This window comes from Diabrotica virgifera, chromosome 3, assembly GCF_917563875.1.
Source record: "Diabrotica virgifera virgifera chromosome 3, PGI_DIABVI_V3a".
Classification (NCBI taxonomy): Eukaryota; Metazoa; Arthropoda; class Insecta; order Coleoptera; family Chrysomelidae; genus Diabrotica; species Diabrotica virgifera.
Genome location: NC_065445.1, coordinates 132273300 through 132850015, shown reverse-complemented (window position 1 = coordinate 132850015; position 576716 = coordinate 132273300). Strand labels below are relative to the sequence as shown.

General features: G+C 34.1%; 7 protein-coding genes and 1 long non-coding RNA gene across 12 annotated transcripts in view; 2 read left to right on the top strand and 6 right to left on the bottom strand.

Moving 5' to 3' along the window:
• Positions 1-61694, bottom strand: part of LOC114342402 (uncharacterized) — a 135185-nt gene extending 73491 nt beyond the window's left edge. Inside the window, exon 1 of the mRNA XM_050645544.1 lies at positions 61459-61694. Coding sequence (XP_050501501.1) covers positions 61459-61569 — 111 coding nt within the window. The 5' untranslated portion in view covers positions 61570-61694. The remainder of the gene's footprint in view (positions 1-61458) is intronic.
• A 3135-nt stretch (positions 61695-64829) lies between these two features.
• LOC114342403 (CREB/ATF bZIP transcription factor) lies at positions 64830-77970 on the top strand. 3 transcript variants are annotated; one of them, XM_028293207.2, is made up of 4 exons: positions 64830-65155; positions 65213-65501; positions 65688-66386; positions 77728-77970. In XM_028293207.2, exons 1-3 carry the CDS (start codon positions 65057-65059, stop codon positions 65864-65866), a joined length of 567 nt encoding a protein of 188 aa, XP_028149008.1. In that variant the 5' UTR covers positions 64830-65056; the 3' UTR covers positions 65867-66386; positions 77728-77970. The 3 variants fall into 3 exon arrangements, with proteins under 3 accessions (XP_028149008.1, XP_028149006.1, XP_028149009.1); XM_028293205.2 differs by having other exon boundaries at positions 65213-66386; XM_028293208.2 differs by lacking the exon at positions 77728-77970 and having other exon boundaries at positions 64834-65155; positions 65564-65854.
• A 39054-nt stretch (positions 77971-117024) lies between these two features.
• On the top strand, positions 117025-120623 carry LOC126881324 (putative nuclease HARBI1). Its single transcript, XM_050645541.1, has 4 exons — positions 117025-117422; positions 117486-117772; positions 117841-118038; positions 118971-120623. Exons 1-4 carry the CDS (start codon positions 117133-117135, stop codon positions 119345-119347), a joined length of 1152 nt encoding a protein of 383 aa, XP_050501498.1. The 5' UTR covers positions 117025-117132; the 3' UTR covers positions 119348-120623.
• A 527-nt stretch (positions 120624-121150) lies between these two features.
• On the bottom strand, positions 121151-123616 carry LOC126881325 (myb/SANT-like DNA-binding domain-containing protein 4). The gene is made up of 3 exons (XM_050645542.1): positions 123007-123616; positions 122834-122950; positions 121151-121521 (listed from the first exon to the last, which is right to left on the bottom strand). The coding sequence occupies exons 1-3, from the start codon at positions 123416-123418 to the stop codon at positions 121181-121183; spliced, it is 870 nt and encodes a 289-aa protein (XP_050501499.1). The 5' UTR covers positions 123419-123616; the 3' UTR covers positions 121151-121180.
• Positions 123617-146440: 22824 nt separating this feature from the next.
• On the bottom strand, positions 146441-165515 carry LOC126881323 (uncharacterized). Its single transcript, XM_050645540.1, has 2 exons — positions 164469-165515; positions 146441-149360 (listed from the first exon to the last, which is right to left on the bottom strand). The coding sequence occupies exons 1-2, from the start codon at positions 165225-165227 to the stop codon at positions 149322-149324; spliced, it is 798 nt and encodes a 265-aa protein (XP_050501497.1). The 5' UTR covers positions 165228-165515; the 3' UTR covers positions 146441-149321.
• Positions 165516-175284: 9769 nt separating this feature from the next.
• Positions 175285-453625, bottom strand: LOC114340546 (glutamyl aminopeptidase-like). 2 transcript variants are annotated; one of them, XM_050645533.1, is made up of 13 exons: positions 453442-453625; positions 415888-416254; positions 399945-400089; positions 365795-366053; positions 330486-330647; positions 330285-330379; positions 292591-292725; positions 291310-291587; positions 230486-230574; positions 211547-211659; positions 206892-207101; positions 189523-189601; positions 175285-175460 (listed from the first exon to the last, which is right to left on the bottom strand). In XM_050645533.1, the coding sequence occupies exons 1-13, from the start codon at positions 453500-453502 to the stop codon at positions 175381-175383; spliced, it is 2073 nt and encodes a 690-aa protein (XP_050501490.1). In that variant the 5' UTR covers positions 453503-453625; the 3' UTR covers positions 175285-175380. The 2 variants fall into 2 exon arrangements, with proteins under 2 accessions (XP_050501490.1, XP_050501491.1); XM_050645534.1 differs by having other exon boundaries at positions 415888-416251; positions 453442-453608.
• On the bottom strand, positions 267779-271150 carry LOC126881319 (uncharacterized). The gene is made up of 2 exons (XR_007696796.1): positions 270785-271150; positions 267779-268012 (listed from the first exon to the last, which is right to left on the bottom strand). It is a non-coding gene; the product is annotated as an uncharacterized LOC126881319 (long non-coding RNA).
• Positions 453626-478877: 25252 nt separating the features above from the next.
• Positions 478878-576716, bottom strand: part of LOC114340544 (glutamyl aminopeptidase-like) — a 311863-nt gene continuing 214024 nt past the window's right edge. For both annotated transcript variants that reach the window (XM_050645536.1, XM_050645537.1), the window contains 6 exons: positions 567458-567735; positions 519472-519560; positions 488887-488999; positions 488490-488699; positions 484482-484560; positions 478878-479033 (listed from right to left, as the gene is read on the bottom strand). In XM_050645536.1, the coding sequence (XP_050501493.1) occupies positions 478954-479033; positions 484482-484560; positions 488490-488699; positions 488887-488999; positions 519472-519560; positions 567458-567735 (849 nt within the window). In that variant the 3' untranslated portion in view covers positions 478878-478953. The remainder of the gene's footprint in view (positions 479034-484481; positions 484561-488489; positions 488700-488886; positions 489000-519471; positions 519561-567457; positions 567736-576716) is intronic.

The window sequence follows — 576716 nt, the reverse complement described above, 5'->3', positions numbered from 1 at the left end:
TTTACGAAAAATAGTTGTTCTACATAAAAGGTTCTGCAATATCTAGAATCTCTGATTCAACCATCAGATAGTAAATTTTTATGGGTGTTACACAGGGTATGTCAAAAAATATGAATTTCACTCAAGAGAAAAGTAGCTTTATTTTTACAATATTGAACATTGTTATTATGAACAGTTAATTGGAATTAGAACTATATTCTAATATGCAATTACATCCTTCTAATTGAAAAAGAAATTAAAAATTTTTCTCGGCATATATCATCAACATTATTTTCTGTTATTTCAATTATGATAACTTTTGTTATTAATTTTACGAAAGAAAAGTTATAGAATGTTCTGCATGATCTAAAACCTAAAATATAACCATCTTATATCAAATATTATCGATTTTGTATGAGGTATATAAAAAAACTGTTTTTTATGACGACAAAGAAGTATAACTTCTTACGTGCGTACACAAGTACACACACTCTTTTTTTGTCGTTTTTTTCTTCGTTTTTTGATTATAACTTTAAACGTATTCATTTCCGAGAAAAGTTTTACTAACATAAAAGTTGGGTAATTAAATTTCCTACAATATAGAATTGGTTAAAAATTTAAACAATAGTCACCCTAGTTCCAAAATGGCAATAATTGCGAAAAAACCATACAAAAACAAGTATTCGCATTTTACGTTTTTAAACCATTTATGCTACACTTAGGACCTTCATATTTCAGCCAGAAAAACTTTATGATACAGTAAAACAATACTGTAAATTTCATTAAGATCGGTTTAATAGATTTTGCAAAATAAATTTTGCAATCCAGCTTTCGCAAAAAAAATTCTTTTTTTCAAAATGTTACAGGACTGAAAATAAAGCAGATAGAAAGTTGAATTTTTTTTTTGCTTATAGAAGTGTACTGTACCTTTCATTTGCAATTTTCAAAATTAAAATCGATTAATTACCACGGCGTCAGAAAATTTTTGAAGTAAACAATAATTTTTGGTACTACGCGCAGGACAGCGGTGTTCGATTCACACAAGTTGATTTCCACCAAAATTTCTTCCAATCTTTATCTAATATATTATTTTCTTACTCTATATTTTGTTGTATTTTAATATTTTAATTCCACAAAAATCAAACTAATTTTATTATTGTTTGTGAAATATTGTTTAAACAATTGCATATGTTTAAAAATAATAAACTTTTATTATTTAAGTTAAAATATATGAACAAAGAAAGTTTTTGCTAATAAAAGTGTTATTTCAAAGGATAGAGTATGTGTTTTTATTTTGCAATAAACAAATTTATTTATTTATATCGAAATGTAATAAAAATTAAAATGTATCAATCATTATCAAAGGTCATTGGAATGCCCAATCAGAGCAAACTATCCGCTGTCCTGCGCGTAGCACCAATAATTAATGTTTATTTAAAAAATTTCTGACGCCGTGGTGTTAATCGATTTTAATTTTGCAAATTTGCAAATGAAAGGTACAGTATACTTTTATGCGCAAAAAAATTTTCAACTTGCTATCTGCTTTATTTTCAGTCCTGTAACATTTTGAAAAAATGAATTTTTTTTACGCAAGCTGGATTGCAAAATTTATTTTGCAAGATCTATTAAACCGATCTTAATGAAATTTACAGTATTTTTTTACTGTATCATAAAGTTTTTTAGGGTGAAATATGAAGGTTCTAAGTGTACCATAAATGGTTGAAAAACGTAAAATGCGAATACTTGTTTTTGTATGTTTCTTTCACAATTATTGCTATTTTGTAACAAGGGTGACTATTTTTTAAATTTTTAATTAATTCTATATTGTAGGAAATTTAATTACGCAACTTTTATGTCAGTACAACTTTTCTCGAAAATGAATACTTTTAAAGTTATAATCAAAAAACGAAGAAAAAAAATCGAATTTTTCCTTAATTTTTTGACATTTTGATTATTTAAGCAATGTTCCGGACCTTTTTGAGAGGGAGGATAACTCAAATATTATTATTTGATTCATTTTCAAGCAATTTCTGCAAAAAAATTTGAGTCACCTCTCAACGTCCAAATGTACTAATATTTTTACAGATGCGCCCTGGTCTAGTGCTAAAGTTGTTTTTTAGATGTTCTAAAGTGATCCTCCGATAAAAATTTTATCGGAATCAGCTTACTATCAAGAAAAATCTCGCATCATTAAGTGCTTTTTTAATAGTCTAAAATACAGAAAATAAGTAAATTTTGTGCTAAAGTTGTTTTTTAGATGTTCTAAAGTGATCCTCCGATAAAAATTTTATCGGAATCGGTAAAAAATTTTATCGGAATCGGTAAAAATACGGCATAAAAATAGTTTTCTAGAAACGGATTCTAATTTCGGCGTTGCCAAGTTTTACAGTTGAAAATTCTTAAAATGTTTAAGTGTTGTCAAAATAAAACTTTCTCGAACTATTGCTGCATAAAATGTGCTTATATTTTCCACCCGAGTTGTTTGGAAAGGGGATCGGATTAGAAAGTTGTGGAGGGGCAAAAAATATTCTGCTCAGACCAATGCCAAAAAGAATATCAACAACCTGATGCTGTGACAGATAAACTGAAAGAGCAATTGAAACTACTGAAAACTGACTTGGATGCCAAAAACAAAGAAATAGAGAAAGCTGAAGCTGCAAGTAAGCAAGTCAGTCAAAATGACGTCCAAGAAATTTCGAGTGCTGTCGTAAAATCAGTAGAACCTCTGCTCAAACAGATTTCAACCGCAGTGACAAATTGTATTGAAAAAAACAATGAAAAAACTGCAAACACGTTTGACAACTTTATACAAACTGTGTCTGCAAACTACGCTTCAAATGTGGATAAGTTCATTGAATCTCTAGAAACTATCCAGAATAGTATGAATGATGTTGATAAATCCAATAAGGACTTAAACAAATTTAAGATTGGGATCTATTGAAGACAAAATTAAAGACGTGACAACATCGCCGCCTGTCTCATATGCGCCCACAGCACAAAAAGTAACAACCAACCAAGTTGCTTATGCTGTTACCAATGCTGCTAACGTCTCCATGGTAACGACACATGCGCAGAAACCGGCATTAAAGAAAACACAAAATGTCGGCAATTTCTCGCAAAATGTAAACAATGGAGAAAAATATACATCAACTAAAGGTGCAGGAAACGAAGACGTTAACTTTGTAGCCGCGAATCCTAGCAAAATGTGGCTTTACATAGGAAAAGCTGCAGAAACAGTCACGAATGACATTATCAAGAATTATATACAAAGAAAATTGGCTAACCTCAAGGTTGAAGATGTGATGGTAGAGCAACTAAAAACCGTGGGCAATACTAGCTCTTTTAAAGTAGGCCTACCTATAGAATTTTATGATGAAGTCAATACTAGTGGTTTCTGGCCAAAAGGAATCATTTTTAGACGTTTTAACTTCAAGAGAAGAATTTTTAACTCGGGAGTTTCTTTCTCGGAAAACTAAAAGATAGACGACAATCAAGCAGGAATAACTCGGAAATTTCTGTTTATTATCAAAATGTGAGAGGTCTCCGCACCAAATTAAATGATTTTTCATCATCTGTTATGGCCAACGATCATGATGTGCTACTATTAACCGAGACCTCTCTGTATGATGGTATAGAGGATGGAGAATTGGGAATTCCAGAGTACAATATATACAGAGGAGATAGAAATGAAAATACCAGTACAGCTAAACGTTTGGGTGGTGCTCTAATTGCTGTAAAAAAGGAATTTGTATCTTCAGTAATCACTTCAAAATCAACCAACATTGAAAGTGTTTATGTAAAATTGCAAACACCAAATCAAAAAATCCTTTTTGTCTGTGTATATATACCAATTCGAGTGTTAAAAGTTGGTGTGAACACAAGTTGATTTGCTCTCTGGTGAAAAAAGTTGTTTTAGTACGGAAGTAAACATTGGTTTTTGGTGAAATTTTCACAAAGTGTGTGGTGAATTCAACATTTCAACTGTATAGTCCACTGAAATATTCTCAACTGCTCAAAATTGGCAAAGAAGACGAAAACCTTTTGCAAATATGTTTTCGACCCTCAGGAATCCGAATCTGAAATTATTTTTGCGAGAAAATGCCGGGAAATCCGGAAAAATCGTAAAACAGAGCTTTTCTGCAGTTTTCTTGAAAACTACAATAGCTAGCGGAAAAATAATCAAACCATCGTGTTTATTGGACGATTTTACATAAAAATAGATGTGCTTCTTTGCGAGAAAATGCCGGGAAATCCGGAAAAATCGTAAAATAGTGATTTTTCGCAATTTTCTCGACAACTACAGTAGCTAGCGAAAAAGTAATTAAACCATCGTGTTTATTGGACGATTTTACATAAAAATAGATGTGCTTTTTTGCGAGAAAATGCCGGGAAATCCGTAAAAACCGTAAAATAGAGATTTTCCGCAATTTTCTCGAAAACTACAGTGGCTAGCGGAAAAATAATCAAACCATGGTGTTTATTAGACGATTTTACATAAAAATAGATGTGCTTTTTTGCGGGAAAATGCAAGGAAATCCGGAAAATTGTAAAATAGGAGATTTTACGCAATTTTCTCGAATACTACAGTAGCTAGCGGAAAAATAGTTAAACCATCGTGTTTATTGGACGATTTTACATAAGAATAGATGTTTACTGAAAAATAATAGTAATCCCAACGATAAGTAATTAAATTCTTGTGTAAAGTGATAAAAACTTGTGTGATATCGGAAATAAACAAAGCAGGTTTTACAGTAGGTGGAATCAAAACAATATAATATTATTGTGAATGGTGTATTTCTACAGGAAAATAAAGCATATTAATAAACAGAATCAGCTGAAAGTAGAAAACTTTATTATAATATAATTAATGTTATTATAAACAGATAACCAGGGCCGAATTTTGATTTTTACCTAGGAATAAAAGTGCTGGAAAATTAGTAACGGCCAGCGCGGGCGCGGTTGGGAATTTGAACTGTGAGTAGAGTTCTCCACGAAACTTCACCCGTGACGCATTGACTAATAACTCTAGCACGAAAAATAACTAGGAATTAAGAACAATGAGTTCAGATAGTGAATTAGCTGATGAAATGAAAAGGAGAAGGGAAGAGGAGGAACATCCCAGCAAAAAATCAAAAAGAACCGCTATATCATTACAAAAAACAGGTGAAGAAAACATAAGCGAAATGGAACAAATGATGAAAATGATGAGAGAATTAGCAACGGATGTAAAAGACATAAAAGAAGAACAATATAGATCTGGAGACGAAATCACACAACTAAAGAATGAAATTAAGGAACTGAAAGATCAACAAAGCGGCTACAAAGATGAAATAAAAAAGCTGCGAGAAACAAACGAAAAAGCTATAAAACAAATAGGTCAATTAGAAAAAGAAATTAGTAAAGCAAATGAAAAAATAGAGAAATTGGAAAATGTAAGAAAGAGGAAAAATATAATAATCATCATCATCAATGGTGCTACAGCCCTATGAAAGAGCCTCGACCTTCCCAAGTCTATTACGCCAGTCAGTCCTATCCATTGCCAACCGTTGCCAGTCCGTTGCCAGTTTGCTGCGCCTATTTTTCTCATATCCTCATCTACGCCATCTTTTCATCTAAGTTTTGGCCTACCGCTATTTTTACTTCCCACCGTTTGTGACATAAGGATTCTTCTAGAAGGGTTGTTATGCTGTAATCTTGCTAGATGTCCTGCCCATCTTAGTCTTCCTATTCTTATAAGAGATACTACTGGCCGGTTGTTCGAACGCTAATCAAAAATGATCATTATCAAATATTTAATTACTGTCACCAACTGTCAATGTCAACTTTGTTTGGGTTGCTGAAAACATAATTATGGATTACAATTATAAAATTAGTTAATCAATTATGTTAATAATTGTTATGTTAATTGATTAACTAATCTCATAATTATAATCAATTATGTTTTCAGCAACCCAATCAAAGTTAACATTGACAATTGGTGACAGTAATTAAATATTTGATAGTGATCATTTTTGATTAGCGTTCGAACAACCGGCCCTACGTCTTAAAAAATATACTAATACAAGGAATAAACATTGATACAAATGATCAGAAAGTTTTACGAGGGGCTATGGAGAATTTTATAGAAAAAGAGCTACCAGTAGATGTATATAGCAAGGAAAATAGGAGAAAATACTGTCATAGTGGAACTTAACAGCGTGAAAGACAAAATAGAAGTAATGAAATATGTGAAAAGAAGAAAGAATTATCCAGAAAGAAATTAGAAGCAAGGCTATGGTAGAGAGGCATAATGGAAAAAATGTAAAAATATGATACCAGAAGCTAAGCATTAATGGTGAAATATGGACATGGAATAGCAGTCAACAACAACTCATAAAAGAGGAAAATATACAACCAAAAAACTAGTAATACAACTAAAGCAGACTGAAATAACAGAGACGACATGGCAAAGTAAAGGTACACGGAATAGACAAAGTGTACAGATTATTAATGAAAAGAAGCCCGTAAACGAATATATATTAGTAGGAACATGGAATGTAAGAGGAACATACGAAGAAGGAAAACTGAAACCCCTAGTAGATGAATGCAAAAAATATAAATTCGAAATAGTAGCACTACAAGAAACGAAACAACTAGGCCAAAACTCAATGGAAATAAATGACTATTTATTTTTCAATAGCGGAGGGGAATATAGAATGTTAGGCACAGGATTTGTAGTAAACAAAAAGCTGAAAGATCTAATCGTTGACTTTAAACCAATTTCAGAGAGAATATGCATACTAAGAATAAGAGGAAAATACCAAAAAAATAACATTTATAAACATACATGCACCGACTGAAGAGAAAAACATAAGAGATAAAGGAAGACTTCTACAGTCAAATAGATACAGTACTTATTCGAAAATATTCCTAAATACGATATAAAAATAGTACTAGGTGATGCTAATGCCAAAATAGGAAAAGAAGAACTATACACACCCACCATAGGAAAATAAAGTCTGCATGAAACAATGAGGATTAGTAATAAATATGGATAAGTCAGAATACTTCATAGTGGGAAACGAAGACATTGAAAACCTACCATTGGAACAAGGACATATTGTTGGTGTAAAACAATGCAAATATTTGGGAGCTATATTTAACAAACGAGGAAATAGTGAAGATGAAATACAACACAGGATCAATAAAGGTAGAAGCATCACTAGATCAATTCAATTTTATGGGACAAAGATATCAGGAAGGAAACAAAGAGAAGAATATATGAAAGTATAATGAAGATTGCTACAATCTACGGTGTAGAAGTTTGGGACATAAGTGCAAGAAATAAAAAGAAGCTACTTAGTACAGAAATGGACTTTTTGGAGAGAAGTTGTCAGGTTTCGAGATTAGGACATGTAAGAAATGAAACAATTAGAGAACGTATGAAGGTGGAAAAACTATAATAGGCGATATTGAAAAGAGACATGGTTCGGTCACGTTAAAAGAATGAATGAGACTCGCTGGCCGAGAAAAATATTAGACTGGGTCCCACCGGAGAGAAGAAGAAGAGGACGACCACGGAGAAGCTGGAGGGACAATATTCAGGAGGCAATGGATTCGAGGCAATTAGATAAAGATATGTGTTACGATAGAAAAAATTTGAAGCTGGGTATGGAGAGGCGGCGACAGCCGTAGACATCCATTATATATATATATATATATATATATATATATATATATATATATATATATATATATATATGGGGTTGAAGTTTATTGGGTATCCAGCTGAATAAAACCAAGTGGTACTCTGTTTAACAAAACGTTATATTTCGCTGATTTTCATCAGCATCATCAGACGAAAGCTACAATATTTAAAAATGGTACAATTTTATAGTATGGTTTTTTTACAATTTTTATCTTACCTAATTGAGGTTGATGGTATTTAGATGATATTTAGATGACATCGAGATACTGCAATTTTGATAAAATGTGGGTTAAATTTAGTTAATTATGTAATAGGATTAATTGAAATTAGTTTTATATTGACAAGAATGAAAATTTTATTTGAAGTTGATTAATGTCAATCAGATGAAGTACTAGACATATTAAATATTGAATGTTATTAAGTGTTTTATGTAGGAAAATAGTTTAGTTATATATCGCTAATATCGTAAAGGTTTATTTAATTGAAATTTAACATATCGGTTGTCTTTTAGTTTAACAATTTAATATTATTTTTTATGATGTTAATTATATATTAAAAATGTGTTATAAATTTGATGTTATTTTTCTAATTGTAATAAATAAGCATAAATTTCACTTAGATGTTCGACGTCTGATTCCTTATTTATTAAATTATCTGTTTGACTGATAAATGCCATCTCGAGGAATAGTCTTTTGTTAAGATTATTTTCTATTGCAAGTATTTTTGTTTCGTTGTAGTTCATTATATGTTGTTCATCATGTACGTGCTTTGCAAGGGAACATCTATCAGGGTATAATCTACTGTCACTTTTGTGTGAAGTTATACGGCTTTTTAGGTGTCTAGACGATTGGCCGATGTATTGTTTATTACAACTTCCACAAGGAATACAGTAGATTATGTTAGATAATTGGTCTTTAGGTGTTTTATCTTTAATTTTGGTGAAAATGGAACCGATTGTTAAAACTGTGTAATTAGCGATTTTAATATTATCATCAATTGATTTAAAAATTCGTGTAAGTTTAGGTGTTAAGTCTTGTATGAATGGTAATTTAAAGTATTTAATTGTGGGTAATGTGGTGTTGGTAGTGGTGTGTACTATAGGGTTAATGTTTTGTGGTGTGTGATTAGGGTTAGTTTGTGTAACAGATAATGTATCATTTGTTGTATTGAATAGTAGTTTAGTAAGTAATGTGTTTGGGTATGAATTTTCTAGAAAAAGCTGATGAAGAATTTTTAAGTTTTTGTTATGGAATGATTGATCTGCAATTTGTAAGATTCTATTTTTCATTTGTGTTATAAGATTAATTTTTGTGATATGTTTATGATATGACCAATAGTTGATATATCTTCCGGAGCTAATAGGTTTTCTATACCAATCTGTTATTATTACGTTGTTATTGTTACGTATTAGTTTGGTGTCAAGAAATGGAACTGATTGATGTTTGTCTTCAGTTTCAACTGTGAATTGGATATGTGGGTCGAAATCGTTGAAGATGTATAAGAGTTCATTTATCATATCTTTTGGAAGGGCTAATATTATGTCGTCAACGTATTTCTTTAAAAATGTTATTCTGAATGGAAGAACAGGGATGACTATATCTAAAAGATCATCCATAACATATGTGGCTAGAATAGAACTTACACAACCTCCCATGGGAGTGCCTATTTTTTGTTTATATATTTTGTTGTTAAAAGAGAAGTATGTGTTGTTGAATAGGAAGTTAACTAGTGTTAAGAAGGTATCTTTATCGATTTTACAATGTTTAGTTCTGTCAGACCAATGTTTGTTAATGGATCTTATGCAAGCGTCTAAATAGATGTTAGTAAAAAGAGAAACGACATCCAAACTTACAAGAACGTAGTCAGTGGGTAGTTGTAATCCATTAAATGTTGTTTTTACTTCAAATGGATCTTTTATGTAGTATTCATTATTAAAATCATATGCTGCAGTTAGAATGTCTTTAATAAAGTTGGCAATATGTTCAGTTGGTGAGTTGATAGTTGAGACAATAGGTCTTAGTGATAATGTTGGTTTGTGTATTTTTGGTAATGCATAAAATTTTGGAGCGTTACTATTATATTTCGTTAGTTGTTTTTTGGTGGGTTCGTCAATAAATTTGTTATTAAGTAAATTCTGTACTAATTTATTACTTTCTTTTTGTATTTTAAGTGTAGGGTCAGAATTTAGTTCTAAATATGTTTCATTATGTTCAAGGAGTTGTTGTGATAATTTAATATAGTCTGTTTGTTTCATGACTACAGTAACGTTTCCTTTGTCAGATCTAGTGACTATAAGTTCTGGATGTTCTTTAAGAAATTTCTTTGTTTTGGTAAATAAGTAGTGAAAGTAGTTGTTGGTCTTTTTATTGCGTTTAGCGTAATTGGTGAGTACGTTAGTAGATCTAGCTCTTGTGTTAATTTTTGTTTGTTCATCTTTAATTGATGAAGCCACCAAGTTGGTGGATATTTAATTCAGCTGGATACCCAATAAACTTCAACCCCATTTTCATCTAAAAAGTCAGCTGTTATTTAAAGGATATATATATATATATATATATATATATATATATATGAAACAACAAATGAAAATGTTCACCTCTTAATAGATTTTGCAAAAGAAATAAACATGATCGTTATGAGCACGTACTTTAAACACAAAAGAATATACCAAGGAACATGGAGATCACCACATGGGAAAACCATAAGCCAAATAGATCATGTGCTCGTCGAAAAAGACATGGAAAAATGTATAAAGAACATAAGAACATATAGAGGACCAGATGCAGACACAGATCACTTTATAGTCGGAATACAACTGAAACAGGTTATACCAGTTCCTCGAAACCAACAGAAAAAATGGTACAAAGTAACTAAACCTATTAGACTACTGTCAGAAGAAGAACAAAGTAAATATGAAAGACTAGTCACTAGAGAACTGGAAAACATTGCAGAAAATGGAAACATCGAACAAAAATGGACGCAAGTAAAAGTATGTATGACCAAAGTAGCGCAAGTCAGTAACAGAAATATAAAAGATGGATTCAAAGAATGGTTTGATAAGGAATGTAAAATAGAACTGGGTGAAAGAAATAAGTTAAGACTCAAAATTATGCAAGTGAAAACACCAGATATGGAGATAAAATACAAAGAACAAAGAAAACGAACTAAAAGAATCGTAAGAGCAAAGAAAAGAAAGTACAACGAAGATAAATTGAAATGCATAGAGAAAAACTATAAAAATGAAGAAGTCATAAACTTGTCTTTTTCAACATCTTTCTTCCATCTGGTTTTCGGTTTACCTTTCTTCTTCTTTCCTCCTATTTCTTGTCGTACCCCTCGCACCGACCCTAAACTTATCTGTTTCCTTTCGATTTATTTTAACCCTGTTCTCTGTTTCTCTGAGTGTAACTTTTACCATCTTTATTAATTTTTCACTAATACCAATTTCACATAGTGCTTTGTATATTTCTTTCCGTTTAACTCTGTCAAAAGCTTGTTTAAAGTCAATGAATAGGGCCATTGTAGATTTCTCGTATTCGTAGCTTTCCGCTTATATCTCATGCAGTAGGAAAATTTGATCCACCGTGCTGCTTCCTCTTCTGAATCCACATTGATATTCTCCTATATGTCATTATCTATCTTTTGTGTTATCTTGTCTTTTATATGTACTGCAAGTATTTTATATGCAACATTTAGGAGGACTATTCCCCTGTAATTATGGCATAAACTTTAGTCTCCTTTTTTGTGAATTGGACACAGTGGGGCTTCAGTCAATTCTTTTGGTATGTGTTCTTGTTCTCAAATTTCTTTTATCAGCTTTTTTACAAATGCTTAATTTAATACTGGTCCTCCATATCTAAACATTTCGCTGTTATTTCATCCTTACCTGGGCTCTTGTTTTTCTTTAGTTTCTCTATTATTTCTTTTATTTCTTTTTCATTAGGCGGTCTTTCCTGTATTTCTTCCTGATCAATGCTTTCATTCGGTTCTTCTTCTTCTTCTTCTTCTTCTTATTCTGCATATTCTGTTATGGGAATTTCATTTAGAAGCTCTTCGAAGTATTCTCTCCATCTGTTCAGTATTTCTTCGTCGCTTACTAAATTCCTTACATTTTTGCTTTTTTAGTGTACAGGTTTTCTTTGGAACCCCCTTTTCTCATTTTTTTACTCCTTGATATAAGTTTCTGACTTCTTCATTTTTATAGTTTTCCTCTATGCATTTCAATTTATCTTCCTTGTACTTTCTTTTCTTTGCTCTTATGATTCTTTTAGTTCGTTTTCTTTGTTCTTTGTATTTTATCTCCATCTCTGGTGTTTTCACTTGCATCATTTTGAGTCTTAACTTATTTCTTTCATCCAGTTCTATTTTACATTCCTTATCAAACCATTCTTTGAATCCATCTTTTATATTTCTATTACTGACTTGCGCTACTTTGGTCATACATACTTTTATTTGCGTCCATTTTTGTTCGATGTTTCCATTTTCTGCAATATTTTCCAGTTCTCTAGTGACTAGTCTTTCATATTTACTTTGTTCTTCTTCTGACAGTAGTCTAATAGGTTTAGTTACTTTGTACCTTTTTTTCTGTTGGTTTCTAAGAACTGGTATAACCTGTTTTAGTTGTATTCCGACTATAAAGTGATCTGTGTCTGCATCTGGTCCTCTATATGTTCTTATGTTCTTTATACATTTTTCCATGTCTTTTTCGACGAGCACATGATCTATTTGGTTTATGGTTTTCCCATGTGGTGATCTCCATGTTCCTTGGTACATTCTTTTGTGTTGAAAGTACGTGCTCATAACGATCATGTTTCTTTCTTTTGCAAAATCTATTAAGAGGTGACCATTTTCATTCGTTGTTTCATTCAGACTTTATTTTCCTATGGTGGGTGTATATATTTCTTCTTTTCCTATTTTGGCATTAGCATCACCTAGTACTATTTTTATATCCTATTTGGGAATATTTTCGAATACTGTATCTATTTGACTGTAGAAGTCTTCCTTTATCTCTATGTTTTTCTCTTCAGTCGATGCATCTCTCTCTCTCTCCCTCTTGTCGTTTACCCATTACTGAGGATCGTGATTTCTTCCAATATTCCTAACAATCTTTCTCCATTGGTCTCTATTTTCAGCTACTCTAAGAGCTTCGCACAATGAGTTTCCAGCTGAATTCTTTATTTGATCGGACCATCTAGTTGGTAAGCGTCCTCTTGATCTTCTTCCCGGAACGTTTCCAGAGACTATTAATCTCTCCAAACTGTCGTCACCTCTGCGAACCACGTGACCAAATAATTGCAGAATTCGTTGCAGACATATTGTGTACAGCCTTTTTTTAATATTGAGTTGGTTTAGAATGGAAACGTTTGTTCTATGAGCTGTCTATGGTATGCGCAGCATTCTTCTCCAGCACCACATCTCAAAGGCATCAATTTTTTGGTGCTCGCATGCGAAAAGAGTCCAAGTCTCTGCTCCGTATAGAAATATTGAGAATACAAGGGCATTCACCAGTCTCATCTTGATATTTTGAGAGATAGATCTGTCTTTCCAAACTTTAGTTAGGCGACTCATCGCATTTTTTGCCATACCAGTACGTCTCCGAACTTCTGCTTCACAGTTGCCATCGTTAGTTATACTATACCCGAGATAGACAAAGGTGTTTACTATCTGGTATTCCTGTAACATGTTAGTCAGTTGAATAGTGTCGAATCTGTCGACCACCATTATTTTTGTCTTAGCTTTATTGATTTTCAGACCAACTTTATTGCTTTCGTGCTCAACTCTTCGCAGAAGATCAAACATTTCTTGCTCATTTGCTGCTATAAGTGTAGTGCTATCAGCAAATCTCAAGTTGGAGATTTTCCTATCCTTCTAAAGGCCCATCCTTCTAAAACCATCCTCATGACATGTTCACCATAAATGTTAAATAAGTCAGGTGACAACACGCATCCTTGTCTAACACCTCTCTCGGTCTTGAATTGGTTTGAGAACTTCTGATCTAGTCGTAATGTCGCTATATTAGACTGGTACAGATTTTTAATAAGTGTCACCAGGTGCATTGGTGCGCCCATTTCTATTAAAATTGACCACATATTTATCCAGCTTACACAATCAAATGCCTATTGGTAGTCAACGAAGCATATAATCATAAGTACTTGAAATTCTCTAGACTTTTCAATAAGTTGTCTCAGGTTCAGGATTTGTTCCCTTGTACCTTTACCCTTTACAAATCCCGCTTGTTCCTGAGGTATTTGGTAATGTAGATAGGTTTTTAATCTGTTTTTGATGATTGCAACAAGATTTTACTAGCATGTGTTATTAGTGACAGTGTGCGGTAGTTTTCACATCTGGTAGTAGTTCCTTTTTTGTGTAGCGGGATATAAATTGAGGTGCACCGATCAGATGGCCATTTTCCTGAATTCCAAACAGCGACACAGATAGAATGGATGATATGTAGTCTTTTGTCACCTAGTAACTGTAGTATTTCACATGGTATTGAATCAATGCCTGGGGATTTATTTCACTTTAGTGATTTAATTGTATCTTTGACTTAAGCGAATAAGACAGTAGGTTCTCTAGGGTAGTTAGAGGGCCACTGATTTTCTGCTGATACCTCGTTATTTTTATATAGCTCGTCTCAGTAGTTTCGCCATGTTTCCAATATTTCGTCAGTATCGGTCTTTAGATTACCTTCCTTATCTATTACAGACCACGTCTGACGTTTAAATTCTCTGGTAAGGAGTGTGATCTTCTGGAATAAATCCCTCAGTTCATTTCGACAGCCATGTTCCTCTATCTCTCTGCATATTTGAGAGACGTAATCAGCTTTGTCTTTGCGGCACTGTTTTTTGATTTCTTTCGATAAATCTCTGTATTCATCGTTTGTTCCGTGTCTAGCTTTGTGTTATTTTCTGCGTTGAATAACAGTCCACGTATTATCGGATATCCATGGCTTACGGTCAGTGGAAACCGCTGTCTCACAGTCTTTTGCAGCGTCGATTACCTTATCTTTGAAATAAATCCAAGTGCTTTCAGGGTCACTATCTACTTGGTCTAAAGAGAGAGCTTCTTCTAGGTTGTGTTGGAAGTCATTGATTTTTGATGGATTTAGAGACATGACTTTTCTCTGGGGTCTTCTTTTGGGAACTTTAAAAACGAAGTCGAACGTTCAATACCAGGAGTAGTTGATGATCGCTTTCACAGTCTGCGCCAGGATATGTTTTAAAGTTGATGGCCGACGACTACTATCTTGATCTTATTAGGATATAGTCTATTTGATTCCTTGTTGTTTCTACATTCTAGGTCTATGATGTTGATCTATAAGATGTTGTTCTACACAGAACTCCACTAGACGGTCGCCATTCTCATTTCTCTGTCCCAGTCCATTTTTGCCCAGCACTCCTTCAATATTTTCATTAGATGACCCCACTTTGGCGTTAAAATCTCCTAAAATTATGATGAGTTCACGTTTCGGAATAGCGCGAACAGTTTCTTCTAGACGACCATAGAACCTGTTGATGTCTTTTTCTTGTGCAGCTGTTGTAGGAGCGTATACCTAGACAAGGTGTAGGTTATTGGTGGATATTCTCATTTTAAGGGATATTATCCTGCCATCAATAGTATTATATCCAATTACGCAGTCGTTAAGTTTAGAGGGTACAATTATTGCGACTCCATTTGTACTTTTGTTATCTGGGCCTGAAAAATAGACGACGTTGCCAGCAGTTGTTTTAAAATGCCCTTTACCTCTCCAGTGAGTTTCAGGGAGTCCCAGTACCGAAAGATTGTAGTCTGCCATTTCTTTTTCAATTATGTGTAACTTTCCTGGGTTTTGGATCAGTCCCTGGACGTTGCATATACCAATTCGCTGACATTTTCTTAAATTAAATGAAAATTTGGATTCATTCTCACAATTTCTGCCAGCTGCCTGGTCCCTCACACCTTGGCAGCCGGTAGCAAATTTCACACCATCCGACCCGGAACCGAGATGGCGTGAGTGGGATCGCTACATATTCCATCTTCACTTACTGAAATTGTCATCGTTATGGGAAGAAATTCTCTTGGGAAAATAGTGCATTGGTTTCCCTTTGAATTCTGCAACGCTGTATATGTGCCGTTTCTGTGGCTATGATTCTCGCCGCATGGTCAGTTTTGTAACAACCAGCTGCCACTGTCCAACCTATCACCATGTCTGGCTACCCTCACTTAGTTTAGCCTGCAGACCAATGCAGTTGCCCGGGATGTGGCACGTGAAGCCATAAGTGGTGAGAGTTGAGTGCCTTATGAGGACCAGTTATCAAAAACAATCTCCCGTCGATGACGTTTCATGTGGTGGTTCCAATAAAAGGTGCTACCTCTATAACACATTCTTACACCCCACATCGGTGCATGTATGTTTAAAAAAGTTATTTTTTTGGTATTTTCCTCTTATTCTTAGTATGCATATTTTCTCTGAAATTGGTTTAAAATCAACGATTAGATCTTTCAACTTTTTGTTTACTACAAATCCTGTGCCTAACATTCTATTTTCCCCTCCGCTATTAAAAAATAAATAGTCATTTATTTCCATTGAGTTTTGGCCTAGTTGTTTCATTTCTTGTAGTGCTACTATTTCGAATTTATATTTTTTGCATTCATCTACTAGGTGTTTCAGTTTTCCTTCTTCGTATGATCCTCTTACATTCCATGTTCCTACTAATATATGTTCGTTTACGGGCTTCTTTTCATTAATAATCTGTACATTTTGTCTATTTCGTGTAGCTTTACTTTGCCATGTCGTCTCCGTTATTTCAGTCTGCTTTAGTTGTATTGCTAGTTTTTTGGTTGTATATTTTTCTCTTTTATGTGTTGTTGTTGACTGCTATTCCATGTCCATATTTCACCATTAATGATTAGCTTCTGGTATCCTATTTTTACATTTTTTCTGGATTCTTGCTTTGCTTCTAATTTCTTTCTGGATAATTCTTTCTTCTTTTGACATATCATCATTAATATAGATTCTTTCGTCCTTTTTGGTTTTTAATTTACCTTTATTTTTCATTATTCCTATTTTGTTTTTCACGCTGTTAAGTTCCACTATGACAGTATTTTCTCCTATTTTCCTTGCTCCATTTACATCTACTGAAACTTGTAGCTCTATTTCTATAAAATTCTCCATAGCCCCTCGTAAAACTTTCTGATCATTTGTATCAATTTTTATTCCTTGTATTATTACATTTTTTAAGACGTAGTACCTCTTATAAGAATAGGAAGACTAAGATGTGCAGGACATCTAGCAAGATCACAGCATAACAACCCTCCTAGAAGAATCCTTATGTCACAACCGGTGGGAAGTAGAAATAGGGGTAGGCCAAAACTTAGATGGAAGATGGCGTAGATAAGGATGGGAGAAAAATAGGCGCAGCAAACTGGCAACGGTTGGCAATGGATAGGACTGACTGGCGTAATAGACTTGGAAAGGTCGAGGCTCTTTCATAGGGCTGTAGCACCACTGATGATGACGATTATTACTTTTTTCCTCTTTCTTTCATTTTTCAATTTCTCTATTTTTTCATTTGCTTTACTAATTTCTTTTTCTAATCGACCTATTTGTTTTACAGCTTTTTCGTTTGTTTCTCGCAGCTTTTTTATTTCATCTTTGTAGCCGCTTTGTTGATCTTTCAGTTCTTTAATTTCATTCTTTAGTTGTGTAATTTCGTCTCCAGATCTATATTGTTCTTTTTTTATGTCTTTTATATCCATTGCTAATTCTCTCATCATTTTCATCATGTTCCTCCTCTTCCCTTCTTCTTTTCATTTCATCAGCTATTTCGCTATCTGAACTCATTGTTCTTAATTCCTAGTTATTTTTCGTGCTAGAGTTATTAGTCAATGCGTCACGGGTGAAGTTTCGTGGAGAACTCTACTTACAGTTCAAATTCCCACTCGCGCCCGCGCTGGCCGTTACTAATTTTCCAGCACTTTTATTCCTAGGTAAAAATCAAAATCCGGCCCTGGTTATCTGTTTATAATAACATTAGTTATATTATAATAAAGTTTTTTACTTTCAGCTGATTCTGTTTATTAATATGCTTTATTTTCCTGCAGAAATACACCATTCACAATAATATTATATTGTTTTGTTTCCACCTACTGTAAAACCTGCTTTGTTTACATTCGACATCACACAAGTTTTTATCACTTTACACAAGAATTTATTTCCTTATCGTTGGGATTACTTTTATTTTTTAGTAAACATCTATTCTTATGTAAAATCATCCAATAAAGACGATGGTTTAATTATTTTTCCGTTAGCTATTGTAGTTTTCGAGAAAACTGCGTAAAATCTCCTATTTAACAATTTTCTGGATTTCCTTGCATTTTCTCGCAAAAAAGCACATCTATTTTTATGTAAAATCGTCGAATAAACACCATGGTTTGATTATTTTTTCACTAGACACTGTAGTTTTCGAGAAATTTGCGGAAAATCCCTATTTTACGATTTTTTCGGATTTCCCGGCATTTTCTCGCAAAAAAGCACATCTATTTTTATGTAAAATCGTCCAATAAACACGATGGTTTAATTATTTTTCCGCTAGCTACTGTAGTTGCCGAGAAAATTGCAAAAAATCCCTATTTTACGATTTTTCCGGATTTCCCGGCATTTTCTCGCAAAAAAGCACATCTATTTTTATGTAAAATCGTCCAATAAATACGATGGTTTGATTATTTTTCTGCTAGCTATTGTGGTTTTCAAGAAAACCGCAGAAAAGCTCTATTTTACGATTTTTCCGGATTTCCCGGCATTTTCTCGCAAAACTAATTTCAGATTCGGATTCCTGAGGGTCGAAAACATATTTGCAAAAGGTTTTCGTCTTCTTTGCCAATTTTGAGCAGTTGAGAATATTTCAGTGGACTATGTAAGTCATCTTTTTGTTAATTTGATGCACGTAAGAGAGGAGATTTGCAATAATATTATACAGAACAATATTTTTTTAAGTTACAAATACAACAAACATTGAATACAGTCAAACCTGCCATATCCGGATCAATGTGGCGACAGACCGATCCGGATATGAAAAAATCCGGATATCAAAACCACTACTTCTTTTATAGTCTCTGAAACGTTTTCTCCTTCATACATTCCAGTAATCAATGCCGTCAATAACTTTCGTCGATAGACACGTTTTATAGATTCTATAATACATTATTTCGCCATCTTTTAGTTCTTCTTTTAGTGCATTGTCCAACAGCAGGACTGTCTTTCTCGGTAGATTTCGGTAGATCCGGACGGCGCAGAACCGTCCGGATATGGGGAGGTCCGGATATGACAGGTCCGGATATGGCAGGTTGTACTGTATAACAAAAACGTGTATAATTAAACATTAATGAATATTTAATTACTGAAAGCCATAAATAAATTAGCAAACAGAAGTACGGCCAAATATTCTGCGACGTTGCCGGCGTGTGCAAAATATCTGAGACCTTACCAAAACGTAATTAAAAATAAGAAGATAATAATAATAATAATTACTATTAGACACAGGTTACATTTTCCTATTTTTTGTGTATATTATAAGCTTTAAGTGAACTAAAAATATATTTTTCTCGCATTATATTGATAAAGATTTTCAGTCTAGAAAACACAACAAGACAAATAGATGAACAACGAAGAAAATAAAACAGAAGGAAAAAGACACAAACAGGAGCACGACAGCTCGATTGAAGAAGACAAAGAAGAGCAACATAAAAGCAAAAAAGCTCCAGACACGCGCATAAAAAAAGTAAGTACAATATTAACGGAAATGGAGGAGATTAAGATATTGCTGAGCCAGATGAGGCAAGAAATTAAAGAAGATATTCTGGAAAGCAAAACAGAGATTAAAGATGAAATCAAGGATATGAAAAACGAACTGGAAGATATTAAGCAGAAGCTTAAGCAAAACAAAGCAGAAACAGAAAATTTAAAAAGAGAAGTAGAAAAAAAAAGAACAAAAATGGGAGAAAGAAAACGAAGAACTCAAAAAAGCGTTAACACTCATGGAGAATAGATTAGAGAAGATCGATAAAGAAAAAATACGCAATAAATTAATCATAACAGGAATTCAGGTAGATCTGGAAGATGAAGTTAGACTAAGAGAAAACATACAAAAAATGATGGAAACAGAGCTGCAACTGAAAATAGAAGTTAAAAGTGCGTTTAAGATAGGATACAAGAAATGTATAATAGAAACGAAGAGCTGGGAAGACAAACAGAAAATACTGCAAGAAAAAGGTAAACTCAAATACACAAGAGACTGTAGAGAAATATACATAGATGCAGCGCTGACGTTCAAGGAAGCAAAGATACAAAAAAAAATCAGAGACATAGCAAAACAACAGAGAAGCAAAGGAGCAAAAGTAAAAATCAGATACCAGAAATTAGAAATAAATGACAAAGTGCTAAAATGGAATGCAAGAGAAAATAAACTTATAGAAATTGAAAATGTCCCAAAAAACTAGACAAAAGAGAACGGATGGATGAAAAGGAAACAGACAATGCAAACGAAGAGGTAAATGAGTCACGGTATATTCAAAATAATAAGAAAAATACAAAAAAAAAGGAAGAGAATTAAAAAAATGACAAAAAAAATTGGAACATGGAACGTCAGGACACTGCTAGAAGGAAAAATGGAAGAGCTAGCGACACAGTTGAAACAATACAATATAGATATTGCAGGAATTCAAGAAACCAGGTGGGGGGGACATGGAAAAATCGAAAAAGAAAATTATACAGTATGGTATGCTGGAGAAGAAAAACAAGGATATGGAGGAACTGCTTTTATTGTGTTAGGGGAAATGAGGCATAAAGTTATGGAATTTAAACCCATAAGTCAAAGATTATCATACATAAGAGTAAACAGCAAACCGAACAAGTTGTCCATAATAAATGTCTATGCACCCACAGAAAACAGTGATGACTTAATAAAACAACAGTTCTATGAAACACTAGAAGAAAATGCCGAAAAAATCCCGGGAGAAGATATATTAATTATTATAGGCGATTTCAACGCACAAATAGGTAAAGAAAAATGCTTTAGGGAGGTTGCAGGGGAAAACTCATTACATAGCACAACAAACAATAATGGAGAAAGATTATGTAATTTAGCAGCGGCATTAAACATGGACATAAGTAGCACGAGATATAAACACAAAAACATACACAAGATAACATGGATGAGACCAGGCAGTCTGGAGGGGAATCAAATAGACCATGTACTTATTAAAAAGTCACACAAACAGTCGATAAATGACGTGAGATCTCACAGAGGGGCAAACATCGATTCGGACCATATGCTAGTGATTGCAAAATGTAAAATAAAAACAACAAAGAATGAAAGACGAAAAGCACAGGGAAGATGGGACGTAGATAAATTGAAAGATAAAGGAGTAAAAAGAAGATTTGTAAAAGAAGTAAATGTAGAGATGCAGTTCATGGAGGAGCAGTGGAAAAAAATCAAACAAGGAATAAACACTGCAGCAGAGAAAGTAGTTGGAAAAATGCAAAAACAAAGAAGAAACAACTGGTTTGACGAAGAGTGCAAACTAGCAGTGGACGAAAAGAATAAAACAAGATTGAAATGGCTAAGCACAGGTAAAGAAGAGGAACGAGAAAAATACCAAGATCAAAGGAAAAAGACATAGAAATTGTTTAAATCAAAGAAAAATAAAAAAGTAGACGAAATTATGAACGAGATCGAAACAGAAAATAAGAGACACAATTCAAAACCACTGTACCAATACTTAAAGCTACGTAGTAGAAAACGGACAGCTAATGTAGCCATAGAAGCAGAAACATGGCAGAAGTATTTCGAAGAAATGTATCAAGAAACGGATGTAGAAGAAGAAAGAGAAACAATAATGAACCCGGAACAAGGTGAAGAAGAATTGACCTATACAGAAGTAAAAGATACAACATGCAAACTGAAAAACGGGAAAACAGCGGGAGACGACGGAATATGTGCAGAACTTATAAAATACGGGGGTGAAGCACTATACAGAAAGATTTATGAACTAATACAGAATATATGGAATAAGGAAACAATGCCCGAAGAATGGAAGAAAGGAATTATTGTGACAATCCCAAAACAAGGAGACCACAGGATATGTAAAAACTACCGAGCAATTAATTTACTGAATGTAACATATAAAGTACTGACTGGTATAATTAGAGACAGACTAACAATATACACAGAACAAAGCATAGGAGACTACCAGTACGGTTTCAGAAAAGGAAGATCCACGATAGATGCTATCCATACACTAAAACAAGCGATAGAGAAAACATACGAGTACGACGGAGAAGCACATATACTTTTTCTAGACTTTAAACAGGCTTTTGACAAACTAAGTAGAAGAAAAATGATCCAAGACTTACAAGAGAGCAAAATACCAAATAAAATTATAAGAATGATAGAAATGACAATGCGAGATCCCCAAGCAACAATAGACACCGGAAGAGAGAGAACAGAAATAATAAAAATTAAAAATGGAGTAAGACAAGGAGATGCGCTCTCAACTGTACTATTTATTCTATCATTAGATAAGATAATAAAAAAGTTGTCAAACGCAGGAACTATAAATAAAAATACAGTACAAATAATTGGATATGCGGACGATATAACCATAGTAGCAACAGATAAAAAGGCATTAAAGAAAACCTTTCAAGAAATAGAAAACGAATCCAAACTAAGAGGACTGGAAATAAATGAAAATAAAACAAAATACATGAATGTAAGTAAAAAAAGAAGACGCAACTGACAGAAATGACAATAGACGCACATAGCTTCGAAGAGGTTGAAACATTCAAATATTTGGGAGTATTAGTCAACAGAAGAAATGAAAGTGTAGATATGAAAAGAAGAATTCAAGCAGGAAACAAAGCATTCTACAGAAATAAAAAAATTTTCAAAGATAAGAAGATAAGCCGAAATACAAAAATGAAAATCTACAAAACGACCATAAGACCAATAGTGCTATATGCTTTGGAGACATTCACATTAACAGCAAGAGAAGAAGAGCAGCTGAAAGTTTTTGAGAGAAAAATTATGAGAAAAATTCTGGGACCAAAGAGGGAAAACGAAGAGGATGCAAGGCAATGGATGAACCACGAAATACAAGAATGGATGGGTCAAGAGAACATAGTAAGAGCAACAAAAGCACAGAGAATTAGATGGTATGGACACATAATGAGAAGAGAGAAGAACAATCCGTTAAGAGTTATAACCGAATGGATACCACCAGGTACAATAACCAGAGGCAGGCCTAAACTCAGATGGAGACAACAAGTGGAAGAAGACTTAAGAAGTATGGAAATTAGAAATATAGGAAGCAAAATCAGAGAGAGAGAAGAATGGAGAAAGGTAGTGGAAACAGCGAAGTCACACCAGCAATTGTAAAACCAAAGTCAGAATGGGATGATCCCCCACAAAAAGGATCTTCAAGTGAAAACAGCTTCAGCTTCCTCGGGAGCGTACAGCTTGTATATATATATATATATATATATATATATATATATATATATATATATATATATATATATATACCCCACCATGTTTCACTCTTCCATTCATTGACATTTTTCATATGTTAGGTCGTCCGACCGACATAGCTCCACAGTATATGGAGGAGCGAAAGAAATCAATGTAAATCGATTTAATTTATCATATTTCACCTTTCTACAACTTTTTAGAGGGACGACTTATTATGGTTTTTTTAACATTTTGTATAATTTAGTTTGAGACCTGACCGAGAGTTGCGGCGGCGCCACCGCTCTACGTATATTGACTGCAGTATACGAAATGTACGTATTTCCGATGGTAGGTCTTCCGCTGAATATATGTTTATATTTTTACATAGCATAGGTATTCCGCAAATCGGGCAACACTGCATGCAATTAAATCTACGTTAGGAATATTCGACTGTTGGTCTCTCGCGTCGTTTATCGCCTAATATCTTGAAGTATTAGCACCGTTTATTTATGACTACCTATATAGTGGTTTCATAAATAAATGCGTGTATAATTTTTCAGTGTTTTTCTATTTTTAATGTTTTTTGTTTCTGTTTTTTTTGTTTTGTTATTTTTTTCCATTGTTTATTAAACTATGTTTATTTGTGTGTTCATTCTAGTTTTTTAGTGGATTTAGTAGTTATTTTTTATATTTGTTTTATTTTGTTTAATCTTACATTTGATTTAGATGTGTGTACATATAATTCTATAATATAGATCAAAACATACATTTCGCTATTCTTACTATTATATTAATTAAAATTAATATAGTGAGTTTTAGTCCACGACAAACGCATGGGCATTTTAATTCCAATTATATTTATGTAATGTATTATCGTTTATTAGTAAATATACCTGTATTTTAATAATACATACATACATAATCGATTGCCTCTTATACCCAAGGTTATATGCTGCTCTCTGCAAATTTCCCACTTCTTCCTATCTGCTGCTAAAACTTTTGCTTCTTTCCACGATGTTCCTCTTTTCTCCAGTATTTCGTTTACATTAGTGTTCCAGCTTTTGCTTGGTGTACCCCTCGTGCTTTTATCCACTGCTTTGGCCTCCCATGCCATTTTCACTTCTATGTAACCAGTCATTCTTATCATGTGTCCAGCCCATTTAACGGCTTTTCTTCAATTTTTTCGTTGAACGATTTTACCTGTAGTTCATGTCTTATATCTTCGTTTCTTCTTTTGTCTAATCTTCTTGCTCCCAAAACTATTCTAAACTATCTCATTTTTGTAGCTTGTAATCTTTTTCTTTGTCTGTCGTTCAGTACCAAGTTTTCTGCCCCGTATATTTTAATTGTCTGTATAATTAATAATATTAAATATATCGTGTATATTTATCTATCAACGGTATTATTTATATTATTTTAAAGTGCGCATGCTCTACTTATCGTGGACTAGTCCTTGACTGTCTCCGCGAACACACTTAATAGTACGGGATCCGAATAGGAGGTCGAAATGTACCCATCTGCTTGCCGGATGAAACATTTTTGTTTTTTGTTTTTTATTGTTTTTTATTAAATTTCATACATAGACAAACACTACCAGCATGGGTTGCCTATCAAAATCGTGTCATAGCTATCCTTAAGGGGGGCCGTAGGGGTTGAAATCAACATTTTAAGCACATTTTTTTGAAAGTATGAGAGAATAATTTTATTTTTAAATTAAATAAGCATATTAAGTATAATTCGAAAACTATTTAAAAAAAAATTCAAGAAAAAATATTGAAAAATAAGCCAACGGTGGACATCAGAATTTATGTTGTTCTGAAGCTATTTCCTTGTGGCATTTTTATAATTAACTATTTTCTATGGGAAATAAGCCACAATTTTACTAAAAAAAATGAATTTATTAACGTTTCGAAGCCCAAATCGGGTTTCGTTGTCAAAATACAAAATACTTCTAAAATAAACAAAAATGTTTTTGCTAAGTAAAAAAATTCTTCTAATAATTTATTTAATCTGACTCATTTATATTGGCAATTCAGACGTATATTATACATTTTAAAGTAGAAGACTTTAACATGATATCGCCAATATTTATGAGTTGCGTTCCTGGGACGACTTTACTAAAAGATAGTTGATTCGATAAATAGGGATTGATTTCATGTAATCGAATGAACTATCTTTTAGTAAAGTTGTCCCAGGAACGCAACTCATAAATATTGGCGATATCATTTTAAAGTCTTCTACTTTAAAATGTATAATATACGTCTGAATCGCCAATATAAATGAGTCAGATTAAATAAATTATTAGAAGAATTTTTTTACTTAGCAAAAACATTTTTGTTTATTTTAGAAGTATTTTGTATTTTGACAACGAAACCCGATTTGGGCTTCGAAACGTTAATAAATTCATTTTTTTAGTAAAATTGTGGCTTATTTCCCATAGAAAATAGTTAATCAGAATTTATCATTGGATCATGGTAGACAAAAAATTCAAAAAGATTTTATTAGCTTACGACTTCTCGAGGTAACGCTGTCAAGTTTCTTTTAGTTTTAATGATCTTTGACTTTTTAGTATCACTCAGAAATCAAAACAATGAAATTTTTTACAGAAAAAAGGGTGAAAATCAACATATTCATTATTGTTAAACAAAATATAAACATAAAACAAAGTGTATTACGATATCTCGACAGTGTTACCTAAAGGAATGTCTAACGAAAATATGTACAAAATTCCAGTTGAGTTGGTCAAGTGGTTTTTGAGTTACAATGTCTAAAGTCTTTAAAAATAGCAGTATTGAGAAAAACGCTTTTAAAGTATTGTCAACTTTTATTTTCATTTTTTTTTGTCTGTCAAATCATAAAGTGATGCAAACCGGAATGTTTTTGAATCGCGGGGTAATTTACAAAAGAAAATGAGAACAGTTGTTGACCGTTTCACACTAAGCTCAAGCGCGCTGGCGCGAAGATACTGCAAACCGAGTCGAAGGTAGGAAGATAGTGTTGAATATCCTCGCTTTGCAGCAGGTTCGCGTCAGCACGCTTGAACGTAAGAACAACGGTCAGCAGCTGTTCTCATTTTCTTTTGTAAATTACTCCGCGATTCAAAAAGATATTCCGGTGTACATCATTTGACGATTTGACAGACAAAAAAGAAATTGAAAATAAAAGTTGACAATACTTTAAACGCCTTTTCCTCAAAACTGCTTTTTTCAAAGGCTGTAGACATTGCAACTCAAGAACTACTTGACCGACCCACCTGGAATTGCGTATATATTTTCTTTAGACATTCCTTGAGGTAACGCTGTCGACATTTTTTGCTTTATGCTTATTATTTAACAATAATAAATATGTTGATTTTCGCCCTTTTTTGTGCAAAAAACTACGCCCTCCCCCTTAGGGATTGCTATGACACGATTTTGATAGACAACTAATGCTGGTCGAGTTTGTCTATATATGAAATTTAATAAAAAAAATGTTTCATCCGGCAAGCAGATGGGTACATTTCTACCTCCTATTCGGATCTTAGACTATATGTCTGTATAACAAATTTAATCAAAAATGGCAAATAAATATTACATATTAACGTCAAATATTTCAAATGTGTATATGTTTAATGCCAAATTGTGGAGTCATGCACGGAGCGAATAGTTAATTTAATGTATATTTTTTTTCGGCGAGTACCTACTCAAATCTAAGCGTTCAAGCTTAAATAACGAGAAAACGGTGCATTTTATAACATACACTTACTTAGCACTTGTCAAAGTACTTTGAAATACATATTAACTGAGCTACAGAAGAAGTTATAGCATCCAAATTTATGTTCCAAACATTTTTCCAAGCAAATGTTAGTTTTTTTTTCATAACTCCGTTAATTTTTATTATATCAGGTTGATCCAAAAACCATTTGAAAGGCAATTTTAATATGTAGCTATAAAATTTTATTAAATTTAAATACTTTTTTAAGATAAAAGGATTAATTAAAGGGCCCCGGTTACATGGTTTTCGCAGTAAAATTTAGGCTTCAAGTGTTTTTGTATCCTTCAAAAATAAAAAAAGACAAGTAAAATCTTTGCTAACAAAGAAACATAAATTTCGTTCTGTGTCAAAAAAAACTCTATAAACAGGTCAAAATTTATGATGTCATTACTTATGCCAAAAATAAAAAAGTCGCATAGGGATTACTAAATATTTTAATTTTTGTGGAAATGGCGTCTGTTTTATTTTTCACTTTTTCCTAAAAAATCGAAAGGTTATTCTATTAAAAGTTTTTTCAAGTAAGGAATTTATTAGATGTTTAATAATTAATTTTATTCATTTTAAGTTCAATTCTCTCTTAAGGCTGGAAGATGAGTAGGTTTTCTTGAGAGGGAGTTGTAGTTCAATAATCAAAATGCGCGAATTTTAAGAGTTTAATCTTATACTTTATATGCTATACGAATTATATCTGCGGTACGATAAATATTTTAATCTTTTTCGACGTTTTTCTCTTTGTTGAATCAATTAAAGGGTTGTTTGGGGGGTTAAGACAACGATGACAAGACTACGATGATATCTGTTACATGACAAGAAAGCTAATAGAGGAATATAGGAAATGGAGACTAGAGATCAAAGAGACAAATATATGAATATCGATGGAACGCAGCAGGACTTGCTACTAGACGGAGGAGAAACAATTAGTAAATGTAACGATTATAAATACCTGGAGCTAAAACCACGAAAATCACGAACACTGGACGGAGCCATTAAAAACGGAATATTCAGGGCAGGAAAGCAATTTTACGCTTTTAAACTCAGTACTCTGGGACAAGCAGATAAACAATCAAAACAAGAAATAGATCTATAACGCCACAGTATAAAGCATTATAACGTACAGCTGCACAGTATGGCATATGAAGGAAAAATCAAAACAAATGTTAGAGATCACCGAAATGGATTTCTGGAAGATCAAGAAGAGAACATGTCACCAATGAACGGATACGAGAAATAATGAAGGTCACACATACAATAAATGAGGAAATCAACTAAATATAACTAAGATGGTTTGGTCACGTACAAAGAATGGATGAGGATAGAATCCAAAAACAAGTACAAAACTCTCATATATAGCTTGTAATTTATCGTAGTTGTTTTTTAATTTGTGCAAAGTGGGGGGACCAGCCCAATAGGGGTATGACAAATACCTACCACAAGAATAAAGAGAACTTATGAATAAAAAACTGATGATGTTTTCTAATAGAATCTTACGAGCTTCCAGGATCTGATTATAATACACATATTTATAAATAGAATAGATGCCTACATTCTTTATAAGTATGGATTTTTCTAGTTGAAGAATTAATGTTTTATCAATAACTTTAAGATTCCAAACTCGTTTTAGGACAAATGCTGAAGTAAAACATAATTTACTAAAATATCTTTGTTATGTTGATTCAAATTTACGGAACCCGAGTTAAATAACAAAAGAATAAACAAAATTTACACCTTACAGACATTAATATTATTTTAGAAATCGACTTTTTCATTAACGAAAGTAGGTACATAACGCAATTAAACTAATACAAAATATACCTATAACATTTTAAAAACAGATAATAATATATTTATAATAATTATTATCAGATTCACCACAAGTATTAATTTCATATAAATGTTAAAAACCACAAAACAAAACCAAATTAAAGCAAAGGTATAATATCAAAAATAAAACTTAAACAAACGTATCACTATGAATAAACAGGTGATTTCATGACGTCACGGTTTCTTTAAAATTTTGCCATGGCGAAACAAACGTCTAAATCTGGCAACACAGGTTGGTTAATCTATTAAATGCATTTTGTAACAAAAATATACTCAGGAAGACCGAAACCTGTTATAAATGGATAATGCAATTATACACGTGGAAGATTCAACCATTGCACAATGTAAGGAGGAGAGAAAAATAGTAGATTAAAAAAATAACAAAAAAAAATGATTTATATTTTTCCACACTGCATATCATAAAGGTGTTTCAAGCGATATACTCAAATCGAAAAGTACATATACTCACTCCTTCTGGGAGACGACTTATAGCTGCTTTCCGAAAGGAGGAGTTAAACATACTGGGGTGTATATATATATATATATATATATATATATATATATATATATATATATATATATATATATATATATATATTATTTTTAGCATCTCATGACGTCCCCCATGTTAAACTGTAGTCTCTCGTGGCGTCCAGGTCTTCGTGGACTCCGATATACGGTTGCCACGAGGATTTTCTCTAAAATTTATCGCAGGTGAAAGGTACCACTTCCTACAATGCTTGAACAAAATATTGGCCGGATGTCCTCAGACACGTTATCTGTATAATAATATACACATTACTTAAGGCAGTTGCCGTCAGGCGCGCCACGTTCGCTTGCTGTATATCTAAAATCACTTTAACGGTTTTGATGACGTCCAAATATATATTTATTCATTTTAAGGTTGTCGCGGAATCCGTATATTTCAGTTAATGTCCTCATGGCTTCTACTACGCTGTTGCCACCTCAAATGTTGGTATTTAGACTTCGGATATTTTTATAAATGATTATTGTAGTATGTTAAAACAATTATTGTTGTGACAGATTAATGATATTCTCTTTGTATAATTAACAGTGTATTTTTTTACTGCAAGAATAAAAACACTTAAGAAGTATGTTCATTAAAATTGATGAATTTATCATCACCAGTTGCCGAAACTGGTAGTCTAATTGCTCAATTGTAACATATTATAGAAGTGTTAGAATTTAATTCTTAATTCTTTATTAGGAGATCCAGATTTAGAAATTAGAACAACAAATACATTTAAAGAATATAAATATCTCGAATCTATATTATCTAAAGAAGGCAAAAGAGACATCGAAAACAGAACACAGCAGGGCAAAATAGCGGTAAACATTCTAAGCTCTCTACTATGGTCTAAAGAGATAAGACAAAAAACGACAATCTATCGTACCTTGGTAGAGCCTATTATGACTTATGGAGCAGAAGTTTGGCAGATCACAAAAAAAGATAGAAAGAGAATAGAAGTAGGTAGTAGAAATAGATTATCTAAGGAGAGCGTGTGGTATATAAAAGATCGCATCAGGAAGGAGGACAAAAACTGTATATTCCAGTGTAGATAGAATTGAAACGAGACAACTAGTGTGGTATGGTCACGTCAAACGAATGAATGAAGATAGGTGGCCAAAGAAAGCTTTAAATTACATACCACAACAAAGAAGAAGAAGGGGAAGGCCTTCAGTTACCTGGGAAGAAGATGTACAGTACATCATGAGAGATAAAACCATCAAAGAAGACGAATGGATGGACAGAAAAAGATAGCGGTCGAAATGCGAGAAGTAGCAGAGGCTATAGGAACCTCGCTTATAGATGCATAGATATAATTATTTATTACAATATTTTTAATAATATAATTTTTCTATTCTCATACTATAATATATCAATTATAATGTCACCACCTGTATAATAGATATAATCAGATAGATCATTAGATAGAACTAAAAACGCAGGACGAACTTCTCCAAGAAGTAATTACATAAAATAATGCCCTCTATTCGTAACGGAACATCACAAGAAATATGGGAGACTTTTAAACATTGTGTAACAACACCTAATCCTGTGAAACGGAAACACTGGATAACAGATGGAACCTTTCAAATCATTGAGAATCGAAGAAATCTTTGTCAAAGTGGTATGCATAGTGAAAGGAAAAAAGCTAGTTTGAGAAACCTCAATAAAAAAGTAAAGCGAAGATGCAAGGCAGATAAAAAACTGTACTATCAAAGTATATGCAAAGAAATTGAGAGACATGATCAGAATAATCAGCCGAGAGATCTATTTAGAAAAATACGCTACTTAACAAGATACTTCAAAGCCAGAACTTGGGCCATTGAAGACAACACTGGAACTCTGAGAACAATCAGAGAAGATATAGCAGAGACATGGAGATCGTATTGCAGGTACCTATATAAAGATGATTAACCCCAAGAACCTGTTAACCAAATCTTTGATGAAGTAGAAGGAGAACCTGATATACTTGAAAATAAAGTAAGACTAGTGATCATTAAGCTTAAATATAATAAAGCACCAGGTCCAGATATGATAACAGCAGAAATACTCAAAGCCACAGAAGAAACTGGCGTAAAATTACTTCATCTACTCTGTAACCAAATATGGCATTCTAAACAATGGCCTGAAGACTGGACAAAATCTACAATAACAACAATTCATAAAAAAGGCAGCTTCCATAAATGCGACAATTATAGAACTATTTCTCATATATCACATGCCAGTAAAATAATACTAAATATAATCAATGAGAGACTAAAAACATTCCTTCAAAGAGAAATTCCACAAGAGCAAACTGGATTTACCAAAGGTAGAGGTACTCGAGAACACCTGTTGAATATAAGACAGATAATCGAAAAATATAGAGAATTTAATATTCCACTGTACATATGCTTTATAGATTATCGTAAGGCGTTCGACAGGGTCAAGTGGAGACACTTATGGCAAATACTAAAAGAAGTAGGCGTACCCCAACACCTTATTTCGCTTATAACTGAACTATACGAACACACTATTGGATCAGTTAAAGTGCTTGACACACTTTCAAAGGAATTTCATCCAGAACAGGGTGTCAGACAGGGATGTATACTATCTCCACGATTATTCAACATATATGAAGAGCATATTATGAGAAGAGCACTTGAAGGATGGGAAAAAGTCATCTCAATAAATAATCATAAAATAGACAACCTACGTTTCGCAGATGACACAGCCCTTCTTGCAAATAGTCAATCAGAGCTGATTGATCTTACACGACTGGTTGAAAACGAAAATCAAATATTTGGTCTGCAATTAAACATATCAAAGACATGCGTCTTTGAAGTAAGGGTCAAAATAAAGATGAAATTAGCCAAAGACAAAAACCGGAAAGTAAACAAAAGAATCGAATTCACAAAAAGATTGAAATTAAACCGAACAGCAGTGTCCCAACATGAGGAAACAGTGGAAGAAATATGGAAGAACTTCAAGGATATTATGCAAAAACTGCAGACGAAATTATAGGGATGAAAAAAAAAAAGAGAAAAGAAATGGATAACCGGAGACACATTGTACTCCAGGGAAATAAGGCAAAAATATACGTTCGGAACACTTGACCGGCCAGGTTGCAAATGGATTTTTTGGATACTATATACCTATTACATTATAAATATAAAAATGTCCGTTACAGTTCGGACGATAATTTTAGTTATTAGCAAATAAGGGTCAAAAATGTCAGTTTTTGAATTTTGGTACGATTATTTGTGGCTTCGGAAGTTGCAAAATAAAACTTAAATTTCAAAAATAAAAAATTTGCTATGTGAAAACCGCATGAAAAAAGAATACTTATGTTTTCAAAGTTTTTAAAAAAATAATAAAAAGTCATTTTTATCATTCCGAAAATATTTTAGTAAAGTAGAGTCATTTTTGGCTTATAAACAATTTGAATAACTTTGTTAGTATTGACTGCAAACTAAATTAATCGATTTAGGGATGGGAAAAACCTACCGGTTATAACCTAAAACCGGTTTTTTAATTCGAAATAATCGGTTTTACCGTTTTTTTTTTGTCCCGGTTATAACCGGTTTTTTCTTTTTAAAGTAATAACCGGTGAAAAACCGAATAAGTTACCTGTGGAAAAAAAATTTATTTAGAGAAAAATGAAGAAATTTCTATCTATCTTCGATCTCAATCATATGTATTATAAATAATATGCGAAGTAATAAGTAATTAACCCAAACAACCATAATTCAACTTTTATTTACTAATAGAGAACTGGACGAAATTGTCACATCAGCTTTTATGAAACAATTTTGGGAATAGTTATTTAGTTTTAGATGATAATATAGTTACGTAAAAAAGTAAGTGATCTGCTTGAAATCGATATTCCAACCATCATCTAAAAATTGTTTATACTTGAGTACTTGAGACTTGAGAGTCTTGTATGAAATGTGAATACCGAAATACGATTAGGAATCTCCAATATGTAATTTTTAAATATTAGGAAATACTTAAAAGGTAGGTATTACAAACGTATTAAAAAATATAACCTACTGAAATTTTTTGATGGCAATAGAGAAGTAAATAATGAATTGGTTTATCGAATTTATTTTTAAGTAAAATATAAGTCATTTGGATATTTTTCTAAACTTGATAGATCTAAGGGACATTCGGTAGATCGGGTAGGATCATCATTTTTGAGAATATCCCAATTATTGACAACGCACTATATGCCGAAGCCGTCTACAACGAGCGACGAATCAGATATTGGGGTACTTTCGCCCATTTTTAGGGTAATTTGAGAGCGCCTAGGAAAATTTTTATAGGTTGAATTGGTTGGGAAATTTTTCGGGAGGAAAATTGAGCAAACTAAAGTGCAATATTTAACCGGTTTTTGGAACAACCGGTTATTTGACCGGTTATAACCGCCAGGTTAAACCGTAAGTAAAAAAAAACGGTATAACCGAAACCCGGTTTTTTGTTCAACAACCGTCATGCACCATCCCTAGACTTTAGAATTTAAAAAGCTGGTACTTTTACATTATTATTGTATTATCGGTTTATAACCTTCTCCGTCTTCCGATACCCGTTCGCCGTTCGCCATTCCTCTCTGTCCGCACATTGATCTACTTACAGACCTCTTTCATCCATGGCTTTGTTTATTCCTACCTGCCAACTTTTTCTCGGTCTACCTCTTCTTCTTCTACCTTGCGGTTTCTAGTTTTGCACTTGTTTTGTGATTCTATCTTCATGCATTCTTTGTACGTGACCCAACCATCGTAGTTTATTTCGTTGATTTCGTCATTTATTGTATGTGTGACCTTCATTATTTCTCGTATCCGTTCATTGGTGACATGTTCTCTTCTTGATCTTCCTGCAGCTCTTCACCAAAAATCCATTTCAGTGACATCTAACATTTGTTTTGATTTTTCCTTGATATGCCATACTTCGCAGCTGTATGTTATAATGCTTTTCACTACGGCGTTATAGATTTTTTCTTGTTTTGGTTGTTTATCTGCTTGTCCCAGAGTACTGAGTTTAGGAGCCTAATTGCTTTCCTGCCCTGAGTATTTCGTTCTTTAATGGCTCCGTCCAGTGTTCCATCATTCGTGATTTTCATACCCAGGTATTTATATTCGTTACATTTACTGATTGTTTCTCCTTCTATAGTCGAGAAAATGAAGCATTTTGGCTCGCAATTTTTTCGTCCAACATGGATTTACTTGAAATTTTCACAGAGGGTAGGGAATAGTCCAAGGATCATTTTCTATATCATGCCGCTGTACGCTAAAAGCTTGGGGTGGTTGCCACCCCATCTCGGGGACGGGAATTTTTTATTATATTTTAACCACGTAAATCGATGTAAAAATGAATTCTAAGAAAAAAATGTTTTTTACATTTTCTTCGTAAAACTAGTATTTTTCGAGATATTCGCGCTTGAAAGTAACAGTTTTTCGACGAAAAAATCGACTTTTTTAGATGGTTTTTTGAGAATACCTCGAAAAATATGGATTTAATCAAAAAAACTGTAGATATCAAAAATGCATGTTTTAGTAACACAAATTAAATTAAACTTAAATAATCTTTTTAAGTATAATGATAGACCTTTCAAAAAATAATAATATGAAGCTCCTAGCATGAAAATTAAGTGACTTATGATCAAAAAATGTCGGTACCTGCTATTCTCTATGAAAAAATCAGTGAAAACAACCCCCTAACTACCCTACTGATTAAAAATTGGTCTTTACCTTTCTGTAATCCCCTTTATATTCGTATTATCAATACACCCAAGAAGTTTGACCTATTTAAAAGGCCTAATTTTAGAAAAATTGGACTTTAAAGAAAAATTGATTTTTTGCAATTTCCTATGTCACCTTTTACTTCAAAATATCTCCGAAAATACTGGAGATACGAAAAAATTATGGACTATTAAATTGTAGCTTATTATTTAATAAGTAAAATTCTCTTGTGCATGGATTTTCATTACAGTGAACAGATAGCGAGATACTATACTCCAGGGAAATAAGGTTTTTGTCGGGACACTTGAGCAGCCAGGTTGCAAATTGGTTTTTTAGGTACTATATACCTAATACATTATACATACAAAAATGCCCGTCACAGTTCGGACGAGAATTTTAGTTATTAACAAATAAGGGTCAAAATTGGCAGTTTTTTCGTTTAAATCGCTACAGGTAAAAATAGGATAATTAAATATCTTATTTATAGTATTCTTCTTTTAGTAGATGAGTCAATGTTTAAAACGGCAGTTTTTTAATTTTGGTCCGATCATTTGTTGCGTCGAAAATTGCAAAATAAAACTAAAATTTCGAAAATAAAAAATTTGCTAAAACTTTGGCGAAAGTGACCTTACGACTTTTATATTTCACAAAAAGCTGAGTCAAAGAGTCCATATACTGCACAAAAAATTATAAGACGATTCGTCAATTAGTTTAAATTTTATTTAATTTGTTTATCCCAAAGAGCTTTTTTTTGTAATGTTATTGTTCAGAAAATAATAATTATATAAAAATTCTGTGAAAACCACATGAAAGAACAATAGTCTTGTTTTCAAATTATTGAAGAAAATCATTAAAAAGTAATTTTTGTCACTACGAAAACATTTTACTAAAGTAGAGTCATTTTTGACTTGAAAACAATTTGAATAGCTTTGTTAATATTGACTGTAGAGTAAATTTACCTTGGAATTTCAAAAGCTGGTATTTTTAAACAAATTTTCAAAAAAAAACTTTTCGCCTATGTTAATTACGATCAAAGTTAGCCACTTTTATTATTTAATTCACAGTTACTTCAATATACATAAAATTCTCCTGTAACAGTGTTAGTTACCATACTACTCCGAAACGGCTTGGCCGATTTTTATGAAATTTTACAAGTGTATACAGGGACTGAGAATAGGTTTTAATCTATTTTTCATACCCATAAGTTATAAGGGGGGTTGCCCCCCTGACATTTTTTTTATTTTTTTGGACAAAATTGTCTATCTTAATTTTATATGATGTAGGATTATAAAATACATACAACCCTTAATTTACACTTTTCCATCAACAACCCCTATTTGTTAATACCCATCTATATATTTACATCTATAAAATTCTCCTGTCACAGTGTTAGTTGTCATACTCCTCCGAGACCGCTTGACCGATTTTTATGAAATTATATTTGTATATTCGGTAGGTCTTAGAATCGGTCGTAATCTATTTTCATATCCCTGAGTGATAAGGGGAACTCCCCCTAACATTTTGAAATGTTAGCTGGGGATTTACGTATATAACGTACTCTACAAGACTAAGAGTACATACAATTTAAAAAAATTATGATCAAAATCCATCAACAAGCTCTGGAGATATTATTCGCAGCATATGTTTGAAGAATCAGTTTTATTTTTTGAGTGCACGGATTTTAATAATTCATTTCCACCGACCACAAATCGATTTCGTTAGAACATTATTTTTAAAGCTTTATTAACAACTCTGTTGAAGTTTAAAGTTTACTCAAACTTTTACACATAAACTATATACCTTCAACTTCGAAATGGCGCTAGTTGGGTTGCTTAATTGTTATAAACAAAGTAGCTGTCAATTAAATAAAAAAAGTGGCTAACTTTGACTGTAATTAACCTAGGCAAAAAGTGTTTTTTTGAAAATTCGTATAAAAATACCAGATTTTCAAATCCTAAAGTAGTTTTATTCTACAGTCAATATGAACAAAGTTATACAAATTGTTTATGAACTAAAAATGACCCTACTTTAGTAAAATTTTTTCGGAATGATAAAAATGACTTTTTAATGATTTTTTCAAAATACTTTGAAATCATGACTTTTCTTCTTTCATGTGGTTTTCACAGAATTGCTATTACATTACTATTTTCTGAACAATAATATTGCGAAAAAAAGCTCATTGGGAAAACAAATTAAATAAAATTTAAACTAATTGACGAATCGTCTAAAAAATTTTTGTGCATTATACGGACTGTTTGTCTCAACTTTTCGTGCAATATGAAAGTCTTAAGGTCATTTTCACAAAAGTTATAGCAATTTTTTTATTTTCGAAATTTTAGTCTTATTTTGCAATTTCTGAAGCAACAAATGATCGAACCGAAATTCAAAAAGTGCTATTTTAAACCTTGGCTCATCTACTAAACGAATAATAGTATAAATAAGGTATTTAATTACCCTATTTTTACCCGTAGCGATTTAAACGAAAAAACTGCCATTTTTGACACTTATTTGTTAATAACTAAAATTCTCGTCCGAACTGTGACGGGCATTTTTGTATGTATAATGTATTAGGTATATAGTACCCAAAAAACCCATTTGCAACCTGGCTGCTCAAGTGTCCCGAACATGGTATATTTTTGCCTTATTTCCCTGGAGTACTATATTTGAAACCTCTATTTACGAGCAGACACCCCCTTATTCGAGTCTTTTAAACTCACCCCAATTAAAAACTAAGGGATCTTACAGAATTTAGTTTTCACGGTCTTAGAACTCTTCAAAAATCCTACAGAATTATTTTTGAAAAAACTTTTTATCGTCAAAAATGAAGGAGCCATGTTTAGAAAACGATTTTTTTTAAATATCGAATAGGCTGCTTATGGATAATTTTCAATGTATGTATAATACCACAGAACCGGTTGATATACTGGAAGATGACTAAAAAAAAGAATGTGTGTGTACTTTGTACGCACGTAAGAAGTTATACTTCTATTATATAATTTTAACGAAGTAATTGTATTCTATTTAAATATTAAACTAACTTTCTTATCTACCACTTTCAAAAAATTTTTATTAAAACAACTAAAAAAAAAAATGAATCGTAGAGGATTGGAACCCGGGACGTTTCGAACTCTGACCGAACGCTCAACAACTAGACCACCGAGGTCATGTGATTGACACGTACGTTTCGGATATAATTATGAGTGCAGCTGATCTCACTACTACCAACTTTGTTAAATTTCGAAAGAGTAATTTCACTTTTATTTAATAATGGTACGGTAAACAATCCTCATTTTTTAATATGTTATTCCTTACAAAAATACCTTTAATTTAAGCACAAATAATTAAAAATCGTAAATTTGGGTCAAAAGTTATTAACTTTTTAAGAATTCCCATAAGAGCCCATGGTAAAACTTAACTTTGACCCTTAATAGTAATTAAACGGCACGGTAAAACATTTTTTAAAAAATCAAGTCTTAGTTTTTTTAAGTAAACTATAACATAGGTACTAAAATTTCATGCAAATCCTTAATTCTTTGCCGAAGGTGTAGAACGTCATTAAACTTGTGATATTTTGAAAATTGATCAAATTATTTTAATTTTGAATTGAAATGATTTAAGTGCACTTTACATCAACAATAAATTGAACAAGAAATTGACAAAGTTATTCAAGGCCAAATTTGACGAGTACAAAATGTATGGTTTGTAAAAGAAAATGAAGGAATTTGATGAAATAGAACAATTGGATATGTTTTATTTTGTCAAATTTCTTTATTTTCTTTTTATTCACGGCAAAATTGGATGTAGAATTGTGTTTTGTATAAGCCAAATTTGACCTTGAATAACTTGTTGTCAATTTCTTATTCAATTATTGTTGATGTAAAGTGGACTTTAGAATTGAAAAAAAAATACAACAAAACATATAGTAAGAAAACAATATATTAGGTGAATATTGATGGTAATCTAATTATATAAATAAAAGTATTACATTATTACATACTATGTATTTTGGCAGATCAAACAGGTAGGTTTATACCCATGATACATTAACAATTATTACGTACCTGTTGCTTTTAAAAACTATTTAAAAGTCACTACAATATTATAAACTGTTTTGTTTCTGTCCTCACAACAATAAAACTAATATATTATACATTTGTTTACCTTTACCTTTTCCTCCAAACCACAGCTGTCCTACAGCTGCCATATTGGATAATTTTTGACATGTCATTTGAACATCCAATCAGAACAAAGTTATAATGCGCGTATGCGCCTGGGTGATGCGTATACGCCTGGTTTTAACATATAAAAATTCACCCTCATCGCGCGTAAAGAAGTATAACTTCAAAAACTATTTGTATTTGTACATATTTGTAAATTCGTATTTTTTTGTAAATAAATGTTTTTGTAATTCTTTAATTCTACTTTTTTTCTGTATAGATCTATTAAACTATCTACTTATAAAAATTGTGATGTTATTAAGGGTGGTTTTTAAGGCTTGAAATATGATAATTTATCCTAAAGTATAAAACAATCATTATTTAACCAATCAAAACCAAATTTTACCCATATTAAAATTTACAATGTTTTTATATATTTTTGTCAATAAGGGGTAGGTTACACCCCTAAAATAATCAACGCCCTTAAGCATGATCTAGAATATGAAGTACAGGGTGATATGTTCCAAATCCCAAATTTTTATGTAAATCGATGCAAGCCGAAATGATTCTTTTAGGATAAGTAATTTTTTTATATATAGCTTCAACAAGGGTGGTTTTAAGGGTTGAAATATTATGATAGTATATCTTAAAGCATAAAACAATCATTATGTACCTAATAAAAACCAAATGTTGACAATATTAAAGTTAAAAATGTTGTTTTATAATTTTTTACAGTTAGGGGTAATTTTCACTTTTCACATTTCTATGTTTATATTTGTATTCTCCATTGCCTCCCATAACTTTACCGAAGGTACACTGTCGTATGCCTTTTTCAGATCAATATAATATACGAAATGAATCTCTTGGTTAATCGCTGTTTTCTTTTCCATGACTTGTGCGATTGCAAAAAGGTGATCAATTGTAGATCTTCCGGCTCTAAATCCTGCTTGTTCTTCTGCTTCTATTTTCTTGTATTCGTCTCTATTCGGTTTTTTAAGATCCTTCCGTATATTTTGCTGATTGTTTGTGTACATGAAATACCCATGTAGTTATCACATTGTTTTCGATGTGTACTTTTACATAAATGTTAAAAAAACATTCACCTTGGTTAATTACGGTCAAAGTTAGCCACTTTTTTTTATTAAGAAAGCTAACTAGCGCTAGTTTGAAGTTCAAGGTATGTATATAGTTTATATGTAAAAGTTTGAGTAAACTTGAACAGAGTGGTTAATATATCTTTAAAAATAACGCCCTAACGAAATCGACTCGTGGTCGGTGGAGGGGAATTATTAAAATCCGTGCACTCAAAAAATGAAATTTATTTTTCAAAGATATGTTGCTCTTTATATCTCCAGAGATAGCTGATGGATTTTGATCATTATTTTTTTTAAATTTATATATATTTCTTGTAGTCTTGTAGAGTATGTTATGTACACATATACCTACCTAACAATACAAAATGTTATGGGGCCGATAATTATGATTCTAAGACCTTCGAGTATACATATATAATTTCATAAAAATCGTTCAAGCGGTATCGGAGGATTATGGCAACTAACATTACGACAGGAGAATTTTATAGATGTAAATAAATAGATGGCTATTAAAAAATAGGGTCTTGGTGATAGAAGGGTGAAAATTAAGGGTTGTATATATATTTTTAATGGTACATACTATAAAATTAAGGTAGACAATTTTTTCTAAAACAATAAAAAAGTGGCAGAGGGTAACCCCCTTATAACTTATGGGTATAAATAATAGATTACAATCTATTTTCAATCCTACAGAATATATGTGTAAAATTTCATAAAAATCTGCCAAGCCGTTTCGGAGGAATATGATAACTAACACTGTTACAGGAGACTTTTATGTATATAGAAGTAACTGTAAATTAAATAAGTAATAAAATTGGCTTAATTTGCTCGTAATTAACCTAGGCGAAAAGTTTATTTTTTTAAATTCGTGTCAAAATATCAGCTTTTCAAATCCCAACGCAGATTTAGTCAATATGTTAATATGGTTATTCAAATTGTTTATAAGCCAAAAATGATTCTACTTTCGTAAAATGTTTTCAGAATGGTAAAAATGACTTCTTATTGATTTTTTAAATAAGTTGAAAATGTAAGTATTCTTCTTTTCTGTGGTTTCCACAGAATTGCTGTATCATTATTATTTTCTGAACAACAACATTGCAAAAAAGTTCTTTGTGATAAACAAATCGAATGCAATTTAAACTAATTGACAAATCGTCTTGCATTTTTTTATGCATTATGTGGACTGTTTGACTCAACATTTCATGCAATATCAAAGTCTTAAGTTCATTTTTGCAAAAGTTATAGCAATTTTTTTATTTTCGAAATTTAGTTTTATTTTGCAATTTCCGAAGTAACAAATAATCAGAACAAAACTCAAAAACTTCCATTTTAAACCTTTGCTTATCTACTAAAAGATGAATAATCTAAATAAGATATTTAATTACGTTATTTTTACCTGTAGCCATTTAAACGAAAAAATTGTCATATTTGACCCTTATTTGTTAATAATTAAAACTCTCGTCCGAACTGTGACGGGCATTGTTGTATTTATAATGTAATAGGTATAACTCTAAAAGAACCATTTGCTACCTGGCTGGTCAAGTGTCCTGACAAACACCTTATTTTAAGGAAAAGTAGTAGAAAGGAAATACAAAGAAAAATATAGCGGTTAAAAAGCAAGCCAGAAAAGACAAAAGATACTACGTAAATCATATGGTAAAAATGTCAGAAAAAGTTGCGCAAGAAAACGACCATCAAATACAGTACAATATCATCCGAAATTTGACAGGGAAAACACTAAACAGTAATAAACAAATCAAAGATAAACAAGGAAATAATATAATTAAATCAGAACATAAAATAATACAAAGATGAAAAGAACCCTGCGAGGAAATATATTCCAAACACCACATATAGACGGAGATAATGTAATACAGGAAATAAACATTAGAACAGTTGAAATTACCAAAGAAGAAATACAAAACACACTGAATCAACTAAAAAATGGCAAAGTCGCTGAAAGCGACAAACTACCGATAGATTTAATAAAGGCGGACGCAAACGAATCAGTACAAATGTTACACAAATTCTTTAACAAGATATGGGGCGACCAGAAATGGAACGTGGGTTTAACCATTAAGATACCAAAAAAGGGCGATTTAAATAAATGCGAGAATTGGCGAGAAATAACACTGCTATTGTCCTTTTCATGATCATTTTTCAGTGCGTCACAAATGATAGGAAAAAGGGTAAGTCCGTGATAATACACATTTATGACATTTATTCTAACATGACATTTTAGTTAAATCTGACAGTTGTCACATTTTACTTTCAATTTAGAATAAAAACAAATCAAATGTGTTTCTTGCATTTATAAAATGGTATTTTCTTTGATTTGTATAGTCTTATAAATTATAGAGATTATATTTGTAATATTATTATCTAATTAAAAAATAATAATTTTTTTTAATTATGGCGCCATCTATCGACAACTAGAATAATCACAGAACTAGAAGTAATCACCGACGTGCCTTTTTTTCTGTCACATACAATTTAATGCGTTAGAAAGAAATCGAAAAACTGTGACGCACTGAAAGATGATCATGAGAAAAAGAATAAGTGCCACATTCAAACTAATGTCAAATATCATATTGATAAGACTGAAGCCAGAAATAGACAAGAAACTAAGACTAAGAAACAACCAAGAAGGTTTTCGCGCAAAACGCTCCACTATCGACCACATTTGTATTATATCTGTACCTATCTCTGTATCTTGTCCCTGTACCTCTGTATCTCTTGTACTCTATAATTATCTTGGAACAAGCTGGTGAATGGCAAAAAAATATAAACATGTTTACTTTCACTTTGACTTTGAAAAGGCCTTCGATGGTATAAACAGAGAACAAATGTGGAAGATTCTAAAACTATATGGACTACCGATAAAATAAATCAACTTAATCAGACTATTTTACAGGAAATATAGAGCCAGACTAGAACATGCGGGAAAAATGGTAGTAGATATAGCCATACAAAGCGGAGTTAAACAAAAATGTGTGCTATCCCCGACAATATTTATAATAAAAGCGGACTGAATCATGCAGAAAATAAGCGATAATAAAACAGGTATTAGATGGAAATTGCATAACTAGTTGGACGATTTGTAGTTCGCAGATGACATTTGTCCCCTAATCGAACATAGCAGCCATAAGCAAAAGAAGATCGACAAGCTTGCAAAATACTCCCAAGATAATGGGCCTGAAGATAAAGACAAAAAAAACCAAACTTAAAAAAAAACAGCAACCAAGAAACTAAAATTAAAATACAAGGAAGACAAATACAGGAGGTATGTAGATAGCTTTACATATCTGGGATCGATCATGGAAAAAAGGCGCTAGTAGAGCAGTTGTAGAAAAAAGGATAGTAAAGGCACAATATGCACTCATTATATAATCATATAATGCATTAAGGTGATACAGTAGCGATCAACAAGTAGCCAAAACGCGTTCCAAGATTGCGGCTCTAATTTTGAATATTTTTTCGAGATATTTGGCACACGTATTCGTAATATAATAAAGAATGGCGGTACAGAGCCCAATTTGAAAAATATATTAATATGTGGAAATTACTCTGTAATTAAATACAATATTAAAAAAACGAGCCTGTACCGCCATTAAGAAGAACAAAAAAATACACTTTCTTCAAATAAACTTTTTTTCCGATGCCTAGATTTTGTGTCATTTTGGAACTACTAATGAAATAAAAAATTTTAGTAGTTCCAAAATTACACAAAATCTAGGCATCGGATAAAGAAGTTTATTTGAAGGAAGTGTATTTTTTTGTTCTTCTTAATGGCAGTACAGGCTCGTTTTTTTAATATTGTATTTAATTACAGAGTAATTTCTACATATTAATATATTTTTCAAATTGGGCTCTGTACCGCCATTCTTTATTATATTACGAATACGTGTGCCAAATATTTCGAAAAAATATTCAAAATTACAGCCGCAATCTTGGAACGCATTTTCGCTACCTGTTGATCGCTACTGTTTCCTCTTAAGGAAAATCTGGAACACAGGCGATATATCACAGTTAACCAAAATCTAAATATTAATAGCTGGAGAAGAACTGTTACAAGAGATCATGAAAGAATTGGCGTTGAGATGAAGAGAAGTCAAACAAAGAGCGAGAAACAGAGAGCAATGGAAAATACTTGTATAGCAAATTACGAAAGAATAAAACAGAAAAGAATGCGCTAATCCTGCGAATCAGCCATCTTTGATTTTTGGCTAAGAAACGCAAGAGCGCCCAATACTTCATAATAAGGGAAGGTATTACAGGGAGAGGGAGAGGGAGAGAGAGAGAGAGAGAGAGGGAGAGAGAAAGAGAGAGAGAAACAATACTGATTATTTATCAAAATAAAATTTAAGGTAAACCTAACCTAACCTATCGAAAGGCTCATCAAACAATTATTAACTAAAAAAAAAAAAAACATTTGTCAAGGGTATATAGTGGTATTAGGTATATTACATTATAACTTATTCCATCGAAATCTTCCGAAATCCATAATCTTCCATCGAAATAAAATAGAAAATTTTAAAGTCTAGAAAATATATTATTCATAACTACACCCAAGAAATAAGTTTTTCTAACCTGATTTAAGAGTATAAAAACGAAAACAAAGAATTTACAGCAAATCTTTATCGTATATCCGAGCAAACCACCTAGTTGGCAAAAGTTATAAATAGAATTTGTCTGGGTTCTTCAACTAAATTCTCACGTAAACACGACCAAGGTTAAATATTTTACTTGATATTATAAGTACATTGTTGCCAGTATAACGGATGCCAAAGCGAGCGCTAACTGTATGGAATCATTCTTGTTAATATACACGCTGTATATTGATCGGAAGTCACAAAGAGTCAAAACTATACAGAAGCCACGAGGGACGCAAATGCAATATATATATATATATATATATACACATTACTCTATTAATACCAAGCCCACTATATTAGTCAGACAACCGGAAGCCCACCCTTAATACGCCCGATAGAGGAGTGTATTTTATGTAGTTATAAAGGAAATTCTAAAGTTAGTAAAGGCAACCTTTGAGGGGTAAGTTATTTTAATACACAAATAGTAGATATATGGTTTAGGTCTTTCGAAGCCCAAACATTTGAAGGCAATACGAAGCCAATTGTATAAAATGTTTATATTTACCAGACTATATGAAGCCCGACAGGGTTGTCAGATTTCTCAACTTTCACTATTTTATATTGCGTACCTGATCATATTTAAAAATGATCTTTTCGTACAAAAATCGGATTTGTTTAGGTTTAAACATTTTTGAAAATAAAATATATATTATTTAAAAGTAATTTATTGGAACTAAAAATAATCTATTACGAGTATGTGGTTCAGTAAAAATAAAAATAAGCAATCACTTCCTTTCACGGAATGTATTATACACATATGTTTTTATTCGGACCCAGTCCTTATTTTCGAACACGTGTGGATGTAGTTTCAGTAGTTCGTCACATTCATGTTTCCGAGGGGTAATTTTTTTTTCAATATGTTTTTCAAAGTACTGAAGTAAAACTTGTTTTTCATTATCTGACCATTTGGCTCTGAATCTCTGGATGGATTTCGTGGTTGATTCTAAAAACGTCAAAACGTTAAAAAAATCACGTATGAATATATTTTAACTAAATATTTTAATATCTAATATTATTATTTCATATTTTTTTCAGGGACGGATCCACAGGAATAATCCAAATTTTAAGCGCAGAAAAGTAAAGTGGTCGTTTAAAAAGTTATGACCTATATTCATTTAAAGTTTTATTTTAATATTAAAATTTCTAACCGCCAAAAATATTTTCTATGTTAACCTGGTAATAACGGTGGTAATTTTGAAAAAACAAAAGTAGGGAAATATCTTAGGTTTTTTTCTTTCTTTTATCTTTTTACTTTTATATTTATTCATTGATAACGTAACTTTAAACAAAATATGGCGGAATATCAAAAAATTTTGTTTTGTGATGATCGTAGACACCTTTACTTATTCATACCTTTAGTTTTTTTTGTTGGTGGTTCTTCACTATTTTCTTTGTTAGATTCGTGAAACGGCCTAGTCGCCTTTTTAAAATAATTTCTTGATAATGTGTTTTCATTATGTTGATCACGTTCCGTTGACTGATGCACATATCTGTCAGAATCTCCAGTATCTAATTCGTCTTCAGGTTTTTTCCCCTTGTAACCCGCTTTAGCACCTTCTGCATAATCGGTTCTTCATCGCCTTCGTATTCAGAGCTATAGTATTCGTTATCATCTATATTGATTTCACTTCATTTTTTTCCTCGGTACCGATTTCCCTTGCCTTTTTCCATAAGTAAAAGAATCTTGGCTACTTTAGCAGTCTGGTAGATATCTTGCGGTAGTCTAAAAGTATTTTATTAATTTTAAAACGATTTAAATATCTATGTAGATACATGGTTTAGGTATCCATCGAATTTACCTTATCGGAAACAGTGAGAGTCTAATAGAACAATAATTTATTTTAAATACGGATTTATGAAGCATACATTCTAACAACGATTTTCGAATATTAAAGGGGAAATAACGATTTTTCATATATCGCATTCAAATATATCGGAAAGGCTGAAAGAAAATATGCTGGTAAATTTTAAAAAGAAATGTTTATTCATTAAACAAATTTAGACTCAACACGCGTTTTGCTAAGTTCGGACAAGGAACAATTAAAACCCGGTTTTAACTATTTTTCAAAGAAAGCTTTTTGAAATATTTTGTGAAATATTTTGAGATACCTTTAAAGTAAACTTTTCGAAACTTAACCATTGTTGCTAATTCTATTACATTATGTATGATATATCATATCAAGCATAAAAAGTTTAAAAAAATCCTAACCAAAATTAACAGTGCATGCATACTCTTAAAGTTGACATTACCTGTTAAACTCGGTATGTGTCTTCTTTGTATGTCCCATAAAAGTGGCGATTTGTTCCATTTCGTCATCATCGAGGGCTAATAATTGCAGAGTCGTGGCAATTTGTTTCCTAAATCTAGTTGATGTCAATAGTTCTGGATGTTTGGCTCCACAATTAATAGCTATCTTTCTAATTGTGTTTGCGCCAGACATCCAGCGATCTTCGGAATCAGGATTTGCAAAAAGATATGGATTGGTTTCTGTTACAACATTGGTTTCTTGTCTGACTTTTAGTAAAAGGCTAATGTATTTTTGCGTCTGGAATGAAAATAAAATTGGAACAGGTTTTGAGCCTTTACCTCCAGTTACAAAACGCCTATGATTTTTATATATAATCTTTTCAACTTCAGTGAGTGCCTCTGTAAAACTTTCTTGATTAAGTGTATCGTAGTTCCTCCCGTAGGTTTCTACTGTTAAATACTGCACGTCCCCTACTCGTTTACGGTTAAAAATCACCGTCTTAGCCAAAATACATTCTGTCAATTTTTTATAATTACTTCTAATATTGGTATTTTCCTGAAGTAGTTTAAACGATTCAGCTGATAGCGCATTTAAGTAGTCATTAAAAAGCTTTATACAGGGTGTTTCATTGGGAAACGGAAATACTTTAATGATGAATAGAGGTCACCAATGCGGTTCTAGGTATACTAAATTTTTTTCCCTACCGACTTTTATATCCGAGTTACAGGGTGTTTTATCGATTTTGCTCATTTCTTTCCTAAGCCATAATTTTAGAACCACCCTGTATATTTTTTTATATTTGGTACACATATCTCTAATATAAAATCCAAACGACCGACATACTAACCACAAGAAAAATCCAGGTCCGTATTAACAAAAAATTATAAAATTATTGTGACCTTAAAACAACACCCTGTATATTGAAATTTTAAAAATCTGTTTGAATATTTGAAAAGAGCACAAAAAACTAAGTCTAATAGTTCGCTTCGATGTTTCGGCCAGACAATTTTTTGGTTTTAATTTTGAAATTATATTGAATTTTTTTAAGAACTCCACATTAAGAAGCAGGTATTATTAACTTTTAATTATAAATTATTAAATTCATTGAATAAATACTCATTTTAAAATGAATCAATATTTATTTACCACATTGGAAAGACCCAATTATTAATCACAAGAAAAATCCAGGTCCGGATTAACAAAAAAACATAAAGTAATTTTGACCTTGAAACAACACCCTGTATATTGACATTTTCAAAAATTGTTTGCACATTTGAAAGGACCACAAAAATCCGAGTTTATAGATTCACTTTGATTTTTTGTGCAAATATTTATTAACTTTAATTTTGAAATTAAAAATATTAAAATTTTCAAGAACCCTGAAATTAATAAGCAGGTTTTTAAAGCACTTTTATTAATAAATCATTCAAGTTAATGAATAAATACTAATTTTAAAAATAATCAGTTATTATTTACAGCATTAGAAGGACTTACTTACTAATCACAGAAAAATCCAGGTCCGTATTAACAACAAAATACAAAGTAAATCTGACCTTGAAAAAACACCCTGTATATTGAAATTTTTAAAATACGTTTGCACACCTGAAGAGAGCACGATAAACTAAGTTTAATGTCCCGCTTTAATTTTTTGTGCAGACAATTTAATGACATTACTTTTGAAATTATATCGAAATTTTTATTATGAGTTCCCAGAGTTCTTAAAAATTTCGACATTATTTCAAAATTAAATTCATTAAATTGTCTGGCCAAAAAATTGAAGCTAACGATTAAACGTAGTTTTTTGTGCTCTTTTCATACCTATGTGCAAACGGATTTTGAAAATTTCAATATACAGGGTGTTGTTTCAAGGTTACAATTACTTTATATTGTTTTGGGTATTTATTTAATAACTTTAATAATTTATTGTTAAAAGTGCTTTAAAAATCTGCTTTTTAATTTCAGTGTTCTTAAAATTATCAATATATTTAATTTCAAAATTAAAGTCATTAAATTTCCTTCACGAAAAATTAAAGCAAACCGATAAACTCAGATTTTTGTGGTCTTTTCAAATGTGCAAACAAATTTTGAAAATTTCAATATACAGGGTGTTGTTTCAAGATCACAATTACTTTACTTTTTTTTTGTTAATCCGGACCTGGATTTTTCTTGTGATTAATAGGGTCCTTCCAATGTGGTAAATAAGTATTGATTAATTTTAAAATGAGTATTTATTCAATAGCTTTAATAATTTATAATTAAAAGTTAACAATAGCTTCTTTTTAATGTCAGAGTTCTTAAAAAATTCAATATAATTTTAAAATTAAAGTCATAAAATTGTCTGGCCGAAAAATGGAAGCGAACAATTAGACTTAGTTTTTTGTGCTCTTTTCAAATATGCAAACAGATTTTCAGAATTTCAATATACAGGGTGTTGTTTTAAGGTCACAATTACTTTATAATTTTTTGTTAATCCGGACCTGGATTTTTCTTGTGATTAGTTTGTCGGTCGTTTGGGTTTTGGATGATACACATGTGTACCAAATATCAAACAAATATACAGGGTGGTTCCAAAGTTATTACTTAGGAAAGAAATTGGCAAAATCGATAAAACACCCTGTAACTCGGTTATAAAAGCCGGTAGGGCAAAAAATGTAGTATACCTAGAACCGCCTCGGTGACCTCTATTTACAATTAAAGTATTTCCGTTTCCCAATGAAACACCCTGTATCACTTGCTAGTGGCAATTGCAAAAGCTTTTCCCAGTGTTTCTCTTTAAGGGTTTTCAAAGCTAAACTAGACAGTTCGTTACACCAGTGACCCTCAATTAACTTTCTTAGATCTTTAATTTCGATTTCTTTAATTTTCTGATCGATCCATTCTATACCAGGAAGACGTTTTTTTTTCTAGAACTAGTTTGTATGCTACATCACAAACCGTTTTTAAGTTGGATCCCGTATGCAACGCTAGTGATGGTGATTTGAAGCTTTTACTCTCTACACTATAACCACTTATTTCTTTGGTAGCAAGTATTAGGTAATTAAATAGTTCTGGTTTCAAGGCATCAAATAAATTTTTAATATCATATGATTTTTTTAATGTAATAAGTAAACGGCCCAACTCTCTCATTTTATTCGAAATAACATTAATTATTTGTTTTCTTTTATGTTTTGAGAGAAGAGTTTCGCCGTACATACAGATTAGGGTATCATTCTTTACTGCTTCACTTTTGTCATCAGGACGCACGATACTGAATACTTCGTCTTTAATTCGAGCATTTTGTAAAAAAGTTGAGTTTTTCACATTAACCATCGCCATAAAAGTTTGTGAAGCAGATAAACAATTCTTTGGGTTTGACGATAACCTATTTTTACAGCTTTTAACGTGTTTGCTTAAAAACTCTTTAGTGTAATGTCCCAGACAATGACTACAAACAAAGTATTTTGGATCTAGTTTTTTTGAAGATTTAACAGGGCGTGTAATATTTTTTTCTGTTTGTAGAATAAAATATCCTTGTTTTCTTAAAGCAGCTGCAAGTTCCATACGTTCCTTACTTTTGGGCTTTAGAGATTTGATTAACTGAACTTCCTTATTATCTGGATGGTGCCTGAAAAGGTGTCTGGTAAAATGAGTAATAACGTCTTTGAAGCAAATGGCACATATTGTTGGCCGCTCTCTTGCTGAAGGTTTTCTTTCGTAGTTAAAAAATATCTGTTTTACGGACGAATGTACTTTCACTCTGAACAATGAACCCAATATACAAAATTGTAGGATATGGGCTACTGAAAAACCGCAGCTTTTTCTAGAAACACGCACCCAGTACCCGAAGAAGACAAAGTCTGGTTGGGAATAATAGGTCATCACTTAATTGGGCCCTTTTTCTACGAGGAAAATCTAACTGCAGAACGTTTTATAATGTTATTAGATAAAGACATTTTGCCTGCTTTGGCAGAGGTTGTCCGAGAAGACCACGAGGTGTGGTTCCAAATGGACGGATGTCCTGCCCATAATAGCCAGACTGTAAAAGAATTTCTCAACAATTGTTTTAATGATTGTATTATTGGACCAAATTGCCAAATTAAGAGGCCCCCTAGGTCTGGAGATCTTGCCCCAAACGATTTTTTTGGGGGCATTTGAAAACCAGGATTTATTCCGAAAAAAAGTTAAATTCACTAGAAGAACTTAAAAATAGTATATGCGAAGAATGTAGAAAAACTTCTCCTCGAATATTGGCTAACGTTCGTAGAGAATTTTACAATAGATTAGGGTATTGTTTAGTTCAAAATGGTGGAATATTCGAGCACTTGCTTTAATTAAATATTAAAACTGTGTTGTATGTTAAATTTTATGATTAGTGTATTAAGTATTAGTATTATTATAGTATTAAATCATTTAAAATAAATAAATCATTTTGCAGTTATTTTAGTGTGATAAATTGACGATAATCTTGTGCCAACAAATATGACAGATCTTTGAAATTTAAAAAAAAAAAGGTGTTGATTGTTCCTTAATAACTCAAATAGGTGATGGAAAGGGGAAGATATTTTCGACAATTTTCACTCCACGTCGAAAATAATTCGTTTTTTGAGAATGCCATCTGATATAAAAAGTAATTTGCTACAAAAAAAGTCTTATGGACTTTTAGCTAAAACAATTAGGGAAGCAGGAATATGTATTTCTTTATTTTTGCATTGTAATTCCTATGGTGCGTAATGAGATGCAGCACCCGGTATATATTTTTGATATACTTCTATAAAACACACCATTACAATTTAGAAAGCTGGCTCATTAAATCCGCACAAGGTGTCTCGAGTATTAAAAACAATCGCCAATACTTTGAAGCAATGTTGCCAATTCAACGGGACTCGTACTGTATGTGAATCAACTCGGGCTTCGAATACGCTGTAAATATATTAAATGTGTATATAAATATACACCTAATGTTCGAGACGCCCCCTACCCATCAAATCGATGAACTAAATGGCGTATGTTTGGAGATACTCCCTGACAATTCGAAGCCCAAAAAAAAAATGTGTTATTGATAGCGTTGTGCAGCGTACAGTTTAGGCTCAAACATATACACGTTAATCTTTAGGAAGCCCGGAGTCGGGCCTCGTATTGTCGATGCGGGCTTCATATTAATAGGGCAATATGGAACTTTTGGCTTCGTATTATCGGTTAATGAGTATATATATATATATATATATATATATATATATATATATATATATATATATATATATATATATATATACCACCATCATCTCCATTAAGCATCTATGAGGACTTTATTATGGCAACTGAAGATATTCAAAATAATGACTTTTCGATGTCCTATATAGTGGGTGATTTTAATCTGCCAAACATAGTTTGGGAGAACGAAGATCTAGGATCATGACCAGTTGGTAATATTACAGAATCTGTTGAGTGTATGTCAAATTTTATTGCTTATTTTAACTTATTCCAGAATAATACAATATCGAATGTTTTAGGAGGTTATTTAGATTTAATATTATCAAATAATGTTGTAAATGTCAAATGTGTTGATTTTCCTTTGTTAAACTGTGATAAATACCATCCAGCACTTTCTTTCTATATTGATTGTGATAAAACTGAGTTCCTTAAATATGATTATTATTATTATGATTTTAATAGGGCTAATTACATTTTAATAAACCAATTTTTAGGTAATGTAAACTGGGACAACTTACTCGACAATATTTCAGATGTTAATAAAGCAATATCCTATTTTTATGATATACTGTTGCATATCTGTACATAGCATATTTGTACTGTTGCATAGATTTATTTGTACCAAAACAAAAATGTAAAAACCCCAAATTTCCAAAATCATATTCAACTGAACTGAAAAATGCTATTCTGAGAAAAAAAGTAGCTCATAAAAAATTCAAACAAACTAATAATTTTTCTGACTATAAACTATTCTCAGACATTCGTAGAGAATGCAAAGTTTTAGCTGAGCAATGTAAAAGTCAAACCATAAAAACTTTGGAACAAAACATGACTAATTCCAAAGAATTCTGGAGTTATGTACACAGCAAAAATAAACATTACGACTTACCAACCAACATGACCTATGACAACAATGAGTCAAACAATCCATCAGAAAGGACATCGCACACATCTTATGGAAAATATAATGTCACTCAAATTCAATAAAATTTATACGATTAGATTCGTTTTAATATAACGATCAATTCTTATCATTGCGCCAACTCTTAATTATGATTAATTACGGCGCAAATTGCAATTAAACTTTATCGAAATCACATTTTTGGAGTCCATAAAATGTTAGTTTACAATCATTATTGCTCTGAGTGCTATTCATAACAGCTTAAATCCCGCTGGGCCTAAGCGGATTAGTGAAACTAATCCGCTCATTTTTGGAGTACTGAAAATCTGGGTATTTTAAAATATTTTCTCTCTCTCTAACTTATGTACCTACCCATTTGATTTCAGATTTATTTATATCAATTTCTGCTCTTATTTTTGAAAATAGAGAGTTGGCGCAATGATAAGATTTGATCGTTAATTTAAAACGAATCTATTGCTATAAATAAATTTTATTGAATTTGAGTGACATTACATTTTCCATAAGATGTGTGCGATGTCCTTTCAAATTTTTTTAAACAGCATTTCTCTAAGTCATATTTATGTAGATAACAATAACTATGACATTCCAAGCTTTGATTATAATAAAACAATTAGTTTAAGCAGCTGTGATATTAGTCTAATAGATATTTTTAATAAGTTAGAAAAATTAAATCTAAAACTTAGTAGTGGCCCTGATGAAATTTCACCTTTTTTTGTACATAAATGTCGTTTTGTTCTGTCTCCTGTATTACTAAAAATTTTTCGTTTATCATTAAGTACTGGTACTTTCCCAGAAGAGTGGAAAAAAAGTTATATTTCTCCTATTTTTAAGAATGGCAGTAAAACATGTATAGAAAATTACAGACCCATTTCCAAAATTTCTATTTTTGCAAAGATTTTTGAGTCAATTATTGCTTCAAAAATATTTTTTTCAATTAAAAGTTTAATTATTCCTGAACAACATGGCTTTATGCCGGGTAGGTCTACAACCACAAATCTCCTAGAAGAATTCATTTTGGATGCCTTTGGGAAGGGGACTCAAGTCGATGTGATGTATACCAACTTCTCAAAGGCATTCGATCGGGTTAACATCAAGATTCTTATAAAAAAAACTAGAAGCACTAGGAATTCATGGATTCCTACTTGAGTGGTTGGAGAGCTACCTAACAGACAGGCTTCAGGTTGTCAAAGTCAAGAACTGTCTTTCTGAAGGGATTTTGGTTAGGTCTGGCATCCCACAGGGTGTTCATTTATCGACTATTCTTTTTATTTGTTTCATAAATGATATTTTAGAAATCTTTGAAAATTGTGTTATTTTGTTGTATGCTGATGATTTGAAAATTTTTAGAATTATTAAGGATGTTAGAGACTGTGTAAAAATGCAAAAAGATGTAAACAATTTCTCACAATGGTGTACAAAGAATGACCTTTCACTTAATATCGATAAATGTAAAATAATGCGCTTTTTTAGAAACTCACAACCTATCTGTTTTAATTACTCTATAAATAATATATTTCTGGAACCAACAAACACTTTCAAAGATTTAGGTGTATTTTTTGATCCCACTTTATGTTTCAAAAATCACTATAATTTTATTTGTAATAAAGCTTTTAAATTACTTGGATTTTTGAAAAGAACCTCATCAGAATTCAATAATGTGGATTGTTTTAAAAGTGTGTATTGTTCTATGGTTAGATCAGTTCTAGAATATTCCAGCACTACTTGGTCTCCTTTATATAAATGTCATATTGAAAGCATTGAGAGGGTTCACAAAAAATTTCTACGCTTTGTAGGCTATAAATTAGGGATTTCTTCAGAAGATATAGTGTATTGTGACATTTTAAAATTACTTAATATACCAACATTAGAAAATCGTCGTTTAATGCTAGATTTGGTTTTTCTTTTCAATATTGTAAACGGAATGATAGATTCGCCTCAAATTTTGCAGAGAATAGGTCTTAGGGTTCCTCAAAGGTGCACAAGATCTAAAGACGTTTTTCACTTAGAATTCCAACAAACAAACTATTGTCTAAATAGACCTATAAGACGAATGTGTCAATCTGGAAATGGTTTAGATGTAGACTTTTTTTCTAGCTCTCTGAATAGTTTTCGAAAAAAGCTGAAAAAATCTTTTTAAAATACAATGTAGGCTGTCACTGTGAACTGTCATTTAGGTATTTATTCTATTTATTTGTCTTGTGTAATTGTATGTAATTGTTATTGAGTTCTAAAACTGTTAAACATGAAATATTTAATGATTGTAATTGGTACAACCGTAAATAAACTATTTATTTATTTAATTTATAAAACTTCCATCATAAAAAAAATAAAAAAGCCATCAATTAGCGCAACTGTCCTCAAAAAATTCCTCGATACTATAGTAACACTTAGATAATAAAAACTTCTTGATTGCTCTTCCGAATACAAAAATATTGCTTGAGGATCTTATATTGAGTGGTAGGTGATTAAACACTTTCTTTCCAGTGTAAATAAATGATTTTTTAATTAGTGTAGAATAGGGAATTGAAGTGGAATAAAGTAAGTTAGACGAGTGTTATAAAGGGAATCTGTCTGAATATCCTCTTTATGTTTTTCAAAAATTAAGCATGCTAATTCAATGATATATAATGCAGGGAAGTGTCAAGATACCATGTTCCCGGAATAGAGGCCTGCATGATGTACCAAACTTGACCTTGCATAAATATCCAAGCGCTCTCTTTTGTAGCATAAAGATTCTACTGAAATGGTGAAGAGAACAGCTACCCCAAAAGGCAATACCGTATCTCAAATTAGATTCAATCAGGGCCACATAAACACTTTTTGCAACCTTGAAATGCAAATGGTGTGCAATTGATTTAACAGCAAAGCAACCCGATGATATCTTTTTGCTTAAATATACAGTGTGTTGCTCAAACTTAAGTTTATTGTCAATATAGAGACCTAAAAATTTGTTAACAGTGTCAGAACAAATGCCTTCATTACCCAGAGTAATGTTGTTTAGATCATTCTTAAAAGAAATTAATTTGGTTTTCGAAAAATTAAATGTCAAATGATTAGCTTTGCACCACTCTAAGATTTTTAGCATATCACCAGGCCCCGGGTTTAGGTGACTGGCGCCCTAGGCAAATGGTCTACTGGCGCCCCTTTATTATTATAATGTAACATTTGTACAAAGCATTTTAAGTGACAGATTTTTTTCTAGCCTTCAATTTGGCAAACTTGTTTACTACATCAGAAAAATCTGTGCTTATGTTTAAGTCTTTTTCACAACACAGTAACATGAGACAATTTAACTTGCTGTCTGAAAGAGCAGATCTCTTAACATTCTTCAGACGATTCAAAGCGGAAAATCCTCTCTCTGCAGAACAGTTGGTGACAGGTAAGGTCAGAAAAATTCTAACAGCTACTTCAAGATTTGGGAAAGTACTCTTCAATTAATTTTTTATTATGTATTCATACACGTCATCTTTACTTATCATTATTATGTTTCTTACTATTTTTATTTTACATTTCCGGTAGCCTGTATTATATTTACTAGTTCTGTTCTATATATTTTGGAAAATTTTGTGTCAGATATTTTTTAATGGGTAATTTGTTTCTCTAATTCATTTTTATTCTCTCTTTTATTTTGCGCCCCCAAAAATTTGGCACCCTGGGCAAATGCCCAGTCTGCCCATTTATAGCCCGGGGCCTGCATATCACTACTAATAATCTTGTTCAGTACCTTAGAGTCCTTGTTTTGCCATAAAATTGTGGTATCATCTGCAAATATAATAAACTGGCCATTAATATCGAGATTAATTATGTCATTAAAATAGATCAAGAAAAAGATAGGACCCAAGACAGAGCCTTGAGGTACGCCACAATTAATAAAGATATTACTAGAATAGCGCTCATTGATTGATACAGACTGGCATCTGTTTTCCAAGTATGAACTGAACCACTTTAGAGTAGTGCCTCTAAAACCATATCTTTCCAGTTTATTAAGAAGTATTTTGTGATTGACACAGTCAAAGGCTTTTGATAGATCACAGAAAACTGCAGAAGCAACATAATCATTATTTAAGTCTAAGTATAGTTTTTCCATGAATTCGAAGATGGCATCATATGTAATTTTTAATGACTGGAAACCGAATTGGCAGGAAGAAAGTAAATCGTGTTTTTGTAAGTGATCATTCGGATTTTGACCAATTTTTCTACAACCTTTCAAAGCGATGGTAACAAAGAGATAGGACGATAATTAGCAGGTAAATCGTGGTCACCACCTTTATATAAAGGAATAACCTTAGCACATTTTAAACAATCGCTAAAGTGACCTGTTGAAAAAGATGTGTTAACTGCCTCTGCTAAAATTTTCAGAACATTATCAGGAAGATGGGATAAAACTTTAGATGGGATATCATCCCAGCCTGCAGGCATAGGAGTTTTAATGCTTTGTATAATATTTTTTATTTCAGCCGAATTAGTAGGAAGAAAATAAAAAGAATTTGTAATGTTTACTCCATTTAAAAAATGCATTGGATTAGAAGAAGAATCAATTTTTCCAGCGAGTTCTGGAACTACTGAGCAGTAATATTCATTCAGCTCACTAGGGTCTAAGACTACATCAGTAGTTCGGGGAACTTTAGCTCTAAGATTATTAACTATACGAGAAAAGATTCCTTTTGTTTATTATTGGCATTTTCCATTCTAGATTTAAAAGATATACATTTTGCTAATTTAGTAATCTTCCTAATCTATCATCTACTTATCTTCTATCATTTATTTATTTCAACGGTAGAAGGTAGAACCATTTACAATAAAATACAAAATATAGTAAAAAGGTAAAGATTACATGCAATAAACATCAAAACAACAACAAAACAATTAAACAATTGTTAAATAAACAAAATAAACAAAAATAAACAATTAAACAATAAAATTTGTACATTAAAACAACAGTATATCAAATCATAAAAGGTACAAAATTCACATATTTAGATTAATAATTATTAGACTCCTAAGTTGTCTTTTGAAAACATTGATGTTTGGACAGAATGGATCCAGCAGCAGGTCATTGCAAAAGCTGAGCATTCTCGACAAGGGAAAATAAAGAACATAATCGGTCATATGGAAAGGGATATAAAAGAGTGCAGTGTGTTGATAGTCCTTGGGCCCACATATAAAATTATTATTTATGACCACACCGTCGAAACTTTTTGTACTTGTTATTTGGGTGGAGTCGGGAAAATTTGGAGCTTGGCGCATTATGGTAGTAGGGCATTTGTCTGTCAAGCTGTCACGAAGTTGTCAATTTTATGCAAGAAAAAAATTTATAACCACATTGGTCATTTTATTTTAATCAATAGTTTTTATCATATAAACAGCGAAAACAATTTTGTCTGACAAAAATATTAGGCCATATAAAACTGAAAGCAACATCGAGTTGTTTATATTATGTAAGTATTTTGGAACAAGTTTTGTGGTGGGTGGTGTATATATACCACCTGGATCATATGATGATCAATACAGTGATCACAGTCTGGCTGTTGAAGAAATCTGCGCTACTTATCCAGTACCAAGTTTTACATATTGGGTGACTTTAATCTGCCTAGTGTACAGTAGTCAAATTCTCCAGCTCTTTATCTAGCACAAACATATGGTTTTTATAATATGTTCTAAAATTCTAAATGATTAATACACCAAATAGCAGAAATTTATTTCTAGATCTTCTTTTTACCAATGATGATTCAATGGAATGTTGTAAGCCTTTAGATCCACTTTTTTGTGACACTATTCACCATACCTCTTATAGGTACCTGTGATTTTAGAATAGGGAAAAATGAAATGTTAGATTCACTTAAAGTAGAGGAATTTTATTTTGATTTTAAGAATGGCAATAGGGTCTAAAGTCTAAATGATTACTTATCTTCAGTAAACTGGGACAATATACACTCACCGGCACAAAAAACGGGTATTCTTTTTCTCATGATCATCTTTCAGTGCGTCACAGTTTTTCGATTTCTTTCTAACGCATTAAATTGTATGTGACAGAAAAAAAGGCACGTCAGTGATTACGTTGGTAATTATTCTAGTTCTGTGGTTATTCTAGTTGTCGATAGATGGCGCCATAATAAAAAAATTATTTTTTTTAAATTAGATAATATTACAAATATAATCTGTATAATTTATAAGACTATACAAATCAATGAAAATACCATTTTATAAATGCAAGAAACACATTTGATTTGTTTTTATTCCAAATTGAAAATAAAATGTGACAACTGTCAGATTTAACTAAAATGTCATGTTAGAATAAATGTCATAAATGTGTATTATCACGGACTTACCCTTTTTCCTATCATTTGTTACGCACTGAAAAATGATCATGAAAAGGACAATACCCCAAAAATTGGGTCATTTTTAATGTCTTGTATTTCCTAAACCTGATGTCCGATTTAAGTATTTTTTTTAATATGTTATTGCCTTATTCTTTATCAATATCGCTGTAATAATATTGTTGCTAGACAGGTACATTGTCATTGTATACAGGGTGTACGAATCAAACTGTGTTTTTTCTCAAACTGTGGAACACCCTGTGGAATGTTCTAGCTTTTATAAAATACTGAAATTAAAACCGGGGACACCCCAAAAACTGGGTCATTTTTAATGTCTTGTATTTTCTAAACCTGATGTCCGATTTAAGTAATTTTTTTTAATATGTTATTGCCTTATTCTTTATCAATATCGCTGTAATAATATTGTTGCTAGACAGGTACATTGTCAATGTATACAGGGTGTACGAATCAAACTGTGTTTTTTTTCTCAAACTTTGGAACACCCTGTGGAATGTTCTAGCTTTTATAAAATACTGAAATTAAAACCCAACTATAGCCTCAGGTTTTCTTAGCATTCTGTTTTTGGATTCATTCGCTTATGTTGGATAATAAAAAAGTTAAGCACTTTTAACAACTACCCCTGTTTTTCTTCAATACAGGGTGTTTTTAAATAAGTATGACAAACTTTAAGGGGTAATTCTGCATGATAAAATAATGACAGTTTGCTTTATAAACATATGCCGACAAATGCTTCGTTTCCGATAGGGGGTGTTGAAATTGTTCTTACAAACTGACAATTTATTTATTGCTCTAAAACGGTTTGTGATATGCAAATGAAATTTGGTAGATTTTAAGAGGAAGTTTTTGCCCATTTTTTGGCATACAATTAAGAATTTTATATTCATCATTGGCGTGCATACAGGATATATCTAAAATGTTTATACCCATATAAACGGGATATATATAAATGTTTATATGTGGGAGTGAATACTAAAACCATAAAATTTTGTGGAATTTATTTCTACAAAATATTTTTATTTTGTACAATAAATAATTTTCTCATTTGTTATCAGTACATTATAATGGTGTAAATAAATAATTATTGATGGGCATAAAGTTTATGTTGTTTATGTCTGTTTACTATAAATAATATTGGCTGTGAGCAGGTATGTTTACTTGTGTAGTCATTTTCAGTCACGTCTAGCAACCTAACTTCCCAAAAAATAAATTACCAATGCCACTAGACAGTTGTGTCTTATCCGAGCAAATTCAGTATATCTGTTGTTTATATTGTGAGACTTCTTTGTGGAATCCATACTATATTTCACGGAGTAAGGTTGAATAACGTTTATTTTTGAAAAAGGCAATCAATTTTTTTTAATTTCCTTTGTTTTACCTGAGAAACACATACTCCTACCTAAAATATCAGTGTGTACATATTTGAAATGTGATAGCAAAAGAAACAAAAAATAAAATTTACCAAAATTCAATGATTTCTACCGAAAAGTTAGGATCAGTTCTACTAAAATTTTGTCCCAGAGCTGTAGCAACACTGATTAGAAGAGATAGAGAGGTTACCATAATCACTCTATTCTGAATGAAATTCAATAAATATTGGTTGCTATGTTAAATAACAATGTATGTAGGTGACAATTTAAGTTGTTAGTTCTGATCGAGATATACAACAATGATTGTTTTAAATAAAATGGGAAAGTATTTAAATTTCTTTGCAAATAAATAGCTGTGTAATGCATCTGCAAATGCTATTTGTTGTAGGTATACCACTATATGTAAATTTACCACTAGCATAAATTGTTGATGTTATATACATAAATTTAGTTGTAAAAGTCCGATAGAACATAAAAATTACATATTTATTATACAATTCGAAATGCATTCTTACCTCTTGAGTTACACGCCAGCCTTGCATAGAACTAGCGCCACAACTTAATTTATCGTTACTCTCATCTGTAGATACTTTATTAGTTACTGGCTCCGACAAGTAAGAACCCATTGTATTTTATTGTTTGTAACCTTAACTTAACTCGTAAAATGCAATTAATTATCTACAAACCGGCGGGTAATCGACTTGTTAACTTGCGTCCATGCTGCCGCTAAAAAGAAATTTTTGGGTTTTGACAGGTTGACTTTTGACAAGTGACGTTTGAGGGTAAAGGTCAGCTTTCAGCTTCCTGCTTCCTCAAGGTGCGATCAAATGAGTAGATGCTTTTGATTATGTACGAATTTCTATTTGAAATGAAGAAGAGATGTAAAAATTTAAAGTCGATTACAAAAACCGAGAAAATAAAATAATTTATCTCTCTTATTTTTCCGTTTTTCAAAACGCTCTGTCTAGGTACACGCTAACGTGTACGCAAATAAAAAAGTTAGGTACACTTCGCGTCATATAAAACTGGTACACTTTTTTTTCCCAATGTAAACCTGTGTTCAGACTGACAATAGGGCTTTTCATTCACAGTCATTTGTTTCGAGCTTCTGTCATCTGTCACATAATATTAATATATCTACGTCATACGTTATTGGTATATACGTATATACAAATGATACAAACCCAAGACGTAGGGCGTAGATATATTAATATTATGTGACACATGACAGAAGCTCGAAACAAATGACAATCGATGAAAAGCCCTATTATTGTTCGTGAATCACTTCGTTGTTGCCATCACAGATAACGGAATTGCACTAAATCTGAATACAAAAAATAACGTTTAAAATGTATATTTCGAATTGTAATACATATATTTAAATTACTCACTTGTTGACTGTAAAAGTTATTCATTTTTTATTAATTTCAAATTTAATTTTTAATTTTTCCAGTGTGTTTTATTTATTCTACACAACTTAATGCAGTTTTGTCCTAATTTACGAGAAACCAATCACACCTCTCGATTTGACATTAAACATAATAATTTAAAGTCATGTCAAGATTTATTATCTATCATTATTTTTGAATTGAAATATTTTCATAAATTAATAATAAAACACGAATCAATGTATGGATACTTAATTGAGATGACGGAAAATTACAATTGTTTTAGTTTTTAGTATATGAAAAAATGCGGTCTGTCGCACAGCCCCGTTTTTACCTAGTTTGATATAATATTTTCGTTGAACTGGCAACGTTGCCCTAGAAATTAGAATGACAGTTGTGACAAGGAGGCGGATCACGAAACTCGATTATCGACTTTAATCGATCGAGTTAACTCGATAATCGGGAACTTTGTTTCACGACACTCGATAAATCGACTCGACTCTACCAAAATCTCTCGACAACCCTAAAGGTGTCGAGTTAACCAGTTTTGAAGGTTATGCTAGTAATTATTAGTGTGTTTTATACGAAATGAAATTTTTTTTTATATAAAAACTCTATATTTGTAATTATTTTCTATAAAAACTTAATCTTATATAAAATCACAAGTGCTTTGGACCAAATTGGTTAATTTCTTAATTAAAATAACAAGTATGCTGCCAATTGTTCCAGAACATTTACTGAAAATTCAAAGAAGGCAAGAAAATCTTGCATTGGTTCGTAAACGTGGATAACTCAGACAAACTGCATTCGAACTCGGGCATTTGAACTGCCTGAAAAAAGAGTTATTCAGACTCTCTAAGGACTTAGCATCAATACTCATCCAATTTGTAAGCCATCATGTAGCAGAGAGAAAAGTAGCTAGAGGAATAACTGTAGAAAGTATAGTTCTGTGTATGTAGTTTACGTTTTTACGCAACATGGTCATATCAAAGGTGTTTGGGAGAGGAATTTAATTTTGGTATAGCCCAGAACAAATGAATCTAATAAAATTTCCCACTGTTTTGGGGTTGATCTAGTTGACATTGTTATTTCAATTTAAATCAACCGTAACAACAATAACGACAATTATTTTAACCTTAAACAACGAAAATAAACGTTTTGAACGAGTCTTCGGTTGCCTACATAAACTGAACAGAAGTTAGGTACAATCGAGAAACTCGATTTTCTACTCGTTCGAGGTTCGTGAACAACTCAATAGACTCGATAACGAGTTAAGTCGATTTAGTCGAGTCGAGTTTCGTGATCCGCCTGAAGATCAACTTACACAACTTGAAAAACACGATTTTCGGTTATAAGAGTTGTACCAATTTTTTTTGACGCGAAGTGTACACGCTTAAACGTCATCAAGTCAGTGACGTCATTATTTAGCGTGTACTATGACTGGGTTTTTTGGTACACGCTAATTTGAGCCGCGTGTATGTTGTGGTATTAATAAGTATCTGTAAGTATCGCGAGTGTCAGAGTGTGGTTAGAATTTGTCTAATCGCGTTATGTTTACACTTTAATATTGATTTGTAAAGAGTTATTTCCTTATTTTTTACTTGTTTAGTGTGTTTTTTTAAATTAACTATATGCAGTGTGGACAATTATTTAGTTCTTTTAATGAGTTTAACAACATTCTAAAACAGTATGAAAAAGATAAGAGACAAAAATTCGTGATTAATAGTAGCAGAAGTAATAAGATAAAATATACAGGGCGATTGATTAGTGTGATAAAGCTCAGTAGATCCGCTATAGTAATAGATAGCAATAAAAGTTAGTATCAAAAATTTTAGCAAACTTTGAGCTTCATATTACAAAATTACTAAAATTAGTTAGAATGTTACAGGGCGTTCGATAAATACTGGCAGACCAAACTTATGTTTTTTAAATGGAACACCCTATATTTTATTTTATGTTCGAAATCTTCTTAACTTCCATATCACAAAAATATAAAGGTTTATTATGTTATACAGGGTATTTACAAAGTTATAACAAATTTTCTATGAAAATCGTAACAAGTTCAACTCCCTGTATAAATAAAAATAAACACCCATATAAACTGGTATAATTAACTTCGTATAAAAATTATTTTAGCAGTATTTTGTATATATCATGTTAACTAATATTTATTTTTCTAACCTGAATATATACTTTTATATGCATATTTTTTTATTAGAATTAAGTTTGAAACATCTGAATAGTTTTGCTTCCCTTCCCCTTCCCTTAATAAAAATATTTTCTATCAAACAAACAACAAACACTAAAAATATCAAAATAGCGTGTACCAAAATATAAAGTCACCGCGCACGCTAAATAATGACGTCACTGGCTTGATGAAGTTTAATTCGCGTGTACCTAACTTTTTTATTTGCGTACACGTTAGCGTGTACCTAGACACAGCGTTTTCAAAAACCATGATCAAATTGTCAAAGTTTGTCGCCTTGTCTTGTCACTTGTCACAAAAACCGCCATTTTCTTTTGTAAGTCTCAAGTGTTCCTTTCGTTTTAGCTGTTATCGGTTGAAGTTTTTTCATATTGTAAAATTACAATTTCCCATTTTGAACGGTTGCGTTTGAATTTTAATGGTAGATTTACCTTAAATCTGTTATAAAAGCTTAAAGTGTTCTATCTTGTAAAGGCTACACGTTTATACAACCTTTTACATTTCTTGATTTTTGTCAAAATGGTGTCCACTGGAAAACGTTTACCATACGTTTGTAATAAAATGAGTTCTTCAGATGAAGAATCTTCGGAAGAATTCGATTATAAGTATCAAAACGAAGTAAGATCTAAGAAGAGTGGTGTCAAAAACTTGTCTTATCTTGATTCTAATTTTCAGAACATTGTATGTGGGGAGACTGATTCAACTAATAGAGGAAGAAAACCCAGATGTTTATCCAAAAATGCACAAATGGCACGAGAAAATCGTTTGAGAAAAAAATTGTACGTTAACAAATTGGAAAAAGAAGTAATGGCGTTAAGAAATGACAACAAAAAGTTAAATTCTATACTAAAAAACCAATCCTCCATAATAAAAGAACTAAAGCAAGAGAAGAAATATCTGAGTAGTGTTATAGCCAATAGCGCTGATATTAAAAGCTTAATCAGGAATATTCACACAAGCACAGGTATGTCTGTATCATCCTCATTGGATAAAAATTTATCACTGAACAATGTTTATGTTCCAAAGATGCCCACTATAGACAGCACAGATAGTACTGAAGATTTTCCCAGTTTTGACTGTTTGTTGAGTGATTCAAATTTAAATATGGACATTTATGGTGACATTACCCAACAACCATTACATTTTCCAGATGATTTGTTCCATATTAATTCACCAACGTTAAGTCTTGAAGATCATACCTATACAGCACAAGACGTCAATGAAAGTGATGATGCAGGAGTATGTTTACATGTTTCAAAACATAGGGTTTCCCTGGAATTTTGTTCAAAATGTAGTGAGAAAGCTGGAAAATCCTGGAGTCAGCTTTAAAGAACTGTAAAAATGTCTGTATTTTGTTATTTACTATGTAAATATTAGCTTTAGGTTTTCTTATATATATATGATCAGTTTGCCAGAAACTAAAATATAAAAGAGAATGTACAGTTATTCAATTAAGTTTCTCATAATTAAGTTGAAATTAAGTATAAGTATTCTATGATTATTTCAAATGGTTTGTCAATATTTTTCCACAATTTTTTTTATTTATATACTAAAAGTTTAGATTATTAGAGAATATTAACATATGGACGTACTTACATTTTTATAGAAATAAAGTAGTTAGTTCAACTGTAAAAAAATAATATTCAAGTAAGATTTAAAAAATGGGTGGACTGATCTGTATATAGAGTATTTATTATAACAATATGTGATAGCTCTTTCCTTACACTCAAAATTTTCTGTTGAATTGTTACTGGTGATTTTTTACCGTTTTAGGATTCAAGCAGAACAACAGGAGTAAAGATGGGGCAGAAGTCTTTCACATTTTCCCCTTCTGATCCAATTTTAAAAGGTGGGATGCGCTTTATATTTTTATTTTATTAACTTTTAAAATATTTGATATTTAAATTGTATGTATGCTTGATATTTACTTTAAATCTATAGTTTATTAGTGAGCAGCATATTATCAACATGAACGGAGATAGTACAAATGTAGCTTAGAAATTCTCAAGTAGTCTGCTACAAAATGTTTGTACTAAATTCTTTAATTCTTCACCTTCTTGTAGCACTACAACACAAGATGCGCTAAATTGGCAAGGCAGTTATTAAGGAGTTTCTGATCATGGCCTGACCATCTTAGACGTTGAGATTTAATCTCTTGGACTAGGTCATTAGCCCTATAAGTAGAACCCTGATTATCCATGCTCCTTGGGACCAGACAGTGGCATGGATAATTGAAAAGCACGGAAAATCCGAACATTTATTTCTTATATCTATTACATATGTCAGATATTTAGAACAAATAGAAAATGATATAAAAACCTTAAAAATAAAAAACTGGAGAAAAAAAAGCACGAAACAGATCAGAGTGGAGAAGAATCCTGGAACAGGCCAAGACCCAGAAAGGGCTGTCGAGCCAATGATGATGATGATGATGATGATGATGATCTATTACATATGTACGTATATACATAATATGTACCTACCATAAAAAGATTACAGAAAAATAAATCTTTCATTATGAGTCTTCCTCTCAGCGTATAGAGTTTCGTACGAGTGATTTACAGTGATGCTATTTTGATAAAACCTCAAAAGTGCAATTTGAGTAGTAGAAAATCATAGCACGGATAATCCACGGCCCGGATAATCGGGTTTCTACTGTACACCTATTTGACTTTGGCATTCGGTATTAGTTTGTATTCACTTCATGATACGGTCCAAAGAATCTTCTGATGAGTTTTTTCTCAAAACATCTTAGTTTTCTTTCCTTTGCTTCTGTCATAGTCCACGTCTCACACACTCACACTCAAATCATTGTTTTGTATATTCTGATTTTTAATGTTAGTGTTAGGCTCTTAGATTTAATACTGTTGGTGAGGCTATACATACATCTATTTGCTGCCTGAATTCTCCCTTTTATATCTTCCATGATATCTTTATCTATGGTGATTTTTACTCTAAAGGCATGATTCTGACATCGACGGCAACTGTAAACGGCAGTTATCAGTTGTTACCATGACATAAGCATTTACTTTGCACTATTAATTTGTATAATTCATAGCAACTGAATCAGTCTCATAAAAATTAATAGTGCAAAGTAGTGACATCTGTCACAGCGTCAACTGCAACTACCGTTTGTAGTTGCTGTCTGCCATCGATGGTGGAATCATATCTTAAGAGTCTAAGATATTTAAAACTCTCCACTCCTTCAAACTTATATGGGTCTATTGTAACGTTTTGCCCTATTCTATCTCGTCTCTATTGTCTGTTAATGCACATACAGTAGAACCCCGCAAATCCGAACTAATTGGGGGGACAGCCTGTTCGGATTCCGAAAAGTTCGGATTATCCGAAAGTTAGCCTTAACTAGTAGTTCAAAGCTTTCATTGTGATTTTGAGTAGCCAAACGTTCTCGCAAGAGTGTGGACAATATTTTTGTACTCAAGTTGACTACGAGAGAACCAAAGTAAGTTTGTGTTTAACCTTTATAAACACTTTATAAACCTGTATATTAAAGTATAATATTTATTTTTAAGAAATTTTAAATGTCAAAGTCCTAGTAATCCTACATTGTCCAATTTTCTGGCTTTACTCTGTATAATAAACATGTTTTTAAGTTTTTGTCTTGAATTTTTAAATTTTTTTCACTTTCCGTTGGTTCGGATTTGCCGAAAGTTCGGATTCGCGGGGTTCGGATTTACGGGGTTCTACTGTATTTGGTTTTCTCTTCATTGACCTTTAGACCAGTTTTTTTGCCTCTACCTCTAATTTATTGAAAGTTCCCATTCACAATCGTGACTATGTTTCCCTACAATGTTAGTATCATCTGCTTATGCTAGTAGTAATTTTAGTAATACTTTAATAAATTAAATTCTTTAATTATCGTCTTATAATACATTGGTAAATGTTACAATAATTTATTGAAAAGTTTATTTGTTTATATTTACAAATCTGTAATTATTGAATGAAAGTTAATTACATTTTGACAGACTAGATGTGGCTGGAAATTACTATTACAACTAAGCAGTTGTGTTGATAGCCAATATTAAGAGTAAACAAACAATGAAACTATATTACTAATATCTAATAATACAGGGTATTTGGTAAAGAATGGGTCATAGCTTAACCTTAGATTCCTGAGGTTAAAATAGGTCGATTTAAGCTAACTTACCTTAGTACAAAAGTTGATAATAACCGAAATACAGGGTGTCAGAGTCAAACTTTTATTTTATTTTTGAATATTTTCTGACAGGCATGGGACAACAGCATGAAATTTGGTAAGTGGTGCTGGTACTGCTTACCCTGCTAAATTATGTTAAACAAACGTTTCTGGCTATTACCAGAGGTGTACAATGGGGGAACGTGAATGGTTGACCCTTCAGAAATTCTACGCTACAGGCGGAATTTCTATTTTAGTGCAATTTTTTGATTCTCCAATACTTTCTATCTAAATAACATACTGTTCATTCGTAACGATAAAGCCATTAGTTATCGAGATATTTTAAGCTAAAAACGAAGGAGCATAATACATTAATCAAAATAAGTGTGCCTTTTCATTTTTAACTTCAAATATCTCGAAAACTAATTACTTTGTCGTTACGAATGAAGAGTATATTATTTGCATAGAAAGTATTGTAGAATCTAAAAATTATGCTAAAATAGCAGTTTTGTCAGTGGCGTAGAATTTGGGAAGGGTCAACCATTCATTTTCCCCTATCGTACGCCTCTGGTATTAACCAGAAACGATTATTTAACATAATTTAGTAGGGTGTACAGTACCTACACTTTCTGCCAAGTATCATAAGGATATGTGAAATAATTTTATAGTACCATGCACACATATTTCTTATAGTTTTAAATAAAGAATAAATTATTAAAAAAATGATACTTTAAAATTTAATGATACTTTAATGTTCCTAATAATCGTAATGTATTTTTAGATTTGGTTTTTTCAAATGTTAGGGAATTAAATGTCTTGAAAGCAAAAGATCCTTTGGTAGACCCTAGCCAACACCATGTGGGTTATGAGTGTTTTTTAAACTTAGATTTAACTGATTCAAAAAATTTAAAATATGATGAATTTTTTTATGATTTTGTAAATGGAAACTACGCTGAACTCAATAACTTCCTTGCATCCATGGATTGGCAGAACTGTCTGGTTGAGGGTGTTGATAATTCTGTGGGTTTGTTCTATGATGTTCTGTTGACGGGGATAGCATTGTTTGTACCATTAAAAAGATTCAGAACATCTTCCTTCCCTAAATGGTTTTCCCACGAACTCAGGAATTTAACGCAGGAGAAAAAACGTGCCCACTTTATGTACATGAGAAGTCAGTCTGATGCTGAATATGTAAGGTTTTCTCGCCTTAGGGCTGAGTGTAAGCGTTTGTCTGATACATGCTTTAGTGGCTATATGGGTGGAGTAGACATTAGCTTAAAAAATAACCCTAAATCATTTTGGAAGTTCATTAATGACAAGCGATCTACTCATAGCTTACCGAGCTCTTTATTTTATTTAGACCAATCAGCATCTAACGGTCAAGATATAGCAAATTTATTTAAGAAGTTCTTTCAAACTGTTTACTTGCCTAATAATGGTCAGCTCCGGGTGCCCTGCTACCCTGAGGGTAGCAATGTAAGTACATGTATTAGACCTGCTGCGATATCCATAATTGAAATTTTTGACAGTATAAGTGGTCTTCCCAATAAGCTGTCAGCTGGTCCTGATGGTGTGCCTAATTATCTTTTGAAAAAGTGTGTCTGTACTCTAGTCATACCTTTGCATTTACTGTTTAGCAGGTCTTTAGCGACATCTATGTTTCCGGCTGCTTGGAAGGAGAGCTACGTTATACCTTTTTATAAAAATGGGCAAAAGGATAACATTGAAAATTATCGCAGCATATGCATTCAGTCTGCAATACCCAAGCTTTTTGACAGCCTGGTGGCCAAGCAGCTTTCTGGGTTGTGTAACGGATTAATTTCCGATTCGTAGCATGGCTTTCGCATAAAAAGGTCTTCTGCGACGAACTTGGTCGAGTATCAGTCTGACTTATTGTGTCAAATGGAGGATCGTAAACAGATAGATGCCATATACACGGATTTTTCGAAAGCGTTTGATTGTGTTGATCAGCAGATACTCTTGGAAAAGCTGGTGTCTGTGGGTTTTGATGTTAACTTTGTCGAGTGGATTAAGAACTCCTCATCGGGGCGTACTCAACGAGTGAAGATTGGTAGCTATTTATCTGACATTATTACAGTAAGCTCCGGAGTTGCTCAGGGTGGCCATACTTCGCTTCTTTTTATCATCTTTGTTAATGATATAAATAATTGATTTTTGAATAGTAAATGCTTATTGCTAGCTGATGATCTGAAATTCTGGAGACCTGTGGATGGTTTGTTGGACCAGGCGTTGTTGCAGGAGGATCTTGATTAGTGTTGCCAGGTCCGATTTGTTTTTAATCGGTACATAAGCAAAAACAAATCGGGATTTAGGGTTGTAGATCGGGACAAATAAACAAAAATATCCCAATAAATGGTCGTTTTGGAGTGTAATTTTCAGAGTCAACTCAGACTTGCATGAAAATCTGGTTTTAGATTCTACTTACTGTCTACTTCAAAGTTTAACTTGTACCGTTGGTTGCTTTTACTTAAGGGATGACAGTTGCATTTACCCCTTCTCAGGGGTAAAAAAGCGCGCGTTTAAAGTAAGTCCCAAAATGGGTCAACTGACTAACTCTAAAAAACTTTTGTTCTACAGTATGTCCCTGTAAGTTGTATCCATATGGAAAAAATTTTTATTATTAATTTTACGAAAAAAAGTTATTCTTTATAAAAAGTTCTGCATGGTCCAAAACCCAAGTTTCAATAATCAGATATCAAATTTTATGAATGTTACACGAGGTATGTCAAAAAGTTTGAATTTCACTCAAGAGTAAAGTAGCTTTATTTTTCACAATATTGAAAATTGCTATTATAAAAAGTTGTTTGGAATTAAAAACTATATTCTAATATGCAATTACACCCTTATAATTGAAAAAATGTTTTTTTGAAAAATTATGGATAACTAAGATTATTTTCATTTATTTCAATTTTGATAACTCTTTTATTATTAATTTTACGAAAAAAAGTGATTCTTAATAAAAAGTTCTGGATGGTCTAAAACCTAAAATACAACCATCTTATATCAAATTTTATACGAGGTATGTCAAAAAAGATAAATTTAGATCAAAAGTAAAGTACCTTTATAGTTCAGAATATTTCAATTAGAAGGATGTAATTACATACTGAAACATAGTTTTTAATTCTAAATAACTTTTCATAATTACAATTTTCGATATTGTGAAAAATAAACTTATTTTACTCTTGAGTGAAATTCATATATTTTGACATACCTCGTATAAAATTGATAAAATTTGACATAAGATGGTTGTATTTTAGGTTTTAGACCATCCAGAACTTTTTATTAAGAATCACTTTTTTTGTAAAATTAATAATAAGAGTTATCTGAATTGAAATAACTGAAAATAATGTTAGTTATCCACAATTTTTCAAAAAAAAAAAATTTCAATTAGAAGGATATAATTGCATACTAGAATAGTTTTTAAATCCAAACAACTTTTCGTAATAGCAATTTTCAATATTGTGAAAAATAAAGCTACTTTACTCTTGAGTGAAATTCAAACTTTTCGACATACCTCGTATAATATTCAAAAAATTTGATATTTGATGGTTAAATCTTAGGTTTCGGACCATGCAGAGCTTTTTATGAAGAATAACTTTTTTTCGTAAAATTAATAATAAAATAGTTTTCCATATGGATACAACTTACAGGGACATACTGTATATAATTTTTAAGTCAATACTTTTCGAGTAATTTTATCGAAAAAATTATTCTTAGCAAAAATAATTTTAGCAAAAAGCTTTCAAAAAAAGCAAAAAAAAATTGCATGTTCAGAAAGTCTATAAAATCAGTAAAAGCAAAGTGGTAGCTCATCAAAAATATGTTCTTATTCGTCAAATTCCAAATCGAATTTTTCAATTTGAAATAACCAAAAAATTAAGTAATTTTCGGGCAAAACTTATTAAAATTGTGAGTGTAAAAAATCTTTAATTTTGTTTTATATAAAAGTCTCTAGCATTAAAACTAAGCGACTTACGCTCAAAATAAAGTTGGCCCCTTTTTTGGTAAAAAAAAAATCCTGAAAATCTCCCCCTATTTAACACCGTAAATAAAATTAATCGTTACCGCTTTACCATTTACTTTATATGTGTATTATTTATACGATCTCTAAGGTTGATCGGTTGGGAGTACTTAGTTTCGAAAAAAAATGCTTTTATAGTAAAAAAAATTTCCTAAAATATTGGAAAATGCCCTTTTTTCAAAATATCTTAAAAAGTATTAGGGATACTAAAAATCTCAAAGATTAAAAAGTAGGTAGGTTTTGCTTTTATAAATATGATAGATTCATTCATTTTGTTTTTCTGTAAGACAAAAATTGGTTAAAATATGACTGTTCATTTTCATATTTTGCATACACTCGTGATTAGTGACTCGTTCAGGATCTTTCAGTTATGTAAAAAATACATAAGTAAAGTAAATTGTTTGTAAAGCAGTAAATATTAATTTAATTTGGGGTGCTAAATAGGGGGAGATTTTCACGATTTTTTTACCAAAAAAAAGGAATCAATTTGATTTTGAGCATAACTCGCTTAGTTTTGATGCTAAAAACTTTTTTAAAACATAAAAATAAAGACTAAGTTTTCACTCTAATGGCATATAACATATCCCACCAGAATGAAAACAATGGGAACCTTCTCTGGTTACACCTCCGAGGCTTCTACAATTTGCAAGCCATACGGATGCTGAGACTAAGGAAGATGAGGGAATTCTACAATTTACAATTCACGTCACATCTGCTCAGCGCGGTAAAGTTCCAACGAGACTGGTTCCCTTCATACTCCACACAGAGTAAATGTAAATCAAAAATGAATAACCATTTTCAATTTCGTTGCAAAACGAAAATACAGCCGAACCATATTCCAGTCCAATCAGAGAGTGCTGCAAGCACCTCTACCGGTTTCGAAACTCATTAGTCTCTCATCAGGAGGCACATATGCTGCTCTCCCTGATCCAACCAAAACAAACCCCAGCGTGCAGTCCCGAATTGCAACGAACGAAATGGCATAGATGCCCTAGCGGCAACTGCTAGCAAAAGACTAAGTTTTCACTCTAATGGCATATAACATATCCCACCAGAATGAAAACAATGGGAACCTTCTCTGGTTACACCTCCGAGGCTTCTACAATTTGCAAGCCATACGGATGCTGAGACTAAGGAAGATGAGGGAATTCTACAATTTACAATTCACGTCACATCTGCTCAGCGCGGTAAAGTTCCAACGAGACTGGTTCCCTTCATACTCCACACAGAGTAAATGTAAATCAAAAATGAATAACCATTTTCAATTTCGTTGCAAAACGAAAATACAGCCGAACCATATTCCAGTCCAATCAGATTCTGGTGGGATATGTTATATGCCATTAGAGTGAAAACTTAGTCTTTTGCTAGCAGTTGCCGCTAGGGCATCTATGCCATTTCGTTCGTTGCAATTCGGGACTGCACGCTGGGGTTTGTTTTGGTTGGATCAGGGAGAGCAGCATATGTGCCTCCTGATGAGAGACTAATGAGTTTCGAAACCGGTAGAGGTGCTTGCAGCACTCTCTGATTGGACTGGAATATGGTTCGGCTGTATTTTCGTTTTGCAACGAAATTGAAAATGGTTATTCATTTTTGATTTACATTTACTCTGTGTGGAGTATGAAGGGAACCAGTCTCGTTGGAACTTTACCGCGCTGAGCAGATGTGACGTGAATTGTAAATTGTAGAATTCCCTCATCTTCCTTAGTCTCAGCATCCGTATGGCTTGCAAATTGTAGAAGCCTCGGAGGTGTAACCAGAGAAGGTTCCCATTGTTTTCATTCTGGTGGGATATGTTATATGCCATTAGAGTGAAAACTTAGTCTTTTGCTAGCAGTTGCCGCTAGGGCATCTATGCCATTTCGTTCGTTGCAATTCGGGACTGCACGCTGGGGTTTGTTTTGGTTGGATCAGGGAGAGCAGCATATGTGCCTCCTGATGAGAGACTAATGAGTTTCGAAACCGGTAGAGGTGCTTGCAGCACTCTCTGATTGGACTGGAATATGGTTCGGCTGTATTTTCGTTTTGCAACGAAATTGAAAATGGTTATTCATTTTTGATAAAAATAAAGCTTGGTTTTGGTTTTTTCCCGAAAAGTTCTTCATTTCTTGCTTATTTCACGTTGAAATATTTGATTTGGAATTTGACGAATAAGAACGTATTTTTCATGAGCCACTGCTTTTGCTGGGTCTATAGACTCTTCACAAGAGTTCACAATTTTTTTCATTTTTTATATTATTCTACATTTTTGGTAAGAATATTTTTTTCGATAAAATACTTACTTTTTGAGTTATTTGTGAAAATCGTCTAGAAACGTGATTTTTTTATCGAAAAATACACATTTTCAATCGTAAATAACTCGAAAAGGATTAACGAAGTTAAAATTTTATAGAACTAAAATTGCTTAGAATTAGTCAATTTATCCATCTCCGGACTTATTTTAAACTCGCGGTTTTTTACCGCCAACTAGGGGTGATCGAGTAAAAGCAACCAACGGCACAAGCCGTCCAAATTTTCATGCAATTCGTAGTTGATCCTGAAAATTACACGGTATCTCCGTATTTACCGTTCATTTACTGGACTACAAGGTGTTTCTATAATCTGTGTTTAATCCTACATAATAATAATACACGAAATTACAAAAAAAATCGTAGAATAAGTAAATTATTTATCTTTTATTAAAATTATATTTTTTATTGGATTTTGCCACTTCTAGGAGTGCTTTTTTTATAACATAGTTATAAAATTCACTGCAAGTCCTCCTGAAATTGGTTTTCGTGGGTGAAAATCGGGACATTTAGTGTCCCGATCAGGTACAAATCGGTACGCGTCCCCAGACCCCTGAAAATCGGGACGTCCCGCGCAAATCGGGACACCTGGTAACGCTAATCTTGATAGACTGCAGGAGTGGTGTGTTCGAAACAAACTTTTCTTGAATGCCAGGAAATGCTGTTTTATAAGCTTCTTTCGGAAAGTCAGTAGAATTGAATCAGGTTACATCATTAATAATCAGCCACTTGAATATGTATCTTCCGTTAGGGATTTGGGTGTTGTTTTGGATGAGAAGCTTTCTTTTGTGGAGCATATAAATGCTGTATCTGTGAAGGCATCTAAACTTTTGGGATTTGTTACAAGAAATTGCAAATTCTTCTCTATTGAATCTACTAGGCTTGTTTACTGTAGCTTAGTAAGGTCCCTCTTGGAGTACAGTTCTGTGGTTTGGTCACCCTATTTCCAGACTCATATTGATACTATCGAGAGAATACAACATAGATTCTTGAGATCATGTGCTTACTATACACAAACTATCATTGTCAATCACGATTATTCTTTTCTTGAACAACAGTTGTCCCTACCTCCACTTAAGGTACGCCGTGACATAGCAGGTGCTGTTTTCATTTTTAGGATCATAAATGGACTTATAGATTCTCCCAATCTTTTAAGTCAGATTAATTTTAATGTTCCTTATCAAGCTCTCCGTTACCATAATATGTTTAAAATACCTTTCCATAGAACATTGTATGGCGTTCACAACCCACTTGATAGGTATATGGGATTGTTAAATAATTACGAACTTGATTTATTTAATATAACTCTAAATCAATTAAAAAGATCTCTTGCTCTGTGATGTTATTTTTATACTCTCTAAGTGTTATGTTTGTATGTTGTATATTTTTTTGTAGTCAATATTTATGTTATATATTAATTTTCGTGACACATGAAATTTTTCAGTGTTTTTATACTTTTCTAACTCTCTATTTTTTAGATTAATTAAGTCATATTTAACACATTGAATTTATTATTACCTTTTGGAAATGTATTAATATTTAACTGTAATTTTTCTGTTAATGGGGTTATCCCGTATAATAATAAATAAATAAATAAAAATAATTTGACATATCCGTATCATACTTGGCAGCAAGTGTAGGCACTGTACACCCTACTAAATTATATTAAATAATCGTTTCTGGCTACTACCAGAGGCGTACAACAGGGGAAAGTGAATAGTTGACCCTTCCCAAATTTTACTCCACTGATGAAACTGCTATTTTAGCATAATTTTTAAATTCTACAATACTTTCTATGCAAATAATATACTCTTCATTCATAACGATAAAGTCATTAGTTTTCGAGATATTAGAAGTTAAAAATAAAAAGGCACACTTATTTTGATTAATGTATTATGCTCCTTCGTTTTTTACTTCAAATATCTCGAAAAGTAATGGCTTTATCGTTACGAATAAAGTGTATGTTATTTACATAGAAAAGTATTGGAGAATCAAAAAATTGCACTAAAATAGCAATATCGCCAGTGGCGTAGAATTTGGGAAGGGTCAACCATTCACGTTCTTCCATCGTACGCCTCTGGTAATACCCAGACACGTTTGTTTAACATAATTAAGTAGGGTGTACAGTACCAGCACCACTTAGCAAACTTCATGTTGTTGTCCCATGCCTGTCGGGAAATATTCAAAAATAAATAAAATAAAAGTTTAACTTTGACACCCTGTATTTCAGTTATTATCAACTTTTGTACTAAGGTAAGTTAGCTTAAATCGACCTATTTTAACCTCAGGAATCTAAGGTTAAGCTATGGCCCATTCTTTACCAAACACCATGTATATACAGCGTGAATAATACAATTATTTATGATATGTTAAATTATGACAACAAAATCATATATTTTAAATATAATACCGACATTTTTATGTTTAGTAAACAGTATTTTTAATAATCCTTCTTTTTTCAATGAAGGAATTATACAATGGCAAATTTGTTTGAGCTCTTAATAGTGTGAGGTAGGAATTTTTCTGTTGTATGTTTCCTACTTTAAATCTGTTAAAATGCTTTTGAGTTGAGTGAATGAATAGATATTTGAATATTATTAAAATCAAATTGTAACATTGTTTAATTAAATTTAAATATCAAGTATTTTAAAAGATATCAATCCCTACTTAAAAGATCAGCTGTTATTGAATTATGATTTGGTTTCAGTCTGGAGCAACTGTTTGGTATGACGAGGCTGTAATAGGTTAAGTATGATCTTGTCGTATCGTTCCATTTTTTATAATACATTAAACACAATTTACTAAACAATTTGGGTGTGTTTTATATTCCAGCTCACAGATTTCGGCTGCAGCGTGTGATCCTAAAAGCCACGGTTATGTGGTCGGCAGATATTTAACAGGTATGTTTTCATTTTGTGTAAGGAAAGAGTAATAAAATTTTTGTACTGTATGTAGTGTTTTTATTCAATGTCCATATTCATACAATGGAAATAACGTGGTTGAAGACAATAGAGTTTGATATAATAGTCCACAATATGTAGAATCAACAAAAACATTATCAGTAGTTAAATGAAAACTTGTAATATTCTAAAATTTATACCAAACAGTTCATTTAGTAAAATACTTTATAGAAATCTGCTAGGAATTATTAAGTGTTATTTTGTTATAGTTGAAAAATTCTTTGGTAGAGCATTATTTCATGTGCTGTTTCTTCTTTTTTCTGCTTTAAAAACACACACATCAGATAATTGATTTTAATTTGTATTTGGTTATTTCTGTTTGATTTATTGGTCTTATTATAATTTTGTATTTCCTATTCTCAGTGCCGGTTTAACCTAACTTCGGGCCCTGGGCACTGGAGATTTAGGGGCCCCCTTCATTGTTATTCGTTGTCAGTTTTTTTTTAACAAAAAACACATGCATTAACTATAAATGTTTATTAACAAAAACAAGAAAAATATCAAACGTAAAGATATTCCCAAAAATACATTTAAAGATATAAAAAAACAGAAAGTTCTACAAAACAACATATGACAAAGAAAAAACGTTCTAAAAAATACATAAGACAAAAATTAGCTCTTGACTTGGCATTAGCAAACTGCCATATTAATACTATCAAAATTCAGCTGCTCCAGTTCTTCATGTTCTATAATACAATAGTGATAATGCGTCTAGGTTTTCTTGACCCAATATATTTATGTATCTATTATTTTTAATGCCGAAAAAGACCGCTCGCCTGACGCATTAGAATTTGGTACCGTCAAATAAACTTGCAGTAAAGTTAAAAATTGGGAAAAGTTGCCTTTACATCCTGGATGACACCAAATTTTTGAAATGTTTATTCAGATTTTGGCAAAACGCAAACGTACTAAAATTAGTAATTTCATCCTGCAAGTTCTCTTTGGTTTCATCAACATCTTTTTTATATTTCTCGCATAAAATATTATTTCACGCTTCTTTTATCGCCAAAAGTTTCTACAAGTTTTGTGTTCATCACTAATTAATTGCAAATTTGGTCAGACAGATAGCTAACTGAACCTTTTCCTTTATTCGTATTTTGCTGTAAATTATCAGCTAAGAAGTTGTCATAAGCCAAGTATACAAGACAACTTAAGTAATTTCCTTTATGACGACTCACTAAATCCCCAAGGGATCAACGGAAAGATATTTAGTCCTTGAGAAGCAAGTAATTTAATGGCGACAACAACTCATCTTAGGCCCTTTACCCAATAGTCCATCCAATAACTCAATCTAACTGATGATCTTGTTATTAATGTAAACAGAGAGTTGAGATGAAATTTACTTTCTTCGTGAGATTTAAGCAAACTATTCAAATGTTTCCAGTGGATAAAATGCATCCAAAATCAGTTAAACTATTTTTTTTAAATGATGTAAGGGTTGCCAATGCGAGTCCATTATACTATTGGATATAGAAATTGAGTCAATACTCGCAATCTTAAAGTTTGTATTTTTTAATAGTTGTTACACTTTGAATCAATTTCTATATCCAATAGTATTTTTTTCAATTGAAAATAACTTTTTCGTAGTCTTTTTTCGTAGTCTTTTTCTCTATTTCAGAAAAGATGTACCTCGATTATTTAGAGGACTTTAATGTTAATACTATAATGAAGGAAGGGTCCCTACGGGCCCCGGGCGCCCGCCCCAAGCGCCAAGTGGATAAACCGGCACTGCCTATTCTAAAATCAATATAAAGATGCACTAGAAATGAATAAACCAAGACACATTGAATATTATGAGGAACACTCCCGAATCATGATTTACAATGTATAAACTTTGTAAATCATGATTTTGGATTTACAGTATACATACATTGTAAATCAAGATTTGAGAGTGCTCATTTTAACATATAACGTATCTTAGGCTGTTTATTTCTAGTGCATTTTTATTATGAATTTAGTATATTTTCTGGTTAAATGGCCACACAGTGTTGTTAGTCTCGTTTCATCCTCATATCACTAGATAGTTTGATGTAATATATATTCCGATTCGGATTTTTTGCACAATTTTACTCACAAAGGATCCCTTTTAACAAATTTGCATGTTGCCAGGTCCAAAAGTGGGTCAAAATGTTTTAAAACGTTTTTTTTTTGTTTTTTTCCTAAATTTTTTTTTGCATCGAACAAAGTTTTTTTTTAGGTTTTTTGGATCATTTCAAACAGAAAAGGTCTTTAGTGACTTTTCTCTAAAGTTGATAGTTTTTGACATATAAGCGATTAAAAATTTATAAATTGCGAAATCAGCCATTTTTAACCCTCAGAAACTATGTGAAAAACTGAAAATTTCGATGTTGCCAAGGTAAGAATACAGGGTGAGTCATGAGGAACTGTACATACTCCTACCTCGTATAGAGGCTCATATGGGGAATAACAAATGACTATTAAAAAGTGTCTGCTACCATTGTTTAATAATATACAGAGTGAGTTTCGCATTTTGACAGAAATTTGTATTCGTCATAATTTTTGAACGGTCAGATCGATGTGTCTCTTATTTTGGCCAATCGTTACACTATTACCACCTAATCAACTAATTTATTCAAACTAGAAAAAAATCAGGTCCGGCTTTAAAAAAATTAGTTCGTTTGGGTCTTAGAAAAAATTTCACCCTGCATAATATGCTTTTTGAAAACTCTAATATGAATTTTACAAATTAGACAAATAGGCAATTAAAATGGCATATTTATTTTTTTCCGCACACGATTACTTAATTTTTTATAAAAAAATAAAATTTCACTGTAAATTAAAAGTTTGGTAAAGTGAACCATAGATTAAAAAAAAATAACTTTTATTACAAAAATTAATTTTTTTTGCACAAATAAGTAATTTATGTTACCATCCAATCAACTGATTTATTCAAACTAGAGAAAAATCAGGTCCGGATTTAAAAAATTAGTTCGTTTTGGTCTTAGAAAAAATTTCACCCTGTATACGCTTTTTGAAAACTCTAATGTAAATTTTACAAATAAGACAAATAGGCAATTTTAAAATGGCATATTTATCTTTTTCCCCACACGATTACTTAATTTTTTATTAAAAAATCAAATTTGTTAAAATCGGAATTTTAACCTAAAAATGAAAAAAAAATGAACTCACGGTTTAACTCGCTACAACTCTGTTCCATTTTAATATTTTTTTTCTGAAATTTTTACAGCACATACCTCTTACCATTGTGAAGACTATGAAAATTGTTGTAGACTTTCAGTCTTCTTCTTGTAAAAGCTGCAAACTTGTAAATCGCAAAAATTAGGTGGAAAAATTTATTTATCAATTTGATCACGTCTGTGTTAAACTATAGAGTCCAAAAGAAGTGTTATGGGAAGTTTTAGATCTAGACGTGTTATAGAAAAAAAAAAAAATGGTAAAACTTTTAATTTTAAGAAAAACATTGTTTTTGTAAATTAATTTTTGTAAAAAAAGTTAATTTTTTTAAATCTATGCAAAAACTTTGCTAAACTTTTTATGCATAGTCAAATTTGATTTTTTAATAAAAAAAATAAGTAATCGTGTGGGGAAAAAATAAATATGCCATTTTAATTGCCTATTTGTCTTATTTGTAAAATTCATGAGAGTTTTCAAAAAACGTATACAAGGTGAAATTTTTTCTAAGACCCAAACAAACTAATTTTTTAAATCCGGGTCTGATTTTTTTCTAGTTTGAATAAATCAGTTGATTGGGTGATAACATAAATTAAATATTTGTTCAAAAAAAAATTCATTTTTGTAATAAAAGTTATTTTTTTTTAAATCTATGGTTCACTTTACCAAACTTTTAATTATTCATAGTCAAATTTGATTTTTTTTTATAAAAAATTAAGTCATCGTGTGGGGAAAAAAATAAATATGCCATTTTAATTGCCTATTTGTCTAATTTGTAAAAATCATATTAGAGTTTTCAAAAAGTGTATACAGGGTGAAATTTTTTCTAAGACCAAAAAGAACTTATTTTTTAAATCCGGGCCTGATTTTTTTCTTGTTTGAATAAATCAGTCGATTGGTGGTAACATAAATTAAATATTTGTTCAAAAAAAAATTAATTTTGGCAATAAAAGTTAATTTTGTTAAATCTATGGTTCACTTTACCAAACTTTTAATTCATAATCAAATTTGATTTTTTTATAAAAAATTAAGCAATTGTGTGCGGAAAAAAATAAATATGTTATTTTAATTGCCTATTTGTCTAATTTGTAAAATTCATATTAGAGTTTTCAAAAAGCTTATACAGGGTGAAATTTTTTCTAAGACCCAAACGAACTAATTTTTTTAAAGCCGGACCTGATTTTTTTCTAGTTTGAATAAATCAGTTGATTAGGTGACAATAGTGTAACGATTGACCAAAATACGAGACACATCGATCTGACCGTTCAAAAATTATGACGAATACAAATTTCTGTCAAAATGCGAAACTCGCCCTGTATATTATTAAACAATGGGAGCAGACACTTTTTAATGGTCATTGGTTATTCCCCATACGGGCCTCTATACGAGGTAGGAGTATGTACAGTTCCTCATGACTCACCCTGTATATTCTTTGAACATCGATTGATGAAATCCCGAAGAGTTTTTTGCAATACAATTTCGAAAACACCTTTGATTTTTAAATGCCAATCAAGCGGGCACTTGATTGGCAACCGTTGCATGTATATGTAACTTGCGTAAATATATGTGCGGAAAAATATTTCGATTCAATTTTTTTTTCACCATCTTGTTTGAAAATATTCCCTCTTAACAAATTTGTATGTTGCCAGGATCAAAAAGTCAAACATTTTTTTAAACGTTTGTTTTTTGTTTTTTCCTAAAACTAATTTTCTTGCGTCGGACAATTTTTTTTAGGTTTTTTGGATCATTCCAAATAGAAAATATCTTAAGTGACTTTTCTGTAAATGTAATAGTTTCGAGATATAAGCGACTGACAATTTAAAAATTGCAAAATCAGCCATTTTTACCCCTCAAAAACTATGTAAAACACCGAAAATTTCAATGAATCCAAGGTACGTAGATATTCTAAGAATATCGATTGATGAAGTCCCGAAGAGCTTTTTGCAATACAATATCGAAAACCCCTGTGTTTTTTAATTGCTAGTCAAGCGGTCGCTCCACTATTTTTAACCGTTGCATGTATACAACATTGTATGTAATATGCGTAAATATATGTGCGGAAAAATATTCTGATTAAATTTTTTTTCACCATCTTGCTTAAAAATGTTCCCTATTAACAAATTTGCATGTTGCCAGGGTCAAAAATGTGTCAAAAGATTTTAAACATTTTTTTTAATTATAAAAAATGTTCTCCGATTACATATACACATGCAACGGTTGAAAATAGTGTCGCTCCCGCTTGATTAGCAATTAAGAAACAAAGGGGTTTTCGATATTGTATTGCAAAAAGCTCTTCGGGACTTCATCAATCGATATTCTTAGAATATCTACGTACCTTGGTATCATTGAAATTTTTGGTGTTTCACATAGTTTTTGATGGTAAAAATGGGTGATTTTGCAATTTTTAAAATTTCAATCGCCTATATCTCAAAAACTATCACATTTACAGAAAAGTCACTCAAGGTCTTTTCTATTTGTAATAATCCAAAAAACCTAAAAAAATTTGTCCGATGCAAAAAAATTAGTCTTAGGAAAAAACAAAAAAAAAACGTTTAACATTTTTTTTGACTTTTTAATCCTGGCAACATACAAATTTGTTAAGAGGGGATATTTTCAAGCAAGATGGTGAAAAAAATTGAATCGAAATATTTTTCTGCACATATATTTACGCATGTTACATATACATGCAACGGTTGCCAATCAAACGCCCGCTGGATTGGCAATTAAAAAACAAAGGGGTTTTCGATATTGTATTGCAAAAACGCTTCGGGATTTCATCAATCGATATTTAAAGAATATCTTCTTACCTTGGCAACATCAAAATTTTCAGTTTTTCACATGTTTCAGTTTCTGAGGGTTAAAAATGGCCGATTTCGCAATTTTTAAATTTTTAATCGCTTATAATATGTCAAAAACTCAACTTTAGAGAAAAGTCACTAAAGACCTTTCCTGATTAAAACGATTCAAAAAACCTAAAAAACTTTGTTCGATGCAAAAAAAAAAATAATTTTGGGAAAAAAGCAAAAAAAAACGTTTAAACAATTTTGACCCACTTTTGGACCTGGCAACATGCAAATTTGTGGTCCTTTTTGAGTAAGATTGTGCAAAAAATCCGAATCGGAATATTTTTCCTACCGGATGCACAGTGGCTTTCTGGACTATATAGTTTTGTTAACTAGTAGGTTATATTTTGTTTTTTGTTTTTGATGCTTATGATTTTTTCATCAGTGATTAGATTAAAGGTTAGTGGGCTGTCTTCTTATCTAATGACTGTTGTATAAGCTATTGTTTTTTAAATTTTTTTGCCAATTTATAAAAGCCAATTCCAAAGTCACTTTATTTAATTTGAGAGAAGTCATTGTAGGGTACAGCATAGGAAAGTTTTTAAATTCAAAGTGCCCTCTGCTCAATGGAGGCTATTACAATTGCAAAGTCTTGTCTGTTTTCAGCTGTTTTTATTAGTTGTTCAAAATTTAGCCCATTTCCATTGTCGAATGTTTCTTAGGTACGATAGGCTTTTCCTTCCTAGTCTTTTCTTTCCCTCAATATTTCCTTTCACTATTAGTTGAGCATATTGGTACTTATTATTTCTTAGTATGTAGCCTAGGTAATGATATTTTTCTAACTTTCACTATGCTGAAAAGTTATCGTTGTTTACCTATTCTACGCATCTTCGTTTGAGATATGTGATGTCAATGAAATTTTGAGGATTCTCTAGTATTTTACTCAATTGGAGAGACCTACAATTTATTTACAGTTGATGTTTTAAGCGTCCACGTTTCAACTGCATAGAGAAGAGTTAACCAGTAACATTTTGATAAACATAGTCAAATGTCAAGTTTTGTTCTAGAATCACATAGCAGTCTTTTGATTTTTTCAAACGATTTGCTGGCCTATTCTATTCTCGATCTTATTTCTAGTTCAGAATTTAGTCTGCTATAGATCCAACACCCCAGGTACTTAAATTTATTCATCTGTTCTAAATTGGGACTGTTTATTGTGCAAGGTTGAAGTACATTTTGTTTTTCTTTTCGGATTGACATCACTTTGGTTTTCTTAACTCTTTCGCTGCCGATCCCGCCAGCGAAATTCGCGGTCAGCCTCTGCTTCTTCCTTCAGGTGGTCCTGTGGTTAGCTTTTTAGCAATCATATTGCCTGGTATTCATATTATGTGTCCATTCCATCGTAAGTCACTGTTTTAATGATCTGGTTCACTAAAGTAGGTATAATTTGAAGTTAATTTTTTGCTCCACTGCCCTTGCTCGTTTATAGCTCCAAATATTTTACAAAGTATTTTACGCTTGAATATTCGCAAGTCTTTCAACGTTCTGCGGAGTTATATAATAATTAAGTTTTTTTGGATGTTTCTTGAAAATAATTGTTTTTGGAGTCTACAATATGCCTCATTTGTAAGGTTTTTTCATCTTTTAATTTCTTTCTTTTGTTGGTAGTAGTGATCAAGCGAGCCATAGAGTATCTAGTGTGAGTTTCTAGTACATAGTTTCAAGAATAGAGATCTGATGGTAGATATTTAGGAGTCAGATCCGCAGTGGTCAGAAAGTGATTCTGCTGTCTTCTCTAACTAAATGGAAGGAAGACAGCATCGATAGTAGGGTCAGCTCCTACCACTTCCTATACTGCTTTCATTTCATGTAGATGTGTAGGATTTCGTCGGATAATCCTGTACCTATTGAAGAGTCACAATTCCAGATAAGTCTTTTGACGACGGAACAGGTCATCTTTGAGGTAGTCTTCTTCTTTCTCTTTATAAGCAATTCTGCTTGTTGATTGGCGGATTGATGCCTCTGTGAAATGTTGTCACTTTTGCGCGGTCGCCGATACTTCTACCGATTGGTGATTTATCTCTTGCTATTTTGACCACACGTCTCCCCCATTCTGATTATGTAGTTATTCCATTCTTTGTTTCTATTTAGTGTCCATTTGCTTATACGCTGTACGTTACATTGTCTTCTAATGTCTTCACTCCTCTTTCGATCTCTTAGCGTATTTCCTGTAATTCGTCTCAGTACTCTCATCTCTGCAGTTTCCAGTAGTCTTTGTGTTGTGGTTGTAGCTGTATCGGTTCTTGTTTCTGATGCATATGCCATTATTGGCCTTACACTGGCGTTATAAATTCTTGACTGCATCTCAGTGATAATATGTATATTCGCCATATAGTGTTATTAAGGCATCCTGCCAGTCTATTTGCTTTTTGTACTTGTTTTCTCACTTTGTCCAGGTCTCCGTAATTTGACAATGTAATTTCAAGGTACAGTGGAACCTCGATAACTCGGATTAATCGGGACCGCGGCCGATCCGGGTTATCGAAAATCCGGGTTAGCCGGAGAATATGGTAAAAATTAACAAAATACGGTATACTTACAGATAAACTCCGTTAGAATTGAAATAACATGAAATACATATAAATATATATGCACATTACCTACACATCTAAATTACTAAAAACACAAACGGAAGCGAACAATATACAAGACTGTACTACACACAATACAGTCACAATCGATGTGATGTTATTTAAGAACAGTGAAAACTAAAGACCATTGTTTGAAAAATAATTTTTTAAATAGCTCTAAATTAGTCTTTTTAAACAATGCTGTTTGAAATATATAAAGGAATACTACAGACAGGTGTCTGTTGTTTCTGCCGGCGCGGCGTGTGCCATGAGTAATTTTTACTATCGTATAGTTCAAATTACACAAATGCACATTATCTCTCAAATATTATGTTACATACATTTTTATTGCTGAAATGTTTATCTGATAATTAACTATGTATTTTAATAGGAAATAAGCCACAATTAAATTGAAAAATAATTTTTCGACGCCCAAATCGGGTGTCCTTGTCAAAATACAACATACTGAAAATCAAAATGTTTATCTGATGAAAATCGGTCCGGGTTAGCCGGACTTCCGGGTTATCGGGGGCCGACTTATCGGAGTTCCACTGTATTTTGCTTCCATTACTTGTTCAATACTAATACCATCAATTTCTATTTTACATCTGGTTGGTTCTTTACTGATTACTGTTTTATTTTTGTGAGATGAAATTGTCATATTGAATTCTTTTGCTCTTATGCTAAATCCGTGGACTAATCTTTGCAGACTAACTTCATATTGGGCTATCAATATTGCGTCGTCTGCGTAGCTAGTGTTGGAAAATTCTCGAGAATGAAAAATCAGAGAATATTCTCGATATGGAGAATTTTCTGAGAATGAACCCTATGACGCACTTAGGGATATTTTTGAAGATGAAATAGGGTATTAACAATCATGAAATTACAGTAGAACCCCGCAAATCCGAACCCCGCAAATCCGAACTTTCGGCAAATCCGAACCAACGGAAAGTGACAAAAAAATTTAAAAATTCAAAATAAAAATTTAAAAACATGTTTATTATGTGAGAAAATAATTACCGTAAGATGCTAATAGCTACAGTATTAAACACTGCAACACTAATGGGCGAATAAAAGCGTCGAGTTAGACTAAACACAATCAATAAAGGAATGTGCATAATACACATTTACCATGGTATACTATGAACGAAAACATTGAAAAAGATAAGAAACCTGAGAAACATAGTGTAATCAATATCCAGATTACAAATTAAATGAATCATTTACATGGCCGAATTCCCATGTCCCGTGACAAAACAAAACTACTGGCGTTAGCGATTTAATATTTCAGTAATCTAAATATTTCTCAGCTTTATAATATTGGGAGGCATAAACGTGCGGATAAAGTTTAATAAAGGGATCGGTGGCAGTCCAAATATTTTAAAAATCATCTTCGTTAGCTTCTTAGGCTAACTTTCGGATAATCCGAAATTTTCGGAATCCGAACAGGCTGTCCCCCCAATTAGTTCGGATTTGAGGGGTTCTACTGTATATACAAAATTATGAGACTATACATCAGTGTTATTTATATATAAACAAAATACAAAAATAACAGAGAACACAAAATTTATTTGATAAAAAAATGAAAATTTCTTCTTAACAACAAATAATGCAAGTAATGGATGTGGTGATTTAATCAGAAAAACATGAGCCCATCCTGGTCATCTACATTCTGCATTTCAATGTATTGATGAGAAGTTGTGGGATTTTATTTTTCACGAGTCGCTAGCTCAGTCATGGATTGGTCTACATCTAAAGGGGCATTTAGACGGGCTAGTTTTTGAAGCAATATGTTGCCGAAAATATATATTTGGTATGTTTCTGGCAACGTTACAGCCATCTAATGAAAATATCGCCGTTTGGCTGAGCCATGTGGCCGAAATCTTACTGGTATTTGAACACTATTGCAGTGCCTGATGCATTGCTGATAAAGTCGAACTGCTGTGGAAAATGTTGCAGGTTGCTCTGTATTTCCTCATTATTTCTTGTACTTTGTTGAAATTTAATGCGGTTTTGTCAAAACATACAAAGAAAACATGAATACGTGGTCAAATGAAATCACAATAAGGTTTATTAATGCAGTATATTTACGTCCAGAGTTGTGGAACTTGGCATACTTCTGGAACTATGAGACAAATGGAAGAGTAGTGCACGCTGAATAAATACATTAAACTAAAACTTTTAGTATACATAAATAACAATTGCTAATCTTGTTGAGATTGGTATTGCTTTTCTCATGTTTGATCTTTCTTCTCTCTTCTTGGCCCTATCATAATTTATTAATACAGTAAAACCTGTGTTAACGGCCACCTGAACTAGCTGGCCAGTTCCAAAGTTCCCCAAATCAAAATTTGTGGACTACAAAACCTGTTATTACTGGCCACCTTTTTATATCGGCCAATAGTTCTGTCATTTTTAGTGACCGTTATTGACAGGTTTTACTGTAGTTCGAAATCACTTGTTGACATTCGTGTAAAATTCTTAAACAAATAATTGTCTAGCATTATTTCCATAGTTAAATTACTCATTGTTTCGCGTTTACTTAGAAAAGCCGTATCCACATTTTCCGTTTTTCTTTTTTATGTATCATCTTGGCATGATTAAGGACGCAACAACTCTCAAGAGAATATTCTCGAGAACGAGAATATTCTGGCCGAGAATATTCTCGTTCTCGAGAATATTCTCTTGAGAATATTCTCTTCTTACATCACTATGCGTAGCAGAGTATTTTTAGTTCTTTTTTCCCATTGTATATCCTCTTCCTTTGTTGACGTTTCTGATGATTTCATCCATGATTAAATTAAAGAACATAGGACTCAATGAGTCTCCCTGTCTTATTCCGCTGCCTATACCTATAGGTACTGTAAGTTGTCCATCTATTCTGACTTCCATTTTGTTGTTTTAGTAGATGTTTTCAATAGCTTTTATGATATCTATGGAGTCTTCTCTATTATACAGAAGATGGATTACATCTTTGAGTCTTACTCTGTCAAATACTTTCTTCAAGTCAATCAGACATAGAAATGCTGGTCTATTATACTCTAGTGATTTCTCAGTAATTTGCCTTATGACGAATATTTCATCTGTACACGATCTTCCAGGACTAAAACCCTGTTGTTCATCTGCTTATGTTCATTAACTTATCCTCTGATTCATTAGGGGCCGGTACTTTATGTCCCGATTAAACCCCGGTTAGCTAACCGAGGTTTAATCGGCACTGAAAATACCGGCCCTAAGAATAACAGACTTCATAAATATATACATATATACACCGGTATTTAGGCGTCAACGCCCTTCCGGTAGGGATCTATGGGGGAGTGTCACCGAGACGCAAGCCCTTATCCCTTGCCGTACTGCTCCCTCCATATTCCAGTCTAAGCGTCAGATTCATATTAGTATTTTATACTGACGCGTTAGCCTTTCTTGTTTTCCGTTGACCTGGCTAGGGCTTGAACTTGCATTCATCACGGCAAAGTGAGTGCGGTCAGCCGCTAGTCCCATTGAGCTGTCCGATCGACAGAGACTTCATAAATGCAATTATAATTATTACCTATAATTATAATTGCATTTATTAAGTCTGTTATTATTAGGGCCGGTATTTCCCGTCCCGATTAAACCCAGGTTAGCTAACCGGGGCTTGATCGGGACATACAGTACCGGCCCTAGGTCTTGTAAAATTTTAGTTATGTTTTAGGGTAGTATTACCAGGGCCATAACTACCATTGGGGCAACCGGGGCAGTGCCCCGGGGCCCCCGACGAAGGGAGCCCCGTGCATAGATTTTAACGAGGAAAATAAAAATATATATTTTAAAAGCCGATCCCAACGAAATGTTTTCAAATGACACAATTTTAAAAAGACCGCAGCATAGTTTTAATTTTTCACTGGGGAAATTAGTCTTTTGTACTAAAATGCAATTGGACCAAACAGGGCCCCTAAGGCCTGAGCTAAGCTGGGGCCCCCGAGACCTTAACATAAAAATTTAAATTATTACTTAAGAAATTAGTTATTTCGGCGTAATAAAAACTAAAATGCAACCGGAATAGGGACCCCAGTTCCCAGCTACTTTGTCTTAATCACGGTACACAGAGAACCGGTATGTTCGCACGCATGGAAGGCGAACGCGTGCCGTCATATGGGAACCTTAATTTTCATCCGGCAATGCTAAATGAAGCGGTAATATTGTTCGAATTTTAAAATTATGTACCTATCATTGCTTTTTAAATAAGTAATTGTATTGTATATTCTTTTTACTGTCATTTTCCAATGTGCATTTAATTTAAACATGAATTTCCGTTGAAAAATAAAGATTTTAGGTATCTGTTGTCCAATATACATTCACCATGGTATATTAAAAAATAAATAAAACAGAAATAATATGAACATTCACTTTACTACTGGGTCTGTAAAAATGTTTCACATAAAATTGTGTCTACTTACTGTTATTCTAGATCGTTGGAAAATATTTGACTAAAAATAAAAACTTAACCACAAATCAATTAAGAAATTTGAAGTTTTAGATGAATAGAACCAATTACTTGATGACTTTCAAATTTGATTTACAAAATAGAAAAATGTTGATTTTAAGTTAAACCAGGTTAGGAATATAAAAATTTCAAGTGCGAACATTTTATTAGACTGTAATATACATACATAATATACAGAGTGGGCCAAAGAAAAGAGTCTACCTCGATATTTGGCAGTATTTATTATATTTTAAGGAAATGACGAAACAGGTCGATTTTTGATCTAAGTGGGACACATTTTTACGGTACATACATTTGTCATTTGTCAACCCCCTCCGTTCCACTACCCCCACCCCTATTTTTAAATAGGGAATAGGGGTCGTGTGCTAGCTCATTATTCTCTATTCAGTAATATAAACATAAACATAATTATTTATACAGGGTGTTCAAGAAAAAAATATTTTAATTAAATTAATTGACACAAAAAGAAGAATGTATGTAATTTATTTAATTCAAAATACATTCTACTGCTGTCACAAAACAGAAAAAAATGTTTTTTGATAAATAAACATGGCTCTTCGCTTAATTTCAATATTCAAGCTGCCACCCATCTGCCTCTTGGTAGGTTGAATATTGAATTTAAGCGAAAAACAATATTTATTTATCAAATAAACATTTTTCTCTGTTTTCTGTCAGTAGTAGAATGTATTTTGATTTCAATAAATTGCATACATTCTTCTTTTTGTGCCAATTAATTTAATTCAAAATAATTTTTTTGGACACCCTGTATAAATAATTATGTCAATGTTAATATTACTGAATAAAGAATTTAATAACATTTCAAATGAGGTAGCACACGACCCTTATTCCCTATTTAAAAATAAGGGGTGGGGTAAATGGAAGGGAGGGGGTTGACAAATGACAGATGTATGTACCGTAAAAATGCATACCCCTTAGATTAAAAATCGACCTGTTTCTTCATTTCCTTAGAATCTAATAAATACTGCCAAATATCGAGGTGGACTGTTTTCTTTGGCCCACTCTGTATATGTATGTATAAAATGTTCGCACTTTAAACTTTTAGATTTCTAACCTGGTTTAACTTTAAATCAATTATGTACCTATATTAATACTATGTATAATACATATTATGTATATTATTAAAAAAACAAATTTGCGGGAAAAGTTTTATTAATAATATTAGAATTATAAAGTATCTACAAATAAAATCATTTTTTAAAATTAGAAAATTTAGATATCTTTTTGTCAAGTGATCTCTGGCAGTTTTTAAAACTTTTTTCTGTTAATATCCCTCATTCTAATATATGTTCGTGTTCTGCACATGCATAATATCACCTCAAATGGCATTATTGTCTCGGTTTTAATAAATTACTATAAAACTAATAGTTATATTATAATAGTTTTAAAAATACACAGTTATGCTAATAAACAACAATTTGTAACTAAAATATAGAATTACTTCAATCGTTAACAGCTTAATATTTTAAAACCGGCTCAATCTATTCACTTTCAACGCCACCACATACGAAATAATGCATCCAAACAATAAGCAAAAAATATCTGTTAGGTTCCCACGTGACGTGCTGCGCGGCCGAAACCAAATTTAGCGACGACAATCGGCATACCGGTTCTCTGTGTACCGTGGTCTTAATCAATTTACTCCAGACCACATCTTGGTACGTGAAAGGAACCACATATTGAAAAGAAAGGTATACATAAGATAAAATGAGCACATTAGGATCAGTCGCACCAGTACACTGTGCTTGGCTCAAACTGCAGTAGCTTTAGGCACCTTAAGGTGCTTTTAAATCAAAGTTAACACGAACAAAGGAACGAATTCGTAGGTGTTCGCTTGGTTATTCGTTCGGTACAAAGTAAGACCATTTACATTATAGCTAACGAACGCATTCGTTGATAATCCGTTCGCAATGTCAGATACAGATGAAGCTGTAATCATTAGAGCTGCTAATTTTATAGTTATTGCAGGCCATGCTGAAAAAAAAAAAAAGAAAGAAGAGAGTGTGGTGTTCAAATTGGAGGGAAAATGCGCTTTCAAGGGGTTAAATATCAAACATTTTTCCGGACCCACCTTGCGCTGGGGGTAAATTCCCCAGACCTTCCGGTAGGTGACCTCCAGATCACATTTGCCCCAGGGCCCCCAAACATCGTAATTACGGCCCTGAGTATTACAAGTTGATAACTCTGTAGTTTTCTGGCTGCTTTTTATCCCCTTTTTTGAATAGTAGAATTAGCACATTGAATAGCACAATATTTCAGTAATTCGTTTGGTATTCCATCTTTACCAGCAGCTTTTCTGTTCTTCAACGTTTCAAGTGATTTTCGAACTTCCTGTGCACTTATATTAACCCTTAAGATCCTAAATTAATTTATTTAGAAAAATTTATTTTTTTTTATTTTGATGTATTCAGGAGAAGGTTTTAAAACAAAATACATACATTTTTTTTTCTTAATTATTTTGGATTTTTTAGAAAGTTGCCGTTACATATATGTAACGCTAGGAAGATATAGGAGCAAAGATATTTAAAATATTTCCGATTATAAATTTCAAAATAAACAAATAAAAAACTAGATAAATGAAAAATCATAATCAACGTTATTGTAGATGAAAATCTATGTTGCACTTGATGCACACTCCCACATTGCACTTGCAACCCATGGTACGAACATATCAACTACAACATTCGTCTGCAAAGCGTCTCATTTTCTTATCAGAAATATAGGTCAGGAGATGATCAATCTTATCATACCTATCTAATATCTACGACTACTTTGGACGAAGATACCTTCGAAATTCTAGTTGTAGCATAGGATCTATTATGTCCAGTTATGTCCAGCATCAATGTAAATAGACCATTATGTCCATAGTTATGTCCAGCATCAATGTAAATAGACACCACCATCATTTCTAGAGCCAATTCTTACTTGGTATCGTACTTTAGTACTCGTACAAATAATCCCCGGACAAAAAAAATCCCCACAAATCCCTGGGCAAAAATCCCCACAAATTATCCCTGGGCAAATATCCCCACAAATTTTTTTGGGCAAAATATCTACAGAAAAAATCCCCAAGAAATTCAGATCATTAATTTCAATTCTAATGCCAGAACCAGGCAGTGCGAGGAAAGTTATACACATTTTTTCAATTATTTTGACCTTTTTTGGCGCTTTTGGGAACAAATTTATAGGCGTTATACCCAATTCCACGAATATACGTCTGTTTTGGATTATCGCGACAACGAATATTTTACTGTGCAAAATATGAAGAACGCAAATAAATTACAAATTATATTGTTGTTTATTTTGGAGCAATTTAGAGCAAAATACTTTCGTACTATCGTACTTATGTTGCTCACTAAAATATTCGTTGTAGCGATAATCCAAAACAGACGTATATATTCGTGGAATACACCATACTATTCGATATCCGGTTTTTGAAATTTTGCTTGCATTGAATTTAACCGGTGACTAAATATTTTTCGGTAATACCTACTAAAAAGATTACTACCATACGCCGAAGAAATAGTTAGTGACTACCAGTGTGATTTCAGGCCTGGAAGATCTACCGTTGATCAAATATTTTTTACTATTACACAAATGCTTGAAAAGTATTGGGATTATAATCAAGACGTGCATCAGATCTTTATAAATTTCATACAGGCTTATGATTCAATTAATCGTCCAACACAATAGGATGCAATGGTCGAGCTGGGCGTACCCAAGAAACTAACTGGGGTAACACAAATGTGTATACCTAAGTAACTCCTTTGCACAAGTTAGAATAGGCTAAAAATGTCAAATGTTTTCTGCGTAAATTCTGGACCGAGACAGGGAGATCCGTTGTCCCCATTGCTGTTTAACCTGGCCTTAGAATAAGTCATGCGAAAAATTTATCCAAAAATCAAACCAGACATAGCTGCTCGGGGGGAGGCCAATTGGGAGAAGGTCTGTAGAACGGCTTCGAAAAAGGTGGAAGGATGTAGTCAAAGAAGATCTAGAGAAAATTGGAGTGCGACAATGGGAATTAGTGGCACAGGACCGACAAACATGGAAGGCAATATAGTAAACGCAGCAAAGACTCTCGAAGAGTTGTAACGCCATTGATAATGATGACGACTAAATATTTTTCACGTTAAATTTACAAAAAAAAAAATAGCTTTTTTTGCATTACAATCAAGTTGTTTTCAGGACCAGCAGTTATCACGGACAAGCAATGTTGTGAACAGAGTTATTCAAAGCAGAGTGAGCAAAGATTTACCTAAGCGAATAATTACATGATTCCACAGCCTTAGCTCATTACCCATATATATATATTCTTCGATTTTTGAAAAGACTCAGAATTGGAATTCGAAATTTGGTAATCGTGTTACGAAAGCGGCATAGCGATATAAAAGCGGCATATTTTTATAGCGATTCGCTGTGAGCCGATGAGTAGAGGGGATTTGACAGTTTTCGCCAGCGCTGTTAGTGGCAGTTTAGTGCAATGAATTTGAACAATTTTATCAGAAAAGTACAAGTTTCAAACCGCGAGAGAGCGCTACCGACGAAACTCGTAGCCAATAAAAACAGAGGTTACCTCTAAATTTCACATAAACTTCTTCTTTTTTCTCAATGGCCTCTTGCGTAAGCAGTCATCCAGTCGCACGAATTTATATATTAAATTAATATTAAGATTATAATGAATCGAATAAAAAAACATAATTACTTTTCAAAGTAGAAAAACTTGAAGAAGTACCTACCACAAAGTTTAATTACTTTTACTATTAATTCTGTGTATTCGTTCAGTTACAATAATATTTCAGTACATAATTTGTGTTTTTCTAGATAAATATCTATTTTTCTCGTTTTGTATATTTCACATACCTACACCAATTTTATCAGAAAAGTACAAGTTTCAAATCGCGAGAGAGCGCTACCGTCGAAACTCGCAGCCAATTGCTATAATATAACGCAATGAGGCTGAAAAACATTTGCGTCGATTGCATACGGGAAATCTTTAGTGAACTATTCGGCAGCAAATATTTCTTAGGGATTTTTTGCCCAGGAATTATTTGTGGGGATTTTTGGTCCGGGGATTATTTGTCCAGGGATAATTTGTGGGAATTTTTTCCGGGATTATTTGTCTGAACCCCGACTCGCTGGTTTTCGGAGACAGCTCCGAGTCTGTGTGCGAATAATCCTAATAACAGCGCGTAGGTGCACTTTGAACAGGCTCCTTTAGATACAAAGGATTATTCGCATATAGACTTGGCGCTGACTTTGAAAACCAGTGTGCCCCTTGAACTCACCCTTAGGGCGCGCTGGTTTCCTAGCTAGATAGCCAGCGCCGAGTCGGTGTGGGAATTATTATATTATCATTCGTATTTAGTTGTCAGCGCGCTGGTGCACTTTGGACAGGCCCATTTAAATACGAAGTATTTAGCTATACCGACTCGGCTTCGGTTTTCTGACTCGGAAACCAGCGTGCACTATTATGGACGTGCCCTTAGGCTATATAAGAGAGTAAAAGATCATTCTAGTAGAAATATTGTTGATCCCTTTTTGACTAAATAAAATAAAAGGTGTGCTGATTAATTTTGCAATACTCGAAAAGCCGTCCCTAGAATCTGACTACCAGCTACCAGTCTTCTGGCACTGACAAATTTTTCAATTTCTAATTTAATTGAGCAGCCACCGTGCTTCGGAGGGCACGTAAAGCCGTCGGTCCCGGCTACGTAATTAGTCGTTAAGTCATGTTAGGGGCGCTTGCCCGACCTGAAAACCCTAACACTAGTTTTCCTAACCCAACTTTTTTTTACCAGTCTTCACGTTGCTACTTCCAATTTGTTCCGGATATTGTTTTTAGGTCATCTACCCATCTCATAATTATATGTGGCCTTACTCTTGGTCGTCTACCTTTATAAAGCCTCCAATGTATTGTGGCTTACTTTACTTTTTCGTATCTGGATCCGACTACAGTTTTTCTGCCCAATATCGGGCTACGTCTACAACCTTTGTATTTGCGAGCCATAAATCATCGAGGGTGCACTGTGATGGGCAAAGTCTGCATACTCTCAGATGCTCTACACTCTGTATTTCCCCACATTCACAAAGTGCGTCGTTATCTGTCTTGATGCCCCATTTAATAAGGTTCTGTTTTACAGGGGCAACACCTGTGCGTATTCGGTTGAGTGTCCGCCAGGTTCTCCAGTCCACGTTAATTCCACTAGGTCGTTCTGGATGTAGGGGGAACAGTTCGGGTGGTTCGCCGCTGACATTTCTCATAAACCTTTTCCTTGATTTAAGTCGGCTGATTCCTGGCGGTTCGTCAAACCCGTATAATTGGTGCCTTTCATCGAAAGTTTGCCTGAACTTCTCCACATATTGTGAGGCGCATCTACGGTCGTCTGGTGATGCGAATCCAGCTGCCCGGTACAGTAATGATAGAGGGGTAGGCTTCATACAACCGGTAATTGTGGTGCCTTGTTGGGCGTGTCTAGATCTACCCCAGACGGGACAAGCATATTCCCCTGTTGAGAAATATAAGGCCTCAGCTGTTGACTTTAAGACCTGGGGGTTTGCACCCCACTTGCTCCCTAGAAGTTTCCGGAGAAGGTTGTTTCTCGTAAAAACCTTTTGTCTTGTGCTCTGACAGTGGAATTTATACGTTAGGGCGTTAGTGACCGGTCTAGTATCACTCCAAGATATTTGGGCCTATCAGTATGTTCCAAGCGTTGTTCCTCCTAGGAAACATTCAGTTTTACATGCGCCAGATGGTTGTTGAGGTGGAATGCACATACTTGGGTTTTAATAGGGTTTGGCTTTAATGAGTTTTGTTTGTAGTAAGTTGACATCATGTTTAAAGCCTCTTCCATTGTCGACTCTACTTGTGTGAGTGTTTTCCCCTTTACGGCGATACCAAGGTCGTCAGCGTACACAAAACTCTCAGTCCGAGGGTGCATTGGTTGGTCATTGGTGTAGATGTTAAATAGGGACGGCGCCAGAACGCTTCCTTGAGGTAAGCCATTTTTTTGGGTTCTCCATCTGCTCTTCTTTCCATTTAGCACAACGTAGAAGCGTTTATTACACAAAATGATCTAATGATATTTACCAGGTCATAGTCAAGCACAGTGTTATAGATCTTAGTTAGCACGGTTCTGTGGTGTATCGTCTATCACGGCTACTCCCACTATCTCCCTCTGCTCAAATCCCTCCTCTATGTGCTCTGTTAGGTTCAGCACTTAGCCTGTGCATGATTTACCTGGTCTGAAGCCTGCTTGTTGTTTGATTAGTTTTACATCTAATGTTTCCTGGATGCGCATGCGGTTCAAAATGAGGCGTTCATACAATTTATATAAATGACATAGAAGAGATATTGGACGGTAGCTACTCGGTAGTTCAGGGTCTTTACCAGGTTTCAGAAGGGCTGCTACTTTTGATTTACGCCACATTTGTGGAATCTGGTAGGTAGAGCGACAGATGTTAAATAGATCGAGCACCCATTGCCTCGCTTTTTGCCCAAAGTGTTTTATCTGCTCTGTTAGATTTCGTCCACCGCAGGGGATTTTCCATTTTTCATACAGTCAATACCATTTTTAAGCTCTTCGATGGTAAATGGGTTTCGCAAGAGAGTTGTTTCCTGGTCTTGAGTTCTTATATAATCTTTGGCGTTTTGCAACGATTGTTTGTTTTGCCATTCAGAAGTACCTAGTTGGTGGGCTATCTGATTTGGCGTTATTGCACATGGCTCTTTCACCTCTGTGGAATCACCATTAAGTTTTTTGATCATATTCCAAGCCTGCTTACTACTGTGCGTCATATCCATTTTACTTAAAGTCTCGCTCCACCGTTGTTGTCTGGAGGCGCTTAGTATTTGATGTATTGTGGCATTTCACAGGCCACACTGCTACACAAAATGACCAAAGTTGAAATGCCACAATACATTTGAAATGCCACAAATGTATTGTGGCATTTCAACGTTGGTCATTTTGTGTAGCAGTGTGGCCTGTGAACCTCCATTTGAGTTTGGCAATTTTTGTTGCGATATCCTCTACGTTTTGTTTTTGATCTTACCCAGTCGTTCCTCTTTTTATCTGACAGTCAGATTCATCCTAGCATTGCTCTTGCTATTACCGTTTCTGTGGTAGCTAGTTTATTTATATTGGCCTTGGTTAGAGCACGTTATTTTTGACATCATACGTCATGATAGGAAAGATACACTGGTTGAACACTTTGCTTCTCAAGTATAGTCATACCACATACTTTCCAGTAAACATTTATCTAAAAATGTTCCGATTCTCTATTCTTACAGATCCCTATTCAAATATTAGATAAATTTACTATTAAAAAATTTTCAGTGATACTTGGCCACCAGTTTCCATAGTAAGAATATTTAAGTAAGTACCTACCTAATTCTCAAATATTTGGTAGTTTAAAATTATTGTTATTTTCGTTTACTCAGGCAACTGATACGAGCTGTAAAACAATGAGTTAAATATCCAGCTATTTAGCATTTAATATGCAATGAACAAAGAAGTGTTCATTGTGAAATTTAGTTGATATTAGTAGTTTCAATTTGTTTATTTTTTACTTTATATAAACTGTATATGTATAATAAATTAAATTTATTTTTTAAACAGATAATATGTAAACCCCAGAAGATTTTTATTTTTTTTTATTTAATATACCTACAAACACTTCTCAATACAAATGTCGAAGACTTATCTTGATTGTGTTCGGATCTTATTCTTTTAGGTTTTCTTTGATCCATGTCGCACACTTGTCTAAATTTAGACCAGTGTGCGATCTCGAGACAATTAATTGTCTCGATAGTAAATAAAAAAAAATTAAAATAATCATGTCAATATTACCTACAACTTTAGTAAATAAATGGGGTCCATCAAGTGCACGCAATATCTAAAGTACCCGCACAAACCTTATGGAAATTAAGTCCCAGTGGATTTCGTTCATACTTTGGGAAAATATTCTTTGAAACATCCTGATAAAAATTTCTCATGGGAACAACTCAATCGTATGAAAGATTTTGAAGATGTAGAGGAACAAACTCGGAAAATTATAAGATTTACTGGGTATTCCAATTCTCTGAGTTACTGGTTATCTGGCAACATGTAGAAGTTTGTCTAATAGTCTAGGATTTTTTCCTGGCTATCCAATGGCGACCTTTACTTTGACCTTGGCCTTCAACGGACGTCATCTTTTAGAGTTTCAAGGGTTTTCGGCATTAAATTGATATAAACAGATTACTCATGGGTTTTGGGATCGCTAAACACGAATATGCCATCATAATTGACTTCCGGAGGACGTGCTGACCAGGTCTACTGCAAGGGACGTCACCTTCTAGAGAATCGATGGTTTTCGGCATTTAATTGATGGAAATGAATTACTGGAGGGTTTTTGAGGTCGCTAAACACGAATATGCCACCAGAACCGACTCCCGGAGCACCTGGTTTCCAAGGTCAATGAAAGGGGCTCCTGGAGTTTCGAGGGTCTTTGGTACTACATTAATGCAAATGGATTAGTTATAGGTTTTCGGGGTTGCAGAACACCAATACGTGATCAGCACAAACACAGGAGCACCTGGTGCCTAAGACAGGTTACCTTCTGGAGTTTCGGAGGAATCAAATGGATTACTCTTAGGTTTTTAACTCCAGAAGATATCCTGTCTTAGGCACCAGGTGCTCCTGTGTTTGTGCTGATCACGTATTGGTGTTCTGCAACCCCGAAAACACCTATAACTAATCCGTTTACATTAATGTAGTACCAAAGACCCTCGAAACTCCAGGAGCCCCTTTCATTGACCGTGGAAACCAGGTGCTCCGGTAGTCGGTTCTGGTGGCATATTCGTGTTTAGCGACCTCAAAAACCCTCCAGTAATTCATTTGCATCAATTAAATGCCGAAAACCATCGATCCTCTAGAAGATGACGTCCCTTGCAGTGGCCCTAGCCACCACGTCCTCCGGAGGTCAATTCTGATGGCATATTCGTGTTTAGCGATCCCAAAAACCGATGTGTAATGTGTTTATATCAATTTAATGCCGAAAAACCTCGAAACTAACTCTAAAAGATGACGTCCGTTGAAGGCCAAAGTCAACGTAAAGGTCGCCATTGGCTAGACAGGAAAAAATCCTAGACTACTAGTACTTTTCCTTGATCCAAACTTCTACATGTTGCCAGGTAACCAGTAACTCAGGGAATTGGAATACCCAGTAAATCTTATAATTTTCCCAGTTTGTGTCTCTATATCTTGAAAATCATTCATACGATTAAGTTGTGCCCATGAGAACTTTTTATCAGGATGCTTCAAAGAGTATTTTTCCAAAGTATGAACGAATTCCACTGGGACCAAATTTCCATAAGGTTTGTGCGGGGTACTTTTATTGTAACACCAAAAACCAAAAAATAATGACACAATAATGTGCTATTACTGTAGACTTGTGGATTATAATTCCTGCTTCTGCACTCAAAACTTGTGCTACACCCACTACTCAGCTAACGCACAAGAAGGGGTAACATGGGGTGTGATCGGCCAGCTATTACCTTGTCAGGCAGCGGGATGGGTCGTGGGCCCTAAGACAACCAAAACAAAGCCATAAAGTACGGGCATATGTCGGATCCTCGACGGTACAATCCCTAGGCAACAGTCATCTTACTTCTGAACCGACAAGAAGAAGAATATACCTAAATGATCGAGTGCTATAAATGCTATGCTATTATACACAAATACATCAAAATAAATAAAACAACAATATACCACAATAAACCCTAATAGCACAAGGACGTCCATTGGACGTCCTTCACGGACTTTACGGACGTCCTTTGGACGTCCGTTTTCGTCCGAGGAACGTCCTTTATACGTCCTATTTTGGTCCAAATGTCGCGCTACCGAACGTCCATTGGACGTCCATCTAAGGTCCGAGGGGACGTATATTGGAACTTAATCGGACGCAAATTGGACCTTAATCGGACGTCCTAGGGGACGTAAATTGGACCTTAATCGGACGTAAATTGGACCTTAATCGGACATAAATTGGACCTTAATCGGACGTCCTAGGGGACGTAAATTGGACCTTAATCGGACGTAAATTGGACCTTAATCGGACGTAAATTGGACCTTAATCGGACATAAATTGGACCTTAATAGGACGTAAATTTGACCTTAATCGGACGTAAATTGGACCTTAATCGGACGTAAATTGGACCTTAATCGGACGTAAATTGGACCTTAATCGGACGTAAATTGGACTTTAATCGGACGTAAATGGGACCTTAAGCGGACGTAAATTGTACCTTAATCGGACGTAAATTGGACCTTAATCGGACGTCCTAGGGGACGTGAATTGGACCTTAATCGGACGTCCTAGGGGACGTGAATTGGACCTTAACAGGACGTCCAATTTTGGTCCAAAGGCCAAGTTGTTAAACATCCAATGGAGGTCCACCTAACGTCGGAGGGGACGTTCGGTGGACGTCATTTGGGCATTCATAGGATGTCCCAGTTTGGTCCAATGTCTTGCTGCTGAACATCCATCTAACGTCCTGGAAGGTCATTCGGTGGACGTCTAGCGACGATATTTAGACCTGTGGAGAATGTATTGTGGGAAATAAAAAATATATTTTTTAAGGAACTTATATTTCATCTTATATCAAATTACAATTATTGGATATTACAGTATTTACATTAAATTACAATACACTTCTCCAAGAAATTAACGCACCACCTTAAATATGGGGTATATTTGATGTCTCGTATTTCCTAAACCTGTTGTCCCATCTAAGTGATGTTTTTATAGCCTAGGCTATAGGTTACCTCCTTAAGCTTGTCATGCTGTAATATATGTATATTATATCATATCGCTCTCTATAGTAATGTGATATAATATATATTACAGTATAGCTCCCTGTGCATGACAAGCATAAGGAGGTAACATATTCTAGGGCCTAGGCTAGAATATTATAAAAAAAATCACTTAGATGCAACAACAGGTTTAGGAAATTCGAGACATCAAAAATGCCCAATTTTTAAGGTGGTGCGTAATGGGCTGTATATACAGGGTGTAACAAAAATACAGGTCATAAATTAAATCACATTATTCTGGGACCAAAAATAGTTCAAATGAACCTAACTTACCTTGTACAAATATGCACATAAAAAGTTACAGCCCTTTGAAATTACAAAATGAAAATGGATTTTTTCGATTATATCGAAAACTATTAGCGATTTTTTATTGAAAATGGACATGTGACATGTGGCATTATTATGGCAGGAATATCTTAAAGAAAAATTATGGTGAAATTTGTGCACCCCATAAAAATTTTATGGGGGTTTTGATCCCTTAAATCCTCCCAAACTTTTGTGTATGTTCCAATTCAATTTTATTATTGTGGTACCATTAGTTAAATTCAATATTTTTGTTTCTTAGTATTTTTCAGATAAGGCAGTTTTTATCGAGTTGCGACTTCTTTTTTAATATGTCCACGTAAAAATTTTATGGGGGTTTTGTTCCTTTAAACCCCCCAAATGTTGTATGTTCCAATTAAACTATTACTGAGGTACCATTAGTTAAACAGAGTGTTTTCAAAACTTTTTTGCCTCTGTATTTTTTCGATAAGGCACGTTTTATCGAGTCTGGCTTCTTTTTTAATATGGTTCAAAATATACCTAAAAATGTAAAGCATAAATAAGTTTGCATATTATTACCAAGTCTCCATAATCGTACTTAACCATATACAAATATGTGGTGGATTTGACAAATATTCACAATATTTCGATAAAAATTGACTTTTCGAAAAAGCAATAAGAGGCAAAAAAGTTTTTAAAACGTTGTTTAAATGGTAGGTACTACAATAATAATTAAATTGAAACGTGCACAAAAGCACATTGTTTTCGATACATTGGAAAAAATCACTTTTCATTTTGTAACTTCAAATGAGTGATAAAGGCACAGAGACTTAGATCACGAGGTCACATTGAAAGGATGCCAAAAACGAGGACTCCGAAAAGGGTACTAAACTACACTATAGCTTCAAGAAAGAGAAGAGGAAGACCGGAAAATAGATGGAAGCAAGAGGTCGAAAAAGATTTGGAAAGAATGGTGTTACAGGGTCAGAAAAGAAAAATGAATAAGAGGAAGGAATGGAGAAAAATCACATATCAAGCCAGAGAAGATCTCAGTACATAAAGAAACGTGAAAATGAAGAAAAAACAAACTTTTCAAGCCATGGGCCTCTAAGGCCCTTGGTGCTATTAATATATAACTTCAAAGGGCTGTAACTTTTCTTTTGTGCACATTTGTACTAAGGTAAGTTAGGTCCAATCAAACTATTTTTGGTCCCAGGATATGTGATTAAATTTATGACCTGTATTTTTGTTACACCCTGTATATATATAAAGGTTATATTTGGTTCTTGGGACATCAAAGTATATTTTTTAGACATTCCCTGGATATAGTCACTGATGTGACATACCTCCGATTTGTTTTTTCATGAGTTTTGTAAGAGAGACTAAAAACTTTTTTATGGTTACCTCCTGTTTTCATATATTTTTTGACATGTTTTGTAGTAAATTCAACTATCTATTTACTACAAGACATGTCAAAATTTACATGTGAAAGCAGGAGATGATCCTAAAAATGGTTTTTCGTCTCCTACAAAATTCATGAAAAATCAGATAGGAGAATTTGTACATTACAATTCTCTGATGTTTGGGAAAAAGGGCTTAAGTCAGAAATGCACATCGATAATGTTTTGATGATTTCTGGACCAGAAAAATCGGCTCTTTTTATTGGTACATACAGTTTACGTCTACAACAGTTTTTTGCTGGTCCAGAAATCATCAAAACATTAGCAATGTGCAATTCTGACTTACGCCCTTTTTGCCAAACATAAAAAAAGCAATCTGGTCATAACTGACCAATGAGCAATTTTAATTTAACCTAAATTACTAATGTTTCTTAAAATGAAGAGCTTACCCGATAGCGTCTCTTATCTAATCTAACAAGATCGTGCACTATTCTAACATACACAGCCACATCACGCACTATGCTCTGCTTTTCACTATCACCTATCACTCAAACTAGTTCAAAAGGCTTTGTCCTCTTCAATCTTCTAGTTTGCCCAGTAGTATCGAGGAGGATTTCCTCAATATTCTTGTACTTATTTAAGTTGTTTGTCGGGATTCCTGCTATCTTCTTGATGATTATATCCAGGTTCCATTCCTAGGTATTAATATTTGTTTATAAAGTAATAACTTATTATGCATGGACAATGTTGTTTCTTCCAATTAGCCAATACACTTTTTATATCTTTATTTTGGTTATATCTGGTTTTTTGTAGACCACTTTCAGCTGATTCTAAAAAAAATTAAAATGAACGGTAATTTTTCTATTCTTTACAATTAAAAATCAAAATATTTACAGGTAATACATGCATAAATGATTCGTTTCATAAAGAAAATTGAAAACGGATTTTATAATACTTACATAATTGTTTAAGAGATCCAGCCATAGCCAAAACTAGCATACTAAACAGTACAGTTGAGTACAGCAAAAAAAGCCACTAATTTCCATTTTTCACCCCCTTATCGATGCATTTTTTTCCAATCAAAATTGTTACTAAATTTTTAGGTTATCTTATGATGAAAATGAAATAATTGATGACTTGATGACCAATGACCACGCGACGCTACATAGATACTCGCGCGGCAAATTTGAAAATGAACGCAAATTGAATAGTAAATGGCCTCTCTTTAGAGTATGGAAAATTTTACCCCTCCAGGAGGACATTGTACTCTTTTCATAGAATATCTTGTGGTAACTTTCCAGCCATAATTTAATCAGATGTTCACGGAATAGAACTTTGATAGTAGAATTCCTGGAATGTTTTGTTGTTAGGGGAAACTTTTATTTTATTTATTCTTGAATATTTCCTGTTGTTAAACATTGTAACCAATAATTTACAAATAAGATTTTCATTACATTACATGAAATCAAAACATGTTTTGGATATTAAACTATATAGTTTTATAATTGTAATAATTTAATATACAATTTTGAATTAAGATTTAATCTTTCGATCTAATCGATTTAAACTACAGTAAAACTTGTGTTACCGGCCCCCTGCCAACACCGGCCACCTGTACTAACGGCCAGTTTAAAAATTCCCCACACTAATTACAGTAAAACCTGTCAGTAACGGCCGCTAAAAATGAAAAAGCTATTGGCCGATATAGAAAGGTGACCGGTAAATGAATTAGTTTTTGTAGTCTAGATATAATTGGTTTGGGGAATTTTTAAACTGGCCGTTAGTACAGGTGGCCAGTAACACAGGTTGTACTGTATATCTAGGCTACAAAAACTGGCAATAACGACCACTTTTCTATATCGGCCAATAGTTCTTTCATTTTAGTGGCCGTTAGTGACAGGTTTGACTGTATTTCATTAACGTAAAGTTAACGCAAGTTAATATTTTATTGAATTATTTTGCTATTTGATCTCGTAATTGGTATAATGTGTCCAATATAAGCGTTCATAAAACGTCCGTATTTCGTCCAGTATGGACGTCCAAAGTCGGACGTCCAAAGGACGTCCATATTTATTCCGTCCGAAGGACGTCCATATTTATTCCTTCCGAAGGACGTCCAACATGGGACGTCCGTTTATAGTCCATGGACGTTAGGACCAAAAATGGACCTATTTTGGACGTCCAAATGACGTCGTGTGCTATTAGGGAATTGTCCGTATTTCGTCCAGTATATATACGTCCATATTTGTTCCATCCGAAGGACGTCCAACGTCGGACGTCCATTTTTATTCCGTCCGAAGAATGTCCAACGTCGGACGTCCAAAGGACGTCCATATTTATTCCTTCCGAAGGACGTCCAACGTCGGACGTCCATATTTATTCCTTCCGAAGGACGTCCAACGTCGGACGTCCAAAGGACGTCCATTTTTATTCCGTCCGAAGGACGTCCAACGTCGGACGTCCAAAGGACGTCCATATTTATTCCTTCCGAAGGACGTCCAACGTCGGACGTCCAAAGGACGTCCATTTTTATTCCGTCCGAAGGACGTCCAACGTCGGACGTCCAAAGGACGTCCATATTTATTCCTTCCGAAGGACGTCCAACATGGGACGTCCAAAGGACGTCCATTTATAGTCCATGGACGTTAGGACCAAAAATGGACCTATTTTGGACGTCCATTGGACGTCGTGTGCTATTAGGGAAAGTTCCAATAAATAATTTTAGACAATAGATTGTATTTTAGTTAAGTGATTACTGAATAAATAGTTATATAAAATGGTATTGTATTTTTTATTCACATTGTTTTATTCAAATTGGGGCTAGTATGTCAAAACAAACCTTAAGCAAGTTTGAAAAAACAAACTTCATGCAACAAAACAAAAACAAACCTTCAGCAAGTCTATTATATCAAGTTTGAAAAAACAAACTTCATGCAAGTTTGTCACACTGTAACTAGCAAGTTTGATTTAAACTTGCTGCAAGTTTGCAAAGTTGCCATGGCAAACCTGCAGCAAGCTTTAATGTTTGATGTATCAAACTTGTTGCAACTTTGAAACAAGTTTATATTGCTACCTGGGAGGTATGCGCACTGTTGCCACATTTAAAATTGATTTTTTTCGGAATAAAGATGTATATCGTTAAATCAAAATAAATCAAAGTCTAATATATTTATGATAATCAACCTTCCTTAGTATGCCGGCGGGTAAAGCTCCGAGGCCGCTTTGAAAAAGTGGTGCATCCTCTCCAGGCGTTTGGGATATCTTCTCTTAAAGTAAAATTCGGCAAGATATCCAACAAAGTGAGCTTCCTTGACGCCATATTTGGGGATAGTACTGCGAACTTCGCGCCATAACCTCTCGATGTTATTGGTGTGTGTTTCAGTTTCCGGATCGACAAAATGTTTGGAATGATTCACAGTTTGATGATGGAATCCTTCATGGGCCAAACAATTATAGGCTTTCCAGCAATCGCTATATATAGTTGTACCAGGAAGGATCCAATCGCGAATTATTCCAAGCAAAGTATCGGCATCCCTTCTTTCGACAGCAATAACGAAAAAGTTTCCACTGCTTCGCTCATACCCCCAAATAACCATTGACCCCTAAAAAGTCTCCCTTTGTTAAATTTTTGCTTACCGAATTTGGCCTCATCTATTTCAATGATCGATCCAGGACCCCCTAGTTTTGTAGAGTTGTTAAGAGCGAAGCTAATAAACACTTCTCTACAATAACTGTACCAGCCAACCATCGTAGAAGAAGATATCCCAAGGTCTTCTAAAGCGGTTTCCTGACGCGGTGGCTTCCAGTTCAACAAAAGATTCTCGAGAAGAAAGATTTTGTTTATCGCCAATTTAAAGTTCTCGAGAAAAGTACCCTTCCTCGCCGATATACAAAATCCGCATTTTTTTGGAGCACGTTTCTTCCTTAAGACCAGTTTATTGCACCTGGAAGTCGTCTTTCCGTCCATTGTAAGCGTATTCCCGCACCGGCACACTATCACATCTTTTAACACCCCGTGATTAACATAAAATTTGATGACTTCGTCTTTGGTTTTGGCCATGTATCCGGCTTCAAACACGCTGATCTTGCATGGTTCAACGCACGCCATTTTTGGTACTTAACACCCGTGAGCGGTCCCAACTTGCGTAGAGAAGGGGCTTTGAATTGAGTAGGGGCCCTTCAGTACTTTGAGTAAGACAGACTGGGCGGGGAAGTCCTCAACCTCGACACGGCGCGACCCAATGGCTGATAGGGAAAGTTCCTGCAGATATGCAGGATAGGTACGAATAAGGCATTGCCAAATAAGTACCCGCGGATCAACTGAGGATATGACATTAGGCAGCAGTAATGTCATTACTGGATTAAGGCTGTGGGAAAGTAAAAAAAAATCCTGTAGGCTTAATTCTAGATACTCACAGGCGCCACTAGCATTATGAGTTAAGCGGCTGTGACACTGCCATGGGGAAGGCAACGGGAAACCACCCCATAAATAATCCCTAGTTCATTCATCATGGTTAATGTAAACCAATTTGGAGAAGATACTGATCATGGACTTCGGATACCAAGATCCGGCAGGGGAAGAAGAACACGAATATGTAAGGTTTCTCAGGTCGTCGACCCACGAAATCCTTACCAATATTTAAACACTAATAGAGAAAAAATGTGCACGTGGAACGTTCAAAAAATCTGTACTTGGAATGTTCGAAGTATGTTTGAAGGGGGAAAGATACACAACACCATTCAAGAAATAAAAAGACTAGATATCGACGTGATGGGAATCAGCGAGATGAGATGGCCAGGTTCGGGACAGTGCTGTGTAGATGAGCATATAGTATATCATGCGGGAAACGATGAACCACATCACTGGAATGGCGTAGGCGTAATTCTGAGCAAAAAGATTGCAGGGGCTGTGATCAGCGTGCTACCTCTCTCTGACAGTCATTCTCATGAAGCTGCAAAGCAGGCCAGTTAATACCAACATCATTCAAATTTACGCTCCAACATCAGAAAAGCCAGAGGAGGACATCGAGGAGTTCCACGCACTTGTACAAAAAGCACTAAAATATACCAAGAAGAACGAGCTTACCATCATCATGGGTGATTTCAATGCCAAAGTCGGTAAAAACAGAATAGAAGACATTGTCGGACAACACGGCTTAGGCGAGAAAAACGAAAGGGGAGACCGACTTATCCAATTTTGCCGGGAAGAAGATTTTACTATTGCTAACACGTGGTTTAGACTTCCCCCGAGACGACCTTACACATGGAAATCACCTGCAGATACAGCCAACAATATCATCAGAAACCAGATAGAGTTTATTCTCATTAACAAAAGGTTCAAGAACAGCTTGACTTCGGTCTAGACCTACCCAGGAGCAGACGTCTCATCGGACCACAACCCATTAGTGGGCCAAATAGACCTCAGACTAAAGAAACTCATCAAAAGTAAACCTAAACAGAACCTGGATTATGACACTCTAAAAGACCCCGTAGTTCGTCAGAACGTAAGAAATGTAATGAGAGAAAAACTAGAAACCGCTAAACAACAAGAACAGAGTGTAGAACAAAAATGGAGTTATATCAAAGACGTCGTAACGCTAAGCCAACCCCCTTCTCTCGCCCTTACTTAAGGGATGAAAGCATCGTTGCCAAGCTTAAAATTTTCGCAGAAATATTTCCATACCATATTATTTTTGTATACCCCATATTATAAATGCAAATGCAGAAAGATGTTAAAACCAACAATTTTGATTATTTTAAAGACGGCTGCACAATTGACCGGGAACGGGAACAAGAACTGAAACGGGAACGAGAACGGAAACTGAAAGCATCAGCAGATTCACAATTAAATGGTAAACAGCTGTTTTGTGACACTGTCACTTGTTATTAATAATTATATGGGAAATAAGCCACAATTAAAATGAAAAAAATAATTTTATTAACGTTTCGACGCCCAAATCGGGTGCCGTTGTCAAAATACAAAATATTACTAAAATAAACTAAAGTGTTGTTGCTAAGCAAAAAAAATTCTTCTAATAATTTATTTAATCTCACTCATTTATATTGGCAATTCAGACATATATTATACATTTTAAAGTAGAAGACTTTAAAATGATATTGCCAATATTTTATGAGTTGCGTTCCTGGGACGACTTACTGAAAGATAGTTCATTCGATTACATGAAATTAACCCCAACTCAAGAATATCCGTCATAAAAAATTATAGCATGTGATATGTCTTTAAAAAGACAACCAAATGCAACGACAGTAAAATTCTCGCGTTAGAGACTTCATAGTAAATCACAAGGGAAAACCAGGAAAAACCCTGTGATACTATCCCGACATCGTAAGTATTTGGTCTTACATTAATTTACTCTCAAAAAATAATACCAAATTCTGACTTGTAACATGTTTAAATTATAAATATTATTAATAATACTAGATAATATATAAGTAATACTAAATATAAAATATGTACTAGCTCGATATTATTGACTTACTAATCTTGGTATTTTCTTTCTATTGACTTCCTCTTTCAGTATGGGTAACCACATCCTACTGCATTCTACCGAGGAATTTGCGACACAATTGGTTTCATTTAGCATAATTAGAGCCGCTTCTTTGATTTTTCTCTTTTTACTATCTGATTCTTTCAGGACTATACTTGAATCTCTCCACTGAACTCTATGTTCATTATCCCATGCGTGTTGACATATTTGAGATCTCTCAAATTCTCTATTTTTAATATAAGATTGATGTTCACTTATTCTAACGTCTAATGGTCTTGATGTCTCACCTAAATAAAATTGTTCGCATTCACAAGGTATTTTATAAATGCAATTTTTTTTTGTTCTTTCTTGATCATTGTTAGGTTTAGTTTTAGATAGAATAGATCTCAATGTGTTTGTTGTTTTGAATGTTGTTGAAATGTTGAATTTATTTCCTATTGTTTTAAGTTTCTCGGATAGTCCTTTTATATATGGTATTGATATTTTTCTCGTATTATTTCTGGTGAATGTTGTAGGATCCCGTTCTAAGTTGTTCTGTTCCATTCGATCCAATCTTGACAATTCCTTATTTATAAACGATAAAGGATAATCATTTTTTAATAAAACAGATGTTAACAATTGTTTTTCTGCTAAAAAGGAATTTTCGTTAGAACAAGTAATTTTGGCTCTATCATATAAGGATTTAATGATTCCCTTTTTAACGTTGATGTTGTGATTTGACTTGTAATTGAGATATCTGTTGGTGTGTGTTGGTTTTCTATACACTTGAGTCTCATATCCAATATCCTTCTTTGAGATCAAAACATCGAGGAAAGGTAGGCTGTTATTGTATTCCTTTTCCATTGTAAATTTTATTGTCTCTTCTTGATCGTTTATAATATTCAGGAATGTATCCAACAATTCTGATCCATGAGGCCATATTGAAAACACATCATCTACATATCTCCACCATACTGTGGGTTTTAAATTTTGTTTAGAAATAATATTAGTTTCGAAATCCTCCATAAATATATTAGCCAATAATGGAGATAAAGAAGAGCCCATTGCTAGACCAAAATTTTGTTTATAGAATTCATTGTTTAGTTGAAAATAGGTATTATGGGTACATAATGTCAATAACTCCATTATAGCTGATACATTTAGTCTTGTCCTAGTTGCCAATGTATTATCATTCTCTAATTTCGTTTTGATTATGTTTAAAGTTTTATCTAATGGTACATTTGTAAATAAACTGTTTATGTCAAAACTTACTAAAATATTATTTGGATTAAATTCAATAGTTGATAATTTGTTTAAAAAATGTTTTGTATTTTTTATAAAAGTGTCATCATTATTAGCAAATGGTTTTAGAATGTTTAATAAGAATTTTGATAGTTCACTACAAGGAGAATTGATGGTACTACAAATGGGTCTAAGTGGTATGTTCGCTTTATGAATTTTCGGCACTCCATAAAAATGTGGTGTCTTACTGTAGTGAGGTGTCATTAATTTTCTTTGATAGTATGTTAGATCATTTTTAAATTTGAATAAAGCTCTATATATTTTGTTTTCCAGTGTCTTCGTTGGATCCTTCGTTAATTTGCTATAAGGTCCATTTGTAATTAGATCTGTAATTTTGTCCTCATATTGTATTTTATCCATTATTACAGTTGCATTGCCTTTATCCGCTGGTAGGATTGTTATGGAGTCATCATTTCTTAAAGTTTTTAAAGCCTTCATTTCCTCTTTGCTGATGTTCTGTTCAATTTGATTAGACTTTTCCAATTCAAGTTTACATAGTACCCTATATTGTTCTTTTTCATGAGTTGGTAGACACTGGGATATTTTCTCCACTGAGCTGATTATGTCTAATTTTGGAATAGATGGATGAGTAACAGCATAGTTTAAACCTTTTGACAATACCAAATTTTCCGTTGCATTTAAATGTCTATTTGATAGATTGACAACTGTCGTTAATATGTCATTATTTCTATTTAGGTTATCAAAAGTATGTAAACTATTTTGTTCTAAAAGATTATTAAATTTATTTAAATGTATATTTCTTTGTTTCTGATATGAATTTTCATAAATTATATGTAAACTAAAAATAATTCGATCAAAATCAGAATTTGATATCATTCCGAAAAGTAAATCTTCAATACTTACGATGTCTTGTTCGATAAAAAATAAATTTGACCTGTGAAATTGCAACCTTTCCCGGATCATCGACAAACTGGCTCTATGTAGAATATTTTGGAGTCTTCTGCTTGAGTATGCTGGCCGTAACCTCAAGCCCTTTGGTATTATGTTGTTATTTCTACATCTTCTTAAAAATTTTATTGAATTTTGACAATGTGCCAGTTTCTCGTAGAAGGTTTCCAATTTCCTAAAATTTTGACACACGATAGGCCCATACCGGTTTCTTAATGTTGTTCTGAAGCTATTTCCTTGTGGCATTTTTATGATTAATAATTATATGGGAAATAAGCCACAATTAAAATGAAAAAAAAAAAAAAAATATAAACAAATAGCTTCAGAACAACATTAAAAAACTGTCACTTGTGCTATTAATTATTTTTCTTCTCAAAATAAATTTTGTGGAACTATCTTTTTCTAATTTTATTAAAAGAACATGTCTGTTAACTCTAAAAATATGGATTTATTTGATGACGAGCATTTATAATATTTTCGTTTTTTATAATCTTGGAACTAATTTACACAATATGTGTGCAATCGCAAAGGTTTGTCAGCATAAAGATAAAAAGCATATCATTCAAATATTTATATTATTATTGTATCGAATTACCATATAAGTACGTACTATGATCTACATCAATCATACGGATGAGGACATTTTTCCAATAAAGAAATCAATCGTTCGTCATTTATTTTAATGCAAAATGTATAAAAGTTGTCACTTAAACTTGATCACACACTTCTAATAACAAATTTGTATTGGGCATTTTACAGTATTTTTAATACTGCCTTCTGATTGGTTCCGGGAATACAACGGGAACGAGAAAGTTAAAACATGGTCAACTTTCCCGTTCCCGTTACCGGACAGCTTCTCGTTCTCGGTTATTGTGCATCTATAACATTAATTTACATAGAGGTTAACTTTTTTCCCGTTCCCGTTTCCGTTCTCGTTCCCGTTCCCGGGCAATTGTGCAGCCGCCTTTAGTCCAAAACTGAACCATAAAGCAATTTTCGAAAATAATATTTGCGGCAATATACAGTGATGAGCGCGCTAATAACCGGCAGAATAACGCAACAGATGAAAAAAACATTAAGTTGTGAGATAAAAAGAAATGCAACTAGTGGAGGTGGGAGGTTTAGCGATAAAAACCTATACATTTACATTCTACTTATTGTCTCTCACCTTTAGACGTATCGGATGAGTTTGGCAACTGCCACTGTCACAGTAACAGTTTTAGTTGACATACTCCTCTGACACGTTTAAACAATATACACATAAACATAAACAATGGGAAACAATAAATATAATGCAGGTGTATAGGTTTTTATCCCTAAATCTCCCACCTCCACTAGTTTCATTTCTTTTTATCTCACAACTTAATATGTTTTCCATCTTTTGCGTTATTTTGCCGGTTATTAGTGCGCTCATCACTGTATTATAATTGCCTATTTATTAAAAACAACAAATATCTTTTTTTTTGTTGTTTCATATTGTTTGATAATTTATGTGGCAACAGCGCAAATAGCAAATTGAAGTTAGTTGCAGAATAATTATATAGGTTTGTTCGTAGAACGATCAGCAACCGTTGCCAACCATCAGACGCATGCGCGTTCGTAGTCTAGGAACTCTAACTGTTAACTGCGCAGTGCCAAGTGTTAACGGAGCATGCGTCTGATGGTTGGCAACCGTTGCTGATCGTTTTGATCGTACTCAGAGATATGTAAAGAAAATAGATCTGGCTAGTCATATGCTACTCAATGCATCGGGGTGTAACGCCGATATCAAGTACGGTGGTCTAGCTATCTTTGTCTGTCGTGCGAGTGTGAGCGTATCTACCAAGAGGTGGAAGTAATGGAACGTCAGTTACACAGAGGCGGCAGCCATCATATGCTAGAGAGAGAAAGTTAAGCGCCGGTAGAGAGAGATGGATAGACCACCGACCAGAACTGCTCCGCGTTACGCTATTTTTCCGAGTTGGCCAAATCCAGGGCCGCCCAGAGCCAGGCCGGGCCCCGGGGATGAGACCCGGCCGCCCCCCCCCCCAAACCCAGTTGAACGAAAATTCCCAAAAATCTGATAACTCATAAACTGGGATATGTAATAGTGAACACTCATGCTATTGACACAGGAAGGAAGAAAATTAAAACAGTTTTAACAATTAAACTTTGTTTTTAATTATTTACAATAGAACTGTTAGTTACAACATAACTTTTCTTGCTTTCATATCCGCAAAGTTTTGGATCACGTGGTCGAAATCAAGAGTTTTTGCAAGTTTCGACTCTATGCTTAAAGACCGCGTCTCACCATCAAATAATTTGATCAAACAGTTTGAGCAAACTCCGGAAGTACGTCAAAGTGACGTCACAATTGCAGTTTTTTTGAAATTCTAAAAATCTTTGCTCTCACTATCAGTCTAGTTTGATCAAATTCTTTGTATTGAATTGTCTAACTTGTTTGTACTTTATTTAAAATTAAAATTTTTCATTATTATCCACAATGAACACTCAGGATGTGACGTCACTAACTGTCACTTTGTGTCACTAACTGTCAAGTTTGATCAAATTATTTGATGGTGGGACGCGGCCTTAAAGGCCCCGTCTCACCATCAAATAATTGACAGTTATTTGATCAAACTTGACAGTTAGTGACACAAAGTGACAGTTAGTATGTATAGTTTGTGTCACTAGTCAAGTTTGACTGTCAAGTTTGATCAAATAACTGTCAATTATTTGATGGTGAGACGGGGCCTTAACAGTCCCAAATCAGATAATCGTTGTTGACCCATAGTAGATCTTAAACAATTCTTAATTCGGCTCAAAACACTAAATGATCTCTCGGCCTGAGCAACGGATACTGGTAGGCAACAGAATATGCGAAGAGCAATGCACACATTGGGGAAAAGATTTGTCACATTAAGGGACACGAGCTTGTTCAAAAGTTTTGCTGGTTTCAGCGACGTATCTGAGATGTTTGATTTACTAACAGTTTTCAAGTAAATCATTTCATCAACTAGATCCCTGCTTACATCTGAATTGTACTCTTCGGCGAATCTTACACAACTTTCTGAGATCGTATTCTCGTCCATTTCGTTATACTTCCATAAAAATGAAAATTTCATTTCGATTTCTCTCAGTGCTGTGAACCTCGTTTTCAGGTTGGCCACCAAAACATCAATTATTGTGTAAAAAACTTCTGTTTTGAAGCGTTCTTCCGGGGATAAATTTAACATTACATCTTCTGTAGCTGTTTCATCGTGAAAAGTCTTCCTCTTTCTCGCACGGGAAGTGGAGAGTTCCGGTTCGATACCATAAGCATTTGCAACATGTTTGCATTCAGACAATATCTTGTCCCAGTTATTTCTTAAGGCACTTAAATCATCAATTACGCCCGGTTCCACCAACGAGATTTAAGTGAAAATTTGATCTTAAGAAATAATTTTTACTTAAGTCCGTTGAATTTCGTTCCACCAACTAAAAATATTTACTTAAGTCCAAATATTTTTGCTTAAACTTAAGTCCCCTACTACGACGACTTAAGCGAAAATTTTAACTTGGGAGAGTCATGTTTTGACAAAAAGTGAGGTTAAATTTCGTGTTGTTGATGTTCTGTTCTAAGTTCGAACTCGTATTTTTTCAATCCAATATATTTTTATATTATTTTTTGTAAATTCTACCGTAGTCTATAATATTATAAAGTAGTAGTATAGAATAGTGTTAATAGTTTATAGTGTATAATATAGTGTGCATATAGTATAATAGTTTAGTGTATGTAGTAGAGGTTTTTGTGTTCCTAGTATTTTTATATTTTTTTGTTGTAAACTGCAGTGCTAGGTATAGGTTTTTGTGTATAAATAGAATATTGTGTGCGATTTTTTAAAAATGGATCTGGACGGTTTGGATGCATTTGATGAGTACAATCAGATGGAAAATCAGTTGAATCAAGTGGATGCTGAAGATTTATTTGATGAGTACAATGAAATGGAAAATCAATTGAATCAAGTAGATGAAGTGGATAACATGGTTGTTAGAATCCCGAGACAATTCAAGCGAACAAGCTATTTCGAGACATATACTGAAAAAGACTTTTTTGAAAGATTTCGATTATCGAAAAACAGTGCATTTGAAGTATTGTCTCAAATAGAAGAACATTTGCAGTTTACTAGTGCCAGGTAAGGCAAATGTAAAATTTAATAACTTTTAAGGCTTTAAAATAAAATTTTTGTTTGTTTCAGAAATAAATGTTTAAGTCCAATGAATCAATTTTTAATTTGCCTAAGAGCATATGCCACTGGAGGACACTTATTGAGCATAAGTGACATTTTTGGACCTTCGAAGTCATCTGTTTGTAGGATTGTTCAACGGGTTACCCCCTTAATAGCATCACTGAGACCTCGCTACATCCACTTGCCCAATAATATAGAGGAAGTTCGTGAGCAACAGGCTAAATGGTACGAAATGAGAGGGTTCCCAAGAGTGATTGGATGCATTGATGGCAGTCAAATAAAAATAACATCACCTGGTAAGATTGTGTATTTGGAAAGTCACTTAACTACTGCATATAACTATAATGTTGCTATTTTGTTAAAGGGGGCAATGATGCAGAGATTTACAGAAACAGAAAAGGCTACTTCAGCATCAATATTCAAGCGGTATGCTCAGCTGATGGTCTTTTCCAAAGTATAACAGCACGATGGCCTGGATCTGCCCACGACCAAACAATTCTTAATAATTCAGTTGTGAAACAAAGATTTATGAGAGGAGATTTTGCAAATGGAGTTTTATTAGGTGAGCATCTTATATTACAAAAAAAAAGCTGAAAATGCGAGCATTATCATAATGAAAACTTTGTTTATTTACGTATTTAAATTTAAATATGGAAAATTGTTATTATGAAAAGTTGTTTAGAATTAAAAACTATGTTTTAATGTGCAATTATATCATTCTAATTTAAATGTTGTGAGCTATAAAGGTATATACTTACCTCGTATAAAATTAATAAAATTTGATATTATCGTCGGCATAGAGACACAAAAATCTAACTACATTTCACATTTTGAAGTTCAATCTACGAAATTGAACTTACTTTAGTGAGTTTCGTAACTCCTCACTGGGGTTTTAGGTGTTCAGAAACAGGTGTCACTCAAAAGAAATCATTAAGGTAAGTTCAGTGGTGTAGATATCTCAAAACGAGACAAAATGTAGTTACATTTCTGTGTCACTAAGCCGACATTATGATGGTTGCAGCATAAATACCTATTAGACCACGAAGAGCTTTTTATGAAGAATAACTTTTCTTCATCAAATTAAAAATAAAAGAGATAAATGAAAATGATATTGGTATCTGTATCGATAATTTGAGAAAAATCTTCAAATATTTTTTTCCATTAGAAGGATGTAATAATTGTAATTGCATATATCAGAACATAATTTTTTATTCCAAACAACATTTCATAATAACAAATTTCAATATTGTGAAATAAATAAAGATACTTTACTCTTTCGTGAAATTCATATTTTTTGACATACCTACCTTGTGTAATATAGATACAATTTGATATCTGATGGACTATACATACTTACAATCTGTATTGGATTCCACTGGTGAATGATCACTGAAATTAATATTGAGTGATGTTTGTCTGTAATAAATTCAATAATCACACATTTTCCTCACCTACATGTAACTAATAATCAGTATTAAATTACAATATTTTTAGGGGATGGTGGTTACACATGCACCAACTTTTTATTAACTCCTCTCAGAGATCCACAAACAGATGCAGAAAGGAGGTATAATCAAGCTCATATAGGAACAAGGGTAAAAGTGGAACAACTGTTTGGTGTTTGGAAGCGGAGATTTCCTATTATGGCATATGGATGCCGATTAAGCATGAGAACTGTATTACCTATTATTGTTGCTACAGCTTGTCTGCATAATGTAGCAGTCAGGCAAGGCGAACCACAACCTCCAGCTAATGATGATATTGGTGAATATATTGTGATGGATGACAATAATTACATTGTGCCAGCAGGAAACCGTAATAATGATCATGTTAGACGACTTTTTATTGAAAACTATTTTGCTCCACCTTAATCATCATCATTGTCTTTGCTTATCCCTACATGCAGTTTTCTTAAACCTTTTTTCTCGAGCTTGTCTCCACTGTTCCAGTTTTTGCTCTAAGTCTCTTTCACTATTTCCTACTAACACAACATCATCAGCATACATTAAGTATCATGGAATGTTACCCTGTAGTTTTGCTGTTATCTGGTCCAAAACTAATGAGAATAAATAAGAACTAAGCACCGAGCCTTGGTGCAATCCTACTATCACGTGACATGTATCAATCTCTCCCACACCTGTCCTAACACTAATTGTTACTCCCTCATACATATCTCTCACAATCTTTATAGCCACTTTACACGATGCAAGTAATTGCGAAATTTATTGCACAAGTTCTTGCAGCAAGAACTTCTGCAATAAGCTGCAACTACTTTCTGCAATAAAGTGATTACACGGGGCAAGTAATTGCATAAACTGACATGAAATGGACAGAAACTTTGACATACCATTTTTAGGTTAAGTTGCAGCTTTTCTGTGCAATTCGCGTATGACACGATACAATTTCTATTGCTGAAAGAAATTGTGCAATTAGTTGCATCGTGTAAAGTGGGGCTATTACATATTCACCAGGGACTCCTTTGTTATTGAGTGCCCATCACAGAATCTCTCGACGTACTAATATAAATATATGCTTTCTCAAGATCAATGAATACCATATTAGCGTTTGTTTCTTTATTCCTGTATTTTTCCATCGATTGCCTTATAATGAAAATTGCATCTCTTGTTGATCTGCCCCGCATACTTTCAAACTTAGTTACTTTGAATGCTATTACGTTTGAAGATGTTTTTTTGTTATATTAATTTTTTGGTTGTATGTAAATAAATATAAAAGTTGTCTTAATCATTGTTTATTATATTTTATAAAATAATTGATTAATTCTTAAAATATTTAGAATTATTATACTTTGTATCAAATAAACCTAGTTTAAACCAAAAAACCTGGATTTTTTGGAAAAAAACCTTGGTTGAAAATCTTGATTTCAGAAAGGCAACTTTTGATTAATATTTAAACAAACTTTTACTCATGTAACTACTATTTTGCATTTGAATCAATTTGTAGATATTTTTTTATAACAAGTTTGTCCATTCATAGTCAGATGTATAATTAGTTATTAGAAAAATGTGTTGTTTTTTAACAAGAATAATTTTTAGTTAGGTACTCAAATTATCTTGAGAACGACCAATAAACGTGAAAAATTGTTAATATTTATTATATTTTAATCTCCATATTAAACTATTTATCATGGCCTATGATTTTTTTCTGAACATAGTAAAATAAAATTTAAAATTGAGTTTACTTGTTTGTTTTTTTACAAAAAGATATAGATTAAAAACAATAAAAAATCTCTGAAAAACTAAAAAAAAAATTTTGGGGGCTTGGGACAGACAAGGGTTAGGGCTAACATTTTGGGCTGAAATTTGAAATTGAGGGTTCATAGGCTACCCATCACCAGAAAACAGCCAGGGAGATCAACATTTTTAAATTTTGGTTTTTTCGGAATACCCTATTGTTTACTGTATTAGTTTTTATGTACTTTAAGGCTTTGACATCTTTGAAAATAGATTAGCTGATAAGCTGTGTAGACAAAAAAAGAGAAAAACCTAAACAAACAATTAATGGACATGGAAATAAACTAGAGAAAACACAAAGAAAATGAATGGAGGGGTTTGCTAATGGAGGCGGGTCTCAAATTGGTCTGTAGTGCCATAAGATGGATAAATAAATAAACAAGATGATCTTAACTACAATGTGTCAGCAGATAACAGAAATAATAATCTAATAATCACTTTTTATTTTAATATTTATGTACATTTTTTTTTAATTTCCCTTTCTAGAGCGTCATTCTCCAGCTCAAGTTTTATTTTTTTTTGTAACAAAATGTCCACTTCTGCTTGTTTTTCCTTGAGCTGGAGAGCTTGGAGTTGCCCTTGAAATAATCGTTCTTGTTTCCTCATTTCCACCTTCTCCTTCAGTTCCTCAATCTGGCTACTCAGAAACTGGGCCTTCAATTCATCTAGTTTTGGTGGAACTGCGGGTTCGACATATGGTGGCGTAACCTTAGTTTGTGAATTAATTTTTTGTCGCTTTGACAAAGGCTGGTACTCGGATGAATTGTTGCTTCTGGAAGTACCTGGTTGTGAATCTGAAAAAGATACAAATATTTAATAAACCCTCTAATCATTATGACCGTCTGTAGACGGTGTCCAATTTTTTATAGTTAAATTCAGAATTGTCAATACCTGTAGCTTAAATGGCATTGTTTGTTTTTAACTCGTTCGCTGCCAGAGTGTTTTGTATGGATTTTACGTTCAGGAAATTTACGTCACCCTTATTAAGAAATTTGTGGAAATGTGTCTCTTACATGAAAATGAAAAAAAATTTCTCAGTCATATTAACCGAGCTGGCCTATGGGAAAGCTAATTTCTCAGTCATATTGATCGAGACAGCAGCGAACAAGTTAAAATGATCTTATAGGTGTACATTGATAAGCGTTTGAACATTCGTTGACATCCCGTTTAGCAAGTACAAGCAGTTACTTTGAGCCAACCGTCAAGATGGGCATATAAATTATTGTAATTTGATGAGAATTTTCATATAAGTGAAAAGTGGTTTATAACGTCTATATTTTCCTAAAAAGTTTACTGTAGGTATACCATAAATTCTATTTTTTGAATGTATTATTGATTTTCGAAAATTAAATAAGCTACTATAATTTTTACCATTATAATTGATGACCATCTACAGACAGTCATAACAGTTTAGGTACGTAAAGTTTTTTTGTAACATATTTTTTTGGAGCAAATTTATTATTCATTTACAATTAATAAACATTGTTAATCCCAAATCATGATTTCCAATGTTTATACATTGTAAATTATGATTTGGGAGTGCTCCTAGTAGCATTTAACGGGTCTTGGTTTGTTTATTTCTACTGCATCATGTAAATTTAGTATAGATAGTGGCATGGAGTATGTTTATAAAGTGTTCAAATTATTTCGTAATGAACGTGTGAGCATATATAACGTATTTATTAAAGAATACATTGAATTATTTATTGTAAATTCATGTAACTCATATTTGGTCAGAAAAAACGCTTATTGCCTAATGGGCAGATTGCAGATCTCTCAAGGAGTTAATAAAAAAAAATATTTGGTTAAATAAATAAATAAAAATAAATGATTTTTTCAATTATTGACAACTATTGATAGTTAGACGTTATACTATTGATAAATATCGAGTATGGCCACTATCAATAGTTCTCCACCACTACTAGTAATTTTATTGATTTTCATAACAGAGGCAACTCTCTACTTTTACAATATTTTTTTGTATGGCAAGACAAATGTGTATATTAAGCATATTTTTAGTTTAATAAATCCTTATTTCATTAGAGTGGCTTAAGTGGCCTGACATTGCAATATTTGCAGTTCTATAATGTTTAGAATGGTACTTACCGTTGCAAATCACTGTTACCTCCTTGCAATTTAAAATATTATCTGTTTTTGGTTTTATTACAGATGCAACATATCCAGAACTAATCTGTGTATATTCTGTGTTTTGATTTTCTGTCTCTGAAAAGAAGAAAATTTTAAGTAACATGAATTTTGGAATACTGAAGATAACATACCTAATATTATAGGAAGATTTTGCTCCAATAAAATTTCATCGTCAAATTCATTGTCTAAACCACTGACAGTTTTTGCATTGATTATATCGAGAACATTTTCGTCTGGCTCATTCTGTGGCTGGAATGGCCCTCCTCCTGTTCCCAATCTATTTATTTTTAGGCTCGCTGCCGCCTGCCTTTCTAGTTGCTTGATATTGGCCCAATACTTCTTTAATTGGTCCTTTGTTCTGAAGGTGTTTAAACCTTTTGAATTAAATTCAAAATGAATTTGCTCCCATGTATGTTCTTTATCTTTTGGAGATACACCATTGGTTTTTTTACTTTCAATTACTTCCCTATACTTAGATACTAAAAAGATTAGCTCTTCCTTTTCTTGGGCAGAGAAGTTTACCCTTTTGCTGGTTCTCTCCATAATCAATATACTTTTAATACTGTTACTATAACCTAACTTTTAAAAACTAATATTTACACTAGCAACTAATTAACACTAAACTATTATATTTTAAATTTAAACTCACAACTAAAATAAGAATAAACTAAATAATGACTATAAACTCTAAACTATTATATAAACATTAATATTAAATTATCAAGTAAACTAAATTCGAAACAACAAAGGACAAAGGAGCAAGCAAAAGTACAATATCATAACAAATATTGAAATGACATTGATTATAGACAGAAGACAGCATGACATGACGCAATTTTTCTTCTTTTTTGGTGTTTTCGCATTACTAACTGTCGAATTTTCTTCTTTTTTGTGTTTCTGCATTAAAAACGTGTCAATAGGTTAAGAATTTTTGACCGTTTTGAAAAGTTGGTATCTCTGATAATTTAAGTTTTTTCTTGGCTAAGTTAAGTAAAAACTTGTATGGTGGAACGCAAATTTTAACTAAGAAATTTTTTTGACTAAGCAAAACTTACGTAAGATTTTACTTAGATCACCTTGGTGGAACCGAGCGTTAGGCTCTCTATATTACTACTCTCAACATCAGTGGTGTCATGGTGTGGGAACGCGTGGGAACGCCGTTCCCGCACTGGTTAAGAAAAGAAAAAAAAATAATAGAGAATTTAGGTTTTGTAAACAAAAATTAGCAGTGCGTTCCGGCACTGCGTTCCCGCACTGCTAATTTTGCCATGACACCACTGCTCAACATCCTAAGTAGCGTCCATAGTTTGAAGTAGTTGACTTCTGTAGTTGATGGGTACCAACACTTTCACCCAAATTGACGCCATGAGGATGCACTTGAAGGTGTTAAGATATTCTAAAACCCCATTGATTGTGGCTCTCGTTTCAACAGTTACGTTAAGATTCAACAATGATGAAACTGCCTCAATGATTTTGCCTATGTGTGCCGCTATTGGTTTCACACATTCTACTCTAGCACTCCACCTCGTATCAGACAATGAGTGCAGTGAAGATCCCACTATCTCTTTCAGAAGCTCCCATCTTTTCGGGCTGCAACTGAATAAATTGTACAGATTCTGAACAACACCAAAGAAAGTCTGTGCTTCAGTACAATTCTCAGTAGCGCATACTCCACATAAGTTCAAACTGTGGCATCCACATGGTGAGTACACAGCTACACATCATTTTGTGTAGCAGTGTGGCCTGTGAACCTCCATTTGAGTTTGGCAATTTTTGTTGCGATATCCTCTACGTTTTGTTTTTGATCTTACCCAGTCGTTCCTCTTTTTATCTGACAGTCAGATTCATCCTAGCATTGCTCTTGCTATTACCGTTTCTGTGGTAGCTAGTTTATTTATATTTGATGTTTTGCAGAATTGCGTGGATGTTAATTAAACACCGAAGTACTTCTAGTCAGTTTTATTTTAAAAGAAAAACTCAATAATTCTACAAATAACTTAAACATCAAAATCAACATTTATTTTTCTTTGACATCTTGTTTTTGCTTACAGTTGACATCTGACACTTATATAACATTGTTACCAACTACATCATACAATAACAAAAATCCCCTAGATTTGCCGTTGCTTATTTTTACTGGGTATTCAACACCCCCCCTCAACGGTAAATCTCCTAGATCTAAATTAATTTTTTATTCTAAACCTAGCAACTCTCTAAATTTTTTAAACAGAGTTAAACCTAATGGTTTTATACATATGTCAGCCTGTTGGTCACTTGTATTAAGATATTTTAATACAACAATATTTTCCTTAATTTTATCTCCTACAAAATGAAATCTAATATCAACATGTTTTAGTCTCTTATGAAATTCCGGATTTCTACTAACCCTTATAGCGCTTTGATTGTCTGCATGAATTAGAACCGCTACATAATCAGGTTTTATTTTTAAATCATACATTAAGTATCTTAGCCAACATGCTTCACTCACACATACACTTAGTGCAACATATTCAGCTTCAGTAGAGGACAAACTGACTGTAGACTGTTTCCGTGATGCCCATGACACCGTGCAATTAAAAACTTTGAATACATATCCTGATGTAGATTTTCTATCAGTACGGTCACCTGCCCAATCTGAATCTGAGTACCCTACTATCAAATTTTCCTGTTTATATTTATGTTTATAGTATATCAAACTCATAGTAACTGTGCTTTGAATATATCTCAATACTCTTTTTATTGCTACCCACAAATCGTTACTTGCACATGTTTGATACCTGCTTAATATACCTATAGCTATACACAAATCTGGTCTTGAGCATAACATTGCATACATCAAACATCCTATAGCAACTCTACATTTCTTTTCTATCTCTATGCTCTCAGATTTTTTTCGTTTGAGAAAATCCTGGTGAAAATTATTATCCATTGGTGTTGTTGATGGTTTGCAGCTTGACATGTCAAATTTCTTCAAAACATTTTTTAAGTAAACAGTTTGATTAATTTTTATTTTGCCTTCAGACAAATTTTGAGTTATGCACATACCCAAAAAATGTTTTATTTGACCCAAGTCGTTCATTTTGAAGTTTTTGTTTAAAATGTATTTTATTTTCTCAACTTCTTGATCATTTGTACCTGCCAACAGCAAATCATCAACATACAGCAAAATGTATATCCTACCTTTTTCATTTACTTTAATATAAAGACAATATTCATATTCAGATCTTGAAAAACTCAAATTTTGCATCAAATTATGAAATTTGTCATTCCAATTTTTAGGTGAACTTTTCAAACCATATAAGGATTTTCTTAATTTGCAAATAGTGCCCTCTTTTTCTTTAAATCCCTTTGGGAGTGAAATAAAAACATTTTCTTTAATATCCCCATTTAGAAATGCACTACAAACATCTACTTGATGAATTTTCATATCAAAAGTATTACACATGGCTAAGAAAATCCTTATTGATGGTAATTTTGCTACTGGACTATAAATATCATTAAAAAACATACCAATTTGTTGAAAACCTCTAGCTACCAAACGAGCTTTATATTTCACTACTTTACCATTTTCATTTTTCTTTTTCTTGAACACCCACTTGCACTCAATGACTTTTTGACCATCACTACTTTGCACAAACTCCCATGTTTCATTTTCTAGCAACGCATTTATTTCTGATTGCATAGCTTTCTTCCAATTTTTACACTCACTACTGGCCACTGCATCATCATACGTCTGGGGTTCTTCATCATCACTAAAAGTCAACAAACTCATTTCGTCATCATCCAGAACATAATCATCATATCTTGAGGGTCTTTTTATATGTCTTCTCAGGTCATATCCATGCTCCTGCTCTATTTCATTCACATCTTCAATACTGCTATCAGTTTCGAGGTCACTCTCACTGCTTTCTTCTCTATTATTTTGAGGTTCTTCTGCTTCACTGTCATCTTCTTCTGACTTTATCTCCTCACATATCATCTGTATGTTTTTATTCATGTCTGTCTCCCCATTTTTTATTTCTATGGTTTTCTCGGGCAAAAATATGACATCTCGATGAATTTCAACTTTATTTTTGTCTGGGACAAATATTTTGTAACCTTTTACATCCTCACTGTAGGCAATAAAGAAACCAAACATATTTTTTGCATCCCATTTTAATCTCTTCTCTTTTGGGACATGCACTGATACTCTAGAACCAAAACTCTTGAGTGTAGAAATATTATTGACTTTCTTTTTGTACCATAATTCATAAGGTGTCACATTTTTTATGCTACTAGGGCCTGTTCGGTTTAAAACATACACTGCTGTATGTATGGCCTCTGCCCACAAGTTTTTATTCAACTTTTGCCCTTGTATCATAGTTCGGGCTGATTCAACTAGGGTTCTATTTTCCCTCTCAGCCCTACCGTTCTGCTGAGGCGTATACACTACTGATCTCTGATGTTTTATGCCTTGATAGTCAAGCATCTCCTTTATTTCTTGGTTCATAAACTCTAAACCGTTATCTGATCGTAAAGTTTTCATCTTGCAGCCTGTCTCTCTCTCGGCTAATGATATAAAATTTTTAAGGTGTTTCTTAACTTCTGATTTATTTTTCATGAAATACGCGTACCTATAATTTGTATAGTCATCCTTTAACAACAGGAAATACCTATTTCCCCCTAAAGACTCTTCTTCCATAGGGCCACATACGTCTGTATGCACTAATTGTAATGGCTCACTTGCTCTTGATTCACTTAACTTGAATGGTATTCTGTGTTGTTTACCTGTTAAACACTGTTCACACACGAATTTTTCGTCTATAAAATCAATGTTATTTTGCCTTAAAAAGTTTCTCACATATGTAGTATTTTGATGTGCTAGTCTGCAGTGCCAAACTCTCAAACTTTCTGTTGTTTTTGCAGAATTACACTCTGATAAAAATACATCTACTAAACAGCTGTTTTCTTGAACTTGACCGTCAGACAACTTTTCGTTAGGGGTGCGTTCCGAAATTAAAATATTTGCAAAGGTTTCAGTGTTTTGTTCTTGTGAGAATAACATTTTGTATAATTTGTTATCCCGTGTTGCCAATGCTCTTATTTCTCCTTTGTCATTATAAAATTCACATTTTTCATTGTTTGAAAACATCTTATAACCTTTATCTAAGGCACATCCAGCTGAGAATAAATTAAATTGTAAATCTGGCACAAATAATACATCTGACAGGGTTGACTTTATAAATTTCTTACCATTAAATGCCCATAGAGTTATTTTTCCAATACCTTTAACTGGTAATTTTTCTCCATTTCCGACTTTTACTTGTTTTTTATAGCTTATCTCTATCAATTCTTCAAACAGATCTTGATTCCAGCACATATGTTCGCTAGCTCCTGTGTCCAAGCACCATTCATTTTTATTTTTCTTACTCCCAGTATATACCATGAATGCATTACTGTCAATTTTATTTTCTTCTCTGCTTGTCTGTTGTTTTTCATTTTTATTTTTATTAAACCAACACTCTTGTAAGTTGTGTCCTCGTCTTTTACATTGACTGCATACTTTTAAGTCTTTCTGGCTATTATTATCTCTCTCTTTCTTCTTGAAAAAGCAATTTTTCGCAATATGGCCACTTCTGCCACAAAAATGGCACTTTAATCTGGTTTTCTTTTGCCCTTTAAATTCTCTGCTTGTATCACTTTTCATCGCCAATGCTGTGCTGCCCTGTGCTGACTTACTTCTTTCTTCTTCGATAAGTAGTCTTGATGTAAGTTCATCTAGGGTTTGTTTATCAGATGGTACGGATTCCCATGCGGATCGAAAATGCTTATATTCCTCTGGCAATGCCATAAGTATTTTTGTCATGATCATTTTATCGGACAGCTCTTCACCAGCTTGCTTTAGCTTATTTTTTATCTCTTCAAGCTGTGATATGAATGAGGCAACATTTTTACCTGATGAAAACTCCAAGAGAAAAAACTTTTGTTGCATTAAATGAATGCTCACCTCTGACTCTTTGTCGTAGACAGACTTCAACTTTGTCCACATATCTTTCGAGGTCTCACAGGATAAAATGTGTGTCATAGGGCCTTGCTCTATTCTGGTTACTATAAATTCTTGTGCTTTTGAATCACCAGCATCCCATTTCTTTTGGTCATCTCCAGTAGTGCTCGGTCTCACAGACTTTCCTATTACTATGTCATAATAACCACGGCTTTTTAGCACTACCCTTGTTTGAAATTTCCAGGCTACCCAGTTGTCACCACCACTAAGTTTCAACGCAGCCGATGAATTTTCCATTTTTCGGATTTATGTTTTTCTTTTTTTTATGTATATATACTCGAGCTTCTTTTTCACCTTTTTTTCAGCTTTTCTTTTTTTTATTTTCGTTGGCCGCGGCAAACTACCGACACAGGCTCTTCAACACTGACTTTTTTTACTGGCGAAATACTCACGAAACAAGTGATCTGGGCCATAACCTGATGTTTTGCAGAATTGCGTGGATGTTAATTAAACACCGAAGTACTTCTAGTCAGTTTTATTTTAAAAGAAAAACTCAATAATTCTACAAATAACTTAAACATCAAAATCAACATTTATTTTTCTTTGACATCTTGTTTTTGCTTACAGTTGACATCTGACACTTATATAACATTGTTTCCAACTACATCATACAATAACAAAAATCCCCTAGATTTGCCGTTGCTTATTTTTACTGGGTATTCAACAATATTGGCCTTGGTTAGAGCACGTTATTTTTGACATCATACGTCATGATAGGAAAGATACACTGGTTGAACACTTTGCTTCTCAAGTATAGTCATACCACATACTTTCCAGTAAACATTTATCTAAAAATGTCCCGATTCTCTATTCTTACAGATCCCTATTCAAATATTAGATAAATTTACTATTAAAAAATTTTCAGTGATACTTGGCCACCAGTTTCCATAGTAAGAATATTTAAGTAAGTACCTACCTAATTCTCAAATATTTGGTAGTTTAAAATTATTGTTATTTTCGTTTACTCAGGCAACTGATACGAGCTGTAAAACAATGAGTTAAATATCCAGCTATTTAGCATTTAATATGCAATGAACAAAGAAGTGTTCATTGTGAAATTTAGTTGATATTAGTAGTTTCAATTTGTTTATTTTTTACTTTATATAAACTGTATATGTATAATAAATTAAATTTATTTTTTAAACAGATAATATATAAACCCCAGAAGATTTTTATTTTTTTTTATTTAATATACCTACAAACACTTCTCAATACAAATGTCGAAGACTTATCTTGATTGTGTTCGGATCTTATTCTTTTAGGTTTTCTTTGATCCATGTCGCACACTTGTCTAAATTTAGACCAGTGTGCGATCTCGAGACAATTAATTGTCTCGATAGTAAATAAAAAAAATTAAAATAATCATGTCAATATTACCTACAACTTTAGTAAATAAATGGGGTCCATCAAGTGCACGCAATATCTAAAGTACCCGCACAAACCTTATGGAAATTAAGTCCCAGTGGATTTCGTTCATACTTTGGGAAAATATTCTTTGAAACATCCTGATAAAAATTTCTCATGGGAACAACTCAATCGTATGAAAGATTTTGAAGATGTAGAGGAACAAACTCGGAAAATTATAAGATTTACTGGGTATTCCAATTCTCTGAGTTACTGGTTATCTGGCAACATGTAGAAGTTTGTCTAATAGTCTAGGATTTTTTCCTGGCTATCCAATGGCGACCTTTACTTTGACCTTGGCCTTCAACGGACGTCATCTTTTAGAGTTTCAAGGGTTTTCGGCATTAAATTGATATAAACAGATTACTCATGGGTTTTGGGATCGCTAAACACGAATATGCCATCATAATTGACTTCCGGAGGACGTGCTGACCAGGTCTACTGCAAGGGACGTCATCTTCTAGAGAATCGATGGTTTTCGGCATTTAATTGATGGAAATGAATTACTGGAGGGTTTTTGAGGTCGCTAAACACGAATATGCCACCAGAACCGACTCCCGGAGCACCTGGTTTCCAAGGTCAATGAAAGGGGCTCCTGGAGTTTCGAGGGTCTTTGGTACTACATTAATGCAAATGGATTAGTTATAGGTTTTCGGGGTTGCAGAACACCAATACGTGATCAGCACAAACACAGGAGCACCTGGTGCCTAAGACAGGTTACCTTCTGGAGTTTCGGAGGAATCAAATGGATTACTCTTAGGTTTTTAACTCCAGAAGATATCCTGTCTTAGGCACCAGGTGCTCCTGTGTTTGTGCTGATCACGTATTGGTGTTCTGCAACCCCGAAAACACCTATAACTAATCCGTTTACATTAATGTAGTACCAAAGACCCTCGAAACTCCAGGAGCCCCTTTCATTGACCGTGGAAACCAGGTGCTCCGGTAGTCGGTTCTGGTGGCATATTCGTGTTTAGCGACCTCAAAAACCCTCCAGTAATTCATTTGCATCAATTAAATGCCGAAAACCATCGATCCTCTAGAAGATGACGTCCCTTGCAGTGGCCCTAGCCACCACGTCCTCCGGAGGTCAATTCTGATGGCATATTCGTGTTTAGCGATCCCAAAAACCGATGTGTAATGTGTTTATATCAATTTAATGCCGAAAAACCTCGAAACTAACTCTAAAAGATGACGTCCGTTGAAGGCCAAAGTCAACGTAAAGGTCGCCATTGGCTAGACAGGAAAAAATCCTAGACTACTAGTACTTTTCCTTGATCCAAACTTCTACATGTTGCCAGGTAACCAGTAACTCAGGGAATTGGAATACCCAGTAAATCTTATAATTTTCCCAGTTTGTGTCTCTATATCTTGAAAATCATTCATACGATTAAGTTGTGCCCATGAGAACTTTTTATCAGGATGCTTCAAAGAGTATTTTTCCAAAGTATGAACGAATTCCACTGGGACCAAATTTCCATAAGGTTTGTGCGGGGTACTTTTATTGTAACACCAAAAACCAAAAAATAATGACACAATAATGTGCTATTACTGTAGACTTGTGGATTATAATTCCTGCTTCTGCACTCAAAACTTGTGCTACACCCACTACTCAGCTAACGCACAAGAAGGGGTAACATGGGGTGTGATCGGCCAGCTATTACCTTGTCAGGCAGCGGGATGGGTCGTGGGCCCTAAGACAACCAAAACAAAGCCATAAAGTACGGGCATATGTCGGATCCTCGACGGTACAATCCCTAGGCAACAGTCATCTTACTTCTGAACCGACAAGAAGAAGAATATACCTAAATGATCGAGTGCTATAAATGCTATGCTATTATACACAAATACATCAAAATAAATAAAACAACAATATACCACAATAAAAGTTCCAATAAATAATTTTAGACAATAGATTGTATTTTAGTTAAGTGATTACTGAATAAATAGTTATATAAAATGGTATTGTATTTTTTATTCACATTGTTTTATTCAAATTGGGGCTAGTATGTCAAAACAAACCTTAAGCAAGTTTGAAAAAACAAACTTCATGCAACAAAACAAAAACAAACCTTCAGCAAGTCTATTATATCAAGTTTGAAAAAACAAACTTCATGCAAGTTTGTCACACTGTAACTAGCAAGTTTGATTTAAACTTGCTGCAAGTTTGCAAAGTTGCCATGGCAAACCTGCAGCAAGCTTTAATGTTTGATGTATCAAACTTGTTGCAACTTTGAAACAAGTTTATATTGCTACCTGGGAGGTATGCGCACTGTTGCCACATTTAAAATTGATTTTTTTCGGAATAAAGATGTATATCGTTAAATCAAAATAAATCAAAGTCTAATATATTTATGATAATCAACCTTCCTTAGTATGCCGGCGGGTAAAGCTCCGAGGCCGCTTTGAAAAAGTGGTGCATCCTCTCCAGGCGTTTGGGATATCTTCTCTTAAAGTAAAATTCGGCAAGATATCCAACAAAGTGAGCTTCCTTGACGCCATATTTGGGGATAGTACTGCGAACTTCGCGCCATAACCTCTCGATGTTATTGGTGTGTGTTTCAGTTTCCGGATCGACAAAATGTTTGGAATGATTCACAGTTTGATGATGGAATCCTTCATGGGCCAAACAATTATAGGCTTTCCAGCAATCGCTATATATAGTTGTACCAGGAAGGATCCAATCGCGAATTATTCCAAGCAAAGTATCGGCATCCCTTCTTTCGACAGCAATAACGAAAAAGTTTCCACTGCTTCGCTCATACCCCCAAATAACCATTGACCCCTAAAAGGTCTCCCTTTGTTAAATTTTTGCTTACCGAATTTGGCCTCATCTATTTCAATGATCGATCCAGGACCCCCTAGTTTTGTAGAGTTGTTAAGAGCGAAGCTAATAAACACTTCTCTACAATAACTGTACCAGCCAACCATCGTAGAAGAAGATATCCCAAGGTCTTCTAAAGCGGTTTCCTGACGCGGTGGCTTCCAGTTCAACAAAAGATTCTCGAGAAGAAAGATTTTGTTTATCGCCAATTTAAAGTTCTCGAGAAAAGTACCCTTCCTCGCCCATATACAAAATCCGCATTTTTTTGGAGCACGTTTCTTCCTTAAGACCAGTTTATTGCACCTGGAAGTCGTCTTTCCGTCCATTGTAAGCGTATTCCCGCACCGGCACACTATCACATCTTTTAACACCCCGTGATTAACATAAAATTTGATGACTTCGTCTTTGGTTTTGGCCATGTATCCGGCTTCAAACACGCTGATCTTGCATGGTTCAACGCACGCCATTTTTGGTACTTAACACCCGTGAGCGGTCCCAACTTGCGTAGAGAAGGGGCTTTGAATTGAGTAGGGGCCCTTCAGTACTTTGAGTAAGACAGACTGGGCGGGGAAGTCCTCAACCTCGACACGGCGCGACCCAATGGCTGATAGGGAAAGTTCCTGCAGATATGCAAGATAGGTACGAATAAGGCATTGCCAAATAAGTACCCGCGGATCAACTGAGGATATGACATTAGGCAGCAGTAATGTCATTACTGGATTAAGGCTGTGGGAAAGTAAAAAAAAATCCTGTAGGCTTAATTCTAGATACTCACAGGCGCCACTAGCATTATGAGTTAAGCGGCTGTGACACTGCCATGGGGAAGGCAACGGGAAACCACCCCATAAATAATCCCTAGTTCATTCATCATGGTTAATGTAAACCAATTTGGAGAAGATACTGATCATGGACTTCGGATACCAAGATCCGGCAGGGGAAGAAGAACACGAATATGTAAGGTTTCTCAGGTCGTCGACCCACGAAATCCTTACCAATATTTAAACACTAATAGAGAAAAAATGTGCACGTGGAACGTTCAAAAAATCTGTACTTGGAATGTTCGAAGTATGTTTGAAGGGGGAAAGATACACAACACCATTCAAGAAATAAAAAGACTAGATATCGACGTGATGGGAATCAGCGAGATGAGATGGCCAGGTTCGGGACAGTGCTGTGTAGATGAGCATATAGTATATCATGCGGGAAACGATGAACCACATCACTGGAATGGCGTAGGCGTAATTCTGAGCAAAAAGATTGCAGGGGCTGTGATCAGCGTGCTACCTCTCTCTGACAGTCATTCTCATGAAGCTGCAAAGCAGGCCAGTTAATACCAACATCATTCAAATTTACGCTCCAACATCAGAAAAGCCAGAGGAGGACATCGAGGAGTTCCACGCACTTGTACAAAAAGCACTAAAATATACCAAGAAGAACGAGCTTACCATCATCATGGGTGATTTCAATGCCAAAGTCGGTAAAAACAGAATAGAAGACATTGTCGGACAACACGGCTTAGGCGAGAAAAACGAAAGGGGAGACCGACTTATCCAATTTTGCCGGGAAGAAGATTTTACTATTGCTAACACGTGGTTTAGACTTCCCCCGAGACGACCTTACACATGGAAATCACCTGCAGATACAGCCAACAATATCATCAGAAACCAGATAGAGTTTATTCTCATTAACAAAAGGTTCAAGAACAGCTTGACTTCGGTCTAGACCTACCCAGGAGCAGACGTCTCATCGGACCACAACCCATTAGTGGGCCAAATAGACCTCAGACTAAAGAAACTCATCAAAAGTAAACCTAAACAGAACCTGGATTATGACACTCTAAAAGACCCCGTAGTTCGTCAGAACGTAAGAAATGTAATGAGAGAAAAACTAGAAACCGCTAAACAACAAGAACAGAGTGTAGAACAAAAATGGAGTTATATCAAAGACGTCGTAACGCTAAGCCAACCCCCTTCTCTCGCCCTTACTTAAGGGATGAAAGCATCGTTGCCAAGCTTAAAATTTTCGCAGAAATATTTCCATACCATATTATTTTTGTATACCCCATATTATAAATGCAAATGCAGAAAGATGTTAAAACCAACAGTTTTGATTATTTTAAAGACGGCTGCACAATTGACCGGGAACGGGAACAAGAACTGAAACGGGAACGAGAACGGAAACTGAAAGCATCAGCAGATTCACAATTAAATGGTAAACAGCTGTTTTGTGACACTGTCACTTGTGCTATTAATTATTTTTCTTCTCAAAATAAATTTTGTGGAACTATCTTTTTCTAATTTTATTAAAAGAACATGTCTGTTAACTCTAAAAATATGGATTTATTTGATGACGAGCATTTATAATATTTTCGTTTTTTATAATCTTGGAACTAATTTACACAATATGTGTGCAATCGCAAAGGTTTGTCAGCATAAAGATAAAAAGCATATCATTCAAATATTTATATTATTATTGTATCGAATTACCATATAAGTACGTACTATGATCTACATCAATCATACGGATGAGGACATTTTTCCAATAAAGAAATCAATCGTTCGTCATTTATTTTAATGCAAAATGTATAAAAGTTGTCACTTAAACTTGATCACACACTTCTAATAACAAATTTGTATTGGGCATTTTACAGTATTTTTAATACTGCCTTCTGATTGGTTCCGGGAATACAACGGGAACGAGAAAGTTAAAACATGGTCAACTTTCCCGTTCCCGTTACCGGACAGCTTCTCGTTCTCGGTTATTGTGCATCTATAACATTAATTTACATAGAGGTTAACTTTTTTCCCGTTCCCGTTTCCGGGCAATTGTGCAGCCGCCTTTAGTCCAAAACTGAACCATAAAGCAATTTTCGAAAATAATATTTGCGGCAATATACAGTGATGAGCGCGCTAATAACCGGCAGAATAACGCAACAGATGAAAAAAACATTAAGTTGTGAGATAAAAAGAAATGCAACTAGTGGAGGTGGGAGGTTTAGCGATAAAAACCTATACATTTACATTCTACTTATTGTCTCTCACCTTTAGACGTATCGGATGAGTTTGGCAACTGCCACTGTCACAGTAACAGTTTTAGTTGACATACTCCTCTGACACGTTTAAACAATATACACATAAACATAAACAATGGGAAACAATAAATATAATGCAGGTGTATAGGTTTTTATCCCTAAATCTCCCACCTCCACTAGTTTCATTTCTTTTTATCTCACAACTTAATATGTTTTCCATCTTTTGCGTTATTTTGCCGGTTATTAGTGCGCTCATCACTGTATTATAATTGCCTATTTATTAAAAACAACAAATATCTTTTTTTTTGTTGTTTCATATTGTTTGATAATTTATGTGGCAACAGCGCAAATAGCAAATTGAAGTTAGTTGCAGAATAATTATATAGGTTTGTTCGTAGGACGATCAGCAACCGTTGCCAACCATCAGACGCATGCGCGTTCGTAGTCTAGGAACTCTAACTGTTAACTGCGCAGCGCCAAGTGTTAACGGAGCATGCGTCTGATGGTTGGCAACCGTTGCTGATCGTTTTGATCGTACTCAGAGATATGTAAAGAAAATAGATCTGGCTAGTCATATGCTACTCAATGCATCGGGGTGTAACGCCGATATCAAGTACGGTGGTCTAGCTATCTTTGTCTGTCGTGCGAGTGTGAGCGTATCTACCAAGAGGTGGAAGTAATGGAACGTCAGTTACACAGAGGCGGCAGCCATCATATGCTAGAGAGAGAAAGTTAAGCGCCGGTAGAGAGAGATGGATAGACCACCGACCAGAACTGCTCCGCGGTACGCTATTTTTCCGAGTTGGCCAAATCCAGGGCCGCCCAGAGCCAGGCCGGGCCCCGGGGATGAGACCCGGCCGCCCCCCCCCAAACCCAGTTGAACGAAAATTCCCAAAAATCTGATAACTCATAAACTGGGATATGTAATAGTGAACACTCATGCTATTGACACAGGAAGGAAGAAAATTAAAACAGTTTTAACAATTAAACTTTGTTTTTAATTATTTACAATAGAACTGTTAGTTACAACATAACTTTTCTTGCTTTCATATCCGCAAAGTTTTGGATCACGTGGTCGAAATCAAGAGTTTTTGCAAGTTTCGACTCTATGCTTAAAGACCGCGTCTCACCATCAAATAATTTGATCAAACAGTTTGAGCAAACTCCGGAAGTACGTCAAAGTGACGTCACAATTGCAGTTTTTTTGAAATTCTAAAAATCTTTGCTCTCACTATCAGTCTAGTTTGATCAAATTCTTTGTATTGAATTGTCTAACTTGTTTGTACTTTATTTAAAATTAAAATTTTTCATTATTATCCACAATGAACACTCAGGATGTGACGTCACTAACTGTCACTTTGTGTCACTAACTGTCAAGTTTGATCAAATTATTTGATGGTGGGACGCGGCCTTAACAGTCCCAAATCAGATAATCGTTGTTGACCCATAGTAGATCTTAAACAATTCTTAATTCGGCTCAAAACACTAAATGATCTCTCGGCCTGAGCAACGGATACTGGTAGGCAACAGAATATGCGAAGAGCAATGCACACATTGGGGAAAAGATTTGTCACATTAAGGGACACGAGCTTGTTCAAAAGTTTTGCTGGTTTCAGCGACGTATCTGAGATGTTTGATTTACTAACAGTTTTCAAGTAAATCATTTCATCAACTAGATCCCTGCTTACATCTGAATTGTACTCTTCGACGAATCTTACACAACTTTCTGAGATCGTATTCTCGTCCATTTCGTTATACTTCCATAAAAATGAAAATTTCATTTCGATTTCTCTCAGTGCTGTGAACCTCGTTTTCAGGTTGGCCACCAAAACATCAATTATTGTGTAAAAAACTTCTGTTTTGAAGCGTTCTTCCGGGGATAAATTTAACATTACATCTTCTGTAGCTGTTTCATCGTGAAAAGTCTTCCTCTTTCTCGCACGGGAAGTGGAGAGTTCCGGTTCGATACCATAAGCATTTGCAACATGTTTGCATTCAGACAATATCTTGTCCCAGTTATTTCTTAAGGCACTTAAATCATCAATTAGGCTCTCTATATTACTACTCTCAACATCCTAAGTAGCGTCCATAGTTTGAAGTAGTTGACTTCTGTAGTTGATGGGTACCAACACTTTCACCCAAATTGACGCCATGAGGATGCACTTGAAGGTGTTAAGATATTCTAAAACCCCATTGATTGTGGCTCTCGTTTCAACAGTTACGTTAAGATTCAACAATGATGAAACTGCCTCAATGATTTTGCCTATGTGTGCCGCTATTGGTTTCACACATTCTACTCTAGCACTCCACCTCGTATCAGACAATGAGTGCAGTGAAGATCCCACTATCTCTTTCAGAAGCTCCCATCTTTTCGGGCTGCAACTGAATAAATTGTACAGATTCTGAACAACACCAAAGAAAGTCTGTGCTTCAGTACAATTCTCAGTAGCGCATACTCCACATAAGTTCAAACTGTGGCATCCACATGGTGAGTACACAGCTACACATCATTTTGTGTAGCAGTGTGGCCTGTGAACCTCCATTTGAGTTTGGCAATTTTTGTTGCGATATCCTCTACGTTTTGTTTTTGATCTTACCCAGTCGTTCCTCTTTTTATCTGACAGTCAGATTCATCGTAGCATTGCTCTTGCTATTACCGTTTCTGTGGTAGCTAGTTTATTTATATTGGCCTTGGTTAGAGCACGTTATTTTTGACATCATACGTCATGATAGGAAAGATACACTGGTTGAACACTTTGCTTCTCAAGTATAGTCATACCACATACTTTCCAGTAAACATTTATCTAAAAATGTCCCGATTCTCTATTCTTACAGATCCCTATTCAAATATTAGATAAATTTACTATTAAAAAATTTTCAGTGATACTTGGCCACCAGTTTCCATAGTAAGAATATTTAAGTAAGTACCTACCTAATTCTCAAATATTTGGTAGTTTAAAATTATTGTTATTTTCGTTTACTCAGGCAACTGATACGAGCTGTAAAACAATGAGTTAAATATCCAGCTATTTAGCATTTAATATGCAATGAACAAAGAAGTGTTCATTGTGAAATTTAGTTGATATTAGTAGTTTCAATTTGTTTATTTTTTACTTTATATAAACTGTATATGTATAATAAATTAAATTTATTTTTTAAACAGATAATATATAAACCCCAGAAGATTTTTATTTTTTTTTATTTAATATACCTACAAACACTTCTCAATACAAATGTCGAAGACTTATCTTGATTGTGTTCGGATCTTATTCTTTTAGGTTTTCTTTGATCCATGTCGCACACTTGTCTAAATTTAGACCAGTGTGCGATCTCGAGACAATTAATTGTCTCGATAGTAAATAAAAAAAAATTAAAATAATCATGTCAATATTACCTACAACTTTAGTAAATAAATGGGGTCCATCAAGTGCACGCAATATCTAAAGTACCCGCACAAACCTTATGGAAATTAAGTCCCAGTGGATTTCGTTCATACTTTGGGAAAATATTCTTTGAAACATCCTGATAAAAATTTCTCATGGGAACAACTCAATCGTATGAAAGATTTTGAAGATGTAGAGGAACAAACTCGGAAAATTATAAGATTTACTGGGTATTCCAATTCTCTGAGTTACTGGTTATCTGGCAACATGTAGAAGTTTGTCTAATAGTCTAGGATTTTTTCCTGGCTATCCAATGGCGACCTTTACTTTGACCTTGGCCTTCAACGGACGTCATCTTTTAGAGTTTCAAGGGTTTTCGGCATTAAATTGATATAAACAGATTACTCATGGGTTTTGGGATCGCTAAACACGAATATGCCATCATAATTGACTTCCGGAGGACGTGCTGACCAGGTCTACTGCAAGGGACGTCATCTTCTAGAGAATCGATGGTTTTCGGCATTTAATTGATGGAAATGAATTACTGGAGGGTTTTTGAGGTCGCTAAACACGAATATGCCACCAGAACCGACTCCCGGAGCACCTGGTTTCCAAGGTCAATGAAAGGGGCTCCTGGAGTTTCGAGGGTCTTTGGTACTACATTAATGCAAATGGATTAGTTATAGGTTTTCGGGGTTGCAGAACACCAATACGTGATCAGCACAAACACAGGAGCACCTGGTGCCTAAGACAGGTTACCTTCTGGAGTTTCGGAGGAATCAAATGGATTACTCTTAGGTTTTTAACTCCAGAAGATATCCTGTCTTAGGCACCAGGTGCTCCTGTGTTTGTGCTGATCACGTATTGGTGTTCTGCAACCCCGAAAACACCTATAACTAATCCGTTTACATTAATGTAGTACCAAAGACCCTCGAAACTCCAGGAGCCCCTTTCATTGACCGTGGAAACCAGGTGCTCCGGTAGTCGGTTCTGGTGGCATATTCGTGTTTAGCGACCTCAAAAACCCTCCAGTAATTCATTTGCATCAATTAAATGCCGAAAACCATCGATCCTCTAGAAGATGACGTCCCTTGCAGTGGCCCTAGCCACCACGTCCTCCGGAGGTCAATTCTGATGGCATATTCGTGTTTAGCGATCCCAAAAACCGATGTGTAATGTGTTTATATCAATTTAATGCCGAAAAACCTCGAAACTAACTCTAAAAGATGACGTCCGTTGAAGGCCAAAGTCAACGTAAAGGTCGCCATTGGCTAGACAGGAAAAAATCCTAGACTACTAGTACTTTTCCTTGATCCAAACTTCTACATGTTGCCAGGTAACCAGTAACTCAGGGAATTGGAATACCCAGTAAATCTTATAATTTTCCCAGTTTGTGTCTCTATATCTTGAAAATCATTCATACGATTAAGTTGTGCCCATGAGAACTTTTTATCAGGATGCTTCAAAGAGTATTTTTCCAAAGTATGAACGAATTCCACTGGGACCAAATTTCCATAAGGTTTGTGCGGGGTACTTTTATTGTAACACCAAAAACCAAAAAATAATGACACAATAATGTGCTATTACTGTAGACTTGTGGATTATAATTCCTGCTTCTGCACTCAAAACTTGTGCTACACCCACTACTCAGCTAACGCACAAGAAGGGGTAACATGGGGTGTGATCGGCCAGCTATTACCTTGTCAGGCAGCGGGATGGGTCGTGGGCCCTAAGACAACCAAAACAAAGCCATAAAGTACGGGCATATGTCGGATCCTCGACGGTACAATCCCTAGGCAACAGTCATCTTACTTCTGAACCGACAAGAAGAAGAATATACCTAAATGATCGAGTGCTATAAATGCTATGCTATTATACACAAATACATCAAAATAAATAAAACAACAATATACCACAATAAAAGTTCCAATAAATAATTTTAGACAATAGATTGTATTTTAGTTAAGTGATTACTGAATAAATAGTTATATAAAATGGTATTGTATTTTTTATTCACATTGTTTTATTCAAATTGGGGCTAGTATGTCAAAACAAACCTTAAGCAAGTTTGAAAAAACAAACTTCATGCAACAAAACAAAAACAAACCTTCAGCAAGTCTATTATATCAAGTTTGAAAAAACAAACTTCATGCAAGTTTGTCACACTGTAACTAGCAAGTTTGATTTAAACTTGCTGCAAGTTTGCAAAGTTGCCATGGCAAACCTGCAGCAAGCTTTAATGTTTGATGTATCAAACTTGTTGCAACTTTGAAACAAGTTTATATTGCTACCTGGGAGGTATGCGCACTGTTGCCACATTTAAAATTGATTTTTTTCGGAATAAAGATGTATATCGTTAAATCAAAATAAATCAAAGTCTAATATATTTATGATAATCAACCTTCCTTAGTATGCCGGCGGGTAAAGCTCCGAGGCCGCTTTGAAAAAGTGGTGCATCCTCTCCAGGCGTTTGGGATATCTTCTCTTAAAGTAAAATTCGGCAAGATATCCAACAAAGTGAGCTTCCTTGACGCCATATTTGGGGATAGTACTGCGAACTTCGCGCCATAACCTCTCGATGTTATTGGTGTGTGTTTCAGTTTCCGGATCGACAAAATGTTTGGAATGATTCACAGTTTGATGATGGAATCCTTCATGGGCCAAACAATTATAGGCTTTCCAGCAATCGCTATATATAGTTGTACCAGGAAGGATCCAATCGCGAATTATTCCAAGCAAAGTATCGGCATCCCTTCTTTCGACAGCAATAACGAAAAAGTTTCCACTGCTTCGCTCATACCCCCAAATAACCATTGACCCCTAAAAAGTCTCCCTTTGTTAAATTTTTGCTTACCGAATTTGGCCTCATCTATTTCAATGATCGATCCAGGACCCCCTAGTTTTGTAGAGTTGTTAAGAGCGAAGCTAATAAACACTTCTCTACAATAACTGTACCAGCCAACCATCGTAGAAGAAGATATCCCAAGGTCTTCTAAAGCGGTTTCCTGACGCGGTGGCTTCCAGTTCAACAAAAGATTCTCGAGAAGAAAGATTTTGTTTATCGCCAATTTAAAGTTCTCGAGAAAAGTACCCTTCCTCGCCGATATACAAAATCCGCATTTTTTTGGAGCACGTTTCTTCCTTAAGACCAGTTTATTGCACCTGGAAGTCGTCTTTCCGTCCATTGTAAGCGTATTCCCGCACCGGCACACTATCACATCTTTTAACACCCCGTGATTAACATAAAATTTGATGACTTCGTCTTTGGTTTTGGCCATGTATCCGGCTTCAAACACGCTGATCTTGCATGGTTCAACGCACGCCATTTTTGGTACTTAACACCCGTGAGCGGTCCCAACTTGCGTAGAGAAGGGGCTTTGAATTGAGTAGGGGCCCTTCAGTACTTTGAGTAAGACAGACTGGGCGGGGAAGTCATCAACCTCGACACGGCGCGACCCAATGGCTGATAGGGAAAGTTCCTGCAGATATGCAGGATAGGTACGAATAAGGCATTGCCAAATAAGTACCCGCGGATCAACTGAGGATATGACATTAGGCAGCAGTAATGTCATTACTGGATTAAGGCTGTGGGAAAGTAAAAAAAAATCCTGTAGGCTTAATTCTAGATACTCACAGGCGCCACTAGCATTATGAGTTAAGCGGCTGTGACACTGCCATGGGGAAGGCAACGGGAAACCACCCCATAAATAATCCCTAGTTCATTCATCATGGTTAATGTAAACCAATTTGGAGAAGATACTGATCATGGACTTCGGATACCAAGATCCGGCAGGGGAAGAAGAACACGAATATGTAAGGTTTCTCAGGTCGTCGACCCACGAAATCCTTACCAATATTTAAACACTAATAGAGAAAAAATGTGCACGTGGAACGTTCAAAAAATCTGTACTTGGAATGTTCGAAGTATGTTTGAAGGGGGAAAGATACACAACACCATTCAAGAAATAAAAAGACTAGATATCGACGTGATGGGAATCAGCGAGATGAGATGGCCAGGTTCGGGACAGTGCTGTGTAGATGAGCATATAGTATATCATGCGGGAAACGATGAACCACATCACTGGAATGGCGTAGGCGTAATTCTGAGCAAAAAGATTGCAGGGGCTGTGATCAGCGTGCTACCTCTCTCTGACAGTCATTCTCATGAAGCTGCAAAGCAGGCCAGTTAATACCAACATCATTCAAATTTACGCTCCAACATCAGAAAAGCCAGAGGAGGACATCGAGGAGTTCCACGCACTTGTACAAAAAGCACTAAAATATACCAAGAAGAACGAGCTTACCATCATCATGGGTGATTTCAATGCCAAAGTCGGTAAAAACAGAATAGAAGACATTGTCGGACAACACGGCTTAGGCGAGAAAAACGAAAGGGGAGACCGACTTATCCAATTTTGCCGGGAAGAAGATTTTACTATTGCTAACACGTGGTTTAGACTTCCCCCGAGACGACCTTACACATGGAAATCACCTGCAGATACAGCCAACAATATCATCAGAAACCAGATAGAGTTTATTCTCATTAACAAAAGGTTCAAGAACAGCTTGACTTCGGTCTAGACCTACCCAGGAGCAGACGTCTCATCGGACCACAACCCATTAGTGGGCCAAATAGACCTCAGACTAAAGAAACTCATCAAAAGTAAACCTAAACAGAACCTGGATTATGACACTCTAAAAGACCCCGTAGTTCGTCAGAACGTAAGAAATGTAATGAGAGAAAAACTAGAAACCGCTAAACAACAAGAACAGAGTGTAGAACAAAAATGGAGTTATATCAAAGACGTCGTAACGCTAAGCCAACCCCCTTCTCTCGCCCTTACTTAAGGGATGAAAGCATCGTTGCCAAGCTTAAAATTTTCGCAGAAATATTTCCATACCATATTATTTTTGTATACCCCATATTATAAATGCAAATGCAGAAAGATGTTAAAACCAACAATTTTGATTATTTTAAAGACGGCTGCACAATTGACCGGGAACGGGAACAAGAACTGAAACGGGAACGAGAACGGAAACTGAAAGCATCAGCAGATTCACAATTAAATGGTAAACAGCTGTTTTGTGACACTGTCACTTGTGCTATTAATTATTTTTCTTCTCAAAATAAATTTTGTGGAACTATCTTTTTCTAATTTTATTAAAAGAACATGTCTGTTAACTCTAAAAATATGGATTTATTTGATGACGAGCATTTATAATATTTTCGTTTTTTATAATCTTGGAACTAGTTTACACAATATGTGTGCAATCGCAAAGGTTTGTCAGCATAAAGATAAAAAGCATATCATTCAAATATTTATATTATTATTGTATCGAATTACCATATAAGTACGTACTATGATCTACATCAATCATACGGATGAGGACATTTTTCCAATAAAGAAATCAATCGTTCGTCATTTATTTTAATGCAAAATGTATAAAAGTTGTCACTTAAACTTGATCACACACTTCTAATAACAAATTTGTATTGGGCATTTTACAGTATTTTTAATACTGCCTTCTGATTGGTTCCGGGAATACAACGGGAACGAGAAAGTTAAAACATGGTCAACTTTCCCGTTCCCGTTACCGGACAGCTTCTCGTTCTCGGTTATTGTGCATCTATAACATTAATTTACATAGAGGTTAACTTTTTTCCCGTTCCCGTTTCCGTTCTCGTTCCCGTTCCCGGGCAATTGTGCAGCCGCCTTTAGTCCAAAACTGAACCATAAAGCAATTTTCGAAAATAATATTTGCGGCAATATACAGTGATGAGCGCGCTAATAACCGGCAGAATAACGCAACAGATGAAAAAAACATTAAGTTGTGAGATAAAAAGAAATGCAACTAGTGGAGGTGGGAGGTTTAGCGATAAAAACCTATACATTTACATTCTACTTATTGTCTCTCACCTTTAGACGTATCGGATGAGTTTGGCAACTGCCACTGTCACAGTAACAGTTTTAGTTGACATACTCCTCTGACACGTTTAAACAATATACACATAAACATAAACAATGGGAAACAATAAATATAATGCAGGTGTATAGGTTTTTATCCCTAAATCTCCCACCTCCACTAGTTTCATTTCTTTTTATCTCACAACTTAATATGTTTTCCATCTTTTGCGTTATTTTGCCGGTTATTAGTGCGCTCATCACTGTATTATAATTGCCTATTTATTAAAAACAACAAATATCTTTTTTTTTGTTGTTTCATATTGTTTGATAATTTATGTGGCAACAGCGCAAATAGCAAATTGAAGTTAGTTGCAGAATAATTATATAGGTTTGTTCGTAGGACGATCAGCAACCGTTGCCAACCATCAGACGCATGCGCGTTCGTAGTCTAGGAACTCTAACTGTTAACTGCGCAGCGCCAAGTGTTAACGGAGCATGCGTCTGATGGTTGGCAACCGTTGCTGATCGTTTTGATCGTACTCAGAGATATGTAAAGAAAATAGATCTGGCTAGTCATATGCTACTCAATGCATCGGGGTGTAACGCCGATATCAAGTACGGTGGTCTAGCTATCTTTGTCTGTCGTGCGAGTGTGAGCGTATCTACCAAGAGGTGGAAGTAATGGAACGTCAGTTACACAGAGGCGGCAGCCATCATATGCTAGAGAGAGAAAGTTAAGCGCCGGTAGAGAGAGATGGATAGACCACCGACCAGAACTGCTCCGCGGTACGCTATTTTTCCGAGTTGGCCAAATCCAGGGCCGCCCAGAGCCAGGCCGGGCCCCGGGGATGAGACCCGGCCGCCCCCCCCCAAACCCAGTTGAACGAAAATTCCCAAAAATCTGATAACTCATAAACTGGGATATGTAATAGTGAACACTCATGCTATTGACACAGGAAGGAAGAAAATTAAAACAGTTTTAACAATTAAACTTTGTTTTTAATTATTTACAATAGAACTGTTAGTTACAACATAACTTTTCTTGCTTTCATATCCGCAAAGTTTTGGATCACGTGGTCGAAATCAAGAGTTTTTGCAAGTTTCGACTCTATGCTTAAAGACCGCGTCTCACCATCAAATAATTTGATCAAACAGTTTGAGCAAACTCCGGAAGTACGTCAAAGTGACGTCACAATTGCAGTTTTTTTGAAATTCTAAAAATCTTTGCTCTCACTATCAGTCTAGTTTGATCAAATTCTTTGTATTGAATTGTCTAACTTGTTTGTACTTTATTTAAAATTAAAATTTTTCATTATTATCCACAATGAACACTCAGGATGTGACGTCACTAACTGTCACTTTGTGTCACTAACTGTCAAGTTTGATCAAATTATTTGATGGTGGGACGCGGCCTTAACAGTCCCAAATCAGATAATCGTTGTTGACCCATAGTAGATCTTAAACAATTCTTAATTCGGCTCAAAACACTAAATGATCTCTCGGCCTGAGCAACGGATACTGGTAGGCAACAGAATATGCGAAGAGCAATGCACACATTGGGGAAAAGATTTGTCACATTAAGGGACACGAGCTTGTTCAAAAGTTTTGCTGGTTTCAGCGACGTATCTGAGATGTTTGATTTACTAACAGTTTTCAAGTAAATCATTTCATCAACTAGATCCCTGCTTACATCTGAATTGTACTCTTCGGCGAATCTTACACAACTTTCTGAGATCGTATTCTCGTCCATTTCGTTATACTTCCATAAAAATAAAAATTTCATTTCGATTTCTCTCAGTGCTGTGAACCTCGTTTTCAGGTTGGCCACCAAAACATCAATTATTGTGTAAAAAACTTCTGTTTTGAAGCGTTCTTCCGGGGATAAATTTAACATTACATCTTCTGTAGCTGTTTCATCGTGAAAAGTCTTCCTCTTTCTCGCACGGGAAGTGGAGAGTTCCGGTTCGATACCATAAGCATTTGCAACATGTTTGCATTCAGACAATATCTTGTCCCAGTTATTTCTTAAGGCACTTAAATCATCAATTAGGCTCTCTATATTACTACTCTCAACATCCTAAGTAGCGTCCATAGTTTGAAGTAGTTGACTTCTGTAGTTGATGGGTACCAACACTTTCACCCAAATTGACGCCATGAGGATGCACTTGAAGGTGTTAAGATATTCTAAAACCCCATTGATTGTGGCTCTCGTTTCAACAGTTACGTTAAGATTCAACAATGATGAAACTGCCTCAATGATTTTGCCTATGTGTGCCGCTATTGGTTTCACACATTCTACTCTAGCACTCCACCTCGTATCAGACAATGAGTGCAGTGAAGATCCCACTATCTCTTTCAGAAGCTCCCATCTTTTCGGGCTGCAACTGAATAAATTGTACAGATTCTGAACAACACCAAAGAAAGTCTGTGCTTCAGTACAATTCTCAGTAGCGCATACTCCACATAAGTTCAAACTGTGGCATCCACATGGTGAGTACACAGCCAGAGGGTTTGATTTTAAAATATGAGCCTGAACACCCTTATACTTGCCACTCATATTACTGCCGTTATCGAATCCCTGTCCTCTACAGTCATCTAAGGATATGTCATATTTTTTAAGAACTTCTTTGATTAGATTTGCGATGTCTTCTCCAGTTTTTCATTGCAGTCGGAAAACTCCAAAAATCGTTCATGGATTTCATATTCTTTTACATCTTCTTTGAAAATAATGTATCTAAATACAAAAGAGGTCTGTTCTACTTGAAAAACTTGAGTCTGGTGTAGCGTCAACCATAATAGAATAGTATTTAGATCGTTTGAGTTCGTCCACAATAACTTTCCTTACATAATCAGCACAACTTGCTATGAACTCGTTTTGAGTTCTCCAAGACAAATAATGCACTTGCATTCTCTTATTCGATTCTTGAGATTGCTTAACCTGATCTAGATGCTTCGATAAAATAGGGTCATAATGACCTAAAAGTTCTAGCACGCCCAAAAAATTGCCGTTGTTTTGATGACCCACCTTTTGAGTTTCTCCTCTAAAAGAGAGACATCGCTCACTTAAAAATAAAGTTACGTGAAGGAGTCTGTGTAAGATCTGTTTCCAGGTAGTGATTTCATTCTGCAATTGTTTTTCAATGCTACCAAATATAGTACCTCCTTTGTTAAGATTTAATTCCAGATCTTTCCATTTTAAGTAACATTCTTTATGGCTAAGGCTGTTTTGGTGCTCAGGAATCTTTTCGTACAACTTTTTCCATTTATGTTCTTTTGGATACCCACTAACTGAGGCGAATTTGGATCGCACCACCTCTGTCTGAGTACAAAACAGCCGACAAGGAAAGCAAAACAAAGCCTGTTTCACTTCGCTCCAAACAAGCCAATCCCTTGGAACAACTTCATTATTGGGTAGTTTAAATTTAAGCAGAGATAAAGGAAATTGCCGTCTCGTTGAGTCTGCAGGAAACATGTTGGGATGAGCTTGTGGCCCCTTTGTGACAGCAGCTTCAACTTCTTTAGTACTAAGTTGTAACAAACTCAAATTGCCTACATCAAAAACTTCTGGTTGGCTCAAAATGTTCGTAGACGCTGACACTGCCTCATCCTGTTCGTCACGTTCTTCTAACTGTAATGGAGTTAAAAACTCGTCACTACTAAGTGAGGATAGCTCACGACCAACATTTTAGCTGTTGGAGGGTATTTGTGAATTTGAAGTGCCCGGCAAGATTAAGGGATCATTTTCAATGTTAGTTTCTTTCTCTTCATTTGACACATTTTTCGGCTGTGTAAAGAAAACAGACAGCTTCTGTTGGCCTTTCTTTGCATTCTCCTCTCTTTCATGTTTTTCTTTCCTCTTTACGGCCCCAGATTTGTGTCGGTATTCCATTTTAAATTCTAAAAAAAAATAAAAACCTATGTAAGCTAATTGATTAAAAAAACCCGTTAGAGGATAGAGGATAGAGAGGCCCTATTTGTCCTTTTCCCACGGAAAAAAATTCATCCAAACCACATCTACAATTAATTTAATTACAAAAAACAAAGACCATTTGCACCTAAAAACTGTCTTTTGCCAACAGTTTCTATTGAAGCTATATCCAGTACAGTATGCTCAATATATATGTGTAATTAAATAAATTCATTACATAATCTTACTTATGTTATAGCATTTAATAATTGGATAGAACATAAAATAAAATAACAGACATGTTAGGCAGATAATAACCCAAGTAGCAATTTGTCGACGCGACAACGTTGTCTACCGCGTGGCAACGTTTTGTTACAACGTTGTTATTGCCTAGAAAACGACCCAATTCTGCACTAATTTGGTGGACGATTTTTGAGTTGTCTTGACGTTGCCTAGGCAACCTTAAGCGTTGCATAAGACAACTGAAGCGACTATAAAAAGTGCCTGCGTGCAATGGTTGCTCAAAGAGTCGGACTGGTTATGTTTTTTTACCTATATAAAAAGTAAACTATTTTGACATCATATCAGGTATTTAAATTTATATAATTACATAAATAAGGACTTAAACAAAATTACCTGATGTGAAATTTATAAACGCATCTCAGATTACCGTCAAATATGGATATTCCACCTTTAAAAAACACACGCGCATATTTTTTATCACCTTTTTAACAAAAAATATGTAAATTTAAAAAATCTAATTTTAATATAAAAGCCAGAATTTATGTTAAAGATGTTTTGTATAAATTTAATGTATTGATGGTGCTTTTAAAGGTATTAGAAAATGCCTGCATTTTTTATATTTTGTGTTTTTATTTTCTTTACATCCCAAAAAAACCAAAATGGTGCATTAAACAACATTACCAATATTACTTAAAATATACCTTATTACCAACCATAGACGGATGAGACAACCGAGAAGTCCAATCGCCGACCAAACACGGCCTGGACCGACTATCCCAACCACTTTAGAACGCACTCTCTTATTGGGTGACAGAGGTCATGTGACCAGTGCAATGAAGTGCATCATTCTCCTTAACAGCGTTGCCACATTTAGTAGATATCTACTGTTTTGGTATATTTTTGATATTATTTAAAAAATTCTAGTAGGCAATGTTTTTTATTAGATGTTTGGTATATTTCAATATTTTGTTATCACTAAAATAAAATTTGCTTTTTAATAGTATTCACCCCATTTCTAAATTAATTTTCAGACATTTTGTTACAATTTCCCAATGTCATTACCGAAAATAAGGACGTAGATGATGATAATAGATGGACAGAGAATAGACAAGGCGGAAACGGCGGGTTCGCTGGGAAAATATTCCCATGAGATATTTTTGCATAATCACATTCGTGAGACATCCCAGAATAAGGTTCAAGAAGTCGCCCACGAGAAAAGTGGGCCAATTTTTTTTTAACAATTTTTTTTAATCAAATTTCAAAAATAAATATTTTGGCCCGGACTATTTTTTTTTAGATTTTTTGGACCATTCTGGACAAAAAAGGTCTCTCATAATTTTTCTCTAAAGTTGATCTTTTTCCAGTTAGAAGCAAGTTAAAATTTGAAAAACGCGAAAATGGCCATTTTTAAGGCTTAATAAGTCGGTCAAAAATTATTATTTTCAAAGTCAGAAAGTGACTAAATCAAAGTTTAAGGTTGATATGAACCCTCAATTAATTTGTTTCTGATCCTAGAGATGGCTCTACTGTAGCATGCCATTGTGGTAACATTTTCAACTTAATTGTAGATTTCTACATGATGACTCAGTAATATGTAGAAACCTGAACACTTTTTTATCGTTACACCCATCGGCTCAATTGGCTATGATGCCAAATTGTTTAAACAGTAATTTTATCAACGCCTAATAACAATGTTAATAGCAAGAAACATTTAGTCGATGTTGTGAGGCCGCTCCCGTCTGAAAGAAAATTATGTTTCGGTTTCTTTGCGGAAGGAAATCTGAGGGCGAAATTTTTGGCCAGAAATTGGAAAGAAAGGTATCTTGTCATTTTTCTCAAAAGTTGATAGTTTTCGAGTTAGGGGCGATTTAAAATCTGAAAAATGCCAAAATACGCATTTTCGAAGCTTAAAAGCTCATTTATCTTAATATATCGCACATCCCATTCAATACCGATACAACTGCGGTTTTCTTCTTCTACAAAATAGACATTTTAAGACAAGTAATTGAATATTAGAATATTAGTAATTCAATAGCACAAGAATGGATATCTTTTTTGAAAAACAAGCAATATTTAACCATTATAAATATTTGTAAGATATGGCGGTATTGCATTATATTTTTAAATAACTCATCAACCATAACTGCTACGATTATACAGATTAACAATGAAAAACCAGACAAAGTTATAAATGGTAGTTTACTAGATAAATTTATCTAATAATTATAATTATTGTATATTATAAATCACAACAAAGTGAAATTAACTCAACAAATTGAAATAAAATGATTGATGTACATTTGCAATAAGATTTTTTTTTGCATAATTCCAGTAAATGCTCTTTTGTTTTCTCTCCTACAGTAGGAGGCTTTTCGTAGGCTGGTTTTGAGTTATATTGCTCTAAAATATTATTATTATCAGAAAAATGACGAGTAGAAAGGTCAATAGTTTTATAGGTTGTATAGTCAAAGTTAACTTTGTAAAAAAATGTTGTAGGAAAACACTTTTCTACTTTAAGAATTTCTATATTATTCCATATTACTTTCTCGTTATCCGAATTTTTGGTGAATTTTTGCCCAAAAATTTTTGAAAGGTACTTGGAGTCAAAAAGTCTTCAGCGTCCATTTCATTCCCTTTATAGGGCCTACCGTTTTTCTTTTTGCAGCACTTATTAGAGGTGGCCACTGACATGAATTGAGTTAAACTGTGTTTTTGCTTTCTCGATTACTGCATGCATCGAATCACCCTCATTTTGGGTATGACAAACAGTAAAAAATTTGTGAGTAATGTTATTTATTTCAGCATGCGTAACTGCATATAAGTACATAAGTACCACCAAAACCGCCTTATTCTTATTCTTGCCAACGCAGTTGTCGGAATAAAAAATAATATCTTTTCCTGCAGGTAAAGTAGATAGATAGCTAGAGAGGCATGTTGCAATTTAATTTGCTCCTCGCATAGCAATGGCCTCGTGCCAAAAACAGCAGGAACTGTTTGCGATGCTACTTCGAAAATCGTAAAATTAAAGCAATTGAGACAGGACTTATAAAAAAATGTAGAAATATCTCCGCAATGTGTAGGTAATACTGCTTGCAAATCGAAGCAAGCTACTATGAGTTTATTATTTTTTATGTAGGATTTGTAATATTTTTTGCTTTTTCTTCTCGGCTTCTTTCTTTACTACGAATGTGACGTGTGTATTGTTCTTGGCCTTTTTATTTTTCTTCTTGATTGCATTGTTTATACACCTCATAAGTTGCGCAATTATCTTTCGTCGGTTTAAAAAAAGAAATATTACATTCTGTGTTAAAAAATGTTTCATATGTACATCTTTTGACAGATGGCAACTGCTTTTCTTCTCGTTACTCTTTGTAGTATCTATACATCTAAGCTAAGGTTAATGATCCATCAAGGAATTCTCTACGAGTTTGAGCTCTTAAATAGTGAGACTCTACGCGCTCAAAGCTATTTATGTGTTTTCTTACGGTTTCCTTAAGTTTCTCGTTTATAGTTGTGCGTTTTGATGATTTCCTCTATTATCTTTCTGAACGATGTTATACTCTTTTGACTTAGCCCAACTTGTTCGAATAAATCGATCTCCAATATTAAGGGTATTAATAAAAATATTTTGCATGCTCTTCTCCTTAATTTGTTTATAGTTAAATAAAAACATAAATTGTTTGTCCTATTACTTCCTTCTACAACTCTCCCATACTTCGGAATATTGTGCAAACGTTTCTGTAAAATACCCCTAGCACTCGCAACATGTGGCGGTATTACATTAAAACATATTATATTCTACGTGCAATATCCATACATGATACAGTTAAGGCGCTACAAACTACGTTTTTGAAGTTACGTCACTAATGTTCTCAGCAAGCGACGTGTATTCTCGCAATCTTCAGATTTTAAATCCCTTGTAACTCGAAAACTGTTAACTTCTCAGAAAAATGAGAAGATATCTTTTTTGTTTAGAAGAAGCCAAAAAACCTAAAGAGTTACAGTGCAAAATAGGAGATTGTTGAAATAGACCCTGCTGCATTGGCATTAAAATCGGATCGACGCGCATAATTAACAATTAAAAAACAACGGTCTAAATTGAAGTTAGACCCGATTACTACTCAGAATTTCAAAAATGAATGTTTAAACTTCACTTTAAGGACTTGCCAACCTTAAATATAATAATTTAAATATGAGTTTTTACGCCTCGAAAATGTCTATCTTCGCATTTTTCATATTTTAGTTCACCTCTAACTCGAAAATTATCAACTTTTGAAAAAAATGACAAGATATTTTTCTTGCTTAGAATGACCAAAAAAACAAGAAAAAATATTTTCCTGGACAAAAAATGGTAATCTTGTGAATTTGTTTAGAAACATTTTTTTTAACAATTTTTGCCCAAAAATTTCGCTGGCACTCTTCTGATTTATTTAAAGGGGACATTTTTGAATAGGAATCCGCAAAGAAACCAAATCAGAATTTTTTTAGACGGGAGCGGCCTCACAACATAGACTAATTACATATTATGTTTCTCCGTAACTAAATATTCCAGTTAGTAAGGAATTCATCTTATCTCACACTGACACTGAAAGATGGTAATAAAATTTTACGACCTCTTCCATTCACTGTCGACAAATCATCTAAAAGTGTATTACATTGCACAAATTTTGTTTATACACATAAACCTTTTAACACGTTGACGGACAGTGCGAATGCCTCAAATGTATAATCAAGTGTTGTGATACTATATGAATTTTGCAAAGTAGAATAGGGAAATTGCTAAATTTGTTTTAGCGCTTATAGATTATGGAAACAATATGTTTTTTGTAAACATGTGGACGACGGCCATGGATGTATCATATTTTATATGCATCTGTAGATGTAATAACAGGATTTTGATTTTAAATTCCGCAAAATATGTTTAAGCAAGGCGAAAACCTCGCGTTTCTTGAGAAAAATATTCCCATGAGATCTTTTTGCGTAATCAGTTTCATGAGATACCTCAGAATAAGACAAAAAAGGTTATAATAAAGATATTAAAAATGACTTAACAGAAAAGATACTGAAAACTATTTCACTAACACCAAAACTAGTTCGTCTCTGTCTTGCTAAGAGAACCGTCGATTTATTGCATTTCGATTTAATGTCCATGATTCAGTTCCATAGTAAAGCACACTGTGTACATAACATTTAATTAGCCTTATTTTGAGGGCCAATATCAGATCTTTGCTGCATAAAATCTTTTTCATTTTCACGAAGTTGGCACGTGCTTTTTCAATTCTCTCTCTTATTTCTGCAGTCTAATCGTTATTTTCTGTGATTATCGTTCCCAAGTAAGTATATTTTTTTACTCTCTCAGACTGCTGGCCGCCTACCGTTAATATTTCATTTATATTGTTGTTCTTGCTATTTTTCATAAATTTTGGTTTTTTGAGGTTAAGGGAGAGTCCGTATTCTCCATTACATATATCTTAATATTTTGTTCATTATTCTTTCTAAGTCTTCCAAGTTGTCTGATATTATGACTGTATCGTCGGTATACCTAATGTTATTAATTAAATTTCCATTTACTTTTATGCCGACTGTCTCGTTTACCAAAGCTTCTTGTGTGATTTCTTCAGAATAAGAACTAAACAATAACGGCGACAGTATGTAACCTTGCCTGGCCCCTCTCCTTTTCTCCATTTGTTCTGACACTTCTCCAAATTACACATTTGATCGTTGGCTGTAGTATAAATGGTATAGTTTATTACTAAAGTTATTATTATGGTATGGTTTATTACTAACGAGGAAGTTATAAATGCCTTAAATCAAATGAAAAATGGAAAATATAGAGACGACGGAATAACAAAAGAGATGATTAGAGATGGAGGTCAAACTACCTTGGAAGCAGTTAAAATCCTAATGAAGAAGTGCCTCTTTGATATTGCTATTCCAACCACTTGGCAAAATGCGCAGCTACTTCTACTACAAAATAAAGGAGGCAAACACAAACTCGAAAATTACAGACCAATAAGTCTGTTACCACATCCGTACAAACTGCTTACCACAATAATGACCAACAGACTATCAGATAAATTCGATAGTTACCAGCCTGTTGAACAAGCGGGATATCGCAAAGGTTATAGTACCGTAGAACACCTACTCCTACAGACAATAAGGACATTTCTCGAAAAGTGTAACGAATACAATAACCCTCTTCATTCAGCATTTGTTGATTACAATAGGGCATTCGATTCCATAGAACTCTGGGCCGTATTAGACGGAATGAATAACGCAAGGATTGATTCCAGATATAGAATATAGAATTATTTACTATTGAATTAGAAGATGCCTTATGTCTTAGAAGAAAAAGTTAAATTGTCACTTAAATTTTTAAGTCATCTAAGATTTGCCGATGACATAGTGCTCATAAGCAACAATACAGAAGAACTAATCTACATACTAAAGATGCTTAAACAGGAATCTGAGAAGAAAAGCGGTTTAAAAATAAATTTAAATAAAACAAAAGTGATGACAAATCAAAATATCAGAATCGACTTAGATGGAAGTCAGATCGAAAGTGTCGAAGAGTCACACGATCAAGCTAGGCAAACAGAATCAAACGGCAGAGATAACTAGAAGAATCCGAATTACTTGGGCAGCAGTTGCAAGACTCAGTGATGTGTTGAAAAACAAAAAGATACCAATAAACCTAGAAAAAAGGGTATTCAACAGTTGTATTCTACCAGTTATGACTGATGGAGTGGATACCGTGACACTTACAGGGTTATCAGCCAATAGATTAAGAACACAGAGGGCCATCGAACGAGCTATGTTAGGAGTATCTCTGAGAGAACATATTTGAAATGGGACGTACGAAACAGGACGAAGGTGGAATATGTAACTGGAAGAATTGCGCAAATGAAATGGAACTGGATAGGACACGTGGCACGGCAAAACAACGAAAGGTGGACGAGAACATTGTACATTGGAGACCACGCGAGCATAGTAGTAGCAGAGGAAGACCACAAAAACGATGGTTAGATGACTTCAAAGCAAAAGTGGGGAGAAACTGGTACCAAAGAGCACAAAACAGAGAAGAGTGGAAAACTCATGGGAGGCCTTTGTCCAGGAGTGGATGCAAACAGGCTAAAGAAGAAGTTATTGTTTTCTTTAGGGACATTCACTTAACAAGCTACATGTTTTTATGGATTTGGCTGTCTCTAGAGGTGTATATTCTCGGGCTGAATACCGATAACCTTTTTCCAAGCACACAAACAATCCACATTGCTTTACTATATTTTTTGTTTTTGTTCTGTTAGTGTATCTTTGGTTGCCTATATAGATGTCATATAGGTGAACAAGGATTAGGATTAAGTTAGGTTAGGTCTGATCCGGGGAACCGGTACCGGGACAAGCGATGTAAGATGATCAAACTAAATAAAGATATCTTAATCAAGAGTACTTAATAGTCATTATTAAAGAACCCAACTAAACATGGTGGCAGCGGTGTTGAGTGCAGCACGTATATTTTAAGTATAAAACTATATTACCCATTAACCACTAGCACATGCCAAGAGTAGCAAAGCAACGTTAAGGGGCAAGAAAATATTCTGCATTGTGGTCAATTGTGGTTGAAATCATACCCGACATAAAGTAACACTGAAAATGTCTACTAATACTACTCCTGATGCAAATACTCAAGGTATAGTAAGTCCAGCACCATTGAATGTTAACCCTCCGGATAAATTCAATTTTTTGGCCCCAGCAATTTGGCCTGCATGGAGGAAGAGGCTGGAACGCTACATGTCGGTATCAGGGCAGCTCCAAAAGACAGAAAAACAAAAAATAGATATCCTAGTGTACCTTATGGGAGAAGAATCCGAAGATATTTTGATACAATTTCAAAAAATTCCAGATACTTACGAGGAAGTTCTAAATGTTTTTGACAAATATTTTATCCCTAGACGTAATATTATATATGAACGTTTCAAATTCAATTCTACAGTACAAAAACCAGGTGAAACCATTGACTTATTTATTACTAGCCTACATACCTTAGCAGAACATTGTAATTATGGGCAACTGAAGGAGGAATTGATCCGAGACCGTATCGTAGTAGGCATGCTGGACACAAAAACATCAGAAAGGTTACAGCTAAAAGAAACAGTTTTGATAGCAATTTCTGGCTTTTCTTCGTGTCTTATCAGATAAAACAATTGTTCCAGATATCGTTATCGCGTTTCCTTTTTTACTTCTTTATCGATGATTATTCTGCCGCGCCGTTTTCATTTTCTAATATTCTATACTCTTTCTCTTTCTTCTCTCAAAGAAACTGCGTTTATTAGATTTTTTTCTTTCTCATCTAATTTATACCGATCCAGATTAGCTCCATATAACAGTTCTAGTTCTACTTGCATCAGACTAATCAATACGTTTATTTAACATATTATTAAGTGTCAACACATTTTTTCTTTTGTCTTCGCTAATATTTATTTATTTCTGTTGTTTTTGTACATAGAAGAAATCAATATAGATGTAAGATTTTTAAAATTGATTGTTATTATTTCTTTTACATTGATCCTTTTTTTATTTTTAATATGAAGGTGAAAATATTTTTTAACCTATCCTGAATTAATTTCAAAAGTGGTTATTTATTTAGGTACTCTTACTCCATATCTATTTAAATATCGTCCAATTGGTTTCCTTTAAATTTAGCTCACCACAAATGCAAAAAGTAATGAACAATGAAAATTTTAAAGATAAAATAATGATTTCAATTAAAATCTTTAATAAACATAAGTGCGACAAAAGAGAAACACCATGGATGGTAGTTATTAGAAAAACTATTTGACAAAAGTAGACTATTTATGCTCCAATTCAAAATATAGTCAAATACAAAGCTTCAGAGATACATGAAAAAATACAAATAAAAAAGACAACTTTATGTTACTTAAAAACATTAAAAAGCCAACTCGGGTTTAATCGAGACAAAAAGTACCGGCCCTAAATATATCAAAATCTAATACGGCCAAGGGGACTGACAATATTTCAAGAAAAGTAGTTAAATTAATTTCAGAAGGTCACGTTGATGCGTTATAAATAGACGTTATAGTAGTATATATATCTGTATTATATTACCTACTAACTATAATACAATAACACGTTTTGTTGTACAAAGTAATTGATATGGCAACGCTGCTAGGATAAAGTTCTGTTTGACGCGATTCTAGCAGAAGGTACTGCTATCTATCGAACATAAATATTACCGATGTTGTAGATGGAGTCACTTCATGGCGGCACAAATTCACAGCGGCAATTCAAGATATAATTCTTGTTTAACGAGATTTTTCATATGTTTAGAAAAAAATATTCAACATTTTATTGCAAATATTTTCCACTCTTACAGTTTTATATATGTTGTTATTAAAATTTTGTCCGATTTCTTGCCGGTAGCTTTATTATAAGCCAAAACATATTATTTTTTCCTATTATGGCAAAACTGTAAGATCAAAAATTTTCAAAAAATTCATAAGTATTTCTTAGGATTATATCTTTATGCTGTAAGAAAATTAACAAAATTGTATGTTTGGTTTTCCCGCTTTATACTTGTAAAAAAAGAGTATTTTTGAGTTTTTTCGAAAACGAAAACATGAAGTTCGCTCAAAATTTGTCAAAATACTTCTAGTAATCACATACACCTTCTCAAATTTTTTCAAAATTTTTGAACTTCAAATTTTTTTTTGGGGGGGTTCAGATCAACCTTAAAGTCGCCGTTACATGATCCCGAAGAAATCTGTTTCATTAATTTACTACTAAGCTGTTATTTTTAATTAATAACAATGAGTGGTTGTATCGTATTGACGCTGCTGTAAATGTGAGTGCGAGGACTGCTGGAATAGCTTCTCTCTCGCACTCAGCATTTACAGCCCCGCACACGTGAATGGCGCTTATTATTATTACTTAAAAATAACAGCTTAGTAATAAAATAATGACAAAAATTTCTTCAGGATCTTGTAGGGGGGGCTTCAAACTTTGATTTAGTCATATATTGACTTTCATAATAATAACTTTTAACCGAGTTATTAAGCCTTGAAAATCGCCATTTTTCGTTTTTTTCAATTTTAAATTGCTTATAAGTCGAAAACGATCAACTTTAGAGAAAAATTATTAGAGACCTTTTTTGTCCAGAATGGTCCAAAAAATTAAAGAAAAAATTGCTCGGGCCAAAAATATTGATTCTTGCAATTAAATTTAAAAAAATTGTTAAAAAAAATTGGCCCACTTTTCACTTGGGCGACTTCTTGAACCTTATTCTGGGATGTCTCACGAATGTGATTATGCAAAAAAAATTCATGGGAATATTTTTCCCTTCGAACCCGCCGTTTTCGCCTTGTCTAGAAATGAAACTGGTAAATACCAGATCTAAATAAGGAAATCTTCATATAATTGGTTTGGATAATTTTCAAAATGATTGTAACGCTCGGTTTCATAATCAGTTTTTTAAATTTTAAGTAAGTTGGTACCTCTACCTTTATCACAATTCATATATGGGTAAATGTCAACTTTAAAGTGAACTTTACTTAATGTTTACTTTTAAGTTGATTATGAAATCGGGCGATTTTGACAAGTAACCGTTAACACAGATTTTACTGTATTTACAGGGCCTAAAAAGATTCTACTGATTTCTATTGATTTTTTGAAAGCAAAACTACTATCCGCTGCAAGATAATTCGGATGGAATTCACACAAAATATGTACAAAAAGTACATATTTTGTCGGAGTTTCAGCCAAATTATCTTGCAACGGATATAGTACTGCATGAAAGAGTAAGAACTGGCCTGGCAACCCTGTCTAACAAAGCTAATACAAAGATTAGAGCTTATCAAATCTACTGATAAAACAATGGACAATGGAGAAACCAGCTAATAAAAAACAAATAAACAGGTTGTTAAATAAATCGAAAATTTCCAGCAAAATAAAATATAAAATAATAAGAAAAAAGTAAGGTTATAAAGTAAATTCTTTTTTTGCTCCTGAAGTTGCCGTAAACGTGTCACATATCTATAGAACTATACGTAAAGGCCCTGTGGTCGTGAGAGACAACTACCTAGTCGGCCAGAAAACCCATAGGCGTAAATTAGTTTAGCATTATAACGTTTTTAAGTAGTTGCGATTGTTGAAAAAACTTGACTGTGATATGTAGTTGTCACAATAGTAATAACTTAGTTGCCCATATAACTAAAGATATTACTTAACGTTGTAACATCGTAATGTCAGTCGGGTTAGGGGTCGTTGGCCGAAACAACTGAAAATGCTCTCGGGCAACGTTATATACAGTGCATTTGTTTGTACTGACAACCAATGCGTCGAAAAATTGCTACTTGGGAAAGCACTTCGCGAAACTCACGAATAATCTCTGCCAGAATACAAGATTAGAACTAGGAGGCCCATTATAACTACATATAGTTTTAAAGTTTTAAATGCGCCCTCTTTTTTTAAATGAGGTAAGCCACAGAGCTCTCTATGAAAATTCCAGGACCCCAGCAAATATAGAATGAATACATAACATAACATAATATACATAACTTAACAACTATAGACGGACAAGTAAATTAATGTTCCTTTTAGACCTCAATAACAGATCATGTTCCTGTACAGGTAAGTGTTCACTTTGGACATCACTTTTATTTGGTGAAGCAACGACTCCACAACTCTGACTCCCATGTATAGTCTCTAAAGTATCAGAGGAATTATTTATATTCTCATTCTCCTTTTCTTTGTGGGAGAAGCCTGGAGTTGCTAAGTCGCTATGCCGTCAACAAATTTCTTAGGAACTAACTGGTTACTGGTATCAGGAGTATAGTAAGGTGCCTGGACCAAATGCCATCTGTTACGTCTGAATTGACCACTATTAGTTTGAACAACATAAGAGCGTGGTTCTTCACAAATTTCAATTACCTTTCCATATTGCCTAATATCAATAATCCAGACAGAATCGCCCACATCTAAAGGTTGCATATCCTTGGCTCGGTGTCTACTATTATAATTATCAGCTTGTTTTTCCTTATTTTCCCTTTCTCTTAATGACACTCCCCCCTTAACAACCGATTGTTCCAAATTTAATGACAACTGTGGTAGATTAGTTCTTAATTTTCTAGAGAAAAACCGCTCTGCTGGTGAAAGTCCACACCTTAAAGGTGTAGCCCTATAGGCTAAGAGCGCTAAAAATATATCTTCACTATTCTTTTTGATTAGTTATTTAGCAGTCTTAACTGCCCGTTCAACTAATCCATTGCTCTGTGCAAAGTATGGGCTACTAGTTACATGAATAAAATTATAATTTGAAGCAAATTTCTTAAATAATGTTGAAAATTGTGGTCCGATGTCACTACGCACAATATTGGGAATACCATATCTAGAGAATAAACCTTTCAAGTGATTTATAATAACAATTTCAGTCATGGAACTGAGCTCAAATATTTCAAAATATCTGGAGTAGTAGTCCACGACAATCAAGAACCATTTATCCAGTTTAAAAAGATCTAGCGCTATCTTTTCCCAAGGTCGTGTACATGATTCTTCTTTGTAAAAAGTTTCTTTTATATTTTCACGATTTTCCACACAATTTAGACAATTTCTAATCATATTTTCTATTTGAGAAGAAGCCCGATCCACCACACTGTAGATATAGCCCTGTCCCTGCACTTGACTAGCCCCAGATGACCTGTGTGAATATATTCTAGACATTTAAGTTGTAAAGCTGCTGGTATAATAATTCAAGAACTTTTTAATAACAAATTTTCACAAAATGATATATCACATCTGAATTGAAAATATGGCAAAACATGCACGGGAATTTTAGACTTTTCTGGCCATGAAGTCAATGTATATTGTTTTATTATTTGTAAAACAGGGTCATTGCTTTGTTCCTCGATTATTTGCTTTATAAACCGATCTTTTATGAGTAAATTACGAATTACAGATTTAACATACCCCTCGACTTCAATACCTGTCAACTCATCATTACTAGGTACAGAATTTTTTATGGGACTTCGACTTAGTGCGTCTGACAAAACCAACTGTTTTCCTGGGATGTAAACTACTTTATAATTGTAACGCATTAATCTCATCCGAAACCGCTGCAACCTAGGAGATAATTCATCCACATTTTTCGTCTGTAAAATTTGAACAAGGGGTTTTGAGTCTGTTTTAAAAATCAAATCTTTGACCCCTGTTATATAATCAGCAAACTTTTCAGCTGCCCACGTAATTGCCAGGGCTTCTTTTTCTATCTGCGCATATCGACCCTCTACTTGACTTAATAATCGAGATGAAAATGCCACTATTTCGCGAGATTTATCTAGATTTTCTTGCATCAGACAAGTTCCTATACCAAAACAACTAGAGTCTGAATTTACAACAATAGTTTTGTTCGCATCAAAATATGATAAATTTGGGGAACTTTCTAAACATTTTTTTAGAGTATTTAGAGCTTGAATTTGAGCAGGTCCCCATAAAAATACTGAGTCCTTTTTTAGAAGAGATGTTAAAGGTTCTAAAATTTCAGATTTGTTTTTAATATATTTACCAGCAAAATTAATCATACCTAATAATCTTAAAAGTTCTGTTTTATTTTCTGGTTCTGGGAATTCTCTAATTGCTCTGACTCGTTCAGGATCTATTTTAACCCCAGAAGTAGTGATGATATGCCCCAAGTACTTGACTGACTTAGCAGCAATGACACATTTGTTTTTATTAAGGGTTATACCTTCACTGTGTAATTTTATTAGAACTTGGTTTAAAATTTCGTCATGTTCTTTGACTGAACTAGCATGGATTAAAATATCATCCATATAAAAGACTACCCCTTTCATACCTGAAAGAATCTTAGAAAACCTAAGTGCAAAATATTCTGGAGAACATGAAATTCCAAAGGGAAGAAGTGTAAAAAATATCGACCAAATGGTGTGATGAATGTAGTTAGCAATTGGCTTTCTGGTTTCAGTTTAATTTGGAAGTAACCACTAGTTGTGTCGAGCTTAGAAAATATTATTGAATTTTTTAGTTGAGCCAAAGTATGCTCTATTTTTGGAAGTGGGAAATAAGCTCTTAATACACTTTGGTTAAGCTTTGTGTAATCTCCGCACAACCTAACAGAGTCACCCTTTGGTACACAAACAATAGGACTTACCCACCTGGTATGTTCTTCAATTGGTTTTATTATACCCAACTGAAGTAGACGGTCTAACTCAACTTTTAACTTGGGCATGAGTGGTAATGGAACTACTCGTGGTACTGACTGAGCAAATGGCTGAACATTAGATTTTAGCTCAAGTTTCATTTCTGTTTTAAATTCCCCAATATCATCAAATATTCCTTGAAATGACTCAGCTATCGTTTCTAATGAGTACTTGCTAGCACTGTAGCTTTCTGATTCTGCCCCAAATGCATTTATATTTTTAGATACTAAGTTATTAATATAACGTGAACTATTTTTATTAATATTGAGCATTTTTAATTTTATAATTCCAGGCCGACCAAGAATAGGCACCTTTAGATTTTTTACAACATATAAAGATTCTGAACACATATTGTCATTATAAGTCAAATTAACATCAATTTTACCCCCAATTTCTAGTTTTTTATTATCAGGGCCCCCTATGGACTCCTGGCAAACATGCATTTTATTTTTGTAAAAATCAGACAACATATTTCTAGAGACACAGAAAAGTTGACACAGGTGCTGCCTCATCAGCACCTGTGTCAACAAGAAAAGGCATAACATATTTATTGTCAACTAAAACTTTTGCAAACCACTGATCTTTATCATTAGTGTAAATGTGTCCTAGATGAAAATCAAAGTTATTTACCTGTAAGTTTTCCATTTCATTTTCTATTCCTACCTCACTTTCAGCACAGTTTTGACCTTCAACTACTCTTACATTCCTGCCGGATCTACATCTAGCTTGCCAATGTCCTTTCTTTCCACATAATCGACAACGACTATCTTTTGCTGGACATCTTTCTCGACTGTTGCAGCTTGGTACACTACAGTATGTACATTTGTAGTTTTTGTTGGATTTCCCCTGTGTGTTCTGTTGTCCATATTTATTTGGTTCTGCTTGTGATTGTGACCAGTAGTTACCTCTGTGTGCATTGACCGTAGCTACTTCTTGTACTCGTTCTTGCCTAAGAATCTTGTTTTGAGAATTCTGCAGCTCGGCTTGATGTACTGTTAATACAGCTTCCCCTAATGTTAGGTTCTTTTGGAGTTGTAACCTCTCACTTACTTTTACATCTAAAACTCCTACTACTATGCGGTCTCTTATTAACTCATCTTTTAGAGCCCCATAACTACAATGCTCTGCAAGGCTATGAAGTGCAGTGATATATGCCTCCACCGACTCCCCTGGCTGTTGACTACGTGTGTTGAACTTGAATCGTTCAAATATTACGTTCTTTTGGGGTATAAAATGAGCCTCAAACTTCTCGATAATAATACTATATACTTGCTGTGCGGGTGTTAGATTAAATTGAGTTATAATTTCCTCTGCTTCTGCCCCCATTAGATACACTAGCATATCAATTTTTTCAGCTTCTGGTTTGTTTATAAAACCGCTAACCGACATATATCTTTGTAACCTCTTTTTTCACTGATTCCATGATCCTGGAAGGGAGAAATTAAACTCAGAAGGAGCTGATACTGTTGCCATGTTGGCAAGCACATGGCTCCCTGCTTGATTCTCTGCCATTCCTGTATTTATTTAACTCTATTTCTGCTCTTCGAAGAAGGTTCTACTTGCCAAATATTCCTCGGAGTATTTGCAAGTTCGCTGCCACCATGTAGAATTATTGAGACAATCTTTATTTAGCACTTTATTACAATTATATTTCAAAGCAACAATCCTTCACCTTAACCTAACTTCTACTGTCCATGCTGACATTGACATCCTGTCATTCTCCCCAAAGAGGTTCTGTCTCAAGTACCGACTACGTTTCTGAAGGAAACGTATAAGTGGTTGCATACGGAGCTGACTCTACAGGGGTAACTTTAGAAACTTAAATAGAAAACCCCATTACATTTGTTGTTGCAGATTTAAATTGCTTACGTAAAAATAATCAACTTTTATTCGAGACATTTTTTCGAGTTGTGGATAGATGGAGGTATAATCGGAAAAAACGATTTATCGTGATACCATAGGTAAATTATAGAAATGGTCTAATATCTCGAGAAATACACTTCCAAATAAAAAACCAAAAAATACGTTTTTAATATTTTTCAAGAACCTATTGAATAACATCAAACACAACTCTGCACTCCACCCCCTGGAGGTGGGTGGGGGGTAACTTTAAAATCCTAAATAGGAGCCCCATTTTTTATTGCAGATTTGGATTCCTTACGTACAAATAAGTAACTTTTATTAGAGACATTTTTTCGAATTATAGATAGATGGCGGTGTAATCGGAAAAGCACTGTTTATTAGCGCCATCTATCAACAATTCTAAAAAATGTTTCGAATAAATGTTACATATTTTTTCATGAGGAATCCAAGCCAAATCTGCAATAAAATATGGGGATTTCTATTTGATTCTAAAGTTACCCCCGCATCACCCTCAGGGGTAGAGTGGAGAGACGTGTTTGATGTTATTTGATAGGTTCTTGAAAAATATTATAAATATAATATATAATATTATAATAATAATAATTTACCTATAGAATCACGATAAATCGTTTTTTCCGATTATAGCGCCATCTATCTACAATTCGAAAAAAATGTCTCAAATAAAAGTTGCTTATTTTTACGTAAACAATCCAAATCTGCAATAACACATGGGGGTTTCCATTTAAGATTTTAAGGTTACCCCCACCCCACCTCCAGGGGTGGAGTGGGGGAGTTTTGTTTAGTGTCACTCGATAGATTTTTGAAAAATATTGAACACAGCATTTTTCAATTTTTCGATCCAATCTTCATTTCGCGAATTATTCGATCGTCCCAGGCGAGGAGTTCCACCCTGGGCACCAGGTACCTCGAAGACCATCACCGTTATGAAATTCGTGTTCAGTGACTTCCAAAACCTCCAAATATATAAATTAAACTCATTTCCGTCAATATTTCCTGAGTTCTAAATTTTTCATTTTTCATCTCGAGATGCACTTTGAAAATGCATTTTCTCATGCACAAAATTTTTTGCCGGAGATCAATTTAGTTCACAAAAATGCCTGGCACTCTCTCGAATCGAATACAAAAAGTTGCATGACTATTCATCTTAATGCACAAAATTCCTAGGTTTAATGCTTGGTTGCCTCATTTATTAATATGCAATGAGCAAAAAATAAGTAATAATAACGGCAGTTTTTGTTTTTATTCGACTTAGAGTTGGACCACCATCTCCATATAGCTATTTCAGCATCCCATGCATCTTCAGTGAAGCTATGCAGTCACAACTCTGAAGCGAATATTAACAACCCTGCCTATTTAAGGGAAACCATCGCGATACAATGATACCACCTTTTGAGACGCAATCTAGCGACATCTCTCGCAAAACGAGGAAAACAACGAAAAGCCCTAGATACAAAGTTTACTACCTTTTAAACAATTAGAATAATTGAAATAAAAATATAATAAACAATATTTTAAATCCAAGACTTTTCGCTAATAAACTGCTTTCTGGCTGCATCCTGTATCTCTGGCTTTTACCAAATACATTAGACAGTCCATAGTATTTGCTTTTACAATATATAAGCACAAGAGACGACGAAAATATGAGAACGTAAATAGGACACTTTGGTCACGCATTTACCTTCTATCCGTCAAGGAAAAGAACCGAAAGACAGTTTCTAAATACTCAATTCTGAGTAAAGATGAAAAATAATAAAGGCAGCTTTTGTTTTTATTCGACTCAGAGTTGGACCACCATCTCCATAACAAGAATCTACAGGTCGAGCAAGTCTTGTAAATTTCACGATTGCGAGCCACGTTTCACGCAACCGTGTTTGCGTACTTGTGTTTCGAGTTGCGTGGTCGTGCGGAGTTATATTTACCAATTCGCGCAATCGTACTTGTGACGCTGTGTCAGGTGAGGTGTTTGAAAATTTGTGTAACTTGATTGCTTGATTCTGTGGTGTGAAGGTGGTTAAATTTTTGTTTTATTTTTTTTGTTTTGTTTGTTTTTGTTGTTGCGAATATATCGCAGAAAGTTTTTAGATGAAGTAATTGTATGATGAAGATAACACAGAAAATACAAGAGGGCAGCATACTTTGCAAAACAATTGTTACAATTTGAAATCAACAATTTGTTAAGTTGTTGTCTTGCAGGTAAAAAAAGTGACTTTTTAAAAAAATTATATCTTGGAAACTAAAAATTATTTTTATTTATAATTGAAACATGTAAAAGTATAGTACTCTCAAAAAAATTTCAGCCAAAAATATTCATTTTTGTAGAGTTGACTGCAATTTTTCCACAACAGCCCTTTTTTGCAGTGAGCAGCATAACAAGTCCAGTCTCATCTGAAATCAAAGTTTCTTGTAGTTTATACCTCTGGCTAGTGAATGAACAAAGGATTTTTTATTAGATGAGGTCATTTTTGTTTTATAAAAAAAACTAGTTTAAAAATGAGAAAAATTGGGGTCAAAAATGTGTTTAAACTTATGTAAAATCTTCAAATTTCATTTTTTTTAATTCCTTCGTTCATATTCTAGCCAGAGGTATAAACTACAAGAAACTTTTTGATTTCAGATGAGACTAGTTATGCTGCCAACGCAAAAAAACTTAAACTCTACAAAAATGAATATTTTTGGCTGAAACTTTTTTTGAGACTACCTTAAGTACTATACTTTTACATGTTCCAATTATAAATAAAAATAAATTTTAGTTTTCGAGATATAATTTTTTTAAAAAGTCACTTTTTTTACCCACAAGACCTATGTAACCCCTTAAAAAAATGTTTGGAAGAATATGTTTGATGGCCAAGATGCATACATATATTTAGAAGGAAAGTTCCTGATTTCTGTAGTATAATACATAATACTGAAGAGGAAGTAGCCCTAAGCTCCGGACTCCACTTGCGATTTGTAGTTGTGGAGATTGAACACATTCTTTCAAATAGAAGTCAATCCATGATTATTTAGTCACAAATGGATTGACTTGTATTTGAAACAATGTGTTCAATCTTCCTGATTACAAATCGCAAGTGGAGTGCGGCGGTAATAACACCAAAATATTCCATATAGGTCCATAGAAGGTACACAGACATTGAAAAATTCCTGGAATATCCCCGAAAACATGTTCCCTGAACATCCCAGGAAAATCCTATGTCAGCATTTTAAACATTACCTGAATGTCTTATTGGAACATTCCATGAATGTCCACGAATGTTCTCTGGACATTCAAAATATATTTTGTAGACATTCCCTGGATATACCAGAAATACAGTGATGAGCGCTCTAATAACCGGCAAAATAGCACAAAAGATGTATTAAGTAGTGAGATAAAAAGACGTGAAACTAGTTGAGCTGGGAAATTTAGCGATATTAACTTATACATTTAGATTGTATTGATTGTGTACCACCTTCAGACGTATCAGACGAGTTTGGAAACTACCACTGTCACAGTGACAGTTTTAGTTGACATACTCCTCCGATATGTGTAAAGGTGGGATCAATATAACGTAAATTTAAAGGTTAATTTCGCTAAATTTCCCAGCTCGACTAGTTTCATTTCTTTTTATCTCACAACTAAATATGTTGCCCATATTTTGCCGGTTATTAGGGCACTTATCACTGTACATCCTTGCTGATGTGACAATACCTCCTATCTGTTTTTTCATGAGTTTTGTATGAGAGATGGAAAAACATGTTTTAAGGTCACCTCCTGTGTTCATATGTAAGTTTTGACTTGTTTTGTAGTTCATAGATAGTTTAATTTACTACAAAACAAGTCAAAAAATATCATACGAAAACAGGAGGTGACCCTAAGACAAGTTTTTAGTCTCTCTTACAAAACTCATGAAAAAACAGATAGGATGTATTATTACATCACTGACGATATGTGGCCATACCAAATAATACATCCTTGATAAATATAAACATTTTTATTGAACAAAATCTTTTCATACATTCTTTTAATGCAATTTATTGATATTCCTAAATATTTCAAAAAAATGTGTCACATTTGCTTTGTAAACCTTTCTTTTGCCTTTCGTAGCCACATATTCCGTTTCCTTCCTGGTTTTTTGTAGACCACTTCTCTCAGCTGATTCTAAAAAAAAAATGAAATAAATGGTAATTTTTCTATCCTTTACAATTAACAATCAGAAGAAATATTATTTACAGATAATGATATGCATAATAATAATAGGTTTGTTCTAGCATCAGTTTGAAACCATCAGCGAATAGTGGACCAGAGCGAGTAGAGGGGATCGCACTGGTGACTGTATTATGTTCTTTTACTGACCAACTGTTTGCTGATGGTTTTTGACTAGTTTGACTGTTTGCTAGAACAAACCTAATAATAATAAATATTTTGTATTTTGACAATGACATCTGATGTGGAAGTCAAAACATTAATAAAATTATTTTTTCAAGTTAACTTTCACATGCGCATCTTAAAATTGTACTTTTAATACTTATATCATAAATAACTATTAAAACTATCTTAAGAGGAAACAGTATCGATCAACAGGTAGCGAAAATGTGTTCCAAGATTGCGGCTGTAATTTTGAATATTTTTCAAGATATTTGGCACACATATTCGTAATATAATAAAGAATGGCGGTACAGAGCCCAATTTGAAAAATATATTATTATGTGGAAATTAGTCTGTAATTAAATACAATATAAAAAAAACGAGCTTGTACCGCCATTAAGAAGAACAAAAAAATACACTTTCTTCAAATACAACTTTTTTATCAGATTTTGTGTTATTTTGGAACTACTAAAATTTTTTATTTCATTAGTAGTTCCAAAATTACACAAAATCTAGGCATCGGATAAAAAAGTTTATTTGAAGAAAGTGTATTTTTTTTGTTCTTCTTAATGGCGGTACAGGCTCGTTTTTTAAATATTGTATAATTACAGAGTAATTTCCACATATTAAGAGGATCGGTACGTATTTTCGGCTGCAATGCTATTCAAATGGGGATTCATTTTTTTCAAATCCTGAGAAAACTAATAAGTATTTTTAAAAAATTTAAACGCAGAATGAAAGATTACGTTATTAGCGAGGGCCGAAAGTCCCTGAGAACTTCTATAATGTTTATTTTAATAAGTTACAGGGGTGAAAAAACTAAGAGAAAATTTAGTGTGATTTTTAATTTCAAATATCTCATTCAAAATAAACTTTTTATTTATTCTAAGGGACTTTCGGCCCTCGGTAATAATTTAGTCTTTCATTCTGCGTTTAAATTTTTCAAAAATATTTATTGGTTTTTTCAGGATTTGAAAAAAATGAACACAATGCCGTGGTAATATTTTCCAAATCTGTCTTTGTCTTACAACGCACTCAACCGAATATAATATTGTCAGCATATATTGTCAGTCAGACACTGACAATCAGTGACAATTTTAAATATTTGACATTGCATCGGGAATATTTTGAGAAATTGATTAAATATTATTGATATATAGTGTATTTGATAAATAATTGATTTAAGACGTGAACTTAATAAAAAGTTATTTATTGTGTATTATTTGTGGAAGATCCAAGCAGAGAATACATCAGATTGATATATCCTGTGATCCAAGTATTTTGTTGTTAGAGATGTTCAAAATTGTAAGCGTTCCAAAATAACAACATATTATTAAAAAATCACTTTAACACTTTTCCTCTTTTCTCGATTGATTATTAGTTTTTGTTGTACAAATAAATTATTACAATCACTGAAAACATAGTTAGTGAAAAAATTATCACATTTATTAACTGAATTAATAATTTGCAATTATAAAAATAACAGTTATCCAAGAACATTCAAAAGCCATCTCTTTAAATTAATTATGACATTTTCAAGTAGAATGACATTCTAGTAATGTTTACATATCCACACCAGTGTGAATTTTACTACACGTAATTTGCCGTGTAAAGACAGAAAAAGTAGGGATACACGTAAAATATTTGCGAATTATGTACCCATAGCCTTAATGAAAAATAAACCCTATCAAAAATCTTCGTAATTTCATCATTTTTCTTGTTGGCATAAACGACAATTTTTGATTTTCTTTTCTTTTTTCATTAATGGCATATATCCCTTTTAACCGCCATATTGACTAACCTTACAACGATGCGATCGACACAAACGCCAGAGGTAAGTTTGGCATATTCACCAATGTTATATCTTGATTGGACATAAGCGCCATTTTATAGTTTTTAATTTATTTCAGACATTTTCAGCCACATTAATGTTCACAATAAATTAAAATTTGAAAAAAAATCACCAATTTTTTTGAATCACTGTGCAGATAAGCAGAATTGGTAAAAATAAAAATAATCAGTTTTTTGTGTTTCCTGAAAAATCAAGTGAATGTCGTTTATGCCGTTTTGGCTTGACAGCGTCGATATATTTTCAGTCAGACACTGACAATCAGTGACAATTTTAAATATTTGACATTGCATCGGGAATATGTTGAGTTATTGATTAAGGGCCGGTTGTTCGAACGCTAATCAACAATGATCACTATCAAATATTTAATTACTGTCACCAAAACTGTCAATGTCAACTTTTATTGGGTTGCTGAAAACATAATTGATTAAAATTATGAGATTAGTTAATCAATTAACATAACAATTATTAACATAATTGATTAAGTAATTTCATATTATGTTTTCAGCAACCCAAACAAAGTTGATATTGACAGTTGGTGACAGTAATTAAATATTTGATAATTATCATTGTTGATTAGCTTTCGAACAACCGGCCCTAAATATTATTGATATATAGTGTATTTGATAAATAATTGATTTAAGACGTGAACTTAATAAAAAGTTATTTATTGTGTATTATTTGTGGAAGATCCAAGCAGAGAATACATCAGGATAATATATTCTGTGATCCAAGTATTTTGTTGTTAAAGATGTTCAAAACTGTAAGCGTTCCATAACAATATATTATTAAAAAATCACTTTAACAATTTTCCTCTTTTCTCGATTGAGTATTAGTCTTTGTTGTGCAAATAAATTATTACGATCACTGAATACATAGTTAGTGAAAAAATTATCACATTTATTAACTGAATTAATAATTTGCAATTATAAAAATAACAGTTATCCAAGAATATCCAACACCCATCTCTTTAAATTAATGATGACATTTTCAAGTAGAATGACATTCTAGTAATGTTTACATATCCATACCAGTGTGAATTTTACTACACGTAATTTGCCGTGTAAAGACAGAAAAAGTAGGGATACACGTAAAATATTTGCGAATTATGTACCTATAGCCTTAATATATTTTTCAAATTGGGCTCTGTACTGCCATTCTTTATTATTTTACGAATACGTGTGCCAAATGCCTCGAAAAAATATTCAAAATTACAGTGACAATCTTGGAACACGTTTTGGCTACCTGTTTATCGCTACTGTATTACCTTAAAACATTGTAATTTGCTAAACCAGTATATTTTACTCTACTACTACTCTACTAGCTACCTCATTTTCCACTGTTTCTAAAGACTTGTTTACATGGGTAGAGTTTTGAGGAGAGTAGAGTAGCGGTAGTACTCTACCAAAAATGGCTTGATACCATTCACATGAGGAGAGTACAAGTATAGTACTGATGCTAGTATAGTGAAACCGATTTTTGTATTTTTAAACACTCTTGATTATAAGTGCACCTTAAATTCTTAATTTTTTGCTTAAGCTCGTTTACTCCAAAGCCTCCTTTGCCATTCTTTCGACGATTTCATCCTCCGCAGCTTGCTGCAAACTTTTATTTCTGTAGTATACACTACCTAAATTCCATAAACACTGGTATTCGCCGTATTATAGCTCTACAAGTTTTAAAGTTTCATCTTCGGTGAACTTCATTTTCACTATTTACACAAAACACAATTCCAGCCAGAATGACAGCGCCCCCATGTACTCTCCTACCTACTCTATTCTGCCATAATTGAGCGTGTTCCATGGGTAGAGTGTGCAGCCGAGTAGACATTTTGGCAGTAGTGGTGGTCATAGAGTAGTTACTTTGCCATAGGTTGCTAGTCACTCTACTTTAACTCCAACTATACACTCTACCAGCTATTCTACTGTGCTGAGCATTTTTACAGGTAGAGTTACTCTACTCTATCAAGTACTTGCATCATTACTCTACCTGTGTAAACAAGTCTTAAATCTACTGAATGAAAATCTACTTAATCTTAATATACTCTTAATGAAAAATGTCTAAAATCATTTACCCACCTAGTATTATTGTAGAATTTAAGACAGTCCAGTGCCTTATAAATAATTTCAATATGAATATTTTTTCCTTTAATTCTCCTTTGATACCACTCCATTTTAGATTTTGGGGAACTTATTTCATTGTGTTTATAGCGCATATTTATTGAAGGAACCCAATCTGGAGATTGTTATTATCGATTAAGTCGGCTGGTTTTCCTATAAGATTAAAATGTTAACATCTTCAAAAATCGTTACTGTTGTAATTGTAACTTACCAGATATAAAATGATTACAGCAGACAGGACAGGAAAATTTTCATTTCGCTAGTAAAACCTGTACATTGTATTGCATTTAACCATTGTTGTCTCTCAGATACCTTATTTAGTTCAGTTTAAAAGTGAACTTTATCTCGACTTTATCACAATTACTTTGCATTTCACACTTCAAAACACAACACCAATGAAGCATATTATCTTCCTAAATTAATACTTCCAGAGAAAATGTTAAATTAATCTTTGTACAACACAAAATTACAAAGAAATACAACTAAAATTATCTAAAACTCATTAAGAACAGATAGAATAAGATTTATCTTTTACACCCAGTAGCCATATTGACATAGGTATTGATTTAATTTTGACAGCATGTTGGAACGGATTTAAATTTGGTAAATATAACTCCGCACGACCACGCAACTCGAAACACAAGTACGCAAACACGGTTGCGTGAAGCGTGGCTCGCAATCGTGAAATTTACGAGACTTGCTCGACCTGTAGATTCTTGTATCTCCATATAGCTATTTCAGCATCCCATGCATCTACAGTGAAGCTATGCAGTCACAACTCTGAAGCGAATATTAACAACCCTGCCTATTTAAGGGAAACCATCGCGATACAATGATACCACCTTTTGAGACGCAATCTAGCGACACCTCTCGCAAATAGAGGAAAACAACGAAAAGCCCTAGATACAAAGTTTACTACCTTTAAAACAATTAGAATAATTGAAATAAAAATATAATAAACAATATTTTCAATCCAAGACTCTTCGTTAATAAACTGCTTTCTGGCTGCATCCTGTATCTCCGGCTTTTACAATATATAAGCACAAGAGACGACGAAAATAGGAGAAAGCAAATAGGACACTTTGGCCACGCATTTACCTTCTCTTCGTCAAGGAAAAGGACCGAAAGACAGTTTCTAAAAATAAGTGTTCATTGTGATATTTAGTTGATATTCGTACCTAGTATAAATTTGTTTATTTTTTTATTGTAAGCTGTATCTTTAAGGAGTTTAATTTATTTTTGAAACAGGTATACTATAAACACCAGAAGCTTTTTATTTATTTTTATTAAATATACAAACACTTTTCAATACAAATGTCAAAGACTTGTCTTGATTACGTTCGGATCTTATTCTTTTAGGTTTTTTCTAATCCATGTAGCACACTCGCCTAAATTGTTTCGGTAGACTTCATTTTGAATTATGGATTCTGAATAAATAAAATAAAATCAAATTAATTATATCAATATTAGAGTCAGATTAATTATATCGATAGAGTCAACCATACGTTATTGTTACATAAGATCGAACAGTTGGGTTTCTCTGATCCTCTGCTTAGTTGGATTCGAAATTATCTATTAGATAGAAGGCAGATAGTTCGTATTAAGAATTATTTCTCTAATGAAATTATAGTTACATCGGGTGTACCTCAAGGCTCCCACTTAGGACCTATCCTTTTTAATTTATTTATAAATGACATAAATAAAAGCTTCAATTTTGCTCAATTTCTTCTATTTGCTGATGACCTTAAATTATTTCACATAATTACCTCTGATTTGGATCACTACAATTTGCAATCAGATCTTAATGGTCTTGTGGAATGGTGCTCACTTAATGGTATGGATTTAAATGCAAACAAATGCCATGCTATAAGTTTTACTCGACTAAGACACTTTGAGAATAATTCTTACTTTATACGGGACACTAGGTTACAATTAGTTGACTCAGTTATAGATCTGGGTGTTATTCTTGATACTAACTTAAATTTCAACCTACACATTAATAGCATGGTTTCTAAGTCATTAAAGATGCTTGGCTTTGTTAAAAGATGCAGCTATGACTTTACGACTGGTCGTTCTTTAAAATTTCTTTATTGTTCTTTGGTTAGACCACATTTAGATTATGCATCATATGTTTGGTCACCTCAATATAACTGTCATATTAATAAAATCGAACAAGTTCAGCGTAAATTCTTACGTTATTATGCTTATAAGATGCATCTCACTGGTCAAAGTTATGAGTCTTTACTGCAAATTATTCGACTTGACTCATTACAGAGTCGTCGTCAACATAAAGATCTTTGCTTCTTATATAACTTAATTCATGGTCATAAATTCTGTATCCCACTTTTAAATAAAATTGGTCTACATGTACCTTCAAGAACCACCCGTTCTGTGACCACCTTCCACGAGGTCATTAACCGCACAAATTATAGTTCAAGTTCCTATCTCTCTAAAACTCTTAAATTAGCAAACACATTATCTCCGCAAATTGATTTCTTTGTGAACGACTTTACTGCGTTTTCCACACAATTATATTTATACTTAACTTAATGTTCTAATTTCAAGACTGATTTGTCAACTACTGTTATTGTCTTTGTTCTAGGATAAGTTGTATTTGTCAATTTCAAAATGTTCTAGCTCTCAATTGTTGAATGAGAGCAAGTAAGTTTATTCTTTATTATTGTTTGTTATGTATTTACCAATTTTGTATCTACTAGATCTTATTTTTCTAATTTGTGTGACATTTTAATTGTAAAAAATTTTAATTGTATCATGTACTAATGGACTTCGGTCCGTAAATGAATAATAAATAAATAAATATAACTAACTATTAACTAATTATATACCTATAGCCCAATAAATGACCGATTTGGAGTGTAATTTTCAGGGGCAACTCCGAATTGCATGAAAATTTAGATTTAGGTTCTACTTACTCCCCACTTCAAAGTTGAATTTGTGCCGTTGGTTGCTTTTACTTGGGGGGTGACATTTACCCCTTCTCGGGGGTGAAAAACGCGTGTTTAAAATAAGGCCGGAAATAGATAAATTGACTTATTTTAAGCACCTTTTGTTCTATCAAGTTTTTTTGCGTAAGTCAATACTTTTCGAGTTATTCGCGATTTAAAATTTTGATTTTTCGACAAAAAAACTACGTTTTCAGACCGTTTTTCCCAAATAACTCAAAAAGTAAATATTTTATCGAAAAAAATATTTTTGATTGAAGTGTAGCTTATAAAAAAACGAAAAAAATGGTGTACCAGTAAACTCTACAAATTGAGTAGAAGCAAAGTTGTAGCTCATGAAAAATACGTTCTTATTCGTCTAATTTCAAATCGAATAATTCAACGCGAAATCACCGAAGAAAGAAGCGTTTTTCGGGAAAACCTTATTAACATTTTTAAAGTATCGAAAAAAAGCTTATTATTTGTTTTTTACAAAAGTTTACAGCATCAAAAATAAACGAGTTACACTGAAAAAAAAGTTGGCCTCTTTTTTTGGTAAAAGAAATCGTGGAAACCTCCCTGTTGTTTAGCACCCTAAATGAAATTAAACGTTTGGCTTTACCATATATTTTAACTGTATGTATATTGTTTATATGATCTGTAAGTTTAATTGGTTGAAAGTGCTTATTTTTGAAAACATTTGGTTTTATAATAAAAAAAAAAGAAATTCTAAAAATTTTTGAAAAATTTCAGTTTTTCAAAATAACTTAAAAAGTATTATTGATAAGAAAAATCTTAAAGAGTAAAAAAAATGTAGGTTTTGCTATTATAAATATACTAGTTTCATTTTGTTTCTCCGTAAGACAAAAATTGGTTAAGATATGGCTGTTCAAAATTTGCATACACTCGTGATTAGTGACCCATTCAAGCTTTCTCAGTTATAACCCTTTCAAAAATAAACACTTTAAACCGGTGAGACTGACAGATCATATAAAAAATAGATAGGTAAGTAAATTGTTTGTAAAGCGGTAGCGATTAATTTCATTTGGGGAGCTAAACACGGCGAGATTTTCATGATTTTTTACAAAAAAAAAGAGGGCCAACTTTATTTTGAGCGTAAATCGCTTATTTTTAATGCTAAAACTTTTTTAACAATTAAACCAAAGCTTTTTATAAACACTTTAAAAAAGTTTAAATGGGTTTTTCCCGAACAGTGCTTAATTTTTCGGTGATTTCACCTTGAAATATTCGATTTGGAATTAGACGAATAACGTATATTTCATGAGCTTCAACTTTGTTTTTATTTGATTTATAGACTTGACTGATACACCATTTTTTTGGGTTTTTTATAAGCTACACTTTTGGTAAGGATATTTTTTTCGATAAAATATTTACTTTTTGAGTTATTTGCGAAAAACCTTCTGAAAACGTAGTTTTTTTGTCGAAAAATCAACATTTTCAATGGCAAATAACTCGAAAAGTATTGACTTACGTAAAAAACTCTATAAAACAAAAGTTGCTTAAAATCAGTCAATTTATCCAATTCCGGTCTTATCTTGAACGTATGTTTTTTCACCCCCGAGAAGGGGTGACTGTCACCCCCCAAGTAAAAGCAATCAACGGCACAATTTCAACTTTGAAGTGGAGGGTAAGTAGAACATAAATCCTAATTTTCATGCAATTCGGAGTTGCTCTGAAAATTACACGGTATCGCCGAATTTCCCGTTCATTTACTGGGCTACTAAGGCTGTGGGCGAAAAACGTGTTATAATTCAGGATTTTTTGAAACCTATCAATAGTTGTAAAGGACGATGCCAGGAATAACTTCTACGGCTCCAGTGAAGATGACATAGCTTCCTGGTCTTCCGAACGTAATGAATTTGATTTTTTGCAGTTGCAAGAAAGATTGCAGCATCTCATGTGGATGCAGAAAGTTTGCAACTTGGCATGCAAATATGGTGCTGCATGTAATTGCACAAAAAATGTTGATAATTATACACAACAACAAAATCATCTGAATATTCAGAGGAAGATATAGAAGAAGAAGAGCATTCTAATAGTAAAATATAATACAATTTTTTCGTTTAATACATTTTTTATTTAATAAAATTGTTGGTATTAATATTCAAAGAAATTATGTTTAATCTTCATCTGATACCATACTTTTATCGTATAACTTAAATAAACAATTCAATATAGGTATATTTAGATACCATAGTAAATAATGTAATATAGGTACCTAACAGAATTCCACGCGACGAGTTCCACCGTGGGCACCAGGTATCTCGAAAACCATTGCCGTCTTAAAATTCGTGCTCAACGACCCCGAAAATCCAGAGTAATCGTTGTTGAGTGATTTTGAATGATTATAACATAAAACTACAGGCGACGATTTACACTCTGGGCAGCAAGTACCTTGGAGACAATCGCCGACATAAAATTCGTGCTCAACGACCCCCCCAAAACCCCGAGTAATGGTTGTTGACTGATTTTGAATGATTATACCATAAAATGCCAGGCGACTAGTTCCACCCTGGGCACCAGGTATCTTGGAGACCATTGCCCTCATGAAATTTATGGTCAGCGACTCCCAAAAGTCCCCGACTAATGTTTATTGACTGATTTTGAATGACTATAACATAAAACTCCAGGCGACGAGTTCCACCCTGGGCATCAGATACCTTGGAGACCATCGCCGATATGAAATTCGTATTCAGCTACCCCCAAAAACTCATGCGTATAAAAATTGAACTCATTTCCGTCAATATTTCCCGAGTTCTAAATTTTTCATTTTCCATCTCTTCGAGATGCACTTTGAAAATGCATTTTTCTTATGCTAAAAATGTAATTTTCATTTCCCAGAGATCAATTTAGTTCACAAAATTTCCTGACACTCTCCCAAATTTAATGCAAAAAGTTGCATGACGATTCATCTTACTGCACAAAATTGCTAGGTTTAAGGCTTCGTTGCTTCGCCTAATTAAAAAGGTGCAGTCAGTAAATGTCATAGAGACGACCACTTACAAAATCGCATGACTAGTCCAAAAAATTACAAAAACCTGGACTTAAGCAACATATCCTAGAAACAACATAGATCAACATATATACAATAGACTACGTAGACAACTTGGAGTAGCCATCAAAGCTGCAAACAACGAAACCTTCGAACATTACATTACAAACCTTACAGCAAATGATCAGAGGCTATGGAAGGCGACTAAGAAACTCAAAAAACCATACACAACTATTCCTCTCCTCCATAAACCAAATGGTGAATGGGCTCGTTCCAACAAAGAAAAAGCGGACGTCTTTGCTGAACATCTTACGAGTGTATTTCAAACCGAGCCACCAGACCCTGATGACGAAGTGGAAGAACTAATTAGCGCAGCATGTCAAATGTCCCTTCCAATCAAAAGTTTTACTCCTACAGATGTCAAGAAAGAAATAACCAAACTCAACTCACGAAAGGCTCCAGGTTATGACTTAATCTCGGCACAAGTACTAAAACAACTTCCTCGTAAGGCCATTATTATGCTAACAGTAATATTTAATCGCATGTTAAGTTTATCATACTTTCCAAAAATATGGAAAAATATGGAAATTTGCAGAAATCATAATGATCCTTAAGCTAGACAAAGCGCCCAATGAAGTAACATCTTATTGACCCATCAGCCTACTCCCAATCGTTAGCAAAGTTTTTGAAAGATTGCTGCTACAAAGAATATACGCAGATCGTGAATTCCTAACATCACTACCAGAACATCAGTTTGTTTTTCGGGAAAATCACTCTACTACACAACAAGTCCATCGAATAGTAAATGAAATATCAAAAACTCTCGAAGAAAAGAAATACTGCAACGCTGTATTTCTAGATATCTCACAAGCGTTTGACAAAGTTTAGCACAGAGGTCTGCTTTACAAAGTAAAATTAGAACTATCTAGTAACTATTTCCTCCTAATCAAATCCTACTTATCAAATAGATATTTCCTAGTAAAATTCAAAGACCAACAATCCAGCCTCTGTCCTATTAACTCCGGAGTTCCGTAAGGTAGTGTTCTCGGGCCGCTGCTTTTCTCACTCTACACAGCTGATATACCAGAGTCTCATAATACTACGATCGCTTCCTTTGCTGATGACGTAGCAATACTAGCTATAAATGAAGATCATATACAAGCCTCACAAGACCTGCAACACCATCTGGACATACTCAGTGAGTGGTACACAAAATGGCGAACAAAAGTAAATAAAACAAAATCATCTCAAATAACGTTTACAAACCGTCACAACACATGCCCACCTGTAAGAATGGAAAGTGTACGAATACCAACAGTAACAGACAGACAACTAGACTTGAAATTTCGTCAAATGTATTGGCTCCTTGGACGCAGATCAAAACTCAACATCCGAAACAAAATTCTTCTGTACAAAGCAATATTCAAACCTATTTGGTACTACGGAATATTATGAATACGGAATACTACGGAATACACCTCTGGGGCTGTGCAAAGTCAACATCACTCAATATCATCCAAAGATTTCAGTCTAAAGTTCTAAGATCAATAGTGGATGCACCATGGTATGTAACTAATCAAACATTTCACGAAGACTTAAATATACCTTTCATCAGAGAAGAAATCCATCGAGTATCTGAATCACAAAACGAGAGTACCATTCACCATGACAATGAGTTAGTAAGTAACTTATTCCATAATGGCCCTGCCATAAGGAGACTAGATCGATCCTGGCCTCAGGACCAGGGCCGCGTTTAGGTCAATTGCCGCCTTAGGCAATTCTCTAGTAGCCGCCCTTCAAACGTACCATTTTTGCGAAAAAAAAATGCAAGCACAATTTTTTATTTAGGGAGCGTTCAAGTATTATGTAACACGATTTTTGAAGATTTTTGACCCCCCTCCCCCGCTACGTAACTCAATTTTTGAAGATTTTTGACCCCCCTCCCAACCTGCGTTACGTAATACTTGAACGGTCCCTTAAATAAGAAATGTATTGTTTGGAAATGTATTAAAATGAGGAACATAGAATTTATAAAAATAATATTTTACACAAGTGAGAAGAACAAAAATCACACTGATCACAGTATGGTATGAATTCACTTTTGACCGGTGAAAATAAACACATAATGTTTTACATAAAAATGAAAAATTTGGATTATGTATAATTTTCAATTTGCACTAGTATAGTATAAGATAGAAATGTGTTGCGATAGCAGTAGCCGTTATTTTTTAACTGTTATTTCACTGAAGCTATTTCACACTGTTACATCATTTTCATAACAACTGAAATATTCAGGTAGCTGACTACTTTTTTAATTATTGTAGACCTATTATAGGAAGAAAACCTACCCGTGTCCTGTCTTAGAGTTCGCGTCCGTTCTTTAATTATTAACAATTTAATTTGTATGTAATTTCTACATACATTACATATATGCAATTTTATTATAAAAGTATTAATTAATAAAGGGTCTACTTTGTTTAAACATTTCTTGAAAAAATTATTTTTTTCCAAATACCTATTTTCTTAATCATATCATTATAGTACGCTATAACTAGATACAAACCCAGGCATCCAAAGTGAAAGTTATCCTCCAGCACCAAATTGTTCTATATGGTCTACATAATGTTCAGGAAAAAGTCAAACCATTTTGAGCGTCGGGTTTGGGGGGAAGAGGGGGGAGAAATCGGTAAATTCGTAGGTTTTTAAGTTTTTCGTCAATATTTCTAACACTATGCGGTTTAGCATGAACAACCTTCTATACAAAAATGTTCTACATTTTTGAAACAAAAAAGGTCCTCTGCATAATCCGTCTAAAATGAACGGCTCCAAAGTTATGGAGGTAGTATAATATAATTGGTCCAAAAAAGGCCTAACCCAGACATTAAAAGTAAAAGTTTTCCTCCAACACCAAATTGTTCTATATGGTCCAGATATTATTCAGTAAAAAGTTACACCATTTTGAGCGTCCCGTTTGGGGGGAAATAGAGGAGAAATCGGTAAATTAGTAGTTTTTTATGTTTTTCGTCAATATTTCTAAAAATATGCTTTAATGTTCTATACAAAAATGTTCTACATTAAATTTAAAACAAAAAAGGTCCTATACATAATTGTTATAAAATCAACGATTCCACAGTTACGGAGGGTGAAAAGTGGAGGTTTTCGATACTTTTTATATTTTTTGAGCAATTTATAATAATTTTACTAATTGAAATAAATTTTCTTTAGCAGGATTTGCTATTTCAGTGGCCGATGATATGTTAGTGATAATCCCTTGAAGAATTAAACTTCAACCTCACCACCCAAAATCATCTTCAATTGCCCAAAAAATATAAAAAGTATCGAAAACATCCACATTTCACCCTCCGTAACTCTGGAACCGTTGATTTTATAACAATTAAGGATAGGACCATTTTTGTTTTAAATTTTATGTAGAACGTTTTTGTATATAACATTGTTTACGCTTAAACATAGTTTTAGAAATATTGACGAAAAACGTAAAGAAATACCTAATTTACCGACTTCTCCCCCATCTTTCCCCCAAACCGGACGCTCAAAATGGTGTAACTTTGTGTGTGTGTGTGTGTGTGTGTGGAGAGAAAGAGATGGCATTAGACAAAGCGTCTTTTTGCCACAGAATTTTGTTATAGATATGTTTAAATTTTTATCTTAGAATCATTTATAAACTTGATTAAGATATTAAATATAGATTTGTCAGAATAAGATAAAAGATTGCTGATGCTAACTGGAAGGCTAATGTTAAGGTTAATTAAACCTAAATATAAGTTTTGAGTCTGATCCCTATGATTAAGACAATCCAAGAATACATGGTTCAGATCCCCGATGGACTCATAGTTACACGGACAGAAGGGAGTTTCATAGATTCCAATCCTATGTAGATGCTCTGGAAAAAGGCCATGGTTAAGTTTTAGCCGGGTTATTAATGAGGAATGTACTTTGTTATAATTGTAGTTAAAATGAGGTATACATTTGGGTAATAATGGGTGAATAGAAAAGTAATGATTTCTTGATGTCTGCTGAACATCTTCGTATTTGGACCTCCATCTTTCCCTGCCAACACTTCTGATAACAGAAAATAGGTCTTTGAAGTTGAAAATGTTTGTGATTTCTGGTATCTCGGATGTATTTTTTGCCATTCCGTCCACTATTTCGTTTCCAACCACTCCGCTATGTCCTTTAACCCACAGTAAAGTAACTGTTTTTTTAGTGGATTTTAGATTATGTAATGTTTTTTTGATATCAAGAATACTGGAGTTTTGGAAATTATCTAATGGATGGCTACAAATAGCTTGTAGTACTGCCTGAGAGTCTGAGACTACTACAACGTTCTCGCAATAATTAGAAGCACACCAAGTTAGTGCTTTCTGTATGGCAGCAGCCTCGGCTGTAAAAATAGAACAGCAATCCGGAATTCGGTATTTTTCTGCATAATTGTTGTTTGAAACAAAAAATGCGAAACCAGTACTTTCATCTGTTTTTGATCCATCTGTATAAATTACTGTTAAATTTTTCCCTAATTTGTTTAGTATGGATTTAAATATAAGATTTGTTAAAGTTGGCAAGTCTGAATAAGATGGCATTATAATGGTTGGTTTGTCTATCAGAACTTCAAAGTCATGTTCGAAAATAGGAAATTTTGGTAGCTGTGAAATATAAGGTTGGTAAAGATTCGTATCGATAAAAGATTCTGTAAGAGGAGGCGAATTTTTTATCCTCCAGTAAGAATTTGTTAAATTTTCTGTCGAAAGCAGACCTATTTTGTGAACCATAGTTGTATTAAACGTTCTGTATTTTATTAGACATTTGTTTGCTAATATTTGCCTACGTATGTATAAAGGTGGTTCTTGAGCTTCTGCTAGAACTGCATGACTTGGTGAGGACATCATAGCTCCTAGACAGATTTTTATAGATTTATATTGTATTCTGTCTAGTGTTAAAAGATTTGTTTTGCAAGTAGAACCATAAAGAATACAGCCATAATCTAGAATGGATCGTATGTAGGATCTATAAAACATTAAGGAAATATATTGATCTGCACCCCAACTTTTTTTGGAAACGAAACGCAGAAGGTTAATTCCACGCTCTGACTTTTGTTTCACATATTTTATATGGCTAGACCACAAGAGTTTTTTATCTAGGGTCATGCCCAGATACTTATACTCTTCTTCTAAGGGAAAAGCATAATCACCTATATTATGGCATTTGCCTCTGATTTTTTGTCTACGTCTTGTAAAACATACAATCGAAGACTTATCTTTTGATATGCTAAATCCCATGTTTTTAACCCACCTATCTATATTCCTAAAGTTACGTTCTAGATTAAACATACACTCATCGTAGGATTTATGGCTGGTATATAAACATATATCATCGGCATACTGTATTATTTTACATTTGTCATCTATCAGGTCATGCAGATCTGCAGTGTAAACATTAAATAACAAAGGGCTTAGAATTGAGCCTTGTGGAAGACCGTTATATAATATTCTTGGACCGTGTAATACATTATTATGGTCACGTAAATATATTTTTCTGTTAACATACAAATTTAATATATTTACAGATAATCTTTTATCGATACCACATGCCACCATTTTTGAATATAATATATCCAAATCAACCACGTCATACGCACCCTTTAAATCTATAAACAAACATAGCATAAATTCGTTCTTTGAGAAGCAAAGTTGAATATCCGAAACTAAATGTATGAGAGCATCAATTGTGCCTCGACCTCTACGAAATCCATACTGTGAATAGGGAAAAACTGCTTTACTTTCTAAAAGATGTTCTACTCTCAATTTTATTAATCTTTCAAGAGATTTTGTTACACATGATAATAAGGAGATGGGCCTATAAGATGATGGAAGTTCTGGATTTTTGTTGAATTTAAGTATAGGACATATGACTATATTTTTTAAAGTGTCGCAATATTCTTGTTTCAACCACCAATTATTAAAGATTTGTAAGAGAATGTGTTTAGCATTTAATGGCAATTTGTCCAATATTTTATAGGTAAAACCATCTAAACCAGGTGCTGTATTTCTGCTTTTTTTAAGAGCAAACTCTAGTTCTGAAAAAGTAAAAGGTTTTGACATGTGATCTATGTTAGTATTAAAACGAAAAATGTCTATGTTATTATCAGCAATATTATGGTGTAACTTTTGACTGAACAATATGTGGATCATATAGAACAATTTGGTGTTGGAGGAAAACTTTTACTTTGGATGTCTAGGTTAGGCCTTTTTTTGGACCAATTATACTATACTACCTCCGTAACTTTGGAATCGTTCATTTTAGAAGGATTATGTATAGGACATTTTTTATTTCAAGTTTATTGTAGAACATTTTTGTATAAAATGTTGTTCATGCTAAACCTCATAGTTTTAGAAATATTGACGAAAAACGTAAAAAACTACCAAATTACCGACTTCTCCTCTCCCCCCTCTACCCCCCAAACCCGACGCTCACCAAGTGTACCTTTTTTCTGAACATTATATGGACGATATAGAACAATTTGGTGTTCGAGGATAACTTTCACTTTGGATGTCTGGGTTATGTCATTTTTTGAATCAATTCTATCATACTATTAATGATCATAGAAAAAGTTAAAGTATATTTTAATAAATAAATTATTTTTATTAAATAATAATTTATTGAACATAATTTATTCATTAAAATATACCTTAACTTTTTCTATGATTAATAATGATAGTATCATTACAAAAAATTGATTTTTGAGAAAATATTATTTTTTCAAAAATTATTTAAAAAATTATACTGTTTATTAATTATTAAATGTCTAGGCAAATTGCATATTGGTAATTTACACCAAAGTACATACAAATTAAAAGAAGAAATATCAAAATTCATTGAGTAGATCCCAAGATATAGAAAATGGTACTAGTTTTAAGTTGCTTTTTTAGTTTTTGAACTCGTGCATTTTTCGGCTCCCGCCTGGTAGCTGACAACTGTTTTAATTGTTGACCTATAGGATGAAAACGTACATGTTTCCTGCCTATGGTAGGGGAGCCCAAGCGGGGATTTTTGCAGTTACTCGAGCGCGTCAGATTATCATATGGGAGAAACCTGGTACCCTGCAGATGTGCCTATATTGGCTCTTAACACAGGGGACTTCGTTAAGGGGGGCCCGAAAATAAATCTATTCTTAAAAAAACTCGAAATTGTCAGATTAAGATAAGGTAAGTTAAGTACATGCAAACAAATGTATATTTCAAAAATCTGACAATTTGAGCCGGGCGTGAGGAAATGGGTGAGTTCCAAAAGTTTCACAAGAAAAAAGCGAATATTTCGCGAAATGAATGACAGATCGAAAAACTAAAAAATATGTTCTCAATATTTTTTAAAAATCTATCGAATGATACCAAACACAACTTCCCACGGAGAGGGGTGGGGGTAAATTTAATATTTTAAATACGAATCCCGCGATATTTCGCGTAATGAATATCAGATCGAAAAACTGTAAAATACACTTATTCAATATTTTTGAAAATTTATCGAATGGCACCAAACAGGACACCCCACGGAGGTGGGGTGGAGGGTTACTTTAAAATCTTAAATAGGAGTCCCCATTTTTTATTGCAGATTTGGATTCCTTACGTAAAAATAAGTAACTTTTATTCGAAACATTTTTTCGAATTATGAATAGATGGCGTTATAATCGGAAAAAAGATTGTTGGAAATGGAAAATTAAATTAAAAAATGGCAAGCGCCCACTAAAATGGAAAACTTTATTTAGCTTTTTTTGGTTTTAGGACCTACTCTTCCCAACCCAATAAGTCCCCATAACGCTCGAGTGACTGCACATTTAGCACACTTTGCTCCCCTACCACTAGAGTTCGCGTTCGTTTTTTAATTATTAACAATTTAGTGCAATCAACGCAGAAACTCCCCCTTCCCTTACTATGACTAATCATCATTTGAACTACATTTTTAAAAATTCGAGTAAAATATCATCTTTCCGAATACCTATGTAAGAAGATGTTTTCTACGGACAAAATTTTTAAAGTTATTGTAAATGTTTATAAACTAGTATTATTTACTATATTAGATAATTTTTTATCTTTTCTTAATACATTTTGATAGGATCACTTTTCTACTTTCATTTGGCATACGCAGAATTGTCCTATCTTCATTATTTTTTGTCATTTGTTATTGCAAAACAAAGGTCTCTGGGATAAACAAATAGAATACCTAACTTTTAAGCTAATTAATGGATCGGTCTCAAATTTTGGGAGTTTGTTATGTACCACAATACCCAACTTTGAGTAAAGCGAAACACTACAGTTCTAAGTTAGTTTTAGGAAAACTTATTAATAAATAACGATTTTCAGTTATTTTGCAATTTACGAGGCTACAAATTAACTTTTTGACTTTCAAAAATTGTCATTTTGAAGGTTTTCAATGTTCTAAAAAAATAAATTTTGTAATTTTATGTCAACTATTTAGCTTTTTAACTGAGTGCAAAAAATGGAAAAAATCGCGTTGATTGCACCAAATTGTTAATAATTAAAAAACACGAACTCTAGGCAGGAAACATGATGGTTTTAATCTTATAGGTCAAGTCCACAATAACTAAAAAGTAGTCAGCTACCTTGATATTAATTTCATTGTCCCGAACATGGTCTATTTCTTGCTTATTTCCCTGGCTGGAGTATTATATCAGTGCGACGACACGAATATTATCTCCTTGTAATAATTCAGTTTGAAAATCCCAACTCTAATTCGATTTCCTACTGGTAATCTTTAGTTTCTGCAATATGTGCAATATTGATGTGATCAGTCAATTCACCGTCTTTGCGGAGCTTCTGGCGGCCCAATAATCACTAAATTTATGACTTCCGTTTTTTTTTGGATGAATAGTGTTAGGTTTAAGATAACAGAATGCTATGTTTGTTTTATTTTTGATATGAATGCAATTTCTTTTATTTAGAAACGAACGCCCACTTCTATTTCATTGATGGATGAATGATGAATATACATATTTGTTATTCGATTTTAATTTTTAAATACAAATATTTTTTTGTACAGTATTTTTGCCGCCCCAGGGGCGTCATTTGATAGGGTTAGGGAAGGAAGTTGCCCCCTCCCCTGAAACTGAAAATGACTGAAATTTACAAAAAATACTTTCAGTTTTCATCATTATATCATATAATATAATGTATTGTATATTATATAATGCTTGCCCCCCCCAATCAAAATTTCAAGCCCCTGTGCCGCCCTCTCACAATTTGCCGCCCTAGGCAGCTGCCTATATTGCCTAATGGATAAAGCAGCCCTGCTCAGGACCTATTTTAAAACTTAAATATAAATAGAATAAGATGAGACATCATTGGAAGTCTCTTCTTCATGCCCAAAAACATGGAACAAATTTACTTAATACTCTTTTAATGATGTAGATAGTAGATAAACATAATTACATAAAAAAGAGCATATTAATAAGAGTGGAATATAGTAGGTCTTTATCCAATAGTGGAAATATTAGTATAAACTTACTGTCATCGCACGATTCAGGTTCTCTAAATTTGGGCATTTGTTTATGATTTGTTTCAGCATATCTTTTGTTTTGGAATTTCTGAAAATTAAAATAGAAATTTAGTGTAGGAAACAGAGGTTGAACCTTGCAAAATGGACACAAGTCCGGTTTTATTTTTTTTTTCCGTTATATCAAGAGGTGCTTATTATAAGACTAACTTTTTTTGAAAAAATTTCGCCCCGGAACCCTCTTTTTCACCCCTTTAAAGGGGGTAATTTGTGGTTTTGCGGAACGTAGCCCTTCCTGTACCTTTTAAAAAAATTTTTTTATAGAAATATGAAGAGAACTATATTTTCTATGATTTATTTCCCGACAGCATATGTCTATCATCCACCGTTTAGCGGGTGTGGCGCCCCAAAGTTGATAAGTTTTTAAAAAAGATGTTTTTAAAAATATATATTTTTCCCTAACTGTAATGGAAATTAAGAAGAAATCCTGCGGCAATTATTCACAAGTAAGTGACTGATTTTTTGGTATCGGCTTCACTTAAGGGTAATTGCCCTATTTTTAATTACAGGGTGTTACATTTTAAAAAACCCCTTTTTATACCATCTGAACCGTTTATGCTAGAGTAAAAAGACTTTTAGCAATTACCCGTGTACTGGTGCTATTTACAAATTTGTATAATGAACCCCCATTTTTTCCCCGGAACCACCCAAAAAAAAAAGAAGAATTAATAAATAAAGTGATTTTCTTGGAATCCTTCACACACAATGCCCTTTATTAATATGCTTCATATATCATTTTGTGCACGTTATTATTACCCATGCATGAACACCAAAAGCGATTTCCTAGTACAACCCCTGTAACCAAAAAAAAAAAAAAACTAAATAAAATGGGGAGTTGAAATTTTTTTTGTTTTTTGCTTTTTGATCCATATGGGCATATGCTTCATCAATAGTGCTTTTCAAAAATATATATGGTTATTGCAACATCCCTGCGGAAACCAACCCTATCCTTGAAAATATACTGCAGAAACTACCCCTATCCCTTGGCGAGGATGTTTTTACGATTTTCTCATTATCTATGCATTCTTTTTAAACAAAACTTATACAAGGTTAAAGACCACTATTTACTCTAAAAATTAGGTCCTATTCATTTTTTTCGTATAAGCAACCGTTCCTGGATCCTCCACTGTCTGTCGGTAAAGCATAAAAAGTACGCCATTCTTATAAAAATAATAATATAAGTATTTCTATAAAAATAAATGAATAGTTTTATAATCTTTGAATATAATATCACTTGGTTTGAGAGGGGTGGGGAAGGTGATTACCCCCATCACCCCTCCCTGGATCCGCCACTGCTTAGCGACCACCTAAGGGTAAATATTGTGCAATTAAAGTAGCATTAATGCAATAAAATGCGTGTAGGTGGCGAAAATAAGCAAAAATTGATTTTGGGCCACCACTGTGGCTTTGGGGCGCAAAAATTGTAAAATATGCATAAGTCATAATTTGTAGGTTACACTGTGTTGTTTTATTTTACATAAGTACCTTATCAATAAAACGAACAAATGACGAAAAAAAAAAACAAAAACTGGAGCCCCTCCAAAGCATATATGAGGTTTACGGCGCCACTGTACGGTAACGGTTGCTTATACGAAGAAAATGAATAGGACCTAATTTTTAGAGTAAATAGTGGTCTTTAACCTTGTATAAGTTTTGTTTAAAAAGATTGCATAGGTAATGAGAAAATCGTAAAAACATGCTCGCATTCTGCAGTATATTTTCAAGGATAGGGGTGGTTTCTGCAGAGATGTTGCAATAACCATATATATTTTTGAAAAGAACTATTGATGAAGCATATGCCCATATGGATCAAAAAACAAAAAACAAAAAAAAATTTAACCCTCCATTTTATTTTTTTTTTTGGCTACAGGGTTTTCACTAGGAAATCGCTTTTGGTGTCCATACATGGGTAATAATAACGTGCACAAAATGATATATGAAGCATATTAATAAAGGGCATTGTGTGTGAAGGATTCCAAGAAAATCATTTTATTTATTAATTCTTCTTTTTTTGGGGTGATTCCGGGGAACAAATGGGGGTGCATTATTCAAATTTATAAATAACACCAGTACATGGGTAATCGCTGAAAGTCGTTTTACTCTAGCATAAACGGTTCAGATGGTATAAAAAGGGATTTTTTAAAATGTAACACCCTATAATTAAAAAAAGGGCAATTACCCTTAAATGAAGCCTATACCAAAAATCAATCAATTATTTGTGAATAATTGCCGCAAGATTTCTTCTTAATTTCCGTTACAGTTAGGGAAAAATATATATTTTCTAAAAACATCTTTTTTAAAAACTTGTCAATTTTGGGGCGCCACCCCCGCTAAACGGTGGATGATAGACAGATACTGTCGGAAAATAAATCGTAGAAAATATAGTCCTCTTCATATTTTTATAAAATAAATTTTTTGTAAAAGGTACAGGAAGGGCTACGTTCCGCAAAAACCACAAATTACCCCCTTTAAAGGGGTGAAAAGGGGGGTTCCGGGGCGAAATTTTTTCAGAAAAAGTTAGTCTTATAATAAGCACCCCTTGATATATATATACCAGAAAAAAAAAACCGGACTTGTGTCCATTTTGCAAGGTTCAACCTTTGTTTCCTACACTAATTAGAATGTTGCATAATTAAATAACACGCTGCACAGTCTCAACTATTAAACAAACATTTGTACATTTGTGAGACATGTTATTCTCGTGTTCTACTTATCAAAGTCCTTGATAGTTTTTTTTGATGAAGTTAATGAGTTTTCTAAGGGATGCATTTCTTGTTGAGTTGACCTTTTCTAAAATTTCTTATAAAGACTAATAGGGAACTTAAATAATAAAATTTTTGAATTTAAAAAATAGGGAACTTAGTAAAAATTTTTAAATTTAAAAAATGCTATAAATCACAACAGAACATAATTTAAAGTGCCTATCTATCAAAGAAAAAAAGTTGTTTTGTCTTCCGTTTGGCCCCTAAAAACGACTAAAATCGAAAGAAAATTCAAATTATAGCAGCCAATGCAAAACGCGCCCTCATTGGTTGTAACGTCATCAGTGGCGGCTCGTGACCTCATAATACGGGTAGGCGACACATACTATAGTGTATAATACTATAGTGTATAATATGTACATACCTATATATGTACAGGGTGTTTGGTAAAGAATATACCTTACATTCCTGAGCTTAAAATTGGTCGATATAAGCTAACTTACCTTAGTACCAAAGTTGATAATAACCGAAATACAGGGTGCCAAACTTAAACTTTTATTTTATTTATTCTTGAATATTTCCTGACAGACATGGAATAACAACATGAAATTTGGTAAGCGGGGGTTTTTTGGGATGAGAAATCTAAATTTGCCACCAAAAATGATGTATTACCCAGAGGGCGCTACATACGTCTTTCGGCGCTCATTTAATACGTTTAATTTTTTTTATCTCCCACTCCACGTACTTTTTGAATCAACATTTTTATTCTCTTAATATTTTTACTTAAAAAAGGTATACCACATTCATTTCGCTAAGCTCAACTGTTTTCGAGATAAACGCATTTTAAGTCTGCGGTACAACATAATTTTTGCATATCATTTTGTAGTTAGACTAGAAAAATAAACTTGAAACCATAATAATTGTGCCAGTTCTCATATTAATGTCATTGCATCGCAAATTCGATTTGAAGAAATTTGAGATACATTTTTGTAAATTTTTATGATTTTAAGTTATTTTTCGGGTGTAACTACAATGATATGCAAAAAATTATGTTGCCTCGCAGATTTAAAATGGATTTATCTCGAAAACGGTTGATTTTAGCGAGATGAACGTAGTATATCTTTTTTCAGTAAAAATATTAACAGAATAAAATTTTTGATTTAATAAGTATGTAGAGTGGGTAATAAAAAAATTTAACCTATTAAATGAGCGCTGAAAGGCGTATGTGGCGCCCTCTGGATAATACATCATTTTTGGTGACGAATTTAGATTTGTCGTCCCAAACAATCCCCGCTTACCAAATTTTGTGTTATTATCCCATGTCTGTTAGGAAATATTCAAGAATAAATAAAATAAAAGTTTAATTTTGACACCCTGTATTTCGGTTATTATCAACTTTCGTACTAAGGTTTAGTTGGCTTAAATCGACATATTGTAACCTCAGGAATCTAGGGTTAAGCTATGGCCAAACACCATGTATACAGTGTGTTGCATTTAAGATGGACCCTTATATTTCGGATATCAAAATAAATACAGATTTGAAATTTTGCAGTCATTCATTTTGATGGTTTACATTTTTTAAGATAGTCAACTGAAATTTAAATTTTACACGCGGCCTACTGCGAATTCACAAACAGGACGAAGTTTCAATATTTTGTTTCGCGTTATTAGAGATATCGCAAAAAGTTATTTGGAAAAATTGTTAGAAATATTATTCTAACCCCACATACCAATTTTAATGACAAAATTCGAACTTTTCGTTTTTTTTTTCAGAATTGGTAGTCTGGATCCTAAAACATGCAATTGGCAGTCCCGAGATGCAGCTCGGCACAACCAATGTCAAAGGCGCAAAAAAATCTAGCCTACCTATAGCCCGAAAATATTATTGGAAATGCTCGCCACCACCCACCACGGCCAGGCAAGCGACAATATTACAGCGCTGTGCTTAGCGTAAAGAGTGAGACAAAATGCGAATTCTGTTCGGCTACTTTTAAAACCGCCTGCCCTAGGGTAGAGCCGTATCGTAGTAGTGCTACACCACGGGGAGAGTACAATAATTATTACAACTTCGGAGATGAATTAAAAAGTAGCTTTGTTTTATTTTAGATTTTTAGATACTTAGGTATTGTATCAAAATTTATAAATTACATTTTTGAAATAAGAAATAAGTAATTTATATTAATAAATAATTTATTATTGTACATTTGAAGAGGTTAGGCGGCGCCTACCTTGCCTACCCTGACGGGCCGCCCCTAAACTCATATGTAGTAAAAATGTTCGAGGCCGTAGAAGGTTGTAGATATTTTATGGTGTATCTCAGTTTTAAAAATCTTAAGATAGTTGCTTTGAACTAGATATTTTATAATATTTGAGTGTTTTTGTTAAGAAAATTTTTTAAATGATCGAAGAGGGTTTTTCTAAAAGGCAATCTGATAATTTAGTTAGGTACCCATTATGAACATAAAACTTTATAGATTATTTTAATTTTATAGTAAAAACAGTTCCTGAAAAATATTCTATAGGTAGATATCATTCAATCTGTAATGTACATCTACCAACATATACCAAAACTTTTATTTTTTTTTTGTTCAAAATACACTTGATTTATCAGAAATGACTATTAAACATACAACAGAAGATATTAATTACTTACATTAACAATTGCTTCATATATCTACATAAAGACCTTGAGAACGAACTAAAATGCCTTTAATGTCCTTTCAACATGCATGTAATGACTTTAATAAACGCCGTTTCTTATCAACTGCTAATCTAATAAATATTTTATTGGAGGTTTTAATGGTTGTACTTTTAAACAATGGTACTAAACAACACTTATAGTATTTACTTTTATTTTCCATAGTAAATACATACACACACAATTCAATACTATCTCTTCAGAAACTGTATCAAACATCAATGAAAAAAAAAAGGTTATACTTTTTTACGAGATAGGAGATCTATCATTCCAGAATATAACATTGTGACGTGACAAGTGTTCGCGCGCTTTTTCGATCGTTTAAATGATTTAAAAACACAGAAGATTTTAAATTTGTATTACTAAGTTATTGCGAGTTTTTGAGAAGTGAAATTTTCTAAATCTTGTTTTTAAACGAAACTGAATATTATTATGTAATAAAACAAAAATGTGCAATTTCTCTATTCTTAACTAATAGGGGAGGTCGGGTACAATTGTAACATTTTTTACTTGTAATTTTTTATTTAAAAATGGGTTCCATATAAGTGGGATATAAACAGAGAGAACTATAAGTTGAACATTTAACTTCAATTTCCAATTTTATTTTGTAAATTTACTGATTAACTAGAAAAATGCATCATTTTAATGTAACAACAAGTGTTACATCTGTACCCATTCGAGGGACAATTGTAACACATAAAGGGGACAAATGTAACAATGTCAAGATCATCGAATTTTATCCAACTTATTCCCAAATTAAGTATTTATAAACAGGTGTCTTATAAACCAATAAAGAATTAAATATTATACAGGGTGTCCCAAAAAGATTGGTCATAAATTATATCACCCATTCTGGGGTCAAAAATAGTTCGATTGAACCTAACTTACCTTAGTAGAAATGTGCCCATAAAAAAAGTTACAGCCCTTTGAAGTTACAAAATGAAAATCGATTTTTTTCAATATATCGAAAACTATTAGAGATTTTTTATTCAAAATGGACATGTATCATTCTTATGGCAGGAACATCTTAAAACAAAATTATAGTGAAATTTGTCCAACCCATAAAAAATTTATGGGGATTTGGTCCCCTTAAACCCCCCCAACTTTTGTGTACGTTCCAATTAATTCATTATTGTGGTACCATTAGTTAAACACAACATTTCTAAAACTTTTTTGCCTCTTAGTATTTTTTCGATAAGCCAGTTTTTATTGAGATGCGGCTTCTTTTTCAATATATTTACGTAAAAATTGTATGGGGGTTTTGTTCCTTTAAACCCCCCAAATGTTTGTGTACGTTCCAATTAAACTATTATTGTGGTACCATTAGTTAAACACAATGTTTTTAAAACTTTTGCCTCTTAGTCTTTTGTTCATAAGTCACCTTTTGCCGAGATGTAGCTTCTTTTTCAAAATATACCTAAAAATGTAAATTATAAATAAATTTTCATATCATTAACAGGTCTCTATACTCGTTCTTAACCATATACAAATATGTGGTGGATTCGACAAATATTCAAAATATCTAGATAAACACTGACTTAGCGAAAAAGTAGTAAGAGGCAAAAAAGTTTTAAAAATAATGTGTTTAACTAATGGTGCCACAATAATAATTTAATTGGAACGTACACAAAAGTTTGGGGGTTTAAGGGAACAAAACCCCCATAAAATTTGTATGGGGTGCACAAATTTTACCTAATTTTTTTTTAAGATGCTGCTGCCATAAAAATGCCACACGTCCATTTTCAATAAAAAATCTTTGAGAGTTTTTGATATATGAAAAAAAATCGATTTTCATTTTGTAACTTTAAAGGGCTGTAACTTTTTTTGTGTGCACTATTGTATATAGGTAAGTGAGGTTCAATCAACCTATTTTTGACCCCAGAATCTGTGGTATAAATTATGACCAATCTTTTCGGGACACCCTGTATAAAGACCTACTTACTACTACTTGCAATAAAATCAAACATAAATAAAAAATGGATTCCAAAACACACACGCACACATTTATATAATATATACATGTATATTACTTATATATATATATATATATATATATATATATATATATATATATATATATATATATATATATATATATATATATATATATATATAAGTAATATACATGTATATATTATATAAATGTGTGCGTGTGTGTTTTGGAATCCATTTTTTATTTATGTTTGATTTTATTGCAAGTAGTAGTAAGTAGGTCTTTATACAGGGTGTCCCGAAAAGATTGGTCATAATTTATACCACAGATTCTGGGGTCAAAAATAGGTTGATTGAACCTCACTTACCTATATACAATAGTGCACACAAAAAAAGTTACAGCCCTTTAAAGTTACAAAATGAAAATCGATTTTTTTTCATATATCAAAAACTCTCAAAGATTTTTTATTGAAAATGGACGTGTGGCATTTTTATGGCAGCAGCATCTTAAAAAAAAATTAGGTAAAATTTGTGCACCCCATACAAATTTTATGGGGGTTTTGTTCCCTTAAACCCCCAGACTTTTGTGTACGTTCCAATTAAATTATTATTGTGGCACCATTAGTTAAACACATTATTTTTAAAACTTTTTTGCCTCTTACTACTTTTTCGATAAGTCAGTGTTTATCTAGATATTTTGAATATTTGTCGAATCCACCACATATTTGTATATGGTTAAGAACGAGTATAGAGACCTGTTAATGATATGAAAATTTATTTATAATTTACATTTTTAGGTATATTTTGAAAAAGAAGCTACATCTCGGCAAAAGGTGACTTATGAACAAAAGACTAAGAGGCAAAAGTTTTAAAAACATTGTGTTTAACTAATGGTACCACAATAATAGTTTAATTGGAACGTACACAAACATTTGGGGGGTTTAAAGGAACAAAACCCCCATACAATTTTTACGTAAATATATTGAAAAAGAAGCCGCATCTCAATAAAAACTGGCTTATCGAAAAAATACTAAGAGGAAAAAAAGTTTTAGAAATGTTGTGTTTAACTAATGGTACAACAATAATGAATTAATTGGAACGTACACAAAAGTTGGGGGGGTTTAAGGGGACCAAATCCCCATAAATTTTTTATGGGTTGGACAAATTTCACTATAATTTTGTTTTAAGATGTTCCTGCCATAAGAATGATACATGTCCATTTTGAATAAAAAATCTCTAATAGTTTTCGATATATTGAAAAAAATCGATTTTCATTTTGTAACTTCAAAGGGCTGTAACTTTTTTTATGGGCACATTTCTACTAAGGTAAGTTAGGTTCAATCGAACTATTTTTGACCCCAGAATGGGTGATATAATTTATGACCAATCTTTTTGGGACACCCTGTATAATATTTAATTCTTTATTGGTTTATAAGACACCTGTTTATAAATACTTAATTTGGGAATAAGTTGGATAAAATTCGATGATCTTGACATTGTTACATTTGTCCCCTTTATGTGTTACAATTGTCCCTCGAATGGGTACAGATGTAACACTTGTTGTTACATTAAAATGATGCATTTTTCTAGTTAATCAGTAAATTTACAAAATAAAATTGGAAATTGAAGTTAAATGTTCAACTTATAGTTCTCTCTGTTTATATCCCACTTATATGGAACCCATTTTTAAATAAAAAATTACAAGTAAAAAATGTTACAATTGTACCCGACCTCCCCTATTAGTTAAGAATAGAGAAATTGCACATTTTTGTTTTATTACATAATAATATTCAGTTTCGTTTAAAAACAAGATTTAGAAAATTTCACTTCTCAAAAACTCGCAATAACTTAGTAATACAAATTTAAAATCTTCTGTGTTTTTAAATCATTTAAACGATCGAAAAAGCGCGCGAACACTTGTCACGTCACAATGTTATATTCTGGAATGATAGATCTCCTATCTCGTAAAAAAGTATAACCTTTTTTTTTTCATTGATGTTTGATACAGTTTCTGAAGAGATAGTATTGAATTGTGTGTGTATGTATTTACTATGGAAAATAAAAGTAAATACTATAAGTGTTGTTTAGTACCATTGTTTAAAAGTACAACCATTAAAACCTCCAATAAAATATTTATTAGATTAGCAGTTGATAAGAAACGGCGTTTATTAAAGTCATTACATGCATGTTGAAAGGACATTAAAGGCATTTTAGTTCGTTCTCAAGGTCTTTATGTAGATATATGAAGCAATTGTTAATGTAAGTAATTAATATCTTCTGTTGTATGTTTAATAGTCATTTCTGATAAATCAAGTGTATTTTGAACAAAAAGAAAATAAAAGTTTTGGTATATGTTGGTAGATGTACATTACAGATTGAATGATATCTACCTATAGAATATTTTTCAGGAACTGTTTTTACTATAAAATTAAAATAATCTATAAAGTTTTATGTTCATAATGGGTACCTAACTAAATTATCAGATTGCCTTTTAGAAAAACCCTCTTCGATCATTTAAAAAATTTTCTTAACAAAAACACTCAAATATTATAAAATATCTAGTTCAAAGCAACTATCTTAAGATTTTTAAAACTGAGATACACCATAAAATATCTACAACCTTCTACGGCCTCGAACATTTTTACTACATATGAGTTTAGGGGCGGCCCGTCAGGGTAGGCAAGGTAGGCGCCGCCTAACCTCTTCAAATGTACAATAATAAATTATTTATTAATATAAATTACTTATTTCTTATTTCAAAAATGTAATTTATAAATTTTGATACAATACCTAAGTATCTAAAAATCTAAAATAAAACAAAGCTACTTTTTAATTCATCTCCGAAGTTGTAATAATTATTGTACTCTCCCCGTGGTGTAGCACTACTACGATACGGCTCTACCCTAGGGCAGGCGGTTTTAAAAGTAGCCGAACAGAATTCGCATTTTGTCTCACTCTTTACGCTAAGCACAGCGCTGTAATATTGTCGCTTGCCTGGCCGTGGTGGGTGGTGGCGAGCATTTCCAATAATATTTTCGGGCTATAGGTAGGCTAGATTTTTTTGCGCCTTTGACATTGGTTGTGCCGAGCTGCATCTCGGGACTGCCAATTGCATGTTTTAGGATCCAGACTACCAATTCTGAAAAAAAAAACGAAAAGTTCGAATTTTGTCATTAAAATTGGTATGTGGGGTTAGAATAATATTTCTAACAATTTTTCCAAATAACTTTTTGCGATATCTCTAATAACGCGAAACAAAATATTGAAACTTCGTCCTGTTTGTGAATTCGCAGTAGGCCGCGTGTAAAATTTAAATTTCAGTTGACTATCTTAAAAAATGTAAACCATCAAAATGAATGACTGCAAAATTTCAAATCTGTATTTATTTTGATATCCGAAATATAAGGGTCCATCTTAAATGCAACACACTGTATACATGGTGTTTGGCCATAGCTTAACCCTAGATTCCTGAGGTTACAATATGTCGATTTAAGCCAACTAAACCTTAGTACGAAAGTTGATAATAACCGAAATACAGGGTGTCAAAATTAAACTTTTATTTTATTTATTCTTGAATATTTCCTAACAGACATGGGATAATAACACAAAATTTGGTAAGCGGGGATTGTTTGGGACGGCAAATCTAAATTCGTCACCAAAAATGATGTATTATCCAGAGGGCGCCACATACGCCTTTCAGCGCTCATTTAATAGGTTAAATTTTTTTATTACCCACTCTACATACTTATTAAATCAAAAATTTTATTCTGTTAATATTTTTACTGAAAAAAGATATACTACGTTCATCTCGCTAAAATCAACCGTTTTCGAGATAAATCCATTTTAAATCTGCGAGGCAACATAATTTTTTGCATATCATTGTAGTTACACCCGAAAAATAACTTAAAATCATAAAAATTTACAAAAATGTATCTCAAATTTCTTCAAATCGAATTTGCGATGCAATGACATTAATATGAGAACTGGCACAATTATTATGGTTTCAAGTTTATTTTTCTAGTCTAACTACAAAATGATATGCAAAAATTATGTTGTACCGCAGACTTAAAATGCGTTTATCTCGAAAACAGTTGAGCTTAGCGAAATGAATGTGGTATACCTTTTTTAAGTAAAAATATTAAGAGAATAAAAATGTTGATTCAAAAAGTACGTGGAGTGGGAGATAAAAAAAATTAAACGTATTAAATGAGCGCCGAAAGACGTATGTAGCGCCCTCTGGGTAATACATCATTTTTGGTGGCAAATTTAGATTTCTCATCCCAAAAAACCCCCGCTTACCAAATTTCATGTTGTTATTCCATGTCTGTCAGGAAATATTCAAGAATAAATAAAATAAAAGTTTAAGTTTGGCACCCTGTATTTCGGTTATTATCAACTTTGGTACTAAGGTAAGTTAGCTTATATCGACCAATTTTAAGCTCAGGAATGTAAGGTATATTCTTTACCAAACACCCTGTACATATATAGGTATGTACATATTATACACTATAGTATTATACACTATAGTATGTGTCGCCTACCCGTATTATGAGGTCACGAGCCGCCACTGATGACGTTACAACCAATGAGGGCGCGTTTTGCATTGGCTGCTATAATTTGAATTTTCTTTCGATTTTAGTCGTTTTTAGGGGCCAAACGGAAGACAAAACAACTTTTTTTCTTTGATAGATAGGCACTTTAAATTATGTTCTGTTGTGATTTATAGCATTTTTTAAATTTAAAAATTTTTACTAAGTTCCCTATTTTTTAAATTCAAAAATTTTATTATTTAAGTTCCCTATTAGTCTTTATAAGAAATTTTAGAAAAGGTCAACTCAACAAGAAATGCATCCCTTAGAAAACTCATTAACTTCATCAAAAAAAACTATCAAGGACTTTGATAAGTAGAACACGAGAATAACATGTCTCACAAATGTACAAATGTTTGTTTAATAGTTGAGACTGTGCAGCGTGTTATTTAATTATGCAACATTCTAATTAGTGTAGGAAACAAAGGTTGAACCTTGCAAAATGGACACAAGTCCGGTTTTTTTTTTCTGGTATATATATATCAAGGGGTGCTTATTATAAGACTAACTTTTTCTGAAAAAATTTCGCCCCGGAACCCCCCTTTTCACCCCTTTAAAGGGGGTAATTTGTGGTTTTTGCGGAACGTAGCCCTTCCTGTACCTTTTACAAAAAATTTATTTTATAAAAATATGAAGAGGACTATATTTTCTACGATTTATTTTCCGACAGTATCTGTCTATCATCCACCGTTTAGCGGGGGTGGCGCCCCAAAATTGACAAGTTTTTAAAAAAGATGTTTTTAGAAAATATATATTTTTCCCTAACTGTAACGGAAATTAAGAAGAAATCTTGCGGCAATTATTCACAAATAATTGATTGATTTTTGGTATAGGCTTCATTTAAGGGTAATTGCCCTTTTTTTAATTATAGGGTGTTACATTTTAAAAAATCCCTTTTTATACCATCTGAACCGTTTATGCTAGAGTAAAACGACTTTCAGCGATTACCCATGTACTGGTGTTATTTATAAATTTGAATAATGCACCCCCATTTGTTCCCCGGAATCACCCCAAAAAAAGAAGAATTACCCAAAAAAAGAAGAATTAATAAATAAAATGATTTTCTTGGAATCCTTCACACACAATGCCCTTTATTAATATGCTTCATATATCATTTTGTGCACGTTATTATTACCCATGTATGGACACCAAAAGCGATTTCCTAGTGAAAACCCTGTAGCCAATATTACTTATATATATATATATATATATATATATATATATATATATATATATATATATATATATATATATATATATATATATATATATATATATATATATATATATATTTATGTATATACTAGCTGACCCGGTGAACTTCGTTGCACCTTAGTGTGTTTAGATAACCTGTCATAATTGTGATTCTAGATCAGTTCTTGAACGCAATTGCTAGAAATCAATTACTCAAAATCAACTGCTCGAAAATGAATTGCTAGACATGAAAATTGATCGAAATGCAATTTGCTCGAATAAAAAAGAAAATTATATGTCCAAATATTTTTTCACAATAATGCAAAATTTGTAGGTATGGTCGAATGAAATTCGATAGTTTTAAGGCATTCCAGAAGCCCCTACAGATAAAATGTTTTAACAACTTATTAATCATTCAGAATTAGTCGACGGTTATTAAAAGTTAAAATAATTAAGACGATAACTGGACGATAACGATTTAATGAGTGAAATTTAAATTTTTTTCTACTTTAATGACAAAAAAGCAAACTCATTAGCAGAAACCAATTAAAAATTATTTTGCACATCATATTATTTAAGTAAAAATATATAAAATATGTAAAATTATATAGATAAAAATAAGTATTGCTCGTCAATCCAGATATAAAAGCTGGCATATGATATACGTAACGTTGGTCATTACTCCATACAATAGTTGTTATTTTCTTTTTTTTTATATATATTTTCCAGAGTATATTTGGGTGAAAAAACTCCTTCAAATAAATTTAAAAAAATCTAGAAGACATAAAGAGAAGTATCATAGTGAATGTACAAGTTACGACCAGTCTCTAAGGTTCTTTTATAAAACAAAATTCAAAAGTGTACCTTAATGCGTTGTCCACACTGCGACCTAACGTTTCAAAACTGGTATATTAAAAAAGCCAACATAGAAAACCTGAGACTAACCAAAGAAAAATGGACAGGAATATTCCTTAATAAGACTAAAAGGCAGAAAAACAAAGGCATGGATTCGCAATAAGACAGTTCAATATATAGGAAATCAAATAGCTGCCTTAAAATCTAGATGGATAGGCCTAATCAGAACAGAAAGCAAAATATTGGGCAAAGAGATCATTATCTAGAGGCAGAACAAGCAGAAGAGACTGGAGAAATGCAAGACAGTGAGATGACGTAACCAAAGTTGGCGGAATAGATTGTAGGTTGAGAATGTCAGATCGTGAAAATTAGGAAGAATTGATCCTTGGAGGAATTGAATATTTAAGATGGTAAGAAACGATTGCGAGTCCAGCCTGTCCAGCCTGTACCTGCTCAGTAGGTACCATGGTATCAGGGACGGACTACAGAATCAGAAACATAGGACACAACTGTAATATTGGTAACCATAATTTTGAAGTGGTGAAGCTGTTCTCTTACTTGGGACGCATGATAAATACTACGAACACAACACCGGAAGCATAATATTGGATTATTTGGAAACACAAAATCCAAATAACGTTAGCAAACATAAGTTATTATGGATGTATTGTTAGATAAAATGAACTTTCATTAAGTAACGGTCGAATCCATTACCTTAGAAGTTATTTTCTTACAAAACAAAGATAATGGTGTAGCGAACCTTAACAGCAGGCAAACGAGTATAAAAATATAAAATATAAAAATATGTCGATCATGAGCGTCACAAAAAAAATAATAAAAACCACGACTTTGACCATTTTATAACTACCCTCGTCCCCCATTTTCGTTTCCGCCTCTGGGGAATTTACTTAGTTATCTCGTGGTCTACTTATTCCCAAATTTTGATGCAGTATCTCGATCATGAACGTCACAAAAATAATAAAAACCGCGACTTTGACCCACCCCTTAAAACTACCCTCATCCCCCACTTTAGTTTCCGCCCGTGGGGGAAAGTTATGTACCCAACTAATTCAACATATCCCCGTATAGTTTTTCCATATTACTTATTACGCACAAAATCCGCTTCTATCTCTCCGACTATAGTTCTTTAAAGTGTTGTAGAAAATTAAGATATCTATCTAAAAATTGAATAATATATTATAGGCTTGGATCCCGCGTACCAAAACAATGTTTATTAATAGCAACCGGAAAATTTCTTAATAGCTTAACGGTATCTAGTCGGACAAACTTTAATGTCCAATCTCAAATCAATCCCTTAATTTGTAATCTCACATTATCCTTAACTTCCTAAAACTTTTATAGTTTCACCGTATATAATTGAAACATTGGGAAACATATCGAGAATATTTTAATTACTAGAGCCCAGTGAACTTTTTGCAACCTAAATAAATTGCCAAATCGTGGTATTTCCATTTGAATTCCCTAAGTTCATTGTTCTTGTTACCACGCAAGTTATTGATGATTTGTATATTTTGATGAGATTATAAATTAGCCAAAGGGACTATTTTGAGTCGCAGTCTATTTTAGTTACCTCATTAACAAGTGCGTAAGTCATATTGTTCGAAGTTACGCCGAGTGTAATTATTATTAGTAGCTGTCATTAAGGGCAGTTTATTACTTATAGAAAGTTACCTGACCAACAACTATAGTGTAATTATCAGTAGCTGTTAATAAAACCATATTTTTAATTCACACTTCAAACATTTATTTATCATCGTCGATCGGGACAAAGGGGCATTCGAAAACAATTCGATCCTGATATTTACATCGAATTATCCATATGGGAACACTGAAACAGGGGAAGGGAATTGTAGAACAGGTTGCAGGTTTAATCAGACTGCTATTTATCACCAACATAATTCCTGTCATTTGACATGTTCTACGTGTCGGTCTTATTAAAATGCCCGACATATGTGTCGGATAAACATTTTTTTAAGTTACAAGTTACACAAGTTTACAGTTTACACAATTAAAATCACGTTCCACACTTAAAACTTCCCCTGTTCTAGTGTTCCCATACATCAAAGTTTGTCCGACTAGACACCGTTAAGCTATTCACAAATTTTCAGCTTGCTAAATAAACTTTTTTTTGGTACGCGGGATCTAGGCCTAATAAAGCGTTGTATTTGGAAAAAGAAAGTTGATATTGACCAGTCTTACATAAAAATACCAATCGACGTGTTAGTCCTGTCGCCAGTGGGGGTAACAACGGCCTCCTTAATTCAGATGGACTTACCCAAGTTTTTTTATGTATTTTGACCCGTAGAACACGAATTTCTTGGGTAACAGTCGATCCGAATGTCGAATTTTTTTGTATTCTTTGGGCCATTCTAAGCAAAAAATGGATTTACAAGTTTTTTCGTAGGATGCATTTTTTTCGACATAAACGCGGTTGAACTTTCAAAAAATCGAAAAATTGCAATTTTTGAACCGGAATAACCTTTGATTGAAAAATAAAATAGCAATTCTGCTTACCGCATTTAAAAGTTCAAGTCAAATTCTATCGGTTTTGATTACTTTCATTGCTAAACATGAATTTTTTTATTGTTAAACAAAGCTATAAACACATGGTGATTAAATGATGTTTTCAATGCATTTCTCATTGGAAATCGAACGAGTAGGCGCGCATACAGACAATTTTTACGCTACGTAGATTAAGTACATTAAAACGCACGGGAAACACTATGTGTTTATAGCTTTGTTTAACAAATAAAAACTTAATTTTTAGCAATGCAAATAATCAAAACCGATAGAAGTTGACTTGAACTTTCAAATGCAGTAAGCAGAATTGCTATTTTATTTTTTAATCAAAGGTTATTCGGGTTCAAAAATTGCACTTTTTCGATTTTTTGAAAGTTCAACAGAGTTTATCTCGAAAACTGTGAATCCTACGAAAAAACTTGTAGGACCATTTTTTGTTGAGAATCATCCAAAAAATACAAAAAATGTTTTGTTTTGCGAAAAATCGCTGTTATGTAATTCCTCAAGTTCTTTGTTTATAACAATCTTATCGACATCTGGATCAACTGTTACCCAAAAATTCGTGTTCTACGGGTCAAAATACATAAAAAAACTTGGGTAAGTCCATCTGAATTAAGGAGGCCGTTGTACCCTGCCTGGCGACATGACTATGTTGAGCCCTCATTTATTTATTTATTAGTTTTTTTTTCTATGTTATCTAGTTTTTGAACAGGTTCCCATTTATTTTTATTATCGAATTTATTGCACTTGGCTTTTCCACTTTTCATATAATTCCAGTTCAAACAAACCTCTTTTTTATAAAAATCTTACCCACAAAAGTTTCGATTCTTCAGTATATTTATGACAGAAGAGGTTTTCTTTAAGATGATCGTATAATGGGAAGAAAAGTTCCCATCTTTCCTTGTGTCCTGTTCCGAACCGTTTCATCAGGTGTATTACTGTTTCACATTTGATTTTATTGAATTGGAATGAATAAAGGGCGTCCGAAATAACCGTGTCTGTGGTAGAATAATCCATAAACTAAAATGAAGAAACATGATAATTTAATTAATACACTAGTCTAAAATTTTTACAAACAAAAATAGATAGAGACAATCAGAAGACTTCGAACGTTTTAACTAGATGTCCCGTGACCCGTCAAAATAGCCCGGTCAAAACAGCCTGGTCAAAACAGCCCCGTCAAAAAAGACCCGTCAAAATAGCCCGAACACAAAATAGCCTCGACAAAATAGCTCGCAAACAAAATAGCCCCGACAAAATAGATCGCACACAAAATAGCCCCGGTCAAAACAGCCCCGGCGAAAATAGCCCCGGCTAAAACAGCCTCTTATAAACAATTACATAATTATTTATACAAGGTGTCCAAAAACTTTTTTTTAATTTAAATTATTTGACAAAAAGGAAGAATGTATTTAATTTATTTAATTTAAAATGAATTTTACTGTTGCCCGAAAACTGAAAAAATAGTTTTTATCATAAATAAACATTGATTTTCGCTTAACTTAAATGTTCAAACTTCCAAGAAGACAAGACTTGGGTTCTTTGAAAAGACCAATTATTTCATGATGAATTCTGAAGGGAGAGCTTTTTTGTCGGGGCTATTTTGTCGGCGGGCTATTATTCCGCGGCTATTTTGTCTGCAGGCTATTTTGTCGGAGCTATTTTGTGTGCATATTATGTCGGGGCTATTTTGTTGGAGCTTTTTTGACGAGGCTATTTTGACGGGGTACCGTCCATAATACACTCTGGGCCAAAATTAACCGGCCACCTTAAAAATGGGTCATTTTTGATGTCTTATATCTCCTAAACCTGTTGTCCGATATAAGTGATTTTTTTAATACGTTATAGCCTTATTCCTTGACAATATCACTATAATAATATTGTTGCTAAACAGGTAAATTTTCATTGTATACCGGGTGTACGAATCAAACTGTGTTTTTTTCTTAAAGTTTGCATCACACTGTGGAATATTCTAGCATTTATAGAATACTCAAATTAAAACTTAACGATTGATTCGTTTATGTTGGATAATAAAAAAGTTAGGTGCTTTAACAACTAGACATGTTTTTTATCAATACAACTTGTTTTTAAAAAAATTTGGCAAAGTTTAAGGGGTAATTCTGCATGAAAAAATAATGACTTTTTCTTTATAAACTTATGTCCACAAATGCTTCGTTTCGGAGATAGGGGGTGTTGAAATTTTTCTGACAAACTGACAATTTATTTATTGCTTTAAAACCGGTTGAGATATGCAAATGCAATTTGGTGAGTTTTATGATGTAGTTATTGCATATAATGTGCAATAACTACGTCTTAAATCCCACCAAATTTCATGTGCATGTCTCAACATGTCTTAAAGTAATAAATAAATCGTCAGTTTGTCAGAAAAAATTCAACACCGCCTATCTCGTAAACGAAGCATTTGCGGACATAAGTTTATAAAGCAAACTATCATTATTTTTTCATGCATAATTACCATTGGCGCGCACAGGGCCGCCGCTACCATGTGTGCAAAGTGTGCATCGCACACGGGCGGCCGATTATAGCGGAACCCAAAAGCAGGCCACTGATGATAATACTTTTTTTATAACGAAAATAAATTCAAAAAAATTAAATAGTAATGATTCAGATATTTCTGTAAACTCTAATATTCCAAACAATCTAAACAAAAATGCCAGAAAATGTTATTTATTATATGAACTGCCCTTCAGTTCTGAACATTTATGATTTGTTAAGCTAGTACGATACGACAATAGGATATTTTCCGAGAATTTAGATAAGTGCTTGTTAAGTTGCTCTCGTTGAGTAATAAAAAAGTCTTTTTTATTACTCGATGTTTTAAAAAAATCTTTTTTATTACTCGAGCTATAATATTGTTCCTTTATACTTATGTATGGTTATAGCTCAGTGGTTCCCAACCTTTTATGTCTGGCGACTCACCTTCTGGTGTTTTTTAAATTCTTAATTGTAAGTATGTCAAAAAATATGCAATAACTACGTCATAAAACTCACCAAATTGCATTTGCATATCTCAACAGGTTTTAAAGCAATAAACAAATCGTCAGTTTGTCAGAAAAATTTCAACACCCTCTATCTCCGAAACGAACCATTTGCGGACATAGGTTTATAAATAAAAAGTCATTATTTTTTCATGCAGAATTACCCTTTATACTTAACCAAAAATTTTTAAAAACACCCTGTATTGATAAAAAACATGTCTAGTTGTTAAAGTAGTTTAGCTAGCTGTGGTCAGGTTTTAATTTCAGTATTTTACAAATGCTAGAATATTCCGCAGGGTGATGCAAACTTTAAGAAAAAACACAGTTTGATTCGTACACCCGGTATACAATGAAAATTTACCTGTTTAGCAACAATATTATCATAACGATATTGCAAAGGAATAATGTAGTCCATTCTTTCACGGTTTTTGCTCTAAATTTTAAAGAACCGCTTGGATTGACATGAAATTTGGCATACATATAGCTTACATGTCAAAGAAAAAAAGTGATATTGTGCCGATGTGTGCTTTTGCCCTGGGGGTGACTTTCACCCCCTCTTGGGGGTGAAAAAATATATGTCCAAAATAAGTAAGGAAGTGGGTAAACTGACTAATTTTAAGTAACTTTTGTTCTATAGAGCTTTTTCTCCAAGTCAACACTTTTCGAGTTATTTGCGAGTGAATATGTTCATTTTTCAACAAAATAACCACATTTTTAGACGGTTTTTCGCAAATAACTCAAAAAGTAAGTATTTTGTCGAAAAAAACGTTTTTAGCAAAAATATAGCCTATAAAGAAGTAAAAAAATGGTGTACACGTTAGGTCTCTGGATCTCGTACAGCCAGAATTATAGCCAATGAAAAATAGATTCATATTCACCAAATTTCAAATAGAATATTTCGACGTGAAATATCCAAAAAATTAAGCACTTTTTGGGAAAAGCCCATTATAACTTTTTTAAAGTGTTTAAAAAAGCTTTATTTCTGTTTTTACAAAAAGTTTCTAGCATTAAATTTAAGCAAGTTACGCTCAAAATAAAGTTGGTCCCTTTTGTTTTTGCAAAAAAAATCGGGAAGACCACCCCCTAATTCGCAACTTAAATGAAATTAATCGTTACCGCTCCACAAATTATTTTATTTATGTTATGTTTATATGATCTGTAAGTTTTATCGATTTAAAGTGCTTATTTTTGAAAAAATTTGGTTTCAAAGTAAAATTTTTAAAAATTTATATTTTGAAAAATATGCTTTTTTTCAAAATAACTTAAAAATTGTTAGAGATACCAAAAATCTCGAAAAACAAAAAAAGTCAGATTTGCTTTTCTGAATATCATGTATTTTTTTGTTTTTCTGCTAGACGAAAATTGATTGAGATTTGGTGTTTCTAAATTTGCATACATTCGTGATCATTGACTCGTTCAACCCCTTTTAACTACAGCCCTTTCAATAATAAGGACTTTGAACCGATGAAACTTACAGATCATATAAAGAATATATACATGAGTCAATAAACTTGTGAAGTCGTAACGATTAAGTTCATTTAAGATACTAATTAGGGGGTGATTTTCTCGATTTTTTTACCAACACCAAAAGGGACTAACTTTATTTTGAGCGTAACTTGTTTAATTTTGATGCTAGAATTTTTTTTATAAAACAAAAATGAAGCTTTTTTTTAAACACTTTAAATAAGTTGTAATGAGTTTTCCCTGAAATGTGCTTCATTTTTGGTTATTTTACGTTAAAGTATTCCATTTGGAATTTCACGAATATGAACCTATTTTTAATTAGCTATAACTCTGCTTCTACTAGGTGTAGAGACGTGATATACACACCATTTTTTTTTAAATTTTTTACAGGCTATATTTTTGCTAAGAATGTTTTTTCGACAAAATACTTTATATTTGAGTTATTTGCGAAAAACCGTCTAAAAGCGTGCTTATTTTGTTGAAAAAATGAACATATTCACTGCCAAATAACTCGAAAAGTATTGACTTAGTGAAAAAACTGTATAGAACAAAAGTTACTTAAAATTAGCCAGTTTATCCATTTCCTGACTTTCTTTGGACGAATATTTTTTCACCCACAAGAGGGGGTGAAAACCACCCCCAGGGCAAAAGCACATATCGGCACAATATCACTTTTTTTCTTTGACTTGTTAGCTATGTGTATGCCAAATTTCATGTCAATCCAAGCGGTTCTTTAAAATTTAGAGGTTTTGCAATATTTTACCGTTAAAGAACGGACTAATGCTAAACATATTTATTAAAAAATCACTTAAATCAGCGAACAGGTTTAGGAGATATAAGACAATAAAAATGACCCATTTTTAAGGTGGCCGGTTAATTTTGGCACAGAGTGTAGTACCTAGTAGCATTGTTTATTTACACAATGGTCTAGTTATACAATGCTAGTAGTAATAGTAATGAAGTAATTCGATACTTTCCAGAGAAAGAGTTTTAATGCCTTACTTCAATGTTGCTGATGATTTTGTTCCATAGATTAGTTGACCATATAGTTTTATACATTTGGTTCCCCTCAGGATTAAAAATGATCCATTTCGCATTAGATTCCTCAAGTCTTACTGTAAATAAAAACATGTCATCAGCGGTAAAAAATTGTAAAACCCTGGAATTTCGAAAATCAACACCGATTTTAATGAAAATTTGGATTTAACCAAATTTGGATTATTTTTTGGATTAATTTTTTACAATCAACGAAAGTTGGAAGTTGAATTATTTGTGAAAATCCCGGATGACAAACGTGTAAAAAATTTTACTGATTTCATAGTTGAAAACTATTTGGAAGAATCTAGGTTTTCCCCAGAAAGGGCCAGTAGTACAAATAGTATGTGCCGCACTTGAAATGCATGCGCATCATTTCAGTGTGTTTTACATTCTAGTTTTTACTCCCCACATCCGAATATTTTCAACTTTTTAAATGTCATAATGGGTATTCAATCCAAAAATATGTGAAAATAAAAAGTGCGAATAACTCGTGTTACGAGAGCAATGTAGTTTAAATAAAATTAAAGAACTGCAAGATAACAAATTACAGAATTAAGCGTTTATAACTCCCCATTAGGTTTAGTTATTATGTTATAGTATTAGGTCTATAAATAGGTATGGTAAATATGTACATATTTACTAAAAAGTATGTTTTAGTTAGTTTATAAAAAAAAGTTAATTATATTAAATAATGATTAAATAGAGTAAAAAATATTTGATTTTTGTGTTCTCTTAAAAAAATTTAATTTATGTTCTTAAATTTGACCCTCCTAGGATAAATACTACAGTGTTCGAGTGAAAGGAGCAGATCATTATCTGTTAACAACTATAAACCGTTTATCCCTTTTCGTAAAATCCGTTTTTGAAGGTCCTCGGCCATTTGTGGCACCTTTAAGAAGCTCTTTTTCTTTAACATTTTATTAAAATACAGGGGCAATAAACAATAATTCAGACTCAAGACGTGGTCTGTAGGCAGGCGGCAGGTATCGACAGCATGCAAAACACAACGTGACACAACCGAAGGCCGGCAATTGCAACAAGGGTTGTAAATGCAGGTTTTTCCTACTGATAAACATTACCATTATAAAAATATACTCTAATCTCTTTATATAGAGAGAAATAATTAGGTCATTAGGTGAATGTATAATGTTAAAATTGGTATCCGTTTGAAACTACATTCTACATTCTGTTAAAATTTTAAAGCAAAAAATATAGTTTCATTCTTCACATCTTTATTTATTTCAATGTACATTTTATTCGAAATTGTTTGGTTCAAATTATTACTACCAAAAAAGCAAGACCAGCAAGACTCTTGCAGCAAGACCAAGACCAAGAACAAGACCGGCTAGTGCAAGACCAAGACCAAGACCAAGACTGCCTTTTAGCTGCAAGACCAAGACCAAGACCAAGCTTGCAAGAACAAGACCAAGACCAAGACTAGCCTGGTCTTGGTCTTGTTCTTGTTTTGCTCATCACTAGCGACGAACAGCTGGTACGCACGAAAAAATTACCAATGCGGAAGCGGCATTATAAAAATGAATAGCTTCCCACTTGAAATTAACTTTACTTGGGTATAATTGATACGATCCATGTGATTTGACCGGTTTGGAATGTTTAGTTTAAAAAGAAATATAGGCCTGGATCCCGCGTATCAAAAAAAGTTGATTAATAGCAAGCTAAAAATTTGTTGATAGCTTAACGGTGTCTAGTCGGACAAACTTTGATGTACGGGAACACTGGAGCAGAGGAAGTTTTAATTGTGGAACAGTTTAAAAATTTGGAGCGTCAGATTACGGAAACGTCCCATGTATTCTGTCTGACAGAACATCCAATTGATTTGTTACCCTTTCAGTATACTCTATCCAGGTCTATAGTGGAATAAATCGAAAATGACATTTTTATTAAAAAAAATGAATAACCGTTTTCAATTTCGTTGCAACACGAAACTACAGCCGTATCATATTCTCATTCAATCAGATAGTGCCGCAAGCACCCCTACCGGTTTCGAAACTTATTAGTCTCTTATCAGGAGGCACATAAGCTGCTCTCTCTGACCCAACCAGGACACACCCCGGCGTGCAGTCACGGATTGCAACGAACGAAATGGCAGAGATGCCCTAGCGGCAACTGCTAGCGAAAGACTAAGTTTTCAATCTAATAGCACATAAAATAACGCCAAAAATATTACTCTACATCCCACCAGATTGAAAACAATGGGAACCTTCTCTGGTTACACCTCCGAGGCTTCTAAAATTTGCAAGCCATAACGGATGCTGAGACTAAAGAAGATGAGGAAATTTTACAATTTGCTCAATTCCCTTCGTTATTGGATTTATATAGGTCTTTCCGACGCGAATCTCTTTGTTTTTTTATTAGCTACAATTTTTTTTTCTATAACATTTTTTTAAGTTATTTATGAAAAACGGTTTCAAAACGTAAGTTTTTTGCGAATAAAACTATTCAAGGAATCCAAAATGTCTTGTCCAGTTATAGTGGTGTTTAGTGTGTGGCAAAATAACACTTCTTCTTCAACTGATCCAGTTAAACTAAACCTTACTAAGCATAACAAATTATTTTTGTCAACATTATCTGTCTTCTTCTTCTTGATGTAGGTACCTAGCCGTGACGAGTGTTGACGATCATCATGGCAATCTTCACTTTATCTGCAGCAACGCGGAAAACCTGCACAGATGTTGTGTTGAACCAGGTTCTGAGGTTCTTTATCCAGGATGTTCTTCTTCTTCCTGGACATCGCTCTCCAAATATTTTTCCTTATATCTGGATTCATTTCGCATAATGTGTCTAAAGTATTCCAACTTTCGAGATTTGATGGTGGTTAGTACTTCTCGGTTCTTCCCCATTCTTCTAAGGACTTCCTCATTTGTGACCCGATCACATTTGTGACCTAACATTATCTGTACCTTCGTCTAATTGTAAAGAATAAAAGTCAGTTTCTTTCATAGCCGATATTAAACTCTCCTTTAAGTTAACAGACATTTCCTCGATTCTACGTTTCACTGTAGTATAGGGGTATTTTACATATCTGTTGACCTGCTGTTTCGTCAAACAGAAGTGACGAAATTATTTCTGCCCCGGGCAAAATAAGGGTCTCGCCTGATGTGTGCGGATCGCTATTTTTTGCTATTAGCTATAGCCAGGCGCGGATCTAGAAATTCTTAATAGGGGTGCTGGGGGGCTAGACTTCCCGAAAATATTAGATATTATTATCCAGATTTAGCCATACGGTTCATGCTCCCTCTAAGGCTCTGAGCACAGTGTGGTCCCAGTATAGCTTGTAGTTGTCGTTTTCAAGCATTCTGCCAGGGACGTATTGATAACAAGGTTATCAATACGTCCCAATCTCAATAGGTTATTAAATTAGCAACATGCTTGTCCACTTGCTCGCCTATGCCCATAAGTCCTCTTCCTCCTAGATACCGCGGTAATGTTGTTCTCTCTACTGCACTAAGTGGATGATATTTTTGTGCCTTTGTGAGAATTGTTCTTGTTTTCTGCTGAAGACTTTCTATATCCATTTTTGACCATTTTATAACTCCAAATGAGTAACTAAGCGTGCAACAGGCGTTAAGCGGAAAAATTCACTCATCCCAGATACTTACGGTATTAAAAGGACTGAGCTCTGGTGGGGCTCTTTCCGTGCTATCGAGCCCTAGGTGACCGGGTCTGCTGGAGTAGGTATCTCTCAAAAATCTTCGTGTATATCTGGACGTTGAAAGTGGTATAGCTTTCAGCATCGTCTATAGGGATGTCCATTCAGACCCAACTATTTTATGTTTTCTAGAAGGTTCTTCGGAATGACTCCAGAGCAGAAAGACTAAGAGATTGTCTAGGTAGGTACTTCCAAATCTCTGTACTTGGCGATTTTTCGTTATATTTGTCATGCAGATTATTGTTGTTAGGTATTGCCACATAAGTTGTGTTGTTTCTCTCATGAATTTATTTACTAATATGAGATTTGTTCTATTATGTGCCACTGTTTGGTCTGCAGTTCCAGTTTAACTTATAATTGTCATTCTCAAGCATACTCTCAGGGACGTATTGATAATATGGGAGATGGTTGGTTTGGAGAAGTCCCACTTTGATAGTTATTTATCTCTTAATGAACGATCTTTCCTACTGAGTCATGCCAGTTGCCAGTTGCAGCAAACGCCTGGCAGCCCCCGGTAAGATATTGGATGCTTTCTTGGGATATACATCCATATCGGAATTACATAGTCGTTTTGGATCTGATTGTCTTTTAATACCGCTAGTTTTTCTACACCCAAACCGAATTACAACAGTGAATAAATTATATTGAATGAAGTTTTAATGTTGTCACATAGGCTAACATACTGTCCATTGTTTAAAATGTGTAAAACATATCGTTTCATAAATTAATAATTCAAATTAAACATTCTGCGTCAAATAGTTACACAAAATGATAATTTATAACAGTGATGTTTTTTTGGTGAAGGCGGGAAAATTGTAGAAATGTAAAAAAATACTATTTATAGACTAAATATAATAGGGGGGTCTAAGGACCCATTGACCCCCCTCTGTATCTGCGCCTGGCTATAGCCATGGTAATTTTATTTATTACCTTGCCCCGACGCTACATTCTCCATATTCGACCGGGTCGAAGTCATTTCTTTGAAAAAAACATCAAAGATATATTTTTAAGGTTTCTGAATGTTTAGTTGAAATGTGGTTGAAATTAGGTTTTGAAAGATTCACACTTTCGTTAGCCAAGTTTCGAAACAAAGGGGTGCATTGGGGTATAGGTTCTTCTTCCGTACCTATGAACGCGAATCCCTATTGAAGGTATACAGGACAATATTTTCGTAACATTTTCTTTCCTTTCTTAACATTCATTTAAAAATACTTAAGGCACTTTAGCGTCATTGCTAGTAGATGGACGATTAAGCTCACCTTCGCCATTAGATTTCAGTTTTCTCTTAACACAAGAACCACTTTTCCATCGTTAAATAGTATAAAAACTTCACTACTTTTAAAGGAAAACAACGCTAGAAAGAGTATCAAACCACTGTCGTATGTTATTACTCGGGCTCATGTCAGACTAAGACAGACTGAGAACAAGAAATGCGTATTTGGGTCCGAGTAAGAGAGCGGGTGGGAGAAAATCTGTCGAACTGGCGCTTGGGAAAAGCCGGTCTGTAAGTAGGTAAGCAATTAAGGTATGCTTTATTGTCAAAAAATTTTTCCAATTTGTGGACAAAGCTTATACAAAATAAAAAATACAATAAAAAACAAAAAATAATAAAAACTACAAACAAAACAAAAACAGAAACAGACACCAAATAAATGGCGTGAGTTATAAATACAAGTACTCGTGGTATATACACGTGGTATAAATACAAGTACTCTGTATGTTACTCAGCTACTGTAAGAGCCACGCCGCGACCCACCTGAAATCTGCCCGCAACCCATTAGTGGGTCGCGACCCACCGGTTGGGAAATGCTGCCTAGACTGACCCCTTTTTAAAAGGTCTAATCAATTCGAGACTTAACCTTCCATGTAGTCCTTTACTCCTGGCTTTTCGTTGGTTAATGCAAAAAACCGCACAGGGTACCAGGGTGTCACACTAACATAAAATATGCTCTGCCTTTCCTTCTTCTAGGTGACAAAATCTGCATAGGTCATCATCTGCCAATCCATCTGTTTCAACTGTCTATTCAGCTTACAGTGCCTTGTTAGCAGACCTACCATGGATTTGACTGTTTTCCTGTCTTAGCTTATTAGGCATGTCGTAAATTTTGGCGAATGTTATGCAATGAACTGTTTTGCCTGCCTTTGTCTTGGTGAATTCCTCTACCATTTCAGAGATTTGTGAGCTGTCCACTGGCCACAGAAAGTTTCTGGACTGACGAATAGCATTGATGAGTCTTGCTTGGCCATTTCATCTGCTTTTTCATTGCCCTAATGACTCTCTTGCCCTGGTACCCAGGCTACGGCAACCTTGCTACGGTCTCCTAGCTTTTTTTGGACAACCATGTAACCCCAGGCTATCTTAGAATTAAACTCTACAGAATTGAGTGCCTTAAGTGCTGTCTGGCAATTGAACGCTACGTTCTTTCTGCATTTATATTTATCCCACGTAGTGATGAATTGCCGTTATTTCCGCCTAGAAAATTGTGTCTTCTTAGATAGACCTGTCGGGAAATCTAAAGTGGCCTTCGTAACACATAGGCATGCGAACCTTTGTGAACTACTTAGCCGCCTTATCGCTCCCACTGGCTGCGTCTTTATCCACCACGTCACACACTCGTAGGTTATAATTGGTCTAGTAGTAACCCTTATGTATAATCATACGGTCATTTTGGGGTTGAGCCCCCAATCTTACCGCATATTCTTCTACATCTGCCCAAGGACATACTATTTTTCTGTAAGCATATGATCAAAAAGGTACCCCTTGGTATTTTGTTCCTTTGCAAATAAAATTTCTGTTCCTTCCAGCACCGGTGGTTTTAGGTCTTGTAATGATGTATTTTTTGTGTAGTTGACAATTTGTTTTTTTGCAATATGTATTACAATATCATCAGCGTATGATAGACAGTAAAAGTCTATTCTGAACAGATTTTTTGTGATCATCTACCAAAGTGGCCCAAAGTAGAGGTGACAAAAATCCTCCATCTGGACAGCCTCTACCTGTTCTTGCTTTGACCAGAGTGGATATTACTCTTCTATTCTCCAGGAATGCCCATACCCATCTGCATATTACCGCAGGTATACCTCGGCTACCCATTGCCTTTAGTATTTTAAGATGAATTGACAAATTATAAGATTATAGTAATAATGAAATGTTTCCTGTGGGAGTTTTTTGTCAGTCCTTCTATCAGGCGCGGCCCCCTGCGAATGGGGGATGCTCTCTGGGTATTCGTAGCGCCAATGCCCAGAGGATAGCAGGGATACTTGCCGTGGAACAAAAACTGACACCTGGGAGTAGGTACAAAATGCACACCCATGAGAATGGAGATTAATAATTTATGTTTAGGATCGCTGCCTGGGGATCGCCAGGGCACGTCTGGAGCCGACGCCGGACGTAACAGCATGCGGGACGTCGGTGGCAGGGTGTTGAGGAGGCGGGCCCCTGTCATACAATCAGCTACAGCCCAACCAGCCAGCCACATTGTTTGATTTGCTTGTCTAGATAATGTTTAGAAGAAATGCGTTCAATGTGCTTCCCCGTTTAGGATTTTGTCCTCTTCAGGGTTTGAGGTGAATGTATTGTGTTGGCAGCAAAAGCAAACAGTCCGAAAAACACACTGGGGCAAGCGCCGTGTCCTGGTGTTCTTGGATCCTGGGTTATGCCGGACGGTGGTGTCCAGAAGGCTAAGAAGTCAACAGAGAAGAAAGTTTGATGGATTGTTGTTGGTTCCATAGACATTTACGTGTACTGTCCGTGCTTTGCTCTCGACCAGTCTCCCTAGAAACCATTGTACAACGACAGGCGAACCTGCGTCCCTCGTCGGCGGTCAGGAGGTGGCTTTGAGCGCAGCGTGGACAGTGTGCGTTCGAGTGGAGAAAATAGTTGCGGCTATTTTCTTGGGACGAACAGGTATAATTGTGCAATGAAGTTGGGAAACCGCAAAAAACCAACTTCTCCCTGTTCGGGGTAGGGAAGAGGAAATGTTAGAGGTGGGTACGGTAGGCTAACGGGGTAGCCTCAAGGATGTTTTCGTACTCCACCGGGAGTTCGTCAATGCATGTTTGCATTAGAGCGGACGGTACATGAATCTTTTTGCGTTTGGGCTTTCGGTGGAGTACGTGGCCGCAAGATGAACAGGAACATTTGAGAGATTCTTGTGTGTCGGAAGGGGGGCCGTTGATTACTTTGATTGTGAAGTTCCTGTTCAGAGAGTTTATTCTCTCGGTGATTTTGGGGGTGTTCGAGATGTTATGGATTTCGTTTGAGGGATATCGCCAGTGCTCATAGTTGCATCTACGCAAGATTCTGCGTTCTGTTCTCAACAACCTCTCTTGTTTTTGTCTTGAACAAAGAGAGTAGATACATGATTTGTACTCCATGACGGGTCGAATAAAGGTCTTGTAAGTGTGAATGAGAGTCTTCTTGTGTGTCTTGCCAATTTTTCCCGAGAGAGCGTTGAGAAGTCTGGCCCTGTTCCTTACCCTATCTAAAGTTGCCTTTAGATCTGCGTCCCAGTTGAGAGTCCTGGTGAACAGTACTCCCAAATAGTTCGCAGTCGGGCTAACAACAAGCCTTTCTCCCAACAGTCTCAGTGGATATTGGTCGTCTTCATTGCGTATGATTCTATTTGACACAGAAGGGGCGCGAAACACAATTGTTGTTGTTTTGTTCGCGTTCAGCGTGACTCTCCACTTACAACACCATTCGCCGACGCCGTCCAACAGAGCCTGGGCTCTTCTGAAGAGGAGTCTTGGGTTGTATCGAGAGGTTGTTGAGAGCAGAGTCGTGTCGTCTGCATAGAGAAACAGCCGAGTACCTGGGATATTTTGGTTAGTGATGTCGCTGTTGTAGATGATGTACAACAGCGGTGCTAGGACTGAACCCTGGGGAACTCCAGCTTGTGGAGTGAAGGGGGTGGACTTTTGATCGCCTATTTTAACTCTGACAGTACGGTTGTGGAGGTAGGAGTGTATTTGGTAAATTGCAATGGTAGCCCGATATCCAGAAGTTTCCGAACAAGCCCGTCGTGCCAGACCTGGTCGAAAGCCTTCTGCACATCCAGAAATGTGGCTATGGCGAATGAACCATCGTTGATGGTTTGAGTAACTTTGGTAGTGAAATCTATTAATGCATGTTTAGTAGATTTACCTGACTGGAATCCGTATTGGAATTTTGGTATGATATTGTGACAGCCCAACCACAACCACAACCACAAGCGAGCCAAACAACAAGAGCTCCACCCACCGAAGGTGCTGCGCTGGAACATCAGCCGGCGCTCACTCAAGCGGGACGACCCAGTCAGCACATGAAATGGACTGTGCTCATCAATAAAAACATTTTGCGCTTCTACTACAAGGTGACAAACCTCGTTCAAGAAACAATCGGCTATCGACAACAGCTGTATGCCGAATTTTGCAATACGTACTCAGATATTCAAGTATCGGAGCAACGAGTATCAGACCAATACCGGGTAATTCTAAGAAACAACCTTATCCCACAGACTAGACGCAATACCATCAAAAGCGAAGTAGAACGGGTGATTCATAACCATGCAGTAATTGGAGATCAAGTCCCTGATAAAGTTCATGAGCAGATTACTGAGCTTGCCATACAAGAAACTCAACCTGACAATACAGAGCAGGAAAACAACGAGTTACGTAATAACCTAGTAAGCGAAATGACACGTGCCGTACAGGAGTTTAATGGAACAAACCCACTTAGCAGACCACCGCTACCACGAGTAAACTCTTGTAAGAAACTAGTTGCGCTGTTACAAATTGTGAACACTGAAGTCCTACCCAATTATGTCGTAGAAGTCCACACATTAGAATATTTGAACATGCTAATGTACTGTGCAGCAACAGCAATTGTTAATGTAATGGGCATTAAGATCAGAACACGACGGGGTACTAATAACGGAAGGACTCGTAACAGAATTGCACCCTGGGAAAAAAGACTGCTCGGAAAGATTTAATTACTGCGTAGGGATATTGGTCAAGTCACAGAATATATACGAGGTGTCAGAAGTAGAAAAGTCATCAGGAGAGCTAAATAAATAATGCTGAGTACTGCAAGACACCCAAGATATGATCCAGAAAACAACACAGCATAACAGTGCCTGGATACATTAAAACAAAAACTCTCCGTTTATTCAGGACGACTAAGAAGGTACAAAGTGAGTAACAACCGAAAATCCGACAATGCCCTTTTTGAGACTGCTGAGAAGGCGTTTTATCGAAAACTCAATTCCACTGCAGAAAATCTCGAGAAGTCTTACCCAAGCCAAGAAGAAATTCATGAGATTTGGGGAAATCAACTTTCCACACCAGCTGCTCTTAACAACAATGCTGGATGGATAGAAGATACGACACAGAACTGCCAACACTACACTGCTACTCTCTACGAACCCTACACCACTGAAGGAGTCTCAAATATCATCAGAGAGCTTCATAACTGGAAATCTCCTGGACGGAGTTCAAAACTTCTGGCTTAAGAAGTTGAGTGTTCATGATTGCTTATCAACATTAATTAATAATGTTATTTCTAATCCGCAGAGAACACCATCATTTCTAACTCGTACTTATTTAATACCGAAGGATCAAAATAACACCCAAGATCCAGCCAAATACCGCCCAATAGGGAATTAGCATAAAATTTTAAATTCGAAAAAAATGTTATAAATCAGAACAGAACATAATTTAAAACATGTATCAAAGATAAAAAAGTTTTGTTTGTCTTTCGTTTGGCCCCTAAAGAAGATTAAAAATTCAAATTATACCAGCCAGCCCAAAACGCGTCGTGACGTCATCCGGTTATATGTTTACATTCTGCTCCAACAAAGTAAACAAAATTGTATATAATTTTAGATTAGACATTATAAACGTCAGTAGAAAATATAGTTATGTGACGTCACAAGTGTTTTTGATCGTTTGAACTATTCATAGAAAACTTGTACTTTTACAAAATGGTTTTATTTTCCATAGTAAACCTTCTTTCCTTTCCTTCAAAAACTGTATTAAACTCCAATCTCAACAAACTGGTATATATTATTACAATGACATACGATAAATGTCATTAGAATATAAATATTTTTCCCTTATTCCGCGACGATGAGCTGGCCAAATACCCAAGTCGGTGGAGGCCAATAAACTAAAGAAGGAGAAGAAGAATATACCTAAATATAACCATAATCATAATTATATAATAAAACTATGTGACGTCAGGAAGCAAGAATGGCAGGGGAAAAATCGAAATAATTCATTTTACTCTAAAATTGTAGGTCAGATAGATAAATTCCCCTGGTACCACAATTTTGCATACCAAGACAGAAGACATATAACCACCATTATTAGAACGAGGACAGGTCATTGTGCTACTCCAGTTCACCTATTCAGGATAGGAGTAAAAGACAACCCATATTGTGACTGTGGCCAAGTTGGGTCCTTAAATCATCTGATTTCTGAGTGCCCTATAAATATGTCACCCAATTTTGACCTATATAAAGAATTAGCTAAAACAAATATCCCTACCCCAATTGAAATTTGACTTATGTCCAACCTTAATCCACGTAGGATTAACTTGATCCTTAAATTCCTTAACTTAGCTAAACTTAACTTATAAATTAATCAATTCCCAACTTTGAATTAAAAAAATTAAGAAGATAAAGATATAAAAAGATATTAGACCTCCAAACGATAAAAGTTTTAACCCTTATGTTATAATATTGCCTTTCCTGTAGGGACTGTCTGGCCCTATAGGAAGATGTTCCTACTAATATATATTTAAAAAAATTGAGGCTTTAGCATATATATTTGGAAATATTCGATTGCCCAGAGCAAGACCAGAGTATTTCCCTGGTGTAAGCTGGGCGAATTATCCTGAGGGATATAACCCAATAAAGGAAGAAGAAAAAGAAGAACTGTGTGACGTCACGGGTCGTTTGAACTATTTTATACCGCAGCAGATTTTAAATTTGTATTTCTAAGTTATTACCAGTTTTTGAAGCGTGAAATTTTGGAAATCTCATTTTTAAACAAAACTGAACATTATTATGTGTAAGTTCCCTATTACTTGTCTTCCAACTTTGTATAAATTGGTCACATTATGTGTAGCCCGGCGTATCTACCAACACTGTGCTCTGAACAATATCATAGAGCCTCAACAGAAAGGATGCGCTAAGGGTTCCATGGGTTGCAAAGAACAACTTATCATCGACTCAGTCATTTCTAATCAGGCATATTCCAATAAAAAGGAACCTATTTACTGCCTTTATTTATTACAAGAAGGCCTTTGACTCAGAAGGCCGCATGAATGGCTTATAGACATATTAAAAATATATAAAGTCGATGATAATATAGTGACCTTTTTAAAGCATATAATGACAGAGTGGAAGACAAAATTCACTTCAAATTCACAGAGATTCATCTTCAAATACCTGGTGAAAATAACATCGAGACTGAAAATATCGCAATCAGCCGGGGCCTGTTCCAAGGAGATTCGTTCTCAGCTATTGAACTCCACTGACGCAGGTTTTAGCATCAAAAATAACAACAATGTCGCGCCGAAGCTTAATCATCTGTTGTATATGGATGATTTGAAATTAATGGCTTCCCTCGAAACCAACTAGATGAGATGCTAAGAACTGTAGAATCCTTTTCAAATGATATTAGTATGCACTTCGGACTAGACAAGTGCCGTATTTTAAATATAGTCAGAGGAAAAGTACAGCCCGGAGGATTCGATATGCAAAATGGCCAGAACATGGAGGCCATGGGTGAAAACGATATGTATAAATATCTTGGAGTAAAGCAAGCGCGGAAAATTGACCATAAGCAAATGAAAACTGAGATAGCTGTGGAGTTTATACGAAGGGTAAACAGCGCTTCGTTCACACCTTAACAGTAGAAATTAGTTTAAGGCACTAAACACCTACGCATGTTTCGCGCTTAGCTATTCGTTTGGCATTGTTAAGTGGACAAAAACGGACATAGAGAATCTTCAGCGAAAAGTAAGAACACACCTCACAAAAGCACAAAAACACCATCCTAAAATTGCAGTAGAAAGAACGACATTACCACGAAATCTAGGAGGAAGAGGACTTATAGATATAGGTCAGCAATTAGATAAACAAATTGCTAATTTAAAAACCTATTTTCAGATGCAAGCTGAGACATCTACTCTACATCGCGCTATTTGCGCAGTAGATGACACAACACCGATCAAACTGAGGGAACCAGAAATGCGCATAAACCACCTCACTAAAGTCGAAAATATGTGCACCTGGACGGGTAAACCTCTGCACGGGCAACATCCCAATGAGGTCAAACAAGACTATGTCGACAATACAGCGTCGAACTATTGGTTGACATCAGGAAAGATGTTCCCTGAAACGGAGGGTTCATTACTGGCCTTTCAGGATCAGGTTATACCAACCAGAAAATACCTGAAATATATCGTCAATGACCCTCAGGTTCAAAACGACAGATGCCGATATGGATGTCAAGCCCAAGAAACCATCCAACATCTTACAGGGGGCTGCCAGGCATTTGCTGCAACTGAATACAAGGAACGGCATGACGCAGTGGGAAAAATCCTTCATCAAGAGATAGCTATTAAGCTGGGACTTCTCCAAACTGACCATCTCCCATATTATCAATACGTCCCTGACAGTATGCTTCAGGATGGCAATTACAAGCTATACTGGGACCGCACTGTGCTCACAGACCAAACAGTGGCTCATAATAGACCAGATCTCGTACTAGTTAATAAATTAACAAGACAAACAACACTAATTGATGTGGCGACACCTAACAGCAATAATCTACGTAGTAAATTTACTGAAAAGATCGCCAAGTACAGAGATCTGGAAATTCAAATACGAAGACAATGGAGAATGCAAAGTACCCAGACAATACCTATTATTATGTCTACTACTGGAGTCATTCCGAAGAACCTCCTCGAAAGCATAAAAAGGCTGGGTCTAAATGAAAATCTTTACAAGACCATGCAGAAAGCTGTAGGTACTACTCGCAACACCCAGATGTTACGAAAATTTTTGGGAGATACACCTGCATACCAAGTCACCTAGGGCTCGATAACACGGAAAGAGTCCCACCAGAGCTAAATTCTTTTGATACCGTAGGTATCTGGAATGAGTCAATTTTCCCCTTAGAGGAAGTGTGATCCGTATGGCTAAATCTGATGAAATGTTTAAACAGTAATATACACTTGGTATAGTAAAATACTAGTGCTTTACTACGATTCATACGCATTATGAGATAATGACTTTCTGTACACACTATGTATGAAGATCTTTATACATTCGTGTATGAAGGCGGAGAGTACCTGTTTTATATTAGCGCCATGATTTTATTTGATGGAGTAGATGCCAACTGCATAGAGACCTTTATTTTGAAAACTTAACATTTTTAATATTTCATACATTTTTAATATAGGGCAGAGGCACCACTTATGGCCACTTTAAGAACTTTCTTTATTATTTTTCTCTTGAGAAACATGAAGGATTCGAATAAAATCTTTCCGCTCAATGCTATTTTTACTTTCGAATTAGCTCTACTAGGAAATCAAATGATCATAAGGATTCAATTTAAAATGAAAATATTATATCGTTTTATATTTTGAACAACAAAAATCCCCACTTTTGGCCATGTGTTTCTACATTTGGCCATACAGTTTCCCCACTTTTGGCCACCCAAAAAATAGGTACAAATAAAGATATAAGTTGATATTTATATGTTTAAATATTTATTGAACTACAAAAATAGGTAAAACAAAATAAATTTCTGGTAATACAAATAGTTAAAAAGTATTGAAAAATGTTGTAAATAGTGTTTATGATTTTATATTTGTTCATAAATGTTTAGTTTTCCTGGAAAAATAGTCTTAAATTTTCTTCCTTGTTCCTGGACAATGGGATCGGGTAGTTTTCCTAAAATATCGTTTTTATCTATACTGCAAACATTATTTTCTAAAGGACAAAACACAGTTTTCTCTTCATTAGCACTTTTGAAACATTGTATCTCATACTCTTCTGATGAAAGGACATCTTCTATACTTTTGGGCAACATATTTATATGTTGTCGTCGATCTTTTACCCAATTGCTTAAATCTTGCAAGCACAAAGTCTCCCAATTTGAGATCATCGGTATCGAGCATTTCAATATTTTCTTGTTCTGGTTCCACGAAGTCAACATCGTCTTCACTGCTACCAGTTTCTTCCCAGTCTTCATGTTCTTCCGAAGAAGAGTCTGAATATAGATCTTAAGAGACTCCTTTAAGTAGGGTACAAAAATGTTCGAAAAATACTCAAAAAAACATTCTGCTGTCATCCAGCCTCTTTGACTTTTCCCTAAACCCCAACCTTTAGGAGCTGCTTTACACATAGCAGACGGGATCCGGTCATATTTAAAAATTGTTAAAGGTGGAGCGAATTTTCCTTCTGCATTAACTGTGAAAAGCGTAGTTACATTTTCCTTATCTGACGAAGTTCGTTCATCGTAGATGTGTTTTCCTCGCGGTCCAATTACAGTACCACTTTTTGGGGCTAAACAGAAATATGTTCCATCCATATTATAAATCCTTTTTGGATAATCTAATATACTGGTAGCACTCATATCACTTAAATTCATACGAACCTCGTCGAACCATTTACCTATTTTCTCTTCAGTTACTGCACCTCTACCACCGTGAATGTATTCTGCTTTCTTCAGGGAAAGTTGCTTGTGCCTGTTAAGAAATAATACCATTTTCTTCGTGGTCGATCATTGGCAAAAGGAGTTTTAATATTTGCCTCTCGAACAAGTTTTTGTACTAAACGCAATAACCAATCTTTATCAATTGGAAACTCCATCTTCGCAGAAGTTAATGTCCATTCAACTAGGAGGTCTTCAGTTTCTTTTCCCAAGTGAGAGTCGAATTCACAGTGCACTGAATCTCTTGAAGACTTTCTGGATATTTTATTACGCAAAGTAGTTCTCGGAACTTTAAATTCACGACTGGCTGTGGCCACAGGCATTCCTTCGGATATGCCATTTAATGCTAAATTTACTTTTGAAGGTGAGTACTGTAATTTAGGTATTTTTACCTTTTCTACTCTGCTCTTATTATTCTTCAGTGCGTTTGGCATTTTCACTAAAAGAAATAAAGTAGGTATACCTATGTAAACATGCTACATTAGTAGAAAAGTAAACTGGCCATAAGTGGATTTCGTTTACCTACTTGTGGCCAGCAGGTTGGCCATAAGTAGGTAAATAGTGATTTTTCGGTTTCCACTTATGGCCTCCGCCATTTTTTCAAATTTCATACTATTAATTATAATGAAAAATAAATAATATCAAATAAAAAGGGTCTATTTACCTTATCTAGCACTTCCAGTGCAGAAAAAATATCATATAGTATTGTATTGAAAAGGATGATTTCAGATATGTTTCTTATGAAAATTTGTTAGTTAGCTTGGCACGTGCAACACACTACCACTCAAACATCAACAATAAAATAAACTGATCAGTTAGGTAGGTTTTTGTCACTGTTCCCACTTCCTATAGAATTATTTGACGTTTTAGCAGCTTCAAGGTTATTGGTTGATGGACGCCATGCTTATTATCTTACAAATCACAGCGATATGGCCATAGGCGGGGTAGTGGCCATAAGTGGTGCCTCTGCCCTATTACCTATGCCATTCAGTGGCGGCTCGTACCACTTTAAGAAGGTAGTGCCACAACTCGGGCAGCCGCCAAAATTTTTAGTGACGGATTCACGATATTGTCAAAAAAAGGTATACTGACAACAAAAACTAAAAAAAATATGCGCGGATACTTTTATCTTATGTAGGTACATATCTTAAGTTTATTGATCTGAGGTGCCAAGCAATTGTCCAACATTGATCAAAACAGTTCCGTAAATTAATTAATAATAAAATCCTCTTAACCTACCACCAGCATTTACTGCTGATAGTGCTTGAAAATTGTTATTACGATTTAGTCTCTATTTACCAATTTATAAAAATAATACTATTTCATTATTCACACACATGCACAAATTTTTGTAATGTCACTTTTAAAGTTTACGATATATGAAGTTCATTCTTCTATTTTTTGGTTGCAAAGTTTTCAATGACTTTATAATTAAAATTATCAATACAATTTACAAAATGCTTTTCTGCAGATAGCATACCTAAAGCACTAGGTTTCGATGTATATATACATCGAAAAACAGCGTTCTGCTTCAGATGTTGATATAGGAATGGTAACTAAAATACTTAAAAGTTTAATAGTTTCTTCAAATGTGCTTTTTAAACCTTCCCTCTACAATAAAACCGATAGCGAAACAGCCCCAGAGGTAGTACTTAATTCGTCTCGCTAATACAGTACCTACTTCTAATTCAGTTTTAAACCGAGTTTTGCTTAAAAATTAAAATTGTCTCCATGGTTCATTAAGAAATGATTCGGAGAACTGATGCTTATAAGCAGAAAACTTCTCCGACATAAATAAATTAGAAGCAACTAAATGTCCGGAGAAGGTAGACCTTTGAAAGATCTGGTACTTTGAATAATATGAACCTTTAAGTCGTTGTCTAATTCGGCGCTAAAATTGACCAGCTCCTTAAATATGCCCCTATTTTCTGAATTTTCTTTTTCGTCGTGACCTCTTAAAGCTAACTCGAAAGCTCCACAACACCTTATAACATTTGTAGTTTTTTTTTCTAGCGAAAACCACCAAAAAAATTTTTAAAATTTTTTTGTCAATCTTTATTGTCAATTAATAAATTAAACTTAATAAATAATCAAAATATTATCAAAATACCCACGATCATGATGCACTAAAAGTTTAATTATAAATACAAAGACTTTTTAACAGAAAATATACTTATAAAGCGACAAACCAGCACGTAAATAAACTCAAAATAAATACACCTGGCTTCATACCCTCGTGCCTGGCACAGACATTCTAATAGTCCAATATAGCTCTTTCTCTGTCACTTACATATAATGCTCGTAAAATCTTTCTCTCTTTACTCGTGCCAGTACTGACTTCGGCGCGAAGGAGATTCTCCTGTCGAATACTCTCCGCTGCCGGCAGGGATTGTATTGCGCCCATAGTTGCCATATTTTATATAATTTATGAAGATCAAAAGAAATACACACAAAAAAATTAATAGGAATTAAAAAGTTTTGAAGATAAAAAATATGTTTATGGATAGTTAGCAAGGTAGTGCCATGGCTCTATGGCACTACCTCACGGGCCGCCACTGATGCCATTTAATTAAGCCTTAAGCCTTAGGCTTAAAGTAACGTTTACACGTATCCAGTAACTGGCGCCAGTCTCACTGGAATGCGAGTGCTTGACTAAGACAGCGCTGGATAGGTTCGTTTACACGTATCCAGTAACTGGCGCCAATCTCACTGGCACTCTTATTAAAAATCCTAATACGGCCACTGAAACCACAGGTACGACAGCGCCAGCGACTGGAACGCTGTGTTTACACGTGTCTACAACCACTGGCACGGGGTTAGAGGGGACGCGGACGAGTGCCACTGGCACGAAAAATAGACCAGCCTTCTATTCGAGACAGTGCTGGCAGACAGCGCTGGACTGGAACAAAAAAGCGTTTACATGATGCCAGCACTGTCGTTCCAGTGCGACTGGCGCCAGTTACTGGATACATGTAAACGCGCCTTTACTATAAAAATGTAAATTCTTGCAATATAAGGTGAGCTAGGCTGAGCTGGAGCTTAAAGGCCTAGGCGCAAAATGTTGCCTGTCAAAATGTTCAATGTTAAATGTTAAATGTATTCATTTTTTTGAATCCTGAGAAAACTAATAATATTTTTGAAAAATTTAAAAACAGAATATAAGACTACATTATTCTCGAGGGGAGAAAGTCCCTTAAAATAAACAAAAAGTTTCTTTTGAATGAGATATTTAAAATTAAAAATCACACTAAATTTTCTCTTTTTTTTTCACCCACGTAACTTACTAAAACAAACATTATATAACTTTTCAGGGACTTTCTACGCTCGGTAATAACGTAGTCTATCATTATGCTTTTAACTTTTTCAAAAATACTTAGTAGTTTTCTCAGGATTAAAAAAATGAATACATTAAAAACACATTGAACATTTTGACGGGCGACATTTTTTCGCCTACGCCCTTAAGATCTGTTGATCCAACCAGGCATATTTATCTTATTATTTTTAACATAATATTTATTACTTACATTCATCCATTTCTCTATGAAACCATATATGTTTTGAATCATTAGAATAATCAGCTCGGTAACTAATAGGAATCGTCCATTTAGTAGCACTAGAAAAGTGAAAAAAAAAGTGTATGGGATCAAGCAAATTGTAAATAAGTAATAAATGACACGTAATAAATCACCGACAAGTTCAATCAAGATCAATTTATATTAAAAAAGACCCTTTCAGGCTTCGGGATTCGGTCGTTGACTAGCGAACAGACTAGCGTTTAGCTCGTATCTTAACTCGATTCTCGGGCAGATATGGCAATAAAACAATAATTGTGTTATACAAGATTGCAATATAACTATAAATCAATATATGTAGGTACATAAATAAACAACATAATTAGTTAACTAATTATACAGTGAAAAAAGCGGAAAAAAGTAATCCCAACGATCAGGAATTAAATTCTTATGTAAAGTGATAAAAACTTGTCAGTCCAGGGTACATCTGTTTTGAGATGGACGTTGAGAGGTGACTCAAATTTTTTTGCAAAAATTGCTTGAAAATAACTCAAATAATAATATTTGAGTTATCCTCCCTCTCAAAAAGGTCCGGAACATTGTTTAAATAATCAAAATGTCAAAATATGAGGGAAAATTTCGTTTTTTTATTGGTTTTTTGATTAAAACTTTAAAACTATTCATTTGTGAGAAAAGTTGTACTTACATAAAAGTTGCGCAATTAAATTTCCTACAATATAGAATTGGTTAATAATTTAAAAAAATAGTCACCCTTGTTGCAAAATAGCAATAATTGCAAAAAAACCATACAAAACAAGTATTCGAATTTTACGTTTTTCAACCATTTATGCTAGACTTAGGACCTTCATATTTTACCCAAAAAAACTTTATGATATAGTAAAACAACGCTGTAAATTTCATTAAGATCGGTTTAACAGATTTTGCAAAATAAATTTTGCAATCCAGCTTTCGCAAAAAAATTGATTTTTTAAAATGTTGCAGGACTGAAAATAAAGGAGACAGCAAGTTGAATTTTTTTTTGCTTATAGAAGTGTACTGTACCTTTCATTTTCAATTTGCAAAATTAAAATCGATTAATTACCACGGCGTCAGGAAATTTTTTAAATAAACATTAATTTTTGGTGCTACACGCAGCACAGCCGTGTTCAATTCACAAAAGTTAATTTCCACCAAAATTTATTCCAATCTTTATCTAATATATTATTTTCTTACTCTATATTTTGTTGTATTTTAATATTTTAATTCCACAAAAATCAAACTAATTTTATTATTGTTTGTGAAATATTGTTTAAACAATTGCATATGTTTAAAAATAATAAACTTTTATTATTTAAGTTAAAATATATTAACAAAGAAAGTTTTTGCTAATAAAAGTGTTATTTCAAAGGATAGAGTATTGTTTTTATTTTGCAATAAACAAATTTATTTATTTATATCGAAATGTAATAAAAATTAAAATGTATCAATCATTATCAAAGGTTATTGGCATGCCCAATCAGAGCAAACTATTTGCTGTCCTGCGCGTAGCACCAATAATTAATGTTTATTTAAAAAATTCCTGATGCCGTGGTAGTTAATCGATTTTAATTTTGGAAATTGCAAATAAAAGGTACAGTACACTTCTATAGCCAAAAAAATTTCAACTTGCTATCTCCTGTATTTTCAGTCCTGTAACATTTTGAAAAAATGAATTTTTTGGCGAAAGCTGGATTGCAAAATCTATTAAACCGATCTTAATAAAATTTACAGTAGTGTTTTACTGTATCATAAAGTTTTTCTGGGTGAAATATGAAGGTCCTAAGTGTAGCATAAATGGTTGAAAAACGTAAAATGCGAATACTTGTTTTGTATGGTTTTTTTTCGCAATTATTACTATTTTGCAACAAGGGCGACTATTTTTTAAATTTTTAACCAATTCTATATTGTAGGAAATTTAGTTACGCAACTTTTATCCTAGTACAACTTTTCTCGGAAATGAATAATTTTAAAGTTATAATCAAAAAACGAATAAAAAAATCGAATTTCTCCTTCATTTTTTGACATTTTGATTATTTAAACAATGTTCCGGACCTTTTTGAGAGGGAGGATAACTCAAATATTAATATTTGAGCTATTTTCAAGCAATTTCTGCAAAAAAATTTGAGCCACTTCTCAACGTCCAAATGAACTAATATTTTTACAGATGCGCCCTGGTCTATGTGTGATATCGAATATAGTTGTTACATGTTATCTTTGCCCATGCGTTACGATTCATTTTCAAACAAATTAAGTCAAAACATAAAGTGAAACGTACGTCGATGTGTATATACATTGTGTATACGGTCTACTATATACTATACACATCGACGTTCGTTTCACTTTCATCATTCTCTTTGCCTTATACCTATGCGGGGTCGGCTTCCCTAATTGCATTTCCCCACACAATTCAGTCTTGGGCCATATCAATGTTAATCCCCTTTACCAACATGTCCTGCCTTATCGTCTCCCCCCAGGTCTTCTTTGGTCTTCCTCTCCTACTCCTTCCAGGAATCTGCACTTCAACTATTCTTCGTATTGGGTGATTAACGTCTCGACGTAGAACATAACCAAACCATCTTAACCTATGCTCTCTCATTTTGGCATCAATTGGTGCCACACCTATAGACTTCCCCTAATATACTCATTTCTAATTTTATCCTTCTTTGTCACTCCACTCATCCATCTAAGCATCAAATGCAAGAAAACTTTTGTAGAAAAAATATTTATTCACAAGTAATAAACATTTGGAGCCAAATAAATACTTAATTAATAACTAAAAACTTTTGTAAATCTATCAGGCCATTTTTTAATAACTAAAAACTTTTGTAAATCTATCAGGCCATTTTATTTGAAAAGAGGGGTTGATGTTTACGCATACCCTGGAAAAAGATTACGGTGTTGTTGCCTTTCATTATTGTGTGAAAACCCTTCTGAGAAAATATTATGGTAATAAGCAGCTCATGTATAAAGTACCGACAAAAACAATCTTTACAAAATGAATAAAACGCGTAAGTCATAAGAATATTATTATTTTACTTTTACAAATTAATACTTTGTCATATCAATTTACTATTTTAGTTGACACTAAGCCACAAGATTAGCTTATTCCCAACTAGAATAGCAAATTGATATGACAAATTAAATTATTATTAAATATTAGGCAAAACAATAAAAATAAAAACCCATAGATTAGTCATTTATTTTTCTTTATTGCGATACTTACAAACTTTTTTAATTATACAGTGATCGTCATAGGCGTAGCGTGACCTAATAATTTGGGGTGGCACGGGGTCTACGGGGGGGGGGGGGGGAGTGGTGGTCCCGTGGAAACTTTTTTGAAAACTACCACTTAAGAACTAAAGTAAAGTATATGTGTATTTTTGTTAAACATTGGTTTTAATCAAATTTTACTATATTGATGGATTGTAAAAAGACTCAATTTCAAAATATACAAGTTTATTCTATTCTAGACATAACTGCATGGACATTTATAACACAAAAACAAATTTGTGTGCAAGACAAAGTTTTAAGGTGAACAGAACTACAGTAATGGTTTTCAACGAACCAATTTTCGTTAGTTCTAATGAAGCATTAGCCTCCTATCGGCTAGATTTGAAAATCTGTCAACTAACAGATCTAGTTTTTTATCTTTCATGTATTCAGACGTCAATTCTTGCTCAATAGACATCAGGGCAAGCCCACTTAAGCGGTCTTCTGTCATGGTGCTTCGAAGAAATGTCTTTAGCCTTCGTAGTGTAGAAAACGATCTTTCTGCGCTTGCTGTTGTGATAGGCCACGAAAGTGATATTTCTAGTAGCTGCCAAACATCTGGTGCACTGGCTTGAAGATCATTCTCAATAAAAAAATCAGCCAACTCTTGGAACGTTACTCTTGTGGTTGCTTTGTCTGTTTTGACAAAATTGTTCTTTGCATAACAGTGAAAAAACTTAAGATGTGCAGAGAAACTTAAAGACAAGTTATAAAACTTTTGGATTGCCATAACAGCGTTGTTGTCAATTTCGGTCCAATTAAATAGTAACTGGGCAATGCAGTTGATTTTATCATAATCGTTCTTGGAAAAACGAGATTGCAAGTTTACAATTACTGTGTCTAAAGCAGCAAAGTAAATGTCAGTCTTGAACATCTGTTCAGGTGATTGATGAAATGCAGCATCTGAAGAGCTACTACTAGCTTCAAGTTTTTTCGGAATCTTCCGTTTGCGTGGTAGTGAAGGCCTTTCAACTGACAAACCTTTCATACCATATTTGTTACACTGTTCTTCTGACTCATTCCACATCTGAATAAAGCCATCATCATTTCTGTCCAGTTTTAAACAGTCAATGACTGATTCAACTTTTGCAAAAACCTTAGAAATGTCAAGAGATTCACTCTGCAGTTCTTTGGAGAGTATATCAGTCTGACTCAAAACGCTGTGCAATAGTTTTAAACTGAATACAAATTCAAATGTGCTGATTTGTTTGGCTAGACCATCAGCTTCGGCTGCAATTTTACGATTTGATACATCGTTTGCAATAACTTCCAAAGTTTCGTACACTTCAGGGAGCTGCTCTAGAATTACATGGATTGCTTTGTGTCGAACTGTCCATCTAGTTCGAGACAAGCTCACCAGTCTTTTCATTTTTGTTTCTCCGCTTTGCTTACATATTGATTCAAATATTGAAAACCTGTTAGCTGATGCATTAATTAAGTTATACAGGTTATTTACTATGGATAAGCAATTCCGAAGCTGTCTTATTTCTTCACAAAATCTCGGAACAGCCAGATCAAGCAAGTGGGCATGGCAGTGTGTGTACAAAGCTTTAGGCTCTTCTTCTTGGAACCTTGAGGCAACACCTTTGAATTTGCCGCTCATGTTACTAGCTCCATCATATGCCTGGCCGTGCATTTTATTTAAGCTTATACCCAACTGCTGCAGATACTGTTTAATAGTGTGATGTAAATTTTCACCAGTAGTGTCTGACACATCAACGAAGCCCAAAAACCTTTCATTGATTTTAATGTGTCCATCTATTTTAGTAATGTATCGAATGCAAATGCTAAGCTGTTCACGGGTTGAAATATCCGTAGTTTCATCACAAATAATTGAGTAGGCCAAAGCCTCACTCACCTCTTGGACAATTTGTTGAAGCATTTCACTTTTTATGCAATCTATTATCTCATTTTGTACCTGGGCACTTTTGTATGAATGGACTGGGGATTTCATTAATGTTTGGATTCCTTCCTCCATTTCAGTAGATCTCAGTTCTAGCAGTTCTATAAAGTTCCCCCTGTTAAATGAAGCAGTACTCTCATCATGTCCTCTTAAGGCAAGATTCTGTTTTCCAAGGAATAGGATGTTTTCAATTATGAATTTTAAATACCTCCTATTCATCTCAACCATTTTAGTATGTGCCGAGGACAACGAATCTGCTACCGTGCTTCCTGCTTTTCTATACTCATTGAGAAACTGTTTAGATTTTTGATGCATTTCACTCTTCTCATGTTTCCTGAATTTTTCCAAAGCTTTCTTCCAATTGTTCATGCCCAGTTTAGTGAATGACTCCTCCCCGCGACCAGACTTATGTTGACAAAATAGTCGGCATGGGTAACAAAATGCAGCGTCTGTAATGGGGCTATATTCGACCCAATTAAATTCACTGTACCAGGATTCTTTGAACTGCCTCGATTTGGATTGAATCTTGCTTACCTTAAAACAATCAACAGGCTGAAATGCTCCTTTTGCAATATCTGCACTTTGTACTCCCAATGAAGGATCTCTACTTTCGCCCTGGAATGTAGCATCACGATCTGGGCGTAAACAAGATGGCGATTCATCACCAACGCTACCTCCAGTGCTACTTCCCGCTAAATGTCTATCTTCATTTACACTTTCACTTGAATTTCCAAGTTTTTTAAAGAATGTTAGTACAGAGGACTGTTTCTTAGACATGATAACAAACGAACATCCGCAAAAATTACACAAACAATAGCAGCTCAGCTATTAACAATAAGCTTATTGAACGAATAAAACGTGGCGACCACCTACACAACACAACACACGCGCACTGAGCTGGTATGATATCCCTCCGCCAGGCGTCGGCTGGGCTCGGGTGCATTCGATCTGCTGCTCCAGCTCGGGTGCAACCGGCCAGAGTCGGCTCACCGGCACTTGTAAATTTAGTTGTAACACGCGCATACTTTACACACACAGAATCAAATTAGATGCATACAGAAAAATAGACTAACGGGGGATCTATATTAGTTATTCATTCGTAACTTTTAGTGTATATGTTACAGTTCAAGTTGATTCTCAGTTAGAGTTGACTCCAACTAGTTGGAGTCAACTCCAACTGAAACGAACAGTAAAAGTTGATTTTAAAAATTTAAATCAACTTTTACTAGTTGGAGTTGACTCTTACTGCATCGATTCAGTAAATGTTGATTATACGAGAATCTCAAGTGCATTTTTGATGAGTGTGCGTTTCTTTGTTTTGGCCGTTTCAACTACTTATTAGTATAGTCTGTAACATCGCCCCCGTTAGGTAAATTATTCTGATTCGATTTTTTGCACAAACTTACTCAAAGAAATATGTACATCCGTATAACAATCCTTATAACAAATACACAGGGTGTCACGCGGTACCGCGGTCGAAAAATTGTTTAACCAATTTTTGTTAACCGAATTCACAAAAATAATTTTTATCTACTCTATCTCATATTATGTGTAAAGGTTTTATTGTGTGAAAATTGTAAATATAGATAGCAGTACATGAAGGGTTTAAAGTGTGTTTGAAGTAACAATGTATTTTAAATGGGTTTTACTTTTTCGCACTGTTTTTTAGCACACTGTCATATAATTAAACATCCTTAACTTTCGCCTTCGGGAGGAAATCAGACACGCCCTTGCAACGGCAACTGAAATGCTCACAAAACAGCAACCACGGAAGCAAAGATGGATGACAGAGGAAATATTGGATTTAATGGATGAAAGAAGAAAATGAATATTACCATCCTTTGATTATAAGCTTTCATTTGACACATCATTTGTCATATCGGAAAAGAAATGAAAGGCAGAATTTACAAATCAGTCATCAGACCAATAATGACCTACGCGGCAGAAACACAACCCGACACAGAGAGGACAAAAAGATTGCTCGAAACAGCCGAGATGAAAACCCTTCGAAAAATCGATAGTAAGACTCTATGGGACAGAGATAGAAGTACAGATATACGACGGAGATGCAAGGTGGATAACATTAATAACTGGGTAAGAAACAGAAGAATAGAATAGAATGTAGTCAGGACAGCGAGAGACGGTTCCCCAATAGGAGGAATAGAGAATCAGTGGGAAGACCACGAAAACGATGGAATGACAACTTACTAGAGGCACATTGAAAAAACAAAGTAATGTCTATACAAAAAGAAGAAGAAGAAGATTTGTCATTCTACCTGTTATAATGACGGAGGAGTTATATTCGCGGATGGACGGATAGACAGCCTAGGTTAAATTTGTCACCTTTAGTACCATCCTTGGATATTAATCTTTCCTTTGACACCTCATTTGTCATTCTACCTGTTATAATTAACGAGGAGTTATACTCGCTGTCGGACAGATGGTACTAGGCAGTACCGTGGTCGAGAAATTGTTTAATAGTTATTTATGTACCAAGTCAGTAAATTGGCTCTTTATCGAACGAGTCTGATATTACGAGCAGAGGAAGCGAAGCGAGCAACAGACGCGTTCGATAAAGAGTATTGAGGTGGTGCGTACAAAATTGTATCGTCAATCATAAAAAACATTAACACTTACTTACAACTTTGAGGAAATTTTTTTAATTTTAGACGAAATAAAAAATTCGTATGACAGTAATGACAGATGACTTTTGCACGATGGTCGGTTTTGATGTTTAATCGATAGTTATCAATATTGTATAACTACCTAATTACTAAATCTGTAAAGTTTTGATTTATTTTGTATGAATATAATTGCGAAACACTACAGAATTTTACTTTTTGACATAAATTTTATTATAATAAGATAAATTTTGTACAATATTTTTAATAATTAAAGTAAATAAATTTTAATTTCACTCAAATAAGTAATCGATTGCTGCCATTGACCACTTATATTCAATCTCGGTTAATTTGATTAATAATCGCGGCAGGTAAAGTAACATTCTTCTTCCAATACAACAAAGTGATACTTTACTACCGAAAATGAGGGCAAATTAGTACAATAATGAATGATTTTAGTGACGTTTGGCGATAAGCAATGATTTTAAACAAATTCGCAAAAATAATTTTTTTACTTCGTACAAATTTTTTTTAGATCCTTTGGGCCTTTTTTTCTCTAAAATTTACTGTTGTCGAGTTATTAGCGACTTAAAATTTGAAAATCGCCAAAATAACCATTTTCAATGTTTAATAAATCGGTTAAAGATAATTATTGTGAAAGTCGAGCGAGCGGCCGTGGAGTAACGGCATAATCGCTGGCCTCATACACCAGTGCACGTGGGTTCGAGCCCTGCCAAAGACAAACCATTTTCATTTCCAATAATGACACGAGCCGTCTCACCGTGTCTCGGAGAGCACGTTAAGCCGTCGGTCCCCCTGGGCTAGTGTACATCGACACTAGTTACTTGAAACAGGGTTAAAGATGTAATTGGCGCCGGAACTGTCCGAAAGGCAAAAATGCCATACGATACTATATATTATGAAAATCAGAAACTAAAAAAAATCAAAGATTAAAGCTACCTCTATAAGATCCTGAAGAAATTTTTGTCATTATTTCATTAATAAGATATTATTTTTAATTATCAACAATGAGCGCTAACCGTGTATTGAGGCGGCCGTCAATGTGAGTGCGAGTGAGATTCACCATTGGACGGCTGGAATGGTGCATCTCTTTAGCACTCACCATTGACGGCCGCCTAATAAGCACTTAGCGCTCATTGTTAATAATTAAAGATAAAGCTTAGTATGTAATAAAATAGTGACAAAAATTTCTGCTGGATCTTGTAGAGGGGGCTATAAACTTTGATTTGGTCACTTTCTGACTTTCATAATAATGGATTTTAACCGAGTTATTAAGCCTTAAAAATGGCTATTTTCGCATTTTTCAAATTTTAAATCGCGTATAACTCGACAACAATCAATTTTAGAGAAAAATCACAAAATACCTTTTTTTGCTCAGAATAACCCAAATGATCTAAAAAAAATTGTTCGAAGTGAAAAAATTATTTTTGCGAATTTGTCTAAAAAAAATTTTTTAAACAATTTATCGATCAAGGTACTGCCTGGCACCCAGTAGATTTGTTATAAGGACCTCTTTTTGGGTAAGTTTGTGCAGAAAATTCGAATCGGAGTAATTTACCTAACAATGGCGACGATACAGCCTAGACTAATTTGAACATATTCAGTAACATTTAATTTCTAGAATCGGCTGTTTGTGTGAATCAGAATCAACTTTTACTAAATGGCATTGGGAAGAGTATACTTTTCCTAGTTGGAGTCTACTTTTACTAGTAAATGTTGAATGTAAATCTTCATTTTATATTTATAATCAACTTTTACTGAAACCAGCCGTTAGAGTTGACTCCAACTAGTTGGAGTCAACTCCAACTGGATAATCAACTTGAACTGTAACATATACATATACGTAATTTAAAGATAATTTATATTATTTTTTTCTTTTTTTGCATAATGTTGGGGCCCCCCCGTGCCCCCCGGCCCGACGCCACTGGTGATCGTTACACACATTTCTACTGCATATTTCACAAATGTGTTTTTGTTTCCTGTCCTTTTTTGTTGGGCACATGTGACCACGGGCGCCCATATAAATTTTTATGGGGGGGGGGGCAGACGTGAAGATGTTGCACATTATATTTTGTATAACGTATGGTCCTAAAGTTTTGGGAAAAATTTCACCTGGTCTGATTGAGAAGCAAAATGCATTTAACAAAGAAGGCCATGGAATTGAAATGTCATCAGTTATTGACATTTAATAAACAAAGCAGAATATTTTGGTTTGTGCTCTGCAAAATGTCTTATAAAATTGATATTCGTCGAGGTGTTTATAATATGGTTGGACGAATGTCGAAACGAGATATTGTTAATATTTATCGAGATCAAAACATAAGCAAATCGACAATTTATCGCACAATCAGAGAATGTGAAGAAGGGATACCATGTTTTAACTTGCGTAAAAGTGGCCGACCGCGGATTTTGAACCATATAAGAGAGGCAAGACTGATTGAAGCAGCTAAGAACAAAATTGGGGTCTCACAGCGAAAACTGGCCAGAAGATTTCATGTTGGAAAGACTACAGTATACAGGACCCTATCGAGTAACAATATTATCTACCGGAAAAGAAGGAAAGCTCCAAAATACACAGAGGATCAATTAGAGAGAATTCCGAGATGTTGCCGCACGTTAAGGCGAGTGCATTTCGTCAACAAGTTGATCGTGATGGACGATGAAAAATATTTTACTTTGTCCAACTCTGAGATGAAGGGTAACGATGGGTTTTACACGAACGATTACGAAAATGTACCTGATGAAATAAAATTCAAAAGTAAGAAAAAATTTGAGGACAAAATTTTGGTATGGTGTGCAATTTCTGAGGCTGGCTTTATCTCACAGCCCTACATTGGTGTTGAGGCGAAGCCTTAAACGCAAATATTTATATTCAAAGATGTCTCTCTAAATTGCTTCAGTTTGTGAACACACATCATGCAAATGATCAAATAGACTTTTGGCCAGATCTTGCTTCATGTCATTACGCGAGGATCAACGAAAATCGCATTACGCGAGGATCATTACGAAACTAACAACATTACCTTTGTACCGAAAGCAGACAATCCCCCCAACCTACCTCAGGCTCGTCCAATTGAAGAGTTCTGGGCAATATTAAGTCGGAAAGTCTATAATAACGGATGGGAAGCACAAAATCAGGAACAGTTAAGACGCCGCATATATATGTCGTAGTTTCTTAGAGAATCAGCCTTTTAGCTAAAAAACCAGTCACTTAGCTAAGAAGCGCTTCTTAGACTAATGAAATTCAATGTCTCTGCCCTCTTTTCTAAAAAGCTGAAAAATCCAGCTTTATAGACAATTTTCGAACGTTTTAGTCTAAAAAGCTAAAATCTTCAGTCACTTAGACTAGCGTCATATAATTGCCCCGCCTCTTCTCTCTAAAGCTGAAACCGTAAGCTGAACCGTAAATCTAAAGCTGAAACCGTAGCAGTTTTATAGAAGAATTGAAAAACTGTCTTAACTGAAATTGTCAGTTGCCACAATAATATTACTTATAGACTACATAGGAGCCGCTATAGGTGAAATTTCTTAATCATTTTAAGCACGACGGGACCCTATAAGTTAAATAGTAGAACCTAAAAGAAAACGTTTGAGCACTGTTCCGTCACTTTTCAGTGGCACATGCGTCGACAGTGGCGCATCAAACTTTCCACTTATGGACGGGATACATAAATTAAAAAATACCCTCCCTTATTACCAGAATTTAATTTTTTTCATTATTTTAAGTTCTATGTGATTAAGACATAAGATTCATCGTAATTTTAACCCACCACCCCCTTCTCCCTGCCCCCACCATCAAAAACTTTATTTTTCGATTTTATTTTTTTTTGTGGGATGCAATCAATTTTAAAATTTCAAAAAATTCACAAGCATAGTTAAGGCTTTTGTAAAACACGTCTATTTTTTATAGACCTGTAGGTTGAGTGTACATAACCTCAAAAAATTTAAAAAAAATTTTTTTTGGAAAAAAGTATATAACTTTTTTTTGGGGATAGCTGCAGATCTAATTTTTTCTTAGTCTTGTGTATTTTATCAAACACTATATTTTTAATTTTTTTCAGATTTTTCTGTAACGCTGGTCACCTTTAAAAATCCAAAAAACTGTTTTTTTAAGGGGGTTTTGGGGGGTTTGAACGTATTTTTCTGATTTTTAAATATTCTAAAGGACTCACTTACTTCAAGTTACATATAACCTATAAAAACAAAATTGATTTGATATATTATGAAGTCTATAAAATAGGGAAAATCCCCCAAAACCCCCCAAAAACAGTTTTTCGGATTTTTGAAGGTGGGAAGCCTTACAGAAAAATCTGAAAAAAATTAAAAATACAGTGTTTGATAAAACACACAAAATTAAGCAAAAATTGGACCTGTAGCTATTCCTCAAAAAAAGTTATACGCTTTTTTGAAATTTTTTTTTTAAATTTTTTGAGGTTCTGTACACTCTGCCTATGGGTCTATAAAAAATAGGCATGTTTTATAAAATCCTCAGCTATGCTTGTGAATTTTTTGAAATTTTAAAATTGATTATATCCCACCAAAAAAAAATAAAAACGAAAAATGAAGTTTTTGATGGTGGGGGTAGGGGGAAGGGGGTGGTGGGTTAAAATTACGCTGAATTTTATGTGTTAATCACATATAACTTAAAAAATAAAAAAAATTAATTCTGTTAGTAAGGGAGGGTAACTTTTAATTTATTTATCCCGTCCAGAAGTGGAAAGTTTGATGCGTCACTGTCGACGCATGTGCCACTGAAAAGTGACGGCACAGTGTTCAAACGTTTTCTTTTAGGTTCTACTATTTAAGTCAGTGGTTCCCAACCTTTTTCGGCCTACCGCCCATTTTTCCAAAAACAAAATAATTAACGCCCCCCTTAAAAAACTCTTCCATTCTTAAAATTAGTAACGCACTTTCATTCACAATTGTTTTACCTTTTTTGGGTCAAAGGCTACCTTAAATATGATTCGACGGCCCCTTAACTAATCCAAGCAACAACAAATTAAAAAAAAAATGTTTTATTCAAAAATACAGTATTCATGTATTGATCAAACTTTAACTTAAATACATATTATAAAAAACAATATAATAATAATATAACATTTTTAATGAGAAGGCTGAGCTTGATGTAATGATAGTAATCTGTCAATATTTGGTTCCATACTTGTCATCAGCAATCTTAAATCACCGCGCTCCACTATGGACAGTCTATTTCTCTTCTTTGTTAATAAATTGCTGACTATTCTAAATCCTCTTTCCGCTAAATACGATGAAGGAAAGGCAATGAAAAACTTCTTTGATGCAGCCCATAAAGCTGGATATAATACTGAAATTTGACATTGCAGCCAAAATTCTTGATATCCATTTTTAAATTTCACTTTTAACTCTTCATTTGTTGACAATTCTATCAATTCCTCCTGTAGTGATAATTCTGCTGTTTCTAAACTTGAGAACGGTTCTAGCACCCAATCTGGAATAATCAGACCAAGGATATCCTGAAATCTATTCCTAAAATCTTCTTGAAGTGCTTCCAAGTGCTGGCAATATACCAGAATGTCTTCATCATTTGTCTCCACAGAGGAAAATTTTGAAACTGATGAAATTGTCTTGGACCTAAATTTTGCCTATACAAATTAAGTTTTGACACGAACGAGGAAATAGTTCCTTTTGCTTTGATCAAATTCAAATTATCACCTTGTAGCTGTAGGTTTGTTTCATTAAATTTATCGTATAAATCACTTAAATAAGCAATATCGCTCTTAAATTTTAATAAATTGTCTCTCAAAGAATCATCTTTGCTTTCAAAAAACTCTAAAACTGAGTCAAAGAGATCATAAAATTTTTTTAGACAGGTACCCTTCGAAAGCCATCGAACTTCTGTGTGCAACAATAAACGATTAAAATTCTCGTCGTTTTCATCACACAGTTTTCTAAACAATCTATCATTGAGAGCACTGCTTTTGATCTTGTTAACTGCAGTAATTACATATTGTAGTGAACAATGAAGGCGATCACTAAGATTTTTTGCAACTAAATGCTGTCTGTGAATTACACAATGCACGGCGAGTATATTTGGTACCGCTTTTTTCAAATATGCTATCAGTCCGCGGTGTCGTCCAACCATTGCCGGAGCACCATCTGTAGCAACAGTTATGACATTTTCCAGAGGTATACCTTTATCTGTAAAATAGTGTTCCAGAACATCAAATATCGATTTGCCTTTAGTATCTGTTTCCAGTGTTCTTACAAATAACAGTTCTTGACAGATTTTTTCACTTTTTATGAAGCGAACGTACGCAAGAAGTAAAGACTCATTGTTTGGCAGAGTTGACTCATCAGGCTGTAAAGAAAACTCAGTAGTCTTTAAATAATCAGTTAGAGAACGCTCCACATCCTCAGACATTTCATCAATTCGTCGCTGTACCGTATTATTGCTTAATGGAATTTTTTTAATAATATCAGATGCCGGCTGGTGCAGTACAGTCCGCAAAACTTCACTTACAGTTGGCAGTATTAATTCTTCGCCAATAGTATGGGGTTTTCCTGATTTAGCTATAAGTAAGGAAATGTTATATGTTATAAGAAGCACGTAGCCCACCATCGTCTTGCTTTGATGCTGCTGAAAGATACTAGCTAAAGTTGGACGTTTGAAATGTTGTTTTTTGAGCATTTCAAAATATGATAAATTTCTGTCTTTTCTATCGGGATGTATTTTGGTCAAATGTTCTTGTAATCGTGAAGGTTTCATGGCTTCATTTGAGAAAACTCTCTGGCAAATTAAACACATTGGTAATGCCTTATTAGAAGGCGACTGAATAAAACCATACTTCAAATATTCGACATTGTATTGTCTGCACTTTTTCTTTGGATCGGACATACTGTAGGTATATCTGTAAAAATAAATACAGTATAGCGTCGATAATCCGAACTAATTGGTCCAGGGGTAGTTCGGATTATCAAATTGTTCGAATTATCGAACATATGTTCAAAATACATACAAAGCTCATAAACATAGTATGTACATATGTACATACGTTTTAGTTACAAGGAATAAAACACCTACCATAATAAACAAATATATTATATATATATATATATATATAATTCATATAGATTTAATTCATATAGATGTCGTACCAAGTGTACTGAAGTCTGGTTATTTTATTATTACCAGAAAGGCCAAAAGCATTTTCTTACACCTCGACCATCCACCTAGATGTTCCTGACGAGAGCTTGACATGAGCTCGAAACACGTCGTGTAGAATATCGGTGGTGGTCGAAGTGAAATAAAATGCAATTGCCGTTTCCTTTCATATATATATATATATATATATATATATATATATATATATATATATATATATATATATATATATATATATATATATATATATATATACATCCTACTATCAATTTGGCATCGATACATTATGCATTTACCATCGATTTGGCATCGTCTTGCAAAGTGGCATCTGTATATCGATGCCACTTTACACTACCTTAATAACTTTATTCCTGTACTTGCTACCAGAAGTCTAATCAGCTCGGTAGTTAGAGATTTGATTCCTTGATGTTACTTTAATATATCAGCTTTCCTTGTTTACCTCTTACTAAGTTATATAAGTTTATTCCATAAAATGTTTGAGTCCAAAATGATCGTACAGTGAAAATATTATATACATTTAGTTCAGTGTTTTACCGTTTTGTCGCTGCCGTTATATACATGAAAACGTATATCCCACTTTCATTATCAATCATTTTGGCATCAGAAATTTGGCATCACTGTTGAATACAATATTATTCACAACGAAAAATAGACAATTTGAGAATGTATATATTATTTTCATAAAGAAATCAGTCTGGCATCATGTTTTATTGTTTTCACCCAATTTTGAAAAAATGTGAAAACTTTGTATTATCCACGTCCGTCTGTCCGTCTGTCTGTAACCACAACTCCTCCGTCAATATACCAGCTAGAATGACAAATGAGGTATCAAATGAAAGCTGATAATCCAAGGATGGTACTAAAGGTGAGATATTTGACCTTGGCGGTCTGTCCGTCGGTCTTTACGACCGCGAATATAACTCCTCCATCATTATACCAGGTAGAATGACAAATGAGGTGTCAAATGAAAGCATATAATCCAAGGATGGTACTAACGGTGAGATATTTGACCTAGGCTGTCTTTCCGTCGGTCCCTCCGACCGCAAATATAACTCCTCCGTCATTATACCAGGTAGAATGACAAATGAGGTGTCAAAAGAAAGCTTATAATACAAGGATGGTACTAAAGGTGAGATATTTGACTTAGGCGGTCTGTGAGTCGGTCCCTCCGACCGCGAATATAACTTATCCGTCATTATACCAGGTAGAATGACAAATGAGGTGTCAAATGAAAGCTGATAATCCTAGGATGGTACTAAAGGTGAGATATTTGACCTAGGCTGTCTTTCCGTCGGTCCCTCCGACCGCGAATATAACTCCTCCGTCATTATACCAGGTAGAATGACAAATGAGGTGTCAAAAGAAAGCTTATAATACAAGGATGGTACTAAAGGTGAGATATTTAACTTAGGCGATCTGTGCGCCGGTCCCTCCGACCGCCAATATAACTCCTCCATCATTATACCAGGTAGAATGACAAATGAGGTGTCAAATGAAAGCTTATATTCCAAGGATGGTAATAAAGGTGAGATATTTGACCTAGGCTGTCTTTCCGACGGTCCGTACGACCGGGAATATAACTCCTCCGTCATTATACCATGTAGAATGAGAAATGAGGTGTCAAACGAAGGCTGATATTCCAAGGATGGTACTAAAGGTGAGATATTTGACCTACATGGTCTGTCCGTCGGTCCGTCCGACCGCGAGTATAACTCCTCAATCATTATACCAGGTAGAATAATAAATGAGGTGTCAAATGAAAGCTTATAATCCAAGGATGGTACTAAAGGTGAGATATTTGGCCTAGGCAATCTTTCTGTCGGTCCGTACGACCGCGAATATAACTTCTCCGTCATTATACCAGGTAGAATGACAAATGAGGTGTCAAATGAAAGCTTATATTCCAAGGATGGTACTAAAGGTGAGATATTTGACCCAGGCTGTCTTTCCGTCGGTCCGTACGACCGCGCATATAACCCCTCCGTCGTTATACCAGGTAGAATGACAAATGAGGTGTCAAATGAAAGCTGATAATCCAATGATAGTACTACAGGTGAGCGATTTGACCTAGGCTGTCTTTCCGCCGGTCCGTACGACCGCGACTATAACTTCTGCGTCTTTATACCAAGTAGAATGACAAATGAGGTGTCAAATGAAAGCTGATAATCCAATGATGGTACTACAGGTGAGCGATTTGACCTAAGCTGTCTTTCCGCCGGTCCGTACGACCGCGACTATAACTTCTGCGTCTTTATACCAAGTAGAATGATAAATAAGGTGTCAAATGAAAGCTTATAATCCAAGGATGGTACTAAAAGTGAGATATTTGGCCTAGACAATCTTTCTGTCGGTCCGTACGACCGCGAATATAACTTCTCCGTCATTATACCAGGTAGAATGACAAATAAGGTGTCAAATGTAAGCTGGTAATACAAGGATGGTACTAAAGGTGAGATATTTGACCTAGGCGGTCTGTCGGTGGGTCCGTCCGACCGCGAATGTAACTCCTCTATCATTATACCAGCTATAATAATAAATGAGGTGTCAAATGAAAGCTTATAATCCAAGGATGGTACTAAAGGTGAGATATTTGAGCTGGGTACTCTTTCTGTCGGTCCGTACGACCGCCAATATAACTCCTCCGCCATTATACCGGGTAGAATGACAAATGAGGTGTCAAATAAAAGCTTGTGGGTGAAAACCTAGGACTTACGAAGTCCAATTTAAAAATAGGGCATATCAGAGATATGCCTTAGACATCATAGAAGACAATGACACAGAAAAATCAAACAAGCAATATGTCAAAAGGGCCTTAGTTATGTATCTTCGGTCCTGTTGGTCCAATCGTGATGTATAGCACCTCAAATGATAGGATTTGACAAACAGAATACAATGAGAGAAAAATCAAATACAACCTCATGTCAAAAGGGCCTTAGTCGCGTATCTTCGGTCCTATAAGACCAATCGTGACGTACGGCATCTCAAATAATAGGACTTGACAAATAAAATACAATGACACAGAAAAATCAAATACAGCAACAAGTCAAAAGGGCCCTAGTTATGTATATCTAGTCCTATTGGTCCAATTGTGACGTACAGCAGCTCAAATGGTAGGGTTTAATGAACAGAATACAATGACACAGAAAAATCAAATACAGCAATATGTCAAAAGGGCCTTATTTACGTATCTTCGCTCCTATTGGTCCAATCGTGGCGTACAGCACCTAAAATAACTGGATTTGACTAATATAATACAATGACGTATGAAAATCAATTACAGCATCATGTCAAAAGGGCCTTAGTCTTGTATCTACGGTTCTATTGGTTCAATCGTGACGTACAGCGTCTGAAATGATGGGATTTAACTGGCAGAATAAGATGGTGTAGACAAATGAAAATGACGGCATGTAATAACACTTTAAAATTGTAGAAATAAAATGGATTTACACACATGGTATGACATATTAGGTGAGAGTATTTAACAAATAGAATACGATTACATACGTCCAGTTTTTGACAAGCGACTTCTCTACATATGATAAACGCGAAAGGGCCCCAACGTTCACTGCTCGACATAGGCCTCCCGTTCACTGCATATACCCACTGCTTTCTGACGCTGTGACTTGAGAGGATAGGATTTAACGAATAGAACGACAAAGAAGACTAAACAAGGCAGCTCACGGGAAAAACACAACTGTCCGTTTTATACTCTACAGGGAAGCATCAAATATTCAACGTAAGAATATATTAGAGTATAACGGTATGATAAATCTTTTTCTTCTTTTTTTCATTTAGTGCATTCCGTACGTTTTTTAAACATAATCAGGAGAAGTTGTTGAATTTCTGAAGTCTATAAAAGAATTTCTTAACAAACCTTTTTTTAATTGTGTTATGGATTATTTTTAAGAATGTGTTTAAAAGGCAGTTCGCAGGCTTATTTTTCAATGGTCTTATCACTTTCAAGCGCCTGTCTTTTTTGTAGGACTATTAATTGTTACTTGTGATTTCAACCATTCTAGCGGGGCAATGCCTTTTCTATAACTGAAATGAATATTGTTATCCATTTAATTTTTTTCCTCAATTAATTGAATGCCTCCTACTGGTGTTTGGTCTAAGCTTACCGCTTTTCCCCATTTAAGCTAAACTGCTCGTCAAAAGTTAGGGATATAGAAAATTATGCTCATTTTCATAGCTAATTTTTTCGAGAACAGATTAACGGATTCCACTATTTTTTTTTAATATTTTAGATTTTTCTTTAGTATTTACACAGTTGTGAAAAGGTTTACACAAACTTCTTTTTTGTACTTATACCGAGTGGTAGGTATAAGTACAGAAAAGAAGTTTGAGTAAACCTCTTGATAGGTATTAGTTACGTATCTTCACTCCCATTGGTCCCAACGTGTCGTACGGCGGCTCAAATCATTGGAATCAGCCAACAGAATACAATGACTAGGGAGCGGATTTATATGCGATCAATTTTGATGAAATATTCGCATATATATGCGGTAAAAAATTACGAAATATGCGCAAGATATGCACAAAAATTCAAAAAATGCGCATTTCGGGAAACCACAAATTTTCTGTCTTATTTAGTAATCTTATTTATTATTTTTCAAATAAAATCATTTTTTATATATGCAATTTATTCACAGTTTTTACAAAAACTGCTACCAATAGTTACCTATTTAAAATAAAACAACAATATCACTATAAATATATCTTCGATTATAATTCACTACAATGTGTTTTTCCAAATTCTTTACGAGGAAACATATTCTTTGATCAGACAAAATATTTTTATAACTTGAAAAACTCCTTTCAACATCGATAATTGGTGCGTATTTAAAATAACTTGTTAATTTCCGTTAGAAAATCGTAAAACTTTGGCTAAAGGTGTAAATTCTCTTAACAATAGAGGATTTAAAAAATCACCAGAATTATAGGTAGGTACCTACCCTAATAGCACAAGGACGTCCAATGGACGTCCTTCACGGACTTTAGGGACGTCCATTGGACGTCCGTTTTCGTCCGAGGAACGTCCTTTATACGTCCTATTTTGGTCCAAATGTCGCGCTACCGAACGTCCATTGGACGTCCAACTAATGTCCGAGGGGACATATATTGGATCTTAATCGGACGTAAATTGGACCTTAATCGGACGTCCTAGGGGACGTAAATTGGACCCTAATCGGACGTAAATTGGACCTTAATCGGACGTAAATTGAACCTTAATCGGACGTAAATTGGACCTTAATCGGACGTAAATTGAACCTTAATCGGACGTAAATTGGACTTTAATCGGACGTAAATTGGACCTTAATCGGACATAAATGGGACCTTAATTGGACGTAAATTGGACCTTAATCGGAGTAAATTGGATCTTAATCGGACGTCTTAGGGGACGTGAATTGGACCTTAACAGGACGTCCAATTTTGGTCCAAATTCCACGTTGCCAAACGCCCAATGGAGGTCCACCTAACGTCCGAAGGGACGTTCGGTGGACGTCAATTGGGCCTTCATAGGACGTCCCAGTTTGGTCCAATGTATTGCTGCCGATCATCCATCTAACGTCCTGGGAGGACGTTCGGTGGACGTCTAGAGTCGATATTTATACCTGTGGAGAATGTATTGTGGGAAATAAAAAATATATTTTTTAAGGAACTTATATTACATCTTATATTAATTTACAATTATTGGATATTAGATTATTTACATTAAATTATAATTACATTTCTCCAAGAAATTAACGCACCACCTTAAAAATGGGCCATTTTTGATGTCTCGAATTTCCTAAAGCCATTGTCCCATCTAAGTGATTTTTTTAATGATATTATAGCCTAGGCTATATGGGCTACCTCCATAAGCTTGTCATGCACGGGGAGCTATACTGTAATAATATTATATCACATCGCTGAGGGAACTCTACATTACATATACTTTTCGAATCAAAACTTTTATTCTCTTAATATTATTACTTAAAAAATATATACTACATTCGTCTCGCTAAACTCGAAAAATAACTTATAAACCATAAAAATCTCCAAAAATATAAATGACATAAATGAGAAATGGCACAATTATTATTATGGTTTTAAGTTGATTTTTCGGATTTAACTACAATATTATGCAAAAAATTATGTTATATCGCAGATTTAAAATGGGTTTATCTCGAAAACAGTTATATTAAGTTTAGCGAGATGATTGTAGTACACTTTTTTTAAGTAAAAATATTAAGAGAATAAAAGTAGACTGGTACGCAGTCTGATTTTTGCATAAGAGTTTAATGAAATGGTAACAAATCAATTGGAAGTTCTGTCCGACAAAATACATGGAACGTTTTCGGTAGTCTGATGTTCCAAGTTTTTAACCTGTTCCACAATTAAAACTTCCCCGGTTCCAGTATTCCCGTATATCAAAGTTTGTCCGACTAGACACCGTGAAGCTATTAACAAATTTTCAGCTTGCTGTTAATCAACTTTTTTTATTACGCGGGATCCAGGTCTATAAATGAATACAATAAATAAGTAGGTAGGTACATATTATACACTTATTTATACGAGTACAATTAATAGTAGAGCTGGTTTTTGGGATGTTACAAGCAGCATTTGCATTTCCACAGAGATACTTATGACAGAAATAATAAAATACCGAGACGGACTATTATTATAATAATTTACAATAGGACCCGACGGCCGACGCTATAGGGACAGGTAAAATTTATGACTGAACAATGCACCGAGCATCGATACAAGCAATATGTACCGGTCGAAGGTTATTTTTTATTGTGCCAAATGGACGTATATAGTACCTACCTTTAAAAATCGAATACACAAATTAAAAGATATTTAACAACCATAAAGATTTGTCAAACTCTATCACCCACTTCATGAAAACAAGTATTACTACATTCTTTGATGGTTTTTGCTGTAAATTTTAAAGGATTGACATGAAATTTGGCATACGCATAGCTAACATGCCAAAGAAAAAAAGTGATATTGTGCCAATGTGTGCTATTGCCCTGGGGTGAGTTTCACTCTTTCTCTGGGGTGAAAAACGTTCAAAATAAGTCCGGACTTCGATAAACTGATTAATATTAAGCAACCTTTATTCCATACTTACAAAGTATGTGTACTTACAAATTAGTATGTGAATTTGGGGGGTGAGTTTCACCCCGAGGAGGGGTGATATACAAAATATAGATAGATACACAAAAGATATACAAAAATGTTTCAAAACATCGAAAAAATGTGGTAAAATGCAAATATACATATCATATTATGATAAAATTGCGATTTTGGCGATTTGCCTTTTTGGATAGAATGATGATGATGTTGATTAGGATAAAACTGCGAAGAATTTTTTTATCGAAATATAGTAAAAAATATGAAAAATATACCAAAAAGCTTGAAAAAATATGTAAGTATGTAAGGAAAAACATAAATAATTAAATAAACTTTTGACAACACAACACAAAAGTTTGAAACACTCACTATTTGGATTGGTTGTCCTGGCTTGTGATTTTCTTCTTTGCAGATGACGCTCACGGATCGATGTCAATGTCCAACGGACGTCCGAGCACGGACGTCCAATGGACGTCCAAAGGACGTTCATATTTATTCAACACGTAAGTACGTCCAACGTCGGACGTCCGAAGGACGTTCATTTATAGTCCATCCGCATTAGGACTAAAACTGGACCTATTTTGGGCACACGTACGCTCAACTTCAAAAAGATGCTCTCAATATTCATCTGTAGTAAGGATACATTGATAAAAATTATATTTTTGCTTATTAGAATTAACCACCAAACTTCTATCATCTTGGTAACGGGAATAATAAAACATTATAAAGTCCACTTTACATCAACAATAATTGAACAAGAAATTGACGACAAGTTATTCAAGGTCAAATTTGGCTTATACAAAACACAATTCTACTTTCAATTTTGCCGTGAATAAACAGAAAATAAAGAAATTTGACAAAATAAAACATATCCAATTGTTCTATTTCATCAAATTCCTTCATTTTCTTTTACAAATCATACATTTTGTACTCGTCAAATTTGGCCTTGAATAACTTAGTCAATTTCTTGTTCAATTTATTGTTGATGTAGAGTGGACATAACGAATAATTTACCGATCAGATTTTCACACTTTACATAAAAACAAAAACATGTATTAGATATTAAACTACATATACAGTTTTGAATTAAATATGATTTATAATCTTTTCCATTTAAACTATTTTATTAACATAATTAAGTTAATATTTTATTAAACAATTTTGCTGTTTAATCCCCTTATTGGTAGAATATGTCCAATATGGACGATTGGAAAAGGTCCGTATTTCGTCCGAGTACGGACGTCCAAAGGACGTTCATATTTATTCCACCCGAAGGACGTCCAACACCGGACGTCCGAAGGACGTACATATTTAGTCCACCCGAAGGACGTCCAACGCCGGACGTCCAAAGGACGTACATATTTAGTCCACCTGAAGGACGTCCAACGCCGGACGTCCAACGCCGGACGTCCAAAGGACGTACATATTTAGTACACCCGAAGTACGTCCAGCGTCGGACGTCCAAAGGACGTCCGTTTATGGTCCATGGACGTTAGGACCAAAAATTGACCTATTTTGGACGTCCAAAGGACGTCGTGTGCTATTAGGGTATTAAATATAACAAAAGTATATAAAATTCGGATTTCCGGGTAAAACATCCTTCGTCATTTTAACATCCTACAATCATTTCATAACGGCGGCGTATTATCCTATAAGTACTTTGTGTAGAGATCGTTTATTTTCTAAGAAAAAATGAAAGGCGGTTAATGAGCTGTCTCTCTTGGTTCTCGAATTAATACAGACCACAGCCTGTGCGTGGAAATATTTTGTCGAATTAAAAAATTTAAATTTTGTTTTGGACTAATGAAATAAAACATTTTAGTATTTCCAAAATGACACAAAATCTAGGCATCGGATAAAAAAGTTTATTTGAAGAAAGTGTATTTTTTTGTTCTTCTTGATGGCGGTACAGGCTCGTTTTTTTAATATTGTATTTAATTACAGAATAATTTTCAAATATTACCTAATATATTTTTCAAATTGGGCTCTGTACCGCCATTCTTTATTATATTACGGATACGTGTGCCAAATATCTTGAAAAAATATTCAAAATTACAGCCGCAATCTTGGAACGCGTTTTGGCTACCTGTTGATCGCTACTGTATCACCTTAAACAATTTTTTAAACCAATTCACAAAAATAATTTTTTCATTACGAACGATTTTTTAGATAAGTTGGGTTATTCTGAGCAAAAAAGGTATCTTGAGATTTTTCTCTAAAATTGATTTTGTCGAGTTATATGGCCATTTTCGCATTTTTCAGGTTTTAAATCGCGTATAACTCGACAACAATCAATTTTAGAGAAAATTGACAAGAGACCTTTTTTGTTCAGAATGTCCAAAATTATCTAAAAAAAATTGTTCAAAGTGAAAAATTATTTTTGTGGATTTGTTTAAAAAATTGTTTAAACAATTTTTCGACCACGGCACCTTGTGAATATGTTATAAGGACCTCTTTTTGAGTAAGTTTGTGCAAAAAAATCGAATCGGAATAATTTCACTAACAGGGGCGACGATAAATCCGGGACTATAGCGCTAATTATTAATAATTAAAAATAACAGCTTTGTAATAAAATAATGACAAAAATCTCTTAAGGACCTTGAAGCAAGGGTTTGAAACTTGATCTTCTCACTTTTTAATTTCATAATAATAACTTTTAATCGAGTTATTAAGACTTAAAAATGGCCATTTTCGCATTTTTCAAATTTTTAATCGCATATAACTCGACAACAATCAATTTTAAACAAAAATGGCAAGACACCTTTTTTGCCCAGAATGACACAAGTTATCTAAAAAAAATTGTTCGAAATGAAAAAATTGTTTTTGTGAATTTGTTTCAAAAAAATTTTTTAAACAATTTTTCGACCAATGCACCGCCCGGCACCCTTTGGATATGTTATAAGGACCTCTTTTTGAGTAAGTTTGTGCAAAAAAATCGAATCGGAATAATTTCGCTGGCGGGGGCGACGATACTGCCCGGTCTACTTTTGATGCTGATGGTGATAGAATAGATACTTTTTATATAACAAACATAAAACTTTTTTTAAACTCTTTAAAAAATTTGTGGCGGGTTTTCCCCGAAAAGTGCGTTATTTTTTGGACATTTTACGTTGAACTAGTCGATTTGGAATTTGACGAATAAGAACCAACTATTGATTAGCTCCAACTCTGTTTTTATTGTGTGTCCAGACTTCATACATACATCATTTTTTTTACTGTTTTATAAGCTTTATATTTGCTAGGAATAGTTTTTCGATCAAATACTTACTTTTTGATTTATTTGCGAAAAACCATCTAAAAACAAAAGTTACAAGGAATTTAATTAGTTTATCCACTTACGGACTTATTTGGACCTATATTTTTTCACACTCGAGAAGGGGGTGGTACTCATCCCCAGAAAAAAAGCACACACTGGCACTCTGATGTTCATTTCGCGAAATATCGCAGGGTTCGTATTTAAAATTTTTAATTTACTCCTCACCCCTTTCCGTGGGGGTTCGTTTTTGGTATCATTCGATAGACTTTTGAAAAATATTGAACACGCATTTTTTAGTTTTTCGATCTGACGTTCATTTCGCGAAATATTCGCTTTTTTGTGAAACTTTGTGACTCGCCCATCATTTCTTCAGATTTGGGAACACTTAATAATCGGAGGGGGCCAAGTCAGGAGAGTAAGCCGCATGAGAAAGTAAATAGAACCCCAACTCGAATTTTTGCTACTGTCACAACGCTCTTGTGAGTCGATGTATTGTCTTAGGTCTTGAGAACACTTTTTTCTTCTGCTTATGGAGTCGTTTTTCATTCATCACATACCGGAACTCACCACATAAATTTTGAAGACCCTGACATCAAAACTGTATTAAATTATATGTGATCTAAGTAAGTTAATGAAAAGTCAGAATAGATAGAGTAGAACACTTATAAAAAAAATTTTAACAAGCAATTGGACATCGTAAGTTCTAATTTTTCACAAAAAGTGACCGGAAGTTGAACCGGCAGTCGATATTTGAACCCTTCGTGTAACTTTTTGTCAGCTGATATGACGGATGAATTTTGTTCACCTACAGATATGGACGAACAGACAGGCATGAAACCGGAAGTATGTATTTGTTCTGGTCTTTCTTAGTCGTGTTGACCAATAGTTTGTACTATTTCGACGAATTTAAAACAGTACTTTCGGTTGCAACTCTGGAACAGGCAGTCCGAGGTCAAACTTCTCACATGTAATATCATATTTTGGTTATAGGCTTTCATTTGACACCTTATTTGTCATTCTTTCTGTCCTACTAATAGACGAGTTGTGTTTATTGACGGACAGACATGGATAATTCTAGGTTTTCACATTTAATGATAAAAACAATAATTATACAATTCAGTTAACCTGACTATATCATTGTGATAATGACTTCTTATCTAAAAGTGACAACGGCAATAATTGCCGTTGTAATAATTATTATTCCATTCACTCACGATAAAATATCGCAAAACCTCCAGATTTTAAAGAACCGCTTGGATTGACATAAAATTTGGCACACACGTAGCTAAACTGCCAAAGAAAAAAGTGAGATTATGCCGATATGTTCTCTTGTCCTGGATGTGACTTTCACCCCTTCTTGGAGGTGAAAAAACATACGTGCAAAATAAGTCCGGAAGTGGATAAACTGACTAATTCTAATTCTAAGCAAATTTTGTTCTATAAAAGTTTTAGGTCAATACTTTTCGAGGTATGTGCGAGTGAATATGTTTATTTTTCATAGAAAAACACGTTTTGGACGGATTTTCGCAAATAACTCAAAAAGTAAGTATGTACATATTTTATCGAAGAAAATATTCCTAGCAATAATATAGCTTATGAAAAAGAGGTGTAAGTATAAGGTCTGTAGACCCAGTAGAAGCAGGGTTGCAGCTAATGAAAAATAGGTTCTTATTCGTCAAATACCAAATCGAATATTTCAACGTGAAATAACCAAAAAAATAAAGCACTTTTCGGGAAACACTCATCATAACTCTTTTAAAGTGTTTAAAAAAAATTTTTTTTGGTGTTTTTAAAACAGTTTCTAGCGTGAAAAGTAGGCAAGTTACGCTGAAAATAAAATCGTTCCCTTTTTTTTGGCAAAAGAAAGTCATGAAAATTAATTGTTACCGCTTCACACGTTACTTTAGATAAATGTATTGTTTATACAGGGTGTCTCCGAAAATAGTGCGTTCCTTTAAGGTGTGGATATAATACACAATTTAGAACAAAAAGGTGTTGTAACATTTTTTCCTAAAGTTAACCGTTTCAACAAAAATTACGTTGTTCTCCATAAGAGTAAATTTTTATTTTCATAAATTTATATGACCTGGCAACATGGCGTAGAAGAACCTGTGACTGTGAAATTTAATCTAATGGGACCCCTTGTTTATTTACTAATTGAGTATCAATTTGCATATCAAAATGTATTTTCGTTTTTTGGTCAAACGGCTGAATTTAGAATAAAATGTTATAAGACTTTTTTGCTCTACATTGTGCTTTCTATCTATACCTTTAAGGAACGCACTATTTTCGGGGAAACCCTGTATATGATCTGTAAGTTGCATTGGTTCAAAATGCTTATTTTTGAAAGGGGTTTTGTTGAAAGGCCTCGAATCACTAGTCACGAGTATGTATATGCAAATTTTGAACAGCCATATCTTAACCAATTTTTGTCTTCCAGAAAATCAAAAAATTCCAAATATTTAAAAAAGCAACACCTACATTTTTTACTCTTTAAGATATTTGGTATCACTAATAATTTTTAAGTTATTTTGACAAAAGTCTTTTTTTCAAAATTAAAGATTTAAAAAAATTTACTTTAAAACCAAATTTTTCCACAAATAAGCACTTTGAACTGATGAAACTTACAAACACAAACAATACATAAAGTTACTTGTGAAGTGGTAACGATTAATTCCATTTGGGCTGTTAATTAGAGGGAGTTTTTAGAATATTTTTAACCAAAAAAAAGGAACAACTGTATTTTGAGCGTAACCTGCTTACTCTTGCTGCTGGAAACTTAAAAAAAAATAAAAATAAACGTTTTCTTAAACACTTTAAGAAAGTTGTAATAAGTTTTCCCAGAAAAGTGTTTCATTTTTTTTATTTCACGTTAAAATATTCGATTTGGAATTTGAGATATAAGAGCTTATTTTTCACTATAGTCTGTTTTTAAACAAGAGGAGTCATTCAAATTTCCCGCGCCGTACACCTTGTTTGTAATTGGTACAACCTCAGGCAATTTTACTCATATCAAATTTTGACACTATTGGCATTTCATAGGTTAGTTTATTTATTTTATCAGCAATTTTTGTATTTTCTGCGTTCTTCCTTTTATTTTTAGATTTTTAGTCAAGATTACCGTCAAAGGCCGATATGATCAACCAAAAAAGAAGATTTATCTGATGATATTTCTAGTGACTTTCTTGGGTGTGAATCTGCCATTTAGTTTACCTACTCCTCTTGGTTTTAAAACAAAGCTTAGCAATAACTCTGCTTCTACTGGGTCTACAGACCTGACACATATACCATTTTTTCACTTTTTTATAAGCTATATTTACTATTTGCTAATTTTTTTTCAATAAAGTACCTACTTTTTGAGTTATTTGCGAAAAACCGTATAAAAACGTTTTTTTTTTTGTTGAAAAATGAACATATTCACTCGCAAATATCTCTAAAAGTATTGACTTAGTGAAAAACGCTATAAAATAGAAGTTGCTTAGAATTAGTCAGTTTATCCAATTCCGGACTTATTTGAACGTATTTGTTTTCATACCCTATAACCGACGAAACTCACCTCCAGATCAAAAGCACATATCGGCACAATATCACTTTTTTTCTTTAACATATTAGCTATAGGTACGTGTCCCAAATTTTATGTCAAACCAAGCGTTTCTTTAAAATTCTGACCAAAAACCCTAAGTAAATTAAACGAAAATATAAAATGAATTTTTCAAACAAATATTTTAAGTCGGTATGAGAAATTTTAATTTAACAGATGAAATCAAATAAACACAATTCAACTCGTAAAATATTTAGACCCTTGCTTGTTAATCCAGCTGAACAGGTAAAGAACCTACCTTTTATGTAGTTTATAATCTGAGAGGATGGAATATTTTACCAAAATATTCCATCCTCTAAGTTTACAATAGACCTTTTCTACCTGTCCTCAAAAGATCGGTATTTGTAACTCGTGGCAACGTCGAAAAGCGGCAAAATGATGGGAAATACACATTTTTATGTGGTGGAAGTCAAAATGGTTATGAAGTGTAAAAATTTTTGTATATAATTTAAATTTTTAAAATTAAAATTTTAGAAAACTGAGAACGATACAGGGCGTTAAAAAATGCGCTCAACAAACATACACGAATTAAAATTCGAAAATGATAGTATTTCTTGGTGATGCCAAATGACTGCAACATGAAAAGATGACATTATGATAGCGGGATGTATATATATATATATATATATCAAACAAATGAAATAGAGAATGTGGAAAAATCCCCTTACGAACAATTCACACATCCACCATTTCAGGTTGGGAAAAATTTCTTGAATAGAATCAAAGATCCAAACACCTGTTCTTAGAAATGTGTTTCGCCCTCTTCAACCTCTCTGGGCTTATCAATAAAGATGAGAGGTTGAATATCTTTAGACACATTCCATCAAAAAACAACATTCGAGACCCAGACATAGCAGGAGCGTATATCTACGCCGCATAATCTGACCATGACAGCCTCACGTTTTAATTCCCTAATTACTATAAGTAAAATATATGTTTGAAAAACAAAAAAACAAAAGATGTAAATCTTTGAAACACACTCAGTGATCAAAAGACTCAGTGATATATATATATATATATATATATATATATATATATATATATATATATATATATATATATATATATATATATATATATATATATATATATATATATATATTTCTGCATAAACAAAACAAAAATCCGCGGTCATATTTTGCCCATATTGTCATATTAAATCCAAAAATTCGGTCCGCGATCATATTTTTTAATTTTATAATTTTTTTTTGCGTTCGGATTAGCGATCGTTCGGATTACCAGGGTTCGGATTACCGACGCTCTACTGTATGCTGTAGCCACCGCTTTGATAATTTTAAATAATAAACTTTTAAATATTTTTTAGTTAGCAAAATCAATATTTCAGAGTGACGGAATATCCAAGCAAGTAGTCGAGAAATTTAAAACATGCCACAAGTAAATAAATATACACTGAGAGAAGAATTTGAGGAAAAATTACAAAACAACTTATTAAAAATTACCATACTGTACACATATTATAAAAATAACTTTATATTCAGTAAATAGTTTATTTTTGGCAGTCTATGATCAGATTACTATTCAGTATAGTAAATTTTATTAAGATTTTTTGTACTTTTTCCCCAATTCTCCTCTCAGTGTAGGTAGGTCTTAATTAACTTTTTACTTTGATCCAGTTTGTGCAAGTTGGTACTTTTTGAATATTTTACAATAACTATACATATAAGGAAACAAATTTAGATTTATTACATTTTTACAAATACCTCGTAAATTACGATAGGGAAAAATAATAAAGAATTATAGTAAGTGATATAAATGCCACGTAGATACTTACCTTTGTGACAAATATGTATTACAATAAAATATATTTCTAATAAATGCACTGCAACTTTTTGCAAATAACACACAGAAAATTCACCACCCTGCTTTAGCGAAACAATCTCGAATGATTAAGTTATGCCTGACCATGCCGCTGCGCGAAGGAGGAGCCAAAATTCACTTAAAGCAGAAAGGTTCTACTGGAAGTGGAATTATACCAACCAAACTGAAACGTTCGACTGCAACGTCGAAATTGTTGCAGTGTTGGACTGAGTGATAAATAAAAAATTGCACGGTGCATAACCAAAATGCATTTTGTGCATTTCGTTTATATTTTCGGATTCACCTTCTCTATTTCTGTGTGAGAAGCGAAAAGCAAATTTGTTAGAAACAAAGAAGCAATGAGTTACTTTAGGGGGGCGGCAGCTGTTCCTCAACGCCCCCCAAATTTTCCTTGGACCCAAAAAGCCCCCTTATCTCTCTTCAACGCCCACCGGTGGGCGGTACCGCCCCCGTTGGGAACCACTGATTTAAGTTATAGGGTCCCATCGTGCCTAAAATGATTAAGAAATTTCACCTATAGCGGCTCTTAGTCTGTTATTCTTCTATTCCTCCCCGTTTCGGAATTTCAATATTCAAAGTCATAAACATTATAATCTGTTATATATTTTCTTGGAATAAAGTAATGCCACCCAGATATCTACCTAGCCTACCCTATTGTATCTGGTGCTTTATTTTATTAGCGTCCGGTATTACCGGAAACTATTAAACTAATTTATTTACTTTTTCTAAAAATGTTTATTTTGGTAAACAGATTTTTGAAGTTATACTTCTTTAGACTTTAGCGCGATAGGGAAAAATGTTGAGAGTGAATTTTTATAAATGCGACAGAATGAAATAAGCACATATCGACAGTATGAAATTAGTTGCTAGATCTGTCAAGATTACTCGTTGGGCAGCCATTAATATTACATATATAGTATAATGTTTTAGGGTTTTTGTCAGGAGTTTTAGGAGTTTTTACCAGGAAATTCATGTGTCGTAACTGATAAGAACATTACTTCACATAATTAAAGAAAATGGTCAGAAGCTATCAATGTCCGATTGTTTTAGTATTTGTATGTTGACCAATAATGATTCTTGGTCAACATACAATTACTAAAACAATCGGACATTGTTAACATCTGATCATTTTCTTTGATTATGTAAAGTAATATTCTTATCAGTTAGGCCACTTTGGCTCTCATGGCCTCAAAAATTGTAATTAGTGATAAATTAGTGAATGGAAAACTATCGAAAAATACCACCGAAATACAAAGATGAGAATCTACAAAACCTTGATCCGACCAATAGCAAGCTATGGCAGTGAAGCATGGGCCCAGAAAGACACATCCAAAAACAAACTCGACACATCCGAAAGGAAAGTACTAGGAGAATACTAGGACTTGTGAAGGAAAAGGGAATCTTCAGAAGTCGATACAACAACGAGCTTTATCAACTTTATAGGAAACACCCTTGCAATGGACCGGACATGTGATAAGAATGGGAGAGGATAGGCTACCAAAAAGAGCACTGAATGCTAGAATGTAGGGAAAGAGAACGGTTGGAATGCCAAAAAAGCGCTGGAAAGATACAGTAAACAGCGACGCACTAGCCCTTTTAGGATTCCGTGTATGGAGAAGAGCAGCCACAGACAAACAAAGGTGGAGGTAAAAAATAAAGAAGGTCAAGGCTCAATTTGGGCTGTAGTGCCGTAGAAGGAGGAGGAGGATAATTAGTGATTAGATTGTATTTTATAAAAATGCCCTATGTCTTAACGGCCTGTTGTGCGTATCAATAAATAAATCGGCACATGAAGCTAACAGGTTTGTTAATATATTTATGGAAGTGAAACAAATGCAAGAACAATGAGGAAACAACATATTAGTACATGTATAGGAAAATAAAGGAGATGTTCAATAATTTATAAGCTTCTTAATATCATCATGACAATATGCGGGAGACCGAAATATCGTAAAATCCGTTGATATTTGTGTAAGCCAGATCAAAAACAGATGCAACTTTAAAATTATACGTAAACTGATGAAAATATAATTATGTTTTAGGGTTTTTGTCAGGGGTTTTAGGCGTTTTTACAAGAAAGCTCATAATCATCATCATCAATACTATTACAACTCTTTGCGAGTCTTTGCCGCGTTTACTATTGCCTTCCTTGTTTTGTCGGTCCTGTGCGACTATTTCCCATTGTCTCACTCCCATTTTCTCCAGATCTTTTGATCTTTTCTGTCTGCATCTTTTCATCTTATTCTAGACCGTTCTACATACCTTCTCCCATTTGGCCTTTCTCAAAACACACTGTTTATAAGGCGATTGTCGTTACTACGTATTACATGCCCTGCCAATCGGAGTCTATTGGCCTTTATATATCTGACTAGATTTTTCTTTCCTGAGAGAGACTAACTCTTTATTGTATCTGCGCCTCCATTCGTTTGTCACGCTGTATCTTCTTCTTCTTTAAGTACCGTGCCCAAATTTTTAGGCGTGGGTAGCTTCCATAACAATTTGCCGATATCGTTCTTGATCTTGTGCGGCATGTAACAATTGATCTGCCGATAAGCCAGTCCATTGACGAAGGTTTCGGAGCCATGAATATTTCTTTCGATCAATTCCTCTTTTTCCGTCGATCTTTCCATTGAGTATTAACTGCAGCATCCTGTATCTGCTACCTCTCATTATATGCCCCAGATATTCAAGTTTTCTCTTATTTATCATCTTCATTAAGTCACCTTCGCCTTGACCTACTCTGTTTAAGACTTCTCTGTTAGAAATGCGTTGAACCCAAGATATTCTGAGCATTCTACGATATGACCACATCTCAAAGGCTTCTAATTTATTCATCATGTTAACCTTCATGATCCAGGTTTCACATCCATATAGTAATACAGGATACACATAACATTTTAGGAACTTGATTCTTAGTTGTAAGTTCAGCTGAGAGTTGCTCAGAATAGATCTAAATTTCATAAATGCTCCTCTTGCAATTTCTATGCGAGTTTTAATTTCTTCATCCGGATTTAGTGTCTCGTTTATCCAACATCCTAGGTATTTAAAATGGTTAACTTTTGTTATTGATTCATCACTGACAATTAGTTGCATAGGGCCGACGTCTTGTTTACTAACCACAAGTAACTTTGTCTTTGTTGCATTTATGTTAAGTCCGTTATTGGAGCATTCTCTAGTGACTCGATCTATAAGGAATTGAAGATCTTCAATGTTTTCAGCCATGATCGCGGTGTCGTCTGCATATCTGATGTTGTTAATAGTTTCACCCCCGATTCGAACTCCACATTGTCCTTCCAAGGCTTCATTAAAAATTATTTCTGAGTATACGTTAAACAAAGTTGGGGATAACACACAACCCTGTCTGACACCTCTTTGAATGCAAATTTTGTCTGTTTCTTTGCCGTCTACCAGAATAGAAGCTTCTTGATTCCAATATAGATGTTGTAAAAGTCTTAGATCTTTATCATCTATTCCAATCATTTTTAGATATTGAAACAACCTATCATGTTGAACTCTATCAAACGCCTTCTCAAAATCTATAAAGCAGACGTAAATTGGTTTCTGTACTTCCCATGATCGTTGAAGTAATGTTAACATTGAGAACAAAGCTTCCCTTGTTCCCAATCCTTCTCTGAAACCGAATTGTTTGTTTCCCATTGTCTCTTCACATTTCTGCTTGATTCTATTAAGAATTATCTTAAGAAGTAGCTTGAGAGAGTGGCTCATGAGACTAATTAGTCTAAAGTCTTTACATGATGATGTATTAGGTTTTTTTGGGAGTGAAATAAATGTAGACTCTAACCATATCTGTGGCATCATTCCAGTCTCGTATATATGGTTATAAATGTTTGTTAGTTGTGAGACATTGTCGTCATCCAGAAGTTTGAGCCAGTCTGATGGTACTTGGTCAGGGCCTGGAGATTTCCCATTTTTGCTCTGTTTGATGGCTTTCTCTACTTCCGCTTTTAAAATGCTAGGACCAGTATTCGTATACTTTGTGATGTTAAGTGGTGGCCTCGTATCCAGGAAGAGCTCTTTTATATAGTTAGTCCATTCTTCCTTTTTTTCATCCAAGTCGAGAATTATTTTACCTTTGCAGTTTCTCATAAAGTGAGGAGTTCTTTTTCTCTGAGTGTAGGTAATTTCTTTAAGCTTTTTATGTATATTAAACTCGTCATGTTTTCTTTGTAGTTCTTCCATTTCACGACATCTTTGTTCCATCCAGTCCTCTTTTGCTCGCTTAACCGCGTACCTTATTTGTCGATATATCTCTCTATACCGAATCTCGTCTTTGTTTTTCCAATTTCTTCTTTGTTGAATAAGGTCTAATATTTTATCGGTCATCCAATCCTTTTTCTTTATTGAGTCTTTTTCTGGTTTCCAAACTTCGTTTGCTATGGTGACCATGGCGGAATTCATGATATCTAGATTTTGAGCGATATTTTCTTGTTCAGATCTTTCTAACTGCTCTTTAATCTCACGATTTATCTTATTTCCGAACTCATCTGCTATTACGGCATTTCTTAGGAGTCGAGTATTAGGTTTCTTCTGCGTTGTGGGGGCTTTTATTTGCTGCGTCTGCACTTAAGTATGTTTTTGCAGATGTAATACTGTTTCTAAACCTTCTATTAATGATAATGTAGTCAATTTGATTTCTGACTATCTTTCCCTCTTGATTAGCTGGAGATTTCCAGGTATATAGTCGTCTTTTAGGTTGCTGAAACAAAGTATTTGATATAATGCATTTCTCTTCTTGGCAGAACTGTATTAGTCTTTGCCCTCTTTCGTTCCTTTCTCCAAGTCCATACTTTCCGGTTATATCTTGTGTGATTTCGGCACCGACTTTTGAGTTGAAGTCTCCCATAATAATTGTAGCTTCATGTTTTTTTGTGCTCCGGAGAATTTGTTTAATTTCGCTGTAGAATTGCTCAATTTCTTCATCAGGTTTGTCACCTGTTGGTGCATAGACTTGTATTATATTAATATTCAGTAGTTTATTTTGCAGCTGAATCATCATGATACGATCATTGAAGGGGACGAAATTTCGGATACAGTTACGAATTTCTTCTTTGATAATGATTGCGACTCCGTTACGTCTGGGTGCTTCTGCCTTTCCCGAGTGGTATACAATGTATCCATTACTGTCAAATATGTTTGACCCTAGCCATTTCGTCTCGCATATACCTAGGATAGGAATGTCTAGTCTGGCCATTTCTAGCTGAATATTTTGTAATTTCGCACCTTCAAACATAGTTGTTACGTTCCACGTAGCTATCTTGTGAATTTCCACGACACGGGGTTTTCGTTTGTTGACGACCTGAGAGGCCCCGTGGTCTGGTTGTGATCTTCCTCCCCTGCCGAATCTTGGATTCCGAAGTCCATGATCATTAAATGTATGTATAGTTTCCTTATCTGTCATGGGAAGCTGTACTAGAGATATCCACAAGGATCTTTAATGTAGTGGTTTCTCCTGGCCTTCTACATCCTGATGCCGTTGACCATTTCCTGGTTCCTCCGCCTTTGAGACCGATTTCTCGGTCTCAGGACAACAGAGTGCCCTACCACTCACCAACTCATCCGCCCGAAGCCGTTGGTCAGTAAGTGGGGGATTACTTATACCGGCTATCATTCGGTGAATGCTTTATCTGCAAGGGCCATATATCATTCGAAGGATTTTAGGTTCCCACACCAGTAATGCATTTAGTTCTCTTTTTGTTAGCGTCCATGTTTCGCTTTTATACGCTACTGCTGGTCATATTATAATTTTATATCTATATCTGGATTTTTGTGCCTAGTGAGAGAAGTTTTGACTTTGTTAGATGTTACATTGTAAGAATACTATGATGGTTGAATAAGGCTGTGTATTCTTGTATTTTTAAAAGAAGTTCAACGTTATCTAACTAATATAATACTTTCTTTGCTGGGCATTAAATAGGTCACAAGAGCTTAGATCTTCAACACTGATTATCAAGTATTTTGCGGCATTTGTAGTAACCACATTAAAGATGAACTTCATACTTGCAATAAATGCGAAATGACGATTCATTCAACATGCGGCACATTTTAAATAAAAAATACATTTGTATGTCACCTTTGTAATTGTATGAGAGGAAAAAGGTTACTATTAGAAGTGCAAGATGAATCTTAAAAACGATAAAAAATAGAATCTGCCAAAATGTTTAAAAATTCTGAAGATCAATTTTCAACTATCTCCAGGTAAAATAGTGTTAGGTACTTATATTATAATAGATAAAGTTGACCTCAATCCTTTAGATCACCATAATATATTTGGTATCATAATGACCTTAAAACGAATAGTTCATGGTATAGTAAATCAGTGGTGAAATAACAGTTTCTGGATCTGCATGTGTCAGTATTGATGATGTCTGATGTCCGTAAAAATGCAAGTATTACCTCAAGGGCGCCCACAGGATATTTCCTCAGGGGGGCAAAGGGTATTGAAACAAAAAATACAAGAAAAATTGTTTTGCTGTTTAAAACGCAACACGGTTAGTGTCAGTAAAATGTTACTTAAATAATAATTGAATTCTTCTGGTGTCCATCGCAAATAAATCAATTACTTTCTGCATGAAGTTTTCTTTATTTTCTTTTATTTTTCTTCTGTGTACAGATAACAGGCATAGCCCACTTAGACGATTGTTCGACATCGTATTCCTTATCCAGGTCTTCACACGTTTGAGAGTGCTGTAAAAAGTATCGAGGTTGTTATTGTAATGTAAGTTTTAGAAGAACTGAAACACATGGATAAGAATATAACGTAATAAAATTATAGTTAGTTACCTGAATGATCGCTCGATGGTGCAAGTTGTTGGTGGCAGACAAAGAGCTATTTGGATGGCTTTTGCTACTGACGGCAAAAAGCAGGCCTACTCATGCTCAAGAACCTCTATTAAGTTCAGTTTTTCCAAGGCTTTGGCATCTATCTCCGTGTTTTTCCAAAGGTCGAACCACAGAATTGATTGCTCCTTAAAGTTGTCTAACAATTCACAATACGTGCTGTTTATATTGTTAATAGACTTTTCAAAATCTTCCTTAGAAAGATCTTTCATGATTTTAGGGTGCAGATTGAAAATTTCAAATGATGGTTTGTTTCTATCTGAAAACCTATCTTTCAACGATTGAACCAAAGAATCCAAATAAGGCAAGAAAATGGACTTTCTATAGTATTCGTTGATAGTCTGGGTAGAGTGATTTGGTCTGTGAACCTGTCTCGCAGCAACACGAGGACATGTGAGCTCGATTCCAAGCTTGTTTGCTGTTGTTTCAACATTTGCCATAATGTTATCAAACTCTTTTTCTCCATTTTGTCGGTCTGAACTGAATAGCTCAGTAACCTTCTGAATGTGTTTTGATATCTTCAAAATATCTACACTGACACCTTGTAACATTTGCGTAACGATTTCTAACTTGGCAGAGTATTTGGCAATCACATGTAGACATATCACAAATGCTGTATTTGTAACTGCGCAATGAAGCTGGAAAGCTTTCTGCCTTGTGTCACGGTTACCTTCAGTCGATAGACTCTGAAGTGCTTCAGCGATGCTAACAAACTGCTCACTAAACTTTCGAATTGCTTTATATTTTTCGGTCCATCTGGTTTCACATAGTTTTTGAAGAGTTCCCACTATTGCCCTTCTTTGGCCATTCTGCCGAAAAAATGTTATAACTTCCTTAACTGTGCCAGTTGTATTCCTGATTTGTGGTATGTCATTTAAATCATTGACTACTAAATTTAGCCGATGACTGGCGCAATGAAAATATAGAGCTTTTGGGTATTTCTCAGTTATTCTTTTATGTACTCCAGTTATTTCCCCAGCCATTGTACTACAACCATCATATCCTTGGCCAACTGCATTTTCCAAGTTCAAGCCCCAATTTGTTAATGTTAAAGTAATAGCATTTGCTATATGTTCAGCATCTAAACTTTTTAATGGGGTGAAACCAAGGAAGTCTTCTCTGATGCAATTTTCACTTTTATCAAAATATCTCACGCCCAGAGAGAGTTGCTCTGTACCAGTAACGTCCATTGTTTCGTCTGCTAAAATGGAAAATATTTCATTATCATTGATTTTTGTAACTAACTCGTCTCTTAAAACCGTTGATCTCATTTTGTGTCCTATGGGAAACGTACATTGCAATTTTCGGCGCATTTTTCAGATGGTCTTCTAAAACAGAATCACCAGCTTCTTTCCTAAAATGTAAAAGGTTATTGAACACAGCATCCTCATTGGTATGACCTCTTAATGGTAAGTCATGTAGTGCACTAAACAAAATTGAAGAAACAATGGATTTTAGTTTCGCTCTGTTCGATTCAATTTGCTTGGCCAAACCATAATTTGCAAGACATTCAACATTTTTCTTTTCATTTTTCATGACAGATATAAAGTTACTTGAGTTTTCAGATGCTTGTCTGTGGCATTCAGAGTTCATATGCGATTTCGCATTTTCATGAAACTTTCTGAAATTGGTGAATGGGCGATTTATAAAGCCGCTTTGATAACTACCATGGGTTACGCGGGGCCTAAACAGTACACACAAATTGCATAGCCCACCTTTAACTTCTTTTGAATAAGCTAACCAGGGGTACGTATTTAACCATTCATGGATAAATGGTCGTTTGCCATCGTCAATATCATACTTGAAATTGTAACATTTATCTGGCTTCCATGGGTTTGTTAACAAAGTAAATTTCAAGCGATCGTTCAAGCTACAAATTTTATTAGTATCAAGGTAGTTCCCAACATCCAAATTTAAACTGTCTTCAACAATCGCAAAATTATCCGATGCGGTGGCCGTTACAACGTTAGTTTCTCTTTGAGAGGCGGATACAGCTGACTCCAAGCTAGATGGCCCTGCAACAGCTAAATCATTTTGACTGCATACTATACTACTGTTTTCGGTACTGTTCGGTATGTCAGATCCATCATCAATTTTCAGCCGCTTGTTTGGCTTGTTAAAGAACTTCCTTATGTCCATTTTTCTACAAATACAGTAGGCTAATTAAATTGATGCATTCAATCAGCTAAGTGTTAGGTGTCAAATAAATTAACGCATTTAACCGGGGAGTAGGCCGATAAATGGACAGAATAAGACCAAATGGATAATTTAGTTGCATTGAAAAATATTTTTAAAACCTTTTAGAGAAGTAAAAAATTCATCTAAGTTAATTAAAATTTGTAGATTAAAATACCTACCTTGCACAGTTGAATATCTCAACTGCGATACAGGAATAACTTATTTTCTTAAAGTAGGAAGGGTACTTATAAAAAATGTTATTACTTCAAGCACAATTTTTGAAATAAATATTGTAATTGTACTTCATAGACGCAAATGATGTTATTTTAATTCATAAAAAAGTATTTTTTACCTTTACACACAATAGATAACTAACTCGTAAAAATAAGCCTATTTTATTTAAGGTCAAGTGAGAAATAAAGTATATTATATAATACTTACACGTTGCACAAAAAACACTTTTAACACGTTAATATAAGTTCTATGAATAACAGTATATAAATTGTGAGCACTACCGTACTACTAGACGTATCAGATCGGCCGTTCAGCCCACCTATTTCATTTCTCAACTGGATAAGCCTAGACCGGACATCATCAGTGCATGCGGCATGCGCACCGAAAACGATGCGGTTCCATCCAAACATATGCGTCTCAGTCAGAAGGGATAAGGGATTGAGAAAAAATACATTTAAACTGGCATATCTCGTGAGCGATTATGATTAATATGGAATTTATTTTATAATATAAAGTAAGAGAGAGCTAAATATTTTTTACACGCTTTCGCCAAATTCTCAGGGGGGGCGATGGCCCCACCTGGCCACTCCCTGGGGGCGCCCTTGGGCGTAATAATTACCTTGCGGCATCTATGCTTCAGTTACCAATAGGAGGACCAGATTTCAAAAATTGCAACTGTAAAGCATCAAAAGTCCAATGACAAACCAATAGTGACAAAACCTTATTTTAAAGAGAAATTGAGGTGTAATTCTAGATGTCGTGCAAGTTCTACCTGTGCAAATAAACACTGAAAATGAAAATCAACGGAAAATTATAAAATACCGTAATAGCGCGGCGTAAGCAACAAGCTTTAAAAAATATCGCATTTTTAATGAAACTTCCGAAAAACGTTGCCTAAACGTTTACCTATTGCTATATGAGAGTTCAAATCTATTGGCTGCACCACACTTCGCAATGCGTTATTTTTTATGGGGCTACGCTGTATGCGCCAAAATATTTGTCCTTTGAATTGTTAGGGCGACACCACACTTCGCTATGTGTTATTTGTTATACGCCTTATTCGGTCGCATAGGACGAAGTATGGAGGGTTCATTCGCCAATATTCGTGTGATGAGCGCACATAGCGAGTAAGCACGCATAGCAAATACGCATATCCGTCCACTTGTCGGTTTTTATAGACTTCAAAAGAAAATATTTACAGCGTAGCCGCATAACGCATAGCGAAGTGTGGTGCCGCCATTAAAAACCGACAACAGGACGGACAGGCGTATTTCCTATTCGTGCATATGCGGTATGCCTGCGAATAGACGAATGAACTCTTCACACTTCGTCCTACGCGGCCGAATAAGGCGCATACAAATAACACATAGCGGAGTGTGGTGCCGCCATATCACATTGGAAATGGTTGAAAATAGCAAAAATCATGATTTTTTCATCAACAGCGCTTTTCACGAAAACTGTTAACTTTACGAAAAATGTACAACATAATATTTTTTGATCCAGAATAACCCTAAAATATCTAAAAAAAATCTAGGTTCGGCATTAAAAAGTTTAAACTATTTGGTTAAACAATTATTGTTTATTTCATCAAAATTTTAGCAGGCTTTATCAAAACTAAAGTACACTTTTATAGTCCTGTCGCCAGGGGGGTACAATAACGGCCTCCTTAATTCAGATGGACTTACCAAACTTTTTTTTATGTATTTTGACCCGTTGAACACGAATTTTTTGGGTAACAGTTGATCCGGATGTCGATAAGATTGTTATGAACAAAGAACTTGAGGAATTACATAGCAGCCATTTTTCGGAAAACAAAACAATATTTTGTATTTTTGGGTGATTCTCAGCAAAAAATGGTCTTACAAGTTTTTTCGTAGGATGCATAGTTTTCGAGATAAACGCGGTTGAACTTTCAAAAAATCGATAAAGTGCAATTTTTGAACCGGAATAACTTTTTATTAAAAAATAAAATAGCAATTCTGCTTACTGCATTTGAAAGTTCAAGTCAAATTCTATCGGTTTTGATTATTTGCATTGCTAAAAATTAAGGTTTTATTTATTAAACAAAGCTATAGACACAATGCCTGCGTTTTAATGGACGTAATATACGTAGAAATTCTGTATGCGCGCCTACTCGTTCGATTTCAAATTAGAAATGCATTAAAAACATCATTCAATCACTATGTGTTTACAGCTTTGTTTAACAATAAAAAAAATAATTTTTAGCTATGAAAATAATTAAAACCGATAGAATTTGACTTGAACTTTCAAATGCGGTAAGCAGAATTGCTATTTTATTTTTCAAGCAAAAGTTATTCGGGTTCAAAGATTGCAATTTTTCGATTTTTTGAAAGTTCAACCGCGTTTATGTCGAAAACTATGCATCCTACGAAAAAACTTGTAAAAACATTTTTTGCTTAGAATGACCCAAAAAATACAAAAAAATGTTTTGTTTTGCGAAAAATCGCTGTTATGTGATTCCTCAAGTTCTTTGTTTATAACAATCTTGTCGACATCCGGATCGACTGTTACCCAAAAAATTCGTGTTCTATGGGTCAAAATACATAAAGAAAACTTGGGTAAGTCCATCTGAATTAAGGAGGCCGTTGTACCCCTACTGGCGACAGGACTATTAGGGACAAGGCCGTCTGTTTCGGCTAACCTAATTAGGAATTTTTTGAAATAATATACAATAACTTTTTTTATTTAGTATGCCTCTAGAACAAATGGCCAATAGCATGGTACGGTTAATTTCGTAAATGGCAGTGTAATGTGTAGTGTGTGTGTGTATTGAGTAAATGCCTTGTTACTTAGTAAAGTCGACTTCATTGTCTGTACAAAGAGACGCTGATTGTTTCCGAACGTCTGCGGTTCTTCCGGTGAGTACCGATCCCACAAGGATAAAAACTATCTTCATTTAGTAATTTTTAATTAATAAAAAACTTCCTACCCAGCTGAAATTCTAACTCACAACCCTTGGATCCAAAGGTAGGCTCTCTTACCACTGAAGTATACATTATTAAGAGAAAACAGTAGCGATCAACAGGTAGCGAAAACGCGTTCCAAGATTGCGGCTGTAATTTTGAATATTTTTTCGAGATATTTGGCACACGTATTCGTAATATAATAGAGAATGGCGGTAGCCTGTACCGCCATTAAGAAGAACAAAAAAATACGCTTTATAATACGCTTTTAAAAATACGAAAGTGTATTTTTTTGTTCTTCTTAATGGCGGTACAGGCTCGTTTTTTAATATTGTATTTAATTACAAAGTAATTTCCACATATTAATATATTTTTCAAATTGGGCTCTGTACCGCCATTCTTTATTATATTACGAATACGTGCGCCAAATATCTCGAAAAAGTATTCAAAATTACAGCCGCAATCTTGGAACGCGTTTTTGATACCTGTTGATCGCTACTGTTTCCTTTTAAAGCTCATAGGTTTTCACATTTCACATAATGGTCATTTTTTAATTATTAATAATCTATTAAATATATCCTATCTTTAAGTCTAAGTACATATCGACACCTGATATGAATAACATTGTAACTCCACTTACAATGTTTTTCAACTATAGCTTAAATTACATCTAGAAGGGATGACCTTCCTTTTTGGTCTAAAAACTTTTATCCTATCTATGTAAATATTTAACAAAATAACTTTATTGTAAGTGCAAATTTTGATTCACTTGGTGGAAACAATATTGTAGCAAATGTTACAATATTGAAAAAATTTATTATTCATGAATATTTCTTACAAAAACATGTGATGTTTACAGTGGATTGCACGCTCAAGACACATCGATGTCATCGATAGCGGAAACTTCTACATGCACCAAAGGTACAAGTTCATCATTAGATACGTCTGCTAAGAAAAAACAATACCCAAAGACGAAAAACCTTGGAAGGTAGAGACAAAGGGATCCAAGTTGTTTCAAAATGAATGTTTGAAGAAACCGAGGAACTCTGGCCAAGAATATGCTAGAATAACTGGAAAATTAACGGAAATGAGAGAAATGGAACCTGGATGTAACGATAATTGTAACAGAAAATGTAAATCAAAATTATCTGAAAGCGAATGAATCAATTTATTTTATAATTTTTGGGCAATACCTGATCATGACAAACAGAGCGAATATTTATTTATTGTTCTCAGACAAAGTTAAAAGAGTCACAATAAACTTGATATATGAATATAATTTGCAGTTAGTAGAACATCTACTCCAACCTTGTAAGAAAACATTTTTGGACACTTTCAACATAACATAGATTATGTGGTTAACTACGCTATTCAAAAACATTGATAGTCAGGAAGGTAGAGGGCGTATACCTTGAGGTACACGTGGTCGTGGTCACCGTAAGAACAGAGCAAATTCGGTAGACGAAAATGCACAGGAAAACCTGACGATTTAAAAGGATTAAGTCAAAATGATATCTTGGACTTCTGATATCATAGAATGATATCTGGAAACCAATGTTAAACGAAATGCCGAATTGGGATTTAGACATAGATAAATGCCAAGTTTTCTGGTCGAAAGAAAGTACAATATGAAAATATGTAGAGAACAACCACATGTTCTCAGTTTTTATTACAATCTAATTTCTGATCAATTATCATTTATAAACCTAGAACACAAACCAAAATTGAGCACACGAACTACCAATTCCGGGAATAAAACTATACAAGATTTATGGGAACAAATTCCTGTTTAGCTATTATAATAGATTACTTCCCATAACAACTTCAAAATATAAAGGTCTTATTGCTTTGTGCTCTAGTAAATCTATACCAGAGCAATATTGCTGTTTTTATTTTAATATTCCCCATTATCAACAAACACAATATTTAGACAAGGCGGAAACGGCGGGTTCGTTGGGAAAAATATTCCCATGAGATATTTTTGCATAATCACATTCGTGAGACATCCCAGAATAAGGTTCAAGAAGTCGCCCACGAGAAAAGTGGGCCAATTTCTTTTAACAATTTTTTTTAATCAAATTGCAAAAATCAATATTTTGGCCCGGACTAATTTTTTTTATGTTTTTTGGACCATTCTGGACAAAAAAGGTCTCTTATAATTTTTCTCTAAAGTTGATCTTTTTCGTGTTATAAGCAAGTTAAAATTTGAAAAACGCGAAAATGGCCATTTTTAAGGCTTAATAACTCGGTCAAAAATTATTATTTTGAAAGTCAGAAGTGACTAAATCAAAGTTTAAAGTCGCCGTTACATGATCCTGAAGAAATCTGTGTCATTAATTTACTACTAAGCTGTTATTTTTAATTAATAACAATGAGTGGTTGTATCGTATTGACGCTGCTGTAAATGTGAGTGCGAGTAAGATGCACAATTGGACTGCTGGAATAGCTTCTCTCTCGCACTCAGCATTTACAGCCTCGCACACGTGCATTGCGCTTATTATTATTACTTAAAAATAACAGCTTAGTAATAAAATAATGACAAAAATTTCTTCAGGATCTTGTAGGGGGGGGCTTCAAACTTTGATTTAGTCATATATTGACTTTCATAATAATAACTTTTAACCGAGTTATTAAGCCTTGAAAATCGCCATTTTTCGTTTTTTTCAATTTTAAATTGCTTATAAGTCGAAAACGATCAACTTTAGAGAAAAATTTTAAGAGACCTTTTTTGTCCAGAATGGCCCAAAAAATTAAAAAAAAAATTGTTCGGGCCAAAAATATTGATTCTTGCAATTTGATTAAAAAAAATTGTTAAAAAAAATTGGCCCACTTTTCACTTGGGCGACTTCTTGAACCTTATTCTGGGATGTCTCACGAATGTGATTATGCAAAAAAATCTCATGGGAATATTTTTCCCTTCGAACCCGCCGTTTTCGCCTTGTCTAATTCGGAAGATGACTCTGAATAAAAGTTTGCTAGGCAGGGGCTAATTTTGTTTTATTGAATGAAAAATTATAAACTGTTTTATAAGTTATCAATGTTTTTTATCAATGTGTATTTTATTTACTTCTTGTTAGTAGGTATGATGTGAGTTCTTAGATACTTGTGTCTGTAAAAAATCACGTTTTAATTAAATCAGTAAAAAATCTAATAAGGGGCTGTCCATTAATCACGTGAGGCTCGAAAGGGGGAGGGGTGGGGTCCATAAAAAATCACGAAACATCACAAGGGGGAGGAGGGTGTAGTAATACATCACGTGTATTTATTTTTTCGTCACACGTGTTCAAAAATCGAAAGCGGCATTGGTATGACTAATAAAAAAAATTAATTTTTCATTCACAATATTCTACAATACAACAACGCATTAATTTTCTTTCCTTTCATTCAAATTTCTATAATAAATAGTTTTATTAATATTGGATGTTAATGTTAAAAGCGACATGTGATACCTACTCTTCATGGTAAATTATCTTAAATTCTTAAGATAAGAAGGAACACTTGCGAAGTGTTTTGTTTCTTACCATGTGTTTCCACTAGGAATACTGACCCTGTCGCCGTCTCCTATTTAATTTATGAGGTTTTCGTCTGTACATGATGTATTATTATACCTATTATCTGATGAATTGGTAGTCTTGTCAGTTATTCTGTTGTTTTGGCACTGAATACATGGGTAAACAGGGTTGCTAGGTCAGTTTTAATTCTTCAGTAGTTTTAATTTTATATACTAAAATTAGATGGTACTTATAGATACGTGTATTTTATAAATACCTAAAAATAGATTTTTTGTAGATACTAAAAAATACACGTGATATAGGGGTGGGGGGAGGTGGTTAGCCTTAAACCTCACCATGTATCACCAAGGGGGTGGGGGGGGGGGTTAAAAAAGCAAAAAAAAACATCACGTGATTAATGGACGGCCCCTAATCTCTTTATTTTGATATTTACTTATTAGTTACCATTTATATGCACCTAATCAAAGAAACATACTTTGTTGAAACATCATTGTATAAGCCACTTACAATGATCACCTAAAATTCTAAAAAAGTGATATTTTAACTCGACTGAAATCAGGACCAGTAACGTAACAAAAGTGTGATACGTGAAAGTGAAAAACTGAGGAAGAGTTATAAAATATGGATTAAAAAACCTACAAAAAATATAAACACTCACGCAGTAAAAAATAAAATTTTGTGGAAATCGCTCTCCTGTAAATTAAGCAAAAGTGAGTTACAATGTTTTTCATATCGTGTGTCGATATTATCTATTTTGTAACACTAATTTATTAGGACAATAAAATTCAAATATGAAAAAAAAATTAGTTTGGCTTTGTACTTAAGAGATTGATAATTTCAAATTTCTGTTCTGAAGCTATTTCCTTGTGGCATTTTTATGATTAACTATTTAGTGGGAAATAAGCCACAATTAAATTGAAAAAATAATTTTATTAACGTTTCGAAGCCCAAATCGGGTTTCGTTGTCAAAATACAAAATACTATTGATACAAAAATCAAAATACAAAATACAAAATTGTATTTTGTATTTTGACAACGAAACCCGATTTGGGCTTCGAAACGTTAATAAAATTATTTTTTCAATTTAATTGTGGCTTATTTCCCACTAAATAGTTAATTCAAATTTTTAGACACACGTTTCGCAAAACTTCTATAAAACTGCTCCGGTTTCAGCTTCATAGAGAAGAGGCGGGGCAAGTGAACGACATTAGTCTAAGTGACTGAAGATTTTAGCTTTATAGACTAAAACGTTCTAATTTCTCTATAAAGCTGATTTTTTCAGCTTTATAGAAAAGAGGGCGGAGACATTGAATTTCATTAGTCTAAGAAGCGCTTCTTAGCTAAGTGACTGGTTTTTTAGCTAAAAGGCTGATTCTCTAAGAAACTACGACATATACAAAGATTAGAGAAATTGACGCCGAGGTAGTCCAAAGGATGATGCAACGTGTCAGGGGAATTATTAGGCAAATCGAAAATAATGGTCCCTTGTCTGTCATTTGAATTTTGATTTATAATAAGGATAGTTAAGTTAAATTGTTGAATAATTTAATAAAAATATAAGATTATTGTGGTCAGAGTTATATGCTTTTGAAATTTTTCCCAAAACTTTAGGACCATACGTTACTTTGGATAACCATATATAATTCAAAGCACCCGAAAAGCCAGGGGTGGCCACGGCCCCCCTGCCCATGGGTATGGGCGCCCATGCATGTGACACCTTTTCCTTGTTTAAACTGGAGGTTTTTCTAGTTTTTGTGTGGTTCAACTTCCTGTAAGCATTTTTCAATACACTGTTTTTTTTCCATTGTAGTCCCCTTGATTTTCTTCTCAAAATTTTAGGCAACACTAGTTGTTCTGCTGTCGTTGTAAGAAACAATCTTCGCTTTTCATTTTTGTTTTCGTTCCATTTTGGATGTAAACTTGTCCAAGTAATAAATGAGGCTACCTCAGCCACGTCTAAAATATTCATAAAAAATGCAAAAGGCTAACCGTTAGTTCGTCTTTTGCACATATATTTATGAACCATTTGGTCTAGCGTATCGACACCACATTTAGTACTATTATATTAGAGTATCATATCTGGTTTTTTGTCAACATCATCTGCACAGTAAGCATTGTGATGCATGGTAGACAGGACTAGGACACTTCTTTGTTTTTTTCGGAACGGTTCTTGTTTGGTAGAAAGTCCCGAGGAACAAATCTCTTATTTTTTTTCACTGTGCCCACAAGACTTAGTGAATTTTCCAGTAATTCATGTGCAAGAGCAAGATCAGTGAAATAGTTGTCGCAAGTCACATTCCTCTTGGAATTATAATAAAGCTCAACGAGTTGCTTTACAACTTGAGATGCAAGACCTTTGGCCACTGTAGTTCCGTTTTTTCCTGTATATAGTATTCCACCTAAAGGGTAATATGTTTTTGAGTCACAGGTCCACCATATTTTCATGCCATACTTATCTGGCATTGAAGGCATATACTGCTTGAAAGGACACCTACCTCGATACGGAAAAATTTGCTTATCTACCATTATGTTTTTCCTGGTAAATAGTATTTCTGAACGTTCTGGTTGACTTGATTCCACACATCGCGTATTGCTGCTAATTTGTCGTTCCTTCTTCGTTCAGACCTCGTGTCCTTATCGTCAACTTGAACAAATCTTAGCAAATTTTTGAATAGTTTTAACCCCATGGTAGCTTTAAATATAGTAGGTACATAAAACTTACTCCAAAGCATATTTACATTACTGATGTTGGCACTCAGGTGCCCTGCAGTTAGTAATAGTACAATAAAGGCATATAGCTCTGCAGAGTCGCAATATTTACAGTTCTCTATCCCCAGAACTTTTTAGGCTTCTTTATTTGTACTTCGTTCACACTATTTCGTTCACAATTTTTTCGTCCACAAACAAACAAAAGGAATCAACGGGATCATATACACTTTGATCAGGGCCTAACATTATTTTGTGCACTTTGATTTTTATTATGTCGCAGGACCGCATACGTCCTGTCGGTTGTGGTTGACTCTTCCAGTTAATTCCATCTTTAGTTTCAAAAATTACACACACAAATTTGGGAACTTGTAGCTACACAGTCTTCTTCATTATCACTCAATACTACTTGCTGATCATCCTCTTCACTCGCTTCCGAAAGATCATCTTCAATTTCAGAGTCACTTTCAATGCCACCTACTTCAGGAGATTCCTAATCATCGGAATCCCATAAATTATTAGCGATATCTTGCAGTTCTGCAGCTAATAATGGTTTTAGGGACATTTTAATCGCACTATCTACTTTCACTGTAATTCAATATAATTTTAGGAGCTTAGTTGTCGACACTAACATCGATATCAAACGACTGATAGCAGATGCAATATTTATTTCAAAATATGCATAGGTACCTACTTAACAATATTATTGCATTCCAACAATGATTATCAGTTTTTGAAATTCATTTAGAATACATATAACACCTATTGTTAGCATCTCTTTGATGTTCACATCAAAGAGATATTTACATTGTTTGTTATACCTTTAGACTTTATTATTGGATTTCCGGAATCATAAAAGTCGTTTAGATCAGAGGGCGGCAACGTTTTTAATGTAAAGAGTGAAATACTAAATTAAAAATTCATGGCAGGCGCCAACTATTTTTTGACCTAACAAATATATAAATATAAGCGTATAAAAAATATGCGTTTTGAATTTATTGTCTAAATTAACAATAGTTTAAGAGCGCAATAATATTTATTGAAGGGCGCAGTGGCGCCCGCGGGCTCCGCGTTGCCGACCTCTGGTTTAGATAATCCACAAAAACATTACCTGACTGCCAAATTAACTTCTGTAACACAGATTTAGACTTTAGGTATAAATAGAGAGATATCGAAACCCCATTTAACATCGTCCTTTAATAAAAGATCCTTTATTTTGACATATACGCAAGCGCAGTATCACATCCTTTATTTTTGTCCTGTAATAAAATACAGGCCGCCTGTATTTAAGGAAAAATAAAGGACAAAAATCTTTTAATAAAGGATCCTGTATTTTGACGTAACGTGTCAAAAATGTGACATATTTGTCAAATTATGTGAAGAAACAAGAAAAGAAAGTCGTCTAACTTCACTCAGAGTTGCCAGATTGGGGTATTTCCCCCCATTTTTGGGGTAATTTGAAAGCGTCTGGGGGAATTTTTTTAAGCTGTAATGGCTGGGGGATTTTTTGGGGGTAAAAAAAAATTGTGGGGGATTTTAGGGGGTCATGGTCAATTAAATTTGTGAATGTACATAGAACATTAGAATAGAACTGCATATTATTTGTACTCTCATATAATCGAAGATTATGGAACCTATGAATTATTTTAGCGCCCTCTGTTGATAAATAGTATAATTTTGGTTTACTGTTCTCTATACATTTGACTACCAAAATTCAAAAATCATGGATTGGTCTACATCTACGTTTTACATGCATGGCATGGCTAATAAGATATAAAATGAAATATGAAATGATGGTGTAAAATGTACATATAAATGAAAACAGAAATTTTCTTTTTTAGAAATAAGCACCCTGCTCGCTCATCATGTGTAAATCATAGAACAGTTAAAGTCTGTTCACTAAACTCATACAGAACTGGGTAGTGATTTTAGTAGGTCATTTTTTTTGTTTTTGCCAGTTGTGTCTGAGTTTACCGAACCGACTTATTAGCCATGCCATGCATGTAAAACACTTACTATTTAAATTATTTCCGAGGGGTCATATTTAAATATATTAACTGAAAAATTTATGTTTTTTGTAATTAACCATTCAATTCCTGTTTTTGAGCTTTATAATGTAATGTATCAAGCTGCTATGGAGTGAAGCATTGTCCATATAATATAATTATAGAGCTTAACTTCGTACTTTAATAACTACTCTTCAAACCAGTATAGAAAGGTATCTTTATTCAGTAGCTGATTATGGTAATCAGCTAGTTTGATATCAATATAATGTTAACAATATTATTGTTATTAATCAAATTATAAAAATATATAAATCAAAACAATAACAACAAACAATCCCTTCCCTGAGGCCTGAAATGACATTGAAAATTGACATCATATTCTGTATGAGTTTAGCGACATTTGAATTTTGAATTCTACGAACTGCGCATGCGCATCAGTCAGAAACCAGTCGTGGCGGCAAAAATTTAAATTTGGGGTATTTGAGCTTAAATTTGGGGGAATTTCAGTTTAAAAGTGGGGGATTTAGAAAATCGCATCTGGCAACTCTGACTTCACTTTTATTTATGTTTTTATCACATCTGGATATTTTTGATCTAAGTTGAAGTTTTATTTATTAAAAAGAACTCCTAAATAAAGGAATAACAGTTTATTCTCAGATATAGATTATTAATGTTTTGACCCAAATCAATATAAAAAAGAATATTTAAGACCATTGAGTTATTAGAAAAAGTTTGTAAACAGGAATTTAAATATAATTTTTGTAAATAATTTTAGTGTTTAATAATTAGGTACAATAATCAGACATAGAATTTCTTTACAACTCATTTAAACTCCAGACGTTTTTGTATAGAAATAAATATTTTTATTACAGATATATAAGATGTACCTACCTAATTTCAATTAATTTGAATGCACAAGTATCATACTTGAGACATTGTGGAAAAGTTTAGGATTTGTTCAAATTCTGCATTCAAAGGTAGAGTTCAATTCAACAGATATATAACATAAATGGTATTAAAATATAAACGGGTTCATACAATAAAACAAAGATTTAAGTGGTTTAAGTATTTATTTTTGAAATTTTTACACTTTCGTGCCATCAGCTTTTGTTTATTTAAATATACTGTCAAAATAATTCATCCACCATAAAGCTAATTCATCTATTATTTTTTTCCTTTAAAACACAGTTTTGGGCTATGTCGGCTCCATCTTTGTTGCCGAGCCACAAATCTTCGAGGGTACAAGGATAGTTTCTGCATGTAAGAAGATGTTCCATATTCTGTATTTTTCCATAGTCACAGTTCACATCAGCTTGGTCTATTTTCCTCCATTTTATAATGTTTGATTTTACTGGAGCGACCCCTGGTCTTATCCTATTTATAGTTTTCCGTGTTTTAAAGTCTAGGTCTAGAGATTGTCTGGTTCATTGAACCTAGGGAAGAGGAAAATACTCATCCTGCACTGTTCCAAGGAAGCTTTTCCTGGATTTTAGTCGCTTTTGTGGCGTTCAAGCTTTGTATAGGGCATTCCACTCATCCACAATCTGTTTAATTTTCTATATGTGCTCTGCAACGCATCTGTGTATCAACGGTTCTACAAAACCCGTTAAAACAAATTGTTCATACATTTTTGCTAGTTGTGGAAGTCCTTTTAACGGAAAGTGATATAACATATTTTAAAGGATACGTAAAATCAAACATTAATATGTATTTAAAAATTTATTAAAAAACTGCTAATAATAAAATACTTAAAATCAGACACCAATATTAAACTATATATATACTATACCTATTTATTTATAACTTTACTAGCAAACTGCAGTCCAATAAAAATAAAATTTTAAACTTGCCTAAATTGCGAATAATTTTACCACAAACAAACACACACAAAATGTAGTTGCACTAGATTTGCTCCTGTTTGAAAATGTACTGCCACAGCATGTTCGATTTGGCGAATGGATTTAGTGTCGGCAGTCATAAATATAAACCCAAATAAACAACAAAGCTTGTTCCATTAAATCGCACCACCTTCATATTTGTTAGTGCAAATTTCAATGAAACTGTAAAACTAGTAAAACTGAACAAGCTCATATTATTCTTTAAATATAACTTGCATCTTATTTCACATATTAATATTGGAAATATTCTCTTCAAAATACAAAATGTTCTTTCAATAACAGCTCTTGAAGCAATTTGTGATTAATTACACAGCACTTCAACTGCTCCCTAACAGATACATTGTCCATAAATTCTCCATTTCGTATACCCATAATATGCAAAAGTATTTAACAACTCCTTAACTCCCTTATAACATAGTATTTCTAATTTCACTTTCATGTTGTACTATGGTTTATGTTAAGTATTATGGGTTATGTTGTTCTTTAAATGACAAAATAATTAAATTCAATGTTTTACTCTTTTCAATGATCTTATTCTTAATTGTCTTGTTCTTACTCTTATTTTAATTTTTATCTCTATAATAAGGTCTTATTCACTCTTCTATGGTCTTATTTATACGAGATTACAAATATAATTTTATAGGTTATTTTTATATTTACAAAAATATTTAATGTCATTTGTCAAAATAAAAGATCCCTTAAAACTGCTTTTCGATAACTCTCATTACACATGTCCTGTATTTTTCCTTTATTAAAAGATCCTGTAATAAAGGAACTTTTAACTCCGAGTTTCGATATCTCTCTATTTACCTAAAGCCCCTTTACCTGACAAAATTCTTTCGACGCAGTAATTTCAAAAATGATAATCAATATGTTGAATAGCTCATGACTATGTTGAATAACTTCTTCTCATGAACTCATGACTACTTCTAAACAAATTCAGTGATGCACAAAATTCAATAAATTTTTTATCAGTTTATGATAAAAGAATTGGCGTCTCGGGTCCATTGGACCCAGCTTGCCCGGATAAGGGTTAAAACGATACCAAAAAATTAACAAAAAAAAAAGAATAAAACACACACACACAAACACATTGCAAAATGTCACAAAGAAATGATTTCTGAACAATTGTTGGCAAAAATTTTAACTAAATACGTATTTTCTAAAAAAAAAAATTATATAATAATATATTTTTCTACGACCGTTTAATAACATGCTCATTATTCTCTATTCTTTCATAGATAATAGCACCCATTACCGTACCCGTGAGTAATAATTCATTACTCACGGGCTGAAGTTATCACGGGTCATTACTCACGGGCTGAAGTTAGATTCAAGTGGCGCATGATTTTAATATTAATCGTATATAAACTGCAAATAAAATTACTTAAACTTGTTTATTTATACAATAATAATTATTGTAATTTATACCAATAATTAACTTCGAAAATTTTTTATAGGAATTTTAACTGTAACAATGTCAGTATATTTTTTACGTTTATATCTTGTTTACTACAAATTTTGACGTTTATCATTTAATTTAGTGACAGTGACAGTAGCGCATTTTGTTTATGTTAATTGGAATTTATAACTAATATTGTGTTTGTTTTTCAAGTTATATTGTGTTAAATATGTTATAACATATTATGTATAGTTATATTATTCTATAGTTAAATGTAAATATAAATTATAACTATATAATATGAAATACGTCCACCGACAACAGCCATTTCCTATTTATTAGATTCACTGACAGTAGGTACAAATTTAAGCTTATAATTTTTAGGAAACGAATAGAACTTATATTGACTATTTATAGTTGTATTTTTACAATAAATAAGAATTTAGTAATAATAGGCAACCAATTATTCAGCGACGTACTAGGGGTAAATAGCATTTAGGTATTTTTGTAAATTATAATTTAAATCTCGAGTAGTTGATAATTAAATTTTTTATTTTTCATGTTGTTCTGAAGCTATTTTCTTGTGGCATTTTTATAATCAAGTATAGTCAAATGGGAAATAAGCCACAATTTTACCTAAAAATGATTTTATTAACGTTTCGACGCCCAAGTCGGGTGTCGTTGTCAAAATACAAAATAATACTAAATAAACAAAAATGTTGTTGCTTAGTAAAAAATTCTTCTAATAATTTATTTAATCTGACTCATTTATATCGGCAATTCAGACACGTATTTTACATTTTAAAGTAGACGACTTTAAAATGATATTGCCAATATTGATGAGTTGCGTTCCTGGGACGACTTTACTAAAAGATAGTTCATTCGATTACATGAAATCAATCCCAACTCAAGAATATCCGCCACAAAAAATCATAGCATGTGATCTGTCTTTAAAAAGACAACCAAATGCAACGGTGGCACTGAAATTCTCGCGTTAGAGATTCCATAGTAAATCACGAGGGAAAACCAGGAAAAAACCTCGTGATACTATCCCGACATCGTAAGTATTTGGGTTTACATTTAGTTTACTCTCAAAACTAATAGGTACTAAATTCTGACTTGATATTTTAAATTTTAAACAATACTAAAATACTAAATATGTACTAACTCGATATGTTACTAATTTACTAATTGTGGTATTTTCTTTCTATTGACTTCCTCCTTTAATATGGGTTACTGCATTCTACCGAGGAATTTGCGACACAATTGGTTTCATTTAGCATAATTATTTTAATTTTTTACTAATTAAAATAAAGAAAAGGTCGTAGAAAAAGTATAGTAATCTACTCGCGACGGCTCGTGCCGCAAACTTCATCATCGTGAGTAATAGCCATCATTACATGCTCGTTGAATAATATACTATTATAATCATAAGATGTATAAAAAAATAAAAAATAAAAATGTGCATTGGGGATCGAACCCGTGTATATTAGGGTCATTAGGTTGTGAATCAAGGTGCATTAATGCCCGGTTGCACCAACAGATCTTAACCTTAAGTCGAGAATATCATAAGAATTAATATAATATAATTATAATATATTACAATCAGAATACCAGTGGCGGCTCGTCAGAGGAGGCAAGGGAGGCTCAGCCTCCCCATAAATTTAATACACACTCTACACTGTTTTGTTTATCATGAATCGCGAAAACAACAAGTACAACTCTCACTATTATACAACGTGTAAATTCCATATTATCACTAATTATCCATACGTACGGAGCATTAGCATTAGAACGCATGATCGCGTTTCAGTTTTATTACATATTATTGTAGGCAGGACCCTGGGTTATCCCGAGATGCATGAACGGAGCACGGAGCCGAGAAGCCCAACAGTCTCCGTTGCTAATGCTCCGTGCAGCGCAGCAGGCGTTTAAGGAGACCCGGTCTCCTAACAGTGGCATCTACGGTGTAGTGATGTTGATTATAGTTACAGTGGAACCCCGTTAACTCGGATTAATCGGGACCGCGGCCAATCCGGGTTATCGAAAATCCGGGTTAGCCGGAGAAAATGGTAAAAATTAATAAAATATGGTATGCTTACAGATAAACTCCGTTATAATTGTCACACAGACACTGGTAAACCACGTTCGCGTTCTGCACAAAACCACACATACAAAGCGTCATCGAGAGTCTTATTTTTAGCTTATTAGCTTTGCACCGATTGTCCAAACTGTCTTTTGTTATTATTTTGAAACAAAATTCTTCGATATTACTTCTAATTTTCTTCCAATCCGATACTGTAGATGTACCGACACCGTATGATGCTGCAAGATTCGCCTTTATCAATTCTACTTAATGCTTCTTCTAGTTTCTTTTCCATTGTCACTACAACATTTTTACGTTTTGTTGCTCTTATGTAGACAAAAAAACACGCAAACACAAAATCTGAATAGATTTACGAACGATTACAGAACGGAAGCCAACAATATGACTTTACTATACACAATACCGTCTCTGATGTTATGTTATTTAATAACAGTGATGACTATTAAAAAAATAATTTTATTGGTCTTTAGTCTTTTCTAAACAATGCTAAGACAGTTTCAAATAAATAAAGAATACTACAGGTGCCTGTTGTTTTCGATAACACGACAATAAATGTGGTGTGCCATGAGTCATTTTTACTATGGTATATGTAGTTCAAATTACACAAATACCCATTATCTCTCAAACATTATATTACATACATTTTTATTGTTGAAATATTTGTCTGATAAAAATCGGTCCGGGTTAGCCGGAGTTCCGGGTTATCGGGGGCCGACTTATCGGGGTTCCACTGTACTTTCGAGTAATCGTTACAAATCGTTACTTTTGTATAAAGTAATCATTTACAGTATTCGTTACTTTGATTACTTTTGTTACTTTTGTATTTGAGTACCGGTAATCATATCGAGAATTGCATTTCTCAGTATTTTGTATAAGATCCGATATAACAACGACCTTCACCGATCTATTTAATGGATAGAAATTAAATAATAAGTAATCTATTATGTTAAAAATTATTAAAAACAAGGGGTGACCGACATAATTTTTCCAGACTAATTAATAATTAATAATGAATTTTTTTTTATAAATTCTACTAATTTTTTGGCCCGGGCAGATATTATTTTAGATTTTTGGATCATAACAATAAAATAGACATAGCCAAGTCATTTAGGAAAAAATAAATGATTTTTAGGGAAATAGTGAAACAGGAAAAAGTTTTCAATAAAAAAATGGGTGGAAATGCATAATTGCAGTATGAAATGCATGCAAAAGTACATAAACATTCATCCATGATTGAATTGAAGAGCATAGGACTCAATGAGTCTCCTTGTCTTATTCCGCTGCCTATATCTATAGATTCTGTAAGTTGTTCATCTATACTGACTTCCATTTTGTTGTTATGGTAGATTTTTTCAATAGTTTTTATGATATCTAAGGGATGAAATTCTCTATTATACAGAAGATGGATTACATCTGTGAGTCTTAACTCTACTCTGTCAAATGCTTTCTTCAAGTCAATCAGACATAGAAATTCTGGTCTATTATACTCTATTGATTTCTAAGTAATTCGCTTTATGACGAATATTGCATCGTTACACGATCTTCCAGTACGAAAACCCTGTTGTTCATCTGCTAAACTTATCCTCTGATTCATTAGGTCTTGTAAAAATTTAGTTGTTAGTTTTAGGGTAGTATTTAACAAGTTGATACCTCTGTAGTTTTCTTGCTGCTTTTATCTCCTTTTTGAATAGTAGAATTAGTTCGCTTGTTCTCCATTATTCCGGTATTTTATTGTGTTCTTTCATTGTCTGTTATTGTTCTGTCATTGCTGCTCCACAATATCAGTAATCTCGAGTAATCTGTTTGCATCAATTAAGTGCCAAAAACAAACCCTCGAAACTCTAGATGGCGTACCTTAGCAGTAACCCTAGGCACCCAGGTGCTTCGGAGGTCTGTTCTGTTTGCATATTCGTGTTCAGTGACCCCAAATAGCACGAAATAAGAAAATCTGGCCCTTAATATATTGATTTTAACATGTTTATGCATTTTTCGATGCGTTTTATATACTTTAAAATGTAATAATGCATTTCCACCCATTTTTCCATTGTAGACTCTTTTCCAGACGTCATCCTAATCCTAAATACAATGCAAAAAATTGCAAGTCTCTAGGTACCTACTATATTTAAATATATATTTATTCCTGTGTTTTTAGTGTTAAATGCCCTGGTCTAATAAAAACAATGCCATACCTACATGTAAAATTAAAGTTGATGATCACAGTCTAAAATATTATCATTTCTACATTTTTTCCGGTCAAGCTAGGTATTTTTTTCTAGGCCTGATAAGAATAGTGTGTATTTATTATTAAAATCTAATGTGTTGCATTTTTATTTTCAGAGGAACAAACATCTGTGAATTATCTACCTCGACAAATCGTATTTTATCGTATAGACAGACATCTGTTTATGTTTCTGGGTACATGCTTTGTTAAATGATTTACCTCCCTATGCTTCAGCTACTTCTCAGCGCCCTGTAATCCTGTAAAACTCTTCATAGCCTTCGCCCTTCATAGATAAAATTTTAGTTAACTGTACTGATACTGAACACTCGTGGAATACCGGTCCGATTCCGATATCAATCGATTGTAGATACAATACTCAAATAGGTACTCGCTCTGATACGACTGATACGAAGTAACGAAGTAATCAGAGTAATCAAAGTAATCAAAGTAATCAAAGTAACGATTTGCCTCTCTGTATAGTAATCGTTACTTTCGGTTTTCGTAAGTAACGAGTACTTTGTAACGAATAGTTACTTTTTCAACATGACTACTACGGTGCCATCACACGCTGCCCGGAATACCAAGGGAGGCAGAATAGCTTATCGGCTCCGTTGCGTGGTTGCGTGCGTCTCGGGACAACGAATTTTAGGGTCCTGACTAAAAATACATAATGAAAAATCTAAAAGTGCGAATTTTGTTATGAAATTTGATATGTGGGATTATAATAATATTTGGAACAACTTGCTCAAATAACTTTTTCCGATATCTCTAACTCAAAGCAAAATATCGGTAATTTATGGTGTTTTTGAATTCGCAGTAGGCCGCGTTTAGAATTAAAAAAATTCAGTTGAGTATCTTAAAAAATTTGAAGCTTCATTATGTATGGACTGCAAAACTTCAAATCTGTATTTATTTTGATATGCGAGGTATCTATTTACAAATAGATGGAATTGTTAACAAATAAACGACACAAACTTTGGTATTATACTTTTACAATAATTAGACTAACTATTTTTAAAATGATATGATATCATGAAATTATGAATTAGGATGATATTATGAAATGTAAATAAAAAATGGTCAAAAAATGGGGCCTTAAATTACATTTTTTGGCGCATTTTTTTATTAGTGCAAATTTGTCTAGATATTTTACAGTTAGGTATAGCCTCCCCTATTGTAAAAATCACGAGCCGCCACTGAAGAATACCATAATATAATAATAGATATAATTGATCATAAGGTAAGAATCTAAAATTATGGAGCAACGTAAGTGATACTCAAGGAGGCCCTATCTATAAGTAGAGCTTAGCTAAGCTGGAGCTTAAGATCTGTTGGTGCAACCAGGCATTAAATGCAGCCAATTAGACACACCAACTGAACGTTTTAAACTTATTGACGTTTGGTCATATATTTGCTTATTGTGTGAATTAATCAAATTAGTTTGATTTTTGTGGACTTAAATATTTAAATACAACCAAATGTAGAGCAAGAAAACAATTAGATGAAGATTGGTAGACATTTTGTTGAAAATCAAATTGTGTAAATCGAACCATTACCTACTACATTTTGCATTTTCCAAATAGGTATGTAATTTTTTATTACAATACTAAAACATTTACAATTAAGTACCTGTTGCTTTTAAAAACTATTTAAGTCAGTACAATAATTTAATATAAACGTACTTTTGTCCCTGTCCTCACAACAATAAAAACTAAAACACAACATTTGTTTGCCCATAGCCGCCATATTGAATAATTTTTGACAGATCATTTTAATGCCCAATCAGAGCAAACCCATAACGTTTCATCTGCGCCTAGTACCAAAAATTTTTGATGAATTCGCGCACATGTGGATTTACTCTCAAACGCCCCTAAAGAAGTACAACTTCAAAAACCAAAATAATTTTTATCATTTGAACAAATATAACGCTTGGAAAACACGGGGAATGGTGCTTACCTAATGTTTTCTTGATGAAACGTCTCGCAAACTTGTTGTGTTATAACATACGTCGTGCTATCTACAATATCGACGTTGAGAACTGGAAATTTATGTTGGTACAAATAACTCTCCAAAAATGTTCTTAGAGGTATATCTGGAACTACTTCTTCTACGACTGTAATAAAGTCATTGGTAGTAGCTGTATGATAGGCGTATTTGTTTAAAAACTTCTTGATTATTTCTCTGAATTTTTCCTGACCAACTTGGTCCTCTAACATTAAAAGAATTGCCGAAGCCTGAAAACGTGAACTTATAAGAAGTATTCAACAAAAATAGAAATAAACAATTTGAGTTCACCAGTTCTACAAACTATCTACTTTCTGTGGACCATAATACTATTTCTATTTACTTTCTATTATGGATAGAAAAACGAAATAATTGCTGATACCAAAATAAGAATTGTCAGATCTTTGCTCCCTCCAGGTTTACTTGATGCAATCGAGTGTAGTATACAGAATAAAATTAATAAAACGACGATTGAATCACTGATAATAATATTATACAATATAATGAGTAATATTAATAATTAATACGAGTAGGATACACTGCAAGACAGAATTCAGGGATATAGAAAATTATGCTCATTTTCATAGTTAATTTTTTCGTGAACAGATTAACGGATTCCGCTGATTTCTTTTATTATTTTAGATTTTTCTTTAGTATTTACACATTTGTGTAAAATTTTACTCAAACTTCTTTTTTGTACTTATACCAGGTGGAAAAAAAAATGTTTTCTTATGTTAAGTTTGAGACACCCTGTAGGAAGTACAAGGTACAAATTTAATGTGAGTACCTATACATCGAAATTTTATTGTGGTCTTATACTTTGTGAACATTTTATATTTTGAATGTTCCTGGTATCTTTAGAAACAAAGAAAATAGAGGGTTTTGTAGTTTAACATGTGTTTTAACCAAAACAAAAGTTTGAGACACCATGCAGCGAGGAAAAGGTGCAAAGGTGGGTGGGTATACATCAATACTATGTTGTGGCTACAAGATACTGTGTTATTGATAAGTGAAAATTCAAAAAAAGTATTCTTCGTACTACTAAATTCATAATAATTAAAAACCACGGTAAAATCTCTGTAAGAAACGTATAGGTTTTCTTACTACCGGTATGTAGGTACATATTAAGGAAAAATACCTGGCTATTGTAATGTTCTAAGGAAAACCTTTTTCCTTGTACCTACTTCCAGTAGGTATAATAAATTATATAAATAGCAGGAGGATATTTCTTACCTTTTCGTATACAAGACCGAGAAAAACGTCATCAATTTTACTCGAGTCTGGTAAATATTGAACGATTGGCTGGCTTTTTTTATAGATTTCTTTTTCAAAAAAATCGGTAAATTGAAAAGCTTTCATTTCACCAAGCTGAAAAATAAAATGTTTTAGATTAAGGGGATAGATACATAGTTTCGGCTTTTTAAATGGGATTCATGTTTTTCGAATCCTGAGAAAGCTAATAAGTATTTTTGAAAAATTTAAACGCAGAATGAAAGATTACGTGCATACCGAGGGCCGAAAGTTCGTGAAAACTTCTATAATATTTATTTTAATAAGTTACAAGGGTAAAAGCTAAGAGAAAATGTAGTTTGATTTTTAATTTTAAATATCTCATTCAAAAGAAACTTTTTATTTATTCTAAGGGACTTTTGGCCCTCGATAATAATTTAGTCTTTCATTCTGCGTTTAAATTTTTTAAAAACATTTATTAGTTTTTTTCAGGATTCGAAAAAATGGACACCATATCCGTGGTGATATTTTCCAATCGAACATTCGCTATCTTTGTCATACAGCGCACTGAGACAAATAGAATATGGTTATAAGTTACAAGACAGTGACTTAAATATTTGACTTGGCAACGGGAAGATTTTGAGTTGTTGATTAAATAATATTGATAGTGTATTTGATACATAATAATACAAAGTTATTTATTGTTTATTATTTTATGGAAGATACAAGCAGAGAATAAACTAGGATATATTCTGTGATCCAAGTATTTTTTGATAAAGATGTTCAAAATTGTAAGCGTTCCATAGTAACAATATATTATTTAAAAATCACTTTATCACTTTTCCTATTTTGTCGATTGAGTATTAGGTTTTGTTGTACGGTATATAAATTATTAAAATCACTGAATACATAGTTAGTGAAACAATTATCAGTAGTAATAACCCAAGGACATTGATAATTGTTCGAAAAAATTTTATAACAGATTTCGAAAGCTTGTTGCTTGGAAACAGACCGACGCCGTAGGCGGAGGTCTGTTGCCTGTAAGCAACAAGCTTGAGAAAGTTGTTAAAAAATTTTTGAGTATTTATCAATGTTCAAGGGTTATTCGGATAGAAAATTTTTTGCTGGTTATGAAAAAAAATACAGAGCAGAAACAATTTATTTAAATGTGCAATTAACAATTCTTCCACCGTCCGATTTCCATCTAATTCATATTTTCTATCATTGCAAAGTCCATAAACGCTTTCCATACAAATTTTTTACTGTAAACAGTATTCTTTGGTATATTTGATTCGATAATTTCATTAATATTCTCATCAGTATTACAACCAAATCGTGACATTTTGAAATATTGAATATTTGAAATGTCAAAATCGAAATGAAACGAAATGTAGGTATCCATAGCTACATGATTGAGTGAAAACAGCCCATGGGATCTGTTTTCAGTATAATGTTGGTTTTATTGGTTGTATTCAATCAGATGACCACAAATTAATTGATTTCATTGGATTTCTAATTGAGCAAAAAATTTTCATCTTAATTAACTGAATTAATAATTCAAGCAATTATACAAGTTATCCAAGAACGTTCAAAAGTTAAGGATGACATTGTCAAATAATGTTTACATATTTATCCATACCAGTGAGAATTTTACTACACGTAATTTGACGTGTAAAGACAGAAAAAGTAGGGATAGCCATTAAAATATTTGCGCCTACACTCTTAATCAATTAAAACAATGTACCAGTATTGTATAATTCTGTATTTTTGCGTATCTCAAAATTAGTAGTTTGACTATTTTGTTTTTTTTTCTGGCACTATCACTATTGGTCCTGGAGCTGTTAGACATTTTTGAGTAGGTATTTTAGGCAATCTGAAAAATTTTCAGGTGACACTTTCATGATAGCCTAATACCGGTCTGGCTGGAGGGTAGTTTGTTAAGCTGGATAGAACTTCAGAAGATTTCATCTGAATCTGTACATACTATTAACCAGTATAAAATACACAACTACACATGCATAGCTTCTTCTTCTTCTTCTTCTTAACTCAGGCGAGACTCGTTAGTCTCTGGCACTTGGTCATAAGACCTTTGTACCAAACCCTGTTCTTCTCCTTAAACTTTAATAAGTCCTGTGGCCTCAACGAAGGCCAACAGTTTTCTTATTGGTAGTTTTAAGATCTCTTCTGGTTCAAACCTCATTTGACCAGTGAAGTTCTGCCTTACATCATCTAGCACACTGCAATAGCATAGTATGTGTATGGCAGTTTCTTCTACCATTTCGCACTTTCTGCACCATGGTTCATTCACCTTACCTAGTTTGTATAGGTGATTTCTTAAACGACAATGTCCAGTCACCATTTCAGTGACCGTTTTGATCTCTCGTTTATTGAGGTTCATCAAACTGTTCGAGAGTTTTTTATCAATATTCTTGATTATTTTTTTAGTCTGGATTTGCCCTTGAGTGGTTCTCCATTTATTTTGATGATTCTTTATCAGCCATTTCTGAACCTCGTTTTTCATAGCATCTTTAGTGATGCCACAGAAAGGTTCTGGGCCTTCAAAAGTTTTTCTCGAGCCTTGTTTCGCTAACATATCTGCTCGTTCGTTCCCATGCACCCCTTCATGACCCGGCACCCATATTAAAGACACTTTGTTGTCTTTTGCCAGGTTATTGAGGAGAGCTTTGCAGTTTCTCACTAGTTTTGATTTGGTGAGAGGGTTCTTTACAGCCAGAATAGCCGATTGGCTATCTGTGTAAATGTTGATTCTCTTAGCTTTAGGGTCCTCATCAATTATTTCATCAATGCAGGCCACCAAAGCAAAAACTTCAGCCTGGAACACCGTTGTATGTTGACCTAGGCTGTAAGATTTATTATAGTTACATGTTTGCCCAAAGACTCCTGATCCAGTACCATGGGCAGTTTTAGATCCATCAGTGAACCATATTAAGTCTCCATTAATGTTTGGGACTTTTTGTTCTCTAGATGGTATAATTGTGTTAATCTTCTCAGTGAAGATTAGTTCTGGTGTCATCATATCTAAGTTCATCATAAAGATGTATTCCTCAAGTATAGTCCCAGTAATGTTTGTGTGGCTATTCAATACATAATTTGGCCTCCAAGTATTGTTTGCTTTGAGCCTCAGGATGGTCATAAAGGCTACCGCCGAAATATACAATTCCAGCGGAGGGAGACCTGTGATAGCCTCTAATGAAGCCGTTCCTGTACTATTCAAGGCTCCTGTTATATTTAGAAGCGCTTGTCTTTGTAGGGTGGTGAGAGTGGTCACACAAGATTGCAAAGCCGTCTTTCTCCACCAGAGTACTGACCCATAAGTAACTGTCGGTCGTATCACTGATGTGTACAACCAACATATCACCTTTGGTTTCAATCCCCAGGTTTTACCTACAACTCGTCTGCAGTTCCAGAAGAGTCGCTTAGCCCTATTGGTTATATTGGTAATATGAGTATTCCAATTGAGTTTCGAATCCAGGGTTACCCCTAGATACTTAACCTCATTGGTTCTTTCCAGTACCTCTCCAAATAATTTCAGCTCACTCAGTCCAGTAAGCTTCCTCTTATTTGTAAAGGCTACCAGTTTAGTTTTAGAAGGGTTCACGGAGAGGTTCTCTTTCAGACACCAGTTCTCTATGTAGTGAAGGGCATATCGCATCTGATACGCAACAGTGCTGGGAAATTTTCCCCTAGTTACTATCACGATATCATCTGCGAAACCCTGGACCCAGATTCCTTGGGCGCTTAGCCCATGAATCAGATCATTGACAACTATGTTCCATAATGACGGTGACAATACACCGCCTTGAGGGCATCCCTTAGTTGCCCTCAGATTTATGGTATCTTCATGCGTATCTGTGGATATTATTCTGCTCTGAAGCATCTGAATAATCCACTTGCATGTTGTGTTGTTGATTTTCTTCCTCACCAGTGCGCTTTGTATAGACTCGATTGAGGTATTATCAAATGCACCTTTCTGATGCAGACTCCTTTCGAGTTCCGACACTAGATTGTGCAGGGCGGCTTCACCTGATTTCCCTGCCTGATACGCCCATTGCCGTTGGTGCAATGGATTTTCATTTAAATTGTTTTTCTTGATGTGTTCGTTCAAGATTTTTTCCATGGTTTTTAACATGAATGAGGTCAGACTTATAGGCCTGTAGGATTTTGCTAAGGTGTAATCTGTTTTTCCTGGTTTGGGAATAAACGCCACCCTTGCCCTTCTCCAAGCTTTGGGAATGTATCCCAGAGCATGGCTAGCTCTAAATATTGTGATCAGGGGACCCATGATTATTTCCAGACCCTCCTGGAGAAGCTTAGGAAATATACCATCCGGTCCCGCAGTTTTATAAGGTTCAAAAGTTTCAATAGCCCATCTGACCTTGTGAGAACCAAAGATCTCGTCAGAGGTCAGCCAGTCCCTTTTGGTTGGGCTATTGTTTGCTTGATGATTGTTATTAGCAGTCAATTGCGTCGACCCTGGAAAGTGAACACTTAAAAGATGCTCTACAGCCTCCTTCTCTGTGTCCGTATACTTCCCATTGGGCAATTTCATTGACTTGGGTTTGTTAATGTTATCTCTTTTGAGGATTCTGTTAACCCTGGCGCTTTCAGGTACACACCAAGTTACTTGCCTGGGAGGGCGACTTTCTTTTAACGGGCAGTTTTCCTCATATGAGACGACTATTGCATGCTGCAACCAGTCTACTGCCATCTCAACCTCAACATTGTTTTTTGGCCTTTTAGGATAATTCCGTACCCTTGTTCCAAGATCCCTCTTAAAGGATTCCCAATCGGTCACCTTAGGGTCTCTATAGAACCTTGGTTCCGGTTTGACTGAGTTTATCTCAAAGCATATGTATGCATGATCCGATAAGGATAACGCATCCGACACATGCCAGTCAGATATTATGTTCCCAATCCCCATAGAGCATAGGCTTAGGTCGATTAGTGATTCTGCTCTTGATATCCTGAAGGTGGGCTTATTACCCCTGTTCAGAAGATCAAGTTCAGTAGTGCAAAGGTACTCAAAAAGTAACTTACCTCTATTGTTTGTATCTCTGCTTCCCCAAATGATGTGGTGGGCGTTGGAGTCGACTCCAATGATAAGTTCTGTATGCTTATCATTGGTGTATTCTAGAAGGTTCTCTATATTAGTCCCTGGAAGTTGTTCTTTACTGTCAATAGGAAGGTAAAGAGACGCAACAATCAACTCTGTAACCAACCCATTGCAATTCAGTTTAATTCTGGCAGCTGTCATGTCTCCCGTACAGAGCTCCATAACTGGTACCAGGTTAAGGTCAGATCTACAAAATATACAAGTTCCGATTTTATTGTCAGGTACTCCCAAAATTAGTTCCCATCCCTTAACATTTAATCCCCGTATCTTACCTTCATTTATCCACGGTTCTTGAATGAGCACCATATCAATATTTTTCTCAGCTACTTCCTGGCACAAAAGTGCCGAAGCTGTTTTTTTGTGCTGCAAATTGATCTGTATGATCTTAATGTTGCAGTTTATTCATTTTTGGGGTCTCTAACAGGCCCTCTTGTAATTTCTTCCACCTGCATAGATTCCCCTTCGGCCTCCTGCAGTTCGGAAGTAATCGTTGCAGGTTTTGGTTCCCCAGTGTTCCCAGCCTGTCTTGCTTTACCCTCTTCCAACGGTATAATACTTGCTCGCTGTAGAAGGTAATAAGGCTTCCATTGAAGCCTTTCGAGCTGTGCCTCTGACTCCTTATCAATTCGGAGACTCACATGCAGTCCTCCGTCAGTTGCTGGTTTGGAACTCAGAATTGCCCAACGACTGGTCCTTAGTTCAGGATTTTGTTTTTCAATTCGTGCCAGTGGCACTTTCAGATCCTCATTTTTAGTCTCTGGAAGGTACATCAGTACACGCTTCGATTTTGGGAGTTCCTCAGCCTTAACGACCTTCCACTCCGTATTTTCTTCAAAGAAATCCTTTGTGATCTTAAAGGACTCCTCGTCAGCACATATCAACCCATAGTATCCATCCATGAGCCGATTACCTTCGTAACGAGGTGCGCAAGGAACCTCATCGATAAGTTTAATTAGGGCCTCTTTTATTGCCCCAACGTCTTTTTCCGTTACAGATATGTCTGGGTATTCTTTGGGAATTATTGCCGTCTTTATTCCCGTAAGAGCTGCTTTGTAGTTGCTGCTGAGCTTTTTGAAAGAGGCAGCAGCAGTTCTGCTCTTTTTTTATTAATTTCTCCTCAGGAGTGCTTCTATCAGACACAGTCCGCTTGACAGCTTGTGTGATTTCGGCATTTCCAGGAGTTTTATTTTGAGGTCTAGGAGGTAATTTGACCTTAGAAGTGTCAATTCCCTGTTCTCTCATTTTCCGAAGCTTTCTTCTCTGTGCCCCAGATATTTTTGGCCGAGAATCCGCATCCTCAGCATCTTTTAAATGAGTCCGCATTGGGATTATTATGGGATTATTTTCTTCCAGATTCTGCCGAACAGTCTCAGTGGAAGTTTGATTGTTTGTTGGGTTCTCCTGCGAGACCCCTAGGGTTAAATCTTTTAAATTTTTGCATGGTTCCATATTGATCCCACGAGTATGGGAGAAATAAACTGTCCATACCAGCAGCGCTCCCTGTGCCGGTACAAGGCCTTAAATGAAAGGGGGTGTGGCCTGGTTCCCCCAGTCGACCGTTTGAGACAGTTCAATTTAGACACACAACTGCCATGCAGGCCTGGGCACGGTACAATTACACCTTTACCTTGTGTGTTGGGGGTGTAGGTTTAGTGGGAAAAAGGATGAAGGAGGGATAGCATTTTCTGGTTGTACTCGGAGTGTAGGATAGATACAGCTGGTAGATAATATCGGGTCGGTTGACTATATATTGGCGATGTGAACAGTGCCGTAGAATGGAGATGTGGCAGTGAAGACCAGAGGGTCTTCTACTTAAATTTACGCCAGGGGAGTGGTACAACCAGACATGGGTGGGTTAACTTAGGGCGGGCTACTTCTTGGTCGCTGAAGCAGTTCATACATTCCTAGTCTCTCGAGTACCTAGGAAAGATTCCCAGATACTCCAGAGAGCTAAGTCGTGACAGGAACCGGTCTGGCGAGGTTGTTTCACATCCTTTCATACTTACCATGCATTAGGCCTTGCCCGTTTATAGGGGATGCCTTCTTTCATCGGAGAGCTCCTTATTAGGGAGATCCCATGCATTCGTACACACATACTTGATCCACTTCCTGCGCCAGACTACGGCCCTATCTGAACAGTCAGCTTAAGCCCCCGAACCAACGTCAAGGTCGTGAAGCCCCTATCGGGGGACATGCATAGCTATGTACTTTCTTTCCGGACAGGGAAGTACACTTGTTATTTTGTCAGGGTATTTTTTAATATTAAGAATAAATATTTTTATGAAATTTTCTAACTGCCAGGTGATCAACCAAATTACGCGTGCATATGAATGAAAAGCGCTATAGGTAAGCAGCAGTATGAAAAAGAGCATACATACAGATAGCTGCTTGCGTCATCTATCTTAGCGAGTCAGTTCGCTCGAGCAAAATCACGTGACCTGGCGATAACCATGTTGTTGTGCCTCAAAATGTTGGGGTAATTATTATATATTTTACATTTCTCATATATCTTTTTATTAATTAAAAGTTAATACGAATTACAAAATAAAATTTGCAAATATGATAGAAAAAAATAAAAGTATTATAAATTTGGGCCTATCCCAAAATCCCGACAGCTAAAATCCCGACAGCCACAATCCCGACGGCCAAAATCCCGACACGCCAGAATCCCGACAGGCCAAAATTCCGACAGGCCAGAATCTCGAGAGCTTTGATAAGTTTCTTTGTAACGAGGTCGTTCAGTACCATTTAAACTTCTGTGGTGAGCGGATGTGTTTAAAATATTTCTTTCGCTAAATAATAATTACCTACCGTTATCAAATACACATTAGAAACTAATTATCACTTAATAAGTATTTTAGGTGATACGAATAAAAATGTGATATTTTGGTTAAATTATTTTGAAACTTTTTAAACTTTTATAAAACATAAAATAGTAATATTTACGTTTAATAAATAAATAAATAGTGCGGTGAATAAGGTCATATTTTGGTTAAATTACTTTAAAACTTTTTAAACTTTATAAAGCATAAAATAATAATATTTACGTTTAATAAATAAACAAATAGTGCGGTGAATAAGGTGTAAAAATGGCCGATGAACCACCCCTTGACAAAGGGGGAACAGTGGATAATGGAGGAGAAAATGTAGATATGGTCATAGACAACACTACGACAACCAGAAATCAAGATGGTAAAACCGCAGCTGATACAGATAAGTTGACACTTTCAGATACTAAGCAAAAAAGTAAGGTTTTCAATCTACAAAAACCGAACCTGTATTCAGATTTTGTCTATGTTTTTATTGAAAGCACCAATAATGAGCTTGCAATAGGAAAATTGCATCCTATGGCAGTTGGCCATGTGCTCCATAAGAAATTGAATGTTCAGAATATTGTACGAATTGATAGAGTAGGCAGAAACAGAATAAGGGTTCAATTAAAAACAATTAAAGATGCTAATAAACTAGTAGCTAATGAACAGTTAAAAAACGAAAATCTAATTGCTTATATACCAAATAATTTATTATCGAGGGGGTTGTTAAAAATGTTGATACTTCTTTTGATGAGCAATATCTTTTTACAAATTTTCTATCTGCCGTAACTATTACCGAAATTCGTAGAATCAAGCGAAAGGTCATTTCTGATGGAGAAGCAATATTTGTTCCTCGACAAACAGTCATAGTCACCTTCGAGGGTAACATGTTACCCTCAAACATCTTCATTAATTCGGTATCTTGCCCTGTTGAACCTTATATTCACAGTGTTACCTAATGCTACCGGTGTCTTAAATATGGTCATGTAGCGAAGCAGTGTCGTAGTACAGTGGCTCTTTGCATAAACTGTGGTAAAACAAAAGATGAAACTCATTCATGTCGGGATCCACAGGATAATTGTTGCATTTATTGTAAAACTAATTCACATAAATCAATCTCTAAATCATGTCCAACACATATAAAACAAAGTGAAATAAAGAAAAAAATGGCTGAAGAGAATTTAACTTTTACGGAAGCAAAAAATTTAAATAAAACATCATATGCTTCTACATTAAAAGTTAACAATAAATTTCAAGCTCTATCTTATTTATCAGAGGAAGAGTTTCCCCCTTTGCCTTCACGAAGACATAATATCAAATATCCTAGACAACCAGTGTCATCTCAGTCAACTAATTCTGTTACCTTACAAACAGCTCGAAATCGCAATGCTTCAACTCAGATCGAAACAGTTAACAAGAAGCGAAAACCCAATTCTCCCATTCAGATATCAAATTCCCCTCCAATGTTCCCATTTAAATTTGGACCCGAAAAACCTATTAATATACCACCAAGAGAAAATTTTGAATCTGATATGTCAGATGAATTTATTAAAGGATTCTTCGCGGTTTTACAGAAAGTACTAAGTGAAGTAAAATCTTTTGAAGAACTTACAGCCATTGATGCAGATTATGTTAAAAATATTGCGTATAATTGTAATGAAAGTATATGTGACGATGACGAATACTAACCTCAATCAATTGAAAATTTGTCAGTGGAACGCACGTTCCGCTGTATCCAATAAACATAGCTTAGTAAAAATATTATCAGATTATGATGTTGATATTGCTCTGGTATCAGAAACATGGTTTAAACCAAAAGTCACTTATACATTTTATGGATATTCTATTGTGCGTAAAGATAGGATAGATGGTACGACAGGTGTAGCTATTCTTGTAAAAAATAATATCAAATTCAAAGAAGTATCTATTAATAATGTAGCAGATGGTATGCAAGTCTGTGCGGCAGAAATTTTTGTTTCTAAAAATCTATCCATTACTTGTGTTTCTGTGTATTGTCCTCCAAATATCACAGTTACTGTGCACAATTTTTCCAATCTTTTTAATAACATAAATGGTACATTAATAATTGGAGGAGATTTTAATGCGCACCACGATCTGTGGGGCTCATATAAAATCAATCAATCTGGAAAAAATATGGTAAATGCATTAAATCAAAATAATTTGGTAATTTTAAATGATGGGTCACCTACAAAAATATCTCGGTCGGGTCAAAACTCTTCTGTCGACTTATCACTAGTATCTCCGGACGTCGCTGATAAAACTAACTGGAGCGTGGTAACAGATACTCTTGGATCGGATCATTTTCTCATTCTTATGAAAATCAACATATTGAGGGAACAGTTTAGTAATACAATACAACCAAAAACTAAATGGAACACTAAAAAAGCTAACTGGATGGAATACGAACGAACTTGCATTATATATTTCAGTAATAAACCCCAACTACTAAATGTAAATGATAAATATAAATATTTTATGGAAGGCATTGAATATGCCGCTGCATGTTCAATCCCAATCAATAAGCCTTTCAAAAAAGCTAAACTGCCACCCCCGCCCTGGTGGGGTAGTGACTGTGATAAAGTCGTTTTTTATAGAAAAGAAGCATTAAAAAATATATCAACAATAGTAATATGGAAAATTATATACATGTTAAAGAAAAAATGGCAGTAGCAAAAAAATTTTTAAAGAACAAGGCTAAGGAGTACTGGGTTAACTACTGCGCTAAACTTAACAAAAATACTCCGTCTAAGGAAATATGGCAACAGGCAAAAAAGATGCAAAGAATTCCTTCACCTTCCCCTAAATGTACCAACTATGAATGGATAGACACTTTTTTGCAAAATATCACCCCATGTTCGGCAGATCAGGAAGTAAAGGATTTAGTAGATAATGCAGATGTGAAGAATGATATACTTAATTATCCTTTAAAATTTACGGAACTACAATTTGCATTAAAAAATACCAAGAATACAGCTCCAGGTATGGATCAAGTTACATACGATATGATATGGAATTTACCAACTGTCGGTAAATTATTTCTTTTAGAAATTTTTAATGATATTTGGTTATACAACGCAGTCATTGAGGAATGGAAAAATGTTGTAGTTGTACCAATCCCAAAACCGCAGTAAAATCCCAACCTTGCAGAATCTTAGCGACCCATTTCCTTATTATCCTGTGTCATGAAAACTTTTGAACGGATTATTAAGCACCGGTTAGAATTTCATTTGACTAGCACTGCTTTTTTCCCTTTGGAACAATTTGGTTTTAAAAAAGGGTTTAGTACTATTGACGCAGTATCTTATTTAACAACAGACATTCAGTTATGTTTTTCAAATAACTACTACTTAGGTGCTGCTTTTCTTGACATAAAAGGTGCCTACGATGCAATTAATATCATTATTCAGCAATATTTATAAACCACCGGCAGTCCTGTGGCCTCCGCATGTTATTCACGCCCACCCACACCCCTCAGTGTATGTTGGAGATTTTAACAGCCATCACGAACTCTGGAAGTATAGACAAAGTGATCAAAACGGCGAGGCTTTGATAAATTGGAGCGAAGGGGCTGGCATGTATTTAGTCTTTGACGCTAAAGATAGGGGAACTTTTCGATCTGCAGCCTGGAGGCGAGAATACAACCCAGACCTATCCTTTGTCTCCACAAACGAAAACAATCAACCCCTGGCAGCTTCACGTACAGTGCTCCCAGATTTTCCACATAGCCAACATAGACCAGTTGTAATAGAAGTTGGCATCAAAATACCAATAATAACATCTTTCCCTCGACCTAGGTGGAACTTTAAAAAAGCAGACTGGGCGACTTTTACTGCGAGATTGGACAAATGTCTCGGATGGATAACCCCAACACGTACAAACTATATGAGGTTTGTTGGCGCAGTTATATCTACAGCGAAGAAAACTATACCCAGAGGATATCGTAGAGATTATGTCCCAGGATGGGATGAAAAATGCGAAAAATTGTATCAAGAATACAACGAAAGCCAAGACCGAGAAATTGCGGACGAACTGCTGCACAGTTTGGATGCAGCCAGATGGCAAAAATGGATGGAAACTGTGGAAAAACTAGACTTTAGTAAATCAAGCAGAAAAGCGTGGTCCTTACTTAGAAAACTTGGTAGTAGCAGACACTCAACTAGAGACAAAGTACCAATAGTTCCCAACAGAGTGGCCTCCCACATTGTAGCAAACTCAAGGGCACCTAGAGATCGTGACCACACCACCAAAGTAAAACAAGACCTAAAAATATTAAAGTCTGCATGCCCGCCTACATCTGAATACTCTGACGAGTTTACTCCAGAAGAAATTACCTCAGCAATATCAGAAATTAAATCTGGAAAGGCACCCGGCTCCGATAAAATACATCCAGAATTTTTACTCCATTGTGGCAAATATGCTAGGAAATGGCTGGCTGACACAGATATATTAAAATCAGGAGAAATCCCCCATTTCCTTAAAAAGGCCTCCATTATAGCCATATTGAAACCAGGAAAAGCAAATGATCAACCCCAAAACTACCGACCGATTGCACTGCTGAGCTGTGTCTATAAACTGTTGGAACGCTTAATCCACAACAGAATTAGTAACACCATATTGGGGGTGATACCTATTGAGCAAGCAGGGTTCAGACCTAACCGCAGCTGCACAGATCAGATCCTATCCCTAACAACACATATCGAAGCAGGTTTTCAAAGAAAGCAAAAAACATCCGTTGCTTTCATTGACCTATCAGCTGCATACGACACCGTCTGGAGACAAGGACTAATCTGCAAACTGATCCGTGCCATCCCGTGCCAAAAGGTAACCAAACTCATTGATAGCATGCTCACCGACAGACCTTTTCACGTCACAATGGGCAACTTAAGAAGTGTCCAAATGAAGCTCAGCAATGGACTGCCACAGGGATCTGTTTTGGCACCCTTACTCTTTAATTTATACATCGCGGACCTACCTAGGACAACTTCGCAGAAATTTGGGTACGCTGACGATTGGGCCATTGCAGCAAGACATAATAACATGAATGTTACAGAGACAATACTGACGGATGACCTTGCTGTTATGGGTGAATATTTTCGCAAATGGAGGCTACGGCCCAATGCAACGAAAACTGAAGTGTGCTGTTTCCATCTTAATAATGCCCAAGCCAACAAAAAACTCTCCGTTCACTTTGAAAACAGACTACTCGCTCATAACTCAACACCAAAATATCTTGGAGTGACTCTTGACAGAACCTTAAGTTTTAAGGAACACCTACAAAGAACGGCAGAAAAACTGAAGACGCGAAATAATATAATCCAAAAGCTATGTGGCACCACATGGGGGTCCTCAGCCTCCGTACTCAGATCATCCGCTCTCGGACTCGTATACTCGGCGGCTGAATATGCTTCGCCGGTATGGCTCAATAGCAAACACACGAAGATCATTGACACCCAATTAAACCAGACAATGCGAATGATCTCAGGTACAATTCGACCAACACCGAACTATTGGCTTCCCATTCTGAGTCACATTCCACCGCCTAAACTAAGAAGAAGTCATTCTCTTCTCAGAGAATATCGAAAAATCGAGGCTAACCATCAACTACCCATCCACCATGATAAGCTTGATATCGAAATGAAAAGACTGCGCTCCAGATATCCCCCATTGTTAAGGGCCACCTCCCTACATCAGGAACATTTCGACCTCACCAACGCTTGGAGAAGACAATGGGAAAGCGACTCACCACAGGAATCACACCAAATGGCCTGTATCGATCAGAAACCGCCAGGCTTTGAACTGCCCCGCAATACATGGACGGCGCTGAACAGAATAAGGACAGGGACCGGTAGATGTGCTGACAGCTTGCATAGATGGGGAAAGGCCCTTACTCCTGAGTGTGATTGTGGTGCGCAACGGCAGACCATCCGCCACATTATTGAGGAATGCCCCCGAAGGCGATACCCTGGAGTTTTCGATGAGTTCCTGAATGCGACCGAAAATGTTTTACAGTATATTAATACATTAGATGTTCGTTTGTGATACTTCATGTAGTGTTTTATATACTTTTTTTTTAAATTATGTGTTCTTGTTGTATCTATGCCATACGATAAAAAAAAAAATCATTATGTTAAGAGAAAAATTGCTTCAGGCAGATCTTCCTCCAAGAGTGTGCAATGTCTTGTGTAATCTTCTCACACAAAGAAAAGTTTATGTAAGGTCGAATAACAATTCTATAATAGGTCCTAGACGATCATCCACAGGTTTACCACAGGGTTCTGTTATCTCTCCTCTTTTGTTTAATATTTTTACAAAAGAAATACACGATGGAAATAATAATTGTAATATTATACAGTACGCTGATGATTTTGTCATTTATAACACGAATAAAAAATTAGAAGCAGGCATAACTGAGCTTACGTCACATATACAGCTAAGTACTTTGAAATTTGAATCGTTAGGTTTTTCTTTAACCCCTCAAAAATCTAATGTTACCATCTTTACAAGACATAATCTGCCCAATATCGATCATATTAATGTAAATGGTACACTATACCCGGTATCAAATCAGGTAACTTATCTTGGAATTATTCTCGACAGGAAGCTTAGCTGGAAACCATTTATACAAAATATAGAATCAAAATGTTTAAAAGGTATAAATTTTTTAAAATTCATAAGAAGAACTTGGTGGGGAGCAGATCCACAATCGTGTTTAACTTTCTACAAAGCCTTTATTAGGTCCATCCTGGATTACGGATGTACGTTGTATGGATCAGCCAGTCCTTACACTCTAAAACGATTGGAAATAATTCAAAATACTTCCCTAAGACTCTGTTTGGGTGCAATGTGTTCAACGCCTGTGGAACCACTTCGGATTGAAGCACTAGAGCCACCATTATTTTTGCGGAGGGAATGGTTGTCAGAAAAATTTATTATTAAGTCTTCTTTTAAAAATCCTACTCTGTTACATAAAATAGCTTTATTAAATAACCACGATTTAACAAACAAATATTGGTCAAAAAAACCTTCTCCTCCATTATGTATGGCTTTTAGAAATACCAGTCCTCATAATAGTGCTTTAAAAAGACCTATTTCGGTCGATAAATCTGAATTTTTTGATATGTTGGAACCACTAGAAATTAATATTCCCGTATACCATGAAAATTTGTTGATAAGTAAAAATACTTTAAGCGCTTGCATAGCAAATCTGCCAGATTTTCTGGAAATATATACCGACGCATCAAAACAAAATGACGGTACGGGGTGTGCATTCTATATACCATCAGCAAACGTTCAAGAAAAATTCAAACTAAATAACAGTACTTCCATTTTTTCTGCAGAAGCTATTGGTATTATTAAAGCCTGTGAGTATATCGAAAAAAGCAAGTTAAAAAAAATACATCTTTTGAGTGACTCCTTATCGGTTCTTAAATGCATCGCTAACCCAATTAATGTGGTGGCTACTGATATAAATCCTTTTATTAAAGAACTAAAATTAAAAATTCATAAATTAAGACAAAGTCACTACGAATTAAAATTCACTTGGGTAAAAGCTCATATAGGACTTCGTGGAAATGAAGTAGTAGATTCCTTAGCCAAAGAAAGCGTCACAACTGGACAGTATATGGAGAACAATTTAGGAGCTCAAGAATATTTAACGATATCTAAACGTAATTTTAAGGAAAAATGGGAATTGCACTGGAAAAAATATTGCGGTAATTGCCCCACACGATACACACTGTTACATTCAAGTATTCCGACAGTGTTGTGGCACCAAGAGTATGATTTTACAAGGAATGATATTGTGACCATTTGTAGGCTTAAATTCGGACATGCAAGCTTTCCTCAACATTTATATAGAATCGGTGTAGTCAATACCGAACTTTGTGAAACCTGCAATGTGGTGAGCGACTTGGATCACATTTTTTATGCTTGTAGTAAATTTGAAATACAAAGACAGGAATTTATTAATAGTTTATTATTGCAAAACTTATACCCCCCTTTCAATCTACTTCATTTACTATCATTAAATATGTATCAGGTATACAAAATTATTCTTAAGTTTATTAAGATGTGTAACTTAAAACTTTAGAGTGTAGGTATTAAGCTCGTTACCTCTGTTATATAGCCAAATATTTTACCTATTTACCTATATTTTCCGAGGTCTACCCTTTCTGTCTGTGAGTCACCTTGAATGACCCCTAGGTGCGAAAAGTAATCCTAGTTCCTCTCCCCATCGTAGTTCTTCATTTAAATTTCCAGAATAATAGTGTAGTTAGTTTAGTTAGTTAGAATAGGTTACACATTAAAATTTGTTACTGGCTGAATGGGCACTTAGCCCAAAGGCCAAAAAAAAAACGAGTTCGTTGCGTCATTGCTCCAGGTAACTAAATCAATCGAAGAAAAGAGTTCGCTTTTTAAGACATTTTTATTTGGAATCAAAACATACAAAAGATAATTAGCCTTATTTACTCGTCAATTTCGTTAATAAAATATATTTATAATCTACGCATAGAGCTTTCTGTTCGGGCCGATGTGACGATATTTTGTACATGAATGAATGATTTTGACGTTCGCGTAAAATAGGAATTGCTTTTATTAATACGACATGAAAGGAAAAGAAAAAGAATCTCGCTCAGCTCGCCAGATGAAAAGACATATTAGGGATATACGATCACCGCTCGTATAAGGATAGGTAAGAGGAAAACTGTCGGATTCGCTCAGCTCGCCAAAACGACAGCGGAAAATGGTCGGGAACTACTATCTACATAAACTTACCTCTTATATCTCGCTGTTGTTTATTATCCTTCGATCAACGCTCCAAGAATAATAATCAACTAGTCTTTTCGATCCGACTTTTATATCGTCTAAGACGGTACAAAAACACGTTTTACTTAATGCATTGGCGTAGTCTAGACGATAAAATTATATTATCGTCATAAATTTGGAACAAAATTTTAGCTATATACCTAACTACAACTTATAACTATAACAAAAGAGAAAAGAAACGTCTTTCTGAAAATTAAACTCACGAATATCCTTCAATGCACTAGCACTAACGTCTGTATCGTTTCCTGGTGTTGATTCCATATTGTCCTAGTGTTTCGTCCTGAAGTGGGCGGCGGCGCTCTTACAGCGCTGTCCTGTGGCGGGCTCAACACTGCTGAGATCTCTATGATGACTTCCATTTTGATATGTATGTAATACAGCCGTGTCGTTGTACAGCTGGTGTGATGAGTGTGAGTGTGTGGTTCGGGTTTGGTTAAGGGAGAGGATGGAATCATGTACTATCGTCGTGGGCCGGTTTCATATCTTTAATGTGAACTTTTTTAATTGTTTTTCCCAGTTGTGTCCTTTAACTGAAAAATTACTTTGGATAGTACTTTGTGAATAGTGTATGGACAGGAGAATTTGGGAGCTAATTTGGCGTTCAGTTGTTTGGCGGCGTTGGATATGTTGTAATCTTTCTTCATGATTTTGTCTCCGATTTTCGGAGTCCACTCTCTGCGGCTCTGAGTTATTCAAAATTGCTCTCTGGAATGCTAATGGTGTATTGAACCATAAAAATGAATTGCAGGTATTTTTAGAGTCTCATAAAATAGATATAATGCTAATCTCAGAATCCCACCTAACTTTTAACACTAGTTTCAAGATATATGGATATACCAGTTATAATGCAGCTCACCCCGATACCGTTAGACTAGGAAGAGCAGGAGCCATGGTCCTAATAAAGGATGGCATTAAACACCATTTGGCTAACAAAGTAGAAGAAACATACCTCCAAGCAGTCAGCTTAGTCATAGAGGATTGGATAGGGCCAATAGCGGTTTCAGCTGCCTACTGCCCTCCTAATTATCCACCTAACAAAGAAGCATTCACCAACCTCTTCAAAAGTCTTGGCAAAAGATTCCTAGCAGGAGGTGACTACAATGCTAAACATACCAGCTGGGGATCTCGGCTTACAGCACCCGGTAGAGGCAGAATACTCCATCAAGTAAAACATGAATTAAAACTAGAGCATTTATCTACATATCGACCAACCTACTGGCCAACAGATCGTCGAAAAATACCTGACTGCCTAGACTTCTTCATTACAAAAGGTTTTGCACAAGGATACCTAGACATACAGTCAAATTTTGATATTGCCTCTGATCATACACCAGTAATTGCTACAATTAACTCTTCGGTAGTATTAAAAGAAAAACCGATAACCTTATGCAATAACAAAACTAATTGGGATCTATTCCGGGATAAAATTGAAGAAAAGCTAAACCTAGCTATATCCTTAAAGAATGCAAAAGAACTCGAAGATGCGGTAGAGTACTTCACAACACTGGTCCAAGGGGCTGCATGGGAATCAACCTCTACCACAACACGAAAGCAAAAACAAGTAAACTGCCCCTTAAAATAAATGTCAGAGAGATTATTATCGAAAAGAGAAGACTAAGAAACACCTGGCAAAGAACAAGGCACCCAGATGATAGACGAAGATACAATCGAGCTGCAAGGCAACTAAAAGAAACACTTAAAAGACTTAAAAATAAATCGTTCACAGAATATCTACAAAACTTATCACCCTCAGCCGATACTAACTATATTCTCTGGAAAGCCACAAAACGCCTAAAACAGCCACGAGATCAAATCCCACCAATTAGAAAATCTGATGGTACTTGGGCCAAAACAGATGGAGAAAAGGTAGAAGTTTTCAGTAGATATTTGGAGGAAGTATTTCAACCGTTACCACCTGCAAACGGAATTAATGACGACGAAATATATGCATTTCTTGAGGAAAACGAGCATTAAATGGAGCCTATTAAAAACTTCACAATACAAGAAACTTACGACGTTATAAAAAATCACCTAGACCCCAAGAAGGCACCTGGCTATGACCTAGTTACCGGCCAAATATTAAAAGAACTTCCTAGAAAAGCGGTCGTTATGTTGACACAACTCTTCAACGCAGTTCTAAGACTGAAGTACTTCCCTGCACAATGGAAGGTAGCAGAAATCATATTAATTCATAAACAGGGAAAACAGCCAAATGAACCTAGCTTCTATCGACCAATCAGTTTACTACCAGTCTTGTCAAAAATAATGGAAAAGTTACTGATGAAGAGACTGATGGAAACTGTCGCAGCAAAAAGCTTAATCCCAGACTATCAATTTGGGTTTCGCCAGAAACACTCGACAGTAGAACAAGTGCATCGTGTTGTTAACACAATCATCAAAGCATTCGAAGATAAAAGTTACTGTGAATCAGCTTTTTTGGATGTGAGCAAAGCCTTTGACAAGGTGTGACATGAGGGACTCCTTTACAAATTAAAAAAGCAGCTACCAACATAATATATTTGATTCTAAAATCCTACTTAGAAGAACGATACTTCAGAGTCAGATACGAGAATGAAGTAACTAAACTACGCATCATCAAATCAGGAGTCCCACAAGGGAGTGTCTTAGGCCCAGTCTTATACCTACTCTTCACGGTTGATCTGCCATGTACTGATGACACAGTCACCTCTACGTTTGCTGATGACACAGCTATATTAGCAGTAAACAGAAATCCTGAAGTAGCAGCGACAACACTACAAACCAGTCTCAACAATATAGCAACGTGGGCAAGGAAATGGCGAATTACAATAAATGAAAGTAAATCTGCACACATAACATTCACAAAATGCCATGGTGAAACGCCAAGCATCACATTCAACAATGAACGAATACCTAAAACAGACAGCGTAAAATATTTGGGGATACACCTGGACAAACATCTAACCTGGCGTACCCACATATGGAAAAAAAGAAAGCAGCTGGATACTAAATGGAAAAAGCTGTACTGGCTCCTTGGCAGAAAATCACAATTATCATTGCGGAACAAATTACTAGCTTACAATACCGTTCTCAAACCAGTATGGACCTATGGAATCCAGTTATGGGGAACAGCATCTAAATCGAACATTGCTATCATCGAGAGATTCCAGTCAAAAGCCCTACGTAGTATAGTAGATGCTCCTTGGTTCGTAAAAAACCGAGACATTTATAATGATCTAGAGATGCCAACGGTTACTGCAGTGACTAAACAGCTTAGCACAAACTACCTAAGACGCTTAAGCCGATGCCACATTATGCGTTTTGACCGGATGCGGTGAAAACGCATCCGTTTCCAACGCAACCGGACCGACCTGTCACACTATGCGTTTAGTCTGGTGCAGTTTGTAAGCGCGCACCAATGATCAAAACGCATCCGTTTCCAACGCAACCGGACCGATCTGTCACACTATGCGTTTTCACCAGATGCGGCGGAAACGCATCCGGTCAAAACGCATAATCTGACATCGGCCTTAGAGCAACATCCAAACACACTGGCAATTAATCTGCTTGACAACAGTGAAGAAACCCGAAGGCTGAAAATAAGAACACCCTTGGATCTACCATTCCAACAGCAATAATTGTACATATGAAATTAATTTTAATTTGTGATAGTTTTATTTTATTTTTTAATATCAATGTAATAATGTAAAGTTACAAATTTTTATTGTTTTTAACATAAATGTAAGAATGTAAAAGTGCATACAGAGAGTGGATCATTGGACAAACTCTCTCTCACAACATTGTACCAATCAACATGTATGCTTATTGTTATTGTATGATGTAACAGATTGCAAAATAAACATTAAACAAAAAAAAAAACTCTCTGCGGCGTAGATTGTAGTAGTGGCTTTGTGATGTAAACACTTTAGCTAAGTTGATTCTTACTAGTTCGAAAGTTTCTCTTAATTTATTCCATTGGTACGTTGGTGGAATTGTGTCGGGCAGATTAGGCGTTTCTATAATTTTACTGGGTATGTCTAGTTCGTGTCCGAAATTTAAAAATGCTGGAGAGAATCCGGTGGAGTCGTGTTTTGCTGAGTTGAATGCGAAAGTCAGTTATGGGATGTATAGTATTTTTACTACAAAAACGTTATTACGTAGGTCAAAATTTATGACGTAAGAGAACTGTCAAAACATTAGAATGTGACTTTTCATTATTGGCATGTTTATAATAAACATGGCGATAATGAAAAGTCACGATCTAATGTTTTGACAGTTCTCTTACGTCAAAAATGTTGACCTACGTAATAACGTTTTTGTAGTAAAAATACTATATGCGTCTCATTTCTTGCGATTGTTGTCGCAGAATTGAGCAATCATTGTCTTGATTACCCTGTTTGTTCTTTCTATTGGGTTATTCTGTAGGGAATATGGCGGCATTGCGATTTTCTCGATGTTGAATTCTTTCAGTAGACTTCTGAATTCTGTGTTCTCGTACCAAGTGGATGAGTTTGGTTGGATATCCAAATCTCATTATTACTTTATCCTTTAACGCTTGACATACGACGCTGGCTGTGGCACGTCTTACGAGAACAATTTCTACCCATTTCGAAAAAGTGTCTTGGAAAAAGATTGCTTAGATGTTCCCTTTGCTTGATCTTGGTAGTGGTCCGATCATATCGGTTGTGACGGTGTGCCATGGTTGTTCTGGGATGGAGGTTGAGTACATTTTTCCGGGGGTCTGTTGCTGTGAAGGTTTGTACATCTGACAGTTGTGACAACTTATGACGAATTTTGCGGTGTCTCGAAACATGTTTGGCGAGTAGTATTTTCGTGCAAGTCTTGCTATTGTTTTGGCTATACCTAAGTGTCCGGTGTTGTTGTTTCGTGGTTTTCGGATATCAGCTGCTTTTGTTTATTTGATGGAATACAGAGTTTCCCCGGGTTGGATAAATCTGTTTCTTTGTAGTCATATTATCCCAGAAATGTCGGTACAGTCGATTGTCTTTTACCATATAATCTTAAAATCGTTGTGGGTTAGTTTTCACCTCTTCTAGTTTCTTCTTGTACCAATCATCTTGTAGTTCTCCGAATGTAATGGTACTAATTGAGTCTACTGGTTCCCGAGAGAGGGCATCTGCTAGGTGATTTTGTGCTCCTTTGCGGTAAATGACGTCGAAATCGAACTGTTGTAATTCCATAGCCCATCTGGCTAATCTTCCTGACGGATTTTCTATGGTTTGTAGGTGTTTTAGACTTTATGATCGGTTACGACTAAAAATTGATACCCTTCCAAGTATGGTCGCAATTTCTCTTTTCCGTATACGATAGCTAGTAGTTCTTTTTCTGTTACACTGTAGTTTTTCTCCGCATTTGACAAAGACCTGCTAGCGTAAGCTATGCCTCGATCGTGTCCTTGTTCGTCTTTCTGGATTAGAGCTACTCCGAGACCGTAGTCTGATGCGTCAGTTTGGAGAAAGAATCTTTTGCTGAAATCTGGCAAATTAGAACGGGAGCCTGTGTCAGTAGTTTCTTAATTTTCTTGAAAGCGATTGTTTGTTCTGTACCCCAAATCCACTTCTGTTTCTTTTTTAATAATTGCGTTAGTGGTGCTATGTTCGTAGAATAATCGTGAATAAAACGTTTGTACCAAGGTGTGGTTCCCGGGAAGTTCCTTAGTTGATTGATAGATTTTGGGGCTGGGTAGTCGATGATAGCCTTAATCTTGCTTTCGTCAGTTCTGATGCCTTGCCTATTGGCTACATGACCGAGGTATACGATCTCGTCTTTGCAGAACTCGCATTTTTCCTAATTATTCTTAGCTTTGCATCTTGTAATCGTTTAAATACTTGTTTTAAGTTCTGAATGTGTTCTTCGAACGTTTCTCCTAGAACTATGATATCGTCTAGGTATGCGAATGCATAAGGTTCCATTTCGGGTCCTATAACTGAATCAAATAGGCGTTGGAACGTGGCTGATGCCGCGTGTAGTCCAAACGGAAGAACTCTGAATTGAAATAATCCTTTGCCCGGTGCTATGAACGCTGTCAAAGGCTTTCTTTCTTCTGCCAGTGGTATTTGCCAATAACGTTTTTTTATATCCAATGTTGAAATGTATTTTGCTGCCTTTAATTTGTCTAGTATGTGATTGATGTACGGAAGTGGATAGGCGTCTTTTTCGGAAATTTCATTGATACGTCTGAAATCTATGCAAAATTGGTAACTACCGTTTTTCTTCTTTACTAAGACAATTGGCGAGCTGTAGGGGCTGCTAGATTCTTTTATTACTTCTTCTTTCAACATGGTATCTATTTCGTCGTTTATGATCCTTGCATCACGGGGTTTTTCGGTCTGTATCTTTGTTTTATTGGAGTGTCGTGTGTCAGTTTAATCGTGTGTTTGATTAATGGGGTACTCCTGTCATCTTATCAAATCTGGTCACTTCTGTTTGTAAGAAATGTTCCAATTTGTTTTATTGTTCTTACGTTAAAGTGAGCTTAATGTTGAATTTGCTTTTTGCGACGCCGTCGTTGTAAGTACTTTCTGTGAAGTCACTTGTATCTCGTTCCTGTATTGCGGGATCCAATTCATCGACTTGTGTTGCAAATTCGGTGTTGACGTCTGTATTGCCTTTACTGTCGTTGGAGCTTTTGGAAAAATCAATGCAGAATCCACATTTCTGTATGTCATCGATGCCTAGTATCGCTTGTGAGGAGGGATTTGGCATGTAATAAAACTTAATTTGACGCCATTCATAATTGATTAGGCATATGGTATGATAGCTGTGTCTTATTTCTTGAGTGCTACCGTCTGCAAGCCTAATATCTGTTCTTTCCTCTTCTTCGGTTATGTTATCTTTTAACAGTGTCTTCCGAGCTGTTTCCCCGATGAAAGATGTCTGTGGTCCAGTATCTAACAGTGTTTGAAACGTTTCTCCGTTTGTGAACGTCAACGTCAGTGAACAATGCGGTCTGTTGTCAAAATTGGTTGTCTGGTTACGGCAAAATGTGACAGAGGACCTTAATTCTGGTTTGGGTTCGAGATGCCTCTGGGTGTCTCGACCCTTGTGTCGTTTCCCGGATTGGGGCAACTGCAATCTCTGTGTGAGATATTTAATGTTCCGCATCTACTGCAGAAAAGTATCGGCGTTGAACGGCATGTATTACGGTTGTGGCCCCTCTTTCCACATTTCCAGCAGCATGTTCGTCTATCGAAGTTGAATAGTTTGTTTCTTGATGTTTCCTGGGACATTCTATTAAAACAGGAGCTTCTTCTTTGTGAAGTGTTGTCTACCTCAATTTAACTTATGCTACTTTGAATCGTTTCGTATTCTTCAGTCTGGCGTATAAGGTCTTTGACGGACGTGACATCTTATTTCTTGATGTATAATTTGTAACTTGGGATAAGTTGTGTAATGCTTCATCTTATCTGCATCATTTTAGCTGTGATATAAAAACCATACATAAACTAAATGAATATTTATTCTTGTTTAAGTATGGTGTATTTGAAACCCAAAAAATAGCTTAAGCCGTTTTCGAAGACATAATAAATTAATTTCAGCATGTAATTTTTTTTTAATAAATATTGAACCAGTGACACAAGCTAGTTTTATTGAGTAACGACTGCATCATTTAACCTGTGAGCCACTGTTTGACCTAGTAGTATATAAAAGGTGTTTTATTAAGAATTGTCCATATCGTAACTGGAGAAACCTTAGCGAAAAATACGAAGATTTAACCCAAAACACTTAAATAAAATATGCTTCTTTACCGAGATACAGAGTGTTTTATTACAAATGTTTTAAAAGGATTTTAGCCCATGGTTAAAGCACCTTTTATTATTTTTTGTTTAAACTTGACACACAGTTTAACATGTTAGGATACTTTAACTAGTGCTAAAAGATACTTTTCCGCTGTTACCAGAGGCGTGCTGTAGGGATATAATATACTTCCTTTTCGCCCCTTTCCTCCCTCACAATCTACGCCACTGTCGTAATAATCATTTCACCATGTTTTTTTATTTATTTATTATTAAGACAGTGGCGTAGGTTGTGAGGGGGAAAAGGGGCGAAAATGAAGTATTTATCCCTACAGCACTCCTCTGGTAACAGTGGAAAACTATCTTTTTCAGTAAAAAGTAAAAAGGCTACAGTAAAAATACTAGTTAAGGTATCCTAACATGTGTAAACTGTGTGTCAAGTTTAAACAAAAAATATTATTAAAAGATGACAAAAAACGGAGTCCAAGTTGAGAACGTTCACAAAATGACATATCTGGGAACTGTGATAACGGACCAACTAGATCCAGACATAGAAATAAAACGTAGAATAGCAATGACTAAAACCACTTTTACGAAAATGAAGTCATTTCTTTGCAATAATCATCTCAGTTTAGAACTAAGACAAAGAATGGTCAAGTGCTATGTTTGGTCCGTACTTTTGTATAGTGCAGAAGTGTGGACGCTAAAAGTATCGATTATGAACAGAATTGAAGCATTGGAAATGTGGATTCATAGACGGATGCTGAAGATACCCTGGACAGCAAGAAAAACTAATGAAGAATTACTAAGGAAGGTCAACAAAGATAGAGAACTGCTAAAGACTGTTAAACATCAAAAAATGTCTTATCTGGGACATATAGTGAGGGGAAGTCGATATAAAATATTACAACTGATCCTTAAAGGCAAAATAGAGGACCGTAGAGGTGTAGGAAGAAAACAAGTTTCTTGGTTAAAAAACATTCGTGAATGGACTCAGATATTAAATGCAGGACACTTATTTCATATTGCAGAAGATCAAGAAGCCTTCGCAATGGTGATCGCCAACGTCGGATAATTCTGATATGACACGTGAAGAAGAAGAAGACAAAATTTGAAGTTTAGCTTTTTAATCACGTTTATGTTAAAATATAGAGTACAAAGAAGTATTTTGGAAAGTTTTAGACCACAATGTTTTATAGCAAAAAAATGGTGCAACTTTTAATATCGATGTTTTAAATCCCCAAAATAACGCTAATTTTTCGAAGGGTGCCATGCACGCGTCTCAATTTTTCGAATGACGCTAAATAGGATTTTAGGCCCGTCCAAAACACCATAAAAACCGATAAGAAGTATTTTCTAAAAAAAGTGAAATAATCATGTGTTGAGTGCAGGAGGCCACACTGGCCAAAATAACAAGAAACCAATCATCAAACGGAAGAAAATTTATCAACCGGCGCGGCCGCGCAATAGCCCAATCAAGGAACACAAAACTTTAAAAAAACCTCAAAAAAATTAAAGGAAGGATGAAAATTTGGGAACAGGTAGTTGAAATTGTCTATTATTATATAAGAAAAAGTTTACAATTCTAAACCGCCTCCATTTTACAGAAAGAGGGAAATAAGGGTTGGTTTTTCATTAAAAGCGCTGTATTTTAAAAATAATGAAATAATAAAAAAAATGTAACAGTGAAAAATAAAATAGTCATCAGAGTGATTTAACCTTAAAGATTGGTCTTAAAATTGTTTTTAGATCTCGATTATTTTATGAGATATAGCCTATTTTTAATAAGGGTTGAAATCAAAAATATTTAAAACGGTCTTATTCGGTTAGTTTTGTATCAATTAATCTGACAATTGGTGAATACACTCTTTACAGATCTATAAAGGGCTTCAGGTTAAGATTTTCCAAAATTTTAAAAAAAATTTACGGCCAGTGGAAAAATTTTGGAATTTTTTTTTTGAATTTTTGAAGAAAGAACTGAAAACTTTGGTTTTCCTTGTAAGTATGTACTTACCTGAACGAATTACATGCGCGTGCATGTATATTATATTATTTTCTTTTTGAATAAGTTAATAATTTGAACAACTACAATTTTAAAGTACTTGTATTTTTAAGTTAATTATTTCAATATAAACAAATAAAATGAAAATATTTCAAAATTTCTCAAAAAATATTTCTTTTACTAAATATTTATAAGGTTTTCTAAAGTTCAGTTAAAAATTAAATTAACTTAATTAAAAATAAATGTACTCTATTAAGAAGCTACATCAGCGCCTCATCAATATTTTTTTTTTCGATAGTTCTCCGAACTTTCAACAGTGCGACAACAGTGTGTCGGCAGTACTACAGTGTCAGTGACACTATACACTATACGACTATACTATCAGAAACAAAGCCACAGTATTGTGATAACAATAATTATTATACTCACAGGCGCGCTAAATATTGCCATGTTAGTCAAGTTCGATTTCTTGTTATAGATAATCGTTTTTTAGTAATTCCATTGTGACACAAAATCTAGATATGGGATAAAAAAGTTTATTTGAAGAAAGTCTATTTTTTTGTTCTTCTTAAAGGCGACACAGACTCGTTTTTTTATATTTAATTTAATTTTAGAGTAATTTCTACATACTAACATGTTTCTTAAATTGGGCTCTGTACCACAATTCTTTACTATATTGCGAATATGTGTGCAATCTTGGAACGCGTTTTTCGCGCGCTGATGTTGCCTCCTAAGTTATAAAGGATCAAATGAGCATGAAGTAGTAAAATGATAAAAGGTACAATGAAAAATCGTTTATTGTATATCGAAATGGATCGTCACTGTTTACATTTAATTAATCAATCTAAATTATACAAAGTTCATTTTCATCTTCGTCTGATGTAAAATTTGTGTCTGAATCAACTTCATTTATAATAGAATCAACTGTAAAATCATAATTTTGGGTCTCTTGTCAGCTACTGAAAGCTTTTCTCCTCTTTTTAATACATATTTTTGTCTACATCCTTTATGCACTTTAATTTCATCACAGTCCAAAAGCATTTTGTGTCTATCATCTTTTCTTCCTAAACTTACACTTTTTAATGTTTCAATTCCACGTTTGACAATTACAACTTCTTCGTTATCACATTCTAAATGTTTTTCACAAATAAAACAAGAATTATTATTATTTGTTTCATTTTTCGCACTCATTGTAAATATTTACACAATTATTTTCTAACAAACAGATCATTTTTATTGATAATAAGTTCTTCTTCTTCTTCTCTTCATGTGAATGGCCTTAGCTGCCAGGGCTATCCGGCCAGGATCCGTGAATAAAGACTTGAATATTCAAGAGCCGTACCTGAGGTACATCTGGGCTTAAGCTCATAGCTCATGAATCTGAAATAATTAGGAGCTAAAAAAAACTTTGTAATTGTTTATGAGTTCCATAACTAAAGTTCTACTATTAATGGTCTAGTACTACCACGCAAAACCGCACTAAGCACAAAGCACAAAGCACATGCATTGCAAGCAAGCATAAAGTCTAAAGTTTTTAAGCAAGCTACACACGAGTCATTGTTGATGTTAAAAACTTTTGCACTGCGATTAATGTCTTTGAGTTTAAATTTTTATACAACACGTCAGTTAATGTCGGATCACCTTCTAGTTCCCTTCTAAGCAACTGGGACTCTCTTTGGAACCTAGTATATTCCAATAAAACATGTTGTAAAGTTCCTACACTGCCACATAAACACTGGTTTGAATCCACTACCTTCAATCTAAATAAATGTACAGGAACACTACAATGTCCACTTCTCATACGACACATTTGTGTGATTATACTTCTCCCCAGGTTGGGAAATTTTGTAAACCATGCCTTTTTATATGGAGCTGTAACTTGTGAGCAATAAGTAATTCCTTTTGCCTGTCCTATTTGTTGGAAACGATTTTCCCAACCAATCCATAGGTTTTCTTTATATTTAATTTGAAAATCTTTAAAGGGGGCTTTGGTTCTTCACTAATAGGCAGCTTTCTTCCAAGATTCGCAAGATGGTCAGCTCTATCATTCCCACTAATTCCAGTGTGACTTGGAATCCATGCAAATTTAATTTCTCTTTGTTGTTCATCAAATTCACATAGTTTTTGTTTTAGTTGGAGAGTTTGTGTGTCTATTGCCGCCTTGTAGCTTGGTCTTGTGATTTTCTCTAGAGCACTTTTAGAATTACTACAGATGAGGCACTTTGTAAAATTATTCTGTTGGATTAACTCTAATGCTTTTTTAATGGCAAATACTTCTGCTGAGCAAATTGAATTAGCGGATGGTAATCTTGCTGTTAACTGTATTCTCTCGTTAAGGTATATCCCAATACCTACATTACCTTGTTTATCTTTGGATCCATCTGTGAAAATAAGTTTATATTCTGACCAGTTATTGAGGTACCATTCCATAAACTTGGTTTGGTTATTTGCCTCTTTGCCAATATTGACAGTTTCATAAGCCATAGGAGAAATCTGAGTATTAAGTGGAAGGGAGTGACAAGGAAATAAGGAGCTATGTGCTACCTCATGAATTTCATGTAAAGTATTCTGGAAAGCAGCCAGTATTGGTGGGAAATATTTTCTTCTCCAAAAACTAAAGTAACCCAAAAAGACATTGTGAAATTGCTCAATTGAGGCATATATTGGGTTGTTATAGGCTACTACTTTTAAAATGAATTTAGATGCTAGTCATATTCTTCTGAGATCTAACGGTGTTTCTCCACACTCTGACAAAATTATATGAACTGGAGAAGACCTCATAAATCCCCCTACCACTCTAAGAGCTCTATACTGAACCTTATCCAATTTTGCAAGTAGAGAACGTGCACAACCTCCCAGAAAAATAGATCCATAGTCAAGATGTGATCTAATATATGCCTTATATAGAGTAAGTAAAGTTGCAGGATGTGCTCCCCACCAGGTTCGACACAAACAACGAATAATATTGACTCCACTGGAAGCCCTCAATGCCATCTTTTCAATTTGACTTCTCCAAGAAAGGGAACTATCTAGAATAACTCACAAATGAGAAACTTCTTGTTTCCAATCTAAACGTGTGTTATTCACTGATATTAGTGAATTCGGAATATTATTCCTATTTCTATCAAAAAAAATTGCTTGACTTTTGCTAGATGAAAGACACATTCCCATATCATGAAGTTTATTAGAAATACTTTCTACTGTACCATTTAATTTTTCCACAACATCCACCCAGCTGTTGCCGGAGCAATAGAGGGCAACATCGTCTGCATACTGAGTAATTAGAACATCCTCTGGCACACAAAATGAGATTATATTGATGACAATATTAAATAGTACTGGACTCAAAGGGGAACCCTGAGGAAGGCCCACATTGGTAGTTCTTGGTCCTAGCAGATTTAAGGAAATAGGATCACGAACAGACACCAAGCGATTAGTCAATAAGTGTTTAACCAATTCAATAAGGAACAATGGCAAATTGAGATCTCCCAAAGCGTCCAATAACTGGATGATTGACACTTTATCATATGCAGAAGAAATGTCTAACATAACAGCAGCTGCTGGTTTCCTTTTTGAGATATTCATTGAGATTTCATTGACCAGATGAATTAAGTTTTCAGACACCCCTCTACCTTTACGAAAGCCAGTCTGGAAAGGCGATAGGATCATATGATGTTCTACATACCAATCTAACCTTATTTTTATCATGTTCTCTAACAGTTTACTAACACACGATGATAAAACGATTGGTCTCCAGCCCGAAAGACAATTTATATTTTTATTGGGTTTGGGAATTAAACACACTGTTTGTGATTTCCATTGAGTGGGAATATGCACTCCCTCCTTTAAACATAAATTGAAAAATTTTAACAGGAACTTGATTGCTGACTCTGGAAGATGTTGCAACATAGAAAATGTTATACCATCCTGGCTCGGCACAGTATCCTTTCGTTCAACCAAAACCAATGAAAGTTCGTTTAAAGAGAAGAGTTCACACTCGATAGTATTAGATTTCACTGGGTGAGACGCAATGTCCTCAAATACAGGTGGAGTCAACGAGCAAAGCATTTCCTCCCCTAACGATGAATTACTCGGAGTTCTAGCTGAGGTTTTAGTGAAAGCCTTATGGAAACTTCTCACTTTTCTCCACATTACTGATATTGGAGTACCAGGGGAAATTGTGGAACAAAACACAACAAATGATTTTCTCTTCTTGGATTTAAGTTCTTTTTTACAATGTGCCCTAATTTTTTTAAAATTAATGAAGTTTTCTAAAGAAGGTACCTGTTTGAACTTCTTGACTGCCTCCCTCTTTGATTTAATTAAAACTGAACACTCTTCATCCCACCAAGGTAATTGTGGTTTATGGAATCTAACACGCTTTTTCTTAGGGATGAACCTGTTTGCTGCGTCTAATAAAAGGTTTTGAAAATCTGTGTAAGACTCATTAGGGATGTTGTTAATGTTAGACTCAATATATTGATTGAATTGTTCCCAATTGGCTTTTTTCACATTAAAGATCTTGAAGAGGGTCATTTCTTTGGGGGCTATTTCTATCCTGCCCGTAACTCACTACAAAAGGAAAGTGATCACTTGCTCCTATCTCTGGAAAAACTTCCCAAAGGTATTCCACAGCCAAACCTGGAGATGCTATAGCTACGTCAGGGACACTGTTTGAGTCAGGCGGTGAAATTCTTGTCGCCTCACCTGTATCGAGAAAACACAAGTTATCCTCCTCCAAAAGATCTGCAAGACGATTGCCGTTCGGATTGTTAGATGATGAACCCCATAAAGAATGTTGGCAATTCAAGTCACCTATGAAGAAAAACGGTTTATCACACATTTGAACCAGTTCTCTAAAGATCTCCTTACGAAAACGAACATCTGGTGTCTTATACGATCCTATAATAAAATTTTTTTCAAATTTGACAATGATAGCCTGCCATTTTTCAGGCAAGTGAATATGTGAAATGTCTATCCTATCAGCTGCCAGAGACTGATGAATAAGAACCGCTATTCCACCCCATCCATCAATCCTATCATAGCAGTAAAAATTGGGAATATGCAAGTGCTGTGAAAATTTCAGATGTTTCATTTAGAAGAATGATAAAAAACCATTAATATTCCAATGTAAAATATTAAATGTCATAACTATACAATTTGTTACTATTATTATTTTTTTCTTTTTAATATAAAAAATAATATATTATATTATCTGTGAGAAATAAATGACAATTCAGTCAACACTACTTTTACTAAAATTAGATGTATTATGTGACTCATCAAAACCTGCAAAATCCATATTATTATCAGAGGTTAAATCAACATTTTTTGAAGATACACTATCCTGAGAATGTACAGGATTGCTTGTTAATGAAAGTGCAAAACTTGGGCCTTGTGATCCCATATGCTTTTGTGAATCATATAATTTGTTTAAAATCGGTAATCTAGGTAAGTTTCTGCTTAGATCCTCATTTAGTAAAGCTTTATGCGCCTCTTTGTCATAACTAATGTCTTTAAGAATTACTTTATTTTTCCTTTTAAATGGGACCGCATGACTTTGACTCTGGAAATGGGAAGTGTAGGATGAGGATTTTTGAAGAGCTTGAGTGAATGCTCTGGGTGAACTGGATAGTAAAGAAGGAAAATCCCCACTTCTCCTTTGAAACATTCTAGAATTCTCTGGCTTTTCCTTAATTGGGGGAAACAGCTTGGCAGCTTAAAAAAGGTGAGATCTTGAAATACCATTACTTCATTTACCTTTTTTTGTCTTTCGAATTCTTTGCAAATTTTATTTGTGGCAAGGTGTTCGAGATCGCAGTATAGACATTTTGGTACAGAAACTGTGCAGTTTTGTAATGTATGTTCATTGGAGCATTTCGGGCATCTTGCTTTTCCCCTGCATTGTCTTTGTGAGTGCCCAAATCTTAGGCATTTGAAGCATTGCTGTACAGGAGGGATGTATGGGTCTACTGTTACCAAGTTTGAGTAGATAATTATTTCTTTAGGGGGAGTTCTTACGTTAGAGAGTAGTTGTACAGTTCCTGTAGGAATGTATGTAACGGTTCCATTGTCATGTAAAACTCTTCTGTTAAGTCTTCTTGCCGATATAATTTTCCAGTTTTTTTGTAATTTACTGTCGTTAACTATGTTTTCCATTGAAATATTTATACTTACATCTCTAATAATACCCCTTGATGTTAGCATTTTTTGAGGTATATAAGCAAGAAATCCTTTCTCAAGGATCTCTGTGCTATTTAGTACCATATTTGCCTGTCTTGAGGTGTTAAAAATTACTCCTAGTCTATTCATGTTCATATTCATTCTACTAATTTCTTTAATTCCAGTCGTACCCATAGTATGAAATACTTTCCCAATATCCATAGGATGGATATTACCTGCTTTTCCCTTGTCACTCTCTATCATAATAAGGAATGGACCGAAGTCAGTGTCCTTGTATTCAACTTTTCTTCTACTTATATTTTCAATCCTGGATGATAAGTTATTAACTTCTGTTAGCATGGTCTGATCCATTTGAAATTTATTTTTTAAAGCACAGAGTTCTTTTTCTATTAGATTAATATCATTTTTATGTCTCGGGGCTAGCATTTGTATGGAATTTAAAAGATTTTGCGAGTTCAATGAAAGCAAAGCATAGATCCCGCCCCCTTTGTCAGGGGGACCGGGAGAGTTTGTGTCCATCTCCTAAGCCAGCCTCTACTCTACTATACTACTGCTACTATGATTATATAAAAGCAAAACTTACAGAAAGGTGCTTTTAGAATTTCTTATTCACTACTCACGTATTATCCCGTTTTAACTTTTAACTTAACTACTAAATTAATGTTCAAACACTAACTAACTATATCTACAGTATAATTACTTAATTTATAACAATTTTAACGCGATGATTTAGGATTTTTCTGACAAAACCTATAATCACACCGACGCCATTCTTCAATTTCTGATAATAAATTATAAATAGGGCTTTTCATTCACAGTCATTTGTTTCGAGCTTCTGTCATATGTCGTATAATCCGTGTATATTAAATATTATACACAGATTATACAACATATGACAGAAGCTCGAAACAAATGACAATCGATGAAAAGCCCTATTCAAAAACTTTGACAGCCGAAGACAAAACATTGCAGCGTGAAATAGCTCTAATTTTTAGGTTATGTTTGTCTACTGTGTTTAGGAAGCGCGCCGTTTTCTCTTTTAAGCAACTTTTTCACCTGTCTTTACGTGCCCCATATATTTTTACCTTTGCAATAGGCGTGTTGTGTATTTATGTAATATGTTACTCAAACCTTTTTTAATATGTTCCCATATTTTCATTTAAAAAAAGCCTTTCAGAAAAGAATGGCATCGATTTTATTAAAACATGACATTTTTTTGTAGTCGTTTATAACAAGTGAGCCTTATTTAAAAAGTATTCTATGCATAATAGTGCGGCAGATTCGTGCAAATATTATAAGAATTGCACATTTAATGATACAAGCATATAATTTGGTCCACATATACTGTACATATAAAGGTACAAATTTAGATATGAGGCCATCTCAGATTTTGTCTTTTACAAAAATGGCGGTAATTCAAAATGGGCGACTATACATATATGACTAACAGAACGATATCTTTTGAATGAAAAGTCCGATCTCAACCAAATTATGTAGCACATAGGTTCCTTTTGTGATTTACAAGATCGATATCGTGAACTGGAAAAATCGGTTTACCAGAAGTTATGTTTTATCTGGTTTCTTATGTAAAACTATTTTATATTATATAAATCATTTATTTTCGAATTTTTTCACCCTGTGTATATTAATTTTTCAAAATGGTAATACCACCATTGAAAAGAGCATAAGAATATGTTTTAGGAAATATTTTAAAAATTTTAGTTATGTTAATTATCATTTAATAAATGCATAACGTCTCTTCACATGTACCTATGTGTGGTAGATTCGTGCAAATATAAGAATTATTGTGCATTTAATGGTAGAAGCATATAATTTGGACCACATATACTACACATGCAAAAGTTTAAATTTAGATATGAGGCCATCTCAGACTTTGCATTTTACAAAAATGGCGAGCATTCAAAATGGCGGCTGTAGATATATGACTAATAGCACGATAACTTTTGAACAAAAAGTCCGATTTCAGCCAAATTTGGCACCAAGGTTCTTTTTTGATGTTGTTTTTTTTTTAATTCTTCCACCCTGTATATATTAATTTTTCAAAAAGGTAATACCGCCATTGAAAAGAGTGTAAAAATATTTTTTAGGAAAGATTTTGAACTTTTTAGTTATGTTAATTACCTTTTAATAAATGCATAACGTATCTTCATATGTAGCTATGTGCGGCAGATTCATTTTGAATGCCCTCCATTTTTGTAAAAGACAAAATCTGAGATGGCCTCATATCTAAATTTGAATCTTTGTATGTGTAGTGTATGTGGTCCAAATTATATTCTTTTAGCATTAAGTGCAAAATAATTCTTATATTATTTGCACGAATCTGTCGCACGTAGGTACATGTGAAGATACGTTATGCATTTATTAAATGGTAATTAACATAACTAAACTGTTCAAAATATTTTCTACAAAATATTTTTACGCTCTTTTTAATTGCGGTATTACCTTTTTGAAAAATTAATATATACAGAGGGAAAATTGAAAAAAAAACATATTTTTACATAAACAACCAGTAAAAACACAACTTTTCGTGAACCGATTCTTCTGGTTCACCACATCCATCTTGTAAATCAAAAAAAGAACCTATATACCAAATTTGGTTGAAATCGGACTTTTCGTTTAAGAGTTATGGTACTATTAAACACATATGTATAGTCGCTATTTTAAATGCCCGCCATTTTTGTAAAAGGCAAAAGCTGAGATGGCCTCATATCTAAATTTGAACCTTTATATGTGTAGTATATGTGGTCCAAATTATATGCTTGTATCATTAAATGTGCAATTGTTTCACATATCGGCCGCACTATAAGAAAAATAGATACCGCTTTCGAAAGAGTGCATTTCCAAGTAGGTATACGCTGTGAGCTCGTACGTAGAGGGAATATTTATAAATTCGCGAGCGCCAGTAGTGGCAAGTCTGTAAAAGTTTACCGGAAATTTGACATAAATGTCAAAGTGATGAATTTAAAATTAAAATTAAAAATATTAATTATACACAATTAGGTCTGGATCCCGCGTATGAAAAAAAAGTTGATTAATAGCAAGCTGAGAATTTGTTAATAGCTTAAGGGTGTTTAGTCGGATAAACTTTGATATATGGGAACACTGGAACAGGGGCAGTTTTAATTGTGGAACAGGTTAAAAATTTGGAACGGTCACGCCACGAAAACGGCACATTTATTTTGTCCGACAGAACAGACTTAAACTCTTCGGACAGAGATTAAACTCTCATGCAAAAATCAGACTGCTATTTATCACCAAATGGGCGTTTTAATGAGTAGAACATGTAGAATATGTCAAATGACAGGAATTATGACAGGTGATAAATAGCAGTCTGATTTTTGCATGAGAGTTTAATCTCTGTTCGGAGAGTGTAAGTCTGTTCTGTCGGACAAAATAAATGTGCCGTTTTCGTGGTGTGACCGTTCCAAATTTTTAACCTGTTCCACAGTTAAAACTGCCCCTGTTCCAGTGTTCCCATATATCAAAGTTTATCCGACTAGACACCCTTAAGCTATTAACAAATTTTCAGCTTGCTATTAATCAACTTTTTTTTCATACGCGGGATCCAGACCTAAATATTAGTTGGTCAAAGCTGTGGTATATATTTTTACCTTAAATATACTTACGTTTTAAATACTGAATTTACGTTTTTTAATGTTCCGGAATATGTAATTATAAATTAATCAGCGCCATCCACACGATAATTGTGAAAGTATCCGAAGTAAGAAATTAATATTTCATCAATAGAACGTCAAAATGATTAGCAAAATCTTAAAAAATCTGTTACAATTTAATTACTTTTTAGTGTTGTAAATATTAAGCGATAACAATTAAATAATAAATTTAAAAATTACCAGTGAAAGTTGAACTAGTAATCCGCCAGGAGCGACACCAGCGAAGCTCAGAGCGTATAAGCATATTTTTAAAGTTTTTTATGAATTTTCAACAAAGATATTATTCATTGAAATCTTGAAAATTGAATTAAAATAAAAATCAAAAAAACATCCTTTCTTTTAAAACTCGTATTAATATATTTTAAAACATATTTTTCTAAATTAAATAATTTGTAATTGTTAGAACATTTATACCAAATTGACATTACCAAGAAAAATAGACCAATGCGGCAATATATCGCCTGTTACATCCCTGTGCTTTGTATTCGAACATCCAAAGGTGGCGATATGAAGTTACTATAGCAACAAAGTAATACATCGATTACAACAAAAAAGAAAAGACTCCACGTCAGAATTAATTTTAGAATTGTCACTTTTGTAATAGTTATAAATTTGTTCTATTTTATTCAAATAAAATATTGTACAGTCCACACCACAAAGTTTAATTTATCTGCAATAAGATAATCCACCAGTAATTCACAATGAAAATATATTGACGTTAAAATTAATATTTTTCTAAAGGTATTATGTTTTTTTCGTACATTTTAATGTTTGATAAATGCCCCAAATTATCGATTTAAAAATTAGTTAATTTAAAAATGTGACATTTTTGTTGCGCGCTCAATTCAAATAAGCGCCCTTGTTAAGTACTTTAAAAAGGGCTATAGATTAGAAACGAATCAAGATGTAAACAAAGTTTTTAGTCAAAATGTTAGTATAAAAGTACCCTGATGATTATGAAATAAATATTTTTTTATTATTGCCTTATTTTCCGAAATACAGCACTTTTAATGAAAAACCATCCCTTATTTCCCTATTTTTGTAAAATGGAGGCGCTGTAGAATTGTAAACTTTTTTTTTTATAAAATAATAAACAATTTCAACTACCTGTTCCCAAATTTTCATCCATCCTTTATTTTTTTTGAGCTCAGATTGTTCTTTGATCGGGCTACAAGGGATGGCGTGAAAGCATCAGTTCGCCAACGAACAAACATAATTTTATTGTTTGAAGAGAGGAAGAAAACTAAATTATTTTTATGGGTAATATGTATGTATATAGGTACTTACCTGCGTTTCGTTATTAACATGTGCTGATAATTTATAGGACATATAACTTGCAAATCCTTCTTGTAGCCAGATATCATTCCACCACGCGTTTGTTACTGAAACAGAAATAAGAGTTTTGCATGTTTCTAATTTACTAAGTACCTAATAAATATGATTACAATAATTTCTCAACATATGATAAAAACATTTAACATAGCTTACCCAAATTCCCAAACCAAAAATGACTTAATTCGTGGAACATCACCAGTTTTATCTGAAATTCGTTGTATATTTCTAACGGCGCAGTAAGTAGACCCTGCCTAAAAGTAATTAACCCCCAATTTTCGGTAGCTGAAGTTCCCACTCGTTGGTATTCAATCATATCTAAAAATCGAAATTAAATGAGAATATTGTGTGTTGGTAATCAGTGGCGGATCCATGGGGGTGTTACGGGGGTCATGACTCCGCCCCCAAACGAAAATTAATATCAATTCAATAAACCTAAAAAAAGAAAAACCGAGAGATCCCACCAAAAAAATATGGCCATCCAAAAATAATTGTAAACACACGTATCCTATGGTTGAAAATACTCAGTGGCCTTGCGTCAGAGAAAAGTAATTTCAAACCCTCATCAAGACCCATGACCCCCCAAATATTTCTGGATCCGCCACTTTGTTGGTTACAGTTCTTTTACGAAATACAATATTAAACCTTGGCACATTATTTCACCTACTGCGTAAAATTTCTAACCTGATCTCAACGAACTACATCATATAGGGTCTGTTATGAATATACCCTAACAACACAAAACATTCCAGGAATGTACTATCAAAGTTCTATTAATGTTTGAATGTCCTGGACGTTCAAGGAACATTCGGTGAATATCTGATTAAGTTATTGGTGGAATGTTACCACAAGACATTCTTTGAACATACTACCAATGTCCTATATTTTAAGAGAGGCCATTTACTATCCAATTTGCATTCATTTTCAAATTTGCCTCGCATGTATATATGTATTTAGGCAATCCAAACCACGTGACTTCTGGTTCTGGTTGGCATACAAAAAGTTACAGGTTACAGAGGTTATGTTTGTAATATCATTTCATTTCATTGTTTATCGTCGTATTTTGTCTAATTTGGATTCATTTGGATTTCGTTTGCTGTATTTTGTGAACTTTATAAACTTTACCACACTACAAAGTGATTATTTTTAAGGAAATTATTATTGAAAACTCCAGATGTTTGGAGAAAGGTAGGGGAAACAATTTTTATTTACTGTTAATTTTTCTCTGATATTTATCAATATTGATGAATTTTGCAAACAATAACATTATTTCTTTTATTGTTTAAATATTTATTGAATCTGAAAATAATTGGGGATTTAGATCCATATACAATTCAGTCAGAATTGGATTTTACCATAAAGTGCATTCCACCAAATTACTATTATATATATTTATACATAGGGCTTCCAATCCCGCAGCCTGAGTTCAATCTCGGTATTTGCGGGACTACGAATTTTCAATCCCGCGGGATTTCGGTATTTGCGGGATCCCGCATATTGAAAATAGTCATATTTCTACGAGTATAAGGCAAATAAAACAGTAAATTAATCGACTAACTCCACATTTATTTAAGTATTATTATTAGTATGAGATTAAAACTGTTTTTTCTTTACAAAAAACAGTAACAAATACTGCAAAAACAAAAAATCTATCTTCTTCAAAAAATACACCAACGAAATTATAAAAATCAACCAAAAAAACCCATTTTCAACTGAAAATTAATGTAGTTTACTAATTTAGTTGCTATATTACTTAGCTATAAGTATAAGTTATTATTATTTAGCTAAAGGGTTCAATTAAAAATGTTTGCAAAGGAAACACAACATATTGGATGGTATGAATAAAAATGGAGTATAAACTCCGAGTACGTTCTCATGAGTATGAGAATAAAGTAAAAGTTTATACTACATTTCATATGAATAAAAATATGTTGATATGATGAGTTTCTACTCACCGTACCTAAGAGTAGATACTACCGCGTGGAGTATGTGCTTACTCTAAAATTTGGAGTATAAACTACATCCTCATGTTTATTCATACGAACCAATATCTAAATCAAAACTGTCATCTGACAAAGTCCTGTGTATTTTAGACACAATATAGCCAGCAGCAGAAAATGTCCTTTCGGCTTCCATACGTCGACGGCATTCCTTTTTAGGCTTTATATGTAAATGTAAGATATTTTCCCATTGACTCCCAAGATTCATATACAGTCATTTCTATTTTAATAATAGACTCAAGTGTATTAGCTCGAGATGGCGACGAGCAAATAAATATTACATGCTGACGATATAGTTAACTCTAACTCCTGTTGCAATGTAAGATCAAGATAGGAACCCGATGATGGAACCTCTACATTGTTTCAAGTGCTTCTTACTTGATCACCCTCTTCGTCATCATTGCTCTCAGATGAATTTAAAAGGCTGAAGTTCATTCCAGTTACAAAATCATTAATTTCTTTTCGAAGTAAACTTTTCGGTGGGGGATGAAAAGTTGCATCGTCACACTACGCTTGGTAACTACGAGGCTTTTGGAGATAAATCAGTTGTGCAGTCACATTTATACGTCGCGTCGTTGTAAAATACGGCGCAAAGACAAAGCTAATTCTGAAGCTAACCTTGAATAATTTTTTTCCAGTTTTCTAATATGTAATTTTGAGCAGCAGCAATGTACACTTTTTTCAGTCCCGCAAATCCCGCGGATCCCGCGCCTGTAATCCCGCATCACGCGGGATTGGAAAATGGCTCGGGATCGCGCAATCCCGCGGGATCCCGAGATCTCGGTATTGCGGGATTGGAAGCCCTATTTATACATATCTGGTGGAGTCTCACAATTACTACTTAAAGTAGCAGATGAAAGCATACAAAAGCCTTCAGGCACATAAATATTTTACAGCTGGATTTGTTTTTAAAGTTGGAGTAAAGTTGGAAGTCACAAGCAACAACTTCGTAAGTACCTACAAGAATATTGAGGAAATCCAGCTCCTCGATACTACTGGGCAAACTAGAAGTTTGAAGAGTACAAAGCCTTTTGAACTAGTTTGAGTGATAGGTGATAGTGAAAAGCAGAGCATAATGCTTGTGTGCCTGTGTATGTTAGAATAGTGCGGTTAGAAAAGCTGAGCATAGTGCTTGTGTGCCTCTTAGATTAGATAAGAGACGCTATGGAATAAGCTCTTCATTTTAAGGAACAGTAGTAATTTAGGTTAAATTAAAATTGCTCATTGGTCAGAGTTATGACCAGATTGTAATTGTAATGTACAATTCAATACAATGAATCGTCATCGTAGTGATGATTATGGAAAAAAATATATAACAAGATTTTGTGCAATAAAAATGTTTATATTTATCAAGGATGTATTATTTGGTATGGCCACATATACTTCTGGTATATCGTCGGTGATGTGACAATACCTCCTATCTGCTTTTTCATGAATTTTGTAGGAGATGCAAAACTTGTTTGGCCACCTACTGTTTACATATATTTTTTTACTTGTTTTGTAGTAAATTCAACTATCTATTTACTTCAAAACAAGTCAAAACTTACGCATGAAAACAGGAGGTGACCTTAAAAAATATTTTTCGTCTCCTGCAAAACTCATGAAAAAACATATAGGAGGTATTGTCACATCACTGACGATATATTTCAGAGAATGTCTAAACAATATACATTGAATGTCCTAAGAACATTCGTAGACATTTATGGAATGTTCCAACAAGACATTCAGTCTAAAAATATACTGTGAATGTTCAAAGAACATTCGTAGACATTCATGGAATGTTCCAACAAGACATTCAAGGAATGTTTAAAATGCTGACACAGCACTTTGCTGGGACTTTTCAGGGACGTTCGTGTGCTTTTGGGGACATTCCAGGAATGTTTTCAATGTCCTGTGTGTACCTTCTAGGAACATTCCTGGAATGTTTTCTGTTATTAGGGTATATTATACAATACACAGTGAGGACGTTTGAGGTGGAATAAATTCATTTTCTCGAGAATGGGTGACTCTGGAGATAATTCCCGAAACAGGTCAATTTTTATTTTTAAATTATAATTGTTTGGCATACATATCATACTAGTGACGTCCTAGGTATAATGACGTAATCAATGATTTTTTTAATGAGAATAGGGGTCGTGTGACAGCTCATTCAATTCTCTATTCACTAATATAAACAATAACCTAGTTATTTATACAGGGTGCCTAAAAACATTTTTTTTAATAAATTAATTGAGACAAAAAGAAGAATTTATGTAATTTATTTAATGTAAAATACATTTTACTGCCGTCAGAAAACAGAAAAAAATGTTAATTTGAAAAATAAAGATTGCTTTTCGCCTATGTTAATTAAATGTTCAAACTGCAAAGAGGCAGGTGGTTGGCAGCTTTAATATTGTATTTAAGCGAAAAACAATATTTATTTATCAAACAAACATTTTTTCCTGGTTTTGGACAACAGCAAAATGTATTTCAAATTAAATAAATTGTATACATTCTTCTTTTTGTCTGAATTAATTTAATTAAAACAAATTTTGGGCACCCTATATAAATAATTATTATGTTAATGTTTATATTAGAGAATATAGCATTAAATAACCTTTCGAATGAGCTATCACACGACCCCCATTCTCATTTAATAAAATCATCGATTACGTCATCAAGCCCAGATGGATGACGTCACAAGTATGATATATATGCCAAAAAAAAGAATGTGTGTGTACTTTGTACGCACGTAAGAAGTTATACTTCTATTATTATGATTTCAATGAAATTAATATACTTAACAGGTTATTTGTATTTTATTTAAATATTAAATTAACTTTCTTACCTACCACTTTTAAAAATTTTTAATTAAAACGATACCAAAAATTAAAAAAAAAAAGAATATGAATCGTCCGGGATTTGAACCCGGGACCTCCCGATCTCCGATCACACGCTCTACCACTATGCTATATTGCCTTTGCTTTGACAGGTTACAAGATTTCTCATACATACTGACAAATTTAATTGACCAAGAAGTGAAGTATACAAAAATACTTTAAATATACTTACTATTATTATAAAATATTTTATTCCCGAGGAAGACAAATCCAAAAACACAAAAATTATAATAAATAATACATTTACTAAAAACACTAATATATCCTTTTATACATACATATCTTGAAATATTAGCAACGAAATACATACTGTCTGTGCGCATGCGCCCGGCATTATAAATTTTCACTCTCGATCGTAAAGAAGTATAACTTCAAAAATTATAATTTAAAAATAAAAATCGACCTGGTTCGGGATTTATCTCCAGAGTCGCTCATCCTTGAGAAAATGAATTTATTCCAACTCAAACGTGCTCACTGTATATGGCTATATAAAACTAAAGTTTGATAATTGCAACATTTTATACAGTGTTAGTCTAAAGTCCGGTCCCTCCTCGCATCTTTTGAACGGTTATACTTATAATCGTGGAATTTGGAGGGAGTAAATAAACGGCCGTAAGCTTCTCAAATAATTATAACAGGTGACATAATAGTGATTAGGTCAGTAATCAAAATGGTTTACGGCTGATTGAACTCGCGGCATCGTTAGGAATGGTGGTAGTAACTTAGTAAGTACGTGCTTTCCCCACAAACACATCCATAAAGCCACGTGGCAGTCACCAGACGGTCAGACCAAAAATCAAATTGACCACGTACTTATAGCAGGGTTGTTAACTCTACGGATTTTTCCGTAGATCTACGGATTTTCGAAATTATTTCGGATTTTCAGATATCGACCACATTTCTACGGATTTTTCAGCTGCAGCCATTAAGAAGCTAAAATGAGGATTTTTTTACTCTTAAGGTGTCATTCTTCTTCTTTTTTGGTCTATCAAGTGTCACTATTCTTCTTTTTGGTCTGTCAAGTGTCATTCTTCTTCTTTTTTGGTCTGTCAAGCATCATTCTTCTTCTTTTTTGTCTGTCAAGTGTCATTCTTCTTCTTTTTTTGGTCTGCCAAGTGTCATTTTCTGTCAGATTTCTGCACTACGGATTTCTACGGATTTTTGAACCGCCATCTACGGAAATATTCAGTTGCGTTGTTAACAACCCTGACTTATAGATAGTCGACATTTCTCCGATGTAATGAACGTAAGGTAGAGGTGCTAATATATAGACTCCGGTCACTACCTTATAAAATCAAAACTTAGAGCACGCATATCTAACGCAAAAAAGGTCACAGCACAAAATCCACAAAATATAATACTGAGGTGCTAAAATCTGAAACTGATAGAGCTAATTACATGACAATATTAAACGAAGCGTTATCAAAAATCGAAGTAAATTTAAGTACAGTAGGAAAAATGAAAAAATACCCATGAACGAACATATAAAACACGCTGTATTTTCCTGTCACCGTGTCACACAAAAAATTGGCCAGCGCAAGTACATGTAATAATTATTGTTACATGTACTTGCACTGGACAATTTTCTTTGTGACACGGTGACAGGAAAATACAGAGTGTTTTACATGTTCGTTCATGGGTATTCTTTCATTTTTCCGACTGTATAGAAGAGCATTGGACCAAATGTAAAGAAGCTATGCACAGCGGCTGAAACTGTATTAAAACCTATCAAGACCAGAAAAAACGAAGATTGGTTCGATGAAGAGTGTAGACATATCAACCAACAAAAAAATGAAGCTTATAAGATTATGAAAATCTTAGAAGAGAAGAAAAGAGAATGTTTAAAAGAAAAAAGAAAGAACAATACGAACACGCTCTGAACGAAATTGTTAACTACCACAATGGAAAAGACTCACGAAAATTCTACCAACAGATAAAACAGCTACAGAAAAGAATTAAAACCCAGAATTATATCCTGTAAAGATAGGGACGGCTCTATAATTAGTAACAAAGAACAGATACATACTAAACAGATGGACGAACCATTTTGAAGAACTTCTTAGTGGCAATCATGAAGATGGCGAGATTGAGGGTCCCACACCTTTCTCTGCCACATCGTTAATTACAACTAGTATCTGACACTTACTCTTAGCGGTTATATTATATCTGTCTTAATAAAATTACATTCTAATATATTAAAGAAATTTAAACTAGCACTTGTTACAAAATCATATAAATCTTTATTAATAGCTGTTTTTTTTTCAATTGTAGCTTTCAATATGCGTCTCCGTCCATCTTGGGTTTTCTAGTGCTAATAATTATCTTTTATTATATCAAAAAGTAGGTTGTCGTCAAAAAAGCAAGACAAACCAGCTCTTTCGATAGATATTCCAAGTGATTTTTGAATTTATCTAATGCTGTTTGACGACCGCCCATTTATAGCTACAATTGAAATAAAAACAGCAAAATAAAGATTTATATAATTTTGAACATTGCCTTACTGTAATAAAGGAAATGATTGCTAGAAAGAGAAAAATAAAGGAGAAATGGCGAAGACAAATAACTACCAAGAGAATCACCAAGAAAATTAAACTACAATTGCGTAATACCAAAAATAATAAAATACAAGAATATCTTACAGTCTTATCAGCAGAAACAGATGGAAGGCAACCAGAAAAATCAAACAACGGAAAATTGCTTAAATTATTCTCATACCTAAACCAGGGAAAAAATAAAACTCAGGTTACTTCATACAGACCAATATAAGCCTGCTACCTGTTCTATTAAAAATATTGGAACAACTTCTTCTTAAAAATAATTATCCCCAATCATAGAAGAAAGGAAATTAATTCCCCAAAATCAATTTGGGTTCAGAACACAACACGGAACGATAGAACAGATACATAGACTGTTGTGCTGCATTTCTGGATATTGGTCAGGCCTTCTACAAGGTATGGCATGCTAGTATAAAAAGCTATATTTCCAAGTGATATTTCCTAGTCAAGCAGGATAATGAATACACAGGCCTAAGACCAATAAAACCCGGAGTACTTCAAGGAAGTATCTTGGGAGAGATATTGTACTTGCTCTACACTGCTGACCTACCTACAAGTAACAGAACAACGTGTGCAACTTTTGCTGATGACACCGCTATACTAGCCTCTCACCATGATCGAAATCACAGCATCCAGAACTCTTCAAAAAGATCTTAACAATATCCAAAGATGGTTTAAAAAATGGAAGATATAGGCGAATGAGACTAAATCCATCCATTTAACATTCACCATGAAAAAGCAAACATGTCTATCTGTAACTCTGAACGAAACACAACTCCCACAAACCGATATTGTCAAGTACCTAGGAATCCACCTTGATAGGAGATTAACTGGGCAAAAGCACATTTTCACAAAAAGAAAACAACTAGGAATAAAGTTCCGAGAAATGTACTGGATCATCGGTCGTAAATCTACACTAACTCTTGAAAACAAGCTGCTGATATACAGTGAGGACATTTGAGTTGGAATAAATTCATCATCTCGAGAATGGGCAAAGTACCCCGCACAAACCTTATGGAAATTAGGTCCCAGTGGATTTAGTTCATACTTTGGGAAAATACTCTTTGAAGCATCCTGATAAAAAGTTCTCAAGGGCACATCTCGATCGTATGGAGGATTTTCAAGATATGGAGGCACAAACTCGGAAAATTATAAGATTTACCGGGTATTCCAATTCCCTGAGTTACTGGTTATCTGGCAACATGTAGAAGTTTGGATTAAATAAAAATACTAGTAGTCTAGTATTTTTTCCTGGTTATCCAATGGCGACCTTTACTTTTACCTTGACCTTCAACGGACGTCATCTTCTAGAGTTTCGAGGGTTTTCAGCATTAAATTGATATAAACAGTTTTTGGGATCGCTAAACACGAACATACCATCATAATTGACTTCCGGAGGACGAGATGGCTAGGGCCACGGCAAGTGACGTCATTTTCTAGAGTTCCAAAGGTTTTCGGCATTTAATTGATGCAAATGAATTACTGGACGGTTTTTTGAGGTCGCTAAACACATAATCGACTCCCGGAGCACCTGGTTTCCAAGGTCAATAAAAGGGGCTCCTGGAGTTTCGAGGGTCTTCGGTACTACATTGATGCAAACGGATTACTCATAGGTTTTTGGAGTTGCTGAACACGAATACCCCATCAGAACAGACATCGGAGTACCTGGTTCCTAAGGCACGTCATGCTTTGGAGACTCGAGAGATTTCGGTACTAAATTAATGTAAACTAATTACTCACAGGTTTTTGGGACTGCTGAATGTGAATACGTCATCAGATCCGACCCACGGAGCATCTGGTGCCTAAGGCAGGTCTTCTTCTGGAGTTTAGACAGGTTTCGGCATTAAATTTAAGCAGATGGGTTTTACTGATGGGCTTTTGGGACTTCTGAACACAAATACGTCATCAGAACAGACACCAGGGTACCTGGTGCCTAAGGCACGTCATCTTCTGGGGTTTCGACAGTTTTCGGTACTAAATTGATGCAAGCGGATTACTATTGTGTTTTGGAGTTGCTGAGCACGAATATGACTTAGATAAAAGACTTTGGAGTATCTAGTGGCCACGATGAATAACACTATAAAGATAGAATATAGTACATCTATCTTAAAATAAATGAAGGAAAAACATAAATTGAGTTTATATTTATAAATAATTAAAAAAAATGAATAGCACAACATAGTTATTTTAATAAAAATCTACAAATAGAAAAAAAAACTTTTTACCAATTTGTACGCTTTCTTTGGACATCAACTAAGAAAACCTCCGAGTACTCGGTGTGTACCAATCCGTTTGCATCAATTTAGTACCGAAAACTCTCGAAACTCCAGAAGATGACGTGCCTTAGGCGATAGGTGCTCTGGTGTCTGTTCTGATGGCGTATTCGTGTTCAGCAACCCCAAAAAGCCATGAGTAATCCATTCGTATTAATTTAATGCCGAAAACTTTCGGAACTCAAGAAGATGAATAACCTTCGGCACAGAAGTAATCCAGTAAATCCAGACGTGCCGTAGGCATAATGTGATTCGTGGGTCGGATCTGATAGTGTATAGTACATTATTTCACGGTATTGTTATACATTTTAAAGAAGCGCTTGGATTGACATAAAATTTGGCATACACATAGCTAACATGTCAAAGAAAAAAAGTGATATTGCGCCGATTTGTGCTTTTGCCCTGGGGGTAACTTTCACCTCCTCTTGGGGGTGAAAAAATATATGTCGAAAATAAGACCAGCAAAATAAGCAAACTAATGAATATAACTGAAACATCAACAGTAGAGGAGCTATATAGAAACGTAGTCGTTAGCGTTAAAAAAGCTGCAAAAGAAGCACTCGGCTTTAACACTCAAAGACAAAGTGAAAAACTATGGTGGAACAAAGAAATAGAAGCACTCGTAGAAGAGAAAAAACAAGCGTATATCAGATGGCTGAGCAATAAACAACAAAAAGATAGAGATGAATACCTGGAACTCAAAAGAATAATAAGAAGAACAACAGTAAAAGCAAAAAGAGAAATGTGGGATAAGAAGTGCCAGGAAGTTAATACCTACCTGGGAGGCAGAAAATGTACAGAAACATGGAAGTTCCTCAATAAAATAAGAACTAACGAAAGGAAGAGCACAAACATTCAATTAATATCCACACAAAAATGGGAAAAGTACTATGGGGAACTACTGACAGAAAATAGGGACGAATACTTAACTCAATCACCAACAGAGGTTAACATTGAAGGAGAAGATATAACAATACAAGTGACAGAAATTAGAAAAGCTATAAAAGAACTGAAAAACGGTAGGTCTCCAGGACCAGGGGATATCCCAGCCGAACTAATAAAATGTGGATCACAAAAATTATTTGAAACCGTCACTTGGTGCATAAATCAATTTATAAATGGTTCTCCCGTACCCGACGAGTGGAAAATTGCTTATATTTCGTCGATCCATAAGAAAGGAGAAAAGCTTAAATGTGAAAACTATAGAGGGATATCAGTGACTAGTACATTCAGCCGTTTGTATGGACGAATAATTAGAGAACGCATTGAGAAGGAGTACAAAGACCAATAGGAAGAAGAACAATCCGGTTTTCGAACAGGAAGAAGCTGTACTGATATCTTCTGCCTCAAACAACTAATAGAAAAAAAATTAAGCACAGATCAAGAAACCCACCTCATGTTTATTGACTTGCAGAAGGCGTACGATACAGTTCCTGTAAACAAACTCTGGAACGTGTTACGACAGATGAATATTAGTGTCACCTTAATAAAAGCCTTAAGAAATTTGTATGAAGGGTCAACATCACAAATAAAAACTGGAAACAGATTATCGCAAAGCTTCCTGGTTAATAAAGGTCTACGTCAGGGGTGTTGTGTATCACCGACCTTATTTAAAATATATGTTGCAAAAGCATTGAAAGAGTGGAAACGAAAATGCAGAGGCATGGGCGTAGACCTTGGAGAGATTTGCTTATATACATTGCAGTTTGCTGATGACCAGGTTGTTATAGCAAACGATAAAGATGATTTAGAGTACATGGCAAGGAAATTACAAGAAGAATATAGAAAGTGGGCATTAGAAATTAATACAGAAAAAACAAAATACCTGCCAATAGGTACCGAACTATTGAACATCACATTAGAAAATAATGAAATCATCATGCCCTGCGACCATTACACATATCTAGGAATCGTTTTTGACACAACGGGGAAAGATGATGAAAAAATAAAGAGAAGAATAACACAATCCAGAAAAACAATTGGTTGTCTAAATAGCGTACTGTGGAATCATGAAATAGGAAAAAGAAGAAAACACAATATCTACGAATCTCTTATTAAAAGCAGTCTATTGTACGGAGCAGAAACTTGGCGGATAACCGAAAACAACAGAAGAAAACTGGAGGCAGTAGAAATGGACGCTTTTAGAAGATCAGTAGGAGTGTCACGCAGAGAGAGAATACGTAATGATGAGATAAGACAGCGAATGGGGGTTGACGGCTCTCTAACAACAGACATAGAAAGAAAACAGCTGATATGGTACGGACACGTCCAGAGGATGGATAACTCAAGACTCCCTAAAATAATTATGCAATGGGTACCACCAAACCGCAGAAAGGGAGGAAGACCCAAGAAATCTTGGAGAGAGGGAGTAACGAAGGCGATGAGCGCAAGAGATCTTAGAGAGGGCCAATGGGATGATAGAGTGTCATGGAAATTAGGCATCGGACAACGTCGCAAGACGTTTTAAAACCGATTGATATATAAATAAGACCAGAAATGGATAAACTGTCTAATTCTAAGTCACTTTTGTTCTACTGAGCTTTTTCGCCAAGTCAACACTTTTCGAGTTATTTGCGAGTGAATATGTTCATTTTTCAACAAAATAACCACGTTTTTAGACGGTTTTTCGCAAAAATTTCACAAAGTAAGTATTATGCCGAAAAAAATATTCGTAGCAAAAATATAGCCTGTAAAAAAGTAAAATAAAATAGTGTACGCTTGAGGTCTCTGGACCTCGTAGAACCAGAGTTATATCCAATGAAAAATAGGTTTACATTCGCCAAATTTTGAATTGAATATTTCAACGTGAAATATCCAAAAAATGAAGCACTTTTTGGGGAAAACCCATTACAACTTTTTTGAAATATTTAAAAAGGCTTTATTTCTGTTTTCATAACAAGTTTCTAGCATTAAATATAACCAAGTTACGCTCAAAATAAAGTTGGTCTCTTTTGTTTTGGCAAAAAAAAATCAGATCACCCCCTAATTACAACTTAAATGAAATTAATCGTTACCGCTTCACAAATTATTTAACTTATGTTGTGTTTATATGATCTGTAAGTTTCATCGATTCAAAGTGCTTATTTTTGAAAAAAATTGGTTTTAAATTAAAAGTTTTAAAATTTTTAATTTTGAATAAAATGGTTTTTTTTCAAAATAACTTAAAAATTGTTAGAGGTACAAAAAATCTCAAAAAACAAAAAAGTCAGCATTGCTTTTCTGAATATCTTGTATTTTTTTGTTTTTCTGTAAGACAAAAATTGATTAAGATTTGGTGTTTCTAAATCTGCATACACTCGTGATTAGCCACTCGTTCAAGCCATTTTAACTAAAAGTAAGGACTTTCAACCGATGAAACTTAAAGATCATATAAACAATACATACACGAGTAAAGAAACTTGTGAAGTGGTAACGATTAAGTTCATTTGAGATACTAATTTGGAGGTGATTTTCCCGATTTTTTTACCAAAAAAAGGGACTTTATTTTGAGCATAACTTGTTTACTTTTGATGATAGAATTTTTTTTATAAAACAAAAATGAAGCTTTTTATGAAGTTTAAATAAGTTGTAAAACGTTTTCCCCAAAAAGTTCTTTATTTTTTGGTTATTTCACGTTAAAGTATTCCATTTGGAATTTGACGAATATGAACCTATTTTTCATTAGTTATAACTCTCTGCTTTTACTAGGTATAGAGACCTAATGTACAGTATACTCCATTTTTTTCAATTTTTTACAGGATATATTTTTGCTATGAATGTTTTTTCGACAAAATACTTACTTTTTAAGTTATTTGTGTAAAACCGTCTAAAAGCGTGGTTATTTTGTTGAAAAATGAACTTATTCACTCGCAAATAACTCGAAAAGTATTGACTTAATGAAAAAACTCTATAGAACAAAAGTTACTTAAAATTAGTAAATTTATTAATTCCCGGACTTACTTTGTACGTATATTTTTTCACCCCCCGAGAAGGGGTGTGTAATGTATTGGCCATGTAATTATAAACCCCACTCGCGACGCTCATGCATTGCTAATTATCGCATTATATTTTAGTTAGTTTACAGGTAAAAGAATTAACCAGTTGTATTTGATATGTAGTCAAATAAATATTTGTTTTGGGTTCATCCAAGTGTTTTTGTGCCAAACATTTCATGGCGACGGGATAAAAACGTTTTTAAAGTTTGTAAGTGAATACAAAATGTCGAAAGGCGGGAAATTAGATTTACCGTTAAATTTGGAATTTAATCCCAGAATTTGTGAATGAAATGTGTTTATAAAAAGACTAGAACAATATTTCATCGCTAGAAAAAATACAGATGTTAATATTAAAAGAGCTATTTTGTTATAATAAAGCCTTTCAAAAGAAGCTTATATCTTGTTATCCGACTTGTCCGTGCATAAAAAAACCTGAAGAATGTGAATTTAATATCATTGTAAAAAGCCTAGTGTATAACAAAACTTGTTTAGTGTGGGTAGAAAGGGCAAAGTTTTATGGTGCTTCAAAAACAAACAGTGAAAGTGTACAAGATTGGAGTGTACGTTTAAAAAAACTAGCCGATACTTGTGAATTTGGAAATAATTTGGAAACGAAATTAACAGATATGTTTATTTCAAAATATAATGATGGAAAAGTAAAGAATACGCTATTTTCACTGAAGTCAGATATCACATTTAATAAAGCTAAACAGCACAAATTGAAGAAGCAGCAATAACTGGCATTAAAGAAGTAGATAGCAGAAGTGTGGTGAAAATGGAACCAGTAGAAGAAAGGGAGGTGTGTCAAATAAGGAGTGGAAGTTGCAGTAAGGAAATATTGCAAGTATCACAGCGTGGGGATGGCAGAGCACATCAACAAGAACGGCGATTTAAGGAGACCAGACCTTCAACTTCAGGGATGCAGAGACATAGTTCGAATTTTAATCGTGATGAGTTCAGTGGTAGTGTTCAAAAGTGTTTTAGGTGTGCTAAAAGACATCCGCCTTCAGTATGTCCCTATAAGGATTATATCTGCAATTTATGTAACGTTCGAGGACACTTAAAACGGGTATGTAGAAATAGATTTTAAAATTTATTGGAAGAAGGAACTGAATCATCTGTATTATGTATATCATCAAATAATGATCCGCCAATTTATATTGATATTAATATTAAAGGTATGTTTAAATTTGAATTAGATTCGGGCGCCGCGGTCTCTGTCCTACCATTTAGTATATATAACAAATATTTTAATACACAACCATTATCTCAAGTTAATGTATCGTTAGTTAATTTTTCAGGAGGCAAGCTTCATCCTAAGGGCAAAATTAACTTACCAGTAACTTTTTCAAAACAAACAATTTGGATTTTTTTGTTGTGCATTGAGAAACTCCAGCCTTGCTAGGTAGAAATTTTATTAGGTGTTATAATATGGGTTTCACGGAACTAAATTTTATTGAAACGGATAAAAATAATGAAATAATGGGGTGGTTAATGAAAGATTTTCCCACTGTAGTTTCTGACAAATTGGGCACATTTAATAAATTTCAGTTAAAATTTAATATTAAACCAGATGCCAGACCTAAATTTTTTAAACCCAGAGTGGTTCCTTTTTCTTTAAGAAACAAGGTAGAGATGGAATTAGATAAAATGGTCCAGGAGGGCATTATATCTGCAGTTGAATTTTCGGAATGGGGAACACCCATAGTACCGATTTTAAAAAATGATGGAGGTGGTGATTTCAAAATAACTATCAATCCTTTTATCGAAGCGGATAAATATCCGTTACCACGGATCGAAAATTTATTTGCTAAGTTCGAGGGTGGTCAAGAGTTTTCTAAAATTGACCTGAGTCAAGCTTATCAGCAAGTTGTGATTCATCCAGATTTTCGGAAATATACGGTTATTAGTACTCATAAGGAATTATTTGCATTTAATCGTCTACCGTACGGAGTTGTATCAGGTCCATCCCAGTTCCAACGTATTATGGAACAAATATTTCTCAATATGCCAAGTATATCTATTTTTTTTTAGATGATATTCTAATTACAGGAAGGAATAGGGAAGAACACACTAAGAATTTGTGTAAAGTTTTAGCGATTTTACAAGAATGTGGTCTTACAGTAAAAAAAGAAAAATGTACGTTTTTCGCGGAATCAGCATCTTATCTTGGATTTATAATTGATAAAAGGGGCATGCATAAAAGTCAAGATAAAATTCGGGCTATTGAGGAAATCACAGAACCTACGAATGGGACACAACTAAAATCGTTTTTGGGAAGTATAAATTATTATAATCGATTCATTCCAAATCTCCCAAACATTGTTCATTGTTTATATAAGTTTTTAAAACAAAATGTAGTTTGGCACTGGGATGAAGAATGTCAATTAGCTTTTGACACTATTAAACAAATGTTAGCTTCAGATCTAGTATTAGTTCATTACGACCCAACTTTAGAATTAAATTTGACGGTTGATAGTTCAGATTATGGGATCGGAGCTGTTCTCTCGCATAGTTTGAAAGATTGTAGCGAGAAACCAATATATTTTGCTAGTAGAACGCTCAGCGATACCGGAAAGGCTTATTCGACTCTAGATAAAGAAGCAACGGCTATAGTGTGGGGAATCAAACGTTTCTACCAATTTTTATATGGGAAGGAGTTCAATTTAATCACAGATAACAAGGCGTTAGTATCCATTTTTGACCCTAAAAATGGGATACCGGTTACGGAGGCCAAGAGAATGCAGCGATATGCAGTATTTTTAAGTGGTTTCAATTTTAATATAAAGCATGTATCGACACAAAAAAATGTAGCAGACGTTTTAAGTAGATTGCCTTCAAATAAGTCGATAAGGTTAGATTCTTCTAAGTTTAATATAGAGGAAACTGTTAATTTAAATTATTTAGCAGAAATCGAAGAAATTCCTATTAATGTGAGTGATATAAGGAAAGAAACAGAATTAGATCCGATTTTGTCTCGTGTAACTAAATATGTTATGGCCAAATGGCCCACAAATGTTGAATTAAAAATTAAACCCTATTTCCTTAAACGAAATGAAATATCTATTGAAGATGACGTCTTATTGTGGGGACAAAGAGTAATTGTTTCTAGTAAACTACGAAATAAATTACTGAATGAATTGCATTCAGCTCACTTTGGTATAGTTAAGATGAAATTATTAGCGAGGTCCAGGGGCGGTTTCTCCATTGGTTCACTTGTGCAGTGAACACCCAATAAAAGTTCATTAAAATACAGTTTTTTTTTTAAATCTCATAAATATTAAAATATCATTAAAATATTTTTTTAATCTCATAGAATCATTAAAATATAACTTTATTTAGTAATCATATTTATTTGCTCTACGCCGCTGGATGCATTTGGTAAGTGCAGATGACTTATGCTCGGGTGCAGAATTCAAATTGAACCAGCCACTAATAACCTACCGCTATAAGTTAGAAAGAGAAATCTTAAAATCGGTGAAAAAGCATTTCGCCTATATAAAACAGCAAGAATTTGTGCAGTGCACCTAGAGACCAGTGAAGCGTTTTGGCACGTTTCGGTTCACAGTTTGGAATTTTCTGTTGTGGGTTCTAGTTAAATACGGTTAAATCTTAAATACAATATTAATAGTTTTATGATGGAGCCTTATTCAGTGGATTTTATAAAAGAAAATGCAAATAGTTTTGAAAATCGACTTCTTATAAAAAAGAATCCACCTCGGCCGGAGATAAACTTGGTACAAGAATGTGCTATAAAAAACAAAAAGTTTAAACGTTGCTTTAAAGTTGAACAATATAAAAAAAACTTCGTCGTTGTGCGGGTGTGATAAACTAAATTCTTTGTTTTGTTTTCCATGATTAGTATTTTCGAAAAATGAAACTATTTCTTCAGAGTGGACAAAAACGGGCGTTCAGGATTTATGTCATTTATAGACAAAAATTAAAAAAAACACGGATCTTCTGAAATTCATTTAAAAAATGAATTGCAACTCTCAGATATTGGCAATATTGATATTGCCTATGCAATAAGTAAATATATAATTTGGTCAGAAGTACGAAAGTATAATAGTTTCACTAATCCGCTGGTCCGCTGGGTTTAAGCTGTTGATTCGAAATGTTGATTAAATTCGAAAATATGATTTTGATAAACTTTTATGCGATTGCGAGTCTAAATTAATCATAATTAAGAGTTGGCGCAATGATACGAAATGACCGTTAAATTGAGACGAATCTATTCATGTAAGTTTTATTGAATTTGAGTAACATTATATATTCCATAAGATGTGCTCCGTGTCCTTTAGACAAAAAAGGGCAAGGTCCCAAAAATTTTTCGCCTGTGCCGCAATTGCCCGCGGCTTTTATTCACAGTTTCTATAATTACATTCCTTAATTGAACACCCATTTTAAATTACCACGAGCCGCCACTGGCGAGGTCTTATATTTGGTGGCCATCATTAAATACAGAAATTGAAGTTCTCAGCAAGAACTGCATTCCTTGTCAGCACATGCAGGCAGATCTTCCTAAGGTTTCCTTACAAGGCTGGAGCATTCCTCAAAATGTTTGGTCACGCGTGCATATAGATTTTGCCGAAACACGAAAAACTCAATTTCTTATAATTTTGGATACTTTTTCTAAATGGGTAGAAGTTTGTCCAATGTCGTCAATGACCTCAATGGCTACGATTGCTAGGGAGTGTTTTGCTCGTTATGGTTTACCGGAAATACTTGTCAGCGATTACGGCCCGCAGCTAACATCGCAAGAATTTAAACATTTTACTTTAATTAATGGTATTAAACATATAACAATACCTCCTTTTTCAGCACATTGCAACGGTGCTGCTGAAAATAGCGTTAAAACAGTCAAACATTTTTTGTTAAAAGATATTGATCAAAGAAATATTAATTTATCATTGTCTAAATTTTTATTAACATACAGGAACACAGTGCACCTGTCGACAGGTACTTCTCCCGCTAAAATATTTTTTGGAAGGGCTTTGCGAACGCGTCTAGATGTAATTAAACCTGATGATTTGCAAAACTAACAATCAAACCCAGTTGATTTAACACAAATTAGACGTAACTTGATGCAAGCGCAAGAAAATAATAACAAATATTATAGGGGGAGGAGACATGTAGAGCTTGTAGTGGGGGATATCGTTTTAGTTAAAGATTATAGAAACACCAAGGTGTCGTGGTGAAAAGCAAAGATTTTACGAATTTTAGGTAGAAGAGCATATTTGGTAAATCCGTTAGGTAGTAAATTTACGTGGAAAAGACATTGTAATCAAATTAAAATAGTTTTTAATAGTAATTTAGAAGGTATTACATTTGCGGAGACGATGCACGATAGTTCAGAGGAAAATAATATTCAAAATAATGAGGAAAATGTTATCCAAGCCGCTACAAACTCAACAGGAAATCTAGGTGGGGAGCCTCAGCTAGACTCTCAAAATGATAGTGATGTTATCCAAGAGTCAGGCATCCCACATAGACGTCAAATAAGATCTAGAAAAGAACCAGAACATTTTGGATTCGAAATATAGTATTTAAAAGTTTAGTTTTGTTGTGTTCCTAAATTTAGTTATAAGTAGGATTTTAGGGTGGGGTGATGTAATGTATTGGCCATGTAATTATAAAACCCACTCGCGACGCTCATGCATTGCTAATTATCGCATTATATTTTAGTTAGTTTACAGGTAAAAGAATTAACCAGTTGTATTTGACATGTAGTCAAATAAAGATTTGTTTTGGGTTCATCCAAGTGTTTTTGTGCCAAAAATTTCAGGGTGAAAACCACTCCCAGAGAAAAAGCACACATCGGCACAATATCAATTTTTTTCTTTGACTTGTTAGCTATGTATATGGCAAATTTCATGTCAATCCAAGCGGTTCTTTAAAATTTAGAGGTTTTGCAATATTTTACCGTTAAAGAACGTACAAGTACTAGTATGTAAGGTCCTAAGAGCATTTAATTCCTCCATTTGATTCCTCCGAAACTCCAGAAGATACCCTATCTTAGGCAACAGGCGCTCCCGTGTCTGTGCTGATCACGTATTCGTGTTCAACAACCCCAAAAACCTATAACTAATCCGTTTGCATTAATGTAGTACCGAAGACCCTCGAAACTACTACCGAGTGTCGGTTCTGGTGGCATATTCGTGTTTAGCGACCTCAAAAAACCCTCCAGTAATTCATTTGCATCAATTAAATGCCGAAAACCATCGAAACTCTAGAAGATGACGTCCCTTGCAGTGGCCCTGGCCACCACGTCATCCGGAGGTCAATTCTGATGGCATATTCGTGTTTAACGATCCCAAAAACCCATGAGTAATCTGTTCTAGGAAAAATCCTAGACTACTAGCATTGTATAACTAGACTGTGTAGATAAACAACGCTACTAGTACTTTTATTTAATCCAAACTTTTACATGTTTCCAGATAACCAGTAACTCAGGGAATTGGAATACCCAGTAAATCTTATAATTTTCCGAGTTTGTGCCTCTATATCTTGAAAATCCTCCATACGATCGAGTTGTGCCCATGAGAACATTTTATCACAATGCTTCAAAGAGTATTTTCCCAAGGTATGAACTAAATCCACCGGGACTTAATTTAAACAAGGTTTGTACGGGGTACTTTGGAGAGAAATCGCGAGACAAGTAGAGTTTTATTTTTAAATTATGACTTTATGGCATATATGTCATACTAGTGACGTCATCCATCTGGGCGTGATGACGTAATCGATGACTTTTTTAAATGAGAGTAGGGGTTGTATGATTGCTCATTTGAAAGGTTATTTAATTATGTATTAATTAATATAAACGTTAACATAATTAACTCTCGAAACCCAAAAGACTCCATCTTTAAACAAATAAATGTTTAAAAATAATAAAATCTTTGGATTTCTTGGTTCGGAAGCAGATTCTCTCTTATACCAATTCCCCATCCTTCTAAAAATTGCAAGGAAAAGAGTGATGAATGTAGAGACATGGGGAGTCTACATAGTTGCACTCCACAACATATCAATTCACCGAGGTAAAGATCAACAAATCTGCTTCCTAGTACTCGATACGTGAGTAAAACCGTGGGTAGATGTTAACATAATTATTTATACAGGGTGTCCAAAAAAATTAATGTTGAAATAAGTTGACTGAGACAAAGAGAAGAATTTATGTAATTCATTTAATTCAAAATACATTTTGATGCTGTCAGAAAACAGAAAGAAATATTTATTTGACAAACAACTATTATTTCCGCTTAAATTTAACGTTAAATCTGCCACCTACCTGTCTCTTAGCAATTTGAACATTTAATTTAAGCGAAAAGCAATGTTTATTTGTGAAATAAAGATTTTTACCTGTTTTCTGACCGCTGTAAAATGTATATTGAAATAAATAAATTGCTTACATTCTTCTTTTATTGCCAATTAATTTAATAAAAAAATATATTTTGACCACCCTGTATAAATAATTAGGTTATTGTTTATATTGCTGAATAGAGAATTGAATAACCTTTCAAATGAGCTATCACACAACCCATACTCTCATTTAAAAAAAAATTATCCATTATGTCATCATTCCGAGATGGATGACGTCACTAGTATGATATATAGCCGAAAAGTCATAATTTAACATAAAAATCGACTTGTCTCAGGATTTCCCTCCAAATTTGCCCCTACTCGAGATAATGAATTTATTCCAACTCAATCGTCCTCACTGTATACTAAACTTACGTGCATAGAAATCGGCCAACTTAAAAATTTGCTCATTTTTGATGTCTCATACTTCCTAAACCTGTTGGCAGATTTAAGTGATTTTTTAAACATGTTATAGCCTGATTCTGTAACAATACCACTGTAATAATTTTGTTGCTAAACAGCTAAATTTTCATTGTATACCGGGTGTACCAATCAAACTGTTTTTCTCTCTCAAAGTTCGCATCACCCTGTGGAATATTTTAGCATTTATAAAATACTGAAATTAAAACCCAACTATAGCCACAGGTTTTCGTAATATTCTGTTTTTTGATTCATTCGATTGTGTTGGATAATAAAAAGTTAGGTACTTTAACAACTAGACATGTTATTCATCAATACACGGTGTTTCTAAATAAGTGCGACAAACTTAGAGGGGCAATTCTGCATGAAAAAATAATGACAGTTAGCTTTATAAACGTATGTCCGCATATGTTTTGTTTCCGAGATACGGGATGTTGAATTTTTTCTTACAAACTGACGATTTATTTTATTGCTTTAAAACCAGTTGAGTTATGCCAATAAAATTTGGTGGGTTTTAAGACGTAGTTATTGTACATTTTTTGACATACAATTAAGAATTTAATATTCAACATTAGCGCGCGTACGTGTAAGTACTTAATATGACCGATCATATTACCCGTATCCACGCTAATGTTAAACATAAAATTCTTAATTTTATGTCAAAAAATCCGCAATAACTATCTCTTAAAACCTACCAAATTTGATTTGCTTATCTCAACTGGTTTTAAAGCAATAAAATAAATCGTCAGTTTGTAAGAAACATCCCGTATCTCGGAAACGAAACATTTGCGGACATAATTTTTTAAAGCCAACTTTCATTAGTTTTTCATGCAGACTTACCTCTGTAAGTTTGTCGCACTTATTTAGAAACACCGTGTATTGATGAAGAACACGTCTAGTTGTTAAAGTACCTAACTATTTTATTATCCAACATAAACAAATGAATCAAAAAACAAAATATTAAAAAAGCCTGAGGCTTACTTACTTACTTTCCGTGTCCGGAACACCAACAACTTTAAATTCTGTATTTCCAATGGTTGGCCACATAGATGGCCCTGTCATTTGCTATAATTAAGTCTTGTTCTGTGCAGGTCTCTCTCATCTCTGTGCATGATAGTAGATGCCGGCTGGTCTGAACCGCGCCACAGTCGCAGGTATCGTCCTCCTGGTATCCCCATTTTTTCAGGTTACTAGCACAACGTGAAACGCCGGTTCTTAGTCTGTTTAGCGCTTTCCAAGTCGGATACGGTAAATTGTGTCCAGCAGCCATTTCCTCCGAGGGAGGAAAATGTGTCGCAGTAGTTGACGCTTGCCATAGGTGTATTCGGCGCGTCTCTGGCGCTTCGGGGATGGATCTTGATGTTTTCAGGAAGCTTTTCCGAGATCTTAGTCTGCTTGGCTGAGTTTGGTGGTCATATAAGGGGTGTCTTCGGTCCGTCTCCTGCTTTTTCCGTTCTACCTCTGACGTGACCTTTCTCCTGATTGGTGGTGGAGCAATTCCAGCAATGGGGTATACCTCTTCGATAGGTGTCGGTTTCAGGCAACCCGATATTATACGGACCGTTTCATTTAGAGCCACGTCGACGTTCTTTGCGTGAGCAGAGTTTGCCCATACTGGTGCTCCAAACTCCGCGGCCGAAAAACATAATGCCAAGGCAGAAGTGCGGAGAGTGTGTGGTTGTGCTCCCCATTTTGTATTAGTTAGCTTGCGGATGATATTATTTCTGGCACTTACTTTCTTCTTAACATCTTGACAGTGGTATCGGTAAGACAGAGTTCTATCCAGACGGACGCCAAGGTATTTTGGCGTCTTGTTGTGTTCCAGCATCTGACCACGCCATTCCACCTCCAGCGACCTTCGGGCATGCTTGTTTCTCAGGTGGAAAGCACATACCTGGGTTTTTGTGGGATTGGGTTTCAGATGGTTTTTATCATAGTATAGAGCTAAGTCTCCCAGGGCATCTGTCAGCTTCACTTCGACTTCATTGAAGGTTCTTCCCTGAGCTGCCACCGCTGTATCATCAGCGTAAATAAATTGCCTTGTTTGTTGGTGTATGGGTTGGTCGTTGGTGTATATGTTGTATAGAAACGGCGCGAGGACACTTCCCTGTGGTAGCCCATTTTTTTGGTCCCTCCACCGACTGTTCTTGGACTGGAGCGTTACGTAGAAGCGTCTATTCTGGAGGAGACATTTCACTAACCTTGTTAGTCGGAAGTCCTTTGTAGTTTCGTAGAGTTTTGCGAGTAGCCGTTGATGGTTAACTGTATCATAGGCGGCAGTTAGGTCTATGAACGCTACTCCTGTTATTTCCTTCCGTTCAAAACCATCTTCAATATGTTGGGTGAGATTAAGAATTTGACTGCAGCAGCACTTTCCTGGTCTGAATCCTGCTTGTTCTGGAATAATTTTAGTCTCCACATATTCTGCGATCCGGTTCAGTATCATTCTTTCAAAGGCCTTGAAAAGGTGGCACAAGAGAGATACAGGTCTAAAACTCTTTGTATCCGCCGGATCCTTCCCTGGTTTTAAGAGGGCTACCACTCTAGCTTTTCTCCAGATTTTGGGGATTTGTAATGTACGGATGCAGCAATTCATCATTTTTACGAGCCACTCTACGGTTTTTAGTCCAAAGTTCTTTATTTGCTCTGTTCGTATGTCGTCCAGGCCAGCCGCTTTATTATCTTTCATTTGATGGATCGCGCCTCTCATCTCCTCTAGACAAAAAGAGGTACCTAGAACATCTCTTTCTTCGTCGATATTCCGTTGAGCTCTCACCTTGTTCTTTCTTGATGTCGTCTTACCGTTCATTAGAAGATGATGGGCTATCTGATCGGGTGTGACTTCTGTCATGTTGACTGCCGGAGCAGCGGGATCGTTGCCAAGATTCCGAATCAGCTTCCAGGCACGTCTGCTGTTTTGTTTCATGTCCAGACTCGTGACCAGCTTGCACCACCTTTCCGTTCTGTTGGCGGATATCGCATGTAACATTTCCTCCCCAGCCTGTATTGTCGCTTCCGAGAAAGGGTCTTCTTCATATAGCTGTTCGTATCTTTTAAGTAGGGGTTTAGATTCTTCATTGAGCCCCGCTATGTACTCAGTTCGACAACCTCTAGGGATAAATTTCCGTGATACTTGCTTTACGATTTCTACAAATTTATCGTATGAATCAGGGCAAGGTTCTAGCTGGGAAACTTCTTGATCCAATGTTTCAGAGAATTTTTCCCATTTTGCTTTAGTAAAGTTGAACCTTCTCTTGAAAGGAACAATTTCGTATCTGATTGCCGCGTTGGAAAGACAAATTATTGGTCTGTGCTGTGTCTTTGGGAGAGCGCTTCCAACGATTTTTGTCACCTGGTCTCCAATTCTGTCGCTGACAAATATATTGTCTGGGTTGTAACCTCTGCGCCATCTTCCGCTGTTGAACGACGCAGGCTGCTTTGGATCGTGAATAAGTTTTAGGTTCATGCTTTCAGCCCATTTTTCTAGTTCTTCGCCATTGGAATCTGTTTCGTTGTAACCCCACGCGACACTGTGACAGTTGAAGTCACCCAGTACGAATTTGATTTGCTGTGATTGAAAGTTATTCGGTTCCTCAAAAGCAAAGTCAGCGTTTGGTGGTTTGTACATTGACGTTACTGTACAGGAGTTTATCTCCACTGTGAGGATCTCGATGTCATTTTGATCTGTTAGAGATGTGGATGCTACGTCGATATCTGGTCTGACGAAGACTGCGCTACCATATTGGTCGTGTGGTCTCTCCAGTATGAGCTTCATACCCCGAATCCTTGGTCTGCGGCTTGCAGTACCTCTATGGGTTTCTTGAACCAGTAGAACATCGACACCATGTTCTCTGCACATATTAGACAATAGGTCTTCTTTATCTGCTGATAGTCCTTTAATATTAATTGAGGTCGTCATCAAAAATGGCCTTGATAAAGACCGTTTTGATTTTGATTGCATCTGTGTTGTTGGTGCACCGGTGTTGAAAGGATTAGCCGACATTACTCGTTTCCATGGGACGCCCGATTGTATTCACAAGTGATCACAATCTACGTGGAGGCTCCTTTCATGTCCCCCAGCCTGAGGCTATAGTTGGGTTTTAATTTCAGTATTTTATAAATGCTAGAATATTCCACATGGTGATGCGAACTTTGAGAGAAAAACACAGTTTGATTGGTACACCCGTCATACAATGAAAATTTACCTGTTTAGCAACAATATTATTACAGTGGTATTGTTAAAGCATCAGGCTATAACATGTTTAAAAAATCACTTAAATCGGCTAACAGGTTTAGATAATATGAGACATCAAATATGACCAAATTTTTAAGTGGGCCGATTTCTATGCACGTAAATTAAAAGCAGTTAAGTGTGGACCTATGTATCCAACTTTGGGGGACATCCAGTCAAACAAACCTAGAAATACTGCAGAGATTCCAGAACTTGAGCTATTCTCTACTTACTGTAACAAATATCAAGTAAACTTATGTATTGTAAGGATGGGAAAAACCTACCGGTTATAACCTAAAATTGGTTTTTTACTTCACAATAACCGGTTTTACAGGTTGTTTTTTTTGTCCCGGTTGTAACCGGTTTTTATCTTTAAAGTAATAACCGGTGAAAAACCGGATGGATAAGTTATTAGGTATACCTCCGAAAAAATAATGAATTCCGAGAAAAAATATTGTTTGTTTTAAATTTATCAATATTCTTGATATGTTCAGTGTTTATATTTGTTAATGACCCTCACACTCACTAAAATAATTATGTTTAAGAAATGTGATATACTTGGCCATTTCGATGATATTGAAAATAAGCACGTCTTGTTTGGTGAATTGGGGAATTCTGTTAAAAATAAATATAATAACATAGTATAAACGAGAATCCCCTTCCTTCTTCCATTCCTCTGTAGCTTGGACATTTTGCATCCATTTTGCATTTGTGGTCTTTCTGTTTTTCATTTGTGGTTCCACGGTCTACAATATAAAATCATCTTAGTCCATCTTCCATCCTTCTACTTTAGGATGTGTCCTACGAAATTCCATTCAAGCTTGGCTACTTGAGACGTATCTCATTTTTGTTTTGTTACATATCATTTTGGTATTTTGTTTTTGTTAGCCAAACCTTAGATAAACGAGAGGCTTCGCCAGCTAGTATTCAAATACTTCGATTTAAGCTCTCGAGATATCTCGAGAACTTTCAGGAATCAAATACTAGTTGATTCTTGGTATTCAAGAAAAATTTATTTCCCCAACACTAGAAAAAATTAGGAAATTTTTCGCTGTAGCACGCGCAAAGTAGAAAATTTAAGCTGACCAAAACCGTTCTTCTATTTTTGTTCCTAATTGGCTAGTTCGAACTTCCAGTTCCACCTTACCTATCCCACTACGCAATACTACGACAACGATATGGATGTAAAAAACTAAAATGCAAGTAAATGTAACGTTGTAACCTATTTGGTATTGGATATTGATTAAAAAAACCGAAAACCGGTTTTTGGAATAACCGGTTTTTTTGACCGGTTATAACCGCCAGGTTAAACGGTAAGTAAAAAAACCGGTTTAACCGAAAACCGGTGTTTTGTCAACAACCACCATCCCTAAGTATTATTAGGACGGAATTCAGAGCCAAAGACCCTTATTGATTTCACTATTTGTATTAATAATAATGGGACTGGCAACGTGGCATTGAAAGTGTTAAAGTGTTTGATTTTTCGCCAACGATAAACCCGAAAATTTCGAGAATTGTTGCGAAAATTAAATGTTAACTGACAGTACCAGGTGATTATAAAGTGAAGAACAATATAATAAGTGTAAATCCACTGCGAAAAAGTGATATTCGGCGTTAAAAACAATATTGACAATAAGAAAAACAAGTAAGGTTATATTAATAAGATAAATAAAACAGCTAGTTCTACAGCTGAAGTCCGGTTCGAATATAAAGTGGTATTGCCAAACCTCAATTAAAGCGAATAATCATTGGAAAGCGTAACATTACCAATGGCCGGCCTTAATAAAGTTTAGAGAGAAGCTGATTGCACTGAGAGGGGTGGATATCTCTGAAGGGTTGAACTGGATATCATCCCCTATCGCGGTGCAAAGAATATTCTCGCGAAACTAGGGCAACATCAAGAAAAGTGAAATCTTATAAATATGACAGACTCAGATGATACGCATTCAGAGGGAGGAAAAAGAAAAGCAGGAACTTGGGATGATGTATTCAAAAATTCCAAAAAACCTATAGATCACCAAAAAAAAACAGGATGATTCAAACCCAGAAATGCTAGCCCAAATGATGGATTTGCTAAAAGGACTGGCTGAGGATACAAAGGAAATAAAAAATCAACAGAAAAAGCACGCGGAAACCATGAATATGCTAACTGAAGAACTAAAAGAGCTCAAAGAAGAACAAAAGGAGTATAGAAGAGAAATAGGAGAACTAAAACTAGCTAATGAAAAAGCGATTAAAGAGATAAATCAGCTGCAAAACCAATTAAGTAACACGAATTTAAGATTACAAAAATTAGAAGGAGAAAAACGAAAAAGAAACATTGTGATTCAAGGACTTCCAATTGACACGGACAATCCCAATATACTAAAGAATAAAGTAGAAAGTTTCATAGACAAAGAAATGGGAGTTAAAGTAAGGGTAAACGATGCAAGAAAGCTGGGAGACACAACATGTCTAGTAGAGTTGGATAATAAATACGAAAAGTCAAAAGTAATGCAAAATAAAATGAAGCTTAACCAGCTAAGGGACAAAATATATGTAAATGATGATATAACAAAAGACGAAAGGGAAATACAAGCCAAAATTAGAATAATGGCTAGAGAGCAGCGAAACAAAGGAAAAATCACAAAAATAGGGTACCAGAGATTATTAGTAAACAATGAACTATGGAAATGGAACCAAGAAAGCGGGTAATTGGAAAAAATAAAAGAAGACATCTCAAAAAACTAGAATCAGATGCAGCCGACGATGAATCAACAAAGACGACACCGCAGGGCACACGGACACAAAAAAAGGAAATAAAAAAACAAATTAATAAAATAACAGAAGAAATGGTAAAAGCAGCAACTTGGAATATAAGAGGATCCTATCAGGAAGGAAAGCTGAAGCATTTAATAAACGAAGTTAAGAAATGTAAGTTTGATCTAGTAGCTCTACAAGAGACAAAACAATTGGGGCAGGGTAGCCAGGAAATAGACGACTATATATTTTTCAATAGCGGAGGCACTAACAGACTGCTGGGTACAGGTTTTATAATAAGTAAAAAATTGAAAGAATTTGTTTCAGACTTTAAAGCAATTTCGGACAGGATGTGCACTCTCAGATTAAAAGGTAAATACCAAAAAATAACATTTGTTAATATACATGCACCCTCGGAGGAAAAAGGAATGGATCTGAAAGAGCAATTTTATAGCAAATTAGATGAAGTATATGAGGCTATACCCAGGTATGATATGAAGATCATTCTAGGAGACGCTAATGCCAAAATAGGCAGAGAAGAAATATTAATGCCCACTATAGGCAAGCACAGTTTACATCCAGAGACTAACGAAATGGATATTTCCTGGTAGATTTTGCCAAAGAAAAGGGACTTATAATAAAAAGTACGTACCACCAACGAAAGGACATTTATAAGGGAACATGGAAATCTCCAGACGGCCGTAAAGTCAACCAGATCGACCATGTTTTAATTGAGAAAAACGAAGAACGCTACATAACAAAGGTGAGAACTTATAAAGGACCGGATATGGACTCAGACCACTATTTGGTCGGAATATGGATGAAACAATTAGTACCAACTCTTCGAAACAAAAAGAGATTAAAATACGAAAGAAACAAACCAATCAGATTACAGACAGAATGTGAGCAAACGTTGTATGGACAAATTATTAACGACAAATTAGAGAGCATAGTGGATGAAAGGAATGTAGAATGCATGTGGGGAACATTAAAAGATGTAATTAAAGAAGCAGCAAATATTTCCAGCACCAATGACAACAGAAAGAAAAAACAAAAAGAATGGTTTGATGAAGAATGTGAACAATCATTGGAAGAATGGGCCAAGCTACGATTAAAAATGATAACTCAAGGAACAAGAGAAGCGCAGGAAAATTACACTAAACAAAGAAATAGAACCAAAAAAATACTACGAGAAAAAAAAAGGAAACATTATGAAGCTAAACTGAAAAATATAGAGAAAAGCTACAAAAATAATCAAATTAGGAACCTGTACCAAGGGATAAAAAATGAGAAACGAGGGCACCAACCGAAAACTGTACATTATAAAGACAAAAATGGAGAAATGATTATGGGTGAACCAGAGATATTAGAACGCTGGAAGCAGTACTTTGATGAGCTTCTAAATGGACCTGAAAAGGCAGACGATAATAACGAGGAAACAGAAGATCTAGTAAATGAAATACAAAATCAGCAGGGTGAAGAGCAGGCTCCGACTATAAGTGAAATTCAGAATATCATCGATAAATTAAAAATGAACAAAAGCCCAGGAAGCGACGGCATAACGGCTGAGATGATTAAATTTGGAGGAAATCAGTTAGTAGAGAAAATCCATAAACTAATTAATAATATATGGGAACAAGAAATACTACCTGAGGAATGGACAGAAACAATACTGTGTCCTATTCACAAAAAAGGAAATATGGCTGCTTGTCAGAATTATCGAGGCATAGCGCTGCTAAACATAACGTATAAAATATTGGCTATCCATATTAAAAACAGATTAACAACGAAGGTTGATAAAAACATAGAAGAATATCAAAGTGGGTTCAGAAAAGGCAGAAGTACTGTGGATCAGGTCTTCACACTACGAGAAGTACAGGCTGAAAGTTACGAATATAATAAAGACACCATGGTTCTTTTCATTGACTTTCAACAGGCTTTCGATCGAGTGAAAAGAAGCGAGTTATTCACAGCATTGCAAGACATGGACGTTTCCCCAAAGCTTATTAGAATTATAAAAGTAACTCTCCAAAGAACAATGAATAAAGTCAAGATAGACAATACTATAACAGAAAGCTTTGAGGTCAAACAAGGAGTGCGGCAGGGTGATCCATTATCGTCTATAATGTTTAGCATATTACTAGAAAAGGTTATACAGGAAGCAAACATTAATAGAACAGGTCTGATCTACCACAAAAAACATCAGTGCTTGGCATTCGCAGACGATTTGGTAATCTTGGCTAGGAGCAAAATAGAACTTATAGAAACAGTCATGAAACTCGAGGAGAGGGCAGAAACCAAAGGATTGTATATAAATGAAGCAAAAACAAAATATATGGAATGGACAAATAAGCAATTCGTTCGGGGGCAATACATAACAATGACAACAGCGAAGGGAACACAGTATAAATTCGAAGAAGTTGAGAGATTTGAGTACTTAGGAACTGTCTTCACAAGAGATCCTAACTGTGAAGAAGAAATACAAAAGAGAATTATGTCGGGCAACCGCGCTATATTTGCTCTTAATGGGTTGTTAAGAAGTAAAAATATATCACGAAGAGCAAAACTAAGAACTTACAAGACCGTAATAAGGCCGATAGTAACGTATGCTTCTGAAACATGGGTCACAACAAAAAAAACATCAAGAGTTGTTATTAGTTTGGGAGAGGAAAATACTGCGCAAAATCTTCGGTGGGAAAAACTTAAATGGACATGGGTAAGAAGAACAAATAAGGAACTAACTGAGCTCTATCAAGATCCTAATATACTAGCAGTAATTAAGGCGCAAAGACTTAGATGGTTGGGCCATGTGCAGAGGATGATTCCATCTAGAATTCCCAGAATGGTACTATCTAGTGCATTGGCAGGGAAAAGACGAAGAGGAAGACCGAGCTCACGATGGAGTAATGGAGTTAGAGAAGATATGAGAAGAATTAACGTAAGGAACTGGGAAAGAAAAGCGACTGACAAAAGGGAGTGGAAAAGAATAGTACATCAAGTCATGGGCCTACTAGGCTCGTAGTGCTTACATATTATCCAGATTTAGCCATACGGCTCACACTCCCTCTAAGGGGAAAATTGACTCATCCCAGATACCTACGGTATCAAAAGGATTGAGCTCTGGTGGGACTCTTTCCGTGTTATCGAGCCCTAGGTGACTTGGTATGCAGGTGTATCTCCCAAAAATTTCCGTACACATCTGGCTGTTACGAGTAGTACTGCTTTCTGCATGGTCTTATAAAGATGTTCATTCAGACCCAGCTTTTTTATGCTTTCGAGGAGGGTCTTCGGAATGACTCCAGTAGTAGACATGATAATCGGTATCGTCTGGGTACTTTGCATTCTCCATTGCCTTCGTATTTGAATTTCTAGATCTCTGTACTTGGCGATCTTTTCAGTGAATTTACTACGTAGATTATTGTTGTTAGGTATCGCCACATCAATTAGTGTTGTTTGTCTTGTTAATTTATTAACTAGTACGAGATCTGGTCTATTGTGTGCCCCTGTTTGGTCTGTGAGCACAGTGCGGTCCCAGTATAGCTTGTAGTTGCCATCCTCAAGCATACTCTCAGGGACGTATTGATAATACGGGAGATGGTCCGTTTGGAGAAGTCCCAGCTTGATAGCTATCTCTTGATGAAGGATTTTTCCCACTGCGTCATGCCGTTCCTTGTATTCAGTTGCAGCAAATGCCTGGCAGCCCCCTGTAAGATGTTGGATGGTTTCTTGGGCTTGACATCCATATCGGCATCTGTCGTTTTGAACCTGAGGGTCTTTGATGATATATTTCAGGTAATTTCTCGTTGGTATAACCTGATCCTGAATGGCCAGTAATGAACCTTCCGTTTCAGGGAACATCTTTCCTGATGTCAACCAGTAGTTCGACGCTATATTGTCGACGTAATCTTGGCTGACCTCATTGGGATGCCGCCCGTGCAGAGGTTTACCCATCCAGGCGCGCACTTTTTCGTCCTTAGTAAGGTGGTTTATGCGCATTTCTGGTTCCCTCAGTTTGATCGGTGTTGTGTCATCTACTGCGCAGATAGCGCGATGAAGAGTAGATGTCTCAGCCTGCATCTGAAAATAAGTTCTTAAATTAGCAATTTGTTTATCTAATTGCTCACCTATATCCATAAGTCCTCTTCCTCCTAGATTCCGTGGTAATGTTGTTCTTTCTACTGCACTTTTAGGATGGTGTTTTTGTGCTTTTGTGAGGTGTGTTCGCACTTTTCGCTGAAGAGCATCTATATCTGTTTTTGTCCACTTAACAATACCAAATGAGTAGCTAAGCGAGGAAGATGCGTAGGTGTTTAGTGCCTTAAACAAATTTCTACTGTTAAGGTGTGAGCGAAGCAGCTGTTTTACCCTTCGTATAAACTCAGTAGTTATCTCTGTTTTCATTTGTTTATGGTCAATTTTCCGCGCCTGCTTTACTCCAAGATATTTATACATATCGTTTTCACCCATGGCCTCGATGTTCTGGCCATTTTGCATATCGAATCCTCCGGGCTGTACTTTTCCTCTGACTATATTTAAAATACGGCACTTGTCTAGTCCAAAGTGCATACTAATATCATTAGAAAAAGTTTCTACAGTTTTTAGCATCTCGTCGAGTTGGTCTCGGGTGGAAGCCATTAATTTCAAATCATCCATGTACAATAAATGATTAAGCTTCGCCACCACATTGTTGTTATTTTTGATGCTAAAACCTGCATCTGTGGAGTTCAATAGCTGAGATAGTGGGTTCATAGCTAGACAGAACCACAGAGGACTCAACGAATCTCCTTGAAACAGGCCCCGGCTGATTGCGATATTTTCAGTTTCGATGTTACTTTCACCAGGTATTTGAAGGTGAATTCTAGTTTTCCACTCTTTCATTATATGTTGTAAAAAGGTCACTATATTATCATCGACTTTATATATTCTCAATATATCTATAAGCCATTCATGCGGCACTGAATCAAAGGCCTTCTTGTAATCAATAAAAGCAGTAAATAGGTTCCTCTTTTTGGAATATGCTTGATTAGAAATGACTGAGTCGATGATAAGTTGTTCTTTGCAACCCATGGAACCCTTAGCGCATCCTTTCTGTTGAGGCTCTATGATATTGTTCAGAGCACAGTGTTGGTAGATACGCCGGGCTACACAGGATGTGACCAATTTATACAAAGTTGGAAGACAAGTAATTGGGCGATATTTTGCTGGATCTTGGGTGTTATTTTGATCCTTCGGTATTAAATAAGTGGTTCCCTGAGTTAGGAATGATGGTATATCCTGCGGATTAGAAATAACATGATTAATTAGTGTTGATAAGCATTCATGAGTACTCCAAAACTTCTTGAGCCAAAAGTTTTGAACTCCGTCTGGTCCAGGAGATTTCCAGTTATGAAGCTCTTTGATGATATTTGAGACTTCTTCAGTGGTGAAGGGTTCGTAGAGAGTAGTAGTGTAGTGTTGGCAGTTCTGTGCCGTATCTTCTATCCATCCAGCATTGTTGTTAAGAGAAGCTGGTGTGGAAAGTTGATTTCCCCAAAACTCATGAATTTCTTCTTGGCTTGGGTAAGACTTATCGAGATTGTCTACGGTGGAATTGAGTTTTCGATAGAACGCCTTCTCAGCAGTCTCAAAAAGGGCATTGTCAGATTTTCGGTTGTTACTCACTTTGTACCTTCTTAGTCGTCCTGAATAAACTGAGAGTCTTTGTTTTAATGTATCTAGGCACTGTTGGCCTGTGTTGTTTTCTGGATCGAATCTTGAGTGTCTGGGAGTATTCCGTATTATTTCTTCAGCTCTTCTGATGACTCTTGTACTTCTTACACCTCGTATATATTCTGTGACTTGACCAATATCCCTACGCAGTAATTCAATCTTTCCGAGCAGTCTTTTTTCCCAGGGTGCAATTCTGCTACCAGTCCTTCCGTTATTAGTACCCCGTCGTGTTCTGATCTTAATGCCCATTACATTAGCAATTGCTGTTGCTGCACAGTAGATTAGCATGTGCAGATACTCTAATGTGTGGGCTTCTACGACATAATTGGGTAGGACTTCAGTGTTCACAATTTGTAACAGCACACCTAGTCTCTTACAAGAGTTTATTCGTGGTAGCGGTGGTCTGCTAAGTGGGTTTGTTCCATTAAACTCTTGTACAGCACGTGCCATTTCGCTTACTAGGTTATCATGTAGCTCGTTGTTTTCCTGCTCTGTATTGTCAGGTTGAGTTTCTTGTATGGCAAGCTCAGGAATCTGCTCATGAACTTCATTGGGGACTTGATCTTCAATTACAACATTGTTATGAATCTCCCGTTCGACTTCGCTTCTGATGGTATTGCGTCTAGTCTCTGGGATAAGGTTGTTTCTTATAATTACCCGGTATTGGTCTGATACTCGTTGCTCCGATACTTGAATATCTGGGTACGTCCTGCAAAATTCGGCATACAGCTGTTGTCGGTAGCCGATTGTTTCTTGACCGAGGTTTGTCACCTTGTAGTAGAAGCGCAAAATATTTTCATTAATGGACACAGTCCATTTCATGCGCTGCCTCGGTCGTCCCGCTTGAGTGAGCGCCGGCTGATGATCCAGCGCAGCACCTTCGGCGGGTGGAGCTCTTGTTGTTGTTTGGCTCGCTTGTGGTTGTGGTTGTGGTTGGGCTGTAGCTGATTGTATGACAGGGGCCCGCCTCCTCAACACCCTGCCACCGACGTCCCGCATGCTGTCACGTCCAGCGCCGGCTCCAGACGTGCCCTGGCGATCCCCAGGCAGCGATCCTAAACATAAATTATTATTCTCCATTCTCATGGGTATGCATTTTATACCTACTGCCAGGTGTCAGTTTTTGTTCCACGGCAAGTATCCCTGCTACTCTCTGGGTATTGGCGCTACGAATACCCAGAAAGCATCCCCCATTCGCAGGGAGCCGCGCCTGATAGAAGAACTGACAAAAAACTCCCACAGGATATTATTATTATTCATAATAATAATTATAATGTAATATTAGGTATTTGTTAATAAACTGTTAAAATAATAAAATTTTATAATTACCTAATTTTGGTAGTGGATAGCTAATGTCCGTATAATTCGAATAAAATAAAAATGCAGTTTTGGCACATTGCATAGCAAACTCGTTATTTTCTTTACTTGCGTTGACCGTAAATATTCTTATTGGGATCTGTCTTCCTTTATCTTCGAAAGTTTCACTGTAGTAAGGAAAATTAGTAAAAGCAAAAGATACCAGGTATGTTGACATCGGAACCGAGGCTGCAAATTCATGAACAATTCCATAGGAGGTGCGGAATTTAGTCTAGAATCAATTTGAAATCTATTAGTTTGATAGCGTTCATTATTGAGTGTTGTATAATTTATTAGTATAGATACATTATCTTGTAGTAGGAGCTTATAAATATAGTGCTGTCGCCAGGGCGGCGCACAGTGGTTCCAAATGGTGAAAACTTGGTCATGAGGCGAAAAAAAGAGTCCCTATTTAGATGTTTTCATGCTTACAGTTGTTTTCTCATACTATCGTAGAGTCCTAATACACAGGTATGAGGATCAGACTGGATGTACTCTGGTTCACAACTCAGGAACAAGTGGGCCATGCAGTGGCGTGCTGGCCATATAAATGAAACGGTGCAATCACCGAGAGGCCGCGGCCTCTTGAGGCCGGTCAATCATTTTTCACAAAAAATTTTAGATGTAGGTAATATTTTTTTTAATTTCTAATGGAATGACAACAAAACATTAAAAAAAATAAATCTTTTTTAATTGTAAAATACAGTTTAAGTAAATGAATAAGACTGTATATATAAATGATTGCTACAGATAATATTTATTTTCATACATACAAGTATATTTATGGTTTTCCAATTTCCTTCGAACATCTAATAAATATGTACTCTGCAGCATATAAAAATGGAAAAACTTTTTGCAAAAGCGTTTTCCACAAATATGATATGACAAATATAAAACTTAATGATAAACTTATTCGCATTTTTAACAGTATCGAAATCTCTCCATAGAGATTTCGATCTCTGCATCCTAGAAATTTTGATACAATAAAAAATGGCATATCTTTAAGTGATAATGAACATGAAGTAACAAATGACAATGTTGTTGATACCGTGAAAGCTTCACCTCCGGTAGTACTAACAAGTATAAAGATTATATAGCTTGCTGTTACGCTGTTTTGCAAAAGCACAACTTATGTCATTGTGCTTATCCAAATTTAAATAATATAGTTATAAGCATTTATTAACTTTTTCATTGACTCAAGTATCTTGTCAAAGAAGCTTTTCAACATTGAAATGTATAAAAAATCGGTTAAGAAGTACTTTAACACATAATCACTTGGAAACATTTATATGCTAATGGCTATAGAAAAAGACGCTTTGTATGAGCCTAAAAATGATGTAATAATCCACGAATTTGCTCCAAAATTTACTGGTCAAAAAAATAACGTTTAGATTATTGCGTTGTATTAAAATTTACATTATTGTTAAATTAACGAATTTGTACTGTACTTGTATTTGTGCTCTCTTGTATAATTGATTTACTAAAAGTCAACTGAATACGTAATTGAAAAATTCTCAAAATTTTATTTCAAAATTCTTTTATCTTAATTACAAAAAAATCATATTTATTTATTCTGGAAATTGTGATTTCTTTCACTGCAAACAATATCGTCATACATGTGATAATAATTATTATTTGTAAGATTGCTTATTCTTAAATAAAAACACATAGCAAGTTAAAAAAAATCATTGAATGAATTAAAAGTTTTATCAAAAATGAATAACCATTTTCAATTTCGTTGCAAAACGAAAATACAGCCGAACCATATTCCAGTCCAATCAGAGAGTGCCGCAAGCACCTCTACCGGTTTCGAAACTTATTAGTCTCTCATCAGGAGGCACATATGCTGCTCTCCCTGATCCAACCAAAACAAACCCCAGCGTGCAGTACCGAATTGCAACGAACGAAATGGCATAGATGCCCTAGCGGCAACTGCTAGCAAAAGACTAAGTTTTCACTCTAATGGCATATAACATATCCCACCAGAATGAAAACAATGGGAACCTTCTCTGGTTACACCTCCGAGGCTTCTACAATTTGCAAGCCATACGGATGCTGAGACTAAGGAAGATGAGGGAATTCTACAATTTACAATTCACGTCACATCTGCTCAGCGCGGTAAAGTTCCAACGAGACTGGTTCCCTTCATACTCCACACAGAGTAAATGTAAATCAAAAATGAATAACCATTTTCAATTTCGTTGCAAAACGAAAATACAGCCGAACCATATTCCAGTCCAATCAGAGAGTGCCGCAAGCACCTCTACCGGTTTCGAAACTTATTAGTCTCTCATCAGGAGGCACATATGCTGCTCTCCCTGATCCAACCAAAACAAACCCCAGCGTGCAGTACCGAATTGCAACGAACGAAATGGCATAGATGCCCTAGCGGCAACTGCTAGCAAAAGACTAAGTTTTCACTCTAATGGCATATAACATATCCCACCAGAATGAAAACAATGGGAACCTTCTCTGGTTACACCTCCGAGGCTTCTACAATTTGCAAGCCATACGGATGCTGAGACTAAGGAAGATGAGGGAATTCTACAATTTACAATTCACGTCACATCTGCTCAGCGCGGTAAAGTTCCAACGAGACTGGTTCCCTTCATACTCCACACAGAGTAAATGTAAATCAAAAATGAATAACCATTTTCAATTTCGTTGCAAAACGAAAATACAGCCGAACCATATTCCAGTCCAATCAGAGAGTGCCGCAAGCACCTCTACCGGTTTCGAAACTTATTAGTCTCTCATCAGGAGGCACATATGCTGCTCTCCCTGATCCAACCAAAACAAACCCCAGCGTGCAGTACCGAATTGCAACGAACGAAATGGCATAGATGCCCTAGCGGCAACTGCTAGCAAAAGACTAAGTTTTCACTCTAATGGCATATAACATATCCCACCAGAATGAAAACAATGGGAACCTTCTCTGGTTACACCTCCGAGGCTTCTACAATTTGCAAGCCATACGGATGCTGAGACTAAGGAAGATGAGGGAATTCTACAATTTACAATTCACGTCACATCTGCTCAGCGCGGTAAAGTTCCAACGAGACTGGTTCCCTTCATACTCCACACAGAGTAAATGTAAATCAAAAATGAATAACCATTTTCAATTTCGTTGCAAAACGAAAATACAGCCGAACCATATTCCAGTCCAATCAGAGAGTGCCGCAAGCACCTCTACCGGTTTCGAAACTTATTAGTCTCTCATCAGGAGGCACATATGCTGCTCTCCCTGATCCAACCAAAACAAACCCCAGCGTGCAGTACCGAATTGCAACGAACGAAATGGCATAGATGCCCTAGCGGCAACTGCTAGCAAAAGACTAAGTTTTCACTCTAATGGCATATAACATATCCCACCAGAATGAAAACAATGGGAACCTTCTCTGGTTACACCTCCGAGGCTTCTACAATTTGCAAGCCATACGGATGCTGAGACTAAGGAAGATGAGGGAATTCTACAATTTACAATTCACGTCACATCTGCTCAGCGCGGTAAAGTTCCAACGAGACTGGTTCCCTTCATACTCCACACAGAGTAAATGTAAATCAAAAATGAATAACCATTTTCAATTTCGTTGCAAAACGAAAATACAGCCGAACCATATTCCAGTCCAATCAGAGAGTGCCGCAAGCACCTCTACCGGTTTCGAAACTTATTAGTCTCTCATCAGGAGGCACATATGCTGCTCTCCCTGATCCAACCAAAACAAACCCCAGCGTGCAGTACCGAATTGCAACGAACGAAATGGCATAGATGCCCTAGCGGCAACTGCTAGTGGGATATGTTATATGCCATTAGAGTGAAAACTTAGTCTTTTGCTAGCAGTTGCCGCTAGGGCATCTATGCCATTTCGTTCGTTGCAATTCGGTACTGCACGCTGGGGTTTGTTTTGGTTGGATCAGGGAGAGCAGCATATGTGCCTCCTGATGAGAGACTAATAAGTTTCGAAACCGGTAGAGGTGCTTGCGGCACTCTCTGATTGGACTGGAATATGGTTCGGCTGTATTTTCGTTTTGCAACGAAATTGAAAATGGTTATTCATTTTTGATTTACATTTACTCTGTGTGGAGTATGAAGGGAACCAGTCTCGTTGGAACTTTACCGCGCTGAGCAGATGTGACGTGAATTGTAAATTGTAGAATTCCCTCATCTTCCTTAGTCTCAGCATCCGTATGGCTTGCAAATTGTAGAAGCCTCGGAGGTGTAACCAGAGAAGGTTCCCATTGTTTTCATTCTGGTGGGATATGTTATATGCCATTAGAGTGAAAACTTAGTCTTTTGCTAGCAGTTGCCGCTAGGGCATCTATGCCATTTCGTTCGTTGCAATTCGGTACTGCACGCTGGGGTTTGTTTTGGTTGGATCAGGGAGAGCAGCATATGTGCCTCCTGATGAGAGACTAATAAGTTTCGAAACCGGTAGAGGTGCTTGCGGCACTCTCTGATTGGACTGGAATATGGTTCGGCTGTATTTTCGTTTTGCAACGAAATTGAAAATGGTTATTCATTTTTGATTTACATTTACTCTGTGTGGAGTATGAAGGGAACCAGTCTCGTTGGAACTTTACCGCGCTGAGCAGATGTGACGTGAATTGTAAATTGTAGAATTCCCTCATCTTCCTTAGTCTCAGCATCCGTATGGCTTGCAAATTGTAGAAGCCTCGGAGGTGTAACCAGAGAAGGTTCCCATTGTTTTCATTCTGGTGGGATATGTTATATGCCATTAGAGTGAAAACTTAGTCTTTTGCTAGCAGTTGCCGCTAGGGCATCTATGCCATTTCGTTCGTTGCAATTCGGTACTGCACGCTGGGGTTTGTTTTGGTTGGATCAGGGAGAGCAGCATATGTGCCTCCTGATGAGAGACTAATAAGTTTCGAAACCGGTAGAGGTGCTTGCGGCACTCTCTGATTGGACTGGAATATGGTTCGGCTGTATTTTCGTTTTGCAACGAAATTGAAAATGGTTATTCATTTTTGATTTACATTTACTCTGTGTGGAGTATGAAGGGAACCAGTCTCGTTGGAACTTTACCGCGCTGAGCAGATGTGACGTGAATTGTAAATTGTAGAATTCCCTCATCTTCCTTAGTCTCAGCATCCGTATGGCTTGCAAATTGTAGAAGCCTCGGAGGTGTAACCAGAGAAGGTTCCCATTGTTTTCATTCTGGTGGGATATGTTATATGCCATTAGAGTGAAAACTTAGTCTTTTGCTAGCAGTTGCCGCTAGGGCATCTATGCCATTTCGTTCGTTGCAATTCGGTACTGCACGCTGGGGTTTGTTTTGGTTGGATCAGGGAGAGCAGCATATGTGCCTCCTGATGAGAGACTAATAAGTTTCGAAACCGGTAGAGGTGCTTGCGGCACTCTCTGATTGGACTGGAATATGGTTCGGCTGTATTTTCGTTTTGCAACGAAATTGAAAATGGTTATTCATTTTTGATTTACATTTACTCTGTGTGGAGTATGAAGGGAACCAGTCTCGTTGGAACTTTACCGCGCTGAGCAGATGTGACGTGAATTGTAAATTGTAGAATTCCCTCATCTTCCTTAGTCTCAGCATCCGTATGGCTTGCAAATTGTAGAAGCCTCGGAGGTGTAACCAGAGAAGGTTCCCATTGTTTTCATTCTGGTGGGATATGTTATATGCCATTAGAGTGAAAACTTAGTCTCTTAAAAGTTTTATGTTTGGTTTACAAATACTGTATATTTTTGGTTTTGTTTTATGAATAACGAGTAAAAATCCTGATAATTGAAGGTAAAATAAGGATGGGAGGCTGCTTTTCTATAAAATCACCGGGCCGCTTGAAAAGTTCCAGCACGTCACTGGGGCCATGTCCGGGGCTATTTTGGCCGGCAGAGAAAGTGAAAAAAAACGCGTACTTATATTGAAAACGCTGTAAAACATTTTGTAGTTCATCAATTTTATCGCTGTAAAGCAGATTCTTCTTTTTTAAGTATATAGTAATATAATATAAGATGTAACTTAAATCAACATTTATTAACAATAAATGCCTTAAATTTGTTAATGCATAAATAGTGAAAATATACTTGAAATAATTAAAATTTTGTAAAGATGCATTCAAAAAGTACAAAATTCTGCATAATTCTGCGACTAATGTTTATTAATCTTAAAATATATAGCAAGGAGATACATAATCACTTTGGTTTAGCTGTCTATAACTGCCTATGCATTACTGGCAGTTGTTTGAATACAAAAGTGGGAAATGACGCATGTTACATGATTCTGGCGATTGTTGAGTATGTATAGGCAGTTGTACATAAGTAATAGGTTCTGAATATTGTACTTCATAAAGAAAATGTATTGGTAATCAGCAGTCTCAAAAGTCGCTTATAATATAAAATTTTAAACAAAAATGCGGCTAAAATAGAATTTTCGAATTTCGTTCGTCCATATTGGATCCGCCATTATGTTTTAAAAAAAAGTAATGTTAGATTTGTAATCAGCGACCTTAACTTACCAAATTAGACAAAAAATTTCCTTTTTGATTAATATTTTCAATTTCTTTCCGCCATATTGGATCCGCCATTTTGTTTTTCAGAAAAAATAATGCCAGATTCGTAATCAGCGATGTGAAAACCCTTAAGAACGAAACTAATTCCAAAATGTATAAACAATCGCTTTTAAAGGTTCGTGACCACGTTTTCGGCATTCGAAACCACTGTGCGGCGGTGTACAACGGCCTCCTTTATTTAGACGGACTTACCCAAGTTTTTTTATGTATTTTGACCCGTACAACACACATTTTTTGGGTGAACTTTGTCCTATTTTGTTGTAAATATTTTTGTATATTTAGTCCGTCCGCTATAACTTTTCCCATGCGTCACGATTCATTTTCAAACAAATTAAGTCAAAACATAAAGTGAAACGAACGTCGATGTGTATATACATTTTGTACACTATGTACTATATACTATATACTACACATATCGGCGTACGTTTCACTTTATGTTTTGACTTAATTTGTTTGAAAATTAATCGTGACCTGTGGGAAAAGTTATAGCGGACGAACAATAACAGTTGGTCCGGATGTCGATAAGGTTGTTAACAACAGAAAAACTTTTTTTTTTTTTTGGCTTTAATGTAAAACCCACACAGCCAGATACAAATTTTGTAAAAGAGAGGGCAAGGATTTGACACAAGGATTACACTCTTCTCGCCCAGGGGCCGATCAGGGCATTTTTTAAACGATCAAAGGTAGGCCTCGGATAGATAAGGTATATATACATTAAGGAAAGACATAAGGTAGCAGCAAAAGGTATTATTAAATTTGTATTTTTGTTATTCTGACGAAATATAACAGACAATCGTAAATTTCTTTTCTGTTTAAAGCAAGAAGATGCATTATGTTATATGGGCTTTCAATGTTCAATTTTAGAAGTTTTCTGAACAGCTCATTGGATTGAGCCCTATATTTTTGGCAATCAAAAAATATGTGGTCCAGGTCACCGATTTTATTACAAAATTCACAAAGATCACTCTCAAGTATTTTGATTTTATGTAAGTGTGCTGGATAACACGCATGACCAAACTTCATTCTACTAATAGTGGTTATGCTTTTGCGATTGTAATCGAACTTATTGTACCAAGGTTTTTTCCTCAATTTGGTTTCTATTCTGGTGTAACGTGTTGGATTTGTAAATGTGTATTCTTGCCACAAGTAGGACCATTTTCTCATCATTTTATGTTTTGATATGTTTATTTGTTCATCCGTAGTTAATTGGCAATTTATCTGTTCCCCCATTTCTATGCTTTCTTTGGCAATTTTGTCTGCAATTTCATTGTTTGTTATTCCTACGTGTGCTTTAACCCAGAAGAATTTTATAAATTTATTTTGATCTTGTAATTTTTTAATAATTGTTTGAATGTTAAAGATAATATCATTTGTTGTGTTTGAGTTGGATTTTAGAATTTTAAGAGCTGAAAGTGAATCGGAGAAGATAATGGCATTCTGTTCCTCTTCCTGTTGTACATATTCTAGTGCTTTTAGAATTGCTATTGCCTCGGCTGTGTAGATAGATGTATTTTTATGTAGCTTATAGTGTTTTTGTATACGTTTAGGTATTAAGAAGGCACAACCTGTGCCGTCAGTGTTTTTTGATCCATCAGTGTATATTATGACATAGTTTGGATGTTGGTCTAAAATTTGATTAATAACTATGTTATTAGATGATGCTAATTCAGAGTAATGGGGTATATTCACATCACATACAACAAAGTGAACAAAGTAATCGATCTCTACCTTTGTTTGTGGTTGTAGGGTCACGTTTCTTAATGCTTCACAAATAGGAGGAGAGTTCTTATGTATCCAAAAAGGCTTAGTTAAGTCGTATTCGTTTAACTTGTATATGCTACTAATGAATGGTGAATTTTTCTTTAGTGATTTAATAATCATTTTTTCAGCTAAAAATGATCTTCTCAGTTCTAATGGAGGTTCGATTGCTTCAGCTCTTAATGGTTCAACTGGTGTAGATTTCATTGCTCCCAGACATATTCTAAGTGCTTTGTTTTGTATTATGTCCAGCTTACGTAGATTGGTTTTATTGGCCGTTCCATAAAGTGTACAACCATAATCAATTATTGATCTTATGTAAGCTCTATAGAAAATTAGTGCTGTTTGAGGTTCTGCTCCCCACCAAGTTCGCATGATGGATTTTAGGAAGTTTAGTCCTTTGTTACATTTTATCTCTATTTGTTCAATGTGTGGTTTCCAGGTCAGTTTTCTGTCTAATATAACTCCTAAGTATTTGGCATTGGTATCCACTGGAAATTATATTTTATTTATTTTAATTTTCTGCATTGGTTTCACATTATGCCTGGTGAAGATAACGACTTTGGATTTTTCAGCGGAGATTTGTAGTCCTAAATCATTTATGGATCTTAAAAAGAGTTCTGTGCTGGAGTTTAAACGATTGATGCATTCATCGAGGTGTTTGCTACGTGTATAAACAACAAAATCATCGGCATATTGTATCATAGTTGCTGTAGATATGGAGGAGTGTAAATTAGTGGTATATATATTGAAGAGTAGTGGTGCAAGAACAGATCCTTGTGGCAACCCTAAATTTGCAGTTTGGTATTTCACTTGACAGCCATCACATCCTCTGAGTCCTACTTGCCTGTTTATATACAATTTGCATATGGTGTTAGCAACTTCTTGAGGTATTTGTAATTGTATCATTTTTTCCCGTAGAATGAACCAGTTGACATTGTCATATGCACCTTTAACATCTAGAAACATCGTGCTATTGTAATCATTTTCAGTTAAACATATTTGTATGTCTGTAACTAAGTGTGTCACCGCATCAATGGTGCCAAACCCTTTTTTAAAACCGTATTGTGTGGTTGGCAGAGAGCCAGTTGTGTTTAACCACCATTCCAGTCGGTTTTTAATTATTCTTTCAAAAATCTTGAGTATACATGGCATAAGTGCAATAGGTCTATATGAATCGCATAAGTGGGGTTTTTGTTTGGTTTGTGTATGGGTATTACAATAGTCTTTTTCCATTCTTCTATACATTCCCCATTAATCCAGATGTCATTTAGGATTTTGATTAGAAACATCTTGGCATTGTTTGGTAGTTGGTATATCATAGGATATCTAATATCATCATAACCAGGTGATGTATTCTTTCTATTTTTTATGTTATAGTTTAATTCTGGCAGACTGATAGGTTCACAGAAGATTTTATGATTGGTATTATTTTGTTCTTGTTTTGTGAAAATGTGTGATGTATCATTCAAGGCATTAGCTGGCGAAATTTTATCTAGAAATTGTTCTTGCCATTCATAATTCCCCGATGTATTAACTTCCCCAGATCTTCTATTCATTTTTCTGGCCTGTGTCCATATAGTTGTCAATGGTGTATTTTTATTTAAGTTTTCACACCAGTGCTGTCAATATAATTTGGCTTTATATTTTAAAAACTTCTTGGTTTTTGAATTTTCGTTTTTACATTTCATATAGTTTTCCATGGTGCTTTGATGCTTATATGTTTTGAGCATTTGTTTTCTTTTTTTAATGGCATCTTCGCAGCTTTGATCCCACCATGGTGGAAGAGAGGTTTTTTTGCTCATTTTAAAAGGTTGGTAGATGGGTATGGAGGCATTGGCTGCCTTATTTATCCCTTCAACTAATAAGTTGTACTTATGTTCTACGCTGTTGTTATTTTTATTGTGTTGTGAGAAGTATGTATCTGCAATTTCTTGATATAAGCTCCAATCTGCTTTATTTAGGTTCCATTTTGTTTTAGGTTGTATTATGATGTCTCTACTTTCCATTCCTTTATTAATTTCTATAATAATTGGAAAATGGTCTGAGCCCAGTACATCAGGAAAGGTTTCCCATGCACAATTAATTGCTATGTCTGGAGTTGCAAAAGTTAAATCCACGACTGAATTATTCCCATTATTTGTGAACCTTGTGGGGTCTCCGGTATTTAAAAGTACTAATTCTGTGTTGTCTGAAGCGGTTATTATTTGCGTGCCTTTGCTGTTATTTTTGTAAGATCCCCATGTTTGATGATGCGCATTGAAATCTCCTCCAAAAATGCTATAGACTTGGTACAGTTAAGAATTGCCTCCCAGTCTGCAACTGTTGTTCGTATATCTGGTGGGCAATATATCGAGAAACATGTTAGTGTTATTTCACTGTTGTCCAATATCTGTATTCCACACATCAAAATATTTTTGTTAAAATTTTTTGTAATTGAAATTTCTTCAAAACGAAATACATTTCTGACAAGGATTGCGACACCAGCATAACTATCATGGCGATCTTTACGTATAATTTTATAGCCTTTGAAATTATATTGTTTATTTGGCTTAAACCATGTCTCTGAAATTAAGGCAATATCGATGATATTTTCATTTAAACATTTAACTAAACTCAATTTATTAGCTACAGCCGATTGCGCATTCCATTGTAAAATCTTTATCTTATTTTTTATTTTATTAGCCATTATTTAAGTTTGTTATATTTAATAATTTTATCATATATGTAAGCTCTATCTAATCTTTCTAAATGGTTAAAAGAATCAAACTCTTTGAGTACACTTTTTAAAAAATTGAAAAACATATTAATAAATTCATCTGTGTTAGGATCAGAATCGGAACTGTGTAAAACATTTGGTGGCAGAGGGTTTTTTGGTCCAAATTGAAAAGGGAACATTTCTTCAGCTAAAGGAGATTGGGCTTTCCTCTTTTTATATTGAGAAGAAGTTTCAGGTTGACTTGGCATTACTTTTTGTGTTTGTTGTTGGATACTGGATGTGGATGGTTTGGAAATATTATGTCTGACATTGTTTTGCCTTGGAAGGGGTGGAAAACTTTCATTATTTATCGTACCTAATGCTTCAAACCTATTCGTTGTAGTAACAGCAGATGTATATGATCTTTTAAGACTGTCCTTTGCTTCCAAAAAAGTTAAATTGTTTTCTGCCATGTGTCTTTTAATTTCGTATTGTTCTTTAAATTTTGGACACTGTTTGGATATGGATTTGTGCTCAAAGTTTTTACAGTGTATACAATAACTGTCTTGCGGGTCTCTACAGTTATGATCATCGTTTTTCTCTTGTGAGCAGTTAATACATCTCGTTTTTGTACTGTTGCAATTACGAAAAATGTGTCCGTGATGCAAGCACCGGTAACATTGAACAACTCTATGCACATACGGTTCTACGGAACAAGCCACGCTCTTTATATATACATATCTAGGTAAAATATTGCCTTCAAAAGTAAGTAATACCATTTGTCTAGGTATATATGCTTTTTCTCCGTTTATATCAACCTTCCTTTTGAGTCGAGTAACTTGTGTTACTGATATATTGGATATTATATTTTCGAAAAGATATTCCTCACTGAAAGCAGTATCTACGTTTCTTATAATTGCTTTTCTTTGTAGCAGGTTATTTGGAATGTATGCTTTTAGTTGTTCCTCTTTTAAATTCTCATTCTTAACTAGATAATTTGCATATTTGGGGCTTTTAAGTTGTACTCTTACCCTATTTTTTCCTACTCGGTCGATGCTAAGAATGTTTTTAATTCCTAATTTTTTATGAAAAAGGTGACCTACCTGCATAGGGTGAATTTTTCCAATCTGCTCCTCATTTATTTTCTCAATGAATACATATACCTTATCTGTATAGAGATATCCTTTTTGTAGATTGAACAGCTTAATTTCTTTTTCTGGATCTTTGGTCTTTTCGCGTTCTTCCTCCTGGTCCATGTTTTGGGTTCCCCCTTTATCAGGGGGAGAGTTTTCATCCATTATTGTAAACTCCCACCATAAAAACACAAAACAAAAACAATAACAATAAACACCTCACAACACTGGGTTTTTTATTAATTTAGCCCGGTATTAAATTAGTTTATTATTAATTGTCACAAAAAACTTGTCTTAATCACTACTTAAGCACCTGTAATTATACGTGTACTCGATATGAATGATCGTACGAGACTGACAGAAAAACTTGCAAAATTACAAAAAGCGATTTCTTGCAAAACAAAACATTTTTTTGTATTTTTTGGCTCATTCTAAGTAAAAAATATTATTAGGAGTTTTGTCGTAGGATGCATAGTTTTCGAGATAAACGCGGTTGAATTCCAAAAAATTGATAAATTGCAATTTTTGAACCCGAATAGCTTTTGAATAAAAAATAAAATTGCAATTCTACTCACAGCATTTCATTCAAGTTAAATTATGCCGATTTTGATTTTTTGCATTGCTAAAAATTAATTTTTTTATTGTTAAACAAAACTATAAACAAATAGTGTTTTAACAATTAGCGTTTTGATGCGTGCCCAATGCATGCGTTTTAGTGCATGCTACGTAGAAATTGCCTATTTACAGGTGCTTCCACTTGTACCAACCATAAACCATAAAAATTTCCAAAAATGTATCGCAAATTTCTTCAAATGGAATTTGCGATGAAATTACATAAATACGAGAACTGGCACAATGATTATGGTGTTAAGTTATTTTTCGGATGTACCTACAATGATATTATAATTACGTATTTTTTATGGGAAATAAGCCACAATTTTACTAAAAAATGAATTTTTTAACGTTTCGAAGCCCAAATCGGGTTTCGTTGTCAAAATACAAAATACTATTGAATAATAATAATACAATGATATTATGCAAAGAATTATGTTGTATCGCAGATTATAAATGCGTTTATCTCGAAAACAGTTGAGTTTAGCGAGATGAATGTAGTATATCTTTTTTAAGTAAAAATATTAAGAGAATAAAAGTTTTGATTCAAAAAGTATGTAGAGTGGGGGATAAAAAAATTGAACGTATTAAATTAGCGCTGAAATACGTATGTGGCGCCCTCTGGGTAATACATAATTTTTGGTAGCGAATTTAGATTTCTTATCTCAAAAAACCCCCGTTTACCAAATTTAGTGTTATTATCCCATGCTTGTTAAGAGATATTCAAGAATAAATTAAATCAAAGTTTAACTTTGACACCCTGTATTTCTGTTATTATCAGCTTTCGTACTAAGGCAAGTTAACTTTAATCGACCTCTCTTAAGAAATTTAAGGTTAAGATATGGCCCATTCTTTACCAAACACCATGTATACTTTTGTCATTCGTAATGATAAAGTTATTAGTTTTAGAGATATCTGAAGTTACAAACGTAATAAGACCTTTCTTGTATACTCCATCTTTCAGCAATTAATTAGCAATAAAATATGCCGCCGGAAGCGACCTTCCATCTACTTTCGTTCCTGAGATATGAGTGTTGGGTAGTAGCTTAAGTATTAAACCGCAGGCGCAGTAGCCATTGTTGCTCGTTATAGTCTGGGCTGATTATCGGAGAATAGGCTATTTTTGGGAAAAGTTATTTACCAGCAATTTTATTGCTGGAATCGAATTATAAGATCCTATATATTAATATTATAGGTATGCAAAGTCCTCAGATAGTGTGCTACTTTTTTTATAAACAAAATGGCGCCCGAAAATCGTGTTTTTTTCAATTATTGCTCTAGAACTCCGAAGATTTTAACTTTACAACAAAAACACTCAAATAAAAATTCACCGTGATTAAATTCTGCATAGAGACGTGTTTTTCCCGATCTGCTCCGACGAAAATTTTCCTCGGAAAATGCGGGTTATCCCAACAAAATCTTTAATTTTCAAATAAAGTTTTAGATAAGTAATTATTTACCAATAATTAAATAATTTGGTGACTTAAAAGCCTTCTTGGTTTAGACTATAGTTCCAGAAGCTGGTGAAAATTAAACGAACATTTTAGCAACAATTCAATTGTTAATTAATAATTTACGGTCGCAATAATAACCAAAATAAATATGATACACTGATCAAACTTTGAAATCTTATAAAGATGAGATGCCTATTTAACATTTTGTCGACAAAATATAAATTTTTTATTTTTTTGCATAATCTTTAAATGTTTAAAAAAAATAGTTATAAACAAATTAACGTTTCTCAGAAAGTTTATAATTTTAAAAAATAGCTAAAATGCGCATTTCAAATATCTCGAAAATAAATGCTTTAAAACTTTTTTGCAACCATTTGCAAAAAAGTTATGAAACAGCAAAGTAAACATACGATTACTACGGTGTTAATAATTTTTTTTTAATTCTTTCAAAGCGTAGAAGTGAGTTTAAAGTACAAGCGTTGACTGATAAATTTACTGGAAGATACGAAACTAAATGAGCGTTTATGTACGACACCAGTGGTTTTAGAAATAGATGGCGTTAGCAGCTTTCTAGGTGCGAGATTGAATTTACCTGAGACAACGATGAGACGTATTCAGGTAGCTTTGGTTATCGGAATTTGGGGTCGGTCGGGTCGATCGGATTATAATAAAAATTATTTAATTCTTTTGATGCATTTAAATTTGAGTTCTCATTCAACGATAACAATGTCAATCTTTAAAATAATTATTGGAGTGTACCTATGTATTACTTTCTAAACTCGTTTTTAAATTAGCAAGAATAATTTTGTAGTTGTAATTTGTCTTCTAATTTGAATTCTTGAAACAAATCATTAAATATTATAAAGTTTATTTAATAATTTTATATAATATATATAATAATATAATTTATTTAATAAAAAAATTATTTAACGAGAAAAATACTCACTGGGTGATTTTAGATATTGTACATTTCTTATTTGCCTCATAATCTCGATAAAAAATAGGTAGTTATTTTCGTTAATTACAGTCTCTTCTGATAATTGTATATTTTGTTTGGAGATATTGCAAACGTATTTACTTAAATGAAATTGACTTAGTAACCCGCTCGGCCACTTTAAACTCTTCGGGAGAAAAAGGGTAAGGACTCATGAATTGTTGCAATCGCGATTTCCAACAATTTCTTCCAAGTTTTTTCGTGCCGTCAATATTTTCCGAGTTAGGGGAAAAATAGTGACTAAGTATTGAATTATTTATTATTAACTTTACTTCTTAAAGGTGCCGTGTATTTCTGCGTAGGCGTCCACTGTGCATTGTATTGTCAGGTGAGATATTAGATAGTCACGATTACATTATTCTATTACGAGTAATTTCATTAATATCATTTGGCGAATATTACCCAGCCATGACATCTTTTTCTAGACCTCTCTTACCCTCTATATTTCTTTCGAGTTCCAGTTGCCGACAACTATATCGTTCTCCTCGCAATATGTCCCTAAGTATGTCCATGATATTTTAAGCATTCGGTGCAGGCACCTTATTTCAAAGACTTCAAGTTTGTTAGTGGAGCTGGTCTTTATTATCCATGCTTTTATTACATACAAGAGAACAAGCCAAACGTAACACTTTAGCGTATTGTACAGTAGAAAAAATGAAAGAATGAACCCATGAACGAACATATAAAAAACACGCTGTATTTTCCTGTCACCGTGTCAAAAAATTGGCCAGCACAGGTACATGTAATAATTATTAATACATGTACTTGCGCTGGGCAATTTTCTTTGCGACATGTTGACAGGAAAATACAGCGTGTTTTATATGTTCGTTCATGGGTATTCTTTGATTTTTCCGACTGTATCTCAGGTTGAAACCCAAATTTCAGTGAACAGTCATAAGAGTCTGGACGTCGACATCCCATTGTTTATGAGAGATATTTTTCATTAAGTTAAGCCCGTTTGAGGTGACAGTCGGAATGAGTGTATATTGTCTTACCAAGATAGACGATTATCCAGTTTTATTCCCAAGAAGTTAATCAATTCTGAATAATTTATTGTAAACTCTTTAGGAACTACTTATTAACTTTTGCTCTCAGAACGAATTTCGAATAAACAATACGTTCTTCAGACACAAAGATCAAGAAAAATATACATTCAAAAATACAAGAGCACACATATCCGATATTGATTATATGTATATTGACAAACAGAAACATCCATCATTCTCAAGTACTAGACATAAGATGTTTAAGTGCAGCTAATATCGGAAGTGATCACAACCTAGTACTTGGAAAAATCAGAATACATCTACAAAAAACAGGAAAAAAGACCCTATTGAATGTGAGACAAGAATAAAAGTAGAACAGCTACAAGACTTGTCAACACGAGATCTATACCAGACAAGACTGCAAAAAGTACTGAACGAAAACTACATAACACCAGATGAAGACATAGAAGAAAGTTGAAGGAAGATTAGAGATAATATCAAAATGGCAGCAACGGACGCACTTGGAGAACTTAAGATAAGTAAACATATACGAAAGAAAAGGAGAACACCCCATGGATCTGTGAAGAAATAAAAATAAAATGCCAAGAAAAAAAGAAAATCCAGCTAGAATACAAATTCAAAAGAACGAGACAAACATATGTGAAGGATCTAAAAGAGTTCGAAATGAGTTAAACTCAATAGTAAGAAGGAAGAAAACAGAACATTGGTAAGCATTTTCAAAAGAGATGGATCACGACTTATACGGGATGCAAAAGGAAATGTGGAAAATGATAAGAGGTCAAACAGCAGAGATGAAGGAATTGATAGAAGTAAAACATATTGATACAAATACATGGACAACTTAACTAGAAAACCTGTATCAAACAGCTAATCATGAAGAACTGGAAAACCAGGATTAGAATCGGATGAGCAAACAGAAATTAAAGAGGAAGATATAACGAACGCCTTAAAACAGATGAAAAATCGAAAAGCACCAGGGAAAGATGGAATAGCTAATGAACTTTTAAAATACGGAGGAGAGAGACGTCACAAAGAACTGAATATCCTGATAAGTAAAATAATAAATACAGGAAGAATTCCAGAAGAATGGAATACCACTCAGATGATAGCGTTATTAAGAAAAGTGATAGGGCAGACCCCAGTAATTTTAGAGGGATAAATTTACGGAGCACTATACTGAAACTCCCAACAAAAATACTGATGAAGACAATAATGGCGTGCATAAATACATCGGTTGAACAACAAGGATTTAGAAGGGGAAGATCATAACGATGCTGTTTTTGTGATAAGACAAATAGCGGAGAAATCATTAGAGTATAACAAGCGAGGGTTTTTCTGTTTTATATACCTAGAGAAAGCGTTTGATAGAATACAATTAAAAGACGTGATACACCTACTATATGACAAAAATTTACCACTGGATATTATAAAACTGATAGAAAACATTTATGTACGAAATAAAATAGAAATGAAAGTCAATGGAATAATAACAGAACCCATTTTATAGAAGCAAACACAGGAATCAAGCAAGGAGATTCACTAATCCCTCTACTTTTTAACATAACGCTGGATGCAATAATAAAACAAGTGAAGAAAAAAAGAGGGTAAAAAATGGGCGATAAAGAGATAACAATACTCTGTTACGCTGATGACACCGTGTTAGTAGCAGAGTGCAAAGACGACCTACAAAGATTACTGCACGAATTCAACATTAACGCAAAAGAAATGAATATGAAAATATCAGCTTAAAAAACAAAAAGCTTAGTAATATCCAAAGAACCAATAAGATGCAAATTGGACTTAGACAATAAAAGTAAATACCTGGGAATTAATCTATCAGCCGACAATAATATCGAAGAAGAGGTTAAAGACTAATAATTAAAGCCAGTAGAACGACCGGATGCCTAAACGACACAATTTGGAAAAACAAATACCTTAGAGTGGAAACAAAGGACCGAATATATAAGTCATTTGACTGAAGTTATTAGACCAGTTATGACTTACACTGCCTAAACAAGATCAGATGCAAGCAAAATACAAAGACGTCTGGATACCAACAAAATGAAGATCTTAAGAAGGATTGCTGGAAAAGGACTACGGGACAGGGTAAAAAGTGAGGAAATCAGATGCATATGTGGGGTAGACAATATAAATACCTGGGTAAAGAATAGAAAAGAAGAGTGGAATCAACACATAAGCAGGATGTCTGAATCAAGGATAGTAAGAATAGCCAAGGACAAGTCACCGTTAGGCCGAAGAAGTATAGGACACCCAAGGAAAAGATGGAATGACAATTTAGGGACAGAATGAAAGGCACCGTTGAAGAAAAACAGGCAGTACTGAAATTCAGTAAAGAAATTCTTTAGGTAGATTTTTGGTAGTATAATGTGCTTCTTTGGAGTTTTACTGAAGATTATGGTTTTCGTTTTAGTGGGAGAAAATTCTAGGCCAGTAGTGTTTGACCAATTCTCTAATTTCTAAATGACTAGTGGGTTAAGTGATTTAGCGATGTCATTGATGGCAATAAGGAAAAGTGCAACGAGTAGACCATTGAGGAATGTCGTTTAATTGGATTTTTGAGTCTAAAAGAACGTTATTTATTCGAATAAGTTTCGTCTATATAGGAAATTATTAATAAATTTTATATTTCCTGGAATTGACCAATTTAATAGAATTTTTATATCTAATCCCCAAATGGCACGCGTTATAAAATATAATAAAAGATAGCCATAAGCCAAACATAATTTATCACATCCAAATGACTCATGAATTATAGATTCAATATCCACTAGGTTGTCTAATGTAGATGTGGACTTTCTAAATCCACTTTGTATGAGGCTAGGTAGCTATAATATCAATAAGTCTAATACTATCTAGTATCTATCAAGTGGATAAACTGATTAATTTTTTTTTTGTGAATTTGATGGCCTTGGCCAAGCCAATTAGCCAGACATTTTGTTATTTTACAAACAAACAAATTTGATTTTTTAATCAGAGGAATTTTTTCTGTACTTACTAACTCGAAATACATAACAAACTAACATTATTATCTACAATAATTATTATCTAAATAATACTCTGTTTTGTTGTTCATTTTTTTTTGTAAATTTTAATTTTTTTTTGTATTTTTTGTTGTATTTTTTTTGTATTGTTAATTTGTTTTTTATTATTTTTTTTAATTTTTTTACTGTTATTTTTTATTAATTGTAGCAAGTTTTGTTCCATTGAGTTTTTTCACTAAGCTAATACTTTTCGAGTTATTTGAGAGTGAATATGTTCGTTTTTTAACAAAAAAAAAACACGTTTTTAGACGGTTTTACGCAAATAACACAATAAACAAGTATTTTATCGAAAAGAGTATTCAATAAAAATATACTTTATAAAAAATTTAAAAAAAAATGTCTGTATAAAGTCTTTATACTCAGTAGAAGCAGAGTTGTAACTAAAAAAGTAAGTTCTTATTCGTCAAATTCCAAATCGAATATTTCAACGTGAAATAACCAAAAAATAAAGCACATTTCTGGGAAAACTCATCGCAACTTTTTTAAAGTGTTTAAAAAAGCTTTGTTTTTGTTTTTAAAAAAGTTTCTAGCATTAAAGTAAGCACGTTACGCTGAAAATAAAGTTGGTCTTTTTTGGTAAAAGATAGTTTTAAAAAAGCGTGAAAATCACCCTCTAAAAAGGAACTTGCATAACATTTTTATTTCGAAAGAGATGCTATAAATTTGCTAACTCATCGCAACTTTTTAAAAGTGTTTAAAAAGCTTTGTTTTTGTTTTTAAAAATGTTTCTAGCATTAAAGTAAGCACGTTACGCTGAAAATAAAGTTGGTCCTTTTTTGTAAAAATAGTTTTAAAAAAGCGTGAAAATCACCCTCTAAAAGGGAACTTGCATAAAATTTTTATTTCGAAAGAGATGCTATAAATTTGCTATAAATCACAACAGAACACGATTTAAAAAGAAAAAAAGTAGTTTGTGTTTTTCGTTTGGCCCCTCAAGACGAATAAAATCAAATTATTGTTACCGCTTCACAAGTGACTTTACTTATGTATTGTTTATAATACATATGATCTGTAAGTTTAATCGTAAATTTAGTTTTACAGTATTTTTTTTATTTTGAAAAAAAAATCCTTATTTTTAAATAATTTTTTAATTATCAGTGAGACGAAATATCCCAAAGTGGTTTTGGTTTTCTGAATATTTTGTTTTACTGTAATACAAAAATTGGTTAAGATATGGCTGTTCCGAATTTGCATATACTCGTGTTTAGTGACTCATTGAAGTCCTTTCAACTACAGCCTTTCAAAAATAAGCACTTTGAACCGATGAAACTTACAGATCCTCTATAATAAGCATACATACGTAAAGTAACTTATGAAGCGCTACTGATTAATTTCATTTGAGATGCTAATTAGGAGGTGATTTTTAGATTTTTTTACAAAAAAGGGATCAACTTTATTTTGTGCCCAACTTGTTTACTTCTGATACTAGAAACTAAAAAAAAAATAAAGCTGTTTTTAAACTTTTTAAAAAAGTTATGATGAGTTTTCCCCGAAAAGTTCTTAATTTTTTGGTTATTTCATGTAGAAATATTCAATTTTGAATTTGACAAATAATAAGAACCTACTTTTCATTAGCTACAACTCTGCTTTTACTGGGTCTACGACTTCATAATATGTCATATTTATATAAAACATTTTTTTCACTTTTTGATAAGCTGTATTTTTGCTATGAATGTTTTTTTGGTGAAATACTTCCTTTTTTAGTTATTTGCGAAAATCCGTCTAAAAACGTATTATTTTTTGAGAAATGAATATATTCACTCGCAAATAACTCGAAAAGTATTTACTTGTGAGGTCAAGACTAGTGAAAAAAACTCTATAGTCAATTTATACTTCCAACATTTTCGCAGAAACAAAAATAAAAAAAAATAATACAGATTAATATGATAGTGACTGCTGCGTTAAAATTTTGAATACGGGCCATGCAAAATAACCGCGTGTTCTTGGCTAGTTCCTTGAGTAGGGGTAATTTTACACTTCCCTCTAAGGCTAGTTCCAACAAATTTAAGCTAGGCGCGCCACTATACAGGCAGGTTTTAAAGACAACAAAATAATGCATAGGCTTTCGTATCTTTCCGTATTTATCAATCAACGGTACAAGCTAATTATTTATAAAACAATATCGATTATCAGCTTAATGGTTATATTTTAATTAAAGATTATAAATATATTTTTTTGTAATTTACACGCGCGAAAGTAGAATAATACAGTACCGTAGCTACCCGCCCACATACACAACTCACGCGAGTTTAAGCGTGTCAGTCGCTTCGAGTGAACATTTTATCTCCGGCTCTGTATCAAGCCTACTTTCGCGCTAAAAATTACAAAAAAAAGTATTTTTAATCTTTGATTAAAATATAACCACTGCACTAATTTTTGACATTTTTTGTGAGTAATTAGATTGTACCATAGACTCACTTTTAAGCTTTGAAACAATTAAAACAAATTATAAACAATGGATATATCGTATATTTATTTTGCTGTTTCCCAACTTTTTTGCAAATGGTTGGAAAATTTTTTTAAAGCATTCATTTTCAAGACCTATGAAATACGCATTTTAAGTATTTTTTAAAATTAGAATATAATAAGCAATTTCTAAGAAATGTTAATTTGTTTATAACAATTTTTTTTAAACATTTAAAGATTATGCAAAAAATGAAAAATTTATATTTTGTCGACAAAATATTAAATAGGCATCACACCTTTATCATCTTTTTAAGTTTGATCAATGTCTAATGATTATTTTGGTTGTTATTGCGACTGTAAATTGTTAATTAACAACTGAATTGTTGCTAAAATATTCGTTTCATTTTAACCGGCTTCTGAATTTATAATCTATACCAAGAAAGCTTTTATTTCACTAAGCTATATAATTATTGATAAATATTTACTGGCCCAAAAAATTTATTTGAAAATTCGAGATTTTGTTGGGAAAACCCACATTTTTCGAGGAAAATTTTCGTCGGAGCAAATCGGGAAAAACATGCCTCTATGTAGAATTAAATTGGGGTGAATTTTTATTTGAGTATTTTCGGTGTAAAGTTAAAATCTTCGGAGTTATAGAGCAATAATTGAAAAAAATACGATTTGTCGGCGCCATTTTGTTTATAAAAAAAGTAGCACACTATCTGTGGACTTTGCATACCTATATTAATAATATATAGCATCTTATAATTCGATTAAAGCAATAAAATTGCTGGTAAATAACCTTTCTTTGTACTTTACTAATTAGACCAACGTATTATAACTATTTTTTTTTCAAATTTTAAAGATTATGCAAAGAAAAAGAAAAATTTATATTTTGTCGATAAAATATTGAACAAGCATCTCGTCTTTATAATCTTTATAAGTTTGATCAATATATCATGATTATTTTGGTTATTATTGCGATCGTAAATTGTTAATTAACAATTGAATTGTTGCTAAAATATTCGTTTAATTTTCACCGGCTTCTGGAATTACAATCTATACCAAGAAATCTTTGATGTCACTAAGTTATTTAATTATTGATTAATAATTACTTACCTAAAACTTTATTTGAAAATTATAGTTTTTGTTAGGAAAACCCGCATTTTCCCAGGAAAATTTTCGTCGGAGCAAATCGTGAAAAACATATCTCTATGCATAATTTAATTGCGGTAAATTTTTATTTGGGTGTTTTTGTTGTAAAGTTAAAATCTTCGGAGTTATAGAGCAATAATTGAAAAAAATACGATTTGTCGGCGCCATTTTGTTTATAAAAAAAGTAGCACACTATCTGCGGACTTTGCATACCTATATTATTAATATATAGGATCTTATAATTCGATTCCAGCAATAAAATAACTTTTCCATGAATTTTGCTAATTAGCCCAGAGTATTAGGCGATGAAGCAAACAATTCATTTTGACGTAGATTTGCAGCAATTAATTAGCAAAAAATACCCACTTAGTTTTAGGTCTTTAAGCTGGTTATTTTCACTTTTTGTGAAATTCATGGGATAAGAATAACGATAGGGCTGGAGGGAGTGAGTTTGTAACTTCTTTGTATCTCTCAGCAATTAATTAGCAATAAAATATGCCACCGAGAGCGACCCTCTATCTACACTCACCGGCACAAAAAACCGCCACCCCAAAAAATGGGTCATGTTTAATGTCTTGTATTTCCTAAACCTGATGTCCGATTTAAGTAATTTTTTTAATATGTTATAGCCTTATTCTTTATCAATATCGCTGTAATAATATTGTTGCTAGACAGGTACATTGTCATTGTATACAGGGTGTACGAATCAAACTGTGTTTTTTTCTCAAATTTTGGAACACCCTGTGGAATGTTCTAGCTTTTATAGAATACTGAAATTAAAACCCAACTATAGCTTCAGATTTTCTTAACATTCTGTTTTTTGACTCATTCGCCTATGTTAAATAATAAAAAAGTTAGTCACTTTAACAACTACCCCTGTTTTTCGTCAATATAGGGCGTTTTTAAATAAGTACGCCAAACTTTAAGTCTTAACTTTAATTCTGCATGATAAAATAATGACAGTTTGCTTTATAAACGTATGCCCGCAAATGCTTTGTTTCCGAGATAGGGGGTGTTGAAATTGTTCTTACAAACTGACGATTTATTTATTGCTCTAAAACGGTTTGTGATATGCAAATGAAATTTGGTAGATTTTAAGAGGAAGTTATTGCGCATTTTTTGGCATACAATTAAGAATTTTATATTCACCATTGACGTGCATACGGGATATATCTAAAAATTTTATACCCGTATGCACGCCAATGGTAAATATAAAATTCTTAATTGTATGAAAAAAAATGCGCAATATGTACCTCTTAAAATCTACCAAATTTCATTCGCATATAATAAACCGTTTTAGAACAATAAATAAATCGTCAGTTTGTAAGAACAATTTCAACACCCCCTATCTCGGAAACGAAGCATTTACGGGCATACGTTTATAAAGCAAACTGTCATTATTTTATCATGCAGAATTACCCCTTAAAGATTGCCGTACTTATTTAAAAACCTCCTGTATTGACGAAAAACAGGGGTAGTTGTTAAAGTGCCTAACTGTTTTATTATCCAATATAAGCGAATAAAACAAAAAACATACTGTTAAGAAAACCTGAGGCTATAGTTGGGTTTTAATTTTGGTATTTTATAAAAGCTAGAACATTCCACAGGGTGTTCCAAAATTTAAAAAAAATCACAGTTTGATTCGTACACCCTGTATACCATGACAATGTGCCTGTCTAGCAACAATATTATTACAGAAATATTTTTAAAGAATAAAGCTATAACATATTAATAGAATTACTTAAATCGGACATCAGGTTTAGGAAATACAAGACATTAAAAATTACCCATTTTTGGGGTGGCGGTTATTTGTGCCGGTGAGTGTATTTTCGTTCCTGAAATATGAGTGTTGGGTACTCTGTAGCTTAATATTAACGTATTAGGCGAGCGGCACACCCCTAATATGAGGCTTAGAAATCGAAAAAGCGACTTTGATAGGTGAATGGCAAATTTTGTCATTTTTATAGGTGGCTGAATTTGAATATGAAGTTTATTTTTATCTAGAAATTGGTGGAACATGTTCAAAAATCAAATTTTAAGCAATATTGCCAAAAATTTAGTTTTGATGATTTTTCAACTTTAACTCGCTGTATCTTTGGTCTCGGTAAACACTTCCGTTTGAATATTTTACTTTATTATCTTTAAAGTATTTAGATAATAATGACATTTATCCGAAATGTTTAAAAAAAATTAAAAGCTGAGTTGATAATTTTTGAACATTTTGTCGTCAGATTTCATTTCGTTCGTTTCATGTTTACCTAAAAAAGTTGAGTGACAAACTTTTTAGTTTATAATTTTAACCAACACAGCATCAAAACATAACTCATGATGAAGTTTTCTGGAAAATTTCAAGCCAAAATATGCAACAGGAAAAAGTTATGTGACTTTATAGACGAGTGCCACTTCCCGAGTCACCGAATGATTGCCGGTATAAGCAATCCTCCACTTATTGACCAACGGCTTCGAGCGGATGAGTTGGTGAGTGGTAGGGCACGCTGTTGTCCTGAGACCGAGAAATCGGTCTCAAAGGCGGAGGAACCAGGCAATGGTCAACGGCATCAGGATGTAGAAGGCCAGGAGAAACCACTACATTAAAGATCCTTGTGGATATCTCTAGTACAGCTTCCCATGACAGATAAGGAAACTATACATACATTTAATGATCATAGACTTCGGAATCCAAGATCCGGCAGGGGAGGAAGATCACAACCAGACCACGGGGCCTCTCAGGTCGTCAACACGCGAAAACCCCGTGTCGTGGAAATCCACAAGATAGCTACGTGGAACGTAACAACTATGTTTAAAGGTGCGAAATTACAATTACAGACTAGACATTCCTATCCTAGGTATATGCAAGACGAAATGGCTAGGGTCAAACATATTTGAGAGTAATGGATACATTGTATACCACTCGGGAAAGGCAGAAGGACCCAGACGTAACGGAGTCGCAATCATTGTCAAAGAATAAATTCGTAACTGTATCCGAAATTTCGTCCACTTCAATGATCGTATCATGATGATTCAGTTGCAAAATAAACTACTGAATATTAATATAATACAAGTCTATGCACCAACAGCTGACAAACCAGATGAAGAAATTGAGCAATTCTACAGCCAAATTAAACAAATTCTCCGGAGCACAAAAAACATGAAGCTACAATTATTATGGGAGACTTCAACTCAAAAGTTGGTGCCGAAATCACACAAGATATAACTGGAAAGTATGGACTTGGAGAAAGGAACGAAAGAGGGTAAAGACTAATACAGTTCTGCCAAGCAGAGAAATGCATTATAGCAAATACTTTGTTTCAGCCACCTAAAAGACGACTATATACCAGGAAATCTCCAGCTGATCAAGAGGGAAAAATAGTCAGAAATCAAATTGACTACGTTATCATTAATAGAAGGTTTAGAAACAGTATTACATCTGCAAAAACATACCCAAGTGCAGACGCAGCAACTAACCATAATCTGCTCTGTGCTGGATTCAAACTAAAAATAATAAAAGCCCCCACAACGCAGAAGAAACCTAATACTCGACTCCTAAGAAATGCCGTAATATCAGATGAGTTCGGAAATAAGATAAATCGTGAGATTAAAAAACAGTTAGAAAGATCTGAACAAGAAAATATCGGTCAAAATCTAGATATCATGAATTCCGTCATGGTCACCATAGCAAACGAAGTTTTGAAACCAGAAAAAGACCCAATAAAGAAAAAGGATTGGATGACCGATAAAATACTACTAGACCTTATTCAACAAAGAAGAAATTGGAAAAACAAAGACGAAATTCGGTATAGAGAGACATATCGACAACTAAGATACGAGGTTAAGTGAGCAAAAGAGGACTGGATGGAACAAAGATGTCGTGAAATGGAAGAACTACAAAGAAAACATGACGAGTTTAATATACATAAAAAGCTTAAAAAAATTACCTACACTCAGAGAAAAAGAACTCTTCACTTTACGAGAAACTCCAAAGGTAAAATAATTCTCGACTTGGATGAAAAAAAGGAAGAATGGACTAACTATATAAAAGAGCTCTTCCTGGATACGAGGCCACCACTTAACACCACAAACTATACGAATACTGGTCCTAGTATTTTAAAAGCGGAAGTAGAGAAAGCCATCAAACAGAGCAAAAATGGGAAATCTCCAGGCCCTGACCAAATACCATCAGACTGGGTCAAACTTCTGGATGACGACGATGTCTCACAACTAACAAACATTTATAACCATATATACGAGACTGGCATGAAGCCACAAATATGGTTACAGTTTACATTTATTCCACTCCCAAAAAAACCTAATACATCATCATGTAAAGAATTTAGACTAATTAGTCTCATGAGCCACTCTCTCAATCTACTTCTTAAGATAATAATTCTTAATAGAATCAAGCAGAAATGTGAAGAGACAATGGGAAACAAACAATTCGGTTTCAGAGAAGGATTGGGAACAAGGAAAGCTTTGTTCTTAATGTTAACATTACTTCAAAGATCATTGGAAGTACAGAAACTAATTTACGTCTGCTTTATAGATTTTGAGAAATCGTTTGATAGAGTTCAACATGATAGGTTGTTTGAATATCTAGAAATGATTGGAATAGATGATAAAGATCTGAGACTTTTACAACATCTATATTGGAATCAAGAAGCTTCTATTCTGGTAGACGGCAAAGAAACAGACAAAATTTGTATTCAAAGAGGTGTCAGACAGGGTTGTGTGTTATTCCCAACTTTGTTTAACGTATACTCAGAAATAATTTTTAATGAAGCCTTGGAAGGACAATGTGGAATTCGAATCGGGGGAGAAACTATTAACATCAGATATGCAGACGACACCGAGATCATGGCTGAAAATATCGAAGATCTTCAATTCTTTATAGATCAAGTCACTAGAGAATGCTCCAATAACGGACTTAATATAAATGCAACAAAGTTACTTGTGGTTAGTAAACAAGACGTCGACCCTATGCAACTAATTGTCAATGATGAATCAATAACAAAAGTTAACCATTTTAAATACCTAGGATATTGGATAAACGAGACACTAAATCCGGATGAAGAAATTAAAACTCGTATAGAAATTGCAAGAGGAGCATTTACGAAACTTAGATCTATTCTGAGCAACTCTCAGCTGAACTTACAACTAAGAATCAAGTTCCTAAAATGTTATGTGTATCCTGTATTACTATATGGATGTGAAACCTGGATCATGAAGCCTTTGAGATGTGGTCGTATCGTAGAATGCTCAGAATATCTTGGGTTCAACGCATTTCAAACAGAGAAGTCTTAAACAGAGTAGGTCAAGACGAAGGTGACTTAATGAAGATGATAAAAAAGAGAAAACTTGAATATCTGTGGCATATATTGAGAGGTAGCAGATACAGGATGCTGCAGTTAATACTCAATGGAAAGATCGACGGAAAAAGAGGAATTGGTCGAAAGAAATATTCGTGGCTCCGAAACCTTCGTCAATGGACTGGCTTATCAGCAGATCAATTGTTACATGCCGCACAAGATCGAGAACGATATCGGCAAATTGTTATGGAAGCTACCCACGCCTAATTTGTGTAATAAATTAGCAATAAAATAGCAAAAATAGCAAAATAAAAAATTTGGGCACGGTACTTAAAGAAGAAGAAGAAGCCACTTCCAAAAAAAAAAACGCTTATATCTCGAGATACTGACCAAGGTGTGTTGAATGGCTAGTTGTGGTCATGCTTTATGTTTTGATGGTGCCAAAAACCAAAATGAGGTTTATTTTGAATTTTACGTGGGGCCACATTGTCAAAATCGCAATTTTACCCTAAAAAGGAAAAACAATTAAATCACGTTTTTTGCGTTTAACTCGCTACAACTCTGTTCCATTTTAATACTTTTTTTTTGAAATTGTTACAATATATATTTCTTACCTTTATGAAGACAATGGGGTCTGTTTCAATCTTTCAGTCTTATTATAATAAAAGTTATGAATTTTTTAAAGTAAAAGCTGAAGATTCCTGAATTGCAAAGTTTAATCGCAAAAGTTGAGTGACAAAATTTGAAATTTAGGTTTTTCATCAAGTTTATGTTAAAATATAGAGTACAAGAAACAAAATGTTTTATAGAAAAAAATATGGTGCAACGTTTAATTTTAAGAAAAACGTGATTCCATTTTTTTTATTTTTAGGGTAAAATTGCGATTTTGACAATGTTCCCCCATTTAAAATTCAAAATAAACCTAATTGTCGTTTTCAGCACTATCAAAAACATAAAGTATGACCAAAATTAGCCATTCACCGCACCATCAGTATCTCGAGAAATAAGCGCTTTTTTGGAGGCGTTCCACTCGTCTATAAAGTCATATAACTTTTTCCTATTACCTACATATAATGACTTAAAATTTTCCAGAAAACTTTTTCATATGTTTTAATGCTGTATTGGTTAAAATTTATAAACTAAAAAGTTTTTCACTCAACTTTTTTAAGTATGCATGAAACTAACGAAATTTGAGGACAAAATGCTTAAAAATTATCACATCCTCTTTTAATTTTTTAAACATTTCGGACAAATTTCATTGTTATCTAATAGTTCAAAGATGATACAGTCAAATTTTAAAAAGGAAGTATTTACACGACCAAAGATAAAGAGAGTTAAAGTTGAAAAATCATCAAACTTAACTTTTCGCAATATTGTTTAAAATTTGATTTTTGAACAGGTTCCACCAATTCTAGATTCCAATTCGGATTCAGCGACCTCGAAAACATAAAAAATGACAAAATTCGTCATTCACCTGAAAGTTGATTTTCGTGGTCGGTATAACATAATTTTAGGGGTTGCTGCCGCTCGCCAATATTAACCAACTTAAGCAACCATCGTTTCTTTGAAAGGGTTGAAGCGATATATTTTTAATTTGTGTAATAAATTAGCAATAAAATAGCAAAAAGATAAGGGGTAAGTCTCATACCCATAGGCGTAGCGTGACCTAATAATTTGGGGGGGCACGGGGTCTACGGGGGGGGGGGGGGGAGTGGTGGTCCCGTGGAAACTTTTTTGAAAACTACCACTTAAGAACTAAAGTAAAGTATATGTGTATTTTTGTTAAACATTGGTTTTAATCAATTTTTACTATATTGATGGATTGTAAAAAGACTCAATTTCAAAATATACAAGTTTATTCTATTCTAGACATAACTGCATGGACATTTATAACACAAAAACAAATTTGTGTACAAGACAAAGTTTTAAGGTGAACAGAACTATAGTAATGGTTTTCAACGAACCAATTTTCGTTAGTTCTAATGAAGCATTAGCCTCCTATCGGCTAGATTTGAAAATCTGTCAACTAACAGATCTAGTTTTTTATCTTTCATGTATTCAGACGTCAATTCTTGCTCAATAGACATCAGGGCAAGCCCACTTAAGCGGTCTTCTGTCATGGTGCTTCGAAGAAATGTCTTTAGCCTTCGTAGTGTAGAAAACGATCTTTCTGCGCTTGCTGTTGTGATAGGCCACGAAAGTGATATTTCTAGTAGCTGCCAAACATCTGGTGCACTGGCTTGAAGATCATTCTCAATAAAAAAATCAGCCAACTCTTGGAACGTTACTCTTGTGGTTGCTTTGTCTGTTTTGACAAAATTGTTCTTTGCATAACAGTGAAAAAACTTAAGATGTGCAGAGAAACTTAAAGACAAGTTATAAAACTTTTGGATTGCCATAACAGCGTTGTTGTCAATTTCGGTCCAATTAAATAGTAACTGGGCAATGCAGTTGATTTTATCATAATCGTTCTTGGAAAAACGAGATTGCAAGTTTACAATTACTGTGTCTAAAGCAGCAAAGTAAATGTCAGTCTTGAACATCTGTTCAGGTGATTGATGAAATGCAGCATCTGAAGAGCTACTACTAGCTTCAAGTTTTTTCGGAATCTTCCGTTTGCGTGGTAGTGAAGGCCTTTCAACTGACAAACCTTTCATACCATATTTGTTACACTGTTCTTCTGACTCATTCCACATCTGAATAAAGCCATCATCATTTCTGTCCAGTTTTAAACAGTCAATGACTGATTCAACTTTTGCAAAAACCTTAGAAATGTCAAGAGATTCACTCTGCAGTTCTTTGGAGAGTATATCAGTCTGACTCAAAACGCTGTGCAATAGTTTTAAACTGAATACAAATTCAAATGTGCTGATTTGTTTGGCTAGACCATCAGCTTCGGCTGCAATTTTACGATCTGATACATCGTTTGCAATAACTTCCAAAGTTTCGTACACTTCAGGGAGCTGCTCTAGAATTACATGGATTGCTTTGTGTCGAACTGTCCATCTAGTTCGAGACAAGCTCACCAGTCTTTTCATTTTTGTTTCTCCGCTTTGCTTACATATTGATTCAAATATTGAAAACCTGTTAGCTGATGCATTAATTAAGTTATACAGGTTATTTACTATGGATAAGCAATTCCGAAGCTGTCTTATTTCTTCACAAAATCTCTGAACAGCCAGATCAAGCAAGTGGGCATGGCAGTGTGTGTACAAAGCTTTAGGCTCTTCTTCTTGGAACCTTGAGGCAACACCTTTGAATTTGCCGCTCATGTTACTAGCTCCATCATATGCCTGGCCGTGCATTTTATTTAAGCTTATACCCAACTGCTGCAGATACTGTTTAATAGTGTGATGTAAATTTTCACCAGTAGTGTCTGACACATCAACGAAGCCCAAAAACCTTTCATTGATTTTAATGTGTCCATCTATTTTAGTAATGTATCGAATGCAAATGCTAAGCTGTTCACGGGTTGAAATATCCGTAGTTTCATCACAAATAATTGAGTAGGCCAAAGCCTCACTCACCTCTTGGACAATTTGTTGAAGCATTTCACTTTTTATGCAATCTATTATCTCATTTTGTACCTGGGCACTTTTGTATGAATGGACTGGGGATTTCATTAATGTTTGGATTCCTTCCTCCATTTCAGTAGATCTCAGTTCTAGCAGTTCTATAAAGTTCCCCCTGTTAAATGAAGCAGTACTCTCATCATGTCCTCTTAAGGCAAGATTCTGTTTTCCAAGGAATAGGATGTTTTCAATTATGAATTTTAAATACCTCCTATTCATCTCAACCATTTTAGTATGTACCGAGGACAACGAATCTGCTACCGTGCTTCCTGCTTTTCTATACTCATTAAGAAACTGTTTAGATTTTTGATGCATTTCACTCTTCTCATGTTTCCTGAATTTTTCCAAAGCTTTCTTCCAATTGTTCATGCCCAGTTTAGTGAATGACTCCTCCCCGCGACCAGACTTATGTTGACAAAATAGTCGGCATGGGTAACAAAATGCAGCGTCTGTAATGGGGCTATATTCGACCCAATTAAATTCACTGTACCAGGATTCTTTGAACTGCCTCGATTTGGATTGAATCTTGCTTACCTTAAAACAATCAACAGGCTGAAATGCTCCTTTTGCAATATCTGCACTTTGTACTCCCAATGAAGGATCTCTACTTTCGCCCTGGAATGTAGCATCACGATCTGGGCGTAAACAAGATGGCGATTCATCACCAACGCTACCTCCAGTGCTACTTCCCGCTAAATGTCTATCTTCATTTACACTTTCACTTGAATTTCCAAGTTTTTTAAAGAATGTTAGTGTTAGTACAGAGGACTGTTTCTTAGACATGATAACAAACGAACATCCGCAAAAATTACACAAACAATAGCAGCTCAGCTAGTAACAATAAGCTTATTAAACGAATAAAACGTGGCGATCACCTACACAACACAACACACGCGCACTGAGCTGGTATGATATCCCTCCGCCAGGCGTCGGCTGGGCTCGGGTGCATTCGATCGGCTGCTCCAGCTCGGGCGCAACCGGCCAGAGTCGGCTCACCGGCACTTGTAAATTTAGTTGTAACACGCGCATACTTTACACACACAGAATCAAATTAGATGCATACAGAAAAATAGACTAACGGGGGATCTATATTAGTTATTCATTCGTAACTTTTAGTGTATACATATACGTAATTTAAAGATAATTTATATTATTTTTTTCTTTTTTTGCATAATGTTGGGGGGGCACGTGCCCCCCCGTGCCCCCCCGGCCCGACGCCACTGCTCATACCCCCTTATGAAATTGTAACTGTAGCTTAAGAGACATGAGTATATACCGCATCTCGAATATTAACAAGGCAAAACCAAACCGTATTCGTTTGTAACCAACGAAAATTAGAACGCAATTCTCATGGATAGCGAACAATTGATTTATTATATTCTGTTTGCCATCAGAAAGTTATATGGTATATACAGGGTGTCTGCGAAACTTGGAACCATGTGGGAAACTTTTTTAATATCAATTTTACGAAAAAAGTTATTCTTTATAAAGTGCTCTGCATAGTCCAAAACCTAAGATGCAGTCATCAGATATCATAAAAACCATATTCAAATATGCAATAACAGCCTTCTTCTTGAAAAAAAAAAAAAATTTCTGAAATTTTCCTAAATTACCGATTCCTAACATCATTTTTATTTATTAGACATGTAATAACTCTTTTATTGATAATTTTAGGAAAAAAAAATGATTCTTTATAAAAATCTGTGCATGTTCTAAACCTCAAGATGCAACCATCAGTTATCCAAGTTTGTTAATTTTATACGAGGTGTGTCAAATGATATGAATTTAGAAAGAATTCTTTCTAAATTCTTTCTAAATTCATATTTGGCACACCTCATATAAAATTAACAAACTTGGATAACTGATGGTTGCATCTTGAGGTTTAGAACATGCACAGCTTTTTATGAAGAATAAATTTTTTTTTTCTAAAATTATTAATAAAAGAGTTATTACATGTCTAATAAATAAAAATGATGTTCGGAATCGGTAATTTAGGAAAATTTCAGAAATTTTTTTTTCAAGTAGAAAGCTGTTATTGCACATTTGAATATGGTTTTTAATTACAAATAACTTTTCATAATACAATTTTTTGATATTTTGAAATATAAAGGTAGTTTGCTCTTGAGCGAAATTCATATTTTTTGACATACCTCGTATACTGTTGACAAAATTTGATATCTGATTATTACATCTTAAGTTTTAGACTATGCAGAGCACTTTATAAAGAATGACTTTTTTTCGTAAAATTGATATTAAAAAAGTTTCCCATATGGTTCCAAGTTACGCAGACACCCTGTATATGTATGTATGGTAATCGTTAAAAAATACAGTATTCGTATAGGTTATACCTCTTCTATACAAGAATTAATTTGTGGTATATTCTACATATGTGATTTCATTGTATTGTGACAACGTTTACTTACAATTTCAGGCATATTTGAAATGGCCACATAAGTTTCGTTTGGTGATACCAGCTTAATATGGTACTTAGCTTTAAATTGAGGTTCGTCAAAGCAGGGAAATACTTTTCTGGCCCAGTTCGGTTCCAAATCCGTGACATAAACATATCTAAAAAAGCAATAGAAATAAATATTTAAGCTAAAATTCAGCACTAGGCGAATATGGAGCATAGAAATATCCAACTTCAGTTTATACATATAAGGCAGAGAAAACAGCATACTATATAAGGCTAATATTTATAGGCAGTCAATGAGGGTATTTGGCTTCGAATTCTGACCTAATGCGTCAATTACTCGATATTTTAACAGTAAGTAGGGAATAGCTCAAGAAACAAAGTCTACCCTATACCCTATGTCCTGTACCCTCTACATAGTCTACCCTATATACTTTTATATTAGGGGTGGTTTTCAACCCTTCTCGGAGGTGGAAAATTTTTTGGTCAAAATTACCACGCAAGTGGCAAGAGTTCCTAATTCTAATCAAAAACTGTTCTATATTTTTTTTTAAACTCTTACTTAACTTTAAGAAGTGTTATTTCTATTAGATGAAGCAACGAAGCATTAAACCTAGGAATTTTGTGCAGTAAGATGAATCGTCATGCAACTTTTTTTTTTTTTCCTTATTGGCTTTGGATTACTTGATCCATTCAGCCACGATAGATAATAAATTACTGTTTGCTACAATATTCCAAATATAATACATTGCATTACATAATACATTAGGTACATGTGCGCACATATAATACTTATGCACGCACATACATACATACATATGTAGAAGTGGAAACATTTAATTGACCAGTAGGTATACTCCTCATTCATGGCCCTAACCAACTTAAATTAATTTACAAATAATTAAATCGACAAAAAAAAAAACTACATGCTAATACTAAATACTAATACTAAATGCTAATAAATATATGTTTTTTTTTACACAGCGATAAGGCTTCAACCCGGATCAACCCCGCGGAGGTTTACACCCTCTTTGTGTTTTTAATTTTTTTTTTTTTTTGTTTTTTTCTCTTTTTTATTTTTTTTATAATATATTATACTTTTTTTTTATTTATTTATTTATTTATTTTTTTTTTTATTTTTATTAAGATTAATTTTTTTTATACATTTTTTTTGTATACATATTTTTTTGTATAATTTTTTTTTTTTTTTTTTTTAATTTTTTCAATATAAACTTTTATACATTTCTATTCTTATTACCTCCCTGCAAAATCTACTTAATGAACTTTCACAGGGAGACAATATTACATAATAAGGATAAACATAAAAAAACAATAATTATTGCTAAACACATTCAACCGGACTCATTCAGTGCAAGTTAAATTTTCCTCTTAGTCCTTTTTAAAAACTCCCAGATGATTTGTTTAATTTTAGAATTTCTACGAGACAAATATAAAAGAAGCATTATTTTGTGGGAAAGGTATTTCTTCTTGAACCAGATTGTTCATCAAAAACTTAATTGCAACATCATTATGTTTGCATCCAAACAACCAATGATTAATATCGTCAACATATCCATTGCAATCGCAAAGATCTGATTCGGATAGGTTAAATCTATAGAGGTATGACTTGACAGTGGCATGATTAAAGATACATCTAATAAACATGGCATATATATTTCTATTGGGATAACTTCTGATAGCAAAAGGCTCAGTAGGTAAACTAGGATGAATTTTGGTGTAGAGATTGTTGCTTCTATTGCAGAAAGCGTGCCACTCAATATCCCAATTTTGTTTCAAACTTTTCTTGCGAGTAGCTGTTAGATCGCTTCTATCTAGCCAAGTTATTTCCGATCCTTTTAAGATTGCCTCTTTGGCAAAAAAATCTGCTTTTATGTTACCGGAAATACCAATATGTCCTTTTACCCAGACGAAAGTTACAGAAGTCTGTTTTTCCAGTAGCTTTAGTTGGTTTTCTAAAATTTTGAAGACAAGGCTATTTTTATATAAATGTTTACGTGTGTTTTCTAGAGCTAATAACGAAGATCTTGAATCTGACATAATTACAACTTGCTTGTTAGAAATTTTTTTGTTGACAGCCCATTCTAGAGCTTGATAAATCGCGAACATTTCTGCAGAGTATATGGAACATTGTTTATCTAACTTGAACATCAAGGATTCTTGGTGATCCGGAATATATACAGCACATCCAACTCCCAATCTTGATTTTGAACCATCCGTGAAAATCCTGCATGGATTATCAAGCTTGGCTATATGTTGCTGAAAGTCAATTGGATTCTCACTGTCAAAATTTGGGAACCAAACATTAACATTGGCATAAGATATATTAAAACTCGATTTAAAGAAAGTTAATTCACCTGGACTGTTTAGGTGCTGAGAAACGTTCGAGTATGCTACTGCTAAAATAGGAGAATTCCTGTTGTGCCACCATTTGTCGACAAGATTAGAAACAGAGATGTCACATATTTTTTGTAGTAGTTCAGTTTGGTTGTAAGATTGGCATTTAAGAATAAATTTTTCAGCCAAAAATAGTCGTCTTAAATGTAAAGGAGGCTCCATGGATTCAGCTAAAAGATTCTCTATAGGCGTAGACTTGAGCGCACCTAGAACTAACCGCAGAGCCTTATATTGAATGCGATCTAGTTTTCTAAGGCGACTGTTTGTGGCAGATCCATATAGAATGCTTCCATAGTCGAGAATGGATCTGGTATATGCACGATAAAACATTAAATTAATTTTAGGGTCAGCACCCCATCGATAGCGATTAACTACTTTAAGAATATTTAAACTTTTCTCACATTTTATTAAGCACTTATTAATGTGTTCATCCCATGTTAACTTGGTGTCCAATGTAATACCAAGATAAGTGTAGTGCTTATGAACGGGTATACTTAGGTTGTTAATCATGATGCTGGTCATAACTGGTAAGCGATGTCGCGTAAAAAACACCACCGCTGATTTATTTGCAGTAAGGTCAAATCCTTGTTTAAAAAAATACTCTCTTGCATCACCCAGTACCATCTTAGTTGAATTAATACTTTGTTGGTACAACTTATTCACATTGTAAAAGCAGAAATCATCTGCATATTGTAATATACTGCATCTAATTCCTATACTGTGGAGATCTAGAGTGTATAGATTAAACAACAAGGGACTGAGGACTGATCCTTGTGGTAAACCTTGATGCACTACTCTTGGGCCAATCAATCTATCATTACATCTAATAAATACCTGTCTATTAAGGAATAGGTTTACTAATACATAAGCACACAAAGGTGGAATACCTATGTGCTTCAGTTTTTCGAACAATAGATTTAAATTGACGTTGTCATAAGCCCCAGAAATATCAAGAAAAATGGCAGATAGATAATTATTATTTGAATATGATAATTGAATATCAGTTGTTAATTGAGAAACACAATCAATAGTTCCCTTGTTCCTACGAAAGCCATACTGAGACACTGGAAATATATTTTTGTTCTCACACCACCATTCTAATCTGCTTTTCATAACTCGTTCAAATGTTTTAAGCAAACAGGACATGAGAGAGATAGGCCTTAAGTCGGTACGCTGGTTTAGTTTGGGTATAGGAATAACCAGGCATTGTTTGAGGGCGTCACAATGATCTCCTTTAAGTAGAATATTGTTGTATATTTTGCACAAATAATATATAGCAATTGCAGGTAGGTTTAATAGCATACTATAGTTAATGCCGTCAATACCAGGGGCTGTATTTTTAGAACTCTTGATATTTGCTTTAAGTTCGTCAGCTGAAATGGGGGTTAGTAAAAAGTGGTCATTAGTAGAGATGCTCGGCATAAATAGTGGTAAATGGACATAATCCGGAGAGATTTTTGTAAAGAGCCTTTCTACCATACATTCATCATTAGCGGTGTACTTTTTGTTACCTTGAATTTTGTTTACCCTTTTCCAAAGCTCTGAAGGTGAAGTTTGCCTAGTAAGTGAGGAACAAAACCGAGCCCAACTAGATTTAGCTTTTGAGCGGAAAGTTCGTTTACATATAGCTTCATTCTTCTTATATTCCATGAAGTTTGAAAGGGTAAGATTAGATTTATAAATTTTAAAGGAATTTTTTCTAGCGTTAGAAGCAGTGAGGCATTCATCATCCCACCATGGTGGCGATTTGAAAGATTTGACTGACGGTTTGATAATTTTGAAAGATTTGTTGGCTGCATCAGTAATAGAATCTAATAAAAAGAAAATCATTTCGTTTGTTTGGTTTTTATTTGGTTCGTGTCTGAAGGCACTTTCTACGTTGTTTCTAAAATTATCCCAGTTTGCATTAGACATCGACCATTTAGCCGAAGATATAAAAGTTATATTTTCAATTTTTATATTCTGCACAGAAAGTCTAATTGGAAAATGATCTGATCCATAGGTATCTGGAAGAACAGTCCAGTCAAAGGATGGACATAACCTAGAGGATATAATAGTAAGATCTACAACAGATTTCATATTCCCTGGAGGAGTAGCTCTAGTAGCCGACCCGTCATTAACAACAATTAAATTAGGAAAGAAATCTAATGCTTCTACTAGTATATTACCATCGACGCAACATGAATTTGATCCCCATAATCCATGATGTGCATTAAAATCTCCGGTAATAATACAATCATTGCTAATTTGAGAAAAAAGACTAACGTAATCTTGCACTGTTACTCTAACATTTGATGGACGGTACACACTCAGGATAGTATACATTTTTTGGTCAATTTTAATATCTACACCACAAACTTCTAAATTAGGATTGAAATTGTTAACAAATGAAATGGGATTATAAATAATGTTATTTGCTAAAATTATGGCAACTCCTCCATATCCTCTAATTCTACTTTTATTAACTACATTGAAATTATTGAAGCAAACAGTATCAGATGGTTTTGACCAAGTTTCTGATAAAAGACCTATGTCAAAACGTTCTTCAAACAGTAATTGCTGTAAAGAATATCGGTTCGCATTTAGCGAACGAATATTCCACTGAATAATTTTAATACTTTTGTCAGCCATTAAAATTATGTAAAAATATTACCTATAATATCTTTAATTTTATTTTCTAATTCAATTTCGTAATTTTTAAAATTAGTTTCTACATTTGATGAAGAATTACAATAGTCAAGGATACTCTGTTTGATTAAATTTTTGAGTGAAGCACTGAGCTGGCCTATAAATATATCAAATTCATTACGGGGCTCATGGTTTCCAAATTGAAATACAGATCCCGAAGAGAAACTGGTCGGGTATTCCCTACGCACAGGAGGAAAATTAGGAGTTGTATCAGTAGTCTTCCTTTTTTTGGGGGGGTTATCGTTAGGGGGGGCTATATTCAGATGATTATTATTTTTATAAGTAGTGGTGGAATTCGAGGGTTTAGGGGAGGAGCTTTTTAATGGAGGAAAGTCTGTGTCACAGGTCATTAAAGGTGCAAATTTATTTTTTGGACTAAACTGGAATAACATGGATTTTCAAGAGCTTTTTCGGCTTCTTTAAATGAAATATTTAAGTTAGCCATAGCTTCTTTAGTCTTTTTTTGTTTTAAATATTCGGGACATTCTTTAAAAACTGACTCGTGGCTACTATTTTTACAATAAACGCAAAATGTAGTACATTTATCGGGACAATCAGTGTTACCTTCATTACCGCACTTCTTACATCTTTTTTTTGACTTGCATTGAGTCGTTGAATGGCCATAACGAAGACAGTTGAAACATTGCATAACAGGACTAACATATATTTCAACTGGACACCTAACTTTGTTGATGTAAATATATTGGGGAATTAATTTACCTTCAAAGCTAATAATAACCATTTGTCTAGGAACTCTTTCTGATACACCGTCACTTTGAACTATTCTAGTCATTCTATGAACTTTTTTTATTGGAATATTAGATTTAATAGTATTAAGTAGTGCACTCTCAGTTAGAGTAGTGTCCACTCCGCGAACGAGACCCTTTTTTTCCGTTAAATAATTTGGAATATATGCAATTAGGTTATTTTTTCCGAAAAAATCTTCAGCTACTAATTTATTCGCAACAGCACCTGAATTGACTTGAATTTTAATGCGATTTTTACCTACACTAACAATTTCAATAATATGTTTATCATAACTAGATAGCGAAAGTAGTTTTTCTCCAAGTTTCATTGGATGCAAACGACCGATACTCAAATTTATGTGTTGAACAAATATAAAAAACGGACCAGTATCATTTAAACTAAATCGATTAGATGAATTAAATTCCTGACTTTTTTGAATAGTATTTGTTTTATTTGAAGTAGATGTCAAGTTTATGGTATCATTAGTACTTTTACTAGTATCATTTAAACATTCACTATGAGAATTATTCTGATTTAAATCATTTGTCTGCATAATTATATCGCTCTCATCTGTGAACCCAATATTTTCTACACCAGGATCTGGTGGTTCCTTTCCATTTTTGCCCACGGACATCCCGGGGCACGAGCGACGTTCAAATATAAGTATATAAAAAAATTTCTACTTACAGTACAGTTGTCAAATAACAAAACTTAAAATATACGGAAAAACAAACAAAATCGGCTAAACACTCTGTAGAATCTCTTGAAACACACTTTAATACTTCACAATCGATTTGAGTTGAATGAAAAAAGACTTTAGAACTAACTAAATCGACAAATTTTCCGGAGGAACTCTTAAATTTGTCTAAACACTTTGACAGTTTTTTTGACGTTGGTCATGCAACTTTTTGCATTCGATTAGAGAGAGTGTCAGGCAACTGTGTGAACTAAATTCATCTAGGGCAAAAATTTTTGTGCATAAGAAAATGCATTTTAAAAGTGCATCCCGAAGAGGTGAAAATGAAAAATTTAGAACTCGGGAAATATTGATGGAAATGAGTTGAATTTTTATAATCTGGGGTTTTGGGGATCGCTGAGCACGAATTTCATATCGGCGATGGTCTCCAAGGTACCTGCTGCCCACGGTGGAACTCGTCCCCTAGTGTTTTATGTTATACTTAATCGGGGGTTTATGGGGTCGCCGGCCACGAATTTAATGTTGGCGATGGTCTCCAAGATACCTGGTGCCCAGGGAGGAACTCGTCGCCTAGAGTTTTATGTTATAATCATTCAAAATCAGTCAATAACCATTACTCTGAGGGGTTTGGGGGTCGCTGATCAAGAATTTCATGTGGTCGATGGTCTCCAAGGTACCTGGTGCCATGGTGGAGCTCGTCGTCTGGAGTATTATGTTATAATTATTCCAAATCATTTAAAACCATTAAGCGGGAGGTTTTGGGGGTCGCTGAGCACGGATTTCATTACGGCGATAGTCTCCTGGGTACCAGGTGCCCAGAGTGGAACTCGTCGCCTGGGGTTTTATGTTATAATCATTCAAAATCAGTCAATAACCATTACTCTGAGGATTTTGGGGTCGCTGAACAAGAATTTCATGTGTTCGATGGTCTCCAAGGTACCTGGTGCCCAGGGTGGAACTCGTCGTCTGGAGTTTTATGTTATAATCATTCAAAATCAGTCAATAACCATTATTCTGAGGGTTTTGGGGGTCGCTGATCAAGAATTTCATGTGGTCGATGGTCTCCAAGGTACCTGGTGCCAGGGTGGAGCCCGTCGTCTGGAGTATTATATTATAATTATTCCAAATTATTTAAAACCATTAAGCGGGAGGTTTTGGGGGTCGCTGAGCACGGATTTCATGACGGCGATAGTCTCCTGGGTACCAGGTGCCCAGAGTGGAACTCGTCGCCTGGGGTTTTATGTTATAATCATTCAAAATCAGTCAATAACCATTACTCTGAGGATTTTGGGGTCGCTGAACAAGAATTTCATGTGTTCGATGGTCTCCAAGGTACCTGGTGCCCAGGGTGGAACTCGTCGTCTGGAGTTTTATGTTATAATCATTCAAAATCAGTCAATAACCATTACTCTGAGGGTTTTGGGGGTCGCTGATCAAGAATTTCATGTGGTCGATGGTCTCCAAGGTACCTGGTGCCAGGGTGGAGCCCGTCGTCTGGAGTATTATGTTATAATTATTCCAAATCATTTAAAACCATTAAGCGGGAGGTTTTGGGGTCGCTGAGCACGGATTTCATGACGGCGATAGTCTCCTGGGTACCAGGTGCCCAGAGTGGAACTCGTCGCCTGGGGTTTTATGTTATAATCATTCAAAATCAGTCAATAACCATTACTCTGAGGATTTTGGGGTCGCTGAACAAGAATTTCATGTGTTCGATGGTCTCCAAGGTACCTGGTGCCCAGGGTGGAACTCGTCGTCTGGAGTTTTATGTTATAATCATTCAAAATCAGTCAATAACCATTACTCTGAGGGTTTTGGAAGTCGCTGATCAAGAATTTCATGTGGTCGATGGTCTCCAAGGTACCTGGTGCCAGGGTGGAGCCCGTCGTCTGGAGTATTATGTTATAATTATTCCAAATCATTTAAAACCATTAAGCGGGAGGTTTTGGGGGTCGCTGAGCACGGATTTCATGACGGCGATAGTCTCCTGGGTACCAGGTGCCCAGAGTGGAACTCGTCGCCTGGGGTTTTATGTTATAATCATTCAAAATCAGTCAATAACCATTACTCTGAGGATTTTGGGGTCGCTGAACAAGAATTTCATGTGTTCGATGGTCTCCAAGGTACCTGGTGCCCAGGGTGGAACTCGTCGTCTGGAGTTTTATGTTATAATTGTTACAAATCATTTAAACCATGACTCCGGGAGTTTTGGGGGTCACTGAGAATGAGTTTCATGACGGTGCTGGTCTCCAAGATACCTGGTGCCCAGAGTGGAACCAGTCAATAACCATTACTATGAAAGGTTTAGGAGTCGCTGAGCACCAATTTTATGTTGGCGATGGTCTTCAAGGTACCTGGAGCCCAGGGTGGATCTCGTCGTCTGGAGTTTTATGTTACAATTATTACAAATCAATTAAAACCATTACTCGGGGAGTTTTGGGGGTCGCTGAGCAAAAATTTCATATTGGCGATAGTCTTCAAGGTATCTGGAGCCCAGGGTGGAACTTGTTGTCTTGAGTTTTATGTTATAATCATTCAAAATCAGTCAATAACTATTACTCTGAAGGTTTTAGGGGTCGCTGAGCACGAATTTTATGTGGGCCATGGTCCCCAAAGTACATGGTGCCCAGGATGGAACTCGTCATGAGTTTTATGTTATAATTATTCAAAATCAGTCAATAACTATTACTCTGAAGGTTTTAGGGGTCGCTGAGCACGAATTTCATGACGGCGATGGTCTCCGAGGAACATGGTGCCCTGGAGACCATCGTCGTCATGAAATTCGTGCTCAGCGACCCTCAAAACCCCCCGCATAATGGTTTTAAATGTTGTAATAACTATAACATAAAAGTCCAGACGACGAGTTCCACCCTGGGCACCAGGTACCTTGGAGACCATCGAACACATGAAACTCATGTTCAGCGACCCCAAAATTCTCAGAGTAATGGTTATTGACTGATTTTGAATGATTATAACATAAAACTACAGGCGACGAGTTCCACTCTGGGCACCAGGTGAACAAGAGACCATCGCCGTCATGAAATTCGTGCTCAGCGACCCCCAAAACCCCCGCGTAGTGGTTTTAAATGATTTGGAATAATTATAACATAATATCCAGGCGACGAGCTCCATCCTGGTCACCAGGTACCTTGGAGACCATCGACCACATGAAATTCTTGTTCAGCGACCCCCGAAACCCTCAGAGTAATGGTTATTGACTGATTTTGAATGATTATAACATAATACTCCAGGCGACGAATTCCATCCTGTGCACCAGGTATCTTGGAGACCATCGCCAACATTAAATTCGTGGCCGGCGACCCCAAAAAGCCCCCGAGTAATGGATATTGACTGATTTTTAATGATTATAACATAAAACTCTAGGCGACGAGTTCCACCGTGGGCAATAGGTACCATGAAGACCATCGCCGATATGAAATTCGTACTCAGCGATCCCCAAAACCCCCGAGTATAAAAATTCAACTCATTTCCATCAATATTTCCCGAGTTCTAAATTTTTCATTTTCACCTCTTCGGGATGCACTTTTAAAATGCATTTTCTTATGCACAAAAATTTTTGCCCTAGACGAATTTAGTTCACAAAGTTGCCTGACATTCTCTCTAATCGAATGCAAAAAGTTGCGTGACGATTCATCTTACTGCACAAAATTCCTAGGTTTTGGGCTTTTTAGTACTTCGTTGCTTCGTCTATATATACAAATAAGCCATATGTTGCATTGGTTTAACTGCATGTTTTTTGAAAAAAAAAGATTTTAGAAAAAATTATAGAGCGCAGTTTTAAATTTTCTTAAAAATCTGCCTTTTCTCCATGTAACTAGAAAACAATAAGAAATACGAAATAGTTATTTATGATATAAGTGTAAAAAGTACAATTTTAAGGCACGCATGTAAAGGTTTGCAGAATCAACGAAGCGAATGCAATAATACAGTTTAAATTAAATTTTAAAAAACCTTTTAAAAAACCTTTTAAAAAACCTTTAATAGGTACATTGAAAGGAGATAGTTTTAAATTGCATAGTATTGTTGACTTAATTGTTTACGGAAGTTTTGAAGAATCTGTCAGACGTCTTAGCCCAGTCGGGATACCATTTGACCTTGCATTAGGAGCTGCCCCAAATTTTATTTTTCTAATCTTTAAGGGGGGTCAATAGTAGTATAAATTTAAATTCTCGACTGAATTTGACCGTTGCGTTAGCCGCCATATTGATTTGAAACGAGAACCGTTTTTGCTCAATATCTCCGCCATTTTCAACATTTCGACAAAAAATATAGAAACTGAAATTGTTGAAAATGCGATTTTCTATAATTTCGTTTATTATAATTTTTTTCGTGCAGTCCATATTTTCCGAGTTATGGGGAAAACAGTGACAGTTAAAGCATTATTAATATTTTATTGAATTATCTCGTTTATTATTACGTATACAACAAATTTTAACCTATGCAAAAATGAGGAGAATTAAATTTTGCACAAATTTGATCTCTTTCATTTTTTTGATAAAATCAATATTTAAGGTAGTACGTATGCGGTAAAGGCGCGAGGTAAGACCCAATTGATTTTAAAGCAATTGTTTTTGTTCAATATCTTCCCCATTTTCAACTTTTCGACAAAAAGTGTAAGAACTGAAATTGTTGCAATTACGATTTACTACAATTTTTCGAGAGAACCAGTGGCTGGTCTAAGAGGGGGGATGGGAATGGAAAAATTCCCCCCAACGAGGTCCAAAATAAAAAAAAAAAAATTGAAATTTTAAAATATGTTAGCTGACATGAAACTTAATTATCGACAGACAAATTCAACCAATAAAACACGCTAGTTAATAAAATTAAGTGAACTTAATGCATATAAGTTATTATTTATGTCTTTTGTGTACTTAGTTTGGTTGGTGTTTCATTGGAAGTTTCAAAAATTGTATAAAATATAATTCTCTTTATTTTTGTTTCTTATGTCGTAAAATTAATAATAAATAAGACAATTCAATAATTATGCTTCCCCTCCGCTTCCACTATTTTCCTCCTTAACTCGGAGAATATTGATCACATAAAAAAATTGTGGAAAAAAATTGTAGGTAATTGCGTTTAAAACAATTTTAGTTCCTACCGTTTTTCCTACCAAAATCAATATGGCGGCTAATGCAAGCGCGGAATTTAGTCGAGATTTTAAATTTACACTACTATTGATCTCCCTTAAAGGATAGATTATAAAATTTGGGGCAGCTCGGAAAAAAGATTCAATTCAGTAATTATGCTCCCCCCACCACTTTTTACTATTTTCCCACTTAACTCGGAAAATATCAACCGCATGAAAAAAATTCAAATGAGGAAATCATATTTGGAAAAATTTAAGTTGAAAATGGCGTAGATATTAAACAAAAACAATTGTTACAAAATCAATCAGGTCTTACGCTCGCGCCATTATCGCATACATACCTTAAATATTAATTTTAGCAACACAATAAAAGAAACTAAAATTGTGTAGAATTCAATTCTCTCTATTTTTGTATAGGAACATTTTTGTCGTAAAACTAACAATAAACGAGATAATTCAATAATTATGCTCTATTTATATATAACTGTCACTATTTTCCGCTATAACTCGGAAAATATCGACGGCACGAAAAAATTGTAAAAATAGAAATAATAGAAAATTATATTTTCAACAATTTTGGTTGTTATACTTTTTGTCGAAAAGTTGTAAATGGCGGAGATATTGAGCAAAAACGGTTCTCGTTTAAAATCAAGATTGCGGCTAACGCAATGGCGGAATTCAGTCGAGATTTTAAATTTACACTACTATTGACCCCCCCTAAAGATTAAAAAAATAAAATTTGGGGCAGCTCCTAATGCAAGGTTAGGCCTGTTATTCGTCTAACCCGACTGGACTATCTGTTAGTTTTTTAAAACGCGGTTGTGGATTTTTCATATTAGGGTATGTATGATATTTAAAAATATTAGCAAATATTTCATATAGTGCAGCGAACATCACCAACAGCATCCGACGATATTGTGGCCTCAACTTCGACTGGAAATTCAGTTATTTCTACTCATTCCGCCATGGAAAATGTTAAAACTGCAGTGCAAGAAATTCATTTTTCAAATTGCACAAATTGTACTAATAAAATTAATGTTAATAAATAAAATATACATATTTTGACGTTTGCTTTCAAAATTTGACATTTCACTTTTAACTGCAGTGCCTTAGAAGCCTGCATTTTAAAGCAGCCAATGCTTTAAAGTGACATTTTTATGGCTCCTATGGAGTGCTAAAAATTGCATTTTTAACACGTTTGTAGAAAAAAAATTATACAGTACAAAAATATAGGGTTTTTTGCAAAAAATTCATTTTTTATTACTGTAGCATAAAAATTGTCAAAGATATCACTACTTTAATTTAGGTTGGTAGTGCGTGTATCACCAATAATGCGCCTTTTAACTCTTTACCTTTCAAAAACTAAAGATTTTGAATAGATGCAATTAATGTGGTTGTTTTATAGCTCTGAAAATTTCCTATAAAATGGTTTTTGAATGGATACGGTATCTTTAAAATGAAATGAGTTATTGTAAAAAACCAAACAACTTTTTTTTTCAATTGTGGAGCATTCGTCGGTGATTCTGCAAAACCTCGTATGAGAATTTCTTTTCAGAATTTAGTTTTTTGCTTTGTCAGAAATTCCGTTAAAAAATACACATGTTAACGTAATGAAAATGTCAAGAAACCTAAGTACGTCAACATAGTTACGAAATGACATTTTCATTACGTTAACATATCTATTTTTTAACGGAGTTTCTGACAGGACAAAAAACTAAATTGTGGAAAATAAAAAATTCTCATACGAGGTTTTTGCAGAATCACCGACGATATAGGGGAAAGTCGGATAAAATGGTCCCCCTGGGTAAAATGGTCCCCCAACATATTTCTCATAATTTTCATAAAATCATCGTTTAGCTTTCTTTATTATACTCAGTACTACTAGCGGCACCTTTGTACGAAGCTGTAAAGATGTGCGAAGTATATATATTAGGCTAGGCTAGTTTTAATATAACCTATAAAAACACACGTGATATTGTTAATTTCGTGCTCGCAAAAGTGTGTTTTTAGGCGTTTTAATTAAAGTAACTAGAATTTTTTTTAATGGAGTTTAAAAAGGTATTCTTTCTGTGTATATCAGATATGTTACAATTTCTCTAATTATCAGAAGTCACTCATGTAAATTAGTTTTTATATTTGATCAGATTTTAAGGTAAAATGGTCCCTCCATGTTGAGGCAAAATGACCCCGGGGACAATTTTACCCTTGCTTAGCCTATCAAATAAAGTTTTGAGTTATACAGAAATATTTTTTATAACAATCAAATGTAAGTAGTTATATTATCTTTACAGAAATAATGGTTAGAACTTATGTTCGGAAGACGACAAGACAGCAATGAGATTCAAATTCAAGGAAATTTGCCTTGGAAAATATTTCTAACGGTATGCCTTATAAAAGAGCTGCTAGGCTTTATAATCTGCCTTTAAGTACTTTAAAAAGAAGGGCCAAAAATCAAAATGTAAGTGAACTAAAAGTAGACTAGTTTTTTTTATAAAGGAGATGTCAGAAAATTATCGTTACTTTCTTTTAGGCAACAGGTTATTCGAAAATACTTGGTCGATTCACTACAACATTGCCCGAAAAATTGGAGACTTCCTTAAAGGAGTATGTTTTAGAGATGGAAGACCGACTATTTGGCATGACGAAGAAAAACATTTGTGAAATGGCGTACTCCCTTGCGGAGAGGAATGGTATTAAACACAGGTTTTCTAAAAACAAAAAGTCAGCTGGAACGGCTTGGTTTAGAGATTTTCTAAAGAGACACCCAGAGATTTCTTTTAGAACTCCGGAGGCTACCTCAGCTGCCAGGGCGAGATGCTTTAATAAAGAGGCAGTCGCTAAGTTTTTTCTCTTTTAGATGAAATACAAAATAAAAATAATATAAACCCTATGAGGATATATACCTAGTATGGATGAGTCTGGCATCCAAACGGTCCCTGGCAAGTTACCCAAAATTTTAGCACATAAAGGACGGAAACAGGTTGGTTTCCTAACAAGCGCTGAAAGAGGACAAAATGTCACCGTTGTTCTCTACAAATGCTGCAGGTCAATTCATCCCTCCAGCAATAATATTTCCATGCAAACGAAGGAATGAATTTTTATTTCAAGGTGCCCCACTTGGAACACTTTCTCTTTACAACGAATCTGGATACATGAAATCTGACACCTTCATTATGTTTTTAAAGCATTTCCAACAGCATACTCAGTGCTCAGTTGAAAATAGGGTTCTATTATTGCTTGATGGTCATTCAAGCCACAAATCTGTCAAAGCTATAGAATACTGCAGAGAAAATGGCATTATAATGCTGTCGTTTCCTCCACATTGCACGCACGACATGCAGCCATTGGATGTAGCAGTATTTTCACCTCTAATGACGTATTTTAATGAGGAAATTATTTTATGGCTTAAGGCAAACCCTGGAAAGGATGTAACTCTGTATAACATAGCTAGCTTGTTTGAAAAATCGTACCGACGAGCTGCCAAACTTAACAACGGACTCAGTGGATTCGAGAAAACAGGCATTTATCCTTTTAATCCGAACATATTCCCAGATTGGAAATTTAAACCATCGTATACGACTGATCGACCTCTAGTGGAAAATGAAACCGTTGATCCCATCCACGAACAAAGAACCCCTTCTCCACAAAGAGAACCCCTTCTTCTCTTGTAAGGGCTTTATCTATAGGGAAAAGAAAAATTCGTAATATATCTTCATCAGACGATTCAGAGGAATGGGAAGCTAGTGGACCATCTTCGGATGATGTCAGCCTTTTTATAAACAATCCGAAGGAATTATCGGACAATGAAACTATAGTCACTGCAGCTTCAAATCCGGAAGTTGTTGCTTCAAATCATAAAGTTGACGTTACAAGCTCCGTAGTTGGTAATTCAATGCCAATTTCCGAAATTAGCACTTCAAAACAAAGAAATATGTTCTATTATACGCAACTTCTTGTCTAATTAAACTGTGCTTAAATATTTCGTTTTTTGGTATGTGTAGCCTAAAAAGATGTTAGAGGGACCATTTTGCCTCACTTTCCCCTACGAATTTTGAAGAGTGGAATATTGGTCTACAGTCCTTACAATATAGATACCGTTGCACGTCATCCACGTCATAGCAAGTGACGTCATATGATACCAACACGAAATATTAATTTAAGTCGTACGTGTGTTCCTTTTTAGAAACGTTTAGCTGAGTACACCACAAACCATACAAACATACAATATGACAGTAAAACTTAAAAAATATAAGTATGTATTTTTAAAATATTAAGACCAAAATAATTATTACTACTTACTTTTCAGTGCCGTTGTAATCATATAAAGCTTTTACTAGGCCACGTGATTGACGTGAGCTATCTATCTGAAAGTTTCCAGAATACTTAAACAAAAGTGTGTGCTCTCCCGGTTGTATAGAACCATTATTATATTTGACTGTTATTCTTCCTTCTGTTTCTTCTACATAACGACCTTTTATTTGGTTAATATAAACATCAGTTATATTTAGTTCATCGCTATGTAATGTAATACCATTTAAACTTTCTTTAGTCACTACATAAATGATGACTTGTCCATGAAATACATCATTATCTAAGTCAGGCTTGATTACGATTTCATAGGTTCTAGGTACAGCTTTTGATGGATTGAGCCGATAGGTTAAAGCTGCTAAAAAATAATTAGTTACAGTTTATAAAATTAATTTTAAAATAAAAAAAGTTAATTATTGATTGATTTCTACTGCTCCCATATTTATGAAGCTTCTGTACTGGCGTTGTATTACTTTTTCTCTATAGTAAAATTGAGGCGAGCGTCACGGACGTAACGTCACGAGATAGCGCACGACGCGAACGAAATTAGTATAAAGCCACCACGAGGTTTATACTTGTTATAGTATGGTATAGTTAGACCCAAACCCAGACATCCAAAGTGAAAGTTATCCTCCAACACCAAATTGTTCTATATGGTCCACATAATGTTCAGAAAAAAGGCACACCATTTTGAGCGTCGGGTTTGGGGGGAGAGGGGGGAGAAATCTGCAAATTCGTAGTTTTTAACGTTTTTCGTCAATATTTCTAAAACTAAGCGGTTTAGCATGAACAACCCTCTACACAAAATTGTTCTACATTAAATTTGAAATAAAAAAGGCCCTATGCATAACCCTTCTAAAATGAACGGTTCCAAAGTTACGGAGGTAGTATAGTATAATTTTTCCAAAAAATGGCTAACCCAGACATTACATCCAAAGTAAAAGTTTTCCTTCAACACCAAATTGTTCTATATGGTCCACATATTGTTCAGTAAAAAGTTACGCCATTTTGAGCTTCCGGTTTGGGAGGGGAGATGGGGGAGAAGTCGGTAAATTAGTAGTTTTTTACGTTTTTCGTCAATATTTCTAAAACTATGCTTTAGCGTAAGCAATGTTCTATAGAAAAATGTTCTACATAAAATTTAAAACAAAAAAGGTTCTATACATAATTGTTATAAAATCAACGGTTCCAGAGTTACGGAGGGTGAAAAGTGGAGGTTTTCGATACTTTTTATATTTACCGATTTCTCCCCCCTCCCCCCCCCCCAAACCCGACGCTGAAAATGGTGTGACTTTTTTCTTAACATTATGTGGACCATATAGAATAATTTGGTGTTGGAGGATAACTTTCACTTTGGATGTCTGGGTTTTTGGTATAGTTATATCATAAATATTGCCCAAAAAATATAAAAAGTATCGAAAACCTCGAATTTCACCCTCCGTAACTCTGGAACCGTTGATTTTATAACAATTATGTATAGAACATTTTTTGTTTTAAATTTCATGCAGAATAATTTTGTATAAAACATTGTTTACGCTAAAGCGTAGTTTTAGAAATATTGACCAAAAACTTAAAAAAAACTACTAATTTACCGGCTTCTCTCTCATCTCCCCCCCCAAACCGGACGCTCAAAATGGTGTAACTTTTTACTGAACAATATGTGGACCATATAGAACATTTTGGTGTTGGAGGAAAACTTTTACTTTGGATGTTTGTGTTAGGCCTTTTTTGGACCAGTTATACTATACTACCTCCGTAACTTTGGAACCATTCATTTTAGAAAGATTATGCATAGGTCCTTTTTTATTTTAAATTTACTGTAGAACAATTTTGTATAGAAGGTTGTTGATTTCTCCCCCCTCTCCCCCCAAACCCGACGCTCAAAATGGTGTGACTTTTTTCTGGGCATTGTGTGGACCATATAGAACAATTTGGTGTTGAAGGATAACTTTCACTTTGGATGTCTGGGTTATGCCATCTTTTGGATCAACTATACTATACTATTAGAGAATAGTACATTATCTGCGTTTGCGTGTACATTATGTACCTATATTACATATTCCCTATTGAGTGTAGAGTTTTACATCTACAAACAACACGTCGTAATAATAATTATTGACCTCACTTGTACTGAAGAACGGTAACGAAAATATTAGACAACATAAATTATAATACTGCTGTTTTAATTTTAACCGAAATCCTATAAAAACGATAAATACACTAAGCACCAAAATTAACGCACCACCTTAAAAATGGGACATTTTTGATGTCTTGTATTTCCTAAACCTGTTATTCGATTTTAGTGATTTTTTTAATATGTTATAGCTTTATTCTTCAAGAATATCGATGTAATAATATTGTTGCTAAACAAATAAGTGTCATTGTATACCGGGTGTAACAATGATAGTGTGTTTTTTCCTCAAAGTTTGGAACACCCTGTGGAATATTCTGGCGCATATAAAATATTGAAATTAAAACTCAACTGTAGCCTTATGCTTTCTTAACATTATACTTTTTGATTCATTAGCTTATGTTGGATAATAAAAAAGTTAGGTACTTTAACAACTAGCCATGTTCTTCATCAATACAGGGTGTTTCTAAATAAGTGCGACAAACTTTAAGGGGTAATTCTGCATAAAAAAATAATGACCATTTGCTTTATAAACATATGTCCGCAAATGCTTCGTTTTCGAGATACGCGATGTTGAATTTTTTCTTACAAAATGACGATTTATTTATTGCTCTAAAACCGGTTGTGACATGCAAATAAAATTTGGTAGGTTTTAAGACGTAGTTATTGCGCATTTTTTGGCATACAATTAAGAATTTTATATTCACCATTGGCGTGCATACGGGTCATATTACCCGCTCATATTACCCGTATGCACGCCAATGGTGAATATAAAATTCTTAATTATATGCCAAAAAATGCACAATAACTACTTCTTAAAACCCACCAAATTTTATTTGCATATCACAACCGGTTTTAGAGCAATAAATAAATCGTCAGTTTGTAAGAAAAAATTCAACATCCCGTATCTAGGAAACGAAGTATTTGCGGACATATGTTTATAAAGCAAACGGTCATTATTTGTTCATGCAGAATTACTCCTTAAAGTTTGTCGCACTTATTTAGAAACACCCTGTATTGATGAAGAACGTTGCTAGTTGTTAAGGTACCTAACTTTCTTATTATCCAACATAAGCTAATGAATCAAAAAGCATAATGTTAAGAAAGCATAAGGCTACAGTTGAGTTTTAATTTCAATATTTTATATAGGCCAGAATATTCCACAGGGTGTTCCAAACTTTGAGGAAAAACACACTATCATTGTTACACCCGGTATACAATGACACATATCTGTTTAGCAACAATATTATTACATCGATATTCTTAAAGAAAAAGCTATAGCATATTAAAAAATTCACTAAAATCGGACAACAGGTTTAGGAAACACAAGCCATCAAAAATGTCCCATTTTTAAGGTGGTGCGTTAATTTTGGTGCTTAGTGTAATATGACTTCTACTCGGAATGTGACTTAAGTAGAGACTTCCGTATTGAATATTTTCTATTTACCGCTGAACCTAGATGAAGTTGTCTGCGTTTAAAATTCTAACTGGCTTGTTTCTGACAAAGATGTCTAAATATGCTTTAAAAATAATTTTACTCTGGACAAAATTTGTGAAATGAACTATACCACAGATTTCCATATATTTGCATTCATTGATGATCAATAATGAGTTCTAAAGGGCGGCGCCCACTTATTCGGAACAGGCTACGGAACGGACCGCGACGATCGGCATTTTAATATGTCTCCTTTAAGGAATCGTAGCACATCGCGCTGAGCCGGTTTCACCCCTATTCAGCGGTCCCCATAAGCGCGGTCCCCGATTGAGCGGTCTCAATACAGCGGTCCCCGTTTCAGCGGTACCCCGATTCAGCGGTGCCCGATTCAGCGGTCCCCATAAACGCGGTCCCCAATAGAGCGGTCTCAATAAGAAAATAATATGAAAATGATAAGTGATTAGTTTTATTGTAGGATATTATTTGAACCTATTCTTGTTTGAAAATATACAGGTAATATCTAAGTATCTGGTATATACCCCAGTTAATAGGGAAAAAATCATCGATTTCAGGTAAAAATGTTCTACAGGGTTTTCAAAGTTTTAAACGTTAGATGAGGGATAACTGATGATAATTCCGTGAAGACGTACAGCTGTTTTTGCTTTTTTTTTAAACAATTGCAAAGAATGAAAAAAGCAGTTTTTTGACTATAAAACGTTTCTTGCACATTTTAGAGAAAAATGTTTCAAATAAATGTAGATCTTAAAAAGTTCTTTAATTTGGTGGTAAGCATATTGTAATATATAAACAATTGACCGAGATAATTGCAAAAAACCCTCATTTTTGCAGTAAATTATAAATATTAATAACTTTATTTTTTGCACAATGACGTAAAATTTAATGACTTTAAATTATGTCAATTAATGAGTTATTTAAGTGTGCTAAATTTCAACCAGATCGACCAAATAGTTTATAAGTTATTCAATTTGTTTATCCCAGAGAGCAATTGTTTATACAACTGTTCTTGCTCTACAGTGACTCTGTGAGATATTTAGCAGATCGCAGTCGATTATTTGAGACTTGAATTTTAAGACGTATTAAAAAAATTTTAACATTTTATTGAAATTGTTATTAAAAAAACTGTTTAAAGAAGACCTGACTTTTTAGCTTATAAACAATTAGAATAACTTAGATATTTTTTATGTTCCGTGCTTGTATGTAGGCTCAATGAAAAGCTGATGAAAAAATGCATATAAAAAAGAAAAAATAATTTTATATGTTCATTTTTTATTGTTAAAACTACTGTCCCCAAGAGGGTCTTGTTTTTACTCATTTTCCTGAACGATGCCTCTCAAACGGCATGCTGCAGAACCAAACGCCGCTGAAACGGGTCGGTGGCATCGAGAACCGCCGAAACGGGGACTGCTGAAATGGGTACCGCTGAACCGGGAACTGCTGAAAAGGGTCGGTGGAATCGAGAACCGCTGAAACGGGGACTGTTAAAATGGGGTCTTATCCGCTGAGCCATTTGAATATAGTCTTTTTACTACAAAAGCACGCTTACGTAGGTCTAAATTTCTGACGTCAGAGCACTGCCAATACATTAGAATGTGACTTTTCATCATGGCCACGTTTATGTCATTACTTCTCAGATATTTTTCTTTATTTTTGTTTATTGTACAAATAATATCTATAATTATTTATTCTAATTAATGATTTCAATTGGTTTTCCTTACTTTCTAAAATATATTAATAGTACGCTGAAATATTTGTAATGTTAATTAACGAAAATAAACATCAACTTTAAAATTGATATTTCTCTAGCATAGTTATACGATACCCACACGGAACTGCCCGATCTTGCATAAGTGTCAACATGGTATTATAATAAGAAAAACGTAATCGCGATTACATTTAGATTTTTAGAATTATATTAACTAAATAACCAAACAAAAATTTTTTATTATTAATAATATATATTTGAGAGACCGGACCTGATTCCGAACCACAAAGTGTGTTTAATTTCAGCTCCGATATATTCACAATTTTATACGAGTATTTTCACCATAGTTAATTAACACAAGTGATATACCTGTTCAATAAAGTGTTATAAGAAGACCTAAAAACGTGAGTAGAAGAACATTAATTAAATTGAAATAATATATTTATTTTGGAAATCTATCTACATAAAATCTTCATATCAACACTACTCCAAACTGGTTTTTTTATTAACAACAATTAAAACCAGGGCTGTACTTGAATATGATTATAAATAAAATAAATCGTTCAAGTAAAATTAAATGAATAATAATACTTTATCAACAATGGAAACTCCTACCACTTCTCAAAATACTCCAATGTATTCTACTGTTGCATCTCAACAAACTACTCCAAAATTTCGACTAAAAGAACAAGCCATCATGTTCAGTTCAATTAATGGCGCAAAATTGCAAGATTACCTATTGTAACTAGGACCATTCGTCCAACCAAAAAATATTATTTATTCATTAGGAATCTCTAATAACCGAGTATGCATTTATCTCTCCAGTAAAGCTGTAGTTGATGACTTTTTAAATAAAACAGGATCCATAAAAATAAATAATGAAGTACTTCAAGCACGTAGATTAGTCACCCCATCGGAACGTCTTATCTTATCTAATGTTTGTCCAACAATACCACATGAAATCGACACCCCCAACGAACAAGGTTGTAACTCAAGTTACATCTATTTTCAGATTTAAACACAGGCGAATTCAGCAAAAAATTGGGCACACGTCACTATAAACGACATAGTTTAATTCTCAATAGTTTGGCTAATACTCCATTGAAAAAAGTTGTATTTTAACTTACGTGTGCCATTTTACCGTGAAAAAGGCAGTAACACTGGATAATCCCTATGTTAAACATTTACTTTCTTTATACTTGACGATTAACAAGGTTGTTAAATGAGTTACAACTTTGTTGAACGTATGTTTAATTTATAAAGTATTTAAACATATGGTGTATCTCATAAGTCAATTTATCGAAATGAAAATAAAAAAAGGATTTAAGGACTTTTTTCCATTTTGATAGTCGCGGTGGACAAAATAAATATAGAATAGTTTTTGCTACATACTTCTATATAGTGAAAAAGTGTAATATGAACATTACACATGTATTTTTCGAAATATCACATTCACAAAACGAGGGTGATTCAATGCATGCCCTTATAGAAAAACGGAAAAAACATTAGTCATATATGCTCCAGACCAGAGATATGCCAAAGTATCAGGCAAGCCTAAATCCGTAACTGAATTAAATCCGAACCAAATTCTACATTTTAACCTATTTGAGGACACACATGTTAATTTTGAAGTATATATTAACAGCAGTGGAGGCTCGTGACCTCAATCAGTATGCGGGTAGGCGACATGTATCCACAAATTCTATTTTTTCTAACTTTATCATTATATAACTTATTATATAAAGAAATATGTCCAGCTAAAGCACTGTCAATAGTTTGATTAATTTTTTTTCTAACTGTTTTAAACCTAAGCAATTGTTTACATGTTCTGTCGAAGATTCATGTTTTTTGACACTAGCTGATAAATTTTTCAAATCTGAATATCCTTGACTCAACCAAACATTATTTTGCTTCAAATTTGAGAGCAACAGACAAGGCCAACAAAAAAGTGAATTTTTAAAATAACTTCCGCTTATCCATTTATGATTTTCATACTATATTGTTTTAAACGATCTCGAAAATGGTCGATTTTCTTTCTTCTTACCTACCTGTTGATAAAATTTTTAAATTTGGTAAAGGCCGACCCATTGAAATAATTTCTCGATCAAACTGCATATTATATCGTTTAAAATATTCATTTTATTTTACTATGGGCAGTTTCACCAATGACAAAAAGTAGTTTATTCGATGAATAAAAATATTCGGCCAATAAAACTAATACACCTGCGTTTCACCAACGTCAAATAGGACTTATTTTATTTATCTCAAATAAAGATTTACTCTTGGAATAAATTGACAAGTTAACCTCGCTTAAAATTTTAAATATCTATATAATCAAATGTAACACAGAAAATTCGTCATTTTAACTTTAAATTATCAAAATTTTATTGAAACACAATAAAAATAAAATATAAAATCGATTGATAAATTTTATTCCACCATGTTGTTGCTGAATTATCACCAAATTAACATACCCTTCAATAGATCAATCTTAAATTTGCCTGTTTATTATTCACTTCTCATAAACACATTTATTGTCCTACCTATTTTTATTGAATACTTAACTCGAGAATTAAGAGAATCAACTGAGATGTGAGCGATTTTGTTATGCTGAAGGCCTGTAGGCTACAAAATCTGGTGCTTAACTTCCTAAAAAATTCGTGGAAATTATGGCCCAGTACCGCCAGAACTTAAGGGCTTTAGCTGGCGTAAAGAGCGAGATGGCACATCAATTCTGTTGCATCGTTGTTCTATTCTAGGCGATTAAAAGTGCCTTACCAATGAATATAGAATATTAATACTACTACTACAAGGGGCGTACAATAATTACAATTTCGGAGAGAAATTAAAAGTAGTTGTTTTATTGTAGGTATTGTGTCAAAATTTAACAAATTTTGACATAAGTAAATTATATTAATAATTTATATTATTGTACATATGAAGAGGTTAGGCGGCGCCTACCTTGCCTACCCCGACGGGCCGCCCCTGATTAACAGTAAAAGACTAAAGTAATCAAGTAAAATGGTCTAGAATTAAATATTTACAGATACTCAATAAAAATGCGAAAAATTTGAGATATTTTATACCATGATTTTTTCATAGTGATAGAATATTATTGGTATTGTAAAATTTATAATTTCCAATTAAAATTGTGAAAACTGTTAGTTGATATTTTGTTTAAATATCCCATAAAAACTCATTTTCTCCTAGCTTTATTGCAAATAACTCAAAACATACAACCTCTTAATAGTTAAACGGGAAAAATAATTAACACAGAGAGTGTAAAATGGTTGTTAGGCGACTTACAACCTTTTTCTACGAATACTCATCTTTAATCTTAAGGTTGTATCTCAATCAAACTCAAGATTTTCAATAGTTATTAAAATTACAAAACATACATCTCACAGTAATCCCTTATTATGATATAAATATCATATCACATTACTGTAAAAGAATCTAATCATTTCGCTACAAATTTTTAAAAAGTCATGTTTTCGTTTTTTGCCTCTCCTGTAAATTCGCTAAAACTGAGTTACAACCTTGTTCGATGGGGGTGTCGAAATATTGAGCAATCTTCTCCAGAACCTAGGCTTGAAATTGATGTCACCAATAACATGTTTGATAATTGGAGCCACAAATCCTGAATATAGCCACATACTCAGTTTTGGGCGTCAAGTATACACTGAACCCAAGATAATATAACCATACCTGATTTTATCGTGGTTAATCATGATAATGTTAGCTACAAAATATTTTTGTCCAGCGACCAATCGCTTGGTTTCAAATGCAAACAAAATGGCCATTTTGCCTCACAATGTTCATCAGAAAATTCTCCCCTAATCAATCCTGATATGCCAAATACCATTCCAACTTTTAATCCACCTCAAAGTATCACTTCGCAGATTCCCACAAGAGATAACCAAGCAAATAATTTCATCAAGTCCCCTTCGTCCAATAAATTCTATGGAGGTGTCAAATATGACCCTTTCGACAACAGAAACATCAACATCAACCAAAATACATTTATCAGCAACCCCATCTCCAACAGAAGAACTAGCATCCAATATATTTAACGAAGCATGTAATAAAAGTAGTCCTATATCCACAAAAATAAGGGCCGCCACCAATTCTGAACCCGAAAAAAACATAATACCATCCATTCAGGACTCACCCCAAGAATAACAGATACAAGTGGACCAGAAATTACAAAATCAAATTCACACAGTAACTAAAGAAACAATAGAAACCGAAGAAGCTGCTAAAAGATTTATCAATAAACATTCAAAATCATAAGTATGTCTTGAATTACGATGAATTTCGGGATTTACTAAATGAGACCTACGGAGCTAAAGATGTCTATAATATTGTTAAGGATTATACACCAAATTTAACATCACTTATTAAAATGCTTTCAGACACTCATCCTCATTTTACTGACTCAAAATTAAAAAATCGAATCGCACGTGCCGACTACTAGGGCAGTCAATAATATGACCCGTATATGACCAATATGACCCGTATGCACGCCAATGGTGAATATAAAATTCTTAATTGTATGCCAAAAAATGCGCAATAACTACGTCTTAAAACCTACGGAATTTCATTTGCATATCTCAACCAGTTTTAGAGCAATAAATAAATCGTTATTTTGTACGAAAAAATCAACATCCTGTATCCCGGAAACTAAACATTTGCAGACATATGTTTATAAAGCAAACTGTCATTATTTTTCATGCAGAATTAACCCTTAAAGTTTGTCGCACTTATTTAGAAACACCCTGTATTGATGAAGAACATGGCTAGTTGTTTTTATTATCCAACATAACCAGAGACTAAGGAAGATGAGGGAATTCTACAATTTACAATTCTACAATTTACCGCGCTGAGCAGATGGGACGTGAATTGTAAATTGTAGAATTCCCTCATCTTCCTTAGTCTCAGCATCCGTATGGCTTGCAAATTGTAGAAGCCTCGGAGGTGTAACCAGAGAAGGTTCCCATTGTTTTCATTCTGGTGGGATGTAGAATAGCATTATGTTGTTTTATATGCCATTCGAGTGAAAACTTAGTCTTTTTGCTAGCAGTTGCCGCTAGGGCATCTATGCCATTTCGTTCGTTGCAATCGGGGACTGCACGCTGGGGGTTTGTTTTGGTTGGATCATAGAGAGCAGCATATGTGCCTCCTGATGAGAGACTAATAAGTTTCGAAGCCGGTAGGGGTGTTTGCTGCACTCTCTGATTGGACTAGAATATGGTTCGGCTGTATTTTCGTTTTGCAACGAAATTGAAAATGGTTATTCATTTTTGATTTTTTCATTTTTGATTTACATTTACTCTGATTGGAGTATGAAGGGAACCATTCTCGTTGGAACTTTACCGCGCTGAGCAGATGGGACGTGAATTGTAAATTGTAGAATTCCCTCATCTTCCTTAGTTTCAGCATCCGTATGGCTTGCAAATTGTAGAAGCCTCGGAGGTGTAACCAGAGAAGGTTCCCATTGTTTTCATTCTGGTGGGATGTAGAATAGCATTATGTTGTTTTATATGTCATTAGAGTGAAAACTTAGTCTTTTAGTCCTTTTGATTAGTGTTTTCAGCAAGAGAATGCACACAGATTTAAAGACGTTGTAAATTTTAGACAAAGCTCTTGTTGCGTCAGCCCTTGCACTCCATCTAATGCTGCTTGTTATTTTAATGACTACATCGTGGCGAATGGGATAACTTAGTGGAGTTTCAGTTAAGCATTTGATCATAACTTTCCAACGGTGGGTAGAGGCTGAAAAAAAGTTGTACGTGGACTGAACAAACCCAAAATACGATATTGCTCCAACGAAACTTTCAGCAGCACTTACTCCAACTAAATTAAGCGAGTGTGCGGCAAAAGGAATGTAAATTGCAAGTTTGTTAATCTTAGATAAATGAGCCTGGGTAGACTGGATACCACTATAATTGCTGAATGATTGTCCCCTCATGTCGTTTACATCAATGCCAAAGTCGTTTTAAACGATTAAAACAGCAAAAGAAAGATTTTCTCCAGTATGGCTACTTATGGGTATGAATGTGAGAAAACCCTCATACACTTTACGATCAGCTGGATTTACATATCTTTATAAATAGTCAACTGGTCAATATGAGACAAATCTGGTATTGAATCGACACTTAAGGAGTAGTATTTGGCTTCCTTAATTTCTTTAACAATTGTATTCAAAACGTGTTTTCCCCTTACTTCTATTATTCCTTCTCAGATCTTTGAAGGCAAGTAAGAAGGTTTTCCAGTATCGTTATTGCCATACTTAGCTAAATGAGAGCTTGAAGAGGATCGTACTATGCAAGTAGCTCTAAAATGCCTAAGTAGTTCCCATTATTTTGTAAACGAAGGATCTCTGTATCACTTCCAAACGCCAATCAGCGAGAAGATAGAAACTTAACCACATAGACTACTCTTTTTAGAACTTGAATCCAGTAATCTCGTTGTAGTTCTGAAGCTATTTTCTTATGGCATTTTTATAATTAAGTATTTTCTATGGGAAATAAGCCACAATTTTATTAAAAAAGAATTTATTAACGTTTCGAAGCCCAAATCGGGTTTCGTTTTCAAAATACAAAATACTATTAAAATAAACAAAAATGTTGTTGCTAAGTAGAAAAATTCTTCTAATAATTTATTTAATCTGACTCATTTATATTGGCAATTCAGACGTATATTATACATTTTAAAGTAGAAGACTTTAAAATGATATCGCCAATATTTATGAGTTGCGTTCCTGGGACGACTATACTAAAAGATAGTTCATTCGATTACATGAAATCAATCCCAACTCAAGAATATCCGTCGCAAGAAAATCATAGGATGTGACCTGTCTTTAAAAAGACAACCAAATGCAACGATGACAGTCAAATTCTCGCGTTAGAGATTCCATAGTAAATCATAAATCACGAGGGAAAACCAGGAAAAAACCTCGTGATACTATCCCGACATCGTAAGTATTTGGTCTTACATTTAATTTACCTTCAAAAAACTAATACCAAATTCTGACTTTTATGTGTTTAAATTATAAATAATATTAATAATACATAGATATACAATAAGTAATACTAAAATATAAAATTTGTACTTCCTCTTTCAGTATGGGTAACCACATCCTACTGCATTCTACCGAGGAATTTGCGACACAATTCGTTTCATTTAGCATAATTAGAGCCGCTTCTTTGATTTTTCTCTTTTTACTATCTGATTCTTTCAGGACTATACTTGAATCTCTCCACTGAACTCTATGTTCATTACCCCATGCGTGTTGACATATTTGAGACCTATTCAATTCTCTATTTTTAATATAAGACTGATGTTCACTTATTCTAACGTTTAATGGTCTTGATGTTTCACCTAAATAGAATTGTTGGCATTCACAAGGTATTTTATAAATACAATTCTTTGTTCTTTCTTGTTCATTGTTAGGTTTAGTTTTAGATAGAATAGATCTCAATGTGTTGGTTGTTTTGAATGTTGTTGAAATGTTGAATTTATTTCCTATTGTTTTAAGTTTCTCGGATAGTCCTTTTATATATGGTATTGTTATTTTCCTCGTATTATTTCTTGTGAATGTTGTAGGATCCCGTTCTAAGTTGTTCTGTTCCATTCGATCCAATCTTGTCAATTCCTTATTTATAATTTTTTGAAGGTAAATTAAATGTAAGACCAAATACTTACGATGTCGGGATAGTATCACGAGGTTTTTTCCTGGTTTTCCCTCGTGATTTAGTATGGAATCTCTAACGCGAGGATTTTACTGTCATCGTTGCATTTGGTTGTCTTTTTAAAGACAGATTACATGCTATGATTTTTTTGCGACGGATATTCTTGAGTTGGGATTGATTTCATGTAATCGAATGAACTATCTTTTAGTAAAGTCGTCCCAGGAACGCAACTTATAAATATTGGCGATATCATTTTAAAGTCTTCTACTTTAAAATGTATAATATACGTCTGAATTGCCAATATAAATGAGTCAGATTAAATAAATTATTAGAAGAATTTTTTTACTTAGCAACAACATTTTTGTTTATTTTAATAGTATTTTGTATTTTGACAACGAAACCCGATTTGGGCTTCGAAACGTTAATAAATTCATTTTTTAGTAAAATTGTGGCTTATTTCCCATAGAAAATACTTAGTAATCTCGTTCTTGCTTAAATTAAATTTCCAAAGAGCTGTCAATTCGACCATGAAGGCGCTGCCTGTTGATGAGTATTCGCCAAAAAGTAGACATGGAAAGCAGTAAACATTTCCATTTGAGGCAGAGTACGTTTGCCAATCTCTTTTAATTTTTGTTACACTGATATATTTTCGAAAAACCATAGGTTATGTAAAAAATCTTGTAATACTCTCAAAATTTCTGTTTGATGCTGAAAAACTTCCATCAAAATTTTTACATTCTGAAGAACCTTTCCCAATCCAAAATTTCCATATTTCTTCAGTTATGGTATTCCATAATCCTATGTTTTTGCTCTGTTGTTGCAAGAAACAGCGAGTTAATGGAAAATGTGATCGCCAACATCCATTAGTGGATTTGCATCTGAAGAAGATGTTGTTTTTCGATTTCTGGGCCCAATTTACCTTTAACTTCAATTTCCAACTTAGTTTCGGTTTCTGGTTCTTTTCTTGAACTGGAATATAACTGTAATTGTATGTTTCATCTTCTTCAGTTTATGGTATTGCGCGATATTTTAGTATATATGATTTATAGTTTTTATTTAATTATAATTATTATTTATTTCGTTTTGGGCCATACGAGGCCCCCTTTGGGGCCGAGGCCACTAGGCAACTGCTTACTTTGCCTAATGGTTACTCCGGCACTGATGCCAGTGGAGGAGTAGCTCTATGTTTAAAGTAAAATAAACCTGTTCAAAATATAAACCTAATATATAAACCCTAATATATATACCCAATATATAAACCTAAGGAAACATGGAGAATGATCAGAGGACAAAGAAAAGAGATGAACGAACTAATAAAAACGAAACACATTCAGAAGGAAACTTGGGCAGATTATTTTCGATCTCTGTTTGCTAAAGATAACGATAACGAACCACCAACACCTGAAGTGACAACAAACGAAGAAACAAATATTGAAGAAGCAGAGGTAACGGAAGCATTAAGGAAATTAAAAAATAGAAAATCACCAGGAGAGGACAGAATATCGAATGAACTCCTAAAGTATGGAGGACAAGACCTGACCAAACAATTATTAAAACTAATCCAAAAATAATAGAACAAAACAGAATACCACAAGAATGGAGATCAAGCATCCTAATACCTCTCTTCAAAAAGGGAGAAAAATCGGACCCGGAGAATTACAGAGGAATTAATTTATTAAACACAACACTAAAATTAACGACCAAAGTGATAACAAACAAACTGAATAAAATTATGACATTAGCAGAAGAACAACAAGGTTTTAGGTCGGGAAGATCATGCACCGACGCTATATTTATAATGAGGTAGATTCAAGAAAAATCGTTAGAATACAACAAACGGGCATACTTATGTTTCGTGGACCTTAAGAAGGCATTCGACAGGGTCAAATTAAAGGACGTTATCCATTTATTGTACGCAAGAGAGGTACCTCTAGGAGTAATTAAAACGATCGAAAATATCTACCAGAACAACACAATAAAAGTAAAAGTAGATGATGAACTAACTGACCCAATTGAAGCTGGCAATGGGATAAGACAGGGAGATTCCCTGAGTCCTCTGTTGTTCAACCTGATCATGGACGAAATAATAAAAAAACTAAGAACAAAAAAATGATACCAAATGGGAGAAAAACAACTTAAAATAATCTGCTATGCAGACGACGCAATACTAATCTCTCAAAGTGAAGATGATTTACAACGTATACTGCACGAATTTAATATAACCGCTAGAAAATTTAACATGTTAATTTCCCCAAAAAAGACTAAATGCATGGTCATAACAGCAGATCTAATAAGGTGTAAATTAGAGCTGGACGGTCAAATAATAGAACAGGTCATGGAGTTTAAATATCTAGGCATCACACTATGCAGCTACGGAAAGCTCGAAACAGAAGTGGAAGATCAGGTGAATAAAGCAAACAGAGCCGCAGGTTGCCTGAATGAAACAATATGGAGAAATAAAAACATCGGAAAAGAAGTGAAAGCCAGAATTTACAAAACAGTCATCAGACCAATAATGACATACGCGGCAGAAACACGACCTGATACAGAAAGGACAAAAAGAATGCTAGAAGCAGCAGAGATGAAAACATTGCGAAAAATCGATGGAAAGACGATGTGGGATAGAGCTAGAAGTGCAGATGTACGAAGGAGATGCAAGGTGGACAACATTAATAACTGGGTGAAAAGTAGAAGAGTAGAATGGAACGATAACATAAGCCGAATGACAACAAATAGAGTAGTAAGGACGGCGAGAGACGGTTCCCCAATAGGAAGACGATCAGTGGGAAGACCACGAAAAAGATGGAATGACAACTTACTGGAGGCACATTGAAAAACAGACAGAGTAATGTCTATATAAAAAGAAGAAGAAGAAGAAGAAAATATAAACCTCACAACTAATATCGTAACAGTACTGGCCCCTCTAAAGTTCAATATTTGAAGCATTTATGATCCACCGGACAAGACTCTAACTAAACCCGAACTACTTAATCTTCTCCAACAAATTCCATCTCATCGAATAATCACGGGACATTTTAATTGCCATAATATTACATGGGGATCAAATCAAACAACACCGAGGGGAAATAATATGTTGGAAAACGTTTTTAACGCTATGAACCTATGACTACTTAACGACGGCTCTCCAACAAGATTCAATGTGGCTACGGGAACTTCTTCGGCCATATTGATCTTTCGATATGTGAACTCTCATTGCTCACCCAACTCGACTGGACAGCACTAAAAGATTTATATAATAGTGACCACTTCCCAATCTTAATAAAGCTATATAGTCCAGAAAGCCACTGCGCATTCGCTAGGAAAAATATTCTAATTCGGATTTTTTGCACAATCTTACTCAAAAAGGACTCCTTTTAATAAATTTGCATGTTGCCAGGACCAAAAGGTGGTCAAAAATTTTTTAAACGTTTTTTTTTGTTTTTTTTCCTAAAATTATTTTTTTTGCATGGAAAAAAGTTTTTTTAGATTTTTTGGATCATTCCAAACAGAAAAGGTCTTTAGTAACTTTTCTCTAAAAATGATAGTTTTTGACATATAAGCGATTAAAAATTGAAAAATTGCGAAATCGGCCACTTTTAACCCTCAAAAACTATGTGAAAAACTGAAAATTTGAATGTTGCCAAGGTAGGTAGATATTCTTTAAACATCGATTGATGAAATCCCGAAGAGTTTTTTTCAATACAATATTCAAAACTCCTTTGTTTTTTAACTGCTAATCAAGCGTGCGCGACACTATTTTTCACCGACAGTATGGTGCAAATGAAAGGAATAAATTCGTTATTTCGTAAACCGGCGACTTTAAGGAAAAATCCCGAAATAGGTCGATTTTTATTTTTAAGTTATGATATTGTGGCATATATGGTATACTAGTGACGTCATCCGTCTGGGCGTGATGACGTAATCGATGATTTTTTTAAATGAGAATAGGGGTCGTGTTGTAGCTCATTTGAAAGGTTCTTCAATTCTCTATTCACTAATGTAAACATTTAGATAATTATTTATAGAGGGTGTCCTTCTACTTCTTTTTTTGTCAAATAATTTAATTTAATAAAAATTTTTTGGACACCCTGTATAAATAATTATGTAAATGTTTAAATTACTGAATATAGAATTGAGGAACCTTTCAAATGAGCTAGCACACGACACCTATTCTCGTTTAAAAAAATCATCGATTACGTCATCACGTCCAGATGGATGACGTCACTAGTATACCATATATGCCACAATCTCATGACTTAAAAATAAAAATCGACCTGTTTCGGGATTTTTCCTTAAAGTAGCCGGTTTACGAAATAACGAATTTAATCCTTTAATTTACACCATACTGTCGGTGGAAAATAGTGTCGCGCACGCTTGATTAGCAATTAAAAAACAAAGGAGTTTTGAATATTGTATTGCAAAAAACTCTTCGCGATTTCATCAATCGATGTTTAAAGAATATCTGCCTACCTTGGCAACATTCAAATTTTTAGTTTTTCACATAGTTTTTGAGGGTTAAAAATGGCCGATTTCGCAATTTTTCAATTTTTAATCGCTTATATGTCAAAAACTCTCATTTTTAGAGAAAAGTCACTAAAGACCTTTTCTGTTTGGAATAATCCAAAAAACCTAAAAAAACTTTTTTCCATGCAAAAAAAATAATTTTAGGAAAAAAACAAAAAAAAACGTTTAAAAAATTTTTGACCACCTTTTGGTCCTGGCAACATGCAAATTTGTTAAAAGGAGTCCTTTTTGAGTAAGATTGTGCAAAAAATTCGAATTAAAATATTTATACTAGCGGATGCGCAGTGGCTTTCTGGGCTAATATAAACAGGTACCGTAAATTTAAACACAAATACAATACCAACTCAAAAATGGAAACTAAAAAAGGCAAATTGGATTGAATTTAAGAAAATTGTATCAAACAAAATGGATCAGATTAAAATTTCAGACTGTATTGATGACACACTCACGAGCTTCAATCAACTTGTACTGATATAGCGATAGGAAAATCTCAACTTAAAAAAAACGCAAACCAGTTCCCTGGTGGAATCCACAATGTGAGGCCGCTATTAAATTAAGTAGAACAATTTGGAACCGTTATAAAAAATACAAAAATATTGATCTATTAACAGAGTACAAAAAACGTAGAGCTGAAGCAAGAGGAATAATTTAAAAAAGCAAACAAGAATCATGACAGAAATACATATTGAGCTTAAACAGTAGTATAAATATATCATCAGTTTGGAAAAAAAGTTAAAAAAATAACAGGGCAGCATACCTACCAACAAATTGTGAGCCTACAAAAAGAAAGAAGGCTACTAACTGAGCCACAGGATATAGTAAATGAACTAGCTGATACCTATCAAAAATTCTCATCTATCCAAAGTTATAGAGTAACGAGTTCCTAAAATACAAACAAGAGGAGGAGTCAGTAGTTATTACAATTTCCGACGAATTTAACGCAATTAATATACCTCTTAGTTATGGGGAGTTTGAAGAAGTACTTAATAGTCTAAAAGACACTTCACCAGGTGCAGATTACATACCAATTACAATTCATTAAAAAACTCCCTATAGTAGCAAAAGAGTTTCTGCTCCAAATTTTCAATATTATTTGGTCACAAAAATCATTTCCAAAAATCGTGAAAAATGCCATTGTTATTTCTATATATATATATATATATATATATATATATATATATATATATATATATATATATATATATATATATATATATAGTCGGTTTCATAACGTCTTACGACGTTGTCCGACTCCCAAACGCCACTGTATTCTGTCCTGAGTTAGGTCTTCATTTAGATTTCGAGCGCTAATCGCTTTCCTAACTCCCAGATTCCAGCTCTGTGGTGTTCTTCCTCGTTTTTTCTTCTCTGGGGTTGCCACATCATAGTTTTTTTAGGCAATCTTTCGTCCCCCATTCGGCTCACATGCCCATACCATATGAGCTGTTTTCTTTCAATATCCTCAACTATAGTGCCCTCTACACCCATTTGTTGTTTTATTACTTCATTCCTTATTCTTTCGGCTCTTGATATTCTCATCGATCTTCTGATGGCATCCATTTCCGTGGCTTCGACCTTTTTCTTATATTTCTCCGTTATTCTCCATGTCTCGGCTCCATAAAGCAGGCTAGTTTTAACCATTGTCTCATATATGTTCCATTCTCTTTTCTTTGATATTTCTTTACTCCATAGAACTCCATTTAGACATGCTATAGCTCTTCGTGCTTGTATGATTCGATGTTCTATTTCTCGTTCGTCTTTTCCACTACGGTCGAAGATGACGCCCAGGTATTTATATTCGTCACATGGATTTATTTTTTGATTGTCTTCGATATCGAGTTGTTCTGCTTCAGCGCCAATTGAGAGGTATTTTGTCTTTTCTAAATTGATATTTAATCCCCATTTCTGGTATTCTTCAATTAGCTTTCTAAGCATATATTCCATGTCGTCTTTGTCATTTGAGATCACCACCTGATCATCTGCACACTGTTAAGTATATATTATGCAATCCTGATCGTTCAATTGTATACCCATTCCTTTGACTTTCCTTTTCCATTGTTCTAGAGCTGCAGATATATAAATCTTAAACAAAGTCGAAGAGATACAACATCCCTGTCTGAGACCCTTAGTAACTGCAAACTTTTCAGCTAAGAGGTTTCCGAATTTGCCCAGGACTTCCCATAGTTTATTTAGCGGAACTGTGTCATATGCCTTTTCAAGATCTACAAAAGTCATATATAAGTCTCTATTTGTCACAACTTTCTTTTCTATAATTTGTTTAAGACAAAATATGTTATCTGTACATGAACGACCTGCTCGAAATCCTCCTTGTTCTTCGTCTTCAGACGATTGATAATTTTCCTCTATCAGGTCTCGACCATATAGCCGACTCATTGAACTTGTGACCGATATCCCTCTATAGTTTTTACAATTTCTCCTGTCACCTTTTTTATATATTGGAGTCATTATATGCTGTTTTCCATTCATCTGGCGTTGGATGGCCATTAATATATTCGTTAAATATCCCAGTGATCATTATGTGTAATTTATCTGAGCTATTCTTTATTAGTTCCGTAGTTACTCCCTCTGGTCCTCTTGCTTTCCCATTCTTCATCCCTGCTATAGCTTTTTGAACTCTGTTGATATCTATGGTAATATGCTCTCCCAGAATTTCCATTCTTGATGAATTCATATCTTTTTTAAATTCGTCTCTGTTCTCATTTAATAGATGTTTGTTGTAATGTGTCCAATCTTTTCTATTATTAAAGCAAATAAAGATAAATTACACCAGAATCATATCGTCCTATATCATTAACATGTTCCTTATGTAAACTTATGGAAAAATAGTCAACAAAAGATTAATGTGGAACCTGGAACACAATGATCAACTTTATCGAACAAGCTGGCTTTAGACCAGGCAGATCTACAAACGACAACATTATCGATCTGGAAAACGCTATTCACGAAGCTTTTAAAAATAACCAAAAATGTCTGGCGATTTACTTTGACATAACTAAAGCATATGATACTGTATTAAAACCGTATATTAAACATTCTAAACAAGTTGGGATATCAAGGAAATATTTTAGCCTACAGAAACAATTTTTTAACTCAAAGAACATTTCAAGTCCGTGCGAATGGTGCTATATCCTATCTTAGAGAACAACAAAACGGAATCCCACAAGGATCAGTCATCAGTCCTACTCTATTTTTGATAGCAATAAGCGATATAATAAAAATCATTGCGAAACCTGTTCAGGGACGACTAAATGCTGACTATTTGATTCTTAACATCAAGGGAAAAAACGTAAATCATGTGGCGTCAATATTACAGGAACACTTAATTAAACTAGTAAATTGGTCCCTAAGCACCGGTTTTAGTTTTTGTTCTAATAAAATAAAATGTACAATATTTTCAAAAAAACATATCGAGGATAAACCAAATCTCATGCTTCAAAGTCAAAATTCTTCCTATACAAACGAAATAAAATTCCTAGGAATGACATTTGATCAACAGTTAGATTGGAAAATTCATATTAAGCAGTTACTTAGTTCTTTTATGTCGAAATGTCCTTAACTTGTTAAAGTATTTAGCTCACAGAACCTGGGGTGCTGAAGATAAAACACTGCTCATGCTATATATATCCTTAGTTCGTTCTAAGATTGACTAGGGATGTCGCATATGCATCTGCCAGCAAAACAACGTTAAAACTTTTGGATACGTTACACAACATCTGCCTAAGGATTATACTTGGAGCATACAGAACAACTCCAATAAATAGCATACAAGCTGAAATAGGAGAACCCACTCTAATGCTTCGTAGACAGCTGTTAACCTTTTATTACGATTCTAACATAAATGTACATAAAATAATTCCAATAAATAATATTTTAGATCTATCCATGACTAATGACTCTTCAAAGTTCAATCTGCCTTATTCGCGCAGAATCCACCATGCAATGGAGCTACTTAACTGGCAGGAATTTCCACCCTTATATCAATGCAAAGAAATATTTTCATCTCCACCTTGGACTGTAAAAATTCCAACAGTCAATTGCAGTCTATTACAATTCCAAAAAAATAGCACTTACCCTAATCTCATCTTACAACACTTCAGAGATCTAATTAACTCTCATTCCGATTACACAGTATACTATACAGACGCGTCTAAAACTGAAAATGGAGTCGGAGTGGCAATTATTAACAATACAGAGATTCACAAACATACGCTTTTAGATACTGCAACTGTATTAATTGGGGAACTTTATGCGATCTACCAAGCAATACTGCACGCAAATGCGAACAAGATGAAGAAGATATTAATCTTCACAGATTCTATGTCATCACTACACGTAATAAGGGAAATATACATGCAGTACCCAATAGCTTTACTAATAAAGGAAGAACTACATAAATTGCATACTGAAGATTTGGAATCAAGTTTCTCTGGGTCCCATCACATGTTGGAGTAGCAGGTAATGAAGCAGCAGACCGAAATGTCAAAGAAACCATAAATAATAACAGTATTCCCATGTTGCTCCAATCTGTAAGTATGGATCTAAAAAGCTACTTCATAAAACATCTTTTCGAAAACTAAAACAACTAATAATTCTTTTTAAATATATTAGACAATTGTACGCTACTGATATGACAGTTCAGTGTTGCTACATTTTTACTTCATTTCGTACAGAATTTGATTCACAATATAAATGTAGCTTTAAAAAACTGTACCTACTGTTTTTATAAATACGTATGTACATATTAAAAATATAGCTATTTAAAAACTATTGTAATAAAAATTTAGCTTTAAAAACTATTGTAATTATTGTTGTGTATTGTGGTTGTGTTAGAAACATGCCAAATCAAAATGCTTCTTTAATAGATTATTTCGAACAAGAACGAAATAATTGGGTCCCCTTTTACCATTAGGTAACTGCAGAAAAGTAAGTTAAAGAATTTAAATTTCTTAAATTAGGCTTATTAGAAATAAGATTGTTATTGGATTTAAAGATTAGAAAGTTTTCTTATGAATTTTAGTGTTTGCAGTAGTTTTAAAATATTAAATGATCTATTTTATTGATTATACCTACACTCTGATAATATTGTTGTTAATTAATATATTTCGGCAAGTAATGAAAATCAATTGACATCGTTAATTAGAATAAATAATTATAGATATTATTAAATTTGTACAGTAAACAAAAACAAAGAAAAATATCTGACAAGTAATGACATAAACGTGGACATTATGAAAAGTCACATTCTAATGTCTTGGCAGTGCTCTGACGTCAGAAATTTTGACTTACGTAAGCGTACTTTTGTAGTAAAAAGACTATACACGTAAATATTAAAATGCCGATCGTCGTGGTCCGTTCCGTAGCGGGCTGTTCCGTATAAGTGGGCGCCGGCCTTAAGTAGACGGAATATTTGTATGTTCTTTTTGGCGTATAAGTACACTTTTACCATGGTTGCTGATGTATATTATGCCTTAAAATTTTTTTGCTATTTTTTTGTGCTTTTTTTTCATTTTGCTTTGTTCCGATTTTTCCTGTATATTTTTTTGTTTTACTCTGTCTCATTTTGTAAGTACTTGTTATACTTTAATTTAATGACTAGATTTCACGCTGATTATTTTTAATGATTTGAATTTCCAATCATTTAGTAAGATTTTTCATCACGTGTTGAATTCTGTACAACCAGATTATTATTATACCTGGAATAATCTACTTACATTATTATATTGAGAATAATTTTTAAGTATTTTGTTTCTGTTTAATTACAACAAGTTTTATAGTCACATTTAAGAAAATTAACCAAAATAGACTTTTAGCTCTGCATCTAATGTCAAATTGTCACGAGGCCAATGCAAATCGGAAATTTTAAGCACACAAATGTAATTCGGTAAGATTATTTAATGAATAAAACTGTAATTTATAAATAATTCTAATTCATATTTTATTGATGATCGTCTAAATATTTGCAAAACCAGCTAATGCTGTTCACTTTGACAACCCAAGTAGCACAATAAAAACATTTTAGGTTTATTTAAGGTTTAAAAAGGTTTTATTGTGGTAAATAAGATAATACATACATAGTTTTAAAGTTACCTTGTAGATATTATGCCAGAACTTTAAAACTAAGCATTTGTCACTAGCTTTTAAGTCAATAATAAGATTACCAAATGAGACTAAAATCTTAATAGATACTTTTTCTTATTGTAGTTTTAAATTGGTTTATTGTCAGTTCACTTTAAAACTACTCAGCTTTATGAAGAACTTTCATACTGTTTGGCTTTATTACATTCTAGTTTTTGACGTTGTAGTTTTTTGCGGTTTTAAAGATTCTCCTAATATGACTAATAAAACCTATTATTAAATCTACTTGATATCAAGACTATTATGTCAGTAAATAATATGCCTTAAAGATATTTTTTTAGTTGTCGTTAAAGTTGCTTTGTTAAAAGCAATTAGTAGGCTATATTAAAACCGAACGCTCTTAACTGAATTAATTTGGTTGTTGTAAAGACTAAACTATGCTTTTTGTTAGAAATAATAAAACTAAATTCATCCCTTCTTTCATGTCCAAAATGGTCGGCCATTTGTTTTAGAGCGAAACAGTAGTGTAGTCTGCGTGTTTTGGCTGTGACAACATACACTCACCGGCACGAAAAAGGGCACCCCAAAAATGGGTCAATTTTGATGTCTAGCATCTCCTAAACCTGTTGTCCGATTTAAGTAATTTTTTAATATGTTGTAGCCTTATTATTTAACAATATCATTGTAATAATATTGTTGCTAGACAGGTAAATTGTCATTGTATACCGGGTGTACCAATCAAACTGGGTTTTTTTCTCAATTTTCGCAACACCCTGTGGAATATTCTAGCCTTTATAAAATACTAAAATTGAAACCCAACTATAGCCACAGGTTTTCTTAATATTCTGTTTTTTTGTTCATTAGCTTATGTTGGATAATAAAAAAGTTATGGACTTTAACAACTAGCCATGATTTTTATCAATACAGGGTGTTTCTAAATAAGTGCGACAAATTTTAAGGAATAATTTATGCATGAAAAAATAATGACCGTTTGCTTAATAAATCTATGTCCGCAAATGCTTCGTTTCCGAGATACGGGATGTTGAATTTTTTCTTACACACTGACGATTTATTTATTGCACTAAAACAGGTTGAGATATGCAAATAAAATTTGGTAAGTTTTATGAGGTAGTTATTCCGTATTTTTTTGACATACAATTAAGAATTTATATTTACCATTGGCGTGCATACGGGTCATATTACCCGGTCATTTTACCCGCATGCACGCCAATGGTGAATATAAAATTTTTAATTGTATGTCAAGAAATGCGCAATAACTACTTCTTAAAACCTACCAAATTTCATTTCCATATCTCAACCGGTTTTAGAGCAATAAATAAATCGTTAGTTTGTAAGAAAAAAATTAAACATCCCGTATCTCGGAAACGAAGCATTTGCGGACATCGGTTTATCAAGCCAACGGTCATTATTTTTTCTTGCAGAATTACCCCTTAAAGTTTGTCACACTTATTTAGAAACACCCTGTATTGATAAAGAACATGGCTAGTTGTTAAAATCCCTAACTTCTTATTATCCAACATAAGCGAATAAATAAAAAATAGAATGTTAAGAAAACCTGGGGCTATAGTTGGGTTTTAATTTCAATATTTTATAAAGGCTAGAATATTCCACAGGGTGTTGTGAAAATTGAGAAAAGAAAACCAGTTTGATTTGTATACCAGGCATACAATGAAAATTTACCTGTCTAGCAACAATTTTAGTTGTCATATTGCTAAAGAATAAGTCTATAACATATTAAGAAAAATTAAAAATGAATAACCATTTTCAATTGAACCTTCAAAGGTTCAATAACCTTTCAAGGGAAGGTTCCCATTGTTTTCAGTCTGGTAGTATGTAGAATAACATTTTTGGATGTTGTTTTATGTGCTATTAGCTTGAAAATTTATTTTTTTTATTTTCTTCTTATTAAAAAAATTACTTAAATCGGACAACAGGTTTAGAGATATGAGGCATCAAAAATGACCCATTTTTTGGGGTGACTGTTTTTCGTGCCGGTCAGTGTATATAGTATGAGTATGTAGCCCATGATTACGATTAATATAGTAAAATTAGATTGGTACTTACAGCTTATTTTTCAAAGGATACAACACACATACTATGACGCCTCGATTTTAAGGTTAGATTTACATTAAACCCGAGTGGCATTATTGACAGCAGCAATAAAACTACACGGTCTTAATTCCAAGGCAACCGTGCTTTTATGTAGGATATATGCTCTTTGGCTCTAGGTATAAAATAAAACCCTTTGATCTCAACAATTCTCTGTCTATAGACTAAATAGTTTTATTTTGTGGTCGGCTATATTGCTTTCTCGAGATTATGAAAGCCATGATTGATCACAATATAAGGCTTACATAAAAATTATAAATAAGTGACTTGTGCCTGGTTGTACCAATACATTTTAAGCTTAAGATGTGCCTTAAGCTCAGCTTACGAAACATACGCGTTGCTCCATTGAGTCTTAGATCAATTTTCAGCTTGCCACAATAGATTGTCATGTGTATTGCATTGATAAGAATTAAAATGATTTTGCAACGTAAGTGAAACAAAGCGGCCCTATCTATAAGCTGAGCTGGACCAAGCTGGAGCTTAAGATTTGTTGGTGCAACCAGGCATTAAAGACATAAATTCGATTTATTTTAACATTAAAACATTAAAATTGTATATAAAACTGTTTTTCTTTCAAATTCATATTTTTTGAATTTAAATTTTTTTTATTATTATTTTTTAATCGCCACAAGTGAGAACGTGAGTTATTTAGACCTATTTTTGTTAACATTATCAATAAAGTTGGGTGTGCAAGTATTTTTCTACCTTAACAGTCCGAAATAATAAAGTACTTTTTAAACACTTTTATTTAGTTCAATAGTTTGCGTCAAATCTTTAGACGTTAATTTGAGTGCCTTTTCTCCAATGCAAATGAATGAAAATTTGCAGACATATGCATTCGCGGGAACAATACACGAATAATCAATAAATTTTTTTTATGTTTATTAATTGTTTAAATAAAAAACACGATTTTAATGGAAAATGCTTAAATTCTCTTGTTTTTTACAATGTAAAAACTTGAAACTTTTACGGATTGTAGCTAATGATATGAACTATACACAATTTCACTTTTTACGTTAATTGTTTACGTTATGCTTCATAAATAAACAATAAAGTTTCAAATTTTTTGCCGATTCCGACTACTTTTCATGTTAGTACATCTTATGTTTTATACATATTTTAAGAAACATGACGATATATTTTAATGTTTGAAAAGTGTAAGAATAAAAAGTAAAAAATAAAAACATATGAAAAAAACATTTTTAAGAAACACTTTTCTTTAGGTATGTGTGACTAAAATTAAAAATATTATAAAAAAAATCAACTAAAAAGAAAAAAATAAAAAAATTGAAAAAATCTAACACATTCGTTAAAGAAAAGCGTGGGACGAAAACCGTTTATTCGATGAAGACGCGCCACGCTTTTCTTTGACGAATGTGTTAGATTTTTTAAATTTTTTTTATTTTTTTCATTTTAGTTGATTTTTTTATAATATTTTTAATTTTAGTCACTCATACCTAAAGAAAAGCGTTTCTTAAAAATGTTTTTTTCATATTTTTTTATTATTATTTTATGGTTACAAATACGTACCTACCTACCATAACACATGTAAAAATTTGTTGGCCTACGTATATGGAGTACATAATATATGGTTTTAAAGAATAATTTTATTTAGATTTTATGTTCCTAATAAGGTAAATTGTCTGTAAAAGTCTCCATTTAAGAAAACTTTTTAAGTTTGCTATAAAACTGTGTGCACTTAAAGCGTCTTTTCATGGTTTTAAAATCACCTCCAAGGCAGCTTTAAAACTAGTTGCCTAAGAAAACAATGTTTTAAGAAGGTTTTTATTTTTGGTTTTATTGTCCTTCTTCAGTGTGGGCCTTTTTATGCTAAAAGCGGGTTTATTGCAACCTTAAGGTTTTCTTAAGGGCATATGCGTAACATGTTGCCTGTCAAAATGTTACGCCAGCTGTTCAATGTGTTTTAAATGTATTCATTTTTTCGAATCGTGAGAAAACTAATATGTACATATTTTTAAAAAATTCAAACGCAGAACGAAAGACTGCATTATTACCGAGGGCCAAAATTCCCTTAGAATAACCAAAAATTTTGTTTTGAATGAGATATTTAAAATTGAAAGTCATACAAAATTTTTGCTTTTTTTCACTCATGTAACTTATTAAAATAAGCAGTATAGAAGTTTTTAGGGACATTTTGCGCGCGGTGATAAGGTCGTCTTTCATTTTGCGTTTACATTTTTCGAAAATACTTATTAATTTTTTCAGGATTCGAAAAAAAAAATGAAAGCATTTAAAATACATTGAAAATTTTGGAAGGCTACATTTTGCGCCTATGCAATTATTAAGAAAATATTAAGGTTGCAATAAAATTGTGATAAATGTCACTAAATATTTATTTACAAAGACTTGAATTTTGTATGTGAGTATTAAAATATTTTGCGAATATCACACGATAGTAAGAATAAATAAGAAAATAACGCTCCAGTTTTAACTGTCGCATTATTTTCAATTTATTATCATTCTCTTGAGATATTAATGTTAATAATTAATTTTTAATATCTTGTAATAATAAAAGTCATAATTAAAATTTTCACACCCTTTCGTAATATTTATTTAATTCAATTTTAATCTACCTACTGCCACTAATAAACAAATATATCATTGTAAATTGGGTAATTTAACAAGGGTAATTATAAAAAGTTGACAAGCTGTACCTAGAACGCGAAAATAAAATCTATTTAATCAAATCATGACGTGAAGAATTATACAAAAATAGCATTAAATATCTTAGTGATGTCGCTAGGGTAGGGGTACAACGGCCTCCTTTATTTAGATGGACTTACCAAAGTTTTTTCTAGGGACTGTGGCCGAGGGCAAAGCATGGACAGTACACACATATTTCACTCTAGAAAGAACATTTTTGAAGTAAAAACTTCTTTAGGGACGTTGTGCACTTTTTGGATGGGGTAAAAGCATTGAATTCGCGACCGTCATTGCGACCGTCATCGCACTTTTTGGATGGGGTAAAAGCATTGAATTCGCGACCGTCATCGCGACCGTCATTGCGACCGTCATCGCGACCGTTATCGCTTCGGCGAAATAAATATTGTACGCATATATTATAAATATGTATGTATATAATATATAAATTGTGTAGAAGTATTTAAATTTAAAATAAATGTAAAACCTATTTGTGGATGGGGAAAATGGTTGATTTGGCGAACGTGAGCGACCGTCATCGCTTCGGCGAAATAAATATTGTACGTATGTATACATATATTATAATGTATGTGTTTATAAATTGTGTAGAAGTATTTAAATTTACAATAAATATAAAACCTATTTTTGGATGGGGAAAAATGATTGATTTGGCGACCGTCATCGCGACCGTCATCGCTTCGTCGAAATAAATATTGTACGTATACATATATTATAACGTATGTGTATATAAATTGTGTAGAAATATTTAAATTTAAAATAAATGTAAATCATATTTTTGGATGGGGAAAAAGGATTGATTTGCGGAAAAAGATTGCACTTTGGCGTAATCAATTTTTACGTATATATATTTTTGAAGTGAAAACTTTTTAGGGACGTTGTGCGATTTTTGGATAGGGGAAAAAGCATTGAACTCGCGACTGTCATCACGACCGTCATCGACCCTCATCGCGACCGTTATTGCGACCGTCGTCGCTTATGTTATATATTATGTGCGTGTATATACATTATGTGCGTGTATAAATTGTGTAGAGGTATTTAAATTTAAAATAAATGTAAAACCTATTTTAGGATGGGGAAAAAGGATTGATTTTGCCACCATCATCGCGACCGTCATCGCTTCGGCGAAATAAATTTTGTACGTATAATTATTATGAGTATGTATATATTTTATAAATTGTGTAGAAGTATGTAAATTTAAAATAGATGTACAATCTATTTTGATGTAGGGAAAAAGGAGTGATTTCCCGACCGTCCTGTCATCGCGACTGTCATCGCTTCGACGAAATAAATTTTGTACGTGTATTATTATAATCTACGTATATTAACAGTAATATTATTGAAGTGAAAACTTCTTTAGGGACGTTGTGCACTTTTTAGATGGGGAAGAGGTATTGAATTAGTGACCGTCATCGCGACCGTCATTACTTCGACGAAATAATGTTTTGAATTGAAAACTTTCTTAGGGACCTTTTGTCCTTTTTAAATGAGGAAAAAGTGTTAAATTAGTAACCGTCATCGCTTCGGCGAAATAAATTTTTGAAGTGAAAACTTCTGTAGAAACGTTGTGTACTTTTTAGATGGGGAAAAAGGATTGAATTAGCGACCGTCATCCCGACCGTCATTGCTTCGACGAAATACATTTTTGAAGTGAAAACTTCTTTAGGAAGGTTGTGCACTTTTTAGATGGGGAACAAGTATTGAATTAGCGACCGTCATCGCGACCGTCATTGCTTCGACGAAATAATGTTTTGAAGTGAAAACTTTCTTAGGAACGTTTTGCCCTTTTTAAATGGGGAAAAAGTATTAAATTAGCGACCATCATCGCCACTGTCATTGCTTCGACGAACTAATTTTTATAGTGAAAACTGCTTTAGGGCCGTTTTGCACTTTTTCGGTGGGGAAAAAGTATTAAATTAGCAACCGTCATTGCTTTAACGAAATAAATTTTTGAAGTCAAAACTTCTTTAGAGACGTCGTGCTCTTTTTAGATGGAGAAAAAGTATTGGATTAGCGACCGTCCTCGCGACCTTCATTGCTTCGACGAAATAAATTTTTGAAGTGAAAACTGCTTTAGGGACGTTTTGCACTTTTTCGATGGAGAAAAAGTATTAAATTAGCGACCGTTATTGCTTTAACGAAATAAATTTTTGAAGTGAGAACTTCTTTAGAGACATCGTGATCTTTTTAGATAGAGAAAAAGTATTGAATTAGCGACCGTCATTGCTTCGACGAAATAAATTTGTGAAGTTATAACTTTTTTAGGGACGTTTTACACTTTTTAGATAGGGAAAAAGTATTGTGTTTGCGACCGTCATCACTTTGCCGAACTACATTTCGTACGTATATATATTATGTATATGTATACATAAATAGCATAGAACGTACGCAACGCGTATATAATATAGGTGTAGCACTTCTTTTTGGATGGGGAAAAAGCATTGAGCTCGTAATTTAGATACTATAAGAAGTTTTCACTTCTGTCGGCACCCCCATGAGAGCTTTAAATTTTTTTTCAACTCAAAATTTCTTCTCTGGTCTCCGATAGTCAAATGGACAAACACCGTCCAGCATCCTGCAAGCCACACAACACTTTACCCCAGCGTTTTTCGGACTGTTTGCTTCTACGGCCTATCCACACCAATCATTCAACTGCATACCCTGAAGAGGACCACTATCCTAAACAGCGACATAACAATGTATTCCTTACGTAATAAATATCCTTTACCTACTCCAAACAGTACACTGTTACATACAAGCTTTTTTTATGTATTTTGACCCGTAGAACACGAATTTTTTGACCCGAATTTAACTAAAAATTTTGAGCTCGTTCCAGTGAGCAGGAATTTAATACTTTAGTGGGGGGGGCTGAGTCAGCCCCCCCCACTACTTAAAAATAGGAATATTGAATCGGTTTTTGCGGCAGAATTACGAGCTATTTATGAGCTCTTGAAATTATATAGTTTCGATTTTTGAGCTCATCCCCTTCACCCCCAAACAACCCTTTAATTGATTTAACTTAAGAGAAAAATGCTGAGAAAACTTAAAATATATCGTATTGCGGATAGAATTCCTATAGCTTATATACTCTAAGAATAAACTAATAAATCACGTGCATTTCGATTATTGAGCTACAACCCCTTCGCAAGAAAACCACCCTATCTTCCCGGCTTAAGAGAAAGTTGTACTTAAAATGCATTAAATTAATTATTTGGCGACTACATATTATTTAATAATTTATAAGCTTCCAAATTACGCACATTTAGATCAGTAAATTGCAATTTATTTTGTATAGTGCAGTCACTCAAGGTAAAAATCAACGATTACCTTCAATTTCGGTGAACCTTCATCGATTTTCACGAAAATTGGTCAGTGGTTAGAGGATACGTCAAGAAACAAAGGCGACATGGCACCACCTTGCACCTTTACCCTGAGGGTGGATACCGCCCCTTCCCGGGGGTGAAAATTATTTTATAAAAAATAACTGCACAAATCAATAAAAGAACAAATTAAGAGCAAAATTTATTATATAAAGTTATTAAAATAAGTCAATACTTTTTAAGTTATTAAAGATCAAAAATTTTAATTATTCCTGAAAAAAATGCATGTTTTGAAGCGGTTTTTCGTAAATCACTGAAAAACTGTAAGTTTTTACAAAAAAGTTAATATTAGTTTAATTGGTATAGCTTATATTCTAAGAATAAACTCTTAAATCACGCGCCTTTCGATTACAGAGCTACAACCCCTTCGCAAGAAAATCATCCCATATTCCCGGCTTAAGAGAGAGTTGTACTTAAAATAATTTAAATTCATGAAGAGAAGTATCCATACTTACTCAAATGTGGTCTCGAGGTAAACCAAATTACAAAAAACTCGAAGATGTACCACAAGGTATATAACCTTGTGGTACATCTTCGAGTTTTTTGTAATTTGGTATAATTTAAATTAATTATTTGGCGACTACATATCGTTTTATAACTTATGAGCTCGCAAAATATGCGCATCTTTATTACTGAATTGCCATTTTCTTTCTATAGTGCAGTCACTGAAGGTAAAAATCAACTATGACCTTCGATTTAGGTATATCTCCATTCATTTTCACGAATTGACAATAACAACTTGCGGTTTTAGCCTGTGGTATATGTCTCACCTTCTTGGGGGTGAAAATTACTTTATTAAAAATAACCCCACAAATCGAGAGATGGACAAATTGTAAGCAAAATTTGTTATATAATGTTATTAAAATAAATCAATACTTTTTGAAAAAAACTCATACAGAAGTAAAAAACTTCGAGATGTATTCTGGTATAAACTCTTTTATTTAAAAACTATCTAAAATGTCATGGATTGCAAAACGTTTTCGTTTTAATACAGAACATCTTTAGTGCATTTTGCCGAGTAGTTTGAAACTAGCACACTGTTTATAGTGGTAACCCCATAATATATGGTTTACATAATATAATTTGGTAAAATTTTATGACTACAAGTCGATGTTGATAGATATAATGGAACACATGCTAAAAGGACACCATGTTTCCCTGCTCGAAGATGCTAGGTACTTGCCAATTCAATGGGTACAGACCAACACAAAAATTAAAATATTTGATCTTTAATATCTCAAAAAGTATTGATTTATTTTAATAACATTATATAACAAATTTTGCTTAGAATTTGTCCCTCTCTTGATTTGTGGGGTTATTTTTAATAAAGTAATTTTCACCCCCGAGAAGGGGTGACATATACTCCCGGCTAAGTTGTTATTGTTAATTTTCTTTCTTGACGTATCCTCTATCCGCTCACCAATTTTCGTGAAAATGAATGGAGATTTACCGAAATTGAAGGTCATAGTTGCTTTTTACCTTCAGTGACTGCACTATAGAAAGAAAATGGCAATTTAATAATTGAGACGCGTAAATTTTGCGAGCTCATAAACTATTAAACGATATCTAGTCGCCAAATAATTAATTTAAATTATTTTAAGTACAACTCTCTCTTAAGCCGGGAATATGGGATGGTTTTCTTGCGAAGGGGTTGTAGCTCAATAATCGAAAGGCGCGTGATTTAAGAGTTTATTCTTAGAATATAAGCTATACCAATTAAACTAATATTAACTTTTTTGTAAAAACTTACGTTTTTCAGTGATTTACGAAAAACCGCTTCAAAACATGCATTTTTTTTCACGAATAAATAAAATTTTTGGTCTTTAATAACTTAAAAAGTATTGACTTATTTTAATAACTTTATATAATAAATTTTGCTCTTAATTTGTTCTTTTATTGATTTGTGCAGTTATTTTTTATAAAATAATTTTCACCCCCGGGAAGGGGCGGTATCCATCCTCAGAGTAAAGGTGCAAGGCCATGTCACCTTTGTTTCTTGACGTATCCTCTAACCACTGACCAATTTTCGTGAAAATCGATGAAGGTTCACCGAAATTGAAGGTAATCGTTGATTTTTACCTTCAGTGACTGCACTATACAAAATAAATTGCAATTTACTGATCTAAATGCTCGTAATTTGGAAGCTTATAAATTATTAAATGATATGTAGTCGCCAAATAGTTAATTTAATGCATTTTAAATACAACTTTCTCTTAAACCGGGAAGATATGGTGGTTTTCTTGCGAAGGGGTTGTAGCTCAATAATCGAAATGCACGTGATTTAATAGTATATTCTTAGAGTATATAAACTATAGGAATTATATCCGCAATACGATATATTTTAAGTTTTCTCAGCATTTTTCTCTTAAGTTAAATCAATTAAAGGGTTGTTTGGGGATGAAGGGGATGAGCTCAAAAATCGAAACTATATAATTTCAAGAGCTCATAAATAGCTCGTAATTCAGCCGCAAAAATCCATTCAATATTCCTATTTTTTTAAGTAGTGAGCTGAGCCCCCCCCCCCACTAAAGTATTAAATTCCTGCTCAGTGGAACGAGCTCAAAATTTTTAGTTTGCGGAATATGAAAGCTCATAAATAGCTCATAAATCAGGGCTATTTGTTTTTTAATTTTTGGAAGTGGGGGGGGGGCAGCTCAACACGGGTAATTTTTTGGGTAACAGTTGGTCCGGATGTCGATAAGATTGTTATAGATAAACTTGCAAAATTACAAAGAAGGGTCATTTTGGTCATTCTAAGTAAAAAATGTTATTACAAGTTTTTTCTTAGGATGCATAGTTTTCGAGATAAACGCGGTTAAACTTTCAAAAAATCGAAAAATTTAATTTTGATTATTTGCATTGCTAAAACTTAATTTTTTATTTAGGGGAGTGCATATAGATTTTCACCTCGGAAAAAATCAAACAAGATAGAACTTTTTGTAATTTCATTAAGAAATGTTTAATAAACAACATATCAAAAAGTTCTACTCGAGAAGTGGGTGCTTCATTTTTTATTAAACAAATGAACTACGAAATTAGATGTTTTTTAAATAACTCCGAAAATATAAATTTTAGAAAAAAACTGACTTGACCATTGAAAAATTCAGAAAATTTTACAAAAAAAACCTTATATAAAGAATTTTCTAAAATTAAATCTGTGTCCTATAATTTTTTATTTATAAAGCTAAAGTCACCTTTCTCACAAACAATGGCGCACTGTAAACTAACGTACGGCGAAGTGCACGGTTGAGTTACTTTAATTTAATTCTTTAACTAATTGATCAAATAAAATTTTACAATTTGACCATGAAAGAAGAATAAGTAAGCTATCTTATGGTTATAATAGAAATAAATAAAATGTATGGACATAAGTACGGAGTGGGCGGAAAATGAGCCTTACATGAATTTTGTTTAAAAATGATTTAAAAATGTGTAACTAATACAATTTTTCTTATAAAACTCTCAATTTTGCACAACTTACCTTTCACATATTTTACTAAATGATGTTTCATTAAAAAAAATCTCAAAAATTTAATTCAAATGATATGACGTTTTATAGAGCTTTATAGAATTATCACCACTTTGAGACGGTATTACTCAAGTTTGAACAAATCTATTACAGTTTTATACGGGCTTTTTTAAAATCTTTAAAATGCACTAAATTATTTTACTTTAGAAATGAAATAAACTATTTCTTTTTAAGAAAATTAAGAAAGATAACAAAAATGTAATACAAAAACCGAAAATTACCAGCTAAAAAAATGTTTATACAAAGTGATCAAAACTTTTTTCTGTAAAACTTACCTAAAATACATTTAATAATAAGCTTCAACAATAATAAATATTCAGCAAAGAATTTTTTTAGCTCTTATACAGTATGTCTGCGTAACTTGGAACCTATTGATAACTTTTTTATCATCAGTTTTACGAAAAAAAGTTATTCTTTATAAAATACTCTGCATCGTATATAATCTAAGATGCAATCATCAAATATCAAATTAAATTAATGTTATACGAGGTATGTCAAAAATTATGATTTTCACTCAAGAGTAAAAGTACCTTTACATTTCACAATATCGAAAATTGTTATTAAGAAAAGTTGTTTGGAATTAAAAAAATTGTTTTAGTGTTCAATTACATCCTTTTAATTAAAATATTGTAAATAATAAAGGCACTTAACTCTTAAGAAAAATTCATATGTTTTACATACCTCGTATAAAATTAAAAAAGTTTTATTATCTGATGACTGTATCTTAGATTTTAGACCAGGGAGAGCATTTTATGAAGAATAACTTTTTTTCGTTAAAGTGATAATAAAATAGTTATCATAATTGTAATAAAAGTGATGATGAGCTTCCGTAATTTGAGAAAAAATTGAATTTTTTTTTTTTTTTTGATTAGAATGATGTAATTGTATATTTAGACATAGTTTCTAATTTCAAACAACTTTTCATAACAGCATTTTTTGATATTCTGGAATATAAAGCTGCTTTACTCTTTATCAAAATCCATATTTTTGACATAACTCGTATAAAATTGATAAAATTTGATATCTTATGGTTGAGTTTTAGATTTTTGACTATCCAGAGCATTTTATTAAGAAAAACTTTTTTTCGTAAAATTGATAATAAAAAAGTTTTCCATGTGGTTCCTAGCTACGCAGACACACTGTATAAGAGCTTATGTATAAGAATTTTCAAATTGCAATGCCATATTCGGATTCAGCATAATCAAAAACAAAACAGAAACATATTTGATCAAAGTAAAATAATGAATTTATCGATATTTTTAAAATTATTTATACAAAACAATTGTTATTGTTTAAACAATTAATAAACAATTAGCGGCCAAATCTACGAGTAGAACTTTTTACTTTAACATGTACCTATATAAACTAACAAAAAAAGTTTTAGAAAAATATAAGCTTGCTTGAATTTTTCCGAAACAATGCATGTTTTCGTTCTAATTGCACTCCCCTAATTGTTAAACAAAGCTATATAAACACATTATGCTTGAGTGATGTTTTCAATTCATCTCCCATTTAAAATCGAATGAGTAGGTATGGTCCTTTTCATAGGCATTTTTCAGTGCGTCACAAATGAGAGAAAAAAAGGTATAGTTGACACTTGGATTCTTCTCTTTACACTGATTTCAAAAATAACACATTATGTTTATAGCGATTAGTTTATGAGAAAAATAAAAACAAAACCAAGAAAACTGGATTGAAAAAAATATTTTTTAAAAATTTCATTACAAACATTTATAAAATTTATAAAATTTATACAATTTATTTTTATTTTAAAACGTTTTTATATACTTGGCTTGGTCGGTGTCACGGACTCCGCAAATTTTGTAATCCATTTTAAAAATAGTTCTAGGCTACGTAGATACCTGAAATTTTCAGAATAGCTTTGAACTAGCTAACAATGCAATATTTCACTGCTATTATACAGGGTGATTGATTAATAGGGTAAAGCTCCGTAGATCCGTTATAGTAATGGATAGCGATAAAATTTAATAACAAAAATTGTAGCCAACTTTGAGCTTCACATTACAAAATTAGTTAGAATTTTACAGGTAAGAAGGTGCCTTTCTCAATAAGCTTGAATATGGCATAATATCTTCCCCATCAAATATTATTTGACATGTTTTTGCGCTAAAAAATCAGTGGTTCAAAAATTATTTAAGGTGGATAGTTTTATCTGAAAAGCACTGTATAATTAAAATCATAATCCATAATTTGCACTACTTACCACAACATCCAACACTAAAATATAGCGAGACATACAACGCTATAAAATAATACTTAAGCATTCTGAATTAAAATGCTAATCACAATCTAAAGCAGGGGTTCCCAAACTACTAACAACTGAGTGTCACCTGAAATATTTTGAAGATTTTGGCGTACCACCAAACGAGTGGGACATGGAATGGAAGGAAGCCTGCCCCCCCCCCCCCCCAACTTAATTTTTTTAGAAATATATTTTACTATCAGAAGCATGTCCATTGGCTTGTTTTCTTTTAATTAAATAACTAATAAACTTTATATTTAATTATTCATTATTTTCCAAACCTTTATCTTGACAACAATAGAATTTATTTGTCAATTACGTTTTCTAATTTTAATTTAAAAATATAACCAGATACACCTACGTTTTATTTAATAAAATTTTGACAATAAAGGGAAAATATAGCAATTATGCATATTACAGTTTATTACTCATACCTATACAAAAAGTTATAGTCCAATCCAATGTTATACCCTAGTATATATATATATTTAGTAACAAATTACTAAAATTATTGGGTATAAGACAAAGTGTACTCTTTTCTACGGAATCCTATATTTCGTTAGCAGTCGCTAACATCGTCAGGGATGCTAAAAAACATATTAAATATACAATGGTGATATTAGGTATGGAAAACAACTTACTAGTTTGAGAATGTTGTCATATATAATCATACGTAATATGTAATGAAGGCATTGGACAATGAAAATTACTAAATTAAAAAATATATAAAAATGTATGTCAAAAACTACTAAATATTAAGATAACTCAACGTATGCACAGAGAAATTGTGTAAGTTTGGCAGACAATTATGTCAATATGTTGTCAACTTGACAGAAAATAGATATGTAGATTATTGTGACCTAGTATCTAGACTAAAATCATTATTTATATTTAAGTTTTTGTCAGTCTTAAGAAGGAATAAAGAGATCTCTGTTAGTTGTTTTTTTTATTAATTGTCTGATCATTCTGATAACTAAATGCCATTTCAAGGAAAAGTTCTTTTGTGATAATTCTTTTCATTTGCTTAAATCTTTACAGACTCAAAGTCTGTAAACATGTGTAGTTAAAGAGCATCTGTCTGGATATAGCCTACAATCACTTTTAAGTGATGTTATACGATCTTTAACTCGTCTAGTGGTCTGGCCGATGTATTGTTTGTTACAATCAATACATGGTATACTGTAAACTACATTAGACAGCAACTATTTTGGTGATCTATCCTTCATCTTTGAATATAGTTTATTAATAGTTAACACTGGTTTACTAGTTATTTTGATGTTTAACTAGTCTTTTATAATTCGTGTAAGTTTAGGTATAATCTCTCTAATGTATGGTAAAGAGATGAATGAAGTTACTTCTGGAATATCACCATTATCATTGTTAGCTGCATTATTATTATGACTTGAATAATTAACAATAGTTGATGTGACAGATGGAGTATTAAATAATAGATGCTTTAACATTAAAGGAGAATAAAAATGGTCTAAAAATAGGTTATATAGTTTTTTTTAGATTAGTTTGGTAGAGTGACTCACCAGCAATTCATTCAATTCTAGTTCGCATTTGTTTAACTAAATTAACTTTTATTGAGTGTTTATGGTAAGACCAATAATTCAGGTATCTACTTGAACTAACTGGTTTCCTGTAAAAATCAACTAAGATAGTATTAAAAGGTAAAGTTTTCAATCCTAATAGCAACATTAATAATATTGAAAAATATTAAAAATATTACTAAAAGATTTTAAAATTGAAAACTTATTGGTCCATTTTCCTGGTGACACCTCCAAGGCTTGCACAATATGCAAGCCAGATGGATGCTGCAGTGAAGACAAAAGGGAAGGAAGTCTACACTATGCAATTCACAACCCCCGTCTGCAGCTTGGTAAAGTTCCAACGGAAAATGGACCTAGTTACTCTATAGGAGCAATACTAATATAAAATAAAAATAAAAATGTATAACATTTTTATTCAGTTGCAATGCGAAGGCAAAACAATCTTATTTTTCACTTAGAATACGGAGCGCAGTCCAGCACTCTGAATCAACGATTTTCGACTGTTATTGGAGTCATCATCGGAGAGGCGTAGGCCTGCTGCTCCATACTCGAAGTGACCAACCATGAAAGTGTATCCCCACATTGCAACTAACGTGTATTTATTAGGTGACTAGCGTCATCTGGCAATTGAAAGGTACAGTTTTCAATCCTAATAGCAACATTAATAATATTGAAAAATAATACTAAAAGATGGTGACACCTACAAGGCTTCTACAATATGCAAGCTAGATGGATGCTGCAGTGAAGACAAAAGGGGGAAGGAATTCTACACTATGCAATTCACAACCCCCGTCTAATATGTGAAAAATAAGATTGTTTTGCCTTCGCATTGCAACTGAATAAAAATGGTATACATTTTTATTTTTTGATATAAATAAGTGCGCTGGAATAAGTGTTACTCCCCTTATTAACTTATTTATTTCTAGCACACAAGCAAAACGCTCGGACAGGTCGATTTTTAAAATAATCATAGTATCTTATAGCATCAATGTTTCGAACTTTACGCGATCCCTCTTCAGGTGACAGGCACTACTTTGATTTTTTTAAATCTACAAAATATCCACGAAAGACGAAACAGAAAATGATCACATCACCCAAGAAGAAGTACACGAAGCAATCAAAAGATCAAATAAGATAGAAAATCACCAGGTCCGTACAATACACCAAATGAAATAATTAAATATGGGGGTATAAAAATAATAGAAGATAACAACATTATTACAAAAAAATGTTTACAATTTTACCAGAGAAATGGAGACAGTACCAGAGAAATGGAGAGAGAGTATAACAATACATATCTACAGGAAAGGCGTAAAGACAGATCCTACGAACTACCGAGGAATTACACTACTCAATTCTATATCAAAACTAGTGACAAGTTATATCCCCTATTCTAGCACGAGCCATCGCACGAGACGGTTGTGTTATTGTATTCGTTCCTCATTGTAAAAGCTAATTATTTTAAAATGTATGTGAATGTGTTTTATTCTAATTATATTATTATCGTTTATTAAACTAGTAAAATGCAAAAAGAAGTTTGTCTATTATCGATTAACGTAATATCGGTTTTTTGTGCTTCATTGTCGGTCGGTGTTATCGGCAGTCAGTGAAAAGAGACAAAAAATATTAATAATAAACCTCAACCTGTTAGTCCAGGAAATAAATACAAAAATTTTTACTAAAGTGAATGTTACAGCAGTGAAAGATGCAAGGAAATAGCGATGGTGTACCTCCAGTTACGACTAACTCTGGATACAACTACCAACCACAATGCCCTACAACTATACCAAGTATGCAGGCAAGTACATATATGCTTTCTAATGTAAACAATATGCCATTACATCCCACTCATATTCAACCTATGATGTATCAACAGCAATACAACCACATGATGCATCCTGTGCAAACATATTACATGGGATTATCAAATCAAAACCAAAACCAGCCAATTCAAATAGCTGAAACTCTGCACCCACAACATGATTCAAACAGTAATGCACAAAATCAATGGAAATCAGGGGAACTAAACTCCGAATACTACAGTGACTCAGACATAAAGGGAGACGTAGATATACAATCAATCATCAGCGCAGACTCAGTAGTAGATAGACCAAACGACTTCCAAGAAGTAAGAAGCAAAAAGAGAAAGATATTACCAAATAGCCCAAAAGAAACAAGAAAACGCCCAAATCATGAAATCAAAACCCAAAACCGTTTTGAAAAGCTAACATCTATAACGTCTACAGAAAAAAACGAAACTAGTAATGATATTACCCCTCAAGAAAACAAGGAGAAAGTACCACCATTTATTCTCCACTACGTTGAAAAAATACCTCCATTAATCAAAATATTAAATAATACAATAGCGCAAAAAGACTACTATTACGAAGTACTTAAAGGAAATAAAATAAAATTACAGGTAAAGTCGTTAGAAAACTACAAAAAAGTCAAAAAAGTACTGGATGACAATAAAGTAATACGACACACATATACATTAGAAGAAAACAAGAAATTCAGAGTGGTACTACGTAACCTGCACCATACCACTGATCATAATGAAATAAAAACTGCATTACAGGAAAAAGGACACACGGTGCACAGTATAAACAGCGGATACTTAAAAAACCAGCAAGGTTCCCCAAAAAATCTTTTCTTCATTGATCTTGAAAAGAAGGAAAATAATAATGAGATATTTAATATCACCTTACTGTTAAATGCAGTAATAAAATTCGAGGAACCCAAGAAAAAATCCAAACTGGTACAATGCATGAGATGTTGCTGCTATGGACACACTAAAAGCAACTGCACACGTCCAATGAGATGCTACAAATGCGCTGGAAAGCACGACTACAAAACATGTGAAAAGAAAAAAGAGGATGGTAGAGATCCAAAATGCACATTATGCAGTGGAAACCATCCTGCCACTGCAAAAATCTGCAAAGTATACCAAGAAATAATCAAAAGACGTTTCTCAAATGAAAACATAGTACCAGTAGCATTACAAACACAACGACAACAACAACAACAAAAGAAGCAGCTTATGCCTTTAACCCAATCACACCAAACGATCCCGCAACAAACAAATCCACAGATCCCACAACAACCTACTCCACAAAATGTACAAGCTGCACCAACACCCCAACAACAATACAGGCCAACATATGCGCAAGTTGCCAGTGACAATAATATATTATCCATTCTTCAAAATACAATTACAAACCAACAACAAATAATGAACCAAATGGCAGCAGAAATAAAATCACTTAGAGAACAACTCACACAACTAACAAATCTCTTAATTAGAAATGGCCCAACTGTATAAAATTGCCCTTTGGAATGCAAACGGCCTTGCCAAACACAAACAAGAAGTAGAAGTATTTCTTGCGCACAACGACATTGACATTCTTCTAATATCAGAATCCCACTTTAACAGTAGTTCTTACTTTAATATTAAAAATTATTTAATGTACCACACAACACATCCAGAAGCTGACAGGATAGCCAGAGGAGGAACGGTAGTGCTCATTAGACACCAAATTAAACACTATGAGTTACCTAAATTCAGTAAAAACTTTCTACAGGCAACCAGTATCGTAATTGAAGATGGGCTAGGTCCATTAACAGTATCAGCGGCATACTTCCCACCAAATTACCCACCAAATAAACAAGAGATGGAAGAATACTTCTTGTCTTTAGGTCACAGGTTCCTAGCAGGAGGTGATTACAATGCGAAAAACATAGCATGGGGCTCAAGACTAACAGCGCCAGGTAGAGGTAGAGTACTATATAACATCATCCAAGAACTGCAATTGAGTTACCTATCCACAAATACTCCAACGTACTGGCCTAAGGATCCAGCTAAAATACCAGACCTACTTGATTTATTCATAGTTAAAGGCATAGGAGCTGGTTACCTAAATGTAGAATCAAATCTAGACCTTTATTCTGATCACACACCAATAATAGCACAAGTTAGTGCCACAATTATAGAAAAAGAACTTCCTGTAATGCTGTTCAACAAGAATACCAATTGGGAACAATATAGAAACCAAATTAATGCAGAAATTGACTTAAAAATATCATTAAAAACAAAAACAGAAATTGAAACTGCAGTAAATCAATTAACAAACATCATCCACACTGCTGCGAAAAATGCAACACCAGAAATATCAAATCACAAAAAAAAACAACACTGCCCAGTAATAATAAAAAAGAAAATAGCTGAAAAAAGAAAACTCCGAAGGATTTGGCAGCGCAATAGATACCCGACAAACAGGATAAATTATGACAAAGCTTCTAGAGAATTGAAAGAGCTTATTAACAATATAAAGAATGCATCATTTAACGAATACTTAGAAAATCTGACAAGTACAGAAGATACAGACTATTCGTATGGAAAGCGGTTAAGAACTTAAAAAGACAAAATGAACAAATTCCTCCGATTCGTAAAAGAGACCGAACATGGGCACGCACTGACGAGGAAAAAGCAAATACCTTCCGAGAATATCTGGAGGAAGTCTTTCAACCTCTTCCATCGCAAAATACGCCTGAAATAGAAGCTAAAATCAAAGAAACTCTTGAAGCTCCATATCAAATGTCCCAAATTCCAAAACTCTTCAAGGTCAAAGAGGTACATGAGACAATAAGAAGAAACTTAATTCCAGATAAGGCTCCAGGGTTTGATCTGATCAAAGGCCGTCTTATTAAAGAACTCCCAAGAAAAGGGATTGTGCTAGTAACAACAATATTCAACGCGGTGCTACGATTAGGACACTTCCCTGCCCAATGGAAAGTTGCCGAGCTTATACTTATTCCAAAACCTGGAAAACCAATAAATGAAGTAACATCATACAGACCAATCAGCCTGCTACCAGTTCTTGGTAAACTCCTGGAAAAGCTACTCATAACCCGACTGACTCCCATAATAGAAGAAAACCACCTGATTCCTGAACACCAATTCGGATTCAGAAAGGATCATAGCACAATTGAACAGATCCACAGAGTAGTGGACGAAATAAATGAAGCATTTGAGCAAAAAAGTTACTGCACGACTGCTTTCTTAGATGTGAGTCAAGCTTTTGATAAGGTTTGGCATAATGGACTACTATTTAAATTAAAAAAATCACTCCCCCACACACTGTACATTATTATGGAATCCTACCTAAAAGAAAGATATTTTACTGTAAGGTATGGACAGACAACATCAGAAATCACATTGATAAAGGCAGGGGTACCACAGGGCAGTGTTCTTGGTCCACTTCTCTATCTTATGTACACAGCTGATCTTCCAGTAAGCAACCAAACAATCACAGCTTCCTTTACAGATGATAAAGCGATAATGGTCAAACACAAAGACCCAGTCATAGCCGCAAGAATTCTCCAACAACATCTAGTGAAAATACAGGACTGGACAAGAAACTGGAGAATCAAAGTCAATGAAGTAAAATCAGTGCAGGTTACATTTACCAAATGCAGAGGTACAGTGCCACCTGTTACACTAAATGGACAAGATCTGCCTCAATCTGACAGCGTTAAGTATTTAGGGATGCACTTGGATAAAGGACTGACCTGGAGAAAGCACATTTTTAACAAACGAAAACAACTTGACTTAAAACTCAGCAAATACTACTGGCTATTGGGAAGACAGTCAAAGCTTAGTTTAAAAAACAAATTATTGGTGTATAAAGTAGCCTTAAAACCAATATGGGCATATGGTGTACAACTATGGGGTACGGCTGCAAACTCAAACATAGAGATATTGGAACGCTTTCAGTCGAAGGTACTACGGACGATAACAAATGCACCTTGGTTTATACCTAACAGAGAAATCAGAGACGATCTTCAAGTAGCCACAGTAAAGGAGACAGTGAGTGAATACAGCAGCCGCTATTTGGTAAAATTAGAAAACCACCCTAATAATCTTGCACTAAACCTGCTGGATAATAGTGAGCAGACTCGGAGACTGAGGAGGCACAAACCACTGGAGCTACCACATAGGTTCTAAGCAGCAGTGAAGTGAAGTGTCGTGCAGTGCAGTGCAGTGAACTACTTACCCTTTCAGGGCACAGTTCAATAATTTAAGAGGCTAGTGGAGTCTTTGTTATCATTGGATAACAAATCCAAATTTATACTTACACCCCTTTGAACAAATAACTAACATGCTTATAATTTTTCTGTTTATTGATTGCATGTAGTGAATAACCTAAAAAAAAAAGTTATATCCCAGAAAATATACACGAATGTCGGTGTATCGGAAAAACAACAGGCTGTACGCCCAAACAGATCTACAATAGACTCTATTTTTATTACGCGACAATTAGTTGAGAAATCAATAGAATTTGACAAGCCCATGTATACATGCTTTGTAGATCTAAAACAGGCATTCGGCAGAGTACGATTGAAGGACGTGCTCACTATCCTTGCAGAAAAACATAAGTCAGAAATATAGAAACATAATCAAAGCGCTCAATAGATCCAACAAAACACGAATGAAAACAACACACGGGCTCACGGAAGAAATCAAAATCAATGTCGGCATTAGACAAGGGGACAGCCTCAGTCCATGCCTATTTAATTTAATAATGGATGAAGTTATAGATAATGTTATACAGATGACCTACAACGCCTACTACAAAAATTTAAAATAACCACCAAAAAGTATAACTTTTGACACTATCAACAGAGAAAACCCAATCGATGGTAATATCCAAGAACCCAATTAGATGTAAATTAGTTGTGGACGACCACATAATCGAACAGGTAATGGATTGTAGATACTTGGATGTGGAAATATCTAGTGACAGGCATCTGTGGCAAGAAACAAAACAGCAGACAACGAAAGAAGCAAGAATATCTGGTTTCCTGAGAGATATAATCTGGAGGAATAAATATATGAGCACCGAAAGCAAAGTTCGCATTTATGTATAAGACATGTGTTAGACCCGTACTGATTTACGCAACTGAGACAAGGACTGAGACAAAAAGACCAAACAAATAATGAAAACAACAGATATGAAAACCCTAAGATCCATAAGAGGTATCATACTTAGAGATAGAATACGAAACGAAGACACATTGACAGACCTAGGCGTTCAAGACGTAGTGAGATGCACAAGAGCACGACAACGCATGTGGAGAGACCACTTAGATCGGATGGACCCTAAACGTATGGCGAAATGGGCGAAGACACAGAAGCCCAACACAAAGCGACCCATAGGAAGACCCAATAACGATGGTACGAGAGCTGGAGCTGCGAATCGCGGCAGAGACTAACAGAAAAAACAGGACATAGTCTTATTAAAAGCAGAAGAAGAAGAAGAAGAAGAAGAAGAAGAAATGGGAAAGAGTGAAACACCCTTTCACATGCAACACAGACTGACAACCATTTTATTGCTATGCCAAGATAGCCAAGCTGATTTACATACTGTTTTTGGATCAGGATAGGCAGCATGTCAATAATAACTATCTCAATTCTATATGTAACAGAATAGTTTTGAACTTGCCACCCACTTTTACCAAGTATCACCTATTTTGAGCACATACTTATTTATTGAACCTATTGAGTTTCGCTGAAGTGTTTGATTCAAATGGATTGCAGAACAAAAACTCTTATATAACTTCTTCATGAAAATCAAATCGTGCAAATACGAGTGAGTAGCTGTGCGCAATGTTTGTTATATCGGTGCTTTCCGATAGTTGTTCTTCAATATTGGAAGACATATCAGTAATTCACGTTTTCACAGTGTTGTTCGACAATTGTGTTTTTTTAATTTCTTTGGCTGCCATTTCTCCTAACACGGTTTGGGCCATTGCTACAGCTACCGGTAGTAAAAAAGCCTATTGTGTTAGGATTTCCATCCTTTACAATTCTAAAACTAGGAAGGCCTTTATTTAGTAAGTATCAGTATTTACAAAGCTAGTCGTGCATTTATTATTTTTTCTAAAAAAAATAGATTTTCTTTTAAAAAATTCCATCGACTTACCAACCAAATCTGAGTGCTCATAGAAATCCTCATGCTTTGGTTCAAATGCGTTTCGAAACAAGCAACACATAGAGACATGATTGTCACTATTTTCTGTACCAGACTTCATTAAAAAACCGTACCCTAAGTCACTTTAACTTTTGTATAGAGATAGATTGAATTTGTTGTGTTTTCCTCAAATTCCCCTATTTCTTCACAGTTTTCCATTAACTATTTTTAGCGGTAGAATACTTTTCGAGTTATTTGCGAGTAATTATGTTCATTTTTCAACAAAAAATACCTGTTTTAGACAGTTTTTGCAAAAAACTCAAAAAGTAAGTATTTTATCGAAAAAACATTCTTAGCAAAAATATAGCTTCTAAAAAAGTGAAAAAAGTAGACCCAGTAGAAGCAAAGTTGTAACTCATGAAAAGTAGGTTCATATTCGTCAAATTTCAAAGCAAATATTTCAACGTGAAATAACCAAAATAAAATATTTTTGGGGAAAACTCATTACAACTTTTTTAAAGTGTTTGAAAAAATATTTCATATATGTGGGGGGGCTGACTCAGGGGCTGAGTCAGCCCCCCCACTACTTAAAAATAGGAATATTGAATCGGTTTTTGCGGCAAAATTACGAGCTATTTATGAGCTCTTGAAATTATATAGTTTCGATTTTTGAGCTCATCCCCTTCACCCCCAAACAACCCTTTAATTGATTTAACTTAAGAGAAAAATGCTGAGAAAACTTAAAATATATCGTATTGAGGATATAATTCCTACAGCGTATATACTCTAAGAATAAACTATTAAATCACGTGCATTTCGATTATTGAGCTACAACCCCTTCGCAAGAAAACCACCCTATCTTCGCGGCTTAAGAGAAAGTTGTACTTGAAATGCATTAAATTAATTATTTGGCGACTACATATCATTTAATAATTTATAAGCTTTCAAATTGCGCGCATTTAAATCGGTAAATTGCAATTTATTTTATATAGTGCAGTCACTGAAAGTAAAAATCAACGATTACCTTCAATTTCGGTGAACCTTCACCGATTTTCACGAAAATTGGTCAGTGGTTAGAGGATACCTCAAGAAACAAAGGTGACATGATACCACCTTGCGCCTTTACCCTGAGGGTGGATACCGCCCCTTCTCGGGGATGAAAAAGTATTTTATAAAAAATAACTGCACAAATCTATAAAAGAACAAATTATAAGCAAAATGTATTATATAAAGTGATTAAAATAAGTCAATACTTTTTAAGTTATTAAAGATCAAAAATTTTAATTATTCGTGAAAAAAATGCATGTTTTGAAGCGGTTTTTCGTAAATCACTGAAAAACTGTAAGTTTTTACAAAAAAGTTAATAGTAGTTTTATTCGTATAGCTTATATTCTAAGAATAAACTCTTAAATCACGCGCCTTTCGATTATTGAGATACAACCCCTTCGCAAGAAAACCATCCTATATTCCCGGCTTAAGAGAGACAGTTGTACTTAAAATAATTTAAATTAATTATTTGTCGACTAGATATCGTTTAATAATTTATGAGCTCGCAAAATATACGCATCTCAATTATTGAATTGCCATTTTCTTTCTATAGTGCAGTCACTGAAGGTAAAAATCAACTATGACCTTCGATTTCGGTAAATGTGCATTCATTTTCACCAAAATTGGTGAGCGGATTTTGATGCTATCAACTTTTTCTGGAGCTCATTTTGGATAGGTATTTCTAGGTACTTTGATAAGTATTTAGTACCTAAGTGTTATAAAATGCATCTCTTTCCCGTTATTTAAGCTTGAATCCTTAGATTTGAACAGTCGCAGAAAAAAATATACATTTAATTACCAATAACTTACTTTAAATTAACATTAAAGGGTTTTTCAAATAAGCAATTTATTATATTTTTTATTGGCTTCAATTTTAGTGATGAACACTTTTTTGTAAAAACTTACAGTTTTTGAGTAATTTATGAAAAATCGCTTTAAAACATGCATTTTCTTTCACAAAAATTAAAATATCTGATCTTTAATAACTCAAAAAGTATTAATTTATTTTAATCAAATTATATAACAAATTTTGCTTACAATTTGTCCCTCTCTCGATTTGTGGGGTTATTTTTAATAAAGTAATTTTCACCCCCGAGAAGGGGTGACATATACCCCAGGTTAAAACCCCAAGTTGTTATTGTTAATTCGTGAAAATGAATGGAGATTTACCGAAATCGAAGGTCGTAGTTGATTTTTACCTTCAGTGACTGCACTATAGAAAGAAAATGGCAATTCAATAATTGACATGCGTATATTTTGCAAGCTCATAAATTATTAAACGGTATGTAGTCTCCAAATAATTAATTTAAATTATTTTAAGTATAACTCTCTCTTAAGCCGGGAATATGGGATGGTTTTCTTGCGAAGGGGTTGTAACTCTATGATCGAAAGGCGCGTGATTTAAGAGTTTATTCTTAGAATATAAGCTTTACGAATTAAACTACTATTAACTTTTTTGTAAAAACTTACAGTTTTTCAGTGATTTACGAAAAACCGCTTGATTACATGCATTTTTATCACGAATAATTAAAATCTTTGATCTTTAATAGCTTAAAAAGTATTGACTTATTTTATTAACTTTATATAATAAATTTTGCTTTTAATTTGTTCTTTTATTGATTTGTGAAGTTATTTTTAATAAAATAATTTTCACCCCCGAGAAGGGGCGGTTTTCACCCTCAGAGTAAAGGCGCAAGGTGGTATCATGTCACCTTTGTTTCTTGACGTATCCTCTAACCACTGACCAATTTTCGTGAAAATCGATGAAGGTTCACCGAAATTGAAGGTAATCGTTGATTTTTACCTTCAGTGACTGCACTATACAAAATAAATTGTAATTTACTGATCTAAATTCGCGTAATTTGGAAGCTTATAAATTATTCAATGATATGTCGTCGCCAAATAATTAGTTTAATGCATTTTAAGTACAACTTTCTCTTAAGCCGGGAAGATAGGGTGGTTTTCTCGCGAAGGGGTTGTAGCTCAATAATCGAAATGCACGTGATTTAATAGTTTATTCTTAGAGTATATAAGTTATAGGAATTATATCCGCAATACGATATATTTTAAGTTTTCTCAGCATTTTTCTCTTATGTTAAATCAATTAAAGGGTTGTTTGGGGGTGAAGAGGATGAGCTCAAAAATCGAAACTATATAATTTCAAGAGCTCATAAATAGCTCGTAATTCTGCCGCAAAAACCGATTCAATATTCCTAGTTTTAAGTAGTATAGCTCATAAATCAGGGCTATTTGTTTTTTGATTTTTGCAAGTGGGGGGGGGGGGCAGCTCAACATGGGTTTATCGTCCCGTTCTCGTCATATTATTTTCACTGTACTAATATTCGCCGAGTAATTTACAATGATTAATGCGATGTTAAAACATTTTATCGTTAGCGGCTTCTAGAGTGTCTGAGACATATCTTATTTCATTGATAAAATGCACAGTCCCACTGATTTCCACTTGAACCATACCTTAATAACTATTATAAGTTTCATAATATTCATTTCATCGGTTCAAAGGACTTATTATGTTTTAAATAATTTGGTTTCAAAGTATTTTTTTTAATTTCTAATTTTGAAAAAACTGCTTTTTTTCACAATTACTTAAAATGTATTAGTGATAAGTACCAAAAGTCATAAAGCGTAAAAAATGTAGGTATTGCTTTTCTGAATATTATGGATTTTTTGAGGACGGATCATATTTCCCGTATGCGCGCCAATGGTGAATATTAAATTCCTAATTGTATATAAAAGAATGCGCTAAAACTACCTCTTAAAACTCACCAAATTTCATTTGCATATCTTAAGGGGTTTTAGAGCAATAAATAAATAGCCAGTTTGTAAGAAAAGTTTCAACAACCCGTATCTCGGTAACGAAGCATTTGTGGACATAATGTTTATAAAGCAAATTATTTTTTCAAGCAGGATTACCTCTTAAAATTTGCCATATTTATTTAAAAACACCCTCTATTGATGAAAAACATGGCTAGTTGTTAAAGTACCTAACATTTTTATGGTCCAACTTAAGCGAATTTATGAAAAAACAGAGTGTTGACAAAATATGAGGCTATAGTTTTAATTTCAGTATTATATGAATGCTAGAATACTCCATAGGCTGATGCGAATTTTGAGAAAAAAAACACAGTTTGATTCGTACACCCGGTATACAATGAAAATTTACCTGTTTAGCAACAATATGAGTACAGCGTTATTGTTAAATAATAAGGCTATAACGAATTGAAAAAATCACTTAAATTGGACAACAGGTTTAGGACATTCGAAACATAAAAAATGCCACATGACATAAAAAATGACCCAGAGTGTATTTTTTGGGCAAGTAGGTATTCAAATCTAAGTACTCAAGCTTAAATAACAGGAAAACGATGCACTTTATAAGATATACTTACTAAACACTTGTCGCAGTACTCAGGAATACCTTCAAATGAACTCAAGAAGAAGTTAATGGTAACAAAATTAAGCAAGTTATGATGAAAAAAAAAGAGACCCTTTCGAATTTTTTAGGAAAAAGCGAAAAATAAAACATACATAAGATTTTCTTTATTTTAGTATAAGTAGTAATAACCTAAAAAAATTTGACTTATTTAGAACGCATATTTTAAAAAAATATGAATTGATTTTTATTTGATTTTATCAGAATTTTTCAAATTTCCGTAAATTTCATTTTCTTCTGATAATAACTTAAAAAATATTCGATATACGTTAAACATAATACAGAACATTTTAGTTTTTTTTAACAAGGATATTACTTGTTTTATTATTTTTGTTGGATACAATATAACCGAGATAGAAACGTTGAAAGCCTAAATTTTAGTACGAGAATCATGTAACCGGGTCCCTTCAACCATATATACTCATTTAAAAAAATAAGAGATTTAAAAGATTAAGTTAATATGATTTTATAACCCTTGAAATTCCCTTTCAAATAGTTTTTGGATGAAGTTGGGATTATAATACGGAGCTATTCTGAAAATAAAACAAAAAACATTTTTTGGAAAAAAAACAAAAAAATATTATTTGGAAAAAATTTGGGAGCATAAATTTTGATGCTAACAACTTCTTCTGACAGAAAATGAAGCTGAAAAAATGGCAAAACCTCGCCATGTTTTCGTCCAGTATCGATTTGTACAAACATTTGGGATTAGGCTCATTTTACCCTCTAGTTCATTTTCTAGATTGAGCCGTTGTATGTTTTTGATTTTTTAAGGCTGAAAATTACCCCTAACTTAAAAAAAAATATAAAATAACATTTTAAACTTTAATATGGTCAACATTTGGATTTCATTAGTTAAATAATGATTGTTTTATGCTTTAGGATATAATATAATAATATTTTAACCCTTAAAAGCAACCTTGTTGGAGTTATGTATGAAAATGTTATTTATCCTAAAAGAACGATTTCGGCTTGCATCGATTTGCATAAAAATTTGGGATTAGGATCATCCCACCCTGTAATTCATATTCTATATCATGCTCAATAGCGCTGATTATTTTTAGGTGTGTAAACTACCCCTTATCTTCAAAAATTATATAAAAACATTGTAAACCGTAATATGGGTAAAATTTTGTTTTAATTGGTTAAATAATGATTGTTTTGTGCCTTAGAATATAATATCATAATATTTCAACCCTCTAAAACCACCCTTAATAACATTGCTATTTTTTAAAGTAATTGAATAGATCTATACACACACACGCAGACACATGAGCAGATCTTTCTTTTTTCTTTGTTTAGATTTGAATGGAGAAAGTAGAACATATTTTATTACGTACCTATTACTGCCGAAAAACCGGTTCTGTAGTATTATATACATTGAAAATGCTCTATTAGACTCCTAAGCGGGCTATTCGAATTTTTCGTAAAAAAATATTCGTTTTATAAACATAGCTCCTTCTTTTTTGGTGATAAAAGGTTTTTTCATTCTGTAGGGTTTTTAAATAGTATATTTGTATAACAGGGATATTCTAATAGCCGATCATTGGTGGCTAGTAGAAACGTTTCGGGACCTCAAATTTCTATTCCTTAAACCGGGATGTTCCTATAACCGGTATTCTAATAAGCGGGTTCGACTGTAGCTAAAATTTCCATTTGCACAAATTTTCTTGTGGAGAGTTTAAGGGGCTCCAATAAGGGGATGTTTGCTCGTAAATAGAGGTTTTAAACAGCTATGCCTCGCTACATATTCACTGTAAAGCAAATTTGTGCAAATAAAAATTTTAGCTATGTATTAAAAAAGCTACAATTTCGTATCCTATCAGTTTTTTCGTATCTCCAGTATTTTCGGAGATATTTTGAAGAAAATCCTGAAAAATACGAAATTGCAAAATATCAATTTATTTTTAAATTCCAATTTTTCTAAAACTAGGCCTTCTAAATAGGTCAAACTTCTTGTGTGTATTGATGATACATATATAAAAAGAATTGCAGAAGGGTGAAGATCCATTTTAATTAAGAGGGCAGTTAGGGGGTTGTTTTCACTGATTTTTTCGTAGAAAAAAGTAGGTACCGACCTTATTTTGATCATAAGTCGCTTAATTTTTATGCTAGAAACTTTTTCTTTTTTTATTTGAAAGGTCTAATTGTCTACTTGAAAAAAGATTATCTAAATTTTCCTCGAAAAATGCAAAGTTTTCCCGTTAATTGGCTTTGAATATTTCAAATTCTGCATTTGACGAAAAAAACTAACTTTTAACATGCCGTTTCTCGGCTTATATTGGTCGTAGAAAAATTATAAAACAGGATTTTGTTTGTGTTTTTAAAAGATACAATTTTGATATCCGCACTCTTTTCAGTAAATGCATATTTTTCGAGTTATTCTCAAAAAACCCTCTACAAAAGTCAATTTTTTCGTCGAAAACTGTTACTTTTAACCGCGAATAATATAATTTAGCTCGAAAAATATTAGTTTACTAAGAAAACGTAAAGAATATTTTTTTCTTAGAATTACTCTTTCCGTCGATTTCCATGGCTAAAATATAATGAAAAATTTCCACCCCCGAGATGGGGTGGCAACCACCCCCGAGGTTTTAGCGTACAGCGGCATGATGTAGAAAATGGTCCTTGGGCTATTCTCTACCTTCTGTGAAAACTTCAAGTAAATCAATGCTGGACGAAAAGATTGCGAGCCAAAATGCTTCATTTTCTGGCCTAAGATATTTCCAGAGTATTGACAAAGTTTTCGTAAGTACATATCTATATAAAATGTATTATAAAATGCATCGTTTTCACGGTATTTAAGCACAAATATTTAGATTTGAGTACTCGCCGAATAAAAATAGGTATACATTTAATTACACACTTTCAATTATTGCTAAAAGGTTTAAGGAATTTATTCGGTTTATTATTAGCTTCAATATTGCAAATAATAACATTTTTGTAAAATTTGTAGTTTTTGAGTTATTTAAAAAAAACCGTTTTAAAAAAATTAAAAATTTTTCAGCACTTTAAAATTTTGCAAGAATTTGTTTTCATGAATACTCACCAACATGCAAGGCAAGCACGGTGTTTAAATGCCACAAACCCGACCAGTGTAAACCAACCCCATTCAAGGTGCGTCAAAAATATAAACCTCAACATCGCCACATATTATAATGCTCGGTCGCTCTCTACTGAAGAAAGGTTCGAAAAAATGAAGGAAGAACTTGCAAAAGTGAATTGGGATATTGTGGGTATCAGCGAAGTTAGAAGAGAAGGAGAGAATCGTATCTCACTCTCATCAGGCCATCTGTGGTACTACAAAGGAGAAGAGGAATCGACAGTCGGCTTCTTTATTCACAAAAGAATTGCGAACAGAATTGTGTCAATAAACCAAATATCAACAAGGGTGGTCTACTTAAACATCAAAATGAGCACCAGATATATCATAAATTTCATTCAAGTGTACGCACCTACTACAGGCCATTCAGACGAAGAAGTCCAAATATTCTACGACCAAATATCCTGTGCAATCAAGGAAAGTCCTGGCCACTTCTTAATATTAGGCGGTGATTTCAACGCCAAAATAGGTACCAAGGAAGACTCCTCTGAAATAATATTGGGAAATTTTGGAAGCGAAGGCAGAAATGATAGAGGCAAACAACTATTAACTTTTCTTTTGCAAAACAATCTCTATCAAATGAACAGATTCTTTAAAAAGAAAAAACACAGAAGATGGACCTGGGAAAGTCCTGATGGAAAAACAAGGAACGAAATCGACTATTTCTTAACAAACAAAAAAGAATTATTTAAAGACGTAAATGTGTTAAACCAGTTCAGTACAAGCAGTGATCACAGGTTAGTAAGACCTAAAATAACGATATCGATCGAAAAGAAAAGACTCAAAATGATAAATAAGAAACACCCAAAGAAATGGGCAAAACCAACTAATATTCAGGAGTTCGAAAAATATATTAATGATACATTGAAAGATACAACAACAACAGATATTAATATATTGAATAAACAAAATAATCACCACAATACAACATGCTCAAACTAAATATTGTCCAACAAACCAAAAAGATGAAAAACTAAGTCAACCTACTAAAACCCTTATAGAACTATGACGACAGATGAAAGAAGATACCAGTTCAAGCAAAGAAGCGCTAAATCAAATAAATAAGACGATCACAAAGGCAATAAGAAAATACGTAAGAAACTACAATGTAGAAAAAACAAAACAAGCAATAGAGCAAAATAAGAACATGAAAGTTTTGAAGAAAAGCGTACAAAAAGGAAAAATAGAAATCAACAAACTAGGAAACAGAACTGAAAAAGAAACTACAAACAGAGATGAAATATTAACAATAGTCGAACAGTTCTACTCAGAGTTATACAAATCAAGAAAAAAAGATGACAATACGCAACCTCCAATTACAGTAAAAACTGGGGTATTAAATCAAGGATCAGATTTAATGTCCGATATAACAAAATCAGAAATCAAAGAGACTCTGAAGAAAATGGAAAATAATCGAATCCCAGGCGAAGATGCAATAGTATCAGAAGCACTAAAAATTGGAGAAAATATACTACTTGAAAAAGTTAAACTACTTTTCAATACCTGCCTTCACAACTCCAATATTCCAACAGACTGGAACAACGCTACTATGATTCTATTACACAAAGCAGGAGACAAAGCCAATTTAGAGAATTACAGACCGATTAGCCTTTTCAGCCATTTATATAAGTTATTTACGCGAATAATAGTTAATATGTAGAATGGAACGAAAGTTAGAGACTTATCAACCAAGAGAACACTCAGGATTCCGAAAAAGTTACGGAACAAATGACAATCTACAAAGTATAAAAACCCTAATAGAGAAAATAGTGGAATACAATAAACCTCTAGTTATGGTTTTTATCGATTTTCATAAAGCGCTTGACACAGTTGAGCTTAGCAAAATATTACAGGCGCTTAAAAAATGCAGGCTAGATTATAGGTATACAAAATTATTACACAAAATATACTTACAGGCAACAATCACTGTCAAATTACATACTAACAGTAATCGCATAAAAATAGAACGGGGGGTTAGACAAGGAGACCCAATGTCACCTAAACTTTTTAATACGGTCTTAGAACATGCTTTCAAGAGTTTGGATTGGATGACAAAGGGAATAAAAATAGATGGAGAATACCTGAACAATTTACGCTTCGCCGATGATATAGTCATAGTAGCTGAGGATCTAGGTATGGCAAGAGAGATGGTACAAGAACTCGTTGTGACCACAGAAAATGTAGGTTTAAATATAAACATCTCGAAAATAAAAGTAATGAAAAATTTGGTACCCAACCAGAACATCAGTATTGTTGGGAAGGAAATAGAACTCGTAGATAGATATAAATACCTGGGACATGAAATTACGATTGGCAGGGATAACCAGACTCATGAACTGAAAAGAAGAATAGGTCTTGGGTGGGCAGCATTTGGAAAACTGAGAGAAACTTTTAAAAGTGAGTTGCCCACATGCTTAAAGAGAAAGGTATTTGATCAGTGCGTCCTCCCAGTCTTGATGTATGGATTAGAAACACTTACCTTAATTAAAGCCTCGGCCATCAAACTAAGAGTCACGCAGAGAAGAATGGAGCGGTAATTGTTAGGAATAACTCTGCGAGACAAAATTAGAAACGAAGAAATCAGGAGAAGAACAAAGGTGACTGACGTCATCGAGAGGATAGCCAGGTTGAAGTGGAGATGGGCAGGACACATAGCCAGAATGACAGATGGGCGATGCGAAGAGTAATTGGAATGGAGGCCAAGAGAAGACAAGAGAAGCGTTGGTCGACCGCCTACAAAATGGACTGACGACTTAAGAAAGGTAAATAAAAACTGGATGAGAGCGGCGCAGGATAGATGGGGTTGGAAACGAGGGGAGGAGGCCTATATTCAGCAGTGGAATTTTGAGGCTGGATGATGAAGAATTTGTTTCTCTAACGATTTCTGGGATTGCTGTTAATGAAATAATTTTCACCCCCGAGAAGGGGTGGTACAAACCCCCAGGGTAGAAGTGCAAGTTGACACCATATCACTTTTGTTCCTTATACTTTTGTACCTTTTCCTTGAGGTATCATATATTATATTATATGGATGGAGGTACTATTTAGTTTTTAATATGCGATGAGCAAAAAATGTTCATTGTGAGGTTTAGGTGATATTCATAGTTTAAATGGGTACCCCCCGTTAAGATAGGCAAAATGCCCTCACTCCCAGAATTCAATTTTATTATTTTTTTTACGTTCTATGCAACTAAAAAATGGGATAACGCGGATTTTTAGCTCGCCACCCCCTTACCCCTCCCCCCACAGCCAAAAACGTAGATTTTTAGATTTAATTTTTTTTTTAGTTGGGTTGCAATTGATTTAAAATTTTTAAAAAATTCCCACGTGTAGCTGAGGCTTTTACAAAACACGTCCATTTTTTATGGATCCATAGGTCGAGTGTACATAACCTCAATTTTTTTTTAACTTTTTTAAAACCTATAACTTTTTTTTGGAGGGGGCTGCAGGTCCAATTTTATTTGAATTTTGTGTATTTTATCAAAAGCTATCTCTCTGATTTCTTTCAGATTTTTCCGTCAGGTGCGCCATCTTGAAAAATCAAGAAAACTGTTTTTTTAGGGGGTTTTTGGGGATTTTCTCCATTTTATAGACTGCAACATAGATCAACTCAAGGTTTTATTAATAGATTATGTATAATTTAAAATAACTGAGTATATTGGGATATTCAAAAATTGGGCAAAACACTTTTAAACCCCCCAAAAACCATTTTTTAAAGTTTTGTAAGGATTTTTGCGGATCTAATTATATTTTTTGTGGTCGATCCAGCCTGAATATATTTTTTTATTTTTTACGTTCTATATGATTTAAAAAAATTAGGACTCACCTCAATTTTAGCCCACTTCCCCTATTCCCCCTCCCCCACAGCCAAAAATGTCAATTTTTCGATTTTATTTTTTTTTAAGTTGGTTTGCAATTACAAATGTTATTCTGAAGCTATTTCTTTGTGGCATTTTTGTAATTAACTATTCTAAATGGTCATTTTTTATTTAAACTGTGGCTTATTTCCCATTTAGAATAATTCATAATTATTAAATTATAAATTACAAAAATTCACACCCACAAGCTGAGGCTTTTACAGATCATCTATTTTTATGGACCCGAAGGTCGAGTGTACATATTATAACCTCTTTTTTTTTTTTGTTTTTTAATAGGTACGTATATTTTTTGGGGATGGCTGCAAGTCTATTTTTTTGTGTTTTGTGTATTTTATCAAAAACTATATTTCTGACTTTTTTCAGATTTTTCCGTAAGGTGCGCCGTTTTCTTTTTTCGCCGATTTTCTTAAAAAATCTACAAAACTGATTTGTTCGGTGGTTTTTAGGGATTTTCTCCAATTTATATACTTCAAAATATATTAAATCAAGGTTTTTTTTATAGGTTATGTAGGTATAATTTGAAATAACTGAGTTTTTAGGGATATTTTATATAATTTGCTATTGAATAAACTTAAAAACAACCTGCTAGTTTTCACAATCATAAACTTGCCAGGATGACACGTCCCACAATTAAAACTTCCCCTGTTTCCATACCTACATCAAAGTTTGTCCGACTACACACCGTTAAACTATTAACATATTTTCAGCTTGCTATTAATCAACTTTTTTTGGTACGCGAAATCCACGCCTAATATTTTTTGAGATCAATACAGCCTGAATATTTTTTTTTTCGTTTTTTTTTACGTTTGATGTGCTTAAAAATAAGCCTAAGCTCAATTTTAGCCCTCCTCCCTCTCAACCTGCCCAATAAATCGTCATTTTTTCGTTTTCATTTTTTTCTCAATATATCTGTTGCTTAGTTTGTCCTCAAGTAAACTACAATTTAACAAAATAATTTCAAATTTTTGCAATATTTTTGTACAAAGTAAAGATGTCATTGTGATATCTTTTAGGTAGGATAAAAAAACAAAAATAAAACAGAATAATCAATTTAAGAAAAATACATTATTTTAATATATCATACTTCTTGTCGTTTTGTGAATCAAAACATTTTGTTCTTTTTTTCTTAGTTTGTATTTAATAGGTACCCTAATATTACCTTACATTATACATATTCTAATTATTCAAACATGTGCTTGTACCATCTACATAACCTATATCTCTGCTCTGCCTATTAAAATATCATTTTGCTTCACGTTTACTGCCACGTAAAACACCATAAAAAGAATAAAGAAAGTATTACTAAAGAATATATAGCTCCGTCTAAACTCTTAGAGTATTCGGAGAGTATATTCTTTGGTATTACACTTTACAGTTCTAAAGTCTTCATCGCTGTCTTCGTCTATTACAGGTATAACATCTGTATTGTCAAAGAGTTTTGTAAGATATTCTGCTGGCTTGATGATTTTTGTAAAATATCTTCCATGCGATAAATATTATATTATGGCAGCTACATGCGAACAACAGCCTATGGTTATGTTGCCGTTTCCGCAACTCACATCTACAACAGTATCTATCGTTTAATGTTTTCCAAACCATCTTCGTTTGGCTCATAATGCGAATAGTTCATGCTGTATGCTTGTCCCCATTAGGTAAATTATTCCGATTCATTTTTTTGCACAAACTTACTCAAAAACAGGTCCTTATAACAAATCTACAAGGTGCCAGGCAGTACCGCGGTCGGAAAATTGTTTAAACAATTTTTTAAACGAATTCAAAAAATTAATTTTTTCACTTAGGACAAATTTGTTTTAGATTCTCTGGATCAACCTGAGCAAAAAAGGTATCTTGTGATTTTTCTATAAAATTGACTGTTGTCGAGTTACATGCAATTTAAAATTTGAAAAACGCGACAATGGCAATTTTCAAGGCTTAATAACTCGATTAAAAATTATTATTATGAAAGTCATAAAGTGACCAACTCAAAGTTTATATGTATTGGTTATAAAAGGTTATAATGTATTGTACACTCGACCTACGGGTCTATAAAAAAATAGATATGTTTTGTAGAAGCCTCATAAAATTTTTAAATTAATTGAAACTTAACTAACCAAAAAAAAAAAAAAAAAATTGACGTTTTTGTGGGGGCAGGGGAGGGGGTTGTGGGCGAAAAATGCGATTAGTCTTATTTTTTAATCACATATAACGTAAAAATATGAAAAAAAAATATTCAGGCTGTATCGATCTCAAAAAATATCATTAAGCCCGCAAGAACATAACATAAAACATAACTTAAAAAAACATGGCTTTTGGGGGGTTTAAAGGTGTTTTGTCCAATTTTTGATAATCCTAAAATACTCAGTTATTTCAAATTATACATAATCTATTAAAAAAACCTTCAGTTGATCTATATTGCAGTCTATAAAATGGAGAAAATCCCTAAAAACCCCCTAAAAATACAGTTTTCCTGATTTTTCAAGATGGCGCACCTGACGGAAAAATCTGAAAAAAATCAGAGATATAGCTTTTGATAAAATACCCAAAATGCAAAAAAAACTGGACCTGCAGCCCCCTCCAAAAAAAGTTATAGGTTTTAAAAAAGTTAGAAAAATATTTGAGGTTATGTACACTCGACCTACGGGTCCATAAAAAATAGACATATTTTGTAAAAGCCTCAGCTACACGTGTAAATTTTTTGAAATTTTTAAATCAATTGCAACCCAACTAAAAAAAAATTAAATCTAAAAATCTACGTTTTAGGCTGTGGGGGGAGGGGTAAGGGGGGTGGCGAGCCAAAAATCCGCGTTATCTCATTTTTTAGTTGCATAGAACGTAAAAAAAATAATAAAACTGAATTCTGGGAGTGAGGGCATTTTGCCTATCTCAACGGGGGGTACCCTTTGTTTATTTTTTAATCATAAGCTGTATATTTAAGGACTTAAATTTATTTTTTCTACGAGCGTGCAAAAATGTCTACTTTCGCGCATGCGTTTTGGTTTAGAAAGTTTTACTTTTCCGCACGCGTTTTACTTTTCCGCACGCGTGTTAATTTAGATATGTTAATATGGCCTTAAATTAATTATAATACATGCAATAAACTAATATTTATATATTATTTACTAATTTATTTCAAATATATCTTATTGTGTTCATGTTTTAATGAAATTAAAGCGAGAATTCGGTGAAATTAAATAATTTTGACATCATATTCCAAAGTCAAATCAGTAGACCATAACAGTGGTTTTGAATCGTCGTCGTGGAAACCAAGATCGTCGTCATGCTAACCAATTATGCTGAAAGTTTGGTTTTGACAACCTTGTCAAAGAATTAATTTGTGTATGTATTTTCATATTAATTAAATTAATTGATTAAGATTTGGTCATTTTTTAAAGACTCGTAGAAAAAATATTGTTACTAACGCTTGCAGAAAGTCTCTTTTCCGCACTCGACTGCTTGCCGAACTCCCGCTTCGCGTCGTTCGGCAAACTGTAGTCGCGTGCGGAAAAGTATGACTTTCTGCACTTGTTAGGAAATAGTATATTGTGCAACAAGTGCAGAAAGGTACTAATTTCTCACGAGTTTGAAAAGTTGCGGTACGAGCGCAAGCGAGTGCCGCAATTCAAACGAGTGAGAAATTACCTTTCTGCACGTGTTTCACACTATACTTTTTCTACAAGCACAGTTTTTCCTAAAAATAAAAATCACAATTTCCAAACGACGATTAATTATAATAGGTACCTATGTGATAAATTTTAAACTGTATTTAATTAATACCTACTAATCAATTTAAATTCCTTATACCTAAATAAATTGCACAGAAATCAGTTAAAAAATTAATGCACTGCCTTAATTTGTTTAAATTTAAACAATTATTACACATTATTGACATTATATTTATGCAGTCACGGATTTACACAAAACCTACTTCATTCGACGTCTCTTGCACAGGTTGCTAAATCCTTATTGGTTATTTGATAATTATAAAATGTTTAATAAGAATAAAATTCTAAAATAAAACAGTTGTAACATCCATAATTTAGTTTCTATGCTATAGTTAAATATAATAATTGTCTTATAGGTTATATACTTGTCTAAAGTTTAACCACGGATGTAAACAGAATATAACGTTACTCAGAATGCGGTAGTCCACGGATGTAAACAGAATATAACGTTACTCAGAATGAGGTAGTCAACTGTGCAGAAAAGAACTTTGCGGCACAGAAACGTCACTTTGCGGCACAGAAACGTCACTTTTCTGCACACTAATGTCAAATATCTTATACTGTGAGAAAATATCAAGTTTGCTAACATAAAACCGTACAGAAAAGTGCACTTTGAATAGTGGTTGTAGAAAAATAACTATTTTAAACAGGTATAATATAAACACCAGAAGCTTTTATTTTTTTTTTATTTAATATACAAACACTTTTCAATACAAATGTCAAAGACTTGTCTTGATTACGTTCGGATCTTATTCTTTTAGGTTTTTTCTAATCCATGTCGCACACTGGTCTAAATTGTTTCGGTAGCTTTCAGTTTGAATAATAAATTCTGAATAAATGAAATAAAATCATATTAATAATTATATTAATATTACTAATAGACCAGTAAGGATCTGCGAAAAAACGTCTATTCTTTTCTGCTTTCTTTGCTTATAACTTTAAAACGATTCGTTTTGGAACAAAGTCATAGAGAAATAAAATAAAGATAATTGAATTTTGTATGATATATGACTGGTAAAAAATGTCTTAAGGTATTACCTTTTCTGCAATATAGCAATAAATACAAAATAAGGGGGCAAAATAAGTCTGTTATTATTCAATATTTTTTAACCACTTTGGTGGCACTTAGAACCTTAGTAATTCACTTAGAAAATTCTTTGTAACATACTTAAATCGTGTACCAAATTTTATTAAAATCTACTTAATAAATTTTGCATAATAAATTTGCAATCTAAATGTTTTTAAAAAAGTTCAAATTTTTTAAAATCTTTCTGAACAAAAAGTAGACCATTTAGAAGTTGGCTAATTTTTTTACATATAAAGAGGTACTCTACCTATCTCATACACTTTACAGAATTAAAATCGGATTATTTAAGGGGCCCCAGCAATGTTTTAAATTTATAAACAAGTTTTTGACTTATAAACAAATAGCTTTGTTTAATAATAAAAAAATTAATTTTTAGCAATGCAAATAATTAAAGCCGGTATAATTTGACTTAAACTTTCAAATGCTGTCATTGCTGTTATTCGCGTTCAAAAATTGCAATTTCTCGATTTTTTGAAAGTCCCACCGCGTTTATCTCGAAAACTATGCATCCTACGAAAAAACTTGTAAGAACATTTTTTGCTTAGAATTACCCAAGAAATACAAAAAATGTTTTATTTTGCGAAAAATCGATTTTATGTAATTCCTCAAGTTCTTTGTTTATAACAATCTTATCGATATCCGGATCAATTGTTACCCAAAAAATTCGTGTCCTACGGGTCGAAATACATAAAAACTTGGGTGTAAGTCCATCTAAATAAAGGAGCCCGTAGCACCCCCTCCTGGCCACAGCACTAATTTGTTTATAAGCCAAAAAATTGTTTATAATTTTAAAACATTGCTGAGGCTGCTTAAATAATCCGATTTCAATTCTGTAAAGTGCGTTAGATAGGTGGAGTACTTCTTTATATGTAAAAAATTGACAAATCTTTGTATGTTCTAGTTTTTGTTGTGCAAAATTTTAAAAAAATTTAATTTTTTAAAAAAAGTTTAGATTGCAAAATTATTATGCAAAATCTAGTAAGTCAATTTTAATGAAATTTGGTGTACGGTTTTAGCACATTACAAAAATTGTCTAAGCGAATTAGGAAGGTTCCAAGTGAACCTAAGTGATGGAAAATCATTGAATAAGGACAGGCTTGTTTTGCCCCCTTATTTTATGTTTATTGCTATTTTAAAGCAAGGGTGATAAATTAAGACATTTTTAACCCATCGCATCTGATATAAAATTTAATTATCTTTGTTTTACTTTTATAGGACTTTGTTCTAAAGTGAATAGTTTTTAAGTTATAAGCAAAAATTAGAAAAAAAAAACGAAATTTTTTGAAATTTTTAAATATTTAATTTTTATATTAATGTTCCGGGCATATTTGAGAAGGAGCATAAATCAATTATTATTAACGAAGTTATCACCTAACTTTATCCGCAAAAACCTGAATGCCACCTCTCACATCCATCTAAAACAGATCCTTACTGGTCTATAACTAACTATTAATTAAATAAATGTAAAGACTGAATTGGTTTTTGTACACATTTATGACTACTGAAAGACAGGGAGAAGCGTACTTTTGAAGTGTGTAAACTATTTCATTCCTAGCTGAGCGCTATCGGCAAATAAAGCCATCTTCAGAGCTATGGATAATAATTTCAAAATACCACTATGAAGAGAGAGGGATCCCATGTAAGGTTGAAAAAAACTTTTTCTTATGCAGTATTTTATTAATAGAAAAAACTTTGTCTGACGTTTGGAAAAAAATAATAATGCTGTCGGTTGTGAAGTTGTGGTTGAAACATTGAAAACATCTAATACGATCACAAGGGACTCTCACAATAAACACATTAAAAAAATTTGATCATGATAAGGTCAAAGAAACCTTACCAACTGAAGCGTACGTTCTCAGCATTTTGCATGCAAAATTTTTCATAATAGCAAATTTCCATATTATGGATTTAGACCAGGAGATATTATACAGAAGTTCAGCCACGATTTTCTAAGTCCTGCCTTTTGCAATAGTGGAAGGGCAGACGAGGTACTTACAATTTTTGGAAATATCCACAAATTTCCTGTGACATTTTCCTGTAAAGATTTTCCCAAAAAATAAAAATAGGGTTTTGCGATGAATTTCTGAGTCCTGCCATATCCGTAGAATGACAGAATACTATGGATTTTATGAAGAAAATTTTTTGGGCAGGAGGGTAGCAAACTTGCTAACGGAGTATATATGTATACAAACATGTAAGGAAAATAATGAAATTTTCATCATTTTCTGGGTCCTGCCAACTAAATAAATTAAACATGTTTATTTCAAAATGATCAAGAAAAATGTTGGCATGACGTCTCCTACTGTTTAAGTATACTTGTCCCTTGGAAAATTATGCGCAAAATTTTTACCCTGATTCCGTGATTTTCTGAGTCCTGCCTTTAAAAAGTTATAATACTCAAATGCAATCAATACTTTTTCGGTACTCGGAAGGAAGGTTAAACGGTTCTTGTAAGACGGCAGGAGTCGTAGATTTGTAAGAAAATTCGTGAAAAATTCCACGATGTTCTGAGTCACGCCATTTTGCATATGTTTCAAGAATCTTAATATAAGTCCATTTACAAAGAGGCAGGATGGTTTTATAGTTATTTCGTATACAGGGTAGGGCATTAGTGTGACAAAGTCAAATTACTCGTTTGTCGTAATAGATACGAAAAAAAGTTATTTAGGTAAAACATGGGGCAAAGAGAGAGTCATAATTTAAAAATATTTTCTAATATACAGGGCTACCGGTATTGACAGGGTGACACAAATTTATGTTTTTTTTAATGGAACACCCTGTATATAATTTTAAGATCGCTAAGATAATTTTAAGACAATTTAACACAATTCACATAATCCAAAAATGTATCCTAAGGGAGCTAGAGCTCTTTCAAGATGGCGCCTTGTAATTAGATTTTTGTATCTCCAGAACGCTTCCTTTTCGATAGACAAAAACTGGTCCGACTTTTTATCTTCCAGAGATAAATCGATTCCATCAATTGCGAATCTCTAGTACCGGTCATAGGAGTCCGTTTTGGGTAGGGCAACGGTTATTTTATCGCATAACTGTTTTGTCTTTAACTTTTAAGCATTTTTGATACTATATTATTAAATTGTGACGTATTCTAGTACTAAACGGTACTCTTTCTTTAAGTCGGTAGGATGCACCGTTTTCTAGAAAAATAAATTTCAAAATTTTTCGTATTTTGAATTTAATAAAAATTTGAAAAAATAAAAAAAAAGTGTATTTGCCGACTTAAAGCAAGAGTAACTTTTACTACTAGAATACCTCATAATTTAATACTCAACTGTCAAAAATGCTTAACATTTAAAGCAAGTTATGAGATTTCGTTGATCGATTCAAGACGGACGCCTATGACCGATACTAGAAATTGACAATTGATAAAATATTCATCTCTGGAAGAGAAATAAACGGACCAGTTTTCGTTTTTCTAAATAGTTTTTTTTTCAAATTCAAAAACCGAAAAAATTTTCAAATCGATTTTTCTAGAACACGCCGTATCCTACCGACTTAAAGCAAGAGTACTTTTTAGTACAAGAATACCCCATAGTTTAATAATCCAGTGTCAAAAATGCTTAAAAGTTAAACACAGAAAAGTTATGCGATGAAATATCCGTTTCCCTACCCTAAACGGACGCCTATGACCGGTACTAAAAATTGACAAACGATGTAATCGATTTATCTCTGGAAGATAAATAGGTGTACCAGTTTTCGTTTGTCTAAATGAAAGTGTTCTGGAGCTATTTAAAAAAAACTAATTATAATACGCCATCTTTAAAGAGCTCTAGCTTCCTTGGGAAGAATTTTCGGACGAGGTGAATTGCTAGAAGAGTTTCTGGACACTCTGTATAATATGTACAATCCCTACTATAACCAATTAATTGTAAAATTATTGATTTTCTTCTTATTACTTTTATTACGTTTACTTAGATACAAATATGATCTAAGCGCTTAAAATAAATAGGTTACAGTTTGGTATTAGATTTGAAACGTGTGTAAAAATCCGAGACATTACTCAGGAAAATAATATTCAATACCGTACGGCTCTTTTAACGATGTAAAAATTAATTTTTATGTATTAAATATCTTTACGGTTATTCTGCCACGTTGTAAACGGTTTTAGATTAGTGTTTTTTAAGCATACTTGACATGGCATGACTCAGAAAATTGTGGGGATATGAATATGCTTGTATAACAACCTGCAATAATTTTTCTGACTTGAAATTTTATTCTTATACACGAAATAACTACACAACCATCCTGCCTCTTTGTAAATAGCTTTATATTAACATTCTTGAGATATGTCCAAAATGGCATGACTCAGAAAATCGTGTAACTTTCCACGAATTTTCTTACACATTTTTAACTATGTGTAGTAAAAAAGGTGTAACTAAACATCCTGCCATTTTGAATAATGTCTACTTAAATTATTTATTTTATAATACAATTTATTTTATGACTCAGAAAATCACGGAACCAGGGTGAAAATTTTCCACAGAATTTTCCAAGGGACAAATGCAGTTAAACATTAGGAGACGTCATGCCAACATTTTTTTCGATCATTTTCAAATAATTATGTTTAATTTATTAAGTTGGCAGGACTGAGAAAATTATGAAAATTTCATTATTTTCATTACATGTTCGTATATCCATATACACTCTTAGTCCTTTTGTAACCCTCCTCTCCAAAAAATTTTCTTCATAAAATTGATAGTATAGTGTCATTCTATGGATATGACAAGACTCAAAAATTAATCGCAACTTCACGTTTTTTTCCTCGTGGAAAATCTAATTTTTCCATGAAAATGTCACAGGAAACCCGTGGATTTTTCCATAAATTGTAAGTACCTTTTCTAACCTTCCAGTATTGCAAAGGGCAGGACTTAGAAAATCGTGGTTGAAGTTCTGTTAATATCTCCCGGTATAATTTAAATACGTAAATAAACAAACGTATTTGTTATGATAATGCACGCATTTTCAGCTTATTTAAATATGTGAATAAAATATGAGACTGAATCACTCTAAAAGATGCTGTGAGTAAATGTCATAGAGAGACGACTACCTACAAAATCGCATATACAGCCCAAAAAAAAATACAAAAACCTAGATTCAAGCAGCATATTAATAAGAATGGAATACAGCACAATAGGCCTTTATCCAATGATGGAAGTATTAGTATAAACTTACGGTCATCACATGATTTAGGTGCTTTAAATTCAGACATTTTTTTGTAATTTGTTTCAGCCAATCTTCTCTTTAGGAATTTCTGAAAATAAAAATATTTATTAGAAAGTTGCGTAGGTAATTAAATAGCACATTACACATTATCAACTATTAAACAAACATTTGTACATTTATGAGACATTCTATTTATCAAAATCCTTGATAGGTTTCGATTGCTGGTAGCAAAAGCTGTTACTTTCTTACTTGTCTTTTGATGAAGTTAATAAGTTTTCTAAGGGCTACATTTCTTTTTGACTTCGTGGTGAACCTTCTCTAAAATTTCAACCAATAGGGAACTTAAATAAAAATTTTAAATTTAAAAAATGCTATAAATCGCAATAGAACATAATTTAAAGTACCAAAGTTAAAGTATCAAAGAAAAAAAAGTTGTTTTGTTTTCACAAAATTTTGAAAAAAATGTGAAAACGTTGAATTATCCACGTCTACCTGTTCGTCCGTAAACACAACTCCTCCGTCATTATATCAGGTAGAATGACAAAAATGAGGTGTCGAATGAAAGCATATAACGCAAGAATGGTACTAAAGGTGAGACATTTGACCTAGAACTTTCGGTTTCAGAAATGCAACCGGAAGTACTGTTTTAAAATCGACGAAATAGTATACGCGACATATCACTCGACGCGCCTTAACAATACGAGAACAAATATACACTTCCGGTTTCATGAGTGTCTGTCCGTCTGTCCAAGAGTATAAGTAACTCCTCCGTTAATAATACAGATATAATGACAAATGAGGTATCGAATGAAAGCTTATAATCCAAGGATGGTATTAAAGGTTAGAAATTTGGCTTCAGACTTCAGAAGATTTTAGAGTTACAGCCGGAAGTACTGTTTTAAAGTCGCCGGAATAGTAGAAGCGATATACTATTCGACGAGTCTTAGCGAGACGAGAACATATATACTTCCGGTTTCATGACTACCTGTCCGTCTCTCCGCGAATATAACTCTTCTGGTATTAATTCAAATAGAATGACAAGTAAGATGTCGAATTAAAGCTTATAACCCAAGGCAGTGGCGTAGCTAGCCCCACGGGGGCCTCATATCAAAGTTTGCCGCGGGGCCCTGTTCCACGACTGATACGGGATAGTGCTAAGAAAATGTTCAACAAAAGAAGCAAAAACGCTTGTATAGAATAGAATAGAAATATGCTTTATTGTCACTGAAAATTTTATAATTTTAGGGACAAAGCTTACAAGGAGTCGGAAAAAATCAATAATAAATACAGTTTACTGAAATTACATAAATCGTCAATATTATTACAAAGATTAAGGAAGGGCGATCCTTTGTCACAATTACTCTCCAACTTATGACTAATAGAAAAAGTAATGCGAAAAGCGAAAATCAATAGAGAAGGACTCCTATATCAAAAAAGCCACCGAGTTTTGGCATTTGCAGATGATGTGGTGTTGCAGGCAAGGGAAAAAGAGCTACAAGGGATAGTACAGAAAATAGTAAAAGCAGAGAAGAAAATGGGACTGTACATAAATGAAACTGTAAATGGCGTGGACAGATAGTCATTTCAGGAATGGACAAAAGTTTAAAGTAGAACTAAGGAAAATCATACGAATTCGAACTGGTTGAAAGATTTATATACCTAGGAGCAATAATAACATTAAAGAAGAAATACAAGGTAGATAATGGCAGGCAATAGAAGTGTACATGTGCATAATGGAAGATTGAATAGCAAGTTTTTATCAAGAAAGGCAAAAATACAGTTATACGAACCAATTATATAACCAAGAGTAGCATACAGCAGTGAGACATGGACAATGACAAAAAATAAACAAAATTTATTGGAGGTCTGGGAAAGGAAAACCCTGAGGAAGATATATGGAGGCATAATAAGGGACGGTTTATGGATAGAAAGATCAAATAATGAGTTTAATGAATTATACAATAAACCTAATATAATAGGAGTGATAAAGACATATAGACTTAGATGGCGAGGTCACTTAGGAAGGATGCCGAACACGAGGACTCCAAAAAGGTACTAAACTACACTATAGCTTCAAAAAAGAGAAAAGGAAGGCCGAAAAATAGATGGAAGCAAGAGGTCGAAAAATATATGGAAAGAAGGGGAAAATAGAAGAGCAGAAAAGAAACATGGATAACAGGAAGTAATAGAGGAAAATCACATATCAAGCCACAGAAGCTCTCAGTACATAAAGAAAAGTGAAAATGAAGAAAGACCAAACTTTTCAAGCCATGGGTCTAAGGCATTTAGTGCTATTGTATATATATTATTACAAAATAAAAGATATTGAAATAAAACAAAACAATCTATGGCAAAAGTTAAATAAATTGCTAATTACATAATATGTACAACCTTAGGAACTAATAAGTTCTGAGTATAACACCCAAACAAAGATAATAATAATAAAACTAATAAACTCTAATAAGTCAAAGTCGAAAAACAGATTTGAATTGTTGAGACTCATTCTTTGAAAACAGATTCAGTTTTTTCAAGCATTTGGCATTATACATTATACATTATACAATGTCTCACACACAGCCAACGCAACGGTAAATGGACAATGAAAGGTAGCTTGAAAACAAAAAAGCTTTGTTGATGGAATAGCGGCGAGCGGGAGAGAATAGAAAATAGATAAATATAATTTATTATACATGCTATGCATAACGTGCTGTGTACTAAGAGTATACGTCATAAAAAAGATTTTTCGGGATTCTTCTATATTTAGAATTATATAATTAATAAGGTATTACCAAAGTAGAAAGTAAAATAGTTAATTACTAATTTATTAATCATATTTCGTCACTATTTTCATATTTAGTTGTAATAGTTATGTCATCAGTGGTAAAAAGACTTTGAAAAGTCCTAATAAAAAATTTTCATTTTTGACTTATACTCTTAATACACTCTAGAATGTACATATAGATAAAGAATCCGGTACACGAAAATATCCAAACAATATACACTGTTTCAAAGCGTTTTAATAGTGAAGTAATAATTTTAGAATATTTTGATCATTTTTTTAAATGGAATTTTGTTTCTACATACTGCACTGGGGCCCCGTATAATTGATACGGCTGATACGGTGGTAGCTACGCCTCTGACCCAAGGATCGTATTAAAGATGAGAAATTTGAATTCGGACCTCGGGTTTTAGAGTTGTAACCGGAAGTAGCGTTTTAAAGTCATTGAAATAGTATAAGCGATATATTATCTTACGTGCCTTAGCAATATGAGAATGTATACTTTTGGTTTTTATATCATTGCCTGTTAAAAATTTTTAACGGGAAGTGTCATATTATAATCGCAGAAATAGTACATGTGAGATATCAATCGATGTGTATTGAAAAGTCTAGCTTGAATCTTAAGTTCCGGTTTTGAAGTTATTTCCGTTTAAACAGTTATAATCGAAAGTTTAGTAATGACTGAAATCGTATATCAATATACGCAAACTACACGAAGAGTTTCAATATCGACTTCTATCGACTTATATCTATCGGTTCTACTTTCGGTAACTTTGGATGAAAACCTAGTCCGAAAACCGGAGTCCAATTTTGTCTTCCGTTTGGCCCCTAAAGACGGTTAAAATCGAGAGAAAATTATTATAGCAGTTAGTGCAAAAGCGCCCTCATTGGACGTGACATCATATAGTAGGTATAGTAAAAATGTTCAAGGACCGCGCCATTAATTCATTACATTTGATAATCCTTTATTTGTATTGTAGTAATTTTATGGTGTATCTAAGTTTTACAAATTTTTAGATAGTTGCTGTGAACTATATTGTAACAAATGACTTAATTTCGACAAAATGCAAGTAACCGTTCCCACGACTAGAAACCCACGAGAGAACAGTAGGCGTGACGTCATAGAATCGAGCGAGGGGCTAGAGATGAGCGGGGATCTCTCCTGAATGTTCCAGAATAACGTACCACTGTTCCAGAATAATTTCAATTCAAACACACCTTTTTTATAAAAATCTTACCCAGAATAGTATCGCTTCTTCAGTATATTTATGACAGAAGAGGTTTTTTTTAAGATCATTGTATAAACTGTTGAAAAGTATCCATTTTTTCTTGTGTTCTGGTCCAAACCGTTCCATCAGGTGTATTATTATTTCGCATTTGATTTTACTGAATCGGAATGAATAATGGGCGTCCGAAATAACCGTGTTTGTGGTAGAATAATCCATCAACTAAAATGAAGAAACATGTTAATTCAGTTATAAATAGTCTAAATCTAAAATTTTTACAAACAAAAATAGATAGAGACATAATCACACGACTTCGAACTTTTTAACTAAATGTAGGGAGTACCTAGTAGTAATACGTAGTAATGGTAACAATTCGATATTTTCCAGAAAAAGAGTTTTAATGTCTTACTTCAAAGTTGCTGATGATTTTGTTCCATAGATCAGTTGACCATACAGATTTATACATTTGGTTTCCCTCGGGATTAAAAATGATCCACTTCGCATTAGGTTCATTAAGTCTTACTGTAAATAAAAACATATATTTTTCCTTTATAATTTTTAATAAAGATACAAGGTACATGCGTCAAAATTTTCAATGTGTTTTAAATGTATTAATTTTTTTCGAATCTAATAAATATTTTATTGAAGATTACATTATTACCGAGGGCCGAAACTCCCTAAAACTTCTATAAGTTTATTTTAATAAGTTACAGGGGTGAAAATAAAAGAGAAGATTTAGTGTGATTTTTAATTGCAAATATTTCATTCAAAAGAAACTTTTTAGAATAAATCTAAGGGACTTTCGGCTCTCGGTAATAAAGTAGTCTCTTCTTCTGAATTTAAATTTATTAAAAATACTTATTAGTTTCCTCAGGATTCGAAAAGAAAATGAATACAAATCAATGCATTTTGCTCCGTTCCCCTTAAATGCATAAACATTTAATATTCTAGTAAAATAAAATTACAGTATAATATACTTGATTTACATATTATATAAATCTAAATCTAAATTCGTACAGGTTGAAATAAATTTTATATCAAAGTTTAGGTAAGTACAAAAGATATTTTCAACAAAGTATCCAAATCATGTATGAGGGTATTATTATTTAATTAATTAAAAAGGGGTCATTTTTGCATAATATTTACTTTTTAACTGCTGAGGTAATTTACATTTTAATGAAGGTCTTTAGGATTTTCCTCTGCAAATCCGAAGGATAAATCTTTCACCTATGACTTACTGAATTAAATTTTCCCCCCTACTTATTTAAATAATTATATATAAAACTTTAAAACAAATTTAAAAAAAAAATTATTCTAATACGGGTTACACCCGTAGGGTATAACCCTACGGGATAAAATAAGACATGAAGATTTCAAACAAAGAACCGGTATTGCAAATGTTATAGAACGTATCACCAGGCTCAAATGGAACTGGGTAGGACACGTCGCCAGGCTGAAAAAGCAAATCAGAAGTTATAGTTGCATGAAGAGATGCAATAGTTGAGTTGCTCCAAGTGATACTGGTATCATCAGCAAAAAGAAAAATTTTTCCATCGATTTTTAAATTAGTGATGTCATTTATAAAGATGAGGAACAGTAGAGGACCCAATACTGAACCTTGTGGTACTCCACATACAATGTTTTTAAGACTAGAGTCAGTATCATTTGCTCTAACTAGTTGTTTCCTATTATTCAAGTAAGATTGGAACCAATTCGAAGAAATACCTCGAATTCCATAGCAATTTAGTTTTTTAATCAAAATGTCGTGATTTACACAATCAAAAGCTTTGGCATAGTCACAGAAAACAGTGGCAGTATAAAGATTATTGTTTAGTGCTTGGTAAACCTCGTGAAGCACAGAAAACATGGCATTAGTGGTACATTTATTAGTTAAAAAGCCGAGCTGATTTTGGGATAAGATGTTGTTATCAATGAGAAAGGACATAAGTCGGGTTTTTATGAGTCTCTCAATGATTTTGGGGAGTACCGGTAGTAAGGCAATAGTTCTATGGTTGCAAGCATTAGATTTTTCACCACCCTTATGCAGAGGAATAATAATGGCTATCTTTAGGCACTCTGGGAATTTGCCTCTTTCAAAGGAAGCATTAATTAGTGAGACGAGTAGTTCCAACACATTTTCTGTGAGATTTGAGAAGATTTTTATGGATAGTCCATCAGTACTACAGGATGATTCGCTTTTGATCAGCGGCGGCTCGTGGGTCAATCTTCAGGGGGGTCATTTTGGTTTGAAAACTTCAAACTGTTGATTTTTTAAAGTATTTAAAAGATCTTTTAGCATTTATATTTTAGATAAAAAATACAGACTTAGATAAAACTCAATACTATTTACCCTAGTTTTCCGAAAATTAAATTTGTCTTTTTTTAGAGTAAATCTTTTAAAAAATATAGGAAAAATGGTATGAACAGGTTATTGACTGATATATAGATAGGAATATTTATAGTATAATAAATTGTAAATTTATTAAAACGAAACTTACTTTAAATATTTTTATATTTTAAGTCAATTCTTCTATCCTTTAGTTCTGCAAAATAGTCTATGACCTTCTCATTGAACAAGCAGACGGTAACTAACTAAACGTGAGGCCGTCGACTCTACTACAGGTATACGACGGAAAGGTCACTCCCACTCTCGCCCACGAAATTGCTATCTGCCGTCTCTTTTCTATTTTACATGCATTTGTCCATAAGCCATAAGAACTGTATGTAGACAATTTAAAATACGGCCCAGCCACGGGCTTGTGTATAGCGCGAGGCGCGACGTTATTATATCTATTATATTTGTTTTGCCAATGCAGACTGCTGAGAGTATTTCAGAGTGAAGTTTTAGATAAAAGATATTTTTAATAAAATTGGTATTTTTATGAGATTATTTTAGGGGGGTCATTGACCAATTGACCCTAAGGAGGAGCCGCGCTTGCTTTTGATACTATTGATCGTTTGGATCAGTTCAGATTTATCGATTGGTCTTATAAGTAATGAATTCGAGAACACTCCTGAATTAGAGAGATAGGAAATGTGATCTTTTTGCGGCAAAATAGTAGAAGTTATATTTTTACTCACATTAACGAAGTATTCGTTTAGATTTTCAGGGTTTGGAAGGGCAAATGTTTGAACTGCGTGAGTTCTATTTCGAAGATCGTTTATTATGGACCAAGTTTCTTTTGCAACACTTTTAGAGCTTCCCAGACGATTTTGATAGTAGGCTTTTTTAGCTGATTTGATGAGTTTTAGATAGGTTACCCTCCTTCCCTGGGATTGTATTTCTACCTCCACGACGGTGGGAGGGCCGAGTAACCGATCGTGGTCCCTAAAGTTGTGAGGGGAGCACGACCGGTGAAACCAAGGACAGTCCCAGCGTCCAGCGACTGTGCACCGGGTGAGCGCCGGACACCGCCGCTGGACGCTAAAAAGGCGTCGCAACTGAGGCGAGCAGTTGCGACGCCTTTCGCCTTCAGCAGATGTATATCACCCTCTAACTTCCCTACGGCTACTCTAATCCCTAAAAGTTAATCTCGTGCACCTCAGCATTGTGACCGGGGGTCGATAGGGGCCCACAAAGCACTGTGCGGGGGGCTCCGCCGTCGCACTCTGATCACAAATTTCTATTCGAAAACTTCTTCGACATACCCACTACGAGTAACCGTCATGTCTTACCCCACCACACATCCATTCCAAATCCCGCGTAACAGGGGAGGCAGCAGTTACGCGGAAACTCCAGGTAGCCTGTGAATACAAACTGCCACTGCGTCCGGAGGCAACCGTGAAAAAAAGCCTAGAGGAGTAAACCTCAATAAAACAATCCCCACTATCACGGTGGAAGGCATCGTGCCAAAGATATGAGAGATGCGAGGGTTAGAGCATCACAAACGATCCCTTCGGGATACCTGGCGACCTCCCGAAGTAACCAAGCCTTGGCGTGGTAAGGGCGCACTGCCGCGCCAGACGTATAGTACGTCACAACTCGTGGCAATTTATATGAGTACCAATAAACAAAATTCTGAACAGACGGGGGTGAGTGAAGACGACCATCGGCGAGACACGGACAATGGAACGGATATGGAATATGAGAATAGGAAAAAACAGTCGCCTGACGACTTGAAATGGGAAGAAGGAATGAACAGTTTTGAGAGGGAGCTCATAAACTCACATAAAAAGAAACAGAAGATAAACAGGTCGACTGCCCCAAAACAGTCGACACTAGTAGGGGATGAAATGCTGGAAAGCAGTGAAAATGATGACGATGAGATAGGGGAGGAAAGATCACAAGAGGAAGTGGAAAAATAGAAAAAGGATGGCAAAATATTCAGGAGAGGGTGTTAGCCTCTTTCCTGCTTGATGATGAAACCATGAATAAGAAGAAAAGGAAAGGGGACAGTCTAGAGAGAATAAATGATCTGAAGAGGGAGAGACTCGAAGAGAGTATTAAGTTTCCTAACGAAACCAAACAACAAAAAATAAACAGGAAACTCGAAGAGTTAAATATAAAACTAATAGAGATATTTACTAACCTAAGCGAAAAAAAGGGGGAAAAGGTGGAGATGGATACGGAATTAAAAAAACTGTTAGGGGTCATAAAATCCACTAACAACAAAAAAGAAGACGACAGTATAGCCGAAAAAACACAACAAGAAGTAAAATGCGATCACTGCAAGCTAAAAGCGGAACAAGAAAGACAGAGAGAAGAGCAAGAAAAAATTAAAAGGGCTCTAAACATGGGGGGAGGAAAAAAACCTTCATGAGTATATGTAATAGCAAATAGGAGGAGAAAGCATATATAAAGACAAAATGGGAACAAGGGATAGTAACAAAAAAGGATGCGAAGGACAAGGGGGTAGAAATTATAAAAAAAGGACGTGGGAGAGGACCTGGCAGAAACACTAGAGGAAGTGAACGAGGGAGAAATCAAATTTCTTGAGAACTTTAGGAGGAAAGAAAATAAAAAAAACAATTTGGTACACGTTCGTCGCTGGAATAGAAAAAGAAAGGGGTGGCGATATATACGACCTAGCAGAAAAGGCTATAACTAAAATTAAGAAAGAGATGGATGAAACACCAGAGGTTGTACGGGTCGTAGCCGGTAACGACCTTAACAAGGAGATCATAAGGAAAGCCCTCGAATATGTGGGGCGGAGGGAAAATATCTCATGGGAGGTGATAGTAAGAGGGAAGGAACTCGGGGCAGAGAAGAAGTCAGAACAAGAAGAAGCCCTCCTTATAAAGATGGGGGGGGGGAAATATAACGAAGTTCTTAGCGAAATGAGAGAAAAAATCGACATTGGAAAGATCGGTCTACAAGTGGAGAAGTTAAAAAAAACGAATGGGGGAGATATACTTGTAAAGTTAAAGGGAAGAGGGGCTGCGGAGAAGTTGAGGGCTGAACTGGACAGCAAAATGAACGGATGGACACGGCAATCAGAAGAAAAGAGACTTTCTTCACGATTACGTGGTTGGACCCCGGGGTTGGTGAGGAAACTCTAAAGAAAATGATAAAGAGCTATACAGGCGTTCCTGAGAGAGAGAAATAGAAGTCAAGGTTCTACGAACAAACAGATATGGGGAGCAGGTAGCTACGATAGCCGTACGCCCCTCCAGAGCGGAAGAGCTGAGGAGGTACGGCTCAATAAAAATAGGGTGGGTTTTGTGTCCAATAATGGAGAGACACAACCCAGTTAGGTGTTATAAGTGCCTAAAGTTCGGGCACAACACTTACGATTGCAAGGAAGAGAGCAGGGCAGCGTGCTGCTATAATTGTCTCCAAACGGGACATACCGTTGCAAGCTGCGGTAATAAACCGTACTGCTCGGTATGCAAAGAAGAAGGGCATAGGATGGACAGGATGGCCTGTCCGTCGTACCGAGCCCTTGTATACGGTAGGGGAGGAGAGGGGAACCCCTAAAACATGCTAACCAAACATAAAATAGACTCCTTGGAAAACGAAGGTGGGCCCATATACAGCCCACCTAGGTGTTATTTTATATCTTTAAAATTTATTTTATCTATTTTATTTATTTTACTTATTCTATTTTACTTTATTATTTCTATTTTACTAAACCACTTTTATTTATTGAATTCTTTTACTTTTACATATTTTATCTATATACCGTATCTATTTATTTTATTTATATTTATTTATTTATTTGTTTTAGCTTTTATGCTTTTTAATTTTTTTCGAAAGACGTGAGTCCGACGCAGAAACGACCTCTGGGAACTGAACCAAAGTGGACCTCAAGGATCAACCTGGTATACGGATATTGCAGGTGAACGTGGGCAGGGCACGACGAGCACACGACCTTGTCCACGCAAAAGCCTGCAAGCTAGAAATAGACTTGCTCATCGTCCCGGAACCAAACAAAAAAATAACATCAGCCGGTGGTTGGGTCCAGGATAATGGGAAGAATGTGGCGGTGCTCTGTAGAAATAAGGGTTTGGGGGTGCGTGGTATTGTCAGGGGAGGAAATCATATCCTCATCAAACTGAGGGATTACAGCCTGCTGGCATGCTACGTGTCCCCAAATATCCCTATGATAAAATACAAAGCAATCGTAGATGAAATAATGAGCGCCGCCACGAACGAAAAAGAAGTGATGATCGCCGGGGACATTAACGCGAAATCGAGGTTGTGGGGTGCCCCCATAAACGACAGAAAGGGGGAAATATGGAATGAATGGATAGCCCAGGCTGGCCTCCAAGTATTAAACAATAACAAACCAACATTCGTAAAGGGGGTCAGCCGAACACACATTGATATTACGTTCGTGAGTGAAGGGCTATCCAGGAGAATGCACGGCTGGGATGTCCTTGACGATCAGTTATTCACCTACCACCAGTATATACAATACGAAATAAAGGTTAAAGGGGGAATAAGGCGGCCGATAGGACACACGGAGATTTATTTCAACAAAACCACGTACCTATCGGAGGTCAGGAAGATTAATGAGCAAGAGATTTCTGACCTTGGCCAACTGAGAAGAGCACTGCAAAGTACAGCAAATTTGGCCACCGTGAAGAGCTCAGAGCTCGAAGGAATTATACGAGAAGCCAGGACAGCCTCGAGCTCAAGGAAATATATAAAGATCTAAAGAAAACTTTAAATAAAAAAATAAAACAAGAGAAAAAAGAAAAGTAGCAGACCCTGATAAAAGCATTGGACGAAGATATATGGGGCGATGCGTACAAAATCACTATGAAGACGCTGAAAATAATCGCCCCATATAGACTCGACGAAGACCAGCGGATGGAATCAGCTGAGCTCCTCTTTCCTACCAAGGATCATCAAAATTTCATCAAGATATTTCCAACGATGGTAGAGGAGTTCACGGAAGAGGAAGTTAGAACAGCTGGTCAGGAGATGAAGACAGGGAAAGCTCCCGGCCATAACGGGCTGCCACCAGAGGCAATAAAAATAATAGCAACGGAGAAACCAGGTTTGATCAGAAGAATATACAACGACCTACTGCAGAAGCAAGAGTTTCCCAGGGACTTAAAGGAAGCGAACTTAGTTCTACTCCGAAAGTCTGGGAAACCCCCCGATTCAGCAGCCTCTTATCGGCCAATATGCCTTCTGGACTGCCTTGGGAAGTTCTACGAAGGGCTTATCAAGAAGAGGCTGGAGGGCGTGTTGGAAGATCAGAGAGTGTTATCAAATCAACAATATGGATTTCGAAAAGGTAAATCGACAGTCGATGCCGCGACCTGGATAAGGGACGCGACTAAAGCAAGTAAAAAAAGATGGGTGGTCCTTGTTCTGTTGGACATAAAAAATGCTTTTAATTCAGCAAACTGGGGTCACATAGTAGACCGAATAGTCGAATTTGGGGCTCCAGAGTATGTGTCCAACATAATAAAGGACTACCTATCTGAAAGAACCGTATGCATATCGAAGAAAAAGAAGAAAAAATGACCGCGGGTGTACCCCAGGGGTCAGTCCTGGGACCCTTACTTTGGAATATACTATACAACGGGGTACTAGAAGTAAACAGGCAGAGAGGAGTGAGAGCGATTGCATACGAGGACGACCTAGCCTTACTGGTCGAAGACGACATAAATAGGGGAATAATACAAAAAGTAAACGAAGCAATACAGAAGACCGCAGATTGGATAGAGAGAAATGATCTAAAGTTAGCAGTAGAGAAGACAGAATCCATTATCTTGAGGGGACCAAGAAAGAGAGATGACATAATATTTGGATATAAAGGCTCTGTAATAAGACCCGAAAAGACGGTTAAGTACCTCGGAATTATTTTCGACGACAAGCTTAAATTCGGACAACACGTACAAGAAGCATGTCGGAAGGCAGAAGAAAGGACCTCTATACTAAATAAATTTATGCCAAATATAGGGGGTCCTGGATCCCAGAAGAGAATAGTGATGACACAATCCATCTTATCCATAGTTTTATACGGAGTCCCAGTGTGGCACGAGGTCCTTCGAATGAAAAAGTATAAAGACGTGCTTCTTAGGACACAAAGGAAACCTCTGATCAGGGTGTGCAGTGCGTACAGAACCGTATCAACCATTGCCTTACAGGTGGTGGCTGGGTCTGTACCGGTGCACATCTTGGCCAGAGAAAGAGTCCGAATGTACCAGAGGGGCAACGGGGCAATAGGTTCAGGTCCACAAGAAAGGAAAAGAAGTCTAGAGATGTGGCAGAGGGAATGGGCAGCCGAAGTCGAGAAGGCGGCCTGGACGAGATCCCTGATTCCAGATGTGGTGAGGTGGTACGAGTGCCGGCATCGGCGCGTCAGCTACTATTTCACACAATTTTTGACGGGACATGGATCGTTCAGGAAGTTTACTCATCGTATAGGGAAAACCGTGGACGATCTATGCCCTGAGTGTGGAGTAGTGGATGACGCGCAGCATGTCGTCTTCGTGTGCCCTGCATACCAGGCGGGACGTACCGAGCTGCAGCTGAGACTGGGATCGCCTCTAGGCGAGCCTCACGAGCTAATTGATAAAGCTATCAATAGCAAGAGAGACTTCGACCTGATCATTGCTTTTGTCACGAAGACAATGAAGCACAAAGAGGAGAAAGAGAGGCGACTGCAAGCGGGATGACCGTCTATTTATTTATTTTTTAACGTTTTTATTTTTGTGTCGTAGATGTCAGCCAGTGGGGGGAGGATCCTTTACATCCAACCTGCGCTGTCTGTCTTATTTTAACTAGTTTTACTTATTTATTTATTTTATCTTGTTTTATCTCCTTATTTACTTCTTCAATCTTATTTATACAATATTTATCATATTTATCATTTTAAATCAATTTTATTACTCAAATGTGTTGCGTGTTGTAAGCGGTAGTCAGCAGGGGGAGGACCTTTTACATCTGACCCATGCTGGCCGCCTTTGTATTGTTTTGTTTACTTTCTGTTTTGTCTTGTTTTTTTGTATAGTCTGTTTTTTGTTTTGTATCAGGTAGTGGGGGAGGATTTGTACACCCAACCTCACTGACTGCTTCCTTTTAACTGTAGAATGAATGGGTATGAGTGTGAGTGCGAATTGATGAAAGCACGAATGTTTGGAGTTGCTCGTAACTGTCGACTGGTATCCTTTTGCTAGTTCATGTTGGATTGGGGGCACCCCGGTCGCCCCACCCGCACATGGGCTGCACGGGACGGTCGTCTTCACCGACCGGTCTTTGTGCGGGATGTGTGCGGGACGGGATGGCTGGGTGGCCGCTTAAACTACGGAGTGCACGCAGAGGGTGCCCGGGGGAGTTATGAGTAAGGTCGACGGGTCAGACATGCTCGCCAAGAGCGGTTCCAGACCTGTCGGCTGGAGGAAGAGGAGGTGAGTTTAGTCGGTAGGCGGTTCGGTACGGTGAAGCGTGACGGATCGAATCCAACACACCTGGGACACCTTCCCAGACGGTCTTTTGAAGATTCTCACCTCCCAAAAAAAAAAGATAGGTTACCCTGTACTTGGTGATATATTGAGTGACAGAGACGTTGGTAGCAAATTTCTTGATATACAATAGTGAGCGCATATTTTTGGCTGATATGCGGATACCTTTGGTAGCCCAGGGTTTGTGATGTTTTGGCTTAATTGAAATTAAAGGAAATGCCTTATTGAAGATAGAGACAAGCTTTTCTAAAAAATCGTTGAAATTATAGTCCACATCTGCGGAAGGAAAATGCCACTCAGAAGTTAAGCATAAATTTTGAAATTTATGAAAATTCCGAGCGAAAAAAATCCTACCTAAACGTCGGGTTTTCGAGGAGTGTTTGCTGAAGATGTTAAACTTCGTAAATACTGCTTCATGATCTGATAATCCCGCATTAATAATAGTAGAGCAGACATCAAGGGGTGAGAAATCTGAGACAATATAGTCAATTATGGTAGATGAAGTTTTTGTAATCCTTGTAGGAGAATTAACGTGCATTGAGAGACCATACGATTCAAATATGTTGACCAAGGACTTTTGGGTAACACAAGCAGCATCATAATTAATGTTGAAGTCCCCGCATATAATGTTTTTGCTTCTATGAGGCAAGTCATCTAACAAATTTAGCAGGTTCTGAAAAAATATTTCCACAGGAGAGTCAGGTGATCTATAGATGCAAATAATGTAAAGATTAAGATTTTTATTATAAACTAAGGAAAACTCAAAGAAGGCTTCATTACACATAAAATCATATTTTGTTATCAGAGAAAAATCATTATTTCTAGAAAGAATTAGGGTACCTCCATGACCTGAACTTGGACGATCATACCTAGCAATTGTGGTATATTTCTCTACAAAAAAGGCTCGTTGACTTCAAGCCAGTGCTCTGTAACCGCAACTATCGGGGGAAATCCTAATTCCTCTAGAAACAAAAATCTTTCGTCAGTTTTATTTCTTATAGAACGAATATTAATCAGAACCATACTAAAGTTGTCATCACTAAAATTATTCGAGGTTTCTGGTTCCTCAGAACACGTCTTATTATTTAAAAATTTCGTCTTGGAGAAATAGTGGAATAATAATTTCAGTGACATTCCCTTGATTTTTGTAGATGTATGATTCTTTCTGAACTTAGAAAAGGACCTAAAAGCAGCAAGATCAGCTTCCACCTCAGCTGGACCAATTCCATAGGCATCATTAAATTCTAGAAGAATTTTTCTTAGTTCTTCAGTCTTAGTAGGTAGTACTTCGGAAGCCAAAAATAGTTTTACACTGGTGTTGGTATATCCATCATAAAATACTGAGGCAGGCTGGTCGTGTAGAAAAGCAAGATGTAGCTTAATTGCTTTTAAGATATCCGGTTCCCTTAATCTTGCCAGAAGATATCGACTGTTTTAGTTATTGGTTAATCTAACTCTTGGTGGTGTTAAAGGATCCACATTTATCGATGGTTCCAAAGTATCTTTCTTAATGTAATTAATTTGGGAACGGTACGGATCTTTAGATTTGCAAATTTCGATGGCCTGCTTGTCAGTAAGTATGTATATTTGGGTTTTCAACTTCATTTTTGTTTTTACTTGGAATGGTAATTGGATTTTCCAAGCTAACTAGGCTTCTGATGTGCTTCGGTTTCATATTTGCCTCTGATGAAGTTGTTGGTTCGGAGCATGAGGATTCTGTAGACCATTTAATGTTTACACCAGGTGGCCAAATTTCCTTATTAAATAATAAGTCAATAGATGTTTTAGACTTAATACCTATTTTGAATGAGGACCCAGTTGCGTTGTTGGCATCTTGAAGAAGGGCATAACATCTTATAAATTCCTTGATACCTAGCTTCTCTTTAATGTATTGGACTACTTGAATAGGAGTGCAAATTGGGGGTAAGTTGCTAATAACGACAAAGTGACATTTATCTTCTGCACTTTTTGACTTTTTGACTGGACTAGCTTCGAAATGTTGAGTGTCTTCAGTTTGGGTACCTGAAGTGGCATACACTATGTTTTTCTTCGATACATCTTTCTTCGTTGGTATAGCAGGTAGTTTGTTTGAAAGATTACTCATTTGATTAGATATTTCACTTATGTGTGAAGAGAGGCTTTCTAATCCCAATTTTATCTCAGATGAATTCGAATCTTGGATTTGCACCTTAATTGTTTCATTGAAACAGCCTAAAAAAACTGACGATATATTGAAGATATCTTGTTCCATCTGCCTTATCGATTTTAAAAGATATTCAGGATTAAGCAGGTTATTTAATTTATGGATCTCGTCAATTTTTTTCGTAATATAGTCTAATTTGCCGTCATTTTTGGTTAATAAATCATGTCCCAATGAAAATTGGCAAATTATCAGTGATTTTTTTTGTAACTTGAATGAAGGCGTCAAAATTCTCTTGTTCGCTAAACTCAGACACAACTGGCTAGTGATTTTATTAAATAATTTTGCCAATTTGGTAAAATTGGCAAAAAGATCATTACTAAATAGTTAATAATTACTAAATAGTTAGTAATTTTGCCAAATTTGGGAAAATTGGTCAAAACAAAAAATTATCTACTAAAATCACTAGCCAGTTATGTCTGAGTTTAACGAACCGACTATAATAAGTAAATTATACAAATATAAAAATATAACACATCCAGTAAATTTACCATGAATATACAGGGTGCGCCAAACCTCTGGTTTTCTTTGATTACGGCTAAACTATGAAATATACAAAAAAATGTTTATAACAAAACTAATGTGTATCAAAGAGGTCTATATTCTAAAATTATTTTTGATTATACAGGGTGAGTCAGAACGACGGTATGAACTAAAGTTTTATTTTTTTAAATGGAACACCCTGTATATTAAATCATTTTTGAATATATTATTTAAAAATATGAAAAATTTGTATAAGGTCTTATAGGCCTAAAGTTAATAATTTTTGAAATATTTACATTTTTATTGAAAAAAATGGTAATATTTATAGGGTTGTGGATTATGTTTCCAAAGAAATAAAAATTTTAGTGATAGGTCAAAATTTTTAAAATATAGTGTTATTTTTAAATAATTTAATATTTTTTACTTTTAGCCATAAAATATACAGTGTGATCACTATTTGCAAATACAAAATTTTCTCATTTTTTTTAAATGGGACACCCTGTATATTAGTTTTGCATTTTATAGTAAATATTACAACCTTTCTTTTGGTATAAGGTTGTATGTACCTAGCATGTTTCGTTTTGTAGATATTTTAAAAAAAAACTATAGATTTTACGTTTTTGCGGATTTTTTATTTAAAAATTTTTTTGCAAAAAGAATAATTATAATCTGGTTTTAGAATCATACACTAAAATATAAAATATGAAAATAAAAACGTAATTAAAGATTACAATAAATCGTATGCTAGTACAATTCAATTGAATTTAATAACTTTAAATTATTTTACAAAAAATATTTTACCATTTTAATGAATGCATAAATTAGTTACTAAATTAAATAAACAACCAAATTTTAAATCAACCGTAGTAATTTTTCTACTACAGCAACTTTCCTGTACCAAATTAATTGTTAGTTAAATTGTATTTAGTTAAACTTTTAATTTACCTTTTAAATTTACTTACATACATCAAACATCTTGAGAATATAAAAATTATTATAAAGTATGCTTTAAAACAGCTGAATGTTAAATGTATCAGCCAAGTTATTTATTAATATAAATAGTATTTACTGGTGTCACAAAAGCTGTAATACTTTTGTAGTTGAAATTTTTGTAACAATTTTTTATATTTTAAATTTTAATTTTTTAACCGAAAAATTTTTGGATATGACATTTGTTTTGGGCGAAACCATTAGAAATTATTACCAGCTTTTGTGACACGAGTAGGTACATAGATACTATTTTCTTCTTAATATACTTCCATAACGTTCATTTGTTTCAAAGCATACTTTATACATTCTCAAGATGTAGGTAAATTAAAAAGTTATTAACTGATCTTACTCGTAAATACAATATAACTAACAATTAATTTGGTACAGGAAAGTTGCTGCGGTAGAAGAATTACTACGGTTGATTTAAAATTTGGTTGTTTATTTAATTTAGTAACTAATTTATGCATTCATTAATATGGAAAATATTTTTTGTAAAATAATTTAAAGTTATTAAATTCAATTGAATTGTACTATCATACGATTTATTTTAATCTTTAATTACGTTTTTATTTTCATATTTTATATTTTAGTGTATGTTTCTAAAACCAGATTATAATTATTTTTTTTGCAAAAAAATTTTTAAATAAAAAATCCGCAAAAACGTAAAATCTATGGTTTTTTTAAAATATCTACAAAACGAAACATGCTAGGTACATACAACCTTATACCAAAAGAAAGGTTGTAATATTTACTACAAAACGCAAAACTAATATACAGGGTGTCCCATTTAAAAAAAATAAGAAAATTTTGTATTTGCAAATAGTGATCACACTGTATATTTTATGGCTAAAAGTAAAAAATATTAAATTATTTAAAAATAACACTATATTTTAAAAACTTTGACCTATCACCTAAATTTTTATTTCCTTGGAAACATAATCCACAACCCTATAAATATTTTTGTTGTTCTGAAACTATTTCCTTGTGGCATTTTTATGATTAATTATTTATATGGGAAATAAGCCACAATTAAAATGAAAAAAATAATTTTATTAACGTTTCGACGCCCAAATCGGGTGCCGTTGTCAAAATACAAAATACTACTGAAAAACGTTAATAAAATTATTTTTTTCATTTTAATTGTGGCTTATTTCCCATATAAATAATTAATCCTATAAATATTACCATTTTTCTCAATAAAAATGTAAATATTTCGAAAATTATTAACTTTAGGCCTATAAGACCTTATACAAATTTTTCATATTTTTAAATAATATATTCAAAAATGATTTAATATATAGGGTGTTCCATTTAAAAAAATATAACTTTGGTCCATTGACTGCGTTCTCACTCACCCTGTATAATTGAAAATATTTTTAAATTATAGACCTCTTTGATACACATTAGTTTTGTTATAAACATTTTTTTGTATATCTCATAGTTTAGCCGTAATCAAAGAAAACCAGAGGTTTGGCGCACCCTGTATGTAAGTATATTAACACAAATTAACAATACAGAAATAATGCAATAATTATTATTTTTAGAGCATATTAAAAATATGAAAATCAAATTGTAAATTAATTAACATCAAGATAGGAATTAAAATGTATATAATATGCAAAACTATGGTTTTTCCTAATTTAGTTTCCCCACTGACCAGTGGTCAATCCTTGAATAAATTAAGTAGGATGAGTACGATAGAGTATATTATAGCCACTTTACACCATGCAACTAATTGCGCAATTAATTGCACAATTTCTTGCAGCAATAGAAATTGCATCGTGTCATACGCGAATTGCACAGAAAAGCTGCAACTCCTTGCTGCAAGAATAAGTTGCAGCTAAATAGAACATGTCCTTTTTTCATGCAATTTTTTCTGCAATTTGGTTATATTTTTAGTAACTTTTAAGGCTACAGTGTTTGTTTTTACTTTTCTGTTGTCAACAAATAAAAGATTTTGATGACATTGAACTTCTGTCATCTTAAATTTCAAACCAAACAATTTATTAACAAAACTAGAGGAACTTTTTACCAATTTCACGCTTCACAGATAATATTATTCAGGTGAATAACTTTAATTATGCAACATAGGGATTAAAAAAAACTATTTTATTTCTTACAACTTGTTTCCTTTTGTAAATGAATAATATGTATTACATACTTGGATTAGGTATTAATTGATTTTGTTGTACTTAATACATAATATTATAATTTTCTCAAATTATAATCTAACATCTTTAATCTAATATCTGATAATTCTACTCAAAAAATTACATTTAATTTGTAAAAACAAACATAACCTAAAATTTATGCTATTTTGTCAAAGTTTCTGTCTATTTCATGTCAGTTTATGCAATTGTTTGCACCGTGTAATCACTTTATTGCAGAAAGTTAGTTGCAACTTATTGCACAAGTTCTTGCGCAAGAAATTGTGCAATTAATTGCGCAATTACTTGCATCGTGTAAAGTGGCTATTAAGTATAGAAAAATATATTGTAAATGGTATATCGACTAATCAGTAACATAGACTTCAGCAACTCCAAGAAAAAAAAAAGAAGAAGAAAAAACGACAAAAAAATTTGTTAACTAGTAAAAAATTCCAGGAACCCGATAATCGAAACGCCATTTCATAATGTTTAATTCCCAGAGTTTAATTATTGAATTTTAAATTTATTAATACATTTATCTAAAATATAAAAAAAATAAAGAAAATGAGTTATTATACAGGTGTATATTCTTTTGGCAACAACCGCGTTTTTTCAATTAAAAATATAGTGCATAATATTTAATAAACAAATTCAATATCTCATAAATTTTTAAATACTTTTTGACCAATTTTTTTACTTCATACTGGTAATATATTTTTAATAATACAATTTCTCCTATAAAACAAAATATTTTATAGTTGTTATTTAAAACGCAAATAATAATTTTTTGAAAATTTGTTTTTAAAGTTTTATATATTATAATTATTTAAATAAATAGGGGGTCAAATTTAATTTGGTAAGTTTTAAGTGAGAGATTTATGTAAATTACCTCAGCAGTTAAAAAAGTAAATATTGTGCAAAAATGACCCCTTTTTATTTATTTAAACAATGATCCACTCATATAGTCCAAGTAATGAAGCTTAAAATAGGGCAAAACCTCGCAATTTTTACAGACTGGATCGATTTGCTTGAAAATTTGAAAATAAGTAGGGGATAGCCCAAGGATCAAAATCTATATCATGCCGAAAGGCGCTTTTACCATGGGGGTGGATGCCGCCCCATCTCGGGGGTGGAAATTTTTTATCATATTTTAATCGCAAAAGTTGGTAAATACGTCCATTCTATGCAAAAAACGTTCTATACATTTTTTTGCTAAAATTGATAGTTTTCGATTTATTCGCTATCGAAAGTGTTTGTTTTATATCGAAAAAATCAATGTTTTTAATAACTTTTCTGTTAATAACTCCAAAAGTCTTCGTACTATCAACAACAATCAATAACAAAAATGTACCTTTTGAAAAAATGAACAAAACCATTTGAAGAGCCCAGGGCTAAAAGGATGAGGATCCAAAAAACAAGTTTTGAGAAATTAGGTTTTTAAGTTTTAAAACTAAATATAAAAATTATTAACAAAAAAGGCACTTCATTTTGGTTACTAATTAATGCAGTAACTTACAGGGAACGAATAGGTTACGTTTTTGGGTTATTAATTTACAAATTACTATAAATATAAATTTATTTATCTTTTGATGTCATGAAATCTCAGGCTAAATGGATGATGGTCCACTAAAGTGTTTTAAAATGAAACTAAAAATACAGATAAGGTAATCTATATTTTGAAAAGTTGATTCATACAGATCTGCTCCTGTTGATTACACCAAGCTACAAACACAGTAGAAGATTGTTAGTAATGGATGCACTGAAAAGTTTTAAGCATGTGACAGTGCGTCAAACTATGCTTTAAACAGAATAACACCAATGTACACCAGAATAACAGAAAGCTGTAAATAAACCACATACCTATATAATAATATGTCTATGAAATAAACACAGCTAGGTATGTACATTAACAAGACATCTAGACAATAAACAGCACTAATAGTAGATACCTCTGTGGTCAGCAATCTGAACTAGGTGGACTGTCATTCTTTTAGCCTGCATATATGTTGGCTCTTCTTCGTCAAATGCTAAATATTGTAGTTTCAATGTCAAAAGACGAGAAAACTATGCATTTTTCGAGTACAACTTGTTCAAACTAGGCAATTTAAAGTACAGTAGAACGTCGATAATCCGAACTAATTGGTACAGGGTAGTTCGGATTATCAAACTGTTCGGATTATTGAACATATGTTCAAAATATACATACAAAGCTCATAAACAGTACATATTATATGTACATACGTTTTAGTTAAAAGGAATAAAACACCTGCATAATAAACAAATATATTGTATGTATTTCTGCATAAACAAAACAAAAATCCGCGGTCATATTTTGCCCATATTGTCATATTAAATCCAAAAACTCGGTCCGTGATCATGCATATTTTTTAATTTTATATGTTTTTTTGTGTTCGGATTAGCGATCGTTCGGGTTACCAGGGTTCGGATTATCGACGCTCTACTGTACTTAAAAATATCTGTCTTTCAAAATAAAAAAAAGTCTCTAGCTCAAAAATTAAGTGACTTATAATGAAGAGAATGTCAGTCCCCATTTTTTTCAGCGAAAAAGTGATCGCAAGCAACCTCCTAATCACCACCCTAATTAAAATTGACTACGACTAACTGACTTCAAACTGTACACATCGTTATTGTTGGTTTCTCTGAAAAGTGACATTTTATGTGGTTTTTAAGCATAATTTATTGTGTTATTTGATATCTACATGAAGCTCAGAAAGCAGCCTATTTGGTGATGTAGTAATTAAAATCTCTTAGCATATTCTCAAAAATTTGAATAATTCATCTAGTTTTCAATAAATATAATTTAATAGTCATTAAGGAGTATTACAAAAAACCAACAAGATAATCAAGAACCAGTCTGATATTTATATTTCCAAACATGAATAATTGTTATAAATGTGATTTAATGGATTGTGATGAAAAAAAAATGTGTGTGTACTTTGAACGCACGTAAGAAGTTATACTTATAACAGAATAAAACACACACAAACACATTGAAAAATGCCACAAATTATTTCTGAACAATAATTGTTGGAAACATTTTAATTAAATACCTATTTTCTTAATAAAAATTATATTATAATATACTTACAATCATAAAATGTATAAAAAAAAATAAAAAAATAAAAGTTTGTATTGGGGATTGAACCCACATACATTGTGTTTGAATTCCAGCTCCTTTAGATATCGGCTACGGGGGACATAATATGCATCTTACTGGAAGATAGAGCAACTGAACAACTTGACAGTTCCGAATTTAACCACATTAGTAGTTTGATGTCTACGGAATTCAAATATTACAACACAACAAAACAGAGCAAGAAAACAATATTAGATGAATATTTTTAGAAATTTTGTTGGTTAGGTAGGTTTATTTTACATACATACTAGGTAGGTTTAGTTTACATTTTCCAAATAGGTTATGTAATTTTTTATTGCGATACTGAAACATTTACAATTATTATTACGTACCTGTTGCTTTTAAAAACTATTTAAAAAGTCATTCAATTAAAAACTTTTTTGTTTCTGTCCTCACAACAATAAAACTAATATATTATACAACATTTGTTTACCTCCATATTGAACAATTATTATTGACAGATCATTTCAACACCCAATCAGAGCCCGTATAATGACTAATACCAGACTCTCGATGTGCGCATGCGCGCAGATTAATAATAAATAATCACCCTCAATCGCGCCTAAAGAAGTCTAACTTCAAAATTCCATTAGTTGTGATATCTGTAGCAGATTTATTCATCGTAAGTGTAGTGACCTTTCTCCAACAGAGTTCAAAGTAATGGAATTTAAAAAGCAGCTTTCTTTGAAATTTTTTTGCAACGATTGTCAGGAAGGGTTACTATATATTCCAAAACTTATTAAAAAAGTGAATGATCTACAATTACAATTTAATGAGCTTCGTAATGAGTTTATGCAGACTCAAAAATTAAATACTGACGAAATAATTAGTGAATTGAATGAGCGTCAAATTAGATCGAAAAATATAATGATTTTAATTTACCTGAGAACAGCAATGCGGTTGATGATATCCACTCTGTCCAAGAAATTTTCAAGCAAGTTTCAGATGAAGAAATTCCGATTATTAAGGCAATCAGAATGGGAAAGAAAAATAATAGAAATGAAAAGCAGCCATTGAAAGTAATATTATCGAATACCCATGATGTACTAGCTGTTATTAAGAATAGAAAGAATATAAATAAAGACAAGAAGATTTTCGTCAATGTAGACCAAACTCCTATGCAGGTAAAACAATATAAAGATCTCAAAGCAGAACTTAAACTACGCCAAGATCAAAGTGAGAATAACTTAATTATAAGATATGTAAACAATATTCCAAAAATTGTCCCAAAAAACTTTTAGTCAGTGTCAATTCCTCAATATTTATTATCAAAATGTTAGAGGCTTACGTTTACGTACCAAATTATCTATATTGAAGCGCAATATTTCACAACAAATTATAATATTATTTTTACTGAAACTTGGTTAAATGGTGAATTTCATGATGGAGAATTAGGTTTCGATGACTATAATGTATACAGAAGAGATCGTTCCGCAGATACGAGTACCTTACAAAGAGGCGGTGGAGTTTTAATTGCAGTTCACAGGTCCCTCACAAGCCGTCAGTTGGACACTTCTCGAACCATTGAAAGCTTGTTTGTTGTAGTTAGTAATAATTGTCCTAAAGTGATAGGTAGTGTTTATATACCGCCAAAGGCATCATTAGATGTATTTGAAACATTTTTTCAGGATTTAGACGCACTTACCGAAGAATATTCTAAAGCTTGTTTTCATATATTTGGCGATTTTAATGTTCCTAATTGTGACTGGCGAACGAATAATCTGGCATCTGAAACTACACCTAATGTACAAGCTAATCCTCTTGAAACTAATGCTATTGTTTTGCAGATTGCAGAAGTGCAGCAGATTCTGCACTCTCTGATTGGACTAGAATATGATGCGGCTGTATTTTCGTTTTGCAACGAAATTGAAAATTGTTATTCATTTTTGATTTGCCTGTTTACTCTTATTGGAGTATGAAGGGAACCATTCTCGTTGGAACTTTACCGCGCTGAGCAGATGGGACGTGAATTATAAATTGTAAAATTCCCTCATCTTCCTTAGTCTCAGCATCCGTTATGGCTTGCAAATTGAAGAAGCCTCGGAGGTGTAACCAGAGAATGTTCCCATTGTTTTCAATCTGGTGGGATGTGGAGCAGCATTATGTTGTTTTATATGCCATTAGATTGAAAACTTAGTCTTCTGCTAGCAGTTGCCGCTAGGGCATCTATGCCACTTCGTTCGTTGCAATCCGTGACTACACGCCGGGGTTTGTTTTGGTTGGATCAGAGAGAGCAGCATATGTGCCTCCTGATGAGAGACTAATAAGTTTCGAAACCGGTGGAGGTGCTTACTGCACTCTCTGATTGGACTAGAATATGATGCGGCTGTATTTTCGTTTTGCAACGAAATTGAAAATGGTTATTCATTTTTGAATTATGTAAATGTTTATATTACTGAATAGAGAATTGAAGAACCTTTCAAATGAGCTAGCACACGACCTCTATTCTCATTTAAAAAAATTATCGATTACGTCATCAAGTCCAGATGGATGACGTCACTAGTATACCATATATGCCACAATATCATAACTTAAAAATAAAAATCGACCTGTTTCGGTATTTTTGTGCTCATATTCACACGACCCCTATACTCATTTAAAAAAATAGTCGATTACGTCATCACGCCCAGATGGATGACGTCACTAGTACGATATATATGTCAAAAAATCATAATTAAAAAATCAAATAACTCTTGTATTTTACATTGTTTTTTTCTAATTCTGTAAATAAAGCAGTTTAGAGGGGGGTCAAAATATAGTGAATAACCCTGTGGATCCATTGGGATTGACCGACCGGCTCTGTCCCGTCATACAGCTGACCGACTATAATAACTTTTATTTATATTCAATTTAGAATGTTTGTACTGATTTTCAGCCTTAGTAAATGGATTTAATTGTCACAGTAATCAACTGTGAACTAACTAGCTTTAGTAAATTCAAAGAAATTTTTCAGCGCTGCCTCTTGGACTATATGGAAAGTGTAGAAAGTGCGAGTGAAAATCAAGAAGCGAATAGAGAAGAAAGAAATAGTAATGGTTTTCAAGAATCTAAGCGTTACCCTACGCGTGTTAGCAATAAACCAAAATTGTATAATGATTTTGTGTTACGGTCTATTGTTTATGGTAGGGGAGCCCAAACGGGGATTTTTGCAGTCACTCGACTGCGTCAGATTATCATATGGGGAGAAACCTTGTAACTTGTAAATGTACCTCTACCATATATTGCATCTTAATACAGGGGAGTTCGTTAAGGGGGGCCCAAAAAAAACTATCCTTAGAAAAACTCGAAATGGTCAGATTAAGATAAGGTAAGTTAAGTACATGCAGAACAGTGTATCTTTCAAAAATCTGACGGTTTGAGTGGGGCGTAAGGAAATGGGTGTCACGAAGTTTCAAAAGAAAAACGCGAATATGTCGAGAAATAAACGTCAGATAGAAAAACTAAAAAATACGTATTTAATATTTTTCAAAAATCTATCGATTGATACTAAACACGACCCCCACAGAGAGGGCTGGGGGGTAAATTTCAAATATTAAATAGGAACCCCGCGATATTTCGCAAAATGGACATCAGACCGAAAAACTGAAAAATATAGGTACGTATTAAATATTTTTGAAAAATCTATCGAATGACACCAAACACCACCCTCGAGGAGGTGGGGTGAGGGGATACTTTAAAATATTAAATATGAGCCCCCATTTTCTATTGCAGATTTGGATTCCTTACGTAAAAATAAGTTACTTTTATTTGAGGCATTTTTTCGAATTATGGATAGATGGCGCTATAATCGATTATAAACGATTGTTGGAAATGGAAAATTAAATTAAAAATGGAGTCCTCCCCTACTATTAGCTTATCTACTTTTAATGTTGAGAAGGAGAGTGTTAGAATACACAACATTAAGGGCCGGTTGTTCGAACGCTAATCAACAATGATCATTATCAAATATTTAATTACTGGCACCAAAACTGTCAATGTCAACTTTGTTTGTGTTGCTGAAAACATAATTAATTACAATTATGATATTTATTATTAATTATGTTAATAATTATTGTTATATTAATTGATTATAGACTCCACAGACTTTTTAACAACCCAAAAAAAGTTGACATTGACAGTAATTAATTATTTGATAATGATCATTGTTGATTAGCGTTCGAACAACCGGCCCTAAAAGTAGATGTTATTCTATAGTTAAGATTTATGTCTTGACTGACAGTTCTAAAGTAATGTCAAGAAAAATATAAAATAGAATGTCAGCATAGCATAGAATGAAAGCAAAAATCTTGTATAGGACTTTTCATCGATTGTCATTTGTTTCGATCTTCTGTCATCTGTCACAAAATATTAATATATCTACTTCATACGTCTTTGGTTTGTATCATTGGTATATGCCAAGAACGTATGACGTAGATATATTAATATTATGTGACACATGACAGAAGCTTGAAACAAATGACTGTAAGTGAAAAGCCCTATTGTCCTGTAATTAGACAAGGCGAAAACGGCGGTTTCTTTGCAGAAAATACTCCCATGATGAGATTTTTTTGCATAATCACATTCGTGAAACATTCCAGAATAAGATTCAAGAAGTCGCCCACGCGAAATGTGGTCCAAATTTTTTTAACAATTTTTTTAATCAAATTGCAAAAATCAATATTTTTGGCCCAGACAATTTTTTTTTAGGTTTCTTGGACTATTCTGGATAATACAGGTATCTTATAGGTTTGTTCCAACTCGATACAAAACCGTTCTTGAACGGTTATAAGTATGCGTAGTAACGAAATATGTGTTACTGCGCATAATTATTCGTTATTGCGCATGCGCGTAACGATTCAAGAACGGTTTTGTATCGAGTTGGAACAAACCTTATAATTTTTCTCTAAAGTTGATAGTTTTCGAGGTAAAAGCATTTTAAAATTGAAAAAACGAAAATTGACAATTTTCAAGGCTTAATAACTCGGTTAAAAGTCAGTACTATAAAAGTCAGAAAGTGACTAAATCAGAGTTTAAAGCCCCCCTACAAGATCCTGAAGAAATTTGTGTAATTATTTGATTACTAAGCTGTTATTATTTTTAAGTAAAATTAATGAGCGCCATGCACGTATTATTAGGCGGCCGTCCATGATGAGTGCGAAAGAGATGCCATTCAGGCAGTCCAGTGGCGCATCTGACTCGCACTCACATTTACAGCCGCGAGTTATAGTACAACGACCGCTACCATCCAGTATATTCTACCACGTGGAATCAACACGATGCTACGCTACGTCGCAGCGTTGAACATTCTGGACCTAATTGCGACGTATTAGACAGCAAGATCAGCAATTATAAAATTATAAAACACCATGTAAAAGTCAATATTTTTCAGTCTGATTAAAATCTCTAAATAAAAGTCTAATTTAAATGTTAAAGTAAAGTCTGATTTTAAATTATTGAGTTGTATCTAAAATCTTTGTTTGTCGAAATAAAAGTTTTAATTGTGAAGATCAGTTTTTTAAAAAAGTGTTTTTCCAAAGAACATTCATAATTGGCGCAGTCAGTAGGATAGTGGAAGAGTCTTTACAGATCCTCGTCACTTTTAAGTGTTTGTCCTCTGTTCCAAGAACCAGCCCCAGGGAAACCGTCTGCAGAGTTCACCCGAGGGAATTAGCAGTTAGGAGCCTTCAGGAGCAAAGGAATGCACATCGGCATCGTCTTTATCCTGTAAGCGATTTTTATTATTACTTAGAATTAAGAAGATTAATTTTTGAAAGAGATATTATTAAATCAGACTCCTCTGAGTCCTTAGATTGAATCAGAGCTAGATTAAGAAGATAAAAACAAAGATTTGAATAGATTAATAGAAAGATTAAAATAATTTAGAAATATCTCCTCTAAGTCCTTAGATTGACTTTAGAGACAGATTTAGAAACCAGATTTAAAGAAAAATTTGAATAGCTTAATAAATACTATATATACTTTTAAGCTGTATCAACAATTACTTAGAATTACATACTGTAAATGCCGACATTAAAAGAAGCAAACAGAAATTTTTCTGTCAACAAGCTCTTACAACATTTTTAGCAGGCCTACGAGAACCAATGGGCTCTGTTATCAGAGCAATGAGACCAGGAAGTTTAGCTACGGCGATACAATACGTACAGGAAGAAAATAATGTGAGATATCTTCAAAAAATCAAATAAGTCAACCTTCAACATCAGGAAGAAGCGAAAATTATCAAGAACGCCGACCTCAGAGACAGAAAATGCCTTAACCTGTTCAAAAACCATTTTATCAACAGCAAAATTTTGCACCACCGCAATGGCAGCAACCAATCAGGCAATTCTACCCACAGAATCAGTTTCAACAACGATATCGACAACAAAACTTCAACCAATTTTGACAAAATTCAAACCCTCCAGCATTCAGGACCCAGAACCAGTCAAATGTATGGGCACCCAAACCCGGACAGCCAAAGCAGTCTAGACCAACACCTATGAGTGGAATATCAGAAACCACAACCGGAGGCCGTCAAAAATTTACACCAAATTACCGAGCACAACCAAAATTCACCGTAGAAGAACTTTACAATATACAATGCCAAGGAGATGAGCAAGAAGAGAATGCCGACTACAATGATTACTATGAACCTGAATATGAAAATTTTCTACAAGATACATACGAAAATCAACCAACCGAATACGAAGAAAACGTAAATTTTCGAGAGGACCCACCAGAAGCAGCCGAAACGTAATTGAACCACCTTATATTGAAATTTCTGAGCCTTCTTTACGACTTTTAATCGATACAGGATCCACAAAGTCATTTCTTAATCCAGAAATAGCTTCTTCATATTTTCCAAATTATATAAAACACGAACCCTTCGTCGTCACATCAATTTTTCAAAATTAATCCCAACAATATTGTGCTGAAATTCCTTCATTTTCAGAATTTAATTCTGACAGCAAAATGAAATTTTATCTCTTCAAGTTTCACAAACTCGACAATCTAAAACTCTTCGAAGCCCAATTAAACTTTCCTAAATCCCTTCTAGTTACAAAAGATTCTACAATCCCTATCAAATATTATGAAACAAACAAAACACAATTTTATTCCATCCATTTGGAACCAAATTTAATTAGCCAAGTCAAAATTCCAGTCAAAGAAGAAAAAGGAACCATCATTATTCAAACTAAAAAAGTACAAGGCGTCGTAGTACGAGAAGCCCTTACTAACGCCGAGAACCACCTCGCCTGGACCGAAATTGCCAACTTCACGTCAGAACCCATTCACCTTTCTCTTATGGAACCACTCGAAATCCAGGAAATAGACATTCAAGATTTCCATATATATTCCATGGAAACAACCTCCGGACCAGACTACAGACAAGATATCGACGACTTAATTAAAACCGAACATCTTAACGAAGAAGAAGAGGATCAAGTTCGTCAGCTATGCCGAAAATTCTCCGATATATTTCATCAACCAGACACTCCTCTCAGCTATAGTAACGAAGTTAAACACCACATCAGAACCAAGGATGAAGAGCCTGTATATACGAAATCATACCGGTATCTGTATGTGCACAAAAAAGAAGTAAAGAAACAAATCTCTTCAATGTTAGAGCAAGGGATCATTCGACCAAGCCAATCGCCATGGTCCTCGCCCGTTTGGATTGTGACAAAGAAACCAGATTCATCCGGTAAAATAAAGTGGAGGATAGTGGTAGATTATAGAAAGGTCAACAAGAAGACAATTGACGATCGATACAGAATTCCTCACATTAGCGATATTTTGGACAAATTGGGAAGATGTCAATATTTTACGACCCTCGACTTAGCGAGCGGATTTCATCAAATCGAGATGGCTGAAGAAGACATTCCCAAAACAGCATTTAATGTGGAAAATGGACACTATGAATATTTAAGAATGCCATTTGGAATTAAGAACGCTCCGTCCACGTTCCAACGTATGATGGACAACGTATTGAAGGGGCTTCAAGGAGAAATATGTCTCGTCTATATGGATGACGTAATAGTATACTCAACATCACTACAGGAACACATAGTAAATCTCACAAAAGTATTCCAACGATTAAGAGAAGCCCGACTAAAAATCCAAGTTGACAAATGCGAATTTTTAAAAAAGCAAATTAATTTTCTGGGACACGTAGTCACACAAGAAGGAATAAAACCGAATTCAGCGAAAATTGAAGCAATAGAAAAATATCCAATACCGAAAACAGCAAAAGAAATTAGAGGATTCCTTGGACTCTTGGGATATTACAGAAAGTTTATTCGAGACTTCGCAAAAATCACAAAACCTTTAACAAGATGCTTGAAAAAGGACGCAAAGATCGAACATACACCCGAATTCGTAGAATGCTTTGAAACATGCAGGAACTTATTAATGAATGAGCCTTTATTGCAATATCCAGATTTTTCCAAACCGTTTAATCTCATAACAGATGCCAGCAATTTTGCTATCGGAGCAGTACTTTCCCAAGGACCAGTTGGCAGTGATAAACCAATTGCCTTCGCTTCCAGGACACTAAATGAAACTGAGACCAAATACTCAACAATAGAAAAGGAAATGCTAGCAATGGTGTGGGCAACTAAGTATTTCCGACCCTACCTATTTGAAAGGAAATTTAAAATACTTTCAGACCACCGTCCCTTGTAATATCTATTTTCCCTAAAGGAACCCAACTCTAAACTAGTACGTTGGAGATTAAAATTAGAAGAATTTGACTACGAGGTAATTTACAAAAAAGGAAAAGCTAATACCAATGCCGACGCACTGTCTCGAATCGAAATTCACACAAAGGAAACTAAGGACATCGATTCACAAATTAAGGAAGTCTTTGACAACTTAGTAGACATGGAAGACGATGGATGGTCAACGACGAATAATCCAGATGCAGATCGAATAATCGACGAGATTGTAGTAGAAAAAGCAACAGAATTAATCCAAAAAAACATCCCAGAAGGCACTGTTGAAAACGAAGATCAAAACATCCAAGAAGACACTGTTAAAAACGAAGATCAAAACATGGATGAAGACGGAAATGAAACAATACATACAGCAGTAGAAAACCCAATTCTTGGTATACCTATTTCAGAAAAACCACTTAACTTCTACAATAACCAAATTATAGTCAAAATCGTCAACTACAATTCACGACCTCCAGCAGTTATACAAACCTTTCCGAATAAAAACGATATCATATTCAGCTATCCAAAGATCAGTTAAAAGCTGATACCATAAAAATTTTTAAGGAACACCTCAACCCGAAAAAGAAGTATGCAATTTTATTTGAAGCAGAAGAAGACATTTTTGCAGAAATTTGCGAAATTATCAGAAAAATTTTCAAAAACAACGCATATGACTTAGTAAAATGTAATCTTTTATTGGAAGAGGTTAATCTAGAAGAACAACAAAAAGAAATTATAAAAAACTATCATGAAGGTAAAACGAACCATAGAGGAATAGCTGAAACAGAAAGCCAAATAAGAAGAAGATATTACTGGCCTAATATGAAGAAAGACATAGAAGATATCATAAACTTCTGCGATATATGTCAAGAAAATAAATATGACAGACTTCCTCCCAAACCAAAATTTATGGTTACACCAACTCCCACTAAACCACTGGAAATAGTTCACATCGATTTATTCCAGGCTGATGGACAGAAGTTTCTAACCATAATAGACGCATTTTCGAAGTATGGACAAGCCTATCCAATAAATGGAGGAAACGCAATCAATGTACTCAACGCCCTACTAACTTTATAACCCATCATGGACTCCCAACAATGATAGTAGCCGATAATGGTACAGAATTCAAAAATGGAGTAATACAAGAATTCGTAGATTCCCATAAAATCTCAATCCACTATACGACACCAGAGAATCCGCAATCCAACGGGATGATTGAGAGATTTCATTCTACATTAATCGAACATCTTCGAATCCTAAGGAACACCAAGGCAAAGCTCCCGATAAAAGAACAAATGCTATACGCTATAATTGGGTACAATAATTCCATACATTCCGCAACGAAGTTATGACCCATTGACATATTAAACGGCCATATCGACGCAAAAGATCCCTTTGACGTTGACATACAGAAAGTAATACTGAATAATTATATTCAGAATCATAGAGACATAACAAAGGAATTATACAAGGAAGTAAATCAGCATATACAAGAAAATAAAAATAAAGTCATCGAAAATAGAAACAAATCGAGACAAGACCCTATTACGTATAAACCAAGTACAATAATTTATACCCGAGAAACAGTCACTAGGAATAAATTACTTCCACGATATTCTGCAAAACTTATAAAGAAAAATAACGAAGTTACTGTAAAAACATTAAAAGCTACAGTACATAAGAAGAACATAAAACATCAACCTAAATCAAAAACTAATTCGGAACCTTCCCCACAAGATCTGCCAGACGATAGGAAAGAAATTAAAGATAAAGAAACTGAAAAACAAACCAGAAATAATTCCCCTCAACCTGGGACAAGCAAGGATTTAGATTACTAACAGACAACAACAAAAAAATGATAAAGAAAAAAAAATAAATTTAGCTTTTCAAAATATCCAGAGTTATTAAATTCAAGAGCAAACGTTCCAGATAAATCGCGAATACTTCCCAAAAATTAGGACTACAGAAATTGAAACCATTCAGGATAGACCACATCTCTTTAGAAAAATTCCATAAACTCTCCGAAGGAAGAAGAACATCCAGAAAAAAATAACCCAAAATTATGGAACCATAGCCATAGCCATTTTTTGGTTAACTCCTGTATAGATTTTTATTAAAATTATTTGCCTTGTATATGTTACAGATACAAAAAACAAATTCTAGCAACGAAATTCCAAGAGATGCTAATCCAAAAGTTTTGTTCATCCCTTACAAAACTTCTTCAGGGGATGGAGTAGTTATAGTACAACGACCGCTACCATCCAGTATATTCTACCACGTGGAATCAACACGAGGCTACGCTGCGTCGCAGCGTTGAACATTCTGGACCTAATTGCGACGTATTGGACAGCAAGATCAGCAATTATAAAATTATAAAACACCATGTAAAATCAATATTTTTCAGTCTGATTAAAATCTCTAAATAAAAGTCTAATTTAAATGTTAAAGTAAAGTCTGATTTTAAATTATTGAGTTGTATCTAAAATCTTTGTTTGTCGAAATAAAAGTTTTAATTAGTTCAGTTTTTAAAAAAAGTGTTTTTCCAAAGAACATTCATAATTCGCGTCAATACGACTTCACCGCTCATTATTAATAAATAAAAATAACAGTTTAGTAATAAATTAATGACACAAATTTATTCAGGTTTATAAAAAGGGGGCTATAAATTTCATTTAGTCACTTTCTGACTTCCATAATACTAATCTTTAACCGAGTTATTAAGTCTTAAAAATGGCCATTTTCGCGTTTTTCAAATTTTAAATTGCTTATAACTCGAAAACGATCAACTGTAGAGAAAAATTAAAAGAGACCTTTTGTGTCCAGAATTGTCCGAAAAATCTTAAAAAAAAATTGTCTGGGCCGAAAATATTGATTTTTGCAATTTGATTTAAAAAAAATTGTTAAAAAAGATTGGACCACTTTTCGCGTGGGCGACTTTTTGAACCTTATTCTGGGGTGTCTGGTGTCTCACGAATGTAATTATGCAAAAAAATCTCATGGGAATATTTCTTCTAACGAACCCGCCGTTCTCGCCGTCTCTAAATTGAGAATGAATAAATTATAAATGTTGATGGGCAATGCGCCTAACTTAAATTTGAGAAGTATTTTAAGATGAACTGAGAAACTGGGTAATAATTAAATGTTTTAACAGTAAAATACACTTGTTTTGGTAACATATTAGTACTTTACTAGGATTCATATGCATTATGAGATTGACTTTTTGTACACATACTATATGTGAAGACCTTTATACATTCTGTGCATGAAGAGCGATGAGTACCTGTTTTTTATGAGCGCTGTGATTTCATTTGATGGAGTAAATGCCAAATACATGGAAACCTTTATTTTGAAAACTTTAACATTTTTAATATTCCATACATTATTAACATTTTACCTATACCATGTACTTAAATTTTTTAATGGTTTCATTGTTTTTAATAGAATATTTGTTACTTACATTCATCCCTTTCTCTGTGAAACCATATATGTTTTAAATCAGTAGAATAATCAGTTCGGTAACTAATTGGAATCGTCCAATTAGTAGCACTAGAAAAGTGAAAAAATAAGTTTATTAAATGAAATCAAGTAAATTGTAAAGCAGTAATAAATGACACGTAATCAAGCACCGACAAGTTCAATCATCATAACAATTTATTAAAAATCCTTATCTTCTTCTTTCTCATAATCCTTAGTGCCCTTCAGGGCGTCGGATGTCGGGTTCCGCCCTCTATCCATTTATTCCAAGCGCTTCTATTGGTGGCCAGGTTCTTCATATCCCTTATACTCATGTGTCTCTGTTTACCTATATCCTGGATCTGGTCCATCCATGTCTTCCTCGGCCTTCCCTTTTTTCTTTTGTTTCCCATTTTGGCTTCATGTACCTTCTTTGTAAGTCTCTTTTGCTGCATTAGTTGTGTGTCTAACCCAGCTCAATTGTTTGTTTTCGAAAAAATTAAGTTTATTAAATGTAATCAAGCAGAAACAAGTAAAAAGCAGTAATAAATGACACGTAATCAATCACCGACAAGTTCAATTATTCAAAATCCTTTATAAAATGTACATTATATTAAAAAATACCCTTTCAAGCTGCACCACAGAATGTTTTCGGAATGACATTTCCATCAACAGTGCTGCTTACAAGGTATACATGGTTGAGCCACCAAAAATATCTGGGTGAAAACTCTCTAAATTGTATAAAGTTATAATAAACTTACATTACATTTAATATCTTGGGATGTTGTTCTGAAGCTATTTTCTTGTGGCATTTTTATAATCAAGTAAATTCAAATGGGAAATAAGCCACAATTTTACCTAAAAATGATTTTATTAACGTTTCGACGCCCAAGTCGGGTGTCGTTGTCAAAATACAAAATAATACTAAATAAACAAAAATGGTGTTGCTTAGTAAAAAATTCTTCTAATAATTTATTTAATCTGACTCATTTATATCGGCAATTCAGACATGTATTATACATTTTAAAGTAGACGACTTTAAAATGATATTGCCAATATTGATGAGTTGCGTTCCTGGGACGACTTTACTAAAAGATAGTTCATTCGATTACATGAAATCAATCCCAACTCAAGAATATCCGCCACAAAAAATCATAGCATGTGATCTGTCTTTAAAAAGACAACCAAATGCAACGGTGGCACTGAAATTCTCGCGTTAGAGATTCCATAGTAAATCACGAGGGAAAACCAGGAAAAACCTCGTGATACTATCCCGACATCGTAAGTATTTGGGTTTACATTTAGTTTATTCTCAAAAATAATACCAAATTCTGACTTGATATTTTAAATTTTAAATAATACTAAAATACTAAATATGTACTAACTCGATATGTTACTGATTTACTAATTGTGGTATTTTCTTTCTATTGACTTCCTCCTTTAATATGGGTAACCACATCCTACTGCATTCTACCGAGGAATTTGCGACACAATTGGTTTCATTTAGCATAATTAGAGCCACTTCTTTGATTTTTCTCTTTTTACTATCTGCTTCTTTCAGGACTATACTTGAATCTCTCCACTGAACTCTATGTTCATTATCCCATGCGTGTTGACATATTTGAGATCTATCAAATTCTCTATTTTTTATATAGGACTGATGTTCATTTACTCTAACGTCTAATGGTCTTGACGTTTCACCTATATAAAATTGTTCGCATTCACAAGGTATTTTATAAATACAATTCTTTGTTCTTTCTTGTTCACTGTTAGGTTTAGTTTTAGATAGAATAGATCTCAATGTGTTTGTTGTTTTGAATGTTGTTGATATGTTGAATTTATTTCCTATTGTTTTAAGTTTCTCGGATAGTCCTTTTATATATGGTATTGATATTTTCCTCGTATTATTTCTTGTGAATGTTGTAGGATCCCGTTCTAAGTTGTTCTGTTCCATTCGATCCAATCTTGATAATTCCTTATTTATAAACGATATGGGATAATCATTTTTTAATAAAACAGATGTTAACAATTGTTTTTCTTCTAAAAATGAATTTTCGTTAGAACAAGTAATTTTGGCTCTATCATATAAGGATTTAATGATTCCCTTTTTAACGTTGATGTTATGATTTGATTTGTAATTGAGATATCTGTTGGTGTGTGTTGGTTTTCTATACACTTGAGTCTCATATCCAGTATCCTTCTTTGAGACCAAAACATCGAGGAAAGGTAGGGTGTTATTGTATTCCTTTTCCATTGTAAGCTTTATTGTCTCTTCTTGATCGTTTATAATATTCAGGAACGTATCCAACAATTCCGATCTATGAGGCCATATGGAAAACACATCATCTACATATCTCCACCATACTGTGGGTTTTAAATTTTGTTTAGAAATGATATTAGTTTCGAAATCCTCCATAAATATATTAGCCAATAATGGAGATAAAGAAGAGCCCATTGCGAGACCAAAATTTTGTTTATAGTGACACCGTTGCATTTGGTTGTCTTTTTAAAGACAGATCACATGCTATGATTTTTTGTGGCGGATATTCTTGAGTTGGGATTGATTTCATGTAATCGAATGAACTATCTTTTAGTAAAGTCGTCCCAGGAACGCAATTCATCAATATTGGCAATATCATTTTAAAGTCGTCTACTTTAAAATGTATAATACATGTCTGAATTGCCGATATAAATGAGTCAGAGTAAATGAATTATTAGAAGAATTTTTTACTAAGCAACACCATTTTTGTTTATTTAGTATTATTTTGTATTTTGACAACGACACCCGACTTAAGCGTCGAAACGTTAATAAAATCATTTTTAGGTAAAATTGTGGCTTATTTCCCATTTGAATATACTTGAATATCTTGGGATGTTTGAACTTATATTTGATTTTACATCATTGCAACGCAGAACTCCCAATTATGTGGGTTGCTGGCCCTGAGGGAAATCTTCACTAATTGAACTCACAATATAATTTTTTTCTGATTTATGGTATATGGTATATGGTTCCGACTACAGGAAATTTTTTCCTTGTGGATTTTTCAATCATAACCTTAATCGTCGTCATGATATAAATACGCTACGTAATGATATAGAGAGTAGTAGCAACTTAAAAATACTTTGATTGCTGTTTAAATGTGAAACGGTTCAAAAAAACTAAATTATTTTGCCTCATCCAGAAACCAAAAATTGTAAATGTATTGTAACACATTTTTGTCTCACCCTGTAGACATAAGAATAAATTCAAGGTGTCCCGAATTTCTGTTGCGAAAAAACGTGAGAATAATTCAATATGGAATTGTAGTTTATCTGTTTTGTTAAAAAAAAAGTCGTTATATTATTTTGCAGTTATATATAAATCAGGTTTCCTGTGTTTATACATATAACCATTTTTGTACTTGTTATGTAAATTTAGTGAAAAGTGAGTGCTTTGGACATTAACAACGAGAAGAATAAGGACAGAACTATCTCCAACAAGGTATTTTCTGTAAACTTTTTTATTTTATAACAAATTGGTCTCTTATATTTTATATCTACAAGAGATCCATCATTTTCTTTTTTATTTCTATTTTAATTAAAATTTGGTTCATTTTTCAATTATGTTTTTTTACTATTAGTTATTATCTGATCCCTTTCTCTTGGTCATAAATGATATTCAACTTAGAACACTAAGGTAGGTCATGCTATATTTATATTTATGTAAAATGTGTTATGATAACATCTCAAAATCTTATGATAACTACATATTTTTATTAACTTTTTATTTGAGTTACCTTTTTTTTTTAAGTTTTATGTATGTATGTATGTATGTATTCGTCTTTTATTTTCTTTTTGTCCAATGGCATTTTTGTCACATTTTTGGCACATTTTTGTCTCACGACGATTTACCGATGTTATAATTTACCCCCGAGCAATTAAATTTCTAATATATTTAAAGTCTTTTTAAGAATCCATCCCCTAGGTCTCTGAGACTTAGTAGCTACCGAGGTATTCCGAAAGTTACGTAGCACAAAGTATATTTTTATGATTGTTTAATTTGTCGCGCTACATAAAATGTCGCCCACCGTCGAGGCTTTGTCATTTGACGTTTTAATGGTTCCATATTTTGCTTGCCTTTGTTATCCAATAGAATTGCTACATAAAATAGCGCCCGATCGTGGGGTTTGTGTCCTTTTTGTTTTTTTTTGTCCTCGTTATTTAATACATAAATGACGCCGACAACGTGGGACAACATCTATTTCTTTTTTATAGTTCATAAATTTATTTCTTAATTGCCCTATCGTAGTATGCTTTTTCTCATGTGGATCTTTCAGTGCGTCACAGTTTTTCGATTTCTTTCTAACGCATTAAATTGTATGTGACAGAAAAAAACGCACGTAGGTGATTACATTTCGTCGGTGACATTTATAACATTTATTCTAATTGTCAATAGATGGCGCTATAATCGAAAAAAAATATTTACGAATTATAAAATATATCTACGAATATAATCTGTACAATTTATAAGACTATACAAATTAAAGGAAATTCCATTTTATAAATGCAATAAACACAATTGATTTGGTTTTATGTCAGATTTGTTTGTATGACAACTGTCAGATTTAACTAAAATGTAAGGTTAGAATAAATGTTATAAATGTATATTATCACGGACTTACCTTTTTTCTATCATTTGTGACGTACTGAAAAATGCTCATGAAAAGAAGCATACATAAATTTTCTATTCACATGTGTCCGTCTATTTAAAATTTCATTTTAGTATCGCAGTATTTTATAATCGCAGCGAGATCCATATTTTAGTATATTTTAGTTTAAGCGGCGAGCGACCTCGAATCGTCCGCATGTCTGATTTTCGTTCTCAGCCGATCAGCCTTTAGACAAGACAAAAACGGCGGGTTCGTTGAAAAAAATATTCCCATGAGATTTTTTTTGCATAATCACATTCATGAGACATACCAGAATAAGGTTCAAGAAGTCGCCCACGTGAAAAGTGGTCCAATTTTTTTTAATCAAATTGAAAAAATCAATATTTTCGGCCCAGAATTTTTTTTTGGTTTTTTGGACCATTCTGGACAAAGAAGGTTTCTTATAATTTTTTTCTGAAGTTGATTGTTTTCGAGTTATAAGCAATTTAAAATTGAAAAAAAAAAAACGAAAAGTGGCGATTTTCAAGGCTTAATAACTCTGTTAAAAGTTATTATTGTGATAGAAAGTGACAAAATCAAAGATTAAAGCTACGCCTACAGGATCCTCAAGAAATTTTTGTCATTATTTTATTACGAAGCTGTTATTTATAAGTAATAATGAGCTCCATGCACGTATTAGGCTGCCGTCAATGGTGAGTGCGAGAGAGATGCCATTCCGGCAATCAATGGTGCATCTTACTCGCACTCAGCTTTACAGCTGCGTCAATACGATCTTACCGCTTATTGTTAATAATTAAAAATAACAGCTTAGTAATAAATTAATGACACAAATGTGATCAAAATTATGTAGGGGGGGGGGGCTTAAACTTTGATTTAGTCACTTTCTGACTTTCATAATAATACTTTTTAACCGAGTTATTAAGTCTTAAAAATGGCCATATTAGCGTTTTTTAAATTTTAAATTGCTGATAACTCAAAATCTATCAACTTTATAGAAAAATTACAAGAGAACTTTTTTGTCCAGAATGGTCCAAAAAACCTAAAAAAATTTGTCCAGGCCGAAACAATTTATTTTTGCAATTTGATTAAAAAAATGATAAAAAAAATTTGGATCTCTTTTCGCGTGGGTGACTTCTTGAAACTTGTTCAAAAAGATCTCATGGGAACATATTTTCCAACGAACCCGCCGTTTTCGTGTTGTCTACTTTGACAGCGAGAATAAAAATCGTTCCTTGTTTACGAGGGTACAACAAACAGTTGTTGAACTATTTTATTGTCATTTTCGCCATATGTCGACCTTGTTGCTTTTCAGTGTTTTATTGTTAGATTTAATATTTTGTGTTGACGATTGATTAGTGAAAATAAATACTAGTATTTTCAAATTTTGTTACATTTTTCAAAGTTGCAAATGTGCCGACTAATTAGGGCAGTAATTAGGGCACTAAACATGCGATATTTTTATTCTATGCAACTTTCGACGAGATTCTTAGCAATCGATTTTATTTTGAGTTGACATTTTTGTGGTTCTAATGTTGATTATTGGAACAAATTTTTGTGTTTAACCCAAAATTATTTTGTGCATTTTGAATTGTGTATTTGTCTGTCAACTCAACTTATTGTTAAACCACTTTGTTAGTTTTGTACTACATTATATTGACCCAGTCAGAATTTATAGTGTTCTTTATTTTATTTTACGTCTTTTGAAGTTTTGCTGACGAATAGTAAACATTTTCTTTGCTTTTGGTTTGCTTTGGTTTCCTCTTGCTTCTGGGGCCTACAACTTTCGACCTCTTCTATTGGAAAGAGTTGTTATTTGGCAGTGTGAATGGTCAGACACTGGGAACGGCGAGGGATGAAATTAGCGGATTCCCGTTAGTTGGTCCGTCGGAAAGAGAAGTTTTTCATAGCTGCAATTCAGCAACAGATCCAGTGCTTTTCGGGATTATTGCGCTTTGTTAGTAAACTTATCACAAGCATATCTTTGAATTCAACCAGGTTTTAAGAATGTTTTGCTGTACAGGTATTTTTGATATGTAGTACATCTAAAATCATCATTTTAATTTTTGAACAGGACCGCAATTGACTATTTCAAATCTGGTTTATTAAGAAGAATAATTATTAAAGTATTCTTTATTTTCCTTTTAGGTTTTAATTTTATTAATTCATATGACTGCTTGCTTATTTCTTTCGTTTGTTCTTCATCTTTTATAAAATTCATTTTGCGTACTTGATTTTTGATATTTTTTTTGTCCGTTATACAGGAAAGTTTGTGAACTTCGTCCTATTTTGTGTAAATATTTTTGTATATTATATATGTTAGTTTTTATAGATATAGATCTTAGTTCTTGCTACCCCGACCAAAATCTGTATTATTATTAAGGGTGTTTGCAAAACTTAGTCTTAATTTTTTTGTTGTTTGTTTGAATTCTTTAGTGGAATATGCTACATTTGTTTAGTTGTGTAACCCTGAATATTAGACCCTACTGACTATGACCCTATTAAAGTTGACTCACCGAATATTGTCCCTATTATAGCGTTAACATAGCTTGCCATTTTATTATGTTATTCGCGGTGTATCTTACCATCATTATTCTTATGTTATCCGTGGTGTAAGTCAAGGATGAAAGAAGCCTATGCGTCCACATAAAACGGTAACATATTGTGTTTTATTTTTGCCTATGATGACGCGTTGCGTTATCGGATTTTGTGTTTCTTATGTTTTATTTTTGTCTATGCGATGTATAGTGCTTATTGTTAGCGTGAGCCTAAGGTCTCTGAATAATTGCACGATAAGCCATTTATTTGTGTCTGAGTGACAACATCGCTGTGTAGTCATTTCGAAAAAAATGTTTTATGAGTCCTGGACGAAACATTCCATGGTTTCTCTTGTATATAGTTATTTTAGTTGTTTAGCTCTTTTGTTGTTTGTGGACGCACTGTAACAAATTGCAATTTATTTTATTTAGTTTAATGTCGTTTATTTTAGTTTTGCTAGATATTTCTTTTGTTAACAGTGAACTTACTGTAACAAATCGCTTTTTTGTGCAGTATTCTTTTGTTTACTTTGTTTTTTGCTTTGAATAAAATCTTTCTATTTTGGTTAGGCTAGCGCCATTTTTATAGAAATCTGCCATTAGTAGTTGTGCTTAACAGCCAAAGAACCACACCTGCAGTCGACTTGTTAAGTCGAATTGTCAGTTTAACCTTTTGTCACGGGATTACAAGGTGTTAGTCTTCTTCTCTTTTGTTTTTGACCGTTTCAGTTTTTTTTTTATTTTGGTTCCGATTCCAATCTGTGGTTTGCACCAAGTTGAAATCGTGGGAAAGACTGTTAAACGCTTCAAAAGAACTCAATTATTTTGCCTTATCCAGAAATAAAAAATTGTAAATGTATTGTAACACATTTTTGCCTCACACTGTAGACATAAGAATAAATTCAAGGAATTTATTTCTGTCCCGAAAAAACGTGAGAATAATTCAATATGGAATTGTAGTTTATCCGTTTTGTTAAAAAAAAGACGTTATATTATTTTGCAGTTATATCTAAATGAGGTTTCCTGTGTTTATATTATCGCTCGAAAATTGAACTTTTAACGTTCAGGTTGTGAGGTAAAAAACAGTTACATTGTATTATAATGATCGACTGGCGCCATAATTTTTCTAGTTTAGATACACATACGTGCAAATATCAGTGTCAGAGAGCACATGTGTAGAATCGTGGATTCAGCAATACTTTTCTTGAGAATTGTTAGAACTGAGACAGGTTCGCTGACTTTGCGTAATGATTTTTGATGGTTCCCTACCAAGTAAGTTGCGCTTAGAATGTTTTTTTGTTTTTCCCTATTGGTCGATAAATCAGTGTAGGAAGCTTAGATTTTTTTGATTGCTCAATGATAAAAGGAGGAAGGATTAACCTTTTTTGTTATTGGTTGGTTATATGAGTAGAGTAGAATGAGAAAAATGGAGTGGGTTTTAGAAGCCGCATGGCAGTTTCTGAGAAAGTTAAGTTCAAATATTGAGTTCTAATGTAGTTCTTAGTCAAGTTTTTAAGTTTCTGAAAATGTAGAGGATTAGAAGCAGTCTGTAGTGTTCGAAACTCTTATACTTTCGTAGCTTGCTAGTCACAAGTCCTAATGCCGCTTTTAGGCAAAGAGTCAATTTATTTTAGTGTATACTATACTACCAGGGCCGGACTGGCTCCTAAAAAAGGCGCCAACCCAAATTCTAAAAAAGGCGCCAACCCAATCTCTAAACAAAGGCGCCAGACCCCCTTCTAAGCTTTTGCATCAAACTTTTTTGAAATCCTAGTGCATTAGGCCTGGATCCCGCGTACCAAAAAAAGTTGTATAGTAGCAAGCTGAAAATTTGTTAATAGGTTAACGATGTCTAGTCGGATAAACTTGGATGTATGGGAACACTGGAATATGTGAAGTTTTAATTGTGGTAACAGGTTAAACATTTGAAACGTCAGACTACGAAAACTGTCACATGTATTTTGTCGGACAGAACTTCCAATTTATTTTTTACTCACTCATTAAACTCTCATGGAAAAATCAGACTGGTACCAACTGAGCATTTTAATAAGTCAGACACGTAGAACATGTTAAATGACAGAAATTATGCTGGTGATAAATAGCAGTCTGATTTTTGCATAAGAGTTGAATGAAAGGGAAACAAATTAATTGGAAGTTCTGTCCGACAAAATACATGGGACGTTTTCGTAGTCTGACGTTCCAAATTTTTAACCTGTTGTACAATTAAAACTTCCCCTGTTCCAGTGTTTCCAAACACAAGTACATCAAAGTTTGTCCGATTAGACACTGTTAACTTATTAACAAATTTTCAGCTTGCTATTATACAACTTTTTTTGGTACGCAAGATCCAGGCCTACATGTAAAGTAAATTAATATTACTTGTGAATTTTTTTAAGTTTAATATTAATTTAAAACAATAAAGTAATTTACCATTTTTCAACTGCTTCTACACAAGAATCTACTGGTTCAAAAACATTGATCAACAATCATGATCATTGGTGTTCAACAGAAGGTACTTTTAAAATTATTTCGAATTCTTAGAGCGCTCTAAAATAGCAGAGTAAACCTCGATAAAAAAGCCGCAATCACACTGTTTCAGGTGATCCGTAAATGAGCAGTGAATGGCCTAATGTCAGTCGCTCGCAAACGGAGCCCTCGGAGAACTGGCGAAAGTCCTTTGTAATTCAAGCCTTAGCGTGGGCAAGGGCTCACTGCCTCACCGGACAGTATAATTCTCTCCTAATCGCGGGAACTATATGGATAAGTATTTAATCACTTAGGAAAAAATAAAACAAAACGAAGTGAGAATGGAGCGTGTCACCGGTGGTGGTGCAGCTTTAACAAGGTATGAATGAGATGATAAGGTGTTCATTCTAGTAGAGGGAACAAAGGAAAAATTCTAAGCGAAGTGGGAAAGAGGAAGAAAGAGACTATGATCTTCGGAAGAATGGGATCTGTTCGAAGATCTCCGGTCAGTGGTAGGGACCTGACCAAGACGGATCTCCCAGGGGAGACAACCTTGCAAAGGAGCTCCTCACTAATGGTAAGAACAATGGATAAACTTACCAGAGTTTCAAATAATTTAGTGAAACTAATGTCCGACCATACAAACACGAAGGTCGAGATCAAGAATGAGGTAAAAAACTTAAAGATAGTCACCAAAGACATGAAGAGCAATCTCAGACAAGTCGCCCTCGGCAGCATTGAGAAACGAAATAGAATAGTAGAGCACACCGGTGAGGAAGAAACGACTAAGGAAACGGCAGGAGTGTCCACACAGGTCGGCTTCGAAGAGTTCTTTCCCGAAAAACTTAGTGAAGAAGAGATAGAAATGATCGCAACGGTTCTGAACTCAGGAGAAAGAGGCTTTAAAAAATAAAGGACATCATAAAGATGGGAAGAAGCTCACTATAGGGTCGCCAAACCGGGAAGATAGGATAAACCTACATGCGACTTAGTAGTGGTCATGGAATCAGTGAGGGGGAAAGGTTTCACGACCTGACAAGGAAAAACAGGAACTGGGAGTATATGCAGGAGGTACATACAGACCAGGAAAGGTGGAGTACTTCCAACTTAGTACTATAAGCACGATGACAAGGACGGGTCAGAAGGAAGAGAACCGGGAAAATCGTCAGAATATTTTCATGGTCCCTGTAGAGAAAAGGGTGACGGAAATCGACGGGGACAAGAGACTACTGGCAGTTATTTCTAAATTGAGGAAAGACATGGAGATACTGGGGACCAGAGAGGCGTCCCTAAGAGTAGTGGGGGCTACAAAGGTAGGAACTTCAGGAAGCTCCTGGAAGTTACATTTATGGGTATGGACTTTCACCTCGCGCAGGTGGAGTATGAATGCGAGGAAAGTAGGATGTAGACGCAGAAGGTGATCATGAATGAAGGTAGAAAATCCCATGCCGAATTGCTCAAGCAAATCAAGGGTAGCCTAGACACAAAGAAGGAAGCGATTAGCATCACAAGCGCTAAGAATACTACGGACGGGACTTCACCCTCAAAGTGGCAGGGAAAGAACAGGCCAAGCGCCTGAAGAAGAATATCGTGGCCCGCACGGAGGAAGGGAAAATAGAGAAGGGAACACAAACGTCATGGTCGGACTGACACACATCACAGCCAAGAAGCCTCTGGAAAGAAAACATATACCAATTGACTGGAACTCGTGCAAGATTCGAGAGAGACTGCATGCCCAGCGCTGCTTTAGATGCCTGGAGTTCGGGCATAGTAAAACCGACTGCAAGGGAGAAAACATGACGGACTCCTACTACAGATGTGGCAAAGGGGGCACCAGGCACGATAGTGTAGTAGTAAGGCGACTTTTTGCGTCACTTGTAAAGAATCCGGTCACAGAGCCGACAGCTTACAGTGCCCGCAGTATAAAAAACTCATTCTCGAAAAGCGGGGGCTTAAGAGACCCCTGGCCACAAGGGATGAGGAAAGGGTGGATGAAAGCACCTAGGACCAGAACTCAGACAGCCTATAAGTATGTTAGAGAGATAAGAACCATCTAATTCGAAGTTCCTTTAAATAAATATGGGAAGGGCGAGGGCCGCTCACGACGTTGCAGAGGTACTCACACGAAGGGAATGTTATCACATTTAGTCTCTCAACAAAGAATCATTAAAGATAAGAGATCTAACGTGACCATATACGTGATGAACCGAGGAGTTGGCATCACCAGACACTTTGTTAAGAATCGGTATGTTGAAGTACAAGTTTGATACCTGATGGTGTGCAATTGCTATGTTTCACCAAATGTCCCGCTTTGAGTATATGAAGAGTATATTGACTCGATTATCCAAGAGGCTGGGACGGAGAGTGTACCGGTCTCCGGTTACCGATGGTAAAACCCATCGTCTATTTGTTGACTTTAAAGCCGCGTACGACAATGCTAAGAGAACAGTACTATACCAATCAATACATGAGTTTGTTACACCAGAATAACTCGAATGACCAACTTCGACCAACTAGAATGACAATGTCTGACTTAAAAGAGTGCGTAAGTATAGAGAAATATAATTCTAGAACTTTTGAAATAAAGGATGGACAAGGGGATGCGCCGGTAACCTGAATGTGAACGATCGTCCATGGAACCAAAGAGTTCAAGATGGCAGAGGGAAATACCTATGATAATGGATCCATGCACCTACGTTCGTAGGTAATAGTAAATACTTTCCGGACATCTCGCTGGTTTCAACGTTACTTCTAAACAGGGTCGTAAGCTGAACTGTTTTAAAAGAAGAATCACTCAGCTTACATAAATATGTGAGTTTTGAACTAGCGAGCAAAAGGAAGAAACCGAAAGATGAAGATATCGATCTAAAGAGATTTTTAAATGAGTAAGTCTTTGTGGGTGCTTTTAGCTTGATTGGTCTGAGATGCGAGGATGTGAGTGAGTTGATCGAGGATCTGAGTGGGGCACCGGAGTTGGCTTGTGTTAGGTCAAATGGGTGGTATGAAAGAAAATAACTGTACTGGTAGAATGAGGGGCTTGAATATCAGAGAACGAATTGTATGAGAGTAAGAATGGAGCGGAAGAGGTTATTAAAATTTCAAGCAGGAAAAAGATAATCAATGAATTAAAGCGAATGCAGAACCAGTACAGAAATGAGATTACATGATTGAAGAGAGAAAAGTGGAGTAACCTGCTTCAGGATCTCAAAAGAGGTATCTGGGGACAGTGTTTCAAGATGGTGTGTATCTAACAGAAGGGGAAAAGACACACTATCCCCTGCCCGAGGAGAAGAGACTGTTTAATACGGGAGCGCTTTCCTCAAGTGGAGAACAGACGTTTAAGTGTTACTTGTTTCATAGAGGCGGTACCCTTTACTGAGTTGGAACTCGGCGAGGCCGTTGGATGGATAAAGATCCGAAAGGTACATGGCATAGACGGAGTCATACCGGAGAAGCTAAGGCTCGCCGCACAACTGAACCATAAGAGGTCAGAAAAACCTTTGTGCCATTTTCGAGCTATGTGTGTTGGCCTTTGATTACCTGATACGAGTTGAATTTTGTTGTACCTACTGGCTTCATTATGATGTATGATTCTAGGGTGCAAAAATCCTGTATGTATGATTTAGTTATGGCGCGCAGAAAACTGCACTCATTAGGCCAATTGTGGGATGTAACACTATTGTAATATAATATAAACAGATGACATTGATACCTACGAAAGGCTCCTGAATCGTAAAATAGCCGCGCGACTCATCTAAGCTATTTATTATAACAGAAACCGTGGATACGAAAGGCGCCCGAATCTTAAAAATGGTCTTCGAGGGCGCCGCGCGTCCTCGAAGTCCATTCCGCGAAATCTGTTCTATGGGGATCTCCGAGAAATGACCGCAGGGGTGAGATGTGGAACGACTGGATCTTGTCGTGCGACCTGATTATTGCCAATAATGGCAAACATACCTTTGAGAGAGGAGTTTCACGAAGCCACATCGACGTTACGCTGGTGTCAAGTAAGTATGCCAGGAAAGTAACGAACTGGGACGTGCTAGACGATAACTTGTTCACGTACCACAGATACATTTTCTACGAGATCGGCACCAAGGGGATGTCAGGTAGCGGCAGAAGGATCCTCTCCTTCAATAAGGAGAGATTTACCGAAAATATTGGGAATCTGCGTGGAGAAGATATTAACTTCCACTCTTTCAGAAGTGCGGTAATACGTGCATACAAAACGAGCAAAAGCAGCACATACACATCGTATACTGTGCCATACTGGTGGAATGAGGATATACAGAATAAGCGCACTAACTCCTTTAGGATGAGACGTATCGCACAGAGAGCCAGAACCCAGCAGGCAAGAGAAGCATACAAAGAAGCCAAGAAGGAACTCAATAAAGCTATCAGAAACTCCAAGCGTACTTGCTGGAAAAATCTGTGCGATGCGCTGGAAAACGATATATGGGGTCAGGCCTACAAGATAGCAACAAAAAGCCTGAGAATGGAAACTCCATATAGACTATCAGAAAATAGAAAAAGGGAAATCGCGAATGTCCTCTTCCCCAGTAAACCGGATACTTCGTTCGTCCCGAATGTATGCACGCGCCCGGATGCAGTTACCCCCATGGAACTTACCAGAGCTGTGGAATCATTAAAGACGGGGAAATCTCCGGGACCAGACCGTGTGCCATCCGAAGCAATCAAACTGTTGACTAATGCGAAACCGGAACTAGTAACGAACATCATGTCCCAGCTCCTTACGGCCCAGGAATTTCCCGACGCGCTAAAGTGGGCACGCCTCACACTAATCCTGAAACCCGGAAAGGACCCAGGAGAGGCTAGCTCTTTTCGACCAATCTGTCTCTTAGATTGCTTAGGCAAGTTGTACGAAAATATAATCAAAAACCGCTTGGAAGCAGAACTAGAGGAGAAGCACGTAATTTCGGCTAGGCAATACGGTTTTCGAAAGGCAAGATCGGCGATTGACGCGGTAAAATACATCACCGACGGTGTAGGAAATACAAGAAGGAGGTGGGCCGTGATAACTATGTTCGACGTCAGAAATGCGTTTAACTGTGCAAACTGGGGTTATATTATACAAAAAATGGAAGCCGCCAATATCTCAGAATACCTAATAAACATTGTTAAAAGCTACCTCACAGATAGGTATGTAACTGTGGAGAAAAATATAGATATAAAGCTAACAGCCGGGGTACCTCAAGGCTCGGTGCTCGGCCCAACTTTATGGAATATTCTATACAATGGAGTGCTAGAGATTCCATATGGCAGAGATAGTGTAGCCGTGGCCTACGCCGATGACTTGGCCATTCTCACGACTAGTGACATGTATCGGGTGTTAGTTGAGACCGTAGAAGATTGCTACAAGAAAGTGAATGATTGGATGATTGACAATGACCTTGAACTTGCAGATGTCAAAACAGAGGTCACCATCCTAAAAGCCCCGAGAAATGGGCCAGACTTGTTGTTCCGCTTAGGAAATAACAACGTCCAGGCGACGCGCTGCGCTAAATATCTGGGTATAGACCTCGACAAAGGACTTAGATTCACTAAACACCTGGAAAGAGTGGTGAAGAAGGCGGAAGTGCAGACGACGGCCCTCCAAAAAATTACACCTAATATTGGAGGTCCGAGCAGTTCCAGGAGAAGGCTATACCTACATATCGTTCAGTCTACCCTTCTGTACGGAATCCCAGTCTGGTTCGGGGTACTAAGATACCAAAAGTACAGGGATATGATAACAAGAGCGCAGCGTAAACCTCTGTTGAAAGTCACCAGTGCATATAAAACTACTTCTACCAAGGCCTTGCAGGTGATAGCGGGCGAGCCCCCCATTCACCTATTAGCCAAGGAACGCCAATTATTATACGAAAACGGCAATGGTCACGTACCGGAAGTAAGATCAATCGCACGCGTGCGGATCATAGAAGACTGGCAAAGGGAATGGGAGGCAGAGCACACGAAAGCCCAGTGGACTAAGAGGCTGATCCCAGATGTTGGGACGTGGTACGACTGCAAGTTTAGGCGTGTCAATTATTATTTTACCCAATTTCTAACAGGACATGGATCTTTCAGAGCATTCACTTTCGCAATCGGGAAATCAAACGATGACACGTGTCAAACCTGCCACGTGAGGGAGGATGCGGAACATTGTATTTTTAGATGCAATGTTTTCGCCCGTGAGCAGGGCACCCTGCGAAATAGGCTAGGCGACTTTGGACCTGATAATTTTCTGCGAATAGCGACTAGCAGTAAGAGCAACTTTGAAACCATTATTGATATTGTAACAAAAATAATGAAGCGTAAGTCCCTAATGGAAAGGTTGGAGCAAAATGGCTGAGGTGGGTCACTCCAGGCCATTACAAAACGTAAAAAAATGCAAAAAAAATAAAAAAATATATGTATATGTGTACGTATGTGTGTATGTGTATGTATATATGCGTGTATGAAATATATGTATATAAAAAATATATATGTATATATTTAAAAAAATTATTATGGTGGTCCAATACAAATTTTCAACACCTTAATTCTCTTTACTAAAGACAATTTTCTCTTCCTCTTGAGAGGAATCCTTGATCCAGGACCATAGATACGATAATGCCTCTAGCTAAGTTTCTCCGCTGCTCTGGTGAAACTTTTTGAGCCAGGACCTAGTCCACAAGCGTTTGCCGCTTTTAGGCAGGTGCTTTGGGTCCAGTTATTCAAACTTAAGATACAGACTTCCTGCTATGTGCCTGCCGCTTCTAGGCAAGCATAATAGGATTTCTTAACACGTAAGATATCTCCAGACATCCTTTTTAGACTGCGCGGAATATCCCCATGTTTCGTTCATCCACTGAACACGTTCAGGGATATTCCGGGTCGGAAGAGGGGGTGGTTTTAGTTGGTAGGCGGCTGGTTATGGGGGGCACGCGGGACACATGGGTCATACTCTGGTCTCTGTGCCTTGGCGTGTTCTCCTCTCCTGTCCGAGTCCAACAGTACTAGGGACATCTTCCCTAGTCAGCTAAGAGCGTTCCACCTCAGTCCAAAAAAAAAAAAAAAAAACATACTACTATGGGGAAATTCTATTGACAGCTCTAAAATTTTTGTAACTCAGAAAAAAATTATTCGAAAAATATTCGGGCTAAAATTTCGGGAAACTTGTAAACCAACGTTTATAAAATACAAAATCATGTCATTCTATAGTCTGTACATTTACCACACTCTTCTGTTTGTCAAAGAAAATTTCAATCAATTTGAAACTAATGCTCATCGACATGATTACCATACAAGAAATTGTAATAAGCTCCGAATACCCCAGTTTAAAACATCAACATTAGAAAATAGTTTTAAATTTATGGGAATGAAATTGTACAATAAACTTCCCGATGAAATGTAGGAGATTGCTAGTTTTAATAGTTACAAAAATAAAATCAAAAATTTATTATTAGCCAAATGCTACTATTCAGTCAAAGAATTCCTTGACAATAGCCTATAAACTATTTTAAACTATTTTATTTTTTATGTATAAATTGTTTTGTATATACAAAGTCTAAAATGTCTAAAAATGTCTAAATATGTTATTTTATAATATGTGTTAGGTGTTAGGTACCTATAAAAAATTGTGTAGCTGAACAATGTTAGCATGTAACAGTTATATTACTGTATATGACCTGTCCTATACATTTGTAAAAATGTCTTGAAAGGATGAATAAATATTTCTATTTCTATTATATTCTATTTCTATAAAAAATAAAATCAAAATGTTTATCTAGAAGAAACCTTCATTTTTGTATGGCATCTTTTTTTGGCATCTCTTATAATTTTTGAGTTACATGGAGAAAAACGAAGATTTTTAAGAAAATTTAAAAATGCGCTCAATAATTTGATCTTATTTTTTTCAAAAACCATTCATTTTAAACCCACCCAACTTTTTGAACATAAAAAGATCACTATAGTAAAATGTGGTGTAGAAGGAAAACGATGCATTTAAATTCTTGTGGATGAGGGGTTAAATATACTTCTTTTTTTTTAAATACGTTAGTCATCAAATTTTTTACAGTTTATTTCGCATAGTTTGAATGTAATCGACATTTAATGTTGCTTATATTAAAGGTCTTTCTAAGCACACAATCGACCGTTTCTCTGTTATTTCAAGTTAAATACACTGATTTGAGCATGCACCAAGAAAACAAGTTTTTTTCACTTACCATATCTCTTTTTGTGTTATAACTAGAAGATTTATAAAGGAAATAATCTCTTTGTTATTTTATAAGCTACAAAAATTTTTTATATAGTTTTTTTAGTTAGATGCATAGTTTTTAACGTATTCGCAAAAAACCGTTTGAAAAGGTGTTATGTTTCAATGAAAATGGCCAATTTTCAAACAGGAATAATTCAAAAAGTATTGAGGTTTCGAAAACAAATTATAGAACAGTTTTTGCTTAGTATTAGCTTCTCTAGCAACTTCCGTAATTATTTAAGCAAAAAAATTTCCACCCCCGAGAAGGGGTGGGAACCGCCCCTAAGACAAAAGCACACATCGGTATAGGGTAGACTTTGTTTCTTCGGCTATTCCCTACTTACTGTGAAAATATCACGCAAATCGATATAGTAGGATAGAATTCGGAGACACATACCCTCATCGACTACCCTAGTAGCACAAAGTATATTTTTATTATTGTTTAACTTCTCGTACTACATAAAATATCGCCCACCGTCGAGGCTTTGGCATTTGACGTGTTAATGGTTCCATATTTTTTTTCCTTTGTTATCCAATAGGATTGCTACAAATGTACATTGTGACAACTTAGCTAAAAGCAGAAGATAATGAAATTGAGCATCCGAGACATACTTTTTTTAAATCAAACAAAATACCTGCGTATTAAGCTTATTATTATAAAAAAAAAAACAAAATAGGAGAAAATTTTATTAAAGGGATGTATTTTGGTATTTTAATGGCGATGCAGGCTCGTTTTTGTATGTCTTATTTTAGACCGAGCAGTATCATCGCCCCCGTTAGTGAAATTATTCCGATTCGATTTTTTTGCACAAACTTACTCAAAAAGAGGTTCTTATAACATATTCACAGAGTGCCGGGCGGTGGCGTGGTCGAAAAATTGTTTAAACAATTTTTTGTAAACAAATTGACAAAAAAATTTTTTTTATATTTTCTTTTAGATAATTTGGATTATTCTGAGCAAAAAAGGTCTCTTGTGATTTTTCTCTAGGGTAAAGCTCAATAGATCCGCTGTAGTAATAGATAGCAATAAAAGTTAAAAACAAAAATTTTAGCCACCTTTGAACTTCACATTACAAAATTAGTTAGAATGTTACAGGGTGTTAGATAACACAGTGGCAGACCAAATTTATGTTTTTTTAAATGGAACACCCTATATTTTATTTTAAATTCGAAATCCTGTTAACTTCTCCATCACAAAAATATAAAGGTTTGTTATGTTACACAGGTTATTTACAAAGTTATAACCAATTTCATATGAAAATCGTAACAAGTTCAACTCCCTGTATAAATAAAAATAAACAAAACAACAATGGTTTATTAATATCATATTTTTTTAAATATTGTCAAAATTTTCAAGAATAATTTTTTTTTGAGCGAATTTGGTGGCTTTGGCAAGAATTATTGATATTGCTAATTTTCTTTATATCAAATACAGGGTGAGTCAAAACGCAAGTACATTATTTTCTCAGTAATTTTAAATGGAACACCCTATATTTTATATCACTATTGAAAAGTACCATTACCGTACTTTAATTTTTAGATAACATTCCCTATGTCTAAATTTATTAGTTTTCGAGATATTTTCATTTTTCAATTGACAAGTAGCGTGGCCACTCAAATCAACAGAATTTAATAAACTGGACTGATTTTTTTGGAGTTACGTTAATAATGAAGTTTATAAAATACCTTCAACAACAAGGGATGAAATGAAAAATAGAATAAAAAGTGTATTTCAATGTGCTAATTTACAAATGCTTCGTAGAGTAAGTAGCTCATTCAATGATCGTTTTTAGGCGTGCATAAATGTGTTAGGAGGTAATTTTGAACACCTTATGTAATTAAATATTAAAAATATTTTATTAAAAGTAGCTTCTAATTTCTTTCATGTTTTTTGCAAAATGTATTACTGATAAATTATTTTTCGTTCTTTATTTGTTACATTGTTACATTTACATACAAAAGTAGTGTTTAATTGTTTTCACAGAATGCTGTATTTTGTGTTTGTGTGTTTTTTTGTAAAATTTATTACCAATTTTCTTTTTTTATTTGTTTTTAAATTTAGACATATGGAATGTTATCTAAAAATTAAAGTACGGTAATGGTACTTTTCAATAGTGATATAAAATAATTATAGTTATATATAATATATGATATAATAAAATAGTTCCTTTTAAAATTACTGAGAAAATAATGTACTTACGTTTTGACTCATCCTGTATTTGATATAAAGAAAATTAGCAATATCAATCATCCCTGAAAATTTTGACAATACGTGAAAAAATATGGCGTTAATAAATCATTGCTGCTTTGTTTATTTTAATTTATACAGGGAGTTGAACTTGTTACGATTTTCATATAAAATTGGTTATAACTTTGTAAATACGCTGTATAACATAACAATCCTTTATATTTTTGTGATGGAGAAGTTAACAGAATGTCGAATTTAAAATAAAATATAGGGTGTTCCATTAAAAAAAAAACATAAGTTTGGCCTGCCACTGTGTTATCGAACACCCTGTAACATTCTAACTAATTTTGTAATGTGAAGCTCAAAGGTGGCTAAAATTTTTGTTTTTAACTTTTTTTGCTATCAGGGACATTTCTCAAATTTTAAATCGAGAATAACTCGACAACAATCAATTTTAGAGAAAAATAACAAGAGACGTATTTTACTCAGAATATCCCAAATTACCTTAAAAAAAATTTGTTCGAAGTAAAAAAAACATTTTTGTGAATTTGTTTAAAAAAATTATTTAACCAATTTTTTTACCACGGCACCACCCGGCACCCTGTGAATATGTTATAAGAACCTCTTTTTGAGTAAGTTTGTGCAAAAAAATCGAATCGGAATAATTTCACTAACGGGGGCGACGATACATCCTGGACTATAGCGCTAATTGTTAATAATTAAAAATAACAGCTTTGTAATAAAATTATGACAAAAATCTCGTCAGGACCTTAAAGAAGGGGTTTGAAACTTGATTTGGTTACTTTTTGAATTTTATAATAATGATTTTTAATCGAGTTATTAAGCCATAAAAATGGCCATTTTTGTGGCCATTGTTATAAGGACCGCTGTCCGCCACTGTGGATATGTTATAAGGACCTCTTTTTTTAGTAAGTTTGTGCAAATAAATCGAATCGAAATAATTTCGCTAGCGGGGGCGACGCTACTGCCCGGTCTATTTAATTATAGAGTAATTTCCACATAAATGTAGCCTCTTAATATATTGACACAAATTCTCACAATCGCGGATGATATCTTTATAGTGGAGTACGAAAGACGCAGTGCAGTGTTTTACTAATTTTACGATCAACTATTTTCAATGAGAAATAAGCCACAATTTTACCAAAAAAAAAATGATTTTATTAACGTTTCGACGCCCAAGTCGGGTGTCGTTATCAAAATATAAAGTAATACTAAATTAAACAACATATTTATATCGGCAATACAGACATGTATTATACATTTTAAAGTACATATAAGACTTTAAAATGACATTGCCAATATTGATGAGCTGCGTTCCTGGGACGACTTTACTAAAAGTTCATTTGATTACATGAAATCAACCCAACTCAAGAATATCCGCCACAAAAAATCATAGCATGTGATCTGTCTTTAAAAAGACAACCAAATGCAACGGTGGCAGTAAAATTCTCGCGCTAGAGACTCCATAGTACCTAATAATTTCATAGAAACTTTAATAAAATCATTTTTGTGGTAAAATTGTGGCTTATTTTCCATTGAAAATAGTTGATTATAAAAATGCCACAAGGAAATAGCTTCAGAACAACACTAATTTTACGAACGCAGTAAGGGAACTAGGACTTGTTGTAAAAGAGGAAAAAGCAAGTTTAGCTTAGTTGGTCACTAAAAACCCTCAAAATGTTCAACAGAGAAACCGTATTATATCCAACTATATCTTTGAGCAAGTTAAAGAGTTCACATTTACTAGTAAATACAACAAAACACGACAAGCGACGAAATAAAAAGACTCCTAGCAACAGCAAATTAAACTCTTCATGGTCGTCAAAAACATCTGAAAAATAAAAACCTAAAACATGCAGCAAAGCTTAACATTTACAAGACCTTAATAAGACCGGTTTTTACGTATGAGGCTGAAACATGGACTTTATCTTAAAACGAGGAGAGACTTTATGGCGTCGAAGATAAACTTTGAATTATATAAGCAGTATCCAGATATTGTGAAATTTGTTAAGGTGCAGAGACTAAGGTTGGCTGGACACATTGATAAGATGTCAGATAATGAATACACGAAGAGACAGATATTCTCAAACCCAGAGGGCAGAAGAAGTAGAGTACAACAGCCGTAGAAGATTACTGATTAAGTAGAAGACGCCTTTAAGATTCTATAGGCGAGAATGTGGATGGAAGGCCCATGATGCACAAAGGATTGTCGAACCAATTATGATGATGATATTATAAATAAATTACTAGAAATTAACATAATTCTAAGATGACCAACAAAAGTAATGGATGCTGGAGGTTACAATCAGAAAATCTGAAAGCATGGAAAAAATTAAAAGGTTAAAGATGTAGAAAGGCATATTCTCACCATCAAATAATTTGATCAAATAGTTTGAGCAAACTCCGGAAGTACGTCAAAGTGACGTCACACTTGCAGTTTGTTGACATTCTAAAAATCCGTGTTCTCACTATCAGTCTAGTTTGATCAAACTTTTTGTATTAAGTTTTGTTTAACTTGTTTTTACTTATTTAAAATTCAAAATTTTCTTGTCCACAATGAAAATTGAAAATGAATTAAAAAGCTGAAGGGAGTTGTGACTTTGTCAAGTAGGGCACCTATTACCACTGTTCGGGTATATCAGGCAGAAAAAATAGAAAAATAAAGAATGTAGGCTAGACCTTGACTTTTTCCATGAAATGAAAGCCCTAATAAAAACTAAATTGTGTACAAGAAGACATTGGAAAAAAATACATCTATGAGTGAAAGCATCAATAGTGCGAACAGGTAAGAATGAATGATTGAATTAACAGTACAGTGGAACCCCGATAAGTCGGCCCCCGATAACCCGGAACTCCGGCTAACCCGGACCGATTTTTATCAGACAAACATTTCAACAATAAAAATGTATGTAATATAATATTTGAGAGATAATGAGTATTTGTGTAATTTGAACTACATATACCATAGTAAAAATGACTCATGGCACACCACATTCATTGTCGTGTTATCGAAAACAACAGGCACCTGTAGTATCCTTTATTTATTTGAAACTGTCTTAGCATTGTTTAGAAAAGACTATTAAAATTCTTTTTTTAACAATGGTCTTAGTCATCACTGTTATTAAATAACATAACATCAGAGAAGGTATTGTGTGTAGTAAAGTCGTATTGTTCGCTTCCGTTCTGTAATCGTTCGTAAATCTATTCAGATTTTGTGTCTGCGTGTTTTTTGTCTATAAGGGCAACAAAACGTAAAAATGTTGTAGTGACAATGGAAAAGAAACTAGAAGCATTAAGTAGAATTGATAAAGGCGAATCTTGCAGCATTATATGGTGTCGGTACATCTACAGTATCGGATTGGAAGAAAAATAGAACTAAAATCGAAGAATTTTTTTTCAAAATGATAACAAGAGACAGTTTGGTGCAAAGCTAATAAAGCTAAGAATGAGACTCTTGACGACGCTTTGTATGTGTGGTTTTGTGTGGAATGCAAACGTGGTTTACCAGTGTCTGTGTGACAATTATAACGGAGTTTATCTGTAAGCATACCATATTTTATTAATTTTTACCATTTTCTCCGGCTAACCCGGATTTTCGATAACCCGGATCGGCCGCGGTCCCGATTAATCCGAGTTAACGGGGTTCTACTATAAGGCACAGGGCTCACATTAAAAAGGGAAGTTTTCCACGAGAATTGCATATAATTTTTCTAAATTAGTAATAAATTTAATAGCAAATGGCAGTTTCCACATTGTCTAGAAGCTATGGATGGAAAACATGTGAACTTTCGACCCCTCAGAAGGGATACTAAAAAAAAGTAAAATCCTGTACAGAAGGTATATTTAAAAACCCTCAAAAGGGCCACATCAAAATCACATAACTAGTTTTCGACTGGTTTACCAGTCATCATCAGTGCTTACCTAAAATGAATATAACCTGATAAAATAATGCAAAAATATTGAAATTTTGACTACGGTTAAAAAATTATCAGTTATACTCACGTGTAATGTACATGCTAACCACCAAGATATTATTTAACAAAAATATGTGGGTCAAAGCCCAGTAAAAGGAGTCCGTCAAGGAAACATTGGTTTAAAATGCTATATTAAGTGTGGATGTTTAAAATATTTAGCTAATCTGCCCCAGGTAACATCTGAGCTGTGGATTTGACTTGTTTACATGTTGAAAATATGACGGCAAGTGACAATGAGATGGATAGGACCTCCGAACGATGACAAGACAGAAATGACAGTTTCACAGGAAGTTAAAAATTAACCTGTCATATTTAAAGACTAAGATATACAGCTTGTTAAAATTAGAAATGATGTAATAACACACTCCATTGTGAAAATTATCATTTAAAATTCATTAAGCTAGTTGTTATAATTAAAAATGTATTCACGTATACTGTAAGTGCAGTTAGGCAGCCACATTACACAAAAGTTTTGTATTCGATTACTAAATTCAGTAAACAAATCTTATTATATTATCAAGAGATCTAAGATTTAAAAATTTGTGTTGATTTAAAGTTATCGAATTTATTTAACTTATTGGTAGCTATTGGAATTTGTGTGGGTAAGTGTGTAAGAAATCACAATGGGGGTGACTGAGGTGTAAAAATGTCTTAAATAATCTGGGGGGATGTATCATTAAGAAAGCACAAGCTCAAACTTAGGCGACTAATTCTTAAAGACCTCGCAGGCTGCCCGGATCCCTAAGGGTCCAAAAACCAAAACCGTAATAGGATGATGACAGTAGGGGCTGGGGGGTATGAGATGTCTGTCTTTTTGGATACTAAAAAGATTATAAAGGAACTGACAGCCATGTACTTTTTGCTGCATTATATGCAGATGGTCAATGGAGGTGTTTTTTTCAAAGAAGTATTTTGTTAGCATTTTTGACAAACCAAAGCCTTCAATTACCTCCTGCAAAATGTTAACCAGGTATAAATAAACCAATTCCTCATCTGTTTGTAAAAAAATATATAATGAAACCCTATAGGTCTCATAGTTTAACAAATAAACAAAGAATTTACATCTACAGAGGCAGCCATGTTAGAAGAACAGCAGAGAATAGTTTTGGTGTTGTTTGTAATAGATTCCATATTTTACTAAACACAATGAATGTAGATATTGAAAACGTGTGTACAATTACAAAGGTGTGTTGCATTTTACACAACTACCTTCTAAATCTCTTCAATATAAGTATACTGAAAACCAGAAGGAACAAGATTTATCACATAAAATTTATGGAATTTGTAGGCAAGCTGGAAATTCTTGTAGGTACTACAAATGCCAAAGATATCAGATTTGAATTTCAGATTTTTTTTAATCAATGGTGTAGTTAGCTGCATTCGGCTGTGAATAAGTTTAGAATGTAAATTATTTTACTTTATTTTTATTTAAGCTTTACTTTATTCTTATTAAATAAAAATATTTAAATCTCAGACCAGCTTTTATTTTGTATATTTGAACATTTACAATTATTATTACACTGATAATTAGTTCTATTAATAATTATGAGTGACCAAAATAAATAAAAATAAAACAAGTGTAATTTCGATTAACAAACCAGAAACAATCCTACTAGTGCAGTGATGTTAAAAAGGGATTTAAAGATGGTGTGCTGTATTTTTAAGCTGGATATCAAGTAAATAATATGTCATATCAACAAAGTTATTTCCTACTGCTAATGGCAAAGCTCAAGATGAACTAGCAAGATCAAAATCAACAGATGCCAGGCTTATCCACACAAATGCAATAAATTATCCCACAATATTTATCACAACCAAATCCTTAGCCTTTCAACTCAAACCTAGTAGGTAGTCGGTACATATATCAAAACCCACAAGCATTCCAACACTTGGACGAATAATAAACCCCAAACTCTGTCTCTGAATTGTAGAAGGGAGACAGTAACAAACCAAAAAGAAATCAGAAGTCCTGATGAGGAAAAGTCTAGAAAACAAACAAGAGTAACTATTGGCTACAGAAGCTGCTGTACATAAATAACTTGTTCAGTGTGCACGCTGTAGAAAACAAAGAAGGAAATGATCAACAAAACAATTTTAATACGTAGCTAAGCCACCACTACCACTGATAAACATATTATACAGCGGCTCACTACTCACTACTCAATAAAACTAGCTTGTGTCAGTGATATTTTTTCTACGAGAGTGCAAAAATGTCTACTTCCGCGCACGCGTTTTAGTTTAGAAAGTTTCACTTTTGCGCACGCGGTTTACTTTTCCGCACCCGTTTTACTTTTCCGCACGCGTTTTACTTTTCCGCACGCCTGTAGATATTTTAATATGGCCTTAAAATAATAATAATACATGCAATAAACTAATATTTAGATATTATTTACTATTTTATTTCAAATGTATCTTATTGTGCTCCTGTTTTAATGAAATAACCGCGACAATTCAATGAAATAAAATTATTTTGACATAATATTCGAAAGTCAAATCGGTAGACAATAACAGTCGTTTTAAATCATCGTCATGGAAACCAAGATCGTCGTCATGCTAACTAATTATATTGAAAGTTTGGTTTTGACAACCTTGTCAAGAATTAATTTGTGTATATATTTTCATATTAATTAAATTAATTTATTAAGATTTGGTCATTTTTTAAAGACTCGTAGAAAAAATATTGTTCCTAATTCTTGCAGAAAGTCTCTTTTCCGCACTCGACTGCTTACCGAACTCGTTCGGCAAACTGCAGTCGCGTGCGGAAAAGTATGACTTTCTGCACTTGTTAGGAAAATAACTATATTAGAAAAAAATACATACTGAAAGTAAGTTAGTATAAGTCTTCTAAAATAGCTTAACATATTCACTGACACGCTGTCATTGTATACAGGGTGTTTCATTAATAATTGTCCATATAGTAACTGGAGAAACCTTAGCACAAAATACGAAGATTTAACCTAAAACACTTAAATAAAATGTGGTTCCTTACTGAGTTACAGGGTGTTTTATCTAAAAATTTAAAAACTATTTTTGCTCAGCATTTTAAAACTATTCGACGTATCCTTTTCATACTTGATAGGAAGTATAGGTACTGTACAAACTATTAAATTATGTTAAACAGACGTTTCTGTCAATTACCAGAGGCGTACGACGGGGAAAGTGAATGGTTGACCCTTTCCAAATTCTACGCCGCTGGCGAAATTGCTATTTTAGTTCAATTTTTGGATTCTCCAATACTTTCTATGAAAATAATATACTCTTCATTCGTAACGATTAAGTCATTAGTTTTCGAGATCTTTGAAGTTAAAAATGAAACGACACGCTTATTTTTATTAATGTATTGTGTCGCTTCATTTTTAATTTTAAATATCTCGAAAACTAATCATTTTATCGTTACGAATGAAGAGTATATTATTTATATAAAAAGTATTGAAAAATAAAAAATTACACTAAAATAGCAATTTCGTCAGTGGCGTAGAATTTGGGAAGGGTCAACCTACCACTATCCCCTGTCGTACGCCTCTGGTAGTAGCTAGAAACGTTTATTTATCTTAATTTAGTAGGGTGTACAGTACCTACACTTTCTGCCAAGTATGATAAGGATACACCAAATAGTTTTAAAGTACTGGGTCAAATAATTTTTAAACATTAATCATATATGAATCATACCATGAATTAATCAAAATAAGTGTGCCGTTTCATATTTAACTTCAAATATCTCGAAAACTAATGACTTTATCGTTACCAATCAGGAGTACATTATTTACGTAGAAAGTATTGGAAAATCTAAAAATGGCACTAAAATAGTAATTCCTCCAGTGGCGTAGAATTTGAGAAGGGTCAACCATTTACTATCCCCTGCCGTACGCCTCTGGTAGTAGCTAGAAACGTTTGTTTATCATAATTTAGTAGGGTGTATAGTAGTCGCACTTTCTGCGAAGTATGAAAAAAATACGTCGAAAAGTTTTAAAATGCTGGGCAAAAATAGTATTTAAATTTTTAGATAAAACACCCTGTAACTCAGTAAGGAACCACATTTTATTTAAGTGTTTTGGGTTAAATCTTCGTATTTTGTGCTAAGGTTTCTCCAGTTACTATATGGACAATTATTAATGAAACACCCTGTATATGTATTCTTATGGAGTAAATGATAAATATGCAGTCATGACCGTAAATGTGTTAAGCTGTTTTTTGTTTCAGAAATACCATACTTAAATAACAATAAACCTTTGAAACAAATTTAATTATTAGGTACTTGCCATAATATTGGATATAGCCAAAGAGACATACAGTAGAACCCCGATTATCCGTGCACATGTACCCGGACGTGGCACGGATAATTGAAAAGCACAGATAATCCAAACATTTATTTCTTATATAATATGTGCGTATAGTACCTACATACATATGTACAGTTAAGTCCCTGAATCTTCACCCGTGCGTCATCATTAAAAGCATAAGAAATAAGTCGATGATAAGTCGGAAATTGAAATTTACTAAACGCAAAAGCAAGTGACAGTAAGTGACTTGCTGTTGCGTTTATTAAATTTCAATTTCCGACCTATCATCGACTTATTTCGTATGCTTTAAATGATACACGGGTAAAGATTCAGGGACTCAACTGTACATATTATGTACCTACCTACCATAAAAAAATAAATCTTTCATTATGAGTCTCCCTATTAGTGAGTGATTTACGGTGACACTATTTTTATAAAACCTCGAAAATGCAATTTGAGTAATAGAAAATCATAGCACGGATAATTAGTGCTCAAAAATTAGGTATCAATGATAATTACCAGTTTCATCAGGACATCGATCCAAAACTATGTTATATCGTTTTTGTACTTGGTTGCTTTAAAATTAGGTATCAAAATATTAATGATAATTATAGGTCTGGATCCCGCGTATGAAAAAAAAGTTGATTAATAGCAAGCTGAAAATTTGTTAATAGCTTAAGGGTGTCTAGTCGGATAAACTTTGATATATGGGAACACTGGAACCGGGGCAGATTTAATTGTGGAACAGGTTAAAAATTTGGAACGGTCAGACCACGAAAACGGCACATTTATTTTGTCCGACAGAATAGACATAAACTCTCCGAACAGAGATTAAACTCTCATGCAAAAATCAAACTGCTATTTATCGCCTGTCATAATTCCTGTCATTTGACATATTCTACATGTTCCACTCATTAAAACGCCCATTTGGTGATAAATAGCAGTCTGATTTTTGCATGAGAGTTTAGTCTCTGTTCGGAGAGTTTAAGTCTGTTCTGTCGGAAAAAATACATGTGCCGTTTTCGTGGTCTGACCGTTCCAAATTTTTAACCTGTTCCACAATTAAAACTTCCCCTGTTCCATTGTTCCCATATATCAGAAGAAGAAAACCATGGAATACAAGAATATTTAGAAAATTTAACACCAACTCAAGCTACCGATTACTCACTCTGGAAAGCCAGAAAAAAACTCAAACGCCCCCAACAGCATAACCCACCATTCAAAGATGAGTCTAACACCTGGACTAGGAACGACAAAGGAAAAGCAGATCTTTTTGGCAAGCACCTTCAAAAAGTATTTACGCCATACCCTTCTACAGTATCTACAAAGGAAGAAACAGAACTAACCAGATTCCTAACAGCACCGTTTCAAATGGATCTGCCCCACACGGAATTTACAGTCAACCAAGTAAAACAAACAATAAATGAAGTCAACATCAAAAAAGCCCCTAGATTTGACCTAATCTCTGGCAAGATTCTAAAAGAAGACTCGGATAAGTACATAAAACTAATAACCTTTATATTTAATGCAATTCTGCGCCTAAACTACTTCCCTAGTTCATGGAAAGTGGCACAAATCCTAATTATCCTTAAACCCGGAAAAATACCGGAAAATGCATCTTTATACCGGCCTATAAGCCTTTTGCCTATGATTAGTAAAGTCTTTGAAAAAATGTACGTAAAAAGGTTAAAAACGATAATAGACGAACATAAAATAATTCCGGAACATCAATTCGGGTTCCGAGACAAACACGGAACCATAAAACAAGTGCATAGGCTTGCCAACCAAATAAACAAGAATTTTAACGCCAAAAGATACTGTTCTGCTGCTTTGCTTGACATATCTCAGGCTTTTGACAAGGTATAGCACATAGGACTACAAATAAAATTAAAGAAGCTCCCACCCTGTCCTCACTTCCAGTTCTTAAAATCCTACATAGAAAATAGACACTTCCTGGTGACGCTTGGTACCGAGCACACTAAGATATATCCTATTCACTCAGGCATCCCACAAGGCAGCGTTCTCGGCCCAATTCTATATCTTTTATACATAGTGGGCATTCCAACATTTAGTACAACTACTGTTGCAACGTATGTAGATGACACTGCTATCCTGGCATCCCACACAGATCCATCAACAGCATCAAGAAATCTTCAATCAAACCTAAATAGAATTCAGCAATGGAAGAAAGTATGGCGCATCAAATCTAATGGAACTAAGTCAATACATGTTACATTCACACTACGTAGAGACACATGCCCCTCTGTATATATTGATAATTGTTTAATTCCTCAATCCGAGGACGCTAAATATCTTGGCATGCACTTGGATCGATGACTAACTTGGAAAAAACATATTTTTAACAAACGAAAACAGCTTGGACTTAGATTGAGAAATATGTATTGGCTCATTGGGCGCAATTCAAAACTATCTTTGGATAACAAAATTTTACTCTACAAGTTTATCCTCAAGCCCATATGGGCTTATGGGATTCAGCTATGGGGCACTTCTAGCGTCTCCAATACAAACATCTTACAGAGATTCCAAAACAAGGTGCTGCGTGCCATAGTCAATGCGCTATACTATGTATCCAACGAGGTGATTCAACACGACATCCCCCTAGAATCCGTGAAAGAAGCCATACAACATTTTAGTGCTAAATACTGTAAACGAGTACTAGTGCATCCTAATGTGTTTGCTCGACAACTAAATGTGCGGGCGTTTTTGAAGTGCGTAGACTAAAAAGGCAATTGCCATCCGACTTGTCCAACTGAACATATTAATTGTATTCAAACTAATAAAATTTTAATTTTAGAATTGTAAAGAGGTTACTCACTGTGTTACGTTTAAATTTTGTGCAAAAGCACAAATATAATTTGTCATAAATATAAATTAAATATTTACTGTACTGGCCTAACATCTTTTGTGTTATTGGTCGTAAAGGTATAATTGTATCAGTATTGCCAAATACGTTTCTGGTGGTATTAAATAGTAATTAGTAACTAATGAGTTATGTGTATTTGGGCCCTACCTGTAGGCAACACACATTGTTATATATATTAATTTATTAGATTTTTAAATGAGTCGCTTATACATTAGGGCTAATTGATCTAAGCATTGGCGACACTGTTGTGGAAGCCGAGGAATTTCCTTCCGTAGAGGAGGTCCGAGGGGACATTTTTGGAATGTGTTAGTGGTTAGTGAGACATGGTGGAAGGCAAAGTTTGAAAAGGGCGTGATAGCAAATATTCTGGATGAATCCTACCTCGTGCTGAGGGATATTATTGCACACCCCTCTATAAGGGCTACCTATTGTGTTGAGTGTTCCTAGGTCAGCCTATCCTCAAGGAATAAAGTTATTTGTCATCTCCTGCCGGTCTGATGTCCCGTTGACTATATTGGACTCCTGGACTATATGGGAATTTGGAAGTTTTCGAAGATATTGTGAATTGTATAAAAACCCCAGTTCAATCATCGATGTAATTTGCTGGGGTTTTTTTTTTGATCCGGGTTTGAAGAATTATTTTTGTGTTGGGTATGAAGAATCATTTCTTTTTCTGGTATAAGGATTTATTTCTATTTCCTGGTATGCAGAACATTTCTACCTATTTTTCCTGGTAGAGGGACCTGTAAGCAGAACTGTCTTTCATGGTATAGGGACTTTTCCTCTCTATAAATGGACTTTTGATTTCGTGTACGTTGATATTTCTCCTACCGGCTTCCTGTAAAGGCCATATCGACGGTGTAGGAAGAAATGCTATGTTATTAAATTCAGATAAGTTTAGTTGTATGGTCGGACGGTAAGTTCTTGTAAAACTTTTTATTTACTTGCCTGGTTTCAAACCATATCTACTATTATTATTTAATATTAGGCCAGGTATTGACAACTAATTTAAATTAATTAATTGTAATTTGTGTAATTGATAGTATATTAACCCTACATATATGACATCAAATATTTATCTTGACGGTCCCATATCTGATCAGATACGCATGGCTTGGTATTGCGTACATCTACACCTCTTCTTAATTTTATTGTTACAGCGGAGAATAATGTTATATAATATTTATTATGGCAAAACTGACTTATGCTTACAGGTTGTTTAATTTATATTTTTAAAATGAGGGCCTTAGGTACATGTTATTTTTAAATTTTATTAAAGTTACTTTTTTTTGAAAAAGAGGTGCATTTGTTCGATTGGTATTTATTTATTATTTTGTTTGTTAGGACTTACCGATTCCGTTATTCCTTTCATTCATTCATGTGTTTTACGTATTAGAAGAGTCAATACATGTTTGGTTTACTTTAAGGCTCGTTTTATTTCTTGTCTGTTCCTAAAATAAAACATTCATAGCCGGGGGGTAGTCCGTTGGAACGGACTGGCGCCCATTATTTAAGTAACTATCAAACAACAGTCTATATTTCTATTATATTTTAACATAATGAACAATAAGTTTGTTTCTGTGATATGCAATTCTTTCGGCGTTTATGACACCGACACATGTCCGTTGTTAATCGCAAAACAGATTAGGCTACCTTTTCGGTGCCTTTTCGGTATGCTTATCTTTGATAAAAAAATTTACACTCCTCATTCTTTTTAATCGCGCAGCAGTCTGTAATGTAATTTGTATTGATATTTTATTTTTTATTTAAATAAATGCCAAATTGTATACCTCTTTTATTCCATTTCATATAAGGTGAGGGTCGATCAATCCCTTTCTAGACAGATAATGTTCTTTGAAATACAGTCAACTTTGTGCCATTAATTTGGTTTTTTGTATTTTAACCATTTTTTAGCCCATGTAAGCTTATTAACTGCAAAGGTTTATTAAGAAACAAACTGACTCAGCTCAGTTAATTAGAGTATAGGCACGGATCGCTTAGATCGTGGGTCCACACCTTACCCAATGTCAATTTAGACATTTATTAATTTTATTGGTCATTACTATGGCTGTTAATTCAAGATTAAAATGTTCCTACTCTGTTACAGTGTACAGATTCTAAAGGTGCTGGTAGGGGATGACGTCTATGCGTAGTGTTATAGTCGGTGTAAAGAGAGAATGTATTCGAAATAACAAATAATATAAAATTTGTTATTTCATGATTTCGAATACTTTCTCTCTCTTACTACTATAATACTGCGAATAATTATACACCGACTATAATAGATAGATAGATAGATAGATAGATAGATAGATAGATAGATAGATAGATAGATAGATAGATAGATAGATAGATAGATAGATAGATAGATAGATAGATAGATAGATAGATAGATAGATAGATAGATAGATAGATAGATAGATAGATAGATAGATAGATAGATAGATAGATAGATAGATAGATAGATAGATAGATAGATAGATAGATAGATAGATAGATAGATAGATAGATAGATAGATAGATAGATAGATAGATAGATAGATAGATAGATAGATAGATAGATAGACAGATAGATAGATAGATAGATAGATAGATAGATAGATAGATAGATAGATAGATAGATAGATAGATAGACATTTATTGTTTTTAAAAACTACAGTTTTATAACAATGAGTTTAGTAAGTACAGAATATAACTAACAACTAGTCTAGAACATAAGTAACTATTAACAAATTTAAACAAAAGTTAATCGCTATCGCTATCACTAACTGAAATGGAGAACTTGTTTTTTTTTTAATAAACACCAATGAAGGAGAAACTGAAGCTTATTCGTTTAAAACAAAAGATCTAAGTTTTATAATATTCCAAATATATATTGAAATTGCTTTCAAAGATATTATAGTTACATTATTAAGACAACCAATAAGGTCGGTGCAATTATTAAACAGTAAATGTTCAAGAGTTTCCAACTTGTTTGTGTTACAAATAGTACAGATTTCAGATGATCGTATATGATATGTTATACCATTATAGGTAAATTTTAACACATGGTGATTAGATGTTCGAAGTTGCGCCATGGCACGAATGTATTTTATGGGAATTTGAAATTCCAGATATTTCTGTACTGAGGTATCTACGGATAAATGTTTGTAAATAGTTGAGAATGTTGACATGGAAACTGCTTGAATGTCATCTTGATGAAGCATATCCATATACTTTTTTAACATGATTTTCTTGTTTTTTAATAGCCAATTAGAGATGTTTTCATCCCAAGAAAATTCGTAGTCTAATATTTGAAAATATTGCTTAAGCTGTGAAACCCAATTTTATCTGTTCGTATTTATTGAATTATTTGCTGAAGAAATTTGAAGCTGACGCAGAAAACAAATAAGAGGAAGTCTTAAATCATGCATTTGCGATAGCTTGATGAGCCAATTTAAAGTTAGCTTGAAAATAGTAAAAGAAATTTTTACTCTTCCTGTCTCCAACCAAACAGCATAATCAGGTGTATTGATACTGAGATGTAAAAGTTTTTTAAAGAAAGTTATTTGTATTCTTTCTAACTGGTCAGCATATCTCATTCCCCAAACGGGGACACAGTTCATAACAAGGCTTTGAACTAGCGAATCGAAAAGTTGCACACGAGATATCCAATAATTCATTTTGGTTTTAGCCATTAAACCTATCACGTTACCTATTGCGTGTTTTGCTCTTTCCACTGTTGTATCGGCCATTGCTTTAAAAAGTGATGTTATGGTTAGGGTGACTCCAAGATATACAAATTTGTTAACAACTTCTATTTTTTCATTCTTATATAGGAACTTAACGCCTTTATTGCCAATTTGACCGCTTCGGGCAAATGGAAGAATTTTGGTTTTGCCAACATTTACAGTTAGCTGGTTTTTGTCACTGTATTTTTCTAGATAACTTAAATTTTTACCGAGTTCAACTTCCGAGTCACAAAGAATGACCAAATCATCAGCATACAATAGCATTATTATTTGATTTTGGCTATCAATGGAGATATCTTTTGATCCTTGACTAATAAAAAACTGTTATATATCCGCAATAAATAAACTAAATAATAGTGGACTCAAAGGTTCACCCTGTAAGACTACTGTTGAAATATCAAATGGTCTTGTGTAGCCGTTTGGAGTTTTGATGTACATCCTAGCATTATCATAAATGTTTTTCAAAATGGCTATTATTTTAGAACTCACCCCAAGGCCAAATAGCTTTTGCCACAGCAAATGATGGATAATGGAGTCAAAAGCCCGCTTATAATTTACAAAGGCAGCGTACACTTTGCGTTTTTTCAGTCGTAGTTGCAGTTGTACAGCAGAAGTGAGGGTGAATGCATTATCAATGCAACCCCTTGATCCCCTGAAACCCGACTGACATTCGGGAAGAACATTATTCACTTCAACCCAATCTCTGAGTCTATTTAACAAAATATTAGTAAATATTTTTTCAACACAATTAAGTACGGCAATACCTCTATAGTTTGCTGGATCATCTCTGTTGCCCTTTTTAAATATCATAGTAAAAATGACTTCACTCCAGTTATGCGGCGTAATGGTTGTTTCCAGTATTCTATTAAACATGCCCGTTAAATACAGTATTCAATTATTTGGAAGATTTTTAAAAAATTCATAAGAAAAATGGTCAGTTCCAGGTGCTTTACGATCGGGACAGTTATTTAGGACTCTATATAGGGTGAGGCAGATAAAGGGCCTATTAGAAATATCTCGAGAACTAAAGACAATTGAATTATGAAAATTGGAAGAAGGGGGTTTTGAAGACTGATCTATTTAATGAAAATATTTTCATCTATTTGGTACTTCCGGTTATACCGGAAGTTGCTTATAACTTCGTTTTTTTAAATGGGACACCCTGTATATTTTTACATTTTTGGATTCTCCTTTCTTAAAATACAAGGTTTTGTAATAATATACAGGGTAGTTTAAAAGATAATTAAGTTTTCTTATTAATTTCGTAGCAATATAATAACCCTGTAGCAGTGGCGGCTCGTCAGAGGAGGCAAGGGAGGCTCAGCCTCCCCATAAATTTTTTACACACTCTATACTGTTTTGTTTATCATGAATCGCGAAAACAACAATTACTCTCACTATTATACAACGTGTAAATTCCATATTATCACTAATTTATCCATACGTACGAAGCATTACGCATTAGCATTAGAACGCATGATCGCGTCTCAGTTTTATTACATATTATTGTAGGCAGGACCCTGGGTTATCCCGAGATGCACGAACGGAGCCGAGAAGCCCAGCATTCTCCCTTGCTAATGCTCCGTGCAGCGCAGCAGGCGTGTAAGGAGGTCCGGTCTCCTAAGGCTACGGCTCCACGGGCGGGAAATTGACGCTATCGTTAGCAGTAAAATGAACTTAAGGTTCCGCGGAACGGAATGGGAATAGCCGAACTGAACCGACTACGCACAAGTCCTGTAGTCGGTACAGTTCGACTATCCCTATTCCGTTCCGCGGAACCTTAAATTCATTTTACTGCTACTGCTAGCGTCAATTTCCCGCCCGTGGAGCCGTAGCCTAACAGTGGCATCTACGGCGCCATCACACGCTGCCCGGAGATATACCAAGGGAGGCAGAGTAGATTCTCAGCTCCGTTGGGTGGTTGGGTGCGTCTCGGGACAACGAATTTTAGGGTCCTGGCTAAAAATAATGAAAAATCTAAAAGTGCGAATTTTGTTATGAAATTTGGTATGTGGGGTTGTAATAATATTTGGAACAACTTGCTCAAATAACTTTTTCCGATATCTCTAACTCTAAGCAAAATATCGGTAATTTATCGTGTTTTTGAATTCGCAGTAGGCCGCGTTTAGAATTAAAAAAATTCAGTTGAGTAGGTATCTTAAAAAATTTGAAGCTTCATTATGTATGGACTGCAAAACTTCAAATCTGTATTTATTTTGATATGCATAGGTATCTATTTACAAATAGATGGAATTGTTAACAAATAAACGACACAAACTTTGGTATTAAACTTTTACTATTAGACTAACTATTTTTAAAATGATATCATGAAATTATGAATTAGTATGATATTATGAAATGTAAATAAAAAATGGTCAAAAGGTGGGGCCTTAAATTACATTTTTTGGCGCATTTTTTTGCTAGTGCAAATTTGTCTAGATATTTTACAGTTAGGTATAGCCTCCCCTATTGTAAAAATCACGAGCCGCCACTGCCGTGTAGGATTGTAGTAGTTTGACATAATAAACTCTATTTATGTTCAAATGATTTTTAATATAGTCTACTATTGTTAACAATTATTAGTATAGTCTACTATTGTTAACAATTATTAGTGTAGCTAAATTTTTAATTTTAGTATACAGGGTGGGTCGAAACTCGGAATGAGTATTTTCTGAGTTTTCTTAAATGGAACACCTTATATTTTAGTATTGTAATGAAATGATATTTCATGGTACTTTTTACTTCTTAAGCATTCCCTATACCTAACTGCTTTAGTTTGTGCTTAATTGTTAATCGCACCAATAATCTTAACTTCGATGGTATTTTGATACCTCAACCACTATTGGCAATTTTAAGTATCAGTATAGATTAATATGTATTTATTTCCAAAAAATTATTTGTGACTGAATATTTTCACGGCCAACCTAATACAATTTCACCTATTTTGTGTTGCAATTAATGTTTGGCTTTAATCACCAATAACTCACAAATTAAAGAAGTTAGGTATAGGGAATGCTTAAGAATTTAAAAAGTACCATAAAATAACATTTCATTACAATACTAAAATACAGGGTGTTCCATTTAAGAAAACTCAGAAAATACTCATTCCGAGTTTCGACCAACTCTGTATACTAAAATGAAAAGTTTAACTATACCAATATCTCTTAACAATAGTAGACTATATTAAAAATCATTTGAACATTAATAGAGTTTATTATACCAATCTACTGCAATCCTACAGGGTGTTAATGTTGCTACGAAATTAATAAGAAAACGTATTTATCTTTTAACCTACCCTGTATAATATTACAAAACCTTATATTTTAAGAAAGAGTAAATCGAGGGGAATAAAAAAATGTAAAAATATACAGGGTGTTCTATTAAAAAAAACGAAGTTACAGTCAACTTCCGGTATAACCGGAAGTAGCAAAGAGAAGAAAATATTTTCATTAAATAGTTCATACCTCAAAACCCCTGTATTCCAATTTTCAAGATTCTCTTAGCTTTAGTTCTCGAGATATTTCTAATAGGCCCTTTATCTGCCTCACCCTGTATATTTCGTCACTGGTTATAATAGCGTCAAAATTGGGATGTCTTTCATCAAAAAACGGGCATTATGATATAGTTTTGGGGGATATATGTATATTCGAATAAAACTGTTCCCATACGTCTACTAGGGTGGGTCGAAAAAAATCGATATTTTTTTTTCGGATCGTAATACCGCGGAAAAGTTGCTAAATGGTATGACTAAATAGGGGAAAAAATATTAAAATTATCGGATGTTATCTTCCGTTCGCGCATGAGCTCTAAAGTTTGATTAAATTTTGAAAAAATTAAAGTTTTTTGGAAATTTTTAATAATTTTTTTTATTACGATATTTAATATGTAATAGGGAAAAATGTCATCTACGACACACTAATGAATTAATATAAAAATACTGGTAATGAGTTTTAACATCTTCCGTTCGCGCATGGGCTGTAAAAATAGCAAAAAAGTGTTGAAAACCTCAAAAATGTGGACTTAGGAAAAATAAATATATACAAGCTTCAACATATTATTGATGTATTATCCAATAAATACAAAGTACATATTTCACTTACGAATAGATTACATGTCTGGTAGTTTGAACTGTCTTTTGTTATCAAAGGCTGGCATCGTGGACCTTGACTTAAGTGTCGTTCTTATGTACCCGTCTCGAGCTGCAGATCCGCAAACCTTAGCAGAAGCCTGGCTCACCAACTTGACGCTTCTCTCCACTGCTTGAGTATGGACTGGCATCTTCTGTGATAGGATTTCCCACTTCGGTACTTCTTCTGTTTTGATGTAGGTTTTCAGTTCATCATCAGTGACATCTTTCAATAGAGGCGGCGAAGAAAATTCACAGTTTGTCCAATAATTTAATTCCGTGTAGTCTGTTGCGGAAAAGTTTAGCTTAGGTGCCACGTACGTTCGAATTGTTTTCCTCTTTTGGTCTCTTTCTCTTGCCTTAATGATGCGGCGGAGGCCCAGTTCTCTTATATGTTTTCTGGGATCTTGAGTCATAGTAATCATAACATGTTCTGGATGCGCAAAGAACCCATTTCTCTCTATAACTGGGTCAATTACAGCTTTGAGTTCATCTTTAAGATATCTTGAGGTTTCAATACATTGGTGCACGAGCTTAGGGCCATCAGTAAAAAGTTTGGTCTTCTTAATACAAAACCACATCGGCATATATGACTTCAGAATGAATATTACTATTTCCTGGAACTCAGCAGTTGGATTTTCTTGACTAATGTAGAGTCTTAAAGCACGGTTCGCTGTTGTTAGCCACCTTGAGTGAGACAAAGGTCCTGGATCCCTGATTGATAAATCTTTTGGGCATTCACCTGATTTAATCGCTTCTGATATTTCCAGCAAATACTTCTGATCCTTACTAAGAGTTTTTTTGTCTATCTCAGGGATTTGGCAATCAATACTTTCAAACTGCACTACTGGAAGTGTTTCACATTTGATCAATTTCCCACCAATCGGTCCTTTCAAAGAATTTGGCCCGGTCGACTTACCATCTAAATACTGAAATAAATGGCGGAAGGGTAGTTCATTAAAATGAAGAAGACAAACTGCCCATTGCAGAGGCTTACCTAAGTGTGTTTCAATACGGCGTATTATACCGTTTTTCAATCCGGTGTTAACATTGGTGCCATCACAGCCAATAACGACTAATTCGTCCAAAGAAATGTCATTGCTTGTCAAATAGGATATAATAGAGGTCGCAATATCCTCTGAACTTCCTGAATTCGGGGTCACGTGACCCAGAAATATATTACCAGGTTCTTGTATAAGCACGTAATGTTCCTCCTTTACCACTCTTTTAAATCGTTTTGAATGTGCCTCTTGTACCACAATAGTGTCGTCTTTACGGCCATCAAAATATAGCCCAATTAGCTTATTTTCTGTTATAGAACTGGACAAATCAGCCCTAACATTGTGTTTTTCTCTTCTTATTTTACACTTGTCAACTACTTGTGAATTGTCGCTATTAGTTACCACGCCAACGTCCTGCAAAACACTTGAGGCTATTGCTGCTGTAGCACGATCGGAAACACCGTAACGATCACTAGTTAATGCAGTAGATTTAAGGTTAATCCTCATTTGCCAACCGGATTTCTTTTTTGGAGATTCAGGTATGAATTCTTGGTCACTGTCACTGCAATCGTCACTGGAGGTCAAGGATTCATCACGTTGTTCAGTTTCGGAAACTTGGACATCTACTTTTGGTTTTGGACAGCTGGAACGAGATTTCCTCTGTAAAGATTTGGCACGTTTCTTTGTTTCATTTAAGTCCACACCTCCAATTTTGCCAATGCCGTGAGTGCGTAGTGAATAGATAAATTTCAGCTCAAGTAAAGGTATTTTTTTAAGCTTTTCACAAGTACAAGTTATTGAGCAGATACACTGGCATTGATCCGATGTTTTATGACAGGTACATTCAAGGGCAATGGGGCATTTGCATGCCGCAATGTCAAAAAGCAAACAGCATTTTTTCTTAAAATCATCAAGGTTTCTCTTAAAGACTTCCTTGTTTTTGTCTCGAGTATGAGATTTTCTTAAACTATAATACTTGTCATGCAGTGCAGTCAACAGTTGTACTACTCTCTTATCACTTACGGTGGGAATTGATGCTCTATTGTACAAACACACTATTTTGCCAGCTACTGTATTGGCTACTTGTCCAAAACTAACTCTTTTGTTGTTTACTTTAACTGCTAAATTATACCTCTCATTCGATATACATCGAAGAACGTCCTCTCCTATAGGGAGCTTGTTAGGCGGCAAGTCTCTTGGTGTACCGAAAAACGGACACTGGAATTCTTGTCTAGTGATCACTGTCTTTGATAATGCCATCATTCATTGCACAATTGTTCAAAAAACTACACCAAAATATGAAATTTGGAACACACACTACGCAACACATCCACCGCACTCAAGAGACAACAGCAGACTGGCACACAAAATTGCGCGGCGGACCAGTGTAATGGCTGCCTGCAGCGGAGAGGGGGTATCACGTGACGCGGCGTGGGTCGTTGACCCGCTAGTGGCGCTGACAGTAAGTTTTGTATCGCTGTGCGCGATCGAAAAACCAAGCCTAATTACGTCTGAATTTTTTTCTTTAACTATCAGAACATGTATAATCAGATATTAGGTATTACATTATTGATATCTGTAACTATACATGAAAAGAAAATAGGACAAAAATCCGATTTTCTTGTATTTTGGCTATATTTGGATGTCCATGCGCGAACGGAAGATGTTGAAGTGCAATACCGGTATTTTTATATTACTTTATTAGTGTGTCGTAGATGAAATTTTTCACTATTACATATTAAATATCGTAAAAAAAATTATTACAAATTTTCAAAAAAAAATTATTTTTTTCAAAACTTTAGAGCTTATGCGCGAACGGAAGATAACATCCGATAATTTTAATATTTTTTCCCCTTTTTAGTCATACCATTTAGCAACTTTTCCGCGGTATTACGATCCGAAAAAAAAATATCGATTTTTTTCGACCCACCCTAACGTCTACATCGATAAAAGAAGTAGGTATTGTGATTTTTCCGAAATTTCTTAATCACTGACCAGAATGTTTTGGAGTCCCTGCTGTTTGCAAGTTGAGAATACAGGTTATGAAAATATATATGTTTTTTCTTTTTAATTATTTGTCTATAGGCTTTTTTGATGTTAAAAAATTTGTTTTATAGGGGTCGCGGAAGTTATTTGCTTTAGCTGTTTTGAGTACATTTGATGTTGTTTTTAGCTGAGTACATTCATGATCAAACCATGGAGGACTTTGCCTGATACACGACGGGAAGGATTTTTCTTTACAAAGTTGTAATTGCGAAGCAGTTCTTTAATTGCTGACAGTAGATTATTGTATAGTTCCTGTGCATCAATATTTGTAGATTGAGACGTTTTATTCGAATGTTGCATAGAAATTTTATAGAAAAAGGCAAGGTCAGTATTCCATTGATATATAGTTTTTTTATGTATAGGAAGTGCTTTTTTGAAACGACTTTCTCGAAAAAAGTCGGAAACGCAAGTTACCAGTATACCAAAGTGCTCAGAAGGGCTGTTATGGTTCATTACACATAAATCTTGGATAATAGATATTGCACTGTTCTGGATAAATGCTAAGTCAATTACACTATTTCCAGCTTTGCTAATGTGAGTAAATTGTGCCGGTGTATCAGACTCAGTCCTCCCATTAAGTAGACAGAAAGAGTTGGTGTTCATGAAATCAATAATATGGCGCCCCTTAGCATTTAAAACCAGGTCATTGCTTAGACGATACTCCGATAGATTTGTGCCATCCAGCATCTCTGGCGGAACTTCTCCAATATCTGATATTCTACTGTTAAAGTCACCGCCGATTAGAAGCGGAACATCGAAATGGTTTTCTAGAATTTCCGACAGAGATACTTGAAAAAGTTCTAGAATATACACAATATCTAAGGACGGTTTAAAATATACTGTGCAAATAATAATAGACTCTTCCGAAGGAGAAACCAGTCTGCAAAATAGCCACCACGGTGTTTTTTCTAAAATTACACAGTTGTATACATTTTTTTAAAATATGCAGATACCACCGCTTGCTCTGCCCACGGATTTCTCCTTCGAAGCAGGACTACTTATAACATTATAGGATGACAAAACAATTGACGAATTATTACACTCAATAAGTAGAGGAACTGGTCCGAATATGGGCTATGTATTTAATATGGGCCCCCACAATATCTATGAAACAAGTAGAGCTATCTGTTAGAAAATGCCCAAATATACTAGAAGGCCCCTCTTTTGTCATATATTTACAGATTCCTCGACCAGTACATATATTGTTGTTATACAGTGTAGACCGTTTGATTTTGACTTTTGAAAATATTTTATTGGGTAAGTTTATATTACGTGATATTTGTGTTTATTAACTTTATTTAGGAATTGATATATTATGCTTGTGTGACAGAAAAAAGGAGGAAAGAGGTTTAAATGTAGATTATGAACAATAAATAGTTACAAAATCATAAGCTTACATTCTTCTTGGACGTACATATTTTGAAATATGGGCCCCTTGTGTGACGTAAATATGGGCTAGGGGCCCATATTCGGACCGCCTGCATAGATCTAGCAGAACTGATGGAAAAAGCATTTCTAAAATTCCAGACCGCAGAGATAACTAAGAATGGGTTTAAAGTAACAAGAATAGGGCCAATAAATATAACCATTTTTTCTGGTGCTGATTTCAGTGCTGAGAAACTTGATTCTGAGAAAACATGTAACTCGACTGAAACTTATTTGAAAGGATTGACAAGTGACTTTGCAAAACGATTTCTTCAGAAAATATAACAGTTCGTTCAGAAGATCAATGACCAGGTCATTCTAAAGACCCAGATCGACCATTAAGGAACACAACATGCGTTTTTTCACCTGTCCCATCAGTTACGAAGCGAGCGTCTTTGAAGAAGGAAAACTTCTCAGTCTCAAGTTATAACTTCATCTCCGTACAAATCAAGCCTTGAATTATCAATTGAGAATATAAGAAAATCAAAAGAAGGGAAGGGAAAGAGAAAAGTATTTTCAATTGAATCAAAATAAAATGAAAAGATAAAGGAAGGAAAGGGGAAGCGAAGAGTTTCTGCGCTAAAGTCGAAATAAAATATACAGAAACCCAAGAGAAAAAACAAAACCAAATTCAGTTCGAATGAAGAAGAGAAAGAGGAATGTTTGCCCGTTGATGAAGACCTTGACATAGCACAGATAGAACAGTATTCTCCTGAAAGCAATGGCGCCACATGTCTATTTTGTGAAAAACAGAGGAGTAACATGGGTTCAATTTTTAATGTCCAATCTCTGGGCAGATGAACAGTGTGCTCGAGCTAAAAATACTCTTACGTTTGCGATTTTTGTAGATAATTTTATTTTATTTTTTCAGAGATATGTTTATTATTCCTTAAACATAAATTGTTGGCTAAGTTAATTCATATTTTTGTTGTCAAAAGAGAATTTTGCTAGTTTTTGAATGGGGCCCATATTTCAGACAGCCTGGCCTGCTTAGAAAAATATGCCCCACTTCATATTATTACCTATAAAATAAATAAACTTTATAATAAAAAATACATAGTTAGCAGTTTTTTTGCTAATGTCTTGTAGCATGTATAAATGCCGTTTGGAAATTATTATAAAAATATATAAGCAAGTTTCGATAAAAAAGCAAATAGGGGGCCCATATTCGGACCAGTTCCTCTAGCCATGTTTCAGTAACAAATAAAACCGAAAAATCATTGTAATCTCTAACAAATTCATCCAGATTGGCAAATCCTTGACAGTTCCAAAATACTATTTTGAATGATTGCTATTCAGGTACAGATGAGTTTGCCCCACATAAAGCAAGCTTTGAAGTTTTGAGTCCCTTTTCACGTCTAGGTAATTCCTGTTCCTCTCTACCACGTTTGGTTGTTCCTCTTGTAGTAATTCTAGGTATTTTGTTTATGTATCTAATCGATAAATTTTTCTTCCCATTATCTATACGACTTTGTAGCTCTGTTTGTAATTCAGCTAGATATTTTGACTGGCAAGATGTCAGATCTTGTTTTATGTATATGTTTGAGTTTGAGTTTTGATTCAGTTTAGATTTATTTTTAAGAACAAAAAGGGCATCTTCACTGGACATCAAAGTAACTTTCAGCGGCCTTGGTTTCATATCTTGGCGAGGATAGCCAAGCCGGCGATGCGAAGCTATTTGTAAGTAAGGCGCTACCTAATTTAATATTTGTTGTGCATTAACTTCATCGGATTCTGTATTTTCTGGAATACCCATGAGCAAAACATTTTTTCCCTTTGTTTTCTATCAGCCAGCTCTATAAGGATATTTTCGGGAGGAGAGGATTCTATTTTCTGGATTTTAATTTTTAGTTGTTCGTTTTCTCTTAGAACCGCTATTTCCGAGATGCAAGCGTCAATTTTTGTCGACTGAGAATTTACTAAATTATGTAAGTTAGACATTCGAGTGTTACATGTTGCGATAGCGTTACTTAAATTAGAAAGCTGAGCCATAATTGCGTTGAAGTGCATTGTGCTAGCATCTGCTGCTGTGGTACAATTTTGACACTTCCATATCAACAATGTTGCAGGTGAAAAATTTAAGGGTTGGGGTTGAGCACAGACACCGTACCATGTTGTTTTGCATCCAGAACATTCCAGTTGGCTACAATCTGTCGGTGTTATAATTTTATGGCATGCCTGACAATTTAAATCCATTATAGTAATATTAACCATACTATTAAAGGTACCACTAATTACTTAAGTTTTTGTCTAAGGCAATATTCAAGTTTCAATTAAGTAGATCGTTGAAATGTAAATTGTATTTCTTGTTTAAAAATTAGGTTTTTCTCCTTACAGGTGTGTTTATAGTAAAAACTATTCAACTGTTCTAAGGCAATATTCAGGTTTCGATTGAGTAGATCGTTGAAATGTACATTGTATTTCTTTTTTAAAAATTCAGTGTTTCTACTTACAGTTGTGTTTACAATAAAAACTTTTAACTTATGTTGGTTAAATTCACAAGCCACTATTAAACGATGTTAGCTCTACGGCTGCTAGAACTAAACTCGAATAGACGCCATCTCCCACCGGCACTTTTAGAATCTGTGAACTGTACGTTGTTCTAAGATCTAAATTAACGCTTAATAAATAAATAGCAATAGGCTAATGGGTAACTGCGAGACTTGCAAGACTCACGCTGCAAGACTAAGACCAAGACCAAGACCGAGAGTGCAATACCAAGACCAAAACCAAGACCAGGTGTATTGTCTAAGTCTCGTCGTGGTCTTGCATTTGAGCAACACTAGGTACATGATTCAAAAAGATTAAAGGTTTATTGTTATTTAGGTATGGTATATTTGAAACCCAAAATATAGTTTACGCTATTTTAGAAGACTTAATAGTAACTTACTTTCAGCATGTAATATTTTTTCTAATTAATATTGAGCCACTGACAGGAATTAGTATTGAGTAGGGACTGCATATAGTCCTGTCGCCGGGGGGTACAACGGCCTTCTTAATTCAGATGGACTTACCCAAGCTTTTTTTATGTATTTTGGCCCGTAGAACACGAATTTTTTGGGTAACACTTGATCCGGATGTCGATAAGATTGTTATAAACAAAGAAGTTGAGGAATTACATAACAGCGATTTCTCGCAAAACAAAACATTTTTTTGTATTTTTTGGGTCATTCTAACCAAAAAATGTTCCTACAAGTTTTTTCGTAGGATGCATAGTTTTCGAGATAAACGTGGTTGAACTTTCAAAAAATCGAAAAATTGCAATTTTTGAACCCGAATAACCTTTGAATAAGAAATAAAATAGCAATTCTGCTTACCGCCTTTAAAAGTTTGAGTCAAATTATATCTGTTTTGAATATTTGCATTGCTAAAAATTTATTTTTTGATTGTTAAAAAAAGCTATAAACACATAGTGTTTCCCGTGCCTAATACATGCGTTTTAAAGCATGCTACGTAGAAATAGCCTCACTTGCACTTTTACCTTTTCTACCTACTCGTTCGATTTTAAATGAGAAATCATTAAAAACATCACTCAAGCACTAGGTGTTTATAGCTTTTTTTAACAATAAAATAATAGATTTTTAGCAATACAAATAATTAAAACCGATATAATTTGACTTGAACTTTCAAATGCGATAAGCAGAATTGCTATTTTATTTTTTAATCAAAAGTTATTCGGGTTCAAAAATTGCAATTTTTCCATTTTTTTAAAGTTCAACCGCATTTATCTCGAAAACTATGCATCGTACGAAAAAATTTGTAGGAACTTTTTTGGTTAGAATGGCAGAAAAAATACAAAAAAATGTTTTGTTTTGCCAGAAATCGCTGTTATGTGATTCCTCAACTTCTTGGTTTATAACAATCTTCTCGACATCCGGATCAACTGTTACCCAAAAAATTCGTGTTCTACAGGTAAAAATACATAAAAAAAACTTGGGTAAGTCCATCTGAATACAGGAGGCCGTTGTACCCCCCCTGGCGACAGGACTAATACTGCATCATTTCAGAATTTAATTTAAGCTGTGAATCACTGTAGGTGTAGCACAATAATTTTAGTATTAATAAAATTATTGTTCATAAAATAGGATTTTTCAACGGTTCTCATTTGTTTCAATATTAATTTATTTACATACAAATTAAAATCCATCACGTTATGTCTAACAGCTACTGCTGATTGTCATTTGTCGTTAAGTCGTTACATATTTTTCGACCAATCCAAATTGCAGTTTGAGCAAACTGACCTCTTGAATTAGATAATTTGAACAAACTCAGGATGTGACGTCACTAACTGTCACTTTCAGTTTGCTCAAACGAGTTTGATCAAATTATTTGATGGTGAGAATAGGCCTTAAGAAAAAATCAAAATAATTTTTATCCTTTGAAAAAATAATGCTTAAAAAGTATTAGCACGGGGAAAAGTACTTACTTAATTTTTTCTTGATGAACAGTCTCGCTAACTTGTTGTGTTATAACATACGTCGAGTTATCTACAATATCGATGTTGAGAACTGGAAATTTATGTTGGTACAAATAACTCTCGAAAAACGTTCTTAAAGGCATATCTGACACTACTTCTTCTACGACTGTAATAAAATCATTGGTAGTAGCTGTATGATAGGCGTATTTCTTTAAAAACTTCTTGATTATTTCTCTGAATTTTTCCTGGCCAACTTGGTCCTCCAACATTAATAGAATTGCCGAAGCCTGAAAACGTGAACTTATAAGAATTATTCAACAAAAATAGAAATAAACAATTTGACTTAACTAGTTCTACAAACTCTCTACTTTCTGTGGACCATAACACTATTTCTATTTACTACTGACTTTCTATTATGGATAGAAAAACGAAATAATTGCTGATACCAAAATAAGAATTGTTAGATCTTTGCTCCCTTAAGTTTTACTTGATACAATCGAGTGTAGTATACAGAAATTAATAAAACGACGATTGGTTTACTGATAATAATATTGTACATTATACATAATACATACATTTATATGATAAAATGCGTCTTCAAAGTTTCAAAGGCCGTTTGGCAGTCTCCATCCCAGCAATAATCCCTCGCTTCCTATGTAAGTCACGTTAATGGCTTAGCGTATTTGCAAACTTCTTAATGAACCTACGATAGTAAGTACATAGTACCAGAAAACTTCTTACTTGATGTTTTTCAGTCGGTTCAGGCGATTCCTTAATTTCATCGAATTTTCCTTTAGCCGCTGCCACTCCTTCTTTGTTGATTATATGACCTAAATAATTGACTTAACTTTGAAATAGCTGACACTTTTGGGGGTTTAACGTCAACTGGGTAGCTTTAAGGCGATTAAAAACGTTTTTTAAATTCTTCAGATGGTCTTTAACAGTCTTCCCCAAAACGATTATTTCGCCTGTGGTTTCGCCTGTGTTTGACGAATTGGCCTAGCGTTACCAGTGTCAATTTTATATTTGACAACGGTAGTTCTTCCCGATTTTCCTCCTTTTGCTACGAATATGTCACGGTATCGCCGAAGAAATTCCCTTAATTTCCTTTTCTCCACTTGATTTAGAGACTGCCTTGCAACTGCAACCATTTGGTCGAACTTGTCGTTGGAATTATCTGATGTTGTCCTCTGACGGATTATGGACGTCAGTCACGGATACACAAGTTCCTACTTTTGTATCCTTCTTGATGGCCACTGGGTAGTCATTGACATTATTAATCAGTCTTACGAGAATTTTTTTAGCAAGAAATATCCCCTCGTTGCCAAATTTGATTACTCTATATATTTTTAAAATCCATGCAAATTCATTACGTCCATTGCTAATATAATATCTTCTTCAATGTCAGCAACTATGACAGTTGACAGTATGGATGAAATCTTTTGCTTCAATTCCTAATTGTATCTGGATTTCTCCGTGAGTGTTGCGATGTTGGCATTTTCACCTGTGGCAGTCCGCAGTCGCAAATTCTAGGGGCGTAACCTAGGGGGTGTAGGGGGAGTTGGGAGTTATAACCCCCCCTTTGAGATGTACTTTAGTCGTAACTACCCCCCAGGATCATTGGTAACCTCGTCGGCCGTTGGTAGGAGTTTCTTACGGCTGTTTATAACTGACGGTCGTATATGTTCCTGGTCGCTCCGGCATCCACCAACAATGTATACTTTTTATCGTTTATTTCTCCATCTACATACCTATATACTATCTTCACGGCATTTCAAAGACGCTATTAGTATGAGAGGGTCTGGAACGGTCCAGGGTCAAACCTGCCCCCCTAAGGCCGACCCGTTCTACTTACTTTTCATGCTGGTGAGTTTCTTGATTCGTGTCATACCTGCGATGCTTACACGAACTTCGTACGTGTCCTATTTCACCACAATTCCAGCATCATATGGTCTTCGGTTTCTTGTATGATATGCCCATTGTCATATTGTCAGTCTGGTCCAGTTTGTCTTCATGCTCATCCTCTTTCACAGTAGTCCTAACTTTACTGTACCCATTAGAGGCCTGGGTAGATAATTCGTATTCGAGGGCAGCATAACAATATACATACATTATACATAATATGTACATACATTTGGTACGAACAGTTCTTAGTGGTGAAACCAAACAATAAAACTTATAATAAATAACACAATGTGCACTGGTTCAATTTCCACACCAGCGTGTGGTTTTTATATTTTTATATTTTTAATACATAGGTACTCTAAAAGATCGAGGAAGTTTTCTACAAATATCTAAATATTATCAGTTAAATTATAGTCTAATAATTGTCTGACGATTAGAGGTCTTTGTACAGTTTCGAATACACTTTTAATAACCTAAACTTACTGCTATGACTTCGCTTCTATTCGAAAATGCGTTAACGATTTCGGAGTGTAGCGTGACAAAGTTATCCATTGGACTTCGATTTGATCTGAAGCTTGTTTGGAATGGGCCGAGAAGATTATTTCTTTCTAGAGATACCATAGCAAGCGCTTATTGACCATTTTTCTCATAGTTTACATAAGGCGCGCTCCAAGTGACATGAAAACCGTTCTTCGTACTACCCTCCTCATGCGCATTATAAAAAATGCGTTCCAAGCGAACATGAACGATGATTTGTATCGTACACTGTGTTGTTCCAAGCGATCCATGTACCGTTTCGAAATCGGCAACTGAACGGTCCTTTTGATACATTCCTTCAAGCAGAAACTATTTGTACTGACTTGCTCAGTTAGGATTGTTTTCATTTTGCTGGCTACTGCTATGAAATCAGCTGATGATTCAATAATAGAATAATCCACAATCCACGCTATTCGTAGGTACCTGTGAATCTTGATTTTCGTTTAAATAATTATTATTTCTTTTTTTTTCAAATTAATCTTAAAAATATGGATAATTTATTTTTTTTCCTTTTCATAGAAGACAGCGACTTTATGTCAGATATCGATTCTGAGGAAGATTTTGAAGTTGACGTGATGTTTAATGAACACGTTAGAAATATGATCATTTCTAACCATCCAGCAAACTAATAGTAGTGGTACTGTGGTACTCGTACTGAAAATGGTTCAGGCGCAACTCGAACGTGAAATGGTACACAAATACGTTCCAAGAGGGTTACGTACCGGTAATTGGTTCGGGATCGAAAGAAAACCATTCATTAAACCGTTCATTAAACTGCCCATTAAAACAGTCCAATCGATTTCGTGACGGTTCAAGGGATCGTACAAATGCGTCGTCTTGGGACCAACCTATAGTGAACAAGTGAGACAAATTGGTTTATATGACTGTAGAAGATTTGGAGATGAGTCATTCTTTCTCATAGGAATTGTACTTGCTTGTCGCCAAAACGTTGGGAATTGTTTTTGAGACCAGATCTTATTATATTACTTTAATAGTTTGAGATGTATATCTGGATGAAGATATTTTAAGAATATTGATGGGATATCATTTGGACCCGTAGCTGAGTTTTTAATGAGGAGATGGCTTCGTTTAGGTCTAGGAGATTAAAAGAAAGATTAATAAAGTTAGTGTTAAGAAACATTTTGGGGCTGGATATGATGGTCTATATCTGAGTTATTAGGAAGATTCAGAATATTTTATTGTTCTGAACAGTACAGAAAACCTGTTTTGTGCAGAAATTTTGGTGTTGTTTTTAAATTATTAACAATTTGGTGCGAAAAATGCGATTTTTTCAAATTTTCGATTACCATTCGTTAATCCTTAATCGTTAATAACTTTTGTAAAAATTACTTAAACTTTTGTGATTGCCCCAAAAAGTTGTTGTGGTAGTCAGAGGTCATTTTTTTTGTAATAACATAAGACGTACCATAATGAAGATATGGTAATTCTACTGGTATTATTTAAGTGTAAAAGATACCGTGTTAATAATAAGTGAAAATTCAAAAAAGTATTATTCGCACTAAATTCGTAATAATTAAAAATACACGGTAAAATTTCTGTAAGAAACTTATAGGTTTTCTTAATATACGGTATGTAGGTATTAAGGAAAATAATCAAATATTGTTCGTCAACTCTAACTTTTCCCATGCGTCACGATTTATTTTCAAACGAATTAAGTCAAAACCTAAAGTGAAACGAAAGCCGATGTGTGTAGTATACCGGGTGGTGAATTGGAAAACGGGCCATAGGAAAATCAATGTAAATTTCTAAACTGTTAAATTCCTGCTTCCCTAATTACTTTACATCAAAAGTCATAAGAAACTATTTGTAGGGGATTGAAATCTACATTGAAAACAACTGTTAAAATTGTTCTATAAACAATAATTATTCACAATGTTACAAAAAATATATATAATACATTTTAAACAGTATCACGCCAAAAATAGGCCACTCACAGTGCAATAGTGTGTATAAGGTTGCATTTAGTGACAATGAAGCTATTATATTAACAATATTTTGAACTGTCACTTTTTTATTTATTTTATCATTTATTGTTGAAAACACAATAAACTTGATAAGATGCCCTCAGTTAAGGAGAAAGTATTAATAATAAAGATGTTTTCTTCAGTCAATAGTGCGGGTACTGTTAGTTAAATAGTAACGTGTGGCAAAATATGCACACACATACCTAATGTACAAATACATTATATTTTTAAAAAATTTGGAATGTATTTAAATCGTAGAGCAATTGTAACTTTTGGTTTTAATACTGATGTCAATCCTCTATAAATAGAGGCTTCTCATGACTTTTGATGTAAAATAATTAGGGAAGCAGGAATTCAACAGTTTAGGATTTTACATTGAGTTTCCTATGGCTTGTTTTACGATTCACCACCCTGTATAGTGTTAAGTATTTAATAAAACGATGGGCCGACTTTGACTACTTTATTAAAACACATTAATTTGTACCTTTACACGAGACAAGATGGACATCTTCAACATGACATCATTGCCGACATTACAGTGTTCTGTCTGAGTGTGACATTTCTTTGACAGCTCCCAAAGTATGGTATTGGGGTGTGTTCCGAAATGCCATATCTTAAATTAGTAAATATACAACATTTCTCCCCTTCTTTTTAAAGATTCAATCTGGTAGGTGCTTTAATCATTCTACCAGATCTAGTGTGTAGGGGTGATTGAATAGAAGGTGGAGCTGTAGTTGTAATAGAACTAACAGCATGCTGAGTTGTTTTTAAAACTGGTGACTGAATAAAATTATTTGGTGCAACTTCAACTTCCATGACAAGATTCTTATTACCTCTATCTAAAATTAACGACGAGCTAGCACTTATTTTTGGTTGCACCTACATCACGCACCTCCGGTAAAACACTACTACTTCTTAAATCATTTGAGTGAACAAACTTAATATTGTCCTCTATTTGAACAAGGTATGTACCAGTGGTGTCATGGCAAAATTAGCAGTGTGGGAACGCAGTGCCGGAACGCACTGCTAATTTTTGTTTACAAAACCTAAATTCTCTATTATTTTTTTTTCTTTTCTTAACCAGTGCGGGAACGGCGTTCCCACGCGTTCCCACACCATGACACCACTGGTATGTACTAAAAGTTAGGACTTTTTTAATAACACCCTTTTGCCACAGCTTAGTACGCTTATTTTTTACAAAAACATTTTGGTTTATCTTATATAAAGATAGAATAGTTATGTTATTAGATTTAATACATTTATTTTGACTTGATGGTTTTCACAAATCAAAGCGTGTTCTAGGCTTATTTTTGTCATTTGTCTGACATATCTTTCCCTTTTCTGAAAACAATGTTTTTACTAAAGCTTTTTTAATTGTTTAAACGCCCCTTTCACCCAACCCATTACTTTGTGGGTGATATCGTGGTAACTTAACAGGTTTAATCCCATTTGCCTGCAAAAATGACACAAATTCTGTAAAATTATATGGAGGACCGCTATCAGAAACTAGTTCTGTTGGAAGACCAAAATTAGCAAAAATAGTTTTTAACTCATAAATTGTTTCTGAAGCATATGTGCCATTTTTCATCATTTTGATTTCTAGCCATTTAGACTTTTGATCCAAAAGCAACAAAAAATTAAATCCAAATTTCTTAAAGAAATCAATATGAACTCTAAAAGAATTGACAAGATGACAACATGCTATTATTATTAGTAAAATTTTGATTCTGTTGACATATGTCACAAGATGCTACAAATCTTTCTATACTCTCATTCATATTAGACCACCAACAGTAGGATCGCATTAGCATTTTACATTTATACGTACTATTCCATCATGCTGTTCATGAAATAACTTTAAAACTTCATTTTGCAAGACTTTTGGTACAACTGTTTTATTCCCTAGTAAAATGCAATTGCTCTCCACAGACAACTCATTTCGTTTTTTAAAATAGGGCTCTAAACTAGAATCTAAGACATAATTAGGTCACCCAGAAATAGTAAAATCTTTTACCTTAAGCAAAATTAGATCTTTATTTGTTTCCTTGGCTATATTTTCTGCATTAAGAGGTATTTGATTAACCAAACTAAACGAATAGAAAAAATCAGAAATCTCTGTTTCATTATTACAAGGTAGACGTGACAAACCATCAGCATTACTGATAGACGAACCTTATCTATATTGAATGTCATATTGATACTTAGATAATGTAACTTAGATAATGTAACTGCCCATCGTGTGATTCTAGATGCAGCACATGTCGGGATACCTTTGTTTTTTTCCAAATATGAACTTTAAAGGTTGATGGTCCGTAATTAAGACAAATTTTCTTCCATACAGATATTTTTGAAATTTTTTTATTGCAAAAATAATTGCAAGGGCCTCACGCTCTAAATTGCTATAATTGTTTTCGTTCACAGACAAAGTACTTGACCCAAACATTACTGGTTTTTCAATATTATTTATTTTATGACTTAAAACACATCCTACACCATATCCACTAGCATCACACGTTACATAAATTGGCAGACTAGGATTATAATGGGTTAAGACACTTTCAGAGGTTAAAAGTTCTTTACTTAATTGAAATATTTCTTCACATTCTTGTGCAGAGTTTTTAGTGATATTAATACCAGACTGACACAAACTATACAAAGGTTTTAGTTTACTCGACAACATGGGGGTACATTTTCCATAGTAATTTAGTAACCCTAGATAAGACTTTAACTCTGTTAATGAATTTGGTGAAGGTGCAGATTTTATTGCATCAACCTTCTCTTGAGTAGGGTGGAAACCATTAACATCAATAACATGCCCCAAGAACTCTATTTTGGTTTAAAAAATTTACATTTTTTTTCATTGAATTTAATATTAAAATCTAAGTAAGTCTTTCTAAAACCTTTTGCACATTTTAATAACATTCCTGCAAGGATGCACCAAAAACAATTATATCATCCAAATAGCATTTAGTTTCACTCAAACCTGACAAAATTGTCTCTATAATGGATTTAAAAATGCCTGAAGCCGAGCTTACACCATACGTAAGTCTAGTATATGAAAAATGACCTAAGTGAGTATTAATAACCAACAATTTTTGTGCTGACTCACTTACTTTTAATTGTTGATATGCCCCCTTCAAATCAATGACCGAGAAATATTTTTTACCGCTGAGACATGCAAAAATATCCTCAGGTAATGTCAAAATACAATGATCTGCATCTAATGCTTGATTTAGAGTTTTTTTAAAGTCTACACACGCAAATCCTAATTTCATTTGAATTCTTTTTAGGCACCACGACTATGGGACTAGCCCAGTTACTATATGTTACTTTTTTCTTTAAATTCCAGACTTTATCATATTTGACAATTCTAACTCAACTTTTTCTCTTAATGCATATGGCATATCATAAGCCCTGTGAAATACTGGCTGAGCTCCCTCTTTCAGTTTAAGATCAACTTCAATTTTATGCGTGAATCAGGCTCGGCCTCAAAAACATTTCTAAACCCCTTCTTCAAGTCTGACACTAAATTTAAGACATGCATTTCATTATTTGTTGACATCTTTTTATTTTGACTTTATGACTCGGAATGACATAAATTTATGGACTCAGGACTACTTTTGAGATTTGATACATTAAAATTAATTTTTTTGTCTCCAATTGGGGTTAAGTATGTTTAACCAGTTTCTTCCTAACAAAGGTGCAAATTTATGACTACTTTTTAATACTACTAATGGTAAGTTGACAATTTCATTGTTTGATTTTACAAGAACATCTGTTTCACCTACTATTGACACGCCTTGACCAGTTAGAACTCTTAATTCATATCTTACAGAATATAATTTTAACTCAGGAAAATACTTATTAAAATCATCAATATGAATAACTGACCTGCAAGCACCACAATATATTTCAAAACAAACCTTCTTACTTTCAATTTCCAGCCATACCTTCTCTGGAGGGACCTTTCCTGACTCTAAGGTAGACAAAAAACCTAAAACCAATGAATTGTTGCCCTCTTCTTCTTCTGAATTTTCTTCCATTGTATTGACATTACCAGTTCTGCAGACACGACTTGTGTGCCCAATCTTCTTACACTTAAAACATTCCCAGCTTTTTGCTGGACACTTTTCTGGCTCGTGTTTCCTACCACATCTAAACATGACTTCAACTCTCTTCTCCGACTTCTTGGCTCTTTATTTTGGCTTGGACCAGGAGTGCTTTATTTTGTATTCTTAATGACATTTTTATTTTTAAATGACAACTTGTCCAAGTTTTCTGTCACACAAAACAAATTACCCTTAGCACCCATTTTTCTCACCTGACCTTTCGCAAGTTCCATTGCTAAAGCTGTTTCAGAAGCTTTGTCAAGTGTTAATTTGTCCTCTGATAACAACTTTTTTTCAATGGCATACGACCTCACACCACAAACTAACCTGTCTCTAAGACATTCAGATAAGAATCGACCAAAGTTGCAGTGCTGTGATAACAATCTTGTCACAATGATTTTCAATCTTGTCACAAAAGACTTTATACCTTCGTTTTGCTCTTGAATTGCATTATAAAATTTATAACTTTCAGCTATCACAAGCCTTTTTGGACTGAAATGATCTTCTAATGTTTGTTTTAGTACTGCAAAATAATTTTTGCTAGGTAAATCTGGAGCTAGTAAATCCTTCAGGACATTGTAAGCCTCTTCCCTTATTAACGTTATTAGTAAAGGCACTTTCTTATCATCTTCAACCTTATTACAGATAAACAACTATTGGGACCGTGCTAGTTCGGCAAAGCGACACCTGGTTTCTACGCTCTGCAACTTTATTCGCACTTTTAATTATATT

Coding starts and splice junctions, on each gene's coding strand:
- LOC126881324 (XM_050645541.1), top strand. CDS start 117,133: ATGGATCTGGACGGTTTGGATGCATTTGATGAGTACAATCAGATGGAA. Junction 117,423..117,485: donor TTGCAGTTTACTAGTGCCAG/GTAAGGCAAATG, acceptor TGTTTGTTTCAG/AAATAAATGTTTAAGTCCAA. Junction 117,773..117,840: donor AATAAAAATAACATCACCTG/GTAAGATTGTGT, acceptor ATTTTGTTAAAG/GGGGCAATGATGCAGAGATT.
- LOC126881323 (XM_050645540.1), bottom strand. CDS start 165,227: ATGTCGGTTAGCGGTTTTATAAACAAACCAGAAGCTGAAAAAATTGAT. Junction 149,361..164,468: donor ATGAAATGGAAAACTTACAG/GTAAATAACTTT, acceptor ATTTTTTTTTAG/AATTTAAAATGGAATACCGA.
- LOC114340546 (XM_050645533.1), bottom strand. CDS start 453,502: ATGCTTAAGTATTATTTTATAGCGTTGTATGTCTCGCTATATTTTAGT. Junction 292,726..330,284: donor ATGTTAATAACGAAACGCAG/GTAAGTACCTAT, acceptor TTTATTTTTCAG/CTTGGTGAAATGAAAGCTTT. Junction 291,588..292,590: donor TCGGTCTTGTATACGAAAAG/GTAAGAAATATC, acceptor TCACGTTTTCAG/GCTTCGGCAATTCTTTTAAT.
- LOC126881325 (XM_050645542.1), bottom strand. CDS start 123,418: ATGGAGAGAACCAGCAAAAGGGTAAACTTCTCTGCCCAAGAAAAGGAA. Junction 122,951..123,006: donor AAATCTTCCTATAATATTAG/GTATGTTATCTT, acceptor TCTTCTTTTCAG/AGACAGAAAATCAAAACACA. Junction 121,522..122,833: donor GGTAACAGTGATTTGCAACG/GTAAGTACCATT, acceptor TATCTTTTTCAG/ATTCACAACCAGGTACTTCC.
- LOC114342403 (XM_028293205.2), top strand. CDS start 65,057: ATGGTGTCCACTGGAAAACGTTTACCATACGTTTGTAATAAAATGAGT. Junction 65,156..65,212: donor ATTATAAGTATCAAAACGAA/GTAAGATCTAAG, acceptor TCTAATTTTCAG/AACATTGTATGTGGGGAGAC.